Source organism: Lissotriton helveticus, chromosome 10, assembly GCF_964261635.1.
Source record: "Lissotriton helveticus chromosome 10, aLisHel1.1, whole genome shotgun sequence".
In the NCBI taxonomy this organism is placed as follows: domain Eukaryota; kingdom Metazoa; phylum Chordata; class Amphibia; order Caudata; family Salamandridae; genus Lissotriton; species Lissotriton helveticus.
Genome location: NC_136071.1, coordinates 1,157,952,115 through 1,158,390,645, shown reverse-complemented (window position 1 = coordinate 1,158,390,645; position 438,531 = coordinate 1,157,952,115). Strand labels below are relative to the sequence as shown.

The window sequence follows — 438,531 nt, the reverse complement described above, 5'->3', positions numbered from 1 at the left end:
ATCCAGTCCGAGATGGCAAGTATACCTGTGACGAAACGGGCTTTGACGAGTGTGGGGTTCGGTCCAATGGTAAAAATTACTCTGTATCGTCTGCAACCGAGACAATCTCGAAACACAATTGCTCGACGATCCTTGCCAGTGGGGCCATATACAAGTTGAAAAGGGTAGGGCTTAAGCAAGAACACTGCGGGATGCCTCTGCCCAGATGTCTTTTTTTGGAGGTGTAAGGTCCGAGCATCACCGTTTGGGTTCTCTCAGACAGAAAGTCGTTAAGCCACTTGAGTGCCACCCCCTTAATACCTGAGGCAACAAATCTCTCCGCCAGCCTGGAGTGCGAGATGGTATCAAAGGCTGCGGAGAGATCCAGGAGGATCAGGATTGCTGAGCCCCCCGCGTCAGTAGTTAGTCTGAGCGAGTCTGTCACTGCCAGGATTGCAGTCTCAGTACTAAAGCCTGGCCTGAACCCTGACTGGACGGATCCAGGAGATGATTATCTTCCAGGTAGGTACTAAGTTGTCGGTTAATGATGCCTTCCACCACAGGGTTCACCTGTGATTAGTGAAAGAAACAAAGATTGGGTCCGCCAGTGATCAGTGAAAGAATCAAGGATTGGGTTGACCTCTGATTAGTGAAAGAAACAAAGATTGGGTTCACCAATGCTCAGTGAAAGAAAGAAGGCCTGAGTTCACTAGTGATCTGTGGAAGAAGGGCTGGGTTCAGGAGTCAGCACAGCTGAGCAGGATGTGCTGCCACTCCTTGGCTCCAGACTCAGCTGGCTGTAAGGGAGACGATTACAGGAAGCATGACAATGGTGTACACTGTGCAAACTGCTGTAAACATAAACCAATATAAAATCAGTTGGGGCTTTGAAACTCTATAAAATATACAAATGATGTTTAAAGATGATAAAAGAAGAACAGGGAGAGGCAGTGCATGTGTTTGCTGGCTCAGCACAGGCAGGAAGATGAGCACACCTCTGCAGCAATACAACAATGGCCGCTAGGTCCATGTCATGTTCCTCATGTATGCAGGTGTTTGGGTTTCATTACAGCAGAACGAGCATTTATGCATCACAAAACGCGAGCCTATTATTTATGGCACTTGATAAGAGGTTTGAGTACCTTGCCAACTCCAAGCTACTCACTTATCTCCTCAGAAGATTGGAGCCCTTATTTAGGAGGCCTTGCAACACTTTAATGCCACAGTGCGTCACTTTTTGTGATGCACCGGCGGCATAAAAAATCCGCCACGTCGCGCCCTATTTGCAAAGTCACGCATCTAAGCAGATGTGCCACTTTGTAAAGCCCTGCGCTACATTGTACCTGCGTCAGTTATAATGTATGCAGGGTGGGCATTCCCCAGCAAAAAGCCTTATAGAAGTGGCGCAGTAAAATCTATCACCACTTCTAGGACGCTACTGCGTCAATATCTTATGCTTGCCTCACAGCAGCCGTAATGACGCTGGCCCTTTCACGTGGGTCTTGCCCCATGTGAAAGGACACATTGCTGGAGTTGCATCTGTTTTCAGACAAACCCAGCAATGCACCACTTTTGCGCCGGCCGATACGTTAGTAATACTGACATATCTGGCATTCCTTGCGACAAGATGCATCATAAAGTAAATATGACGCATCCATCATGTCGCAAGGAGAGTGCAGTGAAAACTGTTGCATCGCTGTTTTCACGCAGCAATGCAACAATTTTCATAAATGAGACCCTGAATGTTTGAATTAGACCTGCAAGCATTGAAATATATACCTTGCTGCTTAAATGTAGTTGTTTGCAGACGCGTACGACTCACGCATCTGTGTACTAGGCTAGGAACATGTTTCTTGCAGGTCAGAAATGGATTCCTGGAGTAAATGATGTTTCCAGCCTCCTACCTGCAGGTTACATGCATGGCCCTGCTGCAAGCATGTTAACCCTTTAAGATATTTACATGTAGATATTCGTAGCACGTGCATTAACCATCTGCGATATCGCACCACAGTTCTACCCAGACCATTGCTTAATATTCATAAAGTATTGCAGCTTGTGATGTAACTCAGTAAGCCAAGCTACCAGCACCTGGCTAGCAGCTACTATGATAGATTAATAGTTAATGTTTCCACTGTGGAAAACTGAGAGCAGCCTCAATGTCAAAGGTATGAATGCTGTTGGGCCTACACAGATCTTCATTCTGCTAGTATGACTAAAGAGCATTTAGTTCAGGAATGATAACTCCTAGCAACTGTGCTACTAAAGTGCAGGACTGTGTGCACATGTGGTATGTTACAAAGCAAGCAGCGGTGTGCGTGAACGCAGCTACAGATACTCAAGAACGAAGGTGCTGCAAGTAGAGGGGTTTGCCACATTCATATGGGCGGGCCTTGAAGCCTGAATTTTGATTTTAGAAAAGGTGGCAACTCTACAGCTACCTGTGGCATGACCTGAAGATCAGGTGTCAGGAAATAGGGCAGGAGGTAATGTTTATCAATTAGGGTCCGAATTATGTCGACGGGCAGCCCAGTGTTTTGCCATGGGTGGAGTATATTACTCCACCCCTCCCCCACGTGGAGGTCCCACCCATCGAGTTTATAAATGACCGCCATGCTGATAGTCATTTATAATGCATTGGCACGAACACGCCATCACAGCGGGTCCTGTCAATGCTCTACGCTGTATAGTGCAGTGCTCCATGAATATGACGGAGCCACGCAACAAACAGTTTCCTTTTCAAAACGAAATCCAGAAATTGGATTTTCTTTTTGAAAAAAAAAAAAAGAAAATGCCCACTCTTTATTATTTCTTTTTTACTTTCCCTGGGTTTGCCTGGTGGTGACAGACATAAAAAAATGATTATATGTCCTTCCAATTAAAATTTAGAGGTAGACATATCACCATTTCTCTGACGCTTCCTTCTCCGTCAGACGGTTGGGGAGGTTTGGCTATGGCGGAGTAATCACTGCCGTAGCCTCTATGATCTACTCGCAATCAAATCGGTGGGCAGACCATTATGTTGGTAGTAAGCATACTCCATCGCTCTTACAATGGAGTATGCTTACCGCCAAGATATAAATCCGGCCCTTGGTCTGGTCCATGTGCAGGCAAGTGGTACTTTGAAGCATCTTACGCTTAGTGTCATTCGGAGACATGAAGGCTGGCGGTCTTCATGAAATGGTGGCACTGACTGGGAGCCAGACAGGTAGGCATAGTTTGACTTTGCACCAGAAGCACAGATTGGGCACGTCACCACTTTTTCGCTCACTGGAAGTAATACCAACATTGGGATGTATGCTAAATGGTTCCCCTGTGTGCTTTGGGGTACACCTGAGGCACTACAGAGATAGGGCTTTGCAGAACATATAAGTGGCTCTTCACAAAGGTAACTTGCACTTGGGAGTACCAATAAATAAATACAATTAATTTACATTACTATTTAATGTAAAAATATTTTTACTAATTTACAATAAAATGTAATAAACTGTTTAAACTTTGATTGTACTTTACCTCGATTGTGGAGTCTTGCTGTAGTAATGAATAAGAGAAAGTAAAAAAGTTTATTTAACTTAAAAAAATAGCATACTTTTCATGTTAAATATGTTATATTAATGTTAATGTATTTTATATATTTATTTTAAATGTAGAAAACAGTAAAAGATTATATAGCACAATTCACTTAATTTTGAATGACATCTTTATTTCATTTTAATATATTAATCTAAATAAAAAGTATTTTTCTAAAGTTTAAACAAAAAATAAATTCCTATCTAAAGTAGAAAAATATGTTTTCATTATGCATTAATGATTAAAAGTGATGTACAGAATGAATTAATAGTAGTTTAATTAAATTTTAATACGAATCAAGGTAATATTACTTTTTAATTAAAAATGGTTACTACCATATTTTCTAGACAAATAAGAAATGATTTCTGTTTAGATTTTTTTTAAATTAAATTCCATTAATTTATTTGTTTAACTATTTTAAATAATTTAATTGAACATTTCCTTTGTAATTTTCTTTTAAGTCTCTACCTCCATTGTTTTCTATGGGCGGGTCTTGCAGTACCAGGTGCTTTTCACGTGTGGGAATGGACTTATTCCAGCTCTGTGAAGAAATCATTTACCACTGTTTTGGGTCAATTGGTGGCTGTAGTAACTTTAGAAGTGCAATTTTGTAATATAAATTGGCTTACTCTTCAGTGGGTGTGTGCATGTCCCTCCGAACCCCCCCCTGACCCTCCCTAAAGACTGCCTTACTCATCCCTAAATCCCTTCCATTTAATACTACGTATACCCCTTTGTCCAACCCCTCCCATTCACGTTCATTAGTAAGTAGTAAATTAACATGATGAGAAAAGACAGGACAGGTGGAGTTTTATACTGGTAAGTTTGTGAATAGCAAGTTGTACTACTTTATTAGTACTACAATAGTACTAGTAAAGTACTCCAAAATGCAGTTTGTGAATGTGCACCACTATAATGCCCTCTCTCAAAGGACAAAAAGTAATTAATTTTTCTCACTGTTAATATGGGGTCTGAAAATATTGCACTATAATTTCAAGCTAGTAACTGCATTAAGTCTATAGTATATTAAATTATTCATACTTCAACACATTTCTGTTATGTTAAAATACTAAGCTATTTTCATAATGATTTACGCAAATATATCTGTTGATAATATGTTTAGTGCAAATATATTTATTTTTAAATCCAATCCAGTCCAATAGGGAAAAGAACAATCTTCATCTATAAAACAATTCAGAGAATTTGGAACATCCGGTTATTAATAAATAAAAGCCTAACAACTCATACATGATCACCTTTCAGGACTACTACCACATTTAGGGCCATATTTGTCAAGGAGGCTGCGTCAATTTTGCACCACACAACGTGGTACAAAAGCGATGCAACCCTCAAGCTGATATTTATTAAGCCGAGTGGCTTGATAAATCCAGAGTAACAAACGCAGCGCAAATCGCTGCGTTGCGTTACTCCGCCCCAGGAATGCCACCCATGTGTGGTGCGTGGGTGTTCTCACGCAAAACCCATGGATTTTGACGCACGCCCAAATTTGGTAGACCTGGGAATGCACTAAAATCCTAGGCCTTCTTAGGGGAGGCGTAACAAGGAGAAATATCTTAATTTCTCCTGTTTGTGTGCTGCATTCTGCAACTCACATAGAAAGAGGAAATTGTCTCTTGGGATGTTTTGAACGTGGCCCTTCCTGCGCAAAAACAATTCTGCTTAATTGCAGGCACCCTTGCACCATGCAGCAAGAGTGCCTGCGTTGGTGCTATGCAGCACATTATGTGCCACCACTGGGAAAAGGCAGGAATTCACCCTATTGTGATCAATACTGCACATTCTTGCCCTTTCCCTGTCACGCAACACAGCAAAGTGACTTGCTGCACTGCGCTCAATCCATCAGTAGATCTGTATAGCGCTACTTGTCACCTCTATTGATATCCTGGAGCTGCCTGGGTCGAGTTGATTAGCCGAATAGCCAGGTCTTCAGGGACTTTTTGAACTCTGGAACAGGTGGGGAGGTCCGTGGATGGAAGGGTAGCTCGTCTGTCTTCAGTGTTAGGTAGAAGAACGAGGGACCGCATCTACTACATCGGATGCTGGAGGTGAGAGTTAGAGAAAGGGACACGGAGCAGAGGTTTCTGGTCGGCTGATGGAAGCTCAGGCGGTGGTGGGTCCACAGTTGTGTAGGACATTGTGTACGTGGGTCAGGAGCTTGTACTGGCATTGTTTCGGTACAGGGAGCCAGTGGAGTTCCTTGAGGTAGGGGGTGATATGGGTTCATCTAGGAAGATCCAGGACGAGTATGGTTGTGGCATTCTGTATGGTCTGTAGCTGGAGGAGGTGAGCTGTGATCCCTGCTTAGAGAGCTTTGCCTAGTCCAGTGCAGCCACGGCCCGGTTAGGGCGTGCCACTGGGCGGTGACGAGGGGCAAAGGAGGGGCAGGGTGGGGGGTAGTAAAATGAGGGAAACAGACGATTTTAGGTAAGTACCAAAAAAAAGACCTAATTTCGTTGCGCGCGCTGCATCGCCAAATGTGATGCAGCGTGCGCAACAAAAAATGTTTTTTGTTTTTTTTGGTACTTACCTGAAATCATCCGTTTCCCTCATTTTACAACCCCCCACCTTGCCCCTCCCCCGCCCCACGTCACCGCTTGGTGGCACGCCCTACACAGGTCGTGTCTGGTCCCGTGGGCTGGTGATGAGGGTCTGGGTGATGGTGTGTCTTGAGCTTTGGCATAGCGCTGCGCCACTTGTTGATAAATATGGCCCTCAATCCACATCTCAGACATTCAGCACCTTTAGTGAAATCACATACAAATACACACTACACAAACAAAATAGTGTGAGTAAATGCAAGCAGCATGTATGTTTAAAAATGGGTCAAAATTATCTATGCTGTATTCATATCACTAAAATATGTGGTTTGGCTTCTAAATTGTTTTAACAAGCCTTCTTCAGGATAAGCAATTACTACCTTTCTAGCACAGAGATTTGGCCAGATGCGAAACAAGCAAGAAAGGAACTCACATTCTCGAATTCAATCTGACATCCCGTGGTGTATAAAGCTATAAACACATTCATGAATGGGGAGGTGCACAGATAAAACGCCCCATATTTAGTTTTCGAAATTGGTAATATCCTTTAAAAAGTTACGTTTCTGCCTCATGATTTGTAGGATGTATTCGAACCATGCACATGCAGAATACACTCAGGGTCGGATTTATTATTCTTTGATGCAGCGCAAGGCACTTCCTGCCCTAGGCTGCGTCAAAGGGAGAGGGCAGGAATGCACCATAGATATGGCATATTCCTGGCCCTTCCCTGCACTGGCGCACCATGTGCAGCCTGGTACCAATGCAGGCACCCTTGCACTACAGGATTGGTTTTGAGCAGGAATAGACACTTTTCTGCACAAAAAGAATCCTTAGAGGCGTTTTCCTGTTTCTAAGTGAAACAATGAGGAGCTATGAAGATATTTCTCCTCATTGTGGAGAAGCGTGGCTCAATGGTTAGAGCGGCAGACCATGATGCAGAGGTCTGGCCCGGGACCAGGGTTCAATTCCCGCCTTGGCGGCTGTTGGACACAATTTCCTCGGACCTGATCATTCTCGCCGCAGTGCCTATTCTAATCATGGGTCCCACTCTGTGACTCTGGGCAACAGCTTGCTTAATCTGCACAACTGTCCCAGCAGCGCTTGGATGCCTGGCTTCACCTTGGGGGTGCCCAGGAGTGGACACTCACATGGAAAAGCCAGGAAGGGTTCCACGGCGGTATGAATACAGCGCTACGAGACCTCAGGGTAGAAGGCGCTATATAAATACAAACACATTTACATTTACACATTGTACCTCTATGGGGAAGGCGTACAATTTTGATGCATTCCCAGGCAAGTTCCGCTGACTTGCGTTACTCTGGATTTACCAAATCATGCAGGAACATGCTCGGTGGCTTTGCACAACTCCGTAAATCTGACTTAAGGATTGTGTTGCCCTTGCGTCGCCCTGCATGACGCAAGAGTAATGCAATACTTTCATAAATCTGTGTCTCATTGCCCATTTACTTTGGGTAAACAATGGCTGAAAATTCAAAGGCATCCAGGCGCTAGGAGATCATTTGTTTGGGTACTTAGAGGCTAATTTACAAGCTCCTTTCGCCGCCTATGCGTCACTTTTAATATAGGAAGAAGTAGCGCACCGGCGGCGCAAGGGGCTTGTAAATAAGCCCCTTAATGCTTTGAGGCGTCTTCATGTATTATCGTACTTAGCGCCTTGTGCCTCACTCTGGCGCTGAACGCAGACCGAGCAATAATATCCTCATAGTTGCCAAAGAGCACACGTTGTTTGTGGAAGGGGGGGGGCATGTAACTCACATCCCAGACGGATGTGGGTACTAAAGTGGTGAGCAACCGCGGAGGGGGCCCCCTGTAGTGCGGGCCCCCCGCGATGCGGGGGCTGCGGGGGGCCTGTGTCACGCCCCTGGGGTGGAGAGTGTAAAGTATACAACTGATCTCTCTCGCCTGAGGTAGTCAAACTGTTAGCACTGAGCTCTGAATCAGCTGGAATGGGCTCCAGCTGGCAGCCATGCCAGATTGATGCAGCTGTGTCAGATTACATTTGTGCTCTTCAGTGTGTGGCTGCAGTAAGTACAGCAGTAGCAGCAATCTCACAGGAGAAATGGGGTGTTTTCCAGAACATTACTGTTCTCTTGTAAACATCTCTCAGGCTAATGCCGGGAGAGCGGTAGGTAAAGCGAGAGGATTGCGGAGCCAGATTTATTTATTTCTGCATTCTGATGTTTTCTTTTCATCCAAACTGTGAATTCAAAAAATAGGAAATTGCAGAGTCAACACTTTTCTGTATTTATGCACACCCACTCTTGAATATGTGTGTATATAAGTGTAAGTGTGTGGGCGCCGGGTGTGTGTCCACATAAATATATTCTTTAACCCCTTCTACGCTCATGACAAGGTCAGCTCGTCATGGGCCTAACCTGCGCTACGCGGATGACGAGCTGACCTTGTCACGTAACGCTGGATTTTTAAAATCGCAGCGCGCAGCGGGAAAACCGCTAGCGCGCATGCGGTTAAAAAAACCTTGGTTGGTTATTATCTGAAACATAAAAAGCCAGTAGTGGCCGGTGTCCAGGCAAAGTGGTGGGGTGGGCAGAAGGACCAAGGTTGACGGACAAACAGACAAAAAAACAACAACAAAAAACGTAACTGCCGCATCGCTGGTTTTTCATTCCTTTCGGGCTCCAGTGCATTGCAAGCACAGGCTCCCAGACTCGCCTGCGGCGCGTTCTGAAACACCTCTCATGCTGCTGGCACCATAAGCGAAGCACCAGGATTGGTCTGAGCGCCCTCCATTTGCGCTCCCAGGGAGACTGGGAGCCTCTACCTGCCATCTCGAACCCGGCAATGCAACTCGGGTTGGAGACAGCTTCAGTACGCATCACGGTTTGGCTGTCCTGAGAGTGCAGGGACTTTGGCTGCACACTTCAACCAAAAACAAACACTTGCAGGGCACAGCCGTTGGCTTTTTCGTCCATCCTCTATTTGCAGTACTCCTGCCCCCTGTACCCATTAGACACCATGGGCCTCATTTATGAGGCCTTGCGTCAGTTTTGCGCTTCCGATGCGTCACTTTTTGTGACGCATCGGCAGCGTAAAACATGCCTCCTGTTGCGCACTATTTACAAAGTTACGCATCTAAGCAGATGCGTCACTTTGTAAACCCCTGCGCTACATTTTACCTACGTCAGGTATAATGTATGCAGGGGGGGCGTTGCCCCGCAAAAAGCCTCGTAGAAGTGACGCAGTGAAATCTATAAGATTTCACTGCATCACTTCTAGGACGCCGTTGCGTCAAAATCTTGCACCTGCCTCACAGCAGGCGTAAGACTGACGCAAGCCCTTTCACATGGGGCTTGCCCCATGTGAAAGGGCGCATTGCTGGAGTTGTGTCACTTTTGTGACACACTCCAGCAATGCGTCACTTTTGCTCCTACAGATACGTCAGAAATACTGACGTATCTGTAACTCCTTGCGAGATGATGCGTCATACATTAAATATGACGTATCAGGTATTTCGCAAGGAGGGCGCACTGAGAAGTGACGCATCGCTGCTTTCACGCAGCGATGCGTCATTTTTCATAAATGAGGCCCCAGATTCGGGTGTGAAGGTCGCTTCAAGGTTCCAAGAGCCAAATCTATTAATATGCTAGTCACAAAAAGTGGTTACAAATCGTGCATCAATTTTTTGCGACCAGTATCTGCTTTTTTAACTGGACCTTTGTACCCTGTGATTGGCTACAAACACAGTGATGGTGACCTGCAAGGAACTGAAGACCAACCTCCCTATATTTACATTTCCAAATGGAAGACTGTCTTTAGTAGAAAGCTACCCGCCCCTCTTCCTTAACAGAACCGTGGTGCTTTAGAATTAGATAAAAGTTTTGTCTGTGGAAAAACACCAGGGGGAGCGGGCAGTGGTCCTCCGCACCAGTGGCCACTCCCCCACCACGATTCCAAAGGGAAAGTGGTCCCCAGGGGATCATTATCCCATTTTGAATCAGTTACCACCTCCGTTGAGATGCCGGTAACTGTACAATGGTTTGCGACCAGAATTGCGGTCGCAAACTGTTGATACACTGCATACTGAAATGCAATTTGAAAATAAGGACCATTTTATGCCGTTACCAAATTGCGATTCGGTGTGGGTTGCAAAACCCATGAGTCGGGAAACATTTGTGACCTGTTAAATTGGTTTTGTACATAGCAAAAATGAATTTTGCTGTTGTAAACCCAGTGATTTTACAAATTGTATGTCTTGCAGTTGCAAAATCCTTTAGTGCATCTGGCATCAAAGGGTCATCTCACAAAGGTGGATAATCACAACAAACACTGATGAGACACATTCTGAGATTCTAGGGTGTTGAGTGATGTACATTACGAAAGACTTAGGGTGAAATATTGATGCATTATTATTCTTTGCATAATCTGAAGAGGTACAGGGGGAGGGAATGGGCGAGGCAGCCCCCCACTCAAACAGTATTCAAACAATTAATGCCTCACCCATCTGTACACATCCATGTATAACGTGGACCGGTTATAAAATTTCAATACTACCAGAAATATGTTAAATAACATAAATTCCAAGGTCTGGATGTGTTCTTGAACAAAAATACACTCACACAGGACCAGAACATTCACCTAGAAAAGTGTGAAGAATAGAGAGAGTACCTCACGGTAGAACAACCCGCGGGGGTTCCCGGTTGATGATTCCCGGTATACCCACTTCTCATCATTGGCAACTCTCTCTATTGTGAAAAGACAAACGTGCACTCAACAGAAGAGTAGTGCGGACGTGAGAATAGTGAAGGAAAAACACAAATAGTGACCAACGTATCAAACCACTGATACCTGTTAAAAGTGTCAAAGTACACACAACAGAACCCCAAACAATTATTCTTTCTCAACAGGAGAAGAATGTCGCACACATACTGCTCTCAATTTGGGCGAACAGCCATAACAACGCGGGGATTACCCCGCACTGCCATTACAACGCGCGGATTACAACGAAAGTCGTTACAACGACTTTCGCTGGAGGGCGCTGTTGGATAGGGAATAGTTTAATTTCCTATCCAACACCTTCCCTACTGTCAACGTGGGCTGGAGTTGGAATGGAAAATTAAACTATTCCACTATCCAGCACCCTCCGGTGAAAGTCGTTGTAACGACTTTCGATGTAATCCCCGCGTTGTAATGGCATGCAGGATAAAAGCTCGCGTTGTATTGACATACAACCCTCAATTTGGGACAGGTAAAGGGTTAGTGTTAGCTCACTAGATAATACTGGTCTGCAGAGAGCTGTATTTAGTAGCTGTCAATAAAGATGCAATGCAGCTTGTATATTTTTGAGGTTTTGTAAAGCATGAAATCAAGAAAACCCCATAGGACACCAGAGCACTAGTTCTTCATAGAAAAAGAACTTGGGGGCATATTATCAAGCAGGCGTTAAAATTATCGCTGTTTTAGCGGCAGAAAACTGCCGCTAAAGTGGCGATAATGGGCTTGATAATATGCCCTGGAGAATCCCCATAGAAGCCCATGTTCACACCAGAACAAGGGTTTCTATTGGGATTCACAAGGCCATATTATCAAGCCCATTATCTCCGCTTTAGCGGCAGTTTTCTGCTGTTAAAACGGCGATAATTTTTAATGCCCTGCTTGATAATATGCCCCTAGGTGAGTTCAAAGGACCGCCACAGACCAATTTAGTAATGCCACGCCAATGCCACATCAAGGATATAGAAGCATTCTGAATATTATCTATAGCAGCGGCTCTTAACCCTTTGACAGCTGTGGAGCCCCATTGAATCATTAGTGGATTCCGGGGACCCCCATTGAGTTACTATTGAAAGCCTGGGACCCCAGTCTATGCAATTTCTATTATGTGAACCTGAAAACAATACACAAAAATACCAGAACATGTATACACCAAACAAATGCCCAAATATTGGAATATTTAGTTTAATTCACAAACAAATTTAAGAACGTTTTCAAATTCAAATTGCTTCTTTACTTGTGTATACCTTATTAATTTTGATTAATTTATTGTAATATTATTTAATTTTGTAAAACAGTCGCAGACCTCCAGGGATCCCTGGACCACAGGTTAAGAATCACTGGTCTATGGCTATAAGCCAGCTTTCTAAGTGACGCTGATCCATGCCTGGGTACCGGGTCTTTTGATTGTATTTTAGGTATTTGCCTTTCTGTTTTATTTTTCCCAAAGTGTTTTAAACAATCAGCATCCATATGCTAAATAAAAAGTGCACAGGTTTCGTTCACCCCAGAATGTTTACATTTGGGATAATAGTTTTTAAGTAGAAAGTTAAAGAGAATTAAAGAAAGTAAAGAAATTAAAGAGATACATTACATGGGGTAAGTGATTGCCAATAGTTACACTGTTTACAAGCATTCCTCCCATCACCTTTTGTGTGTTTGCTGTATTTGCCCCAAGTGGTCAAGGCTAAACCCAGGCATAGATCCAGTGCTCACTGGGCCACTGGAACCAAGCTGCACCTTACTAAAGAGGCCCAAATAGGCCCAAACTGGTCTTGGAATACATTTCCTCCGGTTGAGCGAGGACCAGGGGACATATTACCAACAACTAGCGATATTTATCGGTAAATGCGCTTAGCGACTTTTTTTTATCGCTGCCTATCGCTGGATATTGTAGCGGAGAAAACATGCTATTAGCAACGTTTTTCTCCATAGCCCAGGTTTGGCTGTTCTGGCTGGATTATTCCTATTGGTGCCTAAATAACACTGATTTACATATAACTGGGTCTAATATTTGGTGGGCATGTTAGATATAAAAGAATGGATTGGAATGCTATGTCGAGCAATTACCAATGGTTACAGTATTTGCAAGCATTCGTCCCATAACCTTTTGTGGTTTTCTGTCCAGCTCGTAGAAGAGGCCATAAGAATTTCCTGGACTCTCCCTTTCAGATAAAAATAGTGCATTTATTCCCAACCTGACAGGACCCGCCAGTTTAAATCACTATTGTGTTTACATTTGTGTGAGTCTATGCCATGGGATTGGGTGTTAAACGTATATTTATAGAATGCTCATTCTGGATGGTTGTTGGTGCAGAATCTAACATTTACCTGCCTCTTTGGACCATTAAGTCAGACAGCCATCATTTTGTTACATATTTTAATGTGTTCGCTAGAAGTTCAAAGCATGATTCACACCAGCTCAAGGCACAGTAGATTTACACTGAGATCTCGTGCTGGCATTTGACTACCTGAAATATCTAAATTGTGAAATCCCCATCCTACACTGGCACCCTCTTTTTCATAGAGTCCAATTTACTCCAAAAACCAAGGTCCATGTTAATGCTGCCATTTAGAGAGAGCAAGTCACAGACTGAATGCTCTCTCAGTGCTTGGGTGATAGGCGCTATAGTTACCCACCACGATGTATCGCACTGTGAAAGTTTTGGTTGCCCGGTGATGCGAGAACCTGAGTAGTCCACTGCCCACTCGATAATCTTTGGTGTAACCTATTTGTCATAGTTCAATACATATGGAATCGGATGGGTGACCTTACTGTGCACTGTCCTAAAAAATGAGATATATACACTGCCTGGAGCATCTCTGTCCAGGCCTTTTAGGCGCAAATCCTTCCAGAGCTTGTCCTGCAGAAGACCAAAACAAGAAGGATTTGTCTGAGCTCAGGACAGCATCACATGTACAGGTCAGCCATGCGTTGTGCTGAGCTGTGTGGTGTTATGGGATTTGCTGAGGGGTTTGTATCCCTCTGCGATGCCCTCTTAGTGCTTTAGGGTTAGAACCAAACATCACAGAGGCGTCCTCTACCCTCTTTATTAAGGGACAAGCAGGAATTTCAAGGAACGCCTGTAGGTATACAAAACACACAAGATGATGGACGGAATGTTGCACATTGCAAAAACATTCACCCCCAGTCACAGACCTGGATTTAATCCATCGTTATTTGGCTCACCAAGCCACCCCATCTCAGACATGGCCATATGCAAATCAGCCTTGACCCTGTGCCTCATGGGAACAGTCCAGCCCGAACTTCCAAGCCATGTCTTCCCTGGACCGGAATCAAGCATCCTAGGACCGGCTTCTGGCATTCCAGCCGTCTTCAGCCAGGATAGCTTGACTCCAGTGGTTTCGGGAGCACAGGACCCATGTCTGCATTGACGACATCTATGACCTCAAGTGAAGAGGAAGATCATACCAGAATTGAGTAGCAAGCACAGAGGAGGTTGTACGTCACATCTGGCCAAAAGTAGACTACCCCTCACCAGGAAATGGTTTTAAACCATAACATGCCGCTGTGGTACTTGATCTGAAAGACTCGTCCACTGAAGTCCTTGAAGTGCCGCGTTTAGAGGGTCTTCAAGTAACAGGTAGCGCTGCCTCACCTTCCAAAAGAGTCCCTGTGCAAGGACACCGAGAAACAGCCTACGACACACCACAAGAATACATGCTAGACAATATGGCATAGCCACAAATCTACACTGCAAGGCACAATTATGTGTTCAGCACTTGCTCTTGAACGGAACGTAAATGGGAAGTAAACTACAAAGTCGGTGCTTGGCCCAAAACTGATTCAGATGATGCTATCCAACAATCCCTCAAAACACATGCATGTATTCGGGACAGATTTACAAGCCCCTTGCGCCTCTTTTACGCTGCTGTTGCATTACTTTTGTGATGCAGCGGCGGTGCAAAAGATGCTCCATGCTGCGGGGTATTTACAACGTGACGCATCTGGGAGATGCGTCACGTTGTAAAGCCCTGCACCAGAAGGAGGCATTCCTGCCTAGGGGGAGGAGGGGGGGTGTGTGTTCCGGTGAAGGAACGCCTCCTAAAAGTGGCTGAGTGAAATCTACAAGATTTCACTCAGTCAGTTTTGAGCCCATGCTCCGTCAAAACCCTGCGCCTGCTGGAAGCAGGTGTAAGGATTGACGCAGCATTGTAAAAATAGGGGCCCCTAGAGCATTGCTGGAGCTGCGTCGCGCGTGCGGGCAACTCCAGCAATGCGCCACCTTTACGGCACAGATGCACGACGCATCTTTGCCGTTTTTGCCCCATGGCGTGCCGCATTGTAAATGCGATGCATCCATGGTGGCGGAGCCGTGGCGCACAATAACTGGTGCATCCCTGCTGATATGCAGGGATGCGCCAGTTATTGTAAATCTGCCCCAATAATATTTACAAAAGGCAGCCATCTTGGACAAGCCTAACATCCGTAGTCCTTCTTCTACTTCGCTCATAACCTGTGCAACGTCATTTTCCGTTGACACAGCCCTCTTCCTCATGGCGGCTTGCCACCCGCTCATTTCTTCAACAATCATGCGCCTTTCCAAAACACCACGCGTCCTCACATACCTCAGTTTATTAACAGAAGGAGTCCCCCAGGTCCTCCAGGGGTAATCTATCCATCACTGTCAGGCCTTTCACTTCTCAAATCCCCATATGTCTCACCTATGACCTATTGCATTAGGTCCAGGCGTTGTCAGTGCTGTCTCAAGAAAACCTTATTCACTCAAAATCAGGAAGTGGTCCATTTCCCCCTCTGCACACGTGACACGCTCCCTCAGTAGACCCTTTCTTTCCTTAGTAGCCCATTGCAAAGAGTTGGGGGTCCCTCTGTAAGCTGTCTCAAAGCCCCTCTGTTCCTGGGAGTGTAGAAGACTGCCTTTACCAGTAGCTCAGAGAAGCCCTTGTGCAAATGGGAGGGCTATGGAAATCATTACAACATGCCCTAAACTCTGGCCTGAAAGGGGCCCAGCCTCCCTCCACAGGGCCACAAGCACCCCCTTTAGATTACTTGCCACCCCCTTGACCCAGTGAGTGTGCAGGCTCGGGGGCTTTTTATTCAGATCTTCCTCTGACTATAAGGCCGGCCCTAATTTGAGAGAGTTTTTTTCATCTCACTCCTATAAACTTATCTGGTATACACTCAAAATATCGAGTTTTTAATATCGAGTTACATTACTATCGAGTTAAAAAATATAGAACGGACACAATATCGAATGAACAGAATATAGACTACAAAAATATAGAATGGACTGAATATAGACAACAAAAATATCGAATTTGAGGTAAGTAAGTTAATAATAATTTTTTAAAGTATTTTTTATGTTAGTATATGTGTGAAAAGTGTATATTTATTTTATAATTTATTTTAATTAATTAATGTTATGGTATTTAATTTTTGTGTAATATAATTCTGTAGCGGGTTGTGGGTTTATAGGGGAATAGGGTGGGAAGTAATTTAATTATAATTAATTACATGTGTAAATTTATTTATTGGTATTTATTTGGAATTAATTGATATTTACATTTTTAATTGGTAATTAATTAAAATATAATTGGTAATTAATTTTAATTAATAGTTTAATTGATAATTATGTTATTTTATTAATTTATTTTCTGTAGCGGGTTGTGGGTATATAGGGGAATAGGGTGGGAAGTAATTTAATTGTAATTAATTAAATATTTATTTATTGGTTTTGTTTTGTTCTAATTTTTAATAATGTTTTAATTGTTAATTACTTAATTGTTAATTGGTAAATAATTTGTATTAATAGGTAATTATTTGTAATATTTTTTATTTTTTTATTTTTAATTGATTAATTATTATATTATATAAAATTGTTAATTACTTTTAATTAATTTGTATTTTGTATTAATATTTAATTTATTTTTATTCATATATGAAGTATTTACTTTCCCTACTGTTGCACTCTCTGGAGTGGGAATAGTAATTTTTACCCCTACCCTATCCAACGCTTTCCCTACTGTTGCACTCTCTGGAGTGGGAATAGTAATTTTCACACCTACGCTATCCAACGCTTTCTCTACTGTTGCACTCTCTGGAGTGAGAATAGTCAATTGTATGCCTACGCTATCCAACGCTTTCCCTACTGTTGCACTCTCTGGAGTGGGAATAGTAATTTTTACCCCTACGCTATCCAACGCTTTCCCTACTGTTGCACTCACTGGAGTGGGAATAGTAATTTTTACCCCTACGCTATCCAACGCTTTCCCTACTGTTGCACTCACTGAATTGGGAATAGTAATTTTTACTCCTACGCTATCCAACACTTTCCCTACTGTTGCACTCTCTGGAGTGGGAATAGTAATTTTAACCCTCCTGCTATCCAACGCTTTCCCACCTGTTGCACTTTCTGGAGTGGGAATAGTTATTTTTACCACTACGCTATTCAATGCTTTCCCTACTGTTGCACTCTTTGGAGTGGGAATAGTAATATTTCCCCCTACGCTATCCAACGCTTTCCCTACTGTTGCACTCACTGAAGTGGGAATAGTAATTTTTACCCCTACGCTATCCAACACTTTCCCTACTGTTGCACTCTCTGGAGTGGGAATAGTAATTTTAACCCTCCCGCTATCCAACGCATTCCCTACTGTTGCACTTTCTGGAGTGGGAATAGTAATTTTTACCCCTACGCTATCCAACGCTTTCCCTACTGTTGCACTCACTGGAGTGGGAATAGTAATTTTTACCCCTACGCTATCCAACGCTTTCCCTACTGTTGCACCCACTGGAGTGGGAATAGTAATTTTAACCTTCCCGCTATCCAACACTTTCCCTACTGTTGCACTTTCTGGAGTGGGAATAGTTATTTTTACCACTACGCTATTCAATGCTTTCCCTACTGTTTCACTCTTTGGAGTGGGAATAGTTATTTTTACCCCTGCGCTATCCAACACTTTCCCTACTGTTGCACTCTTTGGAGTGGGAATAGTAATATTTCCCCCTACGCTATCCAACGCTTTCCCTACTGTTGCACTCACTGAAGTGGGAATAGTAATTTTTACCCCTACGCTATCCAACACTTTCCCTACTGTTGCACTCTCTGGAGTGGGAATAGTAATTTTAACCCTCCCGCTATCCAACGCATTCCCTACTGTTGCACTTTCTGGAGTGGGAATAGTAATTTTTACCCCTACGCTATCCAACGCTTTCCCTACTGTTGCACTCACTGGAGTGGGAATAGTAATTTTTACCCCTACGCTATCCAACGCGTTCCCTACTGTTGCACCCACTGGAGTGGGAATAGTAATTTTAACCTTCCCGCTATCCAACACTTTCCCTACTGTTGCACTTTCTGGAGTGGGAATAGTAATTTTTACCCCTACGCTATCCAACGCTTTCCCTACTATTGCACTCTTTGGAGTGGGAATAGTAATTTTAACTCTCCCGCTATCCAACGCTTTCCCTACTGTTGCACTCTCTGGAGTGGGAATAGTAATTTTTAACCTCCCGCTATCCAACGCTTTCTCTACTGTTGCATTCTCTGGAGTGGGACTAGTAATTTTTACCCCTACGCTATCCAACTCTTTCTCTACTGTTGTATTTACTGGAGTGGTAATAGTAAATGTTACTCTCCTGCTGTCCTATGGTAAAAATATAGTATATTTTTTATTAATATTATGTTTTTATATATATATGTGTTAAAAAATGTTATTGTATTTTTATTTATTTTTAACTTAAATTAATTATTTTTTAATGTTAAGGTTATTTAAGTATTTTAAGTATGTTTAAGTTAATTATATTTATTATTTCATTACTTTTACATTACTTTTAAGATATTTAAAAAATTCTATATTTTGACTAACTATATTTTTTACATCGATATTTTTGATTCGATATTTTTGTACTTACTTGTTTGGAGATAGGAAGTCGATATTTTGGTATTCTATATTTTTTAATCGATATTTTGCTACATCAATATTTATGACATCGATATTATGTCAGTGATCCAACTTATCTATCGTGAGGTGAGAAAGGGAGGCGGGCGACTGGGTGTTCACTACCCACATCTACTCAGCACAGCGCTAGGCTTTTCGGTAGGGCTCGGTGTTGTAACTGACGCTGCAGGTATTAAAACATATCTGATATATGTGCAAGAAACGTGCTTCCGTAAGGTGAGTTACCTCACAAGGAACCTTAGGCCGCCCTTGTGATGGAAGCAAATTATTTCAAAAGTCCTGAATATATATATATATTTTTTTTTAACTCTGACCACTGTTAGTGTTTGGTGTACCTCATGTTATGAATTCTTCAAAAAGTACTTTAAGACAGGAAGACTTTAGGATCATACCAACCCCTCCCAGTTATTGGCCTCCGTGTGTTTTTTTCATAATTGTTTCATATTGTCATTCCTTGAATATACTCTCCACCAACAATGAGCTACATTGCCTCATTTCTCTTCCCATTAGGTTCTGGTGATGGGGGCAACAAGTATTTTCATTTGCACGTGACGTGGCTTGAGACCAGGCGAGTGTACCTTGATGCACTTACTTTGCAGCCCCAATGACGTTTGAATTGCTGATTTATGGATTGTTCGTTTGGGAAGACTATGTTGTTTGGATGCCTTTGCCTCTTGTCAAGACACAGGGCTGTTGTGCAATACACACAGGGGCAGATTTACAAGCCCCTTGCGCCTCTTTTACGCTGCTGTTGCGTCACTTTTGTGAAGCAGCAGCAGCGCAAAAGATGCGCCATGCTGCGGGGCATTTACAACGTGGCGCATCTAGGAGATGCGTCACGTTGTAAAGCCCTGCGCCAGAAGTAGGCGTTTCTGCCCAGGGAGGGGCGTTCCGGCGCAGGAACGCCTTCCAAAAGTGGCTGAGTGAAATCTACAAGATTTCACTCAGTCACTTTTGAGCCCATGCTGCTTCAAAACCCTGCGCCTGCTTGAAGCAGGCGTAAGAATTGACACAGTACTGTAAAGATAGGGCCCCCTAGAGCATTGCTGGAGCTGCGTCGCGCTTGCGACGCAACTCCAGCAATGCGCCACCTTTACGACACAGATGCGTCACGCACCTGTGCCGTTTTTGCCCCATGGTGCTCCGCATTATAAATGTTGCGAATCCATGGTGGCGTAGCCGTGGCGCACAATAACTGGTGCATCCCTGCTGATATGCAGGGATGCGCCAGTTATTGTAAATCTGCCCCTTAGTTTATTAATCCGTTTGCTTCAGTTTGCTCTCATGACAGCAGGTTACATTTACAGCTTTTTTTAAATCACAAAGTCAACACATACCTGGCATAGGCTTTATTAAGGATGCAATGAAAATACTATCACTTTGTCAAAAGTTATTACTTCCAATTTTCTACAGTGTTTGCTTTTAAGTTCTCAGCCTACAATGTAAACGTCTTCTGACACCTTTTCACAATACGCTTCTTGAGAGCACAGCTGAGCTCTTCGCATGCAGTCTTTTCAACAAAGGGGAGTTACTCCCAGCGTAGCTACTGTTATAGCACACAGGGGCATATTACCAACGATTAGCGATATTTATCGCGAACGATGCTTAGCAACAAATTGTTTAACGCTAAGCATCGCCAGAAATTATTGCAGAGATAACTTGCTATTAGCAAGGTTTATCTCAGAAGTGATAAAAATGAGAGATTATCGCTGGAAAACCAACGATAATCTCTCGAAGTTTGGCGTTAGCTTGATGATAGGGGCTCACAAACTTAGCCATGATATCCACCTTCCATAGGATATCATGGCTAAGTCAGGAAAATACCAGGTGTAACAAAAGCAGTGCTAACCGCGGTTAGCGCTGCTTTTTTTTTATCACTAACAGGGTTAGCGAAATCCTTGATAATAGGAGAAATGTCGCTTAACAACATTTCTCCTATTATTTTTCTCTGGAACGCCCCCTTTGCATCTCATTAGAGATGCAAGGGGAAGCGTAGAGAAAAAGGGTGCTAACATGCAAATTTGCGTGTTAGCACCCGGTTGCTGATAGGGAGATAATTTTATCTCCGCTTTCTTGGCTTTTGAAGCCAAAAAAGCAGAGATAAATCCCTTGATAATATGCCCCACAATTTTTCTCCATTACTCACCTTTCTTTCTAGGATAGCTGAGAACATCACATATCCTTCCAACTATTTCCAAATACTTTGTCTAACAAAAGGCCAGATCTGTTCATTTTTCCAATACTTGTTTTATATATGAAGAACAAACTTGTAGTTTACCTGAAGCACTAAAATGCTATCGCCATTCTTGCCTTGGCAGTTGTTAAACAGAGTAAGGCTAGATAGATATATTTCTTTCTATATAGATATGAAATATATTTCAGGGTCCTGGATTCATAGAATTTTTTTTGTTTGTCGGTCGCCATGCTTTATATTTTCCCAAATTTCATGCAACGTAACGTTTCAAGACAGATTGCCGTGTTACGCTACATGAAAGGTAGAGGGTAGGAATGCTTCATATTTACATTATATTTCGCATTCCTGCCCTTTATTTATGTTAGCGCACATAGGCTGTCTAGTGCCAATGCAGGCACCCTAGCGTCTTGGTGCAAGGGTGCCTCTGTTGCAGACAGGATTGTTTTTGTACAGGAATGGGCACCTTCCTGCATAAAAACAATCTTCTGAGGCATTTTCCTCTTTCTACATGTGAAAGAGGAAAAAATTAGGAGAAATAAAGATATTTCTCCTCGTTATGCCTCCTTTGGGAAGGTGCATCATTTTGATGCATTCTCGGGTCTACCACTAATGGTAAATCTTGGAATGCGTGGGAACACCCACACTCCACTCATGGAACGCTTCCCTGGGGCAGAGAATTTATTTATTTTATTTATTTATTTTGCCAATTTTTATAGCGCGCAAATACCCAGGGGTGTCTCGGCGCTTAACTGATCAGATGATGACAATAGAAGGATCTTAATGTGGAAACAGACAGGTTTTTAATTGCTTCCTTAAGCTAAGGAGGGTAGGGGCAGTTTTAATGGTGAGTGGAAGTGAGTTCCATAATTTGGCCGTGGAAATCCCGAAGCATCTGTCACCCCAGTTGGCTTTCCTTGTACGTTGGACGTTGAGCAGGTGGGCTGAGGATGAGTGAAGGGTCCTTGGAGTTACAAGGGGACGGAAAGCTCGTTTGAGGAACTGAGGGACAGAGTTGTTAATTGCCTTGTAAGCAATGCAAAGTGCCTTAAATTTTGTGCGGCTTTTGATAGGAAGCCAGTGAAGCTGTTGAATGAACGGAGTGATGGAGGTGAACTTGGGTATGCCCAATAAGATTCTGGCGGAGGCGTTCTGCACCAGTTGAAGCCTATTGAGAACCTTTTCCTGTGCATTAAGCAGGAGGGCGTTACAGTAGTCCGTTCTTGAAAACATGAGGGTACTGATCAAGGTTTTGCCAGCTGAGATGGGAAGGTAAGGGAGAAGCTTTTTGATCCTTTTTAAAGTGAAGAAGGAAGTGGAGACTACCGAGTTGACGTGATGGTGGAAAAGCAGTCTATCGTCAAACACGACTCCAAGGTTACGAACCTTGGTGACAGGTTCGGGTGGAGATCCCATTTCAGTGGGCCACCAATGGGGGGACCAGGCCGGTTTGAGCTTCCCAAATGTCATTACCTCTGTTTTTTCAGAGCAACTTGCGTTGCCATGCGTTGCTGTAGATGTACCATGCTCCGCAGTGGCACGCAAGGTGGCCTTGCTTTGCTTGTAAATCTGACTTTATTGTTACATTGCCTTTGCGTAACACAAGGGCAACGCAGCACTATAATAAACCGAGCCTCATGTTTCTAAGTGCTCTCAGTTCTTGCGCTCCCTGAGACAGCACACACTCCTGCCTCCACCCCCTGCCGTTCTCTCCTTTCATGCCCACTCTGTCCTGCTCCCAGCAGCACTTTAAAGCGCCCTGAGGGTACCGTTGAGTGCTATAAAATCACTAGCATGGCAAACATAACTGAATGACTGCTCTCTAGGGACAGATGTAAGTGCCTTCCAAACTTCCCCACCGCTGTCCAGAAGCACCGGGCGGGGCTTCACAGCAGTAACAGATGTTCTAAGATTCAATACCTTATAAAAAAGATTCCCAGATCCCTTGTTCCTCAGTGGATCTTTTGCTTAGTGCTTCCAGCTGAGGCCGAACCATTTGAAAAAGCCACTGGTTTTACTCAAGTGCCGTATAATAAAATCCAAGGGGTTAGTATGTGGTATTACATATAAGGGCCCTCATTTATGAGGCTGTGCGTCACTTTTACGCCTCTGGTGCGACACTTTTTGTGACACACCAGTGGCGTAAAAAATGCGCCGTGTAGCGCCATATTTACAAAGTGATACATCTAGGTAGGTGCGTCACTTTGTAAACCCCTGCGCCACATTATACCTGCGCCTGGTATAATGTATGCAAGGGGGGCATTTTGACGCAAGAAAGGGGCGTAGAAGTGACGCAGTGAAATCTATAAGATTTCACTGCGCCACTTCTAGGACACAAATGCGTCAATTTCTTACGCCTGCCTCACAGCAGGCGCAAGACTGACGCAGGCCCTTTCACATGGGGCTTGCCCCATGTGAAAGGACACATTGCTGGAGTTGCGTCACTTTTGTGACACACTCCAGCAATGCGTCACTTTTGCGCCATACAGATACGTCAAAAATACTGACGTATCTGTAACTCCTTGCGCAATGATGCGTCATACTGTAAATATGACGCATCATTGGTGTCGCAAGGAGGGCGCAGTGAAAAGTGACGCATCGCTGTTTTCACGCATCGATGCGTCACTGTTCATACATGAGGCCCAAGGTATTATAAGTCACGTGGTGTGATATATAATACCTCCTATTATTAATGCAATGTACAGGCTCTGAGGCATCTCTAGCCCACGTGAGGACATTTAGTAAACAAGCTATTTTCTTGATTACTTTGATTCTGCCTCCTGGGCAATGTTGGACACCCAGGGTCCATGCAGTCATTGCCTTGCTATCATATAATTATCTGGCAGATCTAGAGCTTCGAAGTGGGTGGAGGAAGACATGTAGCACTACGCAAAATGCTTGATATGACAAATCTAGTCCTACATTTGGTTTTTGCTGGGATGTGTAACACTGCCATATACACACCATTCCATAATAATTGGTTGAGAGACAAAATAATGCACATAAAACAGTGTCCTAATATTATAGAAATCTTGCACGCCTTTGTAAGAAAAAGTAATGAAACTCAGTACAGGGGCGTTGCGTTGGGGAGGCGTTTCGTGGGCGGTGCATGGGTGTTCCTGTGCATCCACGCATGGACTTTGATGCAAACGCATATTTACAAAGAGATGTAGACATGGGTTTGTCACAAAATGGTGCGCCTGCCTGAGGCTGGCGTAAAGAGGGGAAACGTCATTATTTCTCCTCGTTATTTCCTCTGCCTGAAGATAAGCCGCAGTCCTGTACTCTCCAGGTGACTCGGTGCAGCGCAGGAACTTTGCTCGCTGTGCTGCGTTGCGTTGCGCCACTTCTTTGTAAATATGCTCCACAGGGTTTAGGTCAATAATACCTTTGATCAATTCAAGAAACACAATATTTCTGGATCCATGGCTGTCACTTTCACCACTAGGGCACACTCCCTCTGTATTTTAGCAGTCTTACAAGACTTTGGTGGGAAGCTATTTAATTGCCTCAAATTGTAAAGTGCTCTGATATCCTTCAAGATCAAGTTCGCGCTATATAAAACTTTATAAATAAATCAAAATAATTAACACTTTTTAAAAGCAGAAACATCATTGGGTTATGAGTGAGGATTTGCCACACACCACAAAGACAATTGGCTATTTAATATCCTTTAACTTGTTTACTCATTTATTTCCAACTCCACATACAGGGCCGCTGAGGCTCTCTGATTGTGTGGTACCTTTAATGTCTGCATAATTCGAGATTTGCCACATTCACAATATCATTGATTATCTGCCGCCTGATCCGCAGATTTCAGAGAAAATGTCTTTCGAGCTGAAAGTGATTAAAAGTATCAATGGATGCTGCATGTAGCATGCAGTGCAGTTCTTGGTACTCTGCAGAGGGCGCCTGTAAAAAACTTTAAAGAGGCAAAATACTTTCCCTAGAAACATTAACGTCCATTAATTTAGCTCATACTGACTGGAAAAAATATGAATTCTTTGCTATTATAGGAGATTTGACACCCACCTCAGCAGTTGCAATGTTAAGGTGGAACAAATAATTGTTTAAAATCAAAAATGTCACCTTTACAAATACAGTTCTTGCTCTTCTAAATATTACATTTGTTGATCTTAACATAAAGTGTGTAAAGTCCACGCTATATAAAAACGCTTAAAATAAATAAAACAAATACATAACATTAACTCAAGCTTTCTGTGTTTATACTGCACTGAACTCTCCCTAATGGCAGCATACGTCATTTCTGGCCTCGGGGGCAGGAAATGAAAAGCATTAAGATTCACACTTCTGCTGACTTTCAGAAACAGGCAGAGATGCGGGGACCTCGGCGGTGGCCAAGCTGTGATACGCAAAAAAACGAACACAACTACAAAGAACAGGAAAAAAACAAACACTGCAGCAAAATTTAATTAATGATTGACGTTCCACAACCCCAAGGGACAAAAGAACGCTGCATGAATAAACCCTACCACAAAATGGTGCATAACATCCCCTGCCTCTAGTATAAAGAGAAAACAGGATCATATTAACCGCAGTAGAGTTAATGGAACCCTAAACAGGCACAACCAATGGATTGAAAAACACGAGGTAGGGGAGGGTCAAAGAGGGCAATAATTTAATGACCCAGGCTACTAAAGCCCTAACAATAGCAAAACAAAGAAAAGAAGCCTGGTCAAAATCACTGTGAGTGTGCCATGTACAGTCTGAGACCATGAGTCCATTAATGACACTGTAGTGATATCACTGGGCTATAAAAATTCCCATCAGCCCACCCATCTGGTGGAGTATCGTCACGTGGGAGATGTATCATAAATCCAAATCTTCAAGCAACTGTGACTGCTGCAAAGAAGGATTTTGAAGATTTCAAAAGACCACAGTGATTCACTAGTGATGTCTAATGGGGTGCAGTGCGCGTGAAAAGGTGAAAAGTGTGTAGTAAAATTGACTCAAAAGGACCCAAAAATTCACTTTATTCAGTATGGTACTCTTGGTCAAAACTAAAAACAGTACCTCAATAGTTTTAAATAATAACTAGCCCGAGGCATAGTGCATGGTGGTCGACATGTTTCAGCTAGATGGACAAATGGTCCTAGCTTTCTTCAGGACCTAGTGAAATACTGCGACTGCAAATTTACATATTAAATACAATATCAAAAGTGTTGAATTTGTACAACAATAATGGATTAATCCTACCAGTTGTTCTGAGCCCAGATGTCTACTGGTGGCAATCCAAACATAGCGTCTATCCTACAGCAAGATAGAAAGTTGTACAACTCAATTAGTGTAAAAAATAGTCTCAAGGACCAACAGACACACAACAGACAAACTCACAGTGCGGTGGAGAACTTCCCGCCGCGACACAGTAGTTATTTAAAGTCCTACTGGAAAGGTGTAAAAAAATCACCATGAATTAGTAAAATAACTGAAACTCAACCAGCATTATGTGGAATGACACCTCACCTCACCCGGTCACCCACTCGGGAAAAGGGAGGCCCCGCTCTGTCAGAGAGGAAAAATCAAGAAACCTCAGAAAAATATCAGGGTTACTTGTGTGCAAATAGTCACTATTCACCTATATTCTACTGACAAAACCTAGTCATTAAAAAAGGGATTCAACCCCAACAAAACCTGGCAGTGGCTATGCAGGGCGGTTATGATGAACTCAAAGAGATAATGGATCTCTAGCGCAGTTCAAAAACAGAATAATATTATTGCATGAAAAAGTTCTGCTGGCAAAGTCAGAGCTAACCCAAGGAAAAAGGTTAATTCATCAACAGGGGCGTCTCTGACCTAGTACAAGTACAATACCATAGTGTAGAATTGCTATTTCTATTAAAAAGAAGAAGTATTTGTATTTAAAAAGGATACTTCTGGTCAAAAAGTCTAGAATGACCCCAAAAACTGATATTGATGGTGCAAATACAATGCCATAGCATAGAGTAACTGGCTAGAGTCCCACCCCAAGCAACTGACCTGTCCGTCGGTACCTCAGTGTAGGCTTCCGAGAGGGAGTGGAGGGAAAAGACTGACAGGCAGGCTCGTCTATAAATAGCAGCGTTAATTGAAATCAGCTGAATTAAGCGTGCTAGACCTCGCGTTATTAGGATGCACTACACACCCTGCACATGCGCGGTGTATCATAGGCATGCGCGCTACATACTGTGCCCATGCGCAGTTGGAGAAACATTCAACTACTGGCCTCGCGTATGGCGCCTGCGCAATGCGGAGACACTACTCCGCAACGCATGCGCAATAGTCACTACACTCCTAGCCTCAGGCGTGATCGGCGCTTCGCGCATGCGCAATGCAGAGACACAACTCTGCAGCGCATGCGCGGGCCAACTCTGTGTGTTTGTGACCCGAGTTCAGACACCACACATGCGCAGAGGATAGCGCAAGGGTGTTGCATATACCGGGCTTACCTAAAGGTAGAAGACAAGCATCTGGCAAGTAGTGACAAGTCGTCATACACATATTTTGTCATACACATATTATGCTGATGGTCAAATGGAAATGTATGTTGTACCAATACAGTCTTCTACTCGTGCTAATAAATCTGATGATGGAGGAACAGTGTCTATATCCTGAGATACATAAGATTGTTCACCCAAAGAGATGTATACATTTGGGCAAGGGGGGAGGGGTAGTGTTATTTAACAATATGATTGGGCAACATAATTGCTTAAACAGAGGTCCTACACAGAGTCACTTTAGGAGCTCGTACAAACCTATCAAATGTTCAATAGACTGTTAATGCACTACAGTGAACAGAAAAATGAACATGTTCTCACTCACAATTAGATGATATAGTTATCAGATGGACACAGACAGATATCCGAACATAGTTAGTTATAATGATGTCCACGGAATATCGTCGTTAAGTCCCTGGATGTGACTTTTAAGAAGGAAAATCCATTTTTGTTCCTTCCTAAATAGGAACTTAGATATATCATTGATGTGAGGAGGGACGAACGGCTGCTCAAGGATTAGCCATTTCATCTCTTCGGCTGAGTGTCTTGCATCTAAGAAGTGGTTCGTCAGTTTAGTAGCCTGTTTACGACACCTGATGGTGCTCTTATGTTCACCGATTCGCAATTTAATCTTGCGGGTGGTATAGCCAATGTATTGCAAAGAACAAGGGCACATGATCATGTAAATGACATTGTCAGTATTGCAATTCGTATGTTTCCTGAGAGTCCATACTTTGCCTGCACCAATGTCAACTGTTTTGGTTTTAACCGTCTGTGGACAGGCACTGCAAGATCCACACGGATAGTGACCGGTAACCGGTGGAAGATCCCACAGATTAACCAATGGATCCCAGAAAGGCTAGATTCCAGATGCAAAGCCTCCTGGTGCAAGCAAGGGAAGCAGCTAACGAACGACCTTTACAACGCGGTCGTTACACCGCAGTACGTTTACATCGCGGTGAATGCAACGTAAGTCGTTACAACGACTTGTGCTGGATTGCGCTATACACTAAGGAATAGTATGATTTACTATTCCAACTCCTTCCCCACTGTTACGTAGGCTGGAGTTGGAATAGTAAATCATACTATTCCTAAGTCCAGCGCCCTCCAGAGCAAGTCGTTGTAACAACTTGCGTTGTAATAACTGCGGTGTAACGTACTGCAGTGTAACGACCTCGTTGTAACGTCACATACTCGAAGCAGCCCTTTGACTGCTGTTGGGGTAGTAAAATACAACAATTATCAAGGTTTAGTGGGCCCTGGTGCCACTGCACCAGCTGCATCAAGGGTAGATACGCCCCTACAACATCCTTAGACGTATAATAGCTCTTGTGCAACACTGGACTCTGAATCAACTGGTCAGATATGCCGATGATAGTCAACATAGGTGCAGGTGGGCGGAGCCTGTGCCAGATTGTCACTAGGATATCCTTGTGAAACAAATGTGCATACGATTCATCTTCGTGGAAATCTAGTGCTGCAGTGTCCAAAGCGCGAGGCAAAGCAGCAGCTTTAGGGCACCACCTATGGGTGCTGTCGAAGGAATGCGAAAAGGGATGGCAATGGCATTTTTTAGCGCCTGGGAGCGCTCCATCTGGCATAAATCTATTCTGCCTCAGGCAATCTGGAGTGCATAAAGTAGTACTACCGTGGTACTCTCAGGCAATCTGGAGTGCATAAAGTAGTACTACCGTGGTACTCTCGCAGGCAATCTGGAGTAGATAAGTAGTACTCAGGTGGTACTCTTTAAAGCAATCTGGAGTGCATAAAGTAGTACTACCGTGGTACTCTCGCAGGCAATCTGAGGTAGATAAGTAGTACTCAGGTGGTACTCTTTAAAGCAATCTGGAGTGCATAAAGTAGTACTACCGTGGTACTCTCAGGCAATCTGGAGTGCATAAAGTAGTACTACCGTGGTACTCTCGCAGGCAATCTGGAGTAGATAAGTAGTACTCAGGTGGTACTCTTTAAAGCAATCTGGAGTGCATAAAGTAGTACTACCGTGGTACTCTCAGGCAATCTGGAGTGCATAAAGTAGTACTACCGTGGTACTCTCGCAGGCAATCTGGAGTAGATAAGTAGTACTCAGGTGGTACTCTTTAAAGCAATCTGGAGTGCATAAAGTAGTACACCTGTGGTACTCTCTTAGGCAATCTGGAGTGCATAAAGTAGTACTACTGTGGTACTCTCTTAGGCAATCTGGAGTGCATAAAGTAGTACTACCGTGGTACTCTCAGGCAATCTGGAGTGCATAAAGTAGTACTACCGTGGTACTCTCGCAGGCAATCTGGAGTAGATAAGTAGTACTCAGGTGGTACTCTTTAAAGCAATCTGGAGTGCATAAAGTAGTACACCTGTGGTACTCTCTTAGGCAATCTGGAGTGCATAAAGTAGTACTACTGTGGTACTCTCTTAGGCAATCTGGAGTGCATACAGTAGTACTACTGTGGTACTCTCAGGTAATCTGGAGTGCATAAAGTAGTACTACCGTGGTACTCTCACGCAATCTGGAGTGCATAAAGTAGTATTACCGTGGTACTCTAGCAGGCAATCTGGAGTAGATAAGTAGTACTCAGGTGGTACTCTTTAAAGCAATCTGGAGTGCATAAAGTAGTACACCTGTGGTACTCTCTTAGGCAATCTGGAGTGCATAAAGTAGTACACCTGTGGTACTCTCTTAGGCAATCTGGAGTGCATAAAAAGGTACACATGTGGGACTCTCACAGTCAATCTGGAGTAGATAAGTAGTACTCAGGTGGTACTCTTTGAAGCAATCTGGAGTGCATAAAGTAGTACTTCTAGGGTCCTCTCGTAGGCAATCTGGAGTGCATAAAATAATACTTCTGTGGCACTCTCTCAGGCAATCTGGAGTACATGAAGTAGTACTTCTGTGGCACTCTCTCAGGCAATCTGGAGTGTATAAAGAAGTACGCCTGTGGTGCTCTCTCGGTCAACGTGGAGTACCTAAGTAGTACTACTGTGGTACTCTCACAGGCAATCTGGAGTGCATAGATAGTACTCCTCTGGTACTCTCTCAGTCAAAGTGGAGTAACTATGTAGTACTCCTTTGGTACTCTCTCAGACAATCTGGAGTGCATAGATAGTACTCCTCTGGTACTCTCTCTAGCAATCTGGATTCCACAAAGTAGTACTCCTCCAGTACTCTCTAGGGCAATCTGGAGTGCATAAAGAAATACTTTTTTGGCACTCTCTCAGGCTATATGGAGTGCATAAAGAAGTACGCATGCAGTACTCTCATGGGCAATCTGGAGTAGATAAGTAGTACTCCTCCGGTACTCCCCACAGCATTCGGGAGTACATGAAGTAGTACTCATGTGGTACTCTCTCAGTCAAAGTGTAGTAACTAAGTAGTGCTACTGTGGTACTCCTGCAGGCAATCTGGAGTAGATAAAGTAGTAATCCTCTGGCACTCTCTCAAGCAATCTGGAGTGCATAAAGTAGTACTCCTGTGGTACTCTCTCAGTCAAAGTGTAGTAACTAAGTAGTGCTACTGTGGTACTCCTGCAGGCAATCTGGAGTAGATAAAGTAGTAATCCTCTGGCACTCTCTCAAGCAATCTGGAGTGCATAAAGTAGTACTCCTGTGGTATTCTCTCAGGCAATCTGAAGTGCATAAAGTAGTACTCCTGTAGTATTCTCTCAGGCAATCTGGAGTGCATAAAGTAGTACTCCTGTAGTATTCTCTCAGGCAATCCGGAGCGCATAAAGTAGTACTACTGTGGTACTCTCTTAGGCAATCTGGAGTACATAAAGTAGTACTCCTGCGGAACTCTCCACAGCATTCTGGAGTACATAAAGTAGTACTCCTGTGGTACTCTCTCGGGCAATCTGGAGTGCATAGATGTTACTCCTCTGAGACACTCTCGAGCAATCCGGAGTGCATAAAGTAGTATTCCTCTGATAGTCTCTCAAGCAATCTGGAGTGTGTAAAACAGTACTCCTCTGGTACTCTCTTAGGAAATCTTCAGTGCATAAAGCAGTACTCCTGTGGTATTCTCTCAGGCAATCTGGAGTGCATGAAGTAGTACTACTGTGGTTCTTAGGCAATCTGGAGTACATAAAGTAGTACTCCTGCGGTACTCTAGTAGGCAATCTGGAGTGCATAAAATAATACTTCTGGTACACTCTCGAGCAATCTGGTGTGTGTAAAGTAGTACTCCTCTGGTGCTCTCTCAAGCAATCTGAAGTACATAAAGTAGTACTCCTGTGGTACTCTCTCAGGCAATCTGGAGTGCAAAGTAGTACTACTGTGGCACTCTCTTAGGCAATCTGGAGTACATAAAGTAGTACTACTGTGGTACTCTCGCAGGGCAATCTGGAGTGCATAGATAGTACTCCTCTAGTACTCTGTCAAGCAATCTGGAGTGCACAAAGTAGTACTCCTCTGGTACTCTCTTAGGCAATCAGGAGTGCATAAAGAAGTACACATGTGGTACTTTCACAGTTAATCTGGAGTAGATAAGTAGTACTCCAGCAGTACTCCTTAAAGCAATCAGAAGTGCATAAAGTAGTACTCCTGCGGTACTCTCTCACTCAAAGTGGAGTAACTAAGTAGTACTCCTGCGGTACTCTCGTAGGCAATCTGGAGTGCATAAAGTAGTACTCCTGCGGTACTCTCGTAGGCAATCTGGAGTGCATAAAGTAGTACTCCTGCGGTACTCTCGTAGGCAATCTGGAGTGCATAAAGTAGTACTCCTGCGGTACTCTCGTAGGCAATCTGGAGTGCATAAAGTAGTACTCCTGCGGTACTCTAGTAGGCAATCTGGAGTGCATAAAATAATACTTCTGTGGCACTCTCTCAGGCAATCTGGAGTGTCTAAAGAAGTACGCCTGTGTTACTCTCTCAGTCAACGTGGAGTACCTAAGTAGTACTACTGTGGTACTCGCACAGGCAATCTGGAGTGCATAGATAGTACTCCTCTGGTACTCTCTCCCGAGCAATCTGGTGTGTGTAAAGTAGTACTCCTCTGGTGCTCTCTCACGCAATCTGGAGTACATAAAGTAGTACTCATGTGGTACTCTCTCAGGCAATCTGGAGTGTAAAGTAGTACTACCGTGGTACTCTCAGGCAATCTGGAGTGCAAAGTAGTAGTACTGTGGTACTCTCGCAGGCAATCTGGAGTACATAAAGTAGTACTATGTTAAAATACTTTATTTGATTTGGTTTAAATCATACAAAGAGCGGGATAACCGCTAAAAACACATAAGCACCTGTGACTTAAAATTCATATATAAATACTAGTTTAGTAAGTTAACTTTCTTTTTAAACATTTTGATCGATAAAACAAAGGGAGCGAAGGTTCAATTAGTGCCTTTTAGTCTTATGGAGTTGTACTAGCTCAAGGAATCGGATTCTAGTACTTATATTTTACTTGGAATAAATGTTTATGCATTTCCTGAGTCCAGTTCCGTGTCTTTCTTTTCTAGCACTTTTGCAGCTAGTTTTAAAAGTTTTAATGATTTGCATGCCAGTTGCACTGTTGACCCACCTAAACATTTTATTACTGCTGATCTGCATGTCCTTATCTGTTCTTTTATCAATAACGGCCGCAGCAATCTTTTCTGTTCGGATAACAATGCCGGACAAATACAGAGTAAATGGAGCACTGATTCGTCACCTTGACCGCAAAGGCGACAGTCCATTGAGGGCCATGTGCATTTCCATTTGGGAGTTAAGTCTTTAGTTGGATACACTCCCAGTCTCAGTAGAATTAATTGGTGTTTCATTCGGTTTACAAAGTGTTCCAAAAGATATAGTTGGGGCTTCTCGCAGGCAATCTGGAGTGCATAGACAGTACTCCACTGGTACCCTGTCAAGCAATTTGGAGTGCACAAAGTAGTACTCCTCTGGTACTCTCTTGGGCAATCTGGAGTGCATAAAGAAGTACGCATATGGTACTCTCACAGTCAATCTGGAGTAGATAAGTAATACTCCAGTGGTACTCCTTAAAGCAATCTGGAGTGCATTAAGTAGTACTCCTGTGGTACTCTCGCAGTCAAAGTGGAGTAACTAAGTAGTACTACTGTGGTACTCTAGTAGGCAATCTGGAGTGCAAAGTAGTACTTCTGTGGCACTCTCTCAGGCAATCTGGAGTGTATAAAGAAGTATGCCTGTGGTGCTCTCTCATGCCATCTGGTGTGCATAAATTAGTTCGCATGTGGTACTCTCTTAGGCAATCAGGAGTGCATAAAGAAGTACTCATGTGGTACTCTCACAGTCAATCTGGAATAGATAAGTAATACTCCAGTGGTACTCTTTAAAGCAATCTGAAGTGCATAAAGTAGTACCTCTGTGGTACCAGTGCTTTAAATGGGCCAGTACTCACCAGTACTGAGTACCAGCACTTTTTCATTTTCTCCCATTGGGTACCGGCACCTTTCCACGATCATGGACAGGACTGGTACTCACGAGGGCCTGGCTTTAAAGCAGATGTCGCTCCATTCATCGATCACCTCAGCAGCAGCTTTCAGTCACCCTGGAAGCCTGGGCTGGGCCAAAAGACAGCTGCTCTTGTCTCAAGTACACAGTGATCTGCATGGACTGCTCTGGAAGTCATCAGAGCAAAGGTGTGGCATTACACAGTTTACTCTTTGTTCTTACACGGGGAACATCCTTTTCAACGCAGATGTTACCCCGCAGTGCTTTTACGACGCGTCCTTTACAACGCAAGTCGTAACCACGACTTGCACTGAAGGGCGCTAAAGGATAAAGAATAGTATATTTACTATTCCAACACCTTCCCTACTATCCACGGGGACTGGTGTTAGAATAGTAAATTATACTATTCACTATCCACACCCAACAGCGCAAGTCGTTGTAACAATTTCCGTTGTTAAAGACGCGCTGTAAAGGCACGCGTTGAAATGGTACGCGTTGTACCGTCATACATCCTTCTTACACAGCTGGCGTATACAGAAGGGTGTAAAACTTAATGGGCGAGGATGTAAAAGGCATTGCTCATGGTGACACAGGGCTGCAATGACGCTTCTGTAGCAGAAATCACTAAATGCAAACTGCTGCCATTAGACTTTTTAACAAAAATTCACCAGTACATCTATCGCAAGACAAGATGTTGAGCACTATGCAAAAGTCAAATACTTGATAGTGTGTATCTGCAAAACACATAGAAGCATTTTTTCAAGTTACTGTTGCCTGTGGTGGGTATTTTCAAGAAGCCTCGACATAACAAAAGTTTTCAAGTTTGCTCTTGCTTTCACTATCTCTAACCATCGGTCCACAACTTAGGGCCATATGTAGGTGGCCAAATACCGGTCGGTAACTGCCGATTTTGGCCGTTACCGACCGGTATTTGTAGTTTCAGATGTAGGGGGCCAGATAATTACCGATTCTGTAAATTTACAGAATCTGTAAATTACCGAATCGGTAAATGTACAGAATCGGTAATATGGGATGTAGGTGGCACTGGAAACAGTGCCACAGGCCCTTAGGAATTCGTTATTCACCATGAAATAATATTGCATGGTAAATAACGAATTCCTGTGTACATGCACATCTGTGCATGTACACCTGTGCCATGTGGCACACATACATGCCCTTAGGGCATGTACCGATTCGGTAATTGCCATTGATTCCTATGGGCCTTGAGGCCCATAGGAATCAATGGCAATTACCGAATCGGTAAATACCAATTCGGTAAAATTACCGATTTGTCAAGGGGGACAGGGTGTCACTTTGACACCCTGTTGCACCCCTGATTCTGGCTTGTGTGCCATGTGGCACACCACATGGCACACAAGCCAGAATCAGGGGTGCAACAGGGTGTCAAAGTGACAGGGTGTCACTTTGACACCCTGTTGCACCCCTGATTCTGGCTTGTGTGCCATGTGGCACACCACATGGCACACAAGCCAGAATCAGGGGTGCAACAGGGTGTCAAAGTGACACCCTGTCCCCCTTGACAAATCGGTAATTTTACCGAATCGGTATTTACCGATTCGGTGATTGCCATTGATTCCTATGGGCCTCAAGGCCCATAGGAATCAATGGCAATTACCGAATCTGTAAATACCGATTCGGTAATTACCGAATCTTAACGATTCGGTAATTGTTACCGAATAATTACCTACATGGCATTTACCGATTTGTAAATACCGAATCGGTAAAATTCGGTATTTACGATTCGGTAAATGCCATTTATCTACATATGGCCCTAAATTGACTATTTGCATGTGTAGATAATATGGGATCTCGTTACCAAACTTTCTGATCCCTGTTCATCGACCTTGAACGGGAGAGAACCGTTCCGTCACGAGCCTCGGGTGGGCTGTGCTGGTGACGGAACAGTTCGGTCACGGCCCGCTCGCCGCGCCTGCGTGGCGCGAATTCCACGCCTGCGCTGAGCGTTCGGATGAGCGTGCGGGGCCATGACGGAACCGTTCCGTCACAAGTACAGCCCACCCGAGGCTCGTGATGGAGCGGTTCCGTCACGAGTACGGAACGCCGCGCGGCCCCGCCTCCCCCTTAGCGCTGCAGCGGAATAGCCGCCGCGGCTAAGGGGTTAATCATCTAATATCACACGTGCAACATGTTTACTCTGACCACGACTTCTTTTCAACCACATAACATGGAATGTTGAAAGGTTAAGCCACCAGCAGCAATTTCGCCAGTGTCCCTGGGTCAGCATTCCTCATCCTGTGGCAGCAAGAGAGAATATGCTGCTGACTGAAGTTACACAAAGTATGTCCCTTGGAAAGCATCTCTGGTTTCCATTTTAGACAGAAACACGGACTAGTGCCGAGAATGAAAAGAGTGTCTGCTGAATTGCTTGCATTTTTGCAGCTAAGCACATTCACTAATCATAAGAAACAGGAAGCCGGACTCTCTCTCTTAAGTAAGAAAGATTGGGACACCATGAGTAGCAATAAAATTAATAACTGGTGGGTAATGCACTCACCATAAAATTGCATTGAGGGTCATTGTGCCTGCTTGGAAATCACAGTATGCAACATGATTTTTTTATTTTTTTTATTTATGTAGATAGCTACGTGGGATACTGCTTTTGTTGCATAGATCCATGCCTTCCCTGTAGGTCACAAGTTAACATGCTTGGCTTATATCTTAGTTAATTGTGCCGCTACAGCAACAACCTGCATTCAACAACAAGGCATATATATATAGAACCTTACTGTTTCTTCCATAATCTTTAAAATTTTTGACGATGAAGAAAAAGTGTTACTTTGGGTAGTAATAAACACTGATTGGTAAGTGCTATGTAAATGGTTATTAGTGTAAAAACTAATGGAGAGATACATCTGATATTCTAACAATGCTTGCAGATTTCTTGCATAAAAAGCTTGAAAAGGTCAAAAACGTAGCCCTGCCCCTTGTTCCGCCTTTAGCACCACCCTTATGCCCACCCCAAACTCCACCCCCAGTCACTCCTGATGAGTACCTGCACTTATTTTTGTCCATTTAAAGCACTGTGTGGTACTCTCGTAGGCAATCCGGAGTGCCTAAAATAATACTTCTGTGGCACTCTGCCAGGAAACCTGGAGTACCTAAAGAAGTACGCATGTGGTACTCAGTCAACGCAGAGTACCTAAGTAGTCCTACTGTGGTACTCGCACAGGCAATCTGGAGTGGATAAAGTAACACTTCTGTGGCACTCTCTTAGGGTATCTCAGCCGCTGATAGGGAAAATAGAAAATGTCTCTGGGGGCTGAGAGCATAAGCGAATTATGCAACTCCCTCTTGGCTCAAAAGAGAAATGCAAACGCTCATTTCAAGGTGTTAACCAGGGGCAGTGGTAAATCAATGGAAACAACGGTTCGTCGCTAAATACTCCAAGGCTGTACCTGAACCTCAGTGAGTACGATTAATGTCGGAAAAAAAACGGATCATTTTTGCACAAATAATTTGGGGGCATATTACCAAGGCAGGCGAAATGAAATTATCGCCGCCTTTGTGGCCATTTTCGGCCGCAAAGCGGCGATAATTTCATCGCCCTATTAGCAAGCTGTCGCTAACATCAGTTAGCGACAGCTTTTAGGCGATAGCGAGCGGTTTGGGGCCCGCTCTGCATTTCAGCGATATTTATCGTTAATGACATGCAAAGTGGGCGTACCCAACCTGTTAGCGACTGAAAGCAGTGGCTAACATCGCTATTGCCTATTATGAACGCAGGCGTAGCGATTAAATAATTTGTGCTAAACGTGAATATCGCTGAAAACTAATGCCTGCTCAGACCACTTCTTAACCTGTATATCCAATGGGAGTTGGATATTCAGGTTAAGACCTTATTGACATTAATGCCTGAATATCGCTGGATTTCCAGCGATATTCAGGCATTTCGCCGCTATCGCCGGATATTTTATCGCCGGATATTTTATCGCATTGGAGATAAACGTTGCTAATAGCACGTTATCTCTGCGATAAAATCCGGCGATGCGCGGCGATAATAAAAATGTCACTAAGCTTATTTAGCAATAAATATCGCTAGTTGTTGATAATATGCCCCTAAGAGGCCAACCTTCCAATTAGAATGCTTATTTTTCCTTCTGATTGTCTCAGGCTTGGCCCTGTTGACTCTTTCTTGGTGGTGAGGGGGGCAAGTGGAAGATAGTTATGGATATTGAGACAGACAGGGCCCCACACACCACTGGAAAAGCCAGAATGTATAATAGAGGTGGGCAGACATTCTGAGTCTGTATACATGGGGCTTGGTGTGAAAAAGACAGAATGATGATTTTTTTTAAACAGAAAAAAGAAGAGACTAAATTATAGAGGGTGATAGAGGAGGAAAGAAGGGACTAGTGGTGGGAAAAAGGAAAAGAAATGTATGAAGGGGATACCTGCAGAAGGAAAGAAGGCAAGAGGTGCTAGAAGGCCAAAGATAGCTGGAAAGATGGCAGAGAAGAGGAGAGGAGAGAAAAAGAAGAGAGAAAAAGGAGGGAAGGAATGGAGAGGGTGAGAAAATAGGCCAAGTGGATATGAACATGAAAGCTTAAAGGAAGAGCAGAGACGGTGAGAGAAATAGGGCAAAGGAGATTGGAAAAGCAAAATGGGAAGATAGAGATGGGATGGGGGGGAAATGTAGAAGATATAAATGAAAGAGAGAACAGGAAGAAAGGGAAGGCTGGGAGGCTTTGCTTGCATTAGGGCTTGACATGACACCCTTGCTACACCGCTGCGCCACACTGTAAGGAAACACCGCCTTCTCACTAGAGGGGAAGAAGCCCTGATCCCAGCTGGGCCACATGTGGACAGTTTGATATTTCAGGCAAAATGCATTAGAAGTTGTGAGGGATTAAGCCTGGGCCACAAGATGCAAAGACACAATAATGAACACCCTTTGTATATCAAAGATGACTCAAGCTCAGGTGTAGGATAAACATGCAGGGTGTGTGGTACCCTGTGAGTGGGTCCCGTACACACAGGGAGTCTTGCTGCACCTGTCTTAATATCTAACATCACTCTTAAGGCCTACCATGCTACCAATCCCCTCCCCACCTGGTGTATAGGCCTGAGGTCCAGGGCAATGTGCCATGGTGACAAAAAAATCACCCACCTGCCAGCAGGAGACCCTAGGGTGAAAGAAATCAGGAAACATGGAATGTTCGACAGAGAAGGCCTTGAAAGCAGTAGCCTAAAGGCCACTTTAATCCGAGACAGACTGACCTTTTATGGAAATTTAGAGGTTTTTCATAAAATGCTGGTGTCTTTGAAAGACCAGTAGGGTTGGAGTTGAGTCAGTCATTTCTAGTAGACAGCTCCTGCATATAACTTATTCTGCCCCAGCCCTACCGGTATTTTACAGACACCGAATCAAACCATGTGACGAAAGGTAGTGCTGCACGACAGTGTGGAATACAAGTGCAAACAGCACACAAACTTCGAGATGTGCCAGACTTCTCTATCAACTCACTTGGTAGGATTCACACTCCTTATCCATTAACTTTAGGAAAGTGACCACGAGACCTGCTAACATTTTCTCCAGCACTAACCCGGGTCTACAGGCAGATAGTAATGCTAGACTCTTAAATCATTCCTCACCAGCGCGTGACAATATAACTGTACCATGTGATAGTGCATAATCAATGACTAGAATCCTAAGAGATAAGCGAGATTGAGCAGGATGAGTGAATGAATAAGGCCGGTGTGAAATAGAGTGAAGGACGCCATACTGGTGCTACACATGTAAGAGGAATGGGTCAACAGTGACCGCATACTGTTCAAGGGATTTCTCCTTCAATACCATCCTGTCCCAAGACTACGGACTAAAGAAGTAAAGCTATTGATGCTGCATTGTTGTCTTGCAGCTATTAATGCTGCAATATTGTGAAAAAAGACAAGTGTGTCCTTTAACGGGAAGACCACATTACTGTGGATATACAGAAGAAGGAGCGTTAGGTGAGTGTTTGATTTGAGAAGAGGAGACATTTATTGGAACAAGATTGATGCTTGATGAGCCCTGAAGAAGTCCTTTAAATAGGACGAAACGCGTTGGCTACTGTGAAGATAAAAGGAAAATAAAGACTCAAAGAATAAAGAATTGTGCGAATCAACGTACCTAGTGGAATTGACTTCTTGTGTGTAGTGTGTGCAGACCAAATTGTCTTGTTGTATTTGTTTGTTGTGAAAGTCTTCACAACATAGGAAACTAAAAGGGTCTAGTTTCCTTTGGTCAACGCACCACATTGTTACAAAACTTCCCACAATATAAATAAGTGCGGTGATATATCTTAGACCCTCTTTTTTGTAAATCATTTAAATGAATAAATAACACTAAAGGCAACTATGTTGGATGTGTTCAAATAATATAAAAAATATTAATATTAAATGCCCACATGGTAGATTGCAATGCCGCCACAGCCCCCATAACTGCATTTAAGGATCCCGTCCTCTAAACATCTATTTACAGATTCCTATTTACGTTAACGAGAATAGCCGTGTGCTATCAGAGATGATATTTACTTCAAACACGAATGTTCAATCTCCTTTGATAATTTCTGAAAATGAATAAATAATGAAGTAAAAGCAGAATAAAAAATGTAATTGATTAAATTATGCTGTTTAATTGTTGCCCCTGAGATCACAGTCTCAAGCTGTGGGGTCTGTTCCCCCTGCTTCTTCTTTAAAGAGGTGGAGACTGGCAGCTCTAGAGCAGTCATAAACAAGGCCGCCTGCTAAACCCCGCCCCTTCCCACTGACTGCTTAATGGGTATTCCACCAATGGCGGGTGAGCACACCCAAGCCAATGACTAGAATAGACATCCACTTGTTTCTGAAAAGCAATAAAAAACGCCCTGGCCTCCACACCAAGGGAGTTTTTTCACTGAAAGTGGAAGCCACAGCTGATTTTCACTACCTGGTGTAGCATACAATAATATAATATTATTACTGGGTGACTCAGCTGTTAGTGGTCAATGATTGGCTGAGTGGAGGTTGGGGGTATCCAGACTTCCGGCTGGAGGTGGCCATGTTGGGCCTGGATACGTTCAGATGGATGTTGTATGGTAGACCCATCTTGCATATCCACAAATTCACGAGAGTAGCTCTCTTGACCTGGCGTTTAGCATTACAGTGGACTGGTTGGAACAGGTGGGTCACACTGGCAACTCGCCTCTGTGTAGGAATGGAGCACCATCCCTGTGGAAGTGAAAGAGGCAAAAACAGGAAGCTGGTGCCGGCGGGCCTGGGTTCCGACACGGGGAGCAGCAGAACGGAGCATGCGCTGGCAGAGGTGTAACAAAATGTCAGGGGGCCCTCCTGCAAGGAATGGTGACGGGGTGCACTACAATGCCTATATCCTCACCAGAGGCGTAACTAGAGCCAAATTTCGGGGAGGGGCTAAGAAAAAAATGTGTGGAGGCGCTGGCTCTTACGGCAATATGCAGAGTGAATATGCAGGGGCTCTAAGAAGGGGTGGAAAAAGAACAAAGCCTCATTAACAAGTAAATGGTCTTTTAACCCCTTGCATGCTCGTGACGGAATCATTCCATCACGTGCCACGGTGGTGCTGTGCTGGTGACGGAATGGTTCCGTCACGGCCCCGCCCGCCTAATAGAACCCTCAGCGCAGGCGCGAAATCAGCGGAATTACTGCCGCGGCCAAGGGGTTAAAGACCTGTGAAGTGGTCGGGTGCGCCTGTGTGTGTGCCCGGGAAGCAGTCTCAGCCTGGGCTGCCACACACGACGGGGGGAGGGCTGAAGCACTTTAGCACAATGGCCGTTGCTTGCCTGATCCTCACACTCACCAACCACCCTGTAGAAGTACTTCACCTTTGCTGCCTGCATCCGCATGACTTCAAAGAGAAAAAAGTTATCCTCGTGTGATGAGCATGGTGTACATACATGCACACTGAAAACCGAGTTGTGTTCATATTTTCTATTATAATATTATTAATATGTTTTTCTTTATAAACTGATTTTATTGATTTTTGAACACAGAAACATCCTGTAACATCTCCACCAGTCAAGAGAAGCGTACAGGCCAGTGGTGATGTTATAACAGACCTGTCGTACAATATAACACATTCCAGAGTCATACATGTCAAAGGCAAGCATACCGTGAAACGCCAACAATTTCCCCCAAACTTTCTTGTGCTTCTTGGGTGAGTTCCGAGATATGTATAACAACCTCTGTTGTGTGGCACACCAATCCATCGCCTGCCTACAAAGAGCTAGTGGAGTGGGAAGGCCGAACGCCATTACTTAGCAATGCCTCTCTTTGCCAACGTCACCCCAATCCCCAGCAGAGTACGATAGCTATTGGTGTCGCGAATACCCCCCAGGAATCCTAACAATACTCTCACCAGGGAGCTACTGATAGGTCTCCCAATCACCCCAGAGAGTGTGGCAAGGACTATACATCAGTACCAGGCCATCACTGAACATTCCCAAACCATGTGGTAGAAGTGTGCAGACAGCTCTGAAAATTGCCAGGGTCTCTAGCACACCAGTGTGCCAAAGTCACACCGGCGTGTTGTATGTCATGAGCAAGCGCAGCATTCATAAACTTCAGATTGCTCAGAACGCTCAAGCTAGACTCCTATTTGGGCTCACTCGCTATGACTCGGCCTACAGGGCTCTTACACAGGTGCACTGGTTGCCTATAACCAAATATATTCAATTTAAAGCTCTATGTATAGCCTTTAAATTCTGATGTGCCTTGGTACATGGTAATTGTCACTATTTTTTTTAATCTTACATCCCACCTTGGCCACGTAGGTCTTCGGACTGTGGAAACATGGTCATCCCCAAGGTGCGGAAAGTAAAATGGGGAGGAAAAGTTTTTCCTATACTACCACTAAGCTTTGGAATTCCCTCCCCATAACTCTAAAAAAATAAACAAATTTGCTTAAATTTAGGGTAGGACTGAAAACCTGGCTGTTTAAGGTACTTCCACTGTAACTTGTACTATCTCGTAAGCTGAGTGAGCACCTAGACACCTTCGGGTATAAGTAGCGCTATACAAATTTTTCATTTCATGTGCAAATAATTAACTGGATAAGCCAGAGGCTCGAAGATATGACAGTACCCGGTGGGGGGGGGGGGCTCTACGGCCATCCCTCCAGTAGAAGTCATCTAGGAGTCCTACCCATTATTCCCACCAGGATCTTAGGGGTGTAAATAGGTCCAGGCAGGGCCGGACTGGGAACCACAACCGGCCCTGGCAAAGTGCTCGGCCAGCCCCCCCTCCCCACTCGGGGAGCCAATTTTGCAGCTAAGCTTAAAAAAACAGCCCTGTAACAAAAACTGCCCCCAGGGGCCCAAAACCGGGCCCACCCGTGCGGCGCACCGGGGGATTGCCCGGTGCCCGCTATGGCCAGTCCGGCCTTGGGTCCAGGAAGTGAATTATGAGGGATTTATAAATCCGCAAGCTCCCCTTCTCCACAATGGGTCCTGTGATTCCAACGCGCCATATTCGGGGGCATTCCCAAGGAAGTCTCGACGCTGCTCCAGGGGCTGGCACAGCTGGAAATAATTGAAGCATTGAGACCTCCGCAGACCAAACTCCTCCTGATAGGACTTGAGGTGAGCACCTTGCCACACATCGCCCACTAAGAAACAACTCTCTTGTCCCAACCGCCAAACACAAAACAAGCATTTGCAATGCAATAGGTCTCATGTTGGTGAAAGCGAGAGCTCTTGGTGTTAAAAATGACAATGTTCTTTACTTTTTTTGTATGCACTGGAGCAGGCGCGCAACACCCATTGGGCTCATGGGGCTTCAGCCCCCCCCGTGGTGTGAGTCAGCCCGGGCAGAGACCGCTTGGGGGCTGGCGACAATCTAATTGCAGCCGCATCCGAGTACTTAAAAGGTATTTAAAAGACCATCTACTTGTAAATGAGGCTTTTGTTGTGTTTTCACCCCATTTTACAGCCACTCTGTCTATGGTTCGAAGAATTAGCCACCCCCGAAATAATTTTCAGCCCCCCCCGAAATTTGGCTCTAGTTGCCGGCCTGCACTGGAGTGATATTTGCATAGCACTATCACCATTCGTATGACCTTACGGTGCTGGAGAACCAGAAAATGGGGAATTGTTTATCAGCGAGGGGAGACAAGAGTAATATGCTGCTGAAAAATATAACATCCTGGAAATAGCAAACACTGTAGGGAATGCAAGAACAAGTAAAGCATGTGAAAGGTAGGCATGAATAATATAGTTACCTTAACGCTGGTTGTAAATAAACCTAATCTAGGCATTTTGCAACCACTCTATATTGCTTTAATTAGTTATTTTGTTGTTGTATTTGTAAGTTTTTTTTCTCTCCGCCCGAGGCTGCACTTTTGAATAGAAAAATGTTTGGAAAAGTTGACATTTGTAGCCAAAGCTTTTAGATCAATTTTACAGGGGAACAAAGCAAAGTAAGGAGAGGAGAGGAAAGAGAGGGTAAGAGCAGTTTGTTGAAGTCGTGGTTTTAGCAAGGAGGAGCGAGACAGAGGTGAAGAGGAATAAAGCGAGAGGGGGAGGGGCAGCAGCAGAGCAGGCGAAGGGAACACTGACTTGTTGAAAGAAAGAAGAGAAAATAAAAAAGAGTGATTCCATATTAACCTGATGAAGTTCACAGCCGTCGGTTTTAACTCACTGCGTTAATATTGAGCACAGATTTTAATAACAGGCCATGAAGATTTGCCTCTGCCAAAGCCTACTAGATATTTCAAGCGTTAAGTGAATTGTAAACTTACATACCGTTCACCGTGTGATTCCAGTAAATAAAAGACTCAGGGCCATATTATCAAGAACGGCGATACAATTTTCGCTGCTTTAGTGGCAGGAAACTGCCGCTAAAGCGGCGATAAGTGCTTGATAATATGCCCTTGTGAATTGCCATAGAAGCCCAGGCAATAGAAGCCCAGGTTCACACCAGAACATGGGCTTCTATGGGAATTCACAAGGGCATATTATCAAGCCCATTATGGCTGCTTTAGCAGCGTTCCTGCCGCTAAAACGTCGATAATGTTACCTAGGTGCCACACTATACAAAGCTGCGCCAGTGGGGTTTTAATCGTAAACATAAACTAGCTGACTTTTGATTTGAGCTGTTTAGGTGGGCAGTTAAAGAAATGTTGGGTGTGGTTAGATTTATATACGGATTGGTTATAATCAAAGCAAAACATTTGAAAGGGGAACGTTATACAGGTAACAATAATACAAATCACTCTTCTCTTGAGGGCTGTGTGTTTAAACGATGGACAAACTCACCATGTCGCAGTCCTACTGAGACTAAATTGCTCAGATGCACCTGTGCACGACCTTCGGACTTTTATAGGGTCACAAGTGGACGCACCTGGGTAGTGAAGGTGAGCGGGGAATCACATCTTCTGGAATCACCCGGCAGAACTGCGCACTGTGGGGCTTATTACCAAGAGTGGCGATAGGCAATTATCACCGGTTTAGCTTCCGTTTTCGGCCGCTAAGCGGCAATAATCCTATCGCTCTATTAGCAAGTTGTTGCTAACTGATGTTAGCGACAGCTTTTAGGCGATAGCGAGCGGTTTGGGGCCCGCTTTGCATGTCAGCGATATTTATCGCTAATGACATGCAAAGTGGGCGTACCCAACCTGTTAGCGACTGCAAGCAGTCGCTAACGTCGCTATCGCCTATTAGCAAGGCACGCGAAGCGATGGAAATATTCCAGCTATCGCCAAAAACTAACGCCTGCTCAGACCAGTTCTTAGCCATGTTATCCAATGGGAGGTGGATAACATGGCTAAGAGCATTTTGTCGCTAATGCGGGAATATCGCTGTATTCTCAGCGATATTCGCGCATTTCGCCCGATTTTTATCGCTTTTGAGATAAGCTTTGCTAATAGCAAGTTATCTCAGCGATAAAAACAGGTGATGCGCGGCAATAAAAATATTGCCGCTAACCCTACTTAGCGATAAATATCGCTATTTGTTGGTAATATGCCCCTGTGGAAATTCCGCAGACCCTTTACCAGGCTGTTGAGAATACCCAAACACATGCATGGGTAAATGACAAATACGTAAAACCCACTCTTTATTTTCTATGTTTCATTGTTCCCAAGAATACAAACTTACAGGACCTCCGGTTATTTGTGGAAGCCTCATTGCGCCCGATTAAAACCAATGTTGACACCGCAAATGTACAATACAGTTGTCAATTTGCTGCTATATTCGAAAGCAGACCTTGTTAGATTATCTGAAAGCCTTTCACTTCTAAGACTGTCTGAGGGGTTATGCTTTTTCTCCCCTGTCTCTACATTTGAAATGGCAGGTAGTGCCACATTTTAGCCCAGCACAGGCCTTAGTCAACTAGCAGTGAAGGCAAAGAACACGCATATAAATGTACACACACTACAGCACCCAGCAGCAGTAACTTCCCCTCTCTCGCTAGAGTCATCGTACTACTCTCCTGGTCTGGTTGGGATAATACCTCCTCACGGTTGTATGACATTACAACGCATACTTTTACAACGCATGCCTTTACAACACATTTTTTACATCGCAACATCCTTTACATCGCATGATTTTACATCGCATGTCACTACAACGCATTTTTAGAAACTACCTTTACAACGCATTATACATTTACAATGAATACCATTACACAATGCATACCATTACCTCGCATTTAGGGTAGGTGTTGGATAGTGTAGGGGTAATATTTACTATTCTAACTCCAGGGGGTGCAACAGTAGGGTAAGTGTTGGATAGTGTAGGGGTGATAATTACTATTCTAACTCCAGTGAGTGCAACAGTAGGGTAAGTGTTGGATAGTGTAAGGGTGCTATGCGTTGTAATGGTGTGCGTTGTAATGTCTTGCGATGTAATGCCTGCGTTGTAGTGACATGCGTTATAATGGTATGCGTTGTAGTGACATGCAATGTAATGCCTGCATTGTAATGGCATGCAATGTAAAGGATGTTGCGATGTAAAAACTGAGTTGTAATGGTAGTGCGATGTAAAAGTTGCGTTGTAAAAGTTGTTTCCCCCTCCTCACTCACAGCTGTGTTGGGGAGGGGGAAAGGGGTAGCTCTCAGCGGGTTTGGGTAAGAGAAGTCTCCGGGCAGTAGTCTCAGTGCAGCCCGAGCTTCACCATTAAGCTGGAGCAGTCCCAGCTGGTTTCAACTGCCTATGAGAATAGGGCTAAGGATAGGTCTTGACAGGGTCACATTACGTGGAGGATGCCCACTAGGAGAGCAATATATGTTCCGTGATGCAGACTTCCAGGAAATCCCTGTTGTTGTGCTAGAAAGTTCTTTACTCAAACTATCAGTCATGAGAGACCTAGCACTCCAATACACTTGCCTCGAGTTCGGACTATACAAAATTGCAATAAAAACAAGCATTGGAAATGCAATAGGTCTCGCATTAGAAAAGTTGGAGTTATTGGTCTTGTAAATGACATATTTTATTTATTTGTTGGTTTTTAAAATTGCTAAATTGATGGCTTTGTCATTTACAATGCCAATAGTTATAACTTTCGCGAATGTGACACCTATAGGATTTGGAATGCAACATGTTTTGTATTTACGTGACTTAGATGGCAGCTCTGGTCGTTAGGCCACATCTCTAGAGAGCAGGAGAGTGCAGCAGGGGAGAGAAGCACAGCAATGCAATAGGTCTCGCATTAGGAAAGTTTGAGCTATTGGTATTGTAAAGGACACATTTTTTATTTATGTGCTTGTTTTGAAAATAGCGAAATTAATAGCTTTGTTATTTACAATGCCAATAGTTTTATCTTTCGCAAATGTGACACCTATTGTAACACAATATGTGTTGTGAGGGTGAGTGAGGGTGAGGGTGAGGGGTTGAGGTTGAGGGTGAGTGAGGGTGAGGGGTTGAGGGTGAGTGAGGGTGAGGGGTTGAGGGTGAGTGAGGGTGAGGGGTTGAGGGTGAGTGAGGGTGAGTGAGGGTGAGGGGTTGAGGGTGAGTGAGGGTGAGTGAGGGAGAGTGAGGGAGAGTGAGGGTGAGTGAGGGTGAGTGAGGGTGAGTGAGGGTGAGTGAGGGTGAGTGAGGGTGGGTGAGGGTGGGTGAGGGTGGGTGAGGGGTTGAGGGTGAATGAGGGTGAGTGAGGGTGAGGGGTTGAGGGTGAGTGAGGGTGAGGGGTTGAGGGTGAGGGTGAGGGTGAGTGAGGGTGAGTGAGTGAGGGTGAGGGGTTGAGGGTGAGTGAGGGTGAGGGTGAGGGTGAGTGAGGGTGAGGGTGAGGGTGAGGGTGAGTGAGGGTGAGGGTGAGTGAGGGTGAGTGAGGGTGAGGGTGAGTGAGGGTGAGGGTGAGGGTGAGTGAGGGTGAGTGAGGGGTTGAGGGTGAGTGAGGGTGAGGGTGAGTGAGGGTGAGGGTGAATGAGGGTGAGTGAGGGTGAGGGTGAGTGAGGGTGAGGGGTTGAGGGTGAGTGAGGGTGAGGGTGAGTGAGGGTGAGTGAGGGTGAGTGAGGGTGAGTGAGGGTGAGGGGTTGAGGGTGAGTGAGGGTGAGGGAGAGTGAGGGTGAGGGTGAGTGAGGGTGAGGGGTTGAGGGTGAGTGAGGGTGAGTGAGGGTGAGGGGTTGAGGGTGAGTGAGGGTGAGGGTGAGGGGTTGAGGGTGAGGGGTTGAGGGTGAGTGAGGGTGAGTGAGGGTGAGGGTGAGTGAGTGTGAGGGTGAGGGTGAGGGGTTGAGGGTGGGTGAGGGTGAGGGGTTGAGGGTGGGTGAGGGTGAGGGGTTGAGGGTGAGTGTGAGGGTGAGGGGTTGAGGGTGGGTGAGTGGTTGAGGGTGGGTGAGGGTGAGGGGTTGAGGGTGGGTGAGGGTGAGGGGTTGAGGGTGGGTGAGGGTGAGGGGTTGAGGGTGGGTGAGGGTGAGGGGTTGAGGGTGAGTGAGGGTGAGGGGTTGAGGGTGAGTGTGAGGGTGAGGGGTTGAGGGTTGAGTGAGTGAGGGGTTGAGGGTGTGAGGGTGAGGGGGTGAGGGGTTGAGGGTGAGTGAGGGGGTGAGGGTGAGGGGGTGAGGGTGAGGGGTTGAGGGTGAGGGGTGAGGGTGAGGGGGTGAGGGGTGAGGGTGAGGGGTTGAGGGTGAGGGGTTGAGGGTGAGGGGTTGAGGGTGAGGGGTTGAGGGTGAGGGGTTGAGGGTGCGGGGTTGAGGGTGCGGGGTTGAGGGTGAGGGGGTGAGGGGTTGAGGGTGGGGGTTGAGGGTGAGGGGGTGAGGGGTTGAGGGTGAGGGGTTGAGGGTGAGGGGTTGAGGGTGAGGGGTTGAGGTTGAGGGTGAGGGGTTGAGGGTGAGGGGTTGAGGGTGAGGGGTTGAGGGTGAGGGGGTGAGGGTGAGTGAGGGGTTGAGGGTGAGTGAGGGGTTGAGGGTGAGGGGTTGAGGGTGAGGGGTGAGGGTGAGGGGTTGAGGGTGCGGGGTTGAGGGTGCGGGGTTGAGGGTGCGGGGTTGAGGGTGGGTGAGGGTGGGTGAGGGTGAGAGTGAGAGGGTGAGGGGTTGAGGGTGAGTGAGGGTGAGTGAGGGTGAGGAGTTGAGGGTGAGTGAGGGTGAGGGGTTGAGGGTGAGTGAGGGTGAGTGAGGGTGAGGGTGAGTGAGGGGTTGAGGGTGGGTGAGGGTGAGGGGTTGAGGGTGGGTGAGGGTGAGTGAGGGTGAGGGGTTGAGGGTTAGGGTGAGAGGTTGAGGGTGGGTGAGGGGTTGAGGGTGAGGGGTTGAGGGTGGGTGAGGGTGAGGGGTTGAGGGTGGGTGAGGGTGAGGGGTTGAGGGTGAGTGAGGGTGAGGGGTTGAGGGTGAGTGTGAGGGTGAGTGAGTGTGAGGGTGAGGGGGTGAGGGTGAGGGGGTGAGGGGTTGAGGGTGAGGGTGAGTGAGGGGGTGAGGGGGAGGGGTTGAGGGTGAGGGGGTGGGGTGAGGGGTTGAGGGTGAGGGGGTGAGGGGTTGAGGGTGAGGGTGTGAGGGTGAGGGGTTGAGGGTGAGTGGAGGGGTTGAGGGTGAGGGGTTGAGGGTGAGGGGGTGAGGGTGAGGGGGTGAGGGGGTGAGGGTGAGGGGGTGAGGGTGAGGGGGTGAGGGGTTGAGGGTGAGGGGGTGAGGGTGAGGGGGTGAAGTGTTGAGGGTGAGGGGTTGAGGGTGAGGGGTTGAGGGTGAGGGGGTGAGGGGTTGAGGGTGAGGGGTTGAGGGTGAGGGGGTGAGGGTGAGGGGGTGAGGGTGAGTGAGGGGTTGAGGGTGAGTGAGGGGTTGAGGGTGAGGGGTTGAGGGTGAGGGGTTGAGGGTGAGGGGTTGAGGGTGCGGGGTTGAGGGTGAGGGGTTGAGGGTGAGGGGTTGAGGGTGAGGGGGTGAGGGTGAGGGGGTGAGGGTGAGTGAGGGGTTGAGGGTGAGTGAGGGGTTGAGGGTGAGGGGTTGAGGGTGAGGGGTTGAGGGTGCGGGGTTGAGGGTGAGGGGTTGAGGGTGGGTGAGGGTGGGTGAGGGTGAGAGTGAGAGGGTGAGGGGTTGAGGGTGAGTGAGGGTGAGTGAGGGTGAGGAGTTGAGGGTGAGTGAGGGTGAGGGGTTGAGGGTGAGTGAGGGTGAATGAGGGTGAGGGTGAGTGAGGGTGAGGGGTTGAGGGTGGGTGAGGGTGAGGGGTTGAGGGTGGGTGAGGGTGAGTGAGGGTGAGGGGTTGAGGGTGAGGGTGAGAGGTTGAGGGTGGGTGAGGGGTTGAGGGTGAGGGGTTGAGGGTGGGTGAGGGTGAGGGGTTGAGGGTGGGTGAGGGTGAGGGGTTGAGGGTGGGTGAGGGTGAGGGGTTGAGGGTGGGTGAGGGTGAGGGGTTGAGGGTGAGTGAGGGTGAGGGAGTGTGAGGGGGTGAGGGTGAGGGGGTGAGGGGTTGAGGGTGAGGGTGAGTGAGGGGGTGAGGGGGAGGGGTTGAGGGTGAGGGGGTGAGGGTGAGTGAGGGGTTGAGGGTGAGGGGGTGAGGGGTTGAGGGTGAGGGTGTGAGGGTGAGGGGTTGAGGGTGAGTGAGGGGTTGAGGGTGAGGGGTTGAGGGTGAGGGGGTGAGGGGGTGAGGGGGTGGGGGTGAGGGGTTGAGGGTGAGGGGGTGAGGGGGTGAGGGTGAGGGGGTGAGGGGTTGAGGGTGAGGGGTTGAGGGTGAGGGGTTGAGGGTGAGGGGGTGAGGGGGTGAGGGTGAGGGGTGAGGGTGAGGGGGTGAGGGTGAGGGGGTGAGGGTGAGGGGTTGGGGGTGAGGGGTTGAGGGTGAGGGGTTGAGGGTGAGGGGGTGAGGGGTTGAGGGGGTGAGGGGTTGAGGGTGAGTGAGGGTGAGGGTGAGTGAGGGTGAGGGGTTGAGGGTGAGTGAGGGTGAGGGTGAGTGAGGGTGAGTGAGTGTGAGGGTAAGGGGTTGAGGGTGGGTGAGGGTGAGGGGTTGAGGGTGGGTGAGGGTGAGTGAGGGTGAGGGGTTGAGGGTGAGTGAGGGTGAGTGAGGGTGAGGGGTTGAGGGTGAGTGAGGGTGAGGGGTTGAGGGTGAGTGAGGGTGAGGGTGAGGGGTTGAGGGTGAGTGAGGGTGAGTGAGGGTGAGGGTGAGTGAGTGTGAGGGGTTGAGGGTGGGTGAGGGTGAGGGGTTGAGGGTGGGTGAGGGTGAGTGAGGGTGAGGGGTTGAGGGTGAGTGTGAGGGTGAGGGGTTGAGGGTGAGGGGTTGAGGGTGGGTGAGGGGTTGAGGGTGGGTGAGGGGTTGAGGGTGGGTGAGGGTGAGGGGTTGAGGGTGGGTGAGGGGTTGAGGGTGGGTGAGGGTGAGGGGTTGAGGGTGAGGGTGAGGGTGAGGGGTTGAGGGTGAGTGTGAGGGTGAGGGGTTGAGGGTGAGTGAGTGTGAGGGTGAGGGGGTGAGGGTGAGGGGGTGAGGGTGAGTGAGGGGTGAGGGTGAGGGGTTGAGGGTGAGGGGGTGAGGATGAGTGAGGGGTTGAGGGTGAGTGAGGGGTTGAGGGTGAGGGGTTGAGGGTGAGGGGTTGAGGGTGAGGGGTTGAGGGTGTGAGGGTGAGGGGTTGAGGGTGAGGGGTTGAGGGTGAGGGGTTGAGGGTGAGGGTTTGAGGGTGAGTGAGTGTGAGGGTGAGTGAGGTGGGTGAGGGTGAGGGGGTGAGGGTGAGGGGGTGAGGGTGAGTGAGGGGTTGAGGGTGAGGGGTTGAGGGTGAGGGGGAGGGGTGAGGGGTGAGGATGAGGGTGTGAGGGTGAGGGGTTGAGCGTGAGGGGTTGAGGGTGAGGGGTTGAGGGTGAGGGGTTGAGGGTGAGGGGTTGAGGGTGAGGGGTTGAGGGTGAGTGAGGGTGAGTGAGGGTGAGGGGTTGAGGGTGAGAGGGTGAGGGTGAGTGAGGGTGAGTGAGGGTGAGTGAGGGTGAGGGTGAGTGAGTGTGAGGGGTTGAGGGTGGGTGAGGGTGAGGGTTGAGGGTGGGTGAGGGTGAGGGGTTGAGGGTGAGTGTGAGGGTGAGGGGTTGAGGGTGGGTGAGGGGTTGAGGGTGAGGGGTGTTGAGGGTGGGTGAGGGTGAGGGGTTGAGGGTGAGGGGTTGAGGGTGAGGGGTTGAGGGTGAGGGGGTGAGGGGTTGAGGGTGCGGGGTTGAGGGTGAGGGGTTGAGGGTGAGGGGTTGAGGGTGAGGGGGTGCGGGGTTGAGGGTGCGGGGTTGAGGGTGCGGGGTTGAGGGTGCGGGGTTGAGGGTGCGGGTTGAGGGTGAGGGGGTGAGGGTGAGGGGGTGAGGGTGAGGGGGTGAGGGGTTGAGGGTGAGGGGTTGAGGGTGAGGGTGAGGGGGTGAGGGTGAGGGGTTGAGGGTGAGGGGGTGAGGGTGAGGGGGTGAGGGTGAGGGGTTGAGGGTGAGGGGGTGAGGGGTTGAGGGTGAGGGGTTGAGGTTGAGGGTGAGGGGTTGAGGGTGAGTGAGGGGTTGAGGGTGAGGGGGTGAGGGTGAGTGAGGGGTTGAGGGTGAGGGGGTGAGGGGGTGAGGGTGAGGGGTTGAGGGTGAGGGGTTGAGGGTGAGGGGGTGAGGGTGAGGGGGTGAGGGTGAGGGGTTGAGGGTGAGGGTGAGTGAGGGGGTGAGGGTGAGGGGTTGAGGGTGAGGGGGTGAGGGTGAGTGAGGGGTTGAGGGTGAGGGGGTGAGGGTGAGGGGTTGAGGGTGAGGGTGTGAGGCTGAGGGTTGAGGGTGAGGGGGTGAGGGTGAGTGAGGGGTTGAGGGTGAGGGGTTGAGGGTGAGGGTGAGGGGTGAGGGGGTGAGGGTGAGGGGTTGAGGGTGAGGGGGTGAGGGTGAGGGGGTGAGGGTTGAGGGTGAGGGGTTGAGGGTGAGGGGTTGATGGTGAGGGGTTGGGGGTGGGTGAGGGGTTGAGGGTGAGGGGTTGAGGGTGAGGGTGAGGGGTTGAGGGTGAGTGAGGGTGAGTGGTTGAGGGTGAGTGAGGGTGAGGGTGAGTGAGGGTGAGGGGTTGAGGGTGAGTGAGGGTGAGGGTGAGGGTGAGTGAGGGTGAGGGGTTGAGGGTGAGTGAGGGTGAGGGGTTGAGGGTGAGGGTGAGTGAGGGTGAGTGAGGGTGAGGGTAAGTGAGTGTGAGGGGGAGTGAGGGTGAGTGAGGGTGAGGGTGAGTGAGGGTGAGGGGAGGGTTGAGGGTGGGTGAGGGGGTGAGGGTGGGTGAGGGTGAGTGAGGGTGAGGGGTTGAGGGTGAGTGTGAGGGTGAGGGGTTGAGGGTGGGTGAGGGGTTGAGGGTGAGGGGTTGAGGGTGGGTGAGGGTGAGGGGTTGAGGGTGGGTGAGGGTGAGGGGTTGAGGGTGGGTGAGGGTGAGGGGTTGAGGGGTTGAGGGTGAGGGGTTGAGGGTGAGTGAGGGTGAGGGGTGAGGGTGAGTGTGAGGGTGAGGGGTTGAGGGTGAGTGAGTGTGAGGGGGTGAGGGTGAGGGGTGAGGGTGAGTGAGGGGCTGAGGGTGAGGGGTTGAGGGTGAGGGGGTGAGGGTGAGTGAGGGGTTGAGGGTGAGGGGTTGAGGGTGAGGGGTTGAGGGTGAGGGTGAGGGGTTGAGGGTGTGAGGGTGAGGGGTTGAGGGTGAGGGGTTGAGGGTGAGGGGTTGAGGGTGGGGGTGAGGGGTTGAGGGTGAGGGGGTGAGGGGTGAGGGGTTGAGGGGATGAGGGTGAGGGGTTGAGGGTGAGTGAGGGTGAGTGAGGGTGAGGGGTTGAGGGTGAGGGGTTGAGGGTGAGTGTGAGGGGTGGAGGGTGAGTGAGTGTGAGGGTGAGGGTTTGAGGGTGAGGGGGTGAGGGTGAGTGAGGGGTTGAGGGTGAGGGGTTGAGGGTGAGGGGTTGAGGGTGAGGGGTTGAGGGTGTGAGGGTGAGGGGTTGAGGGTGAGGGGTTGAGGGTGAGGGGTTGAGGGTGAGGGGTTGAGGGTGAGGGTGAGGGGGTGAGGGTGGGTGAGGGTGAGGGTTGAGGGTGGGTGAGGGTGAGGGGTTGAGGGTGAGTGTGAGGGTGAGGGGTTGAGGGTGGGGAGGGGTGAGGGTGAGGGGTTGAGGGTGGGTGAGGGTGAGGGGTTGAGGGGGTGGGTGAGGGTGAGGGGTTGAGGGTGGGTGAGGGTGAGGGGTTGAGGGTGAGGGGTTGAGGGTGAGGTGAGGGTGAGGGGGTGAGAGTGGAGTGAGGGGTTGAGGGTGAGTGTGAGGGTGAGGGTGTGAGGGTGAGGGGTTGAGGGTGCGTGAGGGGGTGAGGGTGAGGGGTTGAGGGTGAGGGGGTGAGGGTGAGTGAGGGGTTGAGGGGGTGAGGGTGAGGGGGTGAGGGTGAGGGGGTGAGGGTGAGGGGGTGAGGGTGAGTGAGGGGGTGAGGGTGAGGGGTTGAGGGTGTGAGGGTGAGTGAGGGGTTGAGGGTGAGGGGGTGAGGGTGAGGGTTGAGGGTGAGGGGGTGGGGTGAGGGGGTGAGGGTGAGGGGTGAGGGGGTGAGGGTGAGGGGTTGAGGGTGAGTGAGGGTGAGTGAGGGTGAGTGAGGGTGAGGGTGAGGGTGAGTGAGGGTGAGTGAGGGTGAGGGGTTGAGTGTGAGGGGTTGGGGGTGAGGGTGAGTGAGGGGTTGAGGGTGAGGGGTTGAGGGTGAGGGGTTGAGGGTGAGGGGTTGAGGGTGAGGGGTTGAGGGTGAGTGAGGGTGAGTGAGGGTGAGGGGGTTGAGGGTGAGTGAGGGTGAGTGAGGGTGAGGGGTTGAGGGTGAGTGAGGGTGAGGGTGAGGGGTTGAGGGTGAGTGAGGGTGAGGGTGAGTGAGGGTGAGGGGTTGAGGGTGAGTGAGGGTGAGGGTGAGTGAGGGTGAGGGTGAGTGAGGGTGAGGGTGAGTGAGGGGTTGAGGGTGGGTGAGGGTGAGGGTGAGTGAGGGGTTGAGGGTGAGGGGTTGAGGGTGAGGGGTTGAGGTTGAGGGGTTGAGGTGAGGGGTTGAGGGTGGCGGGGTTGAGGTGGGGTTGAGGGTGCGGGGTTGAGGGTGAGTGAGGGGTTGAGGGTGAGGGGTTGAGGGTGAGGGGGTGAGGGGTTGAGGGTGAGGGGTTGAGGGTGAGGGGGTGAGGGTGAGGGGGTGAGGGGTTGAGGGTGCGGGGTTGAGGGTGAGGGGGTGAGGGGTTGAGGGAGAGGGGTTGAGGGTGAGGGGTTGAGGGTGAGGGTGAGGGGAGGGTGAGGGGGTGAAGGGGTGAGGGTGCGGGGTTGAGGGTGAGGGGATGAGGGGGTGAGGGTGAGGGGTTGAGGGTGAGGGTTTGAGGGTGAGGGGTTGAGGGTGAGGGGTTGAGGGTGAGGGGTTGAGGGTGAGTGAGGGTGAGGGGTTGAGGGTGAGTGTGAGGGTGAGGGGTTGAGGGTGAGTGAGTGTGAGGGTGAGTGAGTGTGAGGGTGAGGGTGAGGGGGTGAGGGTGAGGGGGGCACACGTCCTAACAAGGAAGCAAAGCAAACAGCCGGAGAAGAGAGAAAACTGCAGGAATCGAAGTAAAGAGGAGGATGCAAGGAGAGGTACAGAGGGAGTTAGCATAAAAGGAGACACGGCCGGCGGCCGTGAAACTGAAAATACGGCCGGCCGGCCGTGAATAATTAGGGGATGAGCGCACGCTGAGAAGCTGCCTTTGATGTGGTAATGCGAGGCAGGCAGGCAGGCGGCTGGTGGCATTGTGCACGCGCTTTTTAGGGCTTGCGCTTGCGCAATGACCTAAAAAGCACATGCACTTCAAGACATCGCCAGTGGAATCGTGCTTGGGTAAACGCTGTTTAAGCCCCTATAGAGCTTCGCCAGCTATGCGCATGCGCACAGCAGGCGAGCCCTAAAAAGCAGTGATTAGAAATCAACGTACCAGTGTGCTAATATGCTGTGTCATACCAAAAAAATCTTCCACCTAGTATTTTCTATTTAGAAGATGATGATGTGAGGGGATTGAATGCTGCAGTGACTATTGGTGTTTAGCCAAGGTCTGGAGGTCTGAGCACCACCTGCAGCAAGAAGAGGGGCACGTATTGTCTTATGGGCAGTGGAAGGGAAGCAGATGGTAGTGTCTGCGGTTTATTTTTCCACTTTATTTGCCTTCTCCGGGACATTTGTATGGTAACCAAAAAGTAGTGATCCGTATGCAGAATTACACTTTCCGGGATCCGGGAGCCTGTGTAAAGAGCCAGCAGGTCTCCGAGAAATAGCACTGCTTCCAACTGCCGGAGACCATTTCCTTGGAAAACAAACATGAAAGAGGGAGAGTCTGCACGGAATAATGAGGGACTTGCTCAGTGTCCATGGCTTTTGATTTGCTTTCTCTTGTGGATTTCTTTAAGATTCCCTAATCATCGAGCTTCAAGTCATCGTCGGATATCCACATGGCCTCCCGAAAATCACACCAAATACACACACATACCCAATAAAAGGCAGAAGCAGCGACTGCTGTTACATTTAAAAACAAGCACGAAGGAATGCGATGTATGCAGCTGGCACCTGGCCGCGCTGCTGCTCGCTCCCTAGCTCCCTAGGCCAGGGGAGAGAGAAGACGGGACATGCACCCGCCTTTGGCCAATTGCGCACGCAAAGGCCAATAGCATGTGAGCAACAAAAAAAAGCACACACACAAGCGTGTGGTCCGAGTTGAAAGTCCTTACTAGAAGCCTTGCAGTGCAGCGCATGCGCGCTGGCTCAGGCGAGACCTAAAAAAGAGGAGCCATGACCCAGCCACCTGCCTGCCATGATGTCAACTTCCTGTTTTCCCCTCTTTCACTTTCATTGGGAAGATTCTCCATTCCTACGTAAATATTCTCACCCCCCCCCCCCCTCAATGTGACCTAAAGTTTCAGGATTAGCCATCAATGAAAATTGCTGGTGTAGGGATGGAGAGGAGGGGCCCTTGCCCCTTGAAGGAATGTCAGGGAAGCAGTTATTGCCAGATAAAGGGAGCAGATAGCGCTGTTATTGCATGGCAGACGGGTGGAGAAGAGCTGTTATTGTATGGCAGACGGTGGAGAAGAGCTGTTATTGCATGGCAGACGGTGGAGAAGAGCTGTTATTGCATGGCAGAGGGGTGGAGAAGAGCTGTTATTGTATGGCAGATGGTGGAGAAGAGCTGTTATTGCATGGCAGAGGGGTGGAGAAGAGCTGTTATTGTATGGCAGACGGTGGAGAAGAGCTGTTATTGTATGGCAGACGGTGGAGAAGAGCTGTTATTGCATGGCAGACGGTGGAGAAGAGCTGTTATTGTATGGCAGACGGTGGAGAAGAGCTGTTATTGCATGGCAGACGGTGGAGAAGAGCTGTTATTGCATGGCAGAGGGGTGGAGAAGAGCTGTTATTGTATGGCAGATGGTGGAGAAGAGCTGTTATTGCATGGCAGAGGGGTGGAGAAGAGCTGTTATTGTATGGCAGACGGTGGAGAAGAGCTGTTATTGTATGGCAGACGGTGGAGAAGAGCTGTTATTGCATGGCAGACGGGTGGAGAAGAGCTGTTATTGCGTGGCAAAGGGGTGGGTGGGATGCAGTTATGCAATGGCAAAGCGGAGCTGTGGTTCATGGGTAGGTGTTTGCTTTGAGAGAATATATGCTGGGTGGAGAGAGGCTGGGGCAGTTATTGCCTGACATAGAGATGGAGAAGAGATGTTATTGCATGGCAGAAGGTTGGAGGTGGTGTAGTTATGTAGTGGCAAAGGGGTGGAAGAGGAGCTGTTGTTCATGTGTAGGTGAGTGCTTTGAGAGACTATATGCTGGGTGTAAGAGGCAGGGGTAGTTATTGGCTATTAAATGGACGACTGGGGAGTTGCTACTGCCTACTACAGAGATGCAGCAAAGCAGTTATTGCCTGGGAGATGTAGGTGTATGGAAGAGATACTGTTATTTCATGGTAGAGAGGAAGGACAGGAGCAGTAACTGCCTGTTGGAGGTTCAGCTGATATTGCATAGTTAAATATTGGAGATGGAATAGTTATTGCATAGAAGTCGAATGCATTGGGGGCAAAGCTTCCTGGTTGAGGGGTAGAGGTGTAGCAGGTATTGCCTGGTTGAGGCAACAGAGGAGGGACAGTTGTCGTATGGTGGAGTGTTCTGAGAGGAGCTAAGGAGGAGGAGGAGTTACTGCAATATTGTATTATGTTACAGCTTTGTTTTTTACAGTTTTATATAGCGCCAACTCGACCCGAAGGGATTGAAACGCTGTACTTGAGCACTTGAGCACCTGTCACATTTTGCAAGACCACACATCCATTTTTAGGTTGAAGCCTACCAGATAGTGCAGCAAAGGCTTCTTGGAGACATTCTGAAAGCTTCCCTGGGAATGCATTCCGACCATTGCTTACCATTGGCTTTGTGGTTTGTAACTCACGTTTGCTTGCTTTCTATTTGCTGGCTTTATTTGTTTTAGGCTGTCCAGCTTGAGTTAGTCCCACCCGTGGAGCTTAGCTTGTTCACCATCCCTACTTGTATCCTTCCACAAGAGCTCGCTTTCTGTAAACAGACATTTAAGTTATGTTCTTATCTTGTCACATTTGCTGTGCATTCAAAGACCGAGGTCAAATGTCAGGCTCTGTTTTCTTTCTCTTACTTCAAAGTGAAAGGATTTATTTGACAATTTTGCTGGCTACCCATATGAGAGGAAAGGCTGTAGGATATATTTTTTCTAGCACATAAAAAATGTAAATGTCTGTACATGAAATGTGCAAATATTTCAGACCTATTGGATTTGCCAATGCTTGTTGTTTGACACAGGGAGATTTAGGGCCATATGTATCAAGATACCCACTTGCGATTCCCAATTAGGCACTTTTTAAGCAAGGTATGTATGTACAAAATCGCATTTTTTTTGCGATTTCTTAGAATTCCTTAATTGCGATTAGCAAATTGCGAATCGCAATTAAGGAATACTTTCCCATTCATTTCTATGGGCCAGGAGGCCCATAGGAATGAATTGGAAGTAATTCTCAATTTGCGATTCGCAATTTGCTAATCGCAAATTGAGAATAATTTCAAGGGTGCAGGGGTGTCCAAAGGACACCCTGTTGCACCCCTGAAATATGCATGGGTGCACATGTGGCGCACATACATGCCCTAAAGGCATGTATGTGCGTCACATGGCACTTTGAAAAATGCAAAAATTTGCATTTTTCAAGGAATTTGCAACTTACTACCAACTAGAAGTTGGTGGTAATTTGCGATTCCTTAAGGGCATTTTGCTAATTTTTTTGCTACATACATTGCATTTAAGGAATCGCAAAATTTGCGATTCCTTAAATGCAATTGCAAAATAAGGAATCGCAAATTTTGCAATTCCTTATTTTGCACCAGTTTTGCTTAATGCATTCCATTTAGCAAATTTGCAGGCGCAAAGGCCGAAATTCTGCGAATTTCGGCCTTTGCGAATGCGAATTTGCATGATACATATGGCCCTTAATAATTTGCCCAGAATCATAGGATGTTGAGCCGACGCCCAGACTCAAACCTTATTCCCCATTTCCCCAGGCGACTGCTCTGGGTGTTACGCCACATCCTCTCCATTTACAGTTCTAACCACTTGCAGAAAATTTAGAGAACGCGTTTAAAAATACCAGTGATTGATTAAAAACGCAGTAGCAAACATTATCAAATAAATACATGTAAAAACAAGTCTAATTCTCCCATCATGCTCACTGCAAACATGGTGTAGAGCCAGATGCCTCACCAGACAGAGATTAAACAGCTATAAATATTAATAAATCCAATCCCCTCTGCTTAAAAGCACATAATAATGTGAAGCATGGAAAGATATCCGCAGAAATGCAAGTAATTACATGTAGTCAGTGCTTAAAAACTCCAGGGTAATACATATTTGAAAAGTGCCAGCCTTTAAAACTAGTTGTCCAGTCAAGTGTCTTGATTAGTTAATCTCTCTATAAAAAGATTACCGTATATAGTGGAAGAGAGTGTCTGAATGTTGTGACTTAATTAGATGTGTTCACCATCAGGATTTGTGATGTCCATGAAAACGCGGATGCTTCAGAACAAGGCCTCTTGGTTTCACTGTATATATTTTTGTTTACATGCATACACGTGGTTGTCCGTATTTATTTACTGTTCAACTTGTTGGTATTTATCCGTATTTCTTTTTGTTCTGTGAAATATTACATGCAGGAAATTACCAGATCTATTGACGCAGTAAATGTGCACTCCCAGTTTGATGCGTGTTGGTGCATTTTAAGTGGAAGGAGAGAGACTGTAAGATACTGATGGGCGGTGATTTCAACTGCCACTTCGAACCTCTGAAAGGTTTGAAGGAGGGCGCCCTAACTGCTGAGGATGACTACTGGGGGATTCCCTCTTGTCAATCCCCTAACCCAAAAGCATGGTCACCTCTAGCGGTGCAGATCATGTCCCTGACCCTGAATTTTGCTTTGAGGGCCTGCAATGGGCGTACTCCATCCGATACCCCCTCGTTGTGCACCTTCAATAGGAAGGGCCATGAATCGCGCCTGGACTATATTTTTGTAGACACGGGCTTGTGGTCCAAGGATCGGGACTTTAGGGTAATAGAAAGATCAGATAGTGATCATAACGCCCTCTGCTTAGATATGGTACTTCCTGTCCCCGAAGAACGGTCGGTAATTGTAGATCAAAGTGAAGAGACAGGGAACTTGGTTCTATCCAATAATAGACGCAGGGTAAGATGGGGCAAATTAGTAAGTTCTACAGGGTCCATTGCAAAAATGCATGAACTAGTGCTTCCAAAGTTTGCCGAAGTGGATGAACTAATTAATAAATCTCTAAGCATTGATTTCAATCAGAAACTTGCCCAAATCAATGCAGATTTAGTGGGAAGTTTAAGAGAGGTCTTTTTCCCTGAGGGGGTGTCTAGGAAGAAGGGAACAGCGACTTCAGCTTGGTACAATGGCACTTGTAAAAAGATAAAAACCGAGCTGATTTCCATGATAAAGTCTGGTGCCAGTAAGGACAAGGTAGCTCTCCTGAGACATAAATATAGGGAAGCCATCGTCCAGGTAAAATCAGAATGGGATTGGGAGAGATGGCAAACACTATCTCTGGCACTTGAAACCAGGGACCTAAGAAAATTTTGGGCTTTAGTTACCACAGGTACAGGTGAACCTAAACCAGCTGTCGAGCCAAACATCGCTGCCTCTGTTTGGGAATTACACTTTAGCAAATTGTATCAAGACATCACTGAATCCACCCACGAGGCAGCCCTTGACACCCCATTCGAGCCCGCTGACAAACTAGAATTCACACTGGGGGAGGTACTGAATGCAATGGAGAGACTGGCGCAGGGGAAGGCCCCAGGTCTCGACAAACTTCCTGAAGATCTGTTTCGATACCATCCTGAGATCTGGGGTCCGTACTTCTTAATTATATTCAATTCTATCCTGGGAGGGATGGAGATCCCCTGTACTTGGCTGGGGGCAGAGATAGTACCGATTTTTAAAAAGGGCTCTCCTCTGCTCCCATTCAACTACAGGCCGATCAGTCTTATAGATGTACCCCAAAAGCTTTTTGCCCGCCTTCTCCTGGATCATCTCCTTGATTGGATGGAGGATAACGCGATCCTCAGTCCTCTCCAGGCGGGCTTCAGGAAAAACACGTCCACCATGGATCAGATCTTACGCCTCGTCCTTCTCTACTGGAAAACAGTGGGGATCGAAGGGAGGAGTCTGTACATGGTGTTTGTGGACCTGAAGTCCGCATTTGATTTGGTACCCCGTAAGAAATTATGGATGGTTCTTAAGGAGCTGGGTGTTCCTCCACAATTGTTACAGGCTATAATCAGGCTCCATGATGGTAATTTTGCCCAGGTTAGGTGTGGGAGGGATGGAGCGTTGTCCTCTAAGTTTCCAGTTCTCAGGGGGGTAAGACAGGGTTGCGTTCTTGTGCCGACCATGTTTTGCCTCTTTGTTAACAGTGTCATATTCCATCTGGACAACGTTAGGGACAATGACGCACCTAGTTTGGCAGGCAGGAGGGTGCCGGCTATTATGTTTGCCGATGACACCCTCCTGCTCTCCAAATCCCCGATGGTGATCCAAAGGATACTGGATGGGTTTGGGGATTTCTGCAGGACCCACGGTCTGGAGATTAACGCAGAGAAAACCAAATTCATGGTATTTAACCCCTCCAGAACAACCAGGGCCAATCCAACCCTGGGATCTGAAAGGCTTGAAAGGGTCAGAACGTTCCAGTATCTGGGGGTAACTTTACATGAAAATCTATCATGGGGTCCACAAATAGCTAGATCCTGTTTAAGGTTATCCCAGATGGCGGGGGCAATTCTGAAGGTCACAAATTCATCAACCTTTAAACCTATCAGCCCTGCCCTGGAGATGTATAAAACACAAGCCAGAGCAGCCTCATCCTATGGTAGTGAGCTGTGGGGCCATAAAGCTGGGCTAGACCTTGTCAAGCTAGAAAACAACTTCCTAAGACGCCTGCTAGCCCTCCCCCAAGGCACACCCTTGCTACCTTTGAGATTGGACCTGGGGCTCCCTTCAATAGGGGATGAATTGGCATTAAAACCACTAAGTTTTTGGCATAGGCTGGGGTCTACTGGTGAACTTTCACACTATAGGCAAGATCTCAGGCATGTCCTGTCTCTCAATCATCGCGATAGAATTCCTTGGCTGGCTTACATCAAACGAGAATTCTATCGCTTGGGACTGCCTGAGCTGTGGGAGGATCCTGAAAGAAGCTGTCCCGGGATGGCACGCAAAAGGCTTGTTAAGATCTATAAGGACAAATGTTTAGCCTCGCTTGTGTGTGCATCTAGAGTCGGCACCCTAACTGATCAATTTTTGGACACCAAAAATTCTTTTCATTTTGAAGGTTTTATGGACATTATTTATCCCATTAAGGCAAGGAAATTGTTCATTCAATGGAGGTTGGGCACCCTGCCTCTAAAAACTTTTACCAGTAAATGGTCGATGTCGAACGATAACATTTGTCCTGGGTGTAGTGCGAATGAGGAGGACGAACCACACATGTTATTTTTTTGCCCCGCCTACACGAGACCGAGGAAATATTGGCTATTGCCATTGTGTAGGAATTTGGGCATTAGAACCCATTTGCACTCACTCAGAATTTTGAAGACAAGTACTCTGCATTATATAGTTTTTGCAGTTGCCAAGTACCTAATGGCCATGTGGCAGATAAGGGGGAAAATATTAAAAGGTTAACTTTACGCTATATGTACAATGAACTGTAAGAAATTATAGTTAACTGCTCTTTATGTGCCATCTCCTCAGGGAAGTGAATTTGATCTATGTGGTACCTTGCCAAGTTTTTACTGTTGTTTTATGTCGTTTTAAATGTTATAATGAATCTTTTATGGTCTCAAATGGCCGAAATAAAGAATTTTTGGATTGGATTGGATTGGATTGGATTGGAAGGAGAGAGATATCTGTTACTTTGTTTAGTTGACGTGAGTGCTCCACCAATGGTCCAACCGCTGCTGGGTGTTAGCCGGCAGCCACCACGTGGCGAGATGGCGCCTGGCTCAGTGATGAGGGGTCCCTCGGGAGAAGGTATCAGGTCCAGTTGGTATGGGACTCCCTGGCCGGGTGCCCCTTAAAGAAACCCTAGCCTGTATTCTACAGTGAGAAGTGAAAGACATGCTATAAGATCAAATAATACCAAAAGAGCTTGCATGGTTTCTGAAGATCCTGGGGATGAGAGGGGGGCAATGGGGGTGGGGGGGGTTCACCTGGAGAAGTAGGATGCAGAGGTACGGTGTAGAGATGCAACCCAAACAGCCAACAGGGCTACCAGTCCATATTGCTGGCAGACGTATGCTATGTAAGTGTCCATTACATTGCACGTGTGCACGCTTCTGATTTCTCGAGGTTGCCAGAGACGTGCAGGGTATGTTTGGAGCATGCCTGGTAGTTCACAACCGCAACAGAGTATTGTTTCTCCAACTAAAAAGGCCTTGGCTGTTTGAAAACTTGTGTTTGGCAGAGTTTTCGAAGTGCATTGAAAAAAGTATGGGAAGTGTGATCCTGTGTGCGATGGGGGTCGAGTGAGCGAGTGTGGAGGCGGGGTTAAAGCATCTAAAATAATGCACACCTTAAATGAAAAATAAATGCCAGTTAAACTAATCAGTGGAAAATGTACTATTTTACGTAGTGAAACCTCTGTTGGCTAATGCGTTCCCTGCAGATATCTATGTAACCAGAGTCCCACAGAATGGAGTTCTGATTGGTGAAGTGGGGAATAGTGAATTGTGCAGTTTTAATGCTACAAAATCCTAGCTTGTGCCAGAAAGCCCTGTGAATATATGTCATTATTTTAAACTTGCGTTACACACAATATAAAATAGGCTGTCACGAAATGAGCAAAGAGATGTAGTTTTAACATCATAGATAAAGTGATTACAAAATATAGACTTTAGTAATACCTAGTGCAAACATGTTTTATAATTGCCCATTGAAAGCATGCACTCCATGGCTCAGCTGGCAACAACCTTACAATACCTCCACAAAACAATCATCTTTGTCATCACGAAGCTTCAAGTGACACTATAAATTAAAGCCACTACCAGCCTCTAAGAAGCCTTTACATCTGCAGATTAACCAGTTGTGCATATTTACATTTCTTTCAGGCAGCAGGCAACTTGCCAAGAAGGCTTGTCTTGTTGTTTGCCTGTCCCTCCATCGGCTACACAGCTAAGAAGATTGCTTCCCTTCCACTGTCCTGGGACAGTTGGAATTTAACAAAAAGTAGGGGAACTGTGGGCCATATTATCAAGAAAGGGCGATACATTATCGCTGCTTTTATTGGAAGGAAACTGCCGCTAAAGCGGAGATAATGGGCTTGATAATATGGCCTTGTGAATTCCGATAGCAGCCCAGGTTAACACCAGAACCTGGGCTGCTATGGGAATTCACAAGGGCATATTATCAAGCCCATTGTCGCTGCTTTAGCGACAGTTTCCTGCCGATAAAAGCGGCGATAATGTATCACTCTTTCTTGATAATCTGGCAGTTTTTGTTAAATGTACATGTCGTGCCCCACAGATCGCACCCACTTCCACCTCTGGTTTGACATTCTGTTCTTGGCAAGTCGATAAAAGGTGTTCAAATCTAGACTTTGGGGATTTTGGGGGCTTGAACTGACCCCTCTATCAAGCCCCTCGTGTCCACATGAGCTCATTCACATACATGTATGTTAGAACAGCCCAACCCTTGAAGGTTAAATGGTTGCAGGGGTAAACAGGGCCCTGGGTGGAATTAGAATGGGCAATAAGGTTTGTTGGCGGCAGCCAATGACCACCTCCACCACAAATCCCATCATCACCACCCTTTAGCAGTGCCCTCGCATCTCCATGACCACTCTCTTTCAGATGCATTGAATTTGTTTTATAGTGCCACTCATACCAGTGTAGGGTTTCAGAGCACCTTGCATCACACACACATTACAGAGAGACATTCATGCGTGTGTAAATCGGTGTATAGGAAATGTTACATAAGCCAGAGGACTACAACGTGTAGGAGTCACATACCATCCCTACTTGTAGGCAGTATAGTTTAAGAGTGCTTGATCTGGAGAAGAACAAACTCAGAATTTAAAGCGTAATACCATGGTTGGTCATTCTCTTTAATAATAAGAATTGCTTTCTACCCAAAAAAAACCCTTGTGTAACATTAGGATAATGAAAAGCTAGGGTAAAATTCATAACGCTCTAATCTATACCTTGTAGTTTGCCTGCAGCTCTTTGATGACACTTGATCGTTTGCTGTTCTATATTAGGATTTTAACTTATAAACTGCAAGTATCAAAAGGATCTCTCTAGCAAAAGCAGTAACCCACTGACCTATTTGCATTATATGCACTTTGTGATCAACATGGTACACATACTTACAATGAATCAAAACTTCCACTGAAAAAAAGTCTGATCTCTCTCCAGAAAGAACATTAATCACCGAAGTTATCTTGACATTTGTATTGTTGTCTGGAAATTGCTGGGGGAAAGGAATGTGGCAGTAGGTAGTATTAAAACCTAACCCTGGGTGTAGTTCACGTAGTCGTGCTACACGAAGTGCACTTTGCGATACCCGTACCTACGCGAACTGCGTAGCTACGCGAACTGCGGTAGGGAAAGTGCTGTTCGCACTGATTGCACAGTGCCGGAAGCTTGTCCTCACTGTGCAATCATCTTGAACAGTGCAAGCGGTCGTTTTCTGCCGCTCAAGTAGATTTGTACTCGAGTCGCAGTTTTCTCAACACGGACTGGTAGTTTCTCATCGCGAGCGGTCGTGAGCATATGCGACCACTTGCAATGAGAAACCTATGTTGAGAATCTCGCCGGGAGGTTTATTTTCCACGCTCGCCATCGGCAACTTGATATTGCTGATCGCGAACGAGGAAAAAGTCTCGCCCGGATGTAATTTTGCTCGCTCGCGGTCGCTAACTTGATGTTGAGGACCGCGAGCAAGCAAAAAATTCCGCTGCGCTACACGTTTTTGCACTGTGCTACATGTGATTTGTGTCGCGCGTAGTTGAGCAAACAACGCGAGCATAGCATAGTCCTAAGCCCAGGGTTATTCAAATCATAATAAACTTGCAAACAAGGCGCCCCCCGAGGTCAGTGCCTGTGCAGTGGCACCGGACGCACCGTCCTGGAGCCAGCCCTGCCGCCCACTATGCCACTCTAAACAAAGGCCCACCTTATGCAAATCAGTTCCGACCCTGCTCCTCATGGGAACAGTACATCCCAAACTGCCAAGCAAGAGCTCCTCCTGAAGAAACCACAAGCAACCCCAGACCAGTTTTGACCAACTTCGGTCTCATCAGTAAGGTCTAAATTGAGTCCTATGGCACAGTGAGCGCAGGACTCGCATCCGACGTACCCCTCGCTCTTAGGGCATAAACTGCAACAACAAGCTGATGGATGCAATCCTTCGATTAATCTCAGCCCCTGGCATCGCTCGGACTGCGTTCTAGTCTATCGTTCTTCACCCACCACGATGCTCTAGTCTAGACAAAGACCCGCCTTACGCAAATCAGTACCGAACCTGCGACCCATAGGAGCTGTCCATCCCAAACTGCCAGGCGAGGCCCCCTCCAGAAGGGACCACAAGCAACCCCAGACCGGTTTCGACCTACTTAGATCTCATCAGTGAGGTATAGCTGGGTCCCACCTGAGGTGGCATGGACTGCAAAATAATGATGGACAGGGATACGACCCGCGTCACTACATGGAGCTGAGGTTGATTCAAGCGTTCCATCCATCACTTTCTTATATACTCCAATGCGCATCCCCCAGCAGCTGCTTGTTCGCCTCTGAGATGCTTGGGAAAGTGTGAGAAATTAACGTTAACAGAGCTAGCACCAATGCTTAATTTGTGCAGGTGCTGTAGTTGGTAAGCATCCGCATTAATTAAAAAAAAATTTGGGGGGGGGGTACTGGGACTTATTTTTCATCATCAGATGAGAAGAAAATGATGGAGGATAAACAGAAGGAAACAGCGACAGGGGAAGGAAGCGCGGATGAAAAAGAGTGGAATAAAGAGGCAGGAAGAGTGTGGTGGTGGAAGAAAGAGGCAGGAAGAGGAAACAAGAACAGGCAGCCTCGGTATTCTCACTCGTGTCAGTGCCTTGTAGGATAAGCTCATTTAGAGAATCACCTTAAATGTGCATTCTGGGATTTGTAGTTCTTTAGCCGCAAAGCCAGAACTACAACAAGCAGATAATGCCACCTATTAAATACCCCAATGAACGAGTGGGCGAGGAAGGCTGAAGGAAGTCGGTGGCAGACTTGCAGATATTATTTTATTTATTTTATTTTATTATTTTATCACCGCCCGCACCCCTCGGTTGCCAGCAGGAGTGAGCCCTGGTGGGGGATATTTGGAGGGCAGACCCGTGCTGTGTTCCCCTGAAGGTGCAGAAGGACAGGCTCCCCGGGAGAGGCGGACGAGGGCATGCGGCGTGCTGCAGAGGCAGCCTGTGCCCGGGGAGGGACAGTCAGTGCATAGCAGAGAGGAGGGAGGGGGAGGGAATCCGCAGCCATCTCCTGCTGCCTGCACTTCCGCCTCTGCCTGCCAGAGAGAGACACGAGTCTGCCTGCTCCCGCCCCTCCGAGGCTCACCGGTGCTCAGGTAAGGGGGGCCCTGGTGACCCCGGGCCCCCGTGGCCCCTTGCAGCCCGGGCGGGGGAGGGAAGCTGGGCAGGCCACGTTTGTGGCACAGATCCCAGGGGCGAAATTATAAACACATTGCAGAAAGCATGGCTGGTTCTCGAAGCCATCTTCCACCCCAAGGGCCTTGGAGGGTCATATTCCAAGTTTGAATCGATTTGGGGGTGTTTTTCCCTCACTTGTGTTTTAGTACATAATATCCATTTTAGGGAGATTTACTAGCACTAGCGGCTTCAGGAGAACTGTTCACCAAATCAGGGAGACCCCTCGAGTTCAGGGGGGTTCGAAGACACATTGGACGTCTAAGGGCCCCCGCGTGGAGGTTTCTTAAACTCTTAAAACTTGGCAAGCACGCTGTGAAACTACTCAGCAAGGACCCTACATGTATTATGAAGCAGGAGTTAGTTCTTGAATAGGATGCTGGACGAAAACGCGACCTCAGCCTCGTTTATTTGAGCTGAACTATACTGTCATTGTATTTATATAGCGCTCACTACCCCTGGCGAGGCGTCGAAGCGCTGTTCAGAGATGCTTCCTAAAAAGACCCTGATTTCTGCTCCATTTCGTAAGAAGCGGCTCAGTGCAGGGCACTTGTTCTTATCGATGAAGGAACAAAGATAAAAATGATGTTAACCAATTTAGTAGTAGTCAAATTACCGACCTCGGGAGGATGGAGGACTCTGTTGGCCCTGCAGGGTTTCAAACTGATGCCTGCTGCAGCTCACGTTGGAAGTCAACAGACAGCATCCCTGGAGGCCCACGACATACAAAGTGGTGCAACAACGAGGCTGCGGTGGCATAGAGCCCGGTGCACCCTTCGAAGAGGCTGGCACCTGTGCCCCTGTCTAGGGCATAGTGCAGAGGCCGCTCTAAAACTCAATACCCTACTAGGGTACGGCTACTTCTCAGTGCCTGGAAAACCAACGAATCAACACAAACTCCAGCAGTAAATGGCCCCAAACCTTCCTTTTGCTCAATATTCACAATTAAATACCCATGTTTCACTTTGACAGCATCACTGCTTTTATTTAAGTCTACAATCCTGCACTGTATTTTCTGTTCGGATTTTATCAGTAGGGCTGCTAAGTCAATAATGCTTATTCGCAGATCCAAGGTTTGTTTTCACTAGTTTGTTTCGCGCGAAATCCGGTTTGACAGAATAGGGAGTCGAGTCGAGATACCTAGGACGACATGGGGGCGTTCTGAAAAATAGAGGACCTATTGGGAGTGTTGCCTATCATAGTATACACCCTTATCGCGGAACTGAGTACTAGCAGTGAAGGAAAAGTAAGATTTACACAGCCTATATGCATGTCTATTGATTCATCTGGAAATCAGTGTTATTAGAGTTAACCTGAAGATCTGCCCTGAGGAAGCCCGCAAGGGGCGAAACGCGTTGGCTGTTTCTTGGCTGTTTCTTTGATCATCCTATATTGAGAATATTGGCTGTCTATTTTATCATCATGTCAAGAAGACATATTAAAAAAGGACTTTTTCATATCAATGAAGGACATGTGTTTCGTTTTGATGTAGTGATACATTATACAATTATTTCTATTGCTGCCTCTCCATTTGCTTGTTGTTTGTTTTCACTAGTGCAATATAAAAAAAAATGTAGTTCAACATTTGCACTGGTGATATGGGGCCAGATGTAGGTAATTCTATTTTACCGATTCATAAATACCGAATTTTACCGATTCGGTATTTATGAATCGGTAAAATAGAAGGGGGAGATTTAGGTAAATTCGGTAATTGAATTACCGAATCTGTAAAAATCGGTATTTACCGAATCGGTAAATACCGATTCGGTAATGCCCATTGATTCCTATGGGCCTTGAAGCCCATAGGAATCAATGGGCATTACCGAATCGGTATTTACCGATTCGGTAAATTTACTGATTCAGTAAAATAAATGCACCTACATGCCAATTCTTAAATACCGGTCGGTAACGGCCGAAATCAGCCGTTACCGACCGGTATTTTGGCTCCTACATCTGGCCCTTGGTGCGTAAAACAATCATTCTTGTGGGTGTGCAATTGTATAAGGGAGAGTGTGAAAAAGTGAAAGTGCTTGTGAGAAGGAGAGGAGCTTGAGTAAGACAAGGCACACAGTAAGGAAGGTAAGGGTGTGTGAAGGGTAGGGAAGGGGTTGTGGTGGAAAGGTGGATTTGGAAGAGGGCGGTTCTTGTGTGAATGTGTGTTTGTAAGCAGGGTTGGACTGGCCTAAAGGGCAGCCGGGCAGTGCCCGAAGGGCTGGGGTGACAGATCAATGTGAGGGTTGTTTTTTTGGCTGTTTGTGGCCCACATTTATGGCTTTGTGGCCCAGTTTTATTGTTGATTTCTCTGAAGTTACCACAGACATGGCCTGCAGCAAACTCAACGCCGCGAAGTCACCCTTACCTTGGGAAGCACAAATACGACTTGTCATTAGTAAAACTGCCCTGATTTCCACCTGTGGGACACTTTTATATCTATCTGATTCGCTCTTGGAGGTCACTTTTAATTTTGTATTTATGGGACAGTTTTTTACATTATGTGATGAGAAGATGTTTTGTTTGTAATGTAAATGTGTTTTTCTTGGAGATCTAAGATGTTGTGATTGCAATGATTTTAATTAATCAAGCAATAAAGAATTATTACTCATTTTTTTTTAATTTGGAGACTTGGTCTATATTTTGTCCCGGCCTGACTCTTCGCAAGAGGAGTATTTCACAGAGAGGTGAGGGTGGGACGGTAAGAGGAGTGTGTGGGACGGAAAAGAGCATCTTTAGAGGAAGGTGAGGTGAGAATATGTGAAAGAAATATTTGATTAATGAAATGAGTGTATGGAAACCAATAGACAGATGACTGTCAGGAAGAGGAGAGTGTGAGAGTTGGAGAGAAGTGAGGAGGAGAGAGGGAGCAGGATCTCTGAGGATGTATGTATGTATGTATGTATGTATGTATGTATGTGTCTTGTAAAGCGCACTGCTGCCCTGAGGCGTCGTGGCGCTGTAGACCGCTGGGGAACCCGTCCTGGCTATCCCTGTGGGATGGTCCCTACTGGGTATCTCCAAGGTGAAACCAGGCATCCCCGGCGTATGTGGGGGCCGTTGTAGAGACGAGGCAAGCTAATGCCCAGAGTTGCCGAGTGTGATCCCTGGTTAGAGTAGGCACCGAGGCGAGAATTATCGAGTTCGCTGACCCTGGTCCACGACCCTGCCGCGTCGGGAATTGAACCCTGGTCCCGGGCCGTTCTCTGCTTCTGGGTCTGCCGCCTCTAACCAGTGAGCCACACCACTCCACTTGGACAGAAAAGGGTGCGCAAATGAAAAGTGTGCGAGGACAGAGTATATGAGATGGTTAAAATAGGTGGAGCAGTGAGGAAGGAAAAAGTGAAGATCATGCTTTTCAGAAGAGGGTGGATTATGAACGATAAAAATAAATCTCCAAGACAGATGCGAGAAGAGAATACACTGTGAGACATAGGAAACAGCATGGGCACATTTTGGGGAACCTATGGTGTGGGTGCCTAAGGTGCCACCAATACTGGTCCCTTGGACCTACTGGTCTTCCTGTCTTGGGGGGGATACATACGCTACAAGTGTTTCAATCACAATTTGCTAGGAGGATTCCCTTGTGACAGTCTGGTGGTTAGTTGTGTTTTTGAAAATTATTTTTAGTACTTATTTTCCATCAAGAAGGCATATAGGGGATCTGTAAAAACAGATCAAATCGGCAATCAATTTACACTCTCCCTACTCATCAGAAGAAATAATAGCAGGGGAGAAACTTTAGCCGTATTTCCCTCTAAACCAGCTCCACGACCCCTTTAGCAATTTTTTATTTTTTTAATTTTACAGAGTTTTCTGTAGCGCAAACTTGACCCGAAGGTATCGGGTATCAGAGCGCTTTACATAGCACCAGTTGCGTTACATGAGGACACATTCATTTTTTTGTTAGGCACGGGGAGATTTGGAGGCATATTTACAAGTTCTGGCGCATCTCTGCAAATCAGCAGGGATGCGCCAGAACAGATGTGCCACGCAATCCCCTCCTTGCGCCACCACAGATTCGCCGCATTTACATTGCGGTGCTCCATGGTGCAAGGAAGGGCAGATGCGCGATGCATCTTGTGGCGTACGGGCGACGCATTGCAGGAGTCGCGTCGCAAGCACCACGCAACTCCTGCAATGCACAGGGGCCATCCATACTCAACGTGGTGCGTCACTCCTTACGCCTTCTTCAAGCAGGCGTAAGGATTTGACGCAGCAGCGTCATAAAACGGACTCAGTGAAATCTTGTAGTTTTACGGGGCTTTCCTGTGAGGGAACGCCCACCCTGCGACAGAACGCCCACATGAAACTTGACGCAGGTTTCATGTGGCGCAGGGCTTTACAACGAGACGCATCTGCCTAGATGCGTCTCGTTGTAAATAAGTCGCAACGTGGCGCATTGTTTACGCCGCCGCTGCACCAGAAAAAAACTAAAGCATAAATGCATGCAATTTCTTGAGAGCAAGCGCTGGTCAGTTGAGAAAAACAAGATATCAGTGATGGATTATCATCTGATCCACCAAGGGCAGAGACCAGAACAATATTTGATTAAGGTGCAAAGCTGTTATGCGCGCATGTTACTGACTAGATTCAAGGGGGGGACTTTCTTTAGACGAATAACATTCCCGGTGCAAAATTGCTGGTCTAGAGACATGGATTTATGCCCCTGTGACAATGTGTCAAAACAGTCTACTCTACATTGCACACTTTTTTGTAAATATTTTACCTTGCCAAGAAAGAGATTCTTGTCTCCACTCTTAAAATATTGGGGTTTAAGACATTGTAGGATCGCTCCGATGAAACTACAAATGCTAGAAGATTAATTAACTATTTAGCTTGTCTCATCATTTTTAAAGTCTGTAAACAAATTCAGGAAAACTATGAATTAACTGTATATAATATGTAAATATTACCTAGACTCTTCCTTTTATGATGTTTTTAATGCACTTTTATAGAATTACTGTGCTTTTATGATTGCTTTTTATCAGAATCGAATAAAGCTGTTTTTGACTTTGACTTTACGCAGGTTTCATGTGACACAGGGCTTTACAACGAGACGCATCTGCCTAGATGCGTCTCGTTGTAAATAAGTCGCAATTTGGCGCATTGTTTATGCCGCCGCTGCGTCACAAAAGTGACGCAACGGCGGGGTAAAAGTGTTGCAAGGGGCTTGTAAATCTGCCCCTTTGTGATTTGTCTAGAATCATAGGATGGTCATCTTTGTTGCTGAGACTCGAAACCAGTTCCCCAGATTAGAGGTCGGCCACCCTAGCGGTTAGGCCAACTCCTCTCCCCAATTTATATGAGATGAGCAATTTATATGAGATGCGTTTTCGAAGTATTCTCTCTAGGCCCTCGTATCCCGACTCCCTTCTCAAGCTCTTTGCTGTTGATGTATTAATCATAGGACCTATTTTTCTTTATTCCAAACATTAACTCCCTCTTATATCTGAGGAATTTTGCTAATCTTCCCAATTCTCCCAAAAATATACGCTTTTGACTGGTAATCCCCCTACGATCTGAAAGATTTACCCTCTGTGCAAATAATATCCAATCGTTACTTATTAGGGGTACCGGGAGTATCCATTTTAAGCATATCTCCCTTCTTGCCAACAATATCAGTACAAACAGTAGAGATTTTTGTTTCTTAAGAAAATTCACAGGTTTGGGGCCCCCATTTACTACTCCAAATATCACCATTACCAGGCTTAACTTAGTTTCTTTGCTAAATGCTTCAGTGATTTCCTTACCCACATCTTGCCAGAAGGTCTCTATCAGAGGGCACCGCCAAAACATGCGGATGTCGTCCGCCTTCTCCTCCCCGCATTTAGGGCACCTTCTCATCTCCTGAGCCCCCAACTTTGACAGCTTCTTCGGTGTTCGGGTCAGATATTTTATTCAGTGGTCCTCAACATTTATGTTCTATCTGCTCAAAACTTTTTTTATCCTGATGATGACCCAGAAAACTGTAAGGGTCGAAATGTCATCAACGCACCATTGTCAAATTCGGGGAAGTAGCATTGGTTGCAATAAGTTCCATCTTGTTTGGACCATTTGATCGATTTTTTTTTTGTTGATTTTTTTTTAAATTTATTTATTTATTTATTTTTTTTTAAAAACCCGACCTTTGTTTTTGTTTATGTTTACGCCGTATTTTATTTGTATGTGATTTAGTGTTGAGCAAAAGTTGTATGTCTGTATATTTTTTTGTGATATAATTTTGGGCCAATACTTATTTAAACAATAATTACAACTTCTTTGTATTATTTGTGTGGGCACTGTTTTGCTATTGTAATCATTCGATCAATCAGTCAGAGTACTTGTGAAGCACGCTACTTACCCGTGAGGGTCTCAAGGCGCTGAGGGGAGGGGGTGCGAAGAGCCAGGTCTTGAGGAGTCTTCTGAAGGCGAGTAGGTCTTGGGTCTGCCGTAGGTGGGAAGGGAGGGTGTTCCAGGTCTTAGCGGCGAGGTAGGAGAAGGATCTGCCGCCGGAGGTTTTTCGTTGGATGCGGGGGACAGCGGCGAGGGCGAGGCTAGCGGGGCGGGGCGGAGCTGGCGGGTGGGGGTGTAGAAGCTGAGTCTGCTGTTCAGGTAGGCTGGTCCGGCGTTGTGGAGTGCTTTGTGTGCGTGGATGAGGAGCTTGAAGGTGATCCTCGTGTCGACGGGGAGCCAGTGTAGGTCTCTCAGGTGTGGGGTGATGTGGCTGCGGCGGGGGACGTTGGCGATCAATCGGGTGGAGGCGTTTTGGATGCGTTGTAGTCGTCGTAGGTGTTTGGCAGGGATTCCTGCGTAGAGTGCGTTGTATGGTTTTTCTATTGTATAATTGTGGTACAGATGTGCTTTCTCACCTGGAAACCTCTGTGGCTTCTCTAGGGCTTGACTGTCCCTGGTTCTAGGTCAGTGAGGCTGCCCTTGTTTTTGCAGAACCGGTAAGGTATGAGCAGCAAACGTGGCACTGTTTCCTGAGGGGGTAGAACAGAAACATGTGCCTTCAATCAGGAAGGAGGGCAACAATTCTTGTGCATCAGTTGGTGAGGCAGAATCAGTACACAGGAGGATGCAAGAGAGGGGGTGCAGGAGAGGTAAAAGGGGGTGAGAGAGTGGGAAATGAGTAGTGTGACCAAAGGTAGGTATAATACATTACATTGGATGAGAAAGTGGCAGGTGGTTTGAGGGAGTTGGGGGCAATAGAAAAAGGTAAAAAGATGGGTGAGTGTAAAACCAAGGAAAATGAGAAAAATCTAAGAATAAGAGAAATGTAAGACAAAGAGGGGAACATGATAGACCAGGACAAGGGGAAAGGGGATGTAACGGATTATGGTTGGGACTGGATAGGAGTGAGAGAAAAAAGGTAAACATCGAATCTACGTGGCATATGTAGCTAGAAGGAGCAGTATTAACAAAAAAGCAGCATGCAAGCTTTTTAGTCATTTTGTCTTCAAATGGCCATCCTGGCATATCTCTCCCTCTGTCCCCTTTCATTCCCTGAGCAGGGAGTGTCTCTTTATAGGTATAGCAGGGCTCTACCCATTGATATCTAAGGTTTGTTAAAAATGGAATGCGAATGACAACAGTTGGATCTACAGGAAATGACAGCAGCAAGAGAGCAGGAAATGACATCAGGAGTTACACCAGTGACAGCAGGTCTCAGAGTGGCAGCAACAGCACTATCAGGATGCTTACTTGGAATATCACCTAAGTGAGAATGGTGTCAGAAATCACACATTACTCACTCATCAACCTATACATTCCTCTCAGTGAGTTAAGCACCCGCTCCAGAGATCTGCCTAAAACCTACATGCCAATTATCTTTAACTGCACATGTGCTGTGAGTGATGAGAGCGTATGCTCGGTGGTACTGACTTCATGAGAGTCTGGGTGCTGCAACTCATTCTTTACTGTCCAAAGGAATTCATTCTTTGCTGTCCAATGGAATTCATTCTTTGCTGTCCAATGGAATTTATTATGTGCTGTCTGCCGCAGTTCACGCCGTGCTGTCTGCCGCAGTTCACGCCGTGCTGTCTGCCGCAGTTCACGCCGTGCTGTCTGCCGCAGTTCACGCCGTGCTGTCTGCAGCAGTTCATGCTGTGCTGTCTGCAGCAGTTCATGCCGTGCTGTCTGCAGCAGTTCATGCTGTGCTGTCTGCAGCAGTTCATGCCGTGCTGTCTGCCGCAGTTCACGCCGTGCTGTCTGCAGCAGTTCATGCCGTGCTGTCTGCAGCAGTTCACCCTGTGCTGTCTGCCGCAGTTCACCCTGTGCTGTCTGCCGCAGTTCACGCCGTGCTGTCTGCCGCAGTTCACGCCGTGCTGTCTGCCGCAGTTCACGCCGTGCTGTCTGCCGCAGTTCACGCCGTGCTGTCTGCCGCAGTTCACGCCGTGCTGTCTGCAGCAGTTCACGCCGTGCTGTCTGCAGCAGTTCACGCCGTGCTGTCTGCAGAAGTTCATGCCGTGCTGTCTGCCGCAGTTCACGCCGTGCTGTCTGCAGCAGTTCATGCCGTGCTGTCTGCAGCAGTTCACCCTGTGCTGTCTGCCGCAGTTCACGCCGTGCTGTCTGCAGCAGTTCACGCCGTGCTGTCTGCCGCAGTTCACGCCGTGCTGTCTGCCGCAGTTCACGCCGTGCTGTCTGCAGCAGTTCACGCCGTGCTGTCTGCAGAAGTTCATGCCGTGCTGTCTGCCGCAGTTCACGCCGTGCTGTCTGCCGCAATTCACGCCGTGCTGTCTGCCGCAATTCACGCCGTGCTGTCTGCAGCAGTTCACGCCGTGCTGTCTGCAGCAGTTCACGCCGTGCTGTCTGCCGCAGTTCACGCCGTGCTGTCTGCCGCAGTTCACGCCGTGCTGTCTGCCGCAGTTCACGCCGTGCTGTCTGCCGCAGTTCACGCCGTGCTGTCTGCCGCAGTTCACGCCGTGCTGTCTGCAGCAGTTCACGCCGTGCTGTCTGCAGCAGTTCACGCCGTGCTGTCTGCCGCAGTTCACGCCGTGCTGTCTGCCGCAGTTCATCCTGTGCTGTCTGCGAGACTTCATTTTGTGCTGTCTGCAGACATTCATTCCCTGCTGCCTGCAGGAATTCATTCCTTCATTTATTCAGTGCTGTCTGCAGGAATTCATTCATTCATTCAGTGCTGTCTGCAGGAATTCATTCATTCATTCATTCAGTGCTGTCTGCAGGAATCCATTCATTCATTCAGTGCTGTCTGCAGGAATTCATTCATTCATTCATTCATTCATTCAGTGCTGTCTGCTCCTGAAACGAGGCTGAAGAAAAGCAACCCCAGTAATGTGTGTTGGTCTCAGTTTCTTCGCAGCTCACCCCCTCTTAGCCCCGCCCTTGTTTAGCAGCACACATCTGGTGCAACGGGCCCTTCGGCACACTGGGCCCTGGTGCGACTGCACTTGCTGCACCAGTGAGAGCGGCGCTCCAAGCTGGTTGACTACATCTTCGAAACCAAACTCTTCATTTAGACATTGAGACTCCAAGACCAGCAGCTTCCAGTGACTGAAAGAGAGAAAATCTTATCAAATAAAAACACAATGTTCAAAAAATGATCCTTAATCATTTAATTATATATGACTGAGGTTTTAAAGGAAGAGAGCGGCGGCTTGACAAAAGCTCGCACCTTTTAGTCTTTAGGTGGCATATAAATCCTTGCCACACAATTAGCAACTTTAAATGTAAATGAAAGCAGAGGTTTTATGAGAGAGGTTCAGTGAGCCCTGAAAGCAGCCCCCGGTGGGCTCTTGTTTTATGAATGCTGTGACGTTTTACCGTTTTTAAAGAGTAAAGTGTTGTACAACCCCCTCCTCAGGCTAAGCTGATTACCACGCTGTGCCCAGACCTGCCCACCACCTACTCATTGTTATCACAATTAAGCGCTGTAAATGCAATCTTTTCTTTTCTTTTTTTTTAGTTCATTCATTCTGGTGACGTTTTTAAGCGCTATAAAGAACAGATGTTCCTATTACACATTTTTACAGGTTTAACCAACTTTGGGGTATCAGACTTGTGACTTGCAGATCACAGTAAGTGGGAGTGGTTAGAGGTAACTCACTGAGCCATCTTCCTGCATTATCTGAAGGAGGGAAAGAGACTGAGAGACAGGAAGGAAAGGAGGCACAACAAAAAGTGTAAAAGAACATTTGAAAAAAAGAATGTGGTCTTGAAAAGCGGGAAACCGAGCCTGGACAGAGCAGGGGATACACAGGGCCTAACTAACCAAGGTTACCAGTGACTGACCCAGGAGGAGTGGAGAAAGCCTGTAGGGGGCAGACAGTACTTTAAGAAACAAAGCAAGCAAGGAAGGAGTGAAGCAAGGAAGGGTTGAAGCAAGGAAGGAGCAAGGAAGGAGTGAAGCAGGGAAGGGGTGATATATATCTCTATCTCTCTATTGGTGATGTCACCAGTAATGCATGTTTGAATGGTTTTTGTCTTTCAACGCCCTGGAGAAATTTAGAAGTTGGTAACTCTGCTTGTAATAGTCTGCGGCGCTGAATCTGTTCTGGGATGGGGGGGGGATATTATGCCTGTTACCTTCTGTGAGAGACAGAGGCTTGCTTTGCTACTGCCATGCTGTACCTGTTCTGTGAGGAAGCAAAGCTTACACTGCTTGTCGATTTGACCGTGCCTGTGATGGGGGAAGCTTGCACTGCTACTGCCCTAGCCACATCTCTCCTCCGCAAGAAGTGTTTCTTCCGAATGGGCGCCTGTTCTATGGAGAAGGGGCGTTTCTGCTGCTTTTGCACCATCTGATAAAAACACGGGGGCATATTACCAAGGGCCTTATCGCCGCTTTAGCGGGAATTTTTCCCGCTAAAGCGGCGATAATTTTATCGCCCTATTACCTAGCTGTCGCTAACAGCAGTTAGCGACAGCTAGTAGGAGATAGCGATCATCTTGGGGCCCACTTTGCATGTCAGCGATATTTATCGCTAATGACATGCAAAGTGGGCGTGCCAAGATGTTAGCGACTGGAAACAGTCGCTAACATCGCTATCTCCTATTACCTACTTTTGGAAATAATCGCGCTAAGCGCGATTATCTCCAAAAGCTAACGCCTGCCCAGAGCAGTTCTTAGCCATGTTATCCAATGGTAGGTGGATAACATGGCTAAGAGCATTTGCTCGGTAATGCATGAATATCGCTGACTTTTCAGTGATATTCATGCTTTTCGACCGATTTTTACCGCTTTTGAGATAAACCTTGATAATATCAAGGTATATCAGCGGTAAAAATCGTCGGAGCGCTGCGATAAAATTATAGCCGCTAACCATGCATAGCAATAATTATCGCTATTGGTTGGTAATATGCCCCACAAAGACTATATTGAATATGCCCTATGAATCAGGGACCGGTGAATTTTATTTGATGTGAGATACTGAGACCAATAATCAAGAGTCACTCGCCAGACCCTGTAAAGATTAATAATCACAAGCCGAAACATGTCGCTGTGAAGGCACACTTGGAGATTTTCTGGTGTCAGTTGTTGAGGGTAATGCCTGATTCTGCTGCCCGAGCACTGGGTCACCCATGGGGGACTGAGCTGGACCAGGCAGGATGTGCACCAGCCCCAGGCATGGCACCAGACTCCTCTGAGGTGGGCACTCCAGCAAGAAGAGAGGAAGGGGCTGGGACCCATCTCACAGACGTCACGCGCTACCTCGGAGGCAGAAGTGGCAACCTCCCTCAGCCGCAGGAACAGCTGTATTAGTGGGCGGAGAGGAGAGAGATGCATTCAGACACATCACTCAAGAAACATACACAGCTGTGTGCATTCACCCTTCATACATGTCCCAGACTCTATTGTGGGAAAGGACCCGGTTAAGGGAGGCTGGACTACAAACGAGGGGTGCCGGTGGTTCTCTGACCCAAAAGACACTATTAAAGGCCTGCCCCAGCACTTAGAATTATGCGGAAACTATGGGGCATATTTACAATAAGTGGCGCATCCCTGCATATCAGCAGGGATGCGCCCCTTATTGTGCGCCATGCCTCCGACACAATGGATGCGCCGCATTTACAATGCGGCGCACCATGAGGCAAAAACGGCACACAGATGCGTGACGCATCTGTGCCGTAAAAGTGGCGCATTGCTGGAGTTGCATCGCAAGCGCAACACAACTCCAGCAAAGCTCTAGGTTGCCCTATCTTTCAAAGGCTGCATCAATCCATGCGCCTGCTTCAAGCAGGCGCAGGGGTTTGACGCAGCATGGGCCCCAAAGTGACTGAGTGAGATCTTGTAGATTTCACTCAGCCACTTTTAGGAGGTGTTCCTGCGCCGGAACGCCCCCCCCCCGGGCAGGAACGCCTCCTTCTGGTGCAGGGCTTTACAACGTGACGCATCTCCCAGATGCGTCCCGTTGTAAATACCCCGCACCATGACGCATCTTTTGCGCCGCCGCTGCGTCACAAAAGTGACGCAACGGCGGCGTAAAAGAGGCGCAAAGGGCTTGTAAGTCTGTCCCTATATCTTTTACCACAGTTCGGGTAGAAAGATCAGTGGCCACTCAGTAAAAGAGGGGTGCACTTTGTTTGTTCCTTGGTAGCCCAGCTGTGAGGCCTCGTGGCCAGACGATGGGAGAGCCCTCGGTTGGCTTGCATTATTGTCGAGGTCACAGAAACAACAAAGGCACCACTCGAGAGACACAGAAGAGCCATGCGGGTGCCTGTCACCCCCGCCTCCCTCACCACCACCACATTCCTCACTCACTTCTTTCAGTTCTGCAGTCTAGTTCCAGGCAGCCAGAAATAAGTCACTTTTTAGGAGTTTCCTGAAGAGCCGCTGGCTTGCTTCTGCAAGGAAGGTCAGGCTCCAAGCATTCCCTAGCCTTGGACTTAAGTTTTTGTTTTCTCTTGAAGTATTTGTTTCAACACACTGAAATGTCTCTAGCGCTCTCAAAGACTCTGGGGCAGATTTACAAGCCCCTTGCGCCTCTTTTATGCCACCGTTGCGTCACTTTTGTGACGCAGCTGCGGCGCAAAGCCAGCGGCATGCTGCGGGGTATTTACAATATGACGCATCTGGGAAATGCGTCACGTTGTAAAGCCCTGCAACACATGTTGGCATTCCGGCGCAGGGGGAGGGGGGGCTTTCCGGCACAGAAACACCTCTTAAAAGTGGCTGAGTGAAATCTACAAGATTTCACTCGGTCACTTAAAGCCCATGCTGCATCAAAACCCTGCGCCTGCTTGAAGCCGGCGTAAGGAGTGACGCAGCATGTTAGGGATAGGGGTACCCCGAGCCTTGCTGGAGCTGCGTCGCAACCCCAGCAATGCGCCGCCTTTCCGATGGGGGATGCGACACGCATCTGCCATCCGTGCGCAACGGTGCGCTGCATTGTAAATGCGGCTCATCAGTGGTGGCGCACGGGTGGGCAGATGCATCGCAACTCTTCTGGGGCAGAGATGCGCCAGAAATAGTAAATCTGCCCCTCTGAGCACACAGGCAGTCATGTTGTGTCCTGTTTGGGGCCAGTGGTGGCAAACAGTCAGTGCTTTCAGAGTGCTAACACCGGCGGCCTGGACAGTGTCAAGCGCTGTCCATTTTACTGCATGTGAAAGAAAAATACTAATATATTTAACCCCGCTTTTCGTAGCACAAAACATCACCCCCTGCATTGAGAGATTTCAGTTCTGAATGCAAAAGAGAAGTGAAGGGGCAGTGATGATTGCTGAACATCTCTGAGCAACGCCAGCAGCTCTATCTGATGTGAATGGCCACTTGTTGCGTCACGAGATGCTGCTCCCCTTTCCCATCAGCCGTCACTCGCTGTGACCCCGAATTGTTAAATCAACAATATCGATGGACTAGAATATCGAGGGCAAAAAATCTAAAATAAAATATTGACTTGCAAGTCCAGATTTTCTCTGCCAGACCCTATGTAGTACATATATCTTCAAGTTACATAGATGTGGAGGTCGGAATAGTAAATCTATATCGTCCTATATGCACGTGCCTTTTGATATTTTGTCCCTCGTATATTCTGTCCTCGATATTAGTATGCTACGATATTGTTGGTGTCTGATGTCATTTTTATCCTTCCATAGCTATCAGCCCCTTTACTTCAACAACTCTTTTGTTCCCCTTCCTCCCCGTTCCCTCCCACAGTCCATGCTCCAGCGATTGTTTCTACGACAAGCTGATCATGTCTACAATGAAATCATGTTCTGATTTCTTACCTTTACCTCAAATTGTAAAGCGCTCTGATATCCTTCGGGATCAAGTTTGCACTATATAAAACTTTATAAATAAATAAAAAATAAAATAAATATCCAGTATTACCTCTCCCATCACACCAGACATTCATCAGACAGCTACACGTTTTTTGAGTTTTGGTTGTAGCGCTCCGCCGTTTTTTGCTTCCGGTCTTCTAGCTGCTGCTGCTGCCTCAATGCAGTTTGCAGAATGTTTGCCCAGATCTGGCCATTGCTGACCAGAGGGTCACAGGTGCAGACGAGCAAACTGCATCCTTCACAGGACAGACGGACACATGCTCGCCTGAGCACCACCATGGACCTCATTGAAGAGGCATGTGCAAAACCTGCACCAGGCAAAAGTGTCCAGTGCCCTGCTACAGCGGAGGCAGCTGACTCCCTGGCCCATCCCACCTCCGGGATCACACACCCCTGGCCCGTCCCCACCTCCCGGGTCATGCAACCCTTGTCCTCCCACATCTCCCCGCTCTTTTTGCTTTTCCCTTCTCACACACCCCTGGTCCTTCCACCTGCCTGGTCTGCCCACACCTCCCTGATCATATGCCTATGATCTGCCTACATGGCCCTGATCACATGTCCCTGGTTCGCTCACATCTCCCCGGTCTGCCTGTATCTCCATGATCACACGCCCCTGGTCGTCCCATACCTCCATGGCCTGCCCACACCTACCTGATCACATGCCCCTGGCCCGCTCCCACCTCCCTGGTTGCATGCCCATTGCCAGCTCCCACCTGCCCGAACCGCCCACACCTCCCTCTACCCCTACGGCATCGATGTGAAGCTGTATTCATTGGTGCCTGCTCTCTGGCACAGGAGCTTACAGCATTGAAAAGTTGGGGGATGAACGACCAACACATTGGGATCCAGGCATCATATGAAGCGGGAGAAGTGGAGTTCTTTAAGTCTGGTGGCCTAGTGAAGTTCAAGATCTTAGCTACATAAGTGTTGTGTCATAAGTCCCCGCACACTGAATCATTCCCAAAGAACAGGTGCTCCACTCCCAGGGTTAAGTGTCCCAACAACAGACCAAATTAAACAATTATAAAACATAACAAAGGAGAAGCACTCTGTAAAATGCAGTCTAAAAGAAAAAAAAATGATGAGCGTAACAAAAATTCCTTGAATTCTTTGCTATTGAACGGCAGGCCATTGTCTGATTTGAGGACAGCGGGAATGCCCCATGCCCAAAGATGGCATCAAGCCACTTAATGAACTTGTCAGGGAGGGGTTGTTGATAAGTCCTCCACCAGAGAAAAGCACGAATATACATCAATGACTACCATGAGATGATGTCCATTTTCTAGAGGCCCAAAGATATAATCTGCAACTCTTTCCCAGGCGTGCGCATGTAGGTCTGACATTGTCAAAGGATGTTGCATCATTTTGGGGATAAGCAGTTGCAGAGAAGGCATGCTTTCAGTTTTTTCTCAACCTGCTTATTGGGGCAAGGGAACCAAACGCAGTCTCTTAAGGCTCTTTTGGTGGCTGCAACACCACGGCGTCCTTCATGAGCTAGTCCAATAATTTGCTGTGTAAGACTCTGGGGTATGGCGATTCTCGTGCCTCTCAATATGATACCCTCTCAGGTGAGAAACAGTTCATCCTGCACATTCTTGAATTTCTGAAATTCAACATCCTTGACAAAAGGTCGAATGTGTGTCTTCCACGAGTGAGTTGAAATGATTTCTTTGAGGATATGCAGTCTTTGTCTGTATCGGTGGCAGCAATAATCTGTTCAATGGATAGAGCCGATGGCGTGTTAGATCTCATAATAAAGTTGACATGCTCCTCAGTCACTTTGGACGTTGAACTGTGGTGACGTAGCCGCACTTGTGAAAAGTAATCCGCAGGGTTTTGATCTTTCCCCGTCTTGTGCACAATTTCAAAGTCATACTCTTGCAGTCGCAACCCCTACCTCTCAGGTTTTGGATTTTCAAAGATAGTGATCAATGCCTGGTGGTCCGTGATAGTGGTGAAACGTTTTCCATATAGGCACGTTCAGTGTCAGACAAGCTTCGACTGGCATGGGCCACACTGTGTGTCTGAGCATTTGGAGGACCACTGTGTTGAGCAAGAATTGTTCTAACACCACCGGGCACAGATCTACTGTGATCTCAGTATGTAGTTTAGAGTCAAAATAAGCCATTTCAGTTACATTCTCAACCACGTGTTTTATTCCTCTAAAACTTTTATTGCACTCTGGGGGACCACTGGATCACTTTGTTAACTGTCTTAATGGAGCACTCTCTGTGGCAAAGCCACAAATGTATCTAGAGCAATAACTTGCCATGCCTAGGAAAGATCGCAGCATACTTGCACCTTGTGGAGGGGGGGGTGCAGTTGGATGACAGTGCTTGTACCTTGTCGGGAGTCATTCCCCCTTATCAGAGAATATGTGCCCAAAGAATTTAGGTTTGGTCTTGTGAAACTCGCACGTTGCTGGATTCAGAGTGAGACCTGCATCAGCAAGTAGCTGGCACACTTGCATAAGAGCCTTGTTGTGCTCCTTTAGCGTTGTCCCAAATACCAGTATGTCATCACTGTAATTGAAAGCATGTGTAACAGGTTGAATTATTACATATAACATCCTGGAATATTTCTGCAGCTGAAGACACTCCAAAACTCAGTCTTTTATACCTGAACAAACCAACATGAGTTGAAAAAGTAGTACTGTACCTGCAGTTTTCTTCCACTTCATGTTAATGGTATCCCTTGTTTAAGTCAAGACAAGAGAAAACTTTGGCTCCATTCAGTTGCATGATTGTGTCTGCTATGAGTTAACCGGGATGTCTTTCTCTCTCACTTGCTTTGTTGGTCTTGTTCATGAATATGAGATGTTATTTCTCATGCCATTACTATGCGGTTATTACTTAGCAATAACCGTTACTACGCAAGTTTTTACTTCGCATACCATTACATTGAAAGTATTAAAGTATGCAATGTAAAAAATTGCCTAGTAATAAAAATGATATGTGAAATAACATGTCATATTTAAAAAAAAATTTTTAAAACACAACACTATATAAAATAAACTACCCTACACATCTAAAACACTAAAACACTGCACTACTGAAACACCACTACACTACCCTAAAGCCTAAATCACGACCCCCTGTACTAACCGACACATTCCCCTACACCGCTCCCTACACTCATTCACTACCCATCACAACCCTGCTAAAACTACACTAAACACTAAATCAGTAAACTACACTTCACTAATCCCACAACACTACCCTAAACCCCAAAACACTACCCCTGCACGACCCTGCCCCTACCCCCAGTCAGTTCTCTACTCCCAAACACTACCCTTCACGACCCCCTACACTACCCTACACCCAAATACACTACTCTACACTACACCTACACAACCATACACTTACCTCTCTCTCCTCGTGGATCACCTCCTACTGCTCTAGCTTCCTGCGTCTTCAGAGTCGTACAGAAACAGAAGCGCCTAAATAAAAACAACAATGTGGATATCCTGCGAAGTAACGGTTATGTGCAGTAAAACCATGCGAAGTAATGGTTTCTGCGCACTAACGATCCAAAGTAAAGGCAATCTGTAGTAGTGGGCACGTAGAAAAGGTCACCCACCCTTGTGCATATCAACACAGATGCGCACTGCACTTCCACTGTCCATTTTTGGCACCACCACTGTGGGCGAAACCCATGGCGTCGGACTGGTGGAGTGGTAAATGATGTAATACTTCGACAACCTTTTTAGGTCGAGCGACCTATCTCAATGCGCATGCGCATTGAGCGGGAGCGAGATATATAGGGGCTTATCGAGAGTTTACCTAACTGGCGATTCCACTGGCGATTTGATGCTGTGCCCGTGCGCTTTTAGGTCAATGCGCAAGCGCATTGACCTAAAATGCGCATGCACATCATCAAATCGCCAGTCAATCACCAGCAGCACTCCTCCCACACCTTTGAAGTGAAGCTTAGCTTCACTTCAAAGGCCCCTGCTGCTTCACACCCTCATGCCGCTCCGCCCCCTCCCCTGCCCGCCGTGTCGCATTTCTCCTCCCCCCCTCCCCACAGCAATGCCCTCCGCCGGTCGTACTTTCACTTTGACGGCCGCAGGCCGTCTCTCGTGTTTCTCCTTGTTTTCCCTGGGTTCTTAATGCCAGATTCTATGGCCCATTCCTTACAACCTGACCCCTCCTTTCCCCCCTCCGTGCCTCGTACCACTTTCTCTCTTGCTCTGCTGGTGTCTGAAGTCTGGTATCTACATAGTGTCTGATGGACGTGGCACGGGGAGAGGAAATAAATAATTACTGTGCAGTACAGCCCCTTAATCCGTACTCCATGCAAGACTGTCAGTGGACTGGCTTGCCTCTGCCTGTGCCAGTCCCTGCCTTTGCCTTTAAACTTTGTTTAGTGTTGCAGGTCTAGCAGTGCAGAGGGTGTCCCCCTGTCTCGGTCTCTCTATGAAATCCAGCTGACTTGTGTGTATGTGTGTCTTTGCATCATGATGGTGTCAGTGCGGTGCATGTGTCTGTCTGTCTGTCTGTCTGTCTGTCTGTTGTCCCTCCCTGTCTGGTGTCTGTCTCTCTGCAGTCGGCCTGTTTCCTTACTTACACCCCAGCCGCCCAGACAAGGCCGAGCAAACCCCCACCTCCCAGCTCCCTGGTTTTTATACAGGATCAGCGCACACTTTAAAGGCTTTCTGGGGCTGCGGAGAATTCAGTCCCAACACCAACCACAAAATGCCCGGAGCAGGTATCAGCGGGCTACACGGAAGTGCTGGCATTTTATCTTTGTCCCGACTTTCATAAACTTTCCCTTTCATCGACATAGGAGGACAAACCAGAAGGGTTATAAGAGAGGTGTTTGAAACATGACAGAAAAGAAAGCGTTCTGATTGCTGCAGGATGGCTCAGCGGGGTGATCATTCTGTTCTATAACCTAAGTAACGTTTGTAGGTCAGGAGTTCGATTCTAGGCACTGACAAATCAGCTCATCTATCTTCTGGTGGGTAAACTGACTTTTATTAATAATAAAATATGCTATTACAGCGCTTAGAAGCTTAAAGAGTGTGGCATACAAAAAGTAATTGGTACATTGAGCGTGCATTATTTGTTCACATGTCCAAATTCTACCATGGCCTTTGTGTGTGCCATGGTAACGCAGTTTGTACATTTTCTTTAATTGCTTTGAAATGAATACTGTCAAGTTTATTAATGCACACACATTTTTATCCTAAAAAATAAGGTATTTACATTTCTTTGGTTGTATCCTTTTTTGCAGTCCTGAAGCACATCTTGGCAAAGGTGCTGCACAATTACACATAAATCAAGTATGACCTATTTAGTCCGTAAACCCAGAGCTGCCTGTGAAACTCCTGCGTGTGATTTGTGGCATTCACCCACCACCACCACATCCACCACACCCACCACCACTACATCCACCACCCCATCCACCACCACCCCATCCACCACCACCACTGCATCCACCACCGCATCCACCGCATCCACCACCACCACATCCACCGCATCCACCACTACATCCACCAACACCACCACATCCACCACCACATCCATCATCACCTCCAAATCCACCTCCACATCCACCATCACATCCACCATCACATCCACCGCCACATCCACATCCACAGCCACATCCACAGCCACATCCACCACCACATCCACCCCCACCACATCCACCACACCCACCACCACCCCATCCACCACCACCCCCACCCCATCCACCACCACCACTGCATCCACCACCACCACCGCCACCGCATCCACCACCACCACATCCACCACCACCACATCCACCACATCCACCACCACATCCACCATCACCGCCACATCCACCGCCACATCCACCACCACATCCACATTCACCGCATCCACCACCACATCCACCACCACATCCACCACCACACCCACCACCACACCCACCACCACATCCACCACATCCACCACCACCACTTCCACCACCACCGCATCCACCACCACCACAACCACCACCGCATCCACCACCGCATCCACCACCGCATCCACCACCACCACATCCACCACTACCACATCCACCACCACATCCACCAGCACCACATCCACCACCACATCCACCACCACATCCACCACCACTTTCACATCCACCACATCCACCACCTCCACCACCTCCACCACATCCACCACCACCACCTCCACCACATCCACCACCTCCACAACCACCACATCCACCATCGCATCCACCACCACATCCACCATCACCACCACATCCACCACCACATCCACCATCACCGCCACATCCACCACCACATCCACCACCACATCCACATCCACCGCATCCACATCCACCGCATCCACCACCACCACATCCACCACCACATCCACATCCCCCGCATCCACCACCACATCCACATCCACCGCATCCACCACCACACCCACCACCACCACCACATCCACATCCACATCCACCACACCCACCACCACCACATCCACCACCACATCCACCACCACATCCAACACATCCTCCACCACCACCACATCCACCACCGCATCCACCACCACCGCATCCACCACCACAGCATCCACCACCACAGCATCCACCACCACCACATCCACCACCACCACATCCACCACCACCACCACCACATCCACCACCACCACCACCACATCCACCACCACCACCACCACATCTACCACCACATCCACCACATCCACCACCACATCCACCACCACATCCACCACCACTTTCACATCCACCACCACCACCTCCACCACATCCACCACCTCCACCACCTCCACCACATCCACCACCACCACCACATCCACCACATCCACCACCAGATCCACCCCCACATCCACCACCATCACCACCGCATCCACCATCACCACTGCATCCACCACCACCACATCCACCACCGCAACCACCACCACATCCACCACCACATCCACCACCACTTTCACCACATCCACCACCACCATATCCACCACCTCCACCACATCCACCTCCTCCACCACATCCACCTCCTCCACCACATCCACCTCCACCACATCCACCACCACCACATCCACCCCCACATCCATTACCACCACCACCACATCCACCATCACCACCACCACCACATCCACCACCACCATATCCCCCAGATCCAACACCACCACATCTATATGTGTGTGTGTGTGTGTGTGTGTGTTTGTGTGTGTGTGGCTCTGTGTGTGTGTAGGTGCAAATGCAATGTTCTTGGATTTTCGTCACAATAAAATACACTTAACATAATCTTCACAAAAGTTATTTACAAACGTTTAAGCTATTGCCATTATAAATTACAATAACTTTTATTTAAGTATTAATTATTTACAAAATTAAAAGCCATTGTTATTTGTAATATCAATACATCTAAGTCACGTAAATACAACACACATTGCATTACAAATGCTATAGGTGTCACATTTGCGAAAGTTAAAACTATTGACATTGTAACTGACAAAGCTATTAATTTTGCTATTTTCAAAACCAACACATAATTAAAAAAAAGTGTCATTTACAATACCAATCGCTCAAACTTTCCTAATGCGAGACCTATTGCATTTCCAATGCTTGTTAGATCTTTCTCAATAGCTTCTTGTAAGAGAAGAGCAATTCTACGGTGCTGTTGAGCGACAGGGAAAATGTCCTAATTTTTATGGAAATGCACTTTCATTTTCTTAAGTCTCCCTAAACCATGAAACGACGACTGGAACTGATTCACAATGTCACACTGGTAATGAAGGTTGTAATTGAGGGATATCAGTCCCATATCAGAAGCAGTGGCAAAACTGAGAAGACAAACACTGGATGTAGTTCCTTAATGGACATAAATTTGCACTTCCACTGATGTCGTTTTGCGTCACATGGTTGCTGTGAATAGCCCTTGACTCTTTAATGGTTTTGAAGCAGCCCATGTGTATACCTTTTGTGTCTGTCGGCGTAAGTCATCGTACAGGAGATAGGCTGTTGAACGTCTCCACTGGCATGACTTTAATCGACACACCGCTGTCTATAATGAAGGTTATGGGGCAACCGTTAACCTTTAAGGTAATCTTGGAGCAGTGTCCAAAAGAATCTGTCTGCTTTGTCTTGTGATTCTTTTCTGGCTTTCAATCTTCTTTGCAAGCAACTAATCCTACATGTGTATGTGGTTCCTCAGTCACATCATTGGTGCACATCCATCGTCTTCATCAGCAAGTGGTAATGACGTTGCAGAGTCTATACATGATGAATTTGACGGCTATCAACTTCGTTTAGTTTCTGTTTGTCGAACTGATGTTGTCTTTTGGCTTTGTGGGCTAGGTGAGAATGTTACTGGAACTTTCTGGCATCCATTCTCTCTTCTCGCTGTAACTGATTTGGTTTCTCTTTTGCTTTGTAGACCATTATGAAATGGTTTGTGTTTTACAGACTTTACTTAGCTGTACAATGGCGGGACATTTACCTTCATGGGGAAATGAAAATCCACATCAGAAATACAACTTCTTTTTCTTCTGAGACATTGACGTGTGTGCATCTGCCTTGTGTTTATGCCTGCTTTTCATGATCAACACTGATTCACCTTGTGCTTTTCCAGCTTCCATAGCAGCAGCCTGTCGATGTGCACATTCATCTGCCCTCGTGGCCATTAGCACTTTCTCTAAACTGAGTGTCGCTCTCATCCTTTGGGATAAATCTAATGAGCGAATCTGAAAGACAGCCATCAATGACTCTAAGGTGCATGGCTTGTCCATCGTTGAATTCACTGAACTTGTAGTGTTTGATAAGCACATCAAGACTCAACAAACTCATCCATCGTTTCACCAGTGTGTTGTCATGCTTGGTTGAAAAGGTTCTTTCCATAGTCCACTTTTGGCATCATAATAAAAGCTTCAAACGTTTCCTTGATCTGACATTATGATTTTGCATCCATTTGTGATATTTCCTTCATCACTACTTTCACTCCATCACCAGCAAGGTTCTTTAAGGACTTAGTGATTTTCTTTCAGCGCGTTTATGAAATCATCGAATGTCTCATTCCATGCAGTCAACCTAGTGCCAATGTTTTGCTTCTGAACATGTTGAACGGTGATGGTGGTTTCAGGAATGTGGCTGCTGTGTATTTTGCGCTCCCTTCTGCCAACAATGTGTTGACACGTGCTGTCTGGGTGACCGTGATAGAGGATGGTCCGTAGCACCGGCAACTTCTGTAAACACAACCCGTTTGTTTGCGCTTGGGTCTCTACGGCCGATCGATGGTCGTATAGCGCTTCACACTCTCATGTCGGTAAGCGGGTTTCTGCTTTCGTACCTGGGTGTCACTGCCTTTAACGTTTGCTTTGTATGATGGCTCTGTGGCGCAGTATCTCTTCTTTTGGCCTTAGCAGTGGGTTTTTGGCAGGTTTTTTGAATATGCTCCTCTGTAGGGCTTTCAACTTCAACAGCCGTGTCTGGACTGGAGCGGGGTTTTAACTCCACATACACCAACTTCAGACTGCTTTGCATTGATCTGAGGTGCACGTGGCACGCACGAGCAGTTTGCGGCACCGTTGCAACTTCTCAGGGAGAGCAGTCTCGTTTTTTTTGGGACCCGCATCCCCTACTCGTCGCCAGATGTAGCATCCTCGCCAGCCCAGAAGCATGCAAATGAACACGCCACACACAGAGCTCCATAGCAAACTTCTTTTATTCTTTCATGTATGATCACATACTTCACACATTACGTCATGATTTTAATAGCCACACCATAACACCTCCCAACAGATCGCGTGATTTCCTTTTCAGAGGCCTCCCGGATCCACCAGGGTCCTAGTGCTCCTAACATCAAAGACACTACATAAACGTTTGCCTGCCATCCACTTTGCATACTAGACGTTTACTAACCTGGAAAAAAAAGTTTGAAGCAGTCGGTACATGAACAGCAGGGTGAAGCATCCCCCGCAGAATGACGTCTAGTGCAGGAGCCAACTCAGCAATCCGTGGTCCGGCTTCATAAACCCACATGGTCTGTTAGGAAACTGTGCATTCCCCTCTAGGCCTTTTTGCTGTGAGAACAAAGAAAGAAATCTTCGTTTCTGCCTGCTGCATATTTAAACACTCGGCACCTGTTTCCCAGGACTTTTATTTATTCATGCAGCTTTATATAGCGTGAACTTGGCCCTAAGGCAGTGGCACACTTTTACCAGATTATGTTGCATGTTTTATTATGTTTTTGTAGCACAGGGAAGTTAAGTGATTTGCCCAGAATCACAGGTTGTTGAGCCCGAAGCTGGGATTTTAACCTGGTTCCCCAGTACCAAGGTTGGTGGTGTCCCTGTGTGCTCGGTTGACTGAAGTCACCCCTCAAACCTTGGTGACCTAGGTACTGAGCAGACCGACACGGCAAAAAGCCTGAGGCAGACCCGGTGAGGGGACAAGCTACCTTCCTGTGCCAGCCAAGTGTCCCCTGCCTCTGGGCTCTTCTTTCTGCACCACCTTGCTGCTGTCCTCTGAAAACAGCTGGCAGGAAGCCCCATAAGAGATCCTGAGCAGGTTGCGCCTTTTTAGCAACTTTGAATGTCTAGATTTGTGAGTTCAAGTTCACAATTTAAAAACACAATCATTACACATAATAATCACAATGGTACTTCATGTGTGTGGAGGTAAAGTGCATGTGATGTGTACAATGCCAGTATCTGACAGGAGGGTTAACCCAAATGGGTATTTCTTCTATATCCCAGGATGCAACATACTTATGGCTTTACAATTGGTGAACCACTTGGTGTTTGGAAACTAATCAGCCTGTAGACTTTCCATTCCACCATGTTGTGCACCGCTTGAGACAGAACATGTGCTGTCGCTTGCGAGACGTTTTGTTTACTTAGAAGGGGCTTTGATCCCACCCATTACTTACCTTTGGTTGGCTTAACCATCACTCTCATTTCCATGCTTCTCATTGGGCAGCGTGGGCCGGTTTCACTTCCTCTTTGTGTGTTATCCCTCCCAGGAGCATGGTCCAGGTACTGCTGCCTTGCTCTGTCCCTCCACTGCTCAAGCTTCCGGAACTACTTATTTGTCTTAGTTTTAGCACTCCATAAGAGTGCATGTGTTTGCAGGCCATCTCCCCCACCACAGTTTCCATTCCCCTTGCTTGCCCCCATCCTAGCTGCGGTGTTGCTTGCTTCCCCATCACATTCAACCCCTCCCGCAATGTTGCTCACACCGTCCCACCCACACCCTTCTGTGTTATGGTTGCTTGCTATGTCCCACCGCCCCCTCCTGTGCTGTTGCTTTCTTGCTTGTCCCATCCCACCCGCCCCCTCCTGCATTGTTGCGTGCTTGCCCCGTCCCACCCATCCCCCTTCATTGTTGTTGTTGCCGCTTGCCCTGTTCCACCGACGTTGTTGCTTGCTCAGTCCCTCCCTTGTGGTTGTTGCTTGCCCTGTCCCTCCCTTGTGGTTGTTGCTTGCCCTGTCCCTCCCTAGTGGTTGTTACTTGCCCTCCCCTTGTTAATTGTGTCCCTGCTTCTCTGTCCCCTGTGCAATGCTTTCCTCTGTGCTCCATTTCTTTGTATGAGTGTGTTTCTTGCATTCTGTGCACAGATGAGCCCCCACACTGTCCCAGGACTCGGGTAAAAACTTCTCATTTAATGGGCACAATGAAGGGGGCTTTTTTCATTGCAGTACATTTTAGGCAGCCGAGAACTTATTTTAATTTGTTTCACTGTAGGTGGACATATCCCTGGCCAAGCCCTTCAAACATTTGTGGGACTAAATCTGGACTCTGTAGGACTTCCCACAAAAGCAGGAGCCTACTGTCTAAATTTAGGTAGAGATGTGACCTGATGGCCAAAGCTGCCAACTTTGGATCTGGGGAACTAGGTTTGAGTCTCGGCGTCGACTCAACATCCTGTGATTCTGGGCAAATCACTTAATCGTCCCGTACTTGAAGACAAAGAAAAATGTGTAGTCTGGTTGGTGAGTTTAGTTCTTCAAGAGAGTAGAATGTAGGATGGAATTGGAATGGAGAAGGTGCTTCTGGTAGAACTGAGTGCCGGTTGGTGCCATGTCTGCTTCTTGGTCAATTGCATTGTTCGGACTCGAAATACCATGAAGAGAGCCTTCCAACCTAGTCTTGTGCTCCTTTCGAGAGCTCTTCAGGGTCGACAATGTGTGGGCTTTCGTTCTGCGGCCCTCATTCTTTTGTTGGCCGAGTCTACTTTTGGAGGGCAGTCTTTCCTGCGCGGTCTGCAGTGGCGAAGAAGTGTGGCACAGCGGCCATAGGGGCTGACTCCGGAACCCTGTGGCTCACGGTTCGATCACCGGTGGCAGATCAGCTCAGCACCATGTGACTCTGGGCAATAGCTCGCTTAATCTTCCCGACGGCCCCCAGCGCCTTGACATCCTCGGGTAATTGTTCGCGCTTTACAAATACTGGACATTAACCCGTTGGCTGCGCTGAACGTTCGCTCCAGTGCAGAACGTTCTATAAAACTGGCGGGGCTGCGTCGGCCAACGGACGTGCGCAGCACTACCGAGATAGTGCTCGTGACGGCCGTTGGTCGACAGCAGCAGCCAACGGGTTAACTCCTCGAGATGTGACGCAAAGGAGGCCACTAAGGAGAATTTCCTGGTTGTTGTGGTGTTGGGCGACATTTTCTGAGGTGGGTTGCACAGTGTGCGTCCTTTGGCTGTATTTCGCCTTGTTCGGGTTTTACTCTTGCATTCATCCTGCATGCAAAGCATTCATGGATGGGTTCTGGCAGACATCAGCTGATATAACCACAGTCAAGTCTTACGCTCACACTTGCATGTGTGTTTGACGCCATTTTGGCTCAGTTCTGTGCAGACGTCAGCAAAGAAACGGAGTTATGCACAAGTCCCGCCACAGGTGCGTTTTGCGCATTAATGTTTAACGACATTCTCCACACATTGATTGGGAACAATGGAAGGAGGGGTTTGAGGCTTATTTGGAGGTCATTGAGGGTGAGGTATTCATGCAAAGAAAGATATTTGCTATTTTAAGACACACTATAGAAACAGAGAAGGAAAATTCTAAAGCATTTACCAGTATCAAATGTGATGGATGATGGGGGTGTATTGGATGAGTACGCGACTGCCATTAAAATGCTTGATACTCGTTTTAAGAAAAAGAAGAATGCGATAATTTAGAGGCACAGATTTTATGTTGGACATCAGTTGCCAGGAGAGTCTGGACTCTGTTGGTGCCGCACTTCCAGTAAACTGCAAGGCCAGGAATCCATCAGCTTTGACGGGGATGACCCTGCAATGCAGCTATTTGAAGGATCCTCGTTTAAAGAAATCTTTGTAACCAATATCTATTTAAATCCATAAAATGTATGACATACACAAGGTAGAGTTCTCCATCCTTAAACTGCATTGGTACATGACTTCTTATAAGAAATGACCAGTAACCTCTAAATAAAAGAAGGGACTCCAGAGGTCCTGGTCCCACTGTGTCCAAAAGGCTGATTTTCTTATCAGTCTACCACAGCACAGGTCAGGCAGGGATTGTTGATTGATGAGAACACCAAGGGAGCGAAAAACCTCCCGTCATACATTAGAATACAGAAGGTGTTTCTGGTTGGACTGGCTGGTCGATGGTGCGGTGTCTGCTGCTCGGCTGGTCACATTGTTCAGACTAGAAATAGAATTAAGAGCTCTTACCATGTGGGCGTGTGCTCCTTCCGAGATCTCTTCACTGGTGTTCATGTAAAGCACTGTATCGCCCTTTGGCGAAGTTAGCGCTATATAAAACTGCAAATAAAAAAAAATGTATTGTTTCGGGATGACGTATGTAAAGATAGCGTGGCACAGTGGTACATCATTTGTGTGGAGTTAAAGTGTGTTTGCTGTGTACTATGTCTGTGGCAGGATGATTGCCCCAAACAGGTACACCTTTTAACTATAGAAAAGTAGCAAAAGAGAAGATGTGTATTTAACACAGATGAAAAACATTGATTCCAATGTAACCCAGGGCGTAGTTCACGTAGTAGCGCTACGCGTAGCTACGCAAATTGATCTTCGCGGGCTACGCGAACTGCTTAGTGTAATATGCAAAATGCTGTTCGCACTGATTACACAGTGCCGGATGCTTGTCCGCACTGTGCAATCAGTGCAAACCGCATCTTGCACAGTGCAAGCAGTCGTTTTCTGCAGCTCGAGCAGATTTCTACTCGAGCAGCAGCTTTCTCAACGCGGACTGGTTGTTTCTCATCGTGAGCATACGCGACCATTTGCAATGAGAAACCTGACCTCCCCGTGTTGAGAATCTCACTGACAGGCTTATTTTCCACGCTCGGGATTGGAAACTTGAAGTTGCTGATCGCGAACGAGGAAAAAGTCTCGCCGGGATGTCATTTTGCTCGCTCGCGGTCGCCAACTTGCCGTTGAGGACCGCGAGCAATCAAAAAATGACCACTGCACTACGCTACATGTGTCTGCACTGTGCTAGCGTAGTACTTCGCCCAGGATTATTCCTATGTATTGTTCTGGTGGAAGTGACTCAATGGTACATCTGGGCTGTAGACTTGTGTGAGGACGCAGGGCCTTCACACTGAGCCAGAATGAATGACTATAATTTCTTGTGAAGCACAAGCTGAAAACAGAATCGCCTCTAGGCGCTCTCTATACTCTGCAGGCAATGGAACTGCGTGACAGAGATTTTATCTGCGTTTTATCCAAGATCACACAAGTTAATGAGGCGGGGAAGCTGGGATTGAAACCGCTCTTTGTTCTGTTTCTTGGCTGCTAAACTAAATTGCCTTCCAAGGAACCTTCCGAAAAATAATCCTTGCCAACCCAGAACCTTGGGCATTCTAGACACGTTTCCTTTCTGTAAATTCTGACACCATGAAACCGCGAACCTGCTGTTTTTCATCTGTGAGCCCTCCCTTTCACCATCCAGTTTCTATATAACACTTGGCAACAGCAGAGCGGCTGATTTTCAGTACTCCAAAAACGTTTCCAAGTGGCACCCGCACAGATCCGCCTCATGTGAGTTTTGTTTCTGTTGTGTCGCTGCTCAGTGCGCTTTTTGGCAGGTGGCCAACTTTTTATCTGACAAACAAGCACGTGAGAGAGAGCATGTGTGGATTGTGTGCAGAGGAGTCCAGGAGAGGTTTGTTTTTTTTGCCTACAAAAAACACACAAAGCACTCATTGCAGGGGCGGCTGGTGACATTTGAAAGTGGTGAGGCGTAAACTAATTTGCATATTGCACCGCAGCGAGCGCAGCGAGCGAGCCCGAACCACCTTGCATCCATCCATACATCATTCATGCATCCACCCATCCATCCATCCACCCACCCACCCATGCATCCACCAATTCTGCATCCATCCTGCATCCATCATTCATGCATCCACCCATCCATCCAGCATCCATCATTCATTCATGCATTCACCCATCCATCCTGCATCCATCATTCATTCATGCATCCACCCATCCATCCATCCTGCATCCATCATTCATTCATGCATCCACCCATCCATCCACCCATCCATCCTGCATCCATCCATCCATCCATCATTCATTCATGCACCCATCCATCCACCCATCCATCCACCCATCCATCCACCCATCCATCCACCCATCCACCCATCCATCATCCATCCTGCATCCATTCCTGCATCCATTCATGTGTCCACCCATCCTGCATCCATCATTCATTCATGCACCCATCCATCCACCCATCCATCCTGCATCCATCATTCATCCACCCATCCATCCACCCATCCAGCATCCATCCATCATTCATTCATGCATCCATCCACCCACCCACCCATCCACCCACCCATCCATCATCCATTCCTGCATCCATTCCTGCATCCATTCCTGCATCCACCCATCCACCCATCCATCCATCCTGCATCCATCATTCATTCATGCACCCATCCATCCACCCTGCATCCATCCTGCATCCATCATTCATTCATCCACCCATCCTGCATCCATTATTCATTCACCCACCCATCCATTCATCCACCCATCATTCATCCTGCATCCATTCATGTGTCCACCCATCCACCCATCCATCCACCCATCCTGCATCCATCATTCATTCATGCACCCATCCATCCACCCATCCATCCTGCATCCATCATTCATGCACCCATCCATCCATCCACCCATCCATCATTCATTCATCCACCCATCCATCCACCCTTCATTCAATCATCCACCCATCCATCCACCCATCCATCCACCCATCCATCCACCCATCCATCCACCCATCGATCCACCCATCCATCATCCATCCTGCATCCACACATCCATCCATCCATCCATCATTCATTCATGCACCCATCCATCCACCCTGCATCCATCCTGCATCCATCATTCATTCATCCACCCATCCTGCATCCATCCTGCATCCATCATTCATTCATGCATCCACCCATCCATTCATCCACCCATCATTCATCCATCCATCCATCCTGCATCCATCATTCATTCATGCACCCATCCATCCACCCTGCATCCATCCTGCATCCATCATTCATTCATCTACCCATCCACCCATCCTGCATCCATCCTGCATCCATCATTCATTCATGCATCCACCCATCCACCCATCATTCATCCTGCATCCATTCATGCATCCACCCATCCTGCATCCATCATTCATGTATTTTTATGACCATATAACTTGCACACAGCTTGTCAGTGTTTAATACCAGTCTCGAACCTTGTACTCCAGCACCAATGATGCATGATTAATATTAATTGTTTTTAAAAACATGTATTTATTCGACACCAATTTCACACCTTAGTCGGAACATCATTTTTATTTGTTTTTTAAAATATCTATTTATTTAACACCAAAGTAAGTCATGTATACATTTTTATGGTTCGATAAGAGGCTCGAACCTGGTTTCCCAGCACCAAAGTCGGCCGTGCTATCCGTCAGGGGTTATGTAACCGGGCTATGTAGTGACCAGCCAATCCTGCGCCAGGATTGGCTGGGGGGGCACCATGACTCCTCGCCCAGTCGCCCTGTGTAACCCAGGGGGCTGCGGCCCGCCCCCTGGTCCTCTCTCTAAGGGGGAATTCACAAGAAAACGATCTGCGCATGCGCGGGCATGTTTGTGCCCAAAAATACCCTTGCGCAGCTGCAGCAGCCCGATCCTCCCCCCCCCCCCTTGCGCACTCCGGGAAGGTCGGGTGTCTCCCGGTTTCCCAGCCGGCAGATAGCGCAATTTTTTAAAAATAATTGTGTTTGGCTTCTAGTGACGACGTGGTGGGTCCATGGGGCTTAGTGGGGCTTCGCCCCAATGGACGCACCGCGCCTGACTCATTGGCTGCTGGTAAATATCCCATTTCTACAACCATTTCCCACCTCCATTTTTAACAAAGGCTTTCTTAAAAACTGCATTTCACCCAAAGGAAAATACTTTAAAATAAATTGTTGTAATTGTCCCCTCCGGGCCCTGTGTACTCTGTCCCCAGAGATGTGTTAAAGACTGGACTGTTCCCACGAGGAGCAGGGTCAAGACTGATTTGCATATGGCTGGGTCCAAACTGGGGTGGCGTAGTGAACGAAAAATTAATGGATTTAACCCAGATCGCTTGACTGTGGGCGAATGTCTGATTTTTTCAGCATTTCGTGCGTCATTTGTAGGGCCCCCATTTTTATTGTGTGTATATATATGTGTATATATATATATATATATATATATATATATATATATATATATAATTACCTACTGGCGGTCGCCAGTAGGTATATATAGTTAGGGTTTTTTTCCTATGGGATTTTTCAAAATTCTATGTTGAATAACTTTGGCGTTGATGGACGGAATTGGCTGAAAATTTCCTGAAAATGGCACATTTAATCTCCGGTCCTTCCCTGAAAGTTTGGGGGGGATTCGTCAAGCGGGGGCCGAGATAAAAGGGGGGTCCCAAAACGTGTTTTCCCCATGTTAATTTCTATAGGGCGGTTGGACTCACTTTTAGCCCGAACAGCTGAATGGATTTCCACCAAACTTGGCAAAATTGTAGGGACTGGTACCCCGATGTGCCTTTGCTATGTCTCAAGATATATGCTCCAGTGGTTTTTACGAAAATTAACTTTGAAAAAATATATATTGGGCTACATTGGGCTATATATATATGTTAGAGCCCAAATGTAGCCCAATGTAGGCCAAAGATGGCCACCAGAGACAAAAAAAACAAATGTAGCCCAAATATCAGCCAGATGTAGCCCAACTATAGCCCAATGACAGAATGTCCCAGAGTGTTCTAAAGAACAACTAGAGCGCTAACAGTCTTACTTATGACAAAAGTATGGCACACCTGAAGTCATCTTGATTGGAATAAAGTGTTAACACTTAAAACATTTAATTTGCAAAGGAACAAAATGAGGGGGTTCATTTTGCCATAGAAATTATGATTAGTGCTGAAGAAAGAAAAATTAGGGCACATTTTGAGTGACTTCTCAAATCCTCTTATATTTCATAAACAATATTCTGATATGCAGTCTCCCAAGATGGCCACCAGAGACAAAAGAGCCCAAATGTAGCCCAAATATCATCCAGATGTAGCCCAACTATTGCCCAATGACAGAATGTCCCAGAGTGTTCTAAAGAACAACTAGAACGCTAACAGTCTTACTTATGACAAAAGTATGGCACACCTGAAGTCATCTTGATTGGAATAAAGTGGTAACACTTAATACATTTAATTTGAAAAGGAACAAAATGAGGGGTTTCATTTTGCCATTTGAAATTTTATATATATATATATATATATATATATATATATATATATATATATATATATATATATATATATATATATATATATATATATTACCTACTGGCAGTCGCCAGTAGGTATATATAGTTAGGATTTTTTCTCTATGGGATTTTTGAAAATTCTATGTCTAATAACTTTGGCGTTTGTGGACGGAATTGGCTGAAATTTTCAGGAAAATTGAACATTTTGTTTCTGAGCAGCCACTGAAAATTTGGGGGGGGTTTGTCAAGGGGGGGCTGAGAAAAAAGGGGGGTCCCAAAACATGTTTTTAACATTGAGTTTTCCATAGGGCGGTTGGCCTCACTTTTAGCCCGAACGGCTGAATGGATTTGCACGAAACTTGGCAAATTTGTAGGGACTGGTAGCCCGATGTGCCTTTGCTAGGTCTCAATATATGTGCTGCAGTGGATTTTGAGAAATTAACGTTCAAAAAAAGATATATATCTGTAACAGCGGACCGGGCAGCGCTCCAGTTCGCGTACTTTTCGCGTTAGAGAGCTTTGTGAAGCGAAGCTGATTGGTTCTCCGGCGTCTGTAAACATTCCAAACAGTCCGTAGCGGCCGCCATCTTGTCTCTCGGTAGGATCGAGAGACAAGAGGAGGCCAAAGCGAAGGGGCAAATGACCATAAGGGGGCATAGTAGATCCTCCCTGACCCCCTAGGTTTGATGTGGAGGTTTTAAAAGGGCCCCGCGTGGCAAAAAAAAAAAATAATAATAATAATCGAACGGCTGAATGGATTTGCACGAAACTTGGCAAAATATTAGGGACTGGTAGCCCGATGTGCCTTTGCTAGGTCTCAATATATGTGCTCCAGTGGATTTTGAGAAATTAACGTTCAAAAAAAGATATATATCTGTAACAGCGCTCCGCTTCGCGTACTTTTCGCGTTACGGAGCTTTGCGAAGCTGATTGGTTCTCCGGCGTCTGTAAACATTCCAAACAGTCCGTAGCGGCCGCCATCTTGTCTCTCGGTAGGATCGAGAGACAAGAGGAGGCCAAAGCGAAGGGGCAAATGACCATAAGGGGGCATAGTAGATCCTCCCTGACCTCTTAGGTTTGATGTACCATTTTGCCAAGTTTGGTGTAATTCCGTTCAGCCATTCAGGCTGTAGACGTATCTAAATGTCCTATGGAAAATTGCATGGGGAAAACACATTTGAAAGTGTTGAAATTTAGAACCAATTAAAATGTTACTTTGGTTTTGTATTTGTGTGTGATGAAAGTTAATTGGTTATGTATATATCTAAAATGAGAGGAAACCACAGCCATTTTGTGATACTACTGTCTGAGGTATATTTGTGAGGAATTTTTGGTGCTCAATTTCTGGTGTTTGATTTACACAGTACTAACACTTCTCCTACTTTTAAAAAGGTGAGTTGTTAATTTGTAAGGGGAACTATGTTGTACACTTTAAGATAATTTGAAAAATGTTTTCTGTTATTTATTTACAGTCCTTCTGTTATACTAAATACTTGATAAAGTTAGTTTTATATTATGTATTACTAAAAACGATAAATGAAAGTGATTATTGTTTTCTGCAATTTACAGCAAGCAATTTCAAAATAAAATGGCTCACAATGAAGAGACCGTGGCAATTTCTTTTGAATTATCCACTACATTTATTGAAATTGACAGCACCAATAATGAAATATTCTCACAAGGAGGAGATGACTTGATTGATTTTTTTGATCAATCTCTTGATGGCGAATTTATAGAATGTTTGGAGACCATAGAGTTACAAGAATCATCATTGCAGACTTTTCATGAGGAGATTCCTGATGAGATGATTGAAGAGAAAATTCCTGATGAGGACATGTTACTAGTTCTTTCAAATTTTGAAAATTCAGAAGAATAAATTTATATTTAGAAATCAAAAATTGTTTGAGACATTATTCATTTTTATTTTTAATTTATGAGGTTGTAGCGAAGTGATTGTAGTATAAAATGAGACTTATAGTATAGAGTGCAACATTTTTATGTTACATGGTAAGTTTACTCATATTTACTTTCCTTCTCCCACTATATTATCTCCAATGTGTATTTGACATCTCTTCTTCATCTCCGGCCTCCTTTCTCTCACTGTCTGTGTCTGATGCATCTTATCGCTGCCATTTTGTGTAATTACAGAAGAGAGTAAAATAAAATAGTTCGGAACGTGAAAAGGGGGCAAAGTAGAGTACCCCTCACCCCCTAGGCCTTCTCAGGCGGTCCCAAAAGGATCAGTTTCTGTTTTCCTGAGAGATTATGGTATGAGTTCCATAAACCACAATAACTTGCATTACAACATGCAAGATATCTATCTCCTATTACCAACTTTTGGAGATATTCGCGCTAAGCGCAAATATCTCCAAAAACTAACACCTGCCCTGAGCAGTTCTTAGCCATGTTATCCAATGGGAGGTGGATAACATGGCTAAGAGCATTAGCTCGGTAATGCATGAATATCGCTGACTTTTTCGCGATATTCATGCATTGCGGCCGTTTTTTATCGCATTTGCGATAAACCTTGATAATAGCAAGGTTTATCTGCGATAATTTCTGACGATGCTTAGCGGTAAAAAATTCGTTGCTAAGCATCGTTAGCGATAAATATCGCTTAACTTTGGTAATATGCACCAACGTCTGTTAACGTTCGATTCGAAGGAAATGAGGAAGTGTTGAAAAACATTGTCTGCACCATCTTGCCTTTTTTGAAATGCCACACTTTTGTCGTGCACGGCAGCCATTTTAGATGTCTTGACCAGACCCACTCTCTGCACGCTGTCGATTCGTAGCATGGCTCCCCACCCTCGCAAGCATCTTCCCCAGGCACTGGTCACCCCCGCTCTCTGTCTTATGCATCGGCAATAAACCTCCCCCCATCTGCGCTGCTCTTCCCTGAGAATCACACTCTGTGCCCGCCCGACACCTCCCTTTCGCCCTATTCACTACCGCACCCTCTGACACTCCTCTTCCTCTGTGTCCGATTGTCCAGGCTATCAGCTAGCCCTGCAGATGTAGTTTATGGCCCCAGCTGTAAAGAATCACCCCTCTTCAAAGGAGTTATAGTAGATCAAGGCCCACACCCGATGAGATCCGTCAAACCACACGCGTTCCTACTATCTGAAAACCATCCTGTATTGTGATTGGGGAGGGGACCGAGCCTGAAGCGGAAGATTCCAGGGATGACTCTTTGTACATCAAAGTTTTTACAATTATGTGTCACATTAAAAATATATAGCACTCCAACAAAGTAGTAGGAATATAAAACTTTAATAACTTATAAATATATACAACAAAACAAAAACAGTAAAAACAATTAAACAATGAAGAGAATGTGGCAATTTCTTTTGAATTATCCACTACATTTATTGAAATTGACAGCACCAATAATGAAATATTCTCACAAGGAGGAGATGACTTGAATGATTTTTTTGATCAATCTCTTGATGGCGAATTTATCGAATGTTTGGAGACCATAGAGTTACAAGAATCATCATTGCAGACTTTTCATGAGGAGATTCCTGATGAGATGATTGAAGAGGAAATTCCTGATGAGGACATGTTACTAGTTCTTTCAAATTATGAAAATTCAGAAGATGTTGCCTGGGTGCCGCACTGATTTGGGTATCCGGCGTGGGGCGTCCCGGGGGGTGGGTTGTCAGTAGCGGTCTGTTGTGCGAATAGTTCCAAGGCAGCAGAATGCGCTGAAATCTGGATGGCACGAAGGTGATGTCTAGTAAGTTGCCGCCCAGCAAATAACGGCGTGGGGCGCCACGGGGGGGGGGGGAGGCAGTCCAAAGTTCCGTTAAAAGGGCAAAGGAGAGGATCGGTGGTTTGAACCATCAGTCAAAAAGGGGAGGGGGTGCAACAATTTTTCCTACCGGGTCACACTGTGCTTTCACCGGAACTGAGGTCTGCAGGTTTCTAGTCATTCAAACTGAGGCTGGCGCCAGCATGGGAGCGCCGACTTCCCGCGGCTACAGTTTCGTCACTCCACGGGCGATCATGGCAGTCATTCCCCATCGGGGGTGTCTGCGGGGGTCGGGGACTCCCGCGGCTCCTCTAGAATCTTCAAGGTCGTGGAGGACTACGGTGGTGGAGTCAACCAGTGACCGGGCCATTTCTTCATGCTGGGCCCGCTCTTGCCAGGTCGACCGCCATTTTGAGAGTTCGGTAGCTACTGGCGATCGCGGGGTCAAATGAGCGGACGGGCTCCACCCTGCCGGGCGAGACGTTGCAGCATCGCCACAGTGGAAGAACCCTTTTCCGGGCGCCTGGAGCGCTGAGGGTGCAGCTGGGAAGCCTCCACCTGGGGAGGCGGGAGAGGCCTGTTCGCACCATCTCTCCCACCCAGTGCACCCCACGGCGTCTCGCTTGACATTTGTTATGGCCGGACCAGGCGATGATGACGAGGGGGGGGGGTCGGAGGCATGTGCAAGACATCCCCCCCCAGTGTTGTCGCAGCCATTATAAAAGAAAGAAGAAATGTCCCGTCCGTCTTTGGGCCGGACCTCCGGTGGATGGCGGCCGGACGCCCTTTGCTCTGGCCCCATGAACGGGTTCCTTGGCTCATCCGGTGGGGCAGGCCTTGGCGTGTGGTGCCTCTCCTGGGCCTTTCGTGCAGTGGCCTCTCCACTCCCAGGCCCTCCATGGATGCTGGCCCAGACTGGGAGAGAGAGGGTCTAACCTGCAATTCTCCAGGGTTACCGCCACCGCGGCCGGATCCCGTCGGCCTCGGCCTCTGGTTGATGGTGGCCGGACTGGGAGAGAGAGGGGAGGGTCGAGGACACGGACATTCCCCCCCTGCAACTCTCCAGGGTGGTCGTAGCAATCCCCCTGGCCGGGTCCCGCTGGCCTCGGCCTCTCCTCCGGCTACACCCTACGTGATGATCTCCTGGCCGACGGTTGGCAGCAGGACCCGCCTTATATGTGTTGCTTCCGGCTGGGCGTAGCCGGAAACCTGTTTCTCAAACAAAGGATATTGAGGCAAATGTGGCGCATACTCTCTTCTTAACCTATTGTATTCCTTAACACAATCTAGATCCGCACAAATGTTTGTGACATCACACTCAATCAAGTACAATCCCGATAAAGTTTCCAGAATGGGGAGGATGTCTGCTGACTTGTATCTTTCCCAGTTTGCCGTTATTTGGGCGTGGCAGGCGGTGGGACAGACACGTTTTGGGGCAGTGAGGGGCGATGAAGCCTCGTTGCCTTGTGGCCGTTGCAATGTCACACTTGGTTTCTCTTACTGTTTTCAGGTTTCTTATTACGGGCTTACTTCTAACGTTTCTTGTTTCTAGGACAATAATAGGTTTTATCATTACGTATTGTTATCGTTTCTTTGTTTGTTATTTAATAAAAAGTTCATCAGTGGCCTACTGATTTTCGTTTTCCTATTCCTTTCTTTCCAGGTTGTTTCATGCTAAAGTTTCTGTTAACAGGATACAGTGATCACTTCGTTATTATTGCATATGTCCTTTTCACTAGGGGTGATCTCTGGTCGGGCCAGATGACCTATCTCTAGTAAATGGTCCGGGTGAAACAGGTGCATCAATCAGTGGGGAGTAGATAGGCATGACAGATTACAACGGGGGACAAAGGTCCGCATTACCTACCCTTTCACTACTTGCAAAGATTTTCCTACGTTTATTTGCAAACAGGGAATACCTCCAAAAAGAACCAATTCCCAAACAGTTAATGTTCGGGCAAACAATCAATCAATGAGGAACGAAATAGGCACGACGTGTTAAAGGTTTGCGTTACCTACCTTTCACTATCTGCAAAGGGAGAGAGAATATTCCTATTCTTCCTCGTTTGCAGGCAGAGAAGATCCTTAAGAGAACCAACTTCGAACAATTCAATGCTCGATTCAAACAATCAACAAGGGGTACTGTGAACACAAATGAACGCCGCTTATGTACATACACATTGCTATTTTCAACAGGTTGTTCCTAATGTTTCTATTTTAGCCAGGTCAAAAAGAGATCCCATTAGTGGCCTACTGATTTTGCTCGATTCCTTTTGTTTTTTTACACGATTTTTCGCTATCTGCAAAGACTAAACAGAGTATTGCGACTCTGTGCTTGTTTGTAAATAGAGAATGAACCAAAGAGAACAATCAATGAAATGGAGAGAGAAGCAGGCATGACTGATTACAACGGGGGCAAAGGCCTGCGTTAACTACCCTTCACTATCTGCAAAGAGAGAGTACTCCTAATAGAAATGAGGGGGGGGGCAGCATTCAAAGCAGATCAGTGTGCATAAACACGAAAATGTTTTTACTTACCACGTACTTGACATTCGACAGCTTATGATATTTGCTACTAAAAAAACATTGAAATTCACTGAAAAAACCATAGGTTATAGACCATATATAGTTAGGAATTAGCATTTACAAAACCTTGAAAATTCACTGAAAAAACCATAGGTTATAGACCATATATAGTTAGGAATTAGCATTTAAAAAAAACCTTATTTTACTCACACAAAACCATTGAAATTCCATATATAGTTAGTTGTACTAACTATATATCGCGCACCCGCAATCCACTGCTGATCATGTCACATATTACATCATTCATGACATGGTCAGTAACATCACTGATGACATCACTGATGACATCACTGAGGACATCACTGATGACATCTCAAATGACATCACTGATGACATCACTGATGACATCTCAAATGACATCACTGATGACATCACTGATGACATCTCATTTGACATTACTGATCACATCACTGATGACATCATTTATGTGATAATACGATGAACCTCTTCAGACTCTAATATAACCTTAGATACACTCAGTGTAAACACAGACTCACAGATTGTCATTCATCCATGAAGTTACACACACACCTAGTCAGTCATGCAAACAATCAATCACACCTCCATTTTCCCAACTATACAGTTATACACACCTTACTTATTCAAACATATACTAAAACATATTTACTCTCTTATACAATCCTGGATACAAGTTCACAATGATGCATACAGCCACTCACACATTCACTGGCTCTTATGCACAGTTATTTATATATGCCAACTCTCACATGTACTGTGTTTTACATATGTACTTACTATGACATGTAGCATTGAGATATCCATTCACTCATCAATACACTCATGCACACAGTCAACCGCCCATGTAGCTGTTTCCACATGCACTCTTGAACTCATACACCTAGTGAATCAACTGCTCACACATCTATGCACAGAGTCACACACCTCCCAGCCACCCCCACACAAACTCAATCTCCCATACAAATACTTGGGCAACCAATCAATAACACATATAGCCTCTCGTATAGCTAATGATCAACACATGCAGCAGTTTACACCACAACAGACATACTGGTGCACACATTCAGACAGTTTAGTCACTAACCCATGCATTTAGTACGACACATTTATTCACTCACTCATACAGTCAGTCACGCACCTACTAAATCCTTCATCCAGACACTTATACATCCACTCATTCTTCAATATGTAAAACATATTTAAACTTTACAGAAACACACAGTCACTGGATGATGTCATCAGTGATGTCACTGACCATGTCATGAATGATGTAATATGTGACATCATCAGCAGTGGATTGCGGGTGCGCGAAATATATAGTTAGTGCAACTAACTATATATGGAATTTCATTGGTTTTGTATGATTAAAATATTCACCTAACTATATATGGTCTCAAACCTATGGTTTTTTCATTGAATATATATATATATGTGATCAAGGGCTCCAGGGCCCGAAACGCGTCATGGCGTCAAATCTACCTGAATGGGTCCGGTTCGTTCTTTTTGTCCTGGTGGCAGTGGATATTAAGACGGAGTTCCTGGAAAATATATATTTATATTTTTTTTACATTTCCGTCTGTATTAATCCATTTTTGAAATTAGTATATTTCCTCATTTATTTAACTCGTAAATATGCACTCATTCTTGAATGCCTACCAAGTTTCAATACTGTAAACACCCACAGAAGATCAATCAATGTACTTAGAAGAAAATATGCACATTTCTGTATCAACCCTGTGCATATCTACTGCTGTTAACGCCTCTACTAAAATCCTTTCCTTTTTAGCACCCTTACCTATCAACCCACACAGCTATTGGGCTGGCAGACATGGTAGACGGTATTTAGAATTACTCAAAAAGCAATCAAATTTCTGTTTTTATCCACATTTAAAAATAACTACACACAAGAAAATAAATGTTTTCTGTCTGTATTTATCTGTAAAAATCAGTAAAAACAGAAAACAGGGAGCCTTAATCATTTGTTTCGGCAGCATGGACACACGCCCAAGCACATCTTTAGTAGCTGCCTAGTCGCTCCAGCTCTCCGCCTCCTCTTCCCTGGGCCGCCTTGAATCTCTTCTCTCCACTCACTTGATGGGCTGTGACACTTCTCCTAGTACACGGCTCGGAGTCACTGCAAACGGTGTGTGCTCCAGGGAAACAAGGGAGAGGGGTGGAAATGCAGGAGGCAGACCAAGGGCACACCCCAAGACTTGAGGGGGACATGCCACTATTAGATCGTCCTATACTAGTGCCCGTGCACACTGGGGATGTTGCTGGTCTGGGTAAGATGACCGCACAACTCTGATGCCTCCTGCCCACTAATAGCCACAGCCAGGTCCCATTACATTAGAATAATCTTCCCCTGGACTTGCGTCCAACTGGCATCCATCCACGCTTGTTGTCTCGGACCTACATGCAGTGCGCTCAATAAATAAAATCCTATTGATAAGGTGTGGTTTTGGGTGCCATGCCCCACCCCGTCCGAAGAAACTATTGGATTCGTTTTGGAGTTTTCTAAGCCCAACAGGACACCTGGGATTAGTTGATGTGGATTGGGAGAGGGAGCTCTCTGCCAATCCTGGCTTCCAACAAGAACACCTGACTGTCGTCTTTTTAATAAAAAGGCCCAAGAATACAGATTTGCAGGAGTGTAGACTAATGATCTGGGGTATCTTGTACAGGCTTCGAAATGTAACTTCAGCCCTGTGTATCCATCCATTCATCAGCTTCACTCTTGTCGTAAGTCTACTACTTTCGACTGTTCACCATGTGCAATTGTAAATTTACTACAAAGTGTAGGCTTAAAAGTCTCCAACACCTGAAACCAGGGGTTAGATCCTAATTTGTGAGTGTAAAGTTACTACTTGCAACTTTTCAGCTGTAGGAAGAGATCTCCACCACCGGGGCTACTCAAAGACACTCCTCTGTACTCCACTCTATGCTATTCTACTCTACTCCACTCAAATCCACTCTGCGCCACTCAATTCCACTCTGCGCCACTCAATTCCACTCTGCGCCACTCTATGCCACTCTGTTCCACTCTATGCCACTCTGTTCCACTCTATGCCACTCTGTTCCACTCTACGCCACTCCGCTCTGTGCCACTCTATTCCACTCTACGGCACGGCCCTCTACCCCACGCCCCTCTGCCATTCTACGCCACTCCACGGCACTCCACTATCCAGCCCTCCTTTTTACAACACTTTTCTACACTCTACACACCACCCTGCAATACTCTATTACACTGTGATGCCCCACTCTACGACACCGTACTCTGAGAATCCACTCTAGACACCCTACGCCACTTCTGTCTACGTCACTCAACACCACTTTACTCCACTCTACATTGCTACAGTCTACGACACTTCACTGTACGCCACTCCACTCTATTCCTCTCCACTCTGTGCCGCTATACACCACTCTACACCACTCTACTCCACTGTATCCCACTCCAGCGTACAACACTACTCCCCTAAATGCCACTCCATGACACTCCACTCTGCACCACTGTACGCCACGCCAATCCACCTTACGGCACTCCACTCGGACGCTCTACTCCCATCCTCTCCAACACTCTACTCAACTCTACAACACTACACTCTGACACTTCACTCCACACCACTAACTTTTATCAATGCTGAACAGCAACCACGCTTGTCTACAACATGACTAAAACACATTGGCAAAGCAATGAGCTCTCGCATAGGCACAAGCTATTAGCTTTGCCACTGCTTGTTTATTCTGGGAAAGAGGAAAAGGAAAGTTAGTTTCTGCATAGGTCTTTGTAAGCTGGATCTGCTGGGAGAAGCGTTCCAAACGTTTTCACTTTATAAAATAATGTTCTATATTTTGCCTAAAAATAGCTGTTTGCGAATGGTTACCAGCCGTAGGTGCCCTCCTGCAGTGAGAGGCGGGCAGAGGGACGCTGAAGGAACTGAACATGACCTCAGATGCCCCCGTCCACCACCGATGCCAGCAGCAGAGCCTAACTTTAGCGCTTTAACAACAATAAACGCACCGCAGTGTGTTTGCTCTGTGAGGGGCCCTGGAAAGGTACCTCTGAAGCTGGCCTTCCAAAGCTTTGCAATGTTGGCACTTGGACTGCGGCAAACAGCTCGGTCACATGTGCCCTCTCCTTGAATGCCCTCTGTGCCAGTGAGTCACTCACCAGTCCCAGGGGAGGGTGCATTTCCTGGGGTTCTTTCATCCAGGCGCCTGCTTCCGGGGTAAGCCTGCCTTGCTTGCAGAGCTGGCCTGGGTATATGTGCAGACAGAGCTGCGCTGACCCTTTGACCCTACAGAACGCCAGCACCCCCTACAACCGCCCCCCATGCCCCGGGCCCTCTCTTTCTTCACCATGAGTGACCGCACTTTACCCTTGCACACTTCCACATGTGCAAATCCACTTTAAGAAATAGTGCATTTCAGTGTTAGGACTTGTAGTCCAATCTCTGCTTTCATTTCATTATTTTTCTTTTATTTCTTTTTATAATGGGCCATTTTTATGATTGGTCATCTCAAATGTACTTTTTTGCACACATATTTACGCTACCTTTAGACGTTTTTACATGTTTTACACTTATGTTGGCAATAAAAAATTGCTGGCTTGCCTGGGACAGGATTTTTCGGTATACCATCGCTGAATATATATAAAGTATGTATTATTTGTAAATGTAGGCTAACGCAACACCTGAAAAATGTCCTGTTTTGCAGTGACAAAGAACCAACAAGCATTTGCAATAGGGTGACCAACTGGCATTGGTGCAAATTCAGGACAGTGAGTCTAAAAATTCAGGACAAAGGGTCAAAATTCAGGACAAAAATTCAGGACAGAAGGTCAGAATTCAGGACAAAAATTTGGGACAAAAGGTACATTTTACCGACACATCAGAGGAGGTCGCGCAATATTACATAAGTAAACAGACAACCAACACACGTACAAGTCAAAATAAGTTTACATTAGATTGAGAGAACATTGCACTGCATCTGTTGTGTGCCGGACTGAAACTTAAATACCTGTGTTTGCATATGGGTAACATTAGCCAAAATGAAACCTCCACCCCCCAGAGCTGGGCCCCTGGTGAGGTGACAGAAGCCCATAAACAAAAACAGTTTGCCATGCTCTGTGCTCCGCAGGAGCAGTTGCCGCTGGTTACATTTGAAAGTGGTGGGCGTAAAAGTTTGTGATGAGTGCCCGGTGGCGAGCGCAGCGAGCCGGAACGTCATTAGGCGAGGTGGTGGTGGTGTTAGGGGAGTTCTTCCCTGGGAAAAGTTTGCAAAAAGAATGGGCAAATGGTGCCTTTCCAAGAATATTTGAGAAAGCAAGATAGTTAATAAAGCAATTGTGAAAGTGTAGGTATTGCATTAATAAGGAGATTTGACGTAGGGAACCGCTTATTTAGTATAACCACATAGCTGTTAGCTTGTGTGACATGGCTGCCCATCTCTCTCTGCCCTGACTCCTCTCGAGCCCCAGCCTCTGTCTTCCCTCCTGCCAGGCCCTACTGTTTTTGTGCTCTCCCTTATCTCCACCTAGTTCCCAGACAGTCAACCCCTTGTGCTGCCTGTGTTCCCTCGGTTGCAGTACAGTGTTTGTGTGCTAGAAGTCTCATGTGCTATCGTTTGACACCTTTACATTGCTCGTATGCTCCCTTTCCACCTGATGCTCATTCTGGGCCATCAGCCTCCTGTGCCTACACACAGGCATGCATCCACCTATCCTGGCCACGGTCCCACCATTTGCTGTCTCTCTAGGTCATATCCACCACCAACATCCATGCATTCACATGTCCACCCACACCAAGTCTGCATGCATCAGTCCAACAATACAACTGCTTCAATCTCCCCACAACACTGTAGACACCCACAGCTTTGAACTGCCTACTCACCCTTCTTTACACAGCCATCAATCCACACATTCATCCAGCTGTCATTTAAATATGACTGTATGGGCACTTATATGTGTTGTTTGACTGAATGCATAACTAAATACATTTCTCTGTGTGTTTCTGAGTGTATATGTGCATCTTGGTATTGTCTAGTGCATATGGGGAGCTTAGATGTGTTTTTTTCTGTTCATGCAGTATACAACTATGTTTTTTTTTTATAACAAATTTTTATTAGTTTAAGACAAAGCATACATCAATTGGAACAGTCCCCACCTCCCCACAATCACATTCAGGTGGGTCCGTCCGATGGAGTACTCAGTAGTAGTCCCCAAATTAAGCTCGACCCTCCGGATATGCAGTATACAACCATGTTACTGAAGAACATTCAACACATGAACCTAAACAGGCCGTACCTATTGGCTTTGCCAGTGTTTATTGGTAGTGTGGCATAAGCAGTAACCCCCGCCCTCTTGTTTTGTAACAAAGCAACCAAACAACAATGCTGTTAAAAATAAAAAGAATTAAAGGAATACATTCATTTTAATAAAATAGGGAAGGAATGGTAAGTGACAAAAATCACAGGGATAATGCTAAAATATACCTACCTACACAACAAGCAAACATGTTGCAGGTTAACAGTATGTTTTCCAGTAGATTCATGAGAAGAGTTGGATATTGCTCCCTGCTGTTGGTGCGGGAATTATTCCAGGTAGCACACACACTGGTTTAAAATGTCTCCTGTTCTGGCAGAGTGCCAACCTTACATCTGAGGAAATCTCCCAGAAGTCATTGTAAGCAAAATCCAACGTGGCCCAAGTTATCATCAAGACAGAGCTCTTCACAAGGTTGCCCTTTCCCAAGTACAAAGGAATTCGAGTGCCTTCTAGAACTGATCCCAACAGGGTATACCACAGACAAAAAGCATGTGCAATTCAATAGGTTTCACATTTACGCAAATTTGAACTATTCACATTGTAAATAACAATGCCTTTTGTTTTTGTTTTTGTTTTAAAACATAAATATAAGGCATTGTCATTTACAATGCCAATAGGTTAAACTTGTGTAAATGCGAGACCTATTGCATTGCAAATGCTTGTTATTCATACCTCTGCTCTTCCAGTCCTGCACTGAGTAGTAGTTCCACTACACCCTAACAATGCTGAGCGAGTAGGACAAAGAAACTTAACTTATCCTAGCTTATTAACCCTCAGTACACTTGCCTAGTTAGTGCCGAGATGCCCCAGGGTGATTTGAGCTCTTTCATAAATATTTACATAACATAACATTTAACATAACACAGCATAGACAGAAGTATATAAAGCTTCACTGGCCCCTGATGACTGAAGCCATTAATGTAACCCCTTAACCTTAAAGATGAAAGTGGCATTGCAGTGGTAACACTCACTGAGCAATGCTGCAGGACACACAATAGATCCGATCTGTGAAAAGAGCAGGGAGTGAAAGAGGAGACCCAGCATATTCTGTCACTGGCCCATTATCACTCTGTATGTGATAATTAGCCAACATACAGAATGATAATGGGCCTGATAGCAATCTGTGCCAGGTCGGGGAGCGGCTGCCACAGGCCTCTGATCACAGCAGGAGCGCAAGCTGGCCCCTGCTGTGACATTTACAGGACTCTCAGGCTGTGTGCAGGGGGGAGCTGAAATTACGGACAAAAGGCGTCCGTGAAAGAATCCTTCACGGACAACGGACAAGAGGCCCAAATTACGGGCAGTCCGTGAAATTTACGGACGGTTGGTCACCCTAATTTGCAATGCAATAGGTCTCGTATTTACCCGAGTTTAAGCTATTGCCATTGTAAATGACAATGCCTTTTATTTATGTTTTAAAAACCAAAACATAAATAAAAGGCATTTTCCTTTACAATGCCAATAGCTCAAACTCACGTAAATGCGAGACCTATTGCATTCCAAAGGCTTCTTTTCACTCGCTAAGATTGCCCCTAAGCCCCACCCCACCAGCGAGGGAGGGAGGGTGCCAAAAGAGGAGTCGAGTGCGGACTGGCTGAGGGAGTGGGTAGCCAAGAATCCGAAGCTGCTCCTGGTTCAGTGCGGTGTACCTGAAACGGGTGCCGTACTTATTATGAAAGTTAAAAAAAAAGAGAAAGAGCGTGGCTCCCGCTTTAGGGACACCACGCTCAGTATTAAAGTAAAAAAAAAAAACAACCGAGCACGGTGTCCCTTAAGGGGACGCCGCACTCTGTATTACAGTTTTTAAAAAAAATGCAATCAAGCGTGGTGTTCTTGAAGCGGGAGACGCACTCAGAATTAAAGTTAGCAAAACAACAAAAAACTGAGCGCAGTGTCCCTAAAGCGGGTGTCGTGTTCAGCATGCGCGTGCGCGCTACCGCTAGGCTCGACCTAAAAATGATTGCAGTTTATGTATGAAACAGTGCATTATTATACAGCCATATTAATCACACATATAGAACACATAGCACCATGTGTACCACAGTTTGGCTGGAATCTATTCCCATTTCAGTGAAGAATACGATAGGATTGTGACATCACTTCCTGTGACGTTATCGCACACCGCCTATGCTTATTAGCCCACTCCCTGGTGTTTTAGCCCTGATTCCCTGCTTTCAGCATTCATAGCTTGGTGGTATTATGCAAGCCGCTGGGGGAAGGGGGGTTAATATGTGGTCGATCCCAGCGCCTTCTCATTGGGTATGGGGCACATATGCCATGTTAGCCTGTAGCTCGTGCATGGTGTCTGGCCTCGTTGGAGCTGCCATTAATTGGGTCAGCCTGTGTATCTTGCATTGCAGCTGTCGCGTGGCATACACACGTGCACAAGGGGCAAACAGAACAGGGTAGTAATGGGAAAGTGAGGAAAAGGATTCTTTGACGTGAACAGAGACAGAAGGACGCTTAGAATAAAGGTGGAAGGATGACAACAGCATGTTAAGAGGCAGACAAAGAGCAAAGGGAAAGTAAATGAAAAGCAACTGCAGGAAATGGACAGAGCTAGAGAAAACGGTACAAAAGGGGGTGGTGATGGACAGAGCATCTGAACCAATCAAACACTCACACCCAGTCAACAGATCTGGGTTTAATCCATCACCGTTCTTTAGCCCACTCTGCCACCCCTGCCAACTTATACCGAACAAAGCGGGCTAAAGAACGGTGATGGATCAAACCCAGATCAGTTGACTGGGTGTGAGTGTTTGATTGGTTCGGATGCTCCGTCCATCACCACCCCCTTTTGTACTGCTTTGTTCGCCATAAGTGTGGCAGGGTATGCTCAGACGTGAGTCCCTTGCTCACTTTGCCACTGGATTCAAGCAAGCCGGGCTGAAGACGGCTGATAGCCAGAAACCGGTCCTCGGAAGCTTGTTTCCGGTCCAGGGAAGGCATGGCTTGGCAGTTCGGGCTGAACTGTTCCCATGAGGCACAGGGTCCGACTGATTTGCATATGACCATGTCTGAACTGGGGTGGCAGAGTGGGATAAAGAACGGTGATGGATCAAACCCAGATCTTTTGACTGGGTGTGAGTGTTTGATTGATTCAGATGCTCCGTCCATCACCACCCCCTTTTGTAGAGCTAGAGAAAAGTCAGCGAATGGAAGAAAACACAATGAAAGAAAACCTATTGAGAGCGAAAAGGAGGTACATAATGCAGAACAAAAGGAACCCGGCTAGAGAAGTATAGCAGGAAATAGAGGAAGAGGAAAACGATGGCAAGGAGAAACATTAGCAAGAAGAAAACAGAAAGCAAAGAAAGGGAAACCGAACTGAAATGGAAAGAAAGCAAAAAGGCCGCTGCCCATTGCAGTCCTCGTGAGACCGTTCATCAGGTCAGCAGACTGACCGCAGAAACCCTGCACAGACTGCCGGCCACAGGTCTAACTGCAGTCGCCAGCTCAGTGTGGCCGTGCACCAGCTGCAAAGATTTGTATGTCATCTGATTTGTATTTTGCAGATTCTGTACCTATGAATATAACTTCCTCCCAGCAAGGCAATGACCGCGTGGGATGTTCCAATTCCGTAACTTTTAAAACGCTTCAAGTAAATAAAAAACATAAGAAATTGGTGTACCCCCATCCATGGGAGAGGGTCTTTGGGTGGAACACCTCAAAACAGCAGCATCTCCAAAACATGTATCGATAAAATACACCCCAAGACCTGTGGTGACCATATATTGATCACTGCGGCCAGCTGCATCTGTCAGGGAGGAACACATGGAGTGGGGGGTTGGAAGTGATCACGTGATGCACACACCGACAGTATTCACACTCCGCAATTACCACCCACGTCTAATAACTGCCCAGCCGCCTGGTCCAGCCCTCCGTCCGGGATCTTTCAGGATCTGCAATCAGACTCCTGGGTAAGAGCTCCCGAGCACTGGATTCCACCCCAGAGCATCGCCGGAGCGAGCACCGACAGGTGTGCGCATCCCGGAGTGTCGCTGGGTACCACCGCCGCCAGCCCGGCCTCTGCACCATCCCTCGCCTCCGCTGCCGCAGGCAGAGGGTAGGGACTGACTCGCAGGTCTCCGCGCAGGGGCTGATAACTACTGCAGGAAAGACGATGCCGTGGCACAGCTGGGGTGCAGGGGAAGGGACCCCCCGAGAAGCTGAACAGAAGGACCGAGTGAAAGAGAAGTGAGGAAAGCAGCAGATACGAAGTAAGTGAGAAGGACTGAGGGCAATGAAGGAAGGGAGGAAAACAGAGTTGAAAGAAGGAAAGGAAGATGGATTGAAGGAAAGAAAGGAATTAAATAGGAATAAAACAACATGGAAAGAGGGAAGCAACAAGGGAAGCAGGAAATGGCATCCAAGAAGGAAAGAAATATGAAAAGAAGAAATGAGAGACGAAGGAAAAATAGAAAGATAAAAACAGTTTATAGAGTGTGACTACTATTCATAATCAATTTGAGTTCAATGCCCTTTCCCACCTCCTCAGTGAGACTTCTCACCTTTCAACTTTCTAGAGAGAGAGAGAAGTTGAGAAAATTAACAATTCTGGTCTCCAAATGGAATTAAATAGTCTTAAACAAATGCCAGTATCTACTCTGCATGGGGTAAAAAGTCGCAAGAAACCAACATGCAGGACAATAGACGTCCTCACGGTGCCTCTGTGTGGGCAGCAGGACAAGGGCCATGAATGCTGGACAAACCCGCAAAATATGTGCCGGTTGACCACCCTATCTGCCCACCGCGCCCCCATGGAGCCAGACGCAAGCCAAAGGCCTCTCTCCCAACCTTGGAAGCGCCATCGTCTTTCCCCTTCGAGTCACAGGGTGCCAACTCCTCAGCTGGCTCCCAGGGGCTAGGGTGCCTCTCAGTCACCTCAAATGGTTGCCCGGAGCACAGCCACCTCCTGTCCAGACTCCTCCCCTTCCGACGCTCCACCCCTGTGGGAGGGCTAGATATGACAGCCAATGCCAAAACTGAGATGAATGGCTGCCGCTCATCAGCACGGCTAGCCCCACCCCCTTTCCAAAGCAATGGAGAGTAGATCTGCAGGTACCCCCTTCTAAGCATCTCTTGTCTGACGTCATGCTAGTTGAGGGTTTTTGTACTGTTGAGGTGTTATTTGGAGTGGGGTAGAAGAGAGTCCGGATGAAGGCATCGGATGCTGAAATGTGCTCCTCTCTCTGAGCGGTATTGGTACAGCTGGAAACGGAAGCACCCAAAAACCTCTTTCCTTGCAAAAGTCTGTTTCAAGTTGTTTGGATGACATAGGCAAGGTTAATTTTTAGGTGTGTGTATAGCACCTTTGCCATTCATTACAAAAAAATTATAACAATCAATCAATCATTTGTAGAGCGCACTACTGGCCCGCGAGGGTCTCAAGGCGCTGAGAGGGGAGGGGGGGGAGCTGCTACTGCTCGAACAGCCAGGTCTTGAGAAGTCTTCTGAGGTCAGCAGGTCCTGGGTCTGTCGCAGGTGGATGGGGAGGATGTTCCATGTCTTGGCGGCGAGGTGGGAGAAGGATCTGCCGCCGTTGGTCATTCAGTGGATGCGTGGAACGGTGGCGAGGGCAAGATCAGCGGAGCGAAGCTGGCGGTTGGGGGAGTAGAAGGTTAGTCGTTTGTTGAGGTATGCTGATCCAACGTCGTGGAGTGCTTTGTGGGCTTGGGTGAGGAGCTTGAAAGTGATCCTCTTGTTGACGGGGAGCCAGTGCAGGTCCCTCAGGTGGGCGATGATGTGGTTGTGGCGGAGGATGTCGAGGATGAGGCGTGTGGAGGCGTTCTGTATGCGTTGGAGTATTTTCTGGAGTTTGGCCGTGATTCCTGCATAGAGGGCGTTGCTGTAGTCCCAGCATGCTGGTGACGAGGGCCTGGGTGACCGTCCTTCTGGTTCCGTTGGGGATCCATTTGTAGATCTTGCGAAGCATGCAGAGGGTGTTGAAGCATGAGGAGGAGACGGCATTGACTTGCTGTGTCATAGACCGTGCTGAGTCCAGGATGAACCCCAGGTTGCGTGCATGATTGGTGGGTGTCGGTGCGGCTCCCAGCGAGGCTGGCCACCAGGAGTCGTCCCAAGCGGAGGGGGGTGGAGCCGAGGTTGAGGACCTCTGTCTTGTCCGAATTCAGTTTCAGGCAACTGTTCTTCATCCATTCGGCGACGGCCTTCATTCCTTCGTGGAAGTTGGTTTTAGCAGTGACAGGGTCTTTGGTGAGGGAGAGGATCAGCTGGGTGTCGTCGGCGTATGAGACGATGTTGAGGTCGTGTGATCGGGCGATGTTGGTGAGTGGTGTCATGTAGATGTTGAAAAGGGTCAGGCTGTGAGATGAGCCTTGGTGTACGCCACAGGTAATTTTGGTGGCTTCGGTCCGGAATGGAGGGAGGCAGACTTTTTGGGTTCTGTCGATGAGTAAGGAGGTGATCCAGTTCAGGGCTTTGTCGCAGATTCCTACATTGTGGAGGTGTGTGCGTAGGGTGTGGTGGCAGACGGTGTCGAAGGCGGCCGAGAGGTCTAGGAGGATGAGGGCCGGGGTTTCGCCATTGTCCAGCAGAGTCCTGATGTCGTCGGTTGTGGCGATGAGGGCGGTTTCAGTGCTGTGGAATCCGGATTGGGACGAGTCCAGCATGTTGTTCTCTTCGAGGAAGCTGGTCAGTTGTATGTTGACAATCTTGTTGATGACTTTCACCGGGAATGGGACATGGAGATGGGCCAGAAGTTCTTGAGGATAACGATAACTCATTTATAAAGTGCGGCAAATCACCCGTAAGGTTTTCAAGGTGCTGGCGTTACTAGCTGCTGCGAGGCAATCAGTTCCTTTGAAAGGCCAGGTTTTTAGTTCCCTGCTGAATTGCTGGTGCACTGAGGTGCTCTTGAAGTGCAAGGGGAGGTTGTTGCACGTTTTGGCAGCCAGATGTGAGAAGGAGCATCCTCCGCTGTAAGCTTGACAGACCCCGGAGATGTGTGCTATGAAGAGGAAGGCAGCTTGTACATATCTGATCAGATGATGTCAGGTCAGGCGTTTGTTGATGCATGCTGGTTCTTCGTTGTGCGAGGCTTTGTATGCGTTGGTCATCATCTTGAACGGGTATCTCTTCGGGATCGGCAGCCAGTTTGACTTCTTAAGATGGGGTGTGATGTGGCATTTATACCCTTGTGGGTTGGTTCTGCCTCCTTTAACCACTGGCTCATTTGTCTCAGTATCAGGATCCTTCAGCCACTGACTTGCGACAGTGTCAGTCACACACTGTATCAGCCTGCAGGAGTTTTTTTAATATCCCTTTCTGTTGGTTGTTTGGGAGTACTTTTCTGCCTCCGTTGGAATACAGGAGGGACTATTTTACATCTGAAAAGTTTCTTCTGCAGCCACACATTTAATTGTTTTCCTCATCTATGCATTGTATACACAAAGCAATTCTTCTTTTAATTGTTGTGCAGGGTAACCAGCATTTTTGTGTTTTTTTTAGCACACAAGCGCATGCGTCCAATTTATTGGCTTTGCCAGTGCTTGTTTTTCAGTGGAGCTCCGTTGCTTGTGAATGAGTTTGAGTGGTGCCTCCAGCAGGTGGCGCACCAGTCAACATTGCCTACAATGCTGGGAATGGCCCTGCTCTCAGCTACCCCCTGGTCCGGCCGTCTGTCTGGTGGCTCGTCCATGGAGCAAGTAGGTGAGATAGAGAAATAAAGCATGTGCCTTGCCGTTCACCAGCTTTTGCAGTTATCACTCAATGTGCAAACATTGGAAAACATACTGGGCACTATTTAGAAAATAATGGAGTATACTTCCATAGGTATACCTCTACATTTGGAGTAAAGTTGCAATCTCTTTTTTGGAATTCTCAAAGATTTCCAAAAGTGCCCTTGGAAGGTGCAACAGATGCAGCTTTTCACGATTACTAGCGTGTGTAAGTCTTCACAAATAAGAACATTTAGAAGGTGTACATTTACGCCTGTGTAATTGCTTTCAGCCATCTTGGATGGGGACTTTAAAATATTTTGTATGGGGGTGAAAGCAAAAATGTTTGAAGACCTCTGCTTGCTACTGGTAAGTCTAACCACTCCCAGCCTCAAGTTCCACAAATTGGACTGGACCTACTGGGGTCAGTGGGACACACAGCTGTCTGACCACTGGCCACACCTGCAAAGGGGAGTAGTATTCACTTACAATATTGACTGGTGATCCCCACCGATGCATTGAAGCAGCGCCTACTCCCAGTGTGGGAAGGATTGCACATAGTAAACTAAAGTAAGACACGTCACTGGGTCAGCATCTCTAGTGACCCATGGGTGAGGATTATATGTCCGTATTTTTCATTTCCCGCGCGCGTGGCTTCGGCCTCATGGGCCTAGCTGTTAGTAGATGAGGTGTGGGGTCATCAGTGCCTTGAAGTGTGTGGGGTCCACTGCACCCTGACTGGAGCTATCTTTTACCATCCAACCCTTGTTCTGAGAGCCCATTTTCCTCCTTGGGTTATGTCCCATAGTATTCTTGTCACTGCACTGTGAACCCTTGGGCTGTGCCATTTATCTCTGTGTCCAACTCCCCATTGGGCCCTTCATCTGATGTTCTTTTTCACTTGCTACAAATATTCATTTTTAGGTCTCGCCTACGCAGACCTAATGCCATCGGCAGAGCTTTTTCAGCAAAGAAGTGCACGCGTTGCATTGCGTGCACATCTTGGCGATTGCCTTTCGGGGGCGCGCGGCGCCATATGGTGGCGCCATATGGTCGCACGCTCCCAGAAGGAAATCGCCCATGCCCCCTCCCCCTGCTGCCACTTTCACTGTTTAGCCTGGCTGTCGCTAGCGCCTGAATAGAGCTGGGTTGTACTAAGCGCCCCTCTGATGGAACTCACTGACTCCAAGTGGAGACATTCTACCTTCTCAAATTTCTACACAAACACCATAAACTTGGAGCTTATTTGGAGCCGGTGGTATCACCTGCACTTCATCAGCAACACAAGCGCTATAGTTTCATGAGTACCAGTTATGGGACTCATTTTTGGTAGGCACGGGAGATTGAGTGATTTGTCCTGAATCAAATGATATTGAGCCGATGCTGAGACTCAAACCTGGTTCCCCAGCTATGAAGACGCAGGTCTGGCCCTTAGGCCACATCCTCTCCCCTCTTCCTGTTTAGTAGTTAGCCCTGTTTTAGGAGGCGCTAACAGGGGAAATGGGCTGGTGCAAGCTGCCTTCTAGCGAGAGCCCCAGCAATTATTGTTTTGCAAATTAACCACTGCATAAAATACCCTCGCACTTGACTTGGGTACCAAATTTGAGAAGGAGAATCCCAGTAGGTGATCTTCACACTAGGGCACATGTGTGCACCTGATATGTGGCATGTTTAACCCCTGGTAAGCATCAGCCCACACTTTGTTCTCAGAGTGCACCGTCCTCCAGGATAGAGAGCGGTTCTTCTCTACATAGCGTGCGTCAACAAGCGAGCGATAAATAAATACAAACCTTTGTCCTCCTCTATCCTTCTGCTATCATTCCAAATCCAATCAACTGACTAACCTATCCACCACTTAAAATGTACTTGCATGTTTCACTATACTAATTCAACACTAATCCCTAAATCACTAAATCCCGGAGTAGCGTGCTACTCGCCGAAAAAGTGCTTCGAAGCCTCATCAGGGGTAGTAAGCGCTATATAAATGCAATTACAATAGATTACAAAACATAAGAAGGTTCAAAAACACCAAGAGTAATAGTGAATATAGCATTAGTGATTGTTAGTGCATATGTGAAAATGCTGGTGCACGCCAGAAAATTGATGCATAATTACAGCGCTAGGCATGCATTAGAAATCTATAGAAAGTGTGACCTTGGGGAGCGTTGGGGAAGACCCCGGAGGGAAGGGCAGAGGAATGGGTAAAGAGTGCAAAATGTCCTTCAATTACTTTGTGGCCTTTCACCAACAGTAAATGCATGTAATAGATTTGAACCAACAACACTAATAACTTGTCATTTTTTGATTTCTGAAGCATAGACATTAAAACGCATCTACAAAATGTGAGAAGTTTGAAGTGAAATACCGAATGTTGCTCTCTGTCGTGTCTAATGCTCGGACGGGACAAGCTCACTAGCATTGAACCTCTGGCATTCGTGTCACAAGAATCTCCACCAAAGTTGCATTAACCCTCGCCTCGGTTCTACCTCACTGTGATCCCCCCTGAGACCCTTTTTTTTTTCTGCCATTAAGAGCTCTTGTCCTTCTTTTACTTCCCTTTTTCTCAGGGACTTTCTTGTTCTGATTCATTTTACCACCCTTTTGTCTTCTTTCCTCTTTTCTTTTCATGTGCACAAGTGAGGGTGATGTGGCGCGTGCACAGCTTGGGAGGGAGGCTGACAAAAGTCTTGGTGGAGCCGAGTTCTATGTGGCAAAGTGGCACGCAGGACTGAGGGTTTCCTTGCAGCACGTGCAGCACCGGTTCAAGGCACGGGGCATTACATTGGAATGACGGGCACGAGGATGGGCTCTGGAAGGGGGCACCGGTCTGTTGGCTTTCCTTTCCCATTGTCCTTCAGGCCCCTGCAGCTGCAGGCGCTCGCTCTGCTCTGGTAAATAATGTATCTTTTCGATACATGGGCCACTCTCTCGCTGCATTTCACAAAAACCTCAAATCTAAGATGCGCTGACTTCCAATTCATAAAGGTATAATTTTTTTCGGTCTCGGCTCGAAACGCGCGAAGCGCGTTCTCGCCAGAGAACTATAGCTGTCGGCTCAGCCGACAACGAGTGGAAAGTGGAGACAAGAGCTGGCCACGCGCAGCACTTTGCCATAGGATTACGTTGTGCGCGTGAGCTTCTGATTTGATTTGATTTGAATAAAATGTATAACGCGCAAAAACAATAACCCGCAGGTATCAAGGCGCCTAACAATCACATCAAAATTAAAACATCCATCCTTACACATAGGCTTGTAGGAAGAGGCGAGTTTTTAAAGCCTTTCGAAATTTCAGAAGGGAAGGTAAAGATCTGAGATCAAGCGGATGATCATTCCACCATTTGGGGGCCAGGGTAGAAAAGGCCTTACCACCCCACTTGGATCTCCGAATCCGGGGGACTGTCAGGAGCAATTTCCCGGAGGAGCGCAGGTTCCTTCCGGGGATATAGTGGGAGATGATAGATCCAACTCCCGTGTCACTACCTTTTGCAATGGCTCTATAGGTCATACATAAGACCTTGAACCGAACACGGTGTTCCACTGGTAGCCAATGCAACGCTTTCCTGGCCACTGTGGCCGAGGAGCGTCGAGGGGCATCTAGTGCAAATCTGGCTGCGGCATTCTGAACCACCTGTAAGCGCTGCAGGAGGCTCCTATTGAGCCCCGCATACAGCGCATTACAGTAGTCCAGGCGTGAGCCAATAAGTGCAGCCGCTATTTGCTTTCTGGACTGCAAGGAAAGGTATTTCCTAATCTTTCGTAGGGTGTGGATTAGGCCCCAGCAGGTGGAGATGGTCCTACTCACCTGTTTGCCCAAATCCAGGGCCGGGTCTATAGTCACCCCTAAGTTCTTAGCCGATGTAGTGGGGGAAGGGCAGGCTCCTAAGGAGTCGGGCCACCAGCTGGCAGACCAGATGTTCTCTTTCCATCCAAACACCATCACCTCGGTCTTCTCCCCATTAAGCTTAAGTGAATTCATGATCATCCACTGACCGACCGCCTCCATGCAAGATCTAAATTTGGAGGCGGTAGGTACATCTGAATGTTGCTGTTTTCAGCATGGCAGAAAGAATCGGATCACGTCGCGCGCCTCGGGAAGAGGTCACGTGACTGACTTTGGAATGCAGGGGGAGTCTGCAGAGGGGCGCGCGGCGCTGATAAACAGGCAGGCTTTATTTCAGGAAGCAGCGGTATTTGACTTGTAAAGTTGTAGCTTTCTACCAGCACATTGTTTTTGGTCTCGGTGTCCTTACCCTGCCCACTGCTTCTCACTCTACGTAGGGATCCCTCAATCCCTAGTGGATTTCTTGCACGGTGCCCCTCAATCGCCGCGTATCTCTTGCACTGCACAGCGCCTCAAAACAAGTTACGTCTTCACCTCCTGCACACTACCTCTGCGCTACCAGTACCTCTTGCACAGTGCCACCCTGATGACCGTCACCTAGCTCTGCCCTTACCTCATGCATAGTGTCGGGCAGATATCGGTAAACACGTGGCACCCCTTACCTCTAACAGTACCCTTGCCATGGCAGAAACAACGTACACCCCCCTCTGGTACAATAAATAAGGTGCTCCCCTAACTCTCACACAGCGCCCCCTCTGGTGCAGTTAAGCAAGGCGTGCCATTAAACAAGCTGCCCCCGCCTACCTCGCGCATTGTACCCCCTGGTGCTATTAAACCAGGCCCTTCCATACGTTTTGCAGGAAACCAGCTGGCTCCTGCGCCCCGCCATAGTTGTGTGTCCCGGGCATGGGCCCAGCTCCCACATGCTAAAGCCACACTGCTTTTAGTCGTTACCTTATGAATACCCGCCATTAATTCTTTTCCCGCATTAAAGACGCACCCAATGACAAAAGGGCATCACTATTTACACATAAACAAAGCCTCTGTGCAGTAACACAACCAGTACTTGGCCTGAGGCGTGAAAAAATGGACAGAAACGTTTTTTTTCGTCACATCTGCCTCCCGCGTGCTCTTTCATGCAAATCACTGTTGCAACAACAAACATCGGCATGTCAGATTCAGTGTCAGCTTTACTTACACAGAGCAAGTACAGCAATGACTGCAGTGGTGGAAACTTTCATTGTTGCATACACAAAGTAGGTCTATCACGGACAGGGCTTTAAAAGGGATGGAAAAAACTGGGGGATGGGTGTCTCTCAAAGGGGCGTGGGCAGTGTAATAAAGGGCGTGGCTCAAAAACACGTAAACTAAAAATCTGTGCTTAGCTAGCATAGTGTGCCGCCCGACTTGTATTTTGCTGTTTCTGTCATTGCATCCAGGTATATGATAAAACAGTCTTGGCCACGTGGGGCGGCCGCTGCTTATCTCTGACCAGACGTGGAATTCTATCCAAAGGTGAGGAGGGGGAGGCTGTCGCCACTTTCTCCTTCACGAGCGGACACACCACAGCTTCAAAGGAGCCTCCTTTCCTGCATCAACCAAAACTTTCCCCGCTCAGCGCTTTTCCAAGACCAAAGCCCTGTCTCTTACGCTGACTTCACATTTCTCTCTCGTGGGTAATGCAGTGTCACAGTTCGGATGTGCCTTCTCGCATGCAACTATTTAATGGAAAGGGTCGGGCCTAGGGTGCAGTTTCACTGTAATGGTACACAGGGGCAGGCTGTTCTTTTAATTGCCCCATCCCTTCATACAGCGTGTACAACTCTTCCCAGACTCGAATGCATTTTGTTCTTTATTTCTTGCTACACGTTGTGTATGTAAGGTGCTAAAAATGCATGCAATGTGAAAACAAATACTGTCTGCTTAAAAACAGGCATTCAGTGAATCGCTGCGTCAGATACATAGCAGTTTTGTTGCTTCTTGAGGTCCTCGTAAATAAAAAACACAACTTTGACGTGGAGAAATAAAATTGTACTTTCTTTCTAAATTCGACCATATGGTTTCTTTAGGCAGACTTAATTCGGTAAATGTACAGAGCGATGCAGAAACAGTAACAAATCTGCTTCTGCCTGGACACCCCTCCCTTCCAAGGAGTTGGGCAGCTCTCAGAGGCAACATGCTGTTTTTTGCCGATAAAATGGGTAAGCAACAGCTAACCATTCACAAACAATGTTTATGCACCAATTGCAGATTAATTTTTTTTTATGCAAAGCATTGTCATTTACAATGGCAGTAACTCAAACTTTAATGCTGCGAGACCTATTGCATTGTAAATGCTTATTAAATGCCAGTGCCTGGCTTATTGCGAAGTATAGGGTTCAGTACTGCTTGATAGCAAGATAAACTTGAATAAAGTATCTCTTCCCAGAATTGAGATCTAATGCGTTGAAGAAATTTGCTCTGGCGTAAAGGCCTTCTCTCTTGTTCAGCGAAATAATGAAATCTTCTTTTACAAATTAAAACAAATCTTTCATGTCGAGTTTAGTTGGCTGTTGAAGACTTGGCTGTTCGGACTATATGTTTTTTATTGTGGTAGTTGTGTTTTGTGTTTCTTTTCTTCTTTCTCGGTCTATAGGTTTGTCAGCAATGGAATGCCCTTAGGGATCACTGTTGTGCTTTAATAAATGTAATTTCATTTCATGTTCCGGTGCTTGAGTTTTGCTCCTGAGGGGTCAGGCGCCTTCCTCAGTCTGACCGGTATCTCACATCAAGTATTGTGAAACGGTCCATGGTTCACCGGGCATGTTATGCAAGCACATTCAATATATCTTTTGATTTTTCATAAGATGTGGCAGCAGCAGTGGCCACACCCCTTCTTCATAGAACAGATGCCCCTTGGGCCGAAACAGTGCAAGCTTCGTTCCTTCATAGAACAGGTACTCCTCGGGCAGAAACAGTGCAAGCTTCCCTCCTTCAGAGAACGGGTACTCCTCGGCAGAAACAGTGCAAGCTTCCCTCCTTCAGAGAACAGGTACTCCTCAGCAGAAACAGTGCAAGCTTCCCTCCTTTAGAGAACAGGTACTCCTCGGGCAGAAACAGTGCAAGCTTCCCTCCTTCAGAGAACAGGTACTCCTCGGGCAGAAACAGTGCAAGCTTCCCTCCTTCATAGAACAGGTACTCCACGGACGAAACAGTGCAAGCTTCCCTCCTTCAGAGAACAGGTACTCCTCGGGCAGAAACAGTGCAAGCTTCCCTCCTTCAGAGAACAGGTACTCCTCGGGCAGAAACAGTGCAAGCTTCCCTCCTTCAGAGAACAGGTACTCCTCGGGCAGAAACAGTGCAAGCTTCCCTCCTTTAGAGAACAGGTACACCTCGGGCAGAAACAGCGCAAGCTTCCCTCCTTAATAGAACAGGTACAACTCGGGCAGAAACAGTGCAAGCATCCCTCCTTCAGAGAACAGGTACAACTCGGGCAGAAACAGTGCAAGCTTCCCTCCTTCAGAGAATAGGTACACCTCGGGCAGAAACAGTGCAAGCTTCCCTCCTTCAGAGAATAGGTAAACCTCGGGCAGAAACAGTGCAAGCTTCCCTCCTTCAGAGAACAGGTACTCCTCGGGCCGAAACAGTGCAAGCTTCGTTCCTTCATAGAACAGGTACACCTCGGGCAGAAACTGTGCAAGCTTCCTTCCTTCAGAGAACATGTACACCTAGGGCAGAAACAGTGCAAGCTTCCCTCCTTTAGAGAACAGGTACACCTCGGGCAGAAACAGCAGAAGCTTCCCTCCTTCAGAGAACAGGTACTCCTCGGGCCGAAACAGTGCAAGCTTCCCTCCTTCAAAGAAGTGGTACACCTCTGGCCGAAACAGTGCAAGCTTCCCTCCTTCAGAGAAGTGGTACACCTCGGGCCGAAACAGTGCAAGCTTCCCTCCTTCAGAGAACAGGTACAACTCGGGCAGAAACAGTGCAAGCTTCCCTCCTTCAGAGAATAGGTACACCTCGGGCAGAAACAGTGCAAGCTTCCCTCCTTCAGAGAACAGGTACTCCTCGGGCCGAAACAGTGCAAGCTTCGTTCCTTCATAGAACAGGTACACCTCGGGCAGAAACAGTGCAAGCTTCCTTCCTTCAGAGAACATGTACACCTAGGGCACAAACAGTGCAAGCTTCCCTCCTTTAGAGAACAGGTACTCCTCGGGCAGAAACAGTGCAAGCTTCCCTCCTTTAGAGAACAGGTACACCTCGGGCAGAAACAGTGCAAGCATCCCTCCGTCAGAGAACGGGTACACCTCGGGCAGAAACAGTGCAAGCTTCCCTCCTTCAGAGAACAGGTACTCCTCGGGCAGAAACAGTGCAAGCTTCCCTCCTTTTAGAGAACAGGTACTCCTCGGGCAGAAACAGTGCAAGCTTCCCTCCTTTAGAGAACAGGTACACCTCGGGCAGAAACAGTGCAAGCTTCCCTCCTTCAGAGAACAGGTACTCCTCTGGCCGAAACAGTGCAAGCTTCGTTCTTTCATAGAACAGGTACACCTCGGGCAGAAACAGTGCAAGCTTCCCTCCTTCAGAGAACATGTACACCTAGGGCAGAAACAGTGCAAGCTTCCCTCCTTTAGAGAACAGGTACACCTCGGGCAGAAACAGTGCAAGCTTCCCTCCTTCATAGAACAGGTACTCCTCGGGCAGAAACAGTGCAAGCTTCCCTCCTTCGGAGAACAGGTACTCCTCGGGCAGAAACAGTGCAACCTTCCCTCCTTCAGAGAACAGGTACACCTAGGGCAGAAATAGTGCAAGCTTCGTTCCTTCATAGAACAGGTACACCTCCAGCAGAAACCGTGCAAGCTTCCCTCCTTCAGAGAACAGGTATAGCTAGGGCAGAAGCAGAGCAAGGTTTCCCCATCACAGCATAGGTACAAATCGGGCATCACAAGTGCAGGATTTGATTTCTCGCAGAACAGGGGCAGCATTCCAGGAGCAAAGCAAGCTTCCTTCTCTCACAGCAGGCCACTAGTGCAAGCTTCCACTCCCCGAAGAAGAGATTGAGCAGGGCGGACTAGTACAGGGGTTCACCACTCACAGATCATGCACAGCAAAGTCATGAGTCCAAACAGTTCTTTGAGAAAGTACTCCTCCATTTATATTCGGGAGAAAAATAGAAGAAGAATTCAAATCCTTTTTTAAAGCAGCTTTTTGTGTTTATTTTCAATACATATTCTTTAAAAGAATCCAATTGATTCACAATCTCAATGAAACAAAGGATGTCACTTGATACGTGTTTCGCCTGTTGGGTCAAGTCGACCTGGGCTTTTTCAAGGCTTCGGGTGTAGTATAGATGTGCAACATAAAGAATAATACATATTTTCAAACGGGTTGTGTCAGTTCAGGTTTCAACATTTTCTTGGGCAGATTATTTTTGTTTGGCGAAACAGGAGGGCGCGGTCCCCGGGCTAAATCCCGTCTCCTTGCTTTAGACGAGATTTAGCCCGGGACCGTGCCCTCCTGTTTCAATCTGCCCAAGAAAATGTTGAAACCTGAACTGACACGACCCGTTTAAAAATACGTTTCGGCTGACATCCTTTGTTTCATTGAGATTCTGAATCAATTGGATTATTTTAAAGAAGATGAATTGAAAATAAACACACAAATCTGTTTTAAAAAAGGATGTGAATTCTATTTCTTCTTCTATTTTTCTCCTGAATATAAATGGAGGAATACTTACTCAAAGAACTGTTCGGATGAATTTTTTTTGAGGATCAAGATGCCCCGAGCCTCGAGTAAACCCCCTCTGAAATTATTTTTTTGTACAAATTTGGGCCATACTATCCAGTACTGGGATCTAAGGACCTCTTTAATTCAATATTTAGCAAAGTCATGAGGGCCTGCAGGGTACAGACAGAGCTTTGAAGCGGCTGCTTAAGTCATTGAGAGGAATGCATAGGTGGATGAGTGAGTGAATGTGAGTTCTGACACCATTGTTGCTTAGGTGATAATCCGCTTCCGCACCCTGATAGTCCTTCTGCTCTCACTGAGAGAGCTGCTGGTTGTGATCTGTATTGAGGGTAGGTCACTGTTTTTAGGTCTCGCCTGTCGATGCGCATGCGCATCGAGCTTGCGAGCCTATTGCGGCTTAAACAACCTTTAACTACGAAGCAAGGAATCGTGGCGATTCCTTGCAGTGCCCGTGACTTTTAAGCTCAATGCGCATGTGCATTGAGCTTAAAAGCGCGTGCACATCAGTTCCCTCAGCCGCCGCATTCCTCCGACACCTTTTGAAGTGAAGCTTAGCTTCACTTCAAAGGCCCGGCTTCTTCACACCCACATGCCGCTCTCCCCCGCTCCGCCCCCTCCCCTGCCCGCCGTGTGCATTTCTTTTCTCCGGCCTGCGTGCTTCCCACAGGGGGCCGGGCTAATTTTTCAGTCAATTCTTCACACCCACATGCCGCTCTCCCCCGCTCCGCCCCCTCCCCTGCCCGCCGTGTGCATTTCTTTTCTCCGGCCTGCGTGCTTCCCACAGGGGGCCGGGCTAATTTTTCAGTCAATTCTTCACACCCACATGCCGCTCTCCCCCGCTCCGCCCCCTCCCCTGCCCGCCGTGTGCATTTCTTTTCTCCGGCCTGCGTGCTTCCCACAGGGGGCCGGGCTAATTTTTCAGTCAATTTGCAGAAGGTCTGCCTTTGTTCTGCAAGTGCATCCCTTTCGCAACCGACCATGCTTTTAACACCGAACAACTCTCCCGCAAACTCACCTTCCTCAGCTCGCTAGTACGGTCCCTCATGTTGCAGCTACCCCAGGTCAAGCGGATCCGCAGCTAATAGTGCCAGGCCTTGCCATGGGAAGCAAATCCGCCCGAGTGAAACACGCATGCGCATCGAAGGCAATGAATGCTTTTTTTCATGGCGTCCATCTTCAAACGGTATTATTGCCAGCGCAACCAACGTTTTCGTCACTACAAAAGCCCAACCGATCGACATAGAAAACAGACAAGACTTCTACTTCCCGTCTGTGTGTGCCCATCCTCGCGTGTGCGCACGCGTTTTATAATAGGCATGCGTACTATGTAATTTGTCTCAGAACAGATATTTCTAAGCTCCCCGGTGTTCTGCCGTTTTAGTGCGTATAAGTAGGTTACAATTTGTTATCGTAGATGTATTTTGAAGCTTCCTGTGGCCGCAGTTCAATTCCCATTCTTCCCTGAATACTAATTTCTTTTTTTATTATTGCGTTTCAAAAGAGGAAATATACTCTACAATACCACCATGCAAGGCGGCCTTGCACATTACTCACCCAATCTAAAATTAAAAACATCGAATTATAACAAACAAACACAATTAATATCCTTAACAATTATGATTGTACAGTCGACTTGGCAGATACTGTCTCTGCAGATATGCTGCGTCTTCATTATGCCGGATGTTTCAATTATTAGAAAAACAACAAGATGCCGACCCTACCAATATTCAACTGCTCTCATTCCGAGCGAACAAATCAGACACACGCAACGCCACTCACACACGCAACGCCACTCACACACGCAACGCCACTCACACACGCAACACCACTCACACACGCAACGCCACTCACACACGCAACGCCACTCACACACGCAACGCCACTCACACACGCAACGCCACTCACACACGCAACGCCACTCACACACGCAACGCCACTCACACACGCAACGCCACTCACTCAAAGCCACTCACACCCACGCAGTGCCACTTTCACCCACACTGTGCAGTGCACAATAGGCCTCGCAGTAGGAAAGTTGGAGCTATTGGTTTTGTAAATGACAAAGCCCTTTATGTTTTTAAAATGAAAACAAAAATAAAAGGCATTGTTATTTGCAATTGTAACAGCTCCAACTTTACTACTGCGAGACCTATTGGCAACGCCAGTGCTTGTTTTGGGGGCAGCCCAGGCGATACGATGCTGTAGACGGGCACACGGGTGGCACCCTCTTCTGAAAGGTTTTGAATGCACGCACAGGGAGCTGTGGAATCCCGGCCTCGTGCTGCACTTGTTCAAAATGTTGAGGGCCGCCACTAATGCTGGGACTCAAGTGGTCGACACTGCTTAACCCCTCCCATGCTCATGACGAGCTCAGCTCGTCATGAGCCACGGTTCTCGTGGAACGCTCACACGCGGGGCTAATTCCCCTGCTGTGCTGAGCGTTCCATTAAACGGGCGTGGTCGTGACGAGCTCAGCTCGTCATGAGCACACGAGAACTGTGGCTCATGACAAGCTGAGCTCGTCATGAGCACCAGGGCGCTGTGCGCGCCCCCCAGCACAGCAAGGGAATGTGCCTCGCAGCCAAGGGGGTTAATGAAAAAGAAATGTGAATGAACGCACAGACTCCGCCCCTGACAGCATCTATGAATCTTTCATTTTTTTGTATTTTTCTATAGTGCTGCCTAACCACAGGCACACACTTAAGGCGCCTGCCCTTGTACACTGGAAGCATGGAACAGTGTCCACAATATGGGGCCATACAATGACGTCATGTCACAATCTTATCACATTGTTCTCTTGAATGGGAATATGTTTAAGCTAAACTGTGTTCTATGTAAGGTGACTATCTAGTAATGTACATGTTCATCTAAAAACCACACACTATGTGTTCTTGTTTGTCGCCACCAAGCAGTGACGCTGCAGGCGCTGCCTGAGTCTCTAGGTAAAGTACAGTGCATGTCTGTTTAAACATTCAGTGATACCTGCCGTGCAACAGACAAAAATTAGCAATACAAAGCACTCTTATGCAATCTTGTGCTATATTTGGTGCTGATCGACGTATTAGCAGTGATGCTCTACCACCAAAAAATATGGATTTGAAAGATTTGCAGACTTACTTATTCCCTAGGGGATAGGCAGTAGGATATTCTGGTGGGGGAGGGCATAAGTATGGTATCTGGTGGCCAAGTTATTAGCGCAGGGACACACTGGCTAGTGTAACCAGGAGCTGTATAAGCTTCAGTTATTATTATTATTAAGTGTGTGCTCCCTGGACATGAGTGCAGCTTTATGTCCAGTTTATGGTTTGAAATGTAGTGGCAGCTGGCACGGATCATGGGTAGCAGTGAGGGCAGTGGGTGTTAAAAAATAAAAACAAATGAAAAAAATGTATTTCTCCGTAGTCCCTGGCTTCGGCCCAAACAGGAAACACACCCAGGCTTTCCATAGCCAATCACAATTCTACAATGCAATGCAGCATTGTGATTGGTCTGAGCACTGTGGTTCGGCATTCAGATGGGATATGGAAGTCTGGGCCTGTTCTACACCCAGGCTGTAACACAGCCTGGGTGGAAGACATGCAAAGTGCCCATGAATGTTTGGATGGCCAGCCAAACAGTCATGGACACTTACAAAGTGTGCTCACAACTCCCCCTGCAAAAAGAACTATTGATGGACAGAATGCAGAACAATGTCATACATTCACCCCAGTACAGAGATATGGGCCTAAATCCATCGTTTGCTCACCGAGCTATTCCAGTTTGGACCCAGCCATATGCAAATCAGTCTTGACCCTGCACCCAATGGGAACAGTCCAGCCCGAACTGCCAGACCAGGTCCTCCCTGGACTGGAAACAAGCATCCTAGGACCGGTTTTGGGCTTTCAGCTCTCATCAGCCAGGATAGCTTGACTCCGGTGGCATGGAGAGCAAGAAACTCACGTCTGAACATACCCGTCCCACTCGGGGTGACAAAGGCAAAAAGAACTATTGATGGACAGAATGCTGAACAATGTCATACATTCATCCCAGTACAGAGATCTGGGCCTAAATCCATCGTTTTTTTTGCTCACCATGCCATTCCAGTTTGGACCCAGCCATATGCAAATCAGTCTTGAACCTGTGCCCTATGGGAACAATCCAGCCTGAACTGCCCGACCAGTTCCTCCCTGGACTGGAAACAAGCCTCCTAGGACCGGTTTCGGGGTTTCACTCCTCTTCAGCCAGGATAGCTTGATTCCAGTGGCATGGAGAGCACGGGACTCACGTCTGAGCATACCCGTCCCACTCTGGGTGACAAATGCAAAAAGAACTATTGATGGACAGAATGCAGAACAAAGGGGGGTGAAACCCCGAAACCGGTCCTAGGATGCTTGTTTCCAGTCCAGGGACGACCTGGCTTGGCAGTTCGGACTGGACTGTTCCCATGAGGCACAGGGTCAAGACTGATTTGCATATGGCCAGGGCTAAACTGGGGTGGCATGGTGAGCAAAAGAATGATGGATTTAACCTAGAGCTCTTGACTGGGGGTGAATGTTTTGATTTGTTCTGAATTCCGTACATCAATTGTTTGTCTTTTGCTTCCTCGCTCAAAGTGCGCCAGGTATGCCCCGACATGGGTCCTAGGCTCACTGTGCCACTGAAATCAAGCTATCCTGGCTGAAGAGTGGTGAAAACCGAAAACTGGTCCTAGGATGCTTGTTTCCGGTCCAGGGTGGACCTGGCTTGGCAGTTCAGGCTGGACTGTTCCCATGAGGCCCAGGGTCAAGACTGATTTGCATATGGCCATGTCTGAACTGGTGTGGCATGGTGAGCAAATGAATGATGGATTTAAACCAGATCTCTTGACTGGGGGTGAATGTTTTGAATTGTTCTGCATTCCGTCCTTCCATTGTTTGTCTTTTGCTTGGAGCAGCCCCATCCTGTCAAGCTGCCGCAGCAGGAACAAATAAAATAATAACAATGTTGAGTTATTATAATTTTATTTTTCCTTTATTTTACTGCTAAAAAGCTGTTGAAATCATGTTATGTTATTATTTGTGCCCTGAAGTGGTTTTGAACTGTGTAAGAACTAGATATTATTGGACATTGAAATGTCCATAGAACATTTGAAAGTAATTTTTCTTACTGTAAAACACATGCATCCTTTCCTCACATAAATGGGTAATTGAGGTAGTAAATGATTCACAGTGACATTTTAAACCAAAATACGTGCACGGTTTGTTGGGACATATTCAGAGAGTAAGCCAGATGCTTCTGCATATATTTGTAAAGTTTGGTGCTCGTGATCAGATACCAGTGGGGGATGGGATCTGTCAGTGCGTATTCAAGCCCTCCTCTCCAGACTGACGCGGTAATAACGAGGCGGCCATTGCAGTCGCCTCCATCGCTCCATAACTGGAAGGTACCAAAAGGTTCTGCCTTCAGACAACTGGTCTTCGATTATTACTTGGTGCTCTTGATAAAAGTAATACACTGCTTTGGAACAGCCTTTTCATTATAGTGACAGTATCTCACTGTTGAGTAAGCTTATGTTTGTTATTTTACTTATAACGACATTAGCTATTGATGTTCAGAGAATTTTTTTACAGCTTAAAGCAGGGCTTAATTTGCCAAAAAATAAGCTCCAGGGCTCTTGTCAGGAGTCCACTGCAGCTTGCACCACACGTTACCCCTACCGCAGCGGCCAATGATAGTAACAACGCAACCACTAACCACCACTCTTACAAGTGTGACAGTTCTGACTATTTTAGGCCCCCAAAGCTATAAGAATGCGGGTGCAGCAGGTAATAGTCTTTTTTAATGTATATTGAGTTAATAATTACCTGTTGTTGTGGTAATCTCTAAATTAGCCAGACAGCTCCACCTTGTGGCAGACTGTCACAGGCCCCGGTGCTGACAATTAAGTGCCAGAGCCAACACTGGAAACCACCGGCTCAAGTTAAGGATTGGTTTAAAGTGACTAAAGGGTAATGAGGGGGTTTGGGCTGCTCCTTCCACTTGGTAATTGTAGTTCTGGCTGCACAGCTGCTCAACAAAAAAAAAGAAGGGTGATGGAGGAATGTTTGAATGAAACTCGGGCGCTGATGATCACCCGGGCCAGATCACAATTGATCATTTATCTTCCTCTCCCGATAGACAGGCCATATGTAAATCATACTTGCTCCTTCTCTAATAGGAAGGTCCAGCCAGAACAGCCAGGCCAGGTCCCATGTAAACTCAAGCACAAGCAACTACAAACCAGTTTCAGCTTACTTGGGTCTCATCGGTGAGGTACAGCTTGAGTCCTGTTGCACCAGACTTGATATGCTGCTCCGTGCAATCACCAGTGGCTGATAGTAACTCAAGCGTTCCTTCTAACACCTGGTATTTGATGCTGCTGAGCTGTGGAGTCACTTAGTTTTGGGTTAATACTGACAAAAACATATCATTTATGGGCATTCAAAAGAATGTTCTATCTGCTTATAAGGTCTTTCTTGAGACAGATCACGCGCTGTCTATTGCGAGATTTTGTTTACTTACAGGGGCCTTGGAGCAAACTCATTGCTTGCTATTGGTTGGCTTCATCAGTACTCTCATTTTCTTGCTTCTCTTTGGTCAGCATGTGCCACCTTCACGTCCTCTTTGTGTGTTAATCCCTCCCCTGGAGCTTGACCCAGGTACTGTGTCCTTGCCTACTGTCCTTCCACAGCTTCGCTTTCAGAGCTACTTTTTTTTCTATGTGCAGCACTTTATAAGAGTACATGTGTTTGCAGGCTGTTTGCCCCCTCCTCCCATCCTTCTCCAAGTTGCAGTGTGTCTTAAGGTATGATTGGGAAACTTCTTAATCATAGGAACACAGTCCTCCTCAAGGGCTCCGCATGCTGTCAGGCTTCCTTCATAGCACGGGCCACTTATGAATTCTTAGCAGTAAAATGCTCTTACTGCAGAGACCTATTCCAATGTACTATTCACTAGACCTGGGCGGTAAATTCCGTTCCGCCCGCGTAATTTGCGAAATTTGGGTAATTTTGCATTCCGCGGGTAACGCAAAATTGCCCAAAATTCTGCCTTCCGCAAGTTCGCGTAATTTTTTACTTGTTCGCGTTCTCAAAATACATGTTTGCGAGATATTTACCCCCGAGCACGCAACAGCGATTGTGAACAGGAAACCAGCATCGCGAACAAGCAATTCCGCATGTTCGCAGAATTTCTGCGTGTTCGCAGAGATTTTTTTACCGCTTCGCAGAGATTTGCGTAACACGATTACACAAATTCCGCCCACCCTTACTATTCACAAACTTAAATCCTGACTAGTCCTCTCAGCCTTTCACACTTGCCCAGTTGATAATATTCATACCTTGGACTTGGTAGGTAATGAACACCTTTAGTATCAAGTGCTGTGAAGCTACAAGTCTTTGGCAGTAAGCGTTGTACCAAAATGACATCATTATTAACATTCTTCTGTGGTGGGAGAGTCTCACTGGATTGGTGGGAGACTACACCTCAGAGAGCTGAAACAGAATTTTACAGATTACTTTTAAGTGTGGGTGACATAAGATAAAAGGTCAGTTTATTCTTACAAGGCCACCGGCAGAATTGATAAAAAGGCGAATGAGTGCCCGCTGTCTGCACTTCTGCTTGAATGCAACTGAACTGCACCCCGTGCGGTGCCTGTGTCTTGTTTTGTTATGGCGCATAAGTGGATTTTTAGCGCGTTTCCGCACGCTGCAAGTGTTGGTGGACAATAATTGAGGTACAGTGCAAAAGAGGTTGACCATGATCCCACACTTTAGTCAAGGTCAGGAATCGGTCTGAATTCAGTCCTGCTAGTTCCACGGTGGACACGTTAATCAGTAGCCGCACCCATGGGCCCCGGCTTCGCACTGGAGTCTCTATCCCAGGGATGTGAGTCCCATCTGCACACTCTTATTTATTTATTTATTTATTTATTTATTTATTTATTTATTTATTTATTTATTTATTTATTTATTTATTTATAAAGTTTTATATAGCGCGCTTAACTGAGGGTCCCTGAACCAAGCATTTGCAAAGCCAATATGTCTGGCCTATGCAAGTTATTGCCTTTTGTCATTGTTTTAACTATGTTGTACAACAGCGCAGCAGCTGTGTTACATGACTAAAGGTCATTAAAAAAGCGCTAAGGTATAGCCCGCGCTACAGCCTCTGCGTTGCACGGCCTTCCATCCCTCCAAGATATCTGCCGTCCAGCCTTACCGCCCTTCTGCCAGCAATTTGAGGAGTTGGCCTAATTGTTAGGGTGGTCGACCTCGAATCTGGGGAACCTGGTTCGAGTCTCGGCAATGACGCTGAACATCCTGTGAATCTGGGCAAATCACTTAATCTCCCCGTGCCTAACCAAAATGAATGTGTGTCCTCCTGTAATGTAACTGGTGCTATGTAAAGCGCTCTGATACCCGATTTGGGTCAAGTACGTGCTTTATAAAACTCTGTAAAAACATAATAAAAAAATAATATAAAGGGGCTGGTGCTGTCTGCATCTTAGCGCTTTAAAAAACTCCTTTCTGCCATGCTGGAGAGTAGCAGCACTGCTGTACACCATGGCTAAAACACTGACAAAGTGGTACAAAAGGGGGTGGTGATGGACGGAGCATCTGAACCAATCAAACACTCACACCCAGTCAACAGATCTGGGTTTAATCCATCACCGTTCTTTAGCCCACTCTGCCACCCCAGTTCAGACATGGCCATATGCAAATCAGTCTGACCCTGTGCCTCATGTGAACAGTCCAGCCCGAACTGCCAAGCCCGAACTGCCAAGCCATGCCTTCCCTGTACCAGAAACAAGCTTCCGAGGACCGGTTTCTGGCATTTCAGCCGTCTTCAGCCAGGCTTGCTGGAATCCAGTGGCAAAGTGAGCAAGGGACTCACGTCTGAGCATACCCTGCCAACTTATGGCGAACAAAGTGGTACAAAAGGGGGTGTGATGGACGGAGCACCTGATCCAATCAAACACTCACACCCAGTCAACAGATATGGTTTTGATCTATCACCGTTCTTTAGCCCACTCTGCCACCCCAGTTCAGACATGGCCATATGCAAATCAGTCTGACCCTGTGCCTCTTGGGAACAGTCCAGCCCGAACTGCCAAGCCATGCCTTCCCTGGACCGGAAACAAGCTTCCGAGGACTGGTTTCTGGCATTTCAGCTGTCTTCAGCCGGACTTGCTTGAATCCAGTGGCAAAGTGAGCAAGGGACTCACGTCTGAGCATACCCCGCCAACTTATGGCGAACAAAGTGGTACAAAAGGGGGTTTGTAAAACACTGACAAAGGCATTAGCTCAGGTAGGCAAAAGCTATTGCCTTTGCCAGTGGTTGCTTTTCTCACAAAGTTCACGCTCTTGGCTCGTTCAACCAATAGCTCTAACCCAGGTCTCCCCAGAGCAGTCGGTTGCAGAATGCAGCCGTCCATTCACTGCTTTAACAGAGGCGCAGTGATCACACTACCACTTCAATGCGCTACTTGAATATGTTGGCGATTCAAGAAGAAATTCTCTTTAAATCCCTGTGCCTAGTCCACCGGGCATCAGACAGGAATGTTCTTTCCTTTCTCCTGAGTAAACTTTGCTTTTGCTACTCATCTGGTTACTCCCCAGCTCCTAGAAGTCTTGCACAAGAATAAAATAGTGAAATGGTATCGCTTCTTACTCAATAAAAAGGCTCCTCTCTGAAGAGAACAGTTGGAATCGTTGCACGCGCAGCTGTAAACTTTTTTAAATGTTGAAATGACTCAAACTAACTTTCTTTGGCCCTGTGTACTCCTGGCATGAACTACCTGAATAACTAAAGAAACCTGGCACCACCTGCTCTTTAAAAAGGCAGACCTGCCAACTCACACAGGGTCATCCCGTGTCATAGAGTATCTCCACGGTTCACATGACCCCCCCGGTAAAGAACCAAGGGGCATATTACCAACGATTAGCGATATTTATCGCTAACGAGGCTTAGCAACGATTTTTTTATCGCTAAGCATCGCCGGAAATTATCGCAGAGATAACTTGCTATTAGCAAGGTTTATCTCAGAAGTGATAAAAATCCTCGCGCTAACTGCCAAGTGAGAGATTATCGCTGGAAAACCAACGATAATCTCTCGAAGTTTGGCGTTAGCTTGATGATAGGGGCTCACAAACTTAGCCATGATATCCACCTTCCATAGGATATCATGGCTAAGTCAGGAAAATACCAGGTGTAAAAAAAGCAGCGCTAACCGGTTAGCGCTGCTTTTTTTATCACTAACAGGGTTAGCGAAATCCTTAATAATAGGAGAAATGTCGCTTAACAACATTTCTCCTATTATTTTTCTCTGGAACGCCCCCTTTGCATCTCATTAGAGATGCAAGAGGAAGCGTAGAGAAAAAGGGTGCTAACATGCAAATTTGCGTGTTAGCACCCTGTTGCTGATAGGGAGATAATTGTATCTCCGCTTTCTTGGCTTTTAAAGCCTAAAAAGCGGAGATAAATCCCTTGATAATATGCCCCCTAGATCACACGGTGTGCACACAGGAAGCTGGTGACCACTGCAGGTGCAGAACACGGATTTCCAACTCACTGTGCAGAGTATCTGTGCACTAGACATCCTTCTGGGGTTTTATACCCTCCCCAACACATACAAGTCAGTTTTAAAGAAAAGCTGCAGTAGCTCGGAATGTGTAGAATTTTGCAGAAAGATTCCAGTTTTTCTCCATCTAAAGAGAGTCAATAATAAACGTTCTCTCTGCTTGTCAATGTAAGCTAGAAAAATGGAGCAGAAGAAAGGTTCAGTGTTTGTTGCTAAACAGCTTCTTCAATTATGCTCTGTAACATGACCTACCTTTCACCTCAGCTGCTGCCTCTGGTAGAAAGTCATTGTGATGTCAGAACTGGACTGTAATAACTTATAATAGTCTAGTTCTGGCATCTCTTTATAATCGGCACCTGGGTGTGTCACAAGACAGCCGAATATACAGGAATTACAGAATCCCATGTATTATATGAATCAATAAAATTGATGACTTTTAAGAGACTTCATAAACATAGAAAGGTCCTTAGTTTTGTGCAGGCCAAGACCGTGTACATTCCAAATAGAAGCAGCAGCAAAACAGAAGGAACATTCTCCCCTATCCACCTATCAAGTCTTCTCGAAAACCAGGGGCTGATAGCTCGGGGATAGAGCCAAAATGAAGGGATTGCTTAAACTTGGAAGCAAACACATAAGCAGCATATGGCTTGTCTCATAATAGGCTCTGTGGGTTGGGCAAAGTGCTATAATGTGTTCTTCTAGGAATTGGCAACCAGTGTAGTTTAAAATGAGCCTTGGAAATCCTATTACATTTACTGAAAATTCATGACAAGTCACACTGCTCTTATTCTGAACACCTGGACGCTTGTAAATAGATGACTCGGGAAGACAAATATAGCTAGGACTGGCAAAGTTTGATCCCAAGTTTTTACATTTTCAACTTGAGTATTGGGGGGAACCCCCCTCTGGCCAGTGAACTTCCAGATTGGGTCCCACACCGAGTACCTCATTCTATTCGGTATTGCACTTTGGTTGGTTATTGCTCATCCAGCGAAAGTCAGAAAGACGAGGTTGAATACATCCTGTTCAGTTGGCATCCCTTTACCAAAGGAAAAGATGCTTTGCGTATCGTCAGCGGAAGAGATTATCTCTGCTCCAAAAGATTCTACCAAATCGTCAGGGAGAGACATATAGATATTGAACGTTGTGGGGCTAAGGGCCGAGCCGTGAGGAACCCCTACTGAGCCACTTTGACTACCAAAAGAATAAGGGGGTAGCCAACCTTCTCGACTCCTGTCTTACAGAAAGGATTTCATCCACTTCCAGGCGTTGTCCCCAAAGCCAATCTCCTGAAAGCCGGCGAGCACCCTGGCATGTGGAACTGTATCAAATGCTGCTGACAGGTCTAACAATACCAGGACGGCCCCCTACCGCTCGCATAGAAGGTGGTTCTAATCAGAATAAAGACTTCTAGAAGGGCCGTCTCCGTACTGAACCTTGGCCTGAAGCCTGATTGGCTGGGATGAAATAACTCGTTAGTCTCAATGTAACTGAAAAGCTAATGGTTCACAAATGATCCCAATAATGTAGCCCCTTCGATGCTCGATACGGAACCATTCCGTCATGAGTCAGGGTTGGGCTGTGCGGATGACGGAATGGTTCAGTCACGACCACGCCCGCGATTGGAATGTCCAGCACAGCGCTGGAATTCCTGTCGCACGGAAGCGGTTAGAAGGCACAGGGACAAGTGAGATGGGCCTATTGCCAGGGATGTCAGGGCCCGCACTTGGCTTTTTTCAAAGAGGAACAATTTAACCCGCTCCCAGCTGTTAGGTGCTGTAGCTGTGGTTAAGGACTTACTGAGCAGCGAGTCTGTCTTTTATGAGCACTTTGCAGGTGGGCTGGTTAGTCCGAGTGAGTGCAACGCCATGAGGTATGAGGAGCAATGAAAAAATAAAGAGAACCTCCTCTACAAAAAATTGGCTTTTTGAGGGCCTCAGTGGTCGAAGTGGGCGGGATCTATTGGGAACAACATTCCCATGTTTTATTTTTTTTACATTTTTACAATAACTAATTACACTCTTTTTATTGATTTTTTGTAAGAAAAAATCAACTTTTCCAAAAATGATAATGGGGGCTTTCAGTATTGCAGTCTGAAAGGAAGGAAGTGTGTTCTTATGATCTATGAAGCTGAGGGAATTGCAGAGAGTGAAAGGAAAAATAAGCCTTCTCACCATGGTGCCTGCTGCCTGAAATAAATGCAAATGTGTTTAAATGATTAATCAGCACATCTAAAGGCTGCTTGGAAATCACTGGAGGTTTTATGGCGACAAAGGTTTATTCTTTCTGAGAGGTAATGTAAGGGTGTTCTCAACTGCGTTCTGGTGTGCGTCCTTGTAATGGAAGCCTATAGAAAACAAGGTGTACACTCAGTGCAGTCAGACTGCATATATATTTTTAACACTCGTAGGGACAGAGTTTATTTATTTATAAAGTTTTATATAGCGCAAACTTGACCCTAGATTTACTCAAAATCTCCACCTGTTAACAAACGTGAAGCAAATCGTCGCCAACTGTTTAATTTGGCTGGGTAGAACTTGAAGAAATATTTTTAGTTCGCCAAACTTTTCCAACTTTGCAGGCGTGCTGCACTGTGCAGCCCACACCAAAAGTGGGCAGAGTGTCAAACTATGTCTAAGCCTCGAATGTTGTACTGGAAGGACACCCTCCAAATACAAAGCCTATGCTTGACAGCACACACTCCCTGTACTGTGATGCAAGGTGTGTGCATTTGTGCATGTTCTACTAAAGTTTTGCAGCGCAGATAGAGAAGAAACCCGCACCAGTCCTCAGTAGATATGGCGCTGTTCTGCTCCCTCCCTTGCATGCAGAACAGCGGAGGAACTTTGATTGTTGTGCTACATTTCCTGAAATAGGAACAAATCTGCCCCAAAATCTCTTTGCACATTTTGCAGCAGCCTCTCATTCTGTGTGTAGTACAATTTTTAAAATAATGTTTTCCACATTCAAGGTGCTTGCAGTCACAGGCCGGGATCTCAAGGCACTATACATGCACGGTGCCCCAACCAAGATTCAAGGGTGTGACTGGTTACATTCACAAAGGAACTTTTCACAACATCAAATTGCATTTACCCCTAATTTTTTTACTTGCATTTTTTTACGGCGTTTTATATAGCGCAAAATTGACCTGGTATCTGGTATCCAAGCGCTTTACAAAGCACCAGTTGCGTTACATGAGGACACAGTCATTAGGTTTTGCCTCGCCAAAAAGATGCGCTCTGCGCATCTTTTTCGCGCAGGCGAAAACCTGATGAGAATTGTAGTGTGCTTTGGGTCGGCCCTCCTCATTCATTGGCTGGCTCCGTAAATGGAGCCTTGCCATTGGACGAGGGGCCTGTCCGTCAATGCCGGACCAGACACGGGGGCGTTCCCGACATTCTTTGGCTTTTGCCGACGTCACGCGACGCCGGGAACGCCCCCGAGTCTGGTCCGGCATTGCCGGCACCTCCCTTGCTCCCCCTCCCGCTTGTTTCCTGGTGCCCGCCTTCGTGCTCCGGCCGGCCGTCGTCAGCTCTCTCCTCCCCCTTTCCCGCCCCCTCCCGCTTCTCTCTGATGCCCGCCTTCCGGTGAGACACTGTGATGATTCAGAGTGGAGCTGCAGATTCAGAGTGGAGCTGCAGAGTGGAGCTTCAGAGTGGAGCTTCAGAGTGGCGCTTCAGAGTGGAGCTTCAGAGTGGAGCTTCAGAGTGGAGCTTCAGAGTGCAGAGTGGAGCTTCAGAGTGGAGCTTCAGAGTGCAGAGTGGAGCTTCAGAGTGCAGAGTGGAGCTTCAGAGTGGGGCTTCAGAGTGCAGAGTGGAGCTTCAGAGTGGAGCTTCAGAGTGCAGAGTGGAGCTTCAGAGTGCAGAGTGGAGCTTCAGAGTGCAGAGTGGAGCTTCAGAGTGCAGAGTGGAGCTTCAGAGTGCAGAGTGGAGCTTCAGAGTGCAGCTTCAGAGTGCAGAGTGGAGCTTCAGAGTGCAGCTTCAGAGTGCAGAGTGGAGCTTCAGAGTGCAGAGTGGAGCTTCAGAGTGGAGCTTCAGAGTGCAGAGTGGAGCTTCAGAGTGGAGCTTCAGAGTGCAGAGTGGAGCTTCAGAGTGGAGCTTCAGAGTGCAGAGTGGAGCTTCAGAGTGGAGCTTCAGAGTGCAGAGTGGAGCTTCAGAGTGGAGCTTCAGAGTGCAGAGTGGAGCTTCAGAGTGGAGCTTCAGAGTGCAGAGTGGAGCTTCAGAGTGCAGAGTGGAGCTTCAGAGTGCAGAGTGGAGCTTCAGAGTGCAGAGTGGAGCTTCAGAGTGCAGAGTGGAGCTTCAGAGTGGAGCTTCAGAGTGCAGAGTGGAGCTTCAGAGTGCAGAGTGGAGCTTCAGAGTGCAGAGTGGAGCTTCAGAGTGCAGAGTGGAGCTTCAGAGTGGAGCTTCAGAGTGCAGAGTGGAGCTTCAGAGTGGAGCTTCAGAGTGCAGAGTGGAGCTTCAGAGTGCAGAGTGGAGCTTCAGAGTGGAGCTTCAGAGTGCAGAGTGGAGCTTCAGAGTGGAGCTTCAGAGTGCAGAGTGGAGCTTCAGAGTGGAGCTTCAGAGTGCAGAGTGGAGCTTCAGAGTGGAGCTTCAGAGTGCAGAGTGGAGCTTCAGAGTGGAGCTTCAGAGTGCAGAGTGGAGCTTCAGAGTGGAGCTTCAGAGTGCAGAGTGGAGCTTCAGAGTGGAGCTTCAGAGTGCAGAGTGGAGCTTCAGAGTGCAGAGTGGAGCTTCAGAGTGGAGCTTCAGAGTGCAGAGTGGAGCTTCAGAGTGGAGCTTCAGAGTGCAGAGTGGAGCTTCAGAGTGGAGCTTCAGAGTGCAGAGTGGAGCTTCAGAGTGGAGCTTCAGAGTGCAGAGTGGAGCTTCAGAGTGCAGAGTGGAGCTTCAGAGTGGAGCTTCAGAGTGCAGAGTGGAGCTGCAGATTCAGAGTGGAGCTGCAGATTCAGAGTGGAGCTGCAGATTCAGAGTGGAGCTGCAGATTCAGAGTGGAGCTGCAGATTCAGAGTGGAGCTGCAGATTCAGAGTGGAGCTGCAGAGTGGAGCTGCAGAGTGGAGCTGCAGAGTGGAGCTGCAGAGTGGAGCTGCAGAGTGGAGCTGCAGAGTGGAGCTGCAGAGTGGAGCTTCAGAGTGGAGCTTCAGAGTGCAGCTTCAGAGTGCAGAGTGGAGCTTCAGAGTGGAGCTTCAGAGTGCAGAGTGGAGCTTCAGAGTGGAGCTTCAGAGTGCAGAGTGGAGCTTCAGAGTGGAGCTTCAGAGTGCAGAGTGGAGCTTCAGAGTGGAGCTTCAGAGTGCAGAGTGGAGCTTCAGAGTGCAGAGTGGAGCTTCAGAGTGCAGAGTGGAGCTTCAGAGTGGAGCTTCAGAGTGCAGAGTGGAGCTTCAGAGTGGAGCTTCAGAGTGCAGAGTGGAGCTTCAGAGTGGAGCTTCAGAGTGCAGAGTGGAGCTTCAGAGTGCAGAGTGGAGCTTCAGAGTGCAGAGTGGAGCTTCAGAGTGCAGAGTGGAGCTTCAGAGTGGAGCTTCAGAGTGGAGCTTCAGAGTGGAGCTTCAGAGTGGAGCTTCAGAGTGCAGAGTGGAGCTTCAGAGTGGAGCTTCAGAGTGGAGCTTCAGAGTGGAGCTTCAGAGTGCAGAGTGGAGCTTCAGAGTGGAGCTTCAGAGTGCAGAGTGGAGCTTCAGAGTGGAGCTTCAGAGTGCAGAGTGGAGCTTCAGAGTGGAGCTTCAGAGTGCAGAGTGGAGCTTCAGAGTGCAGAGTGGAGCTTCAGAGTGGAGCTTCAGAGTGCAGAGTGGAGATTCAGAGTGCAGAGTGGAGCTTCAGAGTGCAGAGTGGAGCTTCAGAGTGCAGAGTGGAGCTTCAGAGTGGAGCTTCAGAGTGGAGCTTCAGAGTGGAGCTTCAGAGTGGAGCTTCAGAGTGGAGCTTCAGAGTGGAGCTTCAGAGTGGAGCTTCAGAGTGGAGCTTCAGAGTGGAGCTTCAGAGTGGAGCTTCAGAGTGGAGCTTCAGAGTGGAGCTTCAGAGTGGAGCTGCAGAGTGGAGCTGCAGAGTGGAGCTGCAGAGTGGAGCTGCAGATTCAGAGTGGAGCTGCAGATTCAGAGTGGAGCTGCAGAGTGGAGCTGCAGAGTGGAGCTGCAGAGTGGAGCTGCAGAGTGGAGCTGCAGAGTGGAGCTGCAGAGTGGAGCTGCAGAGTGGAGCTGCAGAGTGGAGCTGCAGAGTGGCGCTTCAGAGTGGCGCTTCAGAGTGGAGCTTCAGAGTGGAGCTTCAGAGTGGAGCTTCAGAGTGGAGCTTCAGAGTGGAGCTTCAGAGTGCAGAGTGGAGCTTCAGAGTGGAGCTTCAGAGTGCAGAGTGGAGCTTCAGAGTGGAGCTTCAGAGTGCAGAGTGGAGCTTCAGAGTGGAGCTTCAGAGTGGAGAGTGGAGCTTCAGAGTGGAGCTTCAGAGTGGAGCTTCAGAGTGGAGCTTCAGAGTGGAGCTTCAGAGTGCAGAGTGGAGCTTCAGAGTGGAGCTTCAGAGTGCAGAGTGGAGCTTCAGAGTGGAGCTTCAGAGTGCAGAGTGGAGCTTCAGAGTGGAGCTTCAGAGTGCAGAGTGGAGCTTCAGAGTGGAGCTTCAGAGTGCAGAGTGGAGCTTCAGAGTGCAGAGTGGAGCTTCAGAGTGCAGAGTGGAGCTTCAGAGTGCAGCTTCAGAGTGCAGAGTGGAGCTTCAGAGTGCAGCTTCAGAGTGCAGAGTGGAGCTTCAGAGTGGAGCTTCAGAGTGCAGAGTGGAGCTTCAGAGTGCAGAGTGGAGCTTCAGAGTGCAGCTTCAGAGTGCAGAGTGGAGCTTCAGAGTGGAGCTTCAGAGTGCAGAGTGGAGCTTCAGAGTGGAGCTTCAGAGTGCAGAGTGGAGCTTCAGAGTGGAGCTTCAGAGTGCAGAGTGGAGCTTCAGAGTGGAGCTTCAGAGTGCAGAGTGGAGCTTCAGAGTGGAGCTTCAGAGTGCAGAGTGGAGCTTCAGAGTGCAGAGTGGAGCTTCAGAGTGCAGAGTGGAGCTTCAGAGTGCAGAGTGGAGCTTCAGAGTGCAGAGTGGAGCTTCAGAGTGCAGAGTGGAGCTTCAGAGTGGAGCTTCAGAGTGGAGCTTCAGAGTGGAGCTTCAGAGTGGAGCTTCAGAGTGGAGCTTCAGAGTGGAGCTTCAGAGTGGAGCTGCAGATTCAGAGTGGAGCTGCAGAGTGGAGCTGCAGAGTGGAGCTGCAGAGTGGAGCTGCAGAGTGGAGCTGCAGAGTGGAGCTGCAGAGTGGAGCTTCAGAGTGGAGCTTCAGAGTGGAGCTTCAGAGTGGAGCTTCAGAGTGGAGCTTCAGAGTGGAGCTTCAGAGTGGAGCTTCAGAGTGGAGCTTCAGAGTGGAGCTTCAGAGTGGAGCTTCAGAGTGGAGCTTCAGAGTGGAGCTTCAGAGTGGAGCTTCAGAGTGCAGAGTGGAGCTTCAGAGTGGAGCTTCAGAGTGCAGAGTGGAGCTTCAGAGTGGAGCTTCAGAGTGCAGAGTGGAGCTTCAGAGTGGAGCTTCAGAGTGCAGAGTGGAGCTTCAGAGTGCAGAGTGGAGCTTCAGAGTGCAGAGTGGAGCTTCAGAGTGCAGAGTGGAGCTTCAGAGTGGAGCTTCAGAGTGGAGCTTCAGAGTGGAGCTTCAGAGTGGAGCTTCAGAGTGGAGCTTCAGAGTGGAGCTTCAGAGTGCAGAGTGGAGCTTCAGAGTGGAGCTTCAGAGTGCAGAGTGGAGCTTCAGAGTGCAGCTTCAGAGTGCAGAGTGGAGCTTCAGAGTGGAGCTTCAGAGTGGAGCTTCAGAGTGGAGCTTCAGAGTGGAGCTTCAGAGTGGAGCTTCAGAGTGGAGCTTCAGAGTGGAGCTTCAGAGTGTCAAGAGCAATGCCAATAGCTCTAACTTTAACAAAGGCAAAACCATTGCATTGTAAATGCTTGTTTTTATTAGGCACGGGGAGATTAAGTGATTTGCTCAGAATCACCGGATGTTCAGCGTCATTGCCGAGACTCGAACCCAGATTCGAGGTCAACCGCCCTAGTCGTGCTTTTTATAGCACATTGCAGACATTGCACTCCTTCCGGTAGGTTTTTTCATGCCCTGTAACCTCTGGATGACCTAGGAAATACTTCCTAGGAGGCTGTCATTGGGACCCTGTGTCCAGGGCAGCCAAGCACACAGCAACTAAAGAACTGTGTGTGTCCTGTAAGCTGTGCCAGCCCAGACTGAGACTCATTATGGGGCTGAAACCCTTTTAGACCAATGGGCGTTGTGCGCCTGGTTTCGCTCAGCACCTGACTCCCTGTGCCCGTCTGTACTCCTCAATGTCTTTCTGCGCCTCCCCATGTCTGTCTGTCTCCCAATGTCTGCTGCTCCCTGGCCTATATCCCATGTCTCCCTGTGTCTCCCAGAGCCAGTTTCGCTCGGCACCTGTCCTCCTCTGCATAGCCGTACTGGCCATAGCGGGCACCGGACAATCGCCCGGTGCGCCGCACGGGTGGGGGCTGTTTTTGGGCCCCTGGGGGCAGTTTTTAGGGCTCGCCTGGCGTTGGAGCGCGAAGCGCTCCCGCCAGCGAGTTCTATAGTCGCCGTGTTCAATGCCAAGGGAGTCTAGAGCTGTGCACGAGCCGCTACTGGCCTGTGCACGAGCCGACTCAGCTCTGTGGACGCACACGTCTCCGGAAGACGTGCTGCGCCCGAGCCGCCTCCCGCTTGTTTTATGACAGATTTATATCCCGGCGCCCTTAATGTCATGGACAAGGGTAAGAAGAAACTCAGCTCGGAGGCGAGTGCTTCATCGAGTGAAAGAAGTCCCTTGATGAGGTAAATATTTCAGATTCACTCACAAACGAAAGGTACCTGCATACACTGCCATGCGAAAGTGCACAAAGTTCGTAATGCACATCATTTTGGGGCATAGTGCAGCATCACTTAGGGTTTTAGTTTCATTTTTGCGTTAAAAGCCGAAATTGTTGCCTTTCAGAATATTTGCAGCCGGGCCTGGTATTGTTCTGCAGCTGTTGTTTTCCCGTTTGAAGACTATATTGACATCTCAGTGAACCACAAATTAGCGCGCACAGCTGCTCTCAGTAGGGCCACTTGAAGGCCCCACAATAGCACTTGTCAGCAGAATGGCGGCCATGGTGCAGTCTCGAAGAAATAAAGTGGTATATGTCTTCTTGTTGACATAGCTGGCGCTGTAGGATCTTGTGTTCAATGCACACTTCTGTTTCATTCATGGAGAGGATTTAAACTGGAGTATTTCATGTGACTTTGGGTAAATAGGCGCTGTGTATACCAGAGAGATGTAGTTTAACTTAAAAATTCTTAAAATTGTAACACTTTCTCTGAGTTAATCCAGATTCAGTAATGTTTTTCCTCGTCATGAAAGCTAATAGGAAACTGCCAATCAAAGTAACAATCACAGGACATGTGCAGGGTAGTTAGCTTACGATAGTCACAGTGGTCTCTTATTAATAAAATAAAATAAACACTTTAAGGTGTCGTTATATCTGGCCATTATGTTTAGGGGCCCAGTTAATTTGGTAAAATCTACCAGCGCTCACAGAACAACTTTCTTCTACAAGAGATCAAGAGTGAATGTGTCCCCAAAAGTCAGTGCACGTGATGCTCTTTTTACCAGATTTTTTTCTGCCGTTTGTCTCCTTCCTTCTTGCCCTGAGGCCTGTCTGGAATATGGGCCTTTGTACGGCTCTTGTCTTTTCTCAGACCGGAGTCAAAATTGTGGGTGCAGATTCAGGGTGCAGATTGTGGGTGCAGATTGTGGGTGCAGATTGTGGGTGCAGATTGTGGGTGCAGATTGTGGGTGCAGATTGTGGGTGCAGATTGTGGGTGCAGATTGTGGGTGCAGATTGTGGGTGCAGATTCAGAGTGCAGATTGTGGGTGCAGATTCAGAGTGCAGATTGTGGGTGCAGATTCAGAGTGCAGATTGTGGGTGCAGATTGTGGGTGCAGATTGTGGGTGCAGATTGTGGGTGCAGATTGTGGGTGCAGATTGTGGGTGCAGATTGTGGGTGCAGATTCAGAGTGCAGATTGTGGGTGCAGATTGTGGGTGCGGGGTCCGGTTCCGAGGATTTTTGAAGGTTAAAAAGCGGGTTGTGAGCGCTGAGGGCGATGTGCCAGGCAGGGTGCAGATTCAGAGTGCAGATTCAGAGTGCAGATTCAGAGTGCAGATTCAGAGTGCAGATTCAGAGTGCAGATTGTGGGTGCAGATTGTGGGTGCAGATTGTGGGTGCAGATTGTGGGTGCAGATTGTGGGTGCAGATTGTGGGTGCAGATTGTGGGTGCAGATTGTGGGTGCAGATTGTGGGTGCAGATTGTGGGTGCAGATTGTGGGTGCAGATTGTGGGTGCAGATTGTGGGTGCAGATTCAGGGTGCAGATTCAGGGTGCAGATTCAGGGTGCAGATTCAGAGTGCAGATTGTGAGTGCAGATTGTGGGTGCAGATTGTGGGTGCAGACTGTGGGTGCAGATTGTGGGTGCAGACTGTGGGTGCAGACTGTGGGTGCAGACTGTGGGTGCAGACTGTGGGTGCAGACTGTGGGTGCAGACTGTGGGTGCAGACTGTGGGTGCAGATTGTGGGTGCAGACTGTGGGTGCAGACTGTGGGTGCAGATTGTGGGTGCAGACTGTGGGTGCAGACTGTGGGTGCAGATTGTGGGTGCAGATTGTGGGTGCAGATTGTGGGTGCAGATTGTGGGTGCAGATTGTGGGTGCAGATTGTGGGTGCAGATTGTGGGTGCAGATTCAGGGTGCAGATTGTGGGTGCAGATTGTGGGTGCAGATTGTGGGTGCAGATTGTGGGTGCAGATTGTGGGTGCAGATTGTGGGTGCAGATTGTGGGTGCAGATTGTGGGTGCAGATTGTGGGTGCAGATTCAGAGTGCAGATTCAGAGTGCAGATTCAGAGTGCAGATTCAGGGTGCAGATTCAGAGTGCAGATTCAGAGTGCAGATTCAGGGTGCAGATTGTGGGTGCAGATTGTGGGTGCAGATTGTGGGTGCAGATTGTGGGTGCGGGGTCCGGTTCCGAGGATTTTTGAAGGTTAAAAAGCGGGTTGTGGACGCTGAGGGCGATGTGCCAGGCAGGGTGCAGATTCAGAGTGCAGATTCAGAGTGCAGATTCAGAGTGCAGATTGTGGGTGCAGATTGTGGGTGCAGATTGTGGGTGCAGATTGTGGGTGCAGATTGTGGGTGCAGATTGTGGGTGCAGATTGTGGGTGCAGATTGTGGGTGCAGATTGTGGGTGCAGATTGTGGGTGCAGATTCAGGGTGCAGATTCAGGGTGCAGATTGTGGGTGCAGATTGTGGGTGCAGATTGTGGGTGCAGATTGTGGGTGCAGATTGTGGGTGCAGATTGTGGGTGCAGATTGTGGGTGCAGATTGTGGGTGCAGATTGTGGGTGCAGATTGTGGGTGCAGATTGTGGGTGCAGATTGTGGGTGCAGATTGTGAGTGCAGATTCAGAGTGCAGATTCAGAGTGCAGATTCAGAGTGCAGATTCAGAGTGCAGATTCAGAGTGCAGATTGTGGGTGCAGATTGTGGGTGCAGATTGTGGGTGCAGATTGTGGGTGCAGATTGTGGGTGCAGATTGTGGGTGCAGATTGTGGGTGCAGATTGTGGGTGCAGATTGTGGGTGCAGATTCAGGGTGCAGATTCAGGGTGCAGATTCAGGGTGCAGATTCAGGGTGCAGATTGTGGGTGCAGATTGTGGGTGCAGATTGTGGGTGCAGATTCAGAGTGCAGATTCAGAGTGCAGATTCAGAGTGCAGATTCAGGGTGCAGATTCAGGGTGCAGATTCAGGGTGCAGATTGTGGGTGCAGATTGTGGGTGCAGATTGTGGGTGCAGATTGTGGGTGCAGATTGTGGGTGCAGATTGTGGGTGCAGATTGTGGGTGCAGATTGTGGGTGCAGATTGTGGGTGCAGATTGTGGGTGCAGATTGTGGGTGCAGATTGTGGGTGCAGATTGTGGGTGCAGATTGTGGGTGCAGATTCAGGGTGCAGATTGTGGGTGCAGATTCAGGGTGCAGATTCAGAGAAAACTCAGCAGCACCACCACCACAGCATCAATCTGTGCAACCATTCAACAACAACTGGTTCAATTATGTTCTCTCAATGTTTCAAGCTTTATTACAAATGTCACAAAAATATGTTATTTCACTTCTGTTCTTGGATTTTCATCACAATAAAATACACTGAACATAATCTTCACAAACGTTATTTACAAAAGTTTAAGCTATTGCCAATATAAATTACAATCACTTTTATTTAAGTATTAATTATTTAAAAAAATTAAAAGCCGTTGCTATTTGTAATATCAATACATCTAAGTCACGTAAATACAAAACATGTTGCATTACAAATGCTATAGTCGTCACATGTGCGAAAGTTATAACTATTGGCATTGAAAATGACAAAGCTATTAATTTAGCTATTTTCAAAATCAACACATAAATAAAAAAATTGTCATTTACAAGACCAATAGCTCAAACTTTCACAATGCGAGACCTATTGCATTGCAAATGCTTGTTGTTACAGGGCCGTTTTTTGAAGCTTAGCTGCAAAATCGGCCCAGTAACAAAATCGGCCGGCAAAGAGCTCGGCAAAGAGCTCGGCAGCATTTCCAACCCCCCCCCCCTCCCCCCCTCGATTTGGGAGGGGGGCCGGCCGAGCACTTTGCCAGGGCTGGTTGTGGTTCTAAGTCCGACCCTGCTCCTGTGTCTGGCTGTACTTCTCTGTGTCTTTCTGTGCTTCCCTGTGTCTGTCTGTCTCCCTGTGTCTACAGCTCCCTGGCCTGGATCCCTGTCTCTCCCAGTGTCTGCACACCCGTGTCTCCTAGTGCCTCTGTCTCTCAGTGCCAGTCTCCCTGTCTATCTACGCCTGTATCTTTCTGCACCTCTCTGTGTCTTTCTGCTTCCCAGTGTCTGTGCCCCTATGTCTCCTAGAGCCTCTTTCTCTGTCTCCCTCTGCCTGTCTCTGCACCTCCTTGTCTTTCTGCACCCCTCTGTGTTTGTCTCCCAGTGTCTCCAGCTCCCTGGGTTCCCAGGGGCAGATTTACAATAACTGGCGCATCCCTGCATATCAGCAGGGATGCGCCAGTTATTGTGCACCATGCCTCCGCCACCATAAATGCACCGCATTGAAAACAGCACAGATGCGTGACGCATCTGTGCCTATAAAGGCGGCGCATTGCTGGAGTTGCGTCGCAAGCACGACGCAGCTCCAGCAATGCTGGGGGGCCTATTCTTCCAATGCGGTGTCAATCCTTACGCCTGCTTCAAGCAGACACAGGGTTTTGACGCAGCATGGGCCTAAAAGTGACTGGGTAAAATCTTGTAGATTTCACTCAGGCACTTTTAGGAGGCGTTTCTGCGCCGGAACGCCCCCCCCCCCCGTGCAGGAACGCCTCCTTCTGGCTCAGGGCTTTACAACGTGACGCATCTCCCAGATGCGTCACGTTGTAAATACCTTTGCATCTTTTGCACCGCCGCTGTGTAACAAAAGGGATGCAACGGCGGCGTAAAAAAAGCGCAAGGGGCTTGTAAATCTGCCCCCCAGTGTCGGCGCCACGTCTCCCTGTGTCTCCCAGCACCTGTATCGCTCATCAAATGTGCGAATGGGCAGAGGCCCCTTTAATTTCGCTTCTGAGGGCCTTAGAAGGGGGTGGGGCTTTGAATGCCTATGCCTGATCAATTTCGTTGGCACCACCGATTTAAAGTGTAGGAGGGACGAGGAGAAGTAAAGATTTAATTATAGCGCCTTGAAGCAGTATTGACTTAATGTCCCGTGGTGGAGCATACAGACTGCAGTCTCTGCAGATGTTGACGAGAGACACTTAGCAAAAGTGATGGATGGATGAATGGATAGCTGATGCATCGTCGCCACGGGCTCAGTCCAGAGAGTCTGAGAAAATGAAATTCACAATGAGCAAAGCAATGATGGATTGGAATGCGGCCCAGAGTTCCCGCCCATGGCTGAAGGCTAATTCAAGCATTCCGCAGTGTAAAGGTCACGGTTATGCTGGGTCACACGGCAGACCTGTGCCACTCAGCTCAGAGTCTGTGGGTGACCCACCCTTGGGCAGGAGTTTTTTTATATGAGATATTAGAACACTGGTCTTCAAATTTTTAATGGCGTCCCCCCACCCCCTTTCCACCTCCCACAGTGGGGAAAAAATCGTTGCGCCCTTCCTCAGAAATGTTCACAATTATTGTATTAAACTGCCAATGTTTGAATAGGTCTAGACTGTTTTAAACATTGTGGTTAAGTTATGTTAACCCTTTTAAAAATGTAATCAAATACATGATTGCCAAACATACTATTCTTGTCTTTCTTACCGTAGAAGTATCCACAGTGTGATTATTAGAAGTGGGTGGGGGCAGCCACGGCCCGTATGGGGCGTGCCACCGGGCGGTGATGTGGCTGGGTGGGGGTGTCTAAAGAATATTTGGTGCCCCTTCCCGTTTGGCACACACTCCCAGCCAAGATATAAATGACAAAAGTTGTTAGTGATGGCCCATTACAGAGCGGATTACTGGCCCATCATTTTTTCGTGCTTTTAACAAAGCACTGCTATCAGCATAATTCTTCTTTCGGCCAGAGCCAGGGGGCCCCCTGGGATCTCTTGAGGGCCCCCCTATGGGGACCCACACCCCAGTTTGAAGCCCTCTGTCTTAAAACCTTGGAATGTTGAGAGCTCCATTGAAGACAATGGATTAGCTCCGGGCTCGCAATTGCTGGTAGAAGCCCAGAGCTCAATCATTCCAATGTTTGTCTTCATGTATTTATTCATATTTAGAGAGTTTTATATAGCGCTAGCTAGACCAGAAGGTATCGGAGCGCTTTACAACAGTAAATATTCACATCAAAGATAACAAGTATAATAGACATCCGGCGGCACAGTGCGAAATCAACAGCCCCCCCCCCCCCCCCCCCCCCGATGCGCGGTGTTACCGGCCGGAATCACACAGATGCCAAACGGGGGTGAAAGAGCAGAAGTTTGGCCAGATCTTCCACCACCCGCTCTGTGACAATACCGCAATGGCAGATTGGTATTACAAGGAAAGACATTTTCTGATCTTGTTTCTCTTCCCTTGAGATCCATGCTTCCAGCACAGGGAAACTATATTTCTCCTGAGCATGCACAGACTATGCCAGAGATATACAAGTTGCAAATGCAAGTCATTTAAACTAAGACTAATGATCATATAGACACAAGCCCACTTTTTTATTTTAATTTAATTAAATTTTTTTAGAGTTTTATATAGCACGAACTAGACCCGAGACATCGGGTATCGGAGCGCTTTACAAGAGCACCAGTTGCGTTACGTGAGGACACATTCATTTTGTTAGGCACGGGGAGATTAAGTGATTTTCCCAGATTCACAGGATGTTAAGCGTCATTGCCAAAACTCGAACATGGTTCCCCAGCTCCAAGGTCGACCGCTCTAGCCGTAAGGCCGCATCCTCTCCCCACTTCAAGTGTCTCCCTTTTAAATTTAGAACATCCTGCCCTCAGTGGGTGGAATGGTCTAATAGGCTCATAGCCCCTCTGCCTCGGGCTATATCGGCTCTTACAAGCACTGAACCTCGTTATAGGCCCGAGCCGGCTCTGGGCCTTTAACACCCAGTATAGCCCTCGGCAGCGGGCTATATTGTGACCTGAAAGGAAGGCGGTGCTTCCAGCCCTGTCTGTGGCACCGACCTGGAGGCCTGCTGGTCACATGGAGGTGTCAGGACTGACGACATCGAAGGGCCTGGTAATGTTTTCATGATGATGCTCCTGTTAATGATGATGATAATAATGTTGATAAAAATCATGGTAATCATGATCATAATGATAATTATAATCATGGTAATACTGATGATGACCATGATGATGATACAATGATAAAAATGATTATGGTGATAATGTTAACTCATGGTAATAATGATGAGTAATCATGATGATAATGTTCATAATCATTGTAATAATGATGATATTGATGATAACAATCATCATCATAATGATGATGCTGATGATAACAATCACTGTGATGATAATGATAGAAATCATTGTAATGATGATAGTATTCATGGTAATGGTATTAATGGTAATAGTTTTGGTAATAATAACCACGAAGATGATGATAGTAATAATCACGATGATGATAATCATGGTAATAATGATGATAGTAACCACGATGATATCGACAATAATGGTAACGATAATGTTCATGATGATGATGATCATTGTACTATATGGAATAAAGTAACCCCTGCCATACATTATAAGGATATTGCAAGTCACCGCGGAGTTACATGACCATATAGAGATTAACGTGGTTGAAGGCAGAGTTCCTGTACATGGTTGTGGAACTCTGAGGTGACTTGCAATCAGTGCTTAATTTGAGGCACTGCTTTCTGGTTCTCAGCACCAGTACTTATATCAGTCTGCCACATGGTGGCGCTGTTTGTCTAATTTGGAGAAAAAAATAACAGCAGTTGTTTATTAATTTAATATACATTAAAAATGACTAATTCCTGCCACCAAAGCCATTCTTATAGCTTTGGGGGCCTGGAACAGTCAGATCTGCAACACTTTTAAGTAGTGTGATGGTTACTAGTTATGTTTTTACTGTATTTGGCAGCGCTGACAGCGGCAATGGGTGGTGCAAGAGGAAGTGGGCTCCTGACGAGGGCCCTGGTAGTTGTCATTTTACAAATTAAGCACTGCTTGCAATATACCACACATGTACAGCAGGAGGTACTTTATTCCGTCACCTTACCCAGAAACCACTTAAATCCTTGGTGTGAAGCACTTTCATATGGAAGAGAGAGCATATTTGCAAACACAAGGAATAAAAATAGATTTTCTAGTGCAAAACGAAACATCAAAAAAGCTGTTAGATATTTTTTGCAAAAACAAATTAGAATCCGTTGTTTATGTCACTTTAAAAAAAAAAAGGCACAGTAGTTCGAAATGTGTTGAAACATTAAGAACCATTCTAACTATTTAATAATTACCCAAGGACTGCAAAAAATAAACATGTTGCCATAAATATCTCCATTCAGCTTGTCACTATACAGCTAGAAAAACAGAGCAGAAGAAAGAAAAGCAAACCTTTTGTTTTGTTCCTCAAGGAGCTGCTGAAATATGCTGCTTGACCTGTTCTGTGACCTGACTTTCTCCTCTGCTCCTGACTCTGGCAGCAGGCATTGTGAGGTCAGAACTCGACTGTAATGAGTTATTACAGTTAAGTGTGTCACAAGTTGCCTATTATATATAAATCGGAGACTGTTTTTTATACAGGTGTTACAGAATGCCATGTATTATAGTTGGATTGTGACGTTGGTGACCTATCATTTGCCAATCAATCAGTCATTTGTAAAGCGCACTACATACCCACGAGGGTCTCAAGGCGCTGGGGGGGGGGGCGCTCCTGATTGAACAGCCAGGTCTTGAGTATCCTCCTGAAGGTCAGCAGGTCTTGGGTCTGTCGTAGGCTCAGTGGGAGGGTGTTCCATGTCTTGGCGGCGAGGTGGGAGAAGGATCTCCCACCGGTGGTTGTTCTTCGGATGTGCTGGACGGTGGCGAGTGAGAGTTCAGTGGAGCGTAGCTGGCGGTTGGGGATGTAGAAGGAGAGCCGTCTGTTGAGGTACGCTGGGCCGGTCTGTGGAGTGCCTTGTGTGCGTGGATGAGGAGCTTGAAGGATATCCTCTTGCTGACGGGGAGCCAGGGCAGGTCCCTCAGGTGCGGGGTGATGTGGCCGTGGCGTGGTACATTGAGGATCAGTCGTGCCGAGGTGTTTGGGATGCGTTGTAGTCTTTTGAAGAGCTTGGTCGGGGCTCCCATAAACTTCTGATAACACAAGTTGGTCGATCGGAGACCATGAGACCCAGAAGTGATGGTTAGGGGAGATCTGACTCTTTATTGAGCGTGACCTCTTGTCATACTACGTGTCGTGGCCTTGTCCACTCTTATGGGCCCGGGGCCCCTCTCTTACAACCCTTTAATATTTTCCCATTCTTCTGCCCAAATTCAGTTGGCGGGCAAGTTCAAACACCCAGGTCTTTATAACCAACACTTTCCCAGGTCACAAGTTCAATTCTGGCAGGGCTGACTCGGTCTTTTATCATTCTGAGGTCGATTGACTGCCACTAAACTGGATTATACGGACATCTGTTATTTACAACTCATGCAAACGGTAGAAGTGAGGGATGAATCACTGCAGGAAGTAGCAGGGTGTTATAAAATATATCCTATGTATGAGGGGCCGTGAAATCTACCTCAACATCCCTTGATCTGGGGCCCCTTCTTTCGACCCAGCCCACACTTCACTCCAACCACTCATCTCCATTTGTTCTCATCACTGTAGCTAAACACCATAACAGGGTGGTGGAAATTCAAAGCAGCAGGCTCCCCGAGGTTGTACGTGACTGGAGGAGACAGCACAGACTTGCACCGGGTCACCCCACACCAAACTCCGTAGCAAACTCCTGTTCATGTAAGGAAGGCCACGTGACCCCCTAGGAGATGCTCGTGTTGGGTGTCTTTAAAACGGATTGTCTACACTGTCTGGGGTGACCAGAATTTTAAAGCCAAAAACCGGGACATTTCACAAACATTGAATAAGGACTACAATTTTCCTTCAAGTGATGAGAGCCCTCCTCAGCAGAGAATTACAGAACGGGCAGTAAGAACAGACATAAAATGCAATTTTTAAGCCCAGTAGCTTGCCTGTTAATTAATTTGCTTTCTTGAAACAACTGCTAACTATCCCTGCTTTGTAAAACATAAAAAACACCTCCCACCGTTTTCAGTCGACCCTCTCCAAAAACGGGGACATGAGCTAAATTTCTTGAAATTTGCTGAGACAGCTGGTGAAAACAGGGACCGTCCTGCCAAAACGGGGACGCCTGGTCACCCTAACACTGTCTCATCTTCTGACGAACTGGTAACTTTGCCAGAACAGTTTTTTGTTCCTTTTCAGTTCTGGTTGTAGCCATCTGGGGCAGGGTGTGTCCAACCGACCCTCCCCCGCCAGCCCCACTTACCCCCATCTCAAAAAAGATAAACGAGCAAGTCCATTGACACAGACGTCCGTGCACACAACTCTGCACAAATTTGTTTTGTTGCAGTTTTATATAGCGCAAACTCGACCTAAAGGTATTGGAGCGCTTTACATGAGCACCAGGCAGTGCTTAATTTGAGCCGGTGCTTTCTGGTGCTCAGCACCGGCACTTAATTGTCAACCCCATACTTAAAACAATCTACCACATGGCGGCGCTGCTCATCTAATTTAGAGATGAGCAGAACAACGGATGCTTAGGAATACAATATACATTGAAAAATTGCTAACACCTACCTCCCCAGCCTTCCTTTAGCTTTGGGGACCTGGAATAATCTGAACAGTCGCATTTACATGCGAGAGATATGGTTAGTAGTTGTTTTGGCAGCGATGATAGGGGCGATGGGTCGTAAAAGCTGCAGTGGCCTCCTGGTCAGAACCCTGGCACTTAATATTTTACAAATTAAGCACTGGTACCAGTTGCATTACACAGATCTCTGTTGGAGTCAAACTCATTTTAATTTCAGGTCACCCCACACAAACTATTATTAAATGAGACAACCCAACACAACTGAACAACCATTCACAACTAATGGGTGGGGATTGCAGAACTGTGCGAAAATTGCAGCCAGATTAAGCAAGCGCCATGAAGCCGTTCTAATAGTAGAAGGTGCTGCGCCGGCGCTGACAATGTAACTAGCGAACCTATGGTTGCACCACTGCCTTCTTTCCGGCCTTGCATCCTATTAAATTGCATCGGCGGCCAAGATTGTAAGTAAGTGGACCTGTAGTATACAGGGGCATAACATAGGCCCCCTGTTGCGCAGGGGGCCCAACCTTTCAAGAGGCCCCCATCCAGCCCAATGTCGATGAATATATGTGAGATATGGGAGACTCTGGATGGGGGCTGGGAGTGTTGGGGGCGGGGGACCTCGTTACATTCTGTGAAGGGGGGCATCATTTTCTGTTACGCCACTGGTGGTACACCGCTAAGCTGTTGCCTTGCCGACGGTGTAGTGAAAACCTGGTCCCTATTAAGTTAGGTACTACACAGGTGGTGTGCAGAGCCCTAAAACACGTTCCCCAAATATTCTAGGGGTGCATTAAGAGTAGCAAATGTTCACTGGATGCTGCTGAGAGAATACTGCTGCGTGTATGGCTGTTGGGGTGAGGCGTATTTTGTCTTAATACAGGTAAAAATGGGTTCAGCAGGTAGGAGAGTAGAAGGGTTAATCCCCTTATGCTGAGGTGTACGTTTATCCCACACTGCACAAACCTGACTACCAGCAGGGCCACTCCGCCTTTAATCTGCCTGAGGATGATAGAAGTAAAACAGACTGAGGTCCCCCCTATGTGATCAATGCATTTATTTACTATTTTTCATATTGCACTATTTATTAAATGTGCTCTGTACGAGATTGCCTCTGTGTGCTACATTCAGGTAGGGCTTTATGTCCTAAATCGAAAATTTATGCCCTTGAGTACTGTGTCAAGGTCATCACCCCTACCTAAATCTACCCAATCTTTCTTGGAGAGAAAGTAATAGCAACATTTTGATGTTGTTTCTAAAGACTATAAAAACCACGGCAAACAGATTAGAAACATTAAGGTAAGTGACTTTTGCACTTTCTACTAGTTTAAACAAGTTCTACAAAAACATTTGGCTCGCCTCCCTCTCTGTTAGACATGTTGTGGGCGACAGTCTCGCACCTAATGCCAGGATGTGGGGTGCCCACCACTTGTCTTCAGTCTCACAGAACAAAGAAGGCCTGACTGCTGCATTAGAGTGCACATCAGGGAATCTACATTTATCTCAGAACTGGGAGCCCGGACCACCAGACAAAGAATTAAAGAGCAGGATTGTCATGTATTCCTATAGGTTCTGAATCGATCCCCCTATTCCTGACCCTATTCTGGTTAAACTAACTATCAAGTTAACTAACAGTCAGCCCATGAGGCAAGAACAGCCCCCATGATGCAGAAACCGTTATCTGACGCAGTCACACTACGGCACACGAACGTGTTATCTGATTAGGTCATAACGCTTGAGATCTAATTAGACAAGCGACATTCCTCCAGCCCCTGATAAGGCATACGACGTTCTCATAACAAATCAAACCTATGACAACCTGGAAAATCCGTGCGGCCATTGTTTTGATTTCACAGAGAACTTTAGTAAAGAATGTGCTAACGAGCAAGTCGTATGACATCTTTATTGACGTATCTATGTCCATCCTTACGTCAATCTCGGCACCTTTAAGGTATAAATATTACCGATCTTGCCCTATGCAAACACACGCGTGGTGACGAGACGGAGCAGCCATACTTGCCGAAGCCGAGAGCAGAAGCAGACCCCGCTGGCAGCAGCCCCGCCTTCCTGACGCGCTGAGAGACGCGCTGCTATCTCAAGCCGAGAGACCCAGCACCGGCGCTTTCGGGCAGCCCTCGCAGGCAGCCTGGAATATCGAGACCAGAGAAAGAGATACCATTCCTCATTCATCCTAACTTCCAGGTACAGAACTGAATAACCCCTCACAGAGAATTCTTTAGTTATTCACTTGGCAAAAACAAACTTAACTTAAACTGTAACTTTCTATTCCCGCCCACGCATTAGACTTAGGTCAGGTACACAGGGTAGGCGTATTTAGAAACACCAGTTGAGTACGTTTAGTCAAATGTATATGTGTATGTAAATATATTTTAATCATTTTAAACATCATATGGCTCAGAAACCATATCAATGTTTTTACAGTATTATTTTATACTATTGCTTTTAATGTATGCACTTTACTTAACTATAAGTATTGCAATAATATCGATCCATTTCTCTTGTACGAGAAAAGAGACTGATCAATAAATAACACCTTTTTATTGAACACGCCCGTCTCTTCCTTTTCTCTACAATCTGATGAGACTAAGAATGCACGTACTGACTGAGTAAAATAATTGCCTTGTGCTCACACGACTCTCGAGATTGACTCTTGATTAGGGGAGAGCAAAGTTGTCATGTTCTATGGTTGTCAGAAACTAAATCCCTTCTTGTCTAATCAGGGGAGTTAATCCTTTCCTGAACATTCGAGAAAGTTTCTAGCGAACTCTGAGCTACGCTGGCAAACCCAAAACTTAAGTCTAGTATCGACAGTAGTAGACCTAGTTAACGTCTGGCCTAGGCCTTTACTGCTGTAGGTATTATTCCAATGCGCAGAGCCTATTGGGAAAATAGGAGCTACACTACATGGCGCCCAACGCGTTTGGAAAGGGCGATAAAACTAACGTAAGACATTTAGAGTAACTCAGTCGTGCTTTCTCACTCAGACCCCTTTTCCCACATACTCCAAAGATGTCTGGAGTGGGTGAAAGGTTATATCCTCCAAAACCTCGCAGGAGGGGACTCCTATGTATGGTTCTTGGTATAGTCAACGTTGAAGGATACACTGTTCCAAAATATTGTGCATCTAATCTCTGTTTCCATAAGAAACCTGATCTGCAAATAAACATAATACCATCCTGTCGGTAAAATGGGAGACAGTGATGAAGAAAGAGAGGCAGTTAGATTAGCAGCTGAAATAACAGCAGCTGATACTGCAGCACTAGATGCGGACGGGGATATAATACTCATCCCGGTCGCCAAAAGGAAATCTATAACCTTAAAACTAATAGAAAATGGACTGACACCTAGAGGTGGCACAGTCATATTCGTAATTGAGGCACACGAATATCGGCAGACAGAGGTATACTATACATGGATACATTTTCCAGCAGCAAATGCTGTAACAAAGTACTTCCACTATTACAAGATAGAGGAACCTCCTGAAATGTACACTCCTTTCGAGGAGGTGGAAGTACCACTCAAATTCCAAGAGCATTTGCTCTTATTTGATGGCGCCCTAAAACATAATAATCACATCACAAGGCTCGGTCCTTTAGGTAGACCAGGAGCAACGTGGCCGGTCTTAGCCGGATACACACCACATCCAGACATCGAAGGGATGTCTACAGGAGAGCTGTTAATACAGCTAAAACAATTACTAAAAATTCATAGACAATTAGTCCAGTATGTAATGCGGACTTCAACAATTCAGCCAGCGATTAAACTTCCACAGCTGACCCCTCACCAGGGGAACACTAATAAAATTACACCACAGAACATCCAATCCTGCCTAGGTAAAGTACCAGCTAAACGGGAACAAATACCATTCTGGTTGGCACAAAAAATCACCCAAATAGAGGCGGTGTTTCCTGACACCACCCCGCTAGAAAAACACAGGATTCTGACTATATGTCTTCCAATGGGAATCGCACCACACATTGAGGACTGTGACACTTGGGGTACAGTCTTTGCTTCCATCTACACAAAAACGCACGGTGTTCCATCCATTTCGGTAATACCAGATGTGCTAAAACAAATTCAAGACGAATACGGTCCAGAGCCTGCTTTAACTCTTGGTATGAAATTACTGAAAGACTTCAAGCAGGTCTCGGCTATACTATTAGCCAACATAAAAAGTGAAGCAGCAAACGTGGCGATCCGCCAGAGGTTAAAAGAGACAGATATAGCAGACCAACCAGCTGAAATTGCCAGAATCATAGAAAAATCCTATGAGGAACTAGGCAGAGATAGTCTAGGTGGAATACCAGTAAAACCGCAACTGACTGAAAGTCCAGAAAAAATATTTTTTAATAATAATTCACCAAAAAAGAACTGGGATGGAAACAAACAATCCAATCCTAAAGAAAAGAAATTCCAGTCCAGAGGAAGGTCTCCGAGGCGAAGAGAAAAATCTCCAAACCGAAGACAGAGGTCACCGCAGAGTGACCCCTCTGGGAATAGATATAACCTTAGAAATAGGGATAATATTAAAAAACCTGATAGATATCAAGACATTGATACACGTCCCTCTCAATCTTTTCAGACTTCCTCGCAGAAATCGGAAAGAAGAGGACGATCAGAACAAAGAGAAGAGCACGCCAAGTCCAAAGACAAGGAACCTGCTCAACTAAAAAAGAAATTACAATTTCCAAAAAAGAAGGTAGCCAGTATCAAGGTAGTTAACAATGCCGAGAATACTGAGGACACAACTGAAAAACGGAGAGTGGGCTCAGACAATGCTAGACAGCGCAGCAGAGGTGAGCATAGCTCGCAAAGTCCTTATGAATCATCTGGAGACAGTGGACACAAATGAATATCTTCAAGTGGAAACTGCAGACACCAGAGTTAGCAAAACCCACAAGATATACGAGATAACATTACGTATAGAGGGAGATAAGACTAGGAAAATAAGGGGACTATTTTGGGATAATCTCTCCAAGGGCTATGACATCCTTCTAGCTGAAAAAGACTGGCCACCAGAGTTTGTTAGGGAGTGCCCTCATGGCGAAGAAGTAATTATGCCTGCCTTCTCGAATCAAATCCCGATTCATAAAAAATACACACTTGCTAGAAAGTGGGCAGTGGCCTTAGCACCTGCTTTATATAAAAATCATGTAGGATGGGATGAGGATTCTCCTCCTCACAAAATCCAGTTAAAATCACAACCTACTGCACAAAGGCAGTACCCAATTAAGCAAGAAGCTAAAAAACAGGTAAATGAAATACTAAATCAGCTAGAATACCAGGGGGTGATTGAAACTTGCACCTCACAAATGAACAACCCTTTGTTTCCGGTCTCCAAACCAGACAACTCATATCGTCTAGTTTTGGATTACCGACACCTTAACACATGTTGCAAAACCTTTGCAGTGCAAAACTCACACAGTGCTGCACTAATGAATAACATAGTGCGCAAAAAATACAAAACTACCTTGGACATCTCCAATGGATTCTTTTGTCAAAATATAGCACCAGAAAGCAGATATTTAACTGCATTCTCAGTAAATGGCACTCAAAAACAATTCTGTCGGTTAGCCCAGGGGTACAAGAACAGCCCGGGGGTATTCTCAGCGAGAGTAACAGAATTACTACAACTATATGATGATGAAGCATTATCTTATGTCGATGACATTTACTTAACAGATGATGATTTGGATACTCACTTGAAGAGAGTGAACACCATAATACTTGGGTTCGCAGCAGAGGGTTACAAATTCAACTTTAAAAAATCCAGAATTGCCCATCTGAAAGTCCTGTTCGTAGGATATGAATTATCAAGTATAGCCTGGCTGACAATTTTCTAAGAACTAGAAAAATTAAAAAATCTAAAATATGAAAAGACGTATCCTCTGCCAATCGACATTCTGCCTCTACGACATTACGCCTGTGTAATTTATACAGACGGACATGCTCAACCTCCCGTTTGGGGAGAACAAGCATACAACCCCACATGTGGGATTACAAAAGAAGTGTGGCGCGGAGGTAAACTAAGACCTCTATTAACAAAGACACACTCAGTAGAAACTAATTCAGAACAACAAACTGAAATAATAGCATTGAAGATGGCGCTAGATAATGCGGATCGCGAATTCCCGACACTTATAGTGTCAGATTCATATTACTGCGTCAAATCATATAACAGCGATTTGCAGACATGGATTCAAAACGGTTACAAAGATGACACAGATGCACCAATAAAGCAGAAACTGCTCTGGGAACAAATAGCTCTTTTACAAAAAGAACTACCAAAGACTCACATGACACACTCACTGAGTCACCAGCGTGATGGCGTTCACGTTGCAGGGAATTCATTGGCTGAAACAGCCGCAGCGGCAGCCACTAAATCGGCTCCCGTAGTTCGAAAAAAGCGTACATTAAAATACATTGACGGTGAAACAGTGCTGGCGGTGAAAACGTCATCAAAAGGCGACTGCTCAGCGTTACCGATCAACTATCCACTCAATTATACATACATAATCGATGCAAACTCCGTCCCTTTTGCTCGAATCCCTGGAGTGGGGGATAGAGTGATTCCAAACATGGACAGGAGAAACTTGTTAATCGCAGACGCACATATGGGTGAGGGTCTTGGACACCTCAAACTAAGAGATTCTCTGGAAGAATTACAATCATGCTACTGGTGGCCAGGCATGAGCCTGCATCACACCATGTTTGTAAAAAACTGCCCAAACTGCAACAGAGATCGCAGTGTGGAGAGAAACAGTTTAATACCTCGTCGTATCAAGGCAGATAATATCACCAGTAAAAAGAATGGCTTGCGATTAACATATACAGGCTAGTTTCCACTTATAATGTAGATCCTCTGCACTCGGCTGACGTCCGGACTGTTATACAAAGATTTGCGAGTCTAAATGGCATATACGCTAAGAGCATGTTACGTTTGACCATTGTTTTCACTCTAGCCCTCCGGCCGGGGGGGAAACATGGCCAAATGAGCACAGCCCAGCGGGAATCTTCTCACTTCCTTCCTGAGGGTACGGGATGGTGTAAAGAAAAAACCAAGGCAGAAAGCAATCTATAATGGAAAGGATATTAGGTTCGGGAGCTGGGTGGGTCAAACATCTAATAAATGTCCAACGTAGTCTAAATAACTTGCCAAGAAATTCTCTGAAGGGATTCAGTCCGTACGAATTATTATTTGGAACTAGAATGATTATCTCTGACCTCGACAGTCAGACTTCAGTGGTTAAAGAAAAAAGCTTTGATGTCAAAGACCGTTTGGCTATTTTGCAGGACTTAAACAAAACAAGAAAAGACCTGAGCAACATACAGTTGAAACAACAGCCAACAACCACTGAAGAATCACCACCTGTCCCAGCAAGACCTGTCTGGATTCCAAAAGTCGGGGATCTAGGCAGGGAGAAGATCGCGGTAAAGAAGGAATTTGGGCCTTCTTACAGAAAAGCAGTTGCTGTCTTGTCTGTCAACGGGACAAGATCAGTTGTACTACCGCCACTTGCTGGTAAAAAGGAGAACCGAGTTGTATCCATCGACCTGGTAAAACCACAACATGTGGCCGATAACAAACAGTAGGCCAAGTGGACTCCCAATAAGTAGCAGAACACCAAGGTTTGCTACCAGTACAGAGGTTCTATCAAAGAGGCTCATCACATTCGAAACGCCTACAGAAGAACAACAAGGACTATGCAACAATGCAATAGAACTCAGACCTCTGAAAACCCAAATAAAAACATTTAGCAGAGACACACCAATCTATAATGAAGTACCAAGTGACAATGCAAGAAACAAAAATCCTGAAGCAATTGGAACAATTGACAGAACTGCATCCGGGTACTTCATCAACTTCGATGATTCCTCTGAAGGCTTCAGTGAATCAAAGACACAGCCATCATCAAAATCCTTTAAAGACAAAGCGAAGGAACTTTTGAAACAACTGAAAGAAACATATGTAATTTCTCCATGGATTGAATTTTGGGTGGGTTTTGGTGCATTTATCCTCATACTTTGGCTCATCATGGTATTAACTTTGGGACGCTTCATTGAGGGAAAATATGCTAAAATGGACACAGCAAGTCAGAACATCAACTTGGTCCTCAAACCACACACATCCTCACACGTCGAGAAAAGAGAACTTTCTTCAGCCAACTTCACAGCCAATCCGATACCTGGTGGGGTAGCCTGGGACAACACTGACTAAAAAACGTATGGTCCGGTCGAGATCCTGAAATATCCACACCAAATCAAGATCTCCTTGAGTGACTTTGCAAAACCAAACTCATTTGCTGATGATTGGGACTTCGAAAGCATTAATAATATGATGTCTGATTTAGTAATGTCTGCTAAATTTACCAAACATGATTATTTGCAAGGTTCTACAAATTATGATAGTATGTATTGCTATAACCATTATGGTAACCATTTTTTACATAAATCTGCACAACCTAGAAATGTTTTAAATTATAATCAATGGGAACATTGTGCAACACCTCCAAAAGGGAGCTCTAGAACCGTTTATGACAAATATTCATACTTTCAAGGTTTTAACACAAGTAATGCTGAAACATTTTATTTTAAATTGTCAAGCAAGACAGGGATGAAAACGATGATAACCAACACAAAATTAATATATTCAGACTCATTTTTTGAACAAATGAATAATTTTGATTTGATTATTGGGACAAAAATGTTGAATTGAAAAGTGTTTGGGGTACAAAAGATTGGCAAGTACAGGGTATAGAAGCTTTGTTTAGAGCCTGCATGATCCCAGAACAAATGATATTTTTAAATGACACTGTTCAACAAACCACCTGTCTTGGCTTAGCCAAAATCAAAGATTTAAATAAACCGTCTATTCCAAAGCCAACAATGTTTAGCAATAGCTCTGATACAGATGAAGAGATAGACGTAAACCATATATTAAACCAAAACAGAACACATCCTGATTGGAAACAATGGTTGATCTGGCCCACAGATACTAATAACTGTCAAGACAGATTCCTGAATAAAACACAGGGGTTCAAAATGACCAGGCCAGACCCTAGATATCCCCAAAGATCACCCAGGGATAATAACAACCTACAGTGTGGGCAAATTATGCCTTCAATGGCTACAAACTTCCACACTGCCTGGAATTAAGCAACACCTAACTTTACTTACTGATGGTGCTGACTTGCGTGATTTCATAATGGGACCACGCAAACAGCGTCAAAAGCGTTTCATAGCAGCCTCTGTATATGCAGCATACAATGAGGCCTGGAAGGTTACTCAAATTGAAACAGCAGAAAGAATACGGGAAATTGACCGTATCAATTTGGAAAAATCACTTTCTGTAGTGGACAATGGGTTAATGACTCTGTCCTCCAGAATTTTTTCATTGGACAGCATTGTGTCTTCAGCAATCGATATATTATCGCAAGACTTACTGTTATTACAACATGGTCAGTCACAATTGCGTTCCATTGTACAGCTTGGCTGGACGTTACAAAATCTGCGTTCAGGCTATGTGCCTTGGCGTTTAATCAACACAACGTCACTATTCCAAATCTTTAACCTTACTGATCGACAAATCGGTATGGCGCAAAAGGGTGCTGATTATACAATCTTGAGCATTGAAAAACTAGAAAGATTACCAATGACAATGTCAGAACGACCTGTCAGTGAATGGATAATCCACGGAATCATAAATATTCCAATCTCAACCTTCAGGTTTCAATACTGCCAAAAATATATACAGGCTGGCATGTACGAGAAATTGGGAAAGGGGTACCTTAAAATAACTTGGAACCTGCCCTATTCACATGCATGTGTCAGTAATAAAGGACAGAAAGTGTTTCTTAGTGGCAACAATTGTGCTATGTCACTAGGCGGCACGCTTCTGTGTAACGGTATTAGTTTGCACGGAGCCTGTGAAGGGAATTCATACAACCTTTCATGTCACCAGCAAGGCGCACCTGCAACTGAAATAGAACCATTCTTTCAAAGACTCTATAATGGGAGTTACATTCTTATTGTAGACCGCAGATGTTGTAGTCTTATGCCCGGGACTCCTTATCTAGTCACTACGACTGCGAAGGTCAAGTGCTGTGGACTTTCTTTGTTACCCAGCTCCTTTCCAGACAGGGAGGCAAGGGCATGGCCCAATTTGAAAATTACTTCTATTCGAATAGATACTTTAAGCAGAATGAAAACAGTGCTTCTTCAGACGCCTACAAGGCTCACGTCATCAAAAGAAACGTATGATCTACAAGTCCCAAGGACGACTGTAGAGATACATACATTATTATCAACTAATTCCCCCGTACATTTCGCGGAAATCCTGAGCGAAATCTTAAATATTTCTGATACCACTGGGGTCTCAAAGGTATTTAAGACAGTATTTTCGATGGCATTAACCCATTCAAAGCCATACTGGGTATTTTTCCAGATTTCGTCCATTCGATTTTTGGCGGACTTCCCCTGATCCTGGGACTAATTGCAGGAATCCTATTCTTAGTCCTTATTTTTCGTTATGGCAACCCATGTCACAGATCAAACTCTCGCGACAATGGAAGATACAATCCTAGCCATTGGATACCGGGACCGGATATCAAAAATCCTGGGACTCTCCCGGCTTAGAGACCTGAACATGACTTGGTTTCTATCATTTCGACCAATGTGGCAAAGGTGTGTTTTACCTGTACTAAGGTGTCTGCTATGCGGAGAAGAATGCGTGTTAGACACCTGTCTGACGCTACAATCGGATGCGCCGGTGGATGCAGATACACTGTTGGTTCCTACCAAGGTTCACGCTTTGTGCTGCCCTCAAAGGCTGCCAATCCTGATGACGGCATTCCTGGAATCTTCACCACTACGATTGAAGAGTAGTGAAGTTCAAGATGAAAGCAGCATCGAACAGGTACGACCTTCTGTCAGTAATGCAAATCAGAATGTCAATGGAGACAATCATGCGCACGAATGCATGGTTACACCTATTTCCGACTTAGTGGAACTTTCCCATGAAGCTGTTGACAGTTTTTTCGAAAGCCTAAATGATATGATGTTCTCTCCAGAACAGAAATAGAGACTTTTGAGCAAACTCGCACACGGCGTTCCCTGAATTCGGCCTTCAACTTTAAAAATAAAGTCACATGAACAATTTTCACTCCAGTTCACGGACAGCAATTTTTTTCAGCAAGCCCCTAAAATATTTTCCTATATATTTTTTTCCGGGACACTGATCTTCTGCTTAAAGTAAGAAACTATTCCTAGAGAACTAAGATTTCTATTTTGAGATACTTTATAGACTTTAGCTGCCCGCTGGTATGTTCACAAATATTTTATTATGTGATGAAATGGTCTCGAACTTTCTTTCTGTATAGCCATATTAAGAGCCATTTCATGTGTAATTCTCATATACCAAATAAGCAATAATGTATACAAATGCGTGATTACTTTAGCATTATTATACAGCTTAAGTGCATACAATATATATGACTGCAATTTTTCAGTATATTTGAAAATTTCAAAATGCATTTATGTATTTTGGGGTGGTAAGGTATACACTATACTCTATAGTATGTTGTACTATGTTATACTATGCATAGATTAGTAAATATGACCATAGTTAGCGTGGAGTGGGTGTCATGTATTCCTATAGGTTCTGAATCGATCCCCCTATTCCTGACCCTATTCTGGTTAAACTAACTATCAAGTTAACTAACAGTCAGCCCATGAGGCAAGAACAGCCCCCATGATGCAGATACCGTTATCTGACGCAGTCACACTACGGCACAGGAACGTGTTATCTGATTAGGTCATAACGCTTGAGATCTAATTAGACAAGCGACATTCCTCCAGCCCCTGATAAGGCATACGACGTTCTCATAACAAATCAAACCTATGACAACCTGGAAAATCCGTGCGGCCATTGTTTTGATTTCACAGAGAACTTTAGTAAAGAATGTGCTAACGAGCAAGTCGTATGACCTCTTTATTGACGTATCTATGTCCATCCTTACGTCAATCTCGGCACCTTTAAGGTATAAATATTACCGATCTTGCCCTATGCAAACACACGCGTGGTGACGAGACGGAGCAGCCATACTTGCCGAAGCCGAGAGCAGAAGCAGACCCCGCTGGCAGCAGCCCCGCCTTCCTGACGCGCTGAGAGACGCGCTGCTATCTCAAGCCGAGAGACCCAGCACCGGCGCTTTCGGGCAGCCCTCGCAGGCAGCCTGGAATATCGAGACCAGAGAAAGAGATACCATTCCTCATTCATCCTAACTTCCAGGTACAGAACTGAATAACCCCTCACAGAGAATTCTTTAGTTATTCACTTGGCAAAAACAAACTTAACTTAAACTGTAACTTTCTATTCCCGCCCACGCATTAGACTTAGGTCAGGTACACGGGGTAGGCGTATTTAGAAACACCAGTTGAGTACGTTTAGTCAAATGTATATGTGTATGTAAATATATTTTAATCATTTTAAACATCATATGGCTCAGAAACCATATCAATGTTTTTACAGTATTATTTTATACTATTGCTTTTAATGTATGCACTTTACTTAACTATAAGTATTGCAATAATATCGATCCATTTCTCTTGTACGAGAAAAGAGACTGATCAATAAATAACACCTTTTTATTGAACACGCCCGTCTCTTCCTTTTCTCTACAATCTGATGAGACTAAGAATGCACGTACTGACTGAGTAAAATAATTGCCTTGTGCTCACACGACTCTCGAGATTGACTCTTGATTAGGGGAGAGCAAAGTTGTCATGTTCTATGGTTGTCAGAAACTAAATCCCTTCTTGTCTAATCAGGGGAGTTAATCCTTTCCTGAACATTCGAGAAAGTTTCTAGCGAACTCTGAGCTACGCTGGCAAACCCAAAACTTAAGTCTAGTATCGACAGTAGTAGACCTAGTTAACGTCTGGCCTAGGCCTTTACTGCTGTAGGTATTATTCCAATGCGCAGAGCCTATTGGGGAAAATAGGAGCTACACTACAGGATGAAGTTGAAATCAAAAGCAGATCCGCAGCAACTGATATAAAGGGTCATTGCTAAGAACCGGACAAATAAGGAAGAGAAGAACCAGGCAGAACAACTCCTAAAATCAGACAAAGCATCCGTACCTGGGGAGTAGTCTCAGCAAAGAGGCCAGAAACAGAAGAGGCATTGGCAAGTGGATGAATAAGCATCACCTACCCACCCTGGCAAACTCTGCCGGTGCAATGGTCCATTGGTAGTGCTTGTGGACAAGGCCGGACAGGCTGTAGAGGGACCTGGCATTTTCCCAGTGGGCTGGAAGGGTGGGGGCCGATTTGTGAGCCGAGGGGGCCGGTTTTATTACTGGGGGGGGGGCAGTTTTGCAGCAGTGCTGCAATATGGGCCCCGGCGGCCTGTAACAAAACAGTGGTGATTGTCGCTGGTGCTCCCCTAGCCCCACGGACCCCCAGCTTCACAGCAGCAACCCCCGGGCCGGTCGAGGTGCATTGCCAGAACTGGTTTCTGTTCCCAGTCCGGCCGTGCTTGTGGAGGGCGGGCAGGATGGGCCCCTTGGAAGGTTGGACCCGGGGCCATTGCCCACTCTGTCCAAGTCTCAAAATGGCTCTGCAGTCGAGCCAAGGCTGAATTAGTGGCCAGGGTCATCCCTTTGTGCCAAAAAACATGCAGAAACGCCAAAATATTTGGGATGCAAATTACACAGCAAACAAAATGTAAGAACATGATAAAGATTCTAAAATGTAGAAACTGTTTTTTTAACATATGGAGGTGTTTCGATTTTGTACATTGGATCGCCATATTGCAGTGACATTTATTTGAAGCGAGAGTTTCTTATAATGAACTTTTAAAGATTTACTGACCCTCCCTCCTGTGAAAGCTATGATTGAACCAAGTGAACCAATTGCCTGGGGTCTCTCACATCACTCTCAATATTTTTGGGACGGATGGTGGAACATTGTAGGCCATTAAAGCATATGTACGTGAGATTTGTGGGCAGGATCCATGTTAAACTGAATTACTTGAAAGTGCTCTCAAGTGTCGTTAAAAAGTAAATTAGACACACAAACTAACTTTATTTGACTTAGATCACACCATTTAGTCATGCTGGAAGCTGGGACTTTAACCCAGGTTTCCTTGACTGCTTAGTGCAACTAAGCCACTGACTAGATTAATGAATGTTTCTCTTTCTTTATCACCAGAGGACCGTGTTGCACAATTCTGTCAGATGAATGGTACACTGTGTGCTCTGCAAGCAAGGAGTGACCTCCCCTAGATGCTAACCATACTACTGTGACACCTAGTTCTAATCCTGGCTTCCCCTTACACTGTATTGTGTTCCTTGGCATATAATTTCATTTCCCTGGTACCTCGGTTTCCTCAAAAACTGGGAGCCATTAATCAAATATTAAAAAGCTGTGTTAATCATTGCAAATATAGCAATAATAGCATATATAGAACTATAGATGGATAACTGTGAATAACAGGGATGTAATTCACTGATGGGTTCTCAGTGTCCTCAAATACACAACAATAGCGATTTTACAGATTCTGCACAGCACTGGCAACAAGCATTGGCAAAGCCAGTAGTTTATTAAGGCAAGACCTATTGGCTTTGCCAATAGATGCTGCTTTTGCACTCTCTGCCCAAGGAGTAGAGAAGCTCATGGTTGCAGATAGTAGCATGGCCAGAAGAGGAAGGGTAAGGCTGTATATACCAGAGGTATTCTGGGACAGGTCCTGAAAATAGCGCTTCTCGTTCTGGGCACAGTGAGGGTGCTAGCTTGGGAAGGGTGCTTTACATAGTGGAAGGCAACTTAATCATGACATTTGAATAACACACACATACCACGCAAATGTGGAAACTGGCATCCAGAGGTGCTTTTCTACGCATGCTTCTCCGCAATCTGCAACCAAAAAGAGGTCGAATTTTCTGGTTATGAAATTACAAATTTGCTTAATAACGGTATCACTGGACAGCTCAACTGACCTTTGTCACAATGATGACAGTGTAAATTACATCACAACAGTCTGAAAGGAGTCACCTGGCCTAACTCGGAGGCCGTGGCTGACAACAGACGCGTTTCTGAAGCAGTCACCCTCTAGTTCCAACTCGCATTAACAAAGCCACTAAGCATTGGCCGTTGTAAGCTGGTACAAAGGAAGTATTTGTTTCTGTTTTATGTTTTATTTTATTGAAAGCATACTCTACAAAATTCATGAATAAAAGGAAAAAAACATGCCACCGCCTGAACGGGATAGCCATACACAAATAATCGTTTTTAATGGAAAAAAATAACAATTTTATGACATTTTGATAGGGGTGCTTCGTCTCAGCCAGGTGTACTTATAACATGTATAGAAACCCTTTTTAATTTTAACGCACGTCAAGGGACATAGAAAAGATACTACTGGCTTTGAGTTACTCTTACCTAAATGCATACTTTAAACGCACAAGCATGGCAAAAATTTAAAAAAAGGAATAAGTAAGTGAAAAAAAGCTTCAATTCTCTCTTCCAGATGTACTAGAGGCAGTGACGTGAGTTGGCATGGCTGTTAATGCACGAGAATAAGAAAATAGCACAGCGCATTACACAGACACAGTGCCTGTTGCAAATATTGAATCCAAAGCGCTTTACGGATAGTTCTGTTGCCTTTCACTTAAACAATCCAAAGAGTTTTCTAAAGAGTGAGATTTCACTTTAAACCTGTCCCCTCCCGTCACTGCCCTGATTTCCACTGACATTGGGAAGACACGTCTCGTTTCTTTGACTCTTTAAGCTCTTTCCCTGGGGATTGTTTTTACATTTCGGTGCACTGCAGAGGCCTACTCAGACCTCCTCAAGTACTGCTGGATCAGAGGCTGAAATTTGCCGGTGGGAGGACCAGAGGTCGAAGGGCATTAGACTGTGATCCTGAGTGCAATGGGGGCGGGGTCAATGAATGCTGGGCGGGGCCAAAGGGGCAGGTGAAAAGAGCAACCTACTATTCTTGGTCTTTCACCTACAAGTAACTGTGTATAATATAACCCACAATGTAAGTGGAAAATAAATGCAAGGTAAACCTATCAGTGGGAATTGCACTATTTACATTATGAGGCGTCCATTGCTTATTTATTTTATTTATTTATTTATTTTATTTATAAAGTTTTATATAGCGCAAACTTAATCCCGAAGGATATCAGAGCGCTTTACACTTGAGGGAGTGAGGTAACATAACAGTACGAGAGTCAAATAGGGAATATACAAAAGCAATCCAATGGTGCACATAGAAGACTCAAGATAGCCCTTGGCTAGGAGTATAATGTGCTATGCATTGAAACAGAATTACCAAGGGTAGCCAGTCCAATAGTAAAGAACCAGAATGACGTCCTTTCTTGAATGTGACCTCTGCAGATGTCTGTGTGTAACCAGGAACCATTGAATTGAAACCTGGTTGGTGCAGTGAGGAACAGTGACTTGTGTGTTTGAAGTGCCATGAGGCCCCAGCCTGTGACAGAAAGCACTATGAATATGTAAGTCAGTGTTTTAAACTTACACACAGTACAAGATAAGCTACCACGAAATGTGGATAAAGGTTTAGGTTTACGATTCAAACTATAGATTTTAGTAATACACAAACTGTACCTACTGTACACATTTTTATAAGTGTCCATCAAAGGCAGGCACTCCAACTCTCAGCTGGTAACACCCTCACAATATCTTCTCAGAAACAATACATCTTTGTCATCCGGAAGCTTCAAGTGGCACCATCAATTAAAGCAAAGATCAGCTTCTAAGAAGCCTTTGCATGCCCAGATTAACCAGTTGCTCACATTTGCATTTCTTTCAGGCAGCCGGCCCCCTGCCAAGAAGATTTGTTTATTGTTTAGCTGTCTGTACCTCCCTTGGCTTCACAGCACAGGAGAGTCTTTCCTCTGTCCTTCCACTTCACCTGAGCCATCTCAAATGTCTGAACTAACCGGGACAGCTGTCTCTTAACAAAAAGTAGGGGAACTGAATACTGCTATGTGTATGCCTGTCCGCGCCCTGAAGTGACCAGTGGCCCTGCTGCTTCTTCGGTCGCTCATAAGTACTATCTCAACCCAGCAGCCCTGAGGAAATAATGCTTACACAATTCGGCCCCTTAAATTCTGCGGCTTCGGGTTTCCACCAATCATTGTCCAACCCTACTTTAAGCACACCTGACTTAGATGCCGACCTTTATTAATATTCCATCAGCCGTACAAACAAGATCTTCAATAATGACTTAATAACCAAAGAGAACCTACTTTTATCTATATTCATTGCCCCCTCACGCACACGCCTGTGGCCCCATTATCAAGGACCTTAATCCCTCCCGGATATAAATCGCTACGACGACAAGACAAAAGCACTTGGGGAGGTGGTCTGCCTGTCACTTAAGAGGAATCCATGAATATAATCTTATCTTCTAAATTACCGAGCATTATCTTATATTTAAAATTGGAAACATCAATAGGCTGTCTTTACTGTATCTCACCCTTTCTCACACTTGATTATTTTTCTTGGTTAGATTAATTACATTTACTAGTTCAAGTCTTACAGTTAACTCTCTTCCAACCCTCATAGCTGTTAGTAGTGAAATTCTTCCCTCTTCTTCAAGTAGATTTGCTTTCTAATTTATTCTATTCTAATTTATTTTCTGAAAAAGTCCAGGAGATTAAAGAGGAATTCCCTTCCCCACTTACTACCCACTTAGGTCAACCCGCGGATGCTCAGTCTAAGACTATCAAGCTTTGCACCTTAAATTCCTTAATTTCCAAGCACCACATTCAACTCATCACTAACAGTAATCCTTCTGGCTTTCCTGATAAGCCTACACAGGCTTTCCAACGGAAATGTGTAAAAGAACAATCACTACCTTATTTTAAGGGGACTATAAACTCCTCCATAATAGGAATTTTCCTAGGATGTTTAAAGCATGCAGTCGTGCGGCCCTTAGTTATAAAAACCTTTGCTACATCCTTCTAACATGAAAACATATTGGCCGATTTCCAGATAATCTAACATTTCCAAAATCCTAAAAAAAAAAAAAAACAGTGGTCTTCCAGTTACAAAGCTTGATTGAAGACAACTAGCACTTACATGGTGGTCAGACAGGTTTTGACCTCAGCAGTGGAACAGAGCTGGTGGCTACCTCTGCTGTAGATTACCTGATACTCATGGTGGACGAGGACGGCAGCAGAACCCAGATACTGCTGTACCTCTTTGCGCCTTAATTACCATGAAACAGCCCACCCTGTCGCAATGTCTCTTTGCTTCATTATTTTTATTGAGTTATAACAAATCATCACGTTGTATGGAAACATCCATACAGTTATACAGTTCTTTGTAAATATTACATCACAATACCTCCGGTATACAAAATGCACTGTGTGTCCATCTTAGTCTTGGGCAGTCCTTAGCGTATGGGTGTGACGAATCAGCAAGGAAGTCGTTGTATATGCAAGACATCTGATCGAACCCTACGACCGATGTATCCGGCTACTCTACATCCCCGTTCCATCTCCTGGCTTGCTGCAGCCTATTCGTCCGAGCTCTCTGGGTCTAATCGTGCATGATATACCCTCAGGGGGCGCTATATATCTTTGGGTCTAGTGGTGACCGGGTGAAGGGAGTTGTTCAGATTTCATTGTTGCAGGTCATGCGATCTCATATCGACTCTTTCTTGCTCTGCACCAGTACGTACTCTCTCTCCGTTTCGCCAGCAAGAGTGTTATCCCTGCATATGTATGGGTCTCACTTGTTAGTAGTTTAACAGAACCCAGAAGCACCATCTCAGGGTCTGGCACTAACCTGCCTCCGATAATGTCCGATAGTGTATGACGTATCTCATGCCAATAGATGGGTGGGCAGACCCAGGCCAAATGAATAAAATCTGCCTTTTCTGCTCCACATAGGATTTGTCTTATATGGTCTTGAGATGAGCAATAAGCTCCGTGTAGGATCTTAAACTCTATGTGCTTGCATCTGATTCTAGTCTGTATGGATCTAATTGAGTTTGTGTGTAGCAATATTTCCCTTGACCCCCCAAATCTCTTTTCCAGGCTTGATTTTGTTGAAGTGTTCCCTCCTTTTGGAGTATTAAAACCATCACATAGAGCCTAGAAACCCATGTGGTGGCTTCTGTAGACCTGTTTCTCTGTATCAATGGGGTCACCTCCCAGGGCTTTGCAGGGAACCCTGGAAGCCTCTGCAGGGCTGCATGATGCAACTTCATACATGTATCGCTGGAGAGTGGCATCTGGTCACTACTCTGCCTAAACAGATCTAAGATCAAGAAGGTCCCGTCAGCTTATCAGTGGCATACTTCAGTTAATCCCGCACTTGATAGACTATGCATTGAAATGGTCTCCCTGGATAAGGGAAGAAGAGGATTTTTGGTCAGTCTTAGAGCAGGAGCATATAGGAACAAAACAACTCTGCCTTTTATCGAAACATCTTCGAGGGTGAGAATTTCTGCCCTAGAGTGAGGTAGTCCCACGGGTAACGGAGATCCCAAAGGGGTGCCATCGATTTGCTCGTTCTCTGGGATAGCACAGAATCATCTCCTATAAGCAATCGCAATGGAGCGCACACCGCTAGCCCCTCCTCCGGATCGCCCCTCGGGAATCTGGTACATGGAGTTCTTGAGTGGTTCACCCATGTGGGTGCAAGTAGGTACTTGTAAAACTGATGATCTCTAGACCCGATACATGTCCCGGGTTTTTGGATATCGCCCGAGACATGGCTCGGGTTTCGGGATAACTTCCCTCATCAGTAGAGAAAATAGTTAGGGGTGGAAGAGAAGGCCGCCAAACAACCGTCAATGGCCTCGATGCCCGAACCGGCACGCAGGTGCGTCGTCCATGTCTCGGGTCCAGAGATCTTGGGGATAACGAGTAACCACTCGCACCAACTGTGGTGAACTACTTTTTACTCGTCCATCTACATGCACTACATGTACCAGAGTGCTAAGGGGCGAACTGGAGGAGAGGCTAGCGGTGTGCGATCCATCTTGGTTGTACAGAATCATCTCCTGTCTGGATGATACCAATATCTAATGCCGCCATATAGTATGTCTCCAGGTCAGGGACTTTGAACCCGTCTTTCTTACACGGTAGAGCTGGGATCTCCCACCGTATTCTGGGGTGCTGCTCTGCCCTGAATATCCTGATGAGGAGCGTTCCTGAGTTCTGAAAAAAAGCTTTCTTTAAAATGATGGTAGTATTTAGCAATAAATGAAGAAATCTGGGGAAGATTATGATTTTGATGAGTGCTTCGCAGCCCGCTAGGTTTAACAGTAATTTAATCCAAGCATTCACCTGTTGCATCAATTTACCTACTGCTGGGCCATAATTCAACATGATTATCTCTTCTTTGTCTTCTTTGCGTATAATTATTCCCAAGTATTTGTTGGAGTCTTGTATCCAACAAATTGAACAGTTCCATTGTATGCCAGGTAATCTGAAATCTGTAATATTTACCATATCTTATCCACCTCACGGATCAGGGGAGATAAATTCTCAGCTGGATGGTGAACATAAACGAGAATTTCATCCGCATACATGGATAGCATTATAGCACCATGCACAAATTCAGTCCTCTCTGCATGTGGCACTCTTGTAATTTCATGGCCAGTGGATCAACACCCACTATAAATAATAATAAGGCAATAGAGGACACCGCTTTCTCGTACCCTGGATTGCTAAAAATTGATCAGAGGTTAATCCATTCGTGCTTACCCTAGTTTTCGGCTGTAAATAAAGAAGCTGGGTTAGAGCACAGGGTTGCAAAGCGTCGCAGCACAGCCATTCAAAGTGGCCATTCTAAACAGTCGAAGGCCTTTTCAGCGTCCAGAAGGCCCCCACCCCCCTCAACTTGAGGCTGAGCTGATGTAGTAGGAAGAACCCCATTGTTGGATTTACTGCAGTAGATCTGAATGGGACGAATCCAGCTTGCAGTGGGGATATCCTGCTTCCGGCAATAAGGAGAGTCGATTAGCTAGCTCTTTGGCTAGTATTTTATTGACTGGATTCCAAAAAGATGGGGACAGTATAAGGTGCAATTACTGTGACCTGTACCCGGCCTAGGGATCATGGTGGTGATCTCCTCTCTCTTTGTATGAGGTAACGCACCACCTTTTAGCGCTTCTTCGTTTACCTGCAATAAAGACGGAACTAGGAAATGCATAAGTGTTTTGTAAAACGCTGACATGAAACGGTCTGACCCCGGGGCTTTACCCCCAGCCATACTATCTATGGCTGTGACAATTTCATTGGTTGATTTAAGATCAATATGTGCCTATTTTCTAACAATACCTAGCCATTCAAAGTGCTCCTCTATCTAGTCCAGGTTGATGTCTATACACGACGTGTAGAGTTGTTTATAATATTCAGTAAAGGCTCCCAGTGCATCTTCATTAGAGGTTTGTTCTTCTCCATCAGTTCAATCACTTCTCAAAATATGGCTGCAATGATGATCTCTCTTGAACAGCCAAGCCAGTGTACGGCCAGACAACTCCCTCCCCCGCCCCCCGCCCCCCCATCCCCCCGTATCTTCTAGCCTGTATAAATCTGCTCTGGTATGTAACCTCTCTATCTGCCATTTCTCTTTACTGATGCATAGGTAAATGCAAATCCTAGGGCGCTTGTCCACTCGATCCTCAAGCCTTTTAATATCTCCCTCTACCATGGCCATTACTTTTTTTTTTTAACTCCACCTCACCAAATCAGAAATTCTATCCAACTAAAATAGCATCAAGAAATGGGAACAGGCTCTGTTGCTTGTTACTCTCGGTAAGTGTCCAGAACGCGCTTCCTGTTACTCTGAAATCCTAAGAGATTGTCTAGCTCTTGATTATGGGAATCGTATCCCCTGGCTGAGTTATATCCATGAGCTGATAGTGAAATTGGGTCGACCTGAGATATATAACTCTGCTGAAAAGCTGGTGAAAGGGGATATAAATTGGGTAAAGGATTCATATTTTTCAATGGCTGTTATGGCTAGAGAAGAAAGGGAGTTGGTTAAGCCGACTGTAAGAGCTCACCAATTGTTAAAAACATCTAGTGCAATTGAACCGTACTTGAACATCGTCACAAACCCCAATCACCGTTTTTTACTGGTTAGATTTAGGCTGAATCAACTTCATTTCCTCCTTGCTGAACCACCAGGTTGGAAAAGGGTGGAAGATTTGGGGGTATGTTCCTGTGACGATTTTTCTGTCCAGGATACAATGCACTTTATTTTTTTCTGTGAGCACTTTCTTCAAATCCGGAAGCATTTTATTTTCCCAATTTGAAAAAACAAAGGCTTTCTGCAAGTCAAGCCAGCTCTCCTTTATTTGCAGCTACTATCGAATGTGTGGGAGACCTTCAACATAGCTAGCTTTCTCATTGCAGCGGTCAGATTAAAGAGGAGAAATATGATAAGTGTAACTCATTCTCATGCACTAGTTTTGAATTAACTAAATTTAATGATGTTCCAAATCAGAAATGTGGATTTTAAGAAATTACTCAAAATGAATTGTTTATTTGTATTGAATGCACCTAACGTTTGTAAATTTTTAATGTAATTTATCGCCTTAGTTGCGGCCGTTATTTCGGCGCAGTGCTGGGCGTTCCAAAGAGTGGGCGGGGCCGCGTCGGCCGTTGAACGTTCGCAGCACCAGCCAGGTAGGGCTCCGAACGTTCAGCGGCCGACGGCAGCAGCTATGAGGTTATGGCTTTTATAACTCAAATGTATGTAATGTTTAGTATGCTTTTATGGTTTTAATAGTAACCAAATAAAGTACTTTTGACTGACTGACTCTGAAAGTATCCCCCAACCCTCTATGCACGACCTTTGACCTTGTGAATATTAACAGTTGTATTCCTTTATAACGCCATTGTTTTTCCTCGATCCCTGGCACATCAGGCGGAAATCTGGTGTATTTGCCCCCAGCCTTTGAGCAGCACCCGTTGTGGGCAGAGTCACAGCATCCTTAGAACCCCCAGAGTACCCGGGCACTGCAGCACCCTTCTGTAATTTCCTTCACACTGCATTTTTTTAACAACACTCAAACATATATTAGAAATGCCCTGACAATGATGGCAGCGCTTGGCATGCAGTGGCATCGATAGTGTGGGAATCCTGGGCTGTGTACTGGAACGGGCACTGTGATGAATGGTGTGCTGAGGCGCCATCTTTAAGACTGGCATGCTTCTGTAGGCAGAAGTGTCTCATACAGAGTTTGCCAGCAGTTGGCTCACTCAGCCCGGCGCTGCATGTCTTGCAGCAACACTGTTTGCCTGCGACGCATCCAGTATTTGTCCTGAGCTTACAATTTTCCTGGTCACTCAAAAATGATTTGCAGCTGTGAAGAAATAATTCTCATGGGTAATGTGCCAAACCCCGAAGTATTTCAGTGGACCAAGCGTTGCCATATATAATACCACTATCTTAAAAATCTATTTAATTACCTGATGTATTTGAAAAATGGTTCTGTAAAATCTATATTTTCCAAAATGTTCCGAACTATTTAGTAGGTAAAATTCCCCAGCTTGCCTTTGAATTGGGTGGGCTTGCTCCACTACGCCGGCCCGGCCGTGGGGCAGAAAATTACGAGATTGTCATGTCTGCTTGAGGTCCCTAATCCAGCCCAGATATGGCCCCAGCATCCCCTTCTGTTGCCTGTGCCTGTCATGCGTGGGAGGGAAGCCTTCACCCCAGGCCCTGTGCCTGGTTTGTGTGGAAGAGGGAAGCCTACATGTTGCTGCCTGCATGTTGTGTGTTCGGGGATTGTTCTTATTTCACAGGAAGGGACAGTGCCTGAGCCGCACCGCAAGTCACACAGGGACGCCTGGGCGTGTGGCTCTTGTAGGCTGCGCTGGGTAAGGAATGAGTAGTTCTTATAGTTTTGTTTTTTGCAGCTATACCATTTTTGTGGCACTTCAAAGGATAGGAGTCACACAGACACTCTTGACAGGGCAGCAGGTCATGTCACACACACATGGTCCAGTTGGCGAAAAAACTGAGAAATCAATTAACTGTGGCTCCTAAGAATTTTGGGAACAGCTTTGAAAGACGCTGGGAGAGGCAAGTCTTGCTGGGCTGCTGCTGCCTCTGAGACCAGGGTATCAGAAGACCGCCTACTACCAAGCCTGCGTCTGTGCTACCACTGGATCTTACAGCCGCCAACATGATGCCACCTCAAGAACTGTGAGGCGACCTCTGGTTGTACTTCAGCACCAGGATCGAGAAATGTGAGCTGACCTCTGGTTCTACTTCTGCACCAGGATCGAGAACTGTGAGGCGACCTCTGGTTGTACTTCATGCCACTTCGAGAACTGTGAGGCAACCTCTGGTTGTAATTCATGCCACCTTGAGAACTGTGAGGCGACCTCTGGTTGTACTTCAGCTCCAGGACCGAGAACTGTGAGGCGACCTCTGGTTGAACTTCAGCACCAGGATTGAGAACTGTGAGGTGACCTCTGGTTGTACTTAAGCACCAGGATCGAGAACTGTGAGGCGACCTCTGGTTGTACTTCAGCACCAGGATCGAGAACTGTGAGGCGACCTCTGGTTGTACTTCAGCTCCAGGACCGAGAACTGTAAGGCGACCTCTGGTTGAACTTCAGCACCAGGATCAAGAACTGTTAGGCGACCTTTGGTGGAACTTCAGCACCAGGTTTGAAAACTGTGAGGCGACCTCTCATTGTATTTCAGCACCAGGATCGAGAACTGTGAGCTGACCTCTGGTTGTACCTCAGCACCAGGATCGAGAACTGTGAGGTGACCTCTGGTTGTACTTCAGCACCAGCATCGAGAACTGTGAGGCGACCTCTGTTTGTAGCTCAGCACCAGGATCGAGAACTGCGAGGCGACCTCTGGTTCTACTTCAGCACCAGGATCAAGAACTGTGAACTTGAAAGGTCATGCTTGACTGTTTGATGCAGCTGGCAAATACCCAGGCAGTGAGACCGTTGTCATCTGGTACCAACCTGAGAACGCCCACCCACCGACAATCTAACAGGCATCCAGGTAGTCACTTATTTCAGTGAAATGTGAGGCGACCTCTGGTTGTACTTCAGCACCAGGACCGAGAACTGTGAGGCGAACTCTGGTTGAACTTCAGCACCAGGATTGAGAACTGTGAGGTGACCTCTGGTTCTACTTCTCCACCAGGATCAAGAACTGTGAGGCGACCTTTGGTGGAACTTCAGCACCAGGTTTGAAAACTGTGAGGCGACCTCTCATTGTACTTCAGCACCAGGATCGAGAAATGTGAGGCGACCTCTGGTTGTACTTCAGCACCAGGATCGAGAACTGTGAGCTGACCTCTGGTTCTACTTCTGCACCAGGATCGAGAACTGTGAGGCGACCTCTGGTTGTACTTAACCACCAGGATCGAGAACTGTGAGCTGACCTCTGGTCCTTCTTCTGCACCAGGATCGAGAACTGTGATGCGACCTCTGGTTGTACTTCAGCACCAGGATCAAGAAATGTGAGCTGACCTCTGGTTCTACTTCTGCACCAGGATCGAGAACTGTGAGGCGACCTCTGGTTGTACTTCAGCACCAGGATCGAGAACTGTGAGCTGACCTCTGGTCCTTCTTCTGCACCAGGATCGAGAACTGTGATGCGACCTCTGGTTGTACTTCAGCACCAGGATCAAGAAATGTGAGCTGACCTCTGGTTCTACTTCTGCACCAGGATCGAGAACTGTGAGGCGACCTCTGGTTGTACTTCAGCACCAGGATCGAGAAGAGTGAGGCGACCTCTGGTTGTAACTCAGCACCAAGATCAAGAACTGCGAGGCGACCTCTGGTTCTACTTCAGCACCAGGACCGAGAATTGTGAGGCAAACTCTGGTTGTACCTCAGCACTAGGACCGCGAACTGTGAGGCGACCTCTGATTGTACCTCAGCACCAGGATCAAGAACTGTGAGGCGACCTCTGGTTCTACTTCAGCAGAGGATCGAGAACTGTGAGGCGAACTCTGGTTGTACCTCAGCATCAGGACCAAGAACTGTGAGGCGACCTCTGGTTGTACTTCAGCACCAGGATCGAGAACTGTGAGGCGAACTCTGGTTGTACCTCAGCACCAGGATCGAGAACTGTGAGGCGACCTCTGGTTGTACCTCAGCACCAGGATCGAGAACAGTGAGGCGACCTCTGGTTGTACCTCAGCACCAAGATCAAGAACTGCGAGGCGACCTCTGGTTCTACTTCAGCGCCAGGACCGAGAACTGTGAGGCAAACTCTGGTTGTACCTCAGCACCAGGACCGAGAACTATGAAGTGACATCTGGTTTTACCTCAGCACTAGGACCGCGAACTGTCAGGCGACCTCTGATTGTACCTCAGCACCAGGATCAAGAACTGTGAGGCGACCTCTGATTCTACTTCTGCACCAGGATCGAGAACTGTGAGGTGACCTCTGGTTCTACTTCAGCAGAGGATCGAGAACTGTGAGGCGAACTCTGGTTGTACCTCCGCACCAGGACAGAGAACTGTGAGGCGACCTCTGGTTGTACCTCAGCACCAGGATCCAGAACTGCGAGGCTACCTCTGGTTGTACTTCAGCACCAGGATCAAGAACTGTGAGGCGACCTCTGGTTGTACTTCAGCACCAGGACCGAGAACTGTGAGGCGACCTCTGGTTGTACTTCAGCACCAGGATCGAGAACTGTGAGGCGACCTCTGGTTGTACCTCAGCACCAGGATCGAGAACTGCGAGGCGACCTCTGGTTGTACTTCAGCACCAGGATCGAGAACTGTGAGGCGACCTCTGGTTGTACCTCAGCAACAGGATCGAGAACTGTGAGGCGACCTCTGGTTGTACCTCAGCACCAGGATCGAGAACTGCAAGGCAACCTCTGTTTGTACCTCAGCACCAGGGTCGAGAACTACGAGGCGACCTCTGGTTGTACTTCAGCACCAGGATCGAGAACTGTGAGGCGACCTCTGGTTGTACTTCAGCACCAGGACCAAGAACTGTGAGGCGACCTCTGGTTGTACTTCAGCACCAGGATCGAGAACTGTGAGGCGACCTCTGGTTGTACCTCAGCACCAGGATCGAGAACTGTGAGGCGACCTCTGGTTGCACCTCAGCACCAGGATCGAGAACTATGAGGCGATCTTTGATTGTACATCAGCAGCAGGATCGAGAACTGTGAGGCGAACTCTGGTTGTACTTCAGCACCAGGACCGAGACCTGTGAGGCGACCTCTGGTTGTACTTCAGCACCAGGATCGAGAACTGTGAGGCGACCTCTGGTTGTACTTCAGCACCAGGACCGAGAACTGTGAGGCGACCTCTGGTTGTACTTCAGCACCAGGATCGAGAACTCTGTGGCGACCTCTGGTTGTACCTCAGCACCAGGATCGAGAACTGTGAGGTGACCTCTGGTTGTACTTCAGCACCAGCATCGAGAACTGTGAGGCGACCTCTGTTTGTAGCTCAGCACCAGGATCGAGAACTGCGAGGCAACCTCTGGTTCTACTTCAGCACCAGGATCAAGAACTGTGAACTTGAAAGGTCATGCTTGACTGTTTGATGCAGCTGGCAAATACCCAGGCAGTGAGACCGTTGTCATCTGGTACCAACCTGAGAACGCCCACCCACCGACAATCTAACAGGCATCCAGGTAGTCACTTATTTCAGTGAAATGTGAGGCGACCTCTGGTTGTACTTCAGCACCAGGACCGAGAACTGTGAGGCGAACTCTGGTTGAACTTCAGCACCAGGATTGAGAACTGTGAGGTGACCTCTGGTTCTACTTCTCCACCAGGATCAAGAACTGTGAGGCGACCTTTGGTGGAACTTCAGCACCAGGTTTGAAAACTGTGAGGCGACCTCTCATTGTACTTCAGCACCAGGATCGAGAAATGTGAGGCGACCTCTGGTTGTACTTCAGCACCAGGATCGAGAACTGTGAGCTGACCTCTGGTTCTACTTCTGCACCAGGATCGAGAACTGTGAGGCGACCTCTGGTTGTACTTAACCACCAGGATCGAGAACTGTGAGCTGACCTCTGGTCCTTCTTCTGCACCAGGATCGAGAACTGTGATGCGACCTCTGGTTGTACTTCAGCACCAGGATCGAGAAATGTGAGCTGACCTCTGGTTCTACTTCTGCACCAGGATCGAGAACTGTGAGGCGACCTCTGGTTGTACTTAACCACCAGGATCGAGAACTGTGAGGTGACCTCTGGTTGTACTTCAGCACCAGGATCGAGAACTGTGAGCTGACCTCTGGTTCTACTTCTGCACCAGGATCGAGAACTGTGAGGCGACCTCTGGTTGTACTTAACCACCAGGATCGAGAACTGTGAGCTGACCTCTGGTCCTTCTTCTGCACCAGGATCGAGAACTGTGATGCGACCTCTGGTTGTACTTCAGCACCAGGATCGAGAACTGTGAGCTGACCTCTGGTTCTACTTCTGCACCAGGATCGAGAACTGTGAGGCGACCTCTGGTTGTACTTAACCACCAGGATCGAGAACTGTGAGGTGACCTCTGGTTGTACTTCAGCACCAGGATCGAGAACTGTGAGGCGACCTCTGGTTGTACCTCCGCACCAGGACAGAGAACTGTGAGGCGACCTCTGGTTGTACTTCAGCACCAGCATCGAGAACTGTGAGGCGACCTCTGTTTGTAGCTCAGCACCAGGATCGAGAACTGTGAGGCGACCTCTGGTTGTACTTCAGCACCAGGATCGAGAACTCTGTGGCGACCTCTGATTGTACCTCAGCACCAGGATCGAGAACTGCGAGGCGACCTCTGGTTGTACCTCAGCACCAGGATCGAGAACTGCAAGGCAACCTCTGGTTGTACTTCAGCACCAGGATCGAGAACTGTGAGGCGACCTCTGGTTGTACCTCCGCACCAGGACAGAGAACTGTGAGGTGACCTCTGGTTGTACTTCAGCACCAGCATCGAGAACTGTGAGGCGACCTCTGTTTGTAGCTCAGCACCAGGATCGAGAACTGCGAGGCGACCTCTGGTTCTACTTCAGCACCAGGATCAAGAACTGTGAACTTGAAAGGTCATGCTTGACTGTTTGATGCAGCTGGCAAATACCCAGGCAGTGAGACCGTTGTCATCTGGTACCAACCTGAGAACGCCCACCCACCGACAATCTAACAGGCATCCAGGTAGACACTTATTTCAGTGAAATCCAGGAGTCCTATGGTTATCACCCACTCCAAAATTACAGGGGTAGCTGGCAGCAAAGAGAACCAGTGGTGCACAGCAAGGTCATAGGGGTCAACTCGCGGCTCTCTTAATAATGGCGTCACAATAGCATTGTTCCCATTGGGAGGTGCCAATTATTGGGTCAATCCGAAAAGCCAGGCGTTTCCTGCTGCTTGTTGGTCATGTGTCCAGAGCGGAACCAGATTTAGGGTTTTGTTAAAGGTGATCCCTGCATCTTGTGATTACCGGCTCAAGATACGGTGATGGATTGACCATCGTTGGCTGTGACTCACAGACGTAAATTCGTAGCCATCATGAAAACCACTGCAGCAAGAAACCTTGATTTGAGAAACAAATGAACAGGGCATTTCATGTAATCTGATGAATACATGTTGGGAGGCCATGATTTGTTAATACTCCAAAAATGTCCCCTGTTCAATAAAATACCCTCTGTTCAAAGCAATGTTAGCTCAAGTGGGTTGAAAGCCACGCTTTGATTGGGTCAATCTTTTAGCCATGGTTTAGGTCATGAGATACCATGATTTCAGCATCATAGCCACCATGCCAAGTTCTTTCTGACGATTTCAACTGATTTGGTTCGGCTGAGGCAGGAGTCACCCACGGAGGCAGGTTTCACGCGAATAACCGCAGGTGAATGTTTGAGAAGTGCAAACAGCTGTACTGAAGAAGATAGCGCTCGTACAAAAATATCCAGACATCCCTTGACAAAAATGTTGTTTAAGGACTTAAAATGGATCTTATGTCTATGGTGTGCAAAACCAAAAGAGGCGTCGTGGGTGGATTATGAATGTGTTTTATTTTGAATGCTTTCCTACTAAATTGGAGTCCTGCCAGAGTTCCTTCATTCGCTTTGCATAACTTGTGCCACACCTGCTGCGCTTGTGAGGATTGCACTTTTGTTTGCTAAACTATTAGAGATAATCCTATTGTAATCTTATCTACAGCCTCTACATTCAGAACCTATAGTTCCGGTGAGATTCTTCCATTGGAAACTGTATCTTTTTGTTTTGTTTATGTATTTTCTTCCTCGAATTAGATGTTCATATCTCCCATATCCCTTCTCCTTCAGTTTCTACCTTTAAATAATTAAAAATCTCCTCCTGGAAATTGTGGTTAAACACCACAGCACCCTTGGAGACTGTAGGAATCTGTGCAGATTCTCATTAATAGGACTCTTGGACAATTTGTGACCAACTACGCATGCCATGAATTGAATAGTTAGCACAGCTAAGTTCTTATGATAATCGTTTAGCCCTTAAGAATGTCTGTCTCTCTCTCTCTCTCTCTCTCTCTTTCAGAAGAGCGAATCACATTGGCTGTGATTTTTTTTTAATATAATTAGAACTTAGTATGTAAATAAAGAGCAAGTCTATACGGGCTTTTGCAGCAGGAGTATTTCTTTGAGATGATGTCTCACTGTGCTGTATTCATTTAAACAAAGTTCTGTTTAGCCCAAGTTAGACTATGTCCAATCTGTCCGTGATTCACGACCCTCTTTAAGACCTGGGCCGTTCAACCCAGAGTGGTTGTGATGTTTGTACTTCACCCCCAATGAGGACACTGGCAGAGGAGTTGTTCCAACAAGTTCGTTTATTTGGAATATGCAAATTCACTCACAAGAGCGCCGAGCGTCTTAACGCTAATAGCTCCGGTCGCTTCTGGCGCCGTTCAACACTCGCGCCTGCAGCCGCTCGCGCATGCGCACATCAGTTCACGCTCTCGCTCTGACATACCGGGTCATCACGCCGGTACGCAGAGCTAGAGCGCGACACTACATATCTCCTCTTTTCCACAAACAATATAAAAGCTATAAGTCCCATAGTTCAATAGTTCTCCACTTCAAAGTCTTTAAATCGAGTGGGCCTGATCACCCTTCTCCCAGCACGCTTGCATCTTACCGGTGTAGATTCTTCACAGGTACTTTCACGTACAGGGCTCATCGCCATTCCCTGTGTCCCCGTCTCATTCTTAGTGGGGGTGGCTTTTCTCGTTGTCGGAGATCCTCCCCCACTCAAATTCTCACTCTCTTCTCTCTCTGCTTGCATTCGTCCTTCTTCTTGACTTTCCTCATCTGCGGTCGTCTCTTCAGCGTTACTTGACGGTCTCTGATCGCATTGGTCATTCCCTTTGCCCAAGGGCCATTGCACGATCTTGTTGATTTTTGCCATGCGGTCTTGGGACCACACTTTTCCATCACTAAGTAATGCAGCTCTTCCATACATCTCTTCCACTTGCAGGGATGTGCTGTACTTGCTTTCTCCTTTCCTTCTGAGTGTAGCCAGCTTGACTTTCACCCATTCCCCTCTCTCTAGATCGGTTTCTTTGACATTCCGTCTCTTATTGTAATGTTCGGTGTACACCTTCTGAGCCTTTTCTAGGTTATGCTGAACAACGGCTGGTGACCATTCACTGGTGATCGTCTTCTCTCTCCAGACCACATTGTCTCTCGTAAAAGGCAGTCTACCCCGCAAAATCTGGAAGGGGCTGTACCCCATCGAGGCAGGGGTGATTCTGTATGCCCACAGCATACTCTGTATTTCCACCTCCCAGTCTTTACCTTTCATTATTGTGGCCTGTATGGATCCCATCAGGAGGCGGTTGAACCTTTCTACCTGGCCGTTGCTCGCGGGATGGTACACTGAGGTGTGTTTCGATTTAATGCCATTCCTTTCCATATATCTGGTCCATTTCTCAGAGGTAAATTGCGGGCCATTGTCACTGAGGATCGTCCTTGGTATTCCTTCACGTAGAAACACTGGGGTAAGAAATTTCAACACAGCTTCAGAATCCATCTCCTCTTGCACGTCTACTTCCGGCCACTTGGAGTATTTATCCACCACAACAAATAGGTACTTTGCTGTTCCTTGGGTGTCTAACACTGGTCCCAAGATGTCTATCGAAATGTCTTCCCATGGGTTGCGCGGTTGCTCAAATGTGCCCAACACCGGTCTCAGGGGTTTCAATATCTTGTCCCCTCCCTGGCACTGGTCACACTCTCGCACATATCTTTCTATTTGAATGTCCATACCTGGCCACCAGTACATTTGTTTCACACGCAGTTTCGTCTTCACGATGCCGAGATGGCCTTCGTGTAGCTGCCTCAGCAAGAGCGGGATCAAGGTCGTGGGGGGCACTACTTTATCACTGCGGTTTCTTGAGGGATTCCTTCAGTCTCTTCTTCTCTGGCCAACCCTTAATCAGATAGTGCTTGACTTCTTCCATGTCTCCATCTTCCTCATATGCCTGCGCCCAGTCTTGCCTGCTGATTGTTCTCTCCGAATCCTCCATTACGGCTACCATTTCGTCTCCTTCTAGCGATGCCTCAGGCGCATCCTCCATGGCCGAGGCACGACTGAGGTAATCAGCTACTTTATTGCGTGTCCCTGGTAAGTACTCGACATCGTAGATGTATTCCAAAAGTTTGAGAGTCATTTTGGCTATGCGTGGGGTGGCAGTATCATGCCCGCTCGAGGTGAGCACCTTGACCAGTGGTTTGTGGTCAGTTTGCAGTTTAAATCGGGTGCCCCACAGGAACTGCCTGAATTTGCCCATGGCCCATGTTACTGCTAGCATCTCCTTTTCAATTACACTGAATTTTTGTTCTGTAGGAGATAACGGTCGGGAGACGAAGCTAAGGGTTTCCACGGAGTTGTCATCTCGCTCTTGTGCCAGTACAGCTCCTAAACCTCTTTCACTGGCGTCGATTGTCAGGATTGTACGTCTTGAGGAATCATAGCCCTGTAACGGCACCGCCTGACTTATGTTACTCTTCAATTCCTCAAATTCACATTGGGCTTCATCATCCAATTGAAACGCTGTCTTATCTCTTATGAGTTGTCTCAGTCTGTGAGTCTTCGTGGCGAAATGTCGGACAAACTTACTATAATACTCGGCCATGCCCAGGAATTATCTCACTTCGTCCTTGCTGACTGGTGCTCTGGCATCACAGATCGCTTTCATGTTTTCCTTCTTTGGGGTGATTCCTCGACTCCCTATCTCATGCCCGAGATAGGTGACTGCTGACATGCCCAGTCTGCATTTTTTCCATTCAGCGGTGAGGCCTTTCTCTTGTAACACCTGCAACACTTTGGTCAGTTTCCTGTCATGGTCCTCCCGGTCTGTTCCCATAATTAGAATGTCATCCTGGAAGTATTGGACGCCTTCCACATCCTTGAACAGGCGGTGCATGAGTTTTTGGAAAACAGCCGCCGCTGATGCCAACCCAAAGGGCATACGGCGGTACTGGTAACACCCAAAGGGTGTGATGAAGGAGGTGAGCTTCCTGCTCGCTGGGTGCAAGTCTATTTGATGGTAAGCAGAGGTGAGGTCAATGGTAGAGAACCATGTCACCCCTCTTGTTTTGGCCAGCATCTCTTCAATCCTTGGCAATGGGAATTTCTCTACTATCAGGCATTTATTGAGTTCGCGAAGGTTCACACACAGACGCACCTTGCCGTTGCGTTTTCTGGCTACCACCAGGGGTGCCAACCATTCTGAGCTGTCAATGGGTTCGATTATTCCTTGCTCCTCCAGTCTTTGTAGCTCTTGTTGGACAGCATCCTTAAACGCAATCGGTATGTTTCTGACTTTGTGGGATACAGGACTCGCGTTTTCCTTGAGTAGGATCTTGTGTACAAACTTCTCTAGTTTGCCAACGAATACTTTGGGGAAGTCTTGTTGCAATTTCTCCAGGTCTGGCCAACTGCCACCGTCCGTCAGTAGTACTTGTTCTTTGCCTCCTGGGTCTAGCCTTATTCCCAGGTCTCCCTGATCTCTCCATCCTAGCACTGAGGGTCCTTGCTCCGCCACATACAGCTTACATACTGCTGATCTCCCTCTAAACTCAAACTTCAGGGTTCTGTACCCTACCATGGGAATCAGTTTGTTTGTATACGATATCGGTCTTATGTCTGGCTGATCCAATTTTGGGCCGAGACTAGGTCTGAACTCTTCTTCCCACACTGATCTTTGTACAATGGAGTATGGTGATCCAGAGTCAATCGCAATCCTGATTTTTACTCCTCCTATTACCATGTCCGCTCGTGGTTTGTCTGAGTGCTTGCCAGATATTTCCAACACTTCTTCAATACACAGCACCATGTCATCGTCCTCCAGATCTTCCTCTGCTGGGTCTCCTGCCGAAGATTGCGCAATGTACTTCACCATCGACTTCTTTCCTTTCTTGCGACACACTTTTTCGTAGTGACCGATCAAGCCGCAGAACGTGCACCTGGCGCGGAATGCGGGGCATCGCTTGTCTTGGGCAGTGTGTGCTGTGCTTCCGCATCTATAGCACGTGAACTTGCTGTCCGCGGTATGTCTTCCAGACTGTCCAGGTTTTCCTGACCATTTGGACATACCTCTCCCTTCTCCTGGCGCGCTTCTTTGCTTGCCTGGGGACTCAGCTTCGTCAATTTTGTTGACCATAATCCTTTGAGCATTCTCCTTTTTTGCAGCCTCGGCGCATCGTTTTGAGAGTTCCGCTTTCTTTACCATTGCGATCACCTCTTTGAGTGTTGCCTCGCGATGCGCCCACAATTTATCCTGCACCGATTTGTTGGTGGTGTGCATTACAATTTGATCTTTGATGAAGTCGTCTTGAAGTTGTCCATATTTACAAGTGATCGCTAGTCGTCTCAGTGCTGCGACATAATAGTCTATGGCTTCTCCTTCTTCTTGCTTCCTTTGTTGGAAATTGAATCGATCAATGGAGACACACACAGCCGGACGGTAGTGATTGTCAAGATCTTCCAAGGCGTGTTTGAAGACGCCATCGTCTGCTGCTTGCCACGTCGCAGGTACGATATTTGCGAACACCCTTATCCCTTCAGGGCCCAAATTGTGTAGAAGTAACTGTTTTTTCCTCGCGCTAGAAAACGCCTCCCCATTTTCATCTTCCAAGGCTTCTACGTAGTTTTTGAAATATTCCCTCCAATCTTCCCATTTCATTTGGGGTTCACCCGGCCTGGGTAGGAATGGAATTGGTGCTGTGAGAGATGTTGCATGGTTGCTCATTTTGGGCACTTCTCTCGGTATTTCTCCTTTGTTCTCTGGGCTGCCTGGCGCACTGCTGTACTCTCCTTGATCCGACCCTTCTCCCTGGCTCTTGGGGCTGTCTGGTGCGCTGGCACTTCTGTCCTGTAGCTTGTTGGGACGTCTTTCTTTTTCACCCCTCGCACCACTGTCCCCTTTCTCCGCCAGGGCCTCAGCGGGGGCGTCGTCACCGCCTTACTGTGCTGCTCCTAGTTCGCCTCGTGGTTAGGCCTTGGAACACGTGGTGAGCGTGGTTAGGACTCGTGCGCTTCTGCCGCGCTCTTTTGTGAATACTGCTGCCTCCTTTCCCTGTTGCGTGCTCTCTTGTAGTGTCCCCGATGATTTCTGACCTTGGTGCATGGTCTGGGCGTCGCCGTCACGTTGCTCTATCGTTTTTCGTTTTTTCGGGGATGATGTTTGTGGGGGATCCCACTCCTCGTCGCCACTGTGATGTTTGTACTTCACCCCCAATGAGGACACTGGTAGAGGAGTTGTTCCAACAAGTTTGTTTATTTGGAATATGCAAATTCACTCACAAGAGCGCCGAGAGTCTTAACGCTAATAGCTCCGGTAGCTTCTGGCGCCGTTCAACACTCGCGCATGCGCCTGCAGCCGCTCGCGCATGCGCACATCAGTTCACGCTCTCGCTCCAACGTACCTCGTCACCACGCCGGTACACAGAGCTAGAGCGCGACACTACAGTGGTCATTAGCACTTGTAAAAAATATTCTGTGTCCAGGGTTGGCGGGCAAAATTCCAGATGTTTATTTATTTTATTTTATTTAAAAGGTTTTATATAGCGCTGGCTAGACCGAAGGGTATCAGAGCGCTTTACAGGAGGTTTGGGGAGGAGGACGGAAATAAAACATTTGTTCAATGAAATAGCATTCAGAACCATTAAAACAAAAAGAATAGATTATTACGACCAGGGCTAATTACTTAACCCCTTGCGTGCTCATTACGGCCCCTGGCTGTCATGCGGCATGGTGGGCGTGTGCTGACAACGGCCAGGGGCAGGCCGAATTTCGCCCACTTAATAAAACCCCGCACAGCGCGAAAATTCACGCAGCGCAGAAGGGGAAAGATTGTCTTATGCTATGGTAAACCGTGAGTGGATTAGGCTACAGTAGGAGGGTATGGATAGATAAGGGAAGGGGAAAAAGTATAGGTGGAGGGAGAATGAGGAAGGGGATGGATAAGGAAATACCTAGAAAGTGTAGGCAGAGACAACGAGGGGAAATTCAAGGGGAGGGAATAGAGTAGCATAAGGGAGATAATAAGAGGGGAAGAAAATAGAGAGACCGGACAGTAGGGGGGGATCCTAACAGTGGTAAGCAGAGTTGGGACCGGGTCAGGGTTATGGACCCCAATATTTGTTGGGGAGGTGCAGTTTTAGGTCTTTTTTGAAGCTGTAGTAAGAGGGGTTACAACGCAGGTCTTTAGGGAGGGAATTCCAGATGGTTATCGCATTTCCGGAGAAGGAGCGAGATTGAGTGGATTTCTTATTTAACAGAGAAGGGACTAGAACGAGTAATAATAATAATAATAATAATAATAATAATAATATCCACATTTGTAAAGCGCACAATCACCCGTTAGGGTCTCTGGGCGCTGGGGGCCGTCGGGAAGATTAAGCAAGCTATTGCCCAGAGTCACATGGTGCTGGGCTAATCTGCCGCCGGTGCCGAGGATCGAACCGTGATCCCCAGATTCCGGAGTCAGTCGCCCTGGCCGCGGCGCCACACCTCTTCCGTACGAGTGCGTTGGTTCTCCTCATCGGTCTGGTGCAGCCTGCTTTGTGGAATTTACCTGAGAGGTGCAGTGGGGTATTTTGATGAAGGGCTTTGTGCGTAATGCACGCGGTCTTGTAGGTAGATCTGCCTTCGATGGGCACCCATTTGAGGGATTTGAGGATCGGGGAGATGTGGTCAAAACTTTTGGAGTTGGTGATAAGCCTAGCAGCAAGGTTGAGCACAGATTTGATAGGTGCTAAGTGGACTTTAGGTGTTCTAGAGAGAATGGCGTTACCATAGTCGATTCTTGACAGGACCAGTGATTGGACCATTGATTTAAAGTCATCTGCATGAATGAAGGGTTTAATTTTCTTGAGGTGACAGAGCGTGAAGAGAGCTCCTTTAGCCCAATTTATTATGTGGGAAATAAGACTTAGGTTATGGTCAATGGTAATACCGAGGGATTTAACTGAGTTGGATATGGTGAGCGAACAGTTGAGAGCTTTAAGGTAGGAGATCCAGGTTTGAGTGGGGAGTGGGTTGTTTTTTGGAGAGAAGAGAATGAGCAGTTTTTTTAGGGTTGAGTTTGAGGTGATTGCAGTGGAACCAGGATTGGCTCTTAGTCAGTGTGTCGTTGAGGTGCAGAACATCAGAGCAGGATTTTATCTTATAGTAAAGATGAGTGTCGTCCGCATAGAGGTGATAATTGATTCCAGCTTGCTTAAGAATGAGGGTGAGGGGTTCCATGAAGAGGTTGAATAGAGAGGGTGAGAGAATAGATCCCTAGGGGACACCAAGGGAGACGGGCGTAGGGTTAGAAAGGCAGTCATGTGTTTAGATTTGTCGAGTTCTGTGTTGGAAAAGGGAGGTGAGCCATTTGAAGACTGAGCAATTGAGGCCAAAGCGATCTTTAAGTGTGTTAAGTAAGGCAGAATGGTTAAAAGTATCAACAGCAGCAGAGAGGTCGAAGAGGATAAGAAGGGAAGACTCACCCTTGTTGAGGGAGTGATGGATGTCGTCAATTATATTAAGCATGGCAGTTTCAGTACCGTAGCCTTTTCTGAAGCCTGATTGCAACGAGTCCAGGAGATTGAATGTGTCAATGTGTTTGTCCAGTTGGAGCAGGGCGCATTTTTCAAGGGATTTGGAGAGAAGAGTAAGGTTAGAGATAGGACAAAGATTATTTGGATCATTAGGGTTAGCTTTAGGATTTTGAGGATGGGAGTGATTTGTCCAAGTTGGAGGGAGACGGGGATACATCCCGTTGCCAAGGAGGAGTTGATGATTGTGGTCCAATATGGGGCAATGATCTGTTTTAAATCTTGGACAAGGTTAGAAGGGAGAGGGTCTTTGGTGTGAGAGGATAGTTTAAGTCTAGTAATGATGTTAAAGACTTCATGTTCGGTAACAGGGTGGAAATTATGCCAGGAGGCATTATTTTTTTGCTGTGAGTTGCTGTGGTTGAGTTCAAGGGGAGAAGCGATGATAGGTAGATGTGAAGCGTTACGGAGTAGACTAGAGTTGGTGGGGGGATTTGGAGAAAATGTCATAAGGAATTAATGGAGGGGAGTTAAGAAGAAGGATTGATCAATTTTGGTGATTTTTTCAGAGAAGAAGTTAGCAATTTCTTCACATTTCTCGATTGTGGCCGTCGACTTAGGGGGAACAGAAGATGTTTTGTTTTTTTAACAATGTTGAACAATTCCTTGGGTCTATTTTTGGTCTGGTCAAGTTCGGAACAGAGGAAGGAAGCCTTTTCATTGAGAATGTGTTTTTTATAGTTGGACCTAGCAGATCTGAGGAGGGCTAGGTGGGAGGGGGATGGGTGTGTCTCCAAGTTCTTTCAATCAATCTAAGAGAGCATCTCTCGTTGTTGAGATCCGCGTTGAACCAGGATTTGGGAGGGATTTTTTTTTGTTTTAAATTTTGGGTGGGGCGATTTGGTCTAGGACCTCGTTAACGTATTTATTAAAATGTTCGAAGAGGTTATCATTTGGGAGAGAGGAGGGAGTAGAAGTTGTGCTTGGAGTTTGGTCTTCAGTTCTCCAGGAGGAATAAGATAAAGGTTTCTGGTCAGTTTCCTACATTTGATTCTATTAGTGGGGGCGGGGGGGACCGTGTTAGTGATTGTGAAGAGGTTGAGGTGATGGTCAGACCAGTCGATGGGGAGGATGTTGGAAAGGGAGGCCAGATCATTGCTTGTGATGATCGCGTCGAGAGTTGCCCCTTTGGAGTGGGTAGGGGAATGGCAAAGTTGTTTCAGGTCACTAATATCAAGTAAATCAATGAGAAGGTTAACAGTGGGGTTCTCCGCATTGTTCTATTGGAGGTTGAAGTTTCAGAGGAAGAGATTTTTGGAGCTGGAAAGCAAGGATTGGGTACGAAGGTCAGAAAGTTCCTCTACAAAGGGAAGAGGGGTCACCAGGAGGATGGTAGATATTGTGTTGACAACCTTGGGCGGAACCCTGAGATCTAAGTTCCGCTCCGTGGTATTCAAAGGTAGAGGGGTCAGAGTTCTTAACAAGCGAAAATTGAAGTTCATTTTCAAAGATTATAGCTAGTCGCCCCACCCCTTTTCGGAGAGGTCTGTCTTTTCTGATGAATGGAGTAACCGGGGGGGGGGGGGGGGGGGGAGTGAGGGGCGAGCAAGCAAGTCAAGGATAGATGGAGAGTGGTCATTAAGCCAAGTTTCTGTTAGGAAGGTGATGTCAATGGCTTCACTAAGGATGGTGTTTGCTATTTCTGTTGCATGCCGGCAGCCGATCGGCAGTTAACGAGCATGCAGGCGAGAGGTTTAGGGTTCTTTTTTTGGGGGGGATGGCAAGAATGGATAGTGGTAAGTTGCTGTGGGGGTCTGAGTGAGACAGGGGAGGATAGGATTCTGCTAGTCCCAAGTATAACGAGGATGGTTGAGTGGGTGATGGGAGGGTCGGTAAACGGGATAGTTGGGAGGGTAAGAGTTACATAGGTCAAGTAGGTCTGAGGAGGAGAGATTTCTCGAAGCACGGGGTGCCTATGTGTGCAGTTGCAGAGAGGGGAGGTATTCCACTGATGGGGGTTTGAGGTGTTTTTTAGGTCAGAACCAAGGGAATTAGTATGATTGGGGAGATTGAGTGAGGAGAGGGAGTTGAAATCTTCTCTGAGACGAGTGAGTTCGGACGACCGGGTTAAGAGATAGTGTTCTATGCTAGATAGTGTCTGGGTAATAGGAGATATAGATATAGTCTCTTGAGTGGGGCCCTCTTCTCTGGGTATTGCCTTCAGCAATGAAGAATATACGATACCCAAGATGTGTCCCTTGCTCTAGAGACTGCTCCAGAAGTGGGCTCTGGAAGCAGTTACTTGTCTCCAGATGTGGATTACAGAGATAAATGCTGAACTCCAAATGAACCCTCATAAGTAATACATGCTTGGGTCGCCAAAAATCTATTTTCCTCTTCTTTCGACCTCACCTGTGCACCACAACATCCCCCTTGCGGCCTTTAATGATTTGTGACATTGTTTGGAAATGTAAGGCTCAGAGCCTGACTTGGATCCCGGCGGAGGGTTACTCGGTCACAACGGTGAGTGATATCCCATCCGCTGAAATATCAATCCTATTATTTCCTATGGGAGTTATAGTTTGGCGGAGGGGTTATCTGTCACCGTTGTGAGGAGTAACCTGTCTGCCGGGATCTGAATCGGGCCCCTAGTCTGTAAGCCGCAGAAGAACCGGCTACATTGGAAAATGGAAACTCAGCCACAGTCCAGACAGGTCCTTGCTTGCTCCTTCAGAGTAGCTACAAAAATGGAAATGGTGGGATTTTATGGGATATTATATGCATGGCAGGAAATTTATGAAGCTATGCGATGTTCCCTGCATTGCAGACGAGCCAATCGGTCACTCACGACACAAATTTTTCCCTCGCAGTTCAAAGACCCTACTACGCCAAGCTCTGCGTGGCCAATCACAGGTCCGCTTGTAATCTGTCAGCAAACCTGATATGGGAAAGGGTGGCGAGGTAAATTGTTAAGAGTTGTGATGCTATGAGGGGTACGTTGCTTTTAGTAGTTAGTTTTGTTATAATTTGTTTTTGTTCTCAATTCTATGTTCCAAAATTAATTATTTTAAAAAAAGACAAGTCATATACCTTATTTGAAAATACCAATTGGCTCAGATATATTTTTATGTTTTCAAATGTCTGTAACACAATGAATGAAGTACACATAAAAAACAAAAAAATCACAACTGATGGAAAACTTCCTGCCCTTATTGCCGCGCGTGCCACCTCCCACCCCTCTTTTTAGTGAACCCTTATTTAAAATTGCTTTTAAACTGTGTATATTCACCAAAACGAATGATTCTGTTTCCAGTCTGTTTTTATCAAACATTGCATTCATTGTACAAGTGTACTAAGCAGTTTACTTTTTTGTTTTATGTCCAGCAATAAAATGTTTATTGAAGCTGTGGATTGCTACTGTTTCCTCTATTTTGAATTAAACAAATTTAGAAGCATTTCATTTTCGGCAGCAAATGTGCTAATTATATTTTCCAGCAGATGAGAGAGAACCACTATTAGACCCCCTGGGGACCCTCGACCCCCCTTCACTTTACAGTGCGCAAAACTCACAAGACCTGCACATCTGTGAACTGTAGCTTCATTATATCACTGTCGGCCGAATATGGATCATAGTTAGAGAGTTGTGTGCAATTGCAATTTCACCGTCAAAGTTTTGTAAATGTGACAAACTTTGCAACTTCATGAAATTGCAAACATTTATAATCTTTGTAAAACTTCGCTTGGCGCCAAAAATAACCATTAAAAAGCTTTACAGAAGTATTTTCTCTCCCCTAAAATTGTTTTGTGGGAAAATCCCTGCACTCTAATAGGGTTTTTGCAGGGGTTTTAATTATCACCCCTGCCACTTTTCTGTTACAAAAAATAAAAATATATGTATGAAAAATATGTGGATCTTGGCACGCCTGTGCTTGCAGCCCCCCGCCATTTCAGACGCAACCCCCAGCCCTTGCCGAAGGGGTCTGACCAGCTTCTTGTATTGTCCATCTGAGTTTTAGGTCCGGTTTTTGACAGCACGGCTATCCAGCTGACCTATTGCTTTCAGTTAACATAGATTGGGCTTTGGGTCTGCCCCTTTTAACCTTTGGATTTCTTCGCCCAGCTTTTTTGGCCATTGGCTTGAGACCTTGTCAATCACGCCTCCCCTAGGGTATTATTCATGTTGCCTAATGGTGTTGGTGTTTGGCCGTATCATTCCACCTCTCCTTGCATTCTTGAGGGACTATTTTACAACTGTAGCCACACCCTTCCTTCTCGTGTGTTTCTTGAACCAATGTCCAAATGCTGCTTGCTTTAGCCCATCAATCCCAGTCCTATTGGCTTTACCAAGGATTGTTACACCATTATCAATGTTGTCTGGTTTTAACTGTGAATGTAAAGATATATTTTATTTTTGGGAAATTTGTAAAGATTTTAATTAATCATACAATAAACTTTGATTGTTACACCCACTTGCTACTCCAAACTAAAATGGTCCACAGATTCTGTGTGCTATTTTACAACTATGTAGGCCACTCTGTCACAAATGTCTCCCCTTCACAGATCAACTTCTCTGGCTGTCTTTTGACACTGGGCCTGGCGCCGGGCTCGAAGTGGTGCAGCTGGTGCAGTGCACCGGACCCCGAGGGATCTTTATTTTCCCACAGTTCAGTGAGAATGGGTCTATTTTTAAGGGCACCCTGGGGTCTTGTGTGTTAGATCTTCCTGGGTTTGGAGGGCAGCAGATCGAGAGAGGGCTGCTTTCCGATTGCACCCACTTCAAAAGCAGCGCAGACCAACAGTATTGTATTGTATTGTATTGTAATTGCATTTATATAGCGCTTACTACCCCTGACGAGGCGTCGAAGTGGTGGATAGGTTAGTCAGTTAATTGGATTTGTGATAGCAGAAGGATAGCGGAGGACAAAGGTTTGTATTTATATAGCGCTTGTTGACGCACACTATTCAGGAAGCCTACAAAGGATTAGTGGTGAATTAATATGGTGAAATATGAAGTACTTTCAGTGGGGGATATTAGTCAGTTACTTGGAGTGAGAAGGATAGCGGAGGGATAAAAGGGGAAGAAAGATTTGCATTCATATAGCACTTGTAACCCCTGCTGGGTGTTGAATCGCTTTTCTGGCGAGTAGCACGCCACTCCAGAACCCATAAAGGATTACTGTTGAAAATTAGTATAGTGTAAATATGAAGCAATTAGAGTAGTGGATATGTTATTCAGTTATTTGGGTAGTATATTAGTATAGTTTAATATGGAATTTTAGAAGTGAACATGTTAGTCTGTTAATTTCGATTGAAAAGGATAGTGGAGGGATAAAAGAGTGACAGATTTATTTATTTATTTAGGTCTTAGCAATAGGAGGAGGCTTTTGGATGAGTAAAAAGGAGTTTTGGAGGGGAGGACTCGGAGGAAAGAGTTTAGAAAGGTTTGTTCTAGGGGATCGGTATAGTAAAAGAGATGTCAGATGATGCAATGAGGGGTAGAGTACGAGAGAGTTTAGAAAGGGTTATTTTGGCAATCATAGTAGTGGTATGGGGTTTGGGATAAATTAGAGAGTGGATGTAGAGGATATATTGATAGATGTATAGGATGAGAGATAGGGTAGTGCATTGGAAGGAGTAGTAGAAGAAGTTTGAGATGAGTCAGAAAGGTTGGGCTAGAAGATATATTGAGCGAAGTATAGGCTGACAAATAGGCTAGTGCATTGGAAATGCTAAATTAGAAGAAATTGATAAATATATAGATCCACAATGACATTCAAAGTATATAGATACATAAAGGAGACAAGTATATGTAGATTAAAGATATTGATAGAGGCACAGGATGAGAAATAGGGTAGTGCATTGGATATGCTTTTTCAGGAGAAAAGTAACAGACACACAGATCCAAGTACATGGAAGGTACATAGATGCACAATGGAAGTATGTACATGTAGACCAAAGATGATTTTTATTTATTTATTATTATTTTTTCTCTCAACAACATAATTATTTTACATGTTTATACAAAGTGATACACAAAGATAGGTACATATCTATAGTGAACAAAATGCTTGTATACAGAGGGATATGCTGTAAATTTCTGTTTGCGTATGGTGCTTATGTTGGGAAGTGCCCCCTCAGCTCATGCTTGCTGTGAGGCCAGGCCGGGGGTCCTGCGCGTCGAAGGCTGTCTCTGACATGTCTATCCAGCCGACCCCCCTCCGCCATAGCTACCGACCTCCGCGGGGACGGTGGCGATGCTGATGGTTTTAACGCACCCCAGTAGTGTCCTGTGCAGCCCCAATCTCACTGTTGTCAAACAACAAGAACAGGGGGTCAAAGGTCACTGTGGTGCCTTAAACCTCTGCAGCACGGCCTCTGCGAAGGCGCAGCACGCCATGAACTGATCGATAGTATTGTCCTTGCAGTCCCTTTCCTGCGCATGCGCAGCGTTCCGCCAGGCCTGCCCCCTCACTGTGCTTATGTGAATTGCATGGTGTCTGTGTTTTTGATCTGTCTCAGACCATTAAATACCTACTAAACCTTTACAAAATAAATACATCCAGAAATTAGTCCATTTTGAAATCTAATCTCTCTAGTGGCAAACAGATCTGCAGCCACTGTTGCGTTCTATATGTTGAGAATAGAGAGAGGAGCACTCAGTTAAGACGTTTTGTATAAGGATACGTAAAACGCAATATTGTGTTATTTTGTCTATTAGCTTTTAAGTCCATGTCATATATGTTTTTTTAACAGCCCTTAAGAAATCCCCATGTTAAGGGATGAAAAGCGTTGGATGTGTCCATGTTTGTTTTTTCCGTGGAAACCAGAAATAAAAGAATGAATATTGAGAACACACATTTAACTATGCTCCTTGACTAGTGTATCAGATATGTATGATTAGTCGGAACACTGTTTTGTTGCGGGTATTGACCTAATGTGATTTAGCCTAATTGATTTTGTTTGTGAATTTGTTCTAAACTGAGCTCTCCCCTCTCTATTCTAAACGTTTTCTACTTTGGGGAGTTCTTAGACGGTTGGCCCCATGAGTGAGCACTTATTATTTTTTTAATAAATTTTTATTGACATTTATATGATAACCACTTCCATGCGTCGGACGTCCCCTGGCCGTCCGACGTCAAGTTGGGCGTGTGCGTCGGCCGGCCGTCTGATCTGCGCACGCGTCAAATTCGACCGCACCTTTCCACCGCGGCGAAGCAGCTAATCAATCAATTTGTAAAGCGTGCTACTCACCCGTGAGGGTCTCAAGGCACTGATCAGGAGCTAATAACACTCATCCAAACAAGCATAGTATACCAAATACAGTATTCTCCTGTTCAGTCGATCGGGATATCCAATCATTTACCACCGATTATTAGCATTACTCTGTTTGATATTCAACCATTGTTCACAAATCGAAGATGCCATTATCATTCTTGAGCGAGCACTTATTTACTCAGAACTAAATACAGTGTGTGGCAATAGTACACCATAACCGTGTGTCTTTTCTGGACAATCTATGTGATGTTTCTTGTGAAGCACACTCAATGTCTGAGAGACGAAGCGACGTCACCAGGATGACATATCTCCGTTAAGTAAAGTGGGCATGTAGGGGTTCAGGGCTCTGATTGCTAAATATGTCAACTTAGGTAGACTGCACCTAGCTGCTATGGCAGCATTACCCTGTAAACTTCAAACAAGCATTGGCAAAGCCAATGGCTCTGGTGTTGGCAGACGGCTTCTTGTCAATTCCTGCTTTGTCATGGTTTTGGCAAAACGTTATTGTTCGGGACGCTGCCAGGCCCTCGTCAATCTAAACAAAACATTGGCTAATGGCAAAATGATGTTTTGGTCTCAAAACAGCACACATTGCTGCAGTGCTCCCGGGCACTGAAGGGAACTACTTTGTGTGTTGATGGGCTGCTTGTGAAAGGGTGGCATGCCATAATTCATAGAGGAGTCCGCCAGCGGATGAGGTGGGCTGGCACAATGCCCTTTGATTCATGCTGAAGTGAGTGGAAGATAAATGTGAATGAGAGAATCACAGATTAATAGATGAAGTTTGGCTGAAAACCCATATAGGTAAAATCAAAAGTTCTTGGCTAATACATACATAAAAAAGCCAATTAGAATGGCATTGGCTGTAGAAGAATAGAATGAAAGAAGAAAGAAGGATAGAAAAATGAAAGGTAAAAAAAAGAAGGTAAGAAAAGAAATTAGGAAAAATAAAGGAGGAAAAAGAAGGTAGGAGTGAATAAAAGGAAAAAGGAAAGACATAAGAAATGAAGAGAGGGAGGAAGGAAAAAGAAGGAAAGAAAGTAGGAAATGAGGGAATGAAAAATGAAGTCGCGAAGGGAAAAAAGGAAAGACTGAAAGAAAGATGATAGAAGAAAAACTAAGGAAGACAAGGGAAGGAAAGAAAGGAGTAAAGAAGGAACAAAAGACGGGGAAAAAATAAGGAAAGAATGGAAGAAGGAAGAGAAGAAAGAATAAGACGAAAAGAACATGGGAAGGAAAGAAGGAAAAAAGGAAATACAGAAGCAACAAAAGAATGAAAGAAAGAAGGAAGGAAATGGAAGATTGAAGGGAAGAAAAAAGAAGGAATTAAAGAAGAAAGTAAAGAATGGAAGATTGAAGGGGAGAGAGAGAAAGAAAGAGGAAGGCAAGAAAAAAAGAAAGAAAAGAAGGAACAGCAGACAGGGTTGCAAAGATGGAGCACCCTCATGAGCTTATATTCACAGCACACGCGAGCTGCGTGTATGGTGTGAAAAAGAAGCAGTCATCTAAAAAAAAAGGATTTTGCAAGAGCATTGACAGGAGACAGACACTGATAAAGCTGGAACCTGCATGTCCTGTCATCTGGTAGACAGCCTGCTGCTATCACACCAGGCTCACAAGCAAAGGCAACACTAAAGTAATAATAAAGTAAAAATAAAAATATTGGCACTGAGGCAACTACCTCCTGTGTGGGTGTGCTCTTTGTGAAAGGGCTAAATGAAGTCACAAAGTCAAGTTAGCCAGTGGCTAAAGGAGGCTGACCCATTGCCCCATGCTGTATGCTGTAGTTGGCGGAAGGAATATGTGAATGACAACAGAAGAGACCAATAAATGTACAAAGGTGGCTGAAAGCACTGTTATGTAAGCAGATTATACATATGTTGGTAAAATCAAAAGATCTTGGCTTATGCCAGACCTAAAATTGCAGTCACAGAGACAATCTGTTATTACATGCTATGTTATGATGCAACTGTTTGAGGTCATAATGTCTGAACTATCAGTGCTTAAGGCAGCTGGAGGCACCAAAAATTATTATTGTAACAAACGTATGCGTTTACGTGACTAATAAATAACACAATTGTTAAAAGTAAAACGTTCTAGATTATGATGTTATGTTATATTATGTTTAATTATAGAGTGACAAATCACCTGGGTGAGTGACCTGGTGCTTGGAGAAGGGGAAATAAATTGTTCTATGTGTGGCCTATTGGAAGAACCAGATTTAAAGATTTTGGCAGAATCTGACATGAGGAGCAGTGGCGGCTGCTCGGGGTTTGAAGGGATGAGGGGAGGGGCAAATGCAAAGATAAGCACAGACAACAACAACAACAGCAAAAAATATAACTTTGCTTATTGGTCGTTGCGTTGCTCCTCTCCCGATGCTCGACTCCAGGGCTGGTGACACTGTGCAGGCTCCCAGATGCCAATCCCGGCGCTTCTCTCAGGCTCGGAATAGTATCCCAGCCTGAGAGAAGCGCTGGGATTGGTTTGAGCATTCTGCTTTGCCGCTCGGACAGTGCCTGGGAGCCTGTGGCTTTTCTCCACCCATCTGTACAGCACAGCCGAGTGGAGAAATGTTAAGTGCGCATGACGCTTTGGCCGGCCAAAGACGGCCAGCCAAACTGTCATGCACACTCAGTAGTGCCTACAACTCCTCCTCCCCACTATTGTCATGCTTCGCATGGCCCTGCCCTAAGGCCTCGCTGCCAACCTGTAGGTAAGAAGAAAAATAAAATGATAATAAAATTGGTTTGTTATAGTTTGATTTTTCATGTGTTGTAATCTGCTGCCACCCAGTGGGGCGATGCTCCTCTGCCATAACTAAAGAGCCGCCCCTGGTGAGGAGGGGGGAATGGTCCAGACGTTAGGAGCCAGATAGGAAAAGGTTTAGCAGCTGGCTTTGGCTATTCGGATGCAGCCGCGGCCGGTAGTGGGAGTACCGGCCAGGCAGTGATGTGGGGAGGGGCAGGGTGGGGGGTAGTAATGCATGGATTACTGACTTTTAAAGGTAAGTAAACATAAAAATAAATAAAACGAATTTCGTAGCACACACTGCATCGCATTTGATGAAGCAGTGTGTGCAACGAAATTCGTTTTATGTATTTTTATGTTTACTTACCTTTAAAAGTCCGTAATCCATACATTACTACCTCCCACCCTGCCCCTCCCCCTCCCAACGTCACTGCCCGGCCGGTACTCCCACTACCGGCCGCGGCTGTTCAGATGTGAGGGACAGAAGCGAGCAGAAGGCTGGCGGAGCGAAGTACGCAGGTCGTACTTTGTGCAGTGCTTTGTATGTGTGTGAGAATAGTTTAAAAAGGGGGCATTTGTATTTGGATATATGCGTGTGGGATGGGAGGTTGAGTGCAAGTCTGGATGTCCTGGCGATTCTTGGTGAGTTGAACGGAGCATTCCATGTAAGTGGATTCCCGTAGTCTGGCTCGCCGGCGATTTGTACTTGGGTGATTGTGTGTCGGGTGTTGAGAAGAAGCCATCTAAAGGTTTTCCTGAGGAGGCCAAGGGTGTGGAAAAAGGAGAAGGTGATCGAGTTAACCAGACTGGACACAACAAATTAAAATGAATTCCTGTCTCTCAAAGCCTTCTAAAGTCTCACTTGGGGTCCCGCAAGGCTTGATCCTCTCCCCGTCCCTCTTCAATCTCTTCATGGAGCCCCTCACTATCATATTAAAAAAAGCTGGAGTGGATGACCACCGTTACGCGGATGACACCCAAATCTAATTCAGGATCAAGTCCCCCAGCGACATCCAACTCCTCAATACCATCCTAACTGAGATCCAATCTTGGTTCTACGTTAACCCCTTAAATCTCAACCCAGATAAAACTGAACTAATCCTATTCTCTCCAAAAAGCAACCATCGTCCAATCCAAGAGTGGCTCAAGAATCTGGTTGCCCTTAACTGCCCCCTTACTCTATCGACTCAGTTAAGTCTCTAGGCATCACCCTTGACAAGAACCTATCAATGGAGGCCCACATCAAAAACTCTGCAAAAAGTGCTCTTTTCTCTCTAAAACACCTCAAGAAATTGAAACCTTTTCTACCCCACGATGACCTCAAGACAGTAGTCCAATCCCTAGTTCTCTCTAAAATCGACTACGGAAACGTCATCCTTACAGGGACTCCAAAAGCCCACCTAGCCCCTGTAAGGGCAGTGCTGAACATGTCCGCTCGACTCATATCAGGAGTTAAAAGATTTGAACACATCACTCCAGCTCCCAACTGCCTCAACTGGCTTCCCATGGGAGGGAGCTGTATCTATAAACTGGCCTGCATCACACACAAAACCCTTCACTCTCCTGCCCCCAACTACCTAAATAACAAACTGAAAAGAGCAGGTCCAGCCAGATCCCTGAGAAGCTCCAACTCATTCCTTCTTATTCCTCCGAAAATGAAAAAGAAAACCACCAATACCGATCGTTTTCTGGCAACGCTCCCAGGATATACAACGCACTCCCTGTAGTCCTCAGATGCAACCCCTTCTTCTCCTGTTTCAAAAGGGACCTGAAACTCCATCTACTAAACAAATACTTTCATGACCAACGTCAACTTACCTAGACTACTTTATCCAAGCTGTCTCCTCTCTCCCCGGACATTCAAGGATAGGGGCTGATCGGACGATGTCATTCTTACCTTTTTCTTTTTATTGCTCTCTCCCCCTCCGCTGCACTACATATTTATTTATCTCCCTTGCTGTATTTTTTTTTTGTTGGTTTGCTTCCTTACTGCCGGTCAACTAGGTAATGTAATGTCCTTCTGCTGTTTACTGTGTGTATGTAAAGCGCTCTGATACCTACGGGTTAAGCTAGCGCTATATAAAACTTTTAAAATAAATTAAATTGAATCAAGATATAGCTGTCAACCAGGATCCTGTGGTTCCTAGCTTGGCTTGCCAGGGTTGGGGTGGGTCCTAGTTTTGATGGGCACCTGGTTGAAGACCAGAATCGGGTAACTTTTCCAGAGTACCACCTCCATCTGGTCACATTTGAGCTTCAGGCAGTTGGTCTTCTTCGAGAGGGCGTCTTCTGGCATGCAGTCGATAAACATCGCTTTGGTGCTGGGAGTGTCATAAGAGAGTTATGAACATAAGCCGCGTGTCATCAGCATACGAGATGAGGTTGAGGCCATGGGTACGGCCTGATATTATGCTACAGGGTTTTTTTATACCAATTTTCACAGCAGCTCCCTTTTACTTTTCCTTGGTAGTTTGCCAATTTCTACCACTGGAGAGTTTGGCATGGACATCAATTAGGGGGCGCCCTATAATTTACAGGAGCTTACTCTGCCCGCCCTGCGCCTGCAGTTTACAGAAGCTTGCTCTGCCCGTCCTGCGCCTGTAGTTTACAGAAGCTTTCTCTGCCCGCCCAGCACCTGTAGTTTACAGAAGCTTGCTCTGCATTTCCTGCATCTGTAGTTTAAGTTTACAGAAGCTTGCTCTGCCCGACCTGCACCTGTAGTTTACAAAAACTTGCTCTGCATTTCCTGCACCTGTAGTTTACAGAAGCTTGCTCTACCCACCCTGTGCGTCTGGTTTACAGAAGCTTGCTCTGCCTGTCCTGCGCCTGTAGTTTACAGAAGCTTGCTCTGCCCTACTTGCGCCTCTAGTTTACAGAAGCTTGCTCTGCCCTACTTGCGCCTCTAGTTTACAGAAGCTTGCTCTGCCTGTCCTGCGCCTGTAGTTTACAGAAGCTTGCTCTGCCCTACTTGCGCCTCTAGTTTACAGAAGCTTGCTCTGCCTGTCCTGCGCCTGTAGTTTACAGAAGCGAGCTCTGCCCGCCCTGTGCGTGTAGTTTACAGAAGCTTGCTCTGCATTGCCTGCACCTGTAGTTTACAGAAGCTTGCTCTGCCTGTCCTGCGCCTGTAGTTTACAGAAGCTTGCACTTCCCGCCATGCGCCTGTAGTTTACAGAAGCTTGCTCTGCCCGCTCTGTGTCTGTAGTCTACAGAAGCTTGCTCAGCTGCCCTGCATCTGTAGTTTACAGAAGCTTGCTCTGCCTGTCCTGCGCCTGTACTTTAGAGAAGCTTGCTTTGCCCGCCCTGCGCCTGTACTTTACAGAAGCATGCTCGGCCCGCCCTGCACCTGTAGTTTACAGAAGCGTGCTCGGCCCGCCCTGCACCTGTAGTTTACAGAAGCGTGCTCAACCTGTCCTGTGACTGTAGTTTACAGAAGCGTGCTCATCCTGCCCTGCGCCTGTAGTTTACAGAAGCCTGCTTTGCACCCCCTGCACCTGTAGTTTACAGAAGCTTGCTCTGCCCGCCCTGTAGTTTACAGAAGCTTGCTCTGCTGTCATCCTGCATATATGGCTATGGTAAGCTTACTCTAATGTTCCTGCAGCTACTGTTATGAGATTATTTTCCTGTCAGTCACCTATAGTTGAGAGATGCTAGTCCTCCCCTCCTACCCCTGTGGTTTTGGGGTCACTCTGCTGCAAGGCCCCCATAGCTTGCACAAACAGGCTCTCCTCTTTGTGCATCTCTAGTCGGAGACTCTTGCTGGCCTGTGCTGCTCTTGTAGCTTGCAGTAGCGCCACATGCGCAGCACGTGTGGCTTCATGCAGCTAGCTCTGCTTGTCCTGCTCCTGCGGTTTAGGTAAGTCTGCACAGTCTGCCCTAGATGTAAAGCCAGAGAGAAACATGCATTACTGGTTCTGTGCCTACAGGGTAGGGAGGCCTTGTCCACCTGTCCTGAACCTACGGTGTAGGGGGGCCTTCTCCATCTGACCCGCACCTGTGGTGTATGGGAGCACCCGTTGCGTTTCTTGCACCCATCATTCAGAGAAGCCTGCACGACTGATCCCCCAGGAATGCTTCTTCTGTACCCCTATCGTAAAGCTCACACACAAACTACTAGATTCACTTTTATTGGATAGATCCTTCGAAGACTCTCCTCTTCAATCCTCAATCTGGCTTAATCATCATATAATAGTTAAAAACAAACCAATTTTTTGGAAATCATGGAGGCAAAAAGGCCTTCTTTGGGTTCACCAGCTTTTTCAAAATGATAAAACTATACCCTTTACTCAGGCTCAACTTCAATTTAATTTTCCCACTTCATTTTCTCATAACTATCTTTTATTTCAACAAGCTTTAGATTTAGCAATTCAGAAATCCATCACACCCTTAAGTCAAACGAGTATCACTTCTACTACTTCTCAAATTTTCTTAAGTACTGGTCCTAAAGCCTCAGCCATTTATAGCTACTTGCGTACACACATTTTGATTAGAGACAAGACTAAGGTAGAGCTGGATTGGGAGCGTGACCTTCAGGTTGAATGGTCCGTTCAAGTATGGAATAACATTTGGCTCAAAATCAGGAAAACATCCAGGGCAGCCAACACTACACAGACACTTTTTAAAAATGTATAACAGGCTACTGCTTTCCCCTTCACTTTTGCACAGGATTCATGCTGAACTCCCTGATACTTGTTGGTCCTGCTCTTCCCCAAATGCTGATTTTAAAACATTTACTTTTTTTTTGCCCTTTCGTACAAGACTTCTGGAAGAAGATTTGGAAACAAATTACTCAAATTTTTCATCATACAACCCCCTTCTCATTTGTTTACATTTTTTTTGTCTCTCTTTCTGAAGATTGGTTGGGATGTCTCTTCTATTTGCACGTGTAATTTTGGTTTTTAAAATTAAATTTTATTTTCTTAGTGCTCCTTCTGTGTTTCTATAAGGATGAGGGCTGTCACTCTTTGCCACTTTATTGATGTAAATTTGTAGTCCTTCCTCTGTTTTTGCGAAATGTCCCGGTTTTTGGGTTGCATAATCTGGTCACCCTATTTAGAGGGAAAGCTCGCACTTTATTTTGACATCTCTTTAAAAATCACTTTGAGTGGTTTAGGGAAAAGGCACCATGATTATTTCTGTGTTCAGTCTTTGCAACAGGCCCGGTGTCTGTGACAGGCGTTGTCTGTGGAACAGGCTGTGCTGGTTTTGACCTTGTTCACCACTGTGCAAGTGCATTCCACAGCCCTGCTTCCCAGCTGTCTCTGGTTGATCTGGAGGCCAGTTCAAGGCTTTTTTTGCATCCATTCGTTATCCTTTTTCGTTTTTACTCACCCTTGTGTGTTTAAACTACGTTTTCAGGTTAACTTATTGCAAAGTCAAGCAAGCACTTTCCTTGTGCCATTAAGAATCGTATGTTCCTGTAATGTGCATTGAAATTAAAAAGGGTTTCTGTACCGGTGATAACTTCACCTGCCTGCAAGGAAGAAGCTATACTATCTTATTAAAACTGTAAGCCATTATTACATTATTTGTAAAAAAAAAAGTTTAACGAATGCCTGCCACTTTTAGGCAATGGAATGCCAAAAATAGCAATTGTTTTAGTTGTCTCCCGCCTGAAATTGCCAATATAAATCAATGGGGAAAATCTATTCTACACTTTTTTTTTATTCAAAATTTCCCACTTTCCTATTCTAAAGTGTTGGCATGTATGACTTAACCAGTAAAGCAAAATCTCCCCTGGAGAAATCAATGTTCCACACTGCAAGACATCAGCCACTCAAGTCAACCGCACGTCACCCATCAAGCACACGTCACAGCTCAATATATAGAATCAAGGTCAGTACCACAGAAGTGTGACAATGCACGGAGCTTTGAAGATGTGTTTGCAGATACTATGCCGATTCATAAATCATTCATATATGGTATAGAGTGCAGATTCAGCCTAACATTATGGTCCCATAAATGATCATTTCTAAGAGAGATCATGTATCGTGTTCAATGGTTAGAGCAGGCAAGCATCATTCTGAGAGACGTATGCTTGCTCTCTTATTTCTTTCTCCCTTTTTATTCTTTTTTTATTCTTTACCATTTGTATTCTTATTTCATGCCGTATTGGGGAGTGGGTTCATGCGTCATTGCCGAAATCTTTGTAATGCCTCTTGTTTTTTAAAACTTTTCTAATCTATAAAAGTGTTACCAGACAATTGTTGACATATACTATATGGGAGTGATTAGAGAATTAGCAGAGTAGGTGAACACCTCATTAAAGCTCAATCAATCAATCAAGTGTTTGTTAAGCACGACTACTCACCCGGAAGAGGTGTGGCGCCGCGGCCAGGGCGACTGACGCTGGAATCTGGGGACCACGGTTCGATCCCCGGCTCCGGCGGCAGGTTAGCCCAGCACCATGTGACTCTGGGCAATAGCTCGCTTAATCTTCCCGACGGCCCCCCAGCGCCTAGAGACCCTTACGGGTGATTGTGCGCTTTACAAATGTGGACTTTACTTTACTTTACCCGCAAGGGTCTCAAGGCGAGGGGGAGCGGGAGGGGGGTCACAGGTTCCAGTCCATCAAGTAGGGGGTCTGTCGAAGAGCCAGGTTTTGACGTTTTTTTGCGAAGATGGGGAGTTATGTTATCTGTCTGAGATGGAGCGGAAGGTCGTTCCAGGCTCTGGTCGCGCAGAAGTAGCGGCCTCCCGATCTGGTCTTTCTGGTGTGGGGGACCACGGCATAGGAGAGCTGGGCTGATCGTAGGGTCCTTTGGGGTGCGTGGAATTTGAGTCAGCTATTCAGGTATGCTGGTCCAGTGTCGTGGAGGGCCTTGTGAGCGTGGGTGAGCATCTTGATGGTGACTCTAGCTTCGATGGGGAGCCAGTGAAGTGTGCGCAGGTGCTGGGAGATGTGGCAGTGTCTTGGCAAGTTGAGGACCAGTCTTGCGGTGACGTTTTGGATGTTCTGTAGCTTGCAGGTGAGGTGTTTGTTTATTCTGGAATAGTCTGTTGGCGTAGTCGAGCTGCTGGTGACCAGGGCGTGAGTGATGGTCTTTCTGTATTCGAGGGGGATCCATTTGAAGGTCTTACGTAGGAGGACAAGACGGAGTTGATCTAGCGGTCCATTTTTAGGTCTGTGCATTTTCACACTTCTATGGTACTGACCTTGATTCTATATATTGAGTTGTGACGTATGCTAGATGGGGGATTGAGTGATGTGTGGCTGAGATCTTGCAGTGTGGAAAGGGAGATTTCACTCTACTGTTTGATAGGGTGCTCTGCCCCTTGGCTTGTGGGGCCCCTTTATCTGGTCTTATAGATATGTATAAATTAACTCTGAAGCTTATTGCTTCATGGAAAGAAAACCATGAATTTTAAACAAACCTTTCAAAGAAAATATCAAAAGGACCTGGAATTAAGGCAAGAGTGTAGAGGAGCGCGTCAAGGAAGAAGAGAGAATTTCTAAATCGAAACTGCGAGCAAGCAACTTGCACAAAGAAATGCCGCAACGCGTCGAGCCTGGTCTGGGTCTCCTCAAACACGCACTCGGTGGGTGGTAGGCCCAGAAGGCACAGGAAGTGAATTTCCACCGTTTTCCTTTAGAAACAAATCTAAAATCAACCAGTTTAGGAGAAATGGTTCCCAAGGGGGCAAACAGGACTGGGTTGTAATTAAAAGTATAAGCCTAAAATTAAGTAAAAGAAGGGGAAGGTCATCCTGAACACATGCAGTGTTCTAGGGATGATGCATGTGTCAAAGGCCAGCAAGATTATGTGGCTTGACACAACACAGTAAAACATTTCACAGGCTGAGCGCGAGGAGACCATTCCTGTGGTCCTTGCCAAGCAACGCGCCGTGATAGCGTACACACCCATTGCCGCGCAGCGCACCCCATCCATTGGCAAACTTTGAGTCCAAGACCTAGCAAGGGGAAACCTTTTCCTAAAAAATGAGCAATTACAAAACCTGAAATATTCTACCTCCTTTCTGGTCTCAGAATATTGGCAAGTATCTACTAAGAATAGAAAATGTGAATAGCATGCACTACGTTCCAGTTAGACGTCCGTAGCATGATTTTTGTATGGAAAATCTTGCAGCACAAAAAGCGCTATGAAAACATCTCTCATTGCACTACGTTAGTTACCTGCCCAGAAATGTGCTGGGTTTAAAGATGGATGTATTATTTAACACGATCATCAGGTTTATGGTGTGTGTTCTTGTGTGTGGAAAAAAAAGCCCCCCCCCCCCCAAAAAAAAAAAATATATATATATATATGTATGTGTGTGTGTATATATATATATATATATACATATATATATATGTGTATGTGTGTGTATATATATGTGTATGTGTGTGTATATATATATATATATATATGTGTGTGTGTATATTACCTACTGGCGATAGCCAGTAGGTATATATAGTTAGGATTTTTTTCCTATGGGATTTTTGAAAATTCTATGTCAAATAACTTTGGCGTTTGAGGACAGAATTAGCTGAAATTTTCAGGAAAATGGAATATTTTGTTTCTGAGCAGCCCCTGAAAATTTGGGGGGGTTTCGTCAAGGGGGGGGCGAGAAAAAAGGGGGGTCCCAAAACGTGTTTTTCCCATGCAATTTTCCATAGGGCGGTTGGCCTCACTTTTAGCCTGAACGGCTGAATGGATTTACACCAAACTTGGCAAAATTGTAGGGACTGGTAGCCCGATGTGCCTTTGCTATGTCTCAAGATATAGGCTCCAGTGGTTTTTACGAAAATTAACTTTGAAAAATATATATTGGGCTACATTGGGCTATATATATGTTGGAGCCCAAATGTAGCCCAATGTAGCCCAATGTAGCCCAAAGATGGCCACCAGAGACAAAAAAAAACAAATGTAGCCCAAATATCAGCCAGATGTAGCCCAACTATAGCCCAATGACAGAATGTCCCAGAGTGTTCTAAAGAACAACTAGAGTGCTAACAGTCCTACTTATTACAAAGGTATGGCACACCTGAAGCCATCTTGATTGGAATAAAGTGGTAACTCTTAAAACATTTAATTTAAAAAGGAACAAAATGAGGGGGTTCATTTTGCCATAGAAAGTATGATTAGCGAATATATGACGAAATCCCGCATACCATCAGTCCGCAAAAAAAATCCCGCATGTACTATTAGGCCGCAAATTAAAATAACGAAAACTTTTAGAACGAATATGCCTTTAGCATACACTAAACAACTAAACTACCCTAAACCCTAAAACACTACCCCCAGCATGACCCTACACTACACAAACAGTACAACACTACCCTAAACCCTAAAACACTACCCCCAGCATGACCCTACACTACACAAACACTACAACACTACCCTAAACCCTAAAACACTACCCCCAGCATGACCCTACACTACGCAAACACTACAACACTACCCAAAACCCTAAAACACTACACCCCAGCATGACCCTACACTACGCACACACTACAACACTACCCTAAACCCTAAAACACTACCCCCAGCATGACCCTACACTACGCAAACACTACAACACAACCCTAAACCCTAAAACACTACCCCCAGCATGACCCTACACTACGCAAACACTACAACACTACCCTAAACCCTAAAACACTACCCCCAGCATGACCCTACACTACGCAAACACTACAACACTACCCAAAACCCTAAAACACTACACCCCAGCATGACCCTACACTACGCAAACACTACAACACTACCCTAAACCCTAAAACACTACCCCCAGCATGACCCTACACTACGCAAACAATACAACACTACCCAAAACCCTAAAACACTACACCCCAGCATGACCCTACACTACGCAAACACTACAACACTACCCTAAACCCTAAAACACTACCCCCAGCATGACCCTACACTACGCAAACACTACAACACTACCCTAAACCCTAAAACACTACCCCCAGCATGACCCTACACTACGCAAACACTACAACACTACCCTAAACCCTAAAACACTACCCCCAGCATGACCCTACACTACGCAAACACTACAACACTACCCTAAACCCTAAAACACTACCCCCAGCATGACCCTACACTACGCAAACACTACAACACTACCCTAAACCCTAAAACACTACCCCCAGCATGACCCTACACTACGCAAACACTACAACACTACCCAAAACCCTAAAACACTACCCCCAGCATGACCCTACACTACGCAAACACTACAACACTACCCAAAACCCTAAAACACTACCCCCCAGCATGACCCTACACTACGCAAACACTACAACACTACCCAAAACCCTAAAACACTACCCCCAGCATGACCCTACACTACGCAAACACTACAACACTATCCAAAACCCTAAAACACTACCCCCAGCATGACCCTACACTACGCAAACACTACAACACTACCCAAAACCCTAAAACACTACATCCCAGCATGACCCTACACTACGCAAACACTACAACACTACCCAAAACCCTAAAACACTACACCCCAGCATGACCCTACACTACGCAAACACTACAACACTACCCAAAACCCTAAAACACTACTCCCAGCATGACCCTACACTATGCAAACACTACAACACTACCCAAAACCCTAAAACACTACCCCCAGCATGACCCTACACTACGCAAACACTACCCTAAACCCTAAAATACTACACCCCAGCATGACCCTATACTACGCAAACACTACAACACTACCCAAAACCCTAAAACACTACCCCCAGCATGACCCTACACTACGCAAACACTACAACACTATCCTAAACCCTAAAACACTACGCCCAGCATGACCCTACACTACGCAAACACTACAACACTACCCTAAACCCTAAAACACTAGCCCCAGCATGACCCTACACTACGCAAACACTACAACACAACCCTAAACCCTAAAACACTACCCCCAGCATGACCCTACACTGCGCAAACACTACAACACTACCCTAAACCCTAAAACACTACCCCCAGCATGACCCTACACTACGCAAACACTACAACACAACCCTAAACCCTAAAACACTACCCCCAGCATGACCCTACACTAAACAACCACCACAACTCTACACTACACTAACACAACACTACACTACACAACACTACACTACACTACACAATCACTAACCCACGAAAAAAATTAACACAAACCCACTTACCTCTCTCGTCATCGTGGTTTTCACAACGCAAATGCATTTACCATACATGCCTTTAAAACGTAATTCTTTGTAAAGGTATGCGCGATAAATGCACATGCGTTTTGAGAAAATGAGGGATAATGGTATGCGAGGTCAATGACCTTGCGGGATAATGGTATGCGGACTGAAAGTCTGCGGGATAAAAAATGCGGGAAAATGGCTGCAAACCATGATTAGCAGCAGACTTCCCTGGTGAGCACTAGCTTTACTACAGTGATCTAATGAGCAACTAGAGTGCTAACATTCAGAATTTATGGCAAATGTGTGACACATCTGAATGCCTTCTTGATAGAACCAAAGTAAACAAGCATTGAAAATGCAATAGATCTCGCCCTCGTTTAAGTTAAAGCCATTCTGTTTGTAATGAGGTGGCTTTTTAGCTTTGCTTTTATTAGTGTTTTTAAAACTTTCATGTAAATAACATGCATATGTATGCATATATGTATATGTATGCATGCATTTATATTTATATAGATATGCAGATTATATATGTTTATATATGTATATTACCTACTGGCGATAGCCAGTGGGTATATATAGTTAGGATTTTTTCTCTATGGGATTTCTGAAAATTCTATGTCTAATAACTTTGGCGTTTGTGGACGGAATTGGCTGAAATTTTCAGGAAAATGGCACATTTTGTTAATGAGCAGCCCCTGAAACTTTGGGGGGGTTTCGTCAAGGGGGGGGCCGAGAAAAAAGGGGGGTCCCAAAACACGTTTTTCCCATTCATTTTTACATTGGGCGGTTGGACTCACTTTTAGCTCGAACTGCTGAATAGATTTACATGAAACTTGGCAAAATTGTAGATATGGTTTGCCCGACGTGCCTTTGCTATGTCTCAATATATGTGCTCCAGTGGATTTTGAGAAATTAACGTTTAAAAAAATATATATCTGTGACAGCGCTCCGGTAAGCGCCCCGGTTCGCGTACCTGACGCGTAATGGAACTTCGCGAAGCTGATTGGCTCTCCGGTGTCTGTCAACATTCTAAACAGTCCGGAGCGGCCGCCATCTTGTCTCTCGGTACGATCGAGAGACAAGATGTGGTGAAGGGGGAAATGAAGGAAAGGGGGCAAGGTAGACCACTCCTGACCCCCTAGGATTGATGAGGGGGATATTAAAGTGCCCCGCGGGGCAAAAAATAAAAAGTTTTTTTTTTTTGCGATTTTACGCCGTAGAGGCGCGTCCCGGTACGCGAACCGGGCAGCTCACCGGGCAGCTCACCGGGCAGCTAACCGGGCAGCTAACCGGCAGCGTAGCTGTCAACATTGTAAACAGTCCGGAGCGGCCGCCATCTTGTCTCTCGGTAGGTTCGAGAGACAAGATGTGGTGAAAAAAGAAGGGGGAAATGAAGGAAAGGGGGCAAGGTAAACCCCTCCTGACCCCCTAGGATTGATGAGGGGGTTATTAAAGTCCCCCGCGATTTTTCGCGGTAGAGGCGCTTCCCTGTACGCGAACCGGGCAGCTAACCGGCAGCGTAACGGGAGTCCGCCATCTTGTGTTTTTGGAGCGTCCGGTTCGCGTACCGGGTAGCGTCCCGGTAAGCGTAACAAGGGGAAAACCAAGAGAAACCGTAAAAAAAAATTAAGGGAATAGATTTCCAGCAAACTTGGCAAAATTGTAGGGACTGTTTGTTTGATGTGCCTTTGCAAGGCCTCAAGATATGTGCACGTGTGGATTTTGTCTAATTAAGGTTAAAAAATATATATATATCTGTAAGCGTGCTCCGGCACGCTTACGTTACGGGTTTTGTTTGCGCTGCAGAGCCGATACGTCACGGTTATGCGACGCGTCATGAGGCGTCTCACGTGGCTACGTGATACGTCACGTAATAAAGAATATATTTTACAGCTATAGATATTAGCTTTTAAAAAACCAATGAAATTCACTGAAAAAACCATAGGTTATAGACCATATATAGTTAGGAATTTGCATTTACAAAACCTTGAAAATTCACTGAAAAAACCATAGGTTAGAGACCATATATAGTTAGCTGGACATTTTATTGACATAAAACCAATGAAATTCCATATATAGTTAGTTGCACTAACTATATATCGCGCACCCGCAATCCACTGCTGATGATGTCACATATTACATCATTCATGACATGGTCAGTGACATCACTGATGACATCACTGATGACATCTCAAATGACATCACTGATGACATCACTGATGACATCTCAAATGACATCACTGATGACATCATGACACACCAATACCAGTTACTACATACGCACTCACTGATTCCTACGTCTACACACACATTCACTCATTCACCCATACAATCACTCATACAGTCACTCATTATTACAACACTATCATATGCACTCATACACCTATGCAGACACTCACACACTGCCACTCATCCATGGAGTTACTCACACACCTAGTCAGTCCTGTAAAGAATCAATCACACTTCCATTTCCTCATCTATACAGTTAAACACAGAACACCATACTTCAGTGACATCACTGATGACATCACTGATGACATCTCAGATGACATCACTGATGACATCTCAAATGACATCACTGATGACATCATGACACACCAATACCAGTTACTACATACGCACTCACTGATTCCTACGTCTACACACACATTCACTCATTCACCCATACAATCACTCATACATACAGTCACCCATTATTACAACACTATCATATGCACTCATACACCTAGTCAGTCCTGTGAAGAATCAATCACACTTCGATTTCCTCATCTATACAGTTAAACACAGAACACCATACTTTTCACACATATACTAACACATACTTACTCTCTTATACAATCACTGATACAAGTACACATTGATATGCACAGAGTCACACACCTCCCAGCCAGCCACACACACACTCAGTCTTCCATACATCCACTCATTCTTCAATATGTAAAACATATTTAAACTTTACAAAAACACACAGACACTAGATGATGTCATCAGTGATGTCATTTGAGATGTCATCAGTGATGTCATCAGTGATGTCATTTGAGATGTCATCAGAGATGTCACTGACCATGTCATGAATGATGTAATATGTGACATCATCAGCAGTGGATTGCGGGTGCGCGATATATAGTTAGTGCAACTAACTATATATGGAATTTCATTGGTTTTATGTCAATAAAATGTCCAGCTAACTATATATGGTCTCTAACCTATGGTTTTTTCAGTGAATTTTCAAGGTTTTGTAAATGCAAATTCCTAACTATATATGGTCTATAACCTATGGTTTTTTCAGTGAATATATATATGTATGTGTGTGTGTATGTGTGTGTATATATATATGTGTATATATATATGTGTATATATGTATGTGTATATATATATATATATATATATATATATATATATATATGTGTGTATATATATATATGTGTATATTCTTTACTGCACCAAACTTCCAATAAAAGACGGCGCTGACTCCGTGAATCTTAATCCAAACACTTTAATTTAAATGATCAGTTGCTGCTCAGACGCGTTTCGGCGGCTTGCTCCCGCCTTGTTCACTACTACTATATGTGTATATATATATATATATATATGTGTGTATATATATATTCACTGAAAAAACCATAGGTTATAGACCATATATAGTTAGGAATTAGCATTTACAAAACCTTGAAAATTCACTGAAAAAACCATAGGTTATAGACCATATATAGTTAGGAATTAGCATTTACAAAACCTTATTTTACTCACACAAAACCATTGAAATTCGCATATATAGTTAGTTGCACTAACTATATATCGCGCACCCGCAATCCACTGTTGATCATGTCACATATTACATCATTCATGACATGGTCAGTGACATCACTGATGACATCTCAAATGACATCACTGATGACATCTCAAATGACATCACTGATGACATCACTGATGACATCACTGATGACATCACTGATGACATCACTGATGACATCTCAAATGACATCACTGATGACATCACTGATGACATCTCAAATGACATCTCAAATGACATCACTGATGACATCGCTGATGACATCTCATTTGACATTACTGATCACATCACTGAGGACATCATTCATGTGATAATACGATGAACCTCTTCAGACTCTAATATAACCTTAGATACACTCAGTTTAAACAGACACTCACAGACTGTCACTCATCCATGGAGTTACTCACACACCTAGTCAGTCATGCAAAGAATCGATCACACCTCCATTTCCTCAACTATACAGTTATACACACCTTACTTATTCAAACATATACTAACACATATTTACTCTCTTATACAATCCCTAATACAAGTTCACAATGATCCATACAGCCACTCACACATTCACTGGCTCTTATGCACAGTTATTTATATATGTCAACTCTCACATGTACTGTGTTTTACATATGTACTTACTTTGACATGTAGCACTGAGATATCCATTCACTCACCAATACACTCATGCACACAGTCAACCGCCCATACTGCTGTTTCCACATGCACTTTTGAACCCATACATCTAGTGAACCAACTGCTCACACATCTATGCACAGAGTCATACACCTCCCAGCCACCCACACACACACTCAGTCTCCCATACAAATACTTGGGCAACCAATCAATAACCCATATAGTTACTCATATAGCTACTGATCAACACATGCAGCAGTTTACAGAACAACAGACATAATGATGCACAAATTAAGACAGTTTAGTCACTAACCCATGCACTCAGTCAGACACATTTAATCACTCACTCATACAGTCAGTCATGCACTCCTGTCGAACAGGAGGGGAGAGGAACTGAAAAGCACCGATTAAAGCATTTTAGCTTTATATTTTGACTCCGAGTGTGCCTCTTATATCGTCAGCAGACTTACTTGCTTGCTAAGTATAAGAATATGTAACGACTCACCATCGTTTGAGGGTGCACCCGAAAATACGGAGCGACGGCGGTGAGGCCCTGTTCCAGAAAAAAAATATATATATATATATAAACATTTCTATGGCAAAATGAAACCCCTCATTTTGTTCCTTTTCAAATTAAATGTATTAAGTGTTACCACTTTATTCCAATCAAGATGACTTCAGGTGTGTCATACTTTTGTCATAAGTAAGACTGTTAGCGTTCTAGTTGTTCTTTAGAACACTCTGGGACATTCTGTCATTGGGCTATAGTTGGGCTACATCTGGCTGATATTTGGGCTACATTTGTTTTTTTTTTGTCTCTGGTGGCCATCTTTGGGCTACATTGGGCTACATTGGGCTACATTGGGCTACATTTGGGCTCTAACATATATATAGCCCAATATATATTTTTCAAAGTTAATTTTCGTAAAAACCACTGGAGCATATATCTTGAGACATAGCAAAGGCACATCGGGCTACCAGTCCCTACAATTTTGCCAAGTTTTGTGGAAATCCATTCAGCCGTTCGAGCTAAAAGTGAATCCAACCGCCCTATGGAAAACTCAATGTTAAAAACACGTTTTGGGACCCCGCTTTTTTCTCGGCCCCCACTTGATGAAACCCCCCCCAAACTTTCAGGGGATGCTCAGAAACAAAATGTGCCATTTTCCTGAAAATTTCAGCCAATTCAGTCCATCAACGCCAAAGTTATTCAACATAGAATTTTCAGAAATCCCTATTCAAAAAAATCCTAACTATATATACCTACTGGCGACTGCCAGTAGGTAATATATATATATATATATATAACATTTCTATGGCAAAATGAAACCCCTCATTTTGTTCCTTTTCAAATTAAATGTATTAAGTGTTACCACTTTATTCCAATCAAGATGACTTCAGGTGTGCCATTCTTTTGTCATAAGTAAGACTGTTAGCGTTCTAGTTGTTCTTTAGAACACTCTGGGACATTCTGTCATTGGGCTATAGTTGGGCTACATCAGGCTGATATTTGGGCTACATTTGTTTTTGCCACGTTTTGTGGAAATCCATTCAGCCGTTCGAGCTAAAAGTGAGTCCCACCGCCCTATGGAAAACTCAATGTTAAAAACATGTTTTGGGACCCCCCTTTTTTCTCGGCCCCCGCTTGACGAAACCCCCCCAAACTTTCAGGAGACGCTCAGAAACAAAATGTGCCACACATTCACTGGCTCTTATGCACAGTTATTTATATATGTCAACTCTCACATGTACTGTGTTTTACATATGTACTTACTTTGACATGTAGCACTGAGATATCCATTCACTCACCAATACACTCATGCACACAGTAAACCGCCCATACAGCTGTTTCCACATGCACTTTTGAACCCATACATCTAGTGAATCAACTGCTCACACATCTATGCACAGAGTCATACGCCTCCCAGCCAGCCACACACACACTCAGTCTCCCATACAAATACTTGGGCAACCAATCAATAACCCATATAGTTACTCATATAGCTACTGATCAACACATGCAGCAGTTTACAGTACAACAAACATAATGATGCACAAATTAAGACAGTTTAGTCACTAACCCATGCACTCAGTGAGACACATTTAATCAGTCACTCATACAGTCATTCATGCACCTACTAAATCCTTCATCCAGACACTTATACATCCTCTCATTCTTCAATATGTAAGACATATTTTAACTTTACAGAAACATACAGTCACTGGATGTTGTCATCAGTGATGTCATCAGTGATGTCATTTGAGATGTCATCAGTGATGTCATCAGTGATGTCACTGACCATGTCATGAATGATGTAATATGTGACATCATCAGCAGTGGATTGCGGGTGCGCGATATATAGTTAGTGCAACTAACTATATATGGAATTTCAATGGTTTTGTGTGAGTAAAATAAGGTTTTTTAAATGCTAATTCCTAACTATATATGGTCTCTAACCTATGGTTTTTTCAGTGAATATATATATATATATGTGTACATCCTGAAGAAATTGTTTCTTGGAAGGATGTATATATACATTCACTGAAAAAGAAAAAAAATGTTAAAGTGATTCCATAGATTCCATAGTTAGGTGTTGAAACGAAGTAGGAACCGAAGTTTAAAAAACAAAAAAAACCTGACATTTGCCAATTATAGTTTCAGTGAACTAACTATAAATTGAGCCCCATCATACACTGCTTCTGACCTAATATATTACACTTGTGACATGTTAAATGACATATTTGATATGAGTGATAATATATATTGTACTGCTATTCACATTCCTTGATTAACTCTTGCATCATTTATAAAAATGCAAGTTGTCAGTAAAACAAAAGCTCTAGTCCTATAGAGTGTGTACACATGTGGGTGTATAGAACGGTAATATTGTAGGCCCAGGAGACGAGCGTGGTTGTGCATTTTGTAAGTTATATAGTGCACCGCTTGCAAACCAGTAAAGTTTCCGAAGCAAGTAGTACTTCATGTTAAACAAGGTAAAGCTTGACCGCACCTAATGTGGGTTGCAGAGTCATGTTTCAAAGTAGTTTGTTGCTTTAAGTCAAAGCCTGTTACAAAAACTCTGTTAGAAAAGCAAAGCTTCTATTGACAATAGATTATCCACCAGTGCCTGCCAGGGCACGTGCGCACGTTAAACAGTTGTAATACAGTCCTATAGATAGATTGGATGTAACAAAGACACTTGTGAGGCGTGGATGTTTATTTGCAGAACTCTGTAGAAGATTTGGAGGCATTGCTGATTGTTGAATAATGTAGGTAGTAGGGTTTATCTAATTGAAGGTAGAGATGCTATAACTCAGACTGGGGTTGTAAGCAAGGCTCTAAGGGTTTATACCATTTTTTTGTCTCGGGAATGTATGTAGTGTATTTTTGCAAACTGTGGTGAGTGGTCCAGAAGGCCTGGCAGGAGGTCTCTTTTCAGTGGCAAACACACACCTATTGACATAAAATTGGAGGTCTTGTGAGATCTTTAAGAGGATGATCCCATAAAGTTGAATAGAGTATGATCTCGTTTGGAAGGTTTTCAAGGTTTGAAAAGGGAGTGACCCCATTCAAGTCTACGGAGGCATTTCGTTTGTTAGGTGGGTGAATACTAGTAAAAGGAGGATAATGTCCACCAAATGTGGGTGATGTAACAGACATGCTATATATCCAGCATGGGGTCAAGGGATATGACCATTTTTCTTCTGTTTTTTATAGCGCGAACTAGACACGAAGATATCGGATATCGGAGCGCTTTACATAGCACCAGGTTCGTTACATGAGGACACATTCATTTTTGTTAGGCACGGGGAGATTAAGTGATTTTCCCAGAATCACAGGATGTTGTTGCCGAGATTCCAACCTGGTTCCCCAGCTTTGATGTCGATTGCTCTAGCCGTAAGGCTACATCTTCTCCCCAACCACTTCATTGGTGACTAAAAATACGGCACAGGTGTGGCAAGTTCAATCATGTCAAGTCCACAAACCCTATAGGACGCTGTCTTCATGAATGGATGCTATCAGAGATTTCATCAATTATGTCATTTATATGTCATCAGTGATGTAGTATGTGAGGTCATAAACAGTGGGGGGTTTCAGTGAATTTCTGTTTTTTTCTTTATGCAAGCTGAGATCTTATTACTATGCCTAATTATAACATCACTTTTACCTTTCAGTGAATTTCTGTGCTGTGTTGATCATATTTGAAGTTGAGCATACACCCAACCACCTCGGCAACCCCCAGCCAACACCCCCGCTGTTCACGGCCTCAGCCATGTACTACAGAGAGTCGGCAGCGGGGCCCGGCCTTTGACTTGCCCGTATACCCAATTCACCCAACGACTGCCCAGCTCCCCCCCACCCCTTAACACCACCAGCTGAAAGCCTCCAGCAGGGTGCAATGATAGATTGGTGGTGCATGGTTTTGTCTATGATCAGACCCTTGTATTTTTTGAAAATGTATTTTTGTCACCATGGGTTCCACAGTGGTGGCCCCTCTGTGTGCGAGGTGCTGGTACATAAGTGTTTGTGACCCAAAATATATATATTGTTTTAGTTTAACTTAAGGGAGTGTCCCTTTGGGACCCCTTTCTTCCCCTACATGGCCTTGGTTGTTAGGATGTACCCACCATTCGCTCTTTTGTGGCGTTTTGAACATGTTTGCAGAGGCTGAGCCCTCTAATGGCGGTCCCAATATTTCCGTCAGTATTGTGCCAGCCAATCAGATCATTACCGACATGACTGACGGGAGGTGGGGGGAGGGGAGGAGAGCAACATCAGAAAATTATTTTTTGGTACTGCAGGAGTCCCACTGGACCAATCCTTCAGATATACCTAACTTTCTCTGCAGCTTAACCACTTAATGTCCAACCGAGCTGCTCTTTAACTGCTAATTTTTCAAATGACTGAACGGATTCACACCAAATCACAAAAAGACTGCTATGTGCGTGAAGTTTCAGCGTTTTGTCAAATTTAGAGTTCCATGTCTTGGCGGCGAGGTAGGAGAAGGACCGTCCTCCTGTGGTGGCTCTTCGGATGCGGGGGACGGCGGCGAGGGCGTGGCCGGTCGATCGAAGCTGGCGTTTGGGAGCGTAGAAGTTGAGGCGGCTGTTGAGGTATCCTGGGCCTTGGTTGTGTAGGGCTTTGTGTGCGTGGGTGAGGAGACGGAAGGTGATTCTCTTGTTGACCGGGAGCCAGTGCAGGTCTCTCAGGTGTCCGGAGATGTGGCTGCGGTGGGGGATGTCCAGGATGAGTCGTGCTGAGGCGTTCTGGATTCGCTGGAGTCTCTTCTGGAGTTTGGCGGTGGTACCGGCGTAGAGGGAGTTGCCGTAGTCCAGACGGCTGGTGACGAGGGCCTGGGTGACCGTCTTCCTGGTCTCGGTGGGGATCCACCGGAAGATCTTACGTAGCATGCGCAGGATGTTGAAGCACGACGAGGAGACGGCGTTGACTTGTCTGGTCATGGAGAGGGAGGAGTCCAGGATGAAGCCCAGGTTGCGTGCGTGGTCTGTTGGTTTGGGTGCGCTGCCTAGGGCGGGGGGCCACCAGGAGTCGTCCCAGGTGGAGGGTGAGGATCCCAGGATGAGGACTTCCGTCTTGTCCGAGTTCAGTTTCAGGCGGCTGTTCTTCATCCATTCGGCTACCTCTTTCATCCCTTCGTGGAGGTTGGCTCTCACGGTGGCGGGGTCCTTGGTGAGGGAGAGGATCAGCTGGGTGTTGTCGGCGTAGGAGATGATGTTGAGGTTGTGCTGGCGTGCGATGTCTGCGAGGAGGGCTCATGTAGACGTTGAAGAGGGTTGGGCTGAGTGAGGAGCCTTGAGGATCGCCGCAGATGACTGCGGTGGCTTCAGATCTGAACGGAGGGAGGCGGACTCTGTGTCCTTCCGGCGAGGAAGGAGATGATCCACTCCAGTGCCTTCTCCTGGACTCCGGCGTTGCTGAGGCGCTGTTCTAGGGTACGGTGGCAGACAGTGTCGAAGGCCGCGGAGAGGTCTAGGAGGATGAGGGCCGCTGTTTCTCCGATGTCGAGTAGAGCTCGGATGTCATCGGTAGCTGCGATCAGGGTGGTCTCAGTGCTGTGGTTGGCCCGGAAGCCGGACTGCGAGGGGTCGAGGGATCCGCTTGTCTCGAGGAAGGCGGCCAGCTGCTTGTTGACGGTCTTCTCGATGACTTTTGCAGTAAACGGGAGCAGCGAGATGGGGCGGTAGTTCTTGAGGTCGGTGGGGTCCGCTGTTGGTTTCTTCAGTAGGGCGTTGAGCTCGGCGTGCTTCCAGCTCTCCGGGAAGGTAGCGGTGTCGAAGGAGGTGTTGATGATGTCCCGCAGGTGGGGTGCGATGACAGCGTGGGCCTTGTTGAAGACGTGGTGAGGGCAGGGGTCGGTCGGAGATCCGGAGTGGATGGAGTTCATCGTGCGGACGGTGTCTTCGGTGCTGATGGGAGTCCAGGCGCGTAGGGTGGTGGTGGGGGGTGGTGGTTCGGTCGTGGCGTGCGTCGGTTGGGTGCTGAAGCTGTTGTGTATGTCCGTGATCTTGTTGTGGAAGTAGGAGGCGAGGGAGTTGCAGAGGTCTTGCGAAGGGGTGATGTCGTTGTTTCCAGCGTTGGGGTTGGAGAGCTCTTTGACGATGTTGAAGAGTTCCTTGCTGTTGTGTGCGTTGTTGTCCAGTCGTTCCTTGAATGCGGTTTTCTTGGTGGCGTGGATGAGTTGGTGGTGCTTTCGGGTGGCGAGCTTGAGGGCAGCCATGTTGTCCGGAGTTGGGTCTCTGCGCCAGGTTCTCTCTAGGGCTCGGCAGTTCTTCTTGGAGCTATGTGAATTAATATAGGAAATATAATTTCTCCCCCCCCCCCCCAATGACATATTGGCAGGAAACTTTCCACAAAGGAGCCAAAGTGGATAAACTTTTTTGGGGGAGGTTTCATGTTGATTGGTCAAATGGTGCCAAAGTTATTAATAAAAATATATATTTTCCTTTGGAAACTCTTGCCTATCTACAACTACATACAAGCTGTAGACAAAATAATGTTTGTACATTTTTCTTAAAACCGTTACAACTAACTTTGTATGTATATAGCTATAGCTAAATATATAAGTAGGTATAGATCCATATATACCAACATACAAGTGCTTAATTTGTAAAATGTTAAGATCCAGGGTTCTGACCAGGAGGCCACTGCAGCTGGCATCGCCCTCATCATTGCTGCTATAACAACTACTAACCATCTCTCTCACATGTAAATGCGACAGTTCAGATTAATCCAGGTCCCCTAAGCTAAAGGAATGGCTGGGGAGGTAGGTGTTAGCAATTTTTAACTGCATATTGCATCCTAAACAACTGTTACGCTCATCTCTAAATTAGATGAGCAGCGCCACCATGTGGTAGACTGTTCCAAGTATAGAGCTGACAATTAGGTGCCGAGCCCAGAAAGAAATTAAGTGCTGGTGCTGAGCACCGGCTCAAATTAAGCACTGCATACATATTTAAACTTTTTAAGTAAACCAACACTGCTTTACAGTGAAAGGTAGTGAGACAGATGTGTGTGGCTAGGTGCAGGTATGTATCGCCGCCTTGTACACTGAACAGCTTTGGTGGTGGGGCCCAAGGGGGGGGGGGATAGGCCAGGGCACAAGTTCAAGTTTAAAATTTGTATAGCGCACTATTCACCCAGAGGGTCTCAAGGCGCTTGAGGGAGGGGGGGGGTGGGGGTACTTTACTTATCGAATATCCAAGTTTTTAGTTGTTTTCTGAAGGAGAGGTGGTTCTGTGTAAGGCGGAGGTGGGTGGGGAGAGAATTCCAGGTCTTGGCCGCTAAGTAGGAGAAGGATCTCCCCCCCCCCCCATGGTGGATCTTTGGATGCGTGGAATTGCGGCGAGGGCTTGATTGGACGATCGAAGTTGGCGGGTGGGGGTGTAAAAGGACAGGCGCGTGTTGAGGTATTCGGGTCCTAGGTCGTAGAGGGCTTTGTGTGCGTGGGTGAGGAGATGGAACGTTATTCTCTTGTTGACGGGGAGCCAGTGGAGGTCTTTCAGGTGAACGGAAATGTGAGCTTGGCGGGGGACGTCTAGGATGAGTCTGGCTGAGGCGTTTTGTATGCGTTGGAGTTTTTTTCGTAGTTTGGCTGTGGTTCCGGCATAAAGGGTGTTTCCGTAGTCCAGTCGGCTTGTGACTAGTGCATGGGTGACCGTCTTTCTTGTTTCGGTGGGGATCCAGCGGAAGATTTTTTTGAGCATACGTAGGATGTTGAAGCATGATGATGATACGGCGTTGACTTGTCTGGTCATCGAGAGGGAGGAGTCCAGGATGAAGCCCAGGTTACGTGCGTGATCCGTTGGTATGGGTGCGGTTCCCAGGGCCGATGGCCACCATGAGTCGTCCCAGGCAGAGGGGGATGATCCTAAGATGAGGACTTCCGTTTTGTCCGAGTTCAGTTTTAAACGGCTGTTCTTCATCCACTTGGCTACTTCTTTCATCCCTTCGTGTAGGTTGATTTTGGCGGTGTTTGGGTCTTTGGTGAGGGAGAGGATCAGCTGGGTGTCGTCTGCGTAGGAGATGATGTTGAGGTTGTGTTGGCGCGCGATGGATGCGAGGGGACTCATGTATACGTTGAAGAGGGTGGGGCTGAGTGATGATCCTTGTGGTACGCCGCAGATGACTTCGGTGGCCTCTGATCTAAAAGGGGGAGGCGGACTCTCTGGGTTCTTCCGGCGAGGAAAGAGATGATCCAGTCCAGTGCTTTTCCTTGTATTCTGACGTTGCTGAGGCGTTGTATAAGGGTGCTGTGACAGACTGTGTCGAAGGCTGCGGAGAGGTCAAGTAGGATGAGGGCAGCTGTTTCTCCGTTGTCCAGTAGAGTTCGAATGTCGTCTGTTGCTGCGATGAGGGCGGTCTCGGTGCTGTGTTTGGCTTGGAAGCCAGACTGTGAAGGGTCGAGGGATTTGTTGGATTCGAGGAAGGCGGCGAGTTGACTGTTGACGGCTTTCTCAATGACTTTGGCAGGGAATGGGAGGAGCGAAATGGGGCGGTAGTTCTTAAGTTCAGTGGGGTCTGCTGTGGGTTTCTTCAGGAGGGCGCTGAGTTCGGCATGTTTCCAGCTTTCCGGGAAGGTAGCGGAGTTGAGGGAGCAGTTGATGACTTCTCGGAAATGGGGTGCGATAATGGAGTCTGCTTTGTTGAAAATGTGGTGAGGACATGGGTCGGTTGGCGATCCTGAGTGGATGGTGTTCATCAGGCGGATGGTGTCTTCAGTGGTGATTGGGTTCCAGGTGTAAAGGTTGTTGGAGGGGGGTTTTGGTTCGGAGGTGGGTGGGGTGGATTGGTCTCCAAAGCTGTTATGTATGTCAGCGATTTTGTTGTGGAAGAACGAGGCTAGAGAGTCGCAGAGGTCTTGGGAGGGAGTGATGTCGTTGGTGCCGGCAGTGGGGTTGGTAAACTCTTTGACGATGTTGAATAGTTCCTTGCTGTTGTGGGCGTTGTTGTCAAGTCGATCCTTGAATGCTGATTTCTTGGTGGATCGGATCAGTTGGTGGTGTTTGCGGATGGCGTTCTTGAAGGTGGCTAGGTTGTCAGTGGTTGGGTTTTTTCGCCAGACTTTTTCGAGGGTGCGACAGATCTTCTTGGTTTTCTTAAGGTCATCATTGAACCAAGGGGCTTTTTTGCTGCCTTGCTTGATTTGATGGTTTTTCAAGGGTGCTAATTCGTCCGCGCTGTGGGTAATCCATTGTGTGAGGTTGGTGGCTGCTTGGTTTGGGTCCGAAGATTTGGCAGGAGGGTTTTGGTGGAGCGATGTGAAGAGCTGGTCGGTGGTAATTTTGTTCCAGTTTCTGCTGGGAATTGGTTGTGGGTGGTTGTGGGTCGTAGTCTTTTTGTAGTTGAAGTGAACGCAGCTGTGGTCCGTCCAATGGAGAGCTGTGGTGTGATTGAAGGAGATGTGCTTGCTGGAGGTGAAGATAGGGTCGAGCGTGTGCCCGGCATAGTGGGTGGGGCTGTCAACAAGTTGTTTGAGTCCGAGATTGGCGAGGTTGTCCAGAAGGGTGGTGGTGTTGCTGTCGTTGTTCTTTTCCAGGTGGAAGTTGAGGTCTCCCAGTAGAATGTAGTCCTCGGAGGGGAGGGTGTGTGGGCTGATGAAGTCAGTGATTTCTTCGCTGAATTGTGTGCAGGGTCCTGGTGGCCTGTAGATGAGGGTGCCTCTGAGTGTGGTCTTGGGGTCGGTGTGGATCTGGAAGTGAAGGTGTTCGGTGGCTGCAAGGTTATCGTCGGAACTGGTCGTGATGTGGATGGTGTTCTTATGGACGATGGCGATGCCTCCTCCTGTTTGGTTGATGCTGTCCTTTCGGATGATCTTGTAGCCGTCCGGGATGGCTATGGCGATGTCGGGTGCTGATGAGGCGTTCATCCAGGTTTCTGTAAGAAAGGCGACGTCCGGCGAAGTGGTGTCGAGTAGGTGCCATAGTTCAATGGCGTGTCTGTGGACCGAACGGGTGTTGAGCAGGATGCACTTCAGGTGGTTAGTGTCGGAGTTCTGTTTGGAGTTTGTGGATTTGGTGTGGGTCTTGATGCAGTCGAACTTGCAGGAGTGGCAGGTGAAGGGTCCATGGGTGTGTCCTGGGGCGGCTTGGTAGCAGTCTGGGAGGCGGCCGGGGTTAAGTGCTGAGAGGGTGGCGGCGTCGTACGTTATGCGGGTGGAGTGGGTTTTACGGGGGGCAGGGGGTCTGGCGATGGGCGCGGTCCAGGCACGGACGGGCGTAGACGGGCTTACTTTTGGCGCGCATAGGGCGCGTCCGCTGCGCGTAAGTGCATCTGTCATTAGTAGAAAGTGGAGGGGGCGGAGCGAGGGAGGAGCAGCTGGGAGGCGGGAGCGGGGTGGAGGGCCGGGCTGGGAGGCACAACAACAAACAACAAAATGGCAGCAAGCCAAAAGCCAAACAGGACGAGACTGGGACCCCAACAATCGCTATGAAAAGGGAAGCGTCACCGGCACAATCAGGCACAAATAAATCAAGCAGGTAAAGGCAGCTATGCACACTCGAATAGCAATTAATGCGTAGCTCAGCAGTATAGCGCTACGATACAATTACAATCGGGCACAAATAATTGCAGGAGCAATGCGAGCAAAGCGCAACTGATTTCAGAGGCAAAGAGCAGTCTGGCAGTATAGCGCTACGATACCAGATTCAGAGCAGGGAGCAGCGTGAGGAGCGACCGCTTCTGATGAGCTCAGGATGGTCACCCAGGAGCTCAAGCCCCATCGCCCCCCCACCCCCAGAGGCGTCAATATTTATATTCTCGTGCTAATCTTCTCACCTAGGTGAGCAGCACAGTGCCAAGAGGCCTCACTGGGAGCTGAAGCGCGCTATGGTAATAACAGTTAACACATTATGATGCAACGCTTGTTAGGTATGTCTGTGTACTAAGGGCATCACCTTGCCCTTCCCCGCTCTGAATTTAAAATACAACCCCCTACGCCCCCCTCCTCTTTCCTGGCTTTTCCAGTGCCTGGCGAATCTTATGTCCTGCGAGAGGGGGGAGGGGGCTGGGGGGGAGGGGACGCAGCCACCCTGACATTCACAGCAGAAATGAAAGAACCGCCCGTGAACAAACACTTGGGAACAGCCTCGTGTGAAGGGCGCGACGCTGCTGACCCAATAAATGCTATTCTTTTGAGTGCGCCCAGGATCACACAGCAGGGCCGTCTCCAGCCACTCACCCAGAAACAGTGGCTGCTAATGAGGACGACGCTGCCCTTTTATGTAAATAATGCGCGTCAATAGTTGGGCACGTTTGACGTGAGTGATGACACTTCATGCCAAGCTGTATAGGCACTGACTGGGTGTCTGGGAATGGAAGTATTTATATGTAAACAGAAATAAAAGGCGCCTTAGTGTACACAACGAATGTTTTGCTTGGATCTTGAAAAGTGGTGCGCTCCGACGTCCAAAATGACAGGCAGCGCTATACAAAACCATAAATTAAACAAACATCAGCTACTCTGTGGTGTCACTTACCATTGCAGGCACATTACAAAGGTTTTTCGTGTATTTGCAGTTTTTATGTAGCTCGAACTCGACCCGAAGTTATTGGAGTGCTTTACACCAGCACCATTTACGTTACACAAGGACACATTCATTAAAGGTAGACCGTGTGAGATTATAGGGCATATGTATCAAATACTGTATTTGCAATTCTCAAATAGCAATTTCTTGAGAATCAATATTTGAGAATCGAAAAACGAGACGTAATAAAAAAAATCGCGAATATTTTGTGATTCCTTGGTGTTCCTTAATTGCGACTTGCAAATTGCGACTCATAATCAAGAATGGCTTCCCATTCATGCCTAGAGGCCTATAGGAGTGCATGGGAAGACATTCACAATTTGCGAGTACCCATTAGTACTAGCAAATTGCGAATGCAATTTCAAGGGTGTCAAAAGGACACCCTGATGCACCCCTGAAATGAGCATGTGTACACATTTGGCGCACATACATGCCCTAAGGGTATGTATGACCGCCATATGGCACTTTGAAAAATGCCAAAAAGTGAATTTTTCAAAGATATTGCAAATTACCACCAACTTTATGTTGGTGGTAATTTGCGATTTCTTAAGGAGAAATCACACAACTTGGGTGCTTTTTACATTGCATTTAAGGAATCGCAGTTTGCGATTCCTTAAATGCTTTTGCAAAATAGAGAATGGCAAATTTTACGATTCCCTATTTTGCGACAGCCTTTTGGGATGATACATCCCAAAAGGCTTTTTCCCATTTGCAAACGGGCCTATTATGAGAATCGTTCCGTTTGCGAACGGGAAATGGGCTTCATACATATGCCCCAAAGTGATTTTGTCGAGAATCGCACGATATTGCGATGCCGAGAATCGAACACGGTTCCCCAGCTCCAAAGTCGACCAGGGAAGCTCTGGCTCTTACACCACATCCAATCACGCGTTTACTTCGGAAGGATGGCGTTTTTAGTCTTAGTGTGACAGAGACACGCAGATTCTACCTCAAATGTTAAGAAATTTGATGCAGAAAGTTTTAGTGCAATGTTCACTTCTCAAGTTGTTGGGCTGGTTTCATGTTAAAACAAATATTGATAAAGCCAATAGTTAAGGCTAGAATTTTAAGTCTAGACTAACGCTTTAAAGAAGCCTTCTGCAGACAAAAAGTACAAAAAGATTACCTATTTGTGTGAAATGTATCTGAGTTAAAGAACTGAATGTGAGATGGATTCAGTGTTCCTTTGAGTATTAAAACAGTTCCTCGTCCAGTGCAACACAAGCACGCCACAGGAGGCGGAATGATACACCAAGCTCCAATAGCAGGAGGTGAAAAAAAGAAATAGTTCTATGTGTTGAATCAAAGCCCCTTCAATGTATATTTGAATGAACAGTAAATATAGGCCTTGTACACAGTTGGGCCGTCAACTCAGAATTCATTTAAAAAAAAAAAGCTAATTTAATTACTTCTAAAATGTCATAAATCATGAGATCCTTGACCAGTGTCCATCAAACTCCATATCATGAGATCCTTGACCAGTGTCCATCAAACTCCATAAGTACAAGCACAAACAATTTCAAGAATGTAATTGAAATAATAATGGACATTGGGCAAAAAATAATCATAATTTTCCAGTTACCAGAAGAAAGTGGCAAGCTGCCTCACCTATGTTGGTGCTCGAGTAGTCCTTTTGCTGTGTTCATATGTATTTGGAGGGCTATAATCCAGACCACTGAATTATGCAGCTGGGGAGGGCCAAATTATGTGGCAGCGTTTAGCAAATTATGCGGCAAGAAAAGGCAAATTATGTGGGGTAATGTGGCACATTTTGTTATAGTATTACTTCAACTTTTTTGCCATTTTTAAACTTGCTAACACAACTGGTTCCAATAATGTGCATCCACACCAGGCAAACACCCAGATCTAGCAATAAGCAAGAGAAAGGGGACCAGTTAACCTTTGCATAGGGCCTTTCACTCTGTGACCATGTGTCTTGCAGAGTTTTTAGTAACTTTTGAACTGATTGTTGTAGAAACTATTTTTTGTTGTTAAAATCTGCTGATTATGCTGCAGATGATGGATTGTGTGGCAAATGTGGCAAATCTATAATTATGTGACAGTTGCTGCACGGTCGTATAATTCCAGTGGCCCTGGCTATAAAATGTGCTTAAGGGGTGTGCATTGCTACTCCAGGACTGTGGCTCCCTAGTCCTGTCCAGGACACTCTGCTCTTCCACCCTCCCTCCTCTCACCCAGAGGGATTTTGGAGCTGGTGTCCTGCTGATGCTTGGGTCACAGCAGGGTGGACTTCAGCCTGTGTTTGTGCCAATGTAATGTAACCCTATCACAATTCCTGACTTCAGCCATGCCAGGCCCAGTCATTGCAGGTCTAATCTGGCTAAAGCAGGGGGAGTCCTCAGTCCGAAAGCCGGCGTCCGACACCAAATTATTGGTTTTGCCAATGTTTGTATATCGTGCAGCAAGTAAGGGAGAACTGGTGGATTTCAGTGTATAATCATGACATACAGTGTGTACATATTACTTATCTGGAAATCACCCAAAAAAAAACTTCAGAAAAAGCATTCTTACTGTAGAATGGAAATCCCAGTTTGGATTGCCACCAGTCAGTGAAAACAGAAAAAATAACTTCTGCTACTCTCCTCAGTATATGAGTACATGTCTCTGGGTAGGCCATGGCCTCCTACTCACGGCTGGAGACAGGCGAAGGACAGAGCAGGGAAGAGAACAGTGGAGGAAGGAGGAGGTAGAAAGGTTGGTGAGGTAGGCAGGACTGTAAGGTAAAGAGAGAAACTTGAGACAGACTGACAGAAAGGGACAGATATGCAGATAAAGAAAGAGCTAAGCTGATAGGTGAGGGTTTAGAGTGTACATAAACAGCTATAGATAGGTGAGGGTTTGGAGTGTACATAAACAGCTATAGATAGGTGAGGGTTTGGAGTGTACATAAACAGCTATAGATAGGAAGGTAAAAATGTAGATAGAGGGTACCCCTAATGTTGAGGTACAAACTCCTAAGGTAGAAAGAGAGGGTGGCAAATTAGAGTTACAGACAAAGGAGAGTAGAGGTAGGCCGAAAGAGGTAGAAAGTGTAAGTTGAAATAGAGGAGGAGGTGAAGAGAGTGATTAGAGGGAAAAAAAGGTAATGACAAGAAGAGGTATACAAGGTCTGTGAGCGTTATATAGCATGCTGGGTGAGCGAAACTGGGTGAAGAGGTATATATTGAGATTTGAGGAATCAAGGGGGATCAGGTGGACATCTAAAGTGGCACTGAAGATATGCAAGTATAGAATTATAAAAGGGCAGTCAGCGGCTTGGCTTGGTCAGTAAGATGAGGACGGGGGAAGAGCGGTAGGGCAGGGAGGATTCAACATTCGACAACGAGGGAAACTTAAAATAACCCCTTCCATGATGTTGACGGAACCATGCAGTCATGAGCCACGGGTGGCGTGTGCTCATGACGGCGTGGGTCCGTCATGCAGCGGCCGCTCTGCCCAAGGGGCACTGATTCCCCACCTGTGCGGGCTAATTAGTGGGTGGGCAGAGTCAAGACGGAACCAGGCCGTCATAAGCACAGCCTGCCCGTGGCTCATTGCGGCGTGGTTCAGTCACAAGCATGGCGGCGCCGTGCTACCCCCCCCCCCCACGCCCCCAGCGCCATGGCGGAGTTACAGCCGTGGCCAAGGGGTTAAAATAGATTTTTTTTATTTGTTTCCCTTTCATGTTGAATTCCCCCCACCCCCGGTCTTACCTGCACGGGCTGCACCTGGGTGTAACACCACCCTGAAGCTACGCCCTGAGGACAGCGAGGTGAGACGCCATTCGTAAACTATGGAATAGCAGTTCTATGAGAACAATGGCAGTAAAGAGAGGGTAGTGAGATGGTTCAGCCGAAGCAGTCAGGGGGTAAGAAGCGGGCAGTGATCGCGAATAGTGGGGGTGTCTAACAATATTTGGGGCAGTGAGGAGGTGCAGCGGGCTCAAGCGTGAGTACAAGAGACCAAGGTAGAGACAGGGGGAGGAGGACAAGAGGGGCATGATGATGCCCAATACAAGGCTAGTGATGGGGTGTAGAGAGGCAGGGGTTGGTATACTGGGGGGGGGTTGAGGTCAATGGGGCACTGGGGTGATTGAGAGTCAAGAGGTACACTCAGGGTGGGAGAATTGGATTGAGTGGGCAGTAAGGAGTACAAGAAGAGCGGAGAAAGACCTATAGGAGAGAGAGGGGTTCTGAGGTATATAGGGGCAGTCGGGAGATATGAAGGGAAAGTGACATGTTCTAGTAAGGAAATGAACAGGTAAAGATGGAATAAGTAGAAGTCAGAGAGGGGAGAGGTAGGAGAGTCTGTGAGGTGAACAGGAGAGGGGAAGTGGTGTTGAGGGGGAAAGGAGGTATAGAGAACGATGTTTACAGTGGTAAGGAGGCGGTATAGAGTGGTGAGGTAGCGTGAGGGCCAGGTATAGAGGAGACCGTGATGATGAGGACGGGAAGAGGAAGAATGGTGATGTATATACACTAGTGATATGAGGTGTAGGTCCAGGGTGCATAGGTGGAGCAGTCAGGAGGGAGAGTGAAGAGGTATAGAAAGGACCACCATCTCAGGAAGAGGTATAGGTAAAAGGAATAGAGCGGGTGATGTACATAGTGGTACTGCAAAGGTACTCGGGAAGTACAGATAAAGCAGTGTGGAGTCACTGAGGCTGTGAAGAGGTATATAGGGAGGAACCCAAGAGCATGGAGCAATCAAGAATATGATCTATAAAGGGATAGTGAGCAGTGGCGGCCGCAACATACAAAATGTAGTGGGGCGGGAGAAAGCGCGCGGGAGTGAATAAAATAAATGAAAAAATCTACTTTAAGTTGACGGCCTCATCCTGCCGAGTGCTTCCTCTTCCGTGTCCCAGCAGGCACTGGGGTTGCATCAGACTCCCTGTCCAATCCCCGCACTGCTTCTGCAGCATGGGGTTTGGCCTGAGCGGGCTGGAAAGACGCTCTGCTCAGGGGGTCGGTGGGGTTTCAATACAGCTGGGTTAGAGAAAGCTAAGTGTGCATGTGTGTTTTGGTTGGCCTGAGACGGCCAGCGAAACACATAGGCGCACTTAGGGAGTGCACATAGCCAAGGCACAAGTCCTAAAAATAGAAGTGGGGGGACTAACCGCAGTATGCAAGTGACATCATGACGCATGACATCACACATGGCATCACAGGAATTGACATCATAGAAAGTGGTATCACAAGCCACGACTTTACAGGAAGTGGCATCACAAGTGTGACATCAGATCTACAGCCCTCACATATATGTTTAGCAAGTCTATCGTGTGTACGTTTGAGCACATTGCGCGGATAATAGCACAGTGAGCTATGGAAGATGACATGTGACTTCTACACCTTGCAATCCCCCAGTTGCATGTAACACATCCTGTACATTATTTTACAAACGTATATAATTTATTGTACATGTAATATGCACGTGTTGATATAAAGCGATCTACAGCCTGCATTGGAATGAGTAGGGCAATTAAACAAAAAATAGCGGTACTTAAATTATTTCAACGCCTCCTCAGAGTAAGCTCTATATAAATGCAATTTGCTTTGTGTAAATACTGGGAAAGACCAACACATCTGACGTTCTTATAGTGCAGGCATATCTCCTAAACTGGGACTGAATGAAGTGAAAAGCTGCCTCTCAAGTATGTGTGAAGTGCTAACAAGGTGTGAGCCTTTGTTTCCCCTCCGCTTCATTTGCATCAGGTGTGAGGCTCCTGACTTCTCCCAGCCAGGAGACTCCAACAAAAGGAGGCCTGATGACCCCTCAAATTCGGCCTTTGTTATGGGCCCTTCCATCACCACCCCCTTTTGTACCGATTTGTTCGCCATAAGTTGGCAGGGTATGCTCAGACGTGAGTCCCTTGCTCACTTTGCCACTGGAGTCAAGCAAGCCTGGCTGAAGACGGCTGGAATGCCAGAAACGGGTCCTAGGAAGCTTGTTTCCGGTCCAGGGAAGGCATGGCTTGGCAGTTCGAGCTGGACTGTTCCCATGAGGCACAGGGTCAGACTGATTTGCATATGGCTATGTCTGAACTGGGGTGGCAGAGTGGGCTAAAGAACGGTCATGGATTAAACCCAGATCTGTTGACTAGGTGTGAGTGTTTGATTGGTTCAGATGCTCCTTCCATCACCACCCCCTTTTGTACCGCTTTGTTATGGGCCCAGCAGGAGGCTTAAATAAGAAAACCCTCTACCGCCTGCACGTTGTTGCAGATGGAAAGCAGACAATGTGCAGGCACTGTGGAACGTGTCCAGGTGTTTGGAAATTACATCGGGACGAGTTCAGCACAATATTCAGAGGGGCCCAAATTCTTGACAGGGTGGACGGCGATCACCCTGTGAAAAAGTGGGTGGACGCCGTCCACCCGTGTGTATCCCCGACCCGTGCCCTGCACATAGCACTCCTCCTCCCATTCCCCACGGCGCCCTTCCCTGCACAGGTTGGCTGATCCAACCGCTTAGAAATAAAACTATAATCAAATATTGTTTTATTTTTTTAGCTGCTGGCTCTGTCAGTGGGGCGACGCTCCTCCGCCATTGCAGAGGAGCCACCCCTGGTAGTCAGGAGGCATAGAGGGGTAAGGAGGACTGCAGATACAGAGGAGGAGTGCATGGGCACTGAAGAAGTCTAGAAGAGAAACCAAGTATGCCATCAGAAGAGGAAGAAGTGACATGACCATGGGCCACGATCAAAGGAGTATGCAACCCAAACATGGCCAGACAAAGAGGATGAAGCGACCCAAGCACGGCCAGGAGAAGAGAATGAAGCAGCTCGATCATGGCCAGGATTAGAGGAGTATGCGACCCGAACATGGCCAGTCGAAGAGGATGAAGCGACCCGAGCACAGCCAGGAGAAGAGAATGAAGCAGCTCGATCATGGCCAGGATCAGAGGAGTATGCGATCTAAACATGGCCAGTCGAAGAGGATTAAGCGACCCGAGCACGACCAGGAGAAGAGAATGAAGCAGCTCTATCATGGCCAGGATTAAAGGAGTATGCGACCCGAACATGGCCTGACGAAGAGGATGAAGCGACCCGAGCACGGCCAGGAGAAGAGAATGAAGCAGCTCGATCATGGCCAGGATCAGAGGCATATGCATCCTGAACATCACCAGTTGAAGAGGATGAAGCAACCCGAGCACGACCAGGAGAAGAGAATGAAGCAGCTCGATCATGACCAGGATCAGAGGCGTATGCGACCCGAACATGGCTAAACGAAAAGGATGAAGCGACTCGAGCGCGGCCAGGAGAAGAGAACGAAGGTGCTCGATCATGACCAGGATCAGAGGCGTATGCGACCCGAACATGGCCAGACGAAAAGGATGAAGCGACTCAAGCGCGACCAGGAGAAGAGAATGAAGCAGCTCGATCATGACCAGGATCAGAGGAGTATGCGACCCGAACATGGCCAGACGGAGCGCGGCCAGGAGAAGAGAACGAAGGAGCTCGATCATGACCAGGATCAGAGGAGTATGCGACCCGAACATGGCCAGACGAAGAGGATGAAGCGACCCGAGCACGGCCAGGAGAAGAGAATGAAGCAGCTCGATCATGGCCAGGATCAGAGGCATATGCATCCTCAACATCACCAGTCGAAGAGCATGAAGCGACCCGAGCATGACCAGGAGAAGAGAATGAAGCAGCTTGATCATGACTAGGATCAGAGGAGTATGCGACCCAAACATGGCCAGACGGAGCGCGGCCAGGAGAAGAGAACGAAGGAGCTTGATCATGACCAGGATCAGAGGAGTATGCGACCCGAGCACAGCCAGGAGAAGAGGAAGAAGCGATTTGACCATGGCCATGAATAGAGGAAGAACTTATCCGAGCATGGACAGGAGAAGGGGAAAAAGCGGACTGAGCACAGTCAGGACAAATAACCAAAGTACGGACAGGAGAAAAGAAAGAAGTGTCCTGAGCTTGAGCAGAAGAAAAAGAAGTGACCGGAGCATGGCCATGGGAAAAAAATAATTGAGACATGCACAACCAGGAGAAAAGGAAGCAGTGACCGGAGCATGGCCATGGGGGAAAAAAAGCAGTGACCAGAGCATGGCCAAGAAAAGCAGTGACCTGAACATGGCCAAGGGAAGAAAAGCAGTGACCTGAGCATGGCCAAGAGCAGAAAAGCAGTGACCTGAGCATGGCCGAGAGAAGAAAATCAGTGACTTGAGCATGGCCGAGAGAAGAAAATCAATGACTTGAGAATGGCCATGGGAAGAAAAGCAGTGACCTGAGCATGGCCAAGGGAAGAGAAGCAGTGACCTGAGCATGACCTGGCCAAGGTAAGAAAAGCAGTGACCTGAGCATGGCCAAGGGAAGAAAAGCAGTGACCTGAGCATGGCCAAGAGAAGAAAAGCAGTGACCCGAGCATGGCCATGGGAAGAAAAGCAGTGACCTGAGCATGGCCAAGAGAAGAAAAGCAGTGACCCGAGCATGGCCAAGAGAAGAAAAGCAGTGACCTGAGCATGGCCAAGAGAAGAAAAGCAGTGACCCGAGCATGGCCAAGAGAAGAAAAGCAGTGACCCGAGCATGGCCAAGAGAAGAAAAGCAGTGACCTGAGCATGGCCAAGAGAAGAAAAGCAGTGACCCGAGCATGGCCAAGAGAAGAAAAGCAGTGACCTGAGCATGGCCAAGGGAAGAAAAGCAGCGAACTTAGCATGGCCAAGAGAAGAAAGCAGTGACCTGAGCATGATCAAGAGAAGAAAAGCAGTGACCTGAGCATGGCCAGGAGAAGAAAAGCAGTGACCTGAGCATGGCCAAGAGAAGAAAAGCAGTAACATGAGCCTGGCCAAGGGAAGAAAAGCAGTGACCTAAGCATGGCAAAGGGAAAAAAGCAGTGACCTGACCATGGTCAAGAGAAGAAAAGCAGTGACCTGAGCATGGGAAAGAGAAGAAAAGCAGTGACCTGAGCATGGCCAAGAGAAGAAACGCAGTAACATGAGCCTGGCCAAGGGAAGAAAAGCAGTGACCTGAGCATAGGAAAGAGAGGAAAAGCAGTGACCTGAGCATGGGAAAGAGAAGAAAAGCAGTGACCTGAGCATGGCCATAGGAAGAAAAGCAGTGACCTGAGCATGGCCAAGAGAAGAAAAGCAGTGACCTGAGCATGGCCTGGCCAAGGGAAGAAAGCAGTGAACTGAGCACGGCCAAGGGAAGAAAAGCAGTAACATGAGCCTGGCCAAGGGAAGAAAAGCAGTGACCTGAGCATGAAAAGGAGGAAAGGAACTGAGCATTTCCAGGAGAAGAGGAAGAAGTGACAAGGGCATTGCTAGGAGACGATGAAGATGCAATACAAGCAAAGCCAGTATAAGAGAAAGACTCCTACTAAGAAGAGGAAGAGCGGCCCAGACTGGCCGAAGAAACTGACAGAAACTTCTCCCATTCAAGAGAAAAATAAAGGTGAGAGAAATTAAAGAACCAGCTGGACACAGTGCAGAGACAAGGACCCAGAGAAGAGGAAGCGGCCCAGCTATGGCCCAGAGGAGTGGATGATGTGGTCATAGCCGGACAGGCCACCCGGACAAGCAGGCAAACCCCATGGTTTAACTTTTCCAAAATGATACTAGATACTAGAGAAAACCACACTGAGCAATGTGCTGGGGGTCACTCACCTGATGCACCTGGGGGCTGAATTTATCATTTTTGCCGGAGCGGTTTTAAATGACCAGTCCGGCCCTTGATGTGGTCCAGAGTCGAGTCCATGACAAAGAAGTGGTCCAAGTGCTACCTTAAGAAGGGACAGGATGTAGGGTAACGGCCAGAGCTGCCGACTCCGGAGCTGGGGATCCAACCTCAAGTCTCGTCGTGGGCTCAACATCCTGTGATTCTGGGAAAATCACTTCCAAGTGCCTATGCACAGCGCCTAGAGGCGCTGTATACATTGAAGTATTATATAACAGTATTATTATTGAGAAGAGAAAGAGGCATCCAAGATGCTGTAACAGAAACACTGTGCAAATGAGCACTGTGAAAATCTAGCTGGTTTCTTTCTGGAGAAGGTTAACGCCATTTATCGAGCCTTTCCTTTGGTGACTCCCTTGGCTACTCCATCTCTTAAGCCATTAACATCTGAGGGGTTACATTCTTTTCCCATGTTAACATCTGAAAGCCTCGGCAAACTGGCTCATCAAGTGAAGTCGGGGTCCCCTGTGGATCCGCTTTGCTCAGCGGTGTTTAAAGATCTAGCGGTATGTAACATCTCACCGCTATGTTCTGTGATTAATACGTCGCTCTCCTCCGGTGTAGTTCCACTAAAGTGGAAACAAGCTGTGGTTCGTCCCATCCTTAAAAAGCCTAATTTGGATGGCAGCAAGCCTGAGAGTTATCGGCCAATCTCGCTCCTACCGTGGCCTGCTAAGGTGACTGAGGCGCATGTCAACGCGGTCCTCTCGGAACATCTTCGTCATGCCGACATTCTCGATGTGACGCAGAATGGATTTAGGGCTGGTCACAGCACGGAGACGGCTCTGCTGTATATGGTGGAGCATCTTCGCTCCGTGCTCGATGCGGGTCAAACGGCGGCGCTGGTGCTACTAGATCTGAGCGCCGCCTTCGATACCGTATCGCACCCGATCCTTCTGCGTCGCTTAGAGGAAGTCGGTGTCACCGGCATTGCCCTCCAGTGGTTCCGGTCTTTTTTAGCCAATCGGGCCTTTAGCGTGACCGTCCCGCCGCACCAGTCCAAATACCATCCTTTGGATCTGGGGGTTCCACAAGGCTCCTCGCTGAGCCCTACGTTGTTTAATCTTTACGTAAGGCCGCTAGCTGAGGTTGTCAGGCAATGGGGTTTGACAATGGTGTCATACGCCGATGACACCCAGCTGGCGGTCACGATCAGCGGGGATGCCGACGTTGACGCCCCCAGATTCCAACAAGGACTGCGGGCGGTCGCTAGCTGGATGACGTCCAACTGTCTCCAGTTGAACGCTAGCAAGACCGAGGTCATGATTTTTGGCAAACAACCGGAACACTGGGGAGAGAGATGGTGGCCAGGGGAGTTGGGTCCGGTTCCCATCCCAGTCGCCGAGCTTAAAAACCTCGGGGTCTGGTTGGACCCGTCCCTTACGCTCGCTTGTCATACCAAGCGCACGGCGGCCTGTTGTTTTGGTATCCTGCGCGGGCTGCGTCCAGTGCTCAAGTTCTTTGACGCCTCCACTAGGCAGCTCATGATCCAAGCCACTGTCATCTCTAGGCTGGATTATTCGAGCTCCCTGTTGGTAGGTTTGAACCAAGCTGAGATTGGACGTCTGCAACGGATTCAGAACGCCGCTGCAAGATCGGTGGTAGGACTACCTAGATCTTGCCCTACCTCCAGCACGCTGCGCTCATTGCACTGGCTCCCGGTGGCCCAGCGGATTCAGTTCAAGGTCCTCTGTGTCGCCTTTAAGATTCTGAAGGGGTCCCCGGCGGAGATTCTGTTGACACTCTTGGCCCACTATATTCCAGCCCGAGCGCTAAGATCCGCGGATCTGGAATTGGCTGTGGTCCCGCGTTTTAAGCGGAGTAGAGCTGGGGGGCGCTCCTTTAGAGTTCGGGCTGCGGTGCTCTGGAATTCCCTCCCCCCGGCGATTCGCGCCCTTGGGGATTTGTTGTCTTTTCGCCGTGCGGTGAAAACCTTTTTATTTCCTTAGTTTAATTCTGTCTGTTTATTCTTTCGTTGTGTTGTGCAGCTGCCTTGTCGGGCGCCAGGACGCTCCTTGGCTGGAGCATCTGTGCGCCTAATAAAAACGCATAACATAACATAACATAACATAACAGAAGAGGACCAAAGGTCCAAGCGAAATGCAAAAAGTGGCCTAGAAGAAGACTAGGGAAGAGGAGGGGGAGGGGAGTGGCCAAAACGCTACTCTTAAAAGCTGAAGGAAATCAACCAATAGGAAGTGACGAAGTATTGAGGAACTATATGCAGAGGTTCCAGGCGCCCTGCATTTCCGGTACCGACTGCAATCTCTGTACGCAATTACGAGTTATATCCCATGGAATGGGGAATAACTTCGCAGGCCTAGAATTACTTGGCATAATTCTGCATGGAATTCCATATTCCCTTTGAGGTTTACCGAGACATTTAGCTCCTGCTGTAAGCGGTACTAAATGCCTGCGGGAATCTTAGGTGGGGGTGAGGAGTATGTGAGCAGGAAGGGGAAACGTTGCCTGGTGAGGGAGAGCATTACTTGCTCGGCCTGAGCCTTTGTACAGGATCAGCCAGGGGCCAGAGGGGCTGGGGAGCTGCAGCCTACATACATGGGTCAGAGGGGTGTGAGAGCTGTGACCTGTATCCATGGGACAGAGGGGTGTGAGAGCTGTGACCTGTATCCAGGGGTCAGAGGGGTGTGAGAGCTGTGACCTGTATCCATGGGACAGAGGGGTGTGAGAGCTGTGACCTGTATCCATGGGACAGAGGGGTGTGAGAGCTGTAGCCTGTATCCACCATGGGACAGAGGGGTAAGAGCTGTAACCTGTATCCATGGGACAGAGGGGTGAGAGCTGTAGCCTAGAGAGGTGTGAGAGCTGTAGCCTGTATCCACCATGGGACAGAGGGGTAAGAGCTGTAACCTGTATCCATGGGACAGAGGGGTGAGAGCTGTAGCCTAGAGAGGTGTGAGAGCTGTAGCCTGTATCCACCATGGGACAGAGGGGTAAGAGCTGTAACCTGTATCCATGGGACAGAGGGTGTGCGAGCTGTAGCCTGTATCCATGGGACAGAGGGATGAGAGCTGTAGCCTGTATCCATGGGACAGAGGGGTGAGAGCTGTAGCCTGTATCCATGGGATAGAGGGTGTGGGAGCTGTAGCCTGTACCCATGGGACAGATGGTGAGAGCTGTAACTTGTATCCATGGGACAGATGGTGTGAGAGCTGTAGCCTGTATCCATGGGACAGATGGTGTGAGAGCTGTAACTTGTATCCATGGGACAGATGGTGTGAGAGTTGTGACCTGTATCCATGGGGCAGAGGGATGAGAGCTGTAACTTGTATCCGTGGGACAGATAGTGTGAGAGCTGTAACCTGTGTCCCTGGGTCACACGTATAGGAGAGCTGTAGCCTGTACCCATGAGGCAGAGGGTGTGAGAGCTGTACGCTGTATACATGGAACAGAGGATGTGAGAGCTGTGACCTGTATCCCTTGGGCAGAGGTTGAGAGCTGTAGCCTGTATCCATGGGACAGAGGGTGTGAGAGCTGTAGCCTGTATCCCTGGGGCAGAGGGTGTGAGAGCTGTAACCTGTATCCATGGGACAGAGGGTGTGTGAATTGTAACCTGTATCCGTGGGACAGATAGTGTGAGAGCTGTAGCCTGTATCCAAGGGACAGATGGTGCGAGAGCTGTAGCCTGTATCCAAGGGACAGATAGTGTGGGAGCTGTAGCCTGTGATGGAGCGAGGGTGAAAACAAAAATTTTTGTATACCCCTCGTGAAGTTGCCTTCCTATACCTGTAATATGTATTAATCGTGTGGTTTTGAAATTAACCAATGTAGAATAGAAAGCACACACACAAGTACACGTGGGATACTAATATGCATGTGTTGCAAACCGTAATCCATTAATTATGTGAAACTGCCTTACTAATATAGTGCGGAAATGGTATAATCTATTGAAAGGCTATGCATGAATTCTTTCTAAATGTATAATTGTGCCAGAAATAATGGAGAATGGTAAGAAAATGAGGCATATGTGTGGCCTGAAGCTAGGTAATCACTAACAGGGTGAACTTGGATTGGGGGTAGGTAAGCAGAAGGGTTTTACTTCGAAATAGAACGTTTAATTGTGTTTGTTTCTATGATAGTTCCCGTTATGGCCCAGGCGGCCTAGTAAAACATGGAGGGTTTGCGAGACTCTAAAAGAATAGCTTTCCACGCATGCGCGACTGTGCTCGAGAGATGTGCAAGCAGCCTGTGCCTGTGCGGCTGGTGTCGAGGTCAGCGTGGCCTGAAGAGCAGAATGGTGCCAAGTTAAAGATGTCCGTGTGTGAGCCTGGGAAAGTACATGAAAGTGACAAGTTAAAGGAAAGGGGGGAAAGAATGTAATAATGAACAATCAGAACTGTATTGTGCTTAGAGCTGTGACTAGGCGGAAATATGGACAATGAGGAGATGAGGTTATCCTCATCCACCACTTGAATGGACCAATGAGGATTGAATGTGGACCCGAAAAGTTTCAAATTTTAGTTAGATAGTCCGGGAAAAAGGGTATAAAAGAGGTCGTTTGGAAGAGAGAAAAAGCGTGCTTTTGAATTACTTTTCACACCACGGCATGCTGTCGGGCTGATCGATTTCTCCTTGGTCCAAAGACTTTGAAATTTGTCCTGACTTTAACTTTGATGGGGACGGAGTCCTGAGGGAGGTGAACATCGAGAAAGAATAGAGAGGCTGTTTTTGGGAACTCTTCTGCTTAAACCCTCATTTCTATTGCTGAGAAGATTGGTAATTTATTTATTTATTTATTTATTTTATGCGATTTTTAGAGCGCGCAAATGCCCGTGAGGGTGTCTCGGCGCTAGTACTACTGAACTCACTCTAGAGGCAGGAATAGTTTAGGATGAAAACAGCCAGGTTTTAAGGTTCTTTCTGAAGTGTAGTAGGGAAGGGGCAGTTTTAATGTGAGATGGTAATGTGTTCCACAGTTTGGCAGTTCCTATGAAAAAACATCTGTCTCCCCAGTTGGTCCTCCTTGTCCGTGGAACCCTCAGTAAATGTGCAGAGGATGATCGCAAGGTTCTTGCATGCTCCACGGGACGGAGAGCTGTTTTTAGATATTTAATATGTCTTTGACTTATTTTTCTGAACTATTCTGTTAATAAATGTAAACTGTTTGAATTTTATCTTTTTCTTTAGTTGAATTTGTAAAATGTTTAATGGTATTCGAATTAAAAGGTTTAATAAAATAAGGTCATGCTAGGAGATTACATCTTTAAATAAAAAGTTAACTAAATGGAGAATTGAGCTGGTCTTGTTGTCCGTTAGTTAACTTTTAATAGCTGATCCAGAGACCAAACAGTGGGGTGTCTTAATGTTTTCTTTAGAATTAAAACCGTGGTAAGATCTAATAAACTGCAGATGTATATAATGTATAGAATTTAGATTAAATAGATGAAGTAGGACACTCCGCTATTCCAGCAGCTCATCCTCTGGTTTTCACTGGTTTTGGGAGCAGGGTGATTTGTGTGAATGAATGACTCGCGGTGTTATGGGTTCCGCTGACGAGTAAAGTGTGATAGCTCCTAGGATATATAGTGATGGTTTGGAGGTTTGGTTTAGAGCAGCGCTGGATCACCTGTATCCATGGGTCAGAGGGTGAGAGCTGTAGCCTGTATCCATGGGACAGAGGGTGTGAGAGCTGTAGCCTGTATCCATGGGACTGAGGGTGTGGGAGATGTAGCCTGTACCCTTGGGATAGAGGGTGTGAGAGCTGTAGCCTGAATCCCCTGGACCGATGCTGTGAGAGCTGTAGCCTGAATCCATGGGACAGAGGGTGTGAGATCTGTAGCCTGTACCCGTGGAACAGAGGGTGTGAGAGCTGTAGCCTGTATCCATGGGACTGAGCGTGTGAGAGCTGTAGCCTGTACCCGTGGGACAGAGGGTGTGAGAGCTGTAGCCTGTATCCATGGGACAGAGGGTGTGAGAGCTGTAGCCTGTACCCGTGGGACAGAGGGTGTGAGAGCTGTAGCCTGTATCCATGGGACTGAGCGTGTGAGAGCTGTAGCCTGTATCCATGGGACAGAGGGTGTGAGATCTGTAGCCTGTATCCATGGGACAGAGGGGTGTGAGAGCTGTAACCTGTATCCATGGGACTGAGCGTGTGAGAGCTGTAGCCTGTATCCATGGGACAGAGGGTGTGAGAGCTGTAGCCTGTATCCATGGGACTGAGGGTGTGGGAGATGTATCCAGAGCTGTAGCATGTATCCATGGGACAGAGGGTGTGAGAGCTGTAGCCTGTATCCATGCGACTGAGGGTGTGGGAGATGTAGCCTGTACCCTTGGGATAGAGGGTGTGAGAGCTGTAGCCTGAATCCCCTGGACCGATGCTGTGAGAGCTGTAGCCTGTACCCATGAGACAGAGGGTGTGAGAGCTGTAGCCTGTATGCATGGGACAGAGGGTGTGAGAGCTGTGAGCTGTATACATGGGACAGAGGGGTGTGAGAGCTGTAACCTGTATCCATGGGACAGAGGGTGTGAGAGCTGTAGCCTGTACCCGTGGGACAGAGGGTGTGAGAGCTGTAACCAGTATCCATAGAACAGATGGTGTGAGCTGTAACCTGAATCCATGGGACTGAGGGTGTGGGAGCTGTAACCAGTATCCGTAGAACAGATGGTGTGAGAGCTGTGACATGTATCCATTGGGCTGAGGGTGTGGGAGTTGTAGTCTGTATCCACGGGACAGAGGGTGTGAGAGCTGTAACCTGTATCCATGGGACGGAGCGTGTGAGAGCTGTAGCCTGAATCCATGGGACAGAGGGTGTGAGAGCTGTAACCTGTATCCATGGGACAGAGGGTGTGAGAGCTGTAACCTGTATCCATGGGACGGAGCGTGTGAGAGCTGTAGCCTGTATCCACGGGACAGAGGGTGTGAGAGCTGTAACCTGTATTCATGGGACGGAGCGTGTGAGAGCTGTAGCCTGTATCCATGGGACAGAGGGTGTGAGAGCTGTAACCTGTATACATGGAACAGAGGGTGTGAGAGCTGTAACCTGTATGCAGGGGTCGGAGGGTGTGAGAGCTGTAGCCTGTATCCCTGGGTCACAGATGGTGTGAGAGCTGTAGCCTGTATCCACGGGACAGAGGGTGTGAGAGCTGTAAACAGTATCCATGGGACTGAGGGTGTGGGAGTTGTAGTCTGTATCCATGGGACAGAGGGTGTGAGAGCTGTATCCTGTATCCATGGGACAGAGGGCGTGAGAGCTGTAACATGTATCCATGGGACTGAGGGTGTGGGAGCTGTAGAGGGTGTGAGAGCTGTAGCCTGTACCCATGGGACAGAGGGTGGGAGAGCTGTAGCCTAGGTCAGAGGGAAGGGGGAGATGTACACTAGTAGTTTTCACTTTACCTGAGGGATAGTGGGGTGGGGAGTTGAAGTGTTACCTGTGGGCAGGTGAGCAGGGTGATTTGTAGACTTTACTTGAGGGCCTGACAGTGAGAGCTGTAGCCTGTACCTGTCGGACAGGGAGGCGGGAGATGCAGTCATTGGTTTTTTTAACAGGAAAGCGGTATTAGGGGCTGAGTGGTGAGACGGCCTTGTTCTTTACCTTTGGTATAGAGGGGTGGGAGAGCTGTATCATTTACCTGAGAGGCCAAGGATGGGAGAGCTGTAGCCCATACCTGAGAGGCCAAGGATGGGAGAACAGAAGCCTTTACCTGAGAGGCCAAGGATGGGAGAACAGAAGCCTTTACCTGAGAGGCCAAGGATGGGAGAGCTGTAGCCCTTACCTGAGAGGCCAAGGATGGGAGAGCGGTTACCTTTACCTGAGAGGCCAATGACGGGAGAAGAGAATCCTCTATCTGAGAGGCCAAGGATGGGAGAGCTGCAGCGTCTACCTGAGAGGCCAAGGATGTGAGAGCTGCAGCGTCTACCTGAGAGGCCAAGGATGGGAGAGCTGTGGCCCTTACCTGAGAGGCCAAGGATGTGATAGCTGCAGCCTCTACATGAGAGGCCAAGGATGTGAGAGCTGCAGCCCTTACCTGAGAGGCCAAGGATGGTAGAGCTGCAGCCCTTACCTGAGAGGCCAAGGATGGTAGAGCTGCAGCCCTTACCTGAGAGGCCAAGATGGGAGAGCTGTAGCCCTTACCTGAGAGGCCAAGGAAGGGAGAGCTGTGGCCTTTACCTGAGAGGCCAAGGAAGGGAGAGCTGTGGCCTTTACCTGAGAGGCCAAGGATGGGAGAACCGAGGCCTTTCCCGGGGAGGCAGAAGGGGAGGACAGGCTGAAGCCTTTGCACAGGGAGGGGTTGTTACAGGAAAGGATGGGGGAGCAGCAGCCTGTCGGTGAGTGGGGGGGGGTCCACTGCCCTCCAGGGGTGCAGCCGTGCCTGTGGGGGGGCAGGGGGCTCTACTGCCCTCCAGGGGTGCAGCCGTGCCTGTGGGGGGGCGGGGGGCTCTACTGCCCTGCAGGGGTGCAGCCGTGCCTGTGGGGGGGGTGGGGGCTCGCCGAGAGGCCCCGCCTCCAGAGAGGACAGTGAGGGCGCGGAGCTGTGCAGGGAGGGGGGCAGCGAGGGGGAGGGAGCAGAGCTGCAGGGAGGGGTGGGGGAGGGGCGGGGGAGCCGCAGCAGCACTTCCGCTTCTCCTGCCGGAGAGAGACACGAGTCGAGGCCCAGCACCGAGACACAAAGAGAGGTGAGGCCCCCCCGGGGGCGGGGGGCAGCGCGGGGCCCCCCGCGGGAGGGGGAGAGGGGTGGGGGCCCCCCTCGGAGGGGAGCGGGGGGCACCGGGGAGGAGAGGAGAGCCACCGATGCAGAGCGCCTAGAAAGGGGGGGCCAGGGGTGCCCGCACCCCCAAGAGAAGGGGGGGGGCGAGCGATGCACCGGAGACGGGCTCCGGAGCCCCCCCCCCCCCCCCGCCGCAGCACCCCGAGCCGTCCCTCCCGCAGGAGGGGGGCGCAGGCATGCAATGGCGAAAATGGAGAGCGGGCATGTCTCCCCCCCCATGGCAGAGCGGGCTAGGGGAGGGGGGGGCGCCACCCTCCACCGGTGAGGGGGGAGCAGCGCCCCTGGCACAGCTGAGGGGGGCACGGATTGGGGAGGGAGGGGGGGAGCCGAGTGGGAAGGCGAGAGAAAATGTCTGTGTGAGGGTGAGGGTGAGAGGGTGCCCGTGTTGACACACATTGTTCATCCTTCAGGATGCCAGCACATGACCAGCACAGCCCCCCCTCACCCCCCCCTGTACAGGAAGCAGAGCTCTCCCCCCTACAGGCCGAAGAACCCCTCTCACCGCCTGCAGAGGGGCCCCTTGGAGCCTGCAGAGGGGGCCCCATGCAGCCTGCAGAGGGGGCCCCATGCAGCCTGCAGAGGGGGCCCCTTGCAGCCTCGAGAGGGGCCTCATACAGCCAGCAGAGGGGGCCCTTGCAGCCTGCAGAGGGGGCCCTTGCAGCCTGCAGAGGGGGCCCTTGCAGCCTGCAGAGGGGGCCCCTTGCAGCCTGGAGAGGGGCCCCATGCATACAGCGCAGTCCCCTTCTCGGCAAGAAGACCTTGTCCCTGCAGCAAGCAGCCCCCTTACAGCCAGCGCAGCCCCCCCTTACATCCAAGAGGCGCCCCTTTGACACCAAGCAGAGCTCCCACCAAGAGCCTGACCCTAACCCCCCCACAGCAAGCAGCCCCCTTTAACCACAGAGCCTCTTTACGTCAGCAGAACCCCTTACAACCAGAAGACCCCAATCTTTACAAAAATTAGCAGAGGTCTGTATATCAGACCCCCCCCCCCCCCCTTCCACCAGTATATGCTCCCCTTCCAGAAGACCGTTCCTTACAGGGACATCTTGAGGATTTTGGGGGCCCTGGGCCAAATGTATTTTGCCCCCCCCCCCCAGTACTGTTTGAATTTGTGATCCAATTTCAGCTTTTTCATGCCCTGTTTGGCCAAGTCAGTGACAGTGCATAACCACACACCTCCTAATTCTAAATGTGTTAACATCTAATATTCAGGAATTGTGATGTGTGTTTTCAATATTGTAACACAGCAGCAGCTCATTAATATCACTGCAGATAATCTCTGTGACACCCTCTCGTTTCTCTTATGTGAGATCCTGTTTTATGGATGTCACATGAAACAAAAACTCAACATTTCTCAGCAAAATGTGTGCACATCACCCACATGAAACATACATTAAAGGAAATGGTATTTGAAAGAATCTGTAAAAAAAATATTCACAGTCATCAGAGAAAGACTTTCGGCAGAACAGAGCTGGCACTATCAGGGGCCCCCTGAAAGGCTGGGGCCCTGGGCCTTAAAACGTCTCTGCTTCCTAACAGCCGGGAGTGCCCCTTATTGAAGCAAACGAGGGATGTATGACATTACAATGCATGCTTTTACCACGCATGCCTTTACAACACTGTTTTTACAACGCATGCCTTTACAACGCATAGTGCTTTGGGGCGCTGGATAGTGAATAGTTTAATTTACTATTCCAACTCCAGTCCCCGTGGATAGTAGGGAAGGTGTTGGATAGTAATTAAACCTATTCCCTATCCTAGAGCGCACCCAGCGCAATGCGTTGTAATGGTTTGGGTTGTAAAAGTTGCGTCGTAAAGGCACTGCGTGGTAAAAGTTGTGTTGTAAAGGATGTTTCCTCAAACCAGAGCCCCCCCAGCCAGCAGAGCTCCCTACAGCGTGGTCAGAGGACTCCCCCCTACAAGAAGCATTGGAAGCCCCTCTTAAAACAAACCTCCTTCTCCCACAGCAGGCAGAGCTCCTGAGTAGTGCTTCTCTACACCCAAACCACCCTGCCTAATGGAATAGCACATCCTAGCAGCAGTGTGGGTGGAGTCCCTTAGAGCAAGCAGACCCCCCCTTCGAGTTAGCAGGGGTCCCAAGGGAGCTCTCAAACATTGCACCAAGCAACCCCCCTCCCCCATCTAGTTATAAGACACCCCTAATAGCTGAGGGAGCTCACAAACATTGCAGCAAACACCCGCTTCTAGTTAGCAGAACCCCACTAATAACCAAGGGAGGTCTCAAACATTGCAGCAAACACATCCCTCGCACCCAGGTACAGATGCAGTTCCTTTCTGACACGTTGGCTTTTCTTGTTCACGGGCACATGGCTGGCTCAACCACACTCATGACAAATTGATCTATCGCGGAGTTCTGAGGGTAGCCTGAAGTTCGCAGGTTTGAATCCCTGCGATGCCGCTCACTCACCTGCTCTTGACACCTGGCTTTAACATCTTGAGTGGGACGGGTATGCTCAGACATGGGTCCCTTGCTCACTAAGCCACTGGAGTCCAGCTATCCTGGCTGATGAAGGCTGATTAGCCAGAAACCGGTCCTAGGATGCTTGATTGCGGTCCAAGGAAGACATGGCTTGGCAGTTCCGGCTGGATTGTTCCCATGAGGCACAGGGTCAAGACTGATTTGCATATGGCCATGTCTGAACTGGGGTTGCTTGGCGAGCAAAATGACGATGGATTAAACCCAGATCTGTGACTGGGGGGTGAATGTTTTGCCAATGTGCAACATTCCGTCCATCATCTTGTGTGTTTTGCTGTTCACCCTATGTGGGCAGGGTATGCCCAGACGTGGGTTCCTTGCTCACTAAGCCACTGGAGTCAAGCTATCCTGGCTGATCACGGCTGATAGCCAGAAACCGGTCCTAGGATGCTTGATTCCGGTCCAGGGAAGACATGGCTTGGCAGTTCGGGCTGGACTGTTCCCATGAGGCACAGGGTCAAGGCTGATTTGCATATGGCCATGTCTGAACTGGGGTGGCGGAGTGAGCTAAAGAACGGTGATGGATTAAACCCAGATCAGTTGACTGGGGGTGTGTTTGTATTGTCAACGCTCCGTCCATCACCACCTTTGGTTTTTCTTGGTTCGCCCTAAGTTGGCAGGGTATGCTCAGACATGAGTCCCTTGCTCACTTTGCCACTGGAGTCAAGCAAGCCCGGCTGAAAACGGCTGTAATGCCAGAAACCGGTCCTAGGAAGCTTGATTCCGGTCCAAGGAAGACATGGCTTGGCAGTTAGGGCTGGACTGTTCCCATGAGGCACAGGGTCAAGGGTGATTTGCATATGGCCATGTCTGAACTGGGGTGGTGTGGAGTGCAAAAAAACGATGGATTTAGGCCCAGATCTCTCTACTGGGGTGAATGTATGACATTGTTCTGCATTCTGCCCATCAACTGTTGTTTTTACATTTAACATCTCTTTCGTCCTTTGTGTTTAGGCGCTATACAAGCATTTATCCATTGCAAGCAATGTCCCTCTGTGTTTGTAGCTACTTTTGGCTGTTTGGGTCTGCTCGGAGGCCTGACAGTGGCGCCAGCAGGGACCCCCTTATTCTCAACAGTGTATTCAAAACTGGTCCTTCCAGGAGGCAGTGCCAGAGCGATGGAAATGTGTGCGTTTGCCTCCTGGGGAGGTCTTGCACCTAGAAACCCCTGCGAGGATGGGCCTACCACTGCGCGGGCAGTTTACAGCACTAGAAAAATGCACCTGCCCAAGCCCCTGGCGCATTGACTGTACATCCATCCAGGGCATGAAACAGGGGAAACAGTACTCGTTCTATTTTCAGCAGGTATAGCGTTAAAACTGTACGTGGGCTTCCAAGCGCTACGCTGGGCTACTGGTTGAGTTTTGAAAGACCTCCCAGAGGTCACATGGACTTGTATACAGATGGCACGAGGTATTACACAGCCATGGGACCCAGAGGTTCCCCTCCGATGCTTCTGAGCAGATAACTAATTCAAGGCAGAGCAGTGCTTTCCCTCTTCCGGCCCAAAGAGAACCCTCCCTCAATCAGTGACATTGCCAGGTGACCTGGAGTCTTCTCAATTCTTCATGGAGTGCCTACCTCAGAAGTTGTTGGTGGATGCCTGGAATTCCGCTCCAACAATCTTCTGGGAAGAAGGTAACCAGGTGGTGACCCAAACGCAGTTTATGCAGGAGCGGCGCAGTTGGTGCTCGCTGGCTGGGCACAGCCGGTGCTTGATAGCTTAGTCAGCTAGTTCTGAAGTAGCGTAGTTCTTGCTGATGTAGCACGGTTATTTGCTGACGTAGCACGGTTATTTGCTGACGTAGCACGGTTATTTGCTGACGTAGCACGGTTATTTGCTGACGTAGCACGGTTATTTGCTGACGTAGCACAGATATATGCTGTCGTAGCACAGATATATGCTGTCGTAGCACAGATATATGCTGTCGTAGCACAGATATTTGCTGTTGTAGCGCAGATGTTTGCTGGCGTAGCGCAGATATTTGCTGGCGATGCGCAGTTATTTGCTGACGTAGCGCAGTTATTTGCTGACGTAGCGCAGTTATTTGCTGACGTAGCGCAGTTATTTGCTGACGTAGCGCAGTTATTTGCTGACGTAGCGCAGTTATTTGCTGACGTAGCACAGTTATTTGCTGACGTAGCGCAGTTATTTGCTGACGTAGCGCAGGTCTTGCTGCCATCCCCTTTGGTTGATTATTTCTCGCGTGGGATTCCTCGTTGTTCACAGTTCTTACAGGCCTAAACCCTCCCGTCCCAATGCGATGGATACTCGTCCTGCGATCTGCACCCACCCAGTCTTCTGAAGACCTCCTTTCCTGTCCTGAGAATTCAGGCAGTCCACCTCCTCTTTAACTTATGGTCCTGCATCTCCAGAGCACTTGGGCCAGGCTGGGGCTGTTCATGGGTAAAGCAAAACCAAAGGGGATGATGGGCGGAGTGTAAAACATTGCAAGCACTCGCCCTTAGTCAACTGATCTGGGTTTAATCCATCATCATTCTTTAGCTCACTCTGCCACCCCAGTTCAGACATGGCCATATGCAAATCAGTCTGACCCTGTGCCTCATGGGAACAGTCAAGCCTGAACTGCCAAACCATGCCTTCCCTGGACCGGAAACAAGCATCCTGGGACCGGTTTCTAGCTAATGAGCCATCATCAGCCAGGCTAGCTTGAATCCAGTGGCAAAGTGAGCAAGGGACCCACGTCTGGGCAAACCCTGTCAACTTAGGTAGATCAAAGCAAAACCAAAGGGGATGATGGATGGAGTATTGAACATTGCAAGCACCCACCCCCAGTCACTGATCTGGGTTTAATCCATCACCATTCGTTAGCACACTCCACCACCGCAGTTCAGACACGACCATATGCAAATCAGTCTGACCCTGAGAATTCAGGCAGATCACCTCTTCTTTAACTTATGTTCCTGCATCTCCAGAGCACTTGGGCCAGGCTGAGGCTGTTCAGGGGTAGCCTGCGTGATGCATCACAATATCTGACCAATCGTAGTGTGGTTCTGACCAGCACCTGTCCATGGCCTCTACCTACTCAGGTGACGTCAGAATGAGGCTGCCCTCGTGCTTCATCTCCGCCTCCATCGCTGCTGTCAATGGGTGGTCCTGACCCTCACCTGTCCCTGGTACCTGCTCCGGTGACGTCAGAACGATGCCGCCCTCGTGCTTCATCTCTTCCTCCATCGCCTCACTCAGTTGGTCATTGCTTAGCTGAACATTGGGCTCCATTGGGACCGGAAGCCAGTTCTCCAAGGCGTGAGAATGTCCATATTACAGGCCGTTTGTACCCGGAGTACCTCCTTGAGGTCTCTTCCATCGCCCATAACTCAAACCATCCAGTCGTCTCTCAAGGCCCTCTCGTAAGAGTGCTCTCCCCAGCAATCTGCCAATTTTGGAATCTTCTCGATCTCTACATCAGGCTTCCTCCAGCCAGGTTCACGGTGTCTGCTCTGATATCAGACCAGGATCACTTGCTCCGTGGACTGATCCCAGCAACCTCTGTGTGGATCCCTGATGTTTGCAATCATTGGGCATTGCGTCTTCTGCGATTTCCTGGCTCAGGCAGCATCCAAGGCCAGGACAAGATGGGTTGGGGATGGTCCTGTTCCATCGTTGTCCCTTCCGCCTTCCAGTTCCTCCCTCGTTCTTACCTGGGTATCCAGGGTACCTGCAGCCAGGAACACGGTGTCTGCTCTGATCGCAGGTCAGGCTCACCTGCTCCTGCGTCTGACGCCGGCAGCATCTGTATGGAAGCCCTGATGTTTGCGACCATTGGTCATTGCATCCTCTGCGATCTTCTGATTATGCTCTCCATGCCACTGGAATCGAGCTATCCTGGCTGATGAGGACTCAAAGCCGGAAACCGGTCCAAGGATTCTTGTTTCCAGTCCATGGAGGACCTGGCCTGGCAGTTCAGGCCGGACTGTTCTCATTGGGCGCAGGGTCAAAACTGATGTGCATATGGTTGGGTTCAAAGTGGAATGGCACGGTGAGTGAAAGAACGATGGATCTAGGCCCAGATCTCTGTACTGGGGTGAATGTATGACATTTTTCTGCATTCTGTCCATCAACTGTTGTTTTTGCGTCAGGCAGCATCCAAGGCCGGACCAGGGTTGGTTGGGGGTGTTCCTGTTCCATCGCTGTCCCTTCCTCCTTCCAGTTCCTCCTTCGTTCTTACCGGGGTCTCCAGGGTTCCTCCTTCCCTGCAGTTTTGTCACTAGTTTGCATCAAGCCTCAGGTGGGGTGTACCCCCTCTCTGATTTCCAGGTTTATATTTCAGCCTTCAAATCTTGGCTAGTTCTTTATTCAAGGAAAACTGACGCTTTGATATCTGTTCAGCGAGGTACAGTGCGGCTCATCGGTTCGGGGACCTGCCCCACCACTTTGGGGGCTGAAAGACCTCTCTGCTTTAGGCTGACCCCACATGTTTCACCTGGCCAGCATTTCAGTTGATCCCAAAGTGTCATGAAGCCTCGTCCCTTCTGCCACAGGAGCTGAGGTTCCCACCGCTCCTGCAGCTTTGTCGCGCCTGGCCCTTACGTAGAATACTAGGTCTAAAATAAACTCCCTTTTGGGGTATTTTTTCTGCATTCCAATAAGACTCCCACACCTCAAACTACACTCCATTATCACCAAATCAATGTCACAGTAGCCAGAAAATCAAATATGTCGAAAATATTTATTCAGTTGGTTAAAAAGATTACTTCATTTGGGTTTTCAATAATCACTAAAATACATAAAAATCAATATCCAGATAAATACCAAAGGATTTAAATGACCTAAACAATGCAAATCAATCAGTGCAAATTACAAAACAGTCATTGCCATTAGTTCAACATTTGATCTTATTATCGTTTTCTATATTGCACGCCAATCCGTAAAGTTCACAAGAACTTTTTTTGTTAACAAGTAGACCAAAAAGCAACGTGTTTCGGAGGCATACACCGGTCCAACCTCCTTCTTCAGGCTTTGCCACTAATTTCTTCCAACACTGTTATCAAGGTATACACAGGTCGGTTATCATCACAGGAAATCTCCTTTTCTGACCATATTCTTCAAATGTGTAAAAACTAACACAATAATGTCAAAAGGGACAAGTCTCCACTCATAAACAATCATGTATGTGGTGTTGACAGATGATACTGTCAGACTATTTCTGAATTTCCCTTCTCTTCTTACTTTATGCAGGGAAATTCTTCCGTAGAAGGCGAGACGACCCTCCCTGTCTTGGATAATGTGAAGCAACTTGATTCTTTCTACTTGCAAAATTTTTGGGATAGGCGTAATTTGCGTAATCGCGTTACGCAAATCTCCGCGAAACAGTAAAAAATCTCCGCAAACACTCAAATTTCGCGAACGCGCTGAATTGCTTGTTCGCGATGCTTTTTTACTGTTCGCAATCACTGCATGCGTGTTTGCGAGAAATATCTTGCGAACACGCATTTGAGAACACGAACAAGCAAAAAATTTTGCGTAGTCCAGGAACGCAGAATTTTGGGCAATTTCGCGTTTGCGCTGAACGCAAAATTACCCAAATTCTGCGAACGGAACGGAATTTACCACCCGGCCCTACAAAATTTCCTATTTCGGCATTAACTGAGTGCCCTGAGCAAAAATATCGGGATTAAATAATCTCCTGAATGTGCTCCAGAACGCCTCATCCTTTACTTAGGATGGCGGCATGTGATTGTAAATCTATTCATGTAGCGCTTAAGGCCCTTGACGAGGCGCTAATGTGCTCTTCATCGGCTTGAAGTAATTCAGAGTTCAGCCTTTGGGGCGCTGGCAGGTGGGAGCACTTGACGCCCACTCTTTTGGGGCTGCCTGCAGCAGTAGATTCAGTTTAAATCCCTTGGCTTCACTCATCGGCGATCTACAGAGATGCCCCTCTGTGCCTTTTGGACATTACTTCTAGAGAACACTTTCGTGCGTTCGTGTCCTTGGCACGAGCTGGTTTAAATATTCAGAAATTCCTTCTAACCATTTCAAAAGCCGAGGGCGTTAATTCACTTCTCCAACCCCATAGAATTCCCTTTAATGGCTCAACTGGAAATCCCCTTCAGTATCACAAATCTTTAAAAAAAAAAAAATCCTTTTTTTAACACATTAAGTCGGTCTAGAATTAATGGGCGCAGGCACCAGGACTCGCTTGTGATTTGTAAATAGGTCCTATGTTTTTGCCGCCTTTTTTTGAAATTTAGGTCTGTTTGCTTTCTGTTCATTTTGATCTGTTTATCCATGTTAATCCGTGTGCACTGTGAAAAAAGCGATGCTGCCGCTGGTACGTTTTCACATGTATTTACCTGCTAAATGTGCACTCCCTTGTATCTGCGAAGGGTGCTAGTACTGAAAGCATCATGGCTAAAACAAGAAGGCACTCACCGAAAACATTAGCATTGTAGTCAATAACATCTGCATTTAAGAAATAGGCATCTCTTTTGTGACCTCCCCCTAATCCGCAGAGCACCTGGCCTATCTTGACATGTTGGAAATCACTCAAAGATGTACCTGTGTTCCATTTCTTTTCTTATTCCCAGACAGGGACATAGAGTATTCTGTATGTATTTAAGTGCATGTATGAGTGAAAATGGACAACTGGGAACCCTGTTTGTAATTGGGACCTTGCCAAGGCCTTCTGGCTGAGCTGTTGGTCCAGCTTGGGTCATCAGCACCTGCATTGATCTGCCCCTGCTGCCCTCTGCCAGCCATTTTCTTTTCTCCTTAGTAGTTCTGCGCCCGCTGCCAGAATACCCAAGGGCTCACCGCTGCACTTCGATGGGCATTGGGCCAGATGTTGGCTACCCACACCCTCAGTTTGATCTTAGTGGAGCCATCTTCGGTCCACAGATTGCTTGTGCATCCGAGGATGAAGTTTACGTCACTGTATAGCGCATAGAACTTGTGATTGACCAAGCCACTATTTTTTTTTACTGTACGTATGCTGAATATCCCACTCATTTACTTTGTTGAGCCTACGTTATGTTATGTTATGTTAGGGGGGTTTTGTATAGCGCTCAGCTACTCCGAGGAGTGTCCCGGCGCTTCAGACCTAACACGGAACAGAGAACAGGCAAATGGGAGATGAGTGCTACTGGACAAACAGCCATGATTTTAAATCCTTCCTGAAAGCTAACAGATTGACGTAGGGGCGCCAGGCGTCTAAGAGACCGGCCTCCTATCCGTGCTCTCCTGATAACTGGGACCGAGGCTAAGACCAGGGAAGCTGACCTCAGAGATCTAGACGGTTGGTAAATAGTCAGCCCCCTTCGGATGTATTTAGCACCGATACCATGGAGAGCCTTGAAGGCAAGAGTCAGCGCCTTAAACACAGTTCGTTTCCAGATAGGAAGCCAGTGTAGTGTCTTCAAGAGATCAGAGGCTCTGGCTCTCCGCTGGAGGCCAAAGACGGCTCGCGCAGCAGAGTTTTGGACTACTTGCAAGCGTTGAAGAAGGTACTCTGGCAATCCGAGGTACAGGACGTTGGCATAGTCAAGGCGAGACCCAATTAGTGCCTGCAGCCTAGGTTTTTCATATTGAACCTCTACCCTTTTGCAAAAGTGGCCTTTACGGCTGCTTTTTGGCGCTTGGCGCACTCTGCAGGGCCTTGCCTCCCGCAATCTGCAAAAGCCCTAAACGTAGCACCAAGAGACTTATTCAGGGTGAATGACTACCACTTTATTAAATATAAATAAATCACTTTGAATTCAACAAGTTGCTAAAAGCAGCAGTCTGTGTCCAGTAACAGCTGTTTCCCGCCAAGCAAAGCTTGACTGCGGCTGGAGACCATAGCAACAGTGGAACTGAGTGCGTTGCAAACATAATAACATAATATTTGCTGCTGGGTTTGTCGACTTGCTGGCCATGTCTTTTCAAACCCTTCTAGCCCTGCCATTCCAGTGTCCCGACCATCAGTAGGGCCTGGATCCAAATTATCATTGGTGCGTTGGCGTCTTCGTTAGACGCTTCCTCTCCTGATCTAGTGCGGATTGATTGTTCATCGATGCTTACTACTGTTCACGCCTGGATTGCTCGATCTTGGGTGACTGAGCTCATAAATGGTCGTTCAATGTATAAAGTCGGAAAACCTATTGGGGGATGTCCTTCGCGTCTGGAACTGGAGATGGTAGCAGGTCCAATTGCTCCATCTCAGATATGGGGGAACGGCCTTTCTTCCTCATACGCCAGCATCCAGAGTGGTCCTCCAGGTCTGGACAGATGGAACTAGAGATGTGGGTTGGACACGAAAGCTCACTGAAGAAATTCCACTGTGGACAGAATGGCAGTTCCATCAGGTGATGGGGATGCAGGGCTTTATACACACAAGAAGGGGTGGAGAGACTCAAATACACGTATAACCCCACAAAACAGAAAAAATACAACTGTTTTGGAAAACTGCCCTTACTCACACATCGAAGTGTGTGACATGCTTCATCATCTGGTCTGCTTACAAAACGCCCTGGTGTAGCCACTCTCAGGACTGAGCATAAGGGAGGGGGTAAACATAAAAGACCAAAATACACAATACAAAAACATCAACATATGTATAGTGAGTGATCAGTGAGTGTCACCCTGTGACTAGGACTAGTGATGCGACAGAGTGCAGTTAATAGGGAAGTGCTTTAAAATTGGTTTGAGTGTACCAAATTAACCTTTATTAGTGGGTTCCACAACCAGGATTAAAAGAAAAATAGGATGGGTAGTGTTTAGAAGAGAAGATTTAGGTTCTCAAAACACCCCTCCTGGTGCTGCTTGTGCCAACATGTTTCGACCGACTTACTGCGCCTCAAGAGGTCACCCCGGTCTTCTTCAGGACGTATGTCGTTCCCAGTCCTGGTAATGGCCTAACTGCAGTTCGGTCAAAGTGCCAGAATAAAACTGATCACACAAGGTTTCGACTAAATCATGCAGGGCTTTAAACAGTGGGATGTGGCTGGTAATTCTCTGCTGGCGCTGTTAAGGCTGGGGCGTGATGGAATTGTTCTTGGGCCTCCATGCTGAAGAGGAGTCACGCCCAAGTCAGCTCTTCAGATACCTGCAGCTTCGCCACGCACTCGGGCCATGTGTGAAGGTCTTAGAGCTTCGAGACTTTAGTTCCTCAAAGCCAAGGTCCTTGAGGAGAAGGTGCAAGATCACAAAATAACACCGGTCTGTCCGTCGTTTGTGGTTAACACCCCACACTCCTTCCTCCGTATACAGGTGGCATGGGAAACGGGATCTGGTCCCGCTCACGAGGATGATTGGAGGGAGGCACAGGACACGCAACGAAAGAGTCGCTGTAGCGTCACAATTTATTTAAACTCATCCAGTTGAAGTACTTGCCTCTTGCCGGTAATACAAGGGAATGCTTGTAGAAGATGAGGTAGTGGACTCACCACTGGTCAAGATGCTGGAGACAGAGAGACCTTCTTCACATGATCTGGAGGTGTGAGGGGATTATTAAGCAGAGAAAAATCCCTGGCGGTAAATCCCACGCACTATTCACTCAATTGGCTATATATTGTCTCAAATGACCATAAAAGATATTAAATATCACTTATCATTAGCATCAGATTTAAACTGTCAATTGAAATCCCACAACTGAAATCTTTGGCATAAGACTTAAAATTGCCATCACAATCTCACAACTAAAATGTAGTGTTTACATCATTTTATTTAAAGGAGTTTTCCTCTCCATTATCACTTGGCGTGAAGGGATTGCCTTCTTCTGTGAGGATGCTCCAGGTGAGGTGCTGGGTTTGCGGCTCTCCAGGGTCCCAAAATTGCTCTTTTACATGTAAGTGTGGATCTGGACGGCAAGAGGTACAAAATGGCTTTATTGTGGTTCGGCCTCGCGATTGCAAAGAGGGACATCGCCAAAAGGTGGAAAGACTTGGGAACCCCTCAGTGGAGAGATGGTGGAAGGGACTGGATCATTGTACGACATTTGAGAGGCCCATTTTGCCGTCCAGAGTGTGGCCGCCGAAAAACCTTAAAATATAGGCCGACTCGTGTCTGTATTGGGGGATCTTGGTAGAGCCGAGCAAGCAAATTCCCTGGACCCTGAAATATTCACCTCTGATGAAGATAAGTGAATCAGAACAGAAATCACTTCATTCGGTTTTCGTTTTAGAATAAAAAAACATAAAAGCATGATACACAGATATACAATGTACGCATTTGAATTCATTTACCAAAAGGTACCGCCCATCATATTATATTCTTATTTCATTTTCACGTATATCCATTAAATAAATTTCTCCATATAAAAATGACATTCTAAAAACATTTAGTACAATTTATATTTCCTAGATTTAAGTGAATCAATATGGGTAGTCATCGAAGGGAAGTGTGGACTACATGCTATGTGTGTGTTCTTTTTGACTGGTCACAAACTCCGTGTATACACGATTTTCATGTTGGGTATTACTCCATTTTCGTTGCTTATTGTCAACCTCGAAATGTGTCATAAATAAAATTTGAAAACCTATTGTGTTTTCAGGATAATCGAAAATTGTTTATTCCCCTGCTTGTAAATTTATCTCATGAATATTAATGTTAGTAATCCTTAAAATGCACCTGTTGGGCCTATGGGGGTCCGATTGTGCGTTCTCTTCGTTGGGTCAGGACCGCCTCAATGCCTGCGGTAGTAGCATGAGACCCCAATCTCTGCCCACCATCATCACACAAAGACCAAAAACTACCCGGAGACCACCACATCTTGCATTCGAGAAAATATTTCTCAGACTGTATTATTGCTCAACGGAATTGCATTAAAACCCATTTTTATTGCCATCACACATTGCACATACTTTACATTTAGGATCAAAAGTTTTGTAAATTGACCTACATTGGATTCACCTAACCAAAATTGTGTGAGTCCTGTTTGTCCACCCCAGTGGCACTTCGAGCGCCGGCTAATTGACTCGAGAGCCCTGGTGCAAATCACCGGCCCCTCCCCCCGGATATAATCTGTACCATGCGCACTCCCCCCGCTCATGCACGAGGAGACGAGCCAAGGCCAGCTGAGCCCTTATGCATCCGTGCCAGAGCAACCCGGAAGGGATCCCCCCCGGCACCCGTCCAAGGCAACCGGGCTGGGGCTTACTGTCCCAGCGCAGGCTGCAGGGCCCAACCCTCCCAGGACAAGGCCATAAAGTACCGGGGAGCCGAGGACAAAGGCTGCAGCGCACCCCTGACCCTGCCTTACAGACCTCGGGCCTCCTGCCCGGACTTGGGCAAAGGTTTAAAGCCAAACGCATCCAGAATTCTTCTGCCTTCTTGTCCCAGATGCCAAGTTATCTACGAGCTCTGTATCCAGATCCGAGTCCACCCCTCAATAAATATGGCAAATCATTAAAATACCGGAAGGAAAAAAGCTGAAGAAACTCGACTATGAACAATAAATGCATCTGCTCATCTTTCGCTGATGTTTATAACGTTTCAACCTCTGCTTCCTGCTCTTTTTTTTTTTCAATATTGGTTGGTTGCCCACCTCTGCCTGGCCAACACAGGGGGCTACCAGCATCCCCTTGAAGAACCCTGCATCCTTCGCTCTCCCATCCCCTTGAAGTACCCTGCATCCTTCGCTCTCCCATCCCCTTGAAGTACCCTGCGCTCTCCCATCCCCTGAAGAACCATGCATCCTTCGCTCTCCCATCCCCTTGAAGATCCCTGCATCCTTCGCTCTCCCATCCCCTTGAAGTACCCTGCATCCTTCGCTCTCCCATCCCCTTGAAGTACCCTGCACCCTTCGCTCCCCCATCCCCTGAAGAACCCTGCATCATTCGCTCTCCCTTCCCCTTAAAGAACCCTGCATCCTTCGTTCTCCCTTCCCCTTGAAGAACCCTGCATCCTTCGCTCTCCCATCCCCTTGAAGTACCCTGCACCCTTCGCTCTCCCATCCCCTGAAGAACCCTGCATCCTTCGCTCTCCCTTCCCCTTGAAGAACCCTGCATCCTTCGCTCTCTCATCCCCTTGAAGTACCCTGCACCCTTCGCTCTCCCATCCCCTGAAGAACCCTGCATCCTTCGCTCTCCCTTCCCCTTGAAGAACCCTGCATCCTTCGCTCTCCCTTCCCCTTGAAGAACCCTGCATCCTTCGCTCTCCCTTCCCCTTGAAGAACCCTGCATCCTTCGCTCTCCCATCCCCTTGAAGAACCCTGCACCCTTTGCTCTCCCACCCCTTTGAAGAACCCTGCACCCTTTGCTCTCCCATCCCCTTGAAGAACCCTGCATCCTTCGCTCTCCCTCCCCCTTGAAGAACCCTGCATCCTTCGCTCTCCCATCCCCTTGAAGAGTCCTGCATCCTTCGCTCTCTCAATCCCTTTGAAGAACCCTGCATCCTTCGCTCTCTCAATCCCTTTAAAGAACCCTGCATCCTTCGCTCTCTCAATCCCTTTAAAGAACCCTGCATCCTTCGCTCTCCCATCCCCTTAAGAACCCTGCATCCTTCGCTCTCCCATCCCCTTGAAGAGTCCTGCATCCTACGCTCTCCCATCCCCTGAAGAACCCTGCATCCTTCGCTCTCTCAATCCCTTTGAAGAACCCTGCATCCTTCGCTCTCTCAATCCCTTTAAAGAACCCTGCATCCTTCGCTCTCCCTTCCCCTTGAAGTACCTTGCATACTTTGCTCTCCTATCCTCTGAAGAACCCTGCATCCTTCGCTCTCCCATCCTTTGAAGAACCCTGCATCCTTCGCTCTCCCATCCGCTGAAGAACCCTGCACCCTTCTCTCTCCCATCCTCTGAAGAACCCTGCATCCCTGCTCTCCCATCCTTTGAAGAACCCTGCACCCTTCGCTCTCCCATCCTCTGAAGAACCCTGCATCCTTCGCTCTCCCATCCTTTGAAGAACCCTGCACCCTTCGCTCTCCCATCCTCTGAAGAACCCTGCATCCTTCGCTCTCCTATCCCCTTGAAGAACCCTGCATCCTTCGCGCTCCCATCCCCTTGAAGAACCCTGCATCCTTTGCTCCCCTGCACCCTTCACTCTCCTATCCTCTGAAGAACCCTGAACCCTTCGCTCTCCCCCTCTGGTGATGGTAGCAGTGAGGGTGATTGAGACTATGGCAGTTCTACAGATCTGAGATGCTGTGGGAACTGCATGACGTCATGGCAGCTGCCCACCAGGGTGCAGCCACTGCAGTGAATCTGGGTCAGGCCGGGCCTCGGTGTCTGATGCCCGCAGGGCTCCCAGCAGAGGCCTCATCCCAGTCCGGATGTTTCCCCGTCCCTGCACTGACCGTTCCATCATGGCCGACCCACTGCAGCGCCAGTCTTATTCGCTGTGTATGAGCTGCCTTTGTATGTGCTGACGTCACGTGGCTTCAGGTTTTTAAACCTAATCCGAGGACACTCGGGTCATTCTAAATGTTGAATGGACCAGGGATCTTGTGGAACTGGAGCTTATGGCTCTGTATGGCATTATCTGCATCTGTGTAGCGCCCAGTCTGCCATTGCTGTGGCAGCGCTAGGCCTCCAGGAGTGACTTTCCAGAAGGCTGTGAAGTTTCCTTCTCAGACTGCAGTCTGGTTGAGCTTGTGAAGTTGTGCTATCAGCAGAGTGAATGGGTGTGTGCCTAGCTTAGGCCAAGGTGCCAAATTGGTGACTTGTGCTGTTGAATGAGGCTCAGGTTGAGTGAGTCTATTTATTTATGTATGCATTTTTATATAGCTCAAACTAAATTGCACTAATGTTTAGATTGTGGGTGACAGGGGTGTGCTCTAAAGTTCTTCCTGTTGGTCCCTAGGCGTTGGCGTATCTTTTGTAGCATCAGAGAGAATGTTGACTTAATCAGTTGTTCCTTAAAAGAACCCAGAAAAATGAAGACAAACGAAAACAAATTTAAGAAGTAATAGTTTCCCCAAAAAACCAACATTTATGGTTTATGCACATGATAAAAGTGAAGAAAAGTAATTTATTTAGCTTTTTGTGTGCAAGTTTTTTAAATTACTAATGACCAGCAGAAGGGGGAGTGTCAACCCAGTGCACGGCAAAATGATGCGAACTAATAACAAGTGAGTTATACCCCTCCACAAGTCTATATTGAATTATCAAGTTTAATTAAGGAAGCAAATTAGGTTGGAGAGGAACATGGAGGCACCCTAAACCATGCAGACAATTAAAAGAAGCATTAGGAAAGCCCGAGGTTTAATGGTCGCGCGAGAGAGGTGCTAAAAGCATTTAAAATGCCCGCTGCAGGCAAAATTATTTAGAAATTAGATTGCTTTGTGTGTATAAACTGCATGGATGAAATAAAAGCATGAAGTGTGTGACAGGATGTCCGTTTCACATGAAAAATAGTCCCTCATGCATTCCAGTTGCAGTGGAAGGATACACCCAAAGAGGTAATAGAAATAAGTTGAAACGGAAATACTCCAGTGTCTGAAGGTTCCAGTCTCAAGAGAGGCAACGACAGAAGGAGGCTGAACCAATGCTCCTTAAAGTACATATAGAATATAATACGGTAGCCGAGGTTTGGTGGGTAGTTGCCCATGGGCATCTGGCCAGCTGTTCATGGTAGTGGCTGACCGGAGGTGGTGGACAGCAACAGAAGTCATGAGCTAGAAGTTTGGTGGAGGGAGGAGGGGGTCTTTGGGTTCTGTAACTTTTCATGAAGAAAGTATTTCAACATCATCAACAAAGCGATTTTCTTAAAGTTTTTTTCTTTTTTTTGTTGTGAATTTGAGATTTTGTCACTGTATACCAACTTTGGGAATGAATAATTAAAAAAAATCATCCCATTGCTTTCCAGGGGGATTTAACCCCTTGGGTGCTCATGATAAGGTCAGCTCGTCATGAGCCACGGTGCTCATGTCGAGCTGAGCTCATCATGACCGTGCCCTTTCCGTGGAACGCTCGCACGCTGGGCTGATTCCCCTGCTGTGCTGAGCGTTCCATGGGAACTGGTGTGGCCATGACGAGCTCAGCTCATCATGAGCACTGGAGCGCCGTGGCTCATGATAAGCTGACCTTGTCGTGAGCACCGGGGCGCTGTACGCGCCCCCCAGCACAGCGGGAGAATGTGCCCCGCACGGAAGGGGTTAATAGTGCCTGGCTCTCCCATTCTTGCGCACCACCGCTGGTGACGGAAACAATCTTTGTATGGGGTTTACAGAGGATCTTTAAACTCTGCTTCCGTCAGTGCAGAGTGAGGCAGCCGCCATCTTGCATGAGTTTTTTTTAGTTTAAAATGCTTTATTGAACTTATATGGAGAGACAACTATAAAGTAAACAATATTCAGAACAGTACAATTAAAACACGGTGAATAAAATAAATATATGCAAGCTTAGCAGTTCAATATACCCGAGCTCGAATTGAGAAATATAACCTATTTACAAAACAGTATGCATTTTTAGGAGATTTTGTAAGAGAAGAAAAGAGGGAGAAGGAAAAAGAAAGAGAAAAGGAGAAGAGAGGAAAAGAGAAAACGAAATGATAAGCAATAACAGCATTGCAATAATAACCATGTTAACTTATTAAAGATTTACCAACATTTATGGAGGTTTAGAACTAGTGACCCTTGATTTGGATAGAACAGCTTGTCTGGATAGCAATCTTGTGAGTGCCAACCATAATAAATCTTTTTTTAATTAGTAAAGGAGTGGAAGTGGCATATGCGTGACCCAATCTGTGATGGTGACATAAAAGATTCCACCAGGCAATAAAAGTAATTTTAGTGATATCTTTCCAATTCGTAGTGATAGTCTGCAGGGCAATAGCTATAGCCAAATCAATAAACGTTCCTATATTCCATTGAGAGCGCCACAGGGAGGAAGAGCTGCCTAAAAAATGTGAAATATCAAAAGAGAGCGACGTGGACAGAATTTCATTAAGTTTCTTCCAAATTAGCAGCCAGTGCCTATTAACCAAAGGACCCAGAAAAAAAATTGTAAAAAAATCACTCGTGAGTTTTAATTTATTATTTGCACACTCTTTCTTTGGGTCCAGAGTTGGGCAATTGGCGACTTCAAGGCGTTCTTTTGTGCTCCAGTCATTTAATAAAGTGCCACCTCCTTACTCCCCATACAGTCCAACTCTCCTTTTGTGGTCCCAAATAAGATTCTTCATTTAACTCTTTCCGTGCTGATGACGGAACCGCTCCGTCATCATCCGCGGTGGTGCTGTGCTGATGACTAAGCGGTTCCATCATGGTCCGCCCGACGCGCCTGGGCGGTGCTGATTTCGCGCCTGCGCGGCGTGTTCTATTAAGCGGGAAGGGCCGTGACGGAACCGCTCCGTCATGAGCACAGCTCAACCGCGGCTGGTGGCGGAGCGGTTCAGTCACCAGCATGGGCCCGCCGCGCGGCCCCCCGCCCCCTTAGCGCTGCGGCGGAATAGCCGCCGCAGCGATGTGGTTAAAGCAGTGTCTGGAGGAGAGTTGTCCATGTGAGCTGTAAAATATTTGGGAAAACTTGTCGGATGCTGATCTCCAGATAGTTGGCCGGCGGTTGTGGGGTGAGTCTGTAGCTGTCCAAATCTTGAAATGCCCATCATTAGTTTGAGGATCTTATTCGAAAACTGTCCTTGCACGTTGATGCCGCTTGCAAACTTCCTGAATGATCATTAATTAGTAAAGTCAAAACAGAAGATGTCAAAATTCTTATTCTGTCAGAAAATCTCAGAAAAGAATGTAAATTTGGCTCTAACTGTATTTGGTTTTTGCTGGGTGTTAATACTTTTTGTAACTAGGATGATAAGAAAGAATTTAACAGCCTGATATTAAATCCTAGTCCTTTTCCACAATAGCGGTTTGAGAGTTCTTGGGTGTAGAAGCTTGTATGTTGAGCAGGCGGTTTTATAGCTTCATGTGCACCCTGTCTTCCTTGTCCTTGGAAGTCACAGAGTAGTAAAGTCCTTCGTAAACCACCTCCGGTTACTTCTTCCCCATGCCCAGTCTGGGGGTCCCCTCTCCCATCCACGGTGCAACTCCTTCGAAGAGGTGCTCTCGGTTTCAGGTGTTTATTTTTTGAGACATCATCTGGATGAAATATAATATAACAATACTCATCCGGAAAATGGTTCCCAGTAACACGTCCAGCGGTCTTTCTGTTACCAAATCGCATCCCTTTTTCGTCTCTCTCTGGTACCCATATGCCCAGCTCCTGTCTGACACCCCTAAGTGGCACCTCGAAAAAGAACTAATTTCTGGGGGTTTTCTCTCTTTAAAAAGAACTACAGACGGGGAAAGTTGTATGTTCTTGTGAATTAGACAACACCCCAACGACAACTCTGTACATTTGGGGCATGTAGATTTTGAAAAATGTTTCGTCTCCCAACTGTCTCCCAACAATGCAGATATAAAACAAAGGAGGGGTCTTTTAAATACCCCCCCCCCCCCCCTCCACAGGAGCAGAGTTGGGTTTATAAGGTTTCTCCATGTCTTCGAGAGACACTGTTTTCAGGACTGTCTTTTCTTTTTCCATTCAGTGTTTTTATGCGCCTGTGCAGTTAGCTCAAACGAATGGGGGCTAAAACTACAGGGGAAACAGCCTTTACCACACAGCCAGAACCGCGCAGTGCTATTATAACACGGCCATACAACAAACGCATCGTTATCACACGTTCCTTTACTATGCATGTCGTTACAACTTGCTTCAGGGACTGCGTTGTTGGACTGGTGTTGGATTTTAAGACCAACCCCTTCCCTACTGTTGCACAGACTGGAGTTGGAATAGTAAATTATACTTTTTCAAAGTCCAGCGCCCCCCTATGGCAAGTCATTGTAATGACTTGTGTGGCAAAGGAACGCATGGTAACGATGCGTTTACTGCTCACAATGTAAAGGCATGCATGGTAAGTGCATGAATGGTTCCATCATACAACCAGACTACAGCTCCCAGAATGCACGGATTAAAAAAAAAAAAGTGAATAATCCTGGTTATTGGAGGTCATCTGCATTGGTCATGTGCCTCCGGCATGCATTTACTCCTGTTGCTTTATGGTGGATTAAATTAACAGGTGTGATCATTAGTGGAAACTATGGGTAAATGCAAGGGTCAGTCAGTCAGTCAATAAAACTTTATTTGGTTTGTTACAACGATAAAAGTATACACTATAAAATGCAAGCGGTTGGTGAGAGGAGTAGGCATTGTTAGGTTGCAGTGAAAGGGATTTAAAGAGGGAGCGATGGTGAGCTATGAAATGAGGTGGGAGCCCTTTGCAGAAATGCAATAACCGGGATTAAGGCAGACAGGCTGGACTCGGAAAGAGACGACGTGCAGAGGATGAGAGGTACAGAGCGGGTCACTCTGAGGAAAGGAAGGCGAGGAATCAATCCATAGTTGTAAGTCAAGGTCAATGTTTCTAGCAGGGTTCTAGGAATAATGAAGAAGGGGACTTTCTGAGATAGCATGCGATCTGGGGAAGTACCTGTAATTACTGCAACACAAACTGTTTGGCTGGAACCTCGTAACAGAAATGCTAATGTACTTGTTTATAAAAAATTAATAAAAAACTTTGAAATAAAAAAAAGCTATAGAAAGAAGGAACTAGGATTAGGTTGTGCTGTGTGTTAAGATTGCTCAAACATGGGAGTCCATGTGTGCAGTATTTAGAAATTAAGAGCCCGAGCCTCTTGTGTGCAAAGCCTGTGGCAGTGCTTTTAAACTCGGTCTGGAGTATCCCAAGCTTGGTACGGGGTCTGTACACGATGGAGGTGGGAGTGGTGCAATCGCTTTTACGGAAAGTTTCATTTAATGACCCTCCCTCGCTAGTCCAGCATCGCTGCACTAAAAGGCTGTTTCACTCACTGAAAAGGAGTTATTTGGTATAGGGTCAATACTAGTCGGGATTGCAGTGCCTTTTATCAGGGCTCGCCAACCCCTGGTGCACTGCTGTGCACGAGCCGCACCAACCTCTGGTGCTGCTGTGTACGAGCCGTGCCAACCCCCAGTGCACTGCTGTGTACGAGCCTCGCCAACCCCTGGTGCACTGCGGTGTACGAGCCTCGCCAACCATTGGTGCACTGCTGTGTACGAGCCACGCCAACCCCTGGTGCACTGCTGTGTACGAGCCTTGCCAACCCCTGGTGCACTGCTGTGTACGAGCCTTGCCAACCCCTGGTGCACTGCTGTGTACGAGCCTCGCCAACCACTGGTGCACTGCTGTGTACGAGCCACGCCAACCCCTGGTGCACTGCTGTGTACGAGCCACGCCAACCCCTGGTGCACTGCTGTGTACGAGCCTCGCCAACCCCTAGTGCACTGCTGTGTACGAGCCACGCCAACCCCTGGTGCACTGCTGTGTACGAGCCTCGACAACCCCTAGTGCACTGCTGTGTACGAGCCACGCCAACCCCCGGTGCACTGCTGTGTACGAGCCACGCCAACCCCTGGTGCACTGCTGTGTACGAGCCTTGCCAACCCCTGGTGCACTGCTGTGTACGAGCCACGCCAACCCCTGGTGCACTGCTGTGTACGAGCCTCGCCAACCACTGGTGCACTGCTGTGTACAAGCCATGCCAACCCCTGGTGCACTGCTGTGTACGAGCCACGCCAACCCCTGGTGCACTGCTGTGTACGAGCCACGCCAACCCCTGGTGCACTGCTGTGTACGAGCCACGCCAACCCCTGGTGCTCAGCTGTGTACGATCCGTGCCAACCCCTGGTGCACTGCTGTGTACGAGCCTCGCCAACCCCCTGGTGCACTGCTGTGTACGAGCCACGCCAACCCCCTGGTGCACTGCTGTGTACGAGCCTCGCCAATCACTGGTGCACTGCTGTGTACGAGACTCGCCAACCCCTGGTGCACTGCTGTGTACGAGCCTCGCCTACCCCTGGTGCACTGCTGTGTACGAGCCTCGCCAACCCCTGGTGCACTGCTGTGTACGAGCCTCGCCAACCCCTGGTGCACTGCTGTGTACGAGCCACGCCAACCCCTGGTGCACTGCTGTGTACGAGCCACGCCAACCCCTGGTGCACTGCTGTGTACGAGCCACGCCAACCCCTGGTGCTCAGCTGTGTACGATCCGTGCCAACCCCTGGTGCACTGCTGTGTACGAGCCTCGCCAACCCCCTGGTGCACTGCTGTGTATGAGCCACGCCAACCCCCTGTGTACTGCTGTGTACGAGCCTCGCCAATCACTGGTGCACTGCTGTGTACGAGCCTCGCCAAACCCTGGTGCACTGCTGTGTACGAGCCACGCCAACCCCTGGTGCACTGCTGTGTACGAGCCACGCCAACCCCTGGTGCACTGCTGTGTACGAGCCACGCCAACCCCTGGTGCTCAGCTGTGTACGAGCCGCGCCAACCCCTGGTGCACTGCTGTGCACGAGCTGCGCCAACCCCTGGTGCACTGCTGTGCACGAGCTGCGCCAACCCCTGGTGCACTGCTGTGCACGAGCTGCGCCAACCCCTGGTGCACTGCTGTGCACGAGCTGCGCCAACCCCTGGTGCACTGCTGTGCACGAGCTGCGCCAACCCCTGGTGCACTGCTGTGTACGAGCCATGCCAACCCCCGGTGCACTGCTGTGTACGAGCCGTGCCAACCCCCAGTGCACTGCTGTCCTCGAGCCGCGCCAACCCCTGGTGCACTGCTGTGCACGAGCCGCACCAACCTCTGGTGCTGCTGTGTACGAGCCGTGCCAACCCCCAGTGCACTGCTGTGTACGAGCCGTGCCAATCAACGGTGCACTGCTGTGTACGAGCCACGCCAACCCCTGGTGCTCAGCTGTGTACGAGCCGCGCCAACCCCTGGTGCACTGCTGTGCACGAGCCGCACCAACTTCAGGTGCACTGCTGTGTACGAGCCGTGCCAACCCCCAGTGCACTGCTGTGTATGAGCCACGCCAACCCCTGGTGCACTGCTGTGTACGAGCCACGCCAACCCCTGGTGCACTGCTGTGTACGAGCCATGCCAACCCTTGGTGCACTGCTGTGTACGAGCCTCGCCAATCACTGGTGCACTGCTGTGTACGAGCCACGCCAATCCCTGGTGCTCAGCTGTGTACGATCTGTGCCAACCCCTGGCGCACTGCTGTGTACGAGCCACGCCAACCCCTGGTGCTCAGCTGTGTACGAGCCGTGCCAACCCCCTAGTGCACTGCTGTGCACGAGCTGCGCCAACCCCTGGTGCACTGCTGTGCACGAGCTGCGCCAACCCCTGGTGCACTGCTGTGCACGAGCTGCGCCAACCCCTGGTGCACTGCTGTGTACGAGCTGCGCCAACCCCTGGTGCACTGCTGTGTACGAGCCATGCCAACCCCCGGTGCACTGCTGTGTACGAGCCGTGCCAACCCCCGGTGCACTGCTGTGTACGAGCCACGCCAACCCCTGGTGCACTGCTGTGTACGAGCCACGCCAACCCCTGGTGCACTGCTGTGTACGAGCCTCGCCAACCACTGGTGCACTGCTGTGTACGAGCCACGCCAACCCCCGGTGCACTGCTGTGTACGAGCCACGCCAACCCCCGGTGCACTGCTGTGTACGAGCCGTGCCAACCCACGGTGCACTGCTGTCCTTGAGCCGGAGTCTAGAAAGGGTTATTTTGGGGATCATAGTTGTGGTATTGAGTTTAGGATGAATGAGAGAGTGGGGGTAGAGAGTATATTAATAGAGGTATTGGGTGAGAAATAGGGTAGAGCATTGGAAAAAGTAGTATAATGAGGTTTGAGATGAGTCAGAGTTGAGGTAGAGGATATACCGAGAGTGGTATAGGGTGAGAAATTGGGAAGTGCATTGGATTTGATGAATTGGAAGAAAAGTAATAAATATATAGATACATAAGTACATGGAAGGTACATATATTCATAAGGAAGGTAGTATATGTAAATTAAAGATGCATTAAATAAACTCTGGCTTTCAAGTGTTGTTGTACCCTAAATTAATGTATTTGTTTTTTTGTAACTCAGTAGTGAAGCAATTGTCGATAAATAATTACGATAAGATTTACTTAGGTATGCACTCACTTATATACATGTTAAAACACTGATTAATGTAAGTATAAGTAATATGTCAAAACACAAAAACAGTAGGTAGCCTATAAAAATGTAATTAGGAAACTGTGGTGGGGTACAGAAGTTTTACAGTTGCAAGTCATGTGTACCCAAAGAGAAGAGGTCTCTAGAAGGCCATCCTTAATGGAAGAGGAAGCCTCTCACACAATATTGTGTCATGCTTCATCATAGCCATCCTCTCCCCACCCTGGTAAGGTGGCACTACCAGGCCGGACTCGACCTCCGTGAAGACTGGCGAAAGGAGGGAGTTCTTACATAAAACTTAACTGGACAAAGGCGGGATCCAGTTAGATTAAAAATACATTCAGGTTCCTCGGTTATCACCTTTATTGGTGAGGACCTGAGGTACATTAAAATCAAATTTGTCGATGGATCCTATAGAGAATAATGTCTCTGATCCATCTTTTTGTAAACCAACATGTTTCTGCCCCCACAAAGAGCCTAAACGGTCTGGGGCATTCGTCAGGGCTGTCGGGACCCTAAAGACACATACTTGAATATCCCCTAATTCCCTACTTGCCAGTGTCTGGGGGGTACATTATATGTATATATATATATACACACCTAAGGTGTGCCCATGTGAATCCTACCTGGGGAACTTAAATACACAACAACATGAATCCTAGGCTTTAGGGGGTACCAGAGGCTCGGTCAAAATGAGGGGTGGTGGCCCTCATAGTCACACATTCGTCAGAAGGACCACCACTCAGAGGAACCTACTGAGTCCGTTCCCTGCCGGATGGTACTAATCCGGCAGTAAGGCTTCTATACCCCACCACGGTTTCCTAATTACATTTTTATAGGCTACCTAATTCTTTTGTGTTTTGATATATTGCTTTTTGGGACAGTAGGTTTGCCTTTTCCTCCCCGGACTCTCCTTGTAGCGGTTCAAACTATAAGTAATATGTACATTTGTTAAGCAGAACTAACGAATATCTATATTTTAAAAAACATTATTATATATGTTTATATAAAGCAATACACATATGTAGGTACATATCTATAGTACATATAAATGCGTATAAACCGAGGAATATGCTATGTATTTATGTTTGACTATGGTGGTTATGTGGGGTAGAGCCAATTCTTGAGTAGTTTTCTGAAGATAAGGTGGTTATCCGTGCATCTTATACTGGGGGGTAAAGAGTTTCATAGTTTGGCTGCTTGAACAGAGAAGGATGTACCACCCATGTTTTTTAGGTCTCGCCTGTCAACGCGCATGCGCATTGAGCTTGCGAGACTATAGCGTCTTAAACAGACTTTACCTAACTGGGCGATTTGGTGCTGTGCCCGTGGCTTTTAGGTCAATGCGCAAGCGCATTGACCTAAAATGTGCGTGCACATCATCAAATCGCCGTCTGTTCCCTCAGCCGCACTCCTCCCACACCTTTGTAGTGAAGCTTAGCTTCACTTCAAAGGCATCCGCTCCCCCCGCCCCCTGCTTCACACGTCTCATGGCCGCAAGGCCGTCTCGTATTTCTTCTCCCTCCCTCGCCTCCCAAGTGAATGCCATGCAACTGTGGGACACTCGGTTTTTGAGAATCCAGTGACTGCCTGAATTCACTGATTTGCCGATTGTCATGAAAAGTTCATTTTATAATTCAATAAAACATTACCTACAAAAAAGTGATGGCTGTCTGAACATAGAGCTCGGTATTTACTCACATCATCCAGTCATAATAGAGGAACAATTGATAACTTTAGAACAGCTAAAAAGACTTCCAGATCGGCCTTTACCTTCCGTAGGTTCTGTGGTGATGGAATGTATGACGTTACGCATACATTCACAACGCATAGCATCACAATGTCTTTTAAAACCGACTGCCCCCTCCTCCTGCTTTCCTCTGTTTCTAAAACAAACCGCATCCCCCTCACCCCCCCCCCAGCCGAATCCACTTTCCTGTTGAAGAAATGCCATAGCTGCTTGAAGCTTTTTCTATATCTGGTGCGCTCAGAGTGTACTTTACGTATTTATTTTCCTAGCAGAGAGAAGTACACCGAAGGGCACATGTACGTTTCACAGAATTCATAAGTGTATACTCCTGTCAAATGTCAATACTGTGGTCTTGCGTGCAGCTGCATTAAACCGATTTGCATATTCTGTGGCCAGCACGCCTGTGTTCATTCACCTTTGTTTTAGGATTCAAGTTATACTTTCTTATTTCGCTCTGATCTTGTGTAACTAAATAATGGTATTAATTACTACCAAACGCTCTCATTTTAGCAAATACCTTGCACATATTCAAACGTAAATCTCGCCATTTGCATGGAAATGTTTGCTCCAAAGACATAGCCCACTGCGTTGTTTTACAAGGACTGGAACTTGTTACCTTATTCACAACCTTCGGTATCAATCGGGCAAGTTAACTGTAAGCTGTGTCTGAGGTCTGTGGCATAAAGGCCCCTGCTGCTTCACACTACGGCCCGTGTCTCTCCCCCATCGCCGCTCTCCCCGCTCCGCCCCCTGCTGCGGCCGTTTCGCATTTCTCCTCCCCCCTCCCCACAGCAATGCCCTCCGTCTTGTTCGTCTTACTGTTTTTGTTTTTTTGGTAACTAAATAATGGTATAAATTACTACCAAACGCTCTCATTTTAGAAAATACCGCGCACATATTCAAACGTAAATCTCGCCATTTGCATGGAGATGTTTGCTCCAAAGACATAGCCCACTGCGTTATTTTGCAAGGACTGGAACTTGTTACCTGCAATTACAACAAGAGCTCCTGCTATAAACAAATTAACCCTCTGTGGTATCTTCTCTAAATTCAGTGATCGCTTCAGGTTATTCACAACCCTCGGTATCAATTGCCATTATAAATTACAATAACTTTTTATTTAAGTATTAATTATAAAAAAATAAAGGCCATTGTTATTTGTAATATGAATACATATAAGTCACGTAAATAAAACATATTGCATTACAAATGCTATAGGTGTCACATTTGAGCAAAAGTTATAACTATTGGCATTGTAAATGACAAAGCTATCAATTTAGCTATTTTTAAAAACCAACACATAAATAAAATGTGTCATTTACAAGACCAATAGCTCCAACTTTTCTAATGCGAGACCTATTGCATTTCCAATGCTTGTTTCTTGTACGTTGGTTGGGATTTTGAGGTGAGGTGCCACTCTATAGTGGAGGTACTTTTATTGAATGTGTTTGGTGATTTTATTCCTGAAGCAGAGCGGTCCTGTTCCATGTATCACTTGGTGGGTGATTCCAAAGCACCTAGAACGTGGATCCTCTGACAACAGGTAATCAGTGCAGGACTTTCAAGGCAGGGGAGATGTGGTCTTGTGGCTTTATATGTAAGAGTAGTCTGGCAGCCGAGTTCTGAATCCGTTGTAGTCTTTTCATAGTCATTAATGGTGATCTGTGGTAAAGGCTATTTGCGTAATCGAGTTTGGACAGAACAAGCGAGATGGTAGCTTGGACGTTGTGTGGAAATCCCAGATGGGGGAAGATGCTTGCTCTTGCTAGTTTATCCATTTGGGCATTCATTGATAGCTTGGAGTCCGTGGTCATTCAGAGATTTCTTACTTCCTTCGATACTTTATTCCGAGGTTTCTTACTTCCGTCGATACTTTAGGCGGTGTTCCCAGTTGGTGAGAGGGTCATAATTTTACCGATCGCCATGTGTAAGTATTTCGGTTTTGGAAGCATTCAATTTGAAATGGCTCCAAGTCATCCACTGACCCACGGCTCTGAGACTGGAAAATTGACGAGTTCCATTGTCTCTGGGGCATTCCAGTTGAAGGAGTATTTGTGTGCCATCCGCATAGTTATAGCACGTGGGGTCAAATTGATCAATCGGAGCCAGCAATGACTTCATGTAGATGTTGAAAAGCATGGGTGAGATGATAGAGCCTTGAGGGACCCCTGCTTTTGTGAAGTATGGTTTGGGTGAGAAAGGGGGTATGGATGACAGTAGTTCTGTGAAGGTAGGATGTGGCCCAGCCCAGAGCATCCCTTCTATGTCTACTTCATGGAGTCTTTATATCAATGTTATGCTTTCTGTGTACCACTACGGAAGTTTGGGGACATTTTGTTCCTGTATCTTTACATTTGCCAAGCTTTTCTCCCTACAGTGGCTTTGGCAGCAGAAGATTGTGGTTTTCTGCAAAGACTCACTCACGCAGAAAAGACAGAAACTTTATACAGCTTTTAAATAAGAATGATATGGCAGATCGTGGCAATGTTTATTTTTCACGTGAAAGTGGCAAAGTTATGATGGAAGCCAGAAATGCTCAAGGGGAACTGTGCACGCTCCTAAATAGCATTATTTGTACCTGTGCCAGAGTCTGGGTGTAGAGTCACTGACTGCACCAGTTTTATCTCTGTGACAAGCTTTCAGAAGTGAAGTAGGATTATTTTAGGATCTGATCAGAGCTTAGAAGCGAGCTGGGGTTCCCGTGCTTAATTTGATAAAAAAAAACATAAGTGCCAGGGTCCTCGTTGGGAGTCCGCTGAAGTTAGCACCACCCTCTGCCCCTACCAACGTTGCCAATTACAGTACCTACACAGCTACTAACTTTCCTCTGATATAAGTGTGACATTTCAGATTATTCAAGGCTCCCAAAACTATAAGAATGATTTGGCTGGTGGTATTCGTTGTTTTCAATGTACATTGAATAAATAAGCAACTATTGTTCTGTTCATCTTTAATTGCAGAAACAGTGCCACCATGTGGCAGCTGTCATAAGTGCCGGTGTTGACAAATAAGTGCCAGTGCCGAGCACTGAAAACCACTGGCTCAAATTAAGCACTGTAGTGCACTACACGTAATCTACAAAGAACCCCAATTCCTGCTGAGTGCCAGACCCCCCATTCATAGTCTGTCCCACCGGGACCCTTCAATGCAGCAGATGCCCAATGCCCCCCTTTCAAACACTTGTGGGTGCTGCATATACTGGTCCCACAATGCACCAGCCCCCCACTGTACCCCATTGGACTACCTCCAGGCTCTGCTCCACAATGCACCAACCCCTGAGCTCTTCCATTCACCTGACTCCAGAAGACCCCTCCCGACTGCACTCACAGGGCCCGCCTTGTACCAGAACCCCGTTTGTCCACGGTATGCCGGGTACTTGGTGTCTGCTCCGTGGCGGTGGACCCGCAGAGCAGACTCCACGAGTTCCTCTGCCCTGGGACCCAGATTGCATCAGACCCCCACCATCCCATGCATGCCCCCACAATGAAACCTTCTCCATCAAAAAGCTCCAGGCACTCTGAGGCGTTGGTGCGTCTCTAGAACCCCCCAACAAAAGCCCGTCTGTAAAACGCACATCAGCGGCACTGACTGCACCAGGCTCCGGCTAAAGCGAGCCTTTTATATCCCTGCGACAGAGGACGCTAAAAATATTACTGCTGAGCTTTTCAGAACATTTCATAAACCTGTTAACCCTTTCTGAGGCAGCAGTGCCCAATCTCCTGCATGGACTGCCAGAGTCCTCTGCAGCCAGGCGCCCCTCTTAACCAGCCGCCACCAGGGAGGCGCTTGAAGCAGCCACGGTTTAACACTTGCCATTGAACTGTCACCGTCCAGCACCACCTTCTTAGCGCCTGCTGCTCCTCAGTGGGCTTCGGGCCTTGAAGGGGTAGGATAGGGTAACCAGAATTTTAAAGCCAAAAACCGGGACATTTCACGAAAATAGAAGAAGGACTACAGTTTTACTTCAAGCGAGTGCACAGAATGACAGCGCTCCTCAGCAGAGAATTACAGAACAGGCAGTAAGAACATACATAAAACGCAATTTTTAAACCCAGAAGCTTGCCTGTTTATGAAATTGCTTTCTTGAACCAACTGCTAACTATCCCTGCTTTGTAAAACATAAAAAAGCACCTCCCACATTTTTTAGTCGACCCTCTCTAAAAGCGGGACATGAGCTAAATTTCCAGAAATCTGCTGGGACAGCAGGTGAAAAACCTGGACCATCTGGGAAAATCCGGGACGCCTGGTCACCCTAGGGGAGGAGCACCTCTGCACCAATGAGATCTGTGATATTTCAGCCCCGCCCCCACATACGTTGGCATTAGTAATAAAACCAGTGAAGGGGGCTTCAGACCCCGCTCACCCTTTATCACTTAATTGGTGATGAAACTGAGGGATTTCAGGAGCCTCCCTCTACCTTCCTCTGTACCAGCGATCAGTGGTTTGGTTTCAGGACCTATGGGAAAGGGGCTTGATGGTGGTTTGACTGGAGGCTGTCTTTATTAAACATCAAGCGTTTCTACCACCCTCTTGTCTGAGCCTTGGCTCAGTTAAAACTTGTTCCTTCTAGACGGAGAGAATCACAAAAATATTTCTAGGGACCCTCGCACACCCTCTTGGTTTCATGCTTCATCATCGGATCTCTCCCTGGTATCTTGAGTTTCCACCCAAAAATATATATATAGAAACCCCCCCCCCACACACACAGTCGTGGGTCTTGGATGATCGCCCGGAGTCTTCAGTCCGATACCATGTGTGGGTTCTATGGGGTAGGACAGCAGTGCTGGTGGGGGGTCACCAGGGACAGCTGATGCTGTTTGATTCTAGGAGCGTGGGGGTCGATGGTGATGTTTGGGTTGGGTGGATACGTTTGCCCATAGGTGTTTGATGGCTGATTCTGCATGTTCTCAGAGGTTTTTGGTTGTTAAACCTCTTACATCCGCTGCAAAGTTTCGTGCTGTGTGGGCGATTTTAAAAGTGGGTGGGATTCGGACGGCTGGGGGCCGTCCTCCGACACGCCCACCGTGACGCATGATGGCCGGGGCCGTTGTGAGCATGCAAGGGGTTATGGGCAGTGGCTTGAGACCGTCGCTCACAGTTTGGCGTCCTCTGTGGTTGCAGATGTCCCTAGTCCGAGATGCAGGATGCTCTGTGGTTGGACAACTGGTGGCCTCGAACTGTAGAAATGGCCGCTTGAGCTGCAGGTGCAAGGTGGTGGCCGAAAGGGCAGGGATGATGCTAGTTTGTGAGGGTGGCGACTGTGTTGCGTTTGTGCATCTCTCCAGACCGGTCACCTACCTGTGATTTCAGGTCCGATGGCTGTGCAGTTGGAGTGAGAGTGACTTGTGAGGTATTGGTGATGCGTGTGGTTGGTGGTGTGCCAAATCCTCTATTAATGATGCCCGTTCGGTCTTCTTTTCATGCCACCTACTCCTCCGTGACTAGCAGGGCACGAGTCGGGGGGGTACACGCGGGTACACAGCATCCACTTACTCTTTTCACAGGGTGGACGCCGTCCACCCTGCCAAGAAGTTGAGCCCCACTGAAAAATATACTGAATTTGTCCAGGTGTAATTTGCAAACACCAGGACACATTCAGCAGCGCCTGCACGTTGTCTGCTTTCGATCTGCAACAATCAACAACTGGTAGGCAGGGAAGGGGCTTTCTTATTTCAGACTCCTGCTGAGCTCATAACAAAGGCCGAATCTGATGGGTTTTGTTGGAGTCTCTTGGCTGGGAGCAGTCAGGAGCCTCACACCTGATGCAAATGAAGCAGAGGGGATACAAAGGCTCACACCTTGTTAGCCCTTCACACATACTTAAGAGTGGCAGCTTTTCACTTTGTTCAGTCCCTGTTTACAAGATATGCATTACTATAAGAATGTCAGATGTGCAGGTCTTTCCCATTGTTAACACAAAATAATTAGCATTTATATGATGCTTACTACCCCTGAGGAGATGTTGTAATAATTTAAATGTCACTATTTTTTCTTGTAAAGCACTATGGCTAGAGGAGGTTTACGCTGACAAAAGGCAACATTGTTTTATGTGTAGCTTACAAAAGTGTGAATCTTCAGGAGGGTTTCCCTGTATACTGGAAATTTGCTCCAATGTACTCATGATAGACACGTTAAACATATATGTGAGGGCTTAAGATCTGATGTCACTTATTGTTATGCGACTGCCTGTGTTGTCACGCGCTGTGATGTCACACACCATGATATCACGCGCTGTGATGTCACGTGCATACTGATTAACTAGATTAGTCCCCTTACTTCTTATTTTAGGACTTGTGGCCTGGTGATTAGTAATGTGGGAGCAGAAGGTGTGAAGGTGCTCTCGGGAGGGTAGTTGTGTGTTGAGGATTTGGATTATTTGTGAGTGAGGGTAAGCGAGAGTCATCTATCCATGTAGCTGCTTCATGAGAAGTAACCGATGCCTTCACAACCACAGTCGCTGATCTCAAGGGTTTCAGCACAGGTTGTGCTGTGTGCGTGTGGTGAGAGGGATGTGTTCTGCTGGTTTGCAGTGGGTGTGCTGTATCAGAGTGGTGAGAGTTGTGCTCTCTGTTTCCAACAAGAGTGATTTGTGAGGGTAGTGAGTAAGGATGGTTTTCTCTAGAGTTGTAGCACATTATGTGCTGTACATTGTGATGGTAGGTGAAGGCTCTGGTCTCCTTTACTTCAGCGGGTGTTGTGCTGTGGTTGGGTGGTGATTGAGGGTTGTGGTCTCCTGGCTGCAGCGGATGTTCTGTGTGAGGGTGGTAAGCGATTGTTTTGGCCTCTTGGGTTCCAGCAGTAGTTGTCCAGTGTGAAGGTGGTGCTTGAGGTTTGTCTTGTTTTGGGTGGAAGCAACTGAAGGGCTTTCTGAGGGGGATGAGTGATGGACATATTCCTCTTTAATGCAGCAGGTGTAGTCTGAGGGTGGTGAGTGTTGCCCTGCATGAGGGTAGTGATTTAGGGTTGTGGTCTCGGGCTGCAACAGATGTGTTGTGTGAGGGTGGAGAGTGCTTTGTTTTTTTTAAAAACAAAATGTTATTGTGTTCATTTAAAAGCATGAAGCGATAGCTGCCAGGATATGTTGCAAATCATGAATAATGCGCTGCGACAGTACACAGTTAATAGATTAAAAAACGACAAGCAAGTGAATACATTTAATAAATAGGCTAAAAATGACAATTAAGGAAGTACATATAATAGAATAAAAATGACAAGCAAGCAATTACATATAATAATACATTAGTTAAAAATGACAAGCCACCAAGTACATATAATAAATTGGTTAAAAATAGTAATTAAGCAGGTACATATAATAAATTGGTTAAAAAAGACAAGCAAGCAAGTGCAGTCTGGGTGCAAAGTGTTGCTCTGCCTGAAAGTGGTGTAGGCGTAGAGAAGGCAATTTTGCTAGTTTAAATCCAGTCCTAGAATATTTGAGGGAAAGTCAACTTTCCCTAAACTATTCCAGGGGGCCTATTTACTATTGTAACGCAGTGTATCTGAAGAACGGGTTGAAAAGTAGCATTCTGCATTGCAGAAAGTTTTGCCCTGACAGCACAGCTCAATGGGAAAAACTAGGTATAGCATGGTCTTGCGGGCCGCAGTGGGTGTTGTGATGTGTGGGGGTGGTCTCCTGGACTGCGGCAGGTGTTGTGTTGTGTGAGGGTGGTCTTGCAAACTGCGGCAGGTGTTGTTGTGTGAGGGTGGTCTCTTGGACTGCGGCAGGTGTTGTGTGAGGGTGGTCTTGTGGACTTGCGCAGGTGTTGTGCTGTGTGGGGGTGGTCTCGCGGACTGCGGCAGGTGTTGTGTTGTGTGGGGGTGGTCTTGCGGACTGCGGCAGGTGTTGTTGTGTGAGGGTGGTCTCTTGGACTGCGGCAGGTGTTGTGTGAGGGTGGTCTTGTGGACTTGCGCAGGTGTTGTGCTGTGTGGGGGTGGTCTCGCGGACTGCGGCAGGTGTTGTGTTGTGTGAGGGTGGTCTCCTGGACTACGGCAGGTGTTATGTTGTGTGAGGGTGGTCTTGTGGACTTGCGCAGGTGTTGTGCTGTGTGGGGGTGGTCTCGCGGACTTCGTGAGGTGTTGTGCTGTGTGGGGGTGGTCTCGCGGACTGCGGCAGGTGTTGTGTTGTGTGGGGGTGGTCTCGCGGACTTCGTGAGGTGTTGTGCTGTGTGGGGGTGGTCTCGCGGACTGCGGCAGGTGTTGTGTGGGGGTGGTCTTGCAGACTGCGGCAGGTGTTGTGATGTGTGGGGGTGGTCTTGCGGACTGCGGCAGGTGTTGTGCTGTGTGGGGGTGGTCTCACGGGCCGCAGCGTGTGTTGTGCTGTGTGGGGGTGGTCTCCTGGAATGCGGCAGGTGTTGTGTTGTGTGAGGGTGGTCTCCTGGACTGCGGCAGGTGTTGTGTTGTGTGAGGGTGGTCTTGCAGACTGCGGCAGGTGTTGTGCTGTGTGGGGGTGGTCTCGCCGACTGTGGCAGGTGTTGTGCTGTGTGAGGGTGATCTCGCGGGCTGCGGCAGGTGTTGTGATGTGTGGGGTTGGTCTCGCGGACTGCGGCAGGTGTTGTGCGGCGTGAGGGTGGTCTTGCGGACTGCGGCAGGTGTTGTGCTGTGTGGGGGTGGTCTCGCCGACTGTGGCAGGTGTTGTGCTGTGTGAGGGTGATCTCGCGGGCTGCGGCAGGTGTTGTGCGGCGTGAGGGTGGTCTTGCGGACTGCGGCAGGTGTTGTGCTGTGTGAGGGTGATCTCGCGGGCTGCGGCAGGTGTTGTGCTGTGTGGGGGTGCGGCAGGTGTTGTGCGGTGTGAGGGTGATGATTGATGGTCACACATTTCTCGTCTTCTTTCCAGGCCGTCTCCCGTCAACGGTCGCTGGTCTCGCCATGTCGGATGACGACTCGAGGGCCAGCAGCAGCTCCTCTTCTTCCATCTCCTCCAGCCTGCAGCAGCAAATAGAGCGGGAGCCGCCCAGCCTCAACAGCGCCCCCACCCCGCCCAAGAAGAAGGAAAGCAAGGGCAGCATGAGCAAGAACTCCAAGCTGCTGTCCACGAGCGCCAAGAGGTGAGTCCAGGACCCCTGCACGGAAGGGGTGCAGTCACTTGGAACCATGTAAATGTAAATCCGTATTTGTAAGGTGCAAACTACTCACCCTTACGGGTCTCAAGGAGCTGGGGGCCCTCGTGGAAATTAAGTGAGCTATTGCCCAGAGTCACATGGTGCTGAGCTGAGCTGCTGCCGGAGCCGGGGATAGAACCGTGAACCTTGTGCTCCGAAGTCAGCGGCCCTGGCTGCTCCACCACACCTCTCCACTGAGTCCAGGACCCCTGCACCGAAGGGGCGTGGCCACTTGGAACCTTGAGTCCAGGACACCATGGAAGGGGCGCGGCCACTAGGAACCGTGTACTGGAGGAGATTCACTGCAGGCCCAGCACGGTTGGAGACCATACCCATACCTAGGGCTTGGAAAATAATCCCATTGAAGAGGTTATTCTCCTGATACTCAACTCCCTCACCCCAGGTGTGGTTGAGTGGTTCTTCCTGGAGAGGTGCATGTAGCGGTGGTGCTCTTAAGAGTCTCTTTGCCCTCACCCCTGGCCTGGTTGGGTGGTCCTTTGAGTTGACATGCGTGTACTGCGCATAGTGGTGTGGAATCCCTTTCACCCTACACTCATTCTTTAAGGTCCAGAACAAGTCCTGATAACATTTTTTGGGGTCAAAGACATGACTTCATGTTTATTTTGTTCACAGGCTAAGTAGGCCCAACACCCTGTGGCACAAGCTCTTTGGCTGCCAGTTTACCCTGCCATAGGCTGCTGATGAGAAAGAAGATTGCATGCTGGGATGGAAAGATGGCCCATTTGTATAAATTCTAAAAAACTATATATATGATTTATTAATACAAAGCTTGTACTGTTAAGGTGAGCAATACACTGAGCAGTACTAACCATGGTTTCAATACCAAAATGTGTATGCATGTTTGCCAAATTTAGCAATTTGTAGCTATTCATAAAAAATCCAGAATGCTCCTCTATCGTATGGAAATATATGCAGAAGACTGGAAGCAAGTCAGGTGACTGATTGCTTTCAAAGTAAAACGTACCCAAAAAATAAGTTATGATTGGATTTAAAAGAAAAAAAAACGGATTGAGGTTACGAAAGGTTTAGCTAAATATTCCTGCAATTTGCTTTCAAGAAAAAATGTACCTAAAAAATATTTGCAACTTCAACACATATCATCTGATGTTACAAACTATAATTTTAAATACTATTCTCTAATTCATAATTTAGGAAAATGCGTTTGCTGCACACAGATAACCTTAAAGAGATGCAAAGTCATTATGGGCACCATCTAAAAAAATATAAAAACGGGTCTCGTTCTTAAAGAAAGTCACAAAGATATACCTGCATGACTTTCTAATTTACTATTTTAAGACATTTGCAAACTTGTTTCAGGTTTTTGGCATATTCCTAGCAAAAGTTTGTAAACTAAACTTTTGCATGCAAATATACATTTGTATGTGAAAATATGCAGAGCAAGTGTAAAGTAACATCATCCCTCCCTCTTCCCCCAGAAATTCATTTCTGTACTAATGTTTTACTCCTACATTTGTCAGGAGTAAATGTCCAACCTTTTCTAGATTGGGAAGGGTTGGTAGAGTAGTTGATGAATAATACCCGTAAGCATTTAATGTTGTGACTGTGCACAAAATCAGAGCATGCTAGCCTTGAAAGTACCACTTTCCTCTTGCTTCCAGACCTTGAGTAGTTTGTCTCACAATAAAACCTTCATGTGAGTAAATTTTTTTATGACCAGCTTATTGGGCTCGTAAAATGTGGACTCTACCAAGTTTTTTGCAGAGTTCATCTACTTGTATAATGTAACTGTCCAGTCACTGGTAAATGTCTTGGCAAACAAGAGTCTTGAGGCACAGTGAGATGAAGTGATTGGCCCATGATGCTTTACACAGTGTGGAGAAGGTGAGACTGGAAGTGGTGTCATTGAGCCTCAGCTGGTAACCAAGGTACTGGACCGCAGCAACATTTAAAAAAATTGAGAGAATGCTTAAAAGTATTGACAATTTATAAGACTTGTCCCCAGAAAATACAATAAGAAACTGAGGATGGATATATTTAGAAACATAGCTCCCGCCCCCCAGGGTGTCTCAGTGGTTCTTTCCGTAGAAATGCATATGGCGGTTCATCACTTCCTGGCCCCTATGTGGGCGTGGAGCTGCCTGTTCCTGTGGTCCAATGGGCTTCTCTGTAACACAAGAAATCAACAAAGGAGTGTATTAACGAAGAAGAAGAAGAGCAAGCATGTATTTTCATTCACAGTATGAGTTTCCTGTGAAGAGAACCAAATTTAGGTTTTCAAGAAGGCCCTCACTCACCAACCTAGTTGGTGGCATGCTTCATCATCGGGCCCCACCAGGAGTGGCCGAATGCCACCCTAGTGTGCTGCAACGCCAGTTTACTGCGGAGCTGGTTAAGGGATTGGTGAAAGGTGAGTTAGTGAGTTAAAACATGTCCAGCTTGTGTCAAAAAAGTATTTTATTAATTTTGCCAATCAGACATGATTAAAAACTGAAGTGTAGGCTAAAGGACCAAATTAAAAGTCCAGTTTTATCCCAAGAGTGTGGTCAACATGTTTCTGCCTATGTGTGAGCATTTAGTCAGGCTTTCATCAGGACCAATAAAGTGTAGTGGTGAACCCCGGCGGTATGGGCGCGCTAAGTCCCACCCTAACCAGCGTTTGCTAGTGTTAAACATTGTATTAAAAACACTAAGTGTGGATTCCGTCAAAATTAGAGCGGAACCGAGTTTATTAAAAGGTACAAACAGTCAATGCACCATGGGTCACGGGAGGGGGGTGGTAGCGATTCGGCACACCGCCCTTTACGCTAGGCACCTGTTTGGAACTGCATGCCTCCTCTCATTTCCGGACCCCGACGATCTCTGTAACACTGCATGGAGTTGGTCTGTGAAGCTCCCTGTTCCTGTGGTCCAATGGGCTTCCCTGTAACGAGATGGCATGTTGTCCAATGGGCTCCCCTGTAACTCTGCTTGGCCTATCCCAGGTGCAGCGCTCCTCTCTTGCTCCTGCGGGTCAGTGGTTCCTTTCCTAGATGTACTGCAAGTGTCTTCACCCGCTTGTGGTTGAGCTCCCTAGCGTGAGAGGGTTAATGCGCCTGTATTCACACCATACTCACACCTGTTGCCTTCATGGCTCCCTCCCCATAGCCCCATCCTTCTGTGCTCAGTTTCCCTTCCTGCATGGGTTGATGGTACTTGGTTTAGTCCTATTACTGGTAAAGTTCCCTTATCTTCCAGGGAAGTCTCTCTGGAGCAGAGTTCCCAGTCTTGCATGGGGTGAGGGCTCCTAAACTTATGGCTCAGAGTTCCCTCATCCTCTGTGGTCCCGCTCACCCTCTTCAGTGTGAATGTTCCTAGCCCAAGGGGTTGACTGTACTGTTTAGCTATGAGTAGACCAGACTTTCATCATCTGCCCCCCTCTGGTGCTGTGTTCCCTAACGCTCAGCCTTTCATCATCTGCCCCCTCTGGTGCTACCTTCCCAGATGATCAGCCTTTCATCCTCAACCCCCCCCCCCCCGTGCTGTGTTCCCAAATGCTCAGACTTTCATCATCTGCCCCCTCTGGTGCTGTGTTCCCAGATGCTCAAACTTTCATCATCTGCCCCCCTCTGGTGCTGTTTCCTTGATGCTCAGACTTTCATCATCTGCCCCCCTCTGGTGCAGTGTTCACTAATGCTCAGACTTTCATCATCTGCCCCCCTCTGGTGCTGTGTTCCCAGATGCTCAGACCTTCATCATCTGCCCCTTTCTGGTGCTGTGTTCCCAGATGCTCAGACCTTCATCATCTGCCCCCTTCTGGTGCTGTGTTCACTGATGCTCAGACTTTCATCATCTGTCCCCCTCTGGTGCTGTGTTCCCAGATGCTCAGACCTTCATCATCTGCCCCGCTCTGGTGCAGTGTTCACTAATGCTCACCCCGCTCTGGTGCAGTGTTCACTAATGCTCAGACTTTCATCATCTGCCCCCCTCTGCTGCTGTGTTCACTAATGCTCAGACTTTCATCATCTGCCCGCTACTGGTGCGGTGTTCACTGAAGCTCGGGCTTGACAGTTCCCTTCTTTCTTCCTGCAGGATCCAGAAGGAGCTGGCTGACATCACACTGGACCCGCCCCCAAACTGCAGGTACGTCACCCTATTCGCTGCTTTGAGCCTGTGCACGACAAGTGGGGTTGATGTTGAATGGGGTTAAATGTGCGTGAGTGGCAGGGGGAGCTGCGTGGATGTGTATAAAAAATGCTGCAGCGAAGAATATGGAGTCCCAGGCCCCCTCCACCGAAAATGTGTTATTTTTGGAGTTAAGTTGAGCTTGTTCTTTGTTTACAAAAACTACCCACATCTCTGTCCTCGGTGGTGTGTGACTCTTCACCCCTCTCTCACCACCTGCCCACATTGCTCTCTGACGTAATCTCACAGTAGCCCCCCTGTAGCTCATGGTACCCCCTCATTCACTCACATTTTCACCTGTGCCCCTCCTTTCACCCTCTTCACTTAGTCCCTCAGTTTCTGCCTCGGCCCCCCTCCACCCCACTCCCATGCCTGTGATGTTGTGTCCTTCTTCGCTGTTGTTGGTTGCCATTCCATATTCTCTCGTTAAAGCATGCTTGTGATGAGAGGTGTTTCTTTTTTTGGTGGCTTGCCCCCTGTTTCTCTGGTTGGTAGTGGTTGGGCCTTGCTGTGGTGCGTGCATACTCTGTTTAGTGAGCGGGGCTGGTGTGTGGGAGGCATCTCCCATGGGGGCGAATCCGCCATTTTATTTTATTTTTTGTATATATATATTGGTATTTATAAAGTGTAAACTTTTGTCCGAGAGCAGTGACCGAAGAGTGATGTTTGCTGTTTGAGGGGACCACCCTCTTATGTTTCAGATCATTTAACGATGTATTCAGATGTATATTCTAACATTGCAAATGACATCAGTTGATTGACGGCCAGAACGCGGGATTGTGTGCCACGTGACCTGCCCGCAGTCGGGGCCTGTCGGTCCATTGTGCTCCGGCTTTTGTGCCTGTTGATGTGAAAACGCTTTTATTGTGGTTTTCCCAGTTCGTGATTAATGTTCCGCGGCTTTCTTCCTGCTAGAGTTCAGGAACTTGTTGGCAATACTTTGTGCTTTGGAGCTCTTGAGTAGATTTTTGAAGGCATCTGATCAACATGGAAACGTTATCAGTGTTTATTAATTTGTTGAATATTAGCGGTCATGTATTAGCAAACATGTTGCTTCAGTTTAGGTCATGACGACCAGAACAAGCTGCGATAAAGATATTAAATGTTGGTGCCTAGTAATTTCTGTTTATCATATTGTGCTATATTCTGTAAAGCTTCCGTTTTTAGGCGCCCTGTCCTGATTAAAAAAAACTCATCTCAATGGTATTTAAACCCCCACCCTTGAAAAGATTAGGGTTACCTTGTTGTGCCTGGATACAAACACGTGATTGGAAGATCACGCAGACCTTTAAAGCGGCCACTTAACTGCGCAGCTAATAAGTATTTTATTTGGGGGCTTTATTATAGCCTTATAGCCCACCGTAGAGGGCTATACTGACTATTAAAGGCCCTCTCCAGTGTTAAAGGCCAGAGCTGAAGGTGAGTGCCTTTAACAAGGGAGAGGGACTTTAATAGCCGGTATAGCCCAGCTACGAAGGGCTATAAGGCTATTAGAACATTCCTGCCACTAGAGGGCAGAACAAAAAAGAACAAAGCCCTATGGGAGCGCGAGGGGATTGGAATCCCCTCAGGCTCCCTGAAGCCTTTGTTCACAGCCAGAGCTGTGAACAAAGAAGCATTGGAATGTTGGAGCTCCGGGCTTACACCAGCCATTATAAGCCCAGAGCACTCCATGGTTTTCAATGGAGCTCCCAACACTCCAATGTTCTAAATAGCGCTAACATGCCACCTTCAGCTGCTTCAGAGCGCGTAAACATTCAGAAATATAAAACTCGACAAATGTGTCAGTCCCAGAAAACTGCGTGCACCTCTATTTTTTGGGGGGGAGGGGCGGGGAGGGGGGCGGCGAAATCGGCAGAGATTGAATGTCCTTGACCTAAGAGAATTCCTCGTGAATTATTCAACTTTACAGCAAGTGATGATGGAGAGAGACTGCCGGACCGATACAGTCACTCCCTACTGACTCCTCACTGTTAAGATGAGACCCCCCCCCCACCCTGCCAGACCCCGTCCAAACCCATCTTCGCGGCCCCAAGTGCTCATTACTGGATCCACCAGCCTATACCTGACATTAAAAGCCTGCAAAAATGCAGTATTAAAATAATTGTGCTTTTGAAAGCATGACAGCAGTATGTGCTGCTAATACAGAGCTCGCGGTGTCTTACCCGGTGGGGGCGGAGGGCCTTTTCAGCTTTGGGGTCTCACTCCCTTCCATGTAAGTCACCTGCATGTGTCCTAAAAGTTTTTTTTTTTTTTTTTTTTTTAAATAACCGTGTTTTAAGACCTTCAAAACAGGGACGAGCAAGACAGGGACAAGAGTAGGCGTGTGTTATTGTCTGAGTGAGTATTTAGAAATCCCAGACATTGTTGTGCCTTCAGGGTATACTCCTTCAACTGTTTGAAAAGTATCTGATAAACTAGATCAGAGCTGCACCACATATGAAGTGAACAAGTCCATTCAGATAGTTATTGCTCAATGAGGCGCGGAGTGAGACAATTTCTTCTTTATTATTTCATTCTTAAAAAGCAACAGCCAACGCGTTTCGTCCTAAAGCTTAGGAACTCTACAGGGCTTAATATAAACTCCGGGATGGATCTCCAAATCATTTGTCACTTATGTGTATAAGTTCTGGCTAATTTCGATCCACAAAGCTGTAGACACATCAGGACCTGCCAGCATCCACAGGGAAATCGAGATCTGCCAAAAGACTTCTTTAAATAAGCAAGATGCGTTTTGTTTTTTCGAAAGAATACACAGCCTCATCAGGCATGCATTGCTGGGCATAAACTGCATAACACAACCATCGCGTGTTGAGACAAAAGACTGATCCTACGCCGAATACAATGCAACTACAGCTTTGTGGATCAAAATTAGCCCGAACTTATACACATAAGTGACGATTGACTTGGAAATCCATCCCGGAGTTTATATTAAGCCCTGAAGAAGTTCTACGCTATAGAACGAAACGCGTTGGCTGTTGCTTTTTAAGAATGAAATAATAAAGAAGAATTTGTCTCACTCTGCGCCTCATTGAGCAATAACTATTTGTTTGGACATGTTCACTTCATAAGTGGTTCAGCTCTGATATAGTTTACCTGTACAAATGCCCCTGGTGAAGGGCGGTGCTCTTGGACTGGGGACACTTTTAGAAGCCTGCACACAAGATAGTTCAAGATTTTGATTTCATTGGTGACTTCTTTGTGATTGGTGCCGTAAGTGCTTTTGGTTGGTCCATTGTCCAAGTTTTGTGTTTCCATGTTGGCTAACTGCTCAGCTGTTGGCCTGTGACTCATGAGAGATAGCATGGAGAGCCAAGCAAAAGAGCAACATTTTCATTATTTTTCAGCTTTTCAAAATAAATAGACAATAAACACATTGTTTTCGGTCTGTATTTATCTGTATAAATCTGTAAAAACGAAAAACTGTGATTGTTAATTATAATACACTAACTCTGAAGCATAGAATTAACCCGTTGATAACGCCACCATCTCCTCTCCCACTAAAAATGTAATGATACAAGCTGAGTGGTCAGTCACAGTAGCCATCCAGTCCTGTGGCAAACCCTAAAGGTAAAAGGCACCATTTAATCCTAGTTTTCAAGATCTACCTGAGGGTCAAACCCGACCGATCCCATAGACAAACCTGCAGAGAGTCCAACTTGCTCGCTGCACCCTGGTGCATGCTCGAGAGCACCGTGAAGGGTTTCTATTGGTGCCCACTCTAGTTCTTGGTGATGGAGACTTGTGTTTTGTGGGTAGTGCTGCCACCAGGTTACTCAGGCCACGCAGCCTTGGTGTGTGCACCGAGCAGTGGGGATCTGCCTGTGTCGTCATTATTGCATTTGCCGTTAATTATACCTACCACTCAAATGTTTGCCTAAAAGGAGGCGGAAGTCCTAGAAGGCGCCGCTGATGTATTGCTGGTGGCGGCCATGTTTGCTGGTTGAAGGGTGTGTGTGAGTCAGATAGTGTCAGTGGAATGAGCAATGTCTGCAGTTTGAGTGGCGTTGGCGCGTTGAGTGTTGTGCTGACATCTGTCAGGTTGCCGTCAGCGGCTCGGGGGCTATTTGCTGGATAAGTTACATTTGCATAATAAGGGACCCTGATAAGTGGATGCGTGCAGGATGAGTGACGTTAGTGCATCGTATTGTCTGCCTGTTGAGATCTCTCCAAGCCAAGCTGCGCGAGCAATGTCTGCGAGTTGAGTGACATTTGCATGGTCTGGGTTCTCATGCCTAGTCTGCTGGTTGAGTGACATTGGCACACAGGATCCTTCCGGGTCGCGGCCTCACTGGCCACTCCAGGGGTTTGTGTGTTGAGGCCCCTGCACGTCAGGACCTTGCGTTCTCTGCAGAACGAGGGAGTGGCATTGACACAGTGAGTCATCATCATGCAACTCCTAAATTAATGGGATAGAGGTCTGCTTGTCGAATGACGCTGGCCTCTGTCGGGGGGGCCGGTGCGTAGAGCCGCTCGCTTGGGGACCGGAGCGCGGACGGAAGGGGGCCGCCTCCATCGCCCTTAGTGCACTGCATGTTCGTGGGGCACCCGGTGCTAAATCATTCGTAGACGACCTGATTCGTGTTGGTGCATCTCCCTGCCAGTTCATGTACACAACTCAAGTGCTGGTCTTGTGTGTTCAGTAGTGTTCGCTTTTGGGGCATCTCCTATCGATGTCTGCAGTTTGAGTGACATTTGTGCTTCCAAACGTTTGCCTTTTGTGACATTTCAGAGTTAAACCCATGTCTAGTTTGTGACGTTGGTTCATAAAAAAAAGTGTGTGGCATCTGTGAGCTTTGTCGAAACCAACCCACGTCTCCATTGTCGGGGGGTTTCTCTGACGTCTCCATGGTCAGGGGTGTCTCTGACGTCTCCATGATCAGGATGTCATTGCTTCTCCATATTTCTTGATTTAATGGTGGCGTTTGACACCACAAATCATACTGTTTTTCCTTCCCCTCTGGAGAGTGGCTGGATTCGAGCTACAGTTTGATAAGAAGCATTTAAGCCGCTCTGAAACAGGTTTTTCCGAGTAAAATGAACCCTCACAAATCTTCTTGGAGCCCATGTACTTGTGGGGTCCCCCGAGCCCATGTTGTCGCTGGTCCTGGCTCGGCTATTTGAGTCTTCTGGCCTAAAATCTTTCTGCTATGCTGATGACACACAGATGATAGGTAGATTTAGAAAGGGTGATGCCAAAGCTGCATTAAATCTGCAGCATTGTTTTAAAAAAGTGCAGTTTATTCGAACCATCTAAAATTCAATGGCTCCAAAGCAGAGATCTGGGCTCTGTTGACACCTACGATTCCACGTTTACCTACTTTTGGGCGGATAGTTTAAGGCCTTGGTGTGAGTAGTGAAGAGCTCTGGTGTCAGTGTAGATTCTGCACTGACTTTTGCATCTGAAGTATCAACTGAGGTGAAGTCCTGCCTGTTCCATTGCCCTCACTTAACCCCTTAGCTGCAGCGGCTATTCCGCCACAGTGCTAAGGGGGGGGGGTGTGGCGCTCCCGTACTCGTGACGGAACCGCTCCGTCACGAGCCTCGGGTGGGCTGTGCTTGTGACGGAACGGTTCCGTCACGGCCCCGCCCGCCTAATAGAACGCTCAGTGCAGGCGCAGAATTCGCGCCGCGCAGGCACGGCGAGCGGGCCGTGACGGAACCGTTCCGTCACCAGCACAGCCCACCCGAAGCTCGTGACGTAACGGTTCCGTCACGAGCACGCAAGGGGTTAAACAAGTGCTCTGTTATTTACTCCATCTCAAAAGATCTCTGTTCTAAATGCACGCGTGTCCTTTCCTTTGAAATCATGTCATTGCATCTATCTGGGTTTACCAGCCTATCGCCTTTAGCAGCTGCAACCGAGTCAGCTCTTTGCAGCAAGGTTGGCCGCCGGGTGCAACTCCAGTGCTACAGACCTGCTTTGGTTGCAAATAAAGGAGAGAATGTTGCCAAAATAACTTTGTTTGGTGTATAAAGTGGTGCATCCACTAAGCCTTTCTCCCTCTCAGATACTGTTTCAAGTTGCCCTGCCCCAGACATACTCCGACAGTGGCCTCCAAACTGAGTCTGATATTCCAAAAGTGAAAGGGAAAGGGTCAGAGACTGAGTCTCTGAGTGAGTGTTCTTCCTGCTGCATTCATAGCAGGGTCTGACCTTCTGAGAGATGGAAGGAATATGAACCCCTATCTCTCCCCCCAGACATAATGAAGAGAATTGCAGCAGTAGCTATGAGTCGGTTTATGACGTGTTCTCCGAGCAGCCATACCCCAGTGGAGTGATAGGTGCGTTCTACAGAACAAATAAACATAGTCATGTCAAGACACTTCCATTTCAAGACTCCATGCTACGCGTGCCTGTCGTGATGTCTGAAGGTCTGGAAATGTCTGCTGGTCAAATGAGGACATTTGTAGGTCAGACGATGGCTACAGGGAGAGGGGTGCTGAGGATCAAACAGGCCCAGTAACCTCCAGGCTGACGGTACCTGCAGGAGGAGTGACGTCTGAAGGTGGCGCAGTCCCTGTGCGCCAAGTGACGTCTGCAGGAGGAGTGACGTCTGAAGGTGGCGCAGTCCTTCTGCGCCAAGTGACGTCTGCAGGAGGAGTGACGTCTGAAGATGGCGCAGTCCTTGTGTGCCAAGTGACGTCTGCTGGAGGAGTGACGTCTGAAGATGGCACAGTCTCTGTGCCCCAAGTGACGTCTGCTAGAGGGGTGACGTCTGAAGATGGCACAGTCTCTGTGCCCCAAGTGACGTCTGCTAGAGGGGTGACGTATGAAGATGGCGCAGTCTCTGTGCCCCAAGTGACGTCTGCTAGAGGGGTGACGTCAGAAGATGGCGCTCTCCTGGTGCGCCAAGTGACATCTGCAGCAGTGACGTCTGAAGATGGCGCAGTATTGTGCCCCAAGTGACGTCTGCCCATTCCTTGTGTGCCAAGTGACGTCTGCAGGAGGCGCATTCCTTGTGTGCCAAGTGACGTCTGCAGGAGGCGCATTCCGTGTAAATGTAAATGTCAAGGTATTTGTAGAGCGCACTGCCACCAAGCGGTCTCCTGGCGCTATTACTCATACCGCTGTGGAACCCATCCTGGCTTTCCCTGTGAAGTGTCCACTCCTGGGCACCCCCAGGGTGAAGCCAGGCATCCCAGCGTTGTTGGGGCCGGTGTGGAGGTTAAGCAAGCTATTGCCCAGAGTCACAGAGTGGGACCCATGATTAGACTAGGCACCGAGGCGAGAATTATCAGGTCCGGGGAGATTGAGCCCAAGACCAGCCGAGGCGGGAATTGAACCCTGGTCCCGGGCCAGACCTCTGCATCAGGGTCTGCCGCTCTAACCATTGAGCCACACTCCTCCACTTGTGTGCCAAGTGACGTCTGCTGGAGGAGTGACGTCTGAAGATGACGCAGTCCCTGTGCTCCAAGTGACGTCTGCAGGAGGAGTGACGTCTGAAGATGACGCAGTCCCTGTGCTCCAAGTGACGTCTGCAGGAGGAGTGACGTCTGAAGATGACGCAGTCCCTGTGCTCCAAGTGACGTCTGCAGGAGGAGGGACGTCTGAAGATGGCGCAGTCCCTGTGCTCCAAGTGACGTCTGCAGGAGGAGGAACGTCTGAAGATGACGCAGTCCCTGTGCTCCAAGTGACGTCTGCAGGAGGAGTGACGTCTGAAGATGACGCAGTCCCTGTGCCCCAAGTGGCCTCTGAGCATCCAGTACTCTTCCCAGAAAGCTCTCCTTGAGAAGGTGGCAGTCGGTGCTGACGTCGGCCAGAGGTGCTGTCCTCGGTCTCTCTGGTGAAGGGTACCCTCAGCCGTGATGCTATTGCCTGATGTCTGCCAGACGCATCTGTTCATCGCCGAATCCGATCACATCCCTTTTAAGCTGATGTGATTTTGTTCGGAAGCCTCTCACTGAGGTCGAAACACGTGTCTGAAGGGCGCGCCTCAAAGGGAACCGCTATTGGTTGCTGGTATTAGCAATTCATTTCTTTTTTATTGACATCTGCAGGATGATATGTCACATCAGCAAAGCCAGGATTTGAACCCGTGCCTGCACACGGGTCTCTGTAGCGAGTTCTCAGCACACTGTGTCAACACACCCACCATGCCCCCTCCCCCATTCCTCCCACCCTCCCAGTACTATTTGGGGAGGGGGAGGAGGAATTATGACACATATAACGTTCCATGACTACAGGCACTGGGTGGCTAGGGTGGGGGTGGAGGGGTCGCTCTATTTCTTTCACAGGGGCCTTCACTGCACTCTAGAGATGAAATAAAACCCGATCTTTAACCATCCTCACATTTCTATAGTTCTGGAATGTTCTTTGATGTTGCGGTTTTGAGATGTAATGTGACTTTATTCACCAGATGGCCATTTAAAGCTGGCAGAGCTGAACCAGGGGGTGTAGTGGGCACTTTATATGGTTGGGTGCTTTGTAAAGTGCCCACTTGTTGCTTGTTAGCTGTTTCGGGGCGCAAGAGAAGGCGGCGGTGGGTCTCAGGAGACATGAGGGGCAGATTAGGGAAACCCATCCTCTCTTAATTAAATGGCCCGGACGTCATGAAAAAGGTGGCTTTCAACTTCTTTTCGAAGGCAAATAAAAACACTTGACAGGTCTTCACATCAGAACCATTTCTTTTTTTTTCTATTTTTCTTACTTTGTTCCTGTTCCGTTGGGGTTAGGTGTAGGTTTTTTCTTGTTAGTTTTCCGATCCAGGTTTATTTCTCTTCCTTAGGGTGGCAGGCGGGCCTGGGGCTGCTTGATGTCAGCTCTGTCATTGGACCCTGCACCATCTAGGTTTTGTTCATGTTCTTTATGGCTTGGAGGATTCTGAACTAAAGGGCAGGCGTGATGAGATATGACTGTTTGTGACTTGAGGGGACGGGTGGTGTAATTCACCTGTTTGTGACTTAAGGCTACACAGGTTGTGTAATTCGACTGTTAGTGACTGGAGGATACGTGCGATGTGATTCGACTGTTAGTGGCTTGATGGTAGGGGTGGAGTAATTTGACTTCCCTTCACGTATTGGGGAATTGAACCCCTCTCAAGTCACACCCCTTCCCACAAACCCCTCCCCCAATTAGTGACTAAAGGCCAGTGGAGATGTGATCCGACCCCCTAAGTATTATATGTTTACGGACTCTAGAATGGACGGGGACAAGGGAGATGGGATCCGACCCCCTAAATATTATATGTTTACGGACTCTAGAATGGACGGGGACAAGGGAGATGGGATCCGACCCCCTAAGTATTATATGTTTACGGACTCTAGAATGGACGGGGACAAGGGAGATGGGATCCGACCCCCTAAGTATTATATGTTGACGGACTCTAGAATGGACTGGGACAAGGGAGATGTGATCCGACCCCCTAAGTATTATATGTTGACGGACTCTAGAATGGACGGGGACAAGGGAGATGTGATCCGACCCCCTAAGTATTATATGTTTACGGACTCTAGAATGGACGGGGACAAGGGAGATGTGATCCGACCCCCTAAGTATTATATGTTTACGGACTCTAGAATGGACGGGGACAAGGGAGATGGGATCCGACCCCCTAAGTATTATATGTTGCCGGACTCTAGAATGGACGGGGACAAGGGAGATGTGATCCGACCCCCTAAGTATTATATGTTTACGGACTCTAGAATGGACGGGGACAAGGGAGATGGGATCCGAACCCCTAAGTATTATATGTTGACGGACTCTAGAATGGACGGGGACAAGGGAGATGTGATCCGACCCCCTAAGTATTATATGTTTACGGACTCTAGAATGGACGGGGACAAGGGAGATGGGATCCGACCCCCTAAGTATTATATGTTGACGGACTCTAGAATGGACGGGGACAAGGGAGATGTGATCCGACCCCCTAAGTATTATATGTTGACGGACTCTAGAATGGACGGGGACAAGGGAGATGGGATCCGACCCCCTAAGTATTATATGTTGACGGACTCTAGAATGGACGGGGACAAGGGAGATGTGATCCGACCCCCTAAGTATTATATGTTGACGGACTCTAGAATGGACGGGGACAAGGGAGATGGGATCCGACCCCCTAAGTATTATATGTTTACGGACTCTAGAATGGACGGGGACAAGGGAGATGGGATCCGACCCCCTAAGTATTATATGTTGACGGACTCTAGAATGGACGGGGACAAGGGAGATGTGATCCGACCCCCTAAGTATTATATGTTTACGGACTCTAGAATGGACGGGGACAAGGGAGATGGGATCCGACCCCCAATGTATTGTATGTTGGCGGAGTCTAGAATCAACATGATCAATACTCTTGTTGTTACACCTGATTGCGAAGAATGGTCCGCATATTCAGTGCCTGCTGCAGAGAGGTAATAGTTGGAAAATCCAACGCCAGTCCTTTTGGGTGTGAGCGCACCTTTAAATGCGGCCTGTGTTGCTAGCAAAAATGAATATCCGCCATGCAGGAGTATTAGTGGCCCGTTGACCAAAAAAACACTTGTATCCCACAAAGCGGTAAATGCGGCACCTCCCGGACTGTGGGGAAACAGAACCACAATGGCCTTTTATATCTGTGCTCATGCTCAGGACTGTGAAGGGGTGGTTAGAACTTATTTTTGGAGAACCAAGGGAGGCTGTCAGGAACTGCAATCTTGGTTCTGTTGCCATATGCTTCTCTAGGGGGTTTCCTTGGTGTCTTCTCGTTCCGTCTGGGAACAGCCTCGGTGCCCAGAATAGAAAACATGAGATCGAAGGTACGATCTTCCACCCTGCAAGGGTTTTCTTTGCCTAATGTTCTTAACGTTTTTTAATAATCTAACACGTTTCCACCCTACGCCAGTATGGCATGGGCTTCTTCAAGGCAAGGAAGCCTGAAGTGGATCATCCACCAGAACCCTACACAGTCACTGCAGACAAGCTGCCTGGGCTCTGGTTAGATTTATCCATCATACCCCTGTGAATCTATGATGGTTCTATATTTCTTGACTGCTGCCAGGATCTCTGTGAATACAGACAAGCAAATCAAAATCTCCGAGGGATAGGGGCATGTGAAATGTTTTTCAGCAAAAATAAGCTGAAATGTTATGAATAATTGAAAACGTTTCCCAGAGGTAGTGCCCCTCGATGAACACATACACTTCATCAAAAAGTTGGAAGAAGTACGTTTTCTGGATGTGTTACTGTACGGACACGCCTCGCCAAGGGGAAAAATAGGTTTTTTTTCTTCAAAATACATTTTTTTAAGGTAGTGCCCCTCGCATGTCCCCCCTTAACACCCTGTTCTGTCGTAACTCACCGGGCGCAACAAAAAATGCTGATTGTATAATTTTCAGACTCCCCTTAACAGGGAGGCTTGCACAAGGCGCGTAATTCAGCATTTTCGAACCGGGTGCGCGACCCACCTTTATTGAGGGGGCTCCGATGAGCCAATGCCGGGGCTTTTAAAACAAAGTCCTGAAGTGCTTGTGAGCGGGTCTCCATGCTTCCAACCACTCCCAAAACACACACAATCACTCTCTGTAACCCTCACGGAGTAACCATGTGTCTATCGTTCAGCCCCCCACCCCGTCTGTCGCTTACCCATGGCATTATCTCCCATCCGCACTTTCATCACCTCTCTCTCCCTCACTCACTCCCCCTCTTCCTCTCTGTTTCTCCTCTTCTCCATCTTTATTAAACCATCTCACCTGTCCTGCCTAGCATTAATGGCCATACTTTAGCCCCAGTTCAAAATCTGCTCCTACACAATGGCCCCAAGCTTTCAAAAGCTCCGTTCATAATCCCCCTCCCGAGGAGCGCAACTAAAGGGCGCTTACCACCCTGCCCCTGACTTTAACGTGCTTGCGGTGACATCATTATAATGTGTGCACACATGCAATATACAGTTAAATTCTTGTGTGACTCGCACGAGTGAAAATCAGGCTGGCCAATTTAGTGTTTGTTATCCTTCTAGGGCCAGCAAATTGACCTATCTTCAAATTGGGTGGTAGTAATGCACGTTATCTACGAGACTTCGAGGCAGCAAAAACTGCTTTATTGTGCTCTGTGTGTAAGAAGAACCTATTACTTCGCTTAAATGAATTAGTTTGACCGTGGCCATTATTTGCGTCCCGCGTTTAGTTCTGCGGTTCCTCCTCTGGATAGCTGGGTTCAGTTGGTCCATGCTCCATTATCTTGTTTCATCCATGGGCTGTTCTTCCCGCATCTTGCATCCTCTGGAGATATGGCCGTTTCAGAGGAACCTGTAATAGACGTATGTCAGTCTTACAGTGACATCAAATAGACGTGTCGGTTATACAGAGACATTGAATAGACATATGTCAGGTGTTGAGAGACATGAGATACACGTGCGTGTTAGAGCCAAGCATCAAACAGGCATGTGCTGGTTATACAGAGACATGTATAAGAATATATGAGCTACAGAACAAAAAGAAGGGGGCGCGTGCTGGTCACTCAGAGACCTACAGAAGGCCTCCTAGAAAGAGGTGACGTAGACATGGGGCGATTAGAGAGAGATTCATGTCTGAGACAAATTGTGGTTACAGAGAGACATGATATATACACATGTCGGGTACAGAACTGGAAAGGCATGTGTTGGTTATAGAGAGGCGCATGTGATCGACATATCCTGGTCATACAGAGACATGAAATGGGCATACGTTGCGTATAGAGAGACATACAGAGAGCAGGAATGCACATGCTCGCCATACAGAGTCATGGAATAAGCATACGTTACGATAGGGAGGCATGACCTAGACGTATGTCGGTGGTTGAGAGACATTAGATAGACCGTTCGTTAGAGAGAGACTTAAACTAGACATACGCCAGTCATGCACCAACATGAAATAGGCACAGCTCATTTATGGAGTAACATGAGATGAGCATGTGACGGTCACACTCAGCCATGAAGAAGGCATCGCTCTGTTATAGTGAAGCATGAGACGAGCATGTGCCAGTCATACATTGACATGCTATTGGCATAGGCCAGTTAGAGGGAGGCGTGAGATGGGTAGGTGCCCATGATATATAGGTATGAACTAGGTATGTGCTGGACTATACAACAACATAACTGGCATATGGTACTGTAATATTTTGTTCCTGCTGTACGAAAAAAACATGGGCTGGGCGTGTGCCAGACATGGGCTGGTCGTGCGCTAGACATGGGCTGGCCGTGTGCCAGTCATACAGAAACATGGAATGTTCTCCGTTAGACGTCAGCGTCATGTGACCTGCAAGGATCTGATTAAGCTTAACTAGTGATGGCGGAAGTAAAGAAGCGCTGATGAGACGGGTGGATGGCGGGTGTCTGGTGGAGCACAGACAAGTCCACGTGGCAATGTAGTGGTGTCTGCTCTGGAGTCCGCCATCAAGGTGTGTGCTCGCAGGGTGGGGAGGCGTCTGGTCTCGCAACCCTGCTGGTGTCGGCTCACACTCCCCGCTGGTGTCGGCTCACACTCCCCGCTGGTGTCGGCTCACACTCCCCGCTGGTGTCGGCTCACACTCCCCGCTGGTGTCGGCTCACACTCCCCGCTGGTGTCGGCTCACAGTCCCCGCTGGTGTCGGCTCACACTCCCCGCTGGTGTCGGCTCACACTCCCCGCTGGTGTCGGCTCACACTCCCCGCTGGTGTCGGCTCACACTCCCCGCTGGTGTCGGCTCACACTCCCCGCTGGTGTCGGCTCACACTCCCCGCTGGTGTCTGCTCACACTCCCCGCTGGTGTCGGCTCACACTCCCCGCTGGTGTCGGCTCACACTCCCCGCTAGTGTGCTGGTGTCGGCTCACACTCCCCGCTGGTGTCGGCTCACACTCCCCGCTGGTGTCGGCTCACACTCCCCGCTGGTGTCGGCTCACACTCCCCGCTGGTGTCGGCTCACACTCCCCGCTGGTGTCGGCTCACACTCCCTGCTGGTGTCGGCTCACACTCCCCGCTGGTGTCGGGAGTGTGTCGGCTCACACTCCCCGCTGGTGTCGGGAGTGTGTCGGCTCACACTCCCCGCTGGTGTCGGCTCACACTCCCCGCTGGTGTCGGCTCACACTCCCCGCTGGTGTCGGCTCACACTCCCCGCTGGTGTGCTGGTGTCGGGTCACACTCCCCGCTGGTGTCGGGTCACACTCCCCGCTGGTGTGCTGGTGTCGGGTCACACTCCCCGGTGGTGTCGTGTCACTCTCCCCGCTGGTGTGCTGGTGTTGTGTCACACTCCCCGCTGGTGTGCTGGTGTCGTGTCACACTCCCCGCTGGTGTGCTGGTGTCGGCTCACACTCCCCGCTGGTGTGCTGGTGTCGGCTCACCCTCCCCGCTGGTGTCGGCTCACCCTCCCCGCTGGTGTCGGCTCACACTCCCCGCTGGTGTGCTGGTGTCGTGTCACACTCCCCGCTGGTGTGCTGGTGTCGTGTCACACTCCCCGCTGGTGTGCTGGTGTCGTGTCACACTCCCCGCTGGTGTGTTGGTGTCGTGTCACACTCCCCGCTGGTATCTGCTCACACTCCCCGCTGGTGCATTTCACTCTGTGGGGCAGAATCTTTGGTCTTTACCCTCTGTGCAGCATATGGCAGCGGGGGAGGGGTGGTGACTGGGTGGAACTGTGCCCGGTGCAGTGAAGCGGAGAGCCCGCCGTGGGTGTGAAGCGACATCATTTCACGTCTGTTGTGTCTGCACTTGGCTTTGCCTTTCTATGTCGCAGCGTTTCTCATCCAGTCCTCGAGGTGACAAGTTATGTTTTGCGAATGGCTCAGCTGTGGTTCAGTGTCTTCCCGGCAGCACGAGAAACACCAAAGTAAGGGTGGGCTCCTCTCTCCCAGGGTCTGACACAACAGCCAGAAGTGGGAACCTTTTTAGAATGGCTTGAGGAGCCTGATGCTACCTAATCTTGAGTTTGGAGGTTTTTATTGTTTTTTTTACTTTTGACTCCTGATAAAACCACCTCTCCTGGTCTGGTCTTCTTGAAAAGTGATGTTATGTTGAGGAACTGGTTTATCAGGATGGACGACTTTTCACAGAAACAGTTCATCTCCAAGGTTTGTGGCAGGAACTGTGTGGAGACAGAAAATAAACATTGTGGAGGCCAAGAGCAGAGCTGGGCGATTATCTCGTTAAGCTCATTTCATTTATTCATTCATTCATAAGCCGCACACACGCCTGTGACCCGCTTCAATGCGCACAACTACATATAAACCCAAAGTGTAACACATAATATGAACGGTCAGTTAAAAGAAACACAGTCAAACATTGGCTTTGATTACAACTGTGACCGAAGTGACAACTCTAGCGGACCACAAGGAAACCAGCTCAGAGGTCATTACATTAGCTTTTGAAACCTTAGACATAGATTCATCAAGGTAAAATCCGCTCGCAAATCTGCCCCTTTGCGACCGGTATTTTTGCATTTGGGATGCATCATCCCAAATGTAAAAATCGCAAATTAAGAAATCGCAAAATTGCGATTACTTGCATTTAAGGAATCTCAAATTGAGATTCCTTAAATGCAATGCATTAAAGTTTAAAAAAATAGCGATTTCGCTAATAGGGCTCGCAAATTACCATGAAGTTGAACTTCATGGTAATTTGCAAAAACTTTGAAAAATGCACTAAAGTGCATTTTTCAAAGTTTCATGTTGCGCACACACATGCCCTTAGGTTCCCTTGGTTAAACGCCCAGGAGTCTGCCAAGAGTGTCCTGGGAGGAGAGAGAGGTGGCAGAGAGACCCTTTCTCCGAACCTGCCCTACTCGCAAAGACACGGCGGACACATCTCGTGCAGCACCGCATCATTCCGCCCCTAGGCACATTCTGCAGGAAAAGGAAGTGGTCACTAGGAAGTTATAATAAACTAAACCTCAGTGGGAGACCCCCTTTCCCCACCAGGACCAGTGGAGTGGGCAGTGAAATTGCATCACATAACACCAAGTACCAGTTGCATTTGATTAATTTAGAACAAATTCTGACGTATGCGTCCGCCAGGAAGGATGCCCCCGTGCACGGCTGGCCCTGGGCCCCACTCAAGAACCCAAGGGCCGCGTGCACGTTCCGCCATAACACCCATCTGGGTTCAAACAGCAGCTCGCCCCCAAATTCAAGGGACGGGTCTTGCGGTTCTGCTGGATGGGATAATATTGGGGATGACTCCGGGGACACGTCACGAGGTCCACCCTGGGGAATTTTCAATCAATTAGGGATTTATAGAGCACACTACTCACCCATGAGGGTCTCAAGGCGCTGGGGGTGGGGGGGTAGTGGGGGAGGGTTTAGAATTATCTGCAACACTGGTTCTGAACTCAGGATTAACGCGCGGAAATCAGTGGGGGGACTGGTTTTTGCAGACTTTCTCCCCATTGCACAATTGGTGAATAGAGGATCACTTGTAAGCCAGTGGTAATAATGCAGCCTGGATTCACTAATACCCAACATCAGCGTGGTGTTACCACACCAGTCATACCCTGAGTTTATGAAAGTGGCCGAAGTGACATGTTGGTGAACCTTGTAGAGCGCTCCTTTCCCCCACTGACCTGAAACTTCTGTCATTTGTTCACCTGCCTTTGCCACATGGACCAGACGTTTCCATCACAGAAGGTTCCAGAGTCTGGTCGGGCTTTTGATGACGTGTTACACCGATGGTCTATTGGCCCATTAGAGCTGTGTCGGATTCCTTGAGCTGTGGGTGTGTGACTTAGGTGTCGGAGAGTGAGACCAAAAAGATAAAAAGTTTTTTTTTTTTTTTATGTCTGTAGATCTGCCCTCTATCTAGCCGAAGGAGACGTGCGTGTGATGGCCTAGTGTCACGTGATGTTGGCGTCCATGCTAGCCGACTATCTGGCGTATGTGGGCTATATGTCATGAGATCTGTGTATTTTATTCCTCCACTCTTAGAGGTGGTGGGGCAGGCCAGTGAGGAGTGGGATTCCATCTGCTCCCACATGAGCAAACTTTTGCACCAATCACAGCCTTCCCAGTTGAACTGCTGGAAGACGCAGCACGCACAAGTGGTACCCGCACGAGGGCATTAGGTCCAGTGGGTGTGAAGGTTCTTTGGGGAGCAGCCTAGGAGAGAACACTCCGCTTGATGCTTCGAGGTGAAAAATCACGACTTCTCCTTGGATTAAACCTAAAATACCATTTCTTCACCTAGAAGCCTTAAGTCGGATAGGTTCACGTGGCTTCACGACGTTGTAGCTGGCAGTGATGTACCAGTGCTTACTGAATGCACAGCGGTAATCTGCACCTCCCCCGTCCTTACCAGGGTCATCCAAACATACTTGTATTTTTATAGGTAGATAGGCCGATGCTTGTGACTATTACGCCCCAAAAGTTGAAATATGCATGTAATAATTGCCACAGAGCCAGGTGCCTGTACTTGGGTTCACAATCCATGAAATGTAGTGTGACTGTCTAGGTGGTGAACTGGTGTGTGGTCACCCCACACTTGTGTTTGTTGCGTGTTACTATTGCCCCTTGGATGAGGGTATGTCTTGGTAACCATCACACGACAGAGGGTCAAATGTGCCTGTGGTCATTACTCTGTTCAGGAACTGTCAGTGTCGCCTTTGATATGCCTGTAACCATTGCCGGTCGGTTAGGGACATTTTCCTGTAGCATTGCCAAACGGTTGCATTGATTTACAGCGTCATATTCCTCACTAGGCGCTGTAGGGCAGTATTTCTTTTTAAACTTGAAAAGCTTTATTAGCAATTAATACTCTACAAACATATCAACAAGATATAGATGAATCAAACATAGAAGTAAAACAAGTGAATAGGCTGATACTTGAAAAAGAAGAATAAAAGCACTTTTATATATGAAAGGAAGGAGGGGAAGGGAGAAGAGGGAATACCAGCATTATTATGACATAGAAAATAAAACGGAGGAAGGCATACTAGATTACATACTATGAATAAGTAAAAATAATTTGTCTACCGTATTCCAATCTACCCTTTCTACCCCAATCTATGCCACTCCAATCTACCCCAACCTACCCCACTCTAATCCATCCCAATCTACATCACTCTAATCTACCCCACTCCAGTCTGCCCCACTCTACTGTACCCAAATCTACCCCACTTTACCGCACTCCACTCTACCCAATCTACTCCATTCCAGTCTACCCCACCCCGCTCCAATCTACCTAACTCCACTGCAGTCTATCCCACTCTACCCCAATCTATCCTGCTTCACTCTAATCTACACCAATATACACCATTGGAACCTACCCGAATCCACCCTAATCTGCCCCACTCCAACCCGCTTCTAGCCATGCAGAACAGCAGCCACACTGGTGCACAACATGGCTAAAACATATTGCCAAAGCCAACAGCCCTCGCATAGGGGAGAGCTATTGGCTTTGCCAGTGCTTGTTTTTAAAGAGGTGCTCTTCAGCGGTGTCCTCGATTAGAGCAGGGTTGTGGTGGTACTGATGGAGATCACAGGCGAAGGAGACAGTGTCCTCTTTGTATATTCTACACCTTTCCGTAAGAGCCAGTGTGTGCACACTCAGCTTTTCAACCTTCCTGGGTCGATAAAAGGAGGCTATTTCAGCGACTCCCACTGGTTTGAAGCTGTGAGCCTCGAGCAGCAGTTAATGTGATCATTATCGTCCTTTACCTGACAGCAAACTAAAGCGGCAGCCTTGTTACATTAGAGAACACACATCCGAGGTCGCTTTAAAATCCGTTTTAACTCCGTAATCGAAAAGACTGGAGATAAAAGCGTTTTTCCTTAAAGAAAATTATTTATAATAATGTGAAATTCTGCAAAGTGCTGGGACTGTTTCTCGCCAAAAAATAAAACCTCCCGTTGTCTTTAAAAAACAAAACACAATTAAATCCCATCAGCCCACAGATTCCAGTAAACTCTACCGTGGCATGCTTCGGATTGGCAGGCAGCAGCAGTTGAAACGCTTCTCGTCGGCATTTAGAGCGTTTATAAGAGCTTTATACATTTAGAATACAGCAACCAGGGCATTGGGTGATGTAATTGTCTGGAATCACACAGCGTATCTGGCAACGCCGGGATTCGAACTCTGTTCTACAACGTTCTCATTCAGTAGCGTAAACGGCAGCCACGTTTTTTTGCATACCACTTCACAAGAAACAGCCACAACAGCTTCAATGTACAGATCACGTCTTTTGCGTCCCAGTCTGTGCCAGGGGATAGCTGGGTGTTGGCCACGGTGGGAGGCCAGCACGTGGGCCTTTTGAAACAATAACTGTTTTGAGTAACTGCAGAGGTAGAAGGTTAAATGTCAGCGAACAAAGGCGTGAGACAGCAGGGTGGCCTTGGGAATGAAGGGTGAGGCACCCGCCCCCCTTTAAGGGATTAGAACATGTTAAAAGGGCAGCACACACAATATTGTCCCAGGAAAAGGCTGATTTTGTTTCCAACTTTTATCCTTGCTTAACGAGCAGTTTTAATTCAATTTTGGTGAAAAGGTAGAACAAAACAGCCGACACGTGTTTCGCCCCGCTACAGTTGACTTCTTCAAGGCCAGAAAAAATAGATACAAACCAGTTCCAATTAATCCAGCGTGCCTTGATAGTGCTTGTGTTTGATCTAGTGCTGAGTAAGGAAATGTAGGATACAAAGTGCATCACTGTGGTTTCACTGCTGCTCCACTCTACTGCACCGTTAGCAGTGTTGGCTGCAGGACTTAAGGTGTCACTTGCTTCCAGTGAAGGAACACTGGAGGACTGCTCGATTAATCGTGAAGTGCAGTCTGTTTTAATATAGCACTTCATTCCAGCGTTTTGCATGTTTAGAAGTGCATCGTTAGAAAAAGTGCGCCATTACACCTTTGAGTTCACCCCTGGGTTGGTTGAAGTGTGCGTTATATCACTGGCCTATTACTGTTATTCTTGCTCCGCCAGCGGCCTGTAGGCCTCACACCCTGTTTCAGGTTGGTGGTGGTAGTAGGGTTGGAGGTGGTGGAGGTGTTTGCCCTGCTGGTATTGTTGTTCTTGCCTGCCAGCGGCCTGTAGGTCTCACACCCTGTTTGAGGTTGGTGGAGGTGGAAGGGTTGGAGGTGGTGGAGGCGTTCGCCCAGCTGGTTTTGTTGTTTTTGCCCGCCAGCGGCCTGTAGGCCTCACACCCTGTTTGAGGTTGGTGGTGGTAGAAGGGTTGGAGGTGGTGGAGGCGTTTGCCCAGCTGGTATTGTTGTTCTGTGGAGTAGTGTGGCTCACTGGTTAGAGGCGGCAGACCCGAGAGCAGAAGTCGGCCCGGGACCAGGGTTCAATCTCCAAAGCGGCAGGGTCGTGGACCTTGGTCAGCGGACTCGATAATTCTCGCTTCGGTGCTTACTCTAATCAGGGGTTTTACTCGGCAACTCTGGGCATTAGCTTGCCTAATCTCCACAACGGCCCCATCAATTCCGGGGATGCCTGGCTCCACCTTGGGGACTCCCAGCAGGGACCATCCCACAGGGAAAGCCAGGACGGGTTCCCCAGAGTTATACAGCGCCAGGAGACCTATGGACGGGTAGCAGTGCGCTTTACAAGCTCAAATACATTTACATTTATTTACATTCTTGCCCGCCAACGGCCCGTAGGCCTCACACCCTGTTTCAGGTTGGTGGTGGTAGAAGGGTTGGAGGTGGGGGAGGCGTTTGCCCAGCTGGTATTGTTCTTCTTGCCCACCAGCGGCCTGTAGGTCTCACACCCTGTTTGAGGTTGGTGGTGGTAGAAGGGTTGGAGGTGGGGGAGGCGTTCGCCCAGCGGGTTTTGTTGCTCTTGCCCGCCAGCGGCCTGTAGGCTTCACACCCTGTTTGAGGTTGATGGTGGTAGTAGGGTTGGAGGTGGTGGAGGCGTTCGCCCAGCTGATATTATTCTTGCTCCGCCAGGGTGGCCAGGGTGTAAGACGAGGCCTGTGCGCGCGTCATGCATAACTATGATTTCTAGCTGAGCGGGTCTTCCAGTTGTTCCATGGTGCCGTTACTGGCTTGGCAGCGATGGTGGCGACCGTAACCTGATTTTCTAAGAGAAAAGGCTCGCTCTTGCTTTTTAGGAGGAGCCAAGCAGGGAGCACAAGCTTTCTGGTTCCGAAAGACCTATTGCGAGATTACCAAAAACATAAGGGGCTTGGAGCCCACCCACTGGCTTCCCTGTCACTCTAATTTTGCTGTTTCTTATCTGAAAGCTTTTTTGTCTATCTTGTGGGGGGTGCCCTCCACAAGCAGCATTGCCTCTTTACCCATGTCTTTGTTTGGCTGGTATTTATGCTTCCTCTGCTTGGTTTTAGGGAACTACTTTTCATTCTGTTTAAAGACTCCATGAGTTTTCCCGCTCTCTCCCTTGTGTACTTCTCCCCGTGCACTCCTGTTGCTCTCCGTCGTCCGTATGCTTCTGCCACTCCGCGCCACACATTGCTCTGATACACCCGTTTTCTCTCCGTCTTGTTGCTTTACCCCCACAGGCTGCCATGTTGCTTCTTCCCAACCGCTCATCTTGTTACTTCTCCCCCAGCCCCTCCCCAACCCGCTCATCCATGTTTTTTTTTTTAAGCGCTTTCACGCCATGTTTTAAAATAGCGCTTTAGCTCTACTTTATCGTAATTTACAGATGCATCTCGATCAGTAATTAAAACAATGTCCTTTTGAAGCTGCACACAGATGTGTTTAATGAATATGCACACCTACAAAATTGAATTTTAAAAAAATTTGTTTTAAGCCATGCTGCACAACAGCTGTGATGCTGTGCAGCATGGCTAAATCACATTATCAAACCCAATAGGTCTTATAGGCGAGACCTATTGACTTTGCCAATGTGTCTTATTACAAGTTCTTGCTCCGTTAACATTTTTGTTTTGAATTGTCTAATTTATATAGCGCTTCATACCTCAGACATCTGTCCATCTGTTGCAGTTGTACCTCTTGTACAGGACTTCTTCTTTATTTTCAGTGTTTAGAGTCAGTGTTTAGATGTGCGTGTAGATCTAGGAATCACTAAGTGGATTTTTAGAAACTTGTGTTAGTGTGTCAATACTTTCAATGTTCTGATTTGTTACCTTTGCCTCAAATTGTAAAGCGCTCCAATATCCTGCGGGATCAAGTTTGCGCTATATAAAACTTTATAAATATAAAATAAAATGAATAAACTCTCTGGTTTGAATCTCAAAAGGGTGGAGCGCAGTTGGGACTCTTTGCTAAGGACGTCCGGTCTCCGCTCCCGCTCCTCTGCCCCTGGGAGACGAATAAAGAACTAGTCAGTGCAGCACTTGAGGATGCAACTTTTGTGCAAATCCTGTCCTGCCCCTGTCTACAGACAGTGCTGAGTTTAAGTTCACGTGTGTTAGTGGTGCACCTCTGGGTCAGTCCTGTGAGACAGACTGTGACCCTGCCAGGGGCCATACTACAGTAAGGACCCTGGCATTCGTAGCCACATTAAGTGCCACGGGGCACTTTGATATTACAGAGGCGGCCGCAGACTACCATTGAAGCTAACCTGTAATACAGATTGCACCGCCGGCTCCTTCTGTAAAAAAGATTGTGTGGGTGCTAAATGTGCTTGTCCTCTGCCACTGGCCTGTCCCCTCTTTCTTTCCTGGGGGTGGACCCAAGCAAACAAGAGAATCCTTTGCCTCTGTGCCCATGCCATATTATGGAAAGGTACACAGGACCAAGCCCCAGTCTGCCGGAACAGAACCTGTGCACACTGAAACAGCGAACTAAGGGTTCCGCATGTCTCAATCGTGATTGACCATGAAGTTGAAATACATCCCAATCCTGATCATCTACATTAATCACAATTTATTATTCTTCCAAAAGGTGCTAAATGAATCAAAAAGTGCAGATGGCCAAGTGCTCATAAGTGCAGTGGTGAAACAATGAAAATATGATACATATATACATCATGAGTATCCACGACGTCATTATTCAGTCCTCTATAATTACTGATTCAAGAATACAAAGTATTCCACTTTGGATAAACCCCACCCCAGTTTACACGTTTCGACCCACAAACTCCCTTCGGCGGGTCTTCTCAGGACAAAACTCCGTCTGACAAAGCGCCGAAGAGAATGAATTTATAGAGCCTTCTATTAACCTCATGGGCATATTACTTATGTCAGACATACACCTTTAAAATTAAATACGTACCTCTCAGTGGTGTGTATCCCACACCTGTAGAGGTCTCATAACAGGCTCAACAAAGGTCCCTGCTGTAATAAATAAACCTGTGTCTCGCATTGTGTGACTAGAGTAAACTACTCCTGCAAGGAGAGCCATCTAATGTTGTATAGAAGCCAGTACGTATACAGGATCTATAAGGCAAGCATCATGTACTGGGTTGTATACCGCACCCGAGAGGGCCCACATACCTGGTCGTGGGAAGAAGAGAGATCACGCATGTGATGGTGATCTCTGGTGGCCATCCGTGGCACATGATGTGGGCTTCCTAGGCGGTCCCTAGTGTCATGGTGGTGGTGCCTGGGAGTAAGAGGACATGGATGAGAGACTGTTTCTGGTGCCATGGTAAGTGACAAACAGCAGGCAGATGTTTATGGAAATATTAATGGGTTTCCCAAAAATTAAACAACCCAGAAAATGAGGTTGTTTATGGTCCAAATGAGTGCAGTTCCAAATTCTATTTATAGCCTACAATTGGTGTCCTAAAAGTATGGTCACTTGACGCACATTCGTTTTTATGAGCCACGTGCATTTTTCTTCTATTTTGGCGATTTTCACACCATGAATTAAGTTCTGGCCTATGTGAATTGCTTGTAAAGTCTACTGCTTTTGTAGCCAGTTTCTTCAGTAGTCTGAATGTAAATCCTCTCAATGGGCCCACTGTTTCCTAAATTGGCCCAGGAGGGACCCACGCTGGCCCCACCTGCCCGACCCTCCTGGGGTGTGTAAGTACTGGAATATTTCAGGAATTCTCTTTCACCTCTGCCATTAAAACTCCTACCTTTCCAGCTGAATTGTTTCCAAACTGCTGTAAAAACAAATTTCTAGGGGACACCTCTTCTGAATCGTCGTGGGGGAGGGTCTTGGCCTCGCTCATACACTACTTAGTAACGAGGGGTTCCTTGTTGAAGGTGCCCAGATCCGGGGTGGGTGGTCCCATTCAGTCCAGGCACCAGCTTTCTGCCTTTGGACATGATGCTCAATCCATTGTTTGCTATTTTCAAGAGACTATAGTCAGTATCTGTTCAGACTAGGGCGTAGAGGCCCAGTCGGCTTCTCTGCGCTACATAAGTGCTGCGAGTCCACCTCGTCCGCTTTGCTTGCATTATACAAACCATGGTATGGCTCATGCTGCCCCAGTCTGATAGTTACCCTCTTCCACTATCAGGAGGTGGAGAATTCTCATTGGCTGGTGATTGTGGATACCATGGCAAAGTTTGCGCAACCAAAGCGCTCTCAAAGATTTTTTAAAAATCCAAATTAACCGTTTTGTAATAAATCTTACAAGCAGGTTTAGAACTTTGAAGTTATTCCTAATAATGGTGGTGGATGGACATGCCCCCTGAGGTGTCATACTATGGAAACCTTCTCTGCCCTCTTTCTGCACTGAAGATGCTCCTCCCTTCTCAGACCTTGCACCATGTGCAGGTCTGCTAAAAAGAAGAGTTATTTCACATGTTCTCAGCTGCAAAGACTGCTGGGAGCTCCACGCTTGTGAGTGGGCGCACTGTCGCTTCAAGTAATAATTCCATGTAATGCTTCTGTTTACTTCTGCAAGAAATCACTCTTAAAACTATTTTAGTCACATTTACTGATGGTGTATTTTGACCCAATTAATTTTCACTTAACATTTGCCAGTTATTTTTGTTCCGGGGTATGTTTGGAAAGCGTTTGCTCCTCTTTACGCCTCTGATTCCTCGCCTTGACAATCCCGTGCTCACAGGGTGGAGCTCTGTGTTACACACTGACCTTAATGTACACATCAGGCACAGCATGGACCACGTGTGTACATTTGTTTGTATGTCTTGGGCATGACATGTTTGCCCCGCCCTTCTCTAGCAATGTGGCAGTTCTGCTGCTCATAAACAATGACATCTTATTGCCCGCCGTAGAGGTCTACACCGGCTATTAAAGGCCCTCTCCAGCGTTAAAGGTCCGAGCCGAAGGCGAGGGCCTTTAACAAGGGAGAGGGACTTTAATAGCCTAGCTACGAAGGGTTATAAGGCTATTAGAACATTCTGCCACTAGAGGGCAGAATGTTCTAACAAAAAAAAACAAAGCCTTATGGGAGCGTGAGGGGATTGGAATCCCCTCAGGCTCCCTGAAGCCTTTGTTCACAGCCACAGCTGTGAACAAAGAAACATTGGAATGTTGGAGCTCCGGGCTTCTACCAGCCATTATAAGCCCGGAGCACTCCATTGTTTTCAATGGAGCTCCCAACATTCCAATGTTCTAATATAATGTATCTTCCTTCCTAGCTGAAAAAGGTCAGAAAGCCTCTTGTGTCGTTCAATCTGTAGAGGGGAATAGGAGAACACAACACAATCTTAAAGCGCTTTAAAGAATGCATGGAGTGGATTCCTGAGGAGCCGGGGTGTCGTCACGACCTCGGAGGGTGTGAGACGTCTGGTCTATGATTGCAAAGATGTGAAGCAGTTTTGGAGAGCGACCTTAGGTTCTCGTTAGGTGAAGTGAAAATCTCTAAAGCATGGATTTACTCTGGGTTATGGTGATCTAATGGATTTAGTCAAGGTTAACCAGAAGCAATTCACCAGAAGGTATAATCGATTGTAGAGAGGGTCGATTTGAGAATATGGAAGAACAGCGGGTTCCTTGCCGAGGATGAATTGATTGACGGCTCCTAAGCTCCACTGCAGAAGGTTCTGCATTAAAAGCGGAATAAGCTATATATTTTCGAATGTATGGAAGCAAGTTCTTGAACAAAATAATATAGTGAATTGCACCCTATTAAAAAAACACTCTGTGGTTTGCTGTTGTCTGATCTCTCTCTCTTTCATCCCCTTTTCTCCCCTGGCCTGGTGCACTTACCTGCCTCTGTGTTCCCAGTTTTTTTTGTTAAAGATGTTAATACATTCCCACATATAAGGACATCTATGGTAATAGGCTGGGCTGTTGCATATTGATTTGCTTCTCATTATTGCATACTTTTGACTAGCTGTGTTAATTTATACTACAATGTACATACAGTTTTTTTTTAATTGACTTAAACTTGAGGTTAATTATCTGTGTGGAACGTTTGTTTAATTTTTGCAAAAAGAAAATACAAAGAAAATTAAAAAGAAAACTTTGATGCCCCTAGTGACAGTCGCCGCACGTGCTCCCCCCCCCCCCCCCCCCCCCCCGTCATCGGTCGGGATTTGCAAGGGATTTTTCTTGTCAAAGACCTGTGTTTTTTTTTTCTTTACATTTATGTCCGTCAGGACGTTTGCAAGCTTTCGAAAAATAGCAGAAGAAAATGTTTCCCTAAAACTAGTCCTGCGCGGTGAAATTGAACCAAGGTGCTTTTTTTAGGTGGTCGGTTCTGTTGCCAAAAGTTGTTTCAGAAATTTCTCTTGTAAAACTTCCTTTGTGTGGACAAGTTATATTCCGCAAAAGAAGTCGGGCGAAGTTGGTTAAATGAAGTATTGCACGGTCGATTAGTTGTGCGCTTTATTTGTGGGTTAGGACCGAATTGAACCCCACGAGATCCCGTCCAAGTCTTGCGGCTCCTTTCCTGCATCTATTTATTGAGGGGTTTTCAGCTCGGAATCCCCACTCGGGTGCATGCACAGCTTGGCTCATTGTCACTAGTGACAGTATATATTTAGATATTCTATACGTTTATTATAAATACTATATTTTTTCACTCTATAAAATGTCTTTACTGTGGCTCGTGGTACAAAAGGGCGTGGTGATGGACGGAGCATCTGAACCAATCAAACACTCGCACCCAGTCAACTGATCTGGGTTTAATCCATCACCGTTCTTTAGCCCACTCTGCCAGCCCAGTTCAGACATGGCCATATTCAAATCAGTCTGACCTTGTGCCTCATGGGAACAGTCCAGCCCGAACTGCCAAGCCATGCCTTCCCTGGACCGGAAACAAGCTTCCGAGGACCGGTTTCTGGCATTACAACCGTCATCAGCCAGGCTTGCTTGAATCCAGTGGCAAAGTGAGCAAGGGACTCACGTCTGAGCAACTTATGGCGAACAAAGTGGTTTTGTACACAGGGCAGAGGGTTTTGTGCCACTTTACTGTGGCTCAGCACATCTTATTGTCACAAAATGACGCACTCTTCATGGACTAAAAATGATGCTGCACAATTCGGCTTATTGCTTCCGGCCAGGGACACAGCGCCTCCAGAAGGGGAATTAAGACAGCGGTGCTGCAGCGCCATCTAGCAGCGGTCAAAAACATCAAAACGACTTTAAAAGGGCGTCGATTCTGGCCTCGGGAGCACTTCATAGGCAAAATATAATTTTGCTTGGAGTTGTGAACTCACCCCGTTCCTGAGGCGAGTTTGTTATGTGATTGGGCTGGCATGCTCCGAGAGTTATGAAGGGTGGGGCTGGCCAATGCCAAATTATTTCAGCTTCTTTTGAAAGTAAAAATAAATCACTGTTGTGTAGAGGAGATTTGAGTTATCGTCACCCCTGCCTCTAGCCAAGGCGTTCCACACCAGGAGGGGGCGGTGGCAGCGACTGTGTGCAGACTTCTTAACACTGTACAGTTGTCCCGCCTCGGATGTGCTTGTGTTGGTTACATTAAAGCGTCATAAACTTGGGATTCACGCCATGAGGTGCTTCAGCTCTGGATGCTGCCAAGACCTGTGAGCAGTTGGCGTTGTGTAAAAGCCTCGCCCTCGCCGTTGTCCCCCGCATCCAACAAACGACCTCCGGCGGCAGATCCTTCTCCTACCTCGCCGCCAAGACCTGGAACACCCTCCCTACCCACCTACGGCTGACCCAAGACCTTCTCGCCTTCAGAAGACTCCTCAAGACCTGGCTCTGCGAGCAGTAGCGGCCTCCCCCCCACCCCCCCTCTCCATAGCGCCTTGAGACCCTCATGGGTAAGTAGCGCGCTTTACAAGTACTGTGATTGATTGATTGATTGAAAGGGCACATTCGTCTCCCATGGGGCTTTAGAAATGTAAACGTGAAAAAGTGGCCTAACGCTGTCTGCAGATTCAGACGCAGTTCTGTGGAAAAACGCAGCTTTCAGCCTGTGTCCTGATGTTCAGTTCATCTCTTCTGCGTATTTGTGAAGACCTTTTCAGCACAATTAAATGTAACCTGCTGCGGTGGGGTTCTCCGTGTAGTTAACAGGCTGTGGATTGGTTCTCTGTGTAGTTAACAGGCCGTGGCAGGGTTCTCCGTGTAGTTAACAGGCCGTGGCGGGGTTCTCTTTGTAGTTAACAGGCTGTGGAGGGTTTCTCTGTGTAGTTAACAGGCCGTGGCGGGGTTCTCTTTGTAGTTATCAACCTCTACAATGGTGCTTATAGTGTAAGAGCAGCTTAAACAAGTGCACCAAAAATCTATATATGCTATTAACGGAATCGCAGTGTGCACCGTTTGTGTGTACACTTGCAGGGTCTCTTAATGCTGTATGTATTATTTTGTCACTCCTTAGAAGTGTCCTACATATTGCTATCTTCATTTATGATTGTTTCAAGTGGTCAGTGAGAACTGTTTCGGCATCACATACCTTACTTGTACGGTCTTCTTCAGCACAAAGTATCTTGAATATTTCCTCTACACAGATTCGATGCTGTTTATTGTATTCACTGTCATTCTTGGTCTTTTGGTACCCTCATGTAGGGAAACCAGTCCCATACTGTGTGCTGACGTACGAACAGGAGGTCTTATGAAATGTTTGTCCAACTATGGGCACAGCAGGTCTCCATCAACGAAATCAGCCCCCAGTTCAGCAGCATTCCGAAACGCCCGGTAGCCAGTCCGGCCCTGGCTTCATCACAGTATTGTATCACTCTGTGTACCGGGAAAAGGAAGAGCTAGTTACGTCTGTGTTAATTCTGTTGAATGTGGTTACACTGAGACATAATTCTATATAAAAGACGGCATCTAACTTCCTTATTACATATGCGTTGTGACGCACCTAGTCACCTGTAATAAAGGAGTGACTCAGCCGATCAACTGTAAAAAGTTATAACCGTTGAGTTCTGAACTCACAGTGCCTGCTACCAGCAACCAGAGTGAAAGGCAGGCCACTGAACCACAATCTAAGCAGTGGAAACAGGAACTGGCTTTTCCTCCTTCCGATATGTTTTTCTAAAATGAAAGCTTCAGCAGAAATTATTTATGGTAACATGTTTATTTTTTTCCACAGCATGCTGTATAGATAGAATACGTGTTTGACCGAGCATTTTTCTAATCTGACATACTTGAGACTGATACTATTGTCTTTTGGTTAAAAATACTAAATATTTAATAAAGATTCAGATTTTATTCTTCATGTCTCCACTGAGCATGAAAGAGAAATGCATTGAGGGTTTATGGGAAGGCTGATGTCAGACTATCTATTATAAGGAGTAATGTACCCTCTGCCTTACATTAAAAAGAGATTGCAAGTCACCTCGGAGTTCCATAGCCTTATGAAGGAACTTGCCCTTTGGCCTCATTCATCGCTATATGGTCGTGGGATTCCTTGGTGACTTTTAATATGCTTATATCGTATGGCAGGGGCACCGTCACAAATGTATACCTGCAATATCTGTGTAAAGGGTTGACTGTAATTTCTTTATTACAGTTGAGTTGAGAGGTCTCTAGCTACTCAACCAGAGTGACTTTTTACAGAACAGATGTACCTGCTGCCAGCAGTCAAGGTGAAAGGCAGGTCACAGGGCATGGTTACAGCTGCAATTTAAACAAGGAAATCACATATTTTATTTTTCTAAAATGAGGTGAGGTTAGCAGAAAGAAGGCAACATGTTTATTTGTTTTTCACTCTGAGTCAATACATGAAAGAGAAGGTCTCTACAACTTTCTACACCTTTCAAGCTACAGCATTTTTTGCTGCTGTTTTTTTAATGTGACTTGCATTAAACTGATTCTGATAACTTTTTCCAACAAATTATTTGCTGTTATTTGGTCTGTTTAATTTCACACAATAGATTTCACATGTATTCTTCATGTCAGCAACCACACTATCTCTTTCATATGAATGATCAAGACCCCGTGGATTAAGTGCTTTGTGGACAGGGTCAAGATCTGACCATGTATTATGAGGAATAAAACTCTGTCTGCCTTATGTAAAAGGATATTGCAAGTTACCTCAGAGTTTCACGATTTTACACTGAAACTTAGACTTTGTCCTTGTTCATCTGTATAGCTAAGCAACTCCCCGGGGACTTGCATTGTGTACGGAAGTAGATACTTTATCCAGTATATTATCTAAAAATATCTTAAGCCAGTGAAAATAAATGTGGCCCAATACCCGCATTATTTTCAAAAGTGCGCTAATAAACACAGATTCCCCAAACGTATGTAGTGCAAAGGGCAAATTCCATTTTACAGACCCTCCAGCTTATCGCGATTTCGCGATTTGCAAAAAAATCGCAAAATCGCGCGATCTCTGCAAATGCCGCGATATTTGCCATAAAGCCCGCGAAATTTGCCGTTTCCGCCCCGTCGCCCGTTTCCGCCTTAAAAGAAGGCGCGCGGCACCCATTTTCCCATTCCACCCCCCAGGAGATCAGGAGATTCATTTGCGGCGAGAGAAGACGGCGGCCGAGCGAAGGGAGAAGACCAGCACCACACCAAGAGGGGGAGAGAGCACGAAGCGGCAGCGACACGAAGACTCGAGACCGGGGGTCGGAGCAGGAGGAAAGCCGGCCGGCAAACAGAAGACAGGTAAGTCCGTCCTACGCTGGTGGGGGCCCGCCGCACACATAGGGGAGAGCGCTGCCCTGGTGGGAGGGGGGCAGTTGAGAGGGGTGATAACAGACAATCACAAGGAGTGACTAAAGTGAATGAAAGAGAACCGTTCCTCCAGGGTAGGATAAGACGGGGATTGCAAAAGAGCAAAAAGAGTGATCGGTTGTGTCCAAAATGAGCAAACAATTTATGCATGGCACCACGCATTATTATTTGTATAACACAAATGTCAATTTTCTGGAGGATCTGCTTAAGAGTATTGCTGCAAAGAACATGCTTTGGTAAAAGGTAATTATCTAACATCTGCAGTGATACAGTTATTATTCTGAATACCAGAAAAACACCTAAGCCACAAAGTGAAGTTTGAAAACCAACCACACAATTCAGATGCAGCCTACCCTCCTCTATGTCAGGGAAGAGATGAAAAGTCACCACTTCATCAAATTGAGAATAGTCTTGAATATGGGACCCTCAAATCTCCATGATCCGCCTACTACAGCTTCAGTGATATCACTCAAATTCTGGTATATTACCATAATAATAATAAAATATTTTGATGTGCAAAATGTCATAACCTAACTATCAGCCTGTAAAATAGTTTAAATGCAATTATATATAAATTACAACCAGTGCACTTAGTTGTAGAGTTAAGATATAAATTATAAGATATAAATTGGAACCAGTGGAACTAGGCAATTCTGCAGCCTAAGGATTTTTGACACTTGCCATTTATAATTCATCGTCTTGTGCATAATTTGCCTATTTTAGCTCAAAAGGATCAAAAGTAGCAAGTAGGTTTTAAAGGATATTAATCAGGTAGATCCTTTGCACAGGCAGAGTTAACATAGTAAAAATGACAAACTAGTGAAGGAATAGTGCCTCAGAATGTGCTGCATTGCTCTGCATAATTTGCCTTTTCTTGCTGTTATTCAGTGTACCTTACCACATAACTTGGACCACGCCAGACATGTACTTTCAGCGATGCTCAGTCCGTCCTACGCTGGTGGGGGCCCGCCACACACATAGGGGAGAGCGCTGCCCTGGTGGGAGGGGGGCAGTTGAGATGTGGCCGACCGGCCCCCGGCCTGGGCTGCGTGTTTGTGGGAGAGCGCTGGCCGGGTGGGAGGGGGGCAGTGCAGGGAGTGCATGTGTAGGTATCAGGGTTGCGAAGGGATTTTCTTGCCAGGACTAACATGCCTTTTAACTAAAACAAATGGGCTGAATTGTAAATAAACAAAATGTACATAGCTCCATGTTGTCAAATAACTCAAACAGTAAGATATCTGTGTTTGGTGTTGCAAAAACCACAAAATAAAATGCCGCTAAATGCCGCTAAATTTCCATTTTTGTGCCGCTAAATTTCCATTTTTGTGCCGCTAAATTTTCATTTTTGTGCCGCTAAATTTGCCAATCCATGCCGCTATATCCTGGGGGGTCTGATTTTATTACCACAATACTTCGTAAGTTAATGAAATAACATACTTATTGTCTATTTGAAATCCTATAACAATGGCTTCATAGAGGATTACAACTCTTAATAATCACAAGGTCAAAGGTCGTGCACAGAGGGATGGGGGATGCATTCAGATAATTTGGATGTAACACGTCCTGAAAAATAGCTCTGAAATTCGCTGACAAGCGTACAGTAAAAGTTATGATTAACACATTAACAAATGCTGTAAAACCTTACATTTTCACTTTATAAAATCACAGGTAAAATGAAGGTGACAAAACATAAAAACACACTCGCTGTCCAGTTATGTTTAGCTCCACATACCGTAACTTGCACAACAGCCGTGTAAACCATAATTTGCATGGCAAATGCAACGCATATGGCCTTACACTATTTATACTTGTAATTACCAACAGCGAAAAGAGCAAACGTAATCACATAACAGCATATACCGAGTCCAATTATCAATGCTAGATTTGTAGTTCTCTCATTATACTGGTAATGCGCTCTGTAATCTGACCAATAAGATTGTTTGTCTTTTGTAATTGAAGGGTCAGGCAGGCCATGAGTGTTGCATTAATTCTTGAGAGTTATGACTTGCATCGCTGTTGTGGGAGTTCTGGATTGCGGAGTGGTTTTATAGTGTCTTTGTAAAATTCATATTTTATATATGATATGAATGAATGAATGAATGTGGGTTTTATAAAGCGCATAGTAACCCGGAAGCATCCCAGCGCTAAACTAAGACAGCAGATTCGGTGGGGTAACCCGGGAGAGAAGGAGTGGATCAGGGGAAGAGGTGCGTTTTCAATAGTTTTCTGAAGCGGAGATGACTGGGTTCGCTCCTGAGTTTAAGAGGTAGGGCGTTCCACATTTTAGCCGTGTTCACCGAGAAAGGCCGACCTCCTGTGCGTGCCTTTTTTACTCCATGGACTGTGATAAGGTGTTTGTGATCCGAACGGAGAGGCCTTGTGGCTTTGTAGGGGGTGATTAGGTTTTTGAGGATGGGGGGGGGGGCCCTTGTCCTGTAGAAGTTTATGCGCGAGGCAGAGGGCCTTGAATTTTATTCTTTCTCTTATTGGGAGCCAGTGCAGGAGTATGTATGTATATATTTTTTTATATAAATAAGTACTATATTTATATATAAATATATTTGTGTAAGATCTGGAACTCCATCCCCTCCCACATCAGAACAACCCCTTAATTCCCGAAATTCAAGAACCTACTCAAAGCCCTCTTCCTAGATCGCTTTCAGACGAAACGATAAGAACACAAGATACACCGGAAACGGTTCGACACCTTACCGCAACTCCGCTCTTGTTCTGAAACAGTCGTCTCAGAACTAGAAAACGTCAGGATCACCAGTCTTGCTGGAACAAAGAAAAATTCTTGGAAGCTCGTCTTGTTGGTTAGACACCCTACTCGCCTCTAGCTCGTTAGCTCCTTTATCTGAAACCTCACAGCCCCACTCCTCATGTTCGAGCACAATATCTGTATTGTATATATGTCTATAATGCTCATAATTGTGCACGTTGTGGATTGTCATTATGCCGATAATGCTCATAATTGTACATGCTGTGAAGCGCTCTGATATCCTCGGACCCAGCTAGCGCTATACAAAACTGTGTATATATATATATATATATATATCACAACACGGAAAGTCTGCCAGGCTGATGAAACAAGAGATCCATTTTCTACGGTGCTGCTGCATTTTAGCCTTGGGACTCCCAATGGGTACCCTTAGGATGGAGTTGACCATGGTCACTGCAGAGGCAATTTTAGCGTTCCAACCAATCATGTATTGGATTTGAAAATGGACAAAACCAGAGTAAGCGAGCTATTTGAAATGTACAAGTGAACTTCGGTAAAGTAAGAACTCATGCAAATTACCTTGGTACAAACATATTGCAAGCACTTTCGCAGCTATAGGCTGCCCAGAGCTTTGGGCCAACCCTTAGCTGATGTCTTTTTCGAGTGCGCAGCTAATCAAAGAGATACTCGTTCCTATAACTCAGTACGGAAGAGGAGCAAGTTAACGTTGCGTTTTCAGGAATTTGAACATTTCCGCCTCTACTAACGGTAAATTGACACGATATACCCAGAAATTAAAATACTGTTATACATAAGATTCAGATTAGACACACTGCTTGTAGGGCTCTATATTAACTGATCAAACCAACCCAGAGGCTCAGTGGATTGTACTTGTAAACAAGGAGATAAAACTCCGCCTTTTCCTGATTTACACCGCGTGCTGTTCGCGTATGTTTGTTGTTTGTTCTACCTGTTTCTTCTTGCCTAACCATTTGTAAAGCGCTCTGATACCATCTAGGGTCAAGTTCGCGCTATATAAAACTTTATAAATAAATAAATTGCGAATTTAATGTTACGTTGCGCCACATCACTGGAGGCAGGAATGCACTACCTTCCTCCCATTTGGAATAAGCACAATGTTAGACACTGCAAGGCAGCAATGGCTCTAGTCTTTGCACTGATTCTGAATCTATCTGTTCTGCGGTTGCATCATACATTTATGCAGCCTGGAAGGTAAACAGACCACGCCCCTTCCAGACATAGCACCTATAGGAGGAAGGGCCCAGTTCTTCCTCCTTAAATCTGACAATGGAGTCTGCTGAGGTGCTGGTGAGCAGTGCTGTATCTCACAGTACAGGAGACATGTCTTTGTAGTTTTACTCTAATTGTGTTTTTAAAAAGCAAGGCAGAGCAGGGTTAAACTGAAAAGTGCATAGTAAGAAGCACTTTTCAAAGCTCATTTGCACAGTTAAGGACTGCAGGCTTTAGTGGCACCTTCCCTCATTTTACTTTGCTTTGTGCAGCTACCAACAGAGAACGGCACACTATTGCATTTGCCTTTTTGGGTCAAAGTTGTATTCTAGATTTAGTTATATTTATTTAAGTGACATTTAGGAGATCCATATCTTACTGATTTAATAAATGTAGTTCGTAATTGATGCTACTTGCTGATTGCGATTAAAGTACATAAAACCAGGCGAGGCTGAGAGTAGCAAGAATCACTTGCACTGTATTTGTTATTTTTTTCTGTATAGTTTCTGTGGAGATTGACACCCCATCTACGTTTGATATTCCTTTGATTAGGTTGCATCTCAGACCCGGCCGCACATTTTCTTTTAGTGATACGAAGGATATATTTTGTTAATTAAATTGAAATACTAGGGACAAGAGACAAAGTCTAAAGTACAAAATGAATGTGTCATTTTTAATGTATTCTAACTGGCTTCATGACTATTTCCTTTTGTAATTCTCCAACCTGTGTTTTATATCGTATAGCTTATATTTGTAAAGTTGAAGCAATAAACTTACCTTGCATAAAAACATTATAAATATTGGCACATCATCCCCAACAAAAATACATAATTATCAAAACATTGACAGACATAGCTGCAGTTTCAAGCTAACATTTAATACAATGGAGATGACGTTCAAGTGATTTGTCTTTCCAAAGAGTAAAAAAATCAATAAATCTTGTAAAATAAAACGTGACGAGTAACGTGTACTGTCTTCTTGGTGCTCAGGTCACAGGCCTTCGGCCTCGTGGGTTGTACATATCACAGGAGACCCTCTGTGGTAATATAGACCCATATTACAATGTTGGACGCTGAATATTCAATGTATAAATAATCTGCAAATATTGTCCGCACAGGGGCACTGCCTTTTATGTTGTGGTTGGTAAGCGCTTCCCTGTTTTTCGCTCAATTAATGTTTTTTAGACCCAAGCACTGAAGTGCTTTATTTGTTGTTAATTGAGTAAAGTTTTTCTTTGTCTGGTGGATATTACCGCCTGTCTGCTACTTGTTGTCGGCTTGTAATTTTGTGGTAATCATAGTAACAGCTTTTATTCAGAAGAGTGGAATTCTGGAAAACAGAGAAAGCACTTATTTAAATTGTACGAATCATTTAATTTGAATGTTGAGTGTTGGGATTCGGTAGAAGTGTGGAAACAGCGGCGCTGTGAGCTAGCGACGCGCCAGATTTTCACATCCCACCCAATAGGGTTCTCTGCTCTCCTGGCAACAATGTAATCTCTTGCAAGGCGTCCACGCCACTCCTTACTGGCTCCAGTGGTGACGTATATGTCCGCGCTCTAGCATTCAAGTATCACATCCCAAAACCAAATGATTGGTTCCTTGATGGCCTGTGGAACAGCGGCAGCCGACACTGATCGGGGATGGCGGGTTGGCGGGGGATGGGGGTGAGGTTAAATTTAAAAAAATCAACTTACCTTCTTGCTGCATCCTCCTTGCCGCTTCTCCTGGTCGCGTCTCTGCTCCTCACGCCAGCAGGAACAGGAAGCAGCCTAAAAGCACCCAGGCTCCCCTGAGCCAGTCACAACACTGCAATGCAGCGTTCTTATTGGTCTGAGCGCCGTGGCTCGGTGCTCAGACAATGCATTGGGGCCTGGGCATGTTCACCACCCAGGCTGTAATGCAGCCTGGGTGGAGAAGAGGGAAAGTGCGCATGACTGTTATGGTCGGCCCAAGAGGACTGGCCAAACAGTCATGTGCACTTAGGAGTAGGAGCAAACCACTCATCGGTTGCTCTGTAAGCCCCGCCCGCAAAGCTGCTGTGCACAAAAAAGGAAAAAATAAAATAATAACTGAGTTATTTTTTTTCTTATACTGCTAAAAAACACTGTGGGAAGCGACGCTCCTCTGCCTTAGCGGGGGAGCCGCCACGGCCATGGAAACATCAACCCTATGCCCTCAACCTGTTTGCATGCACAAAAATGACCCTAAGGATGATGAGATTGTTGTTTTTTCTTTATTTACGTTTTTTTAAATATAAGCTTGGATGCACCCGCCATCCATTTACCACTCGTGAGCCAATTCTGAGAGGACAATCACTCTAATCCAGTTTTGCCTTAGACTCGCCAAGTTGGGATGCTTGGTCCCGTCAAGTTGGGATGCTTGGTCCCGCCAAGTTGGGATGCTTGGTCCCATCCTGTCTAGTTGGGATACTTGGTCCCAACCTGTCAAGTTGGGATACTTGGTCCCAACCTGTCAAGTTGGCATGCTTGGTCCCGCCAAGTTGGGATGCTTGGTCCCGCCAATTTGGGATGCTTGGTCCCATCCTGTCAAGTTGGGCTGCTTGGTACCGTCAAGTTGGGATGCTTGGTCCCATCCTATCAAGTTGGGATGCTTGGTCCCATCCTGTCAAGTTGGGATTCTTGGTCCCATCCTGTCAAGTTGGGATGCTTGGTCCCATCCTGTCAAGTTGGGATGCTTGGTCCCATCCTGTCAAGTTGGGATGCTTGGTCCCGCCAAGTTGGGATGCTTGGTCCCGCCAAGTTGGGATGCTTGGTCCCGCCAAGTTGGGATGCTTGGTCCCGCCAAGTTGGAATGCTTGGTCCTGCCAAGTTGGGATGCTTGGTCCCGCCACGCTGGAATGCTTGGTCCCGCCAAGCTGGAATGCTTGGTCCCGCCACGTTGGGATGCTTGGTCCCGCCACGTTGGGATGCTTGGTCCCGCCACGTTGGGATGCTTGGTCCCGCCAAGTTGGAATGCTTGATCCCGCCAAGTTGGGATGCTTGATCCCGCCAAGTTGGGATGCTTGGTCCCGCCAAGTTGGGATGCTTGGTCCCGCCAAGTTGGGATGCTTGGTCCCACCAAGTTGGGATGCTTGGTCCCATCCTGTCAAGTTGGGATGCTTGGTACCGTCAAGTTGGGATGCTTGGTACCGTCAAGTTGGGATGCTTGGTACCGTCAAGTTGGGATGCTTGGTACTGTCAAGTTGGGATGCAGGGTCCCATCCTGTCAAGTTGGGGTGCTTGGTACCGCCAAGTTGGGATGCTTGGTCCCATCCTGTCAAGTTGGGATGCTTGATACTGCCAAGTTGGGATGCTTGGTACCGTCAAGTTGGGATGCTTGGTCCCGTCCTGTCAAGTTGGGATGCTTGGTACTGTCATGTTGGGCTGCTTGTCCCAGCAAGTTGGTCCAGTGAAGTTGAAACTTTTAAGTTGAAATATTTGTTTTACACCAGTTTCACACTTGAAAGTTTATGAAAAATGGGAGTGGTGACCTTGCTGCTTTGTTTGTGATGCGTGTCCCAGTGTGGTGACCCAATGAATACTGCGTGGACGTGAAATAAAATGACCACATTTTGGGAGGGAGCGCTCTTCTTTTTGGGTGGCAGCTACCCTCAGACCATACAATTAGACTCTTCCATATTACTGTTGATGAGGCTAGTATTGCATACAAGATGGTTATTCTCCTGGTGGCCAAGACAGAGATTGTCAGAATCTGGAAAAACCTGGGACCCCTTCGCTGAAAGGATGGAGGAGAGAATTTGATGATTCTAAGTCCCAGCTATGCAGCCTGAGGGTGCCCACAAAAACACTGTAAGATTTGGAAGGACAGGTGCCGGTATAAAGTGTATCCTTCGGCCCTGGTCCTTGGACAGGGAATTACTTACCTATAAGGTAAATCGAATGGACTCCATTGGTTGGAAAGTGTAAAGCCTGAGGCTCTTTGGTGCAGATGTGGTCAATTACATGTGCTGTGTCGGGGAATTTAGTTTAACATGTTGAATAACTACTTGAAAAATCAATAAAAAATATTTTATGAAAAGTTAGGCTGCTTGGTCCCATCTCATTCGAATGCTTGGTTGTGTTTAGGTCATATGCTTGGTCCCGTACCGTCGGGATGGTTGTCTTGTCATGTTGGGATGATTGATCTCTTCGTGTTGGGATGGATGGATGGTTGGTCATGTTGAGATGGGTGGTTTCATCATCTTGAGATAGTTATTCCCGTCGTGTTGAGATAGTTATTCCCGTCGTGTTGAGATAGTTATTCCCGGCGTGTTGAGATGGTTAATCTCGTGTTGAGATGGTTAATCTCGTCGTGTAGAGATGGTTATTCTCGTTGTGTTGAGGTGGTTATTCTCGTCGTGTTGAGATGGTTATTCTCGTCGTGTTGAGATGGTTATTCTCGTCGTGTTGAGATGGTTATTCTCGTCGTGTTGAGATGGTAATTCTTGTTGTGTTGAGATGGTTATTCTCGTCGTGTTGAGGTGGTTGGTCTCATCGTGTTGGGGTGGTTGGTTTCGTCGTGTTGGGGTGGTTGGTTTCGTCGTGTTGGGGTGGTTGGTTTCGTCGTGTTGGGGTGGTTGGTTTCGTCGTGTTGGGGTGGTTGGTTTCGTCGTGTTGGGGTGGTTGGTTTCGTCGTGTTGGGGTGGTTGGTTTCGTCGTGTTGGGGTGGTTGGTTTCGTCGTGTTGGGGTGGTTGGTTTCGTCGTGTTGGGGTGGTTGGTCTTGTCGTGTTGGGGTGGTTGGTCTTGTTGTGTTGGGGTGGTTGGTCTCGTCGTGTTGGGGTGGTTGGTCGTGTTGGGGTGGTTGGTCTCGTCGTGTTGGGGTGGTTGGTCTCGTCGTGTTGGGGTGGTTGGTCTCGTCGTGCTGGGGTGGTTAGTCTCGTCGTGCTGGGGTGGTTAGTCTCGTCGTGCTGGGGTGGTTGTTCTCGTCGTGCTGGGGTGGTTGAACTCGTTGTGCTGGGGTGGTTGGTCTCGTCGTGCTGGGGTGGTTGCTCTGGTCGTTTTCGGATGGTTGGTCTCGTCGTGCTGGCATGGTTGGTCTCGTGTTGAGATGGTTGGTCTCTTTGCGTTGGGATGGTTGGTCTTGTCGTGTTGTGGTGGTTGATGTTGTCTTCGTTGAGGTGGTTGGTGTCGTCTTTGTTGAGTTGGTTGGTGTCGTCGTGTTGAGGTGGTTGTTCTTGTTGTTTTGGGATGGTTTATGTCGTTGTGTTGGGATGATTTGTCTCGTCGTGTTGGGATGGTGAATCTCGTCAAGTTCAGATGGTTGGCTGGGCTCTGTTAAGCTGTTTGTAAAAGTTATTACCTGGTTGAGTAGGGCAGGTGTGTGCACAGAGGGCCGGCAAAAAAAAGAAAAGTGCACTTTAGTGCACATTGGCTTGTAGACTTCAGGCACTGATTGAATCAACAAAGGGATCCGCCCACCCTGGCTGCACGGCAGGCTCACTCCCACCCACCACCCTTCATCTTGTGTCTGGTTGCTCCCAGGCCAGTTTTGGAAACCAAAATCAGCCTTGGTGATCTTGTTCAAAGCAGCACCATCTTGGCAAACCACAGAGTTCTAAAAAGAGCCCCAATCCAGTTGCCCGTAAGAAGGCCAGCTGGGTGCTGAAGGGTGTGTGTGTTTGTTTTCATCAGACAGACTCGACAAAGCTCTGTGTGTGGAGCCCTGCACATACCTGGTGCATTATTCACCACTGAAAATGGCCTCAGAGCTTTTAATTGCACACCAGAGATTACATTTGTGGTGCTTTGCACAGGCCCCCGAAGCTTTCATGGTGAGGCTTGCACTTAAGACATTTTAATATAAATAAATTATATGAGCTACTTGGTAATATTTGATTTACAGTTATCGAGCTGTGGATATCTTATGTAGAAAATGCATTTTTAAGGAAGTAGATTCCTACTCCTGCTGCCCAAACATCCATTGGGCTTCGCTGTACAAAGGCAAAATAAAACGAGCATTGGCAAAGCATAGAGCCCCGACCGCGGCATAGTGGAACTATGGTTTTGTGTTATTGCGTGGATAAGACGACGTCAAAAATAACACGAAGACAAAGTAGACGGGCTTCTGCCTGATGTGGTGACCATTTGCTTCCAATAAAATAAAAAATAAAAAATTAAAAAAATGAACATTTGCATGCAATTTGGATTGACCATTGTGAGTGCTTCCTATCCGACATGTACTTGGAAAAGGTCCAGGAAGTCTATAATACACGTCACAGGAAAATATGATTTTTGTTGGCGTGAAGAGAAGATGCCATTACCGTGAATTTCTGTAGCTTGAAGATCTAATAGGAAAGAAAAAAAAGCATTGGTAAAGTAATGGGTTACCACTCTGGTATAAAAGTGCTCTTCTTAGTAGGAAAAAGTTGCATGTCTGATGAGGCAGAATGACGTAACCAGGGCCACTGGAATTATGCGGCAGGGTTCACGAAATTATGCAACAAGAAAAGGCAAATTATGCGGCATCATCTTGCTGTACATTTTTTATATTTTATTATTTTGTAATGTTTAGACATAGTAAAACTGTCTGGGCAAAGCTTTCAACTCATTAGTACCAGTTTAACAACCAACTACATAAATACGGAACTTAAAGATAACCAGTTAACCTTTGCAAAGGGTCTTTGAATGCGTGCAAACACATCTCACCATGTTTTCAGCAACTTTTGATCCGTTTGCGCTAGAAGCAAAAAGAAAAAATTGTTAAAATCTTCACATTATGTGGCAGATGATAGATTATGTGAAAAATGAATCAAACCCCTATTATGCGGGGAAAAAAGTCCCAGCCGCAGAATCACATAATTCTAGTGATCATGGCCGTAACTCAAAGCAAGATAGCCAAAGGCTGAAGGGGCTGGCCCACTATCTTTTTCTATGGTGGGCAGAAGCTAAATGTGAATAACGTGTTTTTTTAGGAAAAGGGCACGCTCCTGAACACACATTCACACATGTATTACCACAGTGCAAAGGTTAAATTCAAGTTTATTGCCACAGTACTGACGCACTGACCCACGGTGGCAGGGTATATAAGGCCCCACCACTGCCAGTGTTTATGCAAAAGTCTATTGTAAACTTAATTTCTGATTCCTAAAAAGACTTGTGTACAATGCCCACCTCTAAAGACCAGCCACCGTTGGTGGTCCTAAATATAACGTGAAAACAGAGATAAGAGAGGCACATATACAGAGACATCTAAGCCATAGTCCTAGGTTTATTCCATATAAACAAGAGAAGGAACACAATGACAGAGGTGAATATTTAAGATGCTGTCGTCAATCCTTTTATTCATAGTGTAAATTTGTGCAGGTAAACAATGCAAAACAGCCAACATGTTTCACCCATGCGGGCTGATTCAGGGCTAGAAATGGTCCAGTGGGTGCTGCAGGGTATTAACCCGAGAATAAAGGGCAAGGTATCCCATAGAATCTTGATGTATAATCAAACTGTCAATGAAGATCATAACAACGTAAAGGTTTGAGATTTGTAAAATCAAAAACCGAAGCGCATAGTATGTCGTACTTAAGGACAGCTACAACTGGCAATGGTTCACTCCCGCGCATTTTTACCAACACCACAGTTTAGTGAAACTGAGAGGAGAAAAACTCAGTTTGCTGCCTCACAAATTGCATTTAATAATAACTTTATCCAGGAAAACGTGTGTACTAAATGGCACAAGGTATTTTCATTATAATTTTACCTTGCTGCACAAATTTAATACCTTGCATCCTGATTTTATTTAATACCGTTTGGTTAAACCAACACAACTTTGAAAAATGCCATGGCGTGAGTCATACATGCAGATGCGGAGAGTGTGATATGCTACTTATTATCATTGTTGAGGGAAAGGGGAGGCTCGACGCGTCTCCTTTCGAGTCATGACCCTTCCTACAGTCAAAAAGTTAATGGTTTATTGCACTATATAAAAGTTCCACAAGTTGCCTTTCTTCAGAAAGCACTCACAGCAAGAGTTTTCAAAGCGCAGGGACACCTTTAAATGAAAGACAAATGCAATCTTCTCGCATGCCTTGCCTGACGCGTTTCAGAGATAGACTCTTTCCTCAGAGGCCATGCTCTGTGGTGATTGTTTCAAAACTTCACCAACTGATTATCCCCTCTTTAAGTATCACGCCCATCCGGGCATTTGAAATGTTGCATCACGGGAGTTGGAGTGCAGATTAAACCCATGTGGGTCAGAAACAAAGGACACTTGTATATTTATAAGCAGCATACCTTCTTTATTCAGTCAAATGTTCATCCATTAAACTTAATGAAAGTTCTAATGCTCTTAGGTCTTGCCTATCAGACAGAGCAAGCTGGCTGCTCCCAAAAGACCTGTTGTGTACTTACAGAACCTCACGGTGGCTTTGTAGCCTGCCCTAGGCTTTCTCACTCATTTCCTTGCTACCTATTTGAAGAATTGCCTTCTTCGGCTTGTGTTTTCCCTCTACTGGAGCATAACCTCTTTACCATCCTTTTTATTGGCTGACTTGTATCCTTCCATTGGTTACTTTTAGGGAACTACTTTTTTGTTTTTGGTTAAGCACTCCTAGATACTGCATGTTTCTCAGCTCTTTCCCTTGTCTTCTACCTCACGCTCAGTGCTGCTGTCTTTTCTCTTGTGCGCCTCTCACTGGCTTGCGTGCTTCTCCCCACCATACTTCCCCGTCCTCAGTGTTGCGCTGTCCCTCGTGTTTCTCTCCTCACCCGCGCGTTGCTCTCTCCCTTGTGTGCTTCTTACCTCACCACCATGCTGAGCGCTCTCTCTCTTGCAGCTTTTCCCCACAGCCCTTACCCAATTTTATTTTTAGTTTCCCTTCCATCTGCTTCTCTGTTGCCCTCCACCTCTGCAGCAAATTGCTGCCGCCACTCCGCTTTCTCGCAACTCTAATTTTATTAAACACAGCGCGCGCATTATTTAGTTGGCGTGCATGCATGCGCATATCTTCACAAATACTAAATGTGGCCATGTCATTGTGCATTTTAAAATAAAAATGTATTCTCTTTTGGCAGATGTACAGCATCTAGAAAAAATGATTTTTGCTGATGCTACACAGCATTGCTATAATAAATTGGTAAAGCAAATAGGTCTCAAAGGCAAGTCCTATTGGCTTTGCCAAAGCTTATTTTGCTTTGTCATTGTGCATAGAAATACTCTGCAAAAGGTAAATTTGCAGAGACAAATGCTGCACATATTTGCTACAGTGCATAGAAAGTCTTCGCATTCAGTAAACTTCCGGAGGAATTATTCGTAATTTCCCAGTTTGGCTATGTTCCACTAGAGCAGAGTTTCCCTCATTGGTGGGTCGCGAGCCGGTGTCGTGAAAGTCCAAGCAATAAATAAAGATGCCTTTAAATTCTGTTTTTCTTGTCATATTTTCTGCGCTTCAAATATAGAGGGGTCCAATGTCAGGTTTTGCCTTCTGACAAACTGCTGCTTTTATATTAACACTGGGACTAGTGCGTACACACTCCTCTTAGCTGTGGGAGAAAGAAAAGTAAAGTGAATTATGTGACAATCTTGCTGGGGTACAGGGAGTGTGACAGGAAAGGCTGTAGGATGCCCATTTTTGTAACACTCAACAAAATATAAATACCTGTAAATTAATTGTACAGATTCAGGTGTTCGGAAGGCAATAATGAAGCAATTGTTTTTGTAATTCTGAAGTTTTATTGATTTATTTTATTTTGAAGGTTTTATAGAGCGCGAACAAGATCCTTGCGGATATCAGAGCGCTTTACAGTTGTGATAAAAAAACACGTGTGCGTGCTCATCGATTCACCAACCTGGATCGTAGTGGACACACTACTTTGTAGACATGTCTGTTTGTTGGGACAAGGTAAAGGACTCCAGCGTGGACTCGATTCTGGTTGCCACTAATGCTTGCCACATTCTTTGTAAGCACACCTGACTACAGTTAGGCCTTTACACAATGTTTGCCTTGTTTCGCTCCTTACTCTGCCTCTTTGTATCAAGGACAGCGTCTGTGTTAATTGCCTTATGTTGTACAGCGCCGGGAAGCGGCCTGAGGCCTGATCTGTGCTACAAAAAAAATAATTAAAAAAAATATTTTGTATGAAGAAAGGACAGTTCTTGAGTGAATGGGTGCTGACAAGGCCATTAATCTGTTGCCAGGCGTCCTTATAAAAAGAAAAAGCCATATTTCACCCTGTGAAGAGGGCAGCAAGGCTTTGGAGGAGGCGGGGCTTTGTGCCAAGCACTACTTAAGAGGCGCTAATGTCCTCTCCGCCACTAACAGCCCAAAAAAGCCTATAGAGGCTGGAACCGATGTCTTGGGATGTTTTCACAGCCCTTAATGATTGTATTGTTCGAGTTGGGGGAGGCGTCAGTGTTACCACTGTGAAAAGAGTATATTTAATAGTAGAACTTTACATATGGAAAGGTTTTCTAATAGGGAAATTACTTGTGACAGTCGACTACCGTAAGTCTAAAAATCGTGCCAGGATTATCATCTTGAAATTAGTGCTTGAAGAAGGTACCTATAAACCGTTCCATGGTCTACCCAAAAATACTCAAGTAGGGCCTGGGAGCCGCTCCCCCCCCCCTCCACCTGTACATGCTGCCCCCTTGTGAACTGCACTGGGCTGCTGTTGACTTGACTGAGCATTAGCATTCAGACAGTTATTAAACATTAACTGAAGTGCTGAAGTGAAAGAAAAGAATCAAATAAGGTGTCCTGTACCACTTATCTTTAGGAAGGTCTTCATCTTTGGAGACATTGTGAAACACACAAGTAAAAATATCAGTAGCTTCAAAATTTAACCCATTGGATGCGTCGAACGTTCAGCTCCAGTGCTGAACGTTCGAAAAACGGGTGGGGCAGCGTCGGCCAACGGACGTGCGCATCACTACCAAGGTAGTGCACGCGACGACCGTTGGCCGACGGCAGCAGCCAACGGGTTAAAGTGCATTTCACCTTCGCACATCCGGCTATATCACTGCATTGAGAGACGTTTATTTGAGGTGATAGTTATCAAACATTCACACCCTCCGTACAACAATTCCAATAGTGAACAAAGAGGCAAGTTGTTTGTCATATGCACCCTGTGGTGGCCTGGGTTGCAGTTAAACATGGAACAACATTTTATTGTTCTACATTATAGTTTAACCTCATTGATGCTCAGGACGGCTCCCGGCCGTCATGACTCACGGTAGTCGTGTGCTCATGACGACAGGGAGCCGTCCGAACGTTGCCGCTCCGCCCACACGTGTGTAATTCCCCACCTGTGCGAGCAAATTAATTGGTGGGCGAAGTTTGGACGTCTCCCGGCCGTCATGAGCACACGCCTACTGTACTGACACTCATGATGGCCGGGCGCCGTCCTCAGTATGGCAGCGTCACGCCCAACCCCGCCCCCTCTCGCACAGCGGCGGAATTTGCCATGCGGCGAAGGGGTTAATAAATCAAACACAAGAGAACACAGCTGCCCAGCTTTCAATATGGCCAGGTATTGCTGAGTCCCCGCCCCAAATGTAGATGCCCCCCCCAAACATCTTCCCCCACTATCCCCCCCCTCGAGGGATAGCCTGATATCCACACAATTGTCTTGGATTAGGGATCAGAAAAACCCTGGCCATATTTTATTAAGACAAAACAACATATTAAAAACTTTTCATATTAAAACGTTGTATACTTACAATACGCAGAAAACTCAACTATCAGTTCAGAGTATTCATATACAAATTGTACACAGTTTATTTACGTATTTCGTATCGTAATGGCTAACCGTAACATATTATCTAATACATAGCCATTCCTAACCTAACTGAATTATTCTATTATCATTTTTCTGCATATCTCGAATTGAGTCTACGGGCAAGGTGATGTCTGGTCCAATTACGTGCTCGGTCCACCCCTCCTACCGGAATGACCTTGCGCTGGCTGCCCGGTTGCCCAGGTGGTCACCTCCTTCGGGCACCCCCTACGCCCTCAATACAGGGGCTGTGCTGTTAAGCCAACATGGTGCCCATGCACCTGTGCAGGGATTAGCCCATAGGCCTGCCGGAAGCGTGCCTCCTCTACCCACGCACCCTCCAGCCCACGCTCCCAATACTACCTCCCAGGGGCTGTGCTGTTATGCCAATTTGCCACCCATGCGCCTGTGTGGGGATTGGCCCAAAGGCCGCAAGCGGAACTTCTCTACCCCCCCCCCCCACCGCAGCCTACCTGCCGTAAACGCCCCCCTGTAGTTTTATGAGAGAATACTGTCCCCCCCATTGACAATGGTGATGCCTACTAAGAACCGTAAAATGCCCCACCAATCATGACCTTACCGCAGACCAAATGTGTGACATTTAATTGATTTCAAAGGAAGTATGTAGGACATTCTTCTACCAAATGTGTGATATTTCAAGTGGCACTTTCTCACGAGTAAAACCAAGCATTGCAGTCTACAGAAACAATATAGTATTGGAAATTACCCGCCTTTTGAACAACAAAAAGCTTTAAAATGCCTTGAAACTGGTGCAAAACCTGTGAAAGTAAGTCATTGGCCCATTATAGGCTGTTAAATCAAATATGGAGGATTTTGTCCAGTACATATCCTGAACTCATCAAACATGTGAAGGAGTTCTCATACATGACGATTAACAACAGGGAGGATCAGTGAAAGAATTGCCCTGGGATTTCACAAGTTGGTCAAGCAGGAAATCCAGTAATGATCCCCGTTTTTTCTAGTTTTGTACTGTGCAAATCAACCACTAGATGTGTGTCACTTCCTCACATCAAAGTTTAATAAGTTGTCTTTCATGTTATTGGCGTTTAAAATCAGCGCATGGGCCACAAGCAAAATCCACTTTTTTGGCATTTGTATAGCGTGAAACTTGCCCAGGGTCGAAAGACCGCTTCAAAAGTACCGCAGAATACATGACACGCCTATTTTTTCAGTAGTTTGCATTTTGGGAAATAAACATTACACACTTATTTTTCAGTGGTATGAATACAATGAACTTTGCATAGGGAAAAACCCCCAATTCATAACTAATACAGACTACTTTAGTAACGTGTAATCTTTGAGAGTTATCAAACACTCTTTTCTTCCCCTTTCATGATGTATAATTTGCACTATTTAACCTGGTAAAAATAATTACTTCTTTCGTTACACGTTTATTTTTTCAAGTTTTTCAGCAATTTAAAGAGCTCATACCTTGACATGGTACAAAAGAGTGCTTTATAAGTAAGGCTTCCTGTTTTCCATTTTTACCAATTATTACAGCTAAATACAGACTGTAAACATCAATTTTTTGGTCTGCATTTATTAGGTCTCGGCTGAACGCGCGGAAGCGCGTGTCCGCCGACAACCTATTGTGGCCGTGTCTCCTTTCCAGGAGACACTCCTGGCCGCGCGCATCGCCTTGGAGGCGATTTCAAACGAGCACGCGCACGCGAACGCTCGCTGCATTCTCTCACACACACACACAGAAGCGCCCATGCATGCACGCACGCACGCACGCACATACAGCCTCCCCCACACACATACACACGCGCACGCACACAGACACACGAGTGCTGCCCCCCTCGCCCCCCCCGCACCCCGCACCCCCCAGCCCTTTCTAACTTACCGGGGCAATCTCGGGGGACTCCGCCGCTGCAGCTCTTGCCAGCTCCTTTCACGGGGCTCCCTCTTGGTCAAGGGAGCCCCGCAACAGTCGCCTAACCTCCTGCTGGCGGGCCCGGGGTTCTCCACTGCTCACAGGAGCCCCGGGCCGCGATACGCATGCCTCCTCTTCCGGTCCTGACGCGGCCCCGCCCCCGTCACAGGCGACATTGCCTGACTTCCGGTGGGTGCGTACATTTTTTAATTCCTGGCGCTTTCCTTAAGTGTTTGTGCTTTGTTTGGGTTAATCAGTCTGGCACCCGCTTCCCGGCCACCGCACTTCATAGGTCATCATTGCGGCCGCTATTGCTTGTTGCACAAGTTATTTGGTACGCCTGCCCCTCATACTTCCCGCCACATTCACTGTTTCATTAGTACTGCCTCCGTTCCAATCTCTCACCCTGCCGCCACGTTGCTGGTTTCATTTAGCACTGCCTCAGACCTGGTCATATGCCGCATTCCATAAAGGTTTCACGTAAACACTACTTTGAAAGAGAGCTGCCACCAAGCTTCATCTTTCATCATTCAGTGTCCTGTTGCTTTCAAGACAACACAATGCATGCCTTGAGGCCCACTTTCACTTTAAAACTTTTCTTATTCCTGCTTTCTTAAAAGAAATGTGTATTTCAGCTGGTGTACCATAGTAGCCCTGACACCTTTACGTAGCAGCCAGTTCTACAACTCGCATTCTGAGGGGAATCCTGCCCACTGAGCTCTGCTGAACTTCCTGTGACTGTGCTTCTGTCTCACACACTTCCCTCGATCCTCCCAACTCCTGTGGGAAGGCAAGCTCAATCCGCAAGGTGATGCATGCCCCGCTTAGTGACTGCCCCAGCCCTGCTACTAAACTTCTACCAGCTGGCGCGAGAGCAGTGCCTGCCTGTACCCCCAAACAATGTATGGCAGGGACAGCAAGCCAACCCTAGATATTGCAGAGGGAAACACTTGAGACCTGGTGTGTTGGGGACCCCGTAGGCCAGGCCGTCATTCTCCAGTAGAGCCAAGCCCGAGCAGAGCAGCACAATGGACCCCAATCTGCAGCAGCTGAGCTCCACACTGCTCCGGAAGAACCAGTACTATGAAGTCACCTTGGACCTGGCGAGCCAGTAGCAGTCCTGGGCATACTTGCAGCTCTGGCGAAAAAGATCCGGTAAGTGCCTGAGTCCTAATAAGCTAGCTAAGTGATCCCAGACAGTTGACAGCTTGCTGTGAACTCCTGCTGCATCCCTTTGTACCCCAGCCTGATGTCCCCCAAGCGTGCTGTGTTTGTTCGTGATACCACATGTTCGGTCTCCAGCCTCGCCACTGGCTACATTGCCATTGCACTAGAGTTACTGGTGCATGTATGCCTGAGCGCTACAGTATGAGTGTCTGGTTCTTCCCAGCTCGTATTCTCCTTGTAAAACAGGCAGCGTGCCCATCTGCCCAGATTTAGTATTCGGTGCCCCTAGACTACAGGCCCCCTGTATCAAAAAAACCTGTGTGCACTAATTGCCATACACCATGCCCTTTGTATACTAACCTGTGTGTCCTGTGATCAAGTCGTAGTGTGTGATGTCAAAGGGTGCACATCCCAAATGCCCACTTATGCCCCCTGCTAAGTGTGTCCAAATGCGAGATTCTGTGTTCCCAGGCTGCGCACCCTTTTCTGAGTATCAGATGGAGCTCTTGATTGTGGGCACTCCGATCCCGAAGCTCTGCATACCCAATGAAGTAGACCAGAGTACCCATCATCGTGGCACTATGATCTGCTTTAAATGTACGGGGCTCAACTATGTATCTGAGAGTATCCATTGTCAGTGTATGATTCCCATAGCTTGCACCTGTGCTTGCCTTACCCCAGTTGCCCCTAGCACAGACCCAGGCCCTTACCACAGACAGTACAACACCAGACGGTTGATCCTGAAACTCAGACTGTTCTATGGGATATGTCCCTCCTTGTCCTAATTAAAGTGTATGTGTGTATTTAAAGAGGCGTATCACAGGCTCCTTCAATGCAGGGGCCTGTGTTGGCCGCTAATTTCCACTGCTCCAACCAGTACTCCGTTCCAGCTGTCTGGTTACATACGATAAACCTGTGCAGTGCATCAACTGATATCGGTTTCATAAAGTGTGATAATGCGTTTTCTTTTTTTTTTTTTTTTTTAAACCTTTATTGAACAATGAAAGCTCACAAATACTGGCCTACAACCCCACGGGCTGGCCAGAACAGAATGGTCAAATAACCAGCATACAAAAAGAAGATCTGCACAGGATATAACATCAGGAGCACTGGTGAAGCAATAAAAACCATCGAGCGTTCAGCAAGAGCAGGATGATAAAGGTTAATTTTCTAGCACGGGGAGGGGACCAAAGGAATAACGGGCCGTATATGAGAATACAAGGGAGGGACCGCGGCAAGCCGCCATTTTATAAACACAACGTAAGAAAATGAAGCCATATAATCATATCTAGCAAAGGACAGAAACAGAATCAGACCATCAAATAGCGACAGTGGCAACAGTCAATCGTGCTCACTCACCTCCGCCCCTACCCGAACAAAGAAGACGTGGTCAAAAAGCCCCATCACAAAGACTATGCAATACGCACCCCAACGGAAAAAGGGGACCTCCATAAAGGAGGAAGGGAAAGGGGGAGAAAAAGACAACAAAAGGAACACCCGCCAGACCATGCACCCCCAGGGGGAAAAACAGGACAATAAAACCGGCATGCGATGTAACAGAAACACGATACCAGAATAGGCAGCGAACCACACTCAGCCACACACCGGAAGAAGGACAGAAAACCCCCGGGGGAGATTCGAGGTGACAGAGTCCCGAAAAAGTGAATACACAAGAGCCATAGAACAAAAAAGGGGAAAATAAGGGGGGAAAAAGACCCCCCGACACAAACAGACCCCCCCCACCCACCCCTAAGCCCACCCTGCACCCCTGCAGAAGGCTACGGCCTACCCCCCCCGCAGCGTGCCTGTCGCCCTAAGTAGAACCCGAAATTTAGTAGAGCAAGAAAAGTTGGAATTAAAAGACAAAAAAAAAAGGGGGGGGGGAAGGAAGGGAAGGAAAGAAGGGAGTAAAGACATACAAACATACACACGGGGGAGGGCCAAAGACAGGAGTAAACGCACCCATCCACCCGCCCGGGTTAAAGGTCCAAGTCCTCGGGAAGCCAAAGAGTATCAGGCCAAAGTCCAGGAGCACTAACCAGTTACACAGAACCATATCAGGACACAGAGACCATCCAAACCGTTCATGAGCTACCGCATATAAGAGTCAGTTTTCATCAGCCCTGACCCTTTTTATCCAAAGCAGTAAGGGTCCGATCCAACGAGGACCCTGCCAGAAAGAACAGAAGGCAGGCAGCAGGAGAGTCCAACGGCAGTCCAAAAAAGTCACAGGAAGAAAAGCACGGAAGATCCAGGAAAATCACAGAATGTAGCAAACGATGCAGGCACAGTTCCAAGGATATATCCATAAAAACCGACCCATCCGGGCCGGCACAGGAGATGTCATCGGGCAGTGGTGATTGAGAGGGACCAGGAGAATCATGAAAGTCCGGCAAAACAAAATCCAGCTCCCGGGCCAAGGGCAGAGGAGGCAGCACAGGAGGAGAAGGCGCCATCAGGTTGCGCACCTCCGGGGCTGCAGCCGGGGCCGATTCCGCAAGGAGAGTACCAGCCACACCCCGCGATATCAATGCCTCATCCAATCGTGGGGGCCCGGGAGGCCCGCAGTGAGGAACCGTCTCCAGAGCCAGGAGTGGCGCGGCCACCGAGAGCCGCCAGGATAGCAGGATGTTCAAGATCCCCTTAAGTGCAGGAAAACCTTCACAGTATCCGACACCCGGGCCTTGCGGCGGGCCCCCAGTGCTCGTCCGGGCCCGGCCCAAACAAACGGGGTTGGTCGCCATCTTGAGAGCCCGAACAGGCCGCGCGGCCAACAACCTCCGCCGGGGCGGCAGTCAAGCAGATGAAGTCCCGCCGACAGGCAGAAGAACACCCCGGACAGGAAGGGGGGCCACCAGAAGAAGGGGATTCGCCGGCCCCCCAGTGTCGCCAGTCGCGTTCTCCGAGTCCGGGCGGCAAAGAACAAAATGGCCGGACCGGAGAACAAAGGGGGAGGAAGCTGAACACACGAGGAACCCCAATAATGAAGGGCAGCGTCACCATCCAAGGCTGCCGCCACACAGGAGTCTCTCAGCCAGGAACCTCCGGTTCACACGAACAGCGGCCCTCCAATCACCTCCAGCGCGCCCCGAAGGGCAAGCCCGCAGGCTGCATCCGGCCCAGGAGCCGGGACGAAGAACCAGGCCAGTCCGCCCTCGAGTCCCGGGAATGGTCGGGGGCACTGCACCGGACCCACAGCAGCCAGGACAACCGGAAAAAGTGGTAAGTGCCTGCAGTGCGTCGTAGTAGTACCACACAGCAAGGAGGGCTTCCCGGGGCAGGAGAAATGCAGGATAAATGTGAAAAACACAGGCGGGCGAACGGAGCCGAGCTAAAGCGCGGCCATCTCGGTCGCGAGCTAGGCTCCTCCTCCCTGATAATGCGTTTTCATTTATTTTACATTTCAGCGGTGTGTTATTTTTATATATAGATACCCGAAGGGTAAAGAACGAAAAGTTACAAAAAGTTTTGGTTTATTTTTGTCACGCCTTTGACCCTGCACCTCGCTTACTAGCCCCGCCCCCGTTGCACACAGCATAACAGTTCCCTTACGTTTTTTTAATGCACTTCGACCGCTGTACACAAACACTTCAACCAATGTGATAGCATCAAGGGCAGAGCTGCTCCCCTCAAACAGCGTACGCTGCAGGAGGACAGCCGGCAGCACGCGGCGCTGCTGCGCATCCCAAGGACCCCGGGGACTCTGAACCGAGATAAGCTGCAGAGGTTTCGATTTGGTTCAAGTTCGCGCTATATAAGAGACTGTAAAATAAAAAAATAAAATGATGCAAGCCATTCATTAATTTTGATGGGAAAGTCAGTCTTACTAGAAATTAAATATTAACAACATAGCTAAACAAGCATTTGCAATGCAATAGGGCTCGCATTATTTACGTTTGAGCTATTGGCTTTGCTAATAATAATGCAGCACCAATAGCTCAAACTTGAATAATCCGAGACCTATTGCATTGCAAATGCTTGTTTTTAAATGTGGATAAAAACGGAAATTGGGTTGCTTTTTGAGTAATTCTTAATACTGTCTGCCATGACTGCCAGGCCAATAGATGTGTATTAATAGATAAGGGGGTTAGAAAAGAATGGAATATACATAACTGATGCAGACCACATTACATCTTTATATTATAGCGTCTCACCCACCCGTAGAGAGCTCATTTACCAGGCAGCGGCTGATCCCCGCGAGCTTCGGGACTGTATTGGAACAGCACGCGGACCTCGTTGTCTGGGTACAACAGGAACCCGTGCTTTAACAACAGCGTGCCATGCAGTCTATTTCAAGCAAAGAGGGGTCAGCACGTGATGTGAGGGCGGGCCCAAGCAGACATTACTGTGTATCCATGACAACCACAATCCCCTCTTCAACATTGGGCCAGGCTCCGCTCTGGCTGCCGGAAGAACTCACAGCAGAGCTATTCAGCGTTGGGCGCTAAAGCTGCACTCCCAGGCACTACAATTAAGGGCACAAATGTGTGGCATTTAATGCCAGTGCAGTGATGCAGGAGTTGGCATTAAAATGCGTTCGCCTAACCCATGATGCGTGGCACTTGGCAGGATTGAGAGAAGTTTTTGTACAGCACACAACCTGAACTTTTGTATTTCAAGGCGCTTTCATGTGATAATGAATACAAAGCAGGCCAAATGAATTAAAACGGTTGCCGCGGGTCATGCAATTTGTTTAAGTGAGAAAACTGGGATTGATTTCAGGTTCTCTGGTTTCACATTGTGCAATTCAGCCACTAGCTGGATATCTTTTTCCCTCGTACCTTTTCAATCAAAGGTTATTGCTCTGTCTTTAATTCTTGGTGCACGAGGCTGGAATGCAGGTGGCGGACAGGATCCACATGAAGGCTGGCCTCGTTTTTGGGCTCAAGGATTCAAGCGAACCTTGTGCTGAGCCAGAGTCAGGCATTCTGCTGAAGCTTGGCTCGAGCCTTCAGTGGCTTGTCCACCTCTACCACATAATGGCAATGAAGCGGACAAAGGGAAAGGAAGGATGTAATTTAACTATCCCCAAACAATTTGGTGAAGGAAACGTACCAACACCACAGTGCATGCCTCTTTGCTCCAAGATGCATAACTTTCTCACTACACCACATTTGGAGGTGGACTATGAGACTGGGTGTTCGTTCTTGTTTACTACCAGGGTTTAATTTGATTTAAAGCTTTTCTATCTCTGGTTAAAAAAAAAAAATGCTAAATGTGTTCTGAAATTGATTATTCAAGAGCGCACAGTCTGTCACAAGAGGTGACTGAGATTGATAAAAACATGCCTTCTGGTCCATCGTGCTTTTGACACAACGGGCAGGGCTCGAGTTGGGGTACCACACGGGTGAACGGCGTCCCCCCCACTTATTTTAACGGGAGCTTGATAACTATAAACTGCAACTTAGTGCAAGCCACCTTTCATGACGTCACTTCCTGTCGTGACGTCAGCGTCCCCCCAATTCTTTTTTTAGGACTTGTGCCCTGACAACTGGGGCTTTAGTGGTTCTGATGATGGTGTGACTCTGGGACACCAAAGAAATGCCGCTGTGCTGTGCAACCTGCCCAGGCTTTGACTACAGAGCCTACAGGTGGCATATTTTGGCAAAGTGGTAAAACCAGAATTGAACGTCATGTCCTAGGGCCGAGGCTAAAACATTCCCGCAGTCCCATGGCTAGTGATGGAGCTTAGGTGTTCGTGTCCGCCCACCTCAGTGAATTGCACACCTTGTCTGGGGTCTTTGTCAAGGATATTTTAGCTACCTTAACAGAGCCTGTTTCTAAGCACTCCTAATGTTTTACAGATAAGAGACTAAAGGAATAAGTGAATGTGAGGCCTAAAATTCTATTTACTCCAATGTAATAATCAAGTTACTTCCTTTGTACACTTGACTTGTCAAAGGTAGGGACAGCAACCAGAGGCGGCTTGTGCCTGTGCGGTAGAGGGATAGCAGCTCTGTTGCATCATAACACAGTATTGTCAAATGTAAGACTTTTGTAGAGACGAGGGACTTAATTAACCCCTTCTAGCTCGTCATAAGGCACGGTGGAGCTGTGCTCATGACGAGCTGAGCTAGTCATAACTGCCACGGCCCTCCCATGTGCGACTAATTCCCCCGCCTGTGCGGGTTTTCTATGGGAGTGAGCGGAGTCGTGACATGCCCAGCTCGTCATGAGCACAGCTCCACTGTGCAGCATGACGAGCTGGGCTCGTCACGAGCACCGCGGCGCCGCGCGCGCCCCCCCCCACCGCAAGGGAATCAGCCCCACGTGGAAGGGGTTAAGAGAGCGATATGGACTGAAACCTTCACAATAACTTCAGCTCATTGGCCACTCCATGAACATGCTTGCTGCTCCTACGTGACACCACCCCCTGCCCCCACCCTGCTGGCATCAATGCAGCCAACAGGCACACGACAAACCACACTTTTTAGCCCAGAGGAAAATGTTTGTAGGTACCCATTCTTGACTTTGATTAAAGGTGGGTAAGCCGACAAATTAGAAGGGATATCCAAGCCCGGGCTGACCCAGGGGTCCATTCTGCCTCTGAAGGCCCGCCCACGGGCCACGAGCCACGAAAATATTTGGAATGTAAATCAGGCAACAAATATCACGTTCAAATATGATGAGATGCCTTCAGAATTCACAGTAGTGTTTGTTTAACGCGGGGAAGCATTCCACCTTTGTACATTGATTATTTGAGAAGTTTTTCTTTAGATTGAGAGTTTTTAGACATGAATTGTGAAATATTCCTGCCCCTGCCCTGATGACAATGCTTTTAGTGATCTAAGAGGAAAGTCAGGGGTAATGTGTACCCTGTATGTGCCCTGCATTCTTGTTATAGATGGAGCCATGTTATAGCTCGATAATTCAAACAGGAAGGAGTTTTTGTACAGAGCGCTCCATGAACTTGCTTGTAACAACAAGCATTGGCAAAGCCAATATATCGCGCCTTTGAGAGTATTAGCTTTGCCACTGCCTTTTGTTCATGCGGTACAGTGTGGGCTACTGTGCAGCATGGCTCCAAATAATTAAAAAAAATATATATTATGATGCATCCGGTGGTAATGCACATAAAAAAGTGCCCTGGCTGCTTCGTATCGCTTTCTTACATTAGTTTTAGCCACACCACAAAACATTTGCGCTGCTGTACAGTATGGCTACAAAATATTGCCAGTAGCTCTTACAGATGAGACCTATTGGCTTTGCCAATGCTTATTTTTTGGGGGGCATGCGCTTACTATAACAAAAAAAAAATACTGCAGCAAAAAGTTAAACATCCCATCAGCTCTCCCAGTTCAATGTCTTTGCTAATGCTGTCTTCACACAACAAAAGGGAGTCTTACAAATGAGGAAACTGTCCGACTGGCACAAGTAAAGCTTCTAATTAAAAGTGACTTTATTCCTCTGCAAACATATCAGCAAATGCGATGGGTGGAAATGGAGAGGAGACAATGCGCTTTCCTTCTCTGGGGCCAGAACGCCTGTGAGAGAGGAGTCCCTCGGCTTCTGTGCATTTATATATTTTTTGCAATTTATTTAGCACAGACTCGATCTTAAGGTATTGGAGCGCTTTACGTGAGCACCAGTTAGATAATGACACAGTCCTATTTGTTTAGGCACAGGGAGATAATGTGATTTTCCCAGAATCACAGGATGTGTTGAGTGGATGCCAAGACTCTAATTGGGTTCCCCACTTCCAAAGTCGGCAGCTCTGGCCGTAACGCCACACCCTCTCCCCATTCACTGCCTGTTACGCATGACGCGGCGTGTGGCCTCGGTGTCCATAAGCAGAACCTTTGTTTGGGCTCCATAGTCCTCTTAAACCCACATCCCAGCACCAGAGGTTCTTAAAAAGCATGCTGCAAGAGAGATTACTGTTTGGTTCTGCTCTACCGGTAGGTGACCAGGCCTCCAAATCCACCCCCTCTGGCAGCACATGAATGGGAGATCAGATAATACTGGAATGAAACGTAAGGGATCCCGGTGACAAAGGACAACACAGTGCTGCCAGAGGGAAGGGATGTGACGTTTCTATCCCAAGCCATATAATACATGCCATCACATCAGACACTCAGTCTACACCGCATAAAAGCACCAAACATACCAAAACTGGTTTACACTCAAACATGACACTCCTAACCTGTGGAGGTGCTGATAGAGCATTAACCCCTTCGCAGCGGGGGTAATTCCCCCGCTGTGCTGGGGGTGGGGGGGAGGGCACAGCGCCCCCATGCTCATGACGAGCTGAGCTCATCATGAGGCACAGTGCTCGTGTACTCATGACCAGCTGAGCTTGTCACGGCCACACCCGTTTGTGTGGAACGCTCAGTACAGCAGGAGAATTCTCCCCGCGTGTGAGCGTTGCACGGCTCATGACGAGCTCATAGCACACGAGCAGCGTGCCTCATGACGAGCTGAGCTGAGCTCATCATGAGCATGGAAGGAGTTAAAAAAACAGAAAGTAACTCAAAACAAAATGACACCAAGTTTGTTTTCACTTGCCTGAAGCACAATGACATAAACACGTAAGCCATAGCGCACACCTGTAAGCATACACATCACGTTTACAAGGGATGAGGCCTACTTCTCAAGTTTTCCAGGTCCAAGAGTGATTAAATCATTCCATCCTGTGTTTAGCTTTGCATTCTGGGACTTGTAGTCCTCATTTAGAAATCAGATAAACTAGGGCACAGAACTCGGATGTACAACAAATCTGTGGACCAGGGGTCCAGCAGTGTTTTGAAGCAGCTGTCTCACCTGTACATCGCTCCAGCAGTTCAGGAAGGACCTCAAAACCTGGATGTTCAATCAATCTGAGAACTAACAGCACCATCCGATAGCGCCTCGAGACCCTCACGGGTGAGGCAGCCACGCTCTACAAATCCTGATTGATTGACTGATTGAAGAGTACCGAGCCACAGAAAAAAATAATTGACTTGTTTGCACCAATCAAATTCAAGAACGGTGACATATTTTGGTGGTGTCACTGGAAAAACAGGACTGTCCCAAAAGGAAATTGAGCAAATACACCATTAACATATATATCATTTGGAGCCAGTGGTGGGGCAGTTAACCCCTTCACCGCTCGCGGTATTCCCCCGCTGTGCTGGGGGGCGCGTACAGCGCCCCCTTGCTCATGACTAGGTCAGCTCGTCATGAGCCACGGCACTCCGGTGCCCCTTGACGAGCTGAACGTTCCAATGGAACGTTCAGCACAGCAGGGGAATCAGCCCAGCGTGCGAGTGTTCCACGGAACGGGCGCGGTCATGACGAGCTCAGCTCGTCATGAGCACCGGAGCGCCGTCGCTCATGGCGAGCTGAGCTCGTCATGAGCATCCAAAAGGCTAAATGTATCCCGGCCACTGCTGTTTGGCAACAACAGTATTTATCAAGGTGCTAGGAAAGTAGATCTGCAACTCGCCTAACAGGGAATTTGTATTGCTGATAAGGGTTGCAGAATTCTACACTTCTGTTTTTGGGCAGTTTTACAAAGCACAAACTTGACCCGAAGGTATCAGAGCACTTTACACAAGCATCAGTTACATCACACCAGGACACATTCATTTTTTGTTAGGCACAGGGAGAATAAGAGACTTATCCAGAATCACAGGATGTTGAGCCCACGCCAAGACTTGCATCTGACCCCCCAGTTCCAAGGTCGACAGCTGTGTATTGCTTCATCCGTATCCTCTGCAGCAGGGTCCTGAACCCCCCAAGCTCTCTAACAGTGAATGGGGCAAGGGATGCAGCCAGGGCTGCAGTGCTAGTGTTTTGCTGACAGAGTACCAGGGAGGAGGCTGCACCCTTTCACTGCATGCACATCAGTCTCCGCAGCAGGGTCATGGACCCCCTGAGCTCTCTCACTAGTAATGAATGAGGTACAGGATGCTGTAAATTTCTGCGCAGCAAGAGCTTCAGTCTTCTAGTATTTTTGGTCATCTCCAGCCAGGCACGAGTCCTAAAAAAAGAAATGGGGGGACTAACCTAATAAATCAGTATTCAAGTGGCATCACGGCGCGTGACATCATGGTGCGTGGCTTCACAGGAAGTGGCATCACAAGAAGTGACATCAGATCTTAAGCCATCACATATATGTTTAGCAGGTGTATCATGAGTACATTTGAGCACATTTCGAGTATACTTGCAAACCCTCCTGATTTAGACAGAAGATTCACACTTTTGTAAGCTTCACATAACCAATGTTGCCTTTTGTCAGTGTAAAGCTTCCTCTACCCATAGTGCTTTAAAAGAGAAAACAGTGATATTTAAATGATTACAGCGCCTCCTCAGGGGTAGTAAGCACTATATAAATGCTATTTATTTTTTGCAAATACTGGGAAAGATCAACACATCTGACATTCTTACAGCTCATGCATATCTCCTAAACAGAGCCGAACAAAGTGAAAAGCTGCCTCTCAAGTATGTGTGAAGAGCTAACAATGTGTGAGCCTTTGTTTCCCCTCTGCTGCATTTGCATCAGGTGTGAGGCTCCTGACTGCTCCCAGCCAGGAGACTCCAACAAAAGGAGGCCTGATGACCCCTCAGTTTCGGCCTTTGTTATGGGCTCAGCAGGAGTCTGAAATAAGAGCGCCCCACCCCCGCCCGCCTGCAGGTTGTTGCTTGTTACAGATGGAAAGCAGATAACGTGCAGGCGCTGCTGCTGTAAGTGTTCTGGTGTTTGGAAATTACACTGGGAGAGCATCTTTTTCAGTGGGGCCCAACTTCTTGGCAAGGTGCACGGCGTCCTCCCTGTGAAAGAAGTGGGTGGACGCCGTCTAACCGCGTGTACCCCCTGACTCGTGCCCTGATCTCCAGGGAGGAGCCGCCCTCAATCACTGCGTATCCACGGATATCTGCAGCGGGATCATAGACCCCAGGAGCGCTCTCACTGTTAATGAATGAGGTAACTGATACCGCGGTGCTACAGTGTTACTGTTTGCTGGCTGGGTCCGGTGAGGAGCCGTCACTGCACTGGATACGCACTGATCGTTTTTATTTTTATGCAGCGGAAACTCGACCTGAAGGTACTGGAGTGCTGTACATGAGCACCAGTAATATTATTATTGATGTAAACACACGCTGTATGCAAACATGCCAACATTTCAGAAGAGCAAAGAGGGAGATTTTAAAAACAAAATCGGGAGAATGGGGCCTTAAATCGGGTTACTGTCATGTATGGGCTTTGGAAGTGTGCTGCTGCAGGATTGGACATTTGAAACGCAAATGCACGTTTTTTCTTACCTTTCAGAAGTATGGAGCACAATGGCAGGCAGAGAGAGGGTGATGCAAGTGTTGTGCATTGGCCTGGCAGGTTGCTGGCAGTGCATTCTCCCCCCTCCCCCCCCCCCCCCCCCCATACCCCCCTGTGTAACAGCCCAGACTGAAACAGGCTTTCCGTGCACACACACAGCCGCCGACCCCCCCCCCCCCCCATGCCCTTGTTAATGACGCTTTCTTGTTTTTTCACCCCTTCTAGAGCCCCTGCATGGCCACTCTGACTATTGCTGGAAGAATTAGCACTTTACACAATACCAAGCCCTGTCAGATGAAACCCAGAGGAATCGGGTTTCTGCTTGCAGGAATCGGGAGGCGGGAGACTAGCCTTGAAATCGGTAGTCTCGCGCCTGAATCGGGAGGGTTGACATGTCTGTGTATGTCGTGTTTTGGGAAGTGTTGTGGAGGATTCAAAGCCACATAGCCTGTTACTCAGCCTGTGAGACGGAACGGCTTCAAATAGATGTTAGCGATAATAATGCAATCATCCGCTAGGTACTGTCGTAGTCATTACCCCGGTGCGAGATTACCTGCTTCAGGCACTAATTGTGTGAGATGCCAGTCATGGGAGAGACGACTGCAAAAAGAGAACGCGGGCGCCGTGGTAAGTAGCAATTAATTGGGTTCAAACAACAAAACGTATGAAGAGCAATCAATAATCAATGCAAAACTGGGGGGTGGACAAGCAACAAATCACGTGGGACGGGGCCGAGAAAAACGAGCGACGCAACAACGGAACAAACGAATGAAGCACCTGCGAGGGAGAAGAACCAATAAAAGTACCTCAATGTGAGCGCAAGAAACAGAAGGGGCACCAATAAAGAGATTAATCTGTGCTTTGGCAATGCTCAATGGAAAGGAGAATACACAGAAACTGAAAGTGACTCTTGAATGTGCTGACCAATAAGGAGAAAGGAATTGCGAATGATAAGCAAGCCAACCAATGGTAAGTAATGGGCGGGCTAAAAGCCCCTTTTTAGAGGTTTGGGATGGGTAAAGTGGAGGTCGAAGGGGGAAAGAGTCAGAGAAAGGGTTTATAAAGGTGTTTTTGGGAGTTTTATATAGCGCACCCATAACTCTTTGTAGAGGCTTTTTTTTAAAGATACAATAGGTCTTTGCCATAGCGATAGCACGTGCGCTGCCTGCAGGTTGAACCTAAAAAGGAAGCTCAGCGAAATAAGCTATTTGCACAGGATCACACAACTTAGTCAGATTTTCCAGTTTCACACTGTGCAATTCAGCCACTAGGTGGGTACCTTTTTCTGTTGTCAAAGTTTAATGCTTTTTCTTTAGTTCTTGTAGAACGAGATTAGAGCGTGGGGGACAGACAGAATTCATCTTGTATTTTTTTGCAGTTCACATAGCGCGAACCTTGCCTAAGGACATGAGTGCTTTGCAACAGACCAAGAGTATGTTGCGTGTTGTTTTTTCAGCACAGAGAGATTTGCAGGGATTTACAGGCTGCAGGGCAGAGGCAAGGATTTGAACCTGGTTCCCTAGATGAAAGGGCTGGGAGCGGCAGCCACTAAGCCACATCGCCTCCCGTGAAAGCTCAGCTTGTTTTGGGCTCGATGCTCCAAGAGGACTTTGAGCCGAGCCAAAGCTTGGCTTGTTCTGGCTTGAGCTCTCGTTGGCTCAACCTTGATCTTTGATTGCACTGGTTTATCTTTAGCACTGCTTTGTTGTAATTGCATTTATATAGCGCTTACTACCCTTGACGAGGCGTCAAAGCTCTTTGTTCGAGGCATATGAGCTGCAGATTACACACTGTGCATAGATCGCCACCTAGTGTTAGGCCCAGATGTTTGCCGTTGTTAGTAGCACGCTACTCCTGAACCCAAAAAAGGATTAGTGGTGAATTAGTATAGAGAGATATGAAATTAATTTGAGCGGTGGACATGTGAGTTTGTTATTTGGATTGAAAACGGATAGTGGGGGGCTACAGGGAAGGATTTGCCTTTAAATAGCGCTTGCAACCCCTGATGAGGTATTGAAGCACTTTTCGGTAGGTAGCATGGAATACTCTGGAATCCAAACAGAATTACTGTAGGATAGCAAGCACTATGTAAATACAAACCCTTACCTCTTCTATCCCTCCATTATCTTTTAGTTAGGAATTAGTGTAGGGAAATTTGAAATTAATTTGAGCGGCTGACATGTTAGTCTGTTAGACAGGTCCCAGAGCAAAACAGGGTAAGCGTAGTTCGAGAGATGGGCATGGTTCAGCGCCGGGCAGAATGGGTGTGGTCCCAAAGACTGGGCAGGAGGTATGATTGTCCCAGAGGTGGGCAGAACTGATGTTGCCCCAGAGATGGGCATGGCCCCAGAGATATTGTCAGGAAGCGCAGGATGCTCTGGAAGCGGGCTCCTATATAAGGGACTTGACGATAGATTTAGGCAGAATCAAGAAGTGTCCCTCTTCTTTGTTGCGGGTAACCCTCCCCTCTTCCCATGTAAGTACTTATGGGGAGCAGAGTGTGATGGCTGTCAGCGGTGTGCAGAGCCAGCATTCACCATTTTGTTCCTCTTGAACGCACTATTTTTTCATCATTGGAAACGAACTTCTGCTAAGGCTCTATAAAATTAGCTGACCTACCACAACCTGTCATTTGAAGAGGCTGTAATGGTGTGCCGATTCTGCGAGGGTATAGCTCACCACACCATGAAGAAATCTAGTGGGACCAGTGATGCTCTGATGTGGAAAAAAGTTGCTCTATTGAAATTCATGGGAGTGCTTGTAGTGAGAAAAGAGAATAATGGAATTATTAAGTCATATGTTCATTGCCTCGAAGATGGCAAAGCCCAGTTGTTAGTCTGTGACCATTAGACCTTGTCTGATATCTCCCTGGACAGATATGTTGACACGTTTTGACAGATATTTGTTTGCCAGCCTTCCTCAGGAGGGTGTTGCTCGAATGTACTCTGTATTAAGCACCGTCGCAGGCAAACTCTAAGACTTAACAATATTTAGATGCCACTCTAGAGACCTTTGTGACATTACACTGGAGTTGTGTTTTGAGATCTTGAGGCTTCTGCGATGAGGTTCATTTTTTTCAGATTCCACTGTGGCACTCACATGGCAAATTTTGTTGAAGTAATCTGACTGGTCATTGATACTCTAATGAATGATTGCCGGAAACAGCAATTCACAAGTGTCTCTTGTCTTCTTCTGTATTATAGCCCACTATAGCGGGCTATACCGGCTATTAAAGGCTCGCTGCATCATTAAAGGCCCAAGCCGAAGGCGAGGGACTTTAACAAGGCAGCGGGACTTTAATCGCCGGTATAGCCCAGCTACAAAGGGCTATAAGGCTATTAGAATATTCTGCCACTAGAGGGAAGAATGCCCTAACAAATTAAACAAAGGCTTTAGGGAGCATGAGGGGATTGGAATCCCCTCAGGATCCCTGAAGCCTTTGTTCACAGCCAGAGCTGTGAACAAAGAAGCATTGGAATGTTGGAGCTCTGGACTTATACCAGCCATTATAAGCCCGGAGCACTCCATTGTTTTCGGCGGAGCTCCCAACATTCCAATGTTCTAATGATATTTTTTTTTTTTATAAAATTTTTATTTTCAGTTTTAGAGGAAAAAAAAACATCACACAGATGAAATTCACCAAGGTGCAATAAAATTCCCTCGAGGAGAACCAGTCCGGTAGCAGAACTGCATAAATGCCGAATCCACAATAACATAGGCAAATGTCCGGCATTGGTTAGTGTCCATGGCTGCCACGTCCATATTACGGCTGAACTAAACAGCCGGCCATAGGTCCTCGCTAGGTACCTTGGTGAACCATAACCCGATAAACAGAACAACCCACCCCTCCCCCCAAGGTGGCGACTCAATCAATCAAAACACTTCCTAACAACCAAGTTACACCTGAAACAAATGGAGTGACCTCAAGGATGCTGGGCAGACAGCTGACGGCAAGCCCTTAGACAGGAAATTCACCAATTGGCCCCATTGGAATTGGAAGTTCTTAAAATTACCAAGGAAAATGTCCGCCATTCTTTCCAAACTCAAGAGTTTCCACAGCCGGGCGTGCCACAGTGGCCGGTGCATCTTTTTGTTTCCAGGCAGCTGCCAATGTAATCTTGGCAGCACCCAGGCAAAGCCACAAAATCTTCTTGTCCGCCCTGGTTTGGTGCTCCAGACCGGGTTCTCGGAGGCCTAACAGGACGGAGGCCATCGAGTCCTCTATAGGATACTGCAGAATATCCCTAATATGCGAAAGGATCTCTTCCCAATAAGGCCGAATCACTGGGCAGTCCCACCAGATGTGGCGAAAGTCCCCAAGAAACCCACAGCCCCTCCAACATTTATCGGAAGTGGCCGGGTAGAAGCGATGGAGCCTGGTCGGGCATAAATACCACTGCATAAGAGTCTTGAGGTGTGCTTCCCTGAGGTGAAGCGAGTGATTAAACTTCGCTACATCCCTCCACAAAGCCGACCATTCAGTGTCTGAGATATCCCGCCCTAGCATCTCTTCCCATTGGCCCATATAACGAGGCCTAGGCGAGATCGCCGATTTAAGCAAAAGCTGGTACAGAAAGGAGATGACCCCCTTCATTGTCGACGTCCGCAGCAGGAAAGCCTCGAATGGAGAATGCGGTCTTGTGGTAAATAAATAATTAATACCCTATTTTTGACTAGACTTATAGCATAACAGATAGCTCAATAAAATAAGAGTCAAGATTCGAGGTAGTAGGAGTTTCTGCAGGTTTATTACAGCATAAGGACAGGATCAGGACAACCTGCATGGGAATAGGACAATAAGGCCTGGCAGCTGCCGGGGCTGGGTCTGGGATGAGCGCGCTGACATTCAATAACAAAACACAGGCATATATACATAGCGCAAACACATAGCATTACATTGCAGTAGGCGTAGCAGTGGGTGGAGATAACAGTAAAAAGAGGTGTAACTGGGAGTATACATAGACATGTGATGCAAACGTAACAGAATATGTCATGAATGGGCGGAAACTTTGGAGGGGGCTACCTAAGGAGCCGGGACCTCTAACCTAATGGTGCGCGAAAACTGGCAATGACGTGTTACTAGGAGAAGCTGGGGGCTATGAACTCTGTGCTAGGAGCAGAGACTAGAGTCTGAAGGGTCGGGGCGACATGTACCTAAACCCTATCTGGTATCTGATGTTTAGGGAACATGTTGATATAAACTAGAAGTCATGAGGGGAAAAGCTAACTTGATTCTAAGACTGGACCATGCATTATTCTACATGTAGTGCGTGGTGAAGAATACTAAATGACCATTAAATACAGTATTTCTCTAACATGGAGACGAGAAGGCTAGACAATGACGGAAACTATTGATGCAGTTCAGTAGCTTAGGAATGCAGAAGGAGGACTGAACTGATAACTGGAACTATAACATACTTTTGGCAGACTCAGAGGCAGGGCCAAGCTGCACCGGGCACTGCGAGGCAGGAAGTAAGTGAAGGGTCGAGGATACAGGTGGGGGCTGTATCGCTCCTCAGCGAGGCTTTCAGGAGACAGGAGCTGAATCTGTGGTCCGGGCCCTTTTGAGGCCTGGAAACGGGGACTTTATAATGGAATAACGTGCACACTAAGAAACGTGGCAACATTACTTTACATAGGCCTGATATTCGTAGTATTCACGAGGACTGGAAAATAGCATACTAGAGGTGGACACAACTGGAATTGCGCCTTTAATCGGACATGGGGAATAACATATGCATATTGGTCATGCACACATAACATATGATGGATGAAGCGTAGGGACACAGAACATGGCAAAATTTACTTTTCCACATTCCCTCCTTGTCACTACGTTTCCATCAGGAAACATCAATTTTCATGATACCATCTATCATTTCATACAGTATCATTTGCTCGTCTCGAATTGTCTTGGAACGGGATTTAGAACGGGGCTTGGGACTAGGAATACAAGAGGTAGCACACATGCTGCAAATCGCAGGGCCACATTGTATACAGAGGCAGCAGCTAAATATGATCGCTACTGCAATACCTAGAAAGGACAGGACTTTCCATCCCCATGCGGAAATTACATTCCAGAACCAACCGGACCATGTCCAGGTGCCTGGATCTTGGTGTAACAGATGGGCAATTTTATGGAGTCTGGTTATAGCTGAATAAACAGACGGCGCGTTATTTGGAATAAAAATGCAACAACTGGATCCGAGGACTCTACAGGCCCCGCCCCTATCGGCCAGTGTGACGTCAAGGACGAGACGATTTTGCAAAACGACAAATCTCATAGCAGATTGCTCTTCGGTTAAGTTACCTAGAGCGGAGGCAGTCTCATCTACTACTGCTTCAAGGGTTCTTGTTAACCTACGGATTAGCTTACTGTTTACAACTGTGCCTAAATAAGGGAACACACCTTTATCAATATCAATGAATTGCTCTGCAGCAGTTTCAGTATAATCGACAATCGGGAGATTTCTCTTGTGTCTGGTATGTACTAGGAAGGAATTCCTATGATAGTCAGGTGGGGCTAGGAAAACAGGTGGCAGTAGGAAGGCAATGTAACAGGTTCCCTCCCAATCGAGGGGCAGACGGACATATGCAGTTTGACCACAAATAAAATAAGAATGACGTGAAGCTTTGAAAACAGATTTCCCACTGTCACTATACTTGATAACAGTAGTACATTCACTATGACCTATGTGTACAGAACCATAACTACGAACACATAATTCGCCTTTGACTGGTAGTACTGAAATAGCAGGTAAGTCTGGAGTAGTATCAGACTGAACATTCAGGACCATGAAATTCGACGAATAATTACCTAAATTATAAACTTCATTTTCTAGATCTAAACCTGTTCTGTGGGGGAGACCTTGTTTGTCTGGAAAACATGTACTGTTAAGAAAAGACATATCTGTTGAGGATGACGTTAACGTGGACCATGCTCCACACGAACCATTGTGTGAGAATGGATAAGGAAAAAGTGGCAGAACTCCCTTCGGTGTCTGGAAAGGGGGGAGTCGACCACACACCCAACAATTAGTGGCATTGCTGGTCTGGTGTGAATAATGTAACATACGGATAAATGTGTTGTTGCGCATAGCGAGGCGGTATGAATATTCGTGAGGAGGCAGATCACTAAACGTGTGCTCTACTGTAACATTAGTAGACATATTTACATGAGGGACTGGAAAACACAGGAAAAGTGCGTAGCTGGTGCAGGAAATCATTATGCTGAGAAATAATACGAAACTCAGAAAAACGATACATTTGATTGAACTTTGACTGACTCTCTCACTATGGGGGTCTATTTTATACATGTCAGAAACAATTTAACCGTTTCACCTAGGGGAGGACTTATACAATCAAACTGACTGACTTATTTTACTAGACCTGAGCTTCAACTTATACTCCTGTTGCGGAGTTTTCTCTAACAAGGGAGGGGTTGTAATAATGTCTTGTGCGGGACAGTCCTTTAAAACAATGTTCTGGCAGTCCTTTGAATCCTGGAAATCCTTGGAAATGTTTTTGGAGACTGATTTCAATGGATTGAAAAGTTTTACATGAGAAAGGTGGACCCACCCCTTCCTGCCTTCCAACTTGACGGCAGTACGGGTGGTCAAGAGGACCTGACGTGGCTCCTTCCAACGTGGTTCCAGCGGACTTGATCTGTCGAAATTTCTGATCATCACAAGGGAGCCTGGAACGATCTCGTGCGGTGCCACCTCGGTATTGTCTGGAAATGCGGCGGCAACCTGTGAACGACATGAGTTGAGGGCAGACATCAAGGAAGCTAGGTAATCTGTCAGCATATTACATGAAACATCGGTAATACTTCGGGGTCTAGGAGTACCCCACATGTTAGGGGGGCGGCCAAATATGACCTCATACGGGGACAGACCTGATCTGGAATGTGCGACCATACGCATATAAAATAAAGCGACTGGCAGAGCTATTAACCAGTCCACACCTTTGTCCTTACAGACTTTTGCAATGCGGATTTTCAGAGTCTGATTATGCCTTTCGACTAGTCCAGCTGCTTCTGGATGGCGTACACAATGAAACTTCCACTGGTACCCTAACAACAGGGAAACGTGTTTCATGAGTTCAGATGAGAATGGCTGACCGTTATCAGAATATACGACTCTAGGGAGTCCGTATCTAGGGAAAAATTCACGAACCAACTGCTTGGCAGTGGTCGCGGCTGTGTAATCTGGGACTGGATATGCTTCTGTCCACCTGGACAAAGCGCATACTACTACAAGGACATACTTGAAACCTCGACATCGCTCCATCTGAATATAATCCATCTGGAGGACCTCAAAAGGGTGGTCAGGGGGCTGGAAACCACCTTGTTCCACCGGGACACTTTTACCTGGATTAAACTGACAACATATCATACAGGTACGGACTTTCTGCTTGGCTGCAGCTCGTAAATGCTTGTTGAACCAAATGTTCTGGATACTGTCTAACATAGCTTTTTCTCCTAAATGTGCTGGACTATGTGCGGTATTGATAATGACTTGAACCATAGAATCGGGGAGAAACCATGTGGCTCTACCCTTCGTTAACCATCCTTGATCTGTCTGGACCCCTCCTTGTTCGGACCATTTCTTGATTTCATCGGGGGTAGCATGTAACTGTATATCTATGACATCTTGTGTAGGGTCCTTAACTGTCATGCATGTAATCGGATCTGGAGTATGTGTCAGATTAACTGGAATGTCTGGAGTCTGTGCTGTAAGCTTGGCTGTGCGGTCTGCTAGATCATTACCTTGGGAAATAATGTCAGTGACTTTCGTATGTGCTTTGCATTTCATAATAGCAATAGATGTCGGTAAATGTATGGCATCTAACAGGGCTTGAATAAGGAGACCATGCTGAATCTTGGTTCCATGAGAAGTCATGAAACCTCTCTCCTGCCAGAGCACTCCGAAGTCGTGTACAACTCCGAATGCGTAACGTGAATCTGTGTAAACATTAACTTTCTGGTTCTTGGCGTGTATACAGGCTTGTGTCAGAGCGACTAGCTCTGCTGCTTGAGCGGACAGGGTGTCAATACGGTGTGTCTTGATAACTTCAGTGTCGGTAGTCACTGCATACGCGGCGACTAGTTCTCCTGTACTAGTTCTCATACATGAACCATCTACATAAAGTGTCAGGTCAGGATCTGGTAACGGAATGTCTGTCAGGTCTTGTCTTGGTTTCGTCGTAATGTTAACTACTTCCACACAATCATGTGGGTCTAGATTTGAACTAACTGATGGTAACAGTGTAGCAGGATTCAGAACGTTGCAGCGTCTGATTTCTATGTGTGGCTGGAACAGTGTCAATTCATAACCTGTTAAACGTGCAATTGTCAAGTGCTGAGTTTGTGTTCGGTTTAAAAGAACTTCTACTGAATGTGGGACTTGTACTGTCAGGGAATGTCCTAAAACTATGGAATCACTTTGTCTGATAGCTAGTGCTGTGGCTGCAACTGACTTGAGGCACGCAGGCAACGCCTGGGCGACTGGATCTAATGTGCTCGAAAAATAAGCACAGGGCTTGTATTGTCCTGCTTGATCTTGTGTGAGAACAGATAATGCTGTACCTTCCCGTTCAGTAACGAAAAGTGTAAAAGGCTTACTGTAGTTCGGTGTAGCTAGAACTGGAGCTTGGCATAAAGCTTTCTTTAACTCGTTAAAACTAAGTGTATGTTCAGATGTCCAAGGGAGGACAGTCGATACGGCTGCCTCCTGTGTCGTTAACTGTATCAGTGGCTTGGCTAGAAATGCATACTGGGGAATCCATTGTCTACAATAAGAAGTAAGGCCGATAAAAGCACGTACCTCCTTCTGGGTTCTGGGCTGGGGAAGACTCGCTATTAACTGGATACGGTCTGGTGTCAACTGCCTACCCCTCTTGGACAGCAAGTGTCCTAAGTATACCACTTGCTGAACACAGAATTGAAGCTTCGAAGGTGACACTTTGTGCCCCATTTCGGCTAGAAAATACAGAACTGTAAGTGATGCTCGTTCGCAAGCACGTTCAGAACGGGCTGTGATCAGTAGATCATCGACATACTGGAGCAGGGCAGTGTCAGTTGGCATGTGAATATTGTCTAGTTGTCTCTTGAGTGCTTGACTGTAAATACTAGGGCTTTCTGTGAAACCTTGAGGAGCGCGTGTGAACATATAGCTCCTTCCATTTAAACAGAATCCGAAAAGAAACTGGCTGTCTGGATGAATTGGAACACTAAAAAATGCATTCTTGAGGTCTATGACAGTGAAAAACATGGCTTCGGAATCAATGGCTGTTAACAGGGAAGAAATATCTGGGACAACTGGGTACTGAGGAATAATACATTTATTAAGCTCTCGTAAATCAATCACTAATCGATATACTGGGGGTGCATTCGGATCAGTACGTTTCATGACTGGAATGATCGGAGAATTACATACATTGGAGTCAGTTTCTACAACTACTCCTTGAGCCATGAGCTCGTCAATAATTTTGGATAAGGCTGCTACAGCCTCAGGTGGCAATCTGTACTGTCTGATTCGGGGTAACACTACACCTGGTTTGAGAGTCACACGATGGGGTGTGATTTGCATGTAACCTACATCAGTTGGACCTTGCGCCCATAAATGCTGTGGAACATTAGACAATCTTGAATCAAAATCTCGTAACACATAGTGACCCTTAAAGTCACGTAGGAACAGACGTATTCCCTCTGGGGAACAGCAAATAACTGCACCTAACTCTTTCAGTGTCTTAATACCTAATAGATTTTCTGGACATGACTTAGTAAGTAACAGATCAGTAGTACGGGACAATGGACCTACTTCTAGAGTAACTGGCTTAGATATCTCATTAACTATTGGTTTTCCTGAAAATCCAAGGGAAACATTTCTTGAGCCTGAGAGCGGAGCCCCTGGAACTTCGGCATGACTAATTGTGGTCCTACTTGCCCCTGTATCGATCAAAAACTTTCTGTCTTTCCCCAATACTTGACTGTGAACATAGGGACCTTCTTGATCTACAGGTATCTCGATGAGAGGCAAGCCTACCTCCCTCTCTAGGCTGTTTCATGAATATGACTGGTACTCTGGATACTCAGACTGTGCATACTGGTACATCTGCGATGTAACATGCTGTGTTGCAGCAATGGGCTGCGGTACTGTAACTGTCTGTTGTGCATTCTGTAGCTGAGGAATCTGTGAAACTTGTTCTTGTCTAGGCGGACGTGGTCTTTCTTTAGTCTTACCAGTAGCTATGTTGTGTTTCAGAACTGCACACTCGTTTATAAAATGACCTGGCTGTTTACAATAATTGCAGTTCCCTTTAACGGGAGCTGCAGGATGACTGGCTTGATTCGGACCCCTCTTCTGACTGTCTTGAGGAACAGATTGTGCAACTAGCACTTTCATTTTCGTGTCTTTCATACGTTTTCTCTCGTGTTCTTGCTCTTCCCTGATTCTATTCTGGTGATACTGGAGCATCTGGAGCATCTGGGACGGAGTATTAGCTTGCCAGGTGCTTTCGACTTTCAAAACTCGGTTTTTAATTTGTGGACTTGAATTCTCAACTAATTTGGTGACGAAAAGATGAGGGTATGACTCACTACTTGTCTTGAGACCACTGTTGATACTGAAACATTTTTCAAATCTAGAATAAAAATCACTAATATCCTCGTCTTGCTTCTGTTTACAGGCTGAGATTGCATCCCAGTCTTCTTTCCTTGTTGTCAATAATCTGGGTAAAACTTGAATCAATAATTCTGGTAAATCTTTACATTTATCTCCGAGACCAGTACCTGGTACTCGTGCCTTGTCTTCAGCTTCTAGAGCTGTCCAATCGATCTTTTTCTCTCCCACCTCCCATTCTTTTTCCTTTAACTTTTCATACACCCCTGCGGGTAACAGGACCTTTAACATTTTAATGATATCTGGGTAAGTGTATTCTCCCATACGGAGCATGTCTTTTAATTCTCTATGGAACCCTGCTGGATCTTTGTCATGACAGGGAATTAATTTCTTCATTTCAAGAAGTTCCATCTTTGAAATCGGAGTGTATACAAACACTCGTTGCATTACGCCACCCGCCCCTTGGACTGGGTGGACTTCTCGTAACGGATTCTGTCTGTCTATGTAGAATGATTTACTTTCTGGGGGTGAGACATGAACAAAATGCGGGTTCAAAAACGTTCTATACTTGTGACGCTGTTCTAGAATGACACTAACTAAATCGGTACCTAGACCTCTCCATCTATACTGGAGTAACTCGTTCAGGATATCGTGCAACGGGCCTGGATCAGAATGTTGACCCTCATACTGAGTAATGAGGTGCTGGATCATATACATACCCACCAGTCGTTGCTCGGCTGGGGGCAATTTCAGAAACATTTGTGCCACTATTTCGTCTGGAAAAGTGGTAGAATCAGTAATCCATCGGACTGCTGATCGGGCTAGTTCTTGTTCATGCATAGTACTTAGTTCACTGTAACCGACTCGTGATTTCAGAATGTGATCGGTAGCTTGAAATACTTGTTCTAGGGAACCTTGTTCTGGTGCTAGATGTTGAAAAATAGACTTGGGTTCTAGACGTAAATGGCGATCTGGAAATCTAGATTTTCCTACATACGCTATTCTGGCGGGATTCTCGTTCTCTTCCTCTTCAGGATCAGAGATACTTTCTTTCTCGCTTACTTGTGCTGCTTTACGCTGTTCGTGTAACCTTATTATTTCTTTACGAATTTTCTTGTACATACTCTCCATGGCACTGACGGTCTTGTGCTTACCCTCGGCTATATTATCACTCCACCTTGTCAGGATTCTCATTTCTGCGGGATCTTTAGACGGGTAATCTTGTTCTCTTATTAAACAATTGATCAGGAACTTTAATATCATGAGCTGAATCTCGGCTTTCCTTTGAGACATAATCTCGCCAATACTTTCTGGATCATCCCCTGTACGGATGAAACGATATATTCTGTCTAGATCTTCTTTCATATTCGGCAAGGTGACTAGATACTCGGTCACTCTCCTTACACGTAAGGAATATAAAACCATAGTATATTCGCCTGGGACTGGATCATAGACACATTCGTTAAGGGCTTGTCTGATTTCTGTAACAGACTTATTACTTTTAGGAGTACGCTGTGATGCTTGAGCATGTAATTCGAGTGCTGATAAACGCTTGTGTGGCGGCGGGGTTTGAGGAGTAGCTCCTCCTGCGGCCCCTAGACTGGAGTCGTCTACTGAGGCTCTACGTCCTGGCAGAGTGGGAAATGGAACTATAGGCTGGACCGGGGGTACCGTAACAGGTACTCCGGTGTCTGGAGAAGCGGGAAGTGCCTGATTTACAGGGACTGGCGGAGCACGAACAGGATTTGCATATTCGGGGACTGTGTCGTCCAAATAGGACGAAATAAAAATATCAGCTGCGGTCGGTTTGTGACGTAGCTTGGTCGGAACTAATGGCGGCGGGAAATTACTAGATGCCTCTGGGGTCGCTTTTGGCACTCCTTCGGCAAGAAGAGGATACATACCCTTAATGAGGGCATGCCTCTGTCTGTCTGACTGTTCGGCTTTGACTTGTTCACCTATCTCGATTAATTCTCTTTCTTGGGCTCGTTCTTGGGATTCTCTACTTAACTCTGACTTTCTGACTTCCTTTTCCGTTCTTTTATGAGCTTCCTTGCGCCATAACTCGATGGCATCTTTCTGTGACTGTCTGACTTTCTTTTTCCATAATGCTTCTTCTACTCGCATGATACATTCGGCATCCCATGTACCCGATACGGGCCATCTATACTTTTCTTCTAACTGTTTGGTATACTCTACCCATAAATCTAGATACATTATGGCGCTTATGCCATGTTTCTGATACATAAAATGACCTGGACTGTCCCTAGGCGGGACAGGAACTGCTTCCTCTAACAGACCCTTTCTAGTTTTTAACTGACGTAACTTGGAAAAGAGCGGCATTCTAAACTTGAATCGGAACACAATACAATACACAAAAAACAATAACAATTGGGAAAACAATTCAGGCATACCACGACATTGGAAATACACTAAACAATATCATAACATAACAGTTCGAACAGAATACTACCTGAAAATACTGAAAACAGAAACAGAACAGAATTCTCGAGAACGGAACAGACTAGAGTTACTGGATGCACTGCTGTAACAGTACGGAACATACCGGTCCCATAAAGGGACGCATCAAGACCCGTATCCACCTAGGTGAACACTTCGTTTGTGGGCTTGGGTACCACCAACCCACGGACCAGGAGTCAATTTAGATTGGTCCTGTCTAGATACTACCCCAGCAATGGTACTCACCGGGCAGCACGGAACGGAAGGCCTCGAACGGGACTGGACTACGACGGACTTCGGACTTCGGACTTTAGTTACGGGTGGGCCTCCGGATACCTCGGACCTTGGACTCTCGGCTTGGGCTCTGGTCGGGACTCGCCGCGTTCCTCCACCGTCTCGTTTGGATGCTGGACCGCCTCCTCCGTCTCCTCCGTGGGCCTGAGGGATACTTGGAGCAGAAATATCTGCCAGTGCACGGTATGGTTCCGTCACGACTGCAGAGGGTCAGGGGGTCGGCGTGGCTTCACCGACGCGTGGGGAAAGGGCAAGTCCCTGTTCGGGCGCCATTATGTGGTAAATAAATAATTAATACCCTATTTTTGACTAGACTTATAGCATAACAGATAGCTCAATAAAATAAGAGTCAAGATTCGAGGTAGTAGGAGTTTCTGCAGGTTTATTACAGCATAAGGACAGGATCAGGACAACCTGCATGGGAATAGGACAATAAGGCCTGGCAGCTGCCGGGGCTGGGTCTGGGATGAGCGCGCTGACATTCAATAACAAAACACAGGCATATATACATAGCGCAAACACATAGCATTACATTGCAGTAGGCGTAGCAGTGGGTGGAGATAACAGTAAAAAGAGGTGTAACTGGGAGTATACATAGACATGTGATGCAAACGTAACAGAATATGTCATGAATGGGCGGAAACTTTGGAGGGGGCTACCTAAGGAGCCGGGACCTCTAACCTAATGGTGCGCGAAAACTGGCAATGACGTGTTACTAGGAGAAGCTGGGGGCTATGAACTCTGTGCTAGGAGCAGAGACTAGAGTCTGAAGGGTCGGGGCGACATGTACCTAAACCCTATCTGGTATCTGATGTTTAGGGAACATGTTGATATAAACTAGAAGTCATGAGGGGAAAAGCTAACTTGATTCTAAGACTGGACCATGCATTATTCTACATGTAGTGCGTGGTGAAGAATACTAAATGACCATTAAATACAGTATTTCTCTAACATGGAGACGAGAAGGCTAGACAATGACGGAAACTATTGATGCAGTTCAGTAGCTTAGGAATGCAGAAGGAGGACTGAACTGATAACTGGAACTATAACATACTTTTGGCAGACTCAGAGGCAGGGCCAAGCTGCACCGGGCACTGCGAGGCAGGAAGTAAGTGAAGGGTCGAGGATACAGGTGGGGGCTGTATCGCTCCTCAGCGAGGCTTTCAGGAGACAGGAGCTGAATCTGTGGTCCGGGCCCTTTTGAGGCCTGGAAACGGGGACTTTATAATGGAATAACGTGCACACTAAGAAACGTGGCAACATTACTTTACATAGGCCTGATATTCGTAGTATTCACGAGGACTGGAAAATAGCATACTAGAGGTGGACACAACTGGAATTGCGCCTTTAATCGGACATGGGGAATAACATATGCATATTGGTCATGCACACATAACATATGATGGATGAAGCGTAGGGACACAGAACATGGCAAAATTTACTTTTCCACAGTCTCGTGGCCGCCTCCAGTACCCCCGGGGACGTGGCCCAATGGAGCAGTTGCGCATGACGGTATTGGTCATTCTGGGGAACCCCATAGTCCCTCACGCAATTAGCAAAAGTGAGGGGGACCGGACCATGGAACAGGTGGGTCAGAGCCCTACATCCTCCCTCCCTCCAGGCATCGAAGTTCCCGTCCCGCTGCGCCGGCGGGAAGGCCGGATTGTAATGCAGGGGTGTGAAGGGTGAGGGGAACGTAGTCCAACGCTCGTCCCCAGCGAGTGTGTCCCATACCTTCAGGACAGTACTCGTAGGAGTACTTAAATATGCGTTCAAAGGGCGGTCCTTCTTGGGTTTCCAAGCCAAATCCCACACTGACCTCCCCGCCACACTCCGGTCCATGTGCAGCCAATGCTTCTCCGATTGTTGCTGCGACCACTCCACCAATATCCTCAACTGCGCCGCTTTATAATAAAGCTGGACATCAGGAAGACCCACACCGCCCTCAGACCGCGGTTTACGTAGTAGTGCAAAGGACAAGCGCGATCGGCCACCCTGCCACACAAATCGCAATATCTGCGTCCTAAGGCGCCGAAGATAGTCGCAGTCCAAAGAGATGGGTAAAGCCTGAAATAAATATAAATATTTAGGAAGAAGAACCATCTTTACAGCATGGATCCTGCCCAACCAGGACAAAAATTTAGGCTTCCACCTGTCCAATTCAGCTCGAGTCTTGGCCAATAAAGAGGGGAAATTGGCCGCGAATAATTTGCCCACAGTAGGAGTCAAGTGGACCCCCAAGTAGACAATCGAAGCAGCAGCCCAGGCTAAGGGTGTCAGAGTGCGCACTCGTTCTACTTCAACCGGCGAGAGAGTAAGATTCAGGATGTATGACTTGTTGTAGTTAACCTTGAAGCCGGCCACCGCCTCATAGGACAGCAGGGCCTCCCTAACACAAGGCAGCGAACGTTCCGGGTCCGCCACGGACAGAAGGACGTCGTCCGCGAAGAGCGTGATTTTGTGTTGCTCTCCCGTGAACGGAATGCCCTGAATGCCCGCATGTTCCCTCACCGCCACCGCCAAGGGCTCTATACTCAACGCAAACAGAAGCGGGGACAGGGGACAACCCTGCCTAGTGCCTCTGGTATGCGGGAAAAAAGCTGACAGGTGACCATTAACTCCCACTCGAGATCTAGGGCTGCAGAAGTTGGCTTTCACCATGGTAACGAACTTCTCCGAAAAGCCAAAAGCCACCATCGTACGGAACAGGAAGCGCCAGTCCACCCGGTCGAACGCCTTTTCGGCATCCAACCCCACCAGGACAGCCGGAATGCGAAACCGGTCCGCCTTTTCAATGAGATGCACTACTCTACGCGTATTGTCGTGAGTTTGACGCCCCTTGATAAACCCGGACTGGTCTGGGTGTATAATCGCTGGGAGCAGATCCTGCAGTCTATGCGCCAAGATCGCCGAGTACAATTTTGCATCCAAGTTAAGGAGCGCTATGGGGCGAAACGAGGCACACTGAGTGTGGTCTTTCCCCGGCTTCGGCAGAACCGTTATAACCGCCTCGGCCAGGGAACCCTCCGAAGAGCCAGACTCAGCCATGCTATTAAAAAGAGTCACCAAGAAATCACAAAGTTCAGAAGCGAATGTCTTGTAGAAGACGGCAGTATATCCGTCAGGCCCAGGGGCCTTATGCAGTTTCAAATTCTTAATAGCCCCAAGGACTTCCTCTCTGGTAATCGGAGCCGCCAAGACATCATTCCACTCACTGGACACCTGTGGAAGGGCCAAGCGCTGTAGATACTGCTCCTGGGCTCTCGCATCCAACTCCACTCCAGTGTAAAGATCCGCATAAAAGCGGCCAAAAACCGCAGCCTTGTCCTCATCCCGGTGATGCAACCCTCCCGCAGCGTCCCGAATCCCCCCGATATACTCACGCTCCCGCCTATCCCGCAGTTGCCTAGCCAGATGCCTGCCCACCTTATTACCGCAGGAATAAGACTGCCTGCCCAACCTCAATAGTGTCAGCTCAGCTCTGTTGTTGTAGTGAGCTCTCAATTTCCCACGAATAGCGGTCAAGGGCCGGAGAGTGATTCTAGAGGGGTTTAGCTTGTGAGCCTGCTCAAGTTTCGTCAGTTCGGTCTCCAGAGCCTCCCTGTCCCGGCGCCGCGCTTTATTAAGAGCCGCATTGAGGCCCAAGCAGGTGCCCCTGATGGACGCCTTCAGCGCATCCCAAGTGTTGGAGACCGAGGTGTCCGACACTGGGTTCAGCTCGAAAAATTCCCTGATGGCCTTACGGAGCGCCTTATTAGAGACATCATCCCGCACCACCGAAGCCGGGAAGTACCACTTCCGCTGCACATCACCAGAAGACGACCATCGAACGGTAAGCACCAACAGACTGTGGTCAGAGACCGAGAGTGGAAGAATGACGGAGTCAAGGACATCACCCCTAAGTGCCTGGCTAATAAAAATATGGTCCAATCGGGAATAAGAATGATGGACATGCGAGAAAAAAGTGTAATCTCGGGTGGTAGAATGAAAAAAACGCCAGCTGTCCACCAGTCCTAGGTCACCCACCAACCGCTGCGAGGAGGGAGAAAACACCCCTGTATGAGTCCTATGGGAACCAGAGCTATCCACACTCGCATCCCACACCAGGTTAAAGTCCCCCAAGATGAACAGGTTCCCTTCCGCAAAATCACCTACCCGTTGCAACACACCTTGTAAAAATTGATTTTGACCAGCATTGGGGACATATACCACCACAAAAGTACAAAGCCTCCCACGGACCAGCCCCTTCACCATCAGCCAGCGTCCATCCTTATCACCACACACATCATGAGGTTGGAAATGCAGTGTAGAGCGAAATAAGAGAGCTACCCCCCTGTGCTTCGAGGACGCCGAGGACCTATAGATAATGGGAAATGCTTTATGGCGAAGGCGCATCTCGTCCTTACGCGCCAGGTGTGTCTCCTGGAGCCCCACCACATCCAACTGGTGGTCAGCTATGTACTTCCATACCTTCTGCCGCTTTTGTGGTGAGTTCAGGCCCTTAACGTTCCATGTCCCTATGCTAACAGGCATGGCGATCCCAGAGACCAGAACACTCCATAGACAGCACTGAAGCCCCCACCCGCACAGTCATCCACCCGCCATGCAAAGGAAACAGTGACCAACGGCCCAAAGCCCCTTCCCAAGCCTCATCGGCCCAACCATCCGCCTCCCGTAGTCCTTCCACCAACGCAGCCAGATCTGTACACGCCACCATCACTCCCCTCCAGACCCACCAGAAGTGCCACAACGCGCTCCAGTCGCCACCATCAGTACCCACCCCCACCCCCCCAACAGTCCACCCCCCCCCTGAAAGAAAAAGGAACATCAATACAGTAAACGAAACAGAAACAGTGAACATGATACTCATCAGTCTCAGCTGTCCAAAGTTCGCGGAGATCCGACCACTCCGGGGACAGGGCAGGGAGACCATCTCGGTTCCTCCCAGGGTTATGGTCTGGGGAGTCTTCTCCAAAAGTACATCCATTCACCCAGACCAGGGGGCCCATGCCCTCTCCAGCGCCGATCCGTCATCACTCGATTCTCCATCATGCCGCACCAGAACTGGCCTGCGACACCGGCAGCGTCGCCGAAACTACTGAAACCACTGCGTTCCCCCTTTCCTGCAGGCTGGAATTGCGGTCCGGGCGCCCCCGAACTGGTGAGGACCCCACTCTGTGCCAAGAGGAGGATCGACGTCGCCGCCGAGACGGGGAGGCATTCGACCCCTGGGACGGAGCAACATCATCCAAGCCTAAGAGATCCTTTGCCTCCTGAAGGGAGCGTGTCTGCACCAACCTATTCTGCCATCTGAAGATGATCCTGAAGGGATGACCCCAAGAATATGCGATGCTGCGCTCCCGCAGAAAGGAAGTCACCGGCCGAAAATCCCTCCTTTTTTGGAGCGTAGAAGCCGCCAAGTCCTGAAAAAGCTGAGGATGATGGTCCCTGAACTGCAGCGAAGTAATGGCCCTGGCTTTACGAAGGATTTGTTCCTTCACCTGAAAGTCATGGACACAGACAAGGATGTCCGGCGGCGGTCCCCCCCCTCTCCTGGGCAAACAAACGCGGTGGACTCTATCCATCTGGATATCCTTTACATCCTCGTCGTCCAAGATCTTCAGAAACAGTTCTTGTACATAGCCTCGCAGGTCTCCCGCCTCACCGTCCCAAGGCACCGCTTTAATACGTATGTTGTTCCGGCGGGAACGATTCTCTAGGTCTTCCGTGTGCGCCTGCAAGTCCAAATTCTGCTCCGTGAGACGGATGACATCCTGCTGAAGCATGTGCATATCATTGGCCGTGGTCAAATCATGGTCCTCTAGAGTCGCCACTCTCTCGCCAATCCCATCCACATCTCTCCTCACCTCACGGAGATCAGACGCCAGCTGCGCCCGCAATTCGGAGATATCCTCCTTGATGGAAGCAAAAAGTTCGGTCATAAATGCCTTGGTGGCCGGGGCCTCATCATCGGACACTCTTGGCGACCCACTGGGACCGGGGGACGCCGGCTGCTGGGAAGATTTGGCCGCTCCGTCCTTCCCCACGCGCCCCTTGCGAACCTGGTTAGCCATAATTCCTGGTAGCCCTCGTCGGGGCGGACGGCCCCCCAGACACTTCCAAGGCCAAACGGTACAGGGTCCCGGCCTCGAGATGCGTTGATCGACTCCGTAGGGCAGCCCTACTCGATGTCCTCCACGCTACTTCGGGCCGGAGGCTCCCGGAAAATCCCTGGGCGCCGAGATCCCAATCGGCGAGAACGCACAGACACCAGGGAACAAGGAGCCCCCCGTCGCCGATGGCAAGCCCCTATGAGAACTGAGCAGCGGGGAAGCACAGCGTCCAGCTATCCAGGCGTCAGCGCTAAGCGTTCATGCGACCGGGGGAGCCAGGCAAAATGGCGCCGCCACTCTCCACTTCCAGACCGCCTCCTGACCTCCAGACGCGCTCCCCCTGCCTCTCTCCACTGCACTCTCCCTGGTCTCTGGGTCCACTATCCCCCTCCAGGGCAGCGCGGCCGGGCCCCGCTTCGTGGCACAAAAACACGTGGCGTCCGGAATGCGCCCTGAGACTCCACCGTCTCTCCGGGCCGGTACCCGTGGGCCTCCACGCTCCTACATAGACAGGTCCTCCCTCTCCTCCTGACCTGAAGCACCACCAGCGGCCTCTGGCAGATAGCGCCCCCTCCGCCGATTGCGTGGTGCGCCTCGAGCCGCCGGCGTCTGGGGGGACCCTCGGGTGGGCGGTGAGCAGGCTCCCTCCTCCGCCGCTGTAGCCCGAACTTCCGGCCGGCCTCCCGATCACTCGAGGCCGGTGATCCCAAGGCCTCACCCCTTCCTCGCTTCTGCCGCCTTCACGTGCGGCGCTGCGCTCCGCCGGCTGCACCGGACCCTTCCGCCACTCCTCACGGACCTCTGCTCACAGTCCGGGGGCCGATCTGTGCCGGCGACACCAAGCTATAAGTAGCTGTGTCGGATCGGCGCTGGAGAGGCACGGAAAAGCGTCCTACTCCGACGCCATCTTGGCCACGCCCCCTCTAATGATATTTTAAGAGCAGGTCGAGTTGAATTGTGCGGCAGTGAAGACCCATATATGGTGCCAGGATTGGCTAAATTATACCGCTGCGAAAGACACATTATGCGGCAATGATGTTTTGCCTCTTTCTAATTGGAAAGGCAGCTGCTGTGCAGAGCAGTGGGGTACATCTCATATTAATAATGATGGTATCTCTAAAGGGAGGCACTTTATGATTCAGGGCACGAAGCCTTTAAAAACCCTGCAACATATCCAATCCTTCTGAAGCCTGGGAGGCCTGTTGGAATAACTGCAGCTCTGAGAAGAGTGTGTGATGTGAACATTAATTTGTGTGAATAGTGAGGTCAGACAAAACACTCGAAATAAGAAATCATTATATCCCCCCTAATGGAATTACATTCAAGTATTTAAGGTTTTCTTTTCCTAATGTAGACAAGAGCCCACTCCCCAGGACACCAATGGAAAGGTTCGCGCTGTCAGTTGAATATTATGAGAAGAGGTGTGGCGCCGCGGCTAGGGCGACTGACTCCGGAATCTGGGGATCACGGTTCGATCCCCGGCACAGGCGGCAGGTTAGCCCAGCTCCATGTGACTCTGGGCAATAGCTTGCTTAATCTTCCCAACGGCCCCAGCGCCTAGAGACCCTTACGGGTGAATGTGCGCTTTCCAAATGTGGATTATTATTATTATTATTATTATGATCACTTTAAGTGGCTAAATGCAGCAAATAACAGACGATGGTGACCAGTTGATTTGTGTAACCTGTCTGGATAGAAATATATTTTTCTTAAGGATTTCAAACTATACAGCGGTTGATAAATTGTGACAAGTGTGATAAATCCATGTTTACGAGAAAAATGCCACATCCGCACAAGCATGTTTTTTCAGTGGTCTTGCTTCAGACTAGTTACGCTGAAACCTCTGCTGCCAAGTCACAAACAATCCTAGCACAATGCAAGAGATGGATGCGTAGCCTTGACATGGTCTTCCACCTTAAACAAAACTAATCAGATTGGCTGTTGCCGGCTATCCTAGGAACCAAAAAGTAATGGAAGAAAATGCTTAATTCAGTCTAAACCTGAAGCAATTACTCCAGATGCATTCCATTCCATTAACAATAGCTCATTTCAGGCATAAGCCTTGACCCGACTATCTGCCTTGTAAGTGTAGAAAGTGAAAAAAGTAAGGTCTGTGTGGGGTAAAATGTTGCATTATCCTCCATTTCATGGTCTGACTTGACAGTACATCTGTCGCCAGACAATTATGTGAGCATCTCACCGGAGTGGGGCTTTTCTCTGCCTACATCAGAGGTCTTCAAACTGGGGGGTCGGCCCCCCACTTAGGGGTGACAAATGCAAAAAGAATTATTGATGGACAGAATGCAGAACAATGTCATACAATCACCCAGTACAGAGATCTGGGCCTAAATCCATCGTTTTTTTGCTCACCGTGCTATTCCAGTTTGGACCCAGCCATATGCAAATCAGTCTTGACCCTGCACCCGATGGGAACAGTCCAGCCCGAACTGCCAGGCCAGGTCCTCCCTGGACTGGAAAAAGCATCCTGGGGCCGGTTTCAGGGTTTCACCCCTCTTCAGCCAGGAGGATAAAAGGAGTATCAGTAAGCCACTCTGTAATGGACCATCACAAACACCTTTTGTCATTTATATCCTGTCTGGGAGTAGGTGTCAAAAGGGAGGGACTCCAAATATTTCTTAAACTTCCCCCTCCCATCATTACTGATAATCACACTATGCAGACCATAACACTTTATTAAGGCCTGGCTGACCAGAGTAGTATGTTTGGCTATCGTATATTTTATTACATTTTTAAAAAGGGTAACAAATTAACTGCGATATTTAAATATCGCTTTTGCGGCGGTCGAATGTAAGAGTGGGGGGTGCTGGTGGTACCTATGTTTGCCACCCGCGATGGCCGCAAGTAACAGCAGGGGGAGAGAACCGCCCCCAAAACTCGTGCCACCCGTGGTGGGCGGCCCCCCTTGCTTACGCCACTGGGTCTAAATTATCCCTGGTGAAATACAGACTTTTGGACGTTTCTAAAAACTACACGAATACTGGCAGGAGTGAAAATGTAATACTAATGGTGTTAAAGAAAGATACATGAACTACTGGCAGCGTCGATTATAGCAGATGTAAACTCAAGGAAAGGAAGAAAGGGTTTTCTGTGATGTAGACCTTGGTCTTTTTCACCTAACTGGATGTAGCACTTTCACAGATTTTTGTGATATTGTACTGACGGATCAAATATTTTAACCATAATGCTTGCGTGGCTGTTTCGTATTATATGGGTAATATGTTAGAATTTTCTTTTATGTGCATGCAATGGTTTTAACTATCAAACTAGGTGCACTTTATGGCAACTTTTTGCACTGCACTTTATGGCAACTTTTTGCACTGCACGTGTGCACTTTATAAATTCTCGAAACAAGGGTGTCCTGAGAGGTTGGCCTTGGTTTTGTTTTTGCACAGAGTGCAGTTTTTTATTGATAGTATTAATTTGTTATTCCGTGAAGTTTTAGTGAAATTAAATATTCTGTATCAATTCATTATCTTTTTATCTTTTTGAACCGTTTGCATCTGTGGCTACGTTGTAATATCATGATAATAATGGTTATACTTTTATGTAAATGTAATGGTTTTAATTAACTATGCATGAATAAACTTACTGACTTCAGGAAAGGGGTAAACTTAACAGGAAGGGGTAAATGCACTCCAAGATAACCCACTTCTCTCCAAGCAGATTACCCATGCATTTAGTATGCACACATACATGTTTATTTATAAAGTTTTATATAGCGCGAACTTGATCCCGAAGGATATCAGAGCGCTTTACAATTTGAGGCAAAGGTAACAAATCAGAACATTGAAAGTATTGACACACTATTACAAGTTTCTAAAAAGCCACTTAGTGATTCCTAGATCTACACACACATCTAAACACTTACTCTAAACACTGAAAATAAAGAAGTCCTGTACAAGAGGTACAACTGCAACAGATGGACAGGCGTCAGAGATATGTAGCGCGTTGGGGAGTATCGTGATAGCGTGAATACGGCGTTTTTATTTCAATAATTGCCGGCTGAAGATTCACCACCAGGGCTACTGTACCGGAGTGGGTTTTCCTACAGGCAGGTATTTACCTTTTGCAAGGGGTGGCATTTTACCTCCCACTGGTGTTTGTGGCAGTTGGCACTGGCACTGTTCAGTTCTGTTGCTAATGAAGTCGGTTTTCTTTGCCCAGTTTCAGGTCTGGCTTTACAGCCAGCTGCCTGCAAAACCTATTGTTAGCAATTCTTTAAAATATACATAGAGTGGACTTTGGTTGTGCCAGGTGCGGTAATCTCTCACCCCATGCCATTGGCTGTTTGGGGTATCATTACACCTCCTTTCGAGTGCTTGAGTTGCACTGCACTAGGAACTATATTACTTCTCGGAAGTACATTAAATGATCAATGTGGGTTTTTTCCCTGCAGCACGCTTAGTGTTTTAGTCAGGATTCAAAATACAAGCTATTCCTATTGTCTTTGCCAGTGTTTGTTTTAATACTCCGATAGTCTTCATTTCTTAACACTTTTTAGTTCTTGAGCTGTATTTGTAAAGACGCCATTTTGTCAGGTAGTAGGTTCCGGTCACGTACCAGCTCATTCCACACTACGGCTGTAGCTCGCCTGGCACCTTTGTGTGCGTCGCGTGTGACCTGAGTGGTGAGAAGGGTCCCAGCCACGGGGCACCATCTTGTGGTGAAACCAAGTTGCAATGAAAAGCCCAAAAATGACCTTTTCCCATTTGTGCTCCAAAAGGCAAAATAGTATTTTGCTTATAGCAACAAGCCCCGCCCCCATTGCCAGTAGTGATTTTGAATTGGCTCCACCTTGTCTCTCTCACCTTGTTTTGTAGCCGACCAGATGCTCAAGGTTAGCGACCCATAATGCATCTTGCATGGTGTGTTGTGCGCGTGTTGGCAAAGGACATTATATTCACAACGGTCCTTCCTCATTCCCTTATTCTTGCTCCCTTGTTCTCACATCTATACGCTTCAAAGCGCCCGCTGGATGCATTACGCACTTTATAAAGGACCCACATCGATACCACTAGTGTTCTGGATTTCCGAGTTGCTGGACAGGCCCGGTTCCACACCTGGCCTGTGTTGTGGGCCCTGGGCACACATGCTAATAAATAGATGACACAGACACTACTTGGTTAGTCAACTGGCCACGAGCACGTGCACCCGAGCCCTTTTATTGGCAGCGTCACGTCACTCGTGACGCCTGTGGTGGATGGGTGGGGGGTACAATTGTGTCCAGCCCTCGAGGGAGTGGCTGGCCATACAAGTGCCGGCTGAGACACTAGAATGTGTCCAGCGTGACACTACAGCCTGTAGGGTACACTCTGTGAGTGGACACTCCGGGTCACACCCTGTGAGTGGACACTCCGGGTGAATACAATGCCTGTTCTCTCGTTGCCTCCCCCCGGCAGCTGGTGTTGTCAGACGAGCCCTTCTCGAGCTGAAGTCTCGTTTACCCGCCGCTCCCCGCTGCTGTAATTGGCGATGAAATGTTGCAATAACATCTTGTAATTATATGTGGGCTTTGCTGGGGAAAATGAAAGCCGCCTCTCTGGTTTGCCTGCGGTCAGAAGTGATCCCATGACATTTCAGCGCTGTGAGCACTGTCTTGTGTACTTGAGAGAGAGGGGGGAGGAGACTGGTCTCTGAAAACCCACTGCAGCTTTTCACTTTGTGTCGTTAAATGCAAAGGAAAAACATGCAGTGAAAGTGTAGCCTCTGCAATTATGTTTTTATTAGGCCTGGGCGGGAAATTCTGTTCCGCTCGCGGAATTTGGGTAATTTCGCTTTCCGCGGAATTGCCCAAAATTCTGCATTCCGCGAGTTTGCAACATTTTTTGCTTGTTCGCGTTCTCAAAATGAGTGTCCGCGAGATATTTCCCCCCGAGCACGCAAACAGCGATTGTGAACAGTTAAAAAGCATTGTGAACAAGCAAATCCACGTGTTCACGGAATTTCTGCGTGTTCGCGCACATTTTTTACCGTTTCGCTGAGATTTGCGTAACGCGATTACGCAAATTCCGCCCACCCCTAGTTTTTCTGGGGCTCTCTTGTAAACATGCATGGCACAGGCCATGGACAGCAGAGCTACCCCTCACCAGGGCACTGGGACTTCCCATCACAGGCATGAGAAATAGATTTACCAGAATGTGGGGTGGCGGAAATGACATCACACACTTGCTCCCCCAGTGACACCACTGGATTAGTCCTCCAGTGGCGCCTCACCAGTTTACTGGTTGCCCTCTGGTGGGGGCGGAAGGAAGGGCCCTCGGTGTAAAGCACCGGAGTATGGCGTGACCTGAAGCCTTGTACTTCCGGTCCCTTCATGACCCTGGCCACCAGGGCTAGCTCGAGCAGTGCCTGCCAGGTGGCCCAGAGGATGCTAGTAGTCTTAACCGAGGTGGTCCAGGGCAGCCCTCATCGGCTGTGACTGGCGGTTATTTTGGTGCCAAGAGTAAGCTAGAGGAGAGGAGGGGAGAGGATGTAGCCTTACGGCTAGAGTGGTCGACTTCGAAGCTGGGGAACCGGGTTCAAGTCTTGGCAACGACACTCAACATCCTGTGATCTCGGGCAAATCACTTAATCTCCCCATGCCTAACAAAAAAATGAATGTGTACTTCTGTAACGCAACTGGTGCTATATAAAGCGGTCTGATACCCGATGTCTCGGGTCTGGGTCGGGCTATATAAAACTAAAAAATAAAAAAGCCTTGGATGCTGCTCTTTACAGGGTCACCCCTGGGGTTCGGTCTCTGGGCTCCCTAGAGTCATACCCGGGAACCAACGAGACGCTCCCTGGAGTAGCCGCACGCTCTAGAAGTCCCAACATTCATTCATTCACTCATTCACCTGGCTGCCCCAGGACAGTGGGTCTGTGTTTGGATCCAGTTCTTCACGTGGCCGGAGTTGTGGGGTGTGTCTGAGCTCAGCAGTCTGACTCACACAAGCTCCTCCGGGCCACACGTGTACGTCCTGCCCTCCCAGGGAGAGCTGCAGGGGCGCTGGGAGTGAGCAGGGACCGTGACAGCCCTCTCCTGCAGGGGTCGTGTGTGTGAGGCTCCACCCCTTGAACGCCCCCTCACCCATCACTTCGAGGATACTTGTTCTGCAGGGTGTCAAGGACAAGAAATGACAGAGCCAGTAGTTCAGCTTTTCTGTATTGAAAACATTTCCCACACTTTCCTTATGCGCAGGCGGATAATTTACAAGCATCAGCAGTGCCGGCTTCCTTCACATACAGGAAAGGACTAGATTGGGCTACAGGTCCCCCTCACGAGCATAAAACCAGCCAGCATAAGTACCAGCAGCGCAAGCTTCATTCAGACACAAGGTACAGGATCACAGCAGCAAAGGCAAAAAAAACCACACACCACCACCACACCCACACACCACCACCACACACCGCCACCACCACACGCACCAACAGCACACCAGTACATCCACCCTCTTCCATGCATGTTTCAATCCCTCCCTTAACCAGATGTTACCCTCCATGGAGACTCTTCCAGGCTTGGCTTTGTGCCTCCAGCTCCTCTGGGGTGGGGTCGCCCCGGCTACGACTCCAGCAGTGCCTTTCTGTCTCCTCTGGCTGCAGAGTTTGGTTTGGTTTTGCCACACACGCTCCTTCCTCCTGTCTGTGATCTCAGCCTCCCATGTTTCTCCAACAATTGGCAACAAACTGTCACCAAGAGAGGCTGAGCTGCTCCCCGGGGGCGGCTCTGTGCAGGGAGGGCTATCCGCAGTGCCGCCGCCCCATGGGCGTCATGAATAAAACTAAAGAAAGACTAAGGGAGGGAGTGAAGCGCCTCCGCTTGCACTGCTTCGAGGGGGTGCCTCTCTATTTAGGTCACCACCACCGTGCTTCTGAATCCTGCCTGACCCTCAGGGACTGGAGTCCACTCTACGCGAGAAGAGAGGTTGCACACTTGAGATGAATGAATATGTCCTTCCCGTCAACACAGGACATGAGCCGCGGGGGAGAAAGCGGAGTAAAGAAGCTCTGTTCTTGGTTCCTCACCACCTCCTGCATCCACAGATGCTGTGTTGTGGTCCACAATCAAGCTGTGATGGAGTAGAGAGCATGAGGGCGTCTCATTTCTGCCACGAACGATCGTGGGGTTGGTCCTTGTGGGGCTGCATGTAGCAGTGCCCCATAAATGCTGCTGCTCATCTATACGTCGTCCTAGCCCTGCCTACTTAACCCTGTTCTAGAGGTCCACCCATCAAGGGGTGTTACCTTCTCTTCCTACCACCACCACCACCTTCTTCATACTCTTGCAGCCTAATCTTTCCTCATACACACAGAATAGTTACGGCTCATGCAGCAACTTTGCAAGCATCCCACGTCCCTCGCCATGTTGTAGCCTTCACGTTGGATGGCCTTACCGAAGATCAACAAAACGCACAAGATGATGGACAGAATGTTGCACAATGGCAAAACATTCACCGATCTGGGTTTAATCCAACGTTATTTTGCTCACCAAGCCACCCCAGTTCAGACATGGCCATATGCAAATCAGTCTTGACCAGGGGCGGCTGGTGACATTTGAAAGTGGTGAGGCGTAAACTAATTTGCATATTGCACCGCAGCGAGCCCGAACCACCTTGCATCCATCCATACATCATTCATGCATCCACCCATCCATCCATCCACCCACCCACCCATCCATCCACCAATTCTGCATCCATCCTGCATCCATCATTCATTCATGCATCCACCCATCCATCCAGCATCCATCATTCATTCATGCATTCACCCATCCATCCATCCTGCATCCATCATTCATTCATGCATCCACCCATCCATCCTGCATCCATCCATCATTCATTCATGCATCCACCCATCCATCCTGCATCCATCCATCATCCATTCCTGCATCCATTCCTGCATCCATTCCTGCATCCATTCGTGCATCCATTCGTGCATCCACCCATCCATCCATCCATCATCCATCATTCATTCATGCACCCATCCATCCACCCTGCATCCATCCTGCATCCATCATTCATTCATCCACCCATCCTGCATCCATCATTCATTCATCCACCCATCCATTCATCCACCCATCATTCATCCTGAATCCATTCATGTGTCCACCCATCCATCCACCCATCCACCATCCATCATTCATTCATGCACCCATCATTCATTCATGCACCCATCCATCCATCCTGCATCCATCATTCATTCATGCACCCATCCATCCACCCATCCATCCTGCATCCATCATTCATTCATCCACCCATCCATCCACCCATCCAGCATCCATCATTCATTCATGCATCCATCCATCCACCCACCCATCCATCATCCATCCTGCATCCATTCCTGCATCCACCCATCCATCCATCATTCATTCATGCGCCCATCCATCCACCCTGCATCCATCATTCATCCACCCATCCTGCATCCATCCTGCATCCATCATTCATTCATGCATCCACCCATCCATCCATCCTGCATCCATCATTCATTCATGCATCCACCCATCCATCCTGCATCCATCCATCATTCATTCATGCATCCACCCATCCATCCTGCATCCATCCATCATCCATTCCTGCATCCATCCTGCATCCATTCCTGCATCCACCCATCCATCCATCATTCATTCATGCGCCCATCCATCCACCCTGCATCCACCCTGCATCCATCATTCATCCACCCATCCTGCATCCATCCTGCATCCATCATTCATTCATGCATCCACCCATCCATTCATCCACCCATCATTCATCCATCATCCATCCACCCATCCTGCATCCATCATTCATTCATGCACCCATCCATCCACCCTGCATCCATCATTCATTCATCTACCCATCCACCCATCCTGCATCCATCCTGCATCCATCATTCATGCATCCACCCATCCATTCATCCACCCATCATTCATCCTGCATCCATTCATGCATCCACCCATCCTGCATCCATCATTCATGTATTTTTATGACCATTTAACTTGCACACAGCTTGTGTGTTTAATACCAGTCTCGAACCTTGTACTCCAGCACCAATGATACATGATTAATATGAATTGTTTTTAAAAACATGTATTTATTCGACACCAATTTCACACCTTAGTCGGAACATCATTTTTATTTGTTTTTTAAAATATCTATTTATTTAACACCAAAGTAAGTCAGGTATACATTTTTATGGTTCGATAAGAGGCTCGAACCTGGTTTCCCAGCACCAAAGTCGGCCGTGCTATCCGTCAGGGGTTATGTAACCGGGCTATGTAGTGACCAGCCAATCCTGCGCAAGGATTGGCTGGGGGGGCACCATGACTCCTCGCCCAGTCGCCCTGTGTAACCCCGGGGGCTGGGGCCCGCCCCCTGGTCCTCTCTCTAAGGGGGAATTCACAAGAAAACGATCTGCGCATGCGCGGGCATGTTTGTGCCCAAAAATACACTTGCGCAGCTGCAGCAGCCCGATCCTCCCCCCCCCCCCCCCCCGCCCCCCCCCCCCCATGCGCACTCCGGGAAGGTCGGGTGTCTCCCGGTTTCCCGGCCGGCAGATAGCGCGATTTTAAAAAATAATTGTGTTTGGCTTCTAGTGAGGACGTGGTGGGTCCATGGGGCTTAGTGGGGCTTCGCCCCTACGCCCCAATGGACGCACCACGCCTGGTCTTGACCCTGTACCTCATGGGAACAGTCCCGCCCGAACTGCCAAGCCATGTCTTCCCTGGACCGGAATCAAGCATCCTAGGACCAGTTTCTGGCTATCAGCCGTCTTCAGCCAGGATAGCTTGACTCCAGTGGCTTTGTGAGCACGGGACCCACGTTTGGGCATACCCTTCCCACATAGGCAAAATAACGATGGATTAAACCCAGATCTGTGACTGGGGGTGAATGTTTTGCCATTGTGCAACATTCCGTCCATCATTTTGTGTGTTTTGCTTACCGAAGATCAATGCATGCAAGACAAAAGGAACAGCAACCCAAATATGTGACCAGAAAGGTGACCTGTGGCCAACTGGATCCCATCCTACAGATCTCAGGGTGCGGATCACGTGTAGGGCTAGAGGTAACATCTGTATTGATGTGGCTAGCTCAGGAGACCACCACTACACATGATGTCCGCTTCTGAGGACAAACACTGGAATGTAGTTGTGTTAGCGGTCCTTTCTGGAGGCCATATTTGAAGTATTCTGCGATACATAAATAGCGGTTCTACAAATCTGACAACTTCTTAAAATAGAGGCACATTTTTTTGGCATAGCCTCCAACTGTCCTTTCACGCCACCAATCGAGAAAAAGAGCGTACACCGATTACTCCAATTACTAATTTTGATGCAGAGTCTTTGGGAAATGACCTGGCCCTGAAGGTGACGCTTAAAACCATAATCCTATCATGAAGGTACTGACCAGACTTTCATGGGCCAAAAAGGAGAGTTCGCCAGTGAGGCAACTCTGGGCAAACTTTGTAGAACTCAGGAGTCTGGAAGGCGGAAAGGGAAGCCAGCCTGGCAGAGACTCCTGGCACCCTGAGGCCTACAGCTGTAAACTTCAAGAGTCGTGAATAGGACTGGGTGAGTTGGAGGGGCTGGGTGCAGAGGTGGAGAGGCTGGGTGCAGAGGTGGGAGTCAGAGGGAGCTAAGCTGAACAGGGGGGATGTAAAGGCAGGTTGGCATAAAGCTGAGGGGAGTAGCTTGCTTTGAAGCGAGTTTGGTTTTAGTAAGAAGGGGGAATGGTTAGGTGACACTTGGGTTAGGTTGAGCTTTCTGTTTAGGTTATAAATTAATAGTCTAATCAAACTGATTAAACAAAGCACATTTTCTCATCACATATTTTCTTTGACCCAGTATTCCTTGGTCTGTTTGCCAGTGTTTAACCGACGACAATAGTCGTGGTAAACTCTCTTTTTCGTAAGTCTGGCTTTGGCAAACTTGCCACCTTGTTTTTCACTAATTTTTTCGTGCAAACATATGAAATATTAAACAATTGGCAGCTAATCTAAAAAAAAAATATATATATATATAAAAAAAAATGGCGGGCTCATCTCCCCAGGTACACCATCCCCAGCATGGAAGAGCACCCCTTCTCAGCTGGCTCTGCACATGTAATCAGGCAAACTGCTGTTCCTCAGAGTGCAAGACCGCGAATGGCTGAAGTGTGCGGATCCATTGTCTCATGTTGTAGGTTGGTGTGGGCGGGAGCAAAATGTGAGTGACGGACCAGTGGATTCTGTTGAACAGACAAATGGATTACGAGGCTGACCGAAAGCCTTTTGGTATATGCATGTATTTTTTAAAGTATTTATTTGGAAAGCATGAGGCTGGAACGACAGCTAATGCCGTCTCTAAGCCAGACCTAAAAATGTGTCCGTATGGAATCACCCTTAATGGAAAAAACATCTCTGCATAAGTCCATTTATTTAAAGTCATCAGCAGAACAGTTCTATCCCCAAAGGGTTGACAGGAAGTTGTACAAGTAGTGTAAGGTTATATTTAAAAGTAGTGTAAATATGCACTTAAAAACTTTTTGCAAGGAAGCCACAAAATAATCGGAGTGCATAACAGGAGGACAATGCATAATTAAATTAAACGATAGGTTGATGTTTTAAGTAATATCAAATAAGGTTTTTGAAAGTATATATTGTGTATGGCTTTTGTAACAATTTTTATTAATTAAAACAAAAAAATCATTCAGTGCCTACATATGGTATACAAAAACCCAACATGCGAGACCATTGATGGAGACCGCGGTGCCATATACTGACGAGGTGAGCTGGGGGTGGGTGCACCAGTCTCTGATTGGGTGACTAGTCTGGGGTGGCCCCCTCAGCAGGGAAAAGGAGGTGGCCTGGAAGATCCGAAAGGCGGGGCTGGCCTGATGCTCATAGAGAGAACATTGCTTATTTTCAGCCTGATGCCGGAGGACTAATTTGGGAGTGTAGGTTTTTCCTTAGGGGAGCTGTGCATGGCATCTTAAATTTCCACTTGAGATAGTTTGAGCGGTATGGAGGCGGTATGTAAAGAGCAGCCTTGCATGGGATGCGTAAAGAGCAGCCTTGCATGGGATGCGTAAAGAGCAGCCTTGCATGGGATGCGTAAAGAGCAGCCTTGCATGGGATGCGTAAAGAGCAGCCTTGCATGGGATGCGTAAAGAGCAGCCTTGCATGGGACGTGTAAAGAGCAGCCTTGCATGGGACGTGTAAAGAGCAGCCTTGCATGGGACGCGTAAAGAGCAACCTTGCATTGGATGCGTTAAAGAGCAGCCTTGCATGGGACGCGTAAAGAGCAACCTTGCATTGGATGCGTTAAAGAGCAGCCTTGCATGGGATGCGTTAAAGAGCAGCCTTGCATGGGACGCGTAAAGAGCAGCCTTGCATGGGATGCGTAAAGGGCAGCCTTGCATGGGATGCGTAAAGGGCAGCCTTGCATGGGATGCGTAAACAGCAGCCTTGCATGGGATGCGTAAACAGCAGCCTTGCATGGGACGCGTAAACAGCAGCCTTGCATGGGACACGTAAAGAGCAGCCTTGCATGGGACGCGTAAAGAGCAGCCTTGCATGGGACGCGTAAAGAGCAGCCTTGCATGGGACGCGTAAAGAGCAGCCTGGCATGGGACGCGTAAAGAGCAGCCTGGCATGGGACGCGTAAAGAGCAGCCTGGCATGGGACGCGTAAAGAGCAGCCTTGCATGAGATGCGTAAAGAGCAGCCTTGCATGGGATGCGTAAAGAGTAGCAGTGCACGGGATGCGTAAAGAGCAGCCTTGCATGGGACGCGTAAAGAGCAGCCTTGCATGGGACGCGTAAAGAGCAGCCTTGCATGGGATGCTTAATGAGCAGCCTTGCATGCGATGCTTAATGAGCAGCCGTGCATGGGATGCTTAATGAGCAGCCGTGCATGGAATGCGTAAAGAGTAGCCTTGCATGGGATGCGTAAAGAGTAGCAGTGCATGGGAGGCGTAAACAGCAGCCTTGCATGGGAGGCGTAAACAGCAGCCTTGCATGGGATGCATAAACAGCAGCCTTGCATGGGATGCGTTAAAGAGCAGCCGTGCATGGGATGCGTTAAAGAGCAGCCGTGCATGGGATGCGTAAAGAGCAAGCTTGCATGGGATGCGTAAAGAGCAGCCGTGCATGGGATGCGTAAAGAGCAGCCGTGCATGGGATGTGTAAGAGCAGCTGTGCATGGGATGTGTAAAAACTAATGCTTTCTCAAACCAGACCTACAAAGTAAGACTTTTACTGCTTGGATGTCAGTGTTTCTTTCACATGCAAGAATGCTACAGCAGTTGTTATGGTTGTACTTACATTTTCTGTCATGTGATTGTTGACACTCGCTTGTGTGTTCACACTTTCCCGCATATTCGTGATGCACTTGTAAGTTACTTGTGCGTGTAGTGCATCATTCACTCTCATAACGAATGTTCACAAACTGCACATGTATGTTCCTATGCAGCGCTCGCTCAGATTAGGCAGGTGCTCAGTTCGGACATTTTTTTTCAGCATAAATATTTGGGTAGTGAATAACATATTCGTGGGCTGACCACACGCTACGCCCCCTTGCACTTAAACACATTGCAGGTGCACACACACTTTCTGTTCCTCTTTTATTGTTGTTTCCGTTTCTTTCCTCTTACCTTCTCTCTCTTCCTCTGTCACTTTCTCTTAATGTCTCTCAATGTTAGCCCTACTCTTGGCACTGCTTTGTAGAATCTCTGGAACCCTAGGTGGTGGGGGGGGGGGGGGTGGGTAGGGCTGCTGCTGTACCTCCAAAATAACCACCCTGGATTTCAGAAGTTGGATGAGCAATAAAACTGCCTTTAATTTTTTTATTTATCTCGTCACTTTTGCCACATGTTCCATGACCCAGATCCAATGTCAGAATTTGTTGTCTGACAAATTGGTTCATATTGTTTTAACATGTAGATTAGTGTTTACTTTTCTTTTTCAAAGTTAAAGAATTTTGTAAAGTGAGCTCTCTGACAAGCTTTCACAGCCCTCCTTATACTGTGAAAACCTTTACCAAGGATTGAGTTTTGTGGGCAGTCAGAACTCCAGGAGTGGGCATAAGATGACTAAAAGATTGGGATATTTGACCGGTGCTGGACAGACACACTTCTTTTTCTTTTGGAAATTCTCTGACAAGCTAGCTGGGGTACAGGGAGTGTGAAAGATAAGGATGTTGGCTGTCCGGCTTATTTTCTAACACAGAACATCATTTAAATACCTGTAAATGAACTGTGCAAACATTTCAAAATATATCCAGTTAGGAAAGTACAAATGAAGCATGCTTTTTCAAATTCTGAAGTGTGATGCAAACAAAGATTTGAATAGGATAAAAACAAACCAAGACACTGTACTTGCAGATGTGCAAATGATAAATATTTGCTGAAACACAATTGCAACACATTACTGTTCGTGCGTTGTGTTGTATAGTTTTATCAGTACAACTGCATGTCAGTGCGCATTTTGTGGCAATTTCCATGGAAAATGTGCTTTGCTTAAATCAGTGTGTTACCCACCATGCTTTATATTTGTGACAGTGCGCTCCAAAATGTGAATAACCCTCTTTACTCCGCAAACCTTTTTTCCGCATGCTGTCGCAACGCGGTCGTAACAACGACCGCGTTGTGACAATGCATACCATTACTCCGCTAGTCGTTCCAACGACTTGCGGAGTGGGGCGCTGGATGTTGGAATAGTAAAATTTACTATTCCAACTCCAGTCAGTGCGGACTTTAGAGAAGGTGTTGGATTTTAAATCTAACACCTTCTCCCTCACTCTGCAAGTCATTGTGACAGCATGCGGTGTCACGGATGCGGACTGAAGGTGCGTTTCCACAAAATGTACCACCAGATACATACCACACCTATACCACTCACCTGATAAATGGGCGTGGCTCATTTTCTTCATTTGTTCTTTGAGTGACGCTGTGCTGAAATCTGCTCCTCCTGTGAAATGCCACGAGGGTTTTGCTTTTGTTTTCATATATGGCCACACCACCCACAGAAAGGATAGTGAATGTAGCACACTGGGTCAGGGTCGGTGCTTGCCCTGGAGGGCCCATATTTGCTTCCTTGTTCCTGCTGTAAACATAGTGCTGTGAAGTGGCCTTTGGGTGACCATGCAGCGCTGTCTAAACTCAAATGCAATTAAAAATATGTTAGTAATTCCACATTGACGACCCATTATAATGCTGTTTGTGATCAGTACTTTTGCCCACTTGAAAAATGTACTATATCAGCCCTTTGTTAGCTCGAGGTCAGGAGGGCCCCTTCCATACTTATAACGGAAGGGCTAAACTACAATTCCCAGCATGCACGCTGTTGGTTAAACAGCCAGGAGGGGAGAGAAGACACTAGGTAGGACTAGGAAGAAGGCAACATGTTAGAGTCCACTGAAGATATCGATTTTACACGGAGGAGACTGAAGTTCAAATCCCAGCTTCCTCGCTTTACCATCCCTGTGATCCTAGACAAATAACTTAACCCGTCTGCCTCAGTTCCCTTCTTTCTCAGAACTAGGAGCTGCCCAACCAATTTGATTTAATATTTGATTTAAAAAAAAAAAAAACTCAGCGTGTTGCTATTGGAACAGAACAAGCGGAATTAAAAAAAAAAGTCGTAATTGCACCCTTCAGGAGGAACATGTGACAGGCGAATTAAACTATAATTTGATGCCAGCTGCTTGGTGACAGGCCGGCCTGCTAGGTGCAGCTTGATGCCACATCGATGACGCTGGCGCCTTGAAACCCTGTCTTCATGGGTGGTGCCCGCACTCGGGTGCCACTCGAGGGGGCGTGGCTCATTAGCACGTGTCACTCTTTGTGCCAGCTAACTGGCAAATGGTGGAAAAACTCCCGCAGAGCCCGTTAATTTCATTTGGTTGCCGGTGGCACAGGGGGGTGAAATAAAGATGTGTTTAAGGTGAAACGAGCTGCCCTCCGTCCGGCCTGCTCGAACAGGCCAGGCCAAGTTGAGGAAATTCCGCATATAAATGAAGCGTCTGTGGCTTCCGTGCCCTCCTCGGAGGATGCGAGGTCTCCGGCAGCTATTTGAATAAAATGTGTCAAATTGGCGCCGTGGAACCGGTGTAAACCGGTGTAAAATGTGTAATTTAGCGCCTCGGGGCCCGGGAGGGCGCTGGTGTGAACGATCAGAGATTCCCTATTAGCGCTTGTCTGACGCTATCTTCTCTTTATGTATTTATTATTTCACGTGCTACTCGTGAAGGGCGTCCTGCCACGCGCCGGGCGTCATCTTCACGCGCAGCAGTCTGTAAAAAAACGGAAGGGTTATATTTTCACCCTGTTGCCTATATAATAACAATAGACAGGTAAACCGCGAACGTAAACAGGAAACTGAAATGATGTGGCAACCTGTGGGATCAGCATAAAACTCACCAGAAGGCTGCAGAGCATTCATGACTCAAAATCACTCAACCCGTTCACAAGCGCCCACAACTCAAGCTCCCCACACACGCTTTCAAGGCACTACATTATACTGGCCCCACAAACCTCAACCACTGGCCCCGCACACCTCAACAACTGGCCCCGCACACCTCAACAACTGGCCCCGCACACCTCAACAACTGGCCCCGCACACCTCAACAACTGGCCCCGCACACCTCAACAACTGGCCCCGCACACCTCAACAACTGGCCCGCACACCTCAACAACTGGCCCAACACACCTTAACAACTGCCCCGCACACCTCAACAAGTGGCCCCGCACACCTCAACAACTGGCCCGCACACCTCAAAAACTGGCCCGCACACCTCAACAACTGGCCCGCATACCTCAACAACTGGCCCCGCACACCTCAACAACTGGCCCCGCACACCTCAACAACTGGCCCCGCACACCTCAACAACTGGCCCCGCACACCTCAACAACTGGCCCAACACACCTTAACAACTGCCCCGCACACCTCAACAAGTGGCCCCGCACACCTCAACAAGTGGCCCCGCACACCTCAACAAGTGGCCCCGCACACCTCAACAAGTGGCCCCGCACACCTCAACAAGTGGCCCCGCACACCTCAACAACTGGCCCAACACACCTCAACAACTGGCCCAACACACCTTAACAACTGCCCCGCACACCTCAACAAGTGGCCCCACATACCTCAACCACTGGCCCCGCACACCTCAACAACTGGCCCCGCACACCTCAACAACTGGCCCCGCACACCTCAACAACTGGCCCCGCACACCTCAACAACTGGCCCCGCACACCTCAACAACTGGCCCCGCACACCTCAACAACTGGCCCGCACACCTCAACAACTGGCCCGCACACCTCAACAACTGGCCCCGCACACCTCAACAACTGGCCCCGCACACCTCAACAACTGGCCCCGCACACCTCAACAACTGGCCCCGCACACCTCAACAACTGGCCCAACACACCTTAACAACTGCCCCGCACACCTCAACAAGTGGCCCCGCACACCTCAACAACTGGCCCGCACACCTCAAAAACTGGCCCGCACACCTCAACAACTGGCCCGCACACCTCAACAACTGGCCCCGCACACCTCAACAACTGGCCCGCACACCTCAACAACTGGCCCGCACACCTCAACAACTGGCCCCGCACACCTCAACAACTGGCCCGCACACCTCAACAGCTGGCCCCGCATACCTCAACAACTGGCCCCGCACACCTCAACAACTGGCCCCGCACACCTCAACAACTGGCCCCGCACACCTCAACAACTGGCCCCGCATACCTCAACAACTGGCCCAACACACCTTAACAACTGCCCCGCACACCTCAACAAGTGGCCCCGCACACCTCAACAAGTGGCCCGCACACCTCAACAAGTGGCCCCGCACACCTTAACAAGTGGCCCCGCAAACCTCAACAAGTGGCCCCGCACACCTCAACAAGTGGCCCCGCACACCTCAACAAGTGGCCCCGCACACCTCAACAAGTGGCCCCGCACACCTCAACAAGTGGCCCCGCACACCTCAACAACTGGCCCCGCACACCTCAACAACTGGCCCCGCACACCTCAACAACTGGCCCCGCACACCTCAACAACTGGCCCCGCACACCTCAACAAGTGGCCCCGCACACCTCAACAAGTGGCCCCGCACACCAGTGGCCCCGCACACCTCAACAAGTGGCCCCGCACACCTCAACAAGTGGCCCCGCACACCTCAACAACTGGCCCGCACACCTCAACAACTGGCCCAACACACCTTAACAACTGCCCCGCACACCTCAACAACTGGCCCCGCACACCTCAACAACTGGCCCCGCACACCTCAACAACTGGCCCAACACACCTTAACAACTGGCCCCGCAAACCTCAACAAGTGGCCCCGCACACCTCAACAAGTGGCCCCGCACACCTCAACAAGTGGCCCCGCACACCTCAACAACTGGCCCCGCACACCTCAACAACTGGCCCCGCACACCTCAACAACTGGCCCCGCACACCTCAAAAACTGGCCCCGCACACCTCAACAACTGGCCCCGCACACCTCAACAACTGGCCCAGCACACCTCAACAACTGGCCCCGCACACCTCAACAACTGGCCCCGCACACCTCAACAAGTGGCCCCGCACACCTCAACAACTGGCCCGCACACCTCAACAACTGGCCCAACACACCTCAACAACTGGCCCCGCAAACCTCAACAACTGGCCTTGCATACCTCAACAACTGGCCCAACACACCTTAACAAGTGGCCCCGCACACCTCAACAAGTAGCCCCGCACACCTCAACAAGTGGCCCCGCACACCTCAACAACTGGCCCCGCACACCTCAACAACTGGCCCTGCACACCTCAACAACTGGCCCTGCATACCTCAACCACTGGCCCAACACACCTCAACAACTGGCCCCGCACACCTCAACAACTGGCCCCGCACACCTCAACAAGTTGCCCCGCACACCTCAACAACTGGCCCCGCACACCTCAACAACTGGCCCGCACACCTCAACAACTGGCCCGGCATACCTACCACAACAACTGGCCCGCATACCTCAACAACTGGCCCTGCATACCTCAACACCTGGCCCTGCATACCTCAACACCTGGCCCTGCATACCTCAACACCTGGCCCTGCATACCTCAACAACTGGCCCCGCACACCTCAACAACTGGCCCTGCATACCTCAACACCTGGCCCTGCATACCTCAACAACTGGCCCCGCACACCTCAACAACTGGCCCTGCATACCTCAACACCTGGCCCTGCATACCTCAACACCTGGCCCTGCATACCACACCTGGCCCCGCATACCTCAACACCTGGCCCCGCATACCTCAACACCTGGCCCGCACACCTCAACAACTGGCCCCGCACACCTCAACAACTGGCCCCGCATACCTCAACACCTGGCCCCGCACACCTCAACACCTGGCCTTGCATACCTCAACAACTGGCCCGCATACCACAACTGGCCCCGCACACCTCAACACCTGGCCCTGCATACCTCAACACCTGGCCCTGCATACCTCAACACCTGGCCCTGCATACCTCAACACCTGGCCCTGCACACCTCAACAACTGGCCCTGCATACCTCAACACCTGGCCCTGCATACCTCAACACCTGGCCCTGCATACCACACCTGGCCCTGCATACCACACCTGGCCCCGCATACCTCAACACCTGGCCCCGCATACCTCAACACCTGGCCCCGCATACCTCAACAACTGGCCCCGCACACCTCAACAACTGGCCCTGCATACCTCAACAACTGGCCCTGCATACCTCAACACCTGGCCCTGCATACCTCAACACCTGGCCCTGCATACCTCAACACCTGGCCCTGCATACCTCAAGACCTGGCCCTGCATACCTCAACAACTGGCCCCGCACACCTCAACACCTGGCCCCGCATACCTCAACACCTGGCCCCGCATACCTCAACACCTGGCCCTGCATACCTCAACACCTGGCCCTGCATACCTCAACACCTGGCCCTGCATACCTCAACACCTGGCCCTGCATACCTCAACACCTGGCCCCGCACACCTCAACAACTGGCCCTGCATACCTCAACACCTGGCCCTGCATACCTCAACACCTGGCCCTGCACACCTCAACAACTGGCCCCGCACACCTCAACAACTGGCCCCGCATACCTCAACACCTGGCCCTGCATACCTCAACACCTGGCCCTGCATACCTCAACACCTGGCCCTGCATACCTCAACACCTGGCCCTGCATACCTCAACACCTGGCCCTGCATACCTCAACACCTGGCCCCGCATACCTCAACACCTGGCCCTGCATACCTCAACAACTGGCCCCGCACACCTCAACACCTGGCCCCGCATACCTCAACACCTGGCCCCGCATACCTCAACACCTGGCCCTGCATACCTCAACAACTGGCCTTGCATACCTCAACAACTGGCCCGCATACCACAACTGGCCCCGCACACCTCAACAACTGGCCTTGCATACCTCAACAACTGGCCCGCATACCACAACTGGCCCCGCACACCTCAACAACTGGCCTTGCATACCTCAACAATCGCATCTGCTTTCACAAATCTTCCTCATCCCTCTGCTCGTCCGGATTCCTACTTGCACCCATCCCATGCACATGGAAAACCAGATCTGATGGTCGAGCTTTCTACATCACTTCTAAAGCGTGGAACGCCCCGTCACTACACGTCAGAGCCTCCTCCTCACGTCTTGAATACAGCAAGACGCTGAAAACCTGGCTTTTCAAGCAGTCCCGCTAGGTTCGTCCAGGCTTTCACCTGGATTGTCTAATAAAAGAGAGAGGGACCCCGAAACCAAAGGGATGGGGTTCCACAGTTGACGTTAGTCAGAAAGAAATTCCCTTTGGATAAGGTAACAATAGTACAAAAATACTTTCAAACAACCATTTGAGCCACCCATATAACACACAGAAGCAATGTAGACAGATGAAACCAACCATATATGTGAAAACACTCTAAAAATATTTTTAAATTATAAAAACAATTTATTAAGGATACATTACATAAAACCAGAATCAGAAAATGGGAAACACACAAAGACGGTTCAATAATCAATAAAAAACCACATTCAAATAAAAAGGAGTATACAGGGAAAAAGGATAGAACTCAATAAAAAAGAGAGCAGTTTTGAATTCCTCCTTAGTTTGTATTCCCAGATTCACTCCTTAGGCGTCGACGCGTTTCGGCGGAGTATTCATTTTAATCCGCCTTCATCAGGACAGTAATAGAGTTTCCCAGATAAATTCTCAGACACTAGATAAGTCTAACAGATATTGTAAGGGGTATTCGGCCTCCTTATCGTCAACTCAAGATATTCGTCCAGCGAATTCGTCTTTCTTTTATATATTAGAGAGACACTATTTAAAAATTGGAGGTATGAGGCGTAAATACGTCTATCTCACTCATCGAGTTCTCCAGCTGACTGGCTGGTAGAAATAATTAAAAAGCTAGTGCATGAGCACGCAGTAGTGAGGTATTCGATTCCCGCTTTCGTCTTATTAATCAGGCTTTTACACAATTTGTTACAGCGTGGGTTCGGGAGGTAGGATCCAAAGATACCCGCTGTACGAAGAAAACCTCTCTGTAAGCCCTTCTTTGGTCTTTTTAATCAGGTTTCTACACGATTGGTGTCAGCATGGGTTCAGGGAATATGATCCAAATATACCCGCTGTGCGAGGGAAACCTCTCTGTACGCCCTTGGGCGCTGTGGTCCCGGACGTCCTGCGTGCTTTTGTTCGTCTTCCCGGCTTATTTGAATGTGGTTTTTTATTGATTATTGAACCGTCTTTGTGTGTTTCCCATTTTCTGATTCTGTTTTTATGTAATGTATCCTTAATAAATTGTTTTTATAATTTAAAAATATTTTTAGAGTGTTTTCACATATATGGTTGGTTTCATCTGTCTACATTGCTTCTGTGTGTTATATGGGTGGCTCAAATGGTTGTTTGAAAGTATTGTTGTACTATTGTTACCTTATCCAAAGGGAATTTCTTTCTGACTAATTTCACCTGGATTGTGCAAAATATGAAACCACAAATAATACAGCATAATGCAACATATTCAGTGGCAGTATCATTTTGCTGTTTTTGTTATCTTCATACACATCAGTACTGTATGGGCACAGGTTTCACCTCATTACACCTTTTATCACTTGAAAGATGACAAGATAACTAATTCAAAGGGCCTGCCACCACATTTCACATTTTTGTTTTTTTCCTTTTGAGTTAGAAACTATTTTACTTGACATCTACAAGTTATGCAGGCTATGGTGGATTATGCGACAAATGTGGTTAATCTATAATTCTGTGGAAAACTGAAGTACCACATATATCCCATGGCTCTGAAAATGCATCTACTACAATGTATTGAAATTAATTAAAAAAAGTAGTGCATAATATTCTACTAACATATCCAGAAAGTTAGCTGCCACAAGGCAGTGTCTTTTCAGTTTAATTTGTTTTTAATTATGAACTTTTTGTACAGGCCTTCTCCAACTTTTGCCAAGCATATTCAACAGCACCCCACTATCCACCAGGACTGCCCCAACAAAGCTCACATTTAGGAACGAGTTGACCTCATTAAAGAAGCCTGCATGAAATGCTCTAACAGTCCGCTTCTGCACCGAAAACCCAGCTACCCCTATTTGGTTAGGTTTGTGCTATACAAATACATAAGTCAACGCTCTTTTTATTTATGTGCATAATCGGGACTATGTCTTCGTAAGACTTAGTCTGCGGCTAATTAACACAAACCTGGGTGAGTTAGGATTCAACATGAAAACTGAGTTTACTCAAAAACATGATAGCAAACAGCATATATTTAACCACATCGCTGCAGCGGCTATTCCGCCGCAGCGCTAAGGGGGCGGGGCGGATGCTGGTGACGGAACTGCACCGTCATCAGCCGCGGTTGGGCTGTGCTCATGACAGAGGTTCCGTCATGGCCCCGCCCGCTCAATAGAACACCCAGCGCAGGCGCGGAATCGCGCGGCGGCCGGGCCATGACGGAACCGCTCCGTCATCAGCACAGCGCCACCGCAACTGATGACGGAGCGGTTCCGTCATCAGCATACAAAGGGTTAACTAGGAATCCGCTCAATCAAAATAGGCAAAGCAATATTCTGCAAGGGGACTGAGATGCAGTCTGCCTCTGAGGAAGGCCCAAGGAAAGAACCAAGTATCAATAAAATAGACATACTGACATAGAGTCTGCTTACAAAGAAATCCCAGATAGAACTAGCTCTTATCCAAAATAAAGCAGTTTTAAAAACAGTTTTATGGTACAGAAACATAACAAATTTCAGGGTATATGACATGATATGGCAGAGTTAGACTGACATTGTTGCAACCACATAAAACAATCCATATTCTAGTAAATATGATACTTCTAGAGACACCCGCTTCTTAAAACCTCATATGGGTTACACTATGCCTATCTACTTAAGGAAACAAATTCATGTTTTATGTGACACAGCGATATAATGGTTTGTTAAGCTAATAAATGAAATAAATACAACATTGTCAGGAAAAACAGATGCAGGATAAAGAAACATCTTCTGTCCTGGAGTGAGTACAAAAAATTATATTGCAGGCACCACAGTTGAACCTTGCTTTTCAATTATTTTCCTAAAATGGAGAAACACACAAGAATACACATAGAAAAAGGCCTGCGCGCGTAAAATAAATGTGCACTATTATTCTTCAAACATGAATAGCTGTCATTGCAAGCAATCTGAGGCCTAGTCATGCTAACTGAACCACGTCTAAATCATGCATTATTTTTAATTTGTAAAACTGCACCTACACAGACATACATAATACTTTAAATAAAATTTACTTTAGAATTCGGGGATATTTGCAGCAAAATGAGTCAAATTCTTGTAGTCTCATACAGTACTTTTGTTACATATAATATTGGGGCTAATAATAAAGATAGTCATCCAATGTATGAAAAATAGGTAATGGAGATCGGATGATAAGTGTATTTATTCTTGCTTCTTCTCAATGGAGAAACAGCCAACACATGTTTTGTCCCATCATGGGGCAGGCGACGGGCCTTTTTCAGGGTCAGATGCTGCGAAATAGTCAATAACCATTCAGACTGTATGGAAGTAACTCTATTAATTCCACAAGGCAAATCTGCTCTTCGTCATTAGAGTCTGGCGGATTGTAGTAGCCGTCCGGTTTAGAATACGGAGTGTAATCTCTGTGCCAGTCTCCACCCTGTCCTCACCAGAACAATCTCTAGTGCATTCGTGAACGTCCGCCTCGTAGGGTCTGGGAAGAAGGCGAGGCCTTTTTTGACCATCTTGAGGCATCAGAGACTTGAAAAGGCCCCTGTGTGACACGACGAGGCGGAACGCGCGTTTGCGGTTGTTTCTCAGTTGTGAGGAACCAATAATAAATACATTGACCCTCATCAGATCTCCATTACCTATTTTTCATATATCGAATGATAGTCTTTTTATTATCTCTATTGCTTAAATTGCCTTTCTATAGCGCTTACTACACCTGACGAGGCATTGAATTTTCTATGCATCAAAAGAATTGTATGAGACGACAAGAATTTGACTACCTCATTTTTTGTGCGAATATCCCCAGATTCTAAAGTAACTTCTGGTGAATTAATCTCTTTATCAGGGGGGGCGTCAGGGTCTCAAGAGGACACTTAAACATTTCCTAAGTATTAACTAACGCAGCAATATAAGAATAAGTGGATCTGAAGACCCCTTTCCTATAGTTCACTTTTATATAAAGTGTTGTAGTTACATGCATAAAGTGCACACACAAAATGTTGGTCAAATGGAAAGTGGGTGACCTTATTAGAAGAGAAAAGGAGAGTAAGCGAGGGTGTAAACCGTGTTCATAGGTGGATACATGGATAAAGTTGAGAGCAGAAGCGGTAGAAGGTCAGGAGAGGTCACTTTACCGCTGCACAGAAGGTAAGGTGAGGCCCTGCCAGATTAAATGTGTCTGAGACTAGCGAGGAGAGAGAAAGATGGCGCCTGTCACGTGCAAACTTGAAATTGTTCAAGTTGGAAACAAGTATCAGGGCCCAAAGCCCAAAATGCGTACTCTTTCTGTAGCAGCCTACATGTTTTTTTTTTTTTTTTAATAAATAAATTAGTTAATTTTTCCACAGAGGATGGCGAGTGTGGGATACCCCCGGATGAAGAGTTGGCTCAGTAGGTTAGAGAGCCGGCTAAAGAGATGTGTGTGGGCTGACTCAGCCTTTCATCCTTGCTAATGTGGATAAGAAAAGGAACGTTGATAGGAAGACCTATGTTGTACACTGCTTTGTAAATGCGTCAGCAAACACTAGCTAATCGATTACATATCGGTCAGTCAGATACAACTGGCTAAATAAAAGAAATAAATCCATACTGAGCAATACAAACCGCAGTAGGCACGCACAGCAAGCAGTTGTTTATTAAGAATTTAAAAAAGACATTAAATACTGCCGATCATAAAAATATGTGAGACCCTTACAGACAAATAAAAGTGCGTCAATTATTCCATGATCAGCGCCACCCACTGCTTTCCAGCACATATCGGACAGTTAATTAACAATGCAGAAGCGAGAAATGCTGAGTCTGTGAGGCGGCAGCAAGAAGTGCTTTGAGGCCAGGTTCTGTGAGCTAGACGATTTGGGCGTGGTGCTTCAGTGCACAGGTGTGAAGCCGAGTGATTAGCGCTTCCCTTGATGCCAATTCCACATTCTCTCCTTGCAGGTAATCTCCACGCCCCCACCCCTCGAAACCTTGTTGCATCAGCAGCCAAAAAAAAAGCTTAAAAAAACCAAACACTTCTCACTGCACTGCAATGATATAGTGCGATATACTAAGGTGAAACGGTTAAGCACGTTAAATAAATACACTATTTAAATTTTGAGGAGGCCTTCTCATAATTTTACTGCAGGATGTCTGAAAATAAAGGTGTTTCTAAAGTTAGGCGTATGCAGGATACCCTAGCTACTTCCTTTCTGTAACTTCAATTAACCTTTAAATAAAGACTTGCCTGTTTATTTCACTTATTTCTCAATGTTAGTGCTGAATGGAGAAAACAGGTCAGTGCGGCTGTTTAAAAAAAAAAAAAAAAAAATGTTTGAGTTATATAGCGCGAACTAGACCGAGACATCGGGTATCAAAGCGCTTTACATGAGCACCAGTTCCGTTACAGAAGAACACATTTATTTATTTTTGTTGACCACGGACTCGTGTAAAGGCCAGTAGGGCCGCAAGCAAATATTTTAATACGATCAAATCAACAGACTTGGTGATGACATTTCCACCCATTATCGTTTGTGCGCTGTATACATTTATCAGTAAAATTTTGTACAAATGTATTGGTCATTTCAATTGGAGATGTGTTGTCTGCAATGGCAGTGCACTAGCATACCATAAGGGGGTTTGGAGCGCAATGCCTCACATCCCAGCACAGTTCGCCCCTTTGCATTATGGTAAACGCAGTACATAATTAGTGCTTACTTCAAAATGAACTGTAGTTTTTCACCAAAGTTGGTGCAGATAGTACTTATATATGTCTAGACACGTGTGTTTCTGGATTTCATCCATAACCAGTTGATAGCAGCAAATTTCATCTGAGGTTGCTGAAATGCTGCCAAAATCTTCTCAGCACCACTCACAGGCACGCAGGTGCGTCTCCAAAGCGCGTAGATTGCTGCTCAAGGGAGCCTTTTAAACAGAATGGGGGATGGAAGCACACTGCCTCGCATCCCAGCACAGTCCGCCTTTGCATCATGGACAATGCAATGGTCAATTGGCGCTTGCTTCAAAATTAACTGTAGTTTTTCACCAAAGTTGGTGCAGATAGTGCTAGCGTTTCACTGCTCTGTACTGATGGACGAAATCCAGAAACACCTGTCTAGAGACTCCAATCTCCACCACTCCATTCTAGCACTCCGATCGACCCCACCCCACACCAATCTACCCCACTCCATTCTACCACTCTGATCGACCCCACTCCACCCCAATCCATTCTACCACTCCGATCGACCCCACTCCACCCCATTCTACCACTCTGATCCACCCCAATCTCCACCACTCCATTCTAGCACTCCGATCGACCCCACCCCACACCAATCTCCACCACTCCAATCTACCACTCCGATCGACCCCAATCTACCCCAATCGACCCCACTCCAATCTACCACTCCGATCGACCCCAATCTACCCCACTCCAATCTACCACTCTGAATGACCCCAATCTACCCCACTCAATCTACCACTCTGAATGACCCCACTCCATTCTACCACTTTGATCAACCCCACTCCACCCCAATCTACCCCACTCCAATCTATCACTCCGATCGACCCCACTCCACCCCAATCTACCCCACTCCATTCTACCACTCTGATCGACCCCACTCCAATCTACCACTCTGATCGACCCCACTCCACCCCAATCTACCCCACTCCAATCTATCACTCCGATCGACCCCACTCCACCCCAATCTACCCCACTACATTCTACCACTCCGATCGACCCCACTCCACCCCAATCTACCCCACTCCAATCTACCTCACTCCACTGCAATCTACACCACTCTAATCTACCCCACTCCAATATACGCCACTTCCCCACTCCGATCTACCCAACGCTACTCCACTTCTTCACAGATAATAACAACATGCGTGGGCACACCTGGAAGACCTGTTATTTAAAAACAACACTAGTGAAACAGCCACATCTGCAATTATGGTACAAAAGGGGGTGGTGATGGACGGAGCATCTGAATCAATCAAACACTCACACCCAGTCAAAAGATCTGGGTTTAATCCATCACCGTTCTTTAGCCCACTCTGCCACCCCAGTTCAGACATGGCTATATGCAAATCAATCTGACCCTGTGCCTCATGGGAACAGTCCAGCCCGAACTGCCAAGCCATGTCTTCCCTGGACCGGAAACAAGCTTCCGAGGACCGGTTTCTGGCATTCCAGCCGTCTTCAGCCCGGCTTGCTTGAATCCATTGGCAAAGTGGGCAAGGGACTCACGTCTGAGCATACCCTGCCACACTTATGGCGGCCAAAAGCGGTACAAAAGGGGGTGGTGATGGACGGAGCATCTGAACCAATCAAACACTCACACCCAGTCAAAAGATCTGGGTTTAATCCATCACCGTTCTTTAGCCCACTCTGCCACCCCAGTTCAGACATGGCTATATGCAAATCAGTCTGACCCTGTGCCTCATGGGAACAGTCCAGCCCGAACTGCCAATCCATGTCTTCCCTGGACCGGAAACAAACATCCTAGGACCGGTTTCTGGCCTTGCAGCCGTCATCAGCCAGGCTTGCTTTAATCCAGTGGCAAAGTGAGCAAGGGACTCACGTCTGAGCATACCCTGCCACACTTATGGCGGCCAAAATTGGTACAAAAGGGGGTGGTGATGGACGGTCCAGGGAAGGCATGGCTTGGCAGTTCGGGCTGGACTGTTCCCATGAGGCACAGGGTCAGACTGATTTGCATATGGCCATGTCTGAACTGGGGTGGCAGAGTGGGATAAAGAACGGTGATGGATCAAACCCAGATCTTTTGACTGGGTGTGAGTGTTTGATTGGTTCAGATGCTCCGTCCATCACCACCCCTTTTGTACCGGAATGTGTTTCACAGCAAACCCAGTGGCTTTCTAGTCCCATTCTTCACCTGGGTGGAACTCCCAGGCATTGGCGGGATCTGGCAAAATTCACGTGCAGTAGAAAATTCAGAAAATGTAACGGAAGAGACAAAATAAATCCTCCTGATTCTGTGTTTGGCGCTTAGAATACAATCTGAAGCCAGGGCACTGCACTTGAAGCTCGTAAATACTACTAGTCTTAGCCTTGAAATAATTTGATATAATGTGACATCATTCGGCAGCTGTGAAATATATCACGACCTGGGGTTGTTTTTTGTTTTTTTACACTTTGAGGTTATTTTTTCTTTTCCTCTTATTTGATTGAAACACCTCGACACCGCAGGACATGACTCAAAATCGATTGTGTCCTAACATTTCATCACTTGTTTTCTCTGGTCATCCGCTGTGCCCTGTGTAGTGGAAGTGGTTAAGTGCATTTTTAAAATTAGTGTTTTCATAAAAGGGATGTCACTTCTGAATGAAAACAGCTTGAGCTGTGGCCGCCGTTGTCACTTTCGAAGTGTCTCCTGCTCCAGATTGTATTGTAATTGCATTTATATAGCGCTTACTACCCCAGACGGAGGCGTTGAACCGCTTTTTCGGAGAGCAGCACGCTACTCCAGGACCCATAGAGGATCAGTGTTGAATTAGTATAGTGAAACATGCAAGTACATTTTAAGTGGTGGATAGGTTAGTCAGTTACTTGGATTTGGAATGATAGCAGAAGGATAGAGGAGGACAAAGGTTTGTATTTATATAGCGCTTGTTACGTTGGCGCTCGCTATTCAGGAAGCCCATAAATGATAAGCGGTGAATTAATATGGTGAAATATGAAGTGATTTCAGTGGTGGATATTAGTCAGTTACTTGGAGTGAGAAGGATAGCGGAGGGATAAAAGGGGAGGAAAGATTTGCATTCATATAGCACTTGTTACCCCTGATGGGTGTTAAAGCGCTTTTCTGGCGAGTAGATGGCACTGGGGCAATAATCCACCTCGGAAATTGTTTTCTCACACATCCTGAAAGGCTAGGAGTGTGCAAAATTAAGAGTTTCACCACGACGTAAGCACCTTTAGAACATAACAAAGTTTGTCCGCTCAATTCCTGCTTCGCGCAGGGGTAAAGTATTGCTGCTAAAATGTTTTTACGGGAGAATTTAGATGGGGTTTGTTTCTTCCTCTTGCGAAAACATACTTTTATTTTATTGACCTACGTTTTCACTTTTAAGACTTTGCATACTGTGTGAAGCTCACACTTCGCAGTTTTTTCAAACTTCATGCAGTTGGGTGTGGGGTGGCCAAGTTTCACAACTTTGCTCACCCCTCCATTAGACTTAAGCTTGGGCACATTGTGCAGCCAATAAGCAGGAGCTGTGGAAGGAAGGGTTTTCCACACACAGGCAAAATAAAAATGTTCATTAGAGCCACCTTACACACACACACTCACTATCATTAACAACCAGCATAGGCAAAGCTAGTATCTTTGGTGCTAGCTGCAAGCTTTTTGGTTTTGTCAGTGCTTGTTTTGTCATGATTTTTCTTTCTAATAATTTATTTTGGAGGAGCTGCCGGTTTGAAAAAGACATTGGCTAAAGGCAGAAATGATTTTGTCTTCGTATCACCACCCTGACTAAGAAGGGAACTACATTTTGCATGCGGATGTGCTCCTAGTGAAAGGGCAGAATTCCATCGCTCACATTGGTTAGTCAGTGGCTGGAGTGGGCGGGGCCACGGTGGGGTTTTTCAGTCGCTCACATATGAACACAACTGTTCCTCTGGCTGGTGCACAACAAAATCAGTTTGTGGCTTTAACACGAAAACAAACCTTTCCGACGCGTCTGGAGCTGGCTTTCTTTAGGCAATGCTGGCCGTGGTCTCTGTGGCTGATCAGTCCGCTGTGGTGAGACGTGCAGCCCAAGTGAGGCATGACAAGCGTGTTTGTTAACGTTTAGCAAGGATATCTGACGTGCAGCATTCCTCTGGAGCCTTCTTATCAGCCCTTGGAACGCTAGTTATATCCCATGCGACAGCCCGAGTACCCGCTAGACAGCGCTACTCGCGCTCTGATAGGTCAGACACCCAGCAGGTAAATACTGCATTCTTTTATATTATTGATGTGTTTAGTGCTGCTGGGCTTTGGAAGACTGTACATACTTGTAGAGAGTGTACTCCTTTAACCCCTCCCCTGCTGGTGACGGAACCACTTCGTCATCAGCTGCGGTCGCGCTGTGCTGATGACGGAGCGGTTCCGTCACGGCCCGCTCAGCACGCCTGCGCGGCGCGGATTCCGCACCTGCGCTGAGCGTTCCATTGAGCGGGCGGGGCTGTGACGGAACCGCTCCGTCATGAGCACAGCGCAACCGCGGCTGGTGACGGAGCGGTTCCGTCAAGGCCCCGCCGGCTGCGCGGGCGCCCCGCCCCCTTAGCACTGCGGCGGAATAGCCGCTGCAGTGAAGGGGTTAAGGTAGGCATGTTGCTCTGTTTCTATGTATTCTATATTCTAGAATTGTTAAGATGCATCTTTCAGTCCAGTGGCAGTTCCAGATGTGTTCAGTCGTGGGTCTTCTGTATGGAATACATCTTACATCTACTCTACAATATTTGGTTCATTCTTTTTATTTGATGCAAGGATTTCACTTCCTACATTTATTGGTGACGTTTTAAAGACCCACCGACTTTGGATGGACATTATTTCAACTTTATGAAAAAGGCTTCATGGACACTGATTTGAACTATTTACTCGCTCTTCTAAGGTACTGTTTCATTTTAACCCCTTCCATGCTCATGACGGAACGGTTCCGTCATGAGCGTCGGTTGAGCTGTGCTCATGACGGAACCGTTCCGTCACGACCACACCCGTTTTTCAGAACGTTCAGCACAGCGCGAAAATTCGCGCCGCGCTGAACGGGTTAATATTATCAGTCCGATACTGGTCTTGACTCCGACGTTAGCTTTATTTTATTTCATTTGCCAACTAGAGTCTAACCACCAAAATCGCTCCGACATTAGTGTTCTTTTCGTTTTAATTAACACTAATTAGAGCGCCGTCCAAATGTGTATATATATATATATATATATTTTTTTTTTTTTTGGTGTAATATATTATAGGAAGGGGGGGGTGTAGAGAGTGTACTCCTTTAAGGTAGGCATGTTGCTCTGTTTCTATGTATTCTATATTCTAGAATTGTTAAGATGCATCTTTCAGTCCAGTGGCAGTTCCAGATGTGTTCAGTCGTGGGTCTTCTGTATGGAATAAATCTTTCATCTACTCTACAATATTTGGATCATTCTTTTTATTTGATGCAAGGATTTCACTTCCTACAATACTGCACTATTTACATCTCATGCTTCAGGCCGAGCTCCTGGCCAGATTGTAGACAGCACTATCTGCCTCGCGCTCGGATTGGTCAGACACCCAGTCTGTAAATACTGCATTATTTTCTATCATTAATGTGTGTCTAGTGCTGCTGGGCCTAGGCAGACCATACATACTGCACTATTTGCATTATTTGATTTGCTCAGCCGGCGCAGCCGTCTACACTATCCGCACGATGCTTGCCGTGTAGCAAGAGTGCAAAACAGTGCACCACTTGAATCGTGCTTGATTCAGTCAGACACCCAGGCTGTGAGATCTGCCCTCTTTGTATCAAGTTCTTTGTGTAGCCAGACTCTGCACACTGCTGTGTTTGTGCCACGTTCGCCCTGTAGCCAGACTGTGCACACTGCACTCTGTGCCATGTTCTTTGTGTAGCCAGACTGTGCACACTGCACTCTGTGCCATGTTCTTTGTGTAGCCAGACGGAGCAAACTGCACTCTGTGCCATGTTCTTTGTGTAGCCAGACTGGCACACTGCACTCTGTGCCATGTTCTTTGTGTAGCCAGACTGTGCACACTGCACTCTGTGCCATGTTCTTTGTGTAGCCAGACCGTGCACACTGCACTCTGTATCATGTTCTTTGTGTAGCCAGACTGTGCACACTGCACTCTGTGCCATGTTCTTTGTATAGCCAGACTGTGCACCCTGCACTCTGTATCATGTTCTTTGTGTAGCCAGACTGTGCACACTGCACTCTGTATCATGTTCTTTGTGTAGCCAGACTGTGCACACTGCGCTCTGTATCATGTTCTTTGTGTAGCCAGACTGTGCACACTGCGCTCTGTGCCATGTTTTTTGTGTAGCCAGACTGTGCACACTGCACTCTGTATCATGTTCTTTGTGTAGCCAGACTGTGCACACTGCACTCTGTATCATGTTCTTTGTGTAGCCAGACTGTGCACACTGCGCTCTGTGCCATGTTTTTTGTGTAGCCAGACTGTGCACACTGCACTCTGTGCCATGTTCTTTGTGTAGCCAGACTGTGCACACTGCGCTCTGTGCCATGTTCTTTGTGTAGCCAGACTGCGCACACTGCACTCTGCCATGTTCTTTGTGTAGCCAGACTGTGCACACTGCACTCTGCCATGTTCTTTGTGTAGCCAGTCTGTGCACACTGCAGTCTGCCATGTTTTTTGTGTAGCCAGACTGTGCACACTGCACTCTGCCATGTTCTTTGTGCAGCCAGTCTGTGCACACTGCACTCTGCCATGTTTTTTGTGTAGCCAGACTGTGCACACTGCACTCTGCCATGTTTTTTTGTGTAGCCAGACTGTGCACACTGCACTCTGCCATGTTCTTTGTATAGCCAGACTGTGCACACTTGCTACAGGATGAATGTAACACAGGCAACAGGACAAACGTGATAGAAAAACAGAAGGTGCACAGTCTGGCTACAGGACGAACATGGCACTGAGTGCAGTGTTCACACTCTGCTGGAATTTGTCTCACGTTTGTCCTGTAGCCAGTTTGCAGAGCTTGGTTACATTACAAACTTAACAAAGAGTGCAGTGGTCACAGTCTGACTACAGGGCGAACATGATACAAATACAGCAGACTGTGCACTCTGTGTCAAGTTCTTTGTGTAGCCAGACTGTGCACACTGCACTCTGTGCCATGTGATTTGTGTAGTCAGACTGTGAACACTGCGCTGCTTCTGCCCTTCCCATCTCCTCCCTGACAGCCCTCCCATAGTCACATGCCCTGTTTACCGTCCTCACTGTCTTTTTGATGCTTATTTGTATTTGCTGTGAAGCGCTCTGATACCCTCGGGTCCAGCTAGCGCTATACAAAACTTAAATAAATAAATATATAAATTCCCCTGGGCTGTGGCAGTGCCCTCCACCCAGGGCTGCCCCCACCCCAAATACCAAACCTCCAGAAAACTTAGAGCTTTGCTGGTCAGGTCTTGTGGAGGGAGGAAAGCAGCGGCCAGCCAGACCCACTGAAAGCCCTCACTGGCTGGCTGTGAATTCCTTAGCCCCCTTCGAGAGTTTATGTTCACATTAATGTGCCTTGAGGCATCTGAGAAATCTCGTGCCCTGAGACGCCCCTCTAGCAGCACCAATCCTACTCTGCCCAGGCCACCTGAGGGTCACCAGAAACGAATGTGGGAGTAGCTGAGGTCGGAGGCTTCTCAACGCAGGAACAGCCTCACCCTAGACTTCCACCTCCACCCCATTGTGCTGCTGGTCAGAGCCACGCTTGTGCACTCACAATCACTCGAGGGCGGCCTCCCACTCCTTGTGTGCAGGAATCACCTGTGCCCAGGGTGGGCGGCGCATACAGACTGTCACAGTGCTGAGTGTCGCTGGGCAGAGAGGCGGAGTTTAAATATTGTATAATCACTTGTTTGATTGGTTCTGACCTGGCATTGTTTGTAGCATGCTTGTCCCTGCAAGTACCGAGCCTCTGATAGTGCAGTGCTTGTATCGTGCGCCTAGGGTAGGTGGACACGAGCAGACTGGAAACAGCGCATGTCCTTAGTACAGCCGGGTACAGAGGCAGACTGTAAACACTGTGTTTGTATCACATGCTTAGTACAGCTGGGTGCAGAGGCAAACTGTATACACTGTGTTTGTATCACATGCTTAGTACAGCTGGGTGCAGGGCAGACTGTAAACACTGTGTTGTTTGTATCATGTGCTTAGTACAGCCGGGTACAGAGGCAGACTGTGAACACTGCGTTGTTTGTATCATGTGTTCAGTACAGCTGGGTACAGAGGCAGACTGTAAACACGGGTGTTGTTTATATCACATGCTTAGTGCAGCTGGGTACAGAGGCAGACTGTTAACACTGTGTTTGTATCACATGCTTAGTACAGCTGGGTGCAGAGGCAAACTGTAAACAATGTGTGTCACATGCTTAGTACAGCTGTGTGCAGGGCAGACTGTAAACACTGTGTTTGTATCATGTGCTTAGTACAGCCGGATACAGAAGCAGACTGTAAACACTGTATTTGTATCGCATGCTTAGTACAACTTGGTGCAGGGCAGACGGTAAACACAGTGTTGTTTATATCACATGCTTAGTACAGCTGGGTGCAGAGGCAGACTGTAAACACGGTGTTGTTTATATCACATGCTTAGCACAGCCGGGTACAGAGGCAGACTGTAAACACGGTGTTGTTTGTATCATGTGCTTAGTACAGCCAGGTACAGAGGCAGACTATAAACACGGTGTTGTTTGTATCATGTGTTTAGTACAGCCGTGTACCGGGCAGACTGTAAACACAATGTTATTATCACATGCTTAGTACAGCCAGGTGCAGGGCAGACTGGAAACACGGTGTTGTTTGTATCATGTGCTTAATACAGCCGGGTACAGAGGCAGACTGTAAACACGGTGTTGTTTATATCACATGCTTAGTGCAGCTGGGTACAGAGGCAGACTGTAAACACTGTGTTTGTATCACATGCTTAATACAGCTGAGTGCAGGGCAGACTGTGAACACGGTGTTGTTTATATCTCATGCTTAATACGGCTGGGTGCAGGGCAGATTGTAAACTTTGTTTTTGTATCATGTGCATAGTAAAGCCTGGTACAGGGCAGACTGTAAACACGGTGTTGTTTGTATCATGTGCTTAGTACAGCCGGGTACAGGGCAGACTGTAAACACGGTGTTGTTTATATCACATGCTTAGTACAGCTGGGTGCAGGGCAGACTGTAAACACAGTGTTGTTTGTATCATATGCTTAATACAGCCGGGTACAGAGGCAAACTGGAAACAATGTGTTTGTATCACATGCTTAGTACAGCTGTGTGCAGGGCAGACTGTAAACACTGTGTTTGTATCATGTGCTTAGTACAGCCGGATACAGAAGCAGACTGTAAACACTGTATTTGCATCACATGCTTAGTACAACTGGGTGCAGGGCAGAGGGTAAACACAATGTTGTTTATATCACATGCTTAGTACAGCTGGGTGCAGAGGCAGACTGTAAACACGGTGTTGTTTATATCACATGCTTAGCACAGCCGGGTACAGAGGCAGACTGTAAACACGGTGTTGTTTGTATCATGTGCTTAGTACAGCCGGGTACAGAGGCAGACTATAAACACGGTGTTGTTTGTATCATGTGCTTAGTACAGCCGGGTACAGAGGCAGACTATAAACACGGTGTTGTTTGTATCATGTGTTTAGTACAGCCGTGTACAGGGCAGACTGTAAACACAATGTTGTTATTATCACATGCTTAGTACAGCCAGGTGCAGGGCAGACTGGAAACACGGTGTTGTTTGTATCATGTGCTTAATACAGCCGGGTACAGAGGCAGATTGTAAACACTGTGTTTGTATCATGTGCGTAGTAGAGCTTGACACAGAGGAAGACTGTAAATATTGTAATCTTTTTATCATGATATCTCAGCCACAACCCCATCTGTAAATGGTGCACAGTATCTGTGTCGCGTGATTAATGTAGCTGGGCACGGTGACAGACTGTAAGGTTTGCATCATGCTTGCTTCAGTCAGATACCGGCCCTGTAAGTACTACACCTGTAAACAGAACACCAACGTGCTTAGTAATCTCTGCACCTTTCATCATGTACTTACCACAACTCTAGGCGAAGGTCGCCTCGAAGAGCTACACTATATGTATGCACCTAGACGAGGTTAGCATAAAAAAAAACTGTGCACTGTATCTGACCAGCCAAAGTGTGAACATTCTGCACTATTTGTATTGTGTGTCCAGTATCCGAACACGGACAGACTGTAAACACTGCACTATCTGTATAGTGCTTCATATGTTGAAATAAAGGGCTGTGCTGGCTTCGGATTCGTAAACAAAGTGCCTGCCCGAGACACGTGGCGCCTCCCTGTCTCAGGTAACAAACACCTTTCCACACACCATCACTCTGAGCACCGCAGTACCCCCTAAACAAAGCGAAATGCTGGTATAGTAGCGAAGAAACCTACAAGCCTACACTACTTCCCGCAATCAAGGGGTTAAAGAAGGTTTGGCGCCCTATGAGCCCCACTACACTCCTCAACTTCCCAGGGAGCACAGAGAGTTAGTTCTTCCTGTGAGACTCTTTAAATCATCAGATGTTAATTTTTAAACCTGCCAAACCAGTCCACCTCACATTTCCCTGTTTTCTGCAGCCTCTGCTTACGAGGGTGTGAGTTGTGCTTTCAGAGGGCACACACAGGCTGTGAACACTGCACTGTTTGTATTGTGTGCCATGTGACCCAGACAGTTTGCACTATTAGTGTCACCTGCTTACAGACACACAGCCTTCAGGCACTGCTCTGTTTGAATCACGTGCTCAGCGTAGGCTGACAGTGGTAGGTAATAATGGGGTAAACCCTTACCTCATCGACCTGGGTCAGTACAATGTTATAAAAAGAGGGATGGTCGATTACAAAACAGTTAAACAAAACATTACTTAAACAAAAAGGTACACCCACCAAGTACGTGTCATTTAGATTGCATTTAATCCAACTATTCGCAATGATTTGCTGCAGTTACACATATACTATATTTCATATTCATACAATACATGGTAAATTGTGTATAATTCTTTAATTAGTGCTCGGTGATTGTCAGATAAGAAAGGGATTTTAAAGGAGGGTGGGGTGTGATTGGAAAAGAATGAGGGACAAAGAAAAGGAATTGTGTCCTATAAACAATTCTGTTCTATTCACAGAACATTTCCAGTCATGTTACAGATCACAGTTGTTCCCAAGAAATACACTATACACATCAGCTGAGTTTAGCAAATTCGGTAGGGCGTGTATGTGTAGATAATGTTGTCGACGTTTCGACCCCCAAGTTAAGGGCGGGTGGGTCCTCAGTTTGGGGTCTTCCTCAGGACAATTAAAAACAGTGACATAGAGCACATGTCCTGGCGTACGAGTAGTATCCTTTCTGAGTTGGGACTCGCGCCAGTAGCGTTGTTTAAGTACGCCCGTTCTTTGCAGAGCAATAGGTCTCAAACAAAAATCGTGGACGACGGTAATGGGGCCGGTCTGTCCGTGGGTGAGGCAAGCGTCCTACATCCAACGGGCGGTGAAGTTCAAAGTGTAGCTGAGTTACACCACCTGCGTGACTGCTGACTGTGAATCAATCGTCAGCAGTCACGCAGGTGGTGTAACTCAGCTACACTTTGAACTTCACCGCCCGTTGGATGTAGGACGCTTGCCTCACCCACGGACAGACCGGCCCCATTACCGTCGTCCACGATTTTTGTTTGCGTACTTAAACAACGCTACTTTGTCCCTCATTCTTTTCCAATCACACCCCACCCTCCTTTAAAATCCCTTTCTTATCTGACAATCACCGAGCACTAATTGAAGAATTATACACAATTTACCATGTATTGTATGAATATGAAATATAGTATATGTGTAACTGCAGCAAATCATTGCGAATAGTTGGATTAAATGCAATCTAAATGACACGTACTTGGTGGGTGTACCTTTTTGTTTAAGTAATGTTTTGTTTAACTGTTTTGTAATCGACCATCCCTCTTTTTATAACAGCGTAGGCTGACAGACAGGACATGGAGGAGTGCTACATCTGACCACTTCTGTTACTCTAAGATGTCTGTCTTTACTTCCTGTCATCAGGGTGTGGAATTTTACAGAATATCTACTTGTCCAAGGGACAGGATGCACCAGAAATCATCACGTCCTGCAACAAAAAAATCCACTTTTCCCTTTTGTTGCCAGGCCATGAGGTGACAATTATTGCAGCTTTCTCATTATATCAGACCTCTGATAATAGCCTCCTTGATTATGTTGGGACTCATTTGAGAGTTTGAATTCTAGCAAGGCTCTGCTTTGGCACTTTTTGCAAATCGGGAAGGGGACTGGAAGTAGGCAGAAGTGGTAGTTCCAGGATTGGAATGCTGCGGGAGTAGCCAGACCACTGAGCCAGGCACACGAGGGGCTACCCCATGAGGTTTTGGAGGGAAGGAACTAGACCGTTATGGCAGTTAGGGCGGGGCTTAGGCTCTCGGATAAGACCGCCTAAGGCGCCATCTTGGACATTTTCAAAATGCTGTACAGAAGGCTTGAGACCATAGTGGAGTGATTGGTCACGTTGGAGTGGGACAGAGATGCCTCCGATTCTAGAACTTTACATCCCACTAAAAACTCCTGCACAAGGGAGAGACGTTTAAGAACAGTCAGGACCTGGGAGAAGCAACACCAGAGCAATGCATGCTGAAAGAGACCGCTGACCCCTACTGCAGAGATGGACACAAGGACCTCTGATCTCAGTTGGCGCCCCAGGGATTAAGACTTGTGTCTCCAGGGTCAGTGGCGTCCATGCTGCCTTCCCTCCCCCTTCCACACGCACACTCTGGCAGGCAGTAGAAGGATGGATCTGCTGAGGGGCACTGTGGAGGGGCCCCTGGATGTCTGTTGACCGGTTCTGCAGGAGTGTGACCTCCAGAAGGAGGGGGACCCTGACTTCCTCTGACCCAGGTGTTCTGCAAGTGGCCAAAATAGGCGTGGCTCTTCAAGAATGACCAGTTTTAGTCCACTCAGTTGGGCTTCTTTTTCCCAAAGATGAAACTCTGAGCTGGTTCTTCAAGCCGGTGACCTGATGATTAACCCTGGGCAAAGCACTATGCTACGCTCGCGTAGTTTGCGCTACTTCGCACTACGCGAATTGCACGTAGCACAGTGCAAACACACATAGCGTAGTGCATTTTTTGCTTGCTCGCGGTCCTCAACGTCAACCGCGAGCAAGCAAAATGACATCCCGGCGAGACTTTGCCCCCGTTCGCGATCAGCAACATCAAGTTGCCGATCGTGAGCGTGGAAAATAAACCTCCTGGCGAGATTCTCAACGCGGGGAGGTCAGGTTTCTCATTGCGAGTGGTCGCGTATGCTCGCGACCGCTCGCAATGAGAAACTACCCGTCTGCGTTGAGAAAGCTGCCGCTCGAGTAAAAATCCTACTCGAGGGGCAGTTAAAGACAGCTCGCACGCAAGATGCCGTTTTCGATGATTGCACAGTGCGGACAAGCATCCGGCACTGTGCAATCATCTCGAACAGCACACTACGCAGTTAGTTCGCATAGTGCAAAGTGCACTTCGCGTAGCTACACGTAGCGCTACTTCGCGAACTACGCCCAGGTTTACTGAAGATACACACAGATTTTTGAAGCAGGTGTACAACCAACCGAGCTGCCTCATGCGGAAGATAGCTGAGCATATTACTGCTGACCTCTGCTGACTCTCAGAGTAGATTTGGCTGCAGGGCTGTGTGCTTTCTATGCTGGCTCACAGAGCACTGCTTGTTCCTGAGAGATGTATTGATTGCTGTGGGCTGCGGAAATGCAAGACTCAAGATCTAATCTCGGCTTTCCCACTCCACCAGATGTTGTCATGGTGGTCAGATTGCAGCATTTCACAGCGCTCGAGCTCCCGTTTGGACTGAAATGGAAAGTGATTAATAACCAGATTCATACCTGCGCTACTGAGAAAAAAGTGGATATGAACTTTAGATGACGCGCGTCTCTCTTGGTGTGGCGGTTGTGGCGTAGTGTGATACCCAGGGGTGCACTGAAATTATACAGCTGAGGAGGGCCAAATTATGCGGCAAGTTAATTAAATAAAACTGCAACGAAAAAAGAAAACGACCCGGTCTAACAAGGCCCATTTTGAGATAGTATTACTTCATTAGGTTGTTATTTTCACACATGGTAACTCGCTCTGGGAATATATTTCCCTTTGCAGTACCAGTTTAACCCCTTCGCTGTGGCGGCTATTCCGCCGCAGCGCTAAGGGGGAGGCGGGGCCGTGTGGCGGTCCCGTGCGGCGGTCCCGTGCTCGTGACGGAACGGTTCCGTCACAGCCCCGCCCGCTTAATAGAACCTTCAGCGCAGGCGCGGAATTCGCGGCGAGCGGGCCGTGACGGAACCGTTCCGTCACCAGCACAGCCCACCCGAGGCTCGTGATGCAACGGTTCCGTCACGAGCATGGGAGGGGTTAATACCCAAATACAGCATTAAGTCACTAAAAGATAACCAGTCAACCTTGTGAAGGGCTTTCCACTGTGCGGGAACGTGTCGCCGCCATGTTTTAGCAACTTTTGATCAGTTTGAGCTAGAAACATTTTTTTCTGTAAAGAATGCAGATTACGCAGCAGGTGGTAGATTATGTGGCAAATGCGTCAATAATTTTGCAGAAAACGCCGCAGACTCAACGCTGCCTACTTTCAGTAGCCTTGGTGTTAACTTCCATTAATATAATTAAAGTAATCGACGGTTGCATGATGGGGAAGCTCCATGGTTTGTTTTTGTGACTGGTGATGCAGTTAACTTTTCACACAAAAAGCCCCAGGAGTGTATAATTACTAGGGGTGGGCGGAATTTGTGTAGTTGCGCTACTCAAAGCTCCGCAAAACAGTAAAAAATCTCCGCGAGCACGCAAAAGTTCTGTGAACACGCAGAATTGCTTGTTCCGACCGTTCACGATGATTTTTTCTGGTTCGCAAACGCTGTTTGCGTGCTCGGGGAGAAATATCTTGCGTACATGCATTTTGAAAGTGCGAACAAGCAAAAAATTCCACGAAGCCGTGGAATTTTGGGCAATTCCGCGGAACGCAAAATTACCCAAATTCCGCGAGTGGAACGGAATTTACCGCTCAGGCCTAATAATTACCGGGCAGAGGCGTACCATACCCTACACCGGGGCCGGCCCTAAACCGGAAAGAACAGTTGATGTATGTTGTGGAGGGGGGAGGGGGAGTAGCTGTGGTGTAACAGCAGGAGGTGTGAGGGAAGGAGGGTGGGGGGTTGATGGGGTGCTAACAATTACGCTGAGGTGCATTAAGGGCTGATTACAAGGTCTTCAACGGGGCCCATTGAGATCAGCGGGGATGCACGAGCTGCTGTTTGAATGACAGCTGCTGTTTGAATGACAGCTGCTGTTTGAATGACAGCTGCTGTTTGAATGACATTAAGCCAGGCAGCTCCCTGCTGCGCCCCTCGGAATATTGGCGCCCTGGGCGTGGGCCCAGCTCGCCCATGCCAGGCCCAGCCCTACACCTCGTTTCCCCTCGGAGCCCCTGGCACTGCCCTTGCTACCCCAGTCTCAGTGACAGCAGCAAACCACAACAGTGCTCTAAGTGCCCCGTCCTCTCGTTTTTCACTCCCTTCCTTTCCCTGGCCCCTCAGCTGTGGATATGAGGCATCTGAGAGGCCCAGCACGGGGCACAGGGTCAACATTATGATGTCATGGGGGGAGGGTCAAAGTCTGTATGACTCAGTCTCGCTGCTCCTGGCGCTTTGATGAATTGAGGTCCATGTGCGTGAACCTGTGATGGTTTATGAAACCCTCAGTAATGTATTGTATTTTCTTTACAGCGCGGGTCCCAAAGGCGACAACATCTACGAGTGGCGGTCGACCATCCTCGGCCCCCCCGGCTCCGTCTACGAAGGAGGGGTCTTTTTCCTCGACATCGCCTTCACGCCAGAATACCCCTTCAAGCCTCCAAAGGTACGAACCCACCATTTGCTGCTTAAGATGAGACAAAATGCGAACACAAATTAATTATTTTGGTCTCTGTGTAGGCTTTTTTCAGTAAAGATGAGACAAAATGCTACCAAAAATTAATTATTTTGGTCTCTGTGTAGGCTTTTTTCAGTAAAATTAGACAAGTATAGAATATTTCATGGCAACCTGACTACACAATTGACTCCTGTCGAAAGGTTAAATTTATTTGTAGCCAGTGCTTTAAATGGGTAGGTGCTCTCCGGTACTGAGCACCCGCACTTTTATTTGAAAGGGAGAGGACCTGCAATTGTCAGATCTGCTGGAATACATACAATGTGGAGAGTATCAGCACTTATGAGTAAACAGGTACAATACATACTGAGTACTGCACTTCTCAGCACAGTGTCAATACATTTAATGGAAGAGTGCTGGTACTTCTCGGGAGCAACCTGGTACTCTACGTACTGAGCACCTGCACTTCTCAGTAGATAACAGGTACTCTACATACTGAGTACCTGCACTTCTCAGGAGATAACAGGTACTCCATACTGAGTACCTGCACTTCTCAAGAGATAACAGGTACTCCATACTGAGTACCTGCACTTCTCAGGAGATAACAGGTACTCCATGCTGAGTACCTGCACTTCTCAGGAGATAACAGGTATTCGCCATACTGAGTACCTGCACTTCTTGGGAGATAACAGGTACTCCATACTGAGTACCTGCACTTCTCGGGAGATAACGGGTACTATGCATAGTGAATATCTGCACTTCTCAGGAGATAACAGGTACTCCATACTGAGTACCTGCACTTCTCAGGAGATAACAGGTATTCGCCATACTGAGTACCTGCACTTCTCAAGAGATAACAGATACTCTGCATACTGAGTACCTGCACTTCTCAGGAGATAACAGGTACTCGCCATACTGAGTTACCTGCACTTCTCAGGAGATAACAGGTACTCGCCATACTGAGTACCTGCACTTCTCAGGAGATAACAGGTACTCTGCATAGTGAATATCTGCACTTCTCAGGAGATAACAGGTACTCGCCATACTGAGTACCTGCGCTTCTCAGGAGATAACAGGTACTCGCCATACTGAGTACCTGAACTTCTCAGGAGATACCAGGTACTCTGCATAGTGAGTATCTGCACTTCTCACGAGATAACAGGTACTCTACATACTGAGTACCTGCACTTCTGTATTTTCATTTAAAGCACGGTTTTTGGTGAATTGCCACATGGTTAAGCTTTCAGGCACATGCATAGCGTTGAAGTATTTGAGACACATGACACCTTACAAACATCTCGTTGTATAAAAACATTGGGGTAGTACAGTATGGGGGCTGAATTGTGGAGGTTGTAAATAAGAGAGGTAGGTTTAAATCTCACATTTATAACTTGACAAAAAGGGTGCGATTATAAAACGTATTTACAACAAAAATAAGGGTGTGATTGTGGGGAAATAATTTTCTCATTATTTGGCAAAATTGGCACACTTTATAAAAGGTTTAACTCCAGTGTCAGGCGCTGCATAAAAATGAGACCAGTTTTCAGCTTGGGGAGACCTAGTGGTAAAGTGATATTCCACCGTTTACAATTCCTTTCTCCTCACTTAATAAGTAGTGAAGCTGAAGATAATTCGAGATCCATTAAAAGAATGCTAAAAATACTTCATTTGAACATTTTGTGAGCAGTTTCTTGATTATTTATTATTATTATGCGTTCTTATATAGCGCTCGATTACCCGTAGGCATCTCGGCGCTTGCCTTGGAAACCCGTCCTGGCTTTTCCCTGTGAGATACCCGTACTGGGCATCCCCAAGGTGAAAGCCAGGCATCCCGCCGCGGGGGGGCCGTAGTGGGGATTAAGCAAGCTGATGCCCAGAGCTGCAGAGTGTGAACCCGTGATTCGAGTAGGTACCGAAACGAGAATTATCGAGTCCGTGGATATTTTGGGCTCAAGACCCTGCCGCGTCGGGAATTGAACCCTGGTCCCGGGTCTGACCTCTGCTTCAGGGTCTACCTCCTCTAACCAGTGATCCACACTTCAACACTGTGGGTTGCACTCTGTTTTGAGAACTATCCTCCACCCCTGAAAGAGGAAGTGACATCAGAACATAACAGGAAGTGCAGTGTGTGCATAAATGAGAGCAGCAACAGTTCAAGGTAAAAGGTAGCATTTTCTTTTGCTTTGAGGCACCACGTTTGCATACCCAGTCAGCCTGTTCACCGCCACCCTTTACCCATCCTAAACATGCTGATCGTGTTGTGCTCACCCCTCACAGCACTACATGTTGTGCAGATCTGTCCCTCTCTCATATAAAGAAAAAGACTTTCAAATCCAGACGTTCACCGTCCGACAAACCTCTGGCTAACCACTATTTGTGACAGTACCGCTCCTGGGAGCTGTACCTCTTTAACCCCTTAGCTGCGGAGGCTATTCTGCCGCAGCGCTAAGGGGGAGGGGGGGCCGTGCGGCGCTCCCGTACTCGTGACGGAACCGCTCTGTCACGAGCCTCGGGTGGGCTGTGCTTGTGACGGAACGGTTCGTCACGGCCCCGCCCACCTAATAGAACGCTCAGCGCAGGCGCGGAATTCGCGCCGCGGGCTGTGACGGAACCGTTCCGTCACCAGCACAGCCCACCCAAGGCTCGTGATGGAACGGTTCCGTCACGAGCACGCAACGGGTTAAGAGCGAGGTACTCTCACGCATAGGTCGAGTGGTACCTGCTATCGTTCTCTGAAGACTGGACCATACCAAGGTTTATTAAATGGGTCTGCCATTGGGAGTGACGCATCTGTTGCTGGTGGTCGGCAATATGGCAGTCAGACCCGTGCCTGAGGCCAGCTGGGGGGTGATGGGTAAATGTGCCTTCAAGGGATTTATTCAATTGAATGATTTCTTTATTTTAAGATCACATTTGGGAGCAAGATGGACGATATGCTTGCTAATTGATTTCTTTCCGCTCGTCAATTCTTTTAGACAATTTCTTGTAAACGGGTACAACTCCGTTCAAGAGCGAACAATCATATGGAGTAAATATCAAAAAAGTGTATAGAACAGACAAAAACAGGTGTATATATATGAAAGTATTACATTTTATATTAGAATTTTTCAGGGTACTTGTATACAATACATGCAATGAAACAAGAAGGTAATGCACTTGAAAACCTTCACTGTAACAATTGCGACACTTTTCTTAAAATAAAGCACAAATCAATATCAAAGAAAAAAGTGTTGAAAAAAAAGTGTTGACCTATACACTTTTTTCTTTGATATTGATTTCTGGTTCGCTCTTGAACAGAGTTGTACCCGTTTACAAGAAATTGTCTACAAGAATTGACGAGCTGAAAGAAATCAATTAGCAAGCATATCTTCCATCTTACTCCCAAATGTTATCTTAAAATAAACTAATCATTCAATTGAATAAATCCTTGAAGGCACATTTACCCATCCCTCATATTTGCCCGAGCCCTCAAGGGTAGTTTGGGTTGCCCATTTCTCTCACCATTGAGGCCAGCTGGGCCATCGGTGGCTGCAGTGTAGAAATGTAAAATAGTCCCTCATGCATTGCAGCGCAGGCTTTCCACAGGAGGCGGAGTGATACACCAGTCACCCAATGGCATGAGATGGGAGAGAAATAGACTTCTGCGAAGCCAAGGCCCGCTCTGTATATTTTAAAGAATTGATAACTGTCCCTTTTAAGCAGTTAATTACATGGTGACAACGGGGTGACTTGAAGAGACGAAAATGTTGAAAGTCTTTCCCTGAATGTTACTCTTGGAACGTCACTAACTCGAGCACTGGATCCTGGGAACCAAGGAGGGGCAACAACAAACAGGAGACAAACCGAAAGTAATCAGTGAAGGGAAAACAAAACAATGTTACAAGAACAGGTGACACCGGTGGTGTGTGGTCACTAACCACAGTGGTATGTGGTCACTAACCAGGGCTGAGCTAGTTGTTAGTGAGTCCACCTCTTGAACACAGTCTTCCCATGCTCTAAGAGGGCAAAGACTACAAGTACCACAATGCAATTCTGTGTGGACAATGGAGATGAGCTGAAGGCAGGAATCCAATCGAGAACTCTCCTGGAATCATCATATACCGATTTTTGGTCTCTCCAGAGCAGAGGTACAAAGAAGGCTGAAGAAGGGGCCATGCAAGGCCTTTAGGAGAGCCCCTAGCTGTAGGGTGGATGGAACGAGACACCTTGTAAAGAACGATGCATGACGTAGTACCACTCTACTGTCCCTCTTCAGACCCAGCTACCCCCGAGTCCAGTCACTCATTGACTGTATCTTTGTCTTTGATTCTATACAGCGCTTTGCAGACTTATTGGCTAGTGCTTTTCAAACAAAGCATGCATATACACCTTCCATACACAGGTTTTGCTTCTAGGCACATTTTAAATAGTTCTATGAAGTACCAAAAACAAAGCTGTTTCAGATCCCTTGATTCTTCTGCTAACATGATTTATTTTATGTCCTTGCTTATTATACACAGGGCAAACAAACAACAAAGGAGTTACTTTGTAGTTTTTACGCCCAGGGACTGTGCAAGGAACTCCGGTGCTCAAGACAATACAGCATATTTCAATGGAGCCCTCCTTATAGCCCCAAATAAAAAAATTAAAAACATTTGGTTTCTTGTAATTTAGCGCCACCTAGCGGTGGCTTCCTTTAATGGCTGGTTTATCTTGCCGCATTGAAGCTCTAGTCATTGTTTCTTTGATCACATATGCACGCTCATATTGTGCTGTAATATTTATATAGCGCTTACTGCCCCTTTTGTGGGGCCCCACAGCGCTTGCTTGCACGGTTGGGATGCTACACAGTGTAGGGTGTGTGGTTGGAGGTGTACTGTCTGTTTTGATCCTGTGTGGGGGGCGTTTCCGTGTTGTGCGTGAGGACCCCAGAGATGTTGTTTTTGTGTTATGGGATGCAGCGCTTAACAGTGTGATGGATGAAGACGTGTGAGAGACAGGCGCGCAGTGCATGGTTTTTATTAAGCTGGCAGGTTCGAGCAGCTCTGCAGGCACATTTATGGTATTTCTTATCATCATTGTCCACTAAGCTGGTTCCTGCCCCTGGTTGTCCATAGTACGTAGGTAGATGTGACCGACAGCACTGTGCAACAGATCTCCTTAGTTGCTTTGTGACTTTCATGATCAGTTGATTTTTTGGGGGGGATTTTGTTTTTGCTGTGGACTGGCACAGTACTGGGCGTTGGACATGACCTCTAGCCCTTTTGTCTCGTGTAAGAGTGTCCAGCAGCAAAAGGGAATTATTTTTCAGCCTGTATAACTGCCCAAGCCTGAGTGTTATGGTATTACTATTATTAGAGGCTATATTTTGTATTGTATTTGCATTTATATAGCACTTACAACCCTATATGAGCTGTTGTAGCGCTTTACGTCGGGCTGTTGTAGCGCTTTACGTCAGGCAGCATGCTGCTGCAGAATTGAGGGTTAGTAGTTTGTTTATTGTAAGTGATTGGCATTAGTCTAATAGCTCAGAGGGTTAACGCATTCAGCCTTCGGTCATTCGCGAGACTGATTATGCTGGGCATCAATGCAACTGATAAGGGTAACAGTGAAACCTGTTACTACTCCAACACTGGTCGCATGCTAAGGCTTTCCCCTCACTGCTGGTGCTCACCTTAGGCATCCTGCGCCGGATGGTGTCTGTGGGGCTCAGCGCTCCCAGCTCCGCCGTCCACCCTGAGACGGGTGAGTTGACCGGTCACTCTGGAGGGTCGGCGAGCGCAAGGAGCACTTGACTAGCCAAGTCTGATGCCTCGGCCGCAGCCAGAGGTGATATCCAAAAGCTAGCTCTTCAGACAAGGGTGCCGCAACGCGAGTATAGCTCAGCGGGATGAACGCCTGCTGCAGAGACGTGTGCGCTCAAGCTCACAACTTTGCATCCTGCAGGGCTCAGTTGGTGTCTCCTGTTTGGGTCATGAAGTCGCTCTGTTATTTTCCCTCTGCTTCTCTGTAGGCTCTCGCTGAGACCTTTGAAAGTAGCAGGTAAAATAAAAAAAATTGATACAGCAAATTCGTCATCAACATACACACCAGTAACTAAGCTTGTTTTTCAGTTGAAATGGGTTCCAGTGAGGGTGCTTGAGGTATCCAGGCACCACCTCCCAGCTAGGTGGGGCCTTCAGACGATGCGCCTGTAAAGTGGGGAGGTAGGGTTTCCTGTCCCTAGTGGCGGACCATTGATTCGTGGACTGTAATACAAGTCACGGAATAAAGAGGCGGGGGCTGCAAGACATGGAGCATTGTTGCTCCTCTGTGACAAAAAAAGACATAGGGCCAGATGTAGCAAGCGTAATAGCGATCGCAAACGCTGACATTTGCAGAATATCAGCATTTGCAATCGCAATTTAGCTGTGTGCTACGTGGGTAGGCAAATACCTACTTGCAAAATAAGGAATCGCAAAATTTGCGATTCCTCATTTTGTGCAAGCATTTAGAAATTCGCAATTTGCGATACCCTAAATGCTATGCTAGTAGGCTTCGCAAATTGCGATAATGCCTTAAGGAATCGCAAATTCCCACCTACTTCATGTTGGTGGTAAGTTGCGATTTCCTTTATAAAAGTAGTTTTTTGCTTTTTTCAAAGTGCCATGTGGCACACATTCATGCCCTTAGGGCATGTATGTGCGCCACATGTGCACATATGCACAATTCAGGGGTGCAACAGGGTGTTCTTTTGGAGACCATGCACCCTTGAAATTACGGACACAATTCCCATTCATTCCTAAGGGCCTCTTGGCCCATAGGAATGAATGGGAAGCCATTCCTTATTTGCGAGTCGCAAACAAGGAATGTGTAGGAATCGCAAAAATTATTGCGATTCATACCTACATGGCATTTTGCGAGTCCTTAACAGCAATTCCCTAAAAATCACTATTAAGTACTTGCTAAACTGCTTTTACCTTCATCTGGCCCTAGTTGCCTAACTCGTTGACAGGAGCTGTCACTCACACCTTAATAACCAGCAAGTTAGACTATAGGAACACCCTCTACGCTGGGATCACCAGGCAACTCTCTAGAAGATTACAAACCACCTAGACATGGTAGCCAGACTCATCCTCAACCTCCCGCACAGAACTGGAATCACACCACACAGGCACTCGATTCAAACTCCTCAAACATACAAAGCCACCTACCTGAACCATCACATCTCCTTCTACCAACCATCCGGACACCTCCACTCCGCAGGACGCCTACTTGCACACATCCCACACTGAAACAGATCAGGAGGTCGTGTGTTCTCTTACATCGCTCTTAAAGTGTGGAACGGCCTCCCACTCCACATCGGAGCCCCCTTCACTCGTCTTGACTTTTGCGAGATGAGGAAGACCCGGCTTTTGAATTAACCAACCTGCCCTAGGCAGGGCCCGGCACACACACCTGCTCAGAGCCAGGATACCCTCGCAGGTGATAGTGCGCGTTACAAATACACATAACAAAAGCTTAGAAAATAGAGATTGCCAGCAATAAGGGTCAGGAGCAAAAAAATCACAGTAACTCAGCATTATTTGTTAGCAGCCAAGGACAAAATGTAAGTTATTTCCCCCAAACGAGAAGTTAATGTGATTAAAGGAGATTATAGCAAATTAATTTCAACATTAATTATAAAGATGCTGTCTCCTGAAGCCACGGATGGAGAACACGTGTGTGTTTCACCTTATGTGCCTTGAACTGAAAGACCTATTATTTTAATGGGTTCATGAAAGTGTGCGTTTTGCAGCGTGAATCTTTCTGGATTCACTATGCTGTGAAGGGTAGAGGTGAACGATCATACTGTCTGTTAAGGTCCTAGGAAAGAGATACTTCACTCTGAGCAGCTGAGAACGATAGCGCATAGAAGCTACATTAGAGTACAACGAGGGAAGCGTACAGGGAAGAAATATGGAAGTAGGGGAATAGAGCTAAGCTTTTGTGAAACTCATTTTGGAAGTAACTTTATACTTTCTAAAAATTATCAGGTCTATACCTGGGTGTATATTTGTTCGATTCAAAAGCTTTGGTGGTCCCCTCCTTCCCCCGGTTCTCCTGCTTTCCTATTATACTGACTTATAGTTTTGTTGTATTATTATTTTATTATTCTATCATCTTATTATTCTCTCTCTTCTAATTTTCTTCTATTCTTGCTATTTCTTATTGACATCTCATTTCTTTTCATATAACTTCTATTGATATGCTGTTATTTCTTATATCAACTATTTTTCTATATTCTATTCAATACGCCTTTCTCAATATATTTTACAATTTTCAATTTTTCAAATGAATTACTCCTCGAGGGCTAAGGAGATGTGTGATGTTATTATTTTCTATATTTGTAGCTATGTAAAATGTTTAATCTTTATACTCAATTTATATATCTATTGAGTTAACCTAGAATTGATTCTTAGACTTTTATATTTCTTTATATATGTTGCTTGCATTATTTAAATATTTAACGTTTCTCACACCATATTTATTCAACTGTATACCTTACTATTTTTCTTTATAGTTGTGTTATTTATTGGTGCATAGTATTTATCATATATGCATTTTCTCTTTTTCTTTTCCATATATTTTGTATATTTATTCATATCATTCAAATTGTAAGTTATTATTAACTTTATTGTACTTATGATAACATTCTCAAAATGTCGATAAAAAAAATAACACAACAAAAAAAAAGCTATGTTGGTCCCCCAAATAGATTAATTAGTCGTTTTAAGTAAACATGTGGGAGGAGGCTAGATGCAGGAATGTCCTTTAGAAGAGGGTGACTGCGAGCCAATAGGAACACCTGACATAGGGGACAGCTGGAGGCCTACAGGTCACAGGAGGGCACCCCAAAAGGAAACAGGAAGTGCTTGAGCCGCAGGCCAGTCTTCACCTTGAGCACCACTAACAACCCCAGACCCACCTCTCCAGAAGCCCTGGGGTCTATTAAGGCAACTACCGACACGGCCTACGGTTCGAACTACGACCCACCGGAGGAGAGACTCCTCCTTTCTGTCACCCAGGTAAAGCATCACAGTTTGAGAGTTTTAATATTTAGTTTTCCTAAGGTCTAGACTCCATCTATATTTACACTTCTTGAAAGGAGGGTGACGTGGTAGCATTACCGGACATTCCTGAGGGACAGGTCAGACACAGAGAGATGGTGGTGGCCCAGAGAGAATCCTTTAAGATATAAATCGAAGGAGATCTGGGCAGACAGGTTGTGAAGATGAGCGTTGGTACCAAAATATAATTTCTTTTCAACAAAGACTGAGAAGAATGTAAACTCTAAAATGTATTTCAAAGCGTCTGGCTTCACGGCAGCGGAACCCCGTGATTGGAACACTTATGACATCACAGGTCCTGCACTCATTTGTCTCCAGGACCCGGGTACGTGCCGTGGAGAAGGGAGGCCTGACTGCGGCACCGGGAGCAGAATCGTGGGAGTAGAACGCCTATGACATCACAGAACCTGCATTGTGATTAGGGGTGGGCGGAATTTGCGTAATCGCGTTACGCAAATCTTCGAGAAACTGTAAAAAATCTCCGCAAACGCGCGGAATTGCTTGTTCGCGATGCTTTTTTACTGTTCGCAATTGCTGTTTGCGTGCTCGGGGGGGAATTATCTCGCGAACACTCATTTGAGAATGCGAACAAGCAAAAAATGTCACGAAGTCGCAGAATGCAGATTTTTGGGCAATTTTGCGTTCTCCGCGGAACACGAAATTACCCAAATTCCGTGAGCGGAACGGAATTTACCGCCCAGGCCTATTTGTGATGTCTTGAGTCCAGGAGCCGCGTTCAAGCAGAGGGGAGGCCTTCACTGCAGCACCGGAAGCAGAACCCCGGGAATGGAACACTGACATCACAGACCCTGCATTGTGATGTCTCGAGGCCCCTGGTACGACCAGAAGGGAGGCCGTCACTGCAGCAGACAGGAAAGGAGTTGGGGGCGTTCTAGCTGGTAGCTTGAGAGGGGGGGGGGACTCCGTTACAAGTTCATGGCTGGATCATTTTATGTGACAATAGATCGATGTCGTCAAGCCATTGGATCCTGATCCCCCCTGTAAACATGGAGAGCGTGGTATCGCCTACAGTGGTGACGTATGATGACATGCTGAAATGGCCGTTTGTGACGCGCTCTTGCTATAAAAGGCGGGTAACCTGGGAGCTGCAGCATTGTGCACAAGGATGCCGGACCGGAGGGACCACTGATGTGCACTGCAGCTGGGAACACCGGGAAGATGGAAGCTGCATTGGCCAAGCTCCAAAAAATAATTGGAGGTAGGTAGGGGTGCAATGGGACAAGGTGAGTAAATGAACCAAACGAAAACCAAACTGAAAAATGAACTGGAAACCAAACCGAAACCTGACTTGAAATCCCCATTTACATTACTTTTAATGTCTTCACCCCCATTTAAACCATTCTCAACCTGCCAACCCAATTCTTCTACTCTCAACCTAATTATTCTCCTTTTCAATCCATTCCTTTTCTCTCCTGTTCACTCCCCTCCACTTCCCACTCAGCTTCCCTTGATTCTCTAACCCTTACCTTTAAGCCATGTTGCTTGCATCTAACGCTACTCTGCAACATGTCTATACAAAAATTGACCAAACCAATAGCCCTCGCGTAAGCGAAACCTATTGGCTTAAATAATGCTGGTTTTCCTAGTGGAAGCGGTTCTTTCTCTTGGCCTGTAATCGTGCTTTTCCAGGAGGTGAGGTGGGAGTGATATCTCTTATTCATGAGCCATTGCTGCAACTAAGTAAACACTTACCAGTGAATTCACAATACAAAATTCTCTGAATAATACATGGTGGGCTGGATTGCGAGTTATGTGAACTTGTTAGCGGGAAGAGAACATCCATTTACCTGCCATCTTTTCAATTGTAATGGATCTGCAGATTACACTTCCTGTTACCCTTTTGTAGTCACTTCCTGTTACCCTGTTGATGTCACTTCCTATTACCCTGTTGATGTCACTTCCTATTTCGCTAAATTAAGCACAGCCGAGTATTCAAAGCGTTTACCACATTGCTTACATGAAGTGAGATAACTGAACCCCACATTTCACAATTAGTTAACTTTTTGCATTCAGTTCACACTCAAGCCTAGGTCCCCTTTATGATTTACTAAAGTTTCTGATTCATGTTTATCCTGCTTCTTAGCCATTTAGTACAGCAAGTCACCCCTCGATCAAGGCACACGCAGGAGCTTCGAGTATACAGGTTCTCACTGTAAACCACTGTTCTAGCTGCAGTGAGTCCCAGTGAAAGCTCTGAATATGCTATGTTATATTATATGGGTTTTATTAAGCGCCCAGCTACTCGAATGAGTGTCCTGGCGCTAGCACAATGACTGAAAATCGCTGGACTGCAATACCAGGGCAAATTAAATCTGGAATAACCAAGTTTTAAGTGCTTTCCTAAATGCTAGGAGATCCGTCATAATCCTTAGTTTCAGCGGCAACTCATTCCACAGCTTCGCGGCTTGCCCCTGGAAAGAGCGTCCCCCCAATGCGAGCTCGCCGATATCTAGGGATGCATGCCAATTGAAGTGTTGAGGACCTGAGAGCGCGAGAGGGGTGGCAAGGCTGTATTCTCTTGGCAACGTATCCAGCACCATTGCCACGAAGAGCCTTAAAGGACTTCAATTGCATCCTCTTGTGGACCAGAAGCCAGTGCAAAGGTTTCAATTGGGTTGATATACGCGCTCTAGGGCCAAGGAATAGAATTGCCCTGGCCGCTGCATTCTGGGCTATCTGCAGTCTAGCTAGTAGATACTCTGGTATTCCTAAGTAAAGTGCGTTCACGTAGTCCAGCCTGGATATTAATAAGGCCTGAATATGACCAATAAAAGGCGGTGTTAGGTTGGGGGTCATGCAGGTTGTCCATTGGCACTCGTATATTGTGCTGTAGAATGCAGGGGTCATCTCCCTTTTCTTTACATGACCTAGTTGGCATAAGTGGATGTGAGAAAGTGGATTATTAGTTGTGGTGGTCAAGAGGCCTCTTCAAGTAATAATGTCACTGTTCTTTATCAAGTCCAGTTTGGTTACTTTAATTTAAACCTTAGCTCAGCCCTGGATAGCTACGGCACAAAGCAACCAGGCGTAATTCAAAGGAAACAAGTGTAAAGTATATACTAAGACAGTCAATAAGTAAAAAAGACAACAAAATAAAAATACTCTCCATTTTTTAAATAATTGTATATACTTTTATCTTTAAATAAACACCCAAACAGCAAAAATCTGATGTAGTGAACTTGAGTTATCATTTTTCGAAAGTTTCTTAAATCACATTTCACTCTCAGTGCAGTAGTCTGAGTCTCGGCGCAGGGTCATGCCCTCACTGGTAGAGACTAACCGTAGATTACTTTGTGCCATGTTTCTTGGATCCAGTACAGTTGAAAAGTTCATATTTGCACACTTACTTCTGTGAATATTTGCACACTTCTGCGATGAAATTGAGGGCTGTAGTACGTGGCATATAAGTCATTAGAAATGTATTATTCCTTTTAAATATTACAAAATACTTTTTTATGTTGTGGAAGCTGATGCAGTGAAAGCCGCTTCTTCCAGCCTCCATGTTCATCTTGTCCTTTTGTCTCCAGGTCACGTTCCGGACGCGGATCTACCACTGTAACATCAACAGCCAGGGGGTGATCTGCCTGGACATCCTGAAGGACAACTGGAGCCCGGCGCTGACCATCTCCAAGGTGCTGCTGTCCATCTGCTCGCTGCTCACAGACTGCAACCCAGGTGAGGCGCAACCCTGTGCCCGGCCAATGTGTCCCAGACATTCCCCCAGTGTGGTTTGGTGAATGGTTGAACGTTTGCGTGACTATTTGACTGTCGAACAAGATGTCAATAGTTCTGTCGTTGGCTCGTATCTGAATCCCTTGCTGTGGTTTCGGGACAGGTCTGTGTGAGTCAAAGCGCCGGGACGCCCCTTTGCTGGGGCAGCTGAGCGCTATACAAGCTCATATAACATAACATAAATCCCGGCTCCCCTACCTAAACAGGCTGTGTGACCATGAGCAAATTATTTTTTGCTCTGCTCTTAGCATTATTTAAACACCAAGAATGGTGATGCTCAGAGGTAGATTTAACATCAGGTATTAAGCCCCATCTAAATAGATGAACTGGGTGATTGGTCTGCCTTTCAGAATGTTTTTTTTATTTTAGGTATTCACCTTTATCAGCCCCACATTGTGTGTGGAAGGTGATGATTGAGGAATGGCGCGTGTTAGGTGGGGTGCACTGTCTTCTTACTGCTGTAACCAGGGCATTGTTATGCATATTAACTCATTGGGGCAACTCCGATTTAAGGGATGCACGCTTACGAAGAAAGTTAGAGGCATTTTTATTGTACCCTTTCAAAGAGTACAGGGTTTCGAAGGCAAATTGCACAATAGTTAGAGAGGAAGTCGTATATTATAGGAAAAAATGCTTGCTCTTGATTGCCCCATCATTGCTTCCCAAAAATGAATCCCTGTATTTAATTCCACCTGGTCTCTTTGCTAGGGGTGTCGGGTGTGCAAGACTTGCGTAATTACGCAATGTTGCACATAATTACGCGAGTGCATCTCTCACTCATAAAATAACCTGAATAGTGCATTTGTGTAAAAATTCAACTAGTAGACATTCAAAACACTGACACTTGTGCTCTGTAGATTTGCACTCAAAACTTACCCAAATGGTCCGATGGAGTAAAAATGCTACCTGAAATGTTTGGTGACGATCCACGTACTACAGTTCACATTCAATTAACTGCTGCGATTTTGGATTTGTAGTTTTGCACTCAAAAATTACCGGAATGGTTAGCGGAAGTAAAAAACTGCCCGAGACATGTTTGGTGATGACCCACATTAAACAGCAGATCATCGATTACAAACTCAAATTGGCACTAACTATAGTTTATAAGAAGTATGTTAACACATGGAGTCCTCCTGAGCAGCTTTTGCTTCAGCACTAACATTTTGCCTTGACTGAGCACGAATCTGTAGTGGATGAATTCCTCTGGTTATTGCGCCATCTGCTGGTCAGTGCAGAGAATGCAGGCGGGGATTCTTCCAGGCGACTGAGCACAGGCTCCCATCCAGTCTGCCAGTATTGCCGTGGTCCATCCGGCTGGAGGGATGTGTAAATAAACGTTCTACGCTGTCCGGATTACGATGCTCGGTTTCGGTCAGGCTTTCCATGTCAGGCTTTCCGACAGGCCAGCAAGTTTGGAGACCCCTAGAAGGGCCCCCTTCAACCAGCACCCTACGGTTGGTGGTCGAGGGTGCACCTATGGTGCCCCCCTTATAATCCCTGCAACATGTGGCAGGCACCTTGAGGTGCCTGCCACGGGGTGCAGGGATAAACACAACCTCCCACTTTCCTATGGGAGCTTAAGCTACGGCCGGTTTACGGCCTCAGCATGAGCTCCCATGGAGAAATGGGAGTATGCAACCGCACTATGTGCAATCGCATCGTAATTAGGCGGTCGGGACCGCTGCCCGGAGGTCGTTCGACCCGTATCCGTGAGTGTGGCATCCACTCAACATCGTAATAAGCCCCTTTATTCTTTCTTTTTCTTTAATAAAGATGATTTCACAGCAGCAGGCATCAAGAACAGACTTTCCCATTCCTAATCTTATTTGCTACAAACAAAATTCGATGAAGAGCAGCTCCACTTCATGTGATGACGTAGTTGCACACATTTGACTGCCAACTTTTCGATGAGGCCTCTGCATTTCTCTGCAGGGAAGTTATTGATGTCTAACATTTCCTAGGCAGCTGGTTGATACGCGGCTGCCCTCTGCTGACATTTCTTCAAATATTGCCAGTTTTCAATTGAGGCGTCACTTTAACGTTCCTGGTTCAGAAAATGTCTGTCGGGTCCTGTGGCCCCAGCACAAATCCGCTGGTCACCCCTCTGAAATCTAATGATGATGTTTGGAATGGCCATCTCGACCTTGACAGTAACCTCAGGCCTGTCTACCATAATAAACTGTAGCGGAGTAGAGCTTGCCGGTGCAACACCTGCAAACTTTATTTAAATATTTCAATTTGCTTTCATTTTTTGCGCTTTATTTAAAGTATCAGAGAAAGTGTAAAAGTAATTGTGCATTAGCTCAGGTTTGTGGTAACAAGCAAACAGGTCTTGCTTGTATGTGATGTGCACAGATTACTGCCACGTCTGTTTAAATTCACTTAGTGCCAGTCCATGCCCATCCCAAAAAACAATGTATACATTCTGGCTAAAAGTAGATGTTTAGAAGGTTTTATAAGGAGCAACATGACACCATTCATTATGCTCTTTCTTTAGAACCCAGTGCTATATTGTCCACGCCCCTGCACATGACGTTTTATGTGCGTTCATTGGTTTGGTTTTACTTCTTGTAACACTTACGATTCACATGTAATGTTTAACCCTGCCACATAATTATTACCGATTTCCATACAATTCAGTTGATTGTGCTACTTGTTTTCTTTCTAGAGACTCAGGGGCTGATTTGTATCTGGGCTGTATATATGCTTTTTCGCTACACCGACGGAGCGTACATACCTCCTAGATAGAGGTTTGTCTGCCCTATTTTGATGCATGCAGACCTTAACCCCTTCGCTGCGGGGGTAATTCCCCCGCTGTGCTGGGGGAAGGGGACGCGCACAGCGCCCGCATGCTCATGTTGAGCTCAGCTCGTCATGAGGCACGGCGCTCCTGTGCTCATGACGAGCTGAGCTCGTCACAGGTGCACCGGATCCCGTAGAACACTCTGCGCAGCGGACAGGCAACAGAAAAGCTGAGGGACTGGAACAAGATCAGAGACAGAAAAGAAAGGTCTTAAGGTGCTGCCTGAATTGGAGGTGGTCAGGGCATTGTCTCAAATACGAGGGGAGCTGGTTCCAATAAAGAGGACCAAGGTGGGAGAATGCCTTTCCACCTAATCTGGCCTTCCTAACTCGGGGGACCATGAGAAGGGATTTGGTTCCAGAGCGGAGGAACCTAGAGGGTGTATACAGAGTGAATTCCTCGGCACGATAGGCGGGCCGAGATTGTTTAAGGCTTTTTGGACCGTGCAGCAAACCTTAAACTTGACCCGCTCGCGTACTGGGAGCCAGTGTAGCTGATGTAGGAGGGGGCGAGAGGCAGTTCGGGGAGGGGCATTTAGCACCAGTCGCGTCACAGTGTTCGAGACTACCTACAATCTGCAGAACGAGAACTCATTGACCGAGGCCAAGAAGCTATTGCAGTAGTCATGACGGCTCAGTATTAGTGCCGAGTGGAGTCGGGAAGCAGGGGAAAAACTCGCCGTAATAGGCCCAACATATGAAAACAGGAGCCAGCTGTCTGAGCAGCGTGCTCCTTCAGAGTGAGAGCCTGGTCCAGGCGAATGCCTAGGTTGTTGACAGTAGACTTGGGGGTGAGGGAGTGGGTGCTAAAGTCCACCGGCTTCCAATCAGGAGTCCATAGTAAGGGGGCGTCTCCGAAGAGCATAATTTCGGTCTTCCCCACGTTGAATTGGAGGACTCATTTGCCCCCTCGCCCTTGGAGACGACTCACAGGACGAGAGTGGCATTTAAAAGAATATCCTGTTCCTGGATTTTTCCCCCAAAAAAGTGTTTGGTGCAAGGCTGTGTCATCACGCTGACGCAGCCCTGCACCAAACAGCGACATGCATAGCAAGAACAGCCAATGATGGGGATTCCTGCCAATACCTTATTAATGACTACCTGCTTGGCAGTCATTTATAAATGGGGTGGGCGCGTACCTGCTCCTGGGGAAAGTAGTCATTTATTCCGTCCCCTTGCCTGAACGACAGGCCGTCCCGTCCGCCCATATAAAAATTGGCCCTGAAGTCATTCTTGCTCTCACTTAATGCAAGAATAGATTTTAAGGTATTCGTTCATGAGACTTGACATTAAACGCACTGGACATTGTTATGTAATATTTTATGTAGATGGATAAGATAAACTGATATCTCCCAGATAGTAGCATGCACTAGACCATAACACCACTTTACCAAATCAATGTAAACCAGAATTCCCCTCTCTGTAGACCCCCCCCCCACACCTCCACCCCACAAGAATGAAGTTACCAGTGGCTGCACTCATTCCAATGTCCCACTGGTTTAAATGTGAAAGTTGTGTAGCCATGATTCTGTGCCCATGTTTGTGAGGGCCGCCTGCTCTGATTTTGGTATCCTGAAAAGGCTGCGAAAAAGATGGGCTAACAATACCCCTATCCAGATACCCGTAGGGGTGACCGAGTGCGCTTTACAAATGCTGATTGATTGACTGACTGACTCGTGACATTCCACCATGCTGCTTCACACACAACATGCCTCTCAAGACTGGATCCATGCTGCAAAGTAAGTCACTTGCCCGTAGCACTGGTTTCGCACGGTAGTATCCACTATAAATGATCGTGCTTCCTGCATCGCCAGCATGAGGTTAAGTTAACAGGGACGTTTTATCTGGTCTCCTAAATGGACTGGGGAAAATCAGTAGATGACATTAGCCCATCAGATTCTGGCCACAGCTGTACTCTTTTCTGCCAGTCTTTTTAAAAAAAACATTTATAGCTATTCTGAGTCCAACCACCAGATGGCAGCAGTTAGCAAAACATGGGATTTTGTAATATAGGCCCAGCAGCTAAACCAGTGTTATAGGCCAGCGACTTACTTAAAGCACTCAACTGCACATATTAAACCGTGCGTGTAGAGTAACATCAACTTATGCAAACTTGGTCCACATCATGCCACTGCCACATCTCAGTGTGGCATTATGCTGCTGCCACTTACCCTAACAAAGCCTCTCCCACACAGTTCCTGTCTGGTGGCTTCCTGGACTAATGTTTCAAATATAGGGGCCTGTGTTTGACCTCATGGTCATAGGTTCAAATCCCGGCAGGTCCACTCAGCCTTTCATCCTCCTGAGGTCGATAAAATGAGTATCATTGAGTTGGCTAACAATAAACATGTTATTTAGCACCAAGAGGCCGTTCTGGGTGAACATGTGCTTTACAAATACACATATGATGTTATGAAATTGATGTTTTTTCTCTTGTTTTCTCCCATTACAGCGGACCCGCTGGTTGGAAGCATCGCCACCCAGTACACGACCAACAGAGCGGAGCATGACCGAATGGCCCGGCAGTGGACCAAGAGATATGCCACATAGACGGGGATTCCCTCCAGATGAGGTGTTCTTTGTCTGTGATAGAAAGAGCTGCTTATAAATTGGATTGGGGGGGGAGGGGCTAAAATGAGGCGTGAGGAACGGTGGGAGGGAAAAGGGTATTTCTATAACAGATTTTATTCAGTCTTTTTATTTCTCAAGATTTTGTTGTTGTAACTTAAGGTATCTTACTACGAAAGAGCATTAGAACCCGTCATAGCTTTTGTTTTAAAGCCATTTGTTCTGAAACTTTTCACGGGTACAAAACATGTAAAGTTCGTAGGGGCGCGGAGAGCTTATTATTTTTCGCTTTTGATTAGTTTACCTGGAATGTGTGAAAACAGACTTGGCATAGGTTCTTTATGTACAGTGACATTTGATTTTGGCAGTCGTATAAATCTTTCCAAGGAATACAAGTACTGGGTTTTGTAAAAAAAATAAATAGTAAAAATGAATAAAAAATAAAAAACTTTTTTTTGTTTGTTCCTTGGAAAGGGAGTATTGCTATTTAACAGATGTATTTTAGAAGCTGCCCTCCCACGTGACCCGACAGGAGTAGTTGTATGTAGAATAAGATAGGTAATGTTTCCTTTATTATATTTGCCAATCCACTTTATTATAAAAAAGATTACATTTTTTATCAGAGATGCGTGGGGAGCATGTAGTAAAATACCTTGAGCTGTATAACTGTAAAGTTGTGGATAGGAGTCTCAAATTGGTTATATGTTGTAGGTGCTTAAGCCTGCATTTGTTACTGTGCTAATAAAAAATATTTAAAATCACCCAAAAGTTTTTTTATTTGATTTTTTTATTCTTTAAATGTTTTTACATTTTTTTCCTCCAGGATGTTATTTGGATTTAAAATAAAATGTATTCAAGAAATAAAGCTTGCTGTTCGTTTTATTAAACGGTTTCAGTAGTAGCTTATTGGCTCTAGACTTTCACTTTTGGGTTTCGCCAGCACAGTGCTTGTGAAAATTCTTATATTAAAATAAAAATCTT

General features: G+C 47.1%; 1 protein-coding gene across 2 annotated transcripts; it reads left to right on the top strand.

Moving 5' to 3' along the window:
* Positions 1-68,265: 68,265 nt before the first annotated feature.
* UBE2E1 (ubiquitin conjugating enzyme E2 E1) lies at positions 68,266-438,311 on the top strand. 2 transcript variants are annotated; one of them, XM_078663987.1, is made up of 6 exons: positions 68,266-68,378; positions 290,243-290,453; positions 294,558-294,608; positions 419,218-419,350; positions 431,976-432,123; positions 437,435-438,311. In XM_078663987.1, exons 2-6 carry the CDS (start codon positions 290,275-290,277, stop codon positions 437,530-437,532), a joined length of 609 nt encoding a protein of 202 aa, XP_078520113.1. In that variant the 5' UTR covers positions 68,266-68,378; positions 290,243-290,274; the 3' UTR covers positions 437,533-438,311. The 2 variants fall into 2 exon arrangements, with proteins under 2 accessions (XP_078520113.1, XP_078520112.1); XM_078663986.1 differs by lacking the exon at positions 68,266-68,378 and adding an exon at positions 255,078-255,162.
* The last annotated feature ends 220 nt before the right edge of the window (positions 438,312-438,531 follow it).

Bases quoted from the DNA above. Each gene is read 5' to 3' on its own strand.
- UBE2E1 (XM_078663987.1), top strand. From the start codon at position 290,275: ATGTCGGATGACGACTCGAGGGCCAGCAGCAGCTCCTCTTCTTCCATC. The intron at 290,454-294,557 runs GTGAGTCCAGGA...TTCTTCCTGCAG, and splicing joins CTGTCCACGAGCGCCAAGAG to GATCCAGAAGGAGCTGGCTG. The intron at 294,609-419,217 runs GTACGTCACCCT...TTTTCTTTACAG, and splicing joins GACCCGCCCCCAAACTGCAG to CGCGGGTCCCAAAGGCGACA.